The sequence below is a fragment of the Aedes aegypti genome, chromosome 1, assembly GCF_002204515.2.
Source record: "Aedes aegypti strain LVP_AGWG chromosome 1, AaegL5.0 Primary Assembly, whole genome shotgun sequence".
NCBI lineage: Eukaryota > Metazoa > Arthropoda > Insecta > Diptera > Culicidae > Aedes > Aedes aegypti.
Window position 1 is genome coordinate 18,901,015 of NC_035107.1, and position 576,716 is coordinate 19,477,730.

Sequence of the window (576,716 nt, forward strand, 5' to 3'; positions counted from 1 at the left end):
ACCTATTATTATATTTAATTTTGTAATCAAAATGGATTATTTGCCTAAAATTGAAATCTTTGAATATACCCTTATAAAAGTTATGTCATAAGTTTACATTATTTGAAAATTATAAATTTCTTCAATGAAGTGACTAACCCTACTTTGGTCAAATCCAAATCTACAATACTAGTACGTATAGTATCAATTGATTAGAAATGTAAAATAATATTTGGTAAAGCAGGTTACGATTTACTCGTGTTAACCTTTTATGAAATTGAATAAAAAAAATAGCAACTAATTTTGATCTTCTCCATATAATCGGATATTACTTTTTTTTTCTTTTTTTTCTATATTTATCACAATTGGTTTAGATGTATAATATGTTTTTGGTATTGAGTTATCAACAGGGTTTACTTGCAATGATCTCAATTACTCTTCATCGTTACTATCGTTGTTCATTGTTACAGAAAACTTATACACTTTTCGAAATTCTTGAAATGAACGATAAACTTACACAACGATACTAATTTTCTAACCGATCATTAAATCAATGTTCCAAATATTTACATCATTCTACAATCTTTTTTTTATATTAACTTACTCAAAATAATATTTTGCATCCATTTTTATGATCAATAGTCCTTCAAATGCAGTTAGCTGTTCACAATTAGTTACTATGTACGTTAAAACTTCTTACAGCTCGAATCAAGGAATTAAGGAATTCATATAATTCCAAGAGTAACCTCTCCCTTGAATATCGAATTTACATATCCACTGATTCGTAACATCTCTTGATCGATTCCTAAATCAACACTCAATTTTTTTTCAAATAAAAATATCATTAACGATTCTCAAACCGATTTGTTTCCGAAGGTTTTCAATGCATCGCATAAAAAATAGACGACTCATTCACGGATAATTCAAAAGAATCGACTCTAGAGTCATCATCTGTCGGTTTTCAAATCGATATACAGCCATTGATCCTCAAATCAATAAATATCCTCCAATTCTGAAAACCGTATCTCCTCGTCGATTCCTCATATCGATATCCCTCATGGATCCATAAATCGACATCTCTCCGTCATTCTCGACCTGTCATTTCTTCATGAACCCATTTTTTTGGATATCTCTTCATCAATTCTTAAATCAATGTTAAAATGTTAAAAATCTCGAATCGATATCTTCATCTGTTCTAAAATCTGTATCTTCATCGATCCTCAAAACGATATAGCCGACTCTTAAGTTGTTATCCGCAACGGATCTCCAATCCGTAAATCCATCGATTCGAAAATCGTTATCATTTGATTTTCAAATCATTCATCATCGATTCTCAAATCGATACTAACATCATTGATTCTCAAATCTATATTTGCCAACCATGTATTGTCAAGTCAAATCCATCGATTCTCAAATCGATATCTCCAAACTATCGATTCTCAAATCAATATCGCCATGTAATCGATCCTCAAATAGATATCTCCAAACCATCGATTCTCAAATCGACATCGCCATGTAGTCGATTCTCAAATCGTTATTTTCCAACCATGTATTATCAAGTCGATGTCTCCATCAATTGTTATATCGAAATCTCCATCCATCGATTCTCAAATCGAAATCCCCATTCATCGATTCTCAAATCGGAATCTTCATCCATCGATTCTCTATTCGATATATCCAACTGATCGATTCTCAAATCGATATTATCAACTCATCGATTCTCGAATCGAAATCTCCATCCATCGATTCTCAAATCGAAATCTTTGTCCATCGATTCTCAAATTGGAATCTCCATCCATCGATTCTCAAATCGGAACCTCCATTCATCGATTCTCAAATCGATATAACCAACCGATCGATTCTCAAATCGATATTATCAACTCATCGATTCTCAAATCGAAATATCCATCCATCGATTCTCAAATCGAAATCTTTGTCCATCGATTCGCAAATCGGAATCTCCATCCATCGATTCTCAAATCGGAACCTCCATTCATCGATTCTCAAATCGATATAACCAACCGATCGATTCTCAAATCGATATTATCAACTCATCGATTCTCGAATCGAAATCTCCATCCAACGATTCTCAAATCGAAATCTTCGTCCATCGATTCTCAAATCGGAATCTCCATCCATCGATTCTCAAATCGGAACCTCCATCCATCCATTGTCAAATCGATATAACCAACCAATCGATTCTCAAATCGATTCCATCCGGATAACCTCTACAGAACACTATTTTTTTACATTATGTAGGATGAATTGTGAAGGATTAGTAAAACACTTGATAAATGAACAAACACGAATGAAATGTCATCAGCGTTCCATTTGTGCAGAGTACATATTTGGTTCAACCGAACAAAGAGTAGACGAGAATACTGGATGTGAAGTCTGATTGTTTCTTATCAATCCACAGATACTTTTCCTATATCACTGTGCCTTGAATTCTTTTCGTTTCGTCCTCCTGTCAAAATTTCATTCATAATATAAGCGATTAGCTAATCAAAAACGTCTCTTAAAATGGACTATACTTTCATATTCCCCTTTTTTGAACGGCCTATAAAGGCCAATGCTAGACGGTGACAAATTCACCTCAATTTGTTTTAATTCTCAGGTAAATCGAATATTATTTCACCCAAAATCTCTCGGTATTCCTTCTCTTCTCTAGGAGTATTTATAAATAGTATGGCCCGATAAGCCAAATTAGGATAATTGCGTTTTCTCATGCATGCGCCGAAAGAACTTGCGTAGAATCATGAATCTCCACTAAAACAACTCATATTTGTGTATAACCACGATTCCGTGAACAAGTAGGAAATGAGAAACCATTGAGATCCTTTTTTCTACAATTTAATCTTATGTCCCCTCTCCTTCTATTATTGTCAGAGAGCGAAGAGCAGAACAATCCTTTAATTCAAAACTTATGCGAAATGTGTTACCTTGAGTTTGAAAGTTGAGATAAAAGAACTCAGCCAGCAGGTATTTTTCGCATGGTTGCAAATGGAACTTCATCTCCATCAACTCAAAATTAGGTTAACGCACGAATCCCCGAATTGAGTGGAATGAACTCATTTATGAACACTTTCGTTACTCCGTGTAGAGTATCCCAAACACAGACCAATCACTTACAAAACACAAAACAAAACACCACAGACCATTACAACTGCATCCACTTTCACCTCGTCGCCAGATGTAGTGTCGGACTTCCAACGGGAACTTCCACCTGTCCAGGTTTACGGGAACTACCAGGAATCCGGATTCCAAACTCTCTTCCGTTCTCGCCGTTCGCGCATCTTCCTCCCCCTCCACCTGTCAATCCTCTACCAACATGACTATCCTACTAGGTAAGGCTGCTGCGCGCATTGATTAGTGTTTGTGCGCATCTCATCACCCTACACATGTATTGTCTTGATAAGCAATTCGTGTATTGTTGTACAATACAAAAACAATTCAACAAACTGTATCATGGTTGCATTCGTCGTTACAGCTAATGTCAAGTGACTTTTAAAAAACTACTTATTTTTACTTTTTGAATATTTTCCACCCAACATTTCTTGCTTTTTGAACTTGTTTTGTTTATTTCTTTCAGCAAAGCTACATAGAAAAAAGCAACAGTTGTTTTACGCGAAAATAGGAATTTGACCAAAATTGTAAGGTATAAAACCAATTAAAAACAATACAATGTTCTGTTACAATATATTATATTGTTTTTGAATTGTATAACCAAACATGAATAATTGCTTTAAAAACACGTTCATGGTTCTCATTACTGCAAAGCTTGTTTCAGTGTACTACTGGTCACTCTATTTCTGGATTGAGCTTAAGCATCATTCTACTCTACCTTGTCCGGTCAGTAGACTTTGCGCCCATTCAAATCACGTCGTGCGTCAGAAGTTGTTGCTTTTGTTTTGATCATAGTTTTCGCGCTGCTGTGTTCTGTTTCCCCCTTTGGCCTTTTATTATCACCCAACCACCCACTGAACTTACTGTTTGACGGACTGATAAAGTGATCAACACTGTTCTGCTGCTGCAAAAATCCGTTCCCATCCGCCGTTTTTTGTCGTCGTTCCGTGCGCTCCTTCCCTGCTAAATTATCATACAACTTACAGATAAACCAGTGACGAGAGTTTCGGCCTTATCAGCTGCGCGGTTCCCTTTTCCGATTTAACAGTGGTCAGAGTGCATTCGCTCCGCTTCCGAGATTTGGAAAAATCAATTTTTGTTTGCCTAGGTACTGTTTTTCTCCGCGAGTGTCTTGTTCGGTGTGCCAAAAGTTCCCGTTGTTTGCGGTTTCGCCGATTCAGCGGAGCGGTCATCATTTCGTGAAGGTAACTAAGAACTGGGATAAAAGTAAGAAAAAAGAGGGCTTTTCAATTCTGGCTAGTTTGGTTTTATTGGTTCTCTAACTCTAATAAAGTCATATTTTCTCACACGGGGGCAAACAGAAAAAAAGAAAGGATTTGTTTTTATTCATTTTTCGATCGCTTAATAGATTAAAGGCGCTAGGCAGCGGCAACAAGGTCACTTCCGGTCCTTGGGACGGTTCTCGGTTGGAAAATCTTGGAATGAAAATCGCTATGCACTTCTCTACACAGAGTGCACAATGGTCCAAATCGACGATTTATCAGGGGAAAAGTGTTTATTATGCTCTCGTTGATTTCAGACGGATGATGTCTTCAGTTCGTAATTGAGTTTTGCAGCTTCTTAGAATAAATTTGAATTAAGTGGTTCAGGTATTAATTTTGAATTAAACTTTTTCTGTTTGGGGAAATTTGTGATTGCGTTCTTCAGCTGAATTATTTTTTTATCAGGAATAAGTTTAACGGAGGCACTTTTGATCTAACTCTTCATTTGAGCTTAGCAATTAATTCTAAAAGTTTTACTTTTGGGTGAACCCAGTTTCTTCTTCTCTCTGGCATTACATCCCAACTGGGACAGAGCCGGCTACTCACCATAGTCATCTTATGATCACTTCACCAAATAGTAACTGAAAGCCATACATCATGTATGTTAGGCGTGATCGTAGCACACCATGCTAAATTTGAATTGTAAACATTAGCAATCAAATTTTCAATCACAGCAAGTTGCGCGTTGCCCGAGCATAACTCGGTCTCTTTTGCCGTGAACCGTAGAATAGTGAAGACGTGAATAAATTGGCTTTTGGTAATTTGTGTAAAACCTGAAGGAGTCTGATGAAGCAACTCGATTGAAGACACCAATCATGGGCCATTGCTCGATTGGAGTGGTTGGTTACCGTATAGCAAACCGACCAACAAATGTAAAAAACTCATCAAGCTTCAAGATTTTTTCAGCAGTTTCAACGAAAATTCTGGAGCGAGATGGAACATTTAGGCATCGTCAAGCTGAACGGATCGATTTATTCGACATGGAAGACGAAGGTGGAGTTCCTGCTGATCCGCAAAGTTCTTTGGAGATTCGTGACAGGAAAAAGGCCAGAACTTGGCGCTGGTCCTGGGGCGTTGAATGAAGCAACGATTGAAGCTTGGGAAAATGGCGACCATCGTGCGCTTGCGACTATCGGACTTTTATTGGAGGAAAACCAGTTGAACCCCATCAAAGGGTCCAAAACGGCAGAGGAAGCAACGCTTACCTCGAAGGTGTCTTTGCTCAAGAAGATCTGTGATAAACGGTACTCCGACGGCGAGGACATAGAGCGACATGTGTTCGCAATGGAGGAGCTTTTCGAGCGGCAAGCCAGTTGCTGGACCAAAATCTGCAGGTCGTTATGGTACTCGGGAGTGCATCGGAATCGTCCAACATGTTAACGACACCAGAGCAGATGACGAGCTCACTCTCGAAGTTAGTTGATGAAGTCTCGAAGCGGTTTTCTGGAGCACGTGTCGAATCAGTTCTCAAAGCAGATACGAAGAAGCAGAAGATAAAGTGCCACTTTTGCCAGAAGCCTGACCACAATCAGAAGGATTGTCGCGCGATGGCGGAACAAGCAGTAGAAAACCGTAACAAGTGTCGTACTCAAGGTGAGAAACGGAATGCTCCTAGGGTGAAAGCGGCTCGTCAAGAAACCCGGAGTGAAGCGAAGCCGGAATTTTTGTTTGTAGCGATGGGCGGCGCAATGCAGACAGATGCGTGGGTGATCGACTCAGGTGCAACTTCTCACATGTGTTTAAGTCTGGATCGATTTGTGAGCATCAACGAAAGCGTGCAGCAGGAAGTCATCTTGGAAAACGGCCAGAAAACATTGGCCAAGGGAATCGGATTGTTCCCGTTGTGATTTATCGGTGTAGATTGTGAACCCCTGCAGTGTTGATCAGACTCATTTCCCCGAAAATCGAATTGTGAAGCCATGAACTGTTATAACTGTGCGTTGTATTTCTGAGATGGAGGGGGAGGTGGTTGGGCTTGAGTGTTGCACATGGGATCCGACAGTTTCGATCTCGGTGGGCCGCAATTCAAGTTTCGGTGAAATGATTCGCACTCACTCACTCACTCATTTCATTTCACCGAAACTTGAATTGTGGCTCTCTGGGATCTAAATTGATCGATTTTGTGTGCAGTACTCAAGCTTAACCATCTGCTTTTCTATCTTAGGAGGATAGATCATGGTTGTAGTAGTTCGTGGCTTCGTAGTTCGGAAAATGTTATTTTCGGGGAAATGAGTCTGAACAACACTGAACCCCTGTTCGATCTCTTTGAGCAATTTACAACGACCGTGTTTTATGTTGTAAATGTAGCTTTAGCTGTAAGTTTATTTATCATTAGTTTTAAGGTAATTCAATTGTTGCATGGTACTTACAAAAATCGGTATAAGAGGGTATTTTGACACAATTCAATCGTACTAACGAATTCTCACACGTGTAATCTGTAGATTTACTATAAGTTAGGTTAAGTTTTAACAAATTAGATATAACAACTTACAATTTGTGTGTGCAGTGTTGATCAGACTCATTTCCCCGAAAATCGAATTGTGAAGCCATGAACTGTTATAACTGTGCGTTGTATTTCTGAGATGGAGGGGGAGGTGGTTGGGCTTGAGTGTTGCACATGGGATCCGACAGTTTCGATCTCGGTGGGCCGCAATTCAAGTTTCGGTGAAATGATTCGCACTCACTCACTCACTCATTTCATTTCACCGAAACTTGAATTGTGGCTCTCTGGGATCTAAATTGATCGATTTTGTGTGCAGTACTCAAGCTTAACCATCTGCTTTTCTATCTTAGGAGGATAGATCATGGTTGTAGTAGTTCGTGGCTTCGTAGTTCGGAAAATGTTATTTTCGGGGAAATGAGTCTGAACAACACTGTGTGTGTGCATGAACTTTTATAATAGGGAACAAATTTACTGTTTAGAAACAGCTTGAGAATAACTGTAAGTTCAAATTTAGTTGTAGTTTAGAATAATCAAATAATCAAAGTTTTAGAAATCACCTTTTACAAATTACTTGCTATCTGGTTTGCTCTCTAGCTATCAATGATAAGAATGACATAGCAGATCATTGCATTGTCTCTTTGTCATGCCATCGGTTTGACAGACCGTTGAACGGTTGACTCCTGTCGTCATTGACATGTGACCAGAAGTGCTGCCAGTATCAACATCCTCTCCCCCGTAACACTGGCCACCAGGTCCAGTTTTACTATCTTCGTCAACCTCTAGTACTGCCAACCTAGCCACAGGTCTACGCACAAGCCCTCTCGCAGTTTGAACAATAGCTTGCCGAATTCTCCCATCCGCCCCTTGTATCACTTGAACTACGCGGCCTCTAGTCCACTCGTTTCTGTTTCCTTCGCCAATTACCAGCACCAACTGTCCGTCAGCTATGGCTCGTGCTTCACCACACCACTTAGGCCGTTTCGTCAACGTGGGCAGATATTCCCTTATCCACCTTCTCCAAAATACGTCCAGCTGTTGTTGAACTTGGTGCCACGATGAACGGAGGGCATCCGGCGAACTGGTTGCTTCTACTGCAGGCTGACGGACGCCACTTGAATTGCCCAGCAAAAAGTGATTCGGAGTAAGTGCCTCACTTTCCTCCGACGTCAGTGGCAGATACGTTAATGGACGGCAGTTCACAATTGCTTCAGCTTCCACCATAAATGTTTCCAACGCCTCGTCGTCCAACTTGCGGTTATTGTTGTACGCAGTCTCTACAGCAGCTTTGATGGAGCGCACCATCCGCTCCCATGCTCCGCCCATGTGCGGAGTGCCAGGTGGGTTAAACACCCATTTGGTTGCCGTTCCTGTAAAGGTAACGGCCAACTGCTCCTCTTGCTCCTTCAGCAATCAAGCGGCTCCCACAAAATTAGTGCCGTTATCCGAATAGATTTCGGCTGGTGCTCCTCTGCGGCAGATGAACCGGCGAATGCATTTGACACACGAATCAGTAGTCAGGCTATGAGCAACTTCTACGTGCACCGCTCGTATTGTTAAGCACGTAAAAACGGCTATCCAGCGTTTTGCGCTACTCCTCCCTATCTTTACCATTAGCGGACCAAAGAAATCTAAGCCGGTATAGGTGAACGGTCTTACAAAGGACGCCATTCGTGCTAATGGTAAAGGTGCCATGCGGGGAATTTTCGGTAAGCTCTTATAGATACGACACCATTGACACGCCTTGGCTGCGCTATTGACCGCCATCCTGAGCCGTGGGATGTAGTATGACTGCCGCACCTCGTTCACCACAGTTTCAGTGTTTCCGTGCAGGAATCTACGATGGTAGTTGTCCAGCAACAACATCGTAAATTTGTGTTTCCTTGGGAGGATCACAGGGAACTTCGTTTCCTTGTCAACGTTTGGAGCCGCTCCAATTCTACCATCGACGCGAATAATGGCTTGCTCATCTAGCATTGGACATAATTGATGAAGAGCACTGCTTTTATCTAAGGGTATTTGTTCCGTTATCGACTTCGATTGATTGTGCTTCAGGACCGTCATCTCATCTGGGAAGCACTGCCACTGTGTCTCTCGAATAAGTAGGTTTTTGGCACTTTGGAGTTCTTCCGATGATAGTGGACCAACGAATCTTTCACATCGTGCGATCTTCCGCTTTAGGTTTTCCACGAAACGATAAACGTAAGCGGTAGCCCGGATTGCTTTAGTCAATCGGGAAAAGCGCTCAAGTTCTACGAGACGTTCTGGAATACGTGCTGCCTTGTGAGCGTAACAGGGACGTAGCTCTTCTTCTGTTGATGGCTTGTTCACTTTCTGTTCCGGCCATGCCGGTTCCGACGATCCAAGAAACGCAGGTCCTTTGAACCAAATGGAGTTCGCAGTTAGGTCAGGCCCGTCGCCCCATTTTGTAGCGATGTCAGCAGGGTTATGCTTGGTGGGAACCCAACGCCAATTTTCCACATCGGTGATCGTCAGCAATTCTCCCACTCTACATGCGACGAATTGCTTATACCGTCGATGATCAGCCCGCAGCCAGCAGAGGACGGTTGCTGAATCGCTCCAAAACACTTTTCTTGTAATGCGTACGGTATGATTTTCTTCAATAAATTGCGACAGACGAGCGCCTAGTACTGCGGCCAGCAGTTCCAGGCGGGGGATTGATAACGTTTTCAGAGGGGCAACCTTAGTTTTCGCTGCGACGAGCGCGCATTCGGTGATTCCATCAGCGTTCGACGTACGAAAATACCCAATTGCACAATACGCAGATTCACTGGCATCTACAAATATGTGGAGTTGGAGATCTTGGTATCGCTGTTTGGTGGCACATGAGAAGTAACACCGAGGAATTTTGAGGCTGCGAACCTCTTCGAATAGCCTTATCCAATTCTTCCACCTTTGATACAGTTCTTCGTTCACCTTTTCATCCCACTGTATCCCTTCTCTCCAGACTTCTTGTAAAAGAATCTTCCCGTGCACTACAAACAGGCTCAATAGGCCCAGCGGGTCGAACAGCGACATTAAACATTTCAGCATCTGCCTTTTGGTAGGATGTTCGTCAGCCCTGATCAGATCACTGATTTCCTGCTTCATCGCAGTTGAGAAACTGAAGGCGTCTTCTTGCGTCAACCACAAGAGTCCGAGTACCCGCTCGTAATCGTTTTGTTTATCCGCTGCGAATCTCTTATCTTCTCCGGGTTTTCCTTCTCCTAAAGCGTCCAGGACATCTCTGCTATTCGATAGCCAGTTTCTTAGCTCAAATCCGCCTTCTTTGTGAATGAAACGCATTTCCTGTGACACCTTGATCGCCTCTTCTGCGGACTCGTAGCTCTCTAGGGAGTCGTCCACGTAATGGTTGTCCACGATGCCTTCAACTGCTCGAGGGTATAGCCCTTGGAACTCCTTGGCGTTTCTGTTCTTGATATATTGAGCAGACGCCGGGGAGCATGTAGAGCCGAACGTAGCAACATCCATAAGGTACACATCAGGTGTTTTGGAAGGATCGTTACGCCAAAGAAACCGCTGGGAATGGCGATCTTTTTTGCGAATTAGAATTTGGTGGAACATCTCCTTTGTATCAGAGGAGACGCCCACTTTGAACTGCCGGAATCGTACCAGCACTCCAGGAAGGGAAGTCAGCTGATCTGGACCTTTCAGCAGTACATCGTTGAGGGAGATTCCGTTCACGGCCGCCCTAGCATCCCAGATCATGCGAACCTTGCCTGGCTTCCGGGGATTCGTTATTACTCCCAACGGTAGGTACCAATTGCGTCGCAAGTCGGCGTTGGCCAACTCGTCCTCTGTGGCACAATGCGCGTAACCTTTTATCTGGTAGTCCTCCAGTTGTTGCTGCAGAGTATGTTTGAGTTCAGGATTACGACTCATTCGTTTTTCGAGACACTGGAGCCGTCGAAAAGCCATTCCATAGCTATCAGGTAGCTCAACATGATCAAATTTCCAGAGCAGACCTGTTTCAAAGCGGCTACCGATTCGAACCGTTGTATCCGCTAATATCCGTAGAGCACGCTTATCGAACTCCGACAAGAGAGCACTTGCGGGTTGCACGCCAGCATCCTCGCTCGCAAAGAAGTCCTTGACTAGATTGTGGAGATTTTGATCAGAAGAACAGCCGCAGGCATGGTAGTTTACTGATAGCGTTTGACCATCATTTGATGCACCACCATAAATACACCAGCCTAATCTGGTTTTAGCAGCGATAGGCTCGCGCCGAAGTCCTTCTCGTACTCTCAACGGAACCATCAAATCCAAGTTGTTGATTCCAATTAATAGCTTCGAAATCGCCTTAGTGTAGCTCTTCACTGGAAGTCCTTTAAGGTGCGCAAACTGCGCAGAAAGATGCTCGTACGAAAGCGATTGAATGGGCAGCGACAACTCCTTAACTGTCTGTACTTCATCTAACTTGTACTGTCTACCTTCAGTCGATGAGATGACCAGCGACATTTGCTTCGATCCTTTTTCTGTGCGTGTCACATTAGCCGTCCACAACAAACACAGAGGCATCGTTACACCTTCGGCACCTAGTTCTTTAACCAGGCTATCCTCAATGAGTGTTAAAGATGATCCGTCGTCGAGAAACGCGAAAGTGTCCACTGTTCCTCTGGGACCATGCATGGTCACTGGTACTATTCGGAATAGCAGCGACTGTTTAGGCTGGCGATGCGTAAGGTTTTCTGCGTTATTCGCTGGTGACTGCGCCTGCGAAACCGTGGTACTCCGCGTCGAATGAAGCATTGGATGGTGGCGGTATTCGCAGCCGTTTGTTCCACAATTGCTGGTTTTCCTGCAGCTTCTTCGGCCGTGCGAGTTCAAACAATTTCGGCAAAGCTTGTTCAACTGGACACACTTCCAACGACCATCCACAGAAAGAGATTGAAAATTTCGGCAATCCTGGATACGATGACCAACGTTTTTGCAAGCGGGACACTCCTTCACTTCCTCTCGAACAGTAGCTGGCTTGGCTTCCGCACTATCGTTAGTATCACTGAGATGCGAATTCACATTTCCGCTTGACTTCGGGTGCACACTATTCCTTCCGCTGCTGCTAGCATACACTGTCACTTTACTCACTGCTTTAACTACACTGGACATGAAGAGGCCAAACGTTTTGAGATTCACCTCGGAGAATCCCTGAAGATATGATCCCCATTCCATTTGAAGATGCGGTGGGAGTTTGGTGACAAGTTCCGCGAGAAGGGAAGGGTTTGAGAGATGTGCGGTTTGTCCAGCGACCTCAAGGTGATCGCAGAGACTTTGAATAGACATACCAAAGTCGATTATACTTTGAAATTTGTCCAATTTTGGTGGTGGTGCTGAGCGCACCTTGTCTAAGAGAGCTGCAATCAGCAGCTCTGGGCGACCATACAGCAAATGGAGAGTTTCCATGATGTGTGGCACTGACTCCGGTAATAGTAATCGGCTTTGAACGGCCTCGTATGCTGCGCCTTTCAAACTTCGTTGAAGGCGGCAAAGGTTTTCGGCACTGGAGTACCCACAAGCAAGTGTAGTGTTCATAAAACTGCTTATGAATACCGGCCAGTCGGCTGGGTTGTCGGAAAAGGGGGGTAAGTCGCGCGGCATGACTTGCCTGGCAGCTAACTGCGAGGGAGAAGGGGCAAAGGTGGCTAAATTTGCATTGAGCAATGGTGATTGCGAGGGCAATAAAGCGATACTACCAAATTGCCTTATTAAGTGTTGAAGGTTGTCGTCATTACTGGCTGATGACATATTTACTGGCAGAGGACAATTATCTGGCTTACCTGGTGGCTGAGGGAGTGATACTTCTCTTAGAGGAACTGCATTAGGCACCACGGGCGCGGACGGAGGCAGGTGCGACATCGCAGACGTAGATGAAAACGAGCTCACCGGCGGGGCAGCCAACACAGGCCCATGAGCGGGCGCTGGAATGGATGCAGGTTCTGCCTGATATCCCGGTGGAAATACAGGATATGATGGTGGACGGTATGGTGCAGAAACAGGCGGCGGCATTGCTGTAGCTTGAAGCATCGGAGGTACTACGGACGTGCTGAAGTGAGATGACGCTAATCTTCCATGTTGATGTTGTTGAACGGATGGACCTGGAATCCTTGGCACTGTTTGTGCTACCGACGACTGCAGTTCTGATGAATATTCTGCAATGGGTGCCAACTGGGGAATGGCGATTGCAGGTGGCATCAATCTAGCCGCAGGTACCGATTGTCGTGACGTATTACTAAAACTTCCGAATTTAAAAATTCGGCCGGCTCCAACCGACTTGGCAGAAAACTTCCGTAAACGAAAATCACGCCTAATCGTGTTAACGTTAGCCAACAGAATGATTTATCAAACACGACGCCGGCTCTTCGACCCTACTTGCTCGTATTCTTGAGTTGGAGCTGGTCTCTAGAAGCTCAATCGGTCGTCTCCGTCTTTCTGAAGCGGAGTGCTTACCGATTACACGCTCTCCCTTTTCAACGCACCTTCGATGTGCGCGTGTCGTACGTTCGGAATCACGTTGGTTCGTTTCTAACCACCCGAAGTTCTCGCGCCTTTTTTCCACTCTACTCGTCATGCCGAAGCTTGCATCTCCGCTCGACACAATTCGATTCCCAAGCCACATACAAATGCTCTCTCTTTCGCGATAATGCTATAAATGAATCATATTCATTTTATGCAGTTCATTCCTCTGGCTTCTTTTTGTTTTTGTTTTTGTTGCATCGTTTCCTGTTCCCGTATTTTATAGCAGGTGCCAAACACACTGAACCTTTTCTAAGCAGGTTTTTCTAATCACGCTTTTCATGATAATTATTTTATTTCATTATGCAACCTTTATCTACTACACCGATGAGGAAAACGAATATGTTGCTGGTTCCGGAGCGGATTGTACCGACTTGTACGTATGCACCGGCATGGCCGACGGCGCGATCACCAAATTGGCCACCTCTTCCGCTCTCGGGTACATGGAAGATGCTGTTACGATAGCTTGTTGCTCAAAGAAAGGGACTTTCGCTGGAGTAGATTGGGCCAAGGGCACATTCCCTGTATTTTTGCTGAAGACGGCATGTCTTGTTGCATCTTTGTCAGGGTTCGGATCCGTTTTGGAATCGTCCATCGTTGGATTGACTGCTGAAGTCGAACGATGGTTCGGCATCGAAGGATGTTTGAGGGGACTTTGCTGATTCTCCTTATCTGGCAACTCGACTTGGGTCGGAATACAACTTCCAGTAGCAGCATTCTGCTTCGTCTGGTTCGAAGGGGCTGGCGGCAGTAAACAACCTGCATCCGTTACCACTGGCACGTTGTCGTCTTTCTGCTCCGCACATTCGTTCACCCACATCGCTACCTTCGCGAGGCTGGTTTGCTTGCTTACTCGGCTTCGTTTGCTCCGAACACTTTCGTGGTCTCGTTCCGATTCGAGTTGACTTTCGAGCAACTTATATTTCTCCTCGATGAACTTCTCCTTCATTGCGTGAAGCTCTGCGAGCTTCTCCAGCTGTAGATTTACCCTCTCGGATTTCACCGAACTGTTGGAGGTTCGGGAATGTCGAGAAACGGACACGCTACTGCATAGATCGTTCGCATGACATTTTGGGCATGACCACGATCGGTCCTTGATCGAGTCTGTCACGCCGGCACACGAGAAGTGCCACCACATCTGACAAACGTCGCACTGCACCATTGCATCCTCACCGTTTCGACGGTCGCACTGTACGCAATCTGTACGATTTTCGTCGAGCGTGTGTGCGGGATGCCGTGTTAGATCTCCGTGCATGTCCGGAAGAGATTTATGTGAAATAGATTCCATATCGACGCGTTGATCGCAACTGCTGACGATTTTCCTAAAGATTGTTCCCGTTGTGATTTATCGGTGTAGATTGTGAACCCCTGTTCGATCTCTTTGAGCAATTTACAACGACCGTGTTTTATGTTGTAAATGTAGCTTTAGCTGTAAGTTTATTTATCATTAGTTTTAAGGTAATTCAATTGTTGCATGGTACTTACAAAAATCGGTATAAGAGGGTATTTTGACACAATTCAACCGTACTAACGAATTCTCACACGTGTAATCTGTAGATTTACTATAAGTTAGGTTAAGTTTTAACAAATTAGATATAACAACTTACAATTTGTGTGTGCATGAACTTTTATAATAGGGAACAAATTTACTGTTTAGAAACAGCTTGAGAATAACTGTAAGTTCAAATTTAGTTGTAGTTTAGAATAATCAAATAATCAAAGTTTTAGAAATCACCTTTTACAAATTACTTGCTATCTGGTTTGCTCTCTAGCTATCAATGATAAGAATGACATAGCAGATCATTGCATTGTCTCTTTGTCATGCCATCGGTTTGACAGACCGTTGAACGGTTGACTCCTGTCGTCATTGACATGTGACCAGAAGTGCTGCCAGTAACAACACGGATCGTGCAATCTCACATTAGTTTCCCCGCATGTTAGGACACCAGGATCATGACGCTGTCCGAGAGCTTGAAACGACGCAGTTAGCATCAGGTATCACGATTGAAGATTGCGGTTGTCGAATCTGTATGCGTATGTTGTCCCGAGCTTGCGCGCCTCCCATTCTCAAAGTGATCAAAACGTAAGCCAAAACAAGTATTGGATCTTATCCACACGAACGTTTTCGGCCTCATGCGAACACCAACGCCGAGAGGATGTCGATATTTTTTTACCTTGAACGACGATTTCTCCCGCTACTGCGTCGTTTATTTCCTGAAAAACAAATCTGAAGTGAGCGATCATATCAAGGAGTATGCAAGGTATGTTAAAACGCTGTTTGGTAATTAGCCAAAAGTCATCCGTTCGGACCAAGGTGCGAAATTCAAAAAGGACACGATGGACAAATGCTGTAGAGAAGAAGAAATCAGACAAAAAATTACCGTTGCATATACCCCGTAGAATAGTGTTTCGGAGAGAAAAAATCGCTCACTGGTAGAGATGGCGCGCTGCATGATATTGGATTCCCGTTTGCCATTGAAGCACTAGGCAAAGGCTGTTAACACTGCCAACTATTTGTAGAATCGATTGCCAACCAAACCGTTGAAGAAGACCCCAATCGAAACGTGGAGTGGATCAAAGCCGGATCTGAGTCATCTGAAGCTTCTCGGATCGCCGGTGTAACAGAAGAGATCAAAGCTTGAAGCTAAGTTAAGAAAGCTGATGTTCGTTGGATATTCGCTGCAGCATAAAGCAAACCGCTTCATAAACCCTGAAAACGACAAACTGGTTTTGAGCCGCGATGCTGCGTTCCTGCAACCGAACATCATGAGGGATGATTAATTATCCTTTCAAATCCCCCAAACTTGCAACGATACGCGGTATAACTTTGTGTAGGAGCTGAATAATACCGGTGTCATGAATGTCGGAGAAATGATCGCTGGCATACTGACGAAGCCATTAGCAAAAGTCAAGCTGCAGCTGTTCCGGAAGAAGATTGGCCTTCAGCAATTCGAGCTTGAGGAGGAGTGAAGGAGTCTGATGAAGCAACTCGATTGAAGACACCAATCATAGTAGTCTTGAATAGAACTTAGAGAGTATAATTCAGTTTATGTCAACCACTCAATAGCTTCGGTTGAATTTCTTCCACCCTCCAAGAAAACCACGTTTTTTACTGTTTCGGCTGATCCCGAAACACAAAATTTTTTGGCGACAATGTAAAAAGCAAAGAAGACTGCCCTACCCTCGAACGATTTACCATGCCGACGGTGATCAACCAGGAGAAAGTTCTAGAGTCACTTTCCACCATCCTCAGCGAATTTGTGTTCGACTCCGAACACATCCGAACTTGCTTCCTAGCCTTCGTGCGCTAAGGCAAGATAAACATAAACTAATTTCGAAACCGATTTCTGCATCAGAAACATCTGCTACGGTCGATCTACAACGGTGGTAGGTCATTTGGCATAAAGTCGTTTGGCATAAAGCCGTTTGGCATAATGAGTCTGAAACCAAGAATTTCTCAATTTTCGTTTTTACGTTTCTATTCAATCTTTCTGATGACACAAGGCTTGTTTTGGAGTCAATTGATACAAAATGGCACTCTATTCAACAGTCATTCGCTCTTGAATAAATTTAAGCACATTAGGAAAGTTTTTGCCAATAGTATTTTATTATTTATCCAGAAATTACCCTTCTTTTATATATTAATTCTTCTTTTGAGTTTCGCTATTGGAACAAATTTTTGCACTGAACATTTTTATATATTTAGCACAAATTTACCGTTTTATTAATTGTTCTATTTTTTTTCTTATATATGATGTAACCATTATTATAGGTATGAAAACTGTTGATTTTAAATTTCAATAAATTTCTCCTTCTTTTATGCATAGGCTGTTCTTTGGAGCTATATTTTTTAAGTATTTTTGTATAGAACTGACAGAAGGGCGGCAATCGATAACATTGATCTGCTCAAATTATCAGCGAAAAGAGAAATCGATTACTGCAGTTACTTTGATGGGTTGTGCTACTTTTCCCCGAATGTCGTTTCCCCAAATGCCATTTCCCGAATATCCCGTTTCCTCGACTAGCCCACTCCCCCGGAAAATTTTTAGCACCCATAATTGTCGTTACTATATACATTTCAGGGGGGTGAACGAACTGACCATCTAATATGCACCCTTCTTTATTTAATTGGCGGTTCTTTCGAGTTTTACCGTCTTCAGCATTTTTGCCAACATGTGTATAGACGAGAATGACAGAATACTTCCTTCTTTTGACTGTTTATTGTTCTTTCTCGTCACCACTTTTCGGGGGAACCAGTCATTGCCGCAATAATTTTTGGCGTCAATTCTTATATTGGTTTAATTGTAAATTTTGCCTTCTTTTAAAAATAGGCTGTTCTTTATGTTTATACTGTTATAAATTTTATTATTTAGTAAAGCTAATTGTGAACCATTTTTATTATAGATTCTTGCCAGATGTGTTGTTAGAATTATAATTATTTCGGAACCTGTCAATATTCAATATATACTTTTTTTGGGGCAAACGCGCGAACTCCTTACGAGATATGTTGGAAAATATATTATTTCAATCACAAATTTTCCCTTTTCTCGATAATAGACGGTATTTTTGATGTACACTTCCAAAATTTATATTGAACCGTTGAAAAGTTTTGCCACAAATATTTTCTTTTAAAGATGTGTTGCCTGCCTTTTAAAGAGTCTGAAACATTTTAAACGAAAAATAATCTGCTCTCATATAAAGGCTATTTTTGCATAAGGTCGCATTAATAGATCTTTTGATACGAGCTTTTGATATTTTGCAAAAAAAAATCATTCTTTTATCAAGTAATTTTCAGCGAGTGTTACGTTCAAACTGGAACAGAGCTTGATATGCAGCGAAACATTCTATGAGCGTTCCCTTGATGAATAACTGCGAACTTTCCTTACCAATTTACTGTTTTCAAATATGTATATCGCAACAAGCTCAAGGGTACTCTATGTTCTGAGATGTAGAGACCCGTCACGAATGTCACAACATTTTTTGAAATTCTTAGCTCGGGTAATCTCTGAACGAACACCACGCTTGTTTAGAACCTACCAAAATTTTTTGCTGTGGGCTCGGTGGTGTTGATCTCGGTAAAAGCTTAAAAAATGCCGATATTTATTTCAAGTCAATCATTATGCCAAACGGCATTATGCCAAACGACTTTATGCCAAACGGGGTACAATCATCTACAACAGCTCATGAATTGTACTCTAGACAGTATCATGTCGTTGGAAGATTCAACTGCAGTAAAACTGGTTTGCAAGTGGGGCTTCAATGAAAGTTCAGGACATAGCATACATGTACAAACAAGCATTTTCGGAAGCAAGGAAATCGGATGGAAGTTTGTTGACCGTCGCAATGGTTCCGTTGAAATTGATCAAAACAAAACAAAATCAAACCCTCATCCAAAAAGTTCTAAATGGGAAAGTTTTAGATTTAGTCAAAACCGAACCGAACTTTGCTGAAGGCAGCTCGTCGATGACTTTACAATATTGTAGGTTACAGGCCAATTTTGAGTGTTTTAGGGATACATACTCTCTATAACTCGATATTCAAGGGACCATCGACTAATAGAATTATCGAGTTATAGAACATACCGATAACAAAAATTTTAAAATCAAAGGCTCAAATTTCTTTATTTCCTATACCTTTATGATCACTTCTAAAAGCAGACAATATCATTTTTTTGATAGCATTTTGAAAAAATATCTTTGGACACTTTTTTCAAAATATTCGAAAAATCCCTTATATTTACTAAAAGTTTATTTTTTTATTTTTATGTTTTTAAACTTTTATTACAACTTGCAAGTCCTTTATTCACTGCCAAACCAGAAATGGTCCATGTCTCCCTGTATAAAAATGGATTTTTAGATGGATATCGAGTTATGGAGGCAAATTTTCTTCGCACGTGGCATCAACTAGTGGAGACATCGACTTATGGGGAGCATGATGTATGGGAATTTGAAGGGACCGCAAAATCCATCGAGTTATAGAATACAGTCATCCCTCCATGAGTCGATATGGAAATATCGAGTCATGGAACAGCATTGCTACGGAAAGCTGTTTGAGGGGACCATCATAGTAACCATGAAATTAGGTTTTTAGTATGGTTCCATGAGTCGATATCGAGTAATGGAACATCGACTCATGGAGGTTTAACTGTATATCGAGTTATAGAACATCGAGTTGTGAAGAGTCGACTGTATTTTTGATGTGAACTTTCTCAATCCGAAGCTCTTACAATTTTGTAGCAAAAGTTTTCTAATCCATGCCTTTTTGAATGCCGCTTCATAGTTTTTCACCCTAATTTGGATATAACTTCTAAATGACAACAATTACAAACTTGCAATTTTCAGCAAAAATGTGTAGGATCGACAGGGACAGTATGGGTCATCTAAGGAAAATGTCTTGAAAAGCATAGAGATACATTACAAATTAGTCGTCCCATAAGGTTGATTAGTTGTTTCAACGCTTGCCAAACATAATGTAAAGATAAGCAATATGTATGAGAGAGCTCTGTACAAAAACTGGATTTAAGTCTCATTTGAATTCATGGTGCTCAGAACCGTAATATTTAAATAGCTTTGACCAGTTATAAAATACTGGTATCGCTCCGAGTCGATATAATGTTCATTGTGTAGTGTTTTGTATAGGGAAAGTGTACCAGTTATGGCCATAGTGGTTCCCTATTTGGCCATACGTAAAATTCCGATCACTTTCACATTTTAAATATTTTTTAATATTTAAACATCAAGATATATCTTAAATCTTATTACTACAACACCGAAAATCTTTCAAAATGTGAAAACATACAAGTAATCCCGTATAGCGAAATAGGGAACCACTATGACCATAACTGGTACACCTACCCTAAGCCTGTTTTCATTTTTTTATTGAATCTATACAATTTCGTGCCACCGATAATGAAGAAACGATCTGCTGTGAAAAACAATTTCTAATCAGTTTGCTTAAAAACCCTACCACAAATTCCCTTTTACAAAAAAGTTTGACTCAGTATTCAAGGCTAAGTATTAAGGCTATTCAACGTTTTTCTATGAAGATGTTGAACTCAGTTACTAACAACTTCTCTGAAGACATCATTAAGTATAAAATCAACGAGAACATAAAAGAACACTTCTTCCCTTGATAAATTATCGCTTCGGATCATTAATGGCGAAATGGGATGATCCCACCAGGCGGATCAAACCGGTGCCCTCCCGCCGGACGCCGACTTGTCCCTGTTGCCGCCGATCCGGTGGTGCTTCTTCTTGTGCTTCCTCGGCTGGGTGCTGCTAACGATCTTGACGTTCTTTTCAGATTCCGTCTCGGAGCAGAGTGTGGTCAGCTGTATATCGATTGTGGTCGTCGTCGGCAGTTTGGTCGGTGAAGTGGAAGAATTGTTGCTGGCCGGTGTCCGGACGGCTCTGAGGTGCTGTCCCGTTTTGCGTTGCCGGGTGTGCAGAGGCTGGGCGGCCGTTACGACGATTCCGCCGGTTTTGAACTTGTGACCAGTGGTGGTGGTGTGGATTGGTGTTTTTAGCGATTGACTCGATACGAGCAGCTGGGTTTGCGGCGATCCGGACACCGGACCGAGAAGATTGCTGGTGCTTGTGGCCTTCCGCGGGGAACCGGACGACGAGAGGAGACTTGCGGCAGCGGCTACGGCCATTCGGCGGGATTGACCGGAACGAGCGCTACGCGACAGGTGAGTGATGATTTCCGCCTTTTCGGCGATCTTGTTCAGGGTCGATCTACGGGGAACAAGAAAAGGTATAACTTAAGTAGTTACTTATAATATCTTAAAAATATTATTTTAATGCAAGGTCTTCCAGACCACTTGTATCGAAATAGTGACCATGTCTTCTAAAAGAGACCTGCTACCATCTCTGATCTGAAGAATTTCAATTTGACATATTACCTAGTTTTCCTCCGAACCTTAGCGATTCCGCTACCCTCGGAACTGTCGCTCAGCTTCTTGTCGGCGGGAGTCTTCTGCCTCCCCGCATTGTACTGCTCGCTCAGGTTCAGCTTCACCCGGGAGCCAGCGGCCGATCGGTTTTCCTTATCCTTAGCGGCCATCCGGGACAGGCTCTTGTGGTGCTTTTCCTTCAGGCTGCGCTTCTCGTCCTTCCAGGCGGCGAGCTTTTGCGAGCATGCTCTGCGAATAGGACACCAAGGATAACAGTGGAAGTAGTTTAAGAGGACTATCGATACTTACGTCAGTAGGGCTTCATTGTCGTAGTGGGTAGATGATTTAACGAGCACCGGTGGGACACCCCAGGACAAGGGTCGGGAATTGATGTTGTTTGTCGATTCGTTCACGTACCCATCCGAATGGGTTCCGGTCCAGATGGATCGCTTGAACGACAGGTGGGCAAATATGTGGTCCGGGCTCATCGGCTTCATCAGTTCGGCGCGGTTTCTGAGGATGAAAATGAAAGCATTGGCAGTAAATCAATAAATTAACATTTCCAATTCGAAAGCATTCTCAATCAAGAGAACGTTTTCAAAAATTCCTGGGAGACTGATTTGGAAGAAGTGAGAACTATTGTCGAAATATTCAAAAATATGAGAGCCTCTGACGATGATGGAAGTTTTTACATCCTCATCAGGAAGCTTCCAGAGCGTAGCTTATCATTCTTGGTTGTTTGACTTTGGCATATTTTCCTGACAAATGGAAAAATGAATAGGTTGTACCATTTTTAAAACCGGACAAAAATCCTGCAGAAGCTTCCACCTATCGTCCAATCAGCTTGCTTTTCTCCATCAGTAAACTTTTTGAAAAGGTTATTTTGAACAGAATGATAGTCCACATAAACTAAAATTCAATTTTTGCCAATGAACAGTTCGGATGGACATTCGACCACTCACCAACTTTTACGTGTAACAAATTTGATTCGTTCCAGAGGCGTGTCCACGTTCGAAACCATGGGTAGGACAAACGTTGGCAAATATTTTGTACACTGTGAAGCTGGAAATTCAAAGTTTCTATACCTATCTGAGCGTAATTTCGAGTTGCAGGTCGGTTTCAAGCAGTGATGCCACATACACAGATTTATCTGTAATTACACAGATTTTTTCCTATTCTTGCCTGCAGATATCTGTAATCACAGATCACAGATTTTTTTGATAAAAAATATTTTTAAGATTTTAAGATATTTCACGAGTTGAGGACACAGTTTTGGAAGATATAAAGCAGAAATGCCATTACTCTGTTTAGTTTTTCTCAAAAACTTAAGTTTTTTTTTAAACTTTTAGAAACAATTATACATTTTTAACTTACTTTTAATAGAATTAGTTCAAATTAATAATGGCTGATATGCCAAATACAGCTATTATACGTTTGCATAGGTTCTTTTTGACCTTAAAAAAAATAAAATTTTGACTTTTGCACAACACAGATTTTTACAAAGATTTTTGGAGGTTGACCTAAGATAAAAAAGATTTTTTCGACCGAAAACACAGATGAGATTCGGAAAAAATGTGGCAACACTGGTTTCAAGTTGAGTTGAGGAAATTTTATTGTTTTCAGCACAAAAAAAAAATTCTAGAAGACTGGCTTATCATCATTTTTCAATAAAGTACTATTTCCTCCAAGATTTTATTCAGCGATTTATCCATCGAATTCCCTGGGACATCCTACAAGATTCCTTAGCTTTGCTTAGCTTAGCTTAGACTGACTACACATATCAATGGTTGCTATTCCGTGATTGACCGAAGTCAGTGAAAATGCACAAAGAATTAACTAGAAGTTCGGCTGGGATTGGCCATAATCTTCTTCAGTGTGCATAATTCAGTGCCTCTATTTACAATATCTATGTAGAGAAAAATTATGCCGACACTTGAGGTGACGAACATTTCAAAGTATGTTGAATAAAGTGAATCTTTCGCAAGTCTACACTTGTAGTGTCGAACCATTCAACGTTTTTTAATTACCAAAAAAAAGGTAAAAAGAAAAAGGAGTTTCGAAAAAAAAATAGACATAAATAATTTATGAATCAGAGTTTATGCCGACACTCACAGTGACAGACCTTTCAAAGTTTGTTGAAAAATCATATTTACGTCTCACCGTTGTAACGATGAAAGGTGCAGTCATACATATTTTATAGATTAGAAATAGTAGCATGAAACGAGCTCACCAATTGATCCGTCATCCTTGAGCAGCAACAATCCACTTTCAGCTTCACTCGTTTGCTCAGCTATATAAAAGCACTCAGAGAAAATAGGCGCGCGACCCGAGAGGGAAAACAACTGACGACTTCTCGGGCTTTCTTGACGCACTGCCCAGGAGCAAGCGTCAACGTCGAAAGATCAAAAAGAACTAATCGAACGCGGCACTTTTTCACTTTACTCGACCGATGCGCGACATGTTTGATCTTGCCCTCATCGCCGGCCCCCGCAGGAGCAAGCGTCAAGGTCGAAGGATCAAACACAACATCCTACAAGATTCCCAGTGAAAACACTTTAAAATTCAAGCAATAACTTCTCCAGAAATTTATATGAATTTCCTTTGAAATTGTCTTTCAGGATTCATACAAGATTTGAGCTAGGGATTTCCTTAAAGACAACTTCAGCAATTGCTTCAGAGATTATTTCTATAATTTCCAGAAAAAAAAACTCATCCAGTAATTCTTTGAGATTTTCTCAAGTAAGTATTGAAAGTTTGTTTTTCATGATTTTGTCTCCAGGGAAATGTAAAGAAATTTTTTTCTGAAAAATTAAACCGGGAGATATTTTTAAAGAAAATCCTAGAGTAACCTCTTATAAATCTTGTGTAAATTGCTAGGTCACCATTAATGAACAAGTATCTCTGAAATAACTCGTGGGCTCTTGAAGAAGTTTTAGAAGATTTCCTAGACAATTTGCTTAGATAATAAAAAATATCAATCGAATCTAGAGATAGTATCCCGCAGGATTTGCAAACGATTTTGTTCGGAAAACTTTGGACTGAATCTCTAGTGAAATTTGTTTAGGAATGATCGGAGGAATTACTGGAAAAACTTGCTGTAGTATGAACTGGTGTGAAAACTTAAATAAACTTTTGAAGATTGCATGGGAGATTTTTGAGAAACCTTTTAAGACATGTTTGGTAAAACTGTAGGAGTAATACTTAGAGGAGATGCTGGAAAAATCCTAAAAAACATAAATAGATTTGTTTGAAGAACCCTTCAAGGAATTATGAATTTGTGAGAGGAAATGTGGATAAATTATTGAATTACATGAACAAGCCGAGGAATTCTTTCAAGGTTTCTTGAAAAAACCCCATTAGCTTTTTTTCATACACTTTGGAATAGATCTTTGTGGATTTCCTTGAAAGCAATTTTGTGGAAATCTGTCGAAGAGCTCCTAGAGTAACAACAACCGAATTCGTGATGATAATAAATCTTGGAGCTGTTTAGTGAAATACCTAAAAAAAAAGTAAATGAAAAATCGAAGTACTATACCAGAACTCCCAAGTCTGAAAGACTTCCTGTAAGATCTGGTGCTCCTCAAGGCAGCATGTTGGGACCAATATTATGCAATATTTTCACATCTGACTTACCTGAGTTACCTCAGGGATGTCAAAAATCCTTGTTTGCGGATGACACAGGCCTCTCCGCTAAAGGACGAAATCTGCGTGTCATCTGTAGCCGATTGCAAAAAAAGTTTGAATATTTTTTCTTCATACTTGCAAAAATGGAAGATTTCTCATAATGCTTCCAAAACTCAACTAATAATATTCTCACATAAACCGAAAGCTCTTTATTTGAAACCTTCATGTTGTCACGATAAGAGAAGTTTTAAAAAAGTAGTCGGATGAAGTTGAGTATCTAGAGATCATACTAGATAAAATTTTAACTTCAAAAAATCACATTTAGCATTTAGCCAAATATTCACATTCAGGGCATTTAGCCAAATATGTAAAATGTCTTATCCACTTATCAACAGAAAATCAAAACTTTGTCTTAAGAGCAAGCTTTTGATCTTCAAACAAATTTTCAGACCAGCCATGTTGTATGCTGTACCAATATGGACTAGCTGTTGTAATACCAGGAAGAAAGCTCTGCAGAGGATTCTAAATAAAATGTCTTCTGAGATAAGTTAGGTGCGAACCTTTGACCCGCATTACCCCATGTGAATTTTCCCATACGAGTCCTCGCAAAATAACAAAGTAACTTGAAGCAGCCAAAAATCTCAAGTTGCCGATAGTTCCTTGTCCAAATGGTATTCCCAATGTGACACTAGACAATAAGATCTTGGCGTTCCCTGACAGATTCTGGGCAGTGCTGTAAAAATGGCTGGAAGAAAGCTACTTTCCAGACAAATGGATGGTTCAGTAGTGGAAGTCTGTCTGCTAGATACTCTCGGGAAGCTCTGAATACAATTGTATTTAACAGGCTGACGTACTATAAGAAGAGTGACGATCGTTTCTGTGCGTTAGCGAAGAATGCGTTTTACAGGTTTTACAGCGCCTCTGGAACTTCTGGAGGAATCCCTGAAATAATTTTCGGTAGAAGTTCCTGAATGAATTCCTGGAGGTATTCTAGGAGGAACTCTTGGTGGAAATTCTGAAAGAATTCCTGAAGGAACTCTAAGAAGAATTTCTGGAGGAACTTCTGGAAGAATTCTTTGAGGGACTCCTGGAGATACTTCTGGAGGGATTCCTAAAGGAACTCTTGTAAGAATTGCTGAAGCAACTTCTGAAGGAATTCCTGTAGGATCTTCTGAAGGAATTCTTTAAGGAACTCCTGGAGGTATTAATTCCTGAAGGAACTCCTGGAGGAATTTTTGAAGAAAACCCTGGAGGAAATCTTGAAAGATCTTTTGAATTTCTGAATGAACTCTAAGAGGAATTCCTGAATATACTCCTGAAAAATTCCCGAGGAACTCCCGAAAGAACTCCTGGAGCATTTCCTGAAGGGTTTCTTAGAGGAACTCCTGGAGGAATTGTTGAAGGAAATCCTGGAGGGTTTCCTGAAAGATCTCCTGAAATAATTCCTGAAGGAACTCCTAGAGATACTCTTAGTGGAAGTCATGAAAGAACTCCTGGAGGGTGTTCTGAAGAAACCCATGAAAGAATTCCTGAAAGAACACTTAGAAAAATTCCTGAAGGAATTCCTAAATGAATTCCTGGAACAACTCCTTGAGAAATTTCTGAAGGATCTGGAATTCCTAGAGGCATTACTGGACGAGTTTCTGAAAAACTCCTGAAAAATTCCTGAAGAACTCCCAAAAGAACTCCTGGAGCAATTCCTGAAGGGTTTCTTAGAGGAACTCATGGAGGAATTTCTGAAGGAACTCCTGGAGGAATACGTGGAGGAATTCCTGACGTAAATCGAAGATTTCCTGAAGTAATTCCTGAGGGAACTCCTGGAAGAAGTCTTTAGAGAAATCATGGAGGCATGCCTGAAGGAACTGCTGGAGAAATTGTTGAAGGAAATCCTGGAGGGTTTCCTGAAAGATCTCCTGAAGGAATTCCTGAAGGAAATCCTGGAGATACTCTTGGTGGAAGTCATGAAGGAACTCCTGGGGGGTGTTCTGAAGAATCACATGAAAGAATTCCTGAAGGAACACTTAGAAAAAATCCCAAAGGAATTCCTGGAACGACTCCTGGAGAAATTCCTGAAGGATCTGCTGGAGGAATTCCCAAAGGAACTCCTGGAAGTATATTTGGAGGAATTCCTGGAGCAATTTCAGGAGAAACTCCTACAGAAATTCTTGGAGGAACTCCAAGAGGCATTACTGAAGAAATTTCTGGATGAACTCCTGGAGATACTCCGGGAGAGATTCCCAAAGGAACTCTTGGAGGAATTCCTGTAGAAACTTCTGACGGAATTCCTGTAGAAATTTCTGAAGGAATTCCTACAGAAACTCCTTAAGGTATTACTGAAGGAATTCATGGAGAAATTCTTGAAGGAAACCCCGGAGGATTTCCTGAAAGATCTGCTAGAGAAATTTTTAGATGAGCTCTTGGAGGAGTTGTTGAAGATAAGATAAGATGGAGTAATTCCTGAAGGATTTCCTCGAGAAACTCCTGGAGAAACCTGAAGGAACTCCTTAAGGAAATTTTGGAGTAACTCCGGTGGGAACTCATAGAGGAATTCCTGAAGGAACTCCTGGAAGAATTCCTGAAAAAAATCCTGGAGGAATTTCTGAAGGAACTTTTTGAGGCTTTCCTGAAGAAACTCCTGGATGAATTCTTGGAGGGACTCTTGCAGAAATCTCTGTAGGAATTTACAGATGAATTCCTTTACAAATCCCTGGTTAAATTCCTTCTAGAATCGCTGGAGGGATTCCTTGGCGAATCCCTGGATAAACTTCTGGATGAATTTCACGAGAAACCTCAGGAGGAATCACTAAAGAAATTCTAGATGGGCTACCTAAACGATCTTCTAAAGAAATTCCTGTAGGAATTTAATCGAGACGATCGAACAAAGACCAAAGGATTTCCAGAGTCGATGAACCCGCAGCTAATCTTCAAACTGCCCGTATCAACTAAATTCTCAAGGAATTTACAAAAGTCAGTCGCTGTTTATCCATGGAATCTTCCATCAAGCTAAACTTCCAGTACGGGTGATACATATTCAAAAATGAAATAGAAAAACTAAGCATTTGTCAAGAGAAATTCATCCCGGGTATTAGCATGATATTGAACCACCATTAAAAAATTATGTTTTTAAGAGTCTTATTAAAGAAAATCTAGAGATAGTCTTAATGGTGATTTATTTGATGAGTGATTGGAAGAGTCCGAAAGAACTTGAAACTATTGAGAACCAAAGCCACTTGTCCAAAGCCCTGATAAAGGTGAATGGTTGTGATGGCTTTGACCGTGGTCATCATGTAAAGAATAAACGGACGCTGTATCGTGTCAGCACCGCGGAGGCAGCCCCTCTACCACAATGTAGGTAGCGCAATCCTGGTTACGTAGCCTATCGAAGACTTTTTACCAACCAAGATAGGCAAAAGTTGAGCAAATGGATTGATTTTACGGCAACAGACCCGGCAACGAATAAAGGACAACGATTGGAAAGTTGGATCTTGGAACGTGAGAATACGCTGGCCGAGAACCGGAGAGCGTGAATTCCAAGCGATGGACCCCATCGCCAACACTTCATTCAACACATCTTCTACAGCGGTGGCGACAAAGCAGAACGTGGAGTTCGCTTCATAGTGATTGGGAAGCAGATGAAGCGAATTATGAATCTATGACAGAAGGTTGAAAGACTAAAGGTCAAAAGGACAAAAGGTCGAAGAACAAAAAAGAAGGGACAAAAGGTCGAAAATCTTTTTTCAAAGAAGGAAAAATTTCCCACCATGCAAATCATTTTCGACCTTTTGTCCATAATCCGATCAGCGTATATGTGCCAATAAACGATAAGATCGATGACATAAAGGATGAGTTCTATGAGAGCCTGGATAAGGCCTACGGAGAGTGCCCAAAACAAGATGTCAAGATAGTCATCGGTGACGCAAATGCGCAGATCGGGAAAGAAGATTTCTTCCGATCCGTCGTTGGAAGAAAGTGGCGATGCCTGCTCCCAAATAGACAACGTGCTGGTTGATGGGCGACATTTCTCAGATGTCATGGATGTCAGGACCTTCCAAGGCTCTAATATCGACTCGAATCATTATCTCATTGTAGCTAAAATTCAGACGCGGTTATCCAGCGTCACGAGTTCCAGAACTAACAGAGAGCTGCTCTTCAATATCCAACGGTTGTCGACTGATGGGTTAGCTGCACAGTATCGCCAACAGCTAGACGAGCAGGAAGCAGGGAAGAATCAACGTTTCTGGAGATGTCGAGCAACATTGATAATGACGACCAAGCTGTGGACTCACCGACCACAGGAGAGGTTAAAAAGACTATCAGCGAGCTGAAGAACTGTAAAGCTGCGGGAAAGGACGAGATCCCGGTCGAGCTTCTCAAGCACGGAAGTGAGAATCGATGGTCGATTCACCGAGTTCTTCTGAAGGTATGGGAGGACGAAGAAATGCCCACCGGCTGGTTGGATAGCCTCATACACCCAATCTACAAGAAGGGGCACAGACCGCTCGAGGAGTCCTTCGTCGGCAAATATCAAACTGGTTTTCGTGAGGGCCGTCCGACAACGGATCAGACGTATCCTACATAAATTCCGGGAGTATGACTTGCAGACTCAACATCTGTTTATTGATTTCAAGTCGGCGCACGGTCCAGTGCAAAAAAAAATGAGCTGTGGCAGATAATGTCTGAACATGGTATTCCGGCGAAACGAATTAGACTGGTTCGAAATCAAGTGTTCGAATTGCAGAAGAGGTGTCAACCCTCAGCCCTAAACGTTCGGGGCGACTGGAGAAGTATCACCCGAGACCGACGTAGATGGAGCTCTACAATACAATGGCGTGTCGCTACGCTGTTGCCAATAAGGTATCAAGGTAGCGTACAATCTTCCTACCCATTTGGTGAAAATCACCGAACCTTTCGGACAGGACACTCAAAGAATTCTTCAATGGAGTCAACTACGATATAAAATTCCTGCAGATTTGTAACAGTGAAGTGTACTAGGTTCCGTGTTAAACAACCTGTTCACTCGGATATTTCTGAGTTCCCCGAAGTCGGCTCCCTATCGTTGTTCGCTGACGACACTTCTGTCGTCTACAGTAATACACAGTTCGAACGAAACGTGTAAATTTCAGAGACACATAATGCACATAATAGGGTCCAAAAGCCCTGTCTCAATTTTAGTACCAAACGCTTCAGTTTAGGGCAGAAACACATGTTTACTCAATTTTTAAATGATTTTCATTGGTTTAAGTACAAAAAACATTTTTGTATGATTTTTGAGATTTTGTCACACCCTTTGGTTTAAACTCAAATGTTGGGTATATTTTGTTTTCCGTGTCCCTTCCGAAATGTTAGAACTATATGCCCTGTGGCATTTTTGTCGAAAAAGTGAATGTCAAACAAGATCACAAGTGTCAAGGTTCATATTTGGAACCATTTTTAAAATTGAAATTTAAAAATGTTATAGCCGTTATTTGAGCTGGAAAACTTGCTTAAGTAGTTGCAATAACATGCTCTTTCGTATTATTAAATAAAAACAAGAATTGATTAAACATTTTAGGACCCAATTGGAGCGTGGAGTATCATGGATATTTACATGACATATCATGTAAACTTCAATCACATGTCATGTAAACCAGCAGGATTCTGTGTGTGTGCTAATAAACTGCTATCATACAGCTGACAAGCCCTATATTAACCATATAATAGCCCTATAAGGCCAAAAAGGCAAATGAACGGGCAAATGGTTACGTGTTACGGCAAAGAAATCGAGAAACGACGCAAGTTATGCCGGTGTAGACATTTCAAAAAATAGAAAAACTCGTGTCAAGATTATTGTGCTCTTGGACCTCGTCAACTATGTTCATGTCAAGGATGTGACCACAGCCAGGGGAAAGTGATTACGCCTGGAAGCATCCGACCAATTCACAAATGAAAGTGCCTTATCCGCGTCTAAATTTTTTCCCGGTAATCCTAAAGGGCGAATACGAAATTATTGCGACACATTCAACAGGGCATAACTTTACTGCCATTATTGGGTAAAAATCAACCAAATTTTGCACACTTTCTCATTGATGTGTATTGTTTACATGCTGTCAAACTCGAAGTCGTGTTTTTCGATTCAACGAAAAAGGAGGTGAACCAACGCGAGACGAGAGACCAAATTCTTTCCAAACACCTAGAATTTCCTGACCTGTCGCACCGGCAGTTGGGAAAAATGTTGAACATTCGCCATTCAACCATCTCCAGAGTGTTGAAGCGGTTCACGAAACGGTTTACGTTGGAACACGGCAAAGGAGCTGGAAGAAAACCGGGACCGGAGAACAAAAAGACTGTGGGAAAGGTGAAGCGGATGATTAAAGCCGTGATTTGGCTAAAAAGATCGGCATGTCGCAGAGCTACGTCCAGAATGCAAAGAAGAGAGCTGGACTACATACATACAAGGTACAGAACCGCGATGAGTGGCAACAATCGACGGCTAAAACTCGGGCACAGAAGCTCTACGAGAAGATGCTGACAAAATATGGCTGCTGTGTGATGGAAGACAAAACGTATATAAAAGCCGATTTTAAGCAAATTCCGGAATTGAAGTTTTTTATCGGCAAGACCAAGTTCGATGTGGACGACAAATTTAAGAAGAAGAAAATGTCGAAGTTCGCCTCCAAATATCTCATTTGGCAGGCCATCTGCTCTTGCGGACTGAGGAGTGAGCCTTTCGTGACAAGCGGGAACTTCGGAAGAGCAAGAAGACTGTCAAAGACGAGAAGGACATATTAAGAAAATGAAAAAAAAACTTTGAAACTGGTACCGGATGACACTGTAAAAACTTTGATGGAGGACATCAAGCGAAAATGCCTCCAATTTTACACTCAAGGCTCCATCGATTAACTTTTCTTTTGATTTTTGAATTTAGTATACGTATAAAACTACCCTAAAATTTTGGTTTGATTCTAAACATTATAAGACAATTGGCATGACATTTTCGGTGTCGCAATAATTTCGTGTTCGCCCTTTACAGATTTTTTTTTTCCTAAAATGACTATTGGATTTGACGTTAGAATTATCCCTAGAATTGCTTCGGAATAGTTTGCTGGTAATATTGCCAAGAGAGACCACTGAAGTTGACCTTCGGGAATTCCTTTAAAAAATCGTCCAGTTATTCCTACATGAACGTCAAGATAAGCACGATTACTGATTCTGTGTACTCAATTACTCACCTCTCAGCGGTCGCCCGGTTGAACCCTTGCCACGAGCGCTCCTTGCTGATCGGCGGAAACTCCTTGATGATGCTCATCACCATCCGCTGCTTGTCGTCCTCCTCCTCCGAAAGGTACCGACTGGTCGCCGATCGCACAATCAACTCCGGTGGCATCAGGTACTGCGTCTCACAGCCCAACATGGTCAACTTCTTGATCCGGTCCGATTGGTGAAACTTGTGCCTCCGGCGGAAGTTCCGCTTGACCGTGTTCTCCGTGTCGGATGCCGCTAGCTGATGGTGGGGGTAGGTGCTGCTGCCGCCTCCAAACGGGGACGAATCTTCGTCCGAGGTGTAGTCGAAGAAGTCGCTGGCCGGTTCGGCCGTCGGAATGTCCAGAACGATTCGGTGCGCGTTGCGAGCTCTCCGCCTGTAGGGTTTACTTGGCGTACGGCTCTGAGATTTTTTACCCTGTTAAGCGAAGAATAGGTTAGGTTAGAGACGGAAGGTCGAACTGTGGCTTACCTTCTTGTTTCCTTTGAACTTCTGCGGCAGCACCGGAGACGACGGAGGTACCCTGAGTGATGAACAGCACGGACCTTCCAGTTCCGCCATGCTGTCCTTTCCGGCTGCGGCGAAATGGAAGCTGTCAGTTTTTATGGAAAGCTAAATTTTATAGCGCGAACCTAACCTTCGTCCTCGGAACTACTGGTGCTGGTGTCGCCTTCGTCGCTGGAGTAATCCGACAGCGGGATGTTGAGCGGTTCCTCCGCACTGGAACCCTCCTTCGACAGCCTCGTGAGGATCTTCATGCGCAGCTTTTCCTTCGAGGGGAAAGAGAGATAGCCTCGTTCGGTATCGTCTTGCAAAGCGCTAAAATGTTTGCCTGTTCCTTCTCAAAGTGTGCATTTCGGTGCCATAAAAACTACAAAGCGTGCAACAGTTTCTACTCGCAACTAATTTATTGAACTACGCAATCATAATTTAAATTTACAATAAACTCAAAACCAATCATTCAAATCCGTCTCTCGTCGTCCGAGGGCGGTGTCTGAGGGCGCGTCTTCCGGACGACTCGGCGCACAACTCGGACCACCCGGCGAACGATCTTTTTGCGTGGTCCCCGCTCCAGCCGTAGAGCTTCCCGTTCCTCTTTGCTGCGCGGAACGGGAATGGAGCGGAAGTGGTCCATCCGTCGCTGGATGGCCTCGTCCGACGGTGGCCTCGAGTCCGGATTGGCCAGGTTCAGTATGAAGTGCAGACACTGGCGCGCTTTTTCACGGTAGGCGCGCTTCGCGGTCATTGAAGGGATTACGAAAACATACGATTATGAGCGGGCAGGTACTGCGAGGTGCTCTTACCCTAAATCTAACCCTAAATCTCTCTGCTCTAGGCCTACTTTGTTCGACTGTGACTATAGTGGTATCTGAGGGGGTGAGTGACGTGGTGTGTTTGGTTTCTAGAGTTGACGAGGAGATGTCGCTAGTGTAGCAGTTGGTCGTCAGAAGAGTCGTTCGCCTCGATTGCTAGCCCAGAAGTACTTCTGCCACTTGAAGTGGAAGGGAATCGGGTCGGGAAGTGCCCTCGGCGTTCGGAGCGTCAGAGCCGCTGCTTCCAACCGACGTTGGCGCTCGGCATCGAGTCGGATTCTTCGCTCTATGATCTCTTGCTTCTTCTTTTCCCGCAGTACGGTGAGCTCTTCTTCCCTCTTGGCGGCGATCTCTTCTTTCGTTTTTGGCAGAGGGATCTGGCTGAACTCGGTCAGCCGCCAACGCCACTCTTCCATGCAGGGTCGTTCAGCGTATGGGTCGTGAAGGTTCATGAAGTACCACAGGTATTTGCGCACGGTACGGCGGTAGTTGCGCTGGTGTCGGTCGAAAGAATCAGTGTCGTGAATCGTTGCGTGAAAGAAAGGACTTTGATCAAGGTGTGTGTCTTGGATAGGGTGTGACTATTTTTATAGCAAAAAAAAAACAGTTTTGGATTAGACGAGCATTGAAGGACAACACATGGACAGATAAAATGAAACGTGTCCGTCGGTCTTTAGTAGTAGCGTTTGGACTTGGAGTCGCTTGCCCAAACGTACTTCCGCCAGTTGAACAGGAACGGTATGGGTGGAGAAGGTGGCCTCATCGTGATTTGCCTGGCCCGTTTCCGTTCGGTTTCTTTGGTTTTGTGCTTCTGCGCGGCAGACCTCTCCGCTGCTCTCTCCTCCGCGATTGCGGCCTTCTCTTCCTTCGTCCGTGGCACCGGAAGTCGAAGGAACTCTTCCAGCCGTCGTTGGATGGCACTGTGGCTCGGAGGTTGCGACAGCGGATTGTGCATGTTCCGTATGAACCACAGAAATCTGAGTGCTATCACTCGATACCGACACTGAACGCAGGCAGACGCACAATGGGCAGGTCATGTTGTTGTGGTGGTCCGGCGTCGAGAAAGAGCAAACAAACTCGATTTATAAACAACGGTCACGGGTGGGATGCGTCCTTACCTAAGCACATGCACAATAGATTTCGGTGTAGCGACTTGCATGCAACTTTCCGTGCAATTAAGACAAGGTGATGGCCGTCACGGAACTTACACGAATACACAAAATGGCGTGCCGAGCGGTCGGATACAGCTGAGGTGATCGTGCTGAAAGTACTTGCTATAAAATTTGATAAATTCGCAAACGCAACCATACGATCCTGTCATTCGTACTCTGAGCAGACATCTTCGAGCAGATGTTTTCGCGGCTTCCAGCATGATCCTTCACAGATTCGAGCAGTAGCTTTTATGAAGCATTCGTAGCTTTGAGATAAAGCCTCCACTGCTCGAGTAGAAGCTTTATCCACGAGCAGGAGCTTTCTCCAATTTTCGAGTAGAAGCTTTATCCAAGTTTCGAGTAGAAGCTTTCTCCTTGCTTCAAGCAGAAGCTTTCTCCAAGTTTCGAGTAGAAGCTTTCTCCTAGCTTCGAGCAGGAGCTTGCTCCATGCTTCGAGCAAAAGTTTTCTCCAAGCTTGAAGTGGAAGCTTTCTCCAAGCTTCGAGTAGAAGCTTTCTCCTATCTTCGAGAAGAAGCTTTTTTCAAGTTTCAAGCAGAAGCTTTCTCCAAGCTTCGAGCAGAAGCTTTCTCCAAGCTTCGAGCAGAAGCTTTCTCCTAGCTTCGAGCAGAAGCTTTCTCCTAGCTTCGAGCAGGAGCTTTCTCCAAGCTTTGAGCAGAAGATTTCTCCTAGCTTCGAGGAGAAGTTTTCTCCAAGCTTGAAGTGGAAGCTTTCTCCAAGCTTCGAGTAAAAGCTTTCTCCAAGCTTCGAGCAGAAGCTTTCTTAAAGCTTCGAGTAGCTGTCTCCAAGCTTCGAGTAAAAACTTTCTCCAAGCTTCGAGTAAAAGCTTTCTCCAAGCTTCGAGCAGAAGCTTTCTTAAAGCTTCGAGTAGCTGTCTCCAAGCTTCGAGCAGAAACTTTCTCCAAGCTTCGAGCAGAAACTCTCTCCAAGCTTCGAGTAGAAGCTTTCTCCAAGCTTCGAACAGAAGCTTTCTCCAAGTTTCGAGTAGAAGCTTTCTCCAAGCTTCGAGCAGAAGCTTTCTCCAAGCTTCGAGTAAAAACTTTCTCCAAGCTTCAAGCAGAAGCTTTCTCCAAGCTTCGAGTAAAAACTTTCTCCAAGCTTCAAGCAGAAGCTTTCTCCAAGCTTCGAGTAAAAACTTTCTCCAAGCTTCGAGTAAAAGCTTTCTCCAAGCTTCGAGTAAAAACTTTCTCCAAGCTTCGAGCAGAAGCTTTCTTCAAGTTTCGAGTAGAAGCTTTCTTCAAGCTTCAAACAGAAGTTTTCTCCTATCTTCGAGCAGAAGCTTTCTCCAAGCTTCGAGTAGAATCTTTCTCCAAGCTTCGAACAGAAGCTTTCCCCAAGCTTCGAGCAGAAGCTTTCTCCTAGCTTCGAACAGAAGCTTTCTCCAACCTTCGAGCATAAGCTTTCTTCAAGCTTCAAGCAGAAGCTTTCTCCAAGCTTGAAATAGAAGCTTTCTCCATGCTTCGAGCAGAAGCTTTCTCCTATTTTCGAGTAGAAGCTTTTTTCAAGCTGCAAGTAGAAGCTTTCTCCAAGCTTCGAGCAGAAGCTTTCTCCAAGCTTCGAGCAGAAGCTTTCTTCAAGCTTCGAGTAGAAGCTTTCTCCAAGCTTCGAGTAGAAGCTTTCTCCAAGCTTCGAGCAGAAGCTTTCTCCCAGCTTCGAACAGAGGCTTTCTCCAAGCTTCAAGCATAAGCTTTCTTCAAGCTTCGAGCAGAAGCTTTCTCCAAGCTTGAAATAGAAGCTTTCTCCATGCTTCGAGCAGAAGCTTTCTCCTATCTTCGAGTAGAAGCTTTTTTCAAGCTTCAAGTAGAAGCTTTCTCCAAGCTTCGAGCAGAAGCTTTCTCCGAGCTTCGAACAGAAGCTTTCTTTATGCTTCGAGCAGAAGCTTTCTCTAAGCTTCGAGTAGAAGCTTTCTCCAAGCTTCGAGCAGAAGCTTTCTTCAAGCTTCGAATAGAAGCTTTCTTCAAGCTTTGAGTAGAAGCTTTCTCCTAGCTTTGAGCAGAAGCTTTCTCCTAGCTTCGAGCAGGAGCTTTCTTTAAGTTTCGAGTAGAAGCTTTCTCCAAGCTTCGAGCAGAAGCTTTCTCCAAGCTTCGAGCAGAAGCTTTCTCCAAGCTTCGAGCAGAAGCTTTCTTCAAGCTTCAAGCAGAAGTTTTCTCCTATCTTCGAGCAGAAGCTTTCTCCAAGCTTCGAGTAGAATCTTTCTCCAAGCTTCGAACAGAAGCTTTCCCCAAGCTTCGAGCAGAAGCTTTCTCCTAGCTTCGAACAGAAGCTTTCTCCAACCTTCGAGCATAAGCTTTCTTCAAGCTTCGAGCAGAAGCTTTCTCCCAGCTTGGAACAGAAGCTTTCTTTATGCTTCGAGCAGAAGCTTTCTCCAAGCTTCGAGTAGAAGCTTTTTTCAAGCTTCAAGTAGAAGCTTTCTCCTAGCTTCGAACAGGAGCTTTCTCCAAGCTTCGAGCAGAACCTTTCTCTAAGCTTCGAGTAGAAGCTTTCTCCAAGCTTCGAGCAGAAGCTTTCTTCAAGCTTCGAATAGAAGCTTTCTTCAAGCTTTGAGTAGAAGCTTTCTCCTAGCTTTGAGCAGAAGCTTTCTCCTAGCTTCGAGCAGGAGCTTTCTTTAAGTTTCGAGTAGAAGCTTTCTCCAAGCTTCGAGCAGAAGCTTTCTCCAAGCTTCGAGCAGAAGCTTTCTTCAAGTTTCGAGTAGAAGCTTTCTTCAAGCTTCAAGCAGAAGTTTTCTCCTATCTTCGAGCAGAAGCTTTCTCCAAGCTTCGAGTAGAATCTTTCTCCAAGCTTCGAACAGAAGCTTTCCCCAAGCTTCGAGCAGAAGTTTTCTCCAAGCTTCGAGCATAAGCTTTCTTCAAGCTTCAAGCAGAAGCTTTCTCCAAGCTTGAAATAGAAGCTTTCTCCATGCTTCGAGCAGAAGCTTTCTCCTATCTTCGAGTAGAAGCTTTTTTCAAGCTTCAAGTAGAAGCTTTCTCCAAGCTTCGAGCAGAAGCTTTCTCCGAGCTTCGAACAGAAGCTTTCTTTATGCTTCGAGCAGAAGCTTTCTCTAAGCTTCGAGTAGAAGCTTTCTCCTATTTTCGAGTAGAAGCTTTTTTCAAGCTGCAAGTAGAAGCTTTCTCCAAGCTTCGAGCAGAAGCTTTCTCCAAGCTTCGAGCAGAAGCTTTCTTCAAGCTTCGAGTAGAAGCTTTCTCCAAGCTTCGAGTAGAAGCTTTCTCCAAGCTTCGAGCAGAAGCTTTCTCCCAGCTTCGAACAGAGGCTTTCTCCAAGCTTCAAGCATAAGCTTTCTTCAAGCTTCAAGCAGAAGCTTTCTCCAAGCTTGAAATAGAAGCTTTCTCCATGCTTCGAGCAGAAGCTTTCTCCTATCTTCGAGTAGAAGCTTTTTTCAAGCTTCAAGTAGAAGCTTTCTCCAAGCTTCGAGCAGAAGCTTTCTCCGAGCTTCGAACAGAAGCTTTCTTTATGCTTCGAGCAGAAGCTTTCTCTAAGCTTCGAGTAGAAGCTTTCTCCAAGCTTCGAGCAGAAGCTTTCTTCAAGCTTCGAGTAGAAGCTTTCTTCAAGCTTTGAGTAGAAGCTTTCTCCTAGCTTTGAGCAGAAGCTTTCTCCTAGCTTCGAGCAGGAGCTTTCTTTAAGTTTCGAGTAGAAGCTTTCTCCAAGCTTCAAGCAGAAGTTTTCTCCTATCTTCGAGCAGAAGCTTTCTCCAAGCTTCGAGTAGAATCTTTCTCCAAGCTTCGAACAGAAGCTTTCCCCAAGCTTCGAGCAGAAGCTTTCTCCTAGCTTCGAACAGAAGCTTTCTCCAACCTTCGAGCATAAGCTTTCTTCAAGCTTCGAGCAGAAGCTTTCTCCCAGCTTGGAACAGAAGCTTTCTCCAAGCTTCGAGTAGAAGCTTTCTCCAAGCTTCGAGTAGAAGCTTTCTCCAAGCTTCAAGCAGTAGTTTTCTACATGCTTCGAGCAGAAGCTTTCTCCAAGCTTCAAGCAGTAGTTTTCTACATGCTTCGAGCAGAAGCTTTCTCCAAGCTTCGAGTAGAAGCTTTCTCCTAGATTCGAACAGAAGCTTTCCCCAAGCTTCGAGCAGAAGCTTTCTCCTAGCTTCGAACAGAAGCTTTCTCCAACCTTCGAGCATAAGCTTTCTTCAAGCTTCGAGCAGAAGCTTTCTCCCAGCTTGGAACAGAAACTTTCTTTATGCTTCGAGCAGAAGCTTTCTCCAAGCTTCGAGTAGAAGCTTTCTCCAAGCTTCGAGTAGAAGCTTTTTTCAAGCTTCAAGTAGAAGCTTTCTCCAAGCTTCGAGCAGAAGCTTTCTCCTAGCTTCGAGCAGAAGCTTTCTCCTAGCTTCGAGCAGAAGCTTTCTTCAAGTTTCGAGTAGAAGCTTTCTCCAAGCTTCAAGCAGAAGTTTTCTACATGCTTCGAGCAGAAGCTTTCTCCAAGCTTCGAGTAGAAGCTTTCTCCAAGCTTCAAGCAGAAGTTTTCTACATGCTTCGAGCAGAAGCTTTCTCCAAGCTTCAAGCAGTAGTTTTCTACATGCTTCGAGCAGAAGCTTTCTCCAAGCTTCAAGCAGTAGTTTTCTACATGCTTCGAGCAGAAGCTTTCTCCAAGCTTCGAGTAGAAGCTTTCTACAAGCTTCGAGCAGAAGCTTTCTCCAAGCTTCGAGTAGAAGCTTTCTCCTAGATTCGAACAGAAGCTTTCTCCAACCTTCGAGCATAAGCTTTCTTCAAGCTTCGAGCAGAAGCTTTCTCCCAGCTTGGAACAGAAGCTTTCTTTATGCTCCGAGCAGAAGCTTTCTCCAAGCTTCGAGTAGAAGCTTTTTTCAAGCTTCAAGTAGAAGCTTTCTCCTAGCTTCGAACAGGAGCTTTCTCCAAGCTTCGAGCAGAAGCTTTCTCCAAGTTTCGAGTAGAATCTTTCTCCAAGCTTCGAGCAGAAGCTTTCTTCTAGATTCGAACAGAAGCTTTCTCCAACCTTCGAGCATAAGCTTTCTTCAAGCTTCGAGCAGAAGCTTTCTCCCAGCTTGGAACAGAAGCTTTCTTTATGCTCCGAGCAGAAGCTTTCTCCAAGCTTCGAGTAGAAGCTTTTTTCAAGCTTCAAGTAGAAGCTTTCTCCTAGCTTCGAACAGGAGCTTTCTCCAAGCTCCGAGCAGAAGCTTTCTCCAAGCTTCGAGTAGAAGCTTTTTTCAAGCTTCAAGTAGAAGCTTTCTCCTAGCTTCGAACAGAAGCTTTCTCCAACCTTCGAACAGAAGCTTTCTTTATGCTTCGAGCAGAAGCTTTCTCCAAGCTTCGAGTGGAAGCTTTCTCCTAGATTCGAACAGAAGCTTTCTCCAACCTTCGAGCATAAGCTTTCTTCAAGCTTCGAGCTGAAGCTTTCTCCAAGCTTCGAGTGGAAGCTTTCTCCTATTTTCGAGTAGAAGCATTTTTCAAGCTTCAAGTAGAAGCTTTCTCCAAGCTTCGAGCAGAAGCTTTCTTCAAGTTTCGAGTAGAAGCTTTCTTCAAGCTTCAAGCAGAAGTTTTCTCCTATCTTCGAGCAGAAGCTTTCTCCAAGCTTCGAGTAGAATCTTTCTCCTAGCTTCGAACAGAAGCTTTCTCCAACCTTCGAGCATAAGCTTTCTTCAAGCTTCGAGCAGAAGCTTTCTCCCAGCTTGGAACAGAAGCTTTCTTTATGCTCCGAGCAGAAGCTTTCTCCAAGCTTCGAGTAGAAGCTTTTTTCAAGCTTCAAGTAGAAGCTTTCTCCTAGCTTCGAACAGGAGCTTTCTCCAAGCTTCGAGCAGAAGCTTTCTCCAAGTTTCGAGTAGAATCTTTCTCCAAGCTTCGAGCAGAAGCTTTCTTCTAGATTCGAACAGAAGCTTTCTCCAACCTTCGAGCATAAGCTTTCTTCAAGCTTCGAGCAGAAGCTTTCTCCCAGCTTCGAGCAGAAGCTTTCTTCAAGTTTCGAGTAGAAGCTTTCTTCAAGCTTCAAGCAGAAGTTTTCTCCTATCTTCGAGCAGAAGCTTTCTCCAAGCTTCGAGTAGAATCTTTCTCCTAGCTTCGAACAGAAGCTTTCTCCAACCTTCGAGCATAAGCTTTCTTCAAGCTTCGAGCAGAAGCTTTCTCCCAGCTTGGAACAGAAGCTTTCTTTATGCTCCGAGCAGAAGCTTTCTCCAAGCTTCGAGTAGAAGCTTTTTTCAAGCTTCAAGTAGAAGCTTTCTCCTAGCTTCGAACAGGAGCTTTCTCCAAGCTTCGAGCAGAAGCTTTCTCCAAGTTTCGAGTAGAATCTTTCTCCAAGCTTCGAGCAGAAGCTTTCTTCTAGATTCGAACAGAAGCTTTCTCCAACCTTCGAGCATAAGCTTTCTCCAAGCTTCGAGTAGAAGCTTTTTTCAAGCTTCAAGTAGAAGCTTTCTCCTAGCTTCGAACAGGAGCTTTCTCCAAGCTCCGAGCAGAAGCTTTCTCCAAGCTTCGAGTAGAAGCTTTTTTCAAGCTTCAAGTAGAAGCTTTCTCCTAGCTTCGAACAGAAGCTTTCTCCAACCTTCGAACAGAAGCTTTCTTTATGCTTCGAGCAGAAGCTTTCTCCAAGCTTCGAGTGGAAGCTTTCTCCTAGATTCGAACAGAAGCTTTCTCCAACCTTCGAGCATAAGCTTTCTTCAAGCTTCGAGCTGAAGCTTTCTCCAAGCTTCGAGTGGAAGCTTTCTCCTATTTTCGAGTAGAAGCATTTTTCAAGCTTCAAGTAGAAGCTTTCTCCAAGCTTCGAGCAGAAGCTTTCTTCAAGTTTCGAGTAGAAGCTTTCTTCAAGCTTCAAGCAGAAGTTTTCTCCTATCTTCGAGCAGAAGCTTTCTCCAAGCTTCGAGTAGAATCTTTCTCCTAGCTTCGAACAGAAGCTTTCTCCAACCTTCGAGCATAAGCTTTCTTCAAGCTTCGAGCAGAAGCTTTCTCCCAGCTTCAAAGAGAAACTTTCTTCATGCTTCGAGCAGAAGCTTTCTCCAAGCTTCGAGCAGAAGCTTTCTTCAAGTTTCGAGTAGAAGCTTTCTTCAAGCTTCAAGCAGAAGTTTTCTCCTATCTTCGAGCAGAAGCTTTCTCCAAGCTTCGAGTAGAATCTTTCTCCTAGCTTCGAACAGAAGCTTTCTCCAACCTTCGAGCATAAGCTTTCTTCAAGCTTCGAGCAGAAGCTTTCTCCCAGCTTGGAACAGAAGCTTTCTTTATGCTCCGAGCAGAAGCTTTCTCCAAGCTTCGAGTAGAAGCTTTTTTCAAGCTTCAAGTAGAAGCTTTCTCCTAGCTTCGAACAGGAGCTTTCTCCAAGCTTCGAGCAGAAGCTTTCTCCAAGTTTCGAGTAGAATCTTTCTCCAAGCTTCGAGCAGAAGCTTTCTTCTAGATTCGAACAGAAGCTTTCTCCAACCTTCGAGCATAAGCTTTCTTCAAGCTTCGAGCAGAAGCTTTCTCCCAGCTTCGAGCAGAAGCTTTCTTTATGCTTCGAGCAGAAGCTTTCTCCAAGCTTCGAGTAGAAGCTTTCTCCAAGCTTCGAGTAGAAGCTTTTTTCAAGCTTCAAGTAGAAGCTTTCTCCAAGCTCCGAGCAGAAGCTTTCTCCAAGCTTCGAGTAGAAGCTTTTTTCAAGCTTCAAGTAGAAGCTTTCTCCTAGCTTCGAACAGGAGCTTTCTCCAAGCTTCGAGCAGAAGCTTTCTCCAAGTTTCGAGTAGAATCTTTCTCCAAGCTTCGAGCAGAAGCTTTCTTCTAGATTCGAACAGAAGCTTTCTCCAACCTTCGAGCATAAGCTTTCTCCAAGCTTCGAGTAGAAGCTTTTTTCAAGCTTCAAGTAGAAGCTTTCTCCTAGCTTCGAACAGGAGCTTTCTCCAAGCTCCGAGCAGAAGCTTTCTCCAAGCTTCGAGTAGAAGCTTTTTTCAAGCTTCAAGTAGAAGCTTTCTCCTAGCTTCGAACAGAAGCTTTCTCCAACCTTCGAACAGAAGCTTTCTTTATGCTTCGAGCAGAAGCTTTCTCCAAGCTTCGAGTGGAAGCTTTCTCCTAGATTCGAACAGAAGCTTTCTCCAACCTTCGAGCATAAGCTTTCTTCAAGCTTCGAGCTGAAGCTTTCTCCAAGCTTCGAGTGGAAGCTTTCTCCTATTTTCGAGTAGAAGCATTTTTCAAGCTTCAAGTAGAAGCTTTCTCCAAGCTTCGAGCAGAAGCTTTCTTCAAGTTTCGAGTAGAAGCTTTCTTCAAGCTTCAAGCAGAAGTTTTCTCCTATCTTCGAGCAGAAGCTTTCTCCAAGCTTCGAGTAGAATCTTTCTCCTAGCTTCGAACAGAAGCTTTCTCCAACCTTCGAGCATAAGCTTTCTTCAAGCTTCGAGCAGAAGCTTTCTCCCAGCTTCAAAGAGAAACTTTCTTCATGCTTCGAGCAGAAGCTTTCTCCAAGCTTCGAGCAGAAGCTTTCTTCAAGTTTCGAGTAGAAGCTTTCTTCAAGCTTCAAGCAGAAGTTTTCTCCTATCTTCGAGCAGAAGCTTTCTCCAAGCTTCGAGTAGAATCTTTCTCCTAGCTTCGAACAGAAGCTTTCTCCAACCTTCGAGCATAAGCTTTCTTCAAGCTTCGAGCAGAAGCTTTCTCCCAGCTTGGAACAGAAGCTTTCTTTATGCTCCGAGCAGAAGCTTTCTCCAAGCTTCGAGTAGAAGCTTTTTTCAAGCTTCAAGTAGAAGCTTTCTCCTAGCTTCGAACAGGAGCTTTCTCCAAGCTTCGAGCAGAAGCTTTCTCCAAGTTTCGAGTAGAATCTTTCTCCAAGCTTCGAGCAGAAGCTTTCTTCTAGATTCGAACAGAAGCTTTCTCCAACCTTCGAGCATAAGCTTTCTTCAAGCTTCGAGCAGAAGCTTTCTCCCAGCTTCGAGCAGAAGCTTTCTTTATGCTTCGAGCAGAAGCTTTCTCCAAGCTTCGAGTAGAAGCTTTCTCCAAGCTTCGAGTAGAAGCTTTTTTCAAGCTTCAAGTAGAAGCTTTCTCCAAGCTCCGAGCAGAAGCTTTCTCCAAGCTTCGAGTAGAAGCTTTTTTCAAGCTTCAAGTAGAAGCTTTCTCCTAGCTTCGAACAGGAGCTTTCTCCAAGCTTCGAGCAGAAGCTTTCTCCAAGTTTCGAGTAGAATCTTTCTCCAAGCTTCGAGCAGAAGCTTTCTTCTAGATTCGAACAGAAGCTTTCTCCAACCTTCGAGCATAAGCTTTCTCCAAGCTTCGAGTAGAAGCTTTTTTCAAGCTTCAAGTAGAAGCTTTCTCCTAGCTTCGAACAGGAGCTTTCTCCAAGCTCCGAGCAGAAGCTTTCTCCAAGCTTCGAGTAGAAGCTTTTTTCAAGCTTCAAGTAGAAGCTTTCTCCTAGCTTCGAACAGAAGCTTTCTCCAACCTTCGAACAGAAGCTTTCTTTATGCTTCGAGCAGAAGCTTTCTCCAAGCTTCGAGTGGAAGCTTTCTCCTAGATTCGAACAGAAGCTTTCTCCAACCTTCGAGCATAAGCTTTCTTCAAGCTTCGAGCTGAAGCTTTCTCCAAGCTTCGAGTGGAAGCTTTCTCCTATTTTCGAGTAGAAGCATTTTTCAAGCTTCAAGTAGAAGCTTTCTCCAAGCTTCGAGCAGAAGCTTTCTTCAAGTTTCGAGTAGAAGCTTTCTTCAAGCTTCAAGCAGAAGTTTTCTCCTATCTTCGAGCAGAAGCTTTCTCCAAGCTTCGAGTAGAATCTTTCTCCTAGCTTCGAACAGAAGCTTTCTCCAACCTTCGAGCATAAGCTTTCTTCAAGCTTCGAGCAGAAGCTTTCTCCCAGCTTCAAAGAGAAACTTTCTTCATGCTTCGAGCAGAAGCTTTCTCCAAGCTTCGAGCAGAAGCTTTCTTCAAGTTTCGAGTAGAAGCTTTCTTCAAGCTTCAAGCAGAAGTTTTCTCCTATCTTCGAGCAGAAGCTTTCTCCAAGCTTCGAGTAGAATCTTTCTCCTAGCTTCGAACAGAAGCTTTCTCCAACCTTCGAGCATAAGCTTTCTTCAAGCTTCGAGCAGAAGCTTTCTCCCAGCTTGGAACAGAAGCTTTCTTTATGCTCCGAGCAGAAGCTTTCTCCAAGCTTCGAGTAGAAGCTTTTTTCAAGCTTCAAGTAGAAGCTTTCTCCTAGCTTCGAACAGGAGCTTTCTCCAAGCTTCGAGCAGAAGCTTTCTCCAAGTTTCGAGTAGAATCTTTCTCCAAGCTTCGAGCAGAAGCTTTCTTCTAGATTCGAACAGAAGCTTTCTCCAACCTTCGAGCATAAGCTTTCTTCAAGCTTCGAGCAGAAGCTTTCTCCCAGCTTCGAGCAGAAGCTTTCTTTATGCTTCGAGCAGAAGCTTTCTCCAAGCTTCGAGTAGAAGCTTTCTCCAAGCTTCGAGTAGAAGCTTTTTTCAAGCTTCAAGTAGAAGCTTTCTCCAAGCTTCGAGCAGAAGCTTTCTCCTAGCTTCGAGCAGAAGCTTTCTCCTAGCTTCGAGCAGAAGCTTTCTTCAAGTTTCGAGTAGAAGCTTTCTCCAAGCTTCAAGCAGAAGTTTTCTACATGCTTCGAGCAGAAGCTTTCTACATGCTTCGAGCAGAAGCTTTCTCCAAGCTTCGAGTAGAAGCTTTCTCCAAGCTTCGAGTAGAAGCTTTCTCCAAGCTTCGAGTAGAAGCTTTCTCCTAGATTCGAACAGAAGCTTTCTCCAACCTTCGAGCATAAGCTTTCTTCAAGCTTCGAGCAGAAGCTTTCTCCCAGCTTCGAACAGAAGCTTTCTTTATGCTTCGAGCAGAAGCTTTCTCCAAGCTTCGAGTGGAAGCTTTCTCCTAGATTCTTACAGAAGCTTTCTCCAACCTTCGAGCATAAGCTTTCTTCAAGCTTCGAGCAGAAGCTTTCTCCAAGCTTCGAGTGGAAGCTTTCTCCTATTTTCGAGTAGAAGCATTTTTCAAGCTTCAAGTAGAAGCTTTCTCCAAGCTTCGAGCAGAAGCTTTCTCCCAGCTTCAAAGAGAAACTTTCTTCATGCTTCGAGCAGAAGCTTTCTCCAAGCTTCGAGTAGAAGCTTTCTCCAAGCTTCGAGCAGAAGCTTTTTCCAAGCTTCGAGTAGAAGCTTTCTTCAAGCTTCGAGTAGAAGCTTTCTCCAAGCTTCGAGCAGAAGCTTTTTCCAAGCTTCGAGCATAAGCTTTCTTCAAGCTTCGAGCAGAAGCTTTCTCCAAGCTTCGAGTAGAAGCTTTCTCCAAGCTTCGAGTAGAAGCTTTCTTCAAGCTTCGAGTAGAAGCTTTCTCCAAGCTTCGAGCAGAAGCTTTTTCCAAGCTTCGAGCATAAGCTTTCTTCAAGCTTCGAGCAGAAGCTTTCTCCCAGCTTCGAACAGAAGCTTTCTTTATGCTTCGAGCAGAAGCTTTCTCCAAGCTTCGAGTAGAAGCTTTCTCCTAGATTCGAACAGAAGCTTTCTCCAACCTTCGAGCATAAGCTTTCTTCAAGCTTCGAGCAGAAGCTTTCTCCAAGCTTCGAGTGGAAGCTTTCTCCTATTTTCGAGTAGAAGCATTTTTCAAGCTTCAAGTAGAAGCTTTCTCCAAGCTTCGAGCAGAAGCTTTCTCCCAGCTTCAAAGAGAAACTTTCTTCATGCTTCGAGCAGAAGCTTTCTCCAAGCTTCGAGCAGAAGCTTTCTCCAAGCTTCGAGCAGAAGCTTTCTCCAAGCTTCGAGCAGGAGCTTTCTCCAAGCTTCGATCAGAATTTTTCTTCAAGTTTCGAGTAGAAACTTTCTCCAAGCTTCAAGCAGAAGTTTTCTCTTAGCTTCGAGCAGGAGCTTTCTCCAAGGTTCGAGCAGAAGCTTTCTCCAAGCTTCGAGTAGAATCTTTCTCCAAGCTTCGAGTAGAAGCTTTCTCCAAACTGCAAGCAGATGCTTTCTCCAAGCTTCGAGCAGAAACTTTCTCCAAGCTTCGAGCAGAAGCTTTCTCCTAGCTTCGAGCAGAAGCTTCCTTCAAGTTTCGAGTAGAAGCTTTCTCCAAGCTTCAAGCAGAAGCTCTCTACAAGCATCGAGCAGAAGCTTTCTCCATGCTTCGAGTAGAAGCTTTCTCCAAGCTTCCAGCAGAAGCTTTCTCCAAGCTTCGAGCAGAAGCTTTCTCCAAGCTTTGAGCAGAAGCTTTCTCCAAGCTTCGAGTAGAATCTTTCTCAAAGCTTCAAGCAGAAGCTTTTTACAAGCTTCAAGCAGAAGCTTTCTCCAAGCTTCGAGTAGAAGCTTTCTCCAAGCTCAGAGCAGAAGCTATCTTCAAGGTTCAAGCAGAAGCTTTCTCCAAGCTCCGAGTAGAAACTTTCTCCAAGCTTCGAGCAGAAGCTTTCTCCAAGCTACGAGTAGAAAGTTCCTCCAAGTTTTGAGTAGAAGCTTTCTCCACGCTTCGAGCAGAAGCTTTCTCCAAGCTTCGAGCAGAAGCTTTCTCCAAGCTTTGAACAGAAGCTTTCTCCAAGCTTCGAGCAGAAGCTTTCTTCAAGCTTCGAGTAGCTGTCTCCAAGCTTCGAGCAGAAACTTTCTCCAAGCTTCGAGTAGAAATTTTCTCTAAGCTTCGAGCCTAAGCCTTCTCTAAGCTTCGAGCAGAAGCTTTCTCCAAACTTCGAGCATAAGCTTTCTCCAAGCTTCGAACAGAAACTTTCTCCAAGCTTCGAGCAGAAGCTTTCTCCAAGCTTCGAGTAGAAACTTTCTCCAAGCTTCGAGCAGAAGCTTTCTCCAAGCTTCGAGTAGAAAGTTCCTCCAAGTTTCGAGTAGAAGCTTTCTCCACGCTTCGAGCAGAAGCTTTCTCCAAGCTTCGAGTAGAAGCTTTCTCTAAGCTTCGAGTAGAAGCTTTCTCCTAGATTCGAACAGAAGCTTTCTCCAACCTTCGAGCAGAAGCTTTCTTCAAGCTTCGAGCAGAAGCTTTCTCCCAGCTTCGAACAGAAGCTTTCTTTATGCTTCGAGCAGAAGCTTTCTCCAAGCTTCGAGTGGAAGCTTTCTCCTAGATTCGAACAGAAGCTTTCTCCAACCTTCGAGCATAAGCTTTCTTCAAGCTTCGAGCAGAAGCTTTCTCCAAGCTTCGAGTGGAAGCTTTCTCCTATTTTCGAGTAGAAGCATTTTTCAAGCTTCAAGTAGAAGCTTTCTCCAAGCTTCGAGCAGAAGCTTTCTCCCAGCTTCAAAGAGAAACTTTCTTCATGCTTCGAGCAGAAGCTTTCTCCAAGCTTCGAGCAGAAGCTTTCTCCAAGCTTCGAGTAGAAGCTTTCTCCAAGCTTCGAGTAGAAGCTTTCTTCAAGCTTCGAGTAGAAGCTTTCTCCAAGCTTCGAGCAGAAGCTTTTTTCAAGCTTCGAGCATAAGCTTTCTTCAAGCTTCGAGCAGAAGCTTTCTCCCAGCTTCGAACAGAAGCTTTCTTTATGCTTCGAGCAGAAGCTTTCTCCAAGCTTCGAGTAGAAGCTTTCTCCTAGATTCGAACAGAAGCTTTCTCCAACCTTCGAGCATAAGCTTTCTTCAAGCTTCGAGCAGAAGCTTTCTCCAAGCTTCGAGCAGAAGCTTTCTCCAAGCTTCGAGTAGAAGCTTTCTCCAAGCTTCGAGTAGAAGCTTTCTTCAAGCTTCGAGTAGAAGCTTTCTCCAAGCTTCGAGCAGAAGCTTTTTCCAAGCTTCGAGCATAAGCTTTCTTCAAGCTTCGAGCAGAAGCTTTCTCCCAGCTTCGAACAGAAGCTTTCTTTATGCTTCGAGCAGAAGCTTTCTCCAAGCTTCGAGTAGAAGCTTTCTTCTAGATTCGAACAGAAGCTTTCTCCAACCTTCGAGCCTAAGCTTTCTTCAAGCTTCGAGCAGAAGCTTTCTCCAAGCTTCGAGTGGAAGCTTTCTCCTATTTTCGAGTAGAAGCATTTTTCAAGCTTCAAGTAGAAGCTTTCTCCAAGCTTCGAGCAGAAGCTTTCTCCCAGCTTCAAAGAGAAACTTTCTTCATGCTTCGAGCAGAAGCTTTCTCCAAGCTTCGAGCAGAAGCTTTCTCCAAGCTTCGAGCAGAAGCTTTCTCCAAGCTTCGAGCAGGAGCTTTCTCCAAGCTTCGATCAGAATTTTTCTTCAAGTTTCGAGTAGAAACTTTCTCCAAGCTTCAAGCAGAAGTTTTCTCTTAGCTTTGAGCAGGAGCTTTCTCCAAGGTTCGAGCAGAAGCTTTCTCCAAGCTTCGAGTAGAATCTTTCTCCAAGCTTCGAGTAGAAGCTTTCTCCAAACTGCAAGCAGATGCTTTCTCCAAGCTTCGAGCAGAAACTTTCTCCAAGCTTCGAGCAGAAGCTTTCTCCTAGCTTCGAGCAGAAGCTTCCTTCAAGTTTCGAGTAGAAGCTTTCTCCAAGCTTCAAGCAGAAGCTCTCTACAAGCATCGAGCAGAAGGTTTCTCCATGCTTCGAGTAGAAGCTTTCTCCAAGCTTCCAGCAGAAGCTTTCTCCAAGCTTCCAGCAGAAGCTTTCTCCAAGCTTTGAGCAGAAGCTTTCTCCAAGCTTCGAGTAGAATCTTTCTCAAAGCTTCAAGCAGAAGCTTTTTACAAGCTTCAAGCAGAAGCTTTCTCCAAGCTTCGAGTAGAAGCTTTCTCCAAGCTCAGAGCAGAAGCTATCTTCAAGGTTCAAGCAGAAGCTTTCTCCAAGCTCCGAGTAAAAACTTTCTCCAAGCTTCGAGCAGAAGCTTTCTCCAAGCTACGAGTAGAAAGTTCCTCCAAGTTTTGAGTAGAAGCTTTCTCCACGCTTCGAGCAGAAGCTTTCTCCAAGCTTCGAGCAGAAGCTTTCTCCAAGCTTTGAACAGAAGCTTTCTCCAAGCTTCGAGCAGAAGCTTTCTTCAAGCTTCGAGTAGCTGTCTCCAAGCTTCGAGCAGAAACTTTCTCCAAGCTTCGAGTAGAAATTTTCTCTAAGCTTCGAGCCTAAGCTTTCTCTAAGCTTCGAGCAGAAGCTTTCTCCAAACTTCGAGCATAAGCTTTCTCCAAGCTTCGAACAGAAACTTTCTCCAAGCTTCGAGCAGAAGCTTTCTCCAAGCTTCGAGTAGAAACTTTCTCCAAGCTTCGAGCAGAAGCTTTCTCCAAGCTTCGAGTAGAAAGTTCCTCCAAGTTTCGAGTAGAAGCTTTCTCCACGCTTCGAGCAGAAGCTTTCTCCAAGCTTCGAGTAGAAGCTTTCTCTAAGCTTCGAGTAGAAGCTTTCTCCTAGATTCGAACAGAAGCTTTCTCCAACCTTCGAGCAGAAGCTTTCTTCAAGCTTCGAGCAGAAGCTTTCTCCCAGCTTCGAACAGAAGCTTTCTTTATGCTTCGAGCAGAAGCTTTCTCCAAGCTTCGAGTGGAAGCTTTCTCCTAGATTCGAACAGAAGCTTTCTCCAACCTTCGAGCATAAGCTTTCTTCAAGCTTCGAGCAGAAGCTTTCTCCAAGCTTCGAGTGGAAGCTTTCTCCTATTTTCGAGTAGAAGCATTTTTCAAGCTTCAAGTAGAAGCTTTCTCCAAGCTTCGAGCAGAAGCTTTCTCCCAGCTTCAAAGAGAAACTTTCTTCATGCTTCGAGCAGAAGCTTTCTCCAAGCTTCGAGCAGAAGCTTTCTCCAAGCTTCGAGTAGAAGCTTTCTCCAAGCTTCGAGTAGAAGCTTTCTTCAAGCTTCGAGTAGAAGCTTTCTCCAAGCTTCGAGCAGAAGCTTTTTCCAAGCTTCGAGCATAAGCTTTCTTCAAGCTTCGAGCAGAAGCTTTCTCCCAGCTTCGAACAGAAGCTTTCTTTATGCTTCGAGCAGAAGCTTTCTCCAAGCTTCGAGTAGAAGCTTTCTCCTAGATTCGAACAGAAGCTTTCTCCAACCTTCGAGCATAAGCTTTCTTCAAGCTTCGAGCAGAAGCTTTCTCCAAGCTTCGAGTGGAAGCTTTCTCCTATTTTCGAGTAGAAGCATTTTTCAAGCTTCAAGTAGAAGCTTTCTCCAAGCTTCGAGCAGAAGCTTTCTCCCAGCTTCAAAGAGAAACTTTCTTCATGCTTCGAGCAGAAGCTTTCTCCAAGCTTCGAGCAGAAGCTTTCTCCAAGCTTCGAGCAGAAGCTTTCTCCAAGCTTCGAGTAGAAGCTTTCTTTAAGCTTCGAGTAGAAGCTTTCTCCAAGCTTCGAGCAGAAGCTTTTTCCAAGCTTCGAGCAGAAGCTTTCTCCTAGCTTCGAGCAGGAGCTTTCTTCAAGTTTCGAGTAGAAGCTTTCTCCAAGCTTCGAGCAGGAGCTTTCTCCAAGCTTCGAGCAGGAGCTTTCTCCAAGCTTCGATCTGAATTTTTCTTCAAGTTTCGAGTAGAAACTTTCTCCAAGCTTCAAGCAGAAGTTTTCTCCTAGCTTCGAGCAGGAGCTTTCTCCAAGGTTCGAGCAGAAGCTTTCTCCAAGCTTCGAGTAGAAGCTTTCTCCAAACTGCAAGCAGATGCTTTCTCCAAGCTTCGAGCAGAAACTTTCTCCAAGCTTCGAGCAGAAGCTTTCTCCTAGCTTCGAGCAGAAGCTTTCTTCAAGTTTCGAGTAGAAGCTTTCTCCAAGCTTCAAGCAGAAGCTCTCTACAAGCATCGAGCAGAAGCTTTCTCCATGCTTCGAGTAGAAGCTTTCTCCAAGCTTCCAGCAGAAGCTTTCTCCAAGCTTCCAGCAGAAGCTTTCTCCAAGCTTTGAGCAGAAGCTTTCTCCAAGCTTCGAGTAGAATCTTTCTCAAAGCTTCAAGCAGAAGCTTTTTACAAGCTTCAAGCAGAAGCTTTCTCCAAGCTTCGAGTAGAAGCTTTCTCCAAGCTCAGAGCAGAAGCTATCTTCAAGGTTCAAGCAGAAGCTCTCTACAAGCATCGAGCAGAAGCTTTCTCCAAGCTTCAAGCAGAAGCTCTCTACAAGCATCGAGCAGAAGCTTTCTCCATGCTTCGAGTAGAAGCTTTCTCCAAGCTTCCAGCAGAAGCTTTCTCCAAGCTTCCAGCAGAAGCTTTCTCCAAGCTTTGAGCAGAAGCTTTCTCCAAGCTTCGAGTAGAATCTTTCTCAAAGCTTCAAGCAGAAGCTTTTTACAAGCTTCAAGCAGAAGCTTTCTCCAAGCTTCGAGTAGAATCTTTCTCCAAGCTTCGAGTAGAAGCTTTCTCCAAACTGCAAGCAGATGCTTTCTCCAAGCTCCGAGTAGAAACTTTCTCCAAGCTTCGAGCAGAAGCTTTCTCCAAGCTACGAGTAGAAAGTTCCTCCAAGTTTTGAGTAGAAGCTTTCTCCACGCTTCGAGCAGAAGCTTTCTCCAAGCTTCGAGCAGAAGCTTTCTCCAAGCTTTGAACAGAAGCTTTCTCCAAGCTTCGAGCAGAAGCTTTCTTCAAGCTTCGAGTAGCTGTCTCCAAGCTTCGAGCAGAAACTTTCTCCAAGCTTCGAGTAGAAATTTTCTCTAAGCTTCGAGCCTAAGCTTTCTCTAAGTTTCGAGCAGAAGCTTTCTCCAAACTTCGAGCATAAGCTTTCTCCAAGCTTCGAACAGAAACTTTCTCCAAGCTTCGAGCAGAAGCTTTCTCCAAGCTTCGAGTAGAAACTTTCTCCAAGCTTCGAGCAGAAGCTTTCTCCAAGCTTCGAGTAGAAAGTTCCTCCAAGTTTCGAGTAGAAGCTTTCTCCACGCTTCGAGCAGAAGCTTTCTCCAAGCTTCGAGTAGAAGCTTTCTCTAAGCTTCGAGTAGAAGCTTTCTCTAAGCTTCGAGTAGAAGCTTTCTCCAGGCTTCGAGTGGAAGCTCTCTCCAAGCTTCGAATAGAAGCTTTCTCCAAGCCTCGAGCAGAAGCTTTCTCCAAGCTTCGAACAGAAGTTTTATCCAAGCTTCGAGCAGAAGCTTTCTCCAAGCTCCGATTAGCAACTTTCTCCAAGCTTCGAGCAGAAGTTTTCTTAAAGCTTCGAGCAGAAACTTTTTCCAAGCTTCGAGCAGAAGCTTTCTTAAAGCTTCAAGTAGCTGTCTCCAAGCTTCGAGCAGAAGCTTTCTCTAAACTTCGAGCAGAAGCTTTCTCCAAGCTTCAAAAGCTTGAGAAGTTTTATTCAGAAGCTTGTGAAGCTTCATCCAGAAGCTTGTGATGCTCCATTCAAAAGCTTGTGGAGTTTCATTGAAAAGCTTGTAAAGCTTCATCCAGAAGCTTTAGAAACTTCATTCAGAAGCTTTAGAAGCTTCATTCAGAAGCTTTAGAAGCTTCAGTCAGAAGTTTTAGAAGCTTCATTCAGAAGCTTTAGAAGCTTAATTCTGAGCTTTATTCTGAAGCTTCGGAAGCTTTTGTAGAAGTTTTTTGTACTTTATTCTGAAGCTTTTTCAGTTTTACTAAGAATCCTGTCTAGATTGTCTGGCATCACTGTTTTCTTCACACACACAAACAATATTCACTCATATGACATACATATCTAAAGACGATGACATTTTTTCAACTAAAGATAAACGAACAACTCAAACGCAACGCCTAGTAAAATGAGATGGACATTGTATTGGAACTAAAAGCGATTACTTTTCAATTTCAACGATTTACTTTCTCATTTTTGCTACACCAATTTTGTGTTCACAGATACGTTTTTTTAGTTCGATTCAGAATCGAAAACGTCATACTACTACAATCTCCCGCAAGCGCCAACATCGACAGATAGGAAATAAAAATACAATGCTATTATTTACAACTAAAGATGAGTTTGGACGTCTGTGTTTTCGGTTTTGAATTTGCTCGAACAATACTCTAAGACAAAAGAAAAAAAAAAGTTGCGCCTACTGGGTTCACTTTAAGTTTGCTTTCTCATCTGTTTTTTTTTTCTCTTTTCTTTTTGGATCGAACTTGCCATTGAACTATGCGAACAAGAGCGAGAAAAAACTGAACTCGATCGATTGGTGTATCGATTTGCTTAAGCTAACTGGACGACGATAGTTGAGTAAATGCTTTAACAAGAATTTTGGTACAGTGTAGCTTCGAAAAGAGCGTAGAATTTTCGCACTCAAAGAAAATAATTTAGTTTAAAATAAATCACAATAAAAATTTGAACAGGTCTAATTAAAACAATAGTTCAGCTCTCGTTCAACCACCACCAGGCCGTCTGTTGGGCCTTGCGGCGAGCTTTGCGCAATTTTTTCTCCCTCTTTCGCAATTTGCGTAACCGTTTGACGAAGAAATTTACTTTGATCGGATTATCGTCGTAGTAGTCCATCAGCGTCTCGCAGTAGGCCCGTCCGATGTGTTCGTAGTCCTGGAAACCGACAAGGGTGTCAAAATCCTAGGGATCGAAGAGTGCCATGTTTTTTTTTGTTTTCACTTACCGCCGTGGAAAAGTGCGTCCCTGCCCGGCCACCCATCGTGCTTCCACCGAAGGAAGCCTCCAGGGTGTAGCTGTTGGTCACTCCGAGCACCCAGACGACGATCCGTCCGGTGCCCTCCTTGTTTTTCTGCACCTTAAATTTGCAGTTTTCGAAGGAAAACTGACAATCGAAGACTCTAGTTATTACCGAGATCTATAGAAACCGGAAGGAAGACCTACCTTATCGGCCACGTTCTTGTGCAACATCAGCGGGAAGACCTGCTCCAGCAGCCGCCGATCCGGATGCCGCTTCAGGTTCTCGCACCCGTAAATGAACACATTGTGCTTGCGTGAGTGGGCGTGCATGTCGCAGTACATCGCGACGCCGCAGTCCTCCATCAGTCTAAGAAAAAAAAACATTAAGTTGGTTTTATCGAGTTTTTAGGAATATTTTTGGAAATTTGCTCCGTAATGACTGATTACGCTTGAGCCTTTAGAATAAAACAAATCAGAAGGTGGATTTCGAATATGAATTGTATTTGTTTATTGGATTGGATTTGGATTGGATTGGACTTGGATTGGATTGGATTTGGATTGGAATTGGATTGGATTCGGATTGGATTTGGATTGGATTTGGATTGGATTTGGATTGGATTTGGATTGGATTTGGATTGGATTTGGATTGGATTTGGATTTGGATTGGATTTGGATTGGATTTGGATTGGATTTGGATTGGATTTGGATTGGATTTGGATTGGATTTGGATTGGATTTGGATTGGATTTGGATTGGATTTGGATTGGATTTGGATTAGATTTATATTGGATTTGGATTGGATTTGGATTGGATTTGGATTGGATTTGGATTGGATTTGGATTCGATTTGGATTGGATTTGGATTGGATTTGGATTGGATTTGGATTGGATTTGGATTGGATTTGGATTGGATTTGGATTGGATTTGGATTGGATTTGGATTGGATTTGGATTGGATTTGGATTAGATTTATTGGATTTGGATTGGATTTGGATTGGATTTGGATTGGATTTGGATTGGATTTGGATTGGATTTGGATTGGATTTGGATTGGATTTGGATTGGATTTGGATTGGATTTGGATTGGATTTGGATTGGATTTGGATTGGATTTGGATTGGATTTGGATTTGGATTGGATTTGGATTGGATTTGGATTGGATTTGGATTGGATTTGGATTGGATTTGGATTGGATTTGGATTGGATTTGGATTGGATTTGGATTGGAATTGGATTTGATTTGGATTGGATTTGGATTTGGATTTGATTTTTGAACGAAGCTCTGAAAGCTTCTGAACGAATCTCGGAAAGCTTTTGAACGAAGGTCTGAAAAATTCTGAACGAAGCTCCGAAAGCTTCTTAACCAGGCTCTGAAAGCTTCTGAACAAAGCTGTGAATGCTTCTGAACAAAACTCCAAAAGCTTCTGAACGAAGTTTGAAAGCTTCTGAACGAAGCTTGGAAAGCTTCTGAACGAAGCTCGGAAAGCTTTTAAACGAAGTTCGGAAAGCTTCTGAACGGAGCTCGAAAAGCTTCTGAACGAAGCTGTGAAAACTTCTAAACGGAGCTCGGAAAACTTCTGAACGGAGCTCTGAAAGCTTCTGAACGAAGCTCTGATAGCTTCTGAATGAAGCTCTGAAAGCTTCTAAACGAAGCTCTGAAAGCTACTGAACGAAGCTCTGAAAGCTTCTGAGCGAAGCTCTGAAAGCTTCTGAACGAAGCTCTGAAAGCTTCTAAACAAAGCTCTGAAAGCTTCTACTCAATGCTCTGGAAGCTCTGGAGAGCTTTTGCTCGAAACTTTGGAAGCTTTTGCTCGAAGCTCTGGAAGCTTCTGCTCGAATCTTTGGAAGCTTCTGGTCAAAGCTCTGGAAACTTCTGGTCGAAGCTATGGAAGCTTCTGCTTGAATCTCTGGAAGCTTCTGTTCGAAGCTCAGAAAGACTTCTGCTCGAAGCATTGAAAGCTTCTGCTCGAAGCTCGGAAAGCTTCTGCTTGAAGCTCGGAATGCTTCTGCTCGGAGTTCAGGAAGCTTCTGCTCGAAGCCCTGAAAGTTTCTGTTCGAAGCTTGGAAAGTTTCCTGCTGGAAGATCGGAAAGCTTTGCTTCTGCTCGAAGCTCCGGAAGTTTCTGCTCGAAGCCTGGAAAGTTTCAGCTTGAAGCTCGGAAAGCTTCTGCTCGAAGCTCGGAAAGTTTCAGCTCGAAGCTCTGGATGCTTCTGCTCGAAGCTCCGGAAGCTTCTGCTCTTGAAGCTTCTGTTTGGAGCTCGAAAAGATTCTGCTCAAAGCTTGGAAAGCTTCTGCTCGAAGCTCAGAAAGCTTCTGCTAAAAGCTTGGACAGCTTCTGCTCGAAGCTCGGAAAGTTTCAGCTCGAAGCTCTGGATGCTTCTGCTTGATGCTCTGTAAACTTCTGCTCGAAGCTCGTTAAGCTTTTGCCTGAAGCTCAGAAAGTTTCTGCTCGAAGCTCTGGAAGTTTCTGCTCGAAGCTCTGGAAGCTTCTGCTCAAAGCTTGGAAAACTTCTGCTCGAATTTCGGAAAGCTTCTGCTCGAAGCTCGCAATGCTTCTGCTCGGAGTTCAGGAAGCTTCTGCTCGAAGACCTGAAAGTTTTTGTTCGAAGCTCGGAAAGTTTTCTGCTGGAAGATCGGAAAGCTTTGCTTCTGCTCGAAGCTTTGGAAGCTTCTGCTCGAAGCTTTGGAAGTTTCTGCTTGAAGCTCCGGAAGTTTCTGCTCGAAGCCTGGAAAGTTTCAGCTTGAAGGTCGGAAAGCTTCTGCTCGAAGCTCGGAAAGTTTCAGCTCCAAGCTCTGGATGCTTCTGCTTGAAGCTCTGTAAACTTCTGCTCGAAGCTCGGAAAGCTTCTGTTCGAAGCTCGGAAAGCTTCTGTTCGGAGCTCTGGAAGCTTCAGCTCGAAGCTCTGGAAGCTTCTGCTCGAAGCTCTGGAAGCTTCTGCTCGAAGCTCTGGAAGCTTCTGCTCGAAGCTCTGGAAGCTTCTGCTCGAAGCTCGGGAAGCTTCTGCTCGATCCTCTGGAAGCTTCTGCTTGAAGCTCGGAAAGCCTCTGCTCGAACCTCAGGAAGCTTCTGTTCGAAGCTCAGGAAGCTTCTGCTCGAAGCTCAGGAAGCTTCTGCTCGAAGCTTTGGAAGCCTCTGCTCGAAGCTCAGGAAGCTTCTGCTCGAAGCTCAGGAAGCTTCTGCTCAAAACTTTGGAAGCTTCTGCTCGAAGCTCAGGAAGCTTCTGCTCGAAGCTCAGGAAGCTTCTGCTCGAAGCTCTGGAAGTTTCTGCTCGAAGCTCTGGAAGCTTCTGCTCAAAGCTTGGAAAACTTCTGCTCGAATCTCGGAAAGCTTCTGCTCGAAGCTCGCAATGCTTCTGCTCGAAGCTCGCAATGCTTCTGCTCGGAGTTCAGGAAGCTTCTGCTCGAAACCCTGAAAGTTTTTGTTCGCAGCTCGGAAAGTTTTCTGCTGAAAGATCGGAAAGCTTTGCTGCTGCTCGAAGCTTTGGAAGCTTCTGCTCGAAGCTTTGGAAGTTTCTGCTCGAAGCTCCGGAAGTTTCTGCTCGAAGCCTGGAAAGTTTCAGCTTGAAGGTCAGAAAGCTTCTGCTCGAAGCTCGGAAAGTTTCAGCTCCAAGCTCTGGATGCTTCTGCTTAAAGCTCTGTAAACTTCTGCTCGAAGCTCGGAAAGCTTCTGTTCGAAGCTCGGAAAGCTTCTGTTCGGAGCTCTGGAAGCTTCTGCTCGAAGCTCTGGAAGCTTCTGCTCGAAGCTCTGGAAGCTTCTGCTCGAAGCTCTGGAAGCTTCTGCTCGATGCTCTGGAAGCTTCTGCTCGAAGCTCAGGAAGCTTCTGCTCGAAGCTCAGAAAGGTTCTGCTCGATGCTCAGGAAGCTTCTGCTCGAATCCCTGGAAGTTTCTGTTCGAAGCTCGGAAAGTTTTCTGCTGGAAGATCGGAAAGCTTTGCTTTTGCTCGAAGCTTTGGAAGCTTCTGCTAGAAGCTCCGGAAGTTTCTGCTCGAAGCCTGGAAAGTTTCAGCTTGAAGCTCGGAAGGTTTTAGCTCGAAGCTCCGGAAGCTACTGCTCTTGAAGCTTCTGGTCGAAGCTCGGAAAGATGCTGCTCAAAGCTTGGAAAGCTTCTGCTCAAAGCTCGGAAAGCTTCTGTTCAAAGCTTGGAAAGCTTCTGCTTGAAGCTCTGTAAACTTCTGCTCGAAGCTCGGAAAGCTTCTTTTCGAAGCTGGGAAAGCTTCTTTTCGAAGCTGGGAAAGCTTCTGCTCGAAGCTCTGGAAGTTTCTGCACGAAGCTCTAGAAGCTTCTGCTCGAAGCTTTGGAAGTTTCTGCTCGAAGCTCAGGAAGCTTCTGCTCGAAGCTTTGGAAGTTTCTGCTCGAAGCTCAGGAAGCTTCTGCTCGAAACTTAGGAAGCTTCTGCTCGAAGCTCAGGAAGCTTCTGCTCGAAGATCAGGAAGCTTCTGCTCGAAGCCCTGGAAGTTTCTGTTCGAAGCTCGGAAAGTTTTCTGCTGGAAGATCAGAAAGCTTTGCTTCTGCTCGAAGCTCTGGAAGTTGCTGCACGAAGCTCTGGAAGCTTCTGCTCGAAGCTCTGGAAGCTTCTGCTCGAAGCTCTGGAAGCTTCTGCTCGATGCTCTGGAAGCTTCTGCTTGAAGCTCGGAAAGCCTCTGCTCGAAGCTCGGAAAGCCTCTGCTCGAAGCTCAGGAAGCTTCTGCTCGAAGCTTTGGAAGTTTCTGCTCGAAGCTCAGGAAGGTTCTGCTCGAAGCTCAGGAAGCTTCTGCTCGAAGCTCAGGAAGCTTCTGCTCGAAGCTCAGGAAGCTTCTGCTCGAAGCTCAGCAAGCTTCTGCTTGATGCTCAGGAAGCTCCTGCTCGAAGCTCTGGAAGCTTCTGCTGTTGATGAAACCCAAAAGCTTCCGTTAGAAGTTTGGAAAGCTTTGCTGTAGCTCTGGAATCTCCTGCCGTCAAAGCTCGCTGTGAGCTTCTGCAGTCCAGCTTGTCAAAGCTCGAAAATTTTATTGTCAAAGCTTCAAAGATTCTGTGTCGAAACTAAAGCATCTGCTATATACGATCGATCGCTTTTGCTGTCGGACTCGAGAAATTCTACAATCGATGTACGAAAGCTTCTGCTATCTAAATTCGAAAGCTTCTGCTCTAAACGCTTGAAAGCTTCTGCTGTCAAAGTTTGACGGTTTCTGCTATCCAAGTTTGAAAGCTACAACTGTAAAATTTTGAAAGCTTCTGCCGTTGAAGCTTAAAAGCTTTTGCAAACAATATTCGAAAGCTTCTGTTATCGAAGTTCAAATGCTTCGTTTGAAACTCGAAAGCTCCTAATCGAAATCAGAAAACATTTTTTTTGTCGATGCTTGGAAGCTTCTTCTGTTGAAACGAAAAAGCTTCTGCTGTGAAGGCTCAAAAAGCTTCCGTTGTTGATGCTTTGGAAGTTTGTGCTGTCATTCCCCGAAAGCTTCTGCAGCCCAAGCTTGATGCTAGAAGTTTATAAGCTTCTTCTTCATTAGCTTCAAAGTTCTATACAAAGTTCCAAGAATTTCTAACGTTTGAAATAATTAGATTCAAGATTGACTTGGATAGGATATGGATTTTAATAAAAATTACCCAAGTAACCAAATAGCACTATAATTTGCCCTCCGTGCTAATATAAGGCTTTTACAGAGCTGACATGCCCTACAGCAGCCGTATAACAGCCCTATAAGCCCAAAAAGGCGAATTAGCGGGCTAGTGGTTACTTGGGTAGTTTCTGGACTGTTACGAAGTAATCCAGCACTCACTCACCTTCTAATCATTGCCTTGGTGTTCCAAATGGACGGATACGTTTCCCGGATCACGGTCCGGTACTGTCGATTGAGATCCCGTCCGGTCAGCGAGCTGCGGGTGTTGCCCACGATGACGCCGTCCGGATTGAGCATAGGCACTAGCTTAAAGATAAACTTGTGGCGAAGCTTTTTCGCCTGGAAATGAAAGCCGGATTTGAGTCACAATTCGAAAATGTTGCTTCCAGTCTTCCAACTTACCACGTATGAATCACCGGTGATAAAGTCCATGAGGCCCTTCATCATCCACGACGAAGGACTCTCGCCTGGATGAACACGTGCGGAGATGATTACCGCTTTCTTCTTCTGAAAATAGAATGGTCGCAAGAAAAAACGCGGATGAGACAAAAACCGCAAAGCACATGATTGGCGATACATAACTCTGCAAATCGATCAGATTACAACATCTTTCAGGTAGAGAACGAAAATAGAATCAAACGTCTGCCACGCGACCAGAAATAGAATCATCAACAGACGAAGAGATTATTCATGCGATCGAACCCAACTGCGGCTCAGGTGATTGATTGCCAACAAAGTCTCGCCGTTGCCCCGTTAGGGTGGTGCGGAAAGCTTCCCGAATTGTTTCAAAATGAAACAATGCCACCCCCAGGTCCTGATCGTATCATCATAGTAAGCCGAAAAGGAATGACAAAAGTTGGCACGCGATCCGGACCGTGAATTGTTTCTCTTCGACAGAAACTGACAGAGAGGGGTTAAACGTTAAACGTATTGTGCATTGCGGGTGGTCCCAAAATAAACCCATCATCGAAGTATTGTAATCGCAAAACGTCACAAGACAGCAGCGATGCGGCATTGTTTGCTTTGCGCTTCTTCTCGTCGTGTTTGTGACATTCGTAAACGTTTCTCGTTAGCCATCATAAGATGCAACCGAGTAAGCAACTAACTATGATTGACACGCTCATGTCCCGCTCGAACACGGATGGACAAATTTCTTGATCTCGATCGGACACACTTGTCCGTCAGAAATAGAAATCGACAGCTGTTGTCAATGTCACCGAGAAACGTTTTTTACGTTTGTTGTTTTTGGCGCAAATAAACCTATTTGCGCGATTTGGAGACGCCGTTCTAGTCGACTGGAACCTGATGATGGTGGTCCATATATCACTCGTCACGACATCGTCATGGGCTTCTTGGATCGTGGAACAGCTGGGAGGGTGAGACCGTTTCCGCGGTTATAATTATTGACTCGATGAAATGAGTTGGTGTTTCGTGAACAGCGGAATTCTTTGTTTCTGGAGTGAGGTTTTCTGGCACCTGTTGGGCCATTGAGAAAATGTGACCGCGGCGGAAGCAATTCGAAGGATATGTTGGCCAATTAACGCATTTTTGCCAAACTTTATGTGACGTTGGTAATATCGCGACATTGAGATCACGTGATGTTTTTTATATCGTGGAGAGAAATATGAGCTGTTGCAGCAATAAACCATTTCTTTTTGGTCACGAGCGTGGAAGTCTATATATGAATTTTGTATCTGTGCTTCTAGAGAAAATTCTTGAGAATTTAAAAGACACATTTATCCGAAATTTCAATATATTTTTTATATAAATTATGAGCTTATTTTGGTCAAAGTTAATTAGGAATATTATGAAATGTGTCTGGATAAAATGGAAGCATTTTGTCAGATGGACGTGAGGTTAGCGAAAGGCTCAAGCAGCACTACGACGAATATTTGAATGGCGCAGAAGGCAGAGAAACTGAGGTTCTAGCTTGAGTGATGAATACGTCGGAGTGATGGACAATAGCAATGAAATAACTCCCACTTTCAGGGAAATTGAGAATGTATTTTTCGCAAAAAATTGTGGAATTTTCGAACGCAATTTGGACTTAACAGATCATTTCTTTCTTCTAAAATGTTGCCATGCTTGTACAAGTTTTGCTATTAAAATATCGTTCTATTTTTGGTAATGATTAGGTATATCTATCGAAATTCTTCATTAGGTTTGGATACAAACTAGTATTCGTGTTAGATTCGTGTTATAATTTAGAAAAAAAAACCCAGGATTTAATTTATAGACCACATCAGAGAAAAAAATGGTAAAATTTAATGGAGTTCGTGAATAAAATTGGAATCCTAACGCAACTTCTGAAGTATTTCTGGAGGAATTCATAGAAAACTTTGTTCCTTTGAAAGTTTCAAGACAAAATTAGTTTACCATTTCTTCAACAATTTCCGCATATCTGTTCGACGGAAATCGAAGAAGAAATTCTAATGCAATTTGTGACGTAAATTTAACAGTGTATTTGGAAGAATTTCCGACGAAATTGTTTGAATGATTTTCACAAAAGTCTGAGGAAACATTTCTGGCAGGCTTTCTAAGGATTTTTTTGCTATCATCATGCTGATACGATTTTGAGAATAATCCATAGACTTGGGGATTAATTTTTGGTATGTTTGTCGAGAGATTATAGCTAAATTGTTGGTGAAATTTATGGAAGAATCAATTTCAAATTCTTATAGGGGCTTTCCCATTAACAAAATCTTGATGCATGGAGAACTTCTTGGTGGACTTGAATTTTTGGAAAGACTCTTGAGAAATTCATTTTTTCTAAATCCTTGAATGTTTCTAACCTGCTTCTGATCTTCTCTGGTTCTCTCGATATCATCGTATATTCGTATGGTAAGCTGGATAGATTCTTGAAAACTATGCGAGAATTATACGAATGTCTGTGATGATCGCTAATGATCCTAACCGAATCCTTAATTGATTATTGGTAAAATCCTTGGCAGATATATGGCAAAATTATTGGTGTGTTGATCTTCTTTTCTTTTTTGTACATAATCTTCTAAATTTTTCTTCAGATTCTCGAAAGATTGCGATGTTGTGTTATTACATTTATGCTCCTTAGTGGTTGAGACTTCGCGAATTTGTGGATGTTTTACGTGATTTCTTTTACCAGATTTATGTTATAGATTTAGGACAGATCCGGTGGAGATAAAGCTGACCACGGAATCGGCTTCATAATGATCGGGAAGCAGATGAAGCGCGTTATAAGGTTGAAGTCGATCAACGAACGGATCTGCGTATTGAGGATTCGAGGCAAGTTCTTCAACTACAGCCTGATCAACGACTATGCACCGACAAACGACAAACCCGATGACGTTCTACGAATGTCTCGACAAGACCTAAGGAGAATGCTCAAAACACGACGTGAAAATTGTCATCGGCGACGCTAATGCGCAGGTCGGAAGAGAGGACTTCTTCCGCTTTATCATTGATAGGGAGAGCCTTCACTCCGTTACCAACGACAACGGCCCACGCTTAGTGAAATTTGCTGCCACCAGGGGGATGGACATCAGTAGCACCTACTTTGCACGAAAGGATATCCGTAAGCACACCTGGCGACACCCAAATGGCGAACTTTGCTGCCAAATCGACAATGTTCTGGTAAACGGCCGACATTTTCCCGATGTCATCGATGGCTCAAACCACTATCTCGTTGTAATCAAAATTCAAACGCGGTTATCAACCGTTTCGAGTTCTAAAAATCGGCAATCGTTGCGTTTCAATATCCAACGCTTGTCAGCAGATGGTGTAGCAGCGGGCTACCATCATAAGCTCGACGAGCGGATTAGCGAAATCAACGAAAGCATCAACCTCAGGATCTGTGGGAATCAGTCCACGGAGCGGGGAGCACATTAGCGCAAGAAGTGAAAGGTACTGCTCAACGAAGACCAAGTAACGGTTGGTTCGACGAGGAGTGCCAGAGAATGACGGACGAGAAGAACGTAGCTATAAGCTGGATGCTGGTGTCTGGTACCCGTCAGAGCAGAGAGCGGTACAAGGAAGCAAGTGCAGTCGAAAAACGGATCCATCGCAGAATTTAAAAAGAGCATAAAGAGGCGGTAATTGCCTCAGGCGCAAGAAGCTATGGAACAGAACGACATGCGACGGTTCTACGAATCTGTCAATGGTGTACGGAGAAAAACTGTCTCTTCCGTCTCCTTCCGGTTGTCCTATATGGCCATGAATCATGAGAATTGAAAGAAGTCAACCGGAGAGCTTTCGGGTAAAGTGCTGCGAACAATACTCGGCTGTAAAAGCAAATTGTGAAAGTTTCATTAAGATTTGAACATTTTCCAACCCTGTTTTTTGAATATTCGTATGGAAAACGAGTTTGGAAACTTCAAAGCCCTTTTATTCAATGCTTACTTTTTACTGATGGGACTGACTTGCGATTCACGGGAGTAATGTATCTGGCGTATTTACACATTGGTCCTTGTAGATTTGTTCAAAAATCCACTAAGGTTTTTATCAGTCGAGTCAAGCTAAGGAGGTCACAGAATATCCTAGTAAGATTCTTCTAAGAATCTTGACCCAAATCAGGTATCTGATTGGGTGGTGGCCAATCGACAACCGAATGTGCAAGTTCAGGATCAAAGGCCGTTTCTCCAATATCAGCATAATCAATGTGCACACTGCCGTTCTACGCATATTTGTCCCGCCTTCTATGAGGTTTACATAGAACATGGGAGAAGTAGGCGTGGAAGAACAGCACAGCCCTCATCTAGCAAGTGACAATGGCGACAAGGACGCTTCCTACGCACAGCTGTCGTGTTCATAGCAAACAAGACGTCATTATCGGAGAACTCAACGCTCGGGTTGGCCAGGAGGAGGAACTCAGACCGATTATAGAGAAGCTCAGCGCTCACCAGCTTACGAACGAAAACGGCTTTCGACTTATTGATTTCGCCGCTTCCAAGAACATGGCCATACGTCGTACCTACTTTCAGCACAGGCGCCCGTATCGGTACACCTGGGTTCACACCAATAGACTGAATCTTAAATCGACCACGTTTTGATTGATGGAAGACACTTATCGGACATTATCGACGTCAGAACCTATCGCGGCGCAAACATTGCACATTGGTCCCAAGGCCATATCTAGGAAGACAAAAATGATTGCGCCTAAACCGTCAATTTTAGATATATGGTGTCTTGGGCAAAGTTTCTCCATATTTTTCAGAGATGTGAAATTAGGGTGGCCCACATGGTTTACGAGATCAGCACATAAACTTTTTTGCTGACGCATTTAGGACTACACAATGTTCTACAATGTTTTAGAACAACCGATTTGGAGCAACTTTGACGAAGAACCCAAATTTCTATCTCTTATGGTTCGCGAGTTATGATTTTTTTTAACAAAAAAGTTAGGGTGGTACTGAAAAATCAGTTTTTTCTTGATAACTTTTAATGCGATAATTTCTCGCAAAAACTTTGTTCCGAGCACTTTTAGAACTTTTGATTGCGCAACTTTTTGCCGAAGAAACTACTGTTCTATCTCTTATGGTTACAGAGTTATCACAAATTTTCTTCGAAAAAATGGTTGTTTTCAAATGCCGATATCTCCGAAAGGCGCAAACGGATTTTCAATCTTTTATCGGCATTAGAAAGATTATCTCTTTGTCTGTTTATGGTAAAACAACTGTGAGGACGTTTTTTGTTTGAAAAGGTAGAAAAAATTTTGAAAATAATATGTTTCTTAACCGAAAATTGTCCATAACTTGAAAAATATTCGAGATAGCTCTTTGATGCCTTCAGCAAAAATGTGCAAAATTGAAAGTTCTGAAAGTGCTTCATACAAAGTATTCATGAAAAATTATCGCTTTAAGATATATTCACCATAAACCGAATTTTATATCATAAAGAAAGCGAAAAAAGAGATATTTGCTGGAACAACCGGAATAACTGTATGTAAAGTCATTTGAAATTGAATATATATGTAATGAAATAAGATCGATCACAATAAGTGAAATCTAAGGAGTTAGGGAAATTTAGTTGCTGAAGCAGTTTTAACAGTGATCCATGGAACATTAATCCATAAACGAAGTCTTGTTATTTCACGCGATATATTGTTTGTCCAGCTAATCTATGCCGTGGTTGGTTATAAATTGCTACCGCTTCGGCTTACTAAGCAGAAGGTCATGCGTTCAATACCGGTCCCGTTTATTATATTATCATCCCTAAACGATAACAAAACGTATACTTTGAAGAATTCCTTCAAATTACCAAAACCTTACTTCCCGTGGTATCCTCCCATAGAAATATAGAAGTATCTGCAATTATTCTATCTGGGCATCCAACTTTTCCCATTCAATTCAATCAAATCCAATAAATCTGCCACAACGAATAAGTCAGGGCAGCATTCGCCTGTTGAAGAATGCATGAATCTTGAACAAGAGCCAGATATAAATCTCAAATATCTGTCTAAGGTAACGAACCAGAAGGTGGGCCTTGATCACTTGAAAACTGCTTCAGCAAATAATTTTCCTTTTTTCAACTCCTTAGATTCCGCTTACTATGATCGATATCAATACATGTGTATTCAATTTTGAATGACTTTACATACAGTTATTTCGATTGTTCCAGCAAATATCTCTTTTTTTCGCTTTCTTTACCATATAAAATTCGGTTTATGGTGAATATATCTTAAAGCGTTGATTTTTTATGAATGCTTTGTATGAAGCACTTTCAGAACTTTCAATTTTGCACATTTTTGCTAAAGGCACCAAAGAGCTATCTCGAATATTTTTCAAGTTATGGACAATTTTCGGTTAAAAACATATCATTTTCAAAATTTTGTCTATCTTTTCAAACAAAAAACGTCCTCACAGTTGTTTCACCATAAACAAAGAAAGAGATAATCTTTCTAATGCCGACAAAAGATTGAAAATCCCTTTGCGCCTTCTGGAGATATCGGCATTTGAAAATAACCATTTTTTCGAAGAAAATTTCTTATAACTCTGTAACCATAAGAGATAGAACAGTAGTTTCTTTTGCAAAAAGTTGCGCAATCAAAAGTTCTAAAAGTGCTCGGAACAAAGTTTTTGCGAGAAATTATCGCATGAAAAGTTATCAAGAAAAAACTGATTTTTCAGTACCACCCTAACTTTTTTGTTAAAAAAAATCATAACTCGCGAACCATAAGAGATAGAAATTTGGGTTCTTCGGCAAAGTTGCTCCAAATTGTTCTAAAATATTGTAGAACATTGTGTAGTCCTAAATGCGTCAGCAAAAAAGTTTATGTGCTGATCTCGTAAACCATGTGGGCCACCCTAATTTCACATCTCTGAAAAAAATGTCTGAATAATATGGAGAAACTTTGCGGAAGACACCATATATCTAAAATTGACGGTTTAGGCGCAATTGTTTTTGTCTTCCTAGATATGGCTTTGGGACCAATGTGCACTGGGCATAGTGTATCATTCCAAGTAACAATTTCAGTGTTTTTTGATCTTTGTTATTTAAGGAGGTGTTATTAGAAATGTATTTATTCCTAACAGATTCAATAAAGCATTGCAAGATGCTAAACGTTCTTTTCTGTAACCCACTTTGAAATGCTTTGTAGATAAGGACTGTTCATTTAAGAAAGTGGACACCTAAATATTAGCATATTGGTGTAAAAATTCCATAAAAACAAATAAAATTTTGTTTCAGTGTGATCTCAAGTGTTTATTTTGTCAGCAGACATAAAAAAATTATAAATTCTAAACGATGGGTCGAATTGACATGGCGACTCTCAATTTTTTTCTGCACAAATGGTGTACAGAAAAACTGCCGTTCCGAGATTTGGCTTAAATCGCAAAGTGTCCAAATTGAATTTTTTCAACGCTGTGGCCAAAACAGATATTCCTGACGACGTACGATACATCCCAACAGAAAAATTTGGGAAAAATGATTTGGTATTGCAAGCCATTTGCTCCTGCGATATGAAAGTACTACATATTTCACGACGGGCTCAATCAACGGCGAAAATTACAGAACTGAATGCATTAAAAAATGGCTTCTGCCCATCTACTGAAAGCATACCATGCCTCCATTGTTTTTGCCAGACCTAGCATCGGCTCACTATGCTTCAGCTACTTTGGAGATGCTCAAGAAAGAATAAGTCGAATTTATAGAAAAATGATCGAATCCATCAAATTGCTCAGAACTACGCCTCATTGAAACATATTGGGCAATAATCAAACGGCATCTTAAGAAGGATGGAAGAGAAGCAAGCTCCATCGATTTTTTCAAGAAAATGTGGTCAGCAGTTCGAAAAGTTCCGAAAAAAGTTGTACAGAATTTTATAAGAAAAATAAGAGCATTCCCAGCAATGCTCAATAAATATTCAAATTTATGTGAATTTGATCGAAATTACGTTGATTTCCATGTATTTTAGGTAAACTCATGAATTTGTTCGAAAATAAACAGTTTACTGTAAAAAACACGTGTCCACTTTCTTAAATGAACAGTCCTTATCTATAAGAGCTCCCGTTAAAACTTATTTACTGGCCACATTTGTTGATAATGAATTGTATTTTTGAAGGAGCTGTGTAGTGTCTATTAAAACCTATACTTAAAACCTCATCTAGCTTGACTTATAAAGGCATAGGTAAAACTTCCAAGACTGCACTAAGTCATCCTAAAGCCTTCTTAAATCTCAACTGTCTGATGCATGTTATTGGGATGCAGTCTGCGTGTGGTTATCAATATCATTATTTTGATAATTATAATCATGTAGTGAATTATGAGTTAATCAGAACGCAAACATAGAAATGACAAATATTCGTCTCGTAAAATTATCAGGCTACCGTATAAAGAATATTTTTCCCATGCTTGCCTGAACTTCCCGTTCTAGTGGGACAACTATGCTGCACACAACAGCTGAGCTACACGAAAAAAGCTTTCATTTTTCAGGCACTTATCACTTGCCGTTTTCTGCATTAGTGCACGACAGGCTTTATTATAGCAATTCATTCTAATGAAAACGATTAGATATATAACGGCATGAATTTAATAAATTGAATTACATCACAAAATTGAATTTTCCGATTTATTTACATTTTTGACAGCACTAGCTTTCCTGAGTGCATTAAGTTTAAGTCAAGGCTCCCGAAAAACCTATTTGTCTTAGTGCAGAACAAATGTTCTGATTTAGGATTATTTCAGTTTATGAATGACTATATTGTTCGAAATAATCACCAATTTATCCATTTTTATTGTCGCCGTTTCGGATTATCAATCCGCGTGGAAAATTTCAATTTATGATTGAGCTGATCATGAAATCATTCTGAAAATGGAATGAAGTAAAATATTAGACACCGTCAAACGGGGTGACTTGCAACACTTTTCAACTTCAATCAACCAAAACCATGATCTAAACGTCGTTTAAAAATCTAAATTCTTTGTAGAACTTTTAATGGCTGGGCCGCCTACAGAATGGGATGACCGAAAATTGAATCGAATTATTTTGTCATATCACAAGTACTCAAAACATTTGACATTTTTTAAATGTCATTGTGCGGGGTGACTTGCAACACTCAATGCTAATTTTGTTCTTGCCAACAAAATGTTGATGTTTTTTATTAGTCACACTTGTTAAGTATTGTTATTCATGTATTTAAAGCGTTTACACGTACTGGTTCACAAGAGCATTTTGAATACGTTTTTGTAAGAAAATAATTGAGCTATCTTGTATGGGAAAAAGAGGCGCTAATTCATCAAGGTCCAATATCTTAACTGAACAATATGTTTTACAAGTAGCTAGTAGTAGTTTTATAGTATGTTACAAGGCTAGATGTATTCATACGATACAAAACTAAGAAGTTTAGAAACAGTTTTAAGGTATAGTCTTAACAACCTACTGTAGTGCGGGCCTTTTCGGGCTTAACAAAGTTTATTAAGGTTATTAAGGCTAATAAGTTTTAAAATGAGTTTTAACGATATGGTTGTTATTACCACCAGTTACCTTGTAGTAAATGAAAAAACTAAAAATGTTACTTGGGATCGAACCTGGCACACGATATACGAATGCGAAAATGACAACTTTGTATTTCTCCACAAGGTTCATTATGAAAAAGTTGTAGGTCTGGCTAAAATCTACATTTTTGATAAGGCAGCACTCCGTTAACTTCAAAAATTTTTTGAGTTACAGGCGAATTTTGGATTTTTTCAGTGTATTTTTTGAATTCAATTTTCTCAATTTACAAAAATTACGTTCTCATAGTTTTTGCAGCAAGAGTTGCCTATTGTATGGCCTTTTTAATGCCACTAAAAGAAAAATTTTATCGAACCAACTCCATGAGTCATGGCCATCTAAAGATTTCATAGTTTTTCACTTAAATTTGCTTATAACTTCAAAATCACAAGAATTACAAACTTGCGATGGTCAGCAAAAATATGTATCTTTGCTTCCTCTGCAACTCTTCTGAAGACCACATTTACGTAAAACTGAAAATAAAAAAGTTAGATCAAAATAACAATTTACTCAGCTCAAATGAAGAGTTAGATCAAAAGTGTCTTCGACAAAGTTGTTCAAAATAACATTTTCCAAAAGTTTGAAGAAGTGCCCAGCCACAAATTTCATCAAACAAAATAGTTTGAGTCAAAATTTTAACTTAAATAAGGGCCACCCTATTCAATTTTTTTCTCAACAGATGCAAAACGCAATTACGAATAACTTCTCTAAAGACATCGAACTTCTAAAATCGACGAGAACAGAGAAAACACTTTTGTCCGGCTAAATTGTCGATTCGGTCCATTGTGCAGTGGGGATTCGCTCGTTGGGGGTCCGCTACATGGAATGACTCGATGGTTGGAAAGTATTCCTACTAAAAAGCACTCAAATGTCAACAGAAAATGTCAAACTGACTTTGACGTCTGAGTACCGCCATATTGCAGTCTCCATATTTAGAACAAATGCGTATGCATATGTGCGTTTCGTGACGATTTGCCCTCCAGATGCGTTAGTTATTTTATTTAGTTGGTGTTACATCAATTAATTTGATAAAACCTCGTTAACGATGTTACGCCAATTTACTCGGTCCATGGCTGTATCTCTCCAACCTCGATTTTGGCCCACGTTCTCCAGATCTTGTTGCACCTGATCAAGCCACCTCGCTCGCTGTGCTCCCCGCCTTCTTGTGCCAACCGGATTCGACGCGAACACCATCTTTGCAGGATTGTTGTCCGGTAGTCTTGCAACATGCCCTGCCCAGCGCACCCTTCCGGCTTTCGCAACCTTCTGGATACTGGGTTCGCCGTAGAGCCTAGCGAGCTCGTGGTTCATTCTCCGCCGCCACACACCGTTCTCCTGCACTCCGCCAAAGATCGTCCTAAGCACCCTTCGTTCGAACACTCCAAGTGCTTGTAGGCCCTCTTCCAGCATGGTCCATGCTTCATGTCCATAGAGGACCACCGGTCTTATAAGCGTTTTGTACATGGTACATTTGGTGCGGGGGTGAATCTTTCTCGACCGCAGCTTCTTCTGGAGCCCATAGTAGGCGCGACTTCCACTGATGATGCGTCTCCGTATTTCACGACTAACGTTGTTATCAGCCGTTAACAAGGATCCGAGGTAGACGAACTCATCAACCACCTCAAAAGTATCCCCGTCTATCGTAACACTGCTTCCCAGGCGGGCTCTGTCGCGCTCGGTTCCGCTCATCAGCATGTACTTTGTTTTTGACGCATTCACCACCAGGCCGACTTTTGTTGCTTCACGTTTCAGGCGGGTGTAGAGGTCTGCCACCGTTCCAAATGTTCTGCCGACAATATCCATATCATCCGCGAAGCAAACAAATTGGCTGGATCTTGTGAAAATCGTACCTCGGTTATTGAACCCGGCTCTCCGCATGACACCTTCTAGCGCGATGTTGAACAGCAGGCACGAAAGTCCATCACCCTGTCGAAGTCCCCGGCGGGATTCGAACGAACTGGAATTTTCGCCCGAAATCTTCACGCTATTCTGCACACCGTCCATCGTTGCTCTTATTAGTCTTGTGAGCTTCCCGGGAAAGCTGTACTCGTCCATGATTTTCCATAGCTCTTCGCGGTCGATGCTATCATAAGCCGCTTTGAAATCGATGAACAGGTGATGCGTTGGGACTTGGTATTCACGGCATTTCTGGAGGATTTGCCGTACAGTGAAGATTTGGTCCGTTGTCGAGCGGCCGTTGATGAAACCAGCTTGATAACTTCCCACAAACTCATTTGTTATTGGTGATAGACGACGGAAGATAATCTGGGATAGCACTTTGTATGCGGCATTCAGGATAGTGATCGCACGATAGTTTTCACATTCCAGTTTGTCGCCCTTCTTGTAGATGGAGCATGACCCCTTGCTTCCACTCCTCCGGCACATTTCGGCTCGCGGCACGAAGCCTTTTCGGGATGCGTTTAGCTTCTCGTAGAACTTTCGCGTTTCTTGAGAACGATGCAGCTGTTCCATTTCTTCACATTCCGCTTCTTCCAGGCGGCGCTTTTTGTCCCGGAATAGGCGGGTTTGCTGCTTCCGTTTTCTTTTATATCGCTCCACGTTTTGTCGCGTTCCTTGCTGCAGCATTGCAGCCCGCGCTGCATCCTTCTCCTCCAAAACCTGCCTGCATTCTTCGTCGAACCAATCGTTACATGTCCTCCTTTCCACGTACCCGACGATGCTCTCGGCTGCGCAAGAGGGGCTTCGTCAAGCTCGCCCTCTTCCGGCAACGCTACCTCGAGATGCTGCGCGTATGCGGCAGCGACGTTCGGTTGGGCCAGTCGCGCTAGGTTATACCGAGGCGGGCGTCGATACCATACATTGTTAATGACGGATAGTTTTTGGCGCAGTTTCACCATCACCAGGTAGTGGTCGGAGTCAATGTTAGCGCCACGATAGGTTCTGACGTCGGTAATATCGGAGAAGTGCCGTCCATCGATCAAAACGTGGTCGATTTGTGATTCCGTCTGCAGTGGTGATCTCCAGGTGTATCGATACGGGAGGCTGTGCTGGAAGTAGGTGCTGCGAATGGCCATGTTCTTGGAGGCGGCAAAATCTATCAGTCGTAGGCCGTTCTCGTTCGTCAGCCGGTGGGCGCTGAACCTTCCAATCGTCGGTCTAAACTCCTCCTCCTGGCCAACCTGAGCGTTCAAATCTCCTATGATGATCTTGACGTCGTGGCTTGGGCAGCGGTCGTACTCGCGTTCGAGCTGCGCGTAAAATGCGTCCTTGTCATCATCAGTGCTTCCGGAGTGAGGGCTATGCACGTTTATGATGCTGAAGTTGAAGAACCGGCCTTTGAGCCTCAACTTGCACATTCTTTCGTTGATCGGCCACCACCCGATCACACGCCTTTGCATATCACCCATCACTATAAAAGCTGTTCCCAGCTCACGTGTGTTGCCGCAGCTCTGGTAGATGGTATGATTACCTCTAAAAGTTCGCACCATCGAACCTGTCCAGCACACCTCCTGCAGCGCTACGATGTCGAAACCGCGGATCTTCAGTACATCGGAGAGTATGCGTGTGCTTCCGATGAAGTTGAGAGATTTGCAGTTCCACGTACCGAGTTTCCAATCGCTAGTCCATTTCCGTCGCTGTGGTCTTTGCCGATTGTTCCGGTCCGTATTCTCTCGTTGACGTTCCTGTGCTGATGTGTTTTTACGGTTAGCTTGCAGGGCCTGACACCAACCCCCTAGATTTCCGGAGGACCATTCCCCCTAAATGTTCGGAGGGCCATAGTGCGCAGTTTAGCTTAAAGTCCTTCTCTGGCACTCGGACGATGATCAGCCGCCCCTGACATGGGGAACAGACGCTGTTGTGAGCCGCTCCTAACATGGAGTGCAGACACTCAAGGTTTGCAGAAGCAAAAGCAAAAGCAAAAGCAAACCCCCCCTTCCCTGTCAGCATACGACCAAAGTTCCCACCGGGGGTTGGTTACCCGATCTTTCCTAAGGTTACTCGTACCCCGGCCAGTACCGCGAGGAGGTAGGGATAGGAGTTGCTGGGCAAGAGGCTAAGGACCGCACAGAGGGGTCTATTTTATTCCTTCAGGTACGCGAGGTACCAATGGTACGCCATGCCCAGCCATTTACCAACCAACCAGATGCGTTAGTGTGGAGCGTTTTCACCAGCTGTCAGTCGTTCTAACTAACGGATCGGATTCGCTAGATGGTGTTACATGTTTTACATAAAAATGTAATGACTTTGTTTTGAAAAATGGTTTGGCAACACTGATCAAATAAAAAGCAGTTTTGAATTCCTGACGCTGTGAACAAGTCGTCTATCAATCCGAGCTCCGAAGTAAAATAGCATGAAACATGGTGTCAGAAGTGGCTGAGTATACGGGAAAATGGTTGTAGCAAGTATTTGTGATTACCGTTTGTTGAAACAACCATAGCGATCGAAGGAAGATAATTGCTCCGTGATAGTTTTGTGAAATTCGGAATCAGTGCGAATTATCGGGAAAAAAAGATGGCGACTGAGCATACGGACGATGGAATGGAAGGAGCCGCCGGCGGGCACAACAGCAAAAGCAGAGGTCAAGACGACAGCTCTACATCGCCTATCGTTGCAGCCGCCATGTCAGCAGCCGCCGCAAAAATATTCAACAATAACATCCCGTTTCCCGAGCCGCTAGTTATGACAGGCAATGTGCGTCAAAATGTTGATGATTTCATTGAGGGTTTTGAAATCTATCTCGTCGCTTCGGGTTTAGAAAACCGCGAGGAGCGAGTGAAAATAGCAACGTTTAAAGCAGCTTTAGGAGTTGAATCTCGGAAAATTTTCAATAATTGGCCGTTACAAGCAGCGGAAAAAGATACCGTGGTGGCCTGCTTGGCTTCATTGCGGAACTACATGATGCCGAAGCGAAACGTTAAGCTAGCGCGTTACGAGTTTCTACAGTGTAAACAACAACCGGCAGATGGAGTGAATGAAGAAGAATCCGCGGTACAGTTTATAAACAGAGCCAGAGCGCTTGTGAAGGATTGCAACTGGGGCGATCTTGAAGAAGAAATGTTGCGAGACGTGATTGTAGCCGGCCTTCGTGATACCCGTATGAAGAAAGCGTTCATCGATAAAGTGGAACTTACAGCGGTGGATGTCATCAATCAATGTATGTCAGAAGAAGCCACGAAGATGGAATTGGAAAAGAACAAGTGGCTAGAAGAAGAACGACATTCTGTGAATAAAGTGTACTCAAAACGAAACAAAATAAAGCAGTGTGCCTACTGTGGTAAAGGATACCATCGCAATCTGCAAGAGTGTCCAGCAAGGGGAAGCACTTGCTTCTATTGTCATCAGCGCAACCACTTCGAAGCTATGTGCAGGAAGAAGCAAGAAGATAGGGAATTGCACAGGAAGAACAAAACACGTTCCAGTAAAATGGTGCATAAGATCAGCGACTCGGAATCTGAAGAAAGTTGTGCGGAAACAGAGCTTAAGGAGGAAATTGTGGATACTGTCGAGTACCTGTATAGTATCGATCAAGAACATGGCGGTTTGTTGAAGGCAGACTTGAGCTTCGGAACAGAGAACAAATCCAAAAAAGTGAAATGCATACTGGATACCGGTGCATCGTGCAACGTGATCGGCCTCCCTTCGTTGTTAGAGATTTTGGATGGAAAATCGGTAGAACTTGATAAACAGCAACCAGTCTTGAAGGGATTTGGTGGCTCATCAACTAGAGCGTTGGGCAGAGCTACATTGGATTTGCGACACAACGATAAGCAGTATAAATCCGTTTTCACTGTTGTTGATTTTCGACAGATACCGATATTGTCGATGTACTCGTGTCTAAAGTTAAATCTATTGAAACTGTGCTTGTCGGTGTCGGCTGAACATGAAGTTACTGCGAAGAATATCGTTGCCAGATATCCAGGCGTGTTCCAAGGAATTGGTAAATTAGCTGGAGATGTTCACTTGGAAGTTGATCATTCAGTAAAGCCGGTGGTACAACCAGCACGCAGGATCCCAGTTACCTTGCGCGAGGAACTGAAAATTCAGTTAGATGAAATGGAGAAGCTGCAAATAATTTCGAAAGTGAACGAACCAACGGAATGGGTGAGTAATCTTGTCCTTGTAAAACGAAATAACAAAATTAGAGTCTGCATCGATCCTGTTGTTTTAAATACTGCTCTTAAACGTCCTCATTATCCAATTCCAACTGTCAATGAACTTCTACCTGAACTATCAAAAGCTAAAATTTTCACTACGGTTGACGCAAAATCTGGATTTTGGCAGGTGCAGCTGGATGAGGAAAGTTCGCGGCTTACGACTTTCTGGACTCCCTACGGTCGGTATCGTTGGTTGAGGATGCCGTTTGGGATTTCACCCGCTCCAGAAATCTTTCAACGGAAGCTACATGAAACAACACACGGATTGAAAGGAGTTCGAGTCCTAGCAGATGACGGATAATTTTCGGATGTGGGAGCAGTTCAGAAGAGGCCATGATAGATCACAATAATAACCTCGATGCGTTTCTCAAGAGAATGAGTGAAAAAAACGTCAAACTCAACAAGGACAAGATACGTCTTTTCCAACCGCAAGTGAAATTTTTTGGACACATTCTCACCTCGGCGGGAGTAAAACCAGACCCTGAAAAAGTTCGTTCCATCATCGATATGCAACCACCGCAGGATGCTGCAGGGCTTCTCCGATTTTTGGGAATGATCACCTACCTCTCCAATTATCTGCCTAAATTGTCGACGATAGCTGAACCTCTAAGAAGACTAACTGGGAGCAAGAAGCATGGAGATGGGAAGAAGAACACGATGCCGCGTTCGTTAAATTGAAGACGATGGTTTTACGAGCTCCTGTGCTGAAATATTTCGATGTCGATAAGGAGGTCACTATTCAGTGTGACAGTAGCAGTGTAGGATTGGGAGCAGTACTCCTGCAAGAAGGTCAGCCTGTGTGTTACGCTTCGAAAACGTTGACACCAACGGAAAGAAGGTATGCACAAATTGAAAAGGAAACATTAGCCATACTGTATGCCTGCCGGAAATTCGAGATGTATATTATCGGGAAGGACGTTACGGTTCAGACTGATCATCAACCTTTGTTGCGGATCTTCAAGAAGCCATTGATTGAAGCACCGATGAGACTTCAACGAATACTATTAGGATTGCAAAGGTACAAGGTTAAGCTACTATTTAAGCCTGCAAAGGAAGTCGTTATCGCCGACATGTTATCAAGGGCAGCACTTACTGAAAGTGACCTTACTGACAGAAGTATTTATGACGTCTACACAATGGACATGGACTTCACGCTGGCGGACTATGAAGCGATCAACTCAGCGGAGTATATACCTATTTCCGACTTTCGTCTGGATCAACTTCGCCGAGCATCGTCTGAAGATCCGGATATCCAAACAATCATTCGATTCATTGTGGACGGGTGGCCTTTAACGATTGGAGAGTTGCCAGAGAGAATGAGGATTTACTGGAAGTACAAAAACGAATTCTACACCCAGAACGGATTGGTCTACAGGAATAATCGTATATTGGTACCGGTTAGTCTTCGATCAAACATTTTGGAACGTTTGCACACTTCTCACTCTGGTCTCGAAGCAACAATGAAACTCGCTCGTGACACTGTTTTTTGGCCAGGAATCAATGACCAAATACGCCAACGCATTCAGAGTTGTTATTCTTGTCTGAAATTTGCCCCAAATCAACAAAGAGAACCTATGCAAACACATCAAATTCCATGTTACCCGTACCAAAAGATCTCTCTCGATTTGTGAGAGCTCCAACTGAAAGGCAGCAAACACGTGTATTTGATAACGGTTGATCATTTTTCTGACTTCATCGAAGTCGATGAGCTCCAAAGAAATGCAACCGCTTCGAATGTGGTCAATAAGTGCCGCCAAAACTTTGCCCGGTACGGCACTCCGATGTATGTAACAACTGATGGTGGTCCGCAGTTCAACAGCGCTGAATTCAGGAAGTTGGCTACGGAGTGGGAATTCCTTCATACGATGTCTGCTCCTCACCACCAACAAGCCAACGGCAAAGCAGAAGCAGCGGTGAAAATAATTAAACAGTTGCTAAAGAAAACAGGAGAAACTAATTCGGATTTTTGGAAAGCATTACAACAGTGGCGTAACGTTCCGAATAACTGTGGAAGTTCTCCGGCACAAAGGATGTTCTGTCGTCGTATAAGATTCAACGTTCCTATGGCTGAAGCAAAATACACATCACATATTCAAGCGGGAGTAAAGGAGCGTATTAAGAAGAATCGTCAAACTGCAAAGTACTACTATGATCGCACAGCGAAGAGTCTTCCACCGTTGGAAATAGGACAGCCAGTATTTGTTAAGAAAAAACCTACTGACAATACGTGGTTACCTGGAGAAGTAAAGGCTACTGCAACTGATCGATCCACAATCGTTGACGTTCGTGGTCAGCAATTACGGCGTGATAACGTGATGATCAAACGTGTACCGCAAGCAGCTTATCATCATTCACTACTATCTGGAAACGAGGTCACAGCAAGGTCTGATAATAGCCGGAAACCTGTACCACAGCTGGATGCAAATCCCACGATTGATTCCAGTAATCAAGGAACACCATCTAGACCATCCTCAGCACCGGAAGTGACATCGGAGCGACCCAAAAGACGTATTCTTGTTCCCTAACGTTTTAAAGATTTTGAAATGTATTGATAAGCTCAATTCTTCAATTGATGAAAAGGGAGATGTTACATGTTTAACATAAAAATGTAATGACTTTGTTTTGAAAAATGGTTTGGCAACACTGATCAAATAAAAAGCAGTTTTGAATTCCTGACGCTGTGAACAAGTCGTCTATCAATCCGAGCTCCGAAGTAAAATAGCATGAAACAGATGGAAGGCAGTCGTGTTCCAAACAGCGAATCCCCGCTGTATTCAAAATAGATGCATCGTAGTGTTATTCATAGCCAGTTGAAACAACTATAACCGACACTGTACTGCTATCCAGGCTGATCTGTTGAAGTCAACATTGATGGTACAGCGAAATCGTATTGAGCGGCTCGACTTATTAAATAGAACCAGGGATGGGAAATGTACTGTAGCAAACATTTACCACCTCGACATTCACATTTTTCTACACGACCATCAAAATCCAAAGCAAACCATGACCGTTCAAAACAAAAAATGTCACGGCTCTTTAAAACTGTAATCTTTTTCTTCGCAACGTTTTTTCAAAACCCGAATGCGAAATGACTCGAGCACAGTGGTGACACGATTTTTCAGGTTTTCGGGGTTTTGCATTTTTGCTCGATAAAGGCAGCATGAAATCGAACTTGTTTATGTGTATCGCAACGGAATGATTGTGCTCTTGCTGTTAGCGCTAATAGATTTCAATTAGTTGAAAAAACAAGCGAAATATTAGCGATTGAACATTTATTTCAATCATTCACCTCGAGATGGCTGCCCGAAAACGGTCATAGTGGATAGACAAAAACAGTCAAGCAGTGTGTGAACCGTTGGCAGCGCAACACCTGATGATATTGATGCTGCTGCTGCTTTGTGTTTTGGTTGACTGACAGAATCAATGAACTGTGGCAAATTGTGATCACAGTTCCCAAGCCTGAATAGAACCCTTTGCACTGAGTACTGTGATAGAGCTTACCTTCTGATTGTCATCCTCGTGCGTCGAGGGCGCAGTCACCGTCAGGTAGTACACGTTGTTCCCCGCCAGCGAGCGGCACAGCAACCGCAGCTTACAGAACTTCGACTTGACCGGGTTCCGCTGGATGCTCATCAGATAGTCTTGCAGGTCCGAGTACGTGTACGGGTAGCTGTGCGCAAAGTACACCGTATCGTCGTCGTACCGGAACTCGATGTTGAACGACAGCGTAAACGAGGCATTCCCCACGAACTCATCGTCGTCGTCGTCCACCGGCCGGTGGTGGTAGTTGCTGTGGTTGTACCTGTAGAAGGGTCACGGTTACGATCGTCGTCTTCATGAGTAGGAGTTGAACAAATCTTACCCATTTTCGCTGTCGTTTCGGAAGTAGGCGATATTCTCGCCGCATCGCTGCCAACCGACGTGATTGAACTCGGCGTCCATCGTGGAGTACATCAGCGGTCGCATGCCCTCCTTGTACAGACTGTCCGGCTTCGTGAGGTTGATGATCGAGAACCTGAGATAGGGATCAAGGATATCGAGTTAATAAAGATATATTCAGGTCTCTATATAAGACAATTATAAACGGGGTCGTATCAAGGCTGAAATGGTCAGTTGTTCCGAATTTGGGGGATTTAGGCAGGACATTATAAACTCCATTATAGGAATAAAGGTGTCCTCCCAAATCGCAAAGAAAGGAGCCTGCCGCGTTTTGCGTTAAACTCTTAAAGCTCGCGAACTTCTTGTCAAACATCTCGACGAGAAGAAGCACATTTTTTTAACTTATAATGACAAAGCTGAACGTTTGTTCAAGATCGTCTTGAGAGGTCTCTCAAATTAATATAAGAAACCTAAAGAGATCAAAGATGGAATAAATGATTCATTTAGATTTCCCCAGTCCAAGTAATCATTATGAAAAAGAGAACCCAAACTGGCGTTTGTGGAATTAAAACTTATATGATATGTAAATTGAAAAAAATCTTCGCGTAAGTAACATTTTGTACATTGAACCTCACATAACACATGTCGTTTCACAGAACAAAGAACCTCAATTACCATTCGATGACCGAAAGTTCACTTTCCGTTATCAGCATCTGTGCGCACCATTGAAAGCATCTGTTCCAGCAGAGCACAATGAAATCGAATCCCCCGAAAAAAATCGAAAGGTGCATAATTTTTCAAAAACTCGAAAAATGTCCCCCCTATAATGAAATGACCGAAGCGGAGCTTCTTATCACATACTGAAGTCCTTGCCTGATGGATGGGTTTCGCTTTTTCGCGTTCTCATCATTCTCATCTCTCGCGCGCATACATAATGAATCTCGCGCCCGTATAATTATACCCCAATGGGAAGTTAAAACAAAGGATCGCTTACACACAAACGACAACGAATGCACAGCAGAAAAAAAAATCTGAATCCTCGCCGTCAGAAACGCGAAATAACCACTTATCATCTGCTGCACAAAAAAATATATAAAACCGGAAAATTGAACAAATTTTTCTGCTCCACCCAGGGCTTATCATTACTAATTATGATTATGCTGCTGCGCTGTTCTTGATACGGCTAGCAACGCCGGAAGGACCGGTTCAGTGGCAGCTCATCAAATGCAAACATCTGGTTCAAATGAGTGCCGTAAAGCGGCGGTAACTTTGACCGGTTTTTGGAAGAAAGTCTGATTATGTCTGTAATATTTTTTTTTTGTATTTTCACAAACAAGTCCTGGCATCTTAGTTATCGAATGTAGCAATAAGATTGCATATTTTTTAATTTTTTTAATGGAACCATAGTAGTCATATAATCGAAAGTCGACTTTCGGTGTTAGGGTAATTTTGATAATCGCAGGGCTGGTAGCGATCTGATAGCAACATAAAAAGTGTATATTTTAATGTAATGAACAGTAATAATTTGACAGAAACAACATACATTCAATTAGAAATCGGGTCACCTTATTGTAATTGATAAATAGCATCATGAAGACAATGGTTATGCCAATTGGTGATACCATTCTCTGCTGCTTTTTAAACCTTTGATTTCAGTCGGTAGAGAACTCAGGTATCTTACTGTCAAATTTATAAACTCGAAAAAAAAAAATCAATATCTGTCAAATTTCCTGTTTTTGGCGAACTTTCTGGCTAACATTTAATGAAGATGTTTGAGATATTGTAAAGCTGGAGAATGAATTGCTTAGTGCACTTTAAAACATGTATGAAAAAGTCTTAGGTGAAATTTTCCATGGTGACTGTAGACAGATCCCAGACAACCAGAAGTCGCATAACTTATGAACAAAATCTTTTATTCACACAAATTGCAAAACACACAAAAAAAAACAAAACACTCATTGAGTCGATTTTAAACTGACGAATTCCATCCAGAATGAGTCGAAAAAAAAATCGTGCTCGATAGTCTTCGATTTGGATTAAATTTTGCACATGTTTTTGGTATGGTAGAATAAGTGTTTTCCATAGAAAAATTGATCATTTTGACTCAAGTGTAACTTTTGAAAATGGCCTATAAATTTTTGCATGCAACTTATTTGAAAAATTGTTGATTTTAGAGAAAAATGATTTATGAAGAAGTTGTAGTGAACCATTTGGACTATAAGAAAAAAATATACACTGAAAAAATATTTTATTTATTTTCATAGAAAAATCAAAAATAAAACTTGGATTTTGAATTTCACAAAAACCCCATTTTTAATATTTTTTAAATTTTCACCAGAGAATCTTGATAGTAAACAGATGTATGGGACAAAGTTTCATGATGGAGAAATTTTTAATAAAAAAGTTTTTCTAAGAACAACTTTTGGTCGATTTTCAAAATTTTGACTTCTTGTCAAAATAAATTCGTTCTGATGATACAGTAAGCATCTTGAAATGATTCTAAGCCATGATGATTATATGAATCATTACTCTATAAGTACAGTGATACCTCCATGAGTCGATGTTCCATGACTCGATATCGACTCATGGAACCATACTAAAAACATAATTTCATGGTTACTATGATGGTCCCTAGAAGCAGCTTTCCAAAGAATTGCTGTTCCATGACTCGATATTTCCATGAGTCGATGGTCCCTTCAATATCGACTCATGGAGGTTTCACTGTAGTAGGGTGCGGCTTATTTTTCAAAAGTTCTCAAAACCAAAAATTCGTGTGCTCTACTGAATTCAAAACATATTAAAGGAGAAACCTCAAAATCTGAGCCAAAAATATTAACATTTAGGGGTGGCGCAAGCGTCTTGAAGGTGAATTTTCAAGTTATAAAAAATAACCTTCATTGAAGTAAACATAACTTTGTTAGTTTGCAAGCGATTTTAAAACTTTTAGCATCAATACCTTCAAAATTAAATTTACAAAAACTTTGTAGAACATCAAATTTGTCTAAAATCAAAACATGTTTTAGTTAAAAGTAATTTATTCCAAATTTTTCCTCATTTTACTAAAAAAATCAACTTTGTTTGACCATAACTTCATGATTACTCAACCGATTCCCAATCTTTTTACATGTTTTTGAAGCTATTTCAATTGTTTTCAAACCTTTCATACAACACATTTCACTAAAAAAATGTCTTGACCAAGTTATTCAGCAAAAACCTCGCAAAAACATGATTTTTTAACGAAAAATGCCAGTTTTTTCAAATTTTTGCCAGTTATATATTATCTCTCATTTGTTAAACCTCCTTTTCTCATATGTTAAACCTTTGAGAAGGACTTTGCAACAATTTTAAAACAAAAATATGATTGCATATGTTAAAATATATGCACTATTCAACTCGTAGTAAAGGCAAGATGCTTTATAAATTTAAATTTTCTAGAAAAAATGCAATTTCCGGCGAAAAAACTTAAATATTCAAAATAAATTTGATTTTTTCATTAAAAAATCATGTTTTTGGATACTTTTTGGTGAAAAACTTAGTCAAAACCATTTTTTAGAAAAATGTGTTGTATGAACAGTTTAAAAACAACTAAATTTGCTTCAAAAACATGTAAAAAGATTCGGAATCGATTAAGTATTCAAGAAGTTATGGTCAAACAAAATTAAAATTTTTAGTAAAATGAGAAAAAAAATGTATAAAAGTAGTTTTAACTAAGACTAGTTTTGATATTAGACAAATTTGATGTTCTACAAAGTTTTCATAAATTTAATTTTGAGGATAATGATGCTAAAAGTATTGAAATTGGTTGGAAAATAACAAAGTTATGTTTACTTCACTGAAGGTCATTTTTTACAACTTGTAAATTCACCTTCAAGACGCCTGCGCCACCTCTAAATGTTAATATTTTTGGCTCAGATTTTGAGGTTTCTCTTTTTATGTGATTTGAATTCAGTAGAGCACACGAATTTTTGGTCTCGAGAACTTTTGAAAAATAAGCCGCACCCTAATAAGTAGCCATTTTCGAATTATACCGACTTTAATACAAAAAATATTATTTAAATTTTAAAATTCGTGATTCTCCATCAAGTTAAATAAGTAAGTGGAAATAAATATGGTCTTTACTCTCGAAAACGTATTATTATTAATGGAGAAACGCGAATAACTAAAGAAAATGGCCTATTTTAATATTTATACAATATATTTTGCATTAAACTCGATATAATTCTAAAATGGCTACTTCTAGAGACATTTTTCGTACAATCATTACGGCTTAGAATCATTTAAAAATGCTTACTGTATCATCAAAACGTATTTATTTTGACAAAAAAAAAATCAAAATTTTGAAATACGACCAAAAGTTGTTCATAGAAAAACTTTTTTATTAAAAATTTCTCCATCATGAAACTTTGTCCCAAACATCTTTTAACTACAGTGGGATTCCGTTTTTGGCAACAAGGTCGAAATTTTCAGTTGCCAAAAACGGAACCGTGCCAAAATCGGAACCCATATTTCAAATTTTATTTTTCAACTACAGGTTTTGAAAACATCATTAGATTGTTAATACATCATCATTATGGAATCATTAGGCATTGAGTCTTCGGAAAGGTTTACTTCGAGGTATTTTTCCGTAGGGTTATACTATGTTATGAAGCCCCGTAATGTTAATTCTGGCAAACGTTCTACATACTTTTTACGCCTCACCGTCTTCAATGATTTTCTAGAAGCTTTATGTACACTTTTTGTGTAAGTGGGCCATGTAAAATCTATAATCGCATAAGTGACCTTTATTCAAGAACTGGACAATTTCTTAAAACTATGTAAGAATACGAAAAAAAATAAATTTATTACGTATTAACGAAACAATACCCAGCATTGCAAAACGGCATGAGTTTGTTTCTTATTTAATAAACATTTAAAATCATTCAAAAGGGCAAACATAAGCATGAGATGATACATAAATGCGACTTGTAATTTGTAAATTTTTCTTTAAATATACACATGAGCTTGATATATCTTTTACACCTATCTTATGGAATCGACGGAAATTTGTAGGATCCTGTTATGAAACCTGTTATGAAAGGAATCTTCAGGTTCTCATAAGAAATCTACAGAAAAACGCAAGGGCGCTGATGCATCTTGCCAGGAATCCTTAGGATCTCACCTAGAATTTTCAGGATCTTGTTAAGCATTTCGCTAGGAATTAACATCTTGGGATTCCGTTGCAATATTGCCAGATTTTGGACATAATCCCCCATAACCCACTATACATTCTCAGGATCCCTCAAGAAACCCTCGGTGAGCCAAAAAGGGAAGACGAGAATTATGATTGTAACTCTGTATGAGTCATACATTTTTTGTTGCTCTTATGTCGGTTCTTGTGCTTTGTTTAAACAAGCTGTTCCAAATCTGAAGAAAGGTGTATTTAGTGTAGTGTACTGGCTGACTCAAGTGGGCTGGTAGCTCAATATGAATGCCTAAGAAAAGAGATTGGTCTCTAGTTGAGATACTGGTGGAGAATATTGGCCTCATGAAACGTTGCGATTGCTTGACCAATGACCATCCTGAAGTAAATAAGCGCCTACGCGAGTCCTTATTAGTTGGTGAGATTTGGGGGAATATCGACGAAAATGGAGCTCTGGAATTTAACCCGTGTGGATTTGACATGCTATGCAAACGACTAAAGTACACGATAGTATTCACAAAAATTTACAAATTTTATTGGTATTGGAAAATGTTGCCAAAAACGGATCCATTTTGTTGCCAAAATCGGGGAGTGCTAAATATGGAGCATGCCAAAAATGGAGCATACCAAAAACGGAATCTCACTGTATCAAGATTCTATGGTGAAAATTTAAAAAATATTAAAAATGGGGTTTTTGTGTAATTTAAAATTCAAGTTTTATTTTTGATTTTTCTATGAAAATAAATAAATTATTTTTTCAGTGTATATTTTTTTCTCATAGTTCATTACAACTTCTTCATAGAACATTTTTCTCTAAAATCAACAGTTTCGGAGTTAGAATTTTTCAAATAAGTTGCATGCAAAAATTTATAGGCCATTTTCAAAAGTTACACTTGAGTCAAAATGATCAATTTTTCTATGGAAAACACTTATCCTACCATACCAAGAACATGTGCAAAATTTAATCCAAATCGAAGATGGTCGCGTTCTGTGACTGACCGATTTGACATGGAATCCGTCAACTGGTACAAAAACGTCGTAAGTAGCTGAATGAAACGGCTTATCATTTTATCATACAATTTTTGTGAGAAACAATAGAAACTACCTAGTATTTTAACGTGAGCTGATTGCATGCAATATTTATGCGATGTGCACGGCGAAAAAATGATAAAAAGGGGAATCATTTTAATGAAGTTTCAGAAGACAGGTTATGATTCTTCTTAATCAATTTCCTCAAAACCGTGTGAAAGTCACTTACGTCGATTTGAAAAAGTAATCTAGAATTAGGTCCCATAAGAGTACTGATTAGTGCGCAATACAATCTATACTCTCCAATTGCATGCTATTTTTCACCACATAAAATATGCGCATATATGTCACCTCCACTTTTGTATGTGTAAGGGCAACTTCACCGGTGGTCCATTTTTTGTTCCAAATTTATACCAAAAATGGACCTGTCAAAATTAAATAGACCAGTAAAAATAGACCAAAACGCACGCGCATGCACCGGTTGTTGTATTTTTTTTTTTTCGATCCATTTCGAATATGATCAACAAAAACAAACTAGGGGGGTCTGTAGCCTTGAGGTTACGCTTTCGCTTCATAAGCGGAAGGTCATGGGTTCGATTCCCAGCCCCTCCACAAAAAACCCGTCCAGCCACCAGAAGACGCCACACGGAGGACCGTGCTTTGGAGAGCACATCCATCCTCCGTCAGTATCAGATGGTGACTGAGACAAACTGACCCTCTTCGCAGACAGCTAGCCTCACTAACAACAGAGCTCTCTCCTACCTGCTCGGTGTGAGAGGAAGAGTAGGAGAGAGTGAAAGAAGATGTAAATATAGATAAGTTGAAAATAGATCGTATCGGTAAAGAAGCTACAGATCACCTGATTCCGGCACAGTATTGGCCACGAGCACGGAGTGCCTTAAAAAAAAAAAAAAAAAAAACAAACAATTGAATTGAACAGCAGAATTGATTAAACCTGAATTTTTTTGAAGGAACTATGATGGGGTACACGGATGAATCTCGATAGAATTCGCGTCGGAGCTTCGAAAGAATTTCCAGCAGAGCTCCGAAGATATTCTCGGTGGAGCTCCGAAGACTTTTCTGGAAGAACTGCTTAGAAATTTCCGGAGCTTTGGATGAACTTCTAAAGGGAATTACTAAAGGGACTTCATAAAAAACTGTGGAGGATTTCCGGAGAAAGTCCGAAGAAATATTCAGAGGAGTTCCTGGAGAAATCCCGGAAGAATTTTCTGGAGGAACAACGAAGAAGTTACTGGAGGAATTGCTGGAGGAATCATAAACAAAAGAGCTATCAAGGATATCCCGGAGGAACTATTTAGGAATTTCTGGTGGATATCTAAACAAAATTGTAGAGTAATTTCATAAAGGAAACCCGAAGGAGCTTCGGAGGAAGTTATTAAAGAACTTTGCAGCAATTTCTGGTGGATCTCCGAAGGAATTTTTGGAAGTAAGGAATTTCTGGATAATTTTAAGGAACTCTGAAGAAATTCTAGGAGAAACTCGTGAGAAATTCCCGGAGGATTTCTTTGAGAAACTCTGGAGGATTTTCCGGAACAAATTTAGAGGAATCATCCGAGTAAGAAGGAATTCCTAGTGGAACTCCGGAGGATTTCCTAGGAATTATAGGAGGATTCTGGGAGAAACTCCGACTAAACTCTTGGAAGAACTATGGCAAAAATCCGAAAGAATTCCTGGTGGAGCTCCAAAGTAATTTCCGGAGGAGCTTCCAATGGGGCTCGAAAAGAATTCCCGGAAGAAAAGAAATTAGCATAGGATTTCCAACAGCAATTCATCTAGAGATTTCGTTAAGGATTTTGTTATTAAAAAAATCCTCTGAGGAATTTCGGCGATTTTTCCAGAGAATTTTTTCGGAGATTTCCTCCAGGAATTTCTCTTGGGATTTAAACCAGGAATTTCTCCAGAGATTTGCTCCAGGGAGTCCTCTGGCCATTTCAAGGATATCCCCCAACATTTACTCCGCGGATTTTCTCCAGGATTTTCTTTCAGGCATTCATGCGGGGATTTACTGCAGGAATACCTCCGGGGATTTGGTGCAGCAATTTCTTCGGGTATTCCCTCCCGGAATTCCTTCAGGTATGTATTTCCTTTAAAAATTTATCCGAGGATTTCGTCCAGAAATTCCTCCAGGAATTTCCTCCGGAGATTTTTCCACGAGCTGCTCCGGGGATTTCCTTCAAGGATTTTCTCCAGAAATTCCTTCAGAGACATTTTCAGAGAATTTATCCGACGATTTCTATCTCTGCGGATTTGCACCAGGAATTTTACCAGAGATTTCCTCCAGGAATTCTTCAGGGGATTTCCGATAGTCCAGGATTTTCTCTGGGGATTTCGTCCAGAAGTTCGTAAAGAAATTCCTCTGAGGATTTTCTCCAGAAATTCTTTCAGGGATCTTTTCAGAGAATTTTTCCGGAGACATCCTTCAAGAATTTCTTTTGGGATTTAAACCAGGAATTTCTCCGGGGATTTTTTTGCAGGAATTTCTCCTAGAATTTCTGCAGGAATTTCTCTGGGGGTTTCAAGGATTCCTCCGGCGATATTCCTAGAAACTCCTCCGGGAATTTTCTCCAGAAATTTCTGGGAGGATTGTCAATAGCTATTACTTCGGAGATTTCGTTCAGAAATTCCTCGTGGAATTTTGTCCACAAATTCTTCCGGGGATTTCCTAAAGAAGCGCCTCCGAGGATTTTCTCCCGCAACTCCTCCTGGGATTTTCTCCAGGAATTCTTCTGGAGATTTCTTCAAGAAATACCTCCAGGGATTTCGTCCAGAAACTCCTCTGGCGATCTGCTCTAGGTATTCCTCCGGAGATTTTTTCCAAGAATTCTTCCGGGAATTCCCCTCAAGAACTCCTCCGGGATGTGCTCCATGAATTAATCAGTAGTTTCTCCAGGATTTCCTTTTAGAGATTAACTAGGATTTTGTCCAGAGTTCCTCAGTCCAGCAATTCTTCCGGCGTTCCTCCTGGAGCTTGGCTAAAATCTAAAAGAAAAGCTAAAAGAACTCCGGAGGAATTTCTAGAGCAACTCAGGAGGAGAAACTCTAAAGGAATTCCTATAGGAACTCTTGACAAAATCCTAGAGAATCTTCAAAGGAATTCCTGGAGGAACTACGAAGCAATTCCTGGAGGAACTCAGGAGGCGTTGCTGGAGAAACTCCAGATGTGTTTCTGGAGAAACTCCGGGGTAATTGCTTGACGAACTCCGGAGAAATTCCTTCTGATTGTGTACTGGCATCTTAGTTATCGATTGTATATCTTTTCAGTTTTTTAAACTGACCCATAGTTTTCATATAATCGAAATTCAATTTTCGGTTTTAGGGTAACTTTGATAATCGCAGGGCTGCTAGCGGCTAGACAGCGAAATAATAAAACTCCCTATTAATAAAAGTCCCTAATCAAAATGATCAAAATAGTAACTAAAAAGTGGCATCATTTTACAAGCATTATATTCATTAGAAATACCTTGAAGTGAAAATGTATATTCAAATGTAATGAACAGTAATAATTTGAAATATTTTTCAACAATTATCTGACCAGAAAAAGTTGCCATTGGCTTTAATCAAAAATGTCTTGAACAAGCTATAAAACAAAATATTTGAATGAAAAATGACTATAGGAAAAACGAAGACATTCAGATAACTTCATCTATTTTATATATAAATAAAAATGGAGTGGTGTTTGTATGTCATGGAATGGCTTGACAACTGATAAACGGATTGTTGAAATTTTTTTGATTATTTTGAACATAACTGTATACCACAGATATCCGTCCAGCGTTAATTCTATCGATACAAACGACGTGATTCACCATGTTTGTTCAATGATCTGAAACAATGTTGCTAACATTACAAATGAATAGTATTTCTAGAGGTAAAAACATTAAGGACACCAACTACCGAAAAGCTAAACATTACATATAATTTCGGTAGTTGTTAAACTTCCACTCGGCTGGTTAGCCGTAAACCACGATTCATAATTAAAAACATGTATTAAGGACATGCTTGATTTTACGCATTTTGTATATAAATAATTTAATTATTATTATAATATTTTTATATCTAAAATCAAAAAACGCATTAGTTGAATACACACAAGTTTTCCAGCATAAAATACCAAATGTTGTACAAATTTTGTATGTTTATGACATTAAATATGAGAATTTCATATCTAACAATCTGGCAAAACTGATTTGCTGTTTAAAAGATCAATATCAATAAAGAAGTGATGAGAATTCTTCTATCTCTACTATAAGCATAGAAAATATCGGTAAGATTGAAGCTGTTTTGTTGTAAGTCAAATTGTATTGAAGGTAAATAATTTTTCACATATGTTCTTTAAATCCATAATATTAATTTCGTACTTCATTATAAAAGGCAGTATATACATATGTGTATAAAATAATATTTCTGAACAGATATCGATTGAAACTATGTAATTTCAATATAAATCAATCATTTCAGAACTGGTAGCCGGCTTCTTTTTAAAGACTTGTTCACTATTTCAATTCAGCCTCACTATTTCTTTTCAATCCTCTGTTTTCAGCGGCAGGTCTCTTTTTTAACCAAAATTGTGTCTAAAGTTACTTTTTCCCTTATTCTACATACAGTGAATTATGGAACTAAATTCTATGAACTCCAGAGAAACCTTCAGAGACTCTTACGCTACTATTTTGTTTCTTCATGATTATTTTTTCTGAAATTGTTCAAGGGAAAGCTTCAGGTATTTTCTAATAATTTCTCCCCAGAGTCCTCCTGGAATACCTTCAGGGACTCTTTTCGAGATCCCTCAGTGGGCTTAAGAACAAATGTTCAAATGAACAAAAGGTTTAGACATTCTGTCCTTTCGACGTTTTGGAAGCTCAAAAAGGTTATTTCAGAATTTGTCTAGCAATTCGTTCAGAAGTTTCTCCACCTTGACACGTCGATTTCGATGTATCATGCATTTTCATATGGATTTCATTCATTCCATTCAATTTGTCCCTGGTTTTTTTCGAGAAATTGCTCCAATATTTCCTCCAAGGGTTATTAGAGGGAATCTGTTAAAAAATCCTCCAGGAAATTCTCATTGAATACAACCTGGAATTCCTTATGAAGCTTCTTCAAACATTTCTTAAAGCATTTTTTCATCCAAGGATTGCTCATGAAATTCTTCCAAACATTTATCGATTAATTTCTCAAGTAAAATCTCCATGAATTCATCAAAAGCCAATTTAAGGTTTCACACCATTAAATACTACTGCTGCAATTATGTATGTAATTTGCACGATTATTCTTACCCATTTTTCGGGGTTCTTTCCGATGTTTCTAGAGAATCCTGAAGATTTTATCCAGACATTCGAATATTTCATAATATTTTCAACAAATATCTTACAGTTCTTTAGAGATCTTCGCAAAAATTAATCAAAAGTTACTTAAGAATTTGAAGAACTGCCATCAGAGCTCACTTTAGAAAACAGCCGATTTTTTTTTCAAAAATTTCTACAAAAATCTTGACATTTCCCTGGAGACAACACTGAAAGATTGCTTGGAAAAATCTTTGAACACTTCTTTGTTAGGAGGAATCTCTGGAGTATTTCCTGAAGACATCCTTAGAGAAACTCTTGATTGAAATCTTCAAGATTTCCCGAGCAATAATTTGGGACATAATTCTAAGAAATTCCTGGAGGCATCTCTGGAGTAATCACTGGTTGAATTATTGGTGATTGCCTGCAAGAAGAATCTTGAATCCAGGGGTGGCAGATTAACTGACTGAATTCCTGGGCTGGAGGACCAAGGGCATTCTTGAAAATTCGTATAAAAATCATTGAAGGACTTGGCGGAATCTGAGATAATTTCTAGGATTTTCCTTAGATAACGATTGAAGAAATTCGTGGAAATATGCCTGGTGAAGTTCGTTAAGGAATTCGTAAATGAACTCTTGAAGAAATCTTCGAAGGAACTTGGGGCAAATAACTGTATTAGGTTCTGATGCTATTTCTGGGGAAAATTATAAAAAAATATGCATGGCAATACGTACAGTTATTCTTGTAACGTCACGAGGAATTCAAAACAGTCTAAGAAGTATTCTAATATGAATGACTGATGAATCAAAATTTCATTTCAGATTCCGGTTTTACCTCTTTTTCGTAACTGTTTGTTTTTTTCAGGCAAAAGGTCTCTAAAGTTCCTATTTTCAAGTCTCTCAGTCGCTACCAGCCCTGTAAATTGTAAATATGATTTTCGCTAAGAGATTTAAGACTGAATTCATGTTCTTCTGTCATAAAATAATACTCTTCACTCTTGCATCCGTTTTGCTTGACTGTTTGACATAAATTGTGTTACTTCCTTTAGTAAGTACTATCAAAGATACCCCGTTTTACGGTACGCCTAACAATGTTTGCCAGCGATGATGCCCAGGGGCGGAGAGTGAACAGAGAGAAAAAAAAAATCAAATTTTCGTGTAATAATCATTTTGGTAGTCAAAGCGCTGCTGATGTTAGGAGGTAAACGAAAGTCGTTTGTGGAAATGATGCGATGACGACAGCCAGTCCAGTGGTAGCACCTGGTAGTTACCGTTTTCGGTAATAGTCTTCGGAAGCTTATTCAAACCGTTAGCGATGGTAATTGATAGCTACCACCGCAGATCGATGGTTTTGCAGAATGGAAAAAAAAATCTGCAGGTGATGAACATGTGGAACTCTGAACGTGACATTCTATCGAAGCTTTTGATAATCGAAAATATCTTCGCCCAAATTCGTACTTTGTTCAAAAAGTTACATTCATCCAAGAAGGCTTGCCGAGTAAAAATCGTGTTCTGCCACGAGTTGCGTATCTTCCTTAACACACAAAGTTTATATTAAGGCGAAGTTGGCCGTCATTGAAATTTGTACGCACCGTTGATGATTGTTGCTAACTCTTCTCACGATTTCGAATCAAAGAAAATCAGTTAGTTTTACACTGACACAGTTGAAAAAGCATACTCTATGTATGTTGGCGCGTATAGTGATACTTTTTCAAGTCAATATAAACTATCAAGAATGAGTTTATCATTTTAAAATTGCACGCAGAAAAGTCATCATTGTTGGCAAAACGAATAACGGGCTACTTTGCCTTAACATTAAAGAACCATAGTATAAGTTGGCTTTCATGGCTACCTTGATTATCCCTTCAATATCGAGTTATAGCAAGTTCAAAGATAGAAATAGCAACTAACTTTATTGCAAATACAGTTTGCAATGCTTGTCTCACCCCCAATTCCCCCATCCCAAGAGAAATGGCAGCAACTGACCGATCGGCGAAAACGCATAATTTTGCAGTCTATAAATAGAGACCGCTTTCTTAAACTCGGCCGACTGCCGGCTTGCCGGCCGCTTGTCCAAAACGTTCTGTTTGTCGATGATCTTCTTCAACTTCTTCACACTACTATTGAACCACGAGAAAGTCAATATTTTGCACACCCACTCAAAGTATTATGCGCACGCTCGCCCTATTAAATTACGAGCATCTCGTGTGTTGGTATATCGTTGGTGCCTGTCTCCCATAGAATATGATGTGATGAACAGATTCAGTAAAAATATTTCGGGGGTTAATGAGAGCAAACAGCGGCGACCACTTGTTGAGTGAGTTGGACCGACGCGGCCGGAGGTGGGCGTGTGCCGCCTTTCGATTTCACTTAACAGCATCCTTCTAAGATTTCTATACATGATCACTGAGGAAATAAACACAAACGAATTGCGGAGATTTAACGAGAATTTTTATTTTTAATACTGTAGATAGGAGCTCCAACAATACTCATTCTTCAGTCAACGATCGCTTTACGAACAATCATACCATTATCATCGGGTAAATTTTAATCATGCTGATCAACAAGCTAATGTTTTCCTACCCATACTGCCGTGAATCGCAAGTCAGTCCCATCTGTAAGAAGTAGGCATTGAGAAAATCGACTTTGAAGTTCACAAATTCGTTTTCCATACGAATTTATTATAGGAAAACATACTTTTGCAAAGAAAAATCGTCAGAGGTCGTCCATTGACCTCTATCAAAATGCCGAACATTGATCTTCGATAGGTATTTCTACGTTCAAGAATATTGCCGAAGACCGCAAAGCAATCCGATGCTTGTGAAAAAAGATATAGAATTCTCGATTGAATTCCTGGAAAATGTCTGAAGTAATTCTTGCAAGAGCCAATCGAGGGATTCTTAGAAGAATTCTCTAGAGGAATTCATGAAAAAATCCCTGGAACATAAAATATGCTTTTTGGGTCCGCTGTTTATTTTTTACCGGCTTTTTTTATAATAAAGACTGCGTAGACGAAAAGCATATTTCATTTAAAGTTGATTGTCTACCAGCCCATCCTTGAGCAATTTCTAGAGGAAATCATTAAGAATTTTTTTAAAGCAATCCTTTGTGATATTTTTGATGAAAAAGCTAAAGAAATCCCTGCAGGAATCGCTGTAGAGGTTTTACTAGAGAAATCCATGATTCCATGAAGAGATTTAACAAAAAAATCAATGTAAAGCGTTTATTGGAGGAAGATTTGTAGAGATTTTCGTAAAATAATCCCTGAAGTAGTTCTTAGCATAATGTATGACTTAATTCCTGCAGGAATTCATAGGAGAATCACTGAAGGAATTTCAAGAAGAACTCTTAGAGGAATCCCTGTTGGTGGGTCAGAACGAGTCCCAGGCAGTCTGGAGAAATTATTAAAATAATTCATGTCACGACTTTCCTTGTGGTTCTTGAGGAATTTGTAAATTGAGAAACACCTGTAAGAATTCCTGGAAGAATACCTGGAGTGATTTCGGGAGAAATCCAAGAAGAAATTTTCGGAATAATTCCTGGAAGCATCTTGAGAGGACTACTTGGAGATATCTTTGTATGTTTCCGTGGAGGAATCATCAGAGAAAATTCTGAAGAAATCACTTGATAAATATCTTGAATAACCATTGAAACAAAATGTCCTAGTGTAACTCTTAGAGAAATTCCTGGGGGAAACCTTGAAGATATGAACATTAACATACTCTAACAATCTCTTCATAAAAAAGTGTTGCCTTGAAGATTCTCTGCAAGAATCCTTGATTTTCTAGAGGAATCTCTGAAAGAATACCAGAAAAAAATCGCTTAAAAATTATCTGGAGAAATTACGCAGCTTTCCTGAAAGAATTCCTGGAACAGATCTTGGAGGATTTCTGGGAGAAACTCCTGGAAGAATCCCAGTAAAAAATATACTTTAGTAATCACTAGAGACATTCTTGCAGAAACTCCTTGCGAAATCTCTAAAGGAATCCCTGTAAATGTCTTGGCTGTCTTAGTAGTGTTAATCGAACAACACGCCAAGCCGTTCCCATAGGGGACGTTAGCCAAAAAGAAGGACATTTCAAGTAATACTGTTCTATATGGTATGCCCTCTTCAACATCTAATCCAATTTCTCTCGCCGTTCCCTCACGGTACCTATCCATCTAGTATTCATTGCTTTCTTCTCCATGATCGCTCTTACTTCAAGTAAAATAGACCGATATGCCGGTAACCAAATTAAATGCCTGTAAATATTGTTTGCAGGAATCCTAGGACGAATTGCTTATCGAATCCCTGGAGAAACTCCAGGAGGAATTGCTAAGATATTCAGCCTATCAAGAGCCCTATCAAAACTGTATTTAATTTAGTTTAAGGCAATATACGATTAAGTAAACAGTCTGTACAGTTGAACTGAAGACGGTGTAAATAAATCTAAATCTAAAACTGGTCTAAAATGTATCATCGAAAACAATATTTCTTCCTGGAGCAATCTCTAGCAAAAGCCCTTGTGAAGAAATTGCTGTAAGAATTACGATAGAGATTATTCGTGAAAGAATTTTCGAAATAATTCCTGGAGAATTCTCTGGAAGAACCTCTGGAGATATGTTGAGAGGATTGTACCCCGTTTGGCATAAAGTCGTTTGGCATAAGGTCGTTTGGCATAAAGCCGTTTGGCATAAAGTCATTTGGCATAATGGCCGTTTGGCATAATGGTCATTTGGCATAATGGCCGTTTGGCATAATGATTGACTTAAAATAAATATTTCTTAAGCTTTTACCGAGCCCATAGCAAAAACAAGCGTGGTGTTCGTTCAGAGATTTTCCATTTTGTTGTGAAATTAGAGAGCATTACTAACTACAACTCGTGACGGGTCTCTACATCTCAGAAAAAAGAGTATCTTTGAGCTTGTTCGATATACATATTTGAAAACAGTAAATTGGCAAAGAAAGTTCGCAGTTATTCATCAAGGGAACGCTCATAGAATGTTTCGCTGTAGATCAAGCTCTGTCCCAGTTTGGACGTAACATTCGATGATAATTACTTGATAAAAGAATGGAATTTTTTTGCAAAATATCAAAAGCTCTAATCCAAAGATCAATCAATGCGACTGAATGCAAAAATTGCCTCTATACGAGAGCAGATTATTTTTCGTGTAAAATGTTTGAGGCTTTAACGCAAAAAAAAAATCTTTTCACAGCATAGATCAAATCAACAACACATCTTTTGAACAAAATATATGTGGCAAAACATTTGAACGGTTCAATATAAATTCCATGAATATGAATATGAAATACCAAGAACATCGTCTATTTTCGAGAGAAGGGAAATTTTGTGATTGAAATAAAACAACAAAATATAATAATGGTTAACATATAGCTTTACAAAATAATAAAATTAGAAACAGTATAAATTTAAAGAACAGCCTATTTTTAAAAGAAGGCAGAATTTATAATTAAACCAATAGAAGAATGGACGCCAAAAATTATTGCGGCATAATAAAACGAAAAGACATAAAAAGTGCGTTCAGAATCATCAAAGTGATTGTGCTACTTTTCCCCGAAAAGTGGTGACGAGAAAGAACGATAAACAGTCAAAAGAAGGAAGTATTTTGTCATTCTCGGTTATACACATGTTGGCAAAAAAGCTGAGGACGGTAAAACTCGAAAGAACCGCCAATTAAATAAAGAAGGGTGCATATTAGATGGTCAGTTCGTTAACCACCTCGATATGTATAAAGTTACGACAATTATGAGTGCTAAAAACTTTTCCAGGAAGTGGGCTAGTGGGGGAAACGGGATATTCGGGGAACTGGCATTCGGGAAAACGACATTTGGGGAAAAGTAGCACAACCCATCGAAGTAACTGCAGTAATCGATTTCTCATTTCGCTGATAATTTGAGCAGATCAATGTTATTGATTGCCGCCCTTTTGTCAGTTGGAAACAAAAAAAATACTTAAAAAATATATCTCCAAAGAACAGCCTATGCATAAAAGAAGGAAAATTTATTGAAATTTTAAATCAACAGTTTTCATACCTATAATTATGGTTAACATCATATTTATAAAAAAGAAGAACAATTAAAAGAAGGGTAAATTTGTGCTAAATATATATAAATCTTCAGTGCAAAAATTTGTTCCAATAGCGAAACTCAAAAGAAGAATTAATAATTGAAAGAAGGATAATTTCTGGATAAATAATAAAATACTTTCGGCAAATTTATTCAAGAGCGAATGATTGTTGAATAAAGTGTAATTTTGTATCCAGCAACATGCCTGATGTCATAAGAAAAATTCAATAGAAACGTAAAAACGAAAAATTGAGAAATTCTTGGTTTCAGACTCATTATCCCAAACGACTATTATGCCAAAGGACCATTATGCCAAACGACCATTATGCCAAATGACCATTATGCCAAACGGCTTTATGCCAAACGGCTTTATGCCAAACGGCTTTATGCCAAACGACTTTATGCCAAATGACCTACCACCGTTGAGAGTGATTCTTGAAGGAATATCTGAAGGTTTTCCTAAAAGGATGTCTGGTGCCCTATTTGAGCAGGTCTCAAAATTACGATTGATGTCAATAGTTATAATAGTTATAAGTTAGAATTCTGTCGAATGATTTCGATTCCTTATATTACATTTTTTTACTAATTTGGTAATGACGGACATAAAATTCAAGTATGATAACTTTATATTTAAGAGACCCATATAGCCTCAGCGGTAAACGCGCAGCTTTTCAGTAAGATAAAACTAATGGGCATGGGTTCGATTCCCACCGGTCGAGGATCCTTTCGGGTTGGAAATTTTTTCGACTTCCCAGGTATACAATATCATCATGCCTTGGCATATATACATAGGCAAAAATAGTCAGATGCCAAACCAGTCCGTAAATAAATGCTGAGAAGCAGGCTCTGTTCCACTAGGTGCGTAACGCTAGGTATATGTCATGGTGTCCATTTACATCTGGATGAAAAATCATGTATTTTGAGCCGTATTACATGTTGGTCGGAAAATGTCCACATCACACCCTAGCGGAACCGGTTCCGGAATACTCCGAAATGTTGGTCCTCTTGGTGCTCTTGTAAATCGGAATGAAAAACCATGAAATTTGAACCGTCGTTATATACATGTGTATGAACTGCTGAATATGATATACGCCAGTTTCCTTCTGAAACAGGTTCCAGGTTCCCTTATGCCCTTGTGCCCAGAATGGCCATACTGACAAACAATTTCCAGGGTTCCATTCTTGAGTTCCATATCTTTCATATAAAGCTAAAAGAACCAAAATCGGTTCAAAAATGGATTTTCGAGAGCGTTTTAAAGTCATGGGTCATTTTTTACCCTTAATGCATAATGTGTAACTTTTTCTTAATGCATTAGGAAGGTTAAGCATATACTTTTCGGAAATTTTGCTCAATTTTGTTATTATTTTTATTTCCTTACGTGTTAGTCAACGTCGCCTTGCCAATAGGTTTTTATTGAATAACTTTTTTCACAGTGGCGGGCCTTCATACAAAGGTCGGACAAAACCTCAAATACGTCAAAAATTGTTTGATATTGATATTGGATACTTGATATCATCCCGTTGAAAATAATTGGCAAATTGAGAATTCAATTTTTTAGTGGAATTTGTCCACATTATTTTTTTTTCATCCAATCGAATGAAAAGGCTATTATTACAAAAAATGGGTTGTAATGCATAAATTTGTTCATAAACCTGAACTAGAGATACATATTTAAGTTCCTTTTATTAAATTCAGTAAACTTTTAAACGGGTTATGGCACATTGTACTGATTTGAATGATGAAATATATAAATTATAATAAAAAATGAAAATGGAATTTTCACCTCTAGGGGCAAAGAGGGGCAAGAAAAACTGTTGCACCTCAGAAAGTATGGATTATTTTCTGCTTCATAATGAGTGACTCATTTTACCGAAATACTTCACATAAAACGGACGAAGCTTTAAAAACTTATCAAAATTTTGGAGGAAGATTGCGATGAACATTTTTTGCTACAACTAACAACTCAATGGATTAAAAATTATATAATTATATTCAAATGAAAGCCTATGCTTTCAAATGAAACCTATTGAGCTTAAATCGGTTTTGATTTCGTTAAGATACAGCTGTTTGAAGTTTGATAGGTAAACCATAGTTGATGAATTTTAAGCAGTCCAATATTGCTGACTTTCCCGCACTTACGATGCTGCCAAAAATCGAAAACAAAACAGATCACTCTCAAATTTTGAGAGATTATCACTGAATGCTATAGAAGTCTATAAAAAATATTAACAAGTGATTTTGAGAACATGAAATTTTGAGGTTTTGTCCGGCCATGCGCCACTGTGCAACGTATCAAAATTATTAAGGTATCCCGGGGCAAGTGAGAATCCGGGGTAAGTGGGGCGTTTCGTTATAGCTCAACTAGGAAAAGTTTTTTATTGGGGTATTCTTCCTGAAAGTTGAAGATACAATGACAAGGAATGTATTTTGTACTGAACATATTGTTATTTTTATTATCATGTGGTTCATGTAACAGTTGTCAGTTCAGCACCATTTTCAACTTGCATGACAAATTGTGACACGTTTCACGTCTTGCATTGACTCGCAAAAAATAAATGTGTTTTAAATCGAATTTCCATCAGTAAGCTATAATTTTTAGTATTATTACAAGCTGCTAACGATAAACCAGTATTTTGTTTTTATTTCATATGAAATTTTCGATGGTCTATCTGACCCTAAAATATATTTGTATCTGGGGTAAGTGGGACCTATCAAAACAAAAACCAGAATCAAAACTTTTCGTACACGTTCCATACATTTTGCTAGATAGTAGCACTAAAACATTCAAACAAATGATTTTTATCAAAAAAGATCAACCTCAAATTACGTAATTGCATAAGAGGGAGAAGAAAAGTGTTATTATTCTTTATTTTTTAATCATTTTTTTTTTGAAATACGACTTCAAAATTGAACAAACACACAGCTGAAATTTGAAATGTATCATGAGAACGATTACTTTTCTATGTTATTTGAACTTTATTTGTTATTTCAACCAAATTAAGTAGTGATGGAAAACAATTCCATCCCATAAGGTAGTTTTCTGCCATGCATATAAATATTAACAAAACATATTTATAATTTCGTCAATTATTTATTGTTTATGTGCTACACTGCCGTTATACGCATAATTGTCCCATGTTACTTTTTGTGCATTTTGGCTTTGTGTCACTAAACAGTTTATTTTTACGTATAGTTTTAGAAAACACTTACCAAAAATAAACTTTGTTCGGAAACTCAATGAAAAGCAAGTCAAGTCAATTTGTCCCATTGTTGAATTTCCACGCATAACTGTCCCACCACTGTATTTCTACGCATAACTGTCACACTATACAATTCGCTGCGCTGATCTCGAACAAACTATTCAGTTGTCAGTTATGAATAAGCTTGTGTTTGGGAAAATCGTTTTTAACATCTTCTTACGTTGGCTTTAAATCCCTTGTGGAACACAACCTGTTTTATGTGTATTATCGGGATGCATTCATCATTCAATTTCAGTTGAATTTTCTGAGTCAATCACAAAATTCTTCTAGTTTTGAAACCGCGGTCAACGAAATTCACCGTAATTTTGGATTCATCACGGGGAGTACTGAAATAATACCACTTGAAGAATCAGTAGCCACTTTAATTTCGAGTCTATGGCTTCATGATTTAGCAAACCAAGTCCAAATAAAAATAGTTCGAACGTTTTTCGATGACTTGGCCACATGCTGGGTTGTTTCGAATACCGGTTCACTGGTGTAAGTGGCCATTATACTGGCGAATCTGAAATCTGGCTTGCGGCGTAGCAATTTTCATGAATTTGCAAATCAAGTCTAAAGGTGGTTCAAATGTATTTGAATGACTTGACCACATGTCAGATTGTTCTGAATTCCCGGTTCCTTGGGGGAAATCGCTTCTAAGCGGTCGATTTTAAAACCTTGTTGGAAACATCAAACTTTATAAATTCCTAAATCAAGGCTAAAGAAGGGTACTTCAACGGTTCTTTTTTTTTTGTTGGGATTTGAACCACTGCGACCATTAATTGATCTATTGTGGTATACCCCTGTTTACTATCGTAACGTGCTCAGTACGGAGAGTTACCATTCAGGATAACTGCCGTTATCTGATGATGCGAGGTATCCCAATCCGGAATGACCTTTAAAATAAATTTAACTACTAGGTTAGAGTTCTCTAACCAAATTTCAGAAGGATTTAGAATGCCCTTGTTCAAATATGTTTTCCTACTTGCAAATAATGCTGGACAGTCACAAAGCAGATGTTGAGAGGTCTCTTTTGACGTTAACTACGTCTTACGGCAGTATACTGGGTGTCAATTGAAAATCTAAAATGTTGCGACCGTCACGAAATTATGTAAGATTTTTCATGGTAATAACTCAGCCATTTATCGGTAGATTTTCAATATTTTCCCACCAATCGGTCCGAAATTTATACAACATTTTACTCAAATGGAGAAAACTTTTGATTTTTGACGATAGACTGTCGAAAATTGGGAGAATGTCGACCCCTTCCTTACGCAACCAAACTCATTCATATTGTCTTCCACGATTCCTTTGGGTTAGCTAGTGCACTATAAAAGCAGACCAATTTCTGCTTCTTCGCGCATTCTTCTTTTGACGTTAACTACGTCTTACGGAAATATACTGAGTGTCAATTAAAAATCTAAAATGTTGGGACCGTCACGATATTATGTTATAGTTTGAACTAAAGGAAGGCTGCAACTATGAAAATCGACTAAAATTCAAATGCAAAAAATCACTTGGCGTAGTTAACGTCATGCGGTCGTGTCTTGTACCCAACCCCCTCTGATTTTTCACAGCCACAAAACCGACAGACATCAATTTGACTTAGACTTATCTTTTTCAAATGATATCTTGCCGGACAGTGTCCCGTAAGCAGCCCAATAAATATTCTTAGTGATTTTTTATTTAAATTCAAGATTTTTTCCGTTATTTGTTTGTTTGGAGTTATGAAGAGTTTCGATTGCATTAGATTTTTTATAGCTTTCCAATTCAACTGAATCATATTGTCTTTCCATTGCTTTAATTCCAATTGTGTTACACATTTAGATATTCCACAGAAAGGTTCTGGTCCTACATACTGAGAACTTGCGCCTTGTCTGGCAAGTAAATCGGCTTTCTCGTTTCCTTCAATCCCACAATGGCCTGGCAACGGTTCTTGGATGACTTGATAACATGCCAGGTTTTTTAAGATACCCTGTTCCCCAGAGGCCATTATATTGGTGGGCCTGAGATAGGTTGCGACATATCAAACTTGATGAAGTCAAGAAGAAGTCAAAGTCAAGTCAAAAGAAGAATAGTGCAAAAGGTTTTGGATGACCTGGCCACATACTGGGTTATTCCGAATAATTGGCTCTTCGGTGCTAGTGGCAAATATGTTAGTGGTTCTAAAACTTAATTTGCGATGTATCAAATATCATGATTTTGCAAACAAAGTCCAAAGAAATGTCAAATCGTGTGAAAATTTGTGTCGTGAATTTTGAGTTGAATATTTACTCCGCATAATAACCTTGAATTCGCAGACGAGTTTCTGTCAAGCATGCAGCTGGAAGAGTCGATATAGGAATTTATTGCATCTTATGAACTCTCTAACTTACTCAACCATTCTTTCTTTCACAAACTCATACATTTTCTCATTATCACACATACATAAAACTTTGCTTTCCATCCCAAACTATCAAATCTTTCTTCACTTCCCCACACGTGGCTCCGTTTGGCACATGTCACTTGAGCCTTCTTTAGGTGCCTTAACATAGTCTTGAGGTTATACGTCCTCTACATTCGGTACAATCTATACGTAACCATGGTCATCTACAGCCGTATGTTTAGCACCAGAGCTGGTTAATATCAATCATATCAGCTGATGGCTGATGGTCTAAAACTATCGCTATCACTTGCGAGCTATCAATATCACTTTGATTTGACAACCAACAGCAGTGATGCGACATCGCACTCTAGATCATAATCACTGTGGAATAAGTGATCACGTGGTAATTATCCATGCTATTACTGTTTTTCGGTGACCAACAAATAGTTTCAACCTATCTGCAACACTGTCAAAAATATCGTACTGATAAATTGCCATTTTAACTGGTTAATTTAAGACTAAACTTATCCCATCAGTGATATCCATAGTCTATCGCCATCAATGCACTTGTGATGGAGTAGACAGCATGACATTGATATGATGTAAATTGATCCGCGTTGATAGTGACAGCGAGCAACTCTGTTTAGCACATAATTGGTCACTACTATCAGTCACTGACAATCAGTGGGACTGTTATGCGTAGAAATTCATCAACATCCCGGTATTTCTAGGCATAACAGTCCCACTTTGAATTTCGTAGCTCCATTTACTTTATTCCCATAATACAAACTCTTGACTCTAATAAACACGCTATTCTTTATACTATTGAAAAGATTTTAATTTAATTTACCACACACCTGGTCAATACGAGGCCAAAATGTGTTAAAATCTTTAAACGCGTTTTTCTCGATTGCATATTTTGGAACATGGGACAATTATGCGTATAACGGCAGTGTAATTGGAATTTGTTTGTTTTTACTGGGGTGAACCCAAACTTTTGCACGGGAGTGTAATTAGAAATGCATGCATTTACATGAAATTGGATGACTAATTATTTTTTTCAAAACCACACAACGCGAATCCGTCGATCGACTAACAAGAGCTTGCAACAGAATGAACGTATCAAACACTCTTCAGTCCATTGGTGCAAAATGTCACTGTACTCACTTTTTTCGTTTAGTGATTGTGGAGATGCAGATATATTCTCGGTCGCTAGAAGCAACAATAATTACACATTAACATTCCTTCGCCATCCCAACTGTAAGGACTTGGCTTGCGCCCGAGAGTAAGCGAAGTACAGTTCTTACTAGATTCAATCAATCACGGAGTAAAAACCATTGACATGTACAGTCAGTCTATGTCTATATTTTTGAGGTGTCTACCAGACTGTTTCCTAATATCCTCTTCCTACACATATTTTTCAAGGAATCTTCTGTGATTGTTCATATATTTGTTTAGGGATACATCCAGAGACTACTCTAGGAGTCCTTCCAGAAATTCTTCATAAAGATTTCTGCACCAATTCTTCCATGAATTTGTTTTGCTATTGTCCTAGAGATTCTTAGAGATGTTCCGAGGAGTTCTTCTACAATTTGCTCCAGAATGTACTTTATCAGGGATGAATATAAAAACTGTCCCAGTAATTCTTCCAAGATTTCCTTCAGAGTGCCTTAATTCTTTTATCGTTTTCCTGGTTTAAGCTCTTGGATGTTTCCCATATACAGGGGATAGGCAAAATGATTGAGATAGGCAAAATTTTGCCCAAATTCAAATGCTTATAACTTTATGAAAAATGGATGAAATTGGATGCATCTGGAAGCAGTCTTCGGTGTCCAGTGGCCAATATGCATGGCCAAGAAAGTTCCTAAAACTGGACCAAATTTGCCGTCGACTGCTTCTAGATGCATCCAATTTCATCCATTTTTCATAAAGTTATAAGCATTTGAATTTGGGCAAAATTTTGCCTATCTCAATCATTTTGCCTATCCCCTGTATTCTTACAGGAATTCTTATGGCCTTACTGAGGAATTTCGTAGAGTGATTGTTCCAGGAATTGTCAAGAATTCCTGGAGAATTTCCTTGAACCCATCTCCAAGGCTTGTGGACTTTCTAGTACAATTGTTTGGAGGATATTTAAAGGAAGACCTGAAAGAACGTTTGAAGGAATTTCTATATCAATTTATGAAAGAATCCTTTGAAATACTACTAGTTAAATTCTTGAAGCTTTGAACATTTAGGAGGAATATACCTTGGGAAGTCCATAAAATATTTATTGTCATCTTGGAAGGAAACTTTAAATCAACTACACTGGGTCATCTATTCACAATTATTAATCATATCTGCGGCAAAGTTGTTCAGTAGCTGACCGAAGAATTTGTCAAGAAATTCGAGATTTTGACACTAGGTGACGCAATAGCGACCGTTAAATTTTTGTTCAGCATATATTTCAGAATCCTGACCACTTCGAAAGATTGCGCTAGTGAAATTTGTCAGCTTTCTTTAACTCGATTCTGAAGGGATGATAGATTGAGTTTGGTAGATATCGAGTTATTATCACAACTGAGAGATTGAAGGTAGTCATGATAACCAACTTTCAATATAGTTATATAACTCGACACCGAGATATGAAATATCGCGTTACGAACAATTAACTGTAACAAAAATAGTTAGAGAATATAAATAAGAGCTCAACTTACCGATAGACCATCTTGGCTTTGGTGTTCTTCACCCGGAAGTAGAACCACTGCGTGTGCCGATTGGTGTACATGTCCGGCCGCAGGTACAGCTCGTAGTACGTCGGGGTGATCTTGATGGCCCGGCCCAGGTTGCCGCTCTCGAACCGCGACTCGAACACCAGATCGTCCGGATCGAACGCATTCGGGTGGGCCGTCGGCTGGGCCTTGGAACCGCCGACCGTCGAGCGGCTAAACTGTGGAACGGAAGCAGTCGATGGTGAACCTTGGTATTCGGTAGACGCGGGTAGTGTGTCGTTGTGAAGTGGATTGTGTTGTAACCGTATGGCTGCTGTGGAGTTGAGGTGCATCAGTGTCGGTGCCGATTGGATTTCGTGCTTGCTCTGCTCGCCCTCCGAGTCGTTATCGGATTCCGGCTCGCTGGCGTAGAAGTTTGCGGTGTTGCCGGGGACATTGCCCGGAGACCGTGGTCCACTGTTCCGAACGGGACTTGCGGAGTTCGATGAACTCGCCCCACGATCAACGCCTTCTTCCTCTTCTTGGTCTTTGCCACACGAGCCCGAAGAAGGTTCAGGACGTGGTTGTTCCAAAGCCATCTTCCTCAGCTGTTCCCGAGTGAAGATCTCCTCTTCGGCATTGATCTGATCATAGGTCAGATTCAAGTCAAACTCGCTTGGACCGTATCGCAGGACTCCGCTGTCTTCAGCCCCGGACGATCCTTCCTCTTCCCCTTCGCTATAGCCAAAGTAGTGCCACTGGGAGTCGTCGTCTAGCTCCAGCACCGGACTGCTGTAGTAGCGATCCTGTCCGGATGGAAAATCGTTACTCGCACCGGATTGATCGTCAGCGTGGTCTAGAAATTGCGCCCGATTAGCTCGACATTCGAAAGCATTGGTCCGGGGGGTGGAACGGGTTAGCGGAAGCTTTCGGCGGGTTAGCTTTGCTGCCTTGGGAGGAGGCGGCGGTGTTGGCGAGAGACTCGGGGAGCTCGAAGAGCTGGAAGCACTGGTCTGCTTGATTTTGGGCGTTTAGGTGTTTTATTCGAGGCGATTATTTGTTAGTGTGAGGAAGCGATGGCAAAAGAAAGATCCGTTTTAGAGTTTTGCTCACAGGACAGACGTGGCACAGATATTGAACGGGACATTTGGACACATTTGTTCTTCATTTGAAAGTTTGATGGTTAGCAGAAGCATTAATGGCAGGTAGAGCAGATAGGTCACTCTCATAACGACAACATGGCACGTCAACTCTCACATCAGTTATCGTATTATCAGGCTATGGCATTATTGAAATGGTGTACAGTATGCACTTGTTATCCTGACGAAAAATTCTTCAGTCCTATTTTTGAATTGTTATATTGAAATCGTGTGTATAGCATAGCGAAATGTTTTTCAAATTCCGGTAAAATTAATAGTCAGGAACATAATCTACCTAAACGGTTATGTTTCAGACTATTAATAATTGAATTTTGAGAGAACTTTAAAAAAAATCAAACAAAATTCTTATAATGTAGAATGTAGATGTACCAATAGTGGAGGTACTAAGCAAGATTGAACTTCATTTAACCGCCTTTATTCAAGAAGCGCAATAAATGTACATGTTAATGTTGTAACGGGAAGTAACGACCATTGACTTAATGAGAAAAATGATTTCATCGCAGTAATCCACGGTATGTCAGTGAGAAATAATACGTCCACTATTGGTACACTGTTCCTTTAGCTGCGGTATATTTTTAATTTGTGTTCCTATAGTTGCGGTATCCGTTGTTTTTTTTTATGGGATCCTCCACTATAGGAACACTTTACCGCAACTATTGGTACAAGTATGAAAAGTTTTAGCAATTTTAGTGATATTTCATCAGTTCTAAACCAATTTGTACGATCTTTTCAACTGGTTTAGCTGAAAAGCTGCGCGTCTACCGCCACGATTACCATATTATGGGCATCTGGAGCATAACATTATTATATCCGAATACCATTTCCGTTATGGCCAAATTAGAAAAAAAAAGACAATATAAGTAATCGAAATCATTTGGCAAGTCATAATTCTTGTTTTTTGTTTATATGCACGAGTAAAAATACATTTTATCGCTTAGGAATTAAAACTTTTGACAGAAATTGAAATTTTGGTACAAGTTCCAGTAAATCCTCCAGGAAAACCTCCAAAGATTCCTTCAAGAATTCCTCTCGAAATATCTCCAGAAACTTGTTCAGAGATTTCTCCAAAAATTCTTTCGAATATTCCTCCAATGATTTTACCAGGAATTCCTCCAAGACAATCTCTACCGTAATCCTTACAGCGATTTCTCCAGAGATTCCACTAGCAGATTTGCCAGAGGGTTCCGGGTCATTTGACCGACTGTCGTTTGGCCGAAATTGAAAACAATAGTGAATTACAGTTAGCATGCATGTGTAATTAATTTCAAAGCTGATTTTCAAAGAACAGTACGTTTTTAAAGAAGGATTAATCATCTTTAGTGTTAGTTCAAGGAACATTCAATGCACAATGGTCGGGCTCCATATAAAGGGGCGACCAAAACTACCAAAAACGTTTTTGAGATTTTTATGATTGTTTTAATTTTAAAATATACTTCATGTGTCATATTATTATGATCCCTAATTGAAATTGAACTTAAATTTAAATTTCTATAGTTTTTATGACGGCAAACCGGCTGAAGTCAAAAAATTGAAAAATGTAACAATAAAATAAAACACAAAATTTATAAATTAGGAATGCAATATTTCCCCAAAGTTACCCACTATCTGAAAGCTTATGGTTCAACACTTTTATCCAGCATAATGATGGAAAAAAAATATTTGGTTAAAGTTTTAATACTATTCAATATTACAGTTTAGTAATTTTGATGATTTTGAACATGAAAAACAACTCTTGTCGCGTCATGTCGCCGCCATTTCGAATATTGCACATCAAAAAGCATCCTTAGATCTTACAAAAAACCTTTAAAATTTTTGCAGAAGTTTGCTGATTTGCAAGTTAGAGCTATTTTAAAAATTCATTATTTTACATTTATTTTGACGATATTTTTCATACAACGTTTATTTAAAATATATCTAACCACTATTCATAAACATTTTGATCAAACTCGATCAAATTTAAACAAAATTTGTGCTTTCAGCCCAGTTTGATAACAATTTTAATTTAAAAAAAATATTTTTTTCAAAGTGACGTAATATGTGAATAACCCCTTCTGAAACAACAAAAACGTCAAATAACATATTCAGATTACATATTTCATCGATTAAGGCGATAAAAATAGTTCTGGCCAAACTTCACTTTTTTCCGACCATTGTGCAATGCTGAAAAAAGAACATCCTAAATGTAAGCAATTATTCACTTCTGTGCTAGTAGTAATAGCTGCCATTATAGGTTTACGCATTGCTTTTGTAATAAGCTTTGCTACATAGCATTGATTTGCTTCAATCATTCTGATAGTACATAGTAAATTAATTATTTGTTAGCAATCACAAGTTTGGCTTCTTCTTTTTATAACGGAGAAACAGTGAGTTTCATTAACGTAAGTGTTCACCGAGTCGTTCGGTTTAATTTTTAATAAGACTCTCTATGAACATGTTATAAACCTTAATTCCTATAACTATGCAAAAATGTCAAATATTGATGAACAGCCTATGATCAAAAGAAGGAAAAATCTCTTATAAAACTTTAAGCTAGTGTAAAGCAATTAATTTTTATATCAGTACAACTATGATTTAATAAAATGTTTTAAAGGAGGTAAAATTCCCAATTAAAAACACAAGCTAAATTATTGCCAATAGTAATGTAACCAATACAAGTTGAAAGAATTGTCTATGTTTAAAAAAAGGAAAAAAAAAAATCTTATGAAATTATCAAAAACATTGCAAACCCTAGCACACCGTTGCACAGTGGGAAAAAAACGTAACAAACCGAAGAAGAATTCTGTATCTTCTGAACGCAACGAGTAATCCTTGAGAAAATACCTGTATCTTATGTAAAAATGTCTAAGGAATTGAATGAAAGTGGTTCTGATGGCCGCACGGATCGTTATAATGCCCGTTTTATCCAAATTCCCCATTTTTATTAGGTTTTTGATAAGATTTCTCACATTATATGCAGGGAAACTGTGTATGAGCTATTAAAATAACGATTTTTAGACGATAAGAATATGAAAATGTGAGTGCAGGAGCTATACCTGACCGCACGGATCGTTATCATGCTCATTTCACCCGAATTCCCCATTTTATCAGCTTTTTCCATGTGATTTATCAAATTATACACAGGAAAATCGTTTATTAGCTATTGACATTACTGTTCGCGTTGGTAGCCCAGAGACGTATCAACCAGAGTCTTGACGCGAGTTCAGAACTTCATCCTGAATGAACTGATAGTTTTGATTATTCTCTTGGAATACCCATTCGCCCAAATGGCGTTCGACCAAATAGCATTCGGTCAAATGGCCGGACACCTGCCAGAGATTCCTTCAGGAAGAATGTTTGTTTGCTACCAGATTCCCTAGACCGGTTCCGATAGGACTTCAGAAATACCCTTAGCGTTAAGGATTTCAGGTGTTCCTCCAGTAGGGTGGGGCTTATTTCCAAAAATCTTCCGTAGCCAGGATTTACAAAGTGGAAAATGATTATCAGTCCCAAAATAATATCCTGTGAAAAAATGAGAATTTTCGGTGAAGGTTTAGAGGTGGCGCAAAGGGCGTAAGTGCAATTTTCCCATTTAAGTGAACTCTGAAAAAATTGGGTATGCTTTTCAGCTTGTTTTGGTGATTTTAGGACCCTTAAGGGCAAAAAATCACCTCAAAATTGCGATATCTCTACTCCTTTAGATGATATTTGACAAAATATATTTATGCATGCGATTTTTGGCCCTTGTATAGGTTACGCTGACTGATTACTATGAATTCGAATAAGCATATGATTAGCTGGGGAGAATTCCTATGCTAGTAAAATGGAGCGAAGAGCAAAGAAGAATGAGAGAAAGAACAAAGAATACAGAAGAATGTACGGTGGGGTGGGTTAAACAGTTGGGAGGGTGAAACTAGTGATGTGTTGAGTGTAACTGAGGAATCTTGTAAAATCTCGATTTTACGCAATGGAGAAAAGTTCCAGTAGAAAACGATGATTATATTGACTTCTATTTAATATTACCTACTTCAGAAATATTTCGAGCAATGTTTTTCAAGTAGGGGAAGAGCACCAATTTTTGACCCATCTCTAGTTTTTGACCCATGCATACGATTTTAGATTACTCTTGATAGAAAAATTGCAGTAACGGCTAAAATGTCCTCAACTCCATGCGAAGTTTAATCATTATTCTCCTGGTAGGTAAAGATAAATGCATGTCCACTTCACTGCTTTAGTTCAATAATCGTTCGGTTTTTTTTCCTGGATTTTGATAGCAATTTATCGAAATGGACCGTTGCAAAATATACATCCTGAAAATTCAGCCACACAAAGGATTAATTAAATTCATAACAAATTTATATAAGCATTTATATATACATAGGACATCCTGTGAAAATTCCTTCATGTAGCTCTGTCGCAATTCCTAAAAAAATATGTTTCAGAACTGTGAAGCTTAATTTTTGTTATATTTCGAGAGGTTTTCAACCTGAAGTGCTTTATCTCTTGCACCCTATAGAAGCTCGTGCAGTAATATGAATTTCGACTACCGATTTTTTCCTTTGATTTTTGTTTATATACATCCATTTCATATACAGATGTAGAACGATGTATTGAACTTCAACTGCATTTTCGTTTGTCCGAAGTTATGTTGAAGGTGTTGTGGCAAAAGTGAAGTATTGGAAGCCCAAACGCAATTAATTGTTGAAGTGGCATCATAATCCAGAAATTCCTGTGGACATTCTAAGAGGAAGTGTTACTGCTAGAAAGCAGAAATCGTTTATGAATTTACCTAATAAGGATATATCGTGCGGGATCAAAATCCGAACACGTATGAAATGAATCTAAACTCTTCCACTTCATATAAAACTCCTTCTATTTGTATGCAGTGTACGGATTTTGAGCCTGTATGGGTTTAGGCTCCTCTGTAATTTCTTTCAGATTATAAAAGCAATTGCTGGAGTTATATTGAACGGGCATTCTAAAATACAAAATTAGTGTTAAACTTGCATATAATCACATCTCATACATCAAACCGAGATATTTTCACGGTTCCGTAGTTCATTCTAATATAATATCATCAGTTACACCTTCCCTTGTTTAACTCACCCCACCTTACATTCTTCTGTGTCCTTTGTTCTTTCTCTCATTCTTCTTTGCTCGTTGTTCCATTCTACTTACATAGGAATCCGCCCCAGCTATTCATATGCTAATTCGGGTTCATGGTAATCAGTCAGCGTAACCTATACAAGGGCCAAAAATCGCATGTATAAAATATATTTCGTCAAATATCATCTGAAGGAGTGGAGACATCGCAATTTTGAGGTGATTTTTTGCCCTTAAGGGTCCTAAAATCACCAAAACAAGCTGAAAAGCATACCCAATTTTTTCAGAGTTCACTTAAATGAGGAAATTGCACTTACGCCCTTTGCGCCACCTCTAAACCTTCACCGAAAATTCTCATTTTTTCACAGGATATTATTTTGGGACTGATAATCATTTTCCACTTTGTAAATCCTGACTACGGAAGATTTTTGGAAATAAGCCCCACCCTATTCCTCCAGTTATTCCTTTATGGATTATTCTAAATTTTTTTGGAGGGATATTTCTACAGGGATTTTAGCAACTTCTCCAGGAGTTTCTGCCGGAATGCCTCCAGTGATTCTTTCAGTTGAATCTTGAATGGGAATTCTCCAGAAACTTCTGCAAGGATTTCTCAGGCAACTTTTTCAAGCATTATTGCAGAGATTTTCAATTTCTTCAAGGATTACTTCAGATATGTGTCCAATGATTTCTCCAGAACTTCCTCACGTAGTCCTCTCGATTCCTCTAGGAATTATTCCTGAGATTTCCTCCAAGAATTCTTCCAGAAATTTCACTAGAAATTCATCTAGGGATTCTACCAGAAATAACTTCATGAATTCGACATTTTATAATAAAGATTCGTAGATAAAACCCATATTTCGACTCTCAACCAGCTCATCCTTTGAGCAATTTCTAAAGGAAACCATGTAAATTTTTTTTTCTGGAGCAACCCTTGGATAAATTCCTGAAGAAAAAGCTAAAGAAATCTTTGCAGGAATCCCTCCTCCTGTAGGAGTCTCTAAAGGATTATCTAAGTTAATTACTGAAGAACTCCTGGAAACCCTGAAGAATCCTTGGAGGTATCCCAGAAAGAATCACTGTAGTAGAGATTTTGTTAGTGGAATCGGTAGAAAAGTCCCTAAAAAACCTTTAGAGATTTTTCTAAAGAAATACCTGAAACAATCCTTGGAGGAATCCATGAAGATATTTCTGATGGAATACCTGGAGAAATCCCTGGAGGAATCCATGAAGATATTTTCCAAAAGGAATTTTTGTAGAGATTTTCTTAGGATAAATTCTGATGAAATTACTGCAGGATTCCATGGGAGAATCTCTGGAGGAATTGCAAGAGGAACTCTTGGAGTAATCCTCGGAGGATCATTGGACGCCACGACCGAATCCCTGGAGAAATTCCTGGGGAATCCCTAGAGAATTGTCTGGAGGAATCCTTGGAGTAAGTCATGTAACGATTTTCCTGGTAGTATCTCTGGGAGAATGTCTAGAGGAAATTCCATATCCTTTGAGGAATACACGTAAGAAATTCTGGAGAAACCACTATAGAAATATATTCAGCAATCTTTGAAGAAATTTTCCTGGTGTAACTCCTGGAGGAATTCCTGGAGAAAGCCTTGAAGATATTTCTGCAAGAGTCCTTGTAGAGATTTCCTGGAAGAATCCTTGGAGAAATATCTGAAAGATTTCCTGGTGGAATCTCTGAAGGAATACCACAAGAAATCGTTTTGCAAATCCCTGGAGAAATCTCCGAAGAAATTTCCGGAGCATTCCTGGTAGAATTTTTGAAACAAATCCTGGAGTAATCCTTGGAGAAAATTCTGGAAGAATCCCAGTACAGATTTAACTGGAGGAACCTAGGAAGGAATCACTGGAGACAATCCTGCAGGAACTATTTGCGAAATCTCTAGAGGAATCCCTGTAGGTATTTTCTGGCAGGAATTGTTGGAGGTATTGCTGTAGCTCCTTCGGAACCGGTCTAAAATGTATCAAATTTGAAGAATTTGAACAAAAGTTCTTCCTCGATGAATCTCTGGCAAAAGCCCTAGTGGAAACTTTTTTTTTTCCTGGAGGATTTCAGGAGGATATCCTGGAGATATTTCGAGAGGAATTTTTGAAGGTTTCTCTGGACGTTTTCCTGAAGGAAGTTCTGAAGCCCCTTTTAAAGAGGTCACAAAATTGCGATTACTGTCAAAAATTAAAATTCGTCTCGTCAGCAATAAATGTCGTATTTCGTCAGCGATAAATGTCGTATTACTTATACATAAACAAAACATAAAATATGACTTGAGAATGATGTCGATTTCCTGTATTATTTTTTTTAGTTTGGCCGTAACGGAAATGGTATTCATTGAAGCTAAAAGAACGAAAATCGGTTCAAAAATAGATTTTTAAGAGTGTTTCAAAGTCATGGAACATTTTTGACCCTTAATGCGTAATATGTAACTTTTTTCATAATAAGGAAAGTTAAACAAACATTCGAGAAGCTTTTTTCGAAATTCGAAAAAAACTCTACGACGTTCGATGTGTTTGCTTTTGCTAGAATTCATAGTTAAAAGAAATTTTTGCTTCGAAATATTGAAATTTAAATTTTGATGTTTTGTTTTATATAATTATAAATTGAATACATACAGTATTGGACAAAACATTTGCAACTTTTTCGATTTTCTATACAAAATTGTGGATCGATTTGAATGAAATTTTTACTTCACGTCAGATATAACTTGAATTTTAACATATTTACATTGTCTAAATCTACAACTTTGCTGAAGACATCATAATGATATTCCTTCAACTTTTTAGGTTACATAAATTATAAAAAAATCACATAAATTATAAAGAAAAATCTCTCAAAAATATATGTTAAAATTCAAGTTATATCTGACGCGCTGTGAAAATTTCATTCAAATTGGTTCACAAATAATTGAGATATGAGCCTCCAAAGTTGGCCATTTTGTATGGAAAATCGAAAAAGTTGCAAATGTTTTGTCCAATACTGTAAGAATGCGAAAAGTTTTCACACATATACAAATATTTTTGCTTAAGAAATTCTGAATATTATAAGATTTGAAACTCTATTTCATAAACCTTATAAATTATTATCGTCTTCATAAATGTTTGTTTTATTTTTCTTATTTTATAAAAAAGTGGTCATTTAGTAAGAGAAAATCGTGTTAACAATTGATTTCAAAAATTGAATTCCATTTTGAGTGTTTATTTTTTTTTTATTTTAATTTTGAAAACTTGATGAGTTTGAATAGATATTTTAAGATTTTTGTAAAAGAAATTCAAAGTTCTTCTTTGAATGGTTCATTTTTTTTCCAAAATTAGAAGAGCATTCAATGACATTTAAAAACATTATTTGATTTTGAAAATTGTTAACGAACCTACAATTATTATCAGCGAGTTTTCGTAACCAAAGTGAAAAAACTACAAAACATGTTATAAATTTACGTTCAATAAGCTTTATTTATGTAAGTCAAATGTTAGCTATCAAAACCATAGTAAAACCAAAAATGTCACTAGAATCAACTTCCAGTGATTATTAGTATATTCTTGGCATTACGTCCCAATTATAATAAAGCCTGCTTCTTAGCTAGTGTTCTAAAACCACTTTTGCAGGAAAGAAGCAATTTCTGCATCCGGCGAACCCAATGGATGTACAGCCATAAATAGTCGGATCTCTTTCGAATATACACCTGATTCTGTTTTTGCACGGATTTTTTTTACACGGCCGTGCAAAAAAAGTTTCCATACATTTTTTTCCGCCAAAACCTTATTTTTGCATGAAACGTCGAGTTCAAAATTTCAAAAATCGTAATAGTGTTTCGATTTTTGAAATTTTGAAATGAAAACTTTTTTTGCAAAAACAGAATCTGGTGTAATGTAGAACTGACCATCAAACCAATCAAACCTATCTGAATAACAAGTGCATACTGTACACCTCATTCTAATGAAAAGCTTTGCAGGGCTGCTCGTTAGCCAATCACCATTTCCTGTTTGAAATTCAGCACCACACTCCAAAAATCCAACAATCCAAAACACTTCTACTGTACTGTATTGAAAGAAACCACCACCGCCGCAATTCAACCCGAACTTACATAATGAACCGCACTGGTCGGATTGTAATTGTACACGATTACGCCGTTCTCCTCGCCGACTGGCCGCGGCTGGAGTTCCTTCCCCGTCGGTTGATAGTACGGCTCGGGCGTCTCCGGTGCATAGTTGATGTGGTAAACCCGCTCCTCCTGAACCTACCGGGTGGGAAAAGCAAGAAAAGAAGTGAGAGGAATATTAGTATCGATAAAAATTAAGTTATCTTTAGAATGATGGAGAGAAGTGGTCTCGCCGAAGGACCGAGATTCTAATGAAGCAACCCATTATGACACAGGGCTGGTAGCAAGTCTCTTTTTTCGTAGAATTTCAATCCAAATTCGTAGTATTTCAATCGCAATTCGTAGAATTTCAATCGAAATTCCTAGAAATTCAATCGAAATTTCTAGAATTATAATTGTAATTTGTAGAACTTCAATCGAATTTCGTAGAACTTCAACCGATATTCGTAGATTTTCAAGCGAAATTTATAGAATTTCAAGCGAAATTCGTAGAAATTCAAACAAATTTCGTAGAATTTCAAACAAAATTCGTAGAATTTCAAACGAATTTTGTAGAATTTCAAACGAATTTTGTAGAATTTCAAACGAAATTCGTAGAATTGTAAACGGAATTCGTAGAATTTTAAACGAAATTCGTAGAATTTTAGACGAAATTCGTAGAACTTCAAACGAAATTCGTAGAATTTCAGACGAAATTCAAGAGTTTCAGACAAAATTCGTAGAATTTCAGACGAAATTCGTAGAATTTCAGACGAAATTCGTAGAATTTCAGACGAAATTCGTAGAATTTCAGACGAAATTCGTAGAATTTCAGACGAAATTCGTAGAATTTCAGATGAAATTCGTAGAATTTCAGATGAAATTCGTAGAATGTCAGACGAAATTCGTAGAATGTCAGACGAAATTCGTAGAATTTCAGACGAAATTCGTAGAATTTCAGACGAAATTCGTAGAATTTCAGACGAAATTCGTAGAATTTCAGACGAAATTCGTAGAATTTCAGACGAAATTCGTAGAATTTCAGACGAAATTCGTAGAATTTCAGACGAAATTCGTAGAATTTCAGACGAAATTCGTAGAATTTCAGACGAAATTCGTAGAATTTCAGACGAAATTCGTAGAATTTCAGACGAAATTCGTAGAATTTCAGACGAAATTCGTAGAATTTCAGACGAAATTCGTAGAATTTCAGACGAAATTCGTAGAATTTCAGACGAAATTCGTAGAATTTCAGACGAAATTCGTAGAATTTCAGACGAAATTCGTAGAATTTCAGACGAAATTCGTAGAATTTCAGACGAAATTCTTAGAATTTCAAACGAAATTCTTAGAATTTCAAACGAAATTCTTAGAATTTCAAACGAAATTCTTAGAATTTCAAACGAAATTCGTAGAATTTCAAACGAAATTTATAGAATTTCAAACCAAATTCTTAGAATTTCAAACGAAATTCTTAGAATTTCAAACGAAATTCGTAGAATTTCAATCGATTTTTTTCACAGAATTTCAAATGAAATTCATAGAATTTCTATTTCTTAAGAAATGTCTGGTCTAATGGTTCTTGTTTGAATTTTATTTTTTATTTTTGTTGGCTCCTGTAAGCCCCTTTTTTCTGGTTCCTTCAAGTCTCGTTTTGTTCTCTAAATTCAGCCTTCTAAATTCCCATTTTTAAGACACTCAGAGTCGCTCCCCTCCGTGATCATGACTTAAGTTTGGTACCAGGAGGCCAGGGAACGGCTCCAAGAAGGAACTCATTTGCATAGAAGAAGTGTCGAGAGTTCGATCAACTTTCGCCGGCACCGGTTTTATAAATAGAGCCTCTCCTAGGTCCTCGCGCAGTTCCGAGGATGGAACCGATTGCAGCCGTCCGATAAGGAAAACTTGGAAAAACTATTCAGCCAATTTCCAGCGGTCTTGGCTTATAGTGTATAGCAACAAGCGCACTTTTCGTGAGGAGATTGATTGGGTATCCGATTATTTGACTTTTACTGGTTTGCTAGCATTGGTGATGATGATGATGATGATGATGATGGGAACGTCAGTCAACCTCAGCACTGCCAAAGGTGGGGTTTCTTCCACGTCAATACCGCTAGTGACGTCACGCACTTCAGTTGGTAGCAGGAAATCGAATAATTAACTCCCTTTTTTTGGTCGTTCTAATTGTAGAGACATTTGATTTACGACTGTCGATAAAATGAACCTGGAGCTGTGCTTTCGCTGCTTGAAGATTGCCATTGCATCTTGGCGTGTTCGATGGAGAGTGTTGTTCGTATTTACACAGGTTCAAAATGCTTTCATGTAGTAAATTTTAAGCTATATTAGATTCTAAGTTTAAAGGTGGATTAATTTTTTTACATAACAATTTATTTTTAATGCATTTTACAATTATCTTTTAAGGACGAAGATGTTTGAGTTCAAAGATGGCCTTCACAATGGTAATTTTTCTTACTAATCGAAATCACCGTTGATGACGACATCTGAGTACATCATCGAATTCATCATACACTTGTTTTGGGTCCTTTTTTATTGTCCAATTGCGGGCAATGAGAAAGCGGACTCGCCAACCTATGATCAATTGGTAACGAAAGATCTCAATTAATAACTGTGGAAATACTAATAAGATGACTAATATGAGAAGCAGGCTCTGTCTTAGTGGGATGTAACGCCAGAAATAAGAAACATGTATACAAAGGTCAAGAAAAAACATGTAGCGTTCGTCGCCATAAATCATACCAACATTAAAAATGCTAATTGCTCATTTCTCGTACATTACTGTCTCAATGAATGTCACCTTCACGAGCTAAGCCATCCTAAAAAAAATGATACACACAACCCACCATCCACAACGCAACCGCAACAATCTTCCAATCGTACCTAGTGGTAAAACATTTCTAATTACCAACAGCTGATGCTGTTTGGTACATCCACGAGATCACTATCTTCAGGATTTTTTTTGTTGTGACATTCTCCAATGCCACCGTCCGACGGGAAAAACTCAAAACAAACACACTTCGCCTGGCATTTAATTTCGCTTCCATCCAACCAAATCCAATTCGCTGAATTCAGCGTGCAGCAAACACAAAATAGCGTCATCAATTCACCTTCCCCTATTGGATTCGTGGCTTATCATATGGTATGTGTCGAAAATTTGAAAAATCGTTACGCTTAATCTTGGTTCCAAGAACGCTTCTGTCTCTTTCATGTCTTCTGTCTCTTATATCTCTTTTGTCTTTTCTATCTCTTCTGTTTCTTCTGTCTCTTCAGATTCTTCTGTCTCTTATTTCTCTTCTGTCTCTTCTGTCCCTTGTTTCTTTTCTGTCCCTTCAGCCTTTTCTGTTTCTTCTGTCTCTCCTGCCCTTTCGTATCTTCTGTCTTTTCTGTCTGTTCCGTCTCTTCTTTCTCTTCTGTTTCTACTGTATCTTCTGTCTCTTATATCTCTTCTCTTATATCTCTTCTGTCTTCTGAATTCTGTTCTCTGTAGAGTCCCATCAGTTCGAACTTTGAAGTGTCATACACTTTAATATTTTTACGAGCATTATTTTTACGACAATCCAATGAAGACGTTCCTCTAGTTGCAATAAATGAAACATATTTCTGTCGTTAGATTGCAGCACTGTTCCATTAGAGAAGTTCATTATTTATTTATTTTTAGTCAACAGGTAAAATGGTCACCCCAATGACAAAATTCTTAAAGCTAAGACAAAAAATGACGAATTCAAAATGTTACTAACATAAGACACGTCTAAAGTTACACTTATTTCTTTCACGCGATACATAAAAGTCAAATACAAAATAACACTGATTGAATAAACGCGACATGCTTCGGACTGGTTCGTGTAGGCCATAATCAAGAATCAAATTAATTTCAATATATTGGAACCACAACAAGATAGTAATTTGTGTGTTCAATAATGATAGATGGGATAACTGCTACTATCAAAAGCCATATAAAGTAGGGGAAGTGTACCAGTTTTGGCCACCCTAAGGAAAAATATTGTTTATACATAAATCAAACGACCTTTGGTTACTGTCAATACATTAAATGAAAGCTTGCAATCCATGCTCAGCAAGGAAAATATAAAAACTAATCAGAAACTTTGTTTTTGTATTAAAAATGAGGGTGGCGAATACTGGATCACTTCACTGCGTAGTTATGGAATGCGATTTTGGCTCTCCCAAAGACCCCCTTTGGACACTGTTACATTTTTTGCGATGTTTTAGAGGGAATTAAAATATATTAAGGTGAAAAATGTAAAGGAGTCACAGAAAAGTATATAATTAAATCCAATCCTACTTGAGCCCCTACTGTTATTCTGAATCAATCCGAAGCAGCTGTCAAATCAACATTTGTTATCACAAATTAAGTCGCATAAGGTTACAGATTAGTTCGCAATTAAATTTATACCTCCTCATTGTGTGCCATTTTTCACCATGTCAAATGTGCTCGCACGCTATGTCTGAGCCAGACGATTATTAAAATCGAATGTACATCGGATTTTTCTCGCTAGAGATCAGTATTTGGTCTATATTTTCATAATCAGAAGGTTTAAAAATATTCCATCGGTGATTTTTTTTCCATACATTTTGAAAAGAACGGAAATTCTTCAGGAAACGGGGTTTTCATGGGTTTTAGTGTGAAAAGTAGCTAAAAAGTGGAAAAAATAAAAAATAAATCGATGGAATATTTTAAAACCTTCCGATTATGACACTATAATCGAAATACTGAACACTAGCAACAAGAAACCCGATGTGCATTTATAATTTATAATCGTCTTGTTCTGACATAGCGTGGCCCGTTTTTCGCCTCCACTTTTGTACGTATAAGGCCTCTTTGCGACATTTTATAGTGAAACTTTGCACATAAAACCAACGCATAGAGCAAAAGGTGACTTCGTCATGCGTACATTTTGGTTGACTGGGATTTAAATGTTTTTCAGCAATCAAAGTTGCTAGTTTTGAATATTTAGTAATTCTTTTTTTTTTGGATGACACTTAATGCCTTTTTAAAATAGCTGAACATTTAAATAGAACACTGCAAGCAAACGAGCTGAAGGCGGCGTTTGACAGTTCAGAGGGATTGTTTACAAGTTTTTGGTGCAGAAATCTCAAAACTATTTTTCGCTTGAACTTCAATCAAATTGAAGTTGAAAGATTTTTTCACTAAAGTTTGATAACATGTATCATTTTGAACCGGTTTTTGCAACAGTTTTTACACATAATTTCGAAATTCTAACACCTTGCATACTATCCCGTTAAAAATAGATTAACAGGATTGTTTCCATATTTTCATGGGTTATACTATTCGGGATATTCCTCTTCTAATATTAGTTTTGAACAGTGCTGCCAGCTTCCAAAAAATGTTGTTTAACATATAAACTAAATGATAGAGACTTGAATAACAGATAATTTTAATTTATTGTACTTTATCGATTTTACTTCAGGGCACATTCTCAAATCTCATAACAAACAAAAAATAAATTCCAGATCCCAAATTCGAATGTTTGGGTTGAAATATAAGATTTTGATTACACTCAAAATTTGTTTTACCCAAGAATACTCGAAAAACTCTTTATTGAATCTGTTCTTTTATAAATAAAATAGACGACCCGGAAACATGTAGTTTTTTCTACACGGATTTGATTGTAGAAGCCCAGCACACATGTTTGGGCAGAAATATAAATTTTTGATTACACTCAAAACATTTTCAATTGAAAAACTACAGAAAATTTCAGTTTTTAACAGTGTTTGCCTATAAAGTAAAATTCAAAGCAATACCCGGAGGTTTTCTCAACTAGAAAATATGATTGTACTACTTTTCCGCGAATGTCGTTTCCCCGAATGTCGGTTCCCCGAACGCCAGTTCCCCGAACGATCCGTTTCCCCGAATTCCATTCCCCCGAATGACCCGTTTCCCCAAAAAGTGGAGCAATTCAAATAGTCGCAAAAAATAGTTTTGAGTGGCAGGATGGTGAATAGAAAGAACGATAAGCAATAAAAAGAAGGAGGTATTTGGTCAGTCTCGGCTATACACATGTTGCCAAAAATGCTGAGGACGGTGAAACTCGTAAGAACCGGCAATTAAATAAAGAAGGGTGCATATCAGATGACCAGTACGTTCACCATCCTAAAATGTATAAATATTTGACAATCTTTTCGGGGAAGTGGGTTATTCGGGGAAACGGGATATTCGGGGAAACGACATTCGGGGAAAAGCAGCACAACCAAAAAACATGACTGCTGGAATGCATTGAATATGTTTGTGCAGAAATATATATTTTTAATTGTACTCTGCTAAAACCCCATTTTTTAATTATTTGCCGATAAATAAAAATTTAATGCGATGATATCTTGTTTTGTCGCCATAAATTTTATTCTAGAAGTCTGGTGAACATGTTTGTCAGGAAATTGAAATTTTTGAGTGCATCAAAGACTTATTTTACCTCAAAAACCACGAAAATCCCTTTTTGAAACTTTTTGTCTGCGAATCAAAAATTGAAAACAATTATTTCGACTTCCACGTTTTACGACAAATGATCCGGAGAAAGTTTAAATCCGTTTTCTTTTCATTTCTTGACGAATAATGATAATGTATGTATTTGTATTTTCATCGTGGATTGTATTTTTGTTTGTAACTGGTAATAATTGTAAAACTAGAATAAGTTATACATCTTTGGGACCTGTTTTGTCTATTGATATCATTTAATTCATCCCTCTACCGGCGGCCTCATTTTTTACCACATAAAAAAAATATTGTAACTGCAATAACTTTTGTTTTTCGATATTTTTGCACCATTTTTTCACAAGCCTTCAAAAAACTCCTCTATTATTAGAAACTGTGTCAATATTGATCATTGGTCACGGGGTTTTGAAGATATTTGGATGTTCTTTGGGGGACCAACATTCCTTATGTACAAATTCTTTAGCCGTCATTTTGTTTTTAGTCAATTTTTCAAGAAACTACAATGTGGGATATACAATGTTAGGTTATAAGAAACTTTTCTAAAAATAAATCATGAAAATCGGTTGAGTTGCCGTCAAGGAATCGTAAAATTACACAGTGATGTTTTTTTTTGAAGATTTCAAGATCTTTATACGGCCAGATTGGTGCCAGAAACAAACATGTTCATAACTCCAAAACTGTTGCACCAATTTGCTTCATTTAAAAAAAAATGTGTGGTTTTATTTCTGTTTTGACACGTTGACTAGACTTCAATTAATGTTTTGTCGAAAAAATACATGATATTATCTATTATTTTTGATTTACAGGCAAGCAGTTTAAAACAAATAAGATTTTATGTAGTTTTAATATAAAATGAATTTCTAAGTGTTTGCAAAATTTATATTTCTGCTCAATGTCTAGAAGGTATAAACGGAGAAATCAGACTACCCAAAAAAAAGTTCTTTATACCCAAATTTGGGTAAACTACATGTAGTTTTTACCCACGGTTGGGTTGTGTTGCCTCTCTAGCAACGGCACTGTTGTCAAAACAAAGAGAGAGATGCACTCCCCGTCGAAGTTTGAGGGAAGAAGTCAAATTTGGGTTGGCTTATTCCATCGAACTTCGAGTTTACATAATTTTAAGTTGCTTTAACACACTACGCAGACTTCGAAGGCTAACTCTGCGTAGATTTTTTTGCACTGAGTTGTTTTTTTTTTGCTCTCGTCAAATGAAAACTACCTAATGATAGGTAGGTATATGCCAGTTAATCAAAATTTAGGGTTATCGCACGGAAAAGCCGAATTGAGTCAAAAGAAGTCAAAGTTGGATTGATTTGTGGCTTCGTGTAGACTTCTAGAACGAAATTCATATATATAAAAAATTGTCATCGCTTCAAGTTTGGACCCACTAGCAAATAATTTAAAATAATGAGGGTTTTCTCATTTTAAAGCAAAAAATATTTTGAGTGTAATCTTAAATTTTCATTTTACCTCAAACATGTTCACAGAACTTTTATAAGCAAATTAATGCCAAAAAAATGTGCTTTCGCTTTGATTCTATATTTAGAGGCTAACAAGTTTAAAACTATAGTTTCTTGAAGTTTTTTAAGCAAAAAACTAAAAAGAATGTAACTGTTGTTCTTCTACAATCAAATTTATTTTTTCCTCTCAAATATGTTCACTGAATTTCTACAATTTCTACATGCCAAAAATATATGCCGTTGCTTTATATTTATTATACTATTATATGTATATTTATTTAAAGCCAGAGAGATTCAAAACCTACGTTTGGTAAAAAAAAAATGTAATAAAAAATTTCTATGTCTGCTCAAATATGTTCACTAGACTTTTATAAGCAAATTTATACCAAAAAAGCTAGATATAAACGCTATGAGTATTGATTTACAAGCAAACAGGTTGGAAGCCTTAAGTGTTTCGTAGGTTTTTGAGAAAAAAAAAACAATTTTGAGTGATTGATCGACCCAAAAATGTTTATTGGTCTACTGCAGTCAAATTGATGTCAATGAAACTACATGCCATCGCTTTGAATTGTGTTTATATTAGTTTAAAATAAAGAGTATTCATTATTATTTTTCTAGTGAAATATATTTGGAGTGTAACCAAGAACTCTATTTCTGCTAAAACATTTGCACTGCTCTACAATAACTTTCTTGTCGAAAAAACTATATGTAATCACACAAAATTTTGTTTTATTGCTGAATGTATTTTTTAAAACTATAGGAAGTGTCTAATCTAAACAACTTTGGGCAGACGCATTCGATTAGAGCCAATTAAAATGGACGTTGATCTTGAATGATGCTCGATTCCATTGCTGAAAAAAAAATCGAAAACGCTTCGAAAACAACAGAGATATGCATTGTAAAAGTTGAACTTCGAATTTTTCAGGGGGTTGGATGTATTGAAACACATTTGATCATGCTGTAGCGCCACGTGGTGAGTGAAATCCGAAATTAAAATCCACTGAGTTTGAAGATATCAGGTATATGAACAAACATAATATCATTATATGTTGTGTTATTTTCAAGCTATTTGCGCTAATCATTGTCCCAAATTGAGGACACTGGGCGTTCGGTACATCTGTCCTCAAAATAGGACGCTGGACGTTTTAATGGACCAGTGTTGCCATCTCCAAAAATAATTGTATATCGCTTTATCTATCGCAATGAATAAAATAAAAATCATACTACATGTTTGCTGAACCTGACAGAAAATTCAATTTATTGGACTTTTCGACTTAACTTTAGCAGTGTTGCCAAATAATTTTGAATCCTACATAAGAAAAAAAGGGTTAAACAGGAAGCTTATTCCTACATTGCTAAACATTGTATTTCGTTTTCTCACTATAAATTTGAGATTTCGAACTTATAACAATTCTTTTTCAGCAATGTTGCCAGTTACATGAAGATTTGGCATGCAACACCTACACAGTTCGAACGAAACGTGTAAATTTCTGAGACATATAATGCACATAATTGGAGCGTGAAATATCATGGATATTTACATGATATGTCATGTAAACTTCAATTATATGTCATGTAATCTAGCTTGATCCTAAGTGATTACATGACATATAACATATTTTTACATGGTTTCAGAATTAAATTTACATGACGCCGTGTTTACATGGCATAAATGAAGTTTACATGACGTGTAATCTTCATTATTTTTAACTGTGTACTACAGCTTTGTAGAATATTCGTATCGTTATCATTCAATTTAATTGATACTTGAATCATATTATTTGGTCATTTGGTAAAAATAGAACAGTGTTGGCATCTAAAGTCAGAATTGGAAAACATGAATGGCCATTCTGAAGAGTTCTCAAACCATGCTTCAAATTTACCGAATATCTTGGATAAGAGGTGGGAGTGTATGTTTTTATGAAAACTATACAGTAGACTTTGACTAATATGAAAGAACTTCATACTGAAATTGTGGAATTGAACTATATAACCTACTATTTTAGATATTTTTCTCAAATGTCAAACTTTTTGTGAATACGCTTCATTTTGATGAAGTCAAATCATGTTGAAAATTAACCTGTAACAGTAATATTTATATTATTCTTAAACAAACTTAGAAAGCGTATATCGATACCTTCAAGCAATCCATTAAATGTTTTCTACATTCAACGCGTCGAAAATTTTCGAAAATTCCAATACCTTTCTTAGTCCTCCGTCATAAAGGCCAAATTTCGCACACGAGCCGGCGCCCGCGCTTCTCGCAAAATCGAGCCGTCGTCGTCGGCATCATTGCACACGGCCGGACCGGATTTAGCTTTTCAAAACAAACACAACTTTCCGCTTTCCGAGACTACCCATCCGCGTGGCCGCGTGCCGTCCTGATACCTCGGCCGAAATTCGGAGCTGTGATGTTCGATTTAACGACCACCCTCTAGGAAAATCGGCAGCAGTCGGCGGCAGCGGTCAGCTGGGAACCGTAAACAAAACCGATGCAAAAAGCAACAGCCCGTGTTCATTTCGCACTGAAAATTAAAATACGTGCGGTAAATCGGCTATAATTTCGGTAATAATTTGGTTAGTGTGCCGAATTCGGCAATTTCGATGGAAACGCGTGGTCTATTTTGTTCCAAGTAACCATTAAGCACGATAATAGCTTTATATGAGCATATAATTCTTAGTGCCATTATAATACCTGTATGCATTTCTAATGCTGATTTGTTGCTGATTATTGGTGCTTATGATAAATATGAATTGAAATCAATTTGCGGTTCGGCTCCTACCTGGCACTCGATCGGCCATCTGGGGGCCTGCTGGGGGCAGTCATAGTCCCGTTCCTTCGGCAGTGCGAAAAGTTCCCGCGGTTCCTTGAGGCGAGCGATCGGCCGGAGCGTCTTCGAGTCGGTGTTGACCTCCAGCTGGTTGGTCTTGAGGCTGTTCGAGAGGAAACTGCCGAGGTAGCCGGCTGGAACAATGAGGGAGAAAAGGATACAATACATTAGATACATACATTAACAAATGTTTTAGTTGAATAACGGAAGAAGTTGGTTTTGATCTTTCGATTGAAAAATGACTGCTGAATTGATTGGTGGATGTCTCGTTTATCAGAGCCATCGTTCTAGTGGAAGAATCCTTGCAGTGAACCCTGGTAGTGCTTTTCAAGTTCTTCCAGAATATTTTAACAAATTTCTTAACCAAGAGCTTCTGAAGATTTTTCCAGTGATTTCTAGATCTACAGCTTCTTTCATGAAAACATTAAGTGCTTCCTCTAGTAAACTCTGTTAAAATTTCTCTAGGAATTCGTTCAACAATTCTCGCAGAATGTGGTGCAGAAATTTCTCCAGCAATTTCTCAAGGGATACTCTAAAGAGTTCCTCCAGAATTCGCTCCAACAAAAACCTTCAGTCCCACGGAAGCATGCAGCAGATTCAACGGATCGTTTTTTTTTTCACCCGCACGATTCGTTTTTTTTCATCCGCGCAACGCGAACCGGACACAATTGATCAGGATTTCGTCACTCGTCCACAAAGGAGCAGGCAACAGACTCAACGGACCAATCACTACTCTTCTACACCCATAACAAAGCCCAATGCAAAAACTGTTTAATGTAGATGCATATACAGAAAATGTAAAATTTCAATACACATACTGGAACAAAATTGTACAATATTTGAAGATCTGTATTGAAATCTTGCAGCCACTGGTTGTATATTCAACATAACATAGAAAATAGTGTGCTAAAGCAAGCGCATCTGACGTTCAATACAGTGATCGTTTTTTTTACTTTAAACTAGGTTTAGAAACAGCAGCAGAATAAATATCGTCAAAAAAAGTCAAAATTCAATTTAGCGTGAGAGCTATTTAAGGATGGAGAGATAAACTACCTACAGGTTTAAAAGCCCGCAAATTAAATAAAAAATAAGTCTTTACAGTTCCACCAGACTTTTTATAGGAACTTAGACAGAAATTCAAGAATTGTTCCAGAAAAGCTATTTTAAACTAGTGGTCCTGGCAAACTTTATCGTGCCATCAAGCAGGCTGTTGTAAAATGTCATGTACAAGATTACATAATCCCTTCTCCCATTTTCCCGAATATTTCGTAAACTGTCCCAAACTTCTTCCTCGCACGATTACGTCGCACCCCTTGTCGAGTGCAACAGAGGAATACTTTCTTTTTTCAAAGACACTCGAAATTCATTCCTGACGAAAAGTTTTCCGGACTGAAGCGGGAATCGAACCCACATTCCTTGATTCAATGCAGTTAAATGCTTGGCAACACTAATCACATGGCCACAAATCCCACAGACCTATACTTACGTCAATCCGTTCATCCGTTCTCATCTCATTTCGTGTCATTCAAGCACCACTCCATTTTTATTTATATAGAAGATAGATACTGTGCATATGCAGAATTCCTAGCCGTTTTTTAAGTGATTTTCTATCCACATTAAGTATATACCCAAGTAGTTATCGAACTGAATCAGTTCGCAGTGTATATACAAAGAATGTACACGGACATGCCATACACAGCTAAAAATAGTTGTAAATTTAAGTTTATTTTCATGCACAAATTTGGAGCATCACATAACACCTATATTTCAACGACCAATCCATTATTTTTCTATCGAATTCACTTTAAATTTACACGATCATGTAATATTCAAGCATTTTTAGTTGAAAATTGAATGTATATTCATTGGAGTTTACATGACACTGCAATAATGCACGAATTTGATTTATTTTTACAGTAGACTTCAGTTTACACTACAGTATGGCCCATAAAAAAATGCAAAAATTGTTTGAACGTGAATATAGCATCCACAAGCGTTTTTTCATTGTTTTTGATAGTGAATGTAATTTCTGATTATTGTTGTATATTCTGACACAACTTCGCTATCCAGGACAATTTTTGTCGTATTTTTCTAACTGTCCTAAATAATGTAATAAAGCAAATAAGTTCAAAGGTTATGTCCACCCAAAGCTAGAAACAGCGTCTGATTGTCGTATACTCTGGTAATAAACTTTCCACCTTCAAAAATGACACTTTATTGTTGAAAATTTTAGTTTGTTTGGTATCAGAGGATGGAGGAGTTCTTAGATAACGTGTTTTTCATGGTCACAATAAAATATTTTGCCAGGGTCATAGTTTTGAGGGCATTTGCGTCTTATAGGTTTGATATGCCTTTATTTTTTGTTAAGGTTGAATAAAAACAAAATACGGAGGCCTATAACAGATTTTTGAGGATGGAATTTGTTCTTTCGGTTAGAGACAACTTATATCAATACTAGCTCAAAGGTTTTGAGCAAAACGGAGCCGCTTATCACACTTATACGAAGGTTTAATCAAAGCTCTCCAAAATGAGCCGTATTTTCGAAAATATGTTTAAGTCTCAAATTACCCAGGTATAAACCAATTCTATCATTCGATATGGGCGTATTCTGAAGACAAGGCCTGTGAAGAATCCCACGCCATCGTTGATGTTTAGAAGCTTTCATCAATCAGATATTGAACTCAACGTCCGCATGATAAAATTTGAAGGTATGCTTCCAATTCCTTTCTGGTAAGGTGAAAGTAACAGATAAAAATCATATCCAAAGTGAAAAACTGCGTCTAAATAGATTAAACAATACGAGTTATGAATAATATTTAGTTTCATTCACATTTTCTATGTAAAAACTATCATAAAACATGATATGACGATTTTCGCATTTTTTATGGGCCATACTGTACATTGAAATTTGAATATTTTTTTTCTGTGTACTTCATATCTATCAGGAGAATAGAGATAAAATTCTCTCGGAACTTTTGAGGACATTTTTGTTACTATATCAGCAAACTTGTATGTTGAAACTAGACTAAATTTACAACATTAAATTTCTCCTGTGCAAAGTATAACGCATGTACTTTATTCTCTTTTGTTATATTAGTAGAAGGTTGAAAGTCTTTTCATTACACTTCACATGTATCTTCCGGAATCTATTTGATTTTTCTACAAAAATTTCATTTTTGTCGGTACGATGTCTAAAACATTGAAAATGGGGGTGAGATTGGGTCAAGGAAGAACGATGCTTAATGAAATCACAAGTCTATTTTTTTTTGTTTTACGGTGCCATGTGTACTCTTTCTTCATTAAAATGTGTTTATTCTATCTAAATACAGCATCTCTGAATCATCAAACAAGTCTAGTTGAGGATCCCGTGCATTGAATAACAATGCAACACATTTTGACAACTTCTCAAACCAGCAACTGTTCTTCGTGCTCGACAACATCGTAATATTTTATCAAAGGTTTTTTTTTTTTATTTAATTATTTATTAGTGTTTTCATATTATAGAAACAACTCACGGAAGTATGAATGAGTTGGATCGCTGAAATACCGGGATTATGACGTCAACATCTGCCAAAAATGTATTGATCGTGGAATGTCGCACCGAAATTTAACTACTTGCAAAGGTTTAAAATAATTACTGTTTCTATAAACTTTTGAGCAAACTGAATAGGCTTTATGGCAATGGAAATGTAACTGTAAAGACAATTTGAGGGGAAAAACAAGAAAATTTGTGTAAACTTGACGATAAATGCTGGGTTTACATATTTTTTCTCATAGCTTTTCAATGTTTTGCTATAATCGTTCCTTAAAGTAGGTTTATTATACTTGTGAAACATCTTTGATGTCTTTTCGTCTTTTTGCATCAATATTTTTCAGCTGTGAATGGTTTTGCAGCCATATTCTCAATAACAAGTTATTTCAATTACAGTGACCCAATGTCTCCCCCTCTATGGGGTGAGATTGGGTCATTTTTCATTCACGTATTGCGCCGCAGTGAATAAATATTTGTCTATAATTTTTTGGACAGTTGTTTAAGTAGCATCAAAGAACATACACACCAAGTTTGAAGTTTATTGGAGTTAAATTGAGAAAGTTATTCAATAAATAAATCGTACATATCCCATTTTGACCCATTCTCACCCCCAACGACGGTAGCTCAAATGAACAACACATCTTTAAAAGAAAATATTTGTGGCAAAACGTTTCAACGGTTCAATATAAATTCTAATTTTGGAAATGTACATCAAAAACACCGTCTATTATAGAGAAAAGGGAAAAGGAGATTGGGCAAAAATGTATGGAGTTTGGTCCCGGAATGTACACGGATGACTCATATATCATTTGAAAGATCTAAATGAGACAAGAAAAAGTTGATATGGGGCCAAAAATATTCGTCGTGGGAGAAAAAAGTTACGGGTGCTGGAATGATGTACAATGGGGTATGTTTTGGACAGTTTTTCATTAAATGATATTTTCTTGCGCCAATGTTATCGAGTTCGTGCGTACGTTAATGCTTTTGTATGTTTTTATTTTAATTGACAATATATCAAAACTGTAGTGATTTGTCTCAGACTACAGGAGGTTTTGAGTTGCTGTAATGTAAATACTTAAAACATACGAAGAGAAAAAATGAAGATATAGCAATGTGCGTTTGAGAAACACGTCACTTTAGGTAACAGAACACAAGTATCAAATCGTGTTATCCTTTTTCAGTGTTCTAGCAATATGTTTGTATAAACTGGCAGTTTACTCAGGAAGTAATTTCCAGACTATATCCGATTTAACATTCCAGTGGTTGCGTTGTTGCATTCTGTACTACACTTGTAGAAATACCTCGCTTGTCGTGCACAGCTGTACCGTGCTTATTTAGCAGAAGAAATCCGCGTGACAGTTACCACACTTCTATCTTCGATATCAATACATCATACTATCGTGCTATTACTACTCAGAGAAGGAGATCATTTGAACTGGAAGTAACTATAGTGTTTGCTGCCAAAAAACTGCTAATAATCCGAACAGAACCATTTCAGTTTGCTATCAATAGACATTGGCGACGCCTGAGCACATGTGCCTCCACAAATGCTTCGCTAAGAACGCTAAATACTCATGAGGATATCAATAATGTGAATGTTCAGAAGTAATAATAATCATTCCAGAGTTGCATGTCACACTTGAACTGGGAACAGCTTTCATCGTGATGAACGACATGCAAAAACATGAGATCAAATGGTGGTCGATCAACAAAAGAATGTACAGGTTGAGGATCAACGGTCGATCAACGGCACTGATGATGGCAAAAACGCAGCTGGAACGCAAGTAGGACCGCCACCCAAGCTTCCGCGTCAAGATCATTATAGGGTTTAGAACGCCAAGATGAGGAATTGAGATGGACGATTGGGAAGATCAGTGCTCTCCGACTGGCGAACATGAATGTCCTACGCTTGATTGTTTTGCCACCTCCAAGAATTTGTTAATTCGTAGAACCTTCTTCCAAGATAACATCTCTTAGCATTATAACTGGCGTTCACCACAGCAAACGGAATCTCGAACCGATCAGGTATTGGGTGATGGCTTGCACATCTCCGACATAATCAACGGCAGAACCTATCGTCTGCTAACATTTACTCTGCCCACTATCCGATAATTTTTAAATTGCGCTTAAAACTTCCTGTCGTTAACGACGAACAGTGCCGATGCCCGCTGCAGTAGACGGATGTCGCCACAGCATCGCTCCGCATCTCGAGCAAGTGTAACCGGAATAGGTTTTGCTTGTTAAAACCCTTCTTGGCTGTTGTACTACAGTAAAAGTAGCCACCAACTCACAGGTGAATCATTGTGCATCGAACGTAGTCTATGGTACGATTGTTTTGGCGAAGGGTGTAGAACTATTCTAGAGGATAAGAACGTGAAACACCTTACACAGAAGGGGAAGCAGCAGACCTGTGTTGATGGCACATGCACGGAGGTTCAAGGCAATGGGGAGCATTTCAACGTCAGAATGTTGGATAATAGCAGCCAACCAGATCCCACTTTGAGAGTATTTAAGGATGCCGTTCAATAACTCAAGAACAACACAGCAGTAGTTAAGGATGGTATATGAGTGGAACTCCTCAAGATGAGCCTGGAAAAGTTGGTCGCTTGTCTGAATCGGCTGACAGTAAGAATCTGGGAGATATAACAGCTGCAAGAAGAGTATAGCCAAGGGATTAAATACCCTATCTAAGGAAAACATAAGAGTCTATCTGTCTGTCCTTTTCCTCTATCTTTAATACTTGCATAGAGGTTATCAAGAGCTTGCACACAAGTTACTGGAGAGTAATAGACGGAGAGAGAGATAGGAGATGATATATGATATAGTATACTCATTAGAAAAAAAAATGTCATTAGGCTCCTCGGCTTTCGTATACCAACTCGTGAAACGATAATGATTGACATTCTAACTTAAGACTGGTAGGATAATGTAGTATAATGTGATACTGAACATCCAGGTATGCAAAATACAGCACGAGATGGTTTATACTAGCGAGCTAGATCGTCATTGATTTAAACACATGAAATCCTAAAACTACGCATTTGTTATTGATAAGTTCAAATGAGCATTTCAACCCACATTTCACGTTTTTTTATGCTGATGATGTTGTTCATTGAGGTAGAGCTGATGGTTTTATTAATATTTTTGCAATATCCGTTCTGAATAAATATGTTCTTTAGCAAAAACAATTATAGACAGTTCTCTTATAAGACACCACACACCTTTCTTTCACCACTGTTTCCCAATTGTTTTTTATCGAATAAGTCTGACTTTTTATTTGAATGTAAGTCGTAATATTACCTTATTGTGAACAAAACATATCATATAAGTCTGTTAAAAAAGCGTTAGGAATTGTGATTAGTATAATGTGGGCAGCAGGGTCTGGTACAATACTTTACTGAATATACATATTTATTTTATAACGATTTTTAATGTTATTACAGTCTAACATCACCATGTAATGTTTTCATCTCTGAATCAAAGTACTAATTCACTTCTTTAAAACATAGAGCTGCTAATCATCGTATAGGTGCAGAAAAAAATCTATGTTTTAATTTTTAATCGATAAAAAATATAGCAAAATAATAATATATTACATAGAAAATCCATCTCAAACTATGCGGAATAACTTTTTTCTCCCACGACGGATATTTTTGACCCCATACCAACTTTTTCTTGTCTCACTTAGATCTTTCAAATGACATATGAGTCATCTGTGTACATTCCGGGCCCAGATTTGCCCAATCTCCTTTGTTATTGAAATAATATTTTTTCCAGCATATCTAGGAAGGAGATCACGCCTTTGCCCCAAAAAAGTATATGTTAAATATTGGCAGGTTCTAAAATAATTATCATTCTAACAACACATCTGGCAAGAGTTGATAAAACAGCAAAATCTAAAAATGGTTCACAATTAGCTTTACTAAATAATAAAAATTAAAACAGTATAAATATAAAGAACAGCCTATATTTAAAAGAAGGCAAAATTTACAATTAATTCAATAGAAGAATTGACGCCAAAAATTATTGCGGCAATGACTGGTTCCCCCGAAAAGTGGTGACGAGAAAGAACGATAAACAGTCAAAAGAAGGAAGTATTCTGTCATTCTCGGCTATACACATGTTGGCAAAAATGCTGAGGACGGTAAAACTCGAAACAACCGCCAATTAAATAAAGAAGGGTGCATATTAGATGGTCAGTTCGTTCACCACCCTGAAATGTATTGAGTTACGACAATTATGGGTGCTAAAAATTTTTCGGGGTAGTGGGCTAGTCGAGGAAACGGGATATTCGGGGAACTGGCATTCGGGGAAACGACATTCGGGGAACAGTAGCACAACCCATCAAAGTAACTGCAGTAATCGATTTCTCTTTTCGCTGATAATTGCCGCCCTTTTGTCAGTTGTAAACAAAAATACTTAAAAAATATAGCTCCAAAGAACAGCCTATGCATAAAAGAAGGCTAAATTTACAATTAATTATTAAATTAAATTATTGAAATTTAAAATCAACAGTTTTCATACCTATAATTATGGTTACATCATATTTAGGAAAAAAATAGAACAATTAAAAGAAGGGTAAGTGAGTGCTAAATATATAAAAATCTTCAGTGCAAAAATTTGTTCCAATAGCGAAACTCGAAAGAAGAATTAATATTTGAAAGAAGGGTAATTTCTGGATAAATAATAAAATACGTTTGGCAATAACTTTCCTAATATGCTTAAATTTATTCAAGAGCGAATGATTGTTGAATAGAGTGCCGTTTTGTATCAACTGACAACAAAACAAGCCTTGTGTCATCAGAAAGATTCAATAGAAGCGTAAAAACGAAAATTGAGAAATTCTTGGTTTCAGACTCATTATGCCAAACGACCATTATGCCAAACAACCATCATGCCAAACGACTTTATGCCAAATGACCATTATGCCAAACGACTTTATGCCAAATGACCTACCACCGTAAAATACTGAATTATTCAAATAACTCTGATTTGAAAATCAGAAAATTTCTGCAAAAAAAACTTTCTTGTAAGTTGTAAAGTTACTTTTCAATGTGTACTATTCAAAATGGCGGCGACATGACTCAACAAGAGTTGTTTTTCAGGTTAAAACCCATCAAAATTACTTAATTGTAATATTGAATAGTACCAATTCTTCAACCAAATATTTTTTTTCCATCCTCATGCTCGATAAAAGTGTTGAACCACAAGCTTTCAGGTAGTGCATAACACTAGGGATTTTTAGTATTTTTTCGCTAAATTAAATGAAACAGGGAAATAGGCGAGGGAAACGTACCAGCCGTTTGAATTTAAATTAATCTGTGGATCTTCCAAGATCAGATAGTCAAAAACCAGAACAATTTCAACGAATTTGTCCAAATCAATCGCGTTGCTATTACCATAAAACCCTTCATCCAACACTTCACTGTTGTTTTTTTTCCTATGCGTGCAAACTATCAGGAATCCCTTTTTACTCTCAACAACGTTTTCTTATAAAAATAACGAAATTATCACTTTACTTTCTTGGAGGTGCGACTGTTATGTTAATGTTTGAGGTTATGGCTTTCTGTCTTAATTAAAACTCAAAAACGAATTTTCGCTAACATCTGACGTTTCACGCATGTATTGTGCCTTGGAAATCCGAATCGGGGAGTTCGAAGAAGAGGTCGCTGAAACGATGAAACCGGAGAAAGTGAAGCCAGGAAAAATGCTCGAGAAGGGAAAGCGCAAGCGAAAATCCGTTTTTAGGTTTTATTTAAAACTGAAAGCCATAACCTCAAACATATGCGCTTTACTACGCATTTTTATCTTTATTTCCCGGCCAAAATGCAAATCCTAGTCCTTGCTTCTTCAACCTAGAGAGCTAAACAGAAAATAAAAGATTAGAAAACAAATAGTTGAATTCGGCTCCATTGCTTTTCTTTTGTCAAAATCATTCTCGGCAAATGGATAGATAGATAGATATCTTCATTTAAGAGATTTGCAGCCCGAGGCTGGCTCATCTCTTCTCGGCAACTGGAAAAACCGACACTTATCACTTTTAACAAGGTTCAAAATGTAACAGGGACTAATAAAAGTTCCTTTGATTACTATAACATCCCCATAACGCACCACGAAAAAGTAATAGGCTAGAAACCATCCTTCACAGCTTCTTTATTATCCTTAACCTCCTCGGGGGCTGGTTGGTTTCTATCGTTCACAGTGCTGACGTAGTCACTTCCTCCATTGTGTAAACCCACATTACCTACACTCTCTGCACCATTCAAATGCTTATCTAAGCACTGATTCCACCTTTCGACCGTCTCTCGTTTGCTTGTCAAGATGCTCCTTATCAATGCTCCTTTTGCCTGCATATCTCTGCTGAGCCTTTTTGGGGTGCGTTGAACTTCTGATAGAACTTCCTCCGTTTAATATAGGGGAACTGGTGGTATAATGAACACCCTAAGCAATTTTCATGTTTTCTTACTTATGAAGCTGTCAGATTCTTTTTCAATTGCCCATAATTGAAGATGGATGTTTATGCAATGTAACAAGTTGAAATATTGTGATGGAAATAGAATTTTATCAACATTATTATAATATTGAAAATTTCTTTCCACAGAGTCAATGTTCCAAACATGTGGGTAAAATGAACATATACATGATACATGAACAGCATGATTCTCGGCATCTAGTACAAGATCAATGCATATCTCACAGACATTCCGGAATCTATGGAACGTTTAGCCGTGACCATTTGGATGGCTCTTTGTATTTTGTTTTGTATTTTCTCCGGAAAACTCTTGGCATCAGAAATGGAATTCGGTAGTATTCGTCCTGCCATGGTGTTCATATTTCCCCCAACTTGAGTGGTTCATTTTACCCCCCAAAAATTAACATATTCAAAACATTTGTTCTAAGAATTTAGAAGATAAAAATACTTTCCATTACCGTCCACTTTAAAGATATGGTGTGCTACGCAGTTCAATAGACTTTTGATGATTTTAGTCATAAAAACCTTAAATTCCACGAGTGAAAATTTACATCATATAAGAAAACAGAGATGCTTACTTTGTTTTTGTTTACTTTTCCAGCTTTTGACAGTTCTCGATCGCTCTAGAGTTGTCGAAATAGTTTCTAAGTCTGAGCATAATGGATGGTGCTATGTTTTGCATAGATTTATATCATAATTACCGTAAAACAAAAACCTATTCATTTTACCCACAGTTCCCCTACCGGACTATGTTCTCGCTTTCTTAGATGAAATGTGTTCAATTTAATGAAATAACTCAGATGATAACTGCAGATAGAAAGCACTAACTAATAATTTGATTGTTTTTCTTTTTTTTTTTTTTTTGGCTCGATAAAAGTCTTATGGTTACCTATAACTCTGAGATAAAAAGGACTATTCGAAGGCCTGTTTCGGTAGATACCTATCCAACACACTACAAATAAAGTTGGCCTGCGTTGGTTGCGTTGCGAGCAACGAATCAGATGACAGCTTGAGACTAACAAACACCCTAAGCAGTGCCGTATTTGGGCTTCAGGGGCCCGGGGTCAGATCTCTTGAAGGGGGCCCTTGGTAAAATATGAGCGGGATACGCTAAGCATAGGAAAATTTAGTACCTATTATGAAAATAAATATCTAAAAAACTCAAAAATAAATGATGTTACTCGAATTTGACTATGTCTACATCACTTCGTGAATATTGCGTAGAATAAATCATCTATATAACAAACTTGAAAACTCTTACATAATAGATTATGAGATTGAATTTTGACTGAATCGTTCTCAATCAAATCCTAAATTAAAAATGTTTCAGTTAAAATCAAGACTACTTGATTCATCGAAACTTGAATAGCAATAGCATACATTATATTATTTTTTTTTTCAATTTTGCTGCAGATATTTCCATTTCATGGACGTTAAAGTCGTTATTGAAGCAATAAGCAAATAAATTATTTCATTTTATTATGTAGATATTTTCCGATTTCTTTCCCTTCTCGTTAGAAAAAAATATCCTATCGCGACTGGATAAAACAATATGCTTTTAAACACTCAATTAGATTTTTCTAATGATACAGGATCAAACGATTGTCTTGCTTTGCTTCAATCAGATATTCAACTATTTTTAGGATGATAGTGTTGTCTAATAACACAGAACACCTAGATATAAGAAATTAATGTAATGTTTGGAATATATGAAGCCTTCTTCAAGACTGATGTCTTGATCCTTTGCTTTATAATTTAAATGTTCCAGATATTGACAACAGCTTGAAACAACTATAGAAGCTTTGACAACTTATAGATGATGCAATAGTCTCTGTTATTTACCCTTCAGCGAAAATCTGGCAGACCATAGTTATATTGCCTTGGTAATCTATCCAACTGGGCTAGTTATTCAGGGATCTGGATCAAAAGAATGATAAATTCTAAACTCTTAGAAAAAAAATGCAATATATGAACAAATCCATGAAAATATCAATACAAAATCATAAAAATTTGGTATGAATTGAAAAGGACTCTATGACACTACCCCGAACGCCACTACTCCGAATGCCACTACCCCGAACGCCATTACCCCGAAAGCCATCACCCCGAATGGGTCATTACCCCGAACGCCACTACCCCGAATGGGTCACAACACCGAATGCCATTATCCCGAATGCATAACGTTTTGAGCCTTAATCTAGTTTGAGAGTGGGGAGATAATTGTACGATTTCTTGTGAGCATTTAACGAGTTTGGGTCAACAATGTATTTTTGAAATATTAGAAGATGAAAAAGCAGCTATCAGTACACTATGGCAAATATTTGGATGGATTGATACAGACCTATACAAATGTTTGATATCGCAAAGGTTCTGTCAATGTTGATTTATACTTAGTCAAATATTTGCACATTTGGCAAAATGTGTACTGATAGCTTAAGTTTTGTTTGGATTTGTCCTCTAATATTGGACAGCCACATTGTAATGCTCTGAAGAACAGCCTATTTCGAAAAGAAGGGAGAATTTATTATGGAAAGAACAGCTATAATCAGTGCCGTAGCGTGCGGTTGGCCAGGTTGGCACCCGCCAAGGGCGCCAGCCTTCGGGGGGTGCCAAAAAGTGGTCGTAGTGGTAAATTTTTGGATACGTATACATATTTTGAAAAGGTGCCTTTTGAGTCACAGTTAAGAAAAAAAAATCGACGACATTAACATGATAAATTGAAACAATTTCTTAATCGGTTTTGACATAATATGTAGGAAACATCGCAAAATATGTGTAGGTTCCATTATTTAAAATTTTTCGAGGGAATTTTTTGGACTTATGAATGAAAATACATTGAAGATTTGTTTGAAAATTATTCTCTATAGCAATGATTTGTAAATCACACACGCGGTGCTCGTAGTAAAAATAATTTAAAAATAATTAGATCATGTGAAATCTCTATAAAACGAAAGGTTACACACTTAAATTATTTTACGGATTCGTGTAAAATCTCAACAGCTGAACAGTTCGGTAAAATAAATTAACGAAGTACGGTAAATTTTTACAGTATTCGGTGAAAAATCACCGGAATCCGTAAAATTTCAAAGGAATTTCGGTGTTTTATTTCACCGAACTGTTCAGCGGTTGAGATTACAATGAAATTCACCGCTTTCCGGTAAAATGAGCTTAGTGTGAATGCTCTAATGACTCGAAGTTAACACAGCATGATTTCACAGAATTATTGACTGGATCCACTCACACTTCGGTACATAATTCTCACAGTAAATTTTGAACAAATTTTTGGAATAATCCATAACATAAAACATGCTAGGCGGGTTTCGAACAGAGCTTAAGGTGAAACATCTCGGAATCCAAAGATGGCCGGCACAATGGCCGACTTGTGCCCCTACTCACGTTTTCGAAGGCACTAAGCTGGAGAAATAGTAGGCAATCGTTTCTGATCTTCTTATTTTAAGCTTTCTGCTAGTGCACAAAGTCAAAATAAAAAGTACACTGCTGTTGGATGTTTTCTTCGCAAGACTTATGCCTTTGAAGTTTCAGTGCAATCTTAGAAGTTGATTCCAAACTGTTTCACCTTAAGCAGGATGCTTAGGTGTTACTAGACGGTGTTCCCGAGGAACCTCAGAGCACTTCAGAACATTAAAATAAAAACATGAGTCAAAATCAGTGAGATTGGTTACTATCTAGAGCAACAGCAATACCAACTTTTCTGTTTCTTTAAACAAATGTTCTAGACTTACTGACCTAATTTTCTAAAATGTTATAAATATTAGGATTGCTTGTTTGAAAAAAAAATCCATTAATATCCGTTCAAAACTTTTTTTAACATTTTAAGAAAGGTTCGATTGATTTGTGAGAGAATAATCTTTTCAACTTCATGCTGCCATTTTTTATGAAGCTTCTATATGATATCTTGACGAAATTTCCATAGAAATTTTTCTTTCGACGTTTTTGGGTATACCCTGAATAAGAAAAATCTTTGAGCAACAATGGCAAACATTCTTAAAATTAGTATATGACTCAAAGCGAGCATCTATCTTCATACTGGTTGACTCGGAAAACGGTGTATTGCCCTGTAGTAGGCTATGGGAAACCTTCTTTCAAAATGCCAGATCAGGTATTTGTTCCAAATTTCTCTTGAATTATTTTATTTCACTCGAACACGTTGCAGTGCATCACGGATTTAACTGTAAAAGAATCATAAATATCGGTTGGCCCTTTTACATGCCAAATCATGACATACAAACACCATTTCATTTTTTTTATATAGAAAATAGATGTAAAAATGGAAGTCAAACGTTTGACCGGCTTTGATTTGTGATCTTAGTTCTAACACAAGAAAGCTTTATGAGACAAGAAACATGATAAATTTAACAGGAATAGTTGCAATGGGTATTTTCGGTTTCTGTTCTTCTTATTTTTTTGGCAAAAATTACATCACAGTATACAGTACAAAGTTTTCCGGGTGGCAACTAGTATTTATTAAATTTTTGATTATCGTTTATTGAATAGCCTCAGAACTATCAGTCAGATAACGTCTAAATTATTTGAAATATTTTGTATTTCTCCTTACCAAAAACTTAATGTATTCTAATTGTTAATTTATAATCACCCAAGACTTTAAAAAACAATCGTATGTTTACTTGAAGCATTTCAGAAAAAGTAAAAAAAAAAAAATATATGGAAAGGGGCGCTAAAATGACGGTTCGCCAAGGGCGCAATGGAGCTACGCTACGGCTCTGGCTATAATATGCACAACATTAGGATGCAGTGAAGTTTCTTATTGGACGTCGGTACCCACTTCCTTAACACATTGTTGTATGTGTCGGGCTACTAGCATTAAGATCTTCTTGAAAATTTTGTTTCGTAAACGATGGAAATTGAAGATCACCCTGAGATAGTCACTGCAAGTGTTGTTCTATGGAAGCCGCTTAAAGACCAACCTGATAGACAACCGTTTCGTTAAAGCAAGGAAACGTTAATACACTTGTACATGTTAGAGAAACGGCGGCCTCTGATTGCTACAGTAATGGCAGAAAAGTGATGAGCAAATCCATAAGAGACTTGTCTGTTTTAATACAAGAAGATAAAAGAAAGGGAAAACTTCTGATTAGAATTATAGCAGGATTCACTTTAGTGAATGCCTTCAGGATATATTCGTTTAAAAAAAGATGTTCTATATGGAAATATTAATGACTAGCTTATCCAACGAAAACTTGAAAGAACAGCCTATTTAAGAAAGAAGGGTAAATTTATGGTGAAATGTTTGCAGCTATGACGTACATGTATCAACGTGATGCTATGGCACATCCTATATTCAAAAGAAAGGAAAATATTTGTTTAAAAACAAAATTGAAATATGAACACCACCAAGAAGTCCAAATACCGGTGATTATGCAACTGTTCAGCAAGCCCATATTGAGGGTAATGGGAACGAATTCCTCCGGTGTCGGATCTTATGCATTGAACATTTCTTTGACATCCCTGGGCATAGAGGCACATGTACAAAAATGGTAAATTGACAAGGAAAGCTCTCAGTCTTATTTTTTTAAAAGCCCATTCACAAATTTCGTAACGCTGAAGGGGGCAAAAAATGTTGTGGGTGGTTGTCCTGAAAATGTTACAGTCCATACACAATATGTAGAATTTTCATACAAATAATGGTTCGAGGGGGTGGGTAGGTGTCAAAATCTGCGAAAGTGCCCGCTGAGGTGATATACAGACACTTTCTCAGAAAGAATGAGAAGAAGATAGTTGCCAACAACTGCTGACATATAAAAGAAAGGAAAATATATGATGAACATTTTACCGATCAATTTTACGCGCCGTGAACTACCAGTTTTTACTAGAGACGCATTTTTGCCCGTAAAACAAGATACTGCACGGTATTTCATACTATTCGGGGTAATGGCTAATTCGAGGTAGTGGCGTTCGGGGTAATGACCCATTCGGGGTAGTGGCTTTCAGGGTAGTGACCCATTCAGGGTAGTGGCATTCGGGGTAGTGGCGTTCGGGGTAATGGCGTTCGGGGTAATGGGATGGAGCCATTGAAAAGAGTACAGAAGAATATGGAAATATTGAATTTACGGTAGAATTTCAGATGTGTTTCAATATGTTGATTGTAAAATCAAGAATATGTATGAATTATCCCCAAGTAACTATGGAGCATTATATCATTGCATATATAATGCAGCTGCATTGCCGTAAGCCTACCATTAAAGTAGTTTAAAAGTGGAAAAGGGCCCTTTTACAGTTGCACTAATGCAAAAACGACGATAAAGCAATGAAGCAATTTATAAAGTAACATTAGTGCAGCAGTGCAATTTATAAAGTGATATTAGTGCATTGATACATTTGTAATGTAGAGTTAATGCTTTATTGCTTGACAACTCTTGAAATATGTCCAATAAAAGCAATGTTACATCAATTTTGTTGATATGCAGTAGAATACGTGCAATATTATAATGCTTGTGGTTACTTAGGTCGAGTATCTCTTCGTCTTTTCAAGATCATTTAACGACAAAGAGGACTGCAATTTTGACAGTATCTTTCTAGAAAGCTGTGACAGTTTGCTGTTTTTTAACCTGAGAAGAGTTTTCATGGTTTTTGTATAACCTTAACGACTTTTCATCAGAAAATAGAACAAATTACATCGAAACTGAAAAATTCAAATAAAAATTGTAATGAACTTTCAACTTTAAAATAATGCATTGAATTGTGATTAAATTTTTTCCACTTTTCGGGGGCCCCCTTTATCGGGGGGCCCGGGGCATTTGCCCCCTTGGCACCCCCCCAAATCCGGCCCTGACCCTAAGTGTAAATGTTGGTGATTTTCTAGTTGATCTAGAAAATAGGATCCGTCACATCATAATGCAAGTCAATGCGGGGAATCAGGCGGAGAGGTTGATTCTGCATTTACTCACCCATTGTAGACTGTGAGATATATTACATCAATGAGAGATGATGCGTATTGCATAGGTGTCGGGGGTAAGATGGTTAATGACATTGATTCGCTTTGGTTAACGTGTATCAAGCGTAAGGTAAATGATAAAAGATTGCATGCAAAAAAACTTTGATTAAATTTTCATAATTTTATTCAGATAATTCCTCTTGGAAATCATCAAATAACGATCCAATTTCTGCTTTTCCTATCTTTCCAGATTGACCACGCAACCACTTTTGTATTTGTGTGAGCATCAAAGGTACGTACAAATGTAGGGGTGATCGGGGCATTATGGGCCGCCTAAGGAAAACGTCATGGAATCCGTAGAAAACAGCAGAAATTATGGATTAAATGAAAGTGACTTGTACTATAAAATGTTATCTTCCATGTTACGTCGATAATTAATGTTAACATCAACTTGCAAATCATTTCAGGAACTTTTTCAAAAGCCATGTTTTTCTACGTGGTCACCAACCATATGGGGCATTATGAGCCACCCAACGGGGCAATATGAGCCATCTCATTCAATCGAATGATTTTTTATTTAAAACAGTATAGAGAAGAGTTAGTGGTGAAGAGTACATTATTGGAAAGGAAATTGTATTAGCTTTGCTTGAAATTATTGATTCTGGCGGCTTATTTTTTAAAGATACATAATACATAGTAAATCGACCATGTTATACTAGTACTAAATTGCGATACTTGGTTCAACGTATTTTCTAGCAAAGTGTTCCACTTGTAATGGTACATAAAGATCACTATGCAGTTAAAAAAAATAATCTGGTACATTTAGGCAATGCATTTTTATGTTCAAAACATCGTTTGTTTTGCTTAAATCTAGGTGGCTCATTTTGCCCCGCCCCTTCATCTTGAAAATAATATATTGTTTTTCAATAATTTTGATTACGAACAAATCTAATTTCGCTCACGAACTGTTCATTATGATCAGAAGTTTCAATGGGTTGGTAAAATTTACCAGAATTATAAATATAATTGTCTTATAGGCTTAATTAAAAACAGTTAAAATTATAAGCTTTTCATGACGAAGGACTAATTTGTACATTTTTGTAAATATCTTAAGTGTTCAAACGAATATTCTTACGGTTTTCATTGTGGTGGCTATTTGAGGCAACCTTTAGCAGATCATAATGACACTGGGTCTACCCCGTTTGGCATAATGCCGTATGGCATAATGCCGTTTGGCATACAGTCGTTTGGCATAATAGCTGTTTGGCATAATGTCATTTGGCATAACGGTCGTTTGGCATAATCGCCATTTGGCATAATAGCCGTTTGGCATAATTGTGAAAAACATTGAATTTGATCAAATTCCTTCCATGAAGCAAAGGGGTGTGGATAAACAGTTCAAGATCGTATGTTCCGTTGTCAATTATTGATTGGACATACTTCTAATCTTCATTTTTCAAGGAAACCAAAATCCAATGAAGCTCTTTTGAAATTGCATCACACATGGCTTCCGGGGTCATTATGTCCGGGATATTATAGAGCATTTTTAACAAAAATGTATCCGATGCCTAAGTTATTCCATGTAATTTGAAAAAAAAAGGAACATAGTATTTTATGACGCATCTTATGGCCCCGCATATTACTGTACCATTACAGTATCTTCCTTTTTCAAATTATGCCAAATGACCATTATGCCAAACGACTATTATGCCAAACAACTGTTATGCCAAACGACTATTATGCCAAACGATTTTATGCCAAACGACTGTATGCCAAACGGCATTATGCCAAATGGCATTATGCCAAACGGGGTAGACTCAATGACACTAGACATTAAACACTGTTTTTGAGGTCAAAACCGGGGTGACTCATATTGCCCCGTATGTTCATATTGCCCCCATTGCCCCTAATCTCCGATTCAACGTTTCACATCAAAACCACAATATGGAACCACGACAAGTATAAAGGCACTCCCCTTGAGCATTGTATGACTAAGTACAATCATCCTATTATTCACTCAGCAAAAACGGCGACCAAAGGTCGGCTGGGAAGCTTGCAAAAAACCACCTCCCATGAAAATCACCGAAAAATGCGACATTGGAAAGTCTAGAAATTCCTTCTCGTATTCGTCGTCCCCATTGTCATCGTCGTCGCAAGATAAGATATGGAACAAACCCTGCCAAATTGGTCTATTACTGCAATTGTCTTCGGCATAATGGGGCGAAACTGGCCACCGCCTAGCAGAAGGAAGAAAAACGAAATCGAGATATAAATCTTAGCACGGGTCGTCCAACCGATTCCAACCGAGACTAATGATGTACAACTTTCGAGCACACCATCCACCACGGCTCCTCCCCCACGCGCTCATCCTCACCACAAATCCGTTGTCCCTGGCGTCGCAAATTCATTCGACACGGCAACCTAGCTGGGGAGCCGAAGAAAAAGCGAGCGAATTAATTATTAAAGATGGCACGCTGATGGCTGCTGCGAGATTCATTGGAGCTAAATCTGAGCCCTGGAATTAATCTGTCAGGATGATCCTCCGCTCCGTGTCGTGTTAGTGAAAAAGCGTCACGCACCCCCTGCTACCCCCAAAATACGCTTGTCACCCCTCTTATCACGTGATGACGCCTTGGTTTCGCATGGCTCCTCCTCGGTTGGGGTTGGCTTTGTATCAACCGACCGCTGCTATTACCACTTTGTCATCGCACGCGAGAAGATTAAAACAAGCCACACTTTTCTCGGGTTTCCTTCCTCACGGGCCGATTAGAGAGAAGCGAAGCGTTGCACTGAGGGAAAATTAGTATTTTAAATTCATTACATTCATCCCAGTTTGATAGAATTAAAATAAGCTCTTACTAACATTTTGTTAAAAAGATTTTACTTTTCAATTGCCGTTGCAGTTCAGAAATTAAACAGGATTGGAAAGCTTCTCCTCAGAAGCTTCTCCTCAAAAACTTTTCTCCTCAGAAACTTGGAAGCTTGGAAGCTTCTCCTCAGAAGATTGGAAGTTTTTCCTCAGAAGCTTGGAAGATTTTCCTTAAAAACTTGGAAGCTTCTCCTCAGAAGTTTTGAAGATTCTTCTCAGGAGCTTCTTCCCAGAAGCTTGGAAACTTCTCCTCAGAAGCTTGGAATTTTTAAAGATTCTACCTACAAAATTACGGGTGAAATTGCCATTATATTTGAACAGTTTTCTCAGTGTATTCGTGAGGGGTGGATGACTGACTGCACGCGCGTTGAAAATGACTGATCGGCTCGTGTATGTGACATTGCCCTACTGAATTGCTTTTTCGGCTAACGCTAAACGTAAACACGACTTGCGACCCGTCCTCGTCACTGCCGCAATATACTTCTTCTCGATTTAACAACAGTATAGCTGGTGCGTGTGATTTTCCTCAGAAAATTACGCGAAGTAAGCGAGCGACGAGGAAGCGACAGAAGAAAATCGTTACACAGGGATTTTCTTTGTCATATAAATACGCGCGCCGCCAGGTGGCGCTGTCGAAGGGGGTGTGGTGGCGTATGAGGAAAATGAAAAGCGCGACCAGTTGGACTTGAGCGAGGTTGCACACGGATGAGACGCGATTCACTCGTGTGTGATATTTATTTGCCATTCCCGATCATAGAGGAATAACACAATTAAAACAATCAGAGATATTATATCAAAACAAGGTTTATGGCATGCAGTCAACTCACCATAACCCGATATTGAAGGGACCATCGAGTTAGGGAATTAAAGAGTTATAGTACACGAAACCAGTGCAACTACGATCCAAGGGACCATCGAGGTAGCCATGAAAACCAACTTCTACTATCACGGTGCTCCAATTACCGTTATTATCAAATAAAATGTACCATTCAAACGGCAGTCAGCAGTTGATTCCTGACGTTGTTCTGCACCTCTGGGCCGGTTTTTTAAAAAATCCTTAGTCAGAATTTTGAGTTACGCCCTTTTGAAGTTTATAAGATAGAAATCACACGAAATATGCCACTTAAACTTGTTTAAACAAAGAGATTATAATAAAATTTTGTAGTTTTAATTTTTTATATGGTTTTAGATATTCAAAAATACATTTTTCTAAAAATTTTCTCGACCGACATTTGAAAAGGGCCAATGCTATGTTTAGTTATTACTAATAAGCCAATACACAAAAATGATATCTACTAAATTAATGCCTGTTAGTGATTTTAGGAAATTGTCCAAAGCATTCAAATTTGTATGAAAAATTATTGGACAAGATATGCAGATACTCCCTTTTGAAATGTATGGAAAGAATATGGTGGATTCTGCTCCATATGGATTCTGCAAGATATGGTGGATTCTGCTCCATCTGTAATCAACGGTTAGCTAGGTGCATACATAATCATTACACTTTTGCGGTTGTTCTTATTTCATTCTATTTAGCAAGTTGCATAGAAGGAATTATTCAAATTGTTTTCAAATGTAACGCAGAATTTTCCAATTTGAGACCCCTTTTCCTCCCCCACGTTACAGCTTTTGTATAGAAAATGTATGAACCGTAACACTACCGAACCTCTTCGTTACGTAATATTTAAACGATTCCAAATTTACACGTACACATGTTGTCTATACTGACAGTGAAAAAGGACTAAAGTATAATTTAAATATACACATTTCAATATAGCTGAACAATGACTGTATCAAAGTTGATTAAAACACTCGAACATCACTTATCTTTATCTATATTACAGGGTGTCCGCAAATTATCCGTACAAACTTTGAAGACATCGCTCTATATAATCAAGCATAATAAATTCAATATTCTTGCATGGTTTTAAACATTAGCTTATTATATTCTTAAGAAGTGAGTTTGACACATTTCTGATTTCAAATAATTGCACAACCAACCCAAATGTATTGAGGTGTCTTAAAGGGAGCTGTTTTCCGAGCTTTATGAAGGAAGAGAAATGTCCATACAACTCACTGGATTTGAACCGTACAATTTTCTATTTCCAGTCTAACTTGAATCCACTAACCTGTAGATTACTTCAAATAATAATAGGACATTTGGATTGATCTCTTTTAGGTTTTAAGGATAACACATCTCCAGTATGACTAGCGGCCCTCAGGAAAAACGTCTCCGAAAAATTTAAATTTGCCTATTTCAGTAACAAGTAATTATTTCGAAATTTTTTAAAGTTGTATTTTGTGTTAACATATAGATATACTATAAAAGGTACATGGACATTGATTTTTCATTGTTTACAATGCGAGATCATATATCCAATATTTTGCTGTTCGGATAATTTGCGGACACCCTGTATATATTAATACATACATACTTCTATTCTAATCTGTTCTTCATACTTCTATTCTAATCTGTTCGATTCTATTTAATTAAACTCTACTTAAATTTATTCTATTCTGATCAACCCTACTTGTTCTTATACATATTTTTACAAATAGACACTGTAAAAATTAACAACTGCGCGCAAAAGATTTGAACGGTACTGTTTCGATATTTGTACGGCTTTTTAGCGCTCCCAGCTCTGTAAAAAATTGCTATGCACAGATTCTGACTCCTAATGAGTGCTTCTCATATGATCCATAAAAATGAAGATTTGAATTATTATTTCACAGTCAGTCCAAATAAGGGTTTCAACTTATATATGATAGTTTTTATGTATTTTAGGGAACTTAAGCATTTTGTATTAAATGCTTTTCATTTGAGCTAGATCCTCGTTTTAAAGGTAACACAGCGTAACAAAAATGACACTTTCGCGTGTCTCAAGGATCAAATTATGTGTCTCTAGTAGATTTTGGGTCGCTGAATCTGATGCCGTTCTTAGAAATGTTCCAGCACGTCACAATTTTTAGCTACAGGTCGCCAAAGTTGTATAAAACACTGGTTTTATTGATGTTTACATGAAATTTAAAGTATGATCTATCAAACTTTTTTGTGATCTAATCTACCAAACATGCTAAATAGGACTTGAACTTTCAATTTAGATACAAATCAGTTGAAATTTTACGATAAAATTAAGGTTAAATCTATTTTTTTCAACATGTTTGCAGTCTTCATATAAAATTCTTTGTTTCTCTCATATGGCATAATACAATACTTTTCTGAACCACCAAAAAATAACATTTTACCATCGAAAATATTATGAACTTCGTTGATAATTATTGTTCTATGCATAAAGTTTGAATTCGGTGACAAATTGAGCAAACGAATTGCCATACAAGTTGGAAAACTTGCATGCAAGTTGGCTGAAACAGTCAAATTTAGCATTTTCAACCGTCAATATCTCAAAAACTAGACGTGCCATGATTTTTCTGAAAACGGCAATGGACTCAGCAAAGCTTAATTTAGTAAATAGCGGTATTTTGGTTCTTGAGACAAAACCGTGTTCCGCAGTGTAATATGAACAAGTTTGTCGAGAGCTGGGAAGAGCAGAGTCTAACAAAATCTCCGAAATATCATATCACCATGTTTAATGTAAAAGACTTCTGCAATGCAACTGGTCGAGGACTAGGCTGACATAATGAGCTGGCGTCGGAGTCTGTGCATAGCGCTGTTTCACAGACCTTTCAGCGCTATAAAGTCGAACAAACAGCGAAAGTGTATCGTTCAATTCTTTCGCTCGCAGTAGTTGATTACAACATTGGCATTTGTAAAAATATGTATAAGAACAAGTAGGGTGGATCAGAATAGAATAAATTTAAGTAGAGTAGAATTGAATTGAATAGAACAGATTAGAATAGAACAGAATTAAATAGAATTGAATAGAATATAGAATTATGTAGATACAGATATGTAATGTTCGAATGGTGCGATCAACTTTGATGTTCAGCTATATTGATGTGTATATATTTTAATTATACTTTGGCCCTTTTATAATGTAAATCTAGACAATATGTGTACGTGTAAATTTTGTGCAACTTGCTAAATTTAATGAAATAAGAACAACTGAGAGGTGTAATGATTATGTATGCACTTAACCGTTGATTATAGATGAAACGGAATTCACCATGAAATATTCTTTCCATACACTTCAAAAGGGCGTATCCTGTCCAAGAATTATTCATTCATATTTGAATGCTTTGGACAATTTCCTGAAACCCCTATCAAGCGTTAGATTGTTAGATATAATTGTTCGTGTATTGGTTGATAAGTAATAACTTAACATAGCATTGGCCCTTTTCAAATGTCGGTCTAGATTTTTTTATGAAAATGTTTTTCAATATCTAAAACCAGATAAAAAATCAAAACTACATTTTTTTGTATAATCTCTTTGTTTTAACAAGTAAAAATGGCATATTTTAAGTGATTTCTATCATATAAACTTCAAAAGGGCGTAACTCAAAATTCTTACTAAGGATTTTTTTCAAAATCGGCCCAGAGGTGCCGAACAACGTTAGGAATCAACTGCTGACTGCCGTTTGAATGGTATATTTTATTTGATAATAACGGTAATTGGAGCACCGTGACTATGGTTCTCTAACTCAATATCAAGATACCGAATCAAGTAAGGGAGAGTTGACTGTAATAATCTAGATCGAATTGATTAGTTATAACGAAGGTTGTTACCAATTAGATATGTCATTTCAATATAAAGTTATACCGCATGCATGCAATAGTAAAATGTTCCCTGAACAATATTTTTCAAAATATCTAAATATAATCAACGTTGATACGATGAACAACTTTCAAAAGAAATAAGTTATTTTTCTGTTACGCATTTTTGATCGGGTCGTCGTCATCTCAGCTGTTGTGGGACTTTTCGGGGCGGTTTTTTTCGCGAAAGGAAAACATGAATTTGTTTTTCGCTCGATTTTCCCCCGGTGCTACTGCCGGATTACTCTGCCAATGCTGTTCGGTTCTGTTGTAGATGCCTGTAGGTGTCGGCCGGTTGCAGGCACCGAATATCAACAACAATAAATGCCGCAACGATGAGAAACGAGTATTATGCCTCACATGACCGCAGTTGGTGCGATTAATCAATCATCGATTGATTGATTACTACATTTTCATTCATCTGGCGTGTGATGAAAACTTTTTTCTGGATGCCTTCAGCGATGCTGTTGCGGCTTTGAGAGTCTTTGAAGGATTTATGATAAGCACGTCCTTTCGAAATGAGCAAACTTGGCGTACGAGAAAAATCGCTAGATATTATAACTTCCTCTACAATTCATTCGTTTTATATTAGTTCAAAGCTTTGCCATCGAATGGATGGCTTATGGTTCCTTCTTCATTGCTATACTCTGATTTTCGAACACTGTCCATAGGATTGATCCTATCATATTGAAGACATCTTCGTTTAGCTTTGGCAATATTTTTCCAGTTGTCCCAAAGTATCAGAGTTTTATATAATTTGAATCATGTTTTTGTTTGCAAATTGCGGAACCTAAGCTGATTACGTAGTCCGATAATCTCCGTTCAGTGATCTCAGTCTGTTGAATATAATACACGACAGTATTCTGTACACCGAACCCAACTCCTAGTTTGTTGTTGGCTTATTTAGCCTGTGACGCTCCTTGCGAATTGGACGTATCAAGTCACCGAAGTTGACAGCAACCTTGCAGTTTCCAGCTCACTTATAGCCCTATGTACCGACCCATCCGCAGGATTTCATCGTCTATGTCCTCTCGGTTTCTTGCTACATTTCTATCATAGCTCATCAATTTGACTCAACTACTTGAAGTGCTCCTGCAACTGTCAACCACCGCCGTTTCATCGCCCAAGATTCCCCTTACTGTATTGACCTTCACATAAAACCTTAGCATATCGCTCCGGTCCATGCTGTCTTGTACTTCCGCTATCAGACTGCCTTGTGTTGTTCTCGGTTCAGCCGGGAACCGGCCACTAGCATACGGCTCCTGTCAGCATACGTCTCTGCATGTCTGTCACTCTTTACCACCCTTCATCGAACCAGTCGTTTCATCTTGCTGACTTGCGAAGAGCTGGGCAAGCTCATTTAGCTTGCGTCGGTTTACCGCGGCGTGCGGTGAAGCGTTGCAATGTCGCTAAGAATGCCTGCGTCCGCAGATCTGCTTACTTTCCTTTTACTGTTACTGGCTCTACGTCCTTCAAGACATGACCTGCGCCACAATGATACGCCAATTAACTCGGTCCATGGCTGCTAACCTCCAGTTTCTCGATCGTCCCACACTTCTAAGATCCTGCTCCACTTGGTCAAACCATCTCGCTCGTTGCGCTCCCCTTCGTCTTGTACCGTCCGGATTTAAGGTTAACACCATTTTTGAGGGATTGTTGTCTGGCATTCTCACAACGTGTCCCGCCCATCGTATCCTTCCAGCTTTGGCGACCTTCTGGATACTGGGTTCACCGTAGAGTTGCGCAAGCTCGTGGTTCATCCTTCTCCTCCATACGCCGTTCTCACATACTCCGCCGAAGATCGTCCTAAGCACACGTCGTTCAAAAACTCCTAGCGCTTGCAAGTCCTCTTCGAGCATTGTCCACGTCTCATGCCCGTAGAGGACTACCTGTCTTATCAGCGTCTTGTACATGGTACACTTAGTACGGAAGTGAAGGTTACCAGACCGCAAGGTCTTGTGGAGTCCGTAGTAAGCACGACTTCCGGCAATGATACGTCTTCGAATTTCACTGCTGCAGTTGCTATCCGACGTTATCAATGATCCGAGGTAGACAAATTCGTCCACCATCTCGAACTCATCCCCGTCGATCATCACGCATCTGCCAATGCGAGCTCTATCGCGCTCGGTTCCTCCAGCCAGCAGATATTTCGTCTTCGACGTATTTACCTTCAATCCAATCCGATCTGCTTCACATTTCAGCCTGGTATATTGTTAAGAAACCACCTGGAACGTTCTTCCGACAATGTCCACGTCGTCAGCGAAGCAGATGAACTGGCTGGATTTATTGAAGATCGTGCCCCGCATGTTGAAGCCCGCCCGTTTCATAACACCTTCTAGCGCAATATTGAACAGGAGGCAGGAAAGACCATCGCCTTGTCGAAATCCTTTGCGTGTTTCAAACGGGTCCAATAATGCACCCTATATCTTCACACAGCACTGTACACTATCCATCGTTGCTTTGATCAGTCTAGTCAGTCTCCCGGGAAAACCATTCTCGTCCATAATCTTCCATAGCTCTTCGCGGTCGATGATATCATAGGCCGCTTCGAAATCGATGAATAGGTGGTGCGTAGGGAGTTGATATTCGCGACACTTTTGGAGGATCTGCCGCAGCATAAAGATTTGGTCTGTCGTCGATCGCCTGTCCACAAAACCGGCTTGATAACTTCCCACAAATCTGCTTGCCAGTGGCGATAGACGGCGGAAGATGATCTGGGAAAGCACTTTATAGGCTGCGTTAAAAATGGTGATCGCTCAATAGTTCTCACATTCTAACTTGTCACCCTTTTTGTATATTGGGTATATTATTCCCTCCTTCCACTCCTCCGGTAGCTGTTCTGTATTTCAGATCCTGGCTATCAATCGGTGCAGACAAGTGGCCAACCTGTCCGGGCCCATTTTAATAAGTTCCGCTCCAATACCATCCTTACCAGCTGCTTTGTTGTTCTTGAGCTGTTTGATAGCATGCTTAACTTCACCGATTGTGGAAGTTGGAACGTCTCCTTCATCCGCCGTACTGATGAAGCCATTCCTCCTGCTATCTTGATCTTCCTCCGCTGCGCCGTTTAGATGTTCATCGTAGTGCTGCTTCCATCTTTCAATCACCTCACGTTTGTCCGTCAAGATACCTCCATCCTTATCCCGGCACATTTCGGCTCGCGGCACAAAGCCTTTGCGGGATGCATTGAGTTTCTTGTAGAACTTACGCGTGTATTGAGAACGATACAGCTGCTCCATCTCTTCGCAATCCAACTCTTCCAGGCGGCGCTTTTTATCCCGGAATAGATGGGTTTGCTGTCTTCGCTTCTGTTTGTATCGTTCCACGTTTTGACGGGTGCCTTACTGAAGCATCATCGCCCGCGCTGCATTCTTCTCGTCCAAAACCGTCCGACACTCCTCGTCGAACCAACCGTTCCGTCGATTTCCTTCCACGAACCCAACGGCACCTTCCGCTGCGTTGTTAATGGCTGCTTTGAGACTACTCCAGCAGTCCTCAAGAGGGGCTTCGGTGAGCTCTCCCTCTTCCGGCAACGCAGCTTCAAGGCTTTGTGCGTAATCAGTTGCGACTTCGGGTAGCTTGAGTCGTTCCAGGTTGTACCGTGGCGGGCGTTGGTACCGAATGTTGTTCACAACGGAGAGTCGTTGGCGCACTTTATCCGTCACTAGGTAGTGGTCCGAATCGATGTTTGCGCCGCGATAGGTTCTGATGTCGATAATGTCCGAGAAACGTCTTCCGTCAATCAAAACGTGGTCGATTTGTGATTCAGTCTGTTGGGGTGATCTCCAGGTGTACCGATACGGGAGGCTGTGCTACAAGTAGGTACTACGTATGGCCATGTTTTTGGAGGCGGCGAAATCAATCAGTCTAAGACAGTTTTCGTTCGTAAGCTGGTGAGCGCTGAACTTCCCTATAATCGGTCTAAATTCCTCCTCCTGGCCAACCTGAGCGTTGAGATCTCCGATAACGATTTTGACATCATGGCTTGGGCAGACGTCGTATTCATGTTCCAGCTGCGCGTAGAAAGCATCCTTATCGTCATCGTCACTTGCTAGGTGAGAGCTGTGCACGTTGATTATGCTGATATTGAAGAAACGGCCTTTGATCCTCAACTTGCACATTCTGTTGTCGATTGGCCACCACCCAATCACGCGCCTCTGCATTTCGCCCATCACGATAAAAGCTGTACCCAGCTCATGTCTGTTGCCGCAGCTCTGGTAAATGGTATAACCATCCCTATACGTATGTACCGTCGACCCTTTCCAGCATACCTCCTGCAGCGCTACGATGTCGAACTTGCGGACCCTCAATAATTCGGAAAGAATGCGGGTACTTCCCAAGAAATTGAGAGACTTACAGTTCCATGATCCGAGTTTCCAATCGTTAGTCCGTTTTCGATGCCTGTGTTTATGCCGATTGTTCCGGTACGAATTTACATTGTATGCTTCCTGTACTGATGGTTTTTACGGCTGGCTTGTAAGGCCTGCACCAACCCCCTGTCTCGCCGGACGATCATCGTGCACAGCACTGTTTAGAGTCCCACGCTGGCACTAGGACGATGATCAGCCGCTCCTAACATGGAGAACAGACGCTGTTTTGAGCCGCCCCTGACATGGAGAACAGACGCTCTGATAAGCTACACCCTCAGAAGAGAGAAGCCCCTCTTCCATGTCAGCATACGACCAGGGTTGGTTACCCGATCTTCCCTACGGTTACTCGTACCCCAGGCGGCACCACGGGGAGGTAGGGATAGGAGTTACTGGACAAGAGGCTAAGGACCACAAATGGGGTCTATTTTATACCTGCAGGTACGCGAAGTACCAATGGTACGCATTGTCCAGTCATTTACCACCCCCGCAGATCTGCTGCTAGCTCCAAATGCACAGTTTTGGTAACTAGGCACACGTATACTGCCACGAAGCACTTGATCGGACGAACTCGACGCTGCGGATAGACCACGTAAAACGGTCCGCAGTAGTGTAACCCATGGTTCCTAATTTGGGCTTGTGACTCCATCACAAGAAATGTTTTTGTTTACCTGAATGCGGCCCTGTATATTATGCTCACGGGAAAGGGCTCATCTCTCACTCTCCCACTTCCAATATCTCCCTGCGGTATCACACACTCTCGCCTCAAGAGATTTGTTCACAGCGGTTTGAACATCGGCGTGCACTCAGCCCCGAGTTCCTTAGCACTATCCATAGGCAAGGCAAGGAGTGGCGTAACTCATAAGGCACGAATATGAAAAATATCCGACAAACTCGGGTTTGTTCGGATTCTTAAGAAAACTGAAAAAAAAGGTAGATGCTCGGCATGCTAGCACTACAAAATTTAGTCCATTCCGAACACGCTAGAGAGCAGCAAGTGCGCGACGTGTTAATAGCTCAAGGTTCGCAAAAGTGCGATAGTGAACATATAGTGATTTTTTTAACATCTCTGTTTTGTACTTTTTATTAGGTCTAGTGTCCAAAAGTAATCAAAAATCATTATTAGTATTGTTAGTAGTGTACTAAAACTATGTACAAGTGGTTAGAAATGTTAAATGTGAATACTTCATGCAAAATATCTAAAATCTATTGTCTGCTTAAAACTAGGGTTGTGTAACACATAATCGCCTATACTCAAAGTGTTACTATCACAATCGTACGATCACAGAGAAAAAGGTAAATTATCCATGCACAATTTCTTAAAATCTATGAAAACTTTTGTATATTAGTTATGTACATGCAAAATTACGGTTTTTCATGGGAGTTCATATATATTACGTGGCAATATCCTAATATGGTGTGTAGGTCCATACCAGGGCCTTTTTCTTTTGTATTTTGGACAAGCCATTGTCTGCGCCGCCATCTCGCTAGGACAAAGGACGGAACAGGACAATATTGAACAAAAGGATCGAGCTTGAAAAGCGGGAAAGCCAAAACCACGCTAGGAAGGCGCCATTTTGGATCTTCCAATTGCCGGAATTGTTCAACGGTTCTAAACCATATCCGGCCAAGCTGTCATCCTAAAGCCAAGATCTAGCAGTTTTCCGGCTATACTGCGCACGATCCGTGGCTGATGCTTTACCACCAACCCCGGAGGGCAATATTCGCCGATGCTACCCTAGCTGTTCAGCTAGGCACCCAGTACAGCAACCCATTGTCTGGGTATGCAAAGAAAGACCACGCAACAACACCAAGCCAAACCTAGACCTAACCGCAAGTAGCAAATGTGACGTCACAATATAGATATAAGCTCAAAAAGATATTTGTAAAATTAGCCTAATATAACTTTGTGCATGTGAATTTGATCGTTTAAGTCATTTCAGTGTGTTTAAAATCTCACTATTGTTCCCTTTTCTCTCTGTTCCATTCCTGGTCCACAAAGGGATCTTCATGCCTCCCTACCTTCTTGTTCTGATTGGAATATTATTTGTAGGGTGGCCTTTGAGCTTGCATACAATCATAAGTAGTTGTTAGTGAGTTTACCCAACCTTAGTTACGTCAGTGGATGTGCTCTTAGTTTCAGTTCCCGGTGGAGATGGATTCTTCGAGTGACGTTTGAGTGAGAGTGTACCGATTCCCCTTCTTCCGACCCTGTAGATCCCCTTCCACTGAGCATAGCCGAGGGGGTTATAGTAGTCGACTCCTACTTTCTGGAACGGGAAGCATGGCCTGTCTCTTTCGGAAGGGTAGATCAGCCATCAGTTGCTCCTGGATCTTGGGTTTCAAACGAAAGCACTGGACACATTCGTGGACAACCTGTCTTGCGAGATTTCTGATGCTCGTTGGCCAAAACTGCCCTCGAACTGCCGATATCATCTGTTGCTGACCGGCGTGGAGATATTTGCGATGGTAGTGGACTACGACGATTTTCTTCTTCTTCTTCTTGGCATTAACGTCCTCACTGGGACATAGCCTGCTTCTCAGCTTAGTGTTCTCAGCTAGAGCTTTCTTTGCCAAAGTTGCCATATTCGCATTCGTATGTCGTGTGGCAAGTACGATGATACTCTATGCCCAGGGAAGTCAAGAAAATTTCCATTACGAAAAGATCCTGGACCAACCGGGTATCGAACCCAGACACCTTCAGAATGGCTTTACTTAGTAGCCGCGGACTCTAACCACTCGGCTTAAGAAGGTCCCTGGTGAAGGGATGCCGGTGGTCGATAATGTAAAGATGTTTCCTACTATCTGCCACTGCCGCGTTTTTCAACCGGCCGCCAACGCACAATGCACCCCCGACAAGTTGGGGATTTAGCGCTGATACCTACCTTGATACCTTGATGGCTACAGCGTAGCATCACGCCATTGCCGGGCGTATTGTAGAGCTCCATCTTCGTCGGCCTTGGGCGAAACTTCTCCAGTTGCCCCGAACGTTTAGGGTCGCCAGGTCCTCTTCCACTGCGTACAGCCAGCGTATTCGTGGTCTTCCCCGAAGCCGCCGACCTCTACCTGGTTCCCTGCTGAATATTATTTTCGCAATTCTTTCTTCCGACATTCGCACTAAGTGACCAGCCCACTGAAGTCTGCCGTATTTTACACGATTGATAATATTCGCATCTTTGTACACTTGATACAACTCGTGATTCATGCGTCTGCGCCACACACCATTTTCGAGTTTCCCACCAAGTATTGTCCGCAGCACTTTACGCTCGAAAACACCGAGAGCTTTCCGGTCTGACTCTTTCAACGTCCACGCTTCGTGCCCGTAGAGAGCCACCGGAAGAATCAATGTTTTATACAGGGCGAATTTTGTTTCGGTTTGCAAGCTGCGGGACCTAAGCTGGTTACGTAGTCCGTAAAAGGCCCTATTCGCAGCCGCAACACGTCTTTTCACTTCGCGGGAAACGTCGTTGTCACATGTCACAAGTGTTCCAAGGTAAACAAATTCTTCAACAACTTCAAACACATCCCCATCAAACACTACCTCAGCACCTACACCACCATGCCTGACTCTATCTCTACCTGCAACCATGTACTTCGTTTTGGTAGAATTGATGGTCAGGCCTATCCTCGCTGTCTCCCTCTTCAGAGGCACGAAGGCCTCTTCCATTGACCTGCGATCGATTCCAATCAGGTCTATATCGTCCGCAAAGCCAAGGAGCATGTGCGACCTTGTGATAATAGTGCCATTTCTTTGCACGCCAGATCTCCTAATAGCACCCTCAAGTGCAATGTTGAACAGTAAATTCGAAAGTGCGTCTCCCTGCTTCAATCCGTCTAACGTCACGAACGAGGTTGACACCTCGTCTGCGATCCGAACATCCAGCGTAGCACGTATCAGCCTAATTAGTTTCGCCGGAAAACCATTTTCAGACATTATCTGCCAAAGCTCATTTCTTTTCACTAAGTCGTACGCCGCCTTGAAATCAATAAACAGATGGTGAGTCTGCAAGTTATACTCCCGGAATTTGTCTAGGATCATTCGCAAGCTAAACATCTGGTCCGTTGTCGAACGGCCCTCACGAAAACCAGCTTGGTATTCGCCGACGAAGGACTCCTCGAGCGGTCTCAGTCTGTTAAACAGGATGCGCGACAGAATTTTGTACGCCGAATTCAGCAGGGTAATTCCTCTGTAATTGGCACACTCCAGTCTGTGCCCTTTCTTGTAGATAGGGCGGATGAGGCCATCCAACCAGCCGGTGGGCAATTCTTCGTCCTCCCATACCTTCAGAAGTACTCGGTGGATCGACTGGTAAAGCTGCTCGCTTCCGTGCTTGAGAAGCTCAACCGGGATCTCGTCCTTCCCAGCAGCCTTACAGTTCTTCAGCTCGCTGATAGCCTTTTTAACCTCTCCTATGGTCGGTGGGTCCACAGCTTGATCGTCATCATCTATGTTCATCCTGTTCCTCGCTACATTTCCATTCTCGCCGTTCAACAATTGCTGAAAGTGCTCCTTCCACCTGATTTAGCGCTGATATTCTTGACGAATCCTGTACCCTACCGTGTTTGGCAAGGTCTAAGAATTCTTGCGGGTAACTTTCCCGCTGAGATAGCTTTACCAGCTCCCTAATCGCTTCTTGATATTCCTGGGAAGTGATGCTGCCTACTTTGTCACAGGATCGATTCGCCGCTTACGAATTCCATTTGAATCGTCGAATGTAAACGGTCACTCGAACTAGATCTACTAGCGACGAGCGAAGTCCGAATATCTCACTTGGGGAAACAGCCGGGAGGGCCGCGACAATGGACTTTTCCTCCAGGTCTGCCTTAGTGAATACGCTCTCGTTGATTTGCGCCGAACTGGGCCAGATCATGCCATCGACGTAAAAATCCTTCTTGAGGACCTTAGCAGCAGCAGGATGCGACTCTTCACCTTCCTCTGTCAGACGCTGCAGACACTTCGTGGCTAAGTAGGCGGCAGACGCTGTACCGTAGGTGACTGTGGTGAGTGCGAAAGTACGGATTGATTCCGAGGGGCTGTCTCTCCAAACGATTCTTTGCAGCTGCTGGTCTGCTGCATTCATGAGTACTATACGGTACATTTTTGCGACGTCTCCTACGAGGGCAAATCGGTGGGTACGGAATCGTAGTGTGATGTCCACTATTATGTGCGACGGGGCTTACCATTAGGGCATCATTAAACAAAACCTCGGTGGACGTTTTGCAGGATGCGTCGAATACGACACGCAGCTTCGTCTTCGTGCTGCCCGGCTTCAGAACAGCGTGATGAGGCAAGTAATACGACGGAACGCTCGTGTCTTCCTCGGAAACCCCTCTCATATGGCCCATAGCCAGATATCCGTGCATGAACTCTTCGTACTGCTTCTTCAGTTCCGGATTCATGGCGAATCGTCGCTCTACCCCCAAGAAACGCTTGATTGCTGTCGATCAAGAATCGCTTAGCTGCTTGATCAACCTCTCTTTCTTCGACAGTGTGACCACGTACCTCCCTTCGTCGTTTCTGTATGTCGTCCTGCCGACGAACACCTCACATGCTGACTCCTCGACGAATAGCGTGCTGATTGACTGGCAAGTCTCTACTTCCCAGAACCGCGATAGCTGGTCTTGAATTTCTGCCGTTGAGCTGACGTGAGCAAGAGAGTACGATGCCGCTGGACCCTCGGAAATACGACCGGAAACAATCTATCCGAATACGGTGTCTTGAAGAGTTGGGCCGTCGTCGGTGGTTTTCCGTCTTTCCTTCTTTAGCAGCTCCATGTAATGTATATGCAGCCCTAATAATACTACAAATATGCAAGCTTTCAATCCATATTATGTATGAAAAATATCGAAACTGAGTAGAAGCCATTTTTCGTTTTGAAAATCTCGTTGGTTAATATAGGCCACCAGAATCAATTTCGGCCAGAGATTTAGCTTGGATTCCTAAATTGCTCAATCACATTGATTTCCTATGAGAGTGGCCAAATTAAGAGCATCCTGACCAGATTTGGGTTCAGCATACAATACAAACGCTCACCATACTATCAGAAAGGATCCAAATGCATTCTTTTTGACTCCTACAACATCGCAGTACCATCTTCAAAATGGATAGTTCAAAAGCGATAGGATACGATGGAGTACCAATTACCGTTATAAAACACTATAGCACGACGTCTTCAATAATTTAGCTTTTACTGGAGTGTACCCCTATTGCTTTAAGAAGGCGAATGTCTATCCAGTATTCAAAAATGAAAACCGGAAACCACTTAATAATTATCGGCCAATATCCGTGTTGTCGGCACTAAATAAGGTATTTGAACAACTTCTCACCCAACGTATTCTCGAGATTTTGGATTCAAACTCATTCTTCTATAATAAGTACGACAGTTTTCGTAACGGATCCTCAACCCAGGTACTATTGATTGTGAAAAGAGCATTACTGGTTGTCTGTTTTTGGATGTGGCAAAGGCTTTTGATACGATCGACCATAATTTTCTTCTGAAAATACTTGAAGTTGAATGTTAACGATCTGTGTAACTTACGATTAAACGGTGTTCATAGACTTTTTGCTGATCATACAGTTCTCTATTATACTGGGCCAGTGGCGCGGGAAGTGGTAGGACAGGTAGGACATGTACTACGGACAAAAACACATGGTTAGGACAGTCAAAGGATTGTTCTACCCACGTTTAAAACAAAAAAAAAGCGAAACAATATTATACAATAAATTAAACTATTTATCATTTGCTCATTATACAGACAAAAAACTTCTTTAATAACACTAGTTTACAACATTTCTGAACTTAGTAAGCTGAGCTCCATTTTCAATGTAAAATCGTACGCTGAATCCAAAAAAAATGTCATAAAAATTCACAGTAGAACCGTTTTTGAGATACGCTCAATATTTGATTTTTTTGGTTTTTCAAAAAAGTACATTTGCTAAAATTGATGTATCTCCGGATTTAGAGCACCAAATCTAAACTTTTTTTCAGCAAAATAAAGCTAATTAAATGTGCTTTCTACCGTCTGAACATCACTTTGTTGTGCAAATTACGGTTCTCTAGATATTTATGGCATAATCAAATTTTTTCGATATTTTTGAGTAAAATTTAACCAAATTTTCAACTTTTAGCTAAGTTTTAAGCACGATGCTGATGTTTTAAAATTCGTTTATCATGTTGAACTCAAGGTATGTAAAAACCAAAAGAAAAAAGTACCTAATGACTGAAATCGGTTGAAAATTGAAGATGTTATGGCATTTTTTGTAGAACACTTGAATTTTGAAGTTTTGACCTTTTAAAACAACAAGACGAAATCCATATAAATTTCACTAAATCCTTTCACTTTGAATGACTCTTAGTACAGACTCATGCTTTGTTAACCGTTTTATCAATTATTAATTTTGGATCACGACTAATTAATGAAAAGGGCGTATGTAAAAGCAGAATTTATGTGTTTGCGTATATATTAAAAAAGGCCAGTTTTACTAACATGGAGTCTTGATATATTTCAAGCTAATAATGATGATAATGAACTTTTTATGATTCAATATTAAATCCAGCAAACAAACTACAATGAATACGTGTATAAAATAAGGCCATGGGCTCATTTGAGAACGTGAAAGATGTATCCGCCTTGGCTACATACTGTATGCAACTTAAAAGAAAAATTTCCGAAGCCATCCGTGTTCAATTATAGGCCTCTGCACTGTTTTGATTTTTTATGGGATTTTGAAGTTTACTGGCCTTGTTGTTTACAAATTTTATGTAAGTGCGAAAGAGAGAGGAAGTTTTTTGTGCAGTGACCCATGGCATACGAAAGTTCAGGCTACTGCGATGTCAAGCTTTCTTCAGTGTTGCTGGCTCAACGGCTGAATGATCATGGCGATTAATGTGATACAAGAAATATAAATTCCTGACTGATTCCTGAAATGTTTGGTCCTTTAACTGTTTTGATGTGGTTATAACTATTTTTGATGTGGTTTCAAGTTTAATGATAAGTTTATGCTGCTTGTCTGTTTGGCATTTGAACGTTATAACTTTGTTATGACAAAATGATTTTGGCAGCACTTTCGTCGCAGGGAAAACATTGTTGACAGGTAGTACTGTTTGTTGAACATAGTGAAACAATGTGTGCGGCAAAGCGTGAATTTAAGTGTAAAAATGATCCGCAAAAATTTTGTTTCGTCTGCGGAAACTACATTTTTACGACACCGGTAAATTTTACTAGTTCATTGCAAACTGCATATCGGCTTTATTTCAAAACTGATCCCAAAAACCTCGACAAAACTACATTCAAATGACTAACAAGTGCTATTTACTAACTAACTAACTAACAAATCTTGTACCAGCCGCCATTTGTCCTTTGTTGTACCGACAATATGGCGCCAACCATTTTGTCATGCAGCGGATTGTTATTTCTGCTTAACCAAAGTCATGCAACACGGACGTCACAAAGCAGTTGAATATCCACAAGTTCAATCAATGACAAAACCGATTCCACATGAAGATTCATCTCCTTATCCTGTTTGTCCAAAGCGAAAACGAGAGCCTTCAGTGGATGACAGTGACGAACCACCCTTTGATGAAAGCGACGTGGAATACGAAAGAAAGCCGATGCTGTTTACACAAGCGGAACTCAATGACTTGATAAGGGACTTGGACTTATCAAAAGAAAAATCAGAATTGTTGGCATCGCGCTTGATGGAACGAAACTTTCTTTCTGCTGATACAAAAGTTACTTCCTACAGAAAGCGTCATGAAAAATTTGGAAAATATTTTTCCAAAAAAGACAGTGCTTGCTTTTGCCATGACATAAGAGGCTTGTTTGAAGAATTCGGTGAACCATATGATCCTTTTGAATGGCGTTTGTTTATCGACAGTAGTAAATTAAGTTTAAAAGCTGTTCTGCTGCATCAAGGGAACAATAAGCCTTCGATTCCGCTAGTTCATGCCGTGAACATGAAGGAATCATACGAATCGATGGCTTTTATACTTGACCTGATATGCTACAACCAACATAATTGGAAAATATGCTCAGATCTCAAAGTTTTTGCAATGTTGACTGGCTTGCAACAGGGATATACTAAGTTCATATGTTTTCTTTGCAAATGGGATAGCGTAAACAACATTACGTTCGGGAAAATTGGCCCGAACGAAAGTCTTTTACAATTGGTCAAGAGAATGTAAGGTGCCATCCTCTCGTAGCGAAGGAACAGATAATACTCCCACCACTGCACATAAAGCTTGGGTTGTTCAAGAATTTTGTAAAGGCGCTTAACAAGGAAGGACCAGCTTTCGGATACCTAAAATCCATTTTTCCAAACTTGTCGGATGCCAAGATTAAGGAAGGTGTGTTCGTTGGTCCTCAAATTAAAAAAATGTTAAACGATGAAGCCGAAGCATGGAAATCGTTCCAGCCGAAGCATGGAAATCGTTCCAGCGTGTAGTTGCGGAGTATTTGGGGAACACCAGGAGCCCAGACTATGAAGAAATTGTAGCCGATTTACTCAAAAACTACAAGAGAATGGGTAAATTTTAAAGTTTTGTTTTATTTACTTTCAGCTGTAAAATTTTACATTTTATTTTAACAGGTGTGAATATGTCTCTGAAGATACATTTCCTACACTCGCATTTGAACTTTTTCCCTGAAAACCTCGGCGACGAAAGCGATGAGCACGGGGAACGTTTTCATCAGCAAATGAAAATAATGGAACGTCGTTATCAAGGATTTTGGGATGAAGCGATGATGGGCGATTATTGTTGGTTTCTCTTTCGAGAAACAAATTGCAAGCATAACAGACGGAGTGATTCAAACAACCATTTTTAAACATATATTTTTACATGTGAATTTATAGCTTAATTTAAGGAAGCTTTGAAATATATGAAATGAACTGATTGTTGTAGAGATAATAGGTAGAGATAAAACTTATGTTCTGAGTGAAGTAGAAGCTCTGTTAATACACACGCCCTTTTTACAGATTAGTCGTGATCTAAAATTATGGATTGATAACACAACATTAAATCTTAACTAAGACTTATTAACTGTTGAAAGTTTAAGCAAATCTAAATGAAAATGCATTAAATTTTCTTCATGTTGTTGAGATCGCTTGAAAATCGTAAAAACTTCAAAATTCAAGTGTTCTACAAAAAATGCCATAACATCTTCAATTTTCAACCGATTTCAGTCATTAGGTACTTTTTTCTTTTGGTTTTTTACATACCTTGAGTTCAACATGATAAACGAATTCTAAAACATCAGCATCGTGCTTAAAACTTAGCTAAAAGTTGAAAATTTGGTTAAATTTTACTCAAAAATATCGAAAAAATTTGATTATGCCATAAATATCTAGAAAACCGTAATTTGCACAACAAAGTGATGTTCAGACGGTAGAAAGCACATTTAATTAGCTTTATTTTGCTGAAAAAAAGTTTAGATTTGGTGCTCTAAATCCGGAGATACATCAATTTTAGCAAATATACTTTTTTGAAAAACCAAAAAAATCAAATATTGAGTGTATCTCAAAAACGGTTCTACTGTGAATTTTTTTGACATTTTTTTTGGATTCAGCGTACGATTTTATATTGAAAATGAAGCTCAGCTATTAGAGTTCATGACTTTCATTTTTATTTGTAAACTAGTGTAATTAGAGAAATCAATGGAGCAATCTTCTATTGCATTTCTTAATGTATCGATGAGATTCTTGAATATATCTGCGAATGTTCTAGGATAAATTGCCATGAGCGTTCCTGGTACTACTTCTTGAGAAGTTTCTGGAACTTCCATAGTAATATCTTGAAGAATCATTGGTTGAAGTAACGGTTTAAAATATAAATATCATAATAATATTTTGAGCAGATTATGGCGATTTTAAAATAGTTTGGTTGAAGTTGTTTCAGTGAAATATTTGAAAGAGTTTCTGCGCGATAAAACATTTTTCAAGAATCTTCAGTTTCTGTTGCAAACTTGTGTTATTAGGGTCACTTTAGTGCAAAGAAAAAAACACTACACAATTCAACATAATTTTGGCTGTTCCTCAATTTGGTATCTAGGAAATTAAAACAAACTCACTGGTTGTAAAGACAGTTTGTAGGTATAAATGTAATAGATATCCATATATTTCAATATGAATAGTAACACAAGTTGTTCCATTAAATGATCCTAAAGACAGGGCTGATAGTAGGTTGCTTTTTAGAGACTTGGCCCCAATTTTAATTCATGTCTCTAAAAAGTCTCTATTTTATCCAAAATGATAGGTCCAACAGGCTCTTCAAGATTACCTGAGGAAAAGCTACAGGAATTATTTAAATTTTTTTCAGGGTCTCCTACAAGGATGTGTCCAGAACTTTTTCTAGAGATTTGTTTGCCAAATTCTCTCAGATTTTTCAAAGGATGCTTAGAAGAATTTCTCCAGAATATACTTGAGGATATCCTTCAGAACTCAGATATTACCTTGATTTTCTTTTCCAATACTAACCTACAATTTCCACCATCCTTCAACTGAATTCTCCAGTTGTTACTCTAGAAGATCTTCCCAAGATTTCTACAGAATTTCTCGTGAGAAATTCCTCAAAGGTTTATTTAAGAGATTTTGAAAAAAAAAAAATGTTATGGGGTCATTCTAGAAACCCTACAAGAATTCATCTGCCTGTTCATGTAGATTCCTTCGAGAATTTATCCACAATTTCTCCCAGAGATCGAAAATTCCTCAAGGGGTTTCCTAGTTGGCTCTTCGAAAAAATCTTTTTTTTTTTCTTTGAATTTCTCCAGCACTTCATCTTCTGCAGTGTTTCCAAACATTTTCAAAATTCTTGGACAAATTCTCTGAGACAATTTGTCAAATTCCTTTAGAAATTACCGGAGTGATGTCTGAACATTTTATCTAAATAAATTTCAGAATAAATTAGAGATATAGTATCAAGCAATCAAGTAATTCCAATTTACATCCCTTTGTGTTTGAGCCCCTCAAATATAGTAACTTTGAATTTTCAGTCCAGGATTCCAATTTTCAAATTTTGCACAACTTCACTTTGTACAACATATTTGTCAACGTTTGTCCCACCCACAGTTACAAACGTGGACGCGCCTCTGTACCGGGCAGACTCCTCAGAAAATTGTTAATAAGATGAAAGAGGATCTACTTATTGCAAGTGAATACATAGAAAACAATCTGCTATCAGTAAATGTAGCGAAAACTAAGATTATGATACTAAGAAGACCACGCACTATCCTTCCGGCACATACATGGATCATGTTGAAGAACGAGATGATTGAGTAAGTCGAATGTTTAAATATCATTATCGATTCTAACCTGCAATGGAAAACTCAGAGTGGGTATCACTTCTAGTCAGTGAATCAAATTGTCATCAAAACAGACGAAAAACAAGCAACAAAGCTGGCTCGTTCACAACCGTTTGTCCCAACTTTTGCGGATAATGATACAATCAGAAGCAATATTGTCATGACAATCACAGGGCGCAACATTGTTGCAACTTTTTCAACTCGCGATTAATCACCTATTTTAAACACAAAACCAAATTTGTTTATGTATACTATTAGATAATGTGTCAATGTTTACTGACACGGAGAAAGTTCTCGAAAATTGCAATGCGAAGCCCAGAAAATCACTGCGCAGGTGATGATCGATCATTGTCATATTCTGTTCAAGTGGTGATCAACTGATGTTGCGGAATGAAATTGTTGCAACAAGAACAGGAGATGACAATGTCTTTGTTGCTGCGTGTTGGGTGACAATTGATTCACTGCTTCTAGTACTACATACTGCGAAAGGTACCCAAGTTTTAAAGATCGCGGTTCATTTTTCACGGCACTCTAGATTTTGCTCCATTACCCTACCTCAAATGTGCCTTACAATTTTGGGCAACTTTGCTAAAAGTAGATGAAAAAACCGAATTTAGTACTATACCATTTAATTTCTACTAATCGGTGTTCCACTAAACAGCTCGAAGATTTATTATCAACTTTGCTGTAGCTTTCCATTCGTAAGTATTGAACCTGTGCAGTACTGGGTGCCGAACGTCGAAGTTTAAACATTCTTTAACTTCGTCAAAGTCTCCAAACCGAAACAGGTGATACATTCTATCAAATAGATCAATTTTACAATGGGTTGTCAACATGTTTTGATAAGGGTTCTTGCATTACCCCGTCATTCCTATTTCAAAACACCCTAGGTGCCCCAACAAATTTGAACCTAAATCCGAATTTAAAATTTTCAATGGAAGAATAAAAAATATAACATTATAACACATTTTTAAGTATACCAAAGTTATTAAAAATGTATAAATACTTTAAAAAATCAATGTTTCACTCAAAAATATTTATTTCAAACTCAGGAGACCAAGTGGTAAACTCCCCAAGGACGAAAAGCCTCGTCAATAAAGATAAATAGACTGGAGACCGTCGATGTTTGTCCATAACCTGCAGATTGTTTTGAAATTTTAACATAGATACTATCCATAATTCGATATTAAAGGCACCATCGAGTTGGGTATATCACCGAATTACAGAACACATTATGGCCAATCCCAGCCGAACTTCTGGTTGATTCTTTGTGCATCTTCACTGACTTCGGTCAATCACGGAATAGCAACCATTGATATGTGTAGTCAGTCTTAGCTAAGCTAAGCTAAGCATTTTAGTGACGAACTAATCAATGTTCTTTCAAAGAAATGTATAAACGTAACATCAACCCCTTGTTACAAAAAGATCTGTGGTTACATATATAACTCATTTGAAATAGAAGCATGAAACAAGCTCACTAATTGATAATCCATCGTTGATAGGGCAGTTTCCAATCACTTTCAATTCCATCACCAGCACTGCAAATGCAGATACTGAAAACGAAAAATCACTCCGGCGATAAAAACAAAGAATCCGCTTGTTTGGGCTTCCGAAGCGCATTTTTATGGACCGCACTTCATGAGTGGATAAATTCTTGTAAGAATAGCTGGAGCAATTCTCTAATTATCTTTTGGACGGACATTCATACCAGGATAGAAAAAAAAACAGGCCAACGGTACGATTTGCCATTGTAGCAAAATAACAGGAGGATAAATTTTGAAATTGGTCTGTTTGCAATAAGTGTCAAGAAGGTGAAGGTAATAAATAACATTACAATAATAAACAGAATCCGCAGAAGCTTGAAAATCTTATCTTCAAAAGCTTGGAAGCTTGTCCTCAGAAGCTTGGAAGCTTTTCCTCAGAAGTTCGGAAACTTCTTCTCAGAAGCTAGGAAGCTTCTTCTCAGGAGCTAGGAAGCTTCTCCTCAGAAGCTTGGAAGCTTTTCCTCAGAAACTGAGGAAGCTTTCCTCAGAAGCTTGGAAGCTTCTCCTCGGAAGCTTGGAAGCTTTTTTTCAGAAGCATAGAAGCTTCCCCTCAGAAGTTTGGAAGCTTCTGCTTAGAAACATTCTTTATGAGCTTGGAAGCTTGGAATTCTTCAGAAGCTTGGAAGCTTCTTCTCAGAAGCTAGAAAGCCTCTTCTCAGGAGCTAGTAAGCTTCTTCTCAGGAGCTAGGAAGCTCCTCCTCAGAAGCTAGGAAGATTCTCCTCAGAAGCTAGGAAGCTTCTCCTCAGAAGCTAGGAAGCTTCTCCTCAGAAGCTTGGAAGCTTCTCATAGAACCTCGAAAGTTGCTCCTCAGAATTCCGGAAGCTCTACCTCAAAATCTTGGTAGCTTTTCTTCCATTCAGAAGCTTGGAAGCTTCTATTCAGAAGCTTTAAAGCTTCTACCCAGAAGCGTGGAAGCTTCTCCTCAGAAGCATGGAAGCTCCTCCTCAGAAGCTTGGAAACTTTTCCACAGAAGTTTGGAAGCTTCTTTTCAGATGCTTGGAAGTTTCTAATCAGTAGCTTGGAAGCTTCTCCTCAGAAGTTTGGAAGCTTCTGCTTAGAAACATTCTTTTTAAGCTTCAAAGCTTTTGGGCAGAAGCTAGGAAGCTCCTCCTCAGAAGCTTGCAAGTTTCTCCTCAGAAGTTTGGAAGCTTCTCATCAGAAGCTCGGAAGCTTCTCCTCAGAAGCTTGGAAGTTTATCCTCAGAAGTTTGGAAGCTTCTCCTCAGAAGCTTGGAAACTTCTTTTCAGAAGCTTGGAAGCTTCTTTTCAGAAGCTTGGAAGCTTCTTCTCAGAAGCGTGGAAGCTTCTTCTCAGAAGCTAGGAAGCTTCTTCTCAGAAGCTTGGAAGCTTTTCCTCAGAAGACTGGAAACTTCATCTCAGAAGCTAGAAAGCTTCTTTTCAGGAGCTAGGAACCTTCTCCTCAGAAGCTTGGAAGCTTTGCCTCAGAAGCGTAGTTTGGAAGCTTCTGCTTAGAAACATTCTTTATAAGCTTGGAAGCTTAGAATTCTTCAGAAGCTTGGAAGCTTCTTCTCAGAAGCTAGAAAGCCTCTTCTCAGGAGCTAGTAAGCTTCTTCTCAGGAGCTAGGAAGCTCCTCCTCAGAAGCTAGGAAGATTCTCCTCAGAAGCTAGGAAGCTTCTCCTCAGAAGCTAGGAAGCTTCTCCTCAGAAGCTTGGAAGCTTCTCATAGAACCTCGAAAGTTGCTCCTCAGAATTCCGGAAGCTCTACCTCAAAATCTTGGTAGCTTCTCTTCCATTCAGAAGCTTGGAAGCTTCTATTCAGAAGCTTTAAAGCTTCTACCCAGAAGCGTGGAAGCTTCTCCTCAGAAGCATGGAAGCTCCTCCTCAGAAGCTTGGAAACTTTTCCACAGAAGTTTGGAAGCTTCTTTTCAGATGCTTGGAAGTTTCTAATCAGTAGCTTGGAAGCTTCTCCTCAGAAGTTTGGAAGCTTCTGCTTAGAAACATTCTTTTTAAGCTTCAAAGCTTTTGGGCAGAAGCTAGGAAGCTCCTCCTCAGAAGCTTGCAAGTTTCTCCTCAGAAGTTTGGAAGCTTCTCATCAGAAGCTCGGAAGCTTCTCCTCAGAAGCTTGGAAGTTTATCCTCAGAAGTTTAGAAGCTTCTCCTCAGAAGCTTGGAAACTTCTTTTCAGAAGCTTGGAAGCTTCTTTTCAGAAGCTTGGAAGCTTCTTCTCAGAAGCGTGGAAGCTTCTTCTCAGAAGCTAGGAAGCTTCTTCTCAGAAGCTTGGAAGCTTTTCCTCAGAAGACTGGAAACTTCATCTCAGAAGCTAGAAAGCTTCTTTTCAGGAGCTAGGAACCTTCTCCTCAGAAGCTTGGAAGCTTTGCCTCAGAAGCGTAGTTTGGAAGCTTCTGCTTAGAAACATTCTTTATAAGCTTGGAAGCTTAGAATTCTTCAGAAGCTTGGAAGCTTCTTCTCAGAAGCTAGAAAGCCTCTTCTCAGGAGCTAGTAAGCTTCTTCTCAGGAGCTAGGAAGCTCCTCCTCAGAAGCTAGGAAGATTCTCCTCAGAAGCTAGGAAGCTTCTCCTCAGAAGCTAGGAAGCTTCTCCTCAGAAGCTTGGAAGCTTCTCATAGAACCTCGAAAGTTGCTCCTCAGAATTCCGGAAGCTCTACCTCAAAATCTTGGTAGCTTCTCTTCCATTCAGAAGCTTGGAAGCTTCTATTCAGAAGCTTTAAAGCTTCTACCCAGAAGCGTGGAAGCTTCTCCTCAGAAGCATGGAAGCTCCTCCTCAGAAGCTTGGAAACTTTTCCACAGAAGTTTGGAAGCTTCTTTTCAGATGCTTGGAAGTTTCTAATCAGTAGCTTGGAAGCTTCTCCTCAGAAGTTTGGAAGCTTCTGTTTAGAAACATTCTTTTTAAGCTTCAAAGCTTTTGGGCAGAAGCTAGGAAGCTCCTCCTCAGAAGCTTGCAAGTTTCTCCTCAGAAGTTTGGAAGCTTCTCATCAGAAGCTCGGAAGCTTCTCCTCAGAAGCTTGGAAGTTTATCCTCAGAAGTTTGGAAGCTTCTCCTCAGAAGCTTGGAAACTTCTTTTCAGAAGCTTGGAAGCTTCTTTTCAGAAGCTTGGAAGCTTCTTCTCAGAAGCGTGGAAGCTTCTTCTCAGAAGCTAGGAAGCTTCTTCTCAGAAGCTTGGAAGCTTTTCCTCAGAAGACTGGAAACTTCATCTCAGAAGCTAGAAAGCTTCTTTTCAGGAGCTAGGAACCTTCTCCTCAGAAGCTTGGAAGCTTTGCCTCAGAAGCGTAGTTTGGAAGCTTCTGCTTAGAAACATTCTTTATAAGCTTGGAAGCTTAGAATTCTTCAGAAGCTTGGAAGCTTCTTCTCAGAAGCTAGAAAGCCTCTTCTCAGGAGCTAGTAAGCTTCTTCTCAGGAGCTAGGAAGCTCCTCCTCAGAAGCTAGGAAGATTCTCCTCAGAAGCTAGGAAGCTTCTCCTCAGAAGCTAGGAAGCTTCTCCTCAGAAGCTTGGAAGCTTCTCATAGAACCTCGAAAGTTGCTCCTCAGAATTCCGGAAGCTCTACCTCAAAATCTTGGTAGCTTCTCTTCCATTCAGAAGCTTGGAAGCTTCTATTCAGAAGCTTTAAAGCTTCTACCCAGAAGCGTGGAAGCTTCTCCTCAGAAGCATGGAAGCTCCTCCTCAGAAGCTTGGAAACTTTTCCACAGAAGTTTGGAAGCTTCTTTTCAGATGCTTGGAAGTTTCTAATCAGTAGCTTGGAAGCTTCTCCTCAGAAGTTTGGAAGCTTCTGCTTAGAAACATTCTTTTTAAGCTTCAAAGCTTTTGGGCAGAAGCTAGGAAGCTCCTCCTCAGAAGCTTGCAAGTTTCTCCTCAGAAGTTTGGAAGCTTCTCATCAGAAGCTCGGAAGCTTCTCCTCAGAAGCTTGGAAGTTTATCCTCAGAAGTTTGGAAGCTTCTCCTCAGAAGCTTGGAAACTTCTTTTCAGAAGCTTGGAAGCTTCTTTTCAGAAGCTTGGAAGCTTCTTCTCAGAAGCGTGGAAGCTTCTTCTCAGAAGCTAGGAAGCTTCTTCTCAGAAGCTTGGAAGCTTTTCCTCAGAAGACTGGAAACTTCATCTCAGAAGCTAGAAAGCTTCTTTTCAGGAGCTAGGAACCTTCTCCTCAGAAGCTTGGAAGCTTTGCCTCAGAAGCGTAGTTTGGAAGCTTCTGCTTAGAAACATTCTTTATAAGCTTGGAAGCTTAGAATTCTTCAGAAGCTTGGAAGCTTCTTCTCAGAAGCTAGAAAGCCTCTTCTCAGGAGCTAGTAAGCTTCTTCTCAGGAGCTAGGAAGCTCCTCCTCAGAAGCTAGGAAGATTCTCCTCAGAAGCTAGGAAGCTTCTCCTCAGAAGCTAGGAAGCTTCTCCTCAGAAGCTTGGAAGCTTCTCATAGAACCTCGAAAGTTGCTCCTCAGAATTCCGGAAGCTCTACCTCAAAATCTTGGTAGCTTCTCTTCCATTCAGAAGCTTGGAAGCTTCTATTCAGAAGCTTTAAAGCTTCTACCCAGAAGCGTGGAAGCTTCTCCTCAGAAGCATGGAAGCTCCTCCTCAGAAGCTTGGAAACTTTTCCACAGAAGTTTGGAAGCTTCTTTTCAGATGCTTGGAAGTTTCTAATCAGTAGCTTGGAAGCTTCTCCTCAGAAGTTTGGAAGCTTCTGCTTAGAAACATTCTTTTTAAGCTTCAAAGCTTTTGGGCAGAAGCTAGGAAGCTCCTCCTCAGAAGCTTGCAAGTTTCTCCTCAGAAGTTTGGAAGCTTCTCATCAGAAGCTCGGAAGCTTCTCCTCAGAAGCTTGGAAGTTTATCCTCAGAAGTTTGGAAGCTTCTCCTCAGAAGCTTGGAAACTTCTTTTCAGAAGCTTGGAAGCTTCTTCTCAGAAGCGTGGAAGCTTCTTCTCAGAAGCTAGGAAGCTTCTTCTCAGAAGCTTGGAAGCTTTTCCTCAGAAGACTGGAAACTTCATCTCAGAAGCTAGAAAGCTTCTTTTCAGGAGCTAGGAACCTTCTCCTCAGAAGCTTGGAAGCTTTGCCTCAGAAGCTTGGAAGCTTCTCATAGAACCTCGAAAGTTGCTCCTCAGAATTCCGGAAGCTCTACCTCAAAATCTTGGTAGCTTCTCTTCCATTCAGAAGCTTGGAAGCTTCTATTCAGAAGCTTTAAAGCTTCTACCCAGAAGCGTGGAAGCTTCTCCTCAGAAGCATGGAAGCTCCTCCTCAGAAGCTTGGAAACTTTTCCACAGAAGTTTGGAAGCTTCTTTTCAGATGCTTGGAAGTTTCTAATCAGTAGCTTGGAAGCTTCTCCTCAGAAGTTTGGAAGCTTCTGCTTAGAAACATTCTTTTTAAGCTTCAAAGCTTTTGGGCAGAAGCTAGGAAGCTCCTCCTCAGAAGCTTGCAAGTTTCTCCTCAGAAGTTTGGAAGCTTCTCATCAGAAGCTCGGAAGCTTCTCCTCAGAAGCTTGGAAGTTTATCCTCAGAAGTTTGGAAGCTTCTCCTCAGAAGCTTGGAAACTTCTTTTCAGAAGCTTGGAAGCTTCTTTTCAGAAGCTTGGAAGCTTCTTCTCAGAAGCGTGGAAGCTTCTTCTCAGAAGCTAGGAAGCTTCTTCTCAGAAGCTTGGAAGCTTTTCCTCAGAAGACTGGAAACTTCATCTCAGAAGCTAGAAAGCTTCTTTTCAGGAGCTAGGAACCTTCTCCTCAGAAGCTTGGAAGCTTTGCCTCAGAAGCGTAGTTTGGAAGCTTCTGCTTAGAAACATTCTTTATAAGCTTGGAAGCTTAGAATTCTTCAGAAGCTTGGAAGCTTCTTCTCAGAAGCTAGAAAGCCTCTTCTCAGGAGCTAGTAAGCTTCTTCTCAGGAGCTAGGAAGCTCCTCCTCAGAAGCTAGGAAGATTCTCCTCAGAAGCTAGGAAGCTTCTCCTCAGAAGCTAGGAAGCTTCTCCTCAGAAGCTTGGAAGCTTCTCATAGAACCTCGAAAGTTGCTCCTCAGAATTCCGGAAGCTCTACCTCAAAATCTTGGTAGCTTCTCTTCCATTCAGAAGCTTGGAAGCTTCTATTCAGAAGCTTTAAAGCTTCTACCCAGAAGCGTGGAAGCTTCTCCTCAGAAGCATGGAAGCTCCTCCTCAGAAGCTTGGAAACTTTTCCACAGAAGTTTGGAAGCTTCTTTTCAGATGCTTGGAAGTTTCTAATCAGTAGCTTGGAAGCTTCTCCTCAGAAGTTTGGAAGCTTCTGCTTAGAAACATTCTTTTTAAGCTTCAAAGCTTTTGGGCAGAAGCTAGGAAGCTCCTCCTCAGAAGCTTGCAAGTTTCTCCTCAGAAGTTTGGAAGCTTCTCATCAGAAGCTCGGAAGCTTCTCCTCAGAAGCTTGGAAGTTTATCCTCAGAAGTTTGGAAGCTTCTCCTCAGAAGCTTGGAAACTTCTTTTCAGAAGCTTGGAAGCTTCTTTTCAGAAGCTTGGAAGCTTCTTCTCAGAAGCGTGGAAGCTTCTTCTCAGAAGCTAGGAAGCTTCTTCTCAGAAGCTTGGAAGCTTTTCCTCAGAAGACTGGAAACTTCATCTCAGAAGCTAGAAAGCTTCTTTTCAGGAGCTAGGAACCTTCTCCTCAGAAGCTTGGAAGCTTTGCCTCAGAAGCGTAGTTTGGAAGCTTCTGCTTAGAAACATTCTTTATAAGCTTGGAAGCTTAGAATTCTTCAGAAGCTTGGAAGCTTCTTCTCAGAAGCTAGAAAGCCTCTTCTCAGGAGCTAGTAAGCTTCTTCTCAGGAGCTAGGAAGCTCCTCCTCAGAAGCTAGGAAGCTTCTCCTCAGAAGCTTGGAAGCTTCTCATAGAACCTCGAAAGTTGCTCCTCAGAATTCCGGAAGCTCTACCTCAAAATCTTGGTAGCTTCTCTTCCATTCAGAAGCTTGGAAGCTTCTATTCAGAAGCTTTAAAGCTTCTACCCAGAAGCGTGGAAGCTTCTCCTCAGAAGCATGGAAGCTCCTCCTCAGAAGCTTGGAAACTTTTCCACAGAAGTTTGGAAGCTTCTTTTCAGATGCTTGGAAGTTTCTAATCAGTAGCTTGGAAGCTTCTCCTCAGAAGTTTGGAAGCTTCTCCTCAGAAGTTTGGAAACTTCTGCTTAGAAACATTCTTTTTAAGCTTCAAAGCTTTTGGGCAGAAGCTAGGAAGCTCCTCCTCAGAAGCTTGCAAGTTTGTCCTCAGAAGCTTGGAAGCTTCTTCTCAGGAGCTAGGAAGCTTCTTCTCAGGAGCTAGGAAGCTTCTCCTCAGAAGCTTGGAAGCTTCTATTCAGAAGCTTAGTAGCTTCTTCTCAGAAGCATGGAAACTTCTCCTCAGAAGCTTGGAAGTTTCTTGAAATAGAAAGTTCAACTCGTCGGCAAAGTAGTCAGAAAAGCAAGGACGTCCAGAAGACGGACAGTTTGATTCAACATTTTGCCGCTAGGTTGTGCTAATAAGCATGTAAAATTGAACATTATGAACAAGTTCAATCTTATGATCCGCATAGAATATAAAAATCGAGTTTTTGGCAAAGTCAAGGTCATCCGGAAGGTAAACAATTTGGATCTAAATTTTTCCGCTAGTTTGTGCTGATGAGCATGCAAAAATGAGCATCTGTCTCATGATCCAGAAAACGTAGAAAGTCTTCGAGTCTTCGACATAGTTGTTCAGGAGGAGGAACATCCAAAATGACAACAGTTTAGCTTGTTTTTTTTTTTCCGCTAGGTTGCACCATTCTGAACTAGTTGTTCCTTGTGATCCACATGAGATAGAAAGATCAATTATTTGATCGATTATCGTTGGTATCTTCAACATCGAGTTATGGAGAGTTGACTGTATTCCGTATTTTATAGCAATCATGCTTTTTTGACGTACCTCAAAATGACTATATTTCAACTGGAATTGGATGACCCTGCTCCTCAGGATACGGAGTTAATAGCAATTCTAACGCTATTAGTCTATTCCAGAAGAATTTTCCATTAAAACCCATTCAAGCTGCACAGCTGCTCTTTAATCGCGCTCTCAAATAACTCTCTTTTAGCTTGCACGCTTCATCAGCACAACTTAAATCCATCACTTAGCACATTATGCACTTTCTTTAATTATCCAGTTTTTAACTTATATCCATCCATCATTTCATCATTTGCACATTCAAAAACTGTCATCAGCTCAAATGGCCTGAGAGAATATGGCAATTGATTTATGAACAATTAGCACTCGGACAGCGCCACTCGCCCACAAATGGCACAATTTCCCAAGGCAATCCCATTTCCACATGCGATTCACCCGCGACCAACATTTCATCCTTCATTAGCAGATTTATTCGCCTCCCATGGCATTAAACCGAATCCCTCACACCCAAGTAGGCGGCGAAACCTGGACACCGTAAACTTGAACTTAAAAACATGATCTTGAATAGTTTCTTCTGTTCTCGAAAACGGAATACAATCGCTTGTTTTGTTCCTTTTCTTCTTGTTTCTGGCGTTACGCCCCGAATTAGGACTAAGCCTGCTTTCCAGCTTAGTGTTCTTATGAACATTTCCACAGTTATCAACTGAGAGTTGTCTTTGTCAATTGACCATTTTTGCATTCGTGACAGGTACGATAGATACTCTGAACCCTGTGAAGTCGAGTACCGTTGTTTACCCCATCCCACGTTTCGATTCGCCCAATTTCGTCCCCATAAATATAAACGTCCGAGAGAATGACCGCGGTCGTCAGTGTTACATGCAGAAGAAATTTTAATTACCTGATATTCCTCGAGAGTGCTCAACGGTTGACTCAAGATTGAAATTATGCAATTATTCCGCCAAGATGCGATTCACACCTTCAGCCAAAATCAGCTGTTTTTCCCACCAACTTATCGCTGGTAGTTTCTCTCGTTTTATCCCTTAGTGGTGATATTCACTTTAAGCTGAACAAAACACTACGAGATCACCAACGGAGACACCGACCGGAATGAGAGAACGAATACAAAAAAAAAATCGGCACTACCAAAGGATGCACTCTCACAAAACGGGCCGAATCGGCTTTCAAGTTTAAAACACGCTTAGTTTACTTTGTTTTGATTTTCCCACCGACGCGACGCACGGAAACTGAGGAGGCGGCGACGAAAATTGAAACGGTTTGAGGTAGCGAAAGAAAAACGCGATTCGGAAGCGTTTTCCGTTAGAAAATTATTCCCTGCTGATCGTTGAACACAATTTCGGGATTAAATCACTTTTCCTGCTGGTGGTGGAAATTTCGCGCGAACACTTTTCCTATCCCTGAGATTCAATTAGGTAGATCGAAAAACTTCCAGACCAGAAAAAAGAAACGGACGACAAATCAAACGACCGAGCGTCTCCACGGTACTGCTGAACACTCCGGCTAGACTACTTTGATCGACCGTCGACCGTCTGACTGGTTGGTTGTTCAACTAGAAACTGACTGGCGGGCTGCTGCGTTTCTGACGGTCCTTTCTAGCTTACTGCGATGATGACGATGGTCAACCACCGCTAGGAGGACTACTGGGATTGTTTGTGTGGGAGATGCAGTTTTCCCGAACCCGAACTGTGTTTGGCGTCATTCCCGACTCTGAGGACGCGAGAAGAATGGAGCTGCATGGTGAGTTGCTACGAAGCAACGAACGAACGAACGAGCGAATGTTCTCTCGAACCACATCGGACGCGCTCTCGCGTGAAACTTTGAATCATTCGTTCAGGTGAAAATGAGAGATGCTTTTCCTCGAGATCCAAAAGTGGGTGTAGGTGGATTGGGTGCGAACAAGTTCTCTTTTACCGAGTAGATACGGTGGAAAACGTTGAATGTTGTTCAGTGCACGCTGAGATTCGGGAGTGTTGATAACAAGGAAGCGATTCGTGTGAGAGTATCCGAGCTTCGTGAAATTACACCCACTCGTTTGAGATTTCTGCGCTCGACTACAGTCAGTTGCCGGTCGGGTATCGGTTGGTTGTGAAAGTGAGATTGATAAGTGTGAGACGTGATAGCTATGATGAGTCTATGCTCGGATTTGGTGAGAACGAACCCATGCAATACTCTAACATTATCTACTCCGTTGCTTTATCGAAGTTCACTACACTTTTTTAAATTTATCGAGGGATTATTGGAGTATGTTTAAGAAAACTGTTAATTGAACATCAACACTTCCCTTTCGCAAAAGAAAACACTATATGCTAGAAATCACAAGTAAGGCGAGGTTTAAAGGTATTTGCTCGCCTTACTAGGTATGTTTAGTATTTTTTTTTTCTTTTACAAAAGTGAAGTGTTAAAGTTCAATTAGTGGGTTTCTCATCTGAGTTATTAGCTTTTGTGTATCCAACGTCTGATTTTAAACAATAGATTACTCAACATCGTGAAAAATACAGATTTTTTACACCACGACTCGTCGATTTATCTAATGAGGCTTACCGAGTTGAATAATTACGACCAGCGCTGTAAAAACCGAGTTGTGCAGCGAGCACCGCAAAACTTTTTTTTTTACAGTTTCGTAAAACACTACTTGAGGATATAAGAAATCATATCGAATTACGTACAACACATTTTTTTTTTGCAATTTATCATCGTAATAGGTTGTCACGCCAATCTGGCATGCAACGGCCTACTTTTCTGCACTGAACTGAAATCAATTGCGTAGTGACTGTTACACAACCCCTGTTTTGAGTTGCGTAATGAATCATTACAAAATAATTGTTATTTTTCAATGGTGGATGTATTTCAATATAACTTCTGACACCCTCATGTGATCTTCTACGAAATTGTAAAATAGTAGTTAAGCCAACAACTTACAGGATGATGATTTTTACAGCAACAGCCGTATATTATAACCCGGCTTGCCGAGTTGAATAATTACGAAAAGTGTTGTTAAAATTGTGTTCTACTACGAGTTGCGTACAACATTTTTTTGCAATTTCTCATCGTAATAGGCTATTTTTCATCACGCCAATCTGTCATGAAACGGCCTACTTTCCTGCACTGAAGTATGCAGTGCGGGAATAGTCATTACGCTACTAAAACCAGTGCTGTAATGATTCATTACGCAACGCTTTCTCATGACGCAACTGTTTTGAGTTGCGTAATGAATCATAACACAACAATTTTTCAGAAATTGTAAAATAATAGTGAATGCTCTCCGATATTAATTTCGGATACCCTCAAGTGGTTTTCTACGAAATTGCAAAAAATTTTGTACGTAACTCGTTGCAGAACTCGATTTTTACAGCACTCGTCGTAATTATCCTACCCGGCAAGCCTCGTAGGATAAATTTACGACTCGTGCTGTTTTTTTTTGTTTTTTACAAGGGGGAAATCTGCAAACAGATCCCCTGAGAAGATAACTCAGGGAATGCGGGGATGACGCACCAACGACGACCCGCTAAAACCAGCCTATGCACTGTGCATGAGCAATTCATTTAGAATTGCTCAAGTGGTGAACAGTGCATCGACATGACCCTTGGACTCAGACCCTCATCTCCCCGGAACCTCCTAGCCGACTTAAACAATGTTACAAGGGACCAGCCTCGGCAGGGCTAATCCTCTGCAGCCAACTCTTGGTCGGCGCGCCATAGACGCTGCAATTCTAACATAATGTGAGTGACAGCCGTAGTTACTGCATTCCAGCACTCGGCATCCGCACACATTCTCTCTATAATATTGTCGGGGGACGTGTCCCCTCCGCATGTAGTGAGCATGCGACCTCTCACAACAATGAAACGGGGGCAATCGAACACGACATGCTCCGCTGTTTCCTCTACACCAGCACAATTGGGGCACGCAGGAGATTCTGAGTGCCCGAACCTATGCAGGTACTGTCTATAGCAACCATGTCCTGACAGAAACTGCGTCAGGTGGAAGTTCACTTCCCCATGGCTTCTACCATACCAATCTGACACATTTGGTATTAGCCGATGGGTCCATCTACCCTTAGTGGAGTTATCCCATTCCTGCTGCCAGCTTCTGAGCGTTTCCTCTTTACACGTGTCGCGGACTCCTCTGGTACCCCTTTGGTTGAAGCATTGAACATCTTCCTTGATGATGAGCCCGATGGGCGTCATCCCGGCTATGATGCACACGGCCTCTTTAGATACCGTCCGGTATGCACTTGCTACTCTAAAGCACATTATCCTGTACGTGCTTTCCAACCGCTTTAGGTTTCTGTTCGTTCTAAGCGCTTTTGACCAGATTGGTCCTCCATACCTTAGTATGGATAGCGCCACGCTTGCCAGCAGCTTGCGTTTGCTGGCAATTACAGCAGAGCTGTTAGACATCATCCTCGAAAGCGCCGCTATAGCCGTAGATGCCCTTTTACAGGCATATTCAACGTGGCTAGCGAAGCTCAGCTTGTCATCGATCATTACCCCAAGATGCCTAAGGGATCGCTTGGACTCTATGGTGCAATCACCTACCGAGATAAGCGCCCGTTGCTCGGACTTGCGGTTGTTGACCACCACCACCTCAGTCTTGTGACGGGCCAGTCCTAGTTTCCTAGACTTCATCCATTCCTCAACCAGGGAAATAGAGTGCGCTGCTGTCAACTCTACTTCCTCCATCGATTCACCATAGACCACTAGGGTGATATCGTCGGCGAAGCCAACAATCTTAACACCCGTCGGAAGGGGCAGCCTCAGTACGTCATCGTACATCGCATTCCATAACAGCGGGCCCAGGATTGAACCTTGAGGTACTCCCGCAGTAATTCGAACGCTTTTCTGCCCCTCCTCTGTGTCATACAGTAGAATCCTACCATCAAAATAGCTTTCTAGAAGCTTACACAACTGCACCGGTACCTTGAGGCGGTGAAGCGCGTGTGCTATTGCTTCCCAGCTTGCGCTGTTGAACGCATTCTTCACATCCAGAGTGACAACCGCGCAGTAACGGATGCCGCTCCTTTTATGCTCGATTGCCACCTCAGCTGTTTGAACGACCGACTGGATGGCGTCCAGAGTAGATTTACCTTTTCTGAATCCAAACTGGTTGTTGGACAGGCCGTCCGCACTCTCCGTATACGGTACTAGTCTGTTGAGAATCAACCTCTCCAATAACTTGCCCGTCGTATCTAGTAGACAGATAGGTCTATACGCCGACGGGTCACCTGGTGGTTTCCCCGCCTTTGGTAGTAGCACCAATTTCTGTCGCTTCCATACATCCGGGAAGATTCCTTGATCAATGCAGCGTTGCATCGTGGTTCTGAACATGTCCGGATCCGTGTTCACTGCCGCTTTTAAGGCAACATTCGGGATACCATCGGGTCCCGGTGCCTTGTTTGACGCGAATGATTTCACGACTTCTGCCAGCTCTTCGTTCGTCACTCTCGCCACTTCTTCTCCTTCATCTGCCGCATACGGCGCTGGGGGCCATGGGCTTACGGGATGGTGCGGGAAGAGTACATCGATTATCGATCGCAGCAACTCGGGCGATTTCTCTTGGGGCGCTATGGCTCCTTTGGTCTTAGCCATTACCACTCTGTAGGCGTCACCCCATGGACTAGAATTGGCACTCTCGCATAGACTTTCAAAGCATGCCCGTTTTCTACTCTTGATTTCCTTTTTGAGAGCCAACTTTGCCTCTCTGAATGCTGCACCGCGTTCCTCTCTTTGTGCTTCTGTGCGTGCGCGTTGCATTCTTCGTCTAGCCCGAAGGCAGATTGCTCGAAGATTTGCAATTGATTCGCACCACCAATACACCGGCGGCCTGTTCTCTCTAGGAGGGGCTTTTCTCGGCATGGAAGCATCACACGCTCGTGATATCATAGCAACTAGCTCTTCACCGTTTAGGTCCAGAGTGTTTCGTTCGCGCCTCAGGGCTTCAGTGAATACTTCGCCGTCGAAGCGCGCTGTTTTCCATCCTCGGGCTTGGGTCGAGTTACATCGCGCTGCCTTCTGCCCGCCTGGTATTATACTATAGCGAATCGATTGATGATCGCTATGAGTATAACCGTCATCAACGCGCCAGTTCATGGTACCTAAAAGGTTAGGACTACAAAACGTCACGTCGATGATCGATTCTGCACAATTTCTGCGGAAGGTACTCACTGTACCCACATTTGCCAGCTCTACATTTAATGCGGCCAGGGATTCCAACAATAGCTGGCCTCTTTGATTGGTGCAGCGGCTACCCCACTCCACTGCCCATGCATTAAAGTCGCCAGCTATCACTACTGGCATCCTGTCAACCATGTGGGAAAATTCCTCAATCGACCACCTTGGGGGCGCGTAACAACTGCAATAGAACACGCCGTTGATTTTTGCTATCGCAAAACCGTCATTTGAGCTAGAGACTACTTCTTGGATTGGGTATCGTCCTGTCGTCCCTATAGCTGCTAGCTGTTGAGACCTATCCGCCACCCAGTTCCCGTTGTTGGCTGGTATGCGGTATGGGTCCGATAATAACACCACGTCAGTCTTGGTTTCCGAGACTGACTGCCAAAGCAGCTGCTGGGCTGCATCACAGTGGTTTAAATTTAACTGTGTTACTTCCGTTTTGGCTGCTTTGATACTCCGCTTGTGCCCGGACATTTGGGTCCGCCCGTTAAGTGTCCGTTGTCTGCTCTGTCGACACATATTAGGCACTTAGCGATTTGCTTACAATCGCTTGCCCTATGGCCTTCAGCGCCGCATTTTCTGCACATCTTACTTCTGTCGGGACCATTGCAATTCCACGACTTATGGCCCTTCCCGAAACACTTGAAGCAAACTTCAGGAGGCTGTTGTATGCTCAGCCGGCAAACCGACCAGCCTACCTTGAGTATGCCCAAGTTCTTCGCTTTGTTGGCCTCTGCGACCGGCAGCCTGATCGCCGCCACCTGGGTGCCCTGCGGGCCCTTTCTAAGGTGGATGGCCTTACTGGCTACGTCGATGTCACACTGCTCTTTGAGGGCAGCCGAGACCTCCGCTGCATCGGTGACCTCATCCAGATTTTTACACTGGAGAGTCGCTTCAGCAGTAAGGGATCTTACATCAACCTCGTCACCAAGAACTTCTTGTGCCAGTTGCTTATAGACTGCACCCTTTTCCTTGGCGTCCTTCTTTAAGACTAGGATCATTTCACCAATCCTAGTTCGTCTTATGCTTCGCACGTCTGCGCCCAATGGCGATAGCTTCTCTGTGCTTCGCATCGCCTTCAGAACCTCGGCGTATTTTGCTTCCTCCGTTTTGATAACGAGGGCTTCGCCTAAATTCCTACGTTTCGCTGTTTTCGGTTTAGCGCTCTCCTTGGGCTCCGTTTTCGGTTTCCTCTGTTTTTTCTTATTTCCAACTCGTATCCACGGGTTGCTGTTGCCTTGCGCCCGTGGTTCCTGTGGATGCACTGCCTGGTTCCGGTTAACCCGTGGCTCCTTTTTCTTGGCTTTCTTGGCCTTAGGATTGGTGTTGGCCTCTCCTTTGTTGCCATGTCCTCTTGATCGCGGGGCTTGGCTCGTGCCAGCTTTTCCGCTTTGGAGGACGGCCGCGTAGGTCACTTTTCCCTTAGCAACCATACGTCTTTTCGCCACGTATTCATCCCCGGAAGCTTCCCTCTTCCGCATCGCGTATCGAATAATATCATCAGATATATTCGCGTTGCCTGTGAAGGAAAACACTCCGGTCTGACACGACCTAGTGTCTTTTTGGCCTTCTACCTTGCCAAGTTGTTCCTTGGCTTTCTCGTAGTCCTGCTTTGCAGCTAGGACTGATTGTCGCAATTTCAGTAGACTTGTTTTCAAGTCTTTGCTGATATTTGTTTTGCTTTTAACATATTCGATGATGACATCAAGTTGCTCAGCAGCTACCTGCATTTTAGGGAGGTACTCCCTATTGCGATCCATGGCCTCGATTAGTCCCGGGCCATCGGTCATCACACATGTTGCACTGGAGCGGCCAGTGCCTGCCGTCGTCACAGTATCTAGGCATTTGCCCACACTGTTTTCAATAAAGTTGGTCGCCTCCTTCCTTGGCGGGAACCTTAGCCGGTTACTGATAGGTCCAGAAGCCTCTCCTTCACATTCCGCTAGTTGTTTGTTTTGGTTGATCATCTCTTATGGGTCCCCCTAAGAGCCGCTATCCATCTCCGCTGGAATAGTCGCCTTTATAATCCCATGGTTATCTATGCAAGCAGGGAGGCCATGCTAGGGTTGACATAGTCCTTTATGGGGTACTATGTTCAGAGCCGGATCGGCGCAGGTCAGGTAATGGCATCTGAGCCTACTCCCGCCCAGTTGGAACAACCAGGCGACGGATTTGGAACGTACTCTAAGGCCTGCCACGGTTTTACGGGACGGGGGCAGCCTGCGCCATTAACCCACTCGCCGTTTCGGGCCAGTGTCACCCGACCCTACTAAGGGAGTAGAATGTCGCCGCTGTCAGCCTCAAAGCATATTATCCAGTACATATACCGTTACTTGTCCTTTGTCGTGCGCTGCCAGTATACATAATTGGGGCCGTACTGGCGTTGGTCCCAATGTGCTCGAAGCACTCCTACTCGTAATTCCATGCCTTGTCCGTTTGTATCGCGACCAGTATGCCATAATCAGGATCTCACTGGTATCAATCCTGATGTGCCGGTTGGCACTCCTGTTAGTTTGGGCTAGGGTACTTTAAGCGGCACCGGTCGCTGTGACAGAGTTGCATTCGGATTTTTGTGGTTTTTATGAAGGTTCATCAGAGCCCACTGCGAACTTCACCACATCCTGGGCAACTCCCCAACTCGCAGAGGTCCTGGGGGGGGGGGTCCGTTAAGCCCCTGGACTGTCGTCCCTGCTGCCCCAACAAAAAAAACGCATAATGCGAAGCCATAAGGGTGAAAAATTTAAACTAATTTACAACATCCTTATAATCCCACCCTTATTTAGCCTCAGGTTTGAGACTGAAGAAGGGAAGCCGATTGTCTCGGAGAAACACAAGGTCACCTGCACCATTGCTCCGGGTAGCACAGGAAGGGCACAATACTGTAGAGGGCGCCCTGGTACTCCACAGGCTCCGTTTGCGGTTAGGTTTTTTTTAGACCCCCCTAACCATTCATTCTTAGGCACGGTAAGCTTAAAGCGGCATGAATTAGGGGTCACCTGTGAGATGGACTTATACCACCGGAACAGGCAGTCCGTAGTGTTAATTCTTAGCCAATTGAAACAACCGCTACCGACACTACACGGCTATCTAGGCTGTTCGGGAAAAGGAAGTTAACATTGATGATTAACTCCTGACGTGCCCAAACAGCCCTAACGACTCGTGCTGTAAAAATCATCATTCTGCAACTTGTTCCGTAAACTACTATTGCCATCTCTCATCGTAATAAGCTGTTTTTTATCACGCCAATCTGTCATAATATGGTCTATTTTTCTGCACTGAATTATGTAGTGTCGTAATTGTTATTGCGTAATTGGAATCAGTTAATTATCCAAGACCATCTTAAGCTGCCATAATTGATACATTCAATCCAACATCAATAATTTGGAAGCACAACAAAATAGTAAAGGCGAATGTTTAATGATGATGAAGCGATAACAATTACTAATCGAAGTTATAAGAAGTACAAAAAACCTATTTAATATTTGGAAACACTGTTCACGAAAGTATAAGACGTTAAATTCGAATTGTTTTGCCATTAGCTAAGTATGCTGTTCCGCTTAAGAGAAGTAACGAAATATCTAATTTTATTTAGATATCCTCGAGATCCTGCTCAGAATCCTCAAAAACTTTGTGTGAAATTTTCAGCCCGCTCCCCAGCGTATCTACCCAGTAGGAATTCACAAAGAATTGGAAGAAGCTCCTGCAAAGAATCTTGAAAATCCTATATTTTGCTGAGATCTTGCAGAAAATTCTTATGAAATTTCAGCTAGAATACTCATGAATCTGTTTGAAATCAAAAGAATCGCGTTAGAAATCCTCAATTTTCGCTGATATTCCAGAAATTTATAGTTTGACGCTAAAAATCCACAAGATTGCGCTAAGAATCTCAGAACCTTTTTAAACAAATTAATATTAAGATAAGAATCTCTAAAACTCAACGGATAATTCTCATGTTAAAACTAGAAACCTTCATGATTTCACAAGGCATCATTAGTTTCGACTAAGAATCTTTAACAATCGTCTGGGAACTCTCAGGCTCCTGCAAGGAATCATCATAATCTCATTTAAAAAACTCTGTATTTCTTTAAGATACTTTGGAATCCCACTATAAATCTAGGCTTACTAACAAAAATTCAGGATTTCGTCAGTAATACTGCACTTTTTTATACTTCTCGATATTTTTGAAGTAGTTATGGGTATAAAAATTTATTATATTTATGCGGCCAGCAAAGCTGGTCAAAAATTTTGATTTGTCCCGCAGTTCATCCCAAGTTGAACACCACTGGACCAAGAACAAAATTCTGCAATTCAAAACCTCTAGCTCTAGCGCTTTGGAGTGCATTTTTCAGGTTGGGGTTTTCCGATGACTCATTTTGTTTTTATATTTACGATAAAGGTTAGTTGGAAATTTTGCCGCGTATGTGGCGCTGCGACGTTATCACTTTTTCGCGTCCTAGTGCTTTCACGGCTGCAGCAAAGTTTAAAAAAAAAAACTATGATAAAAAAAATTGTAAATTTTATTAAAATTTTACATATTTTTACCATAATTTTGTTATTTTTTTTGTAGTATTTTAGTCAAAACTGTAACATATGTTGGAAATTGGATTAAATTTGTATAATATCCTGTAAAATATACCAAATAAGGCACATTTCTGCCAATTTATCAAACGATAAATGGCCGAAAATTCTAGCTGAAGCATTTTGAGTATCTGAGTGTAGCTTTACTTGCTTGCGAGCTAAACTTTTCAAACATCCATAGCGAAGCATTTCAAGCTTCTAGAGTGATGCTTTCTAAGCTTCTGAATCAAAGCTATTCGATCTTCTGAAGCGAAGCTTTTCAAGCTTCCAAAGCGCAGGTGTTCAAGCTTTCTGAGCCTAGCTGCTTATGCTTTGTTATCGAAGCTTTTGAAAAGCGAAACTTTCCGAGCTTCTTGCTCGAAGCTATTGAAGAGGTAAAGTTTTCAAGGTTCCCGAGTGAAGTTTTTACTTCTCATGCTTCTAGAACAAAGCCTCCCAAGCTTTTAGAGCGAAGCTTTTCAAGCTTTCGAAGCGAAGCTTTGCAAACTTTCAGAACAAAGCATTTCAAGCTTCCAGAGCGAAGCTTTCCATGCTGTCAGAGCAAAATTTTTCAAGCTTTCAAAGCTAAACTTTTCTAACTTCCAGAGCGTAGCGATTCAACCTTCTAGAGCGCTTTTCAAGCTTTCAGAACGAAGCTTTTTAAGCTTCCAGAGCGAAGCTTTCCATGTTTCCAGAGCGAAGATTTTCAAGCTTCCAGAGCGAAGCATTTCAAACTTACAGAATGAAACATATCAAGCTTCCACAGCAAAGGTTTTCAAGCTTCCAGAGCTAATATTACCACGCTTCCAGAGCAAAGCTTTTCTAAACTTATCAAGCTTCCAGAGAGAAGCTTGTCAAACTTTCAAAGTGAAGCTTTTTAAGCTTCCAGAGCGAAGCTTTTCGAGCTTTCAGAGCGAAGCTTTTAGTGCTTCTAGAACGAAGCTTTTAGAGCTTCCAGAGCGAAGCTTTTCAAACTTACGGAATGAAGCATATCAAGCTCTATACCACAGCAAAGGTTTTCAAGCTTTCAGAGCTGAACTTACCAAGCTTCTAGAGCGAAGCTTTTCAAACTTCCAAAGCGAAGCTTTTCAAGCTTACTGAGTGAAGCTTTTCAAGCTAACTGAGCGAAGCTTTTTAATCTTCTAGAGCGAAGCTGTCGAAGATTCCAGAGCACAGCTTTTCAAGCTTCCAGAGCGAAGCATTTCAAGCTTTCAAAGCTAAACTTTTCTAACTTCCAGAGCGAAGCTATTCAAGCTTCTAGAGCGCTTTTCAAGCTTTCAGAACGAAGCTTTTTAAGCTTCCAGAGTGAAGCTTTTCAATTTTCCAGAGCGAAGATTTTCAAGCTTCCAGAGCGAAGCATTTCAAACTTACAGAATGAAACATATCAAGCTTCCACAGCAAAGGTTTTCAAGCTTCCAGAGCTAATATTACCACGCTTCCAGAGCAAAGCTTTTCTAAACTTATCAAGCTTCCAGAGAGAAGCTTGTCAAACTTTCAGAGTGAAGCTTTTTAAGCTTCCAGAGCTTTTCGAGCTTCCAGAGCGAAGCTTACAGAGCTTCTAGAGTGAAGCTTTTCAAGCTTTCCGAGCAAGGCTTTTCAAGCTTCCAGAGCGAGGCTTTTCAAGCTTCCAGAGCGAAGCTTTCAAAGCTTCCAGAGCGAAGCGTTTTAAGCTTCCAGAGCGGAGCTTTTTAAGCTTCCAGAGCGAAGCTTTTCAAACTAACGCAATAAAGCATATCAAGCTTTATACCACAGCAAAGGTTTTCAAGCTTCCAGAGCTGAACTTACCAAGCTTCTAGAGCGAAGCTTTTCAAGCTTACTGAGCGAAGCTTTTCAATCTTCTAGAGCGAAGCTTTCCAAGATTCCAGAGCACATCTTTTCAAGCATCCAGAGTGAAGGTTTTCGAAGTTTCAGAGCGAAGCTTTCCAAGCATTCATAACGAAGCTCTTCAAGCTTCCAGAGCGAAGCTTTTCGAGCTTCCAGAGCGAAGCTTTTCAAGCTTCCAGAGCGAAGCTTTTCAAGCTACCAGAGCGAAGCTTTTCAAACTTACGGAATGAAGCATATCAAGCTACCACAGCAAAGGTTTTCAAGCTTCCAGAGCTGAACTTACCAAGCTACTAGAGCGAAGCTTTTCAAACTTCCAGAGCGAAGCTTTTCAAGCTCACTAAGCGAAGCTTTCCATGCTTACTGAGTGAAGCTTCTCAAGCTCACTGAGCGAAGCTTTTCAATCTTCTAGGGCGGAAAGCTGCGAAAGATTCCAGAGATTCCAGAGCACAGCTTTTCAAGCACCCAGAGCGAAGGTTTTCGAAGTTTCAGAGAGAAGCTTTCCAAGCATTCAGAGTGAAGCTCTTCAAGCTTCCAGAGCGAAGCTTTTCGAGCTTCCAAAGCGAAGCTTTTCGAGCTTCCAGAGCGAAGCTTTTCGAGCTTCCAGAGCGAAGCTTTTCAAGCTTTCAGAGCGAAGCTTTTCAAACTTACGGAATGAAGCATATCAAGCTTCCACAGCAAAGGTTTTCAAGCTTCCAGAGCTGAACTTACCAAGCTTCTAGAGCGGAGCTTTTCAAACTTCCAGGGCGAAGCTTTTCAAGCTCACTAAGCGAAGCTTTTCATGCTTACTGAGTGAAGCTTTTCAAGCTCACTGAGCGAAGCTTTTCAATCTTCTAGAGCGGAAAGCTTCGAAAGATTCCAGAGATTCCAGAGCACAGCTTTTCAAGCATCCAGAGCGAAGGTTTTCGAAGTTTCAGAGAGAAGCTTTCCAAGCATTCAGAGCGAAGCTCTTCAAGCTTCCAGAGCGAAACTTTTCGAGCTTCCAGAGCGAAGCCTATAAAGCTTCCAGAGTGAAGCTTTTTAAGCTTCCAGAACGAAGCTTTTCAAACTTACGGAATGAAGCATATCAAGCTTCCACAGCAAAGGTTTTCAAGCTTCCAGAGCTGAACTTACCAAGCTTATAGAGCGAAGCTAAGCGAAGCTTTTCAATCTTCTAGGGCGGAAAGCTGCGAAAGATTCCAGAGATTCCAGAGCACAGCTTTTCAAGCATCCAGAGCGAAGGTTTTCGAAGTTTCAGAGAGAAGCTTTCCAAGCATTCAGAGTGAAGCTCTTCAAGCTTCCAGAGCGAAGCTTTTCGAGCTTCCAAAGCGAAGCTTTTCGAGCTTCCAGAGCGAAGCTTTTCGAGCTTCCAGAGCGAAGCTTTTCAAGCTTTCAGAGCGAAGCTTTTCAAACTTACGGAATGAAGCATATCAAGCTTCCACAGCAAAGGTTTTCAAGCTTCCAGAGCTGAACTTACCAAGCTTCTAGAGCGGAGCTTTTCAAACTTCCAGGGCGAAGCTTTTCAAGCTCACTAAGCGAAGCTTTTCATGCTTACTGAGTGAAGCTTTTCAAGCTCACTGAGCGAAGCTTTTCAATCTTCTAGGGCGGAAAGCTGCGAAAGATTCCAGAGATTCCAGAGCACAGCTTTTCAAGCATCCAGAGCGAAGGTTTTCGAAGTTTCAGAGCGAAGCTTTCCAAGCATTCAGAGCGAAGCTCTTCAAGCTTCCAGAGCGAAGCTTTTTGAGCTTCCAGAGCGAAGCTTTTCGAGCTTCCAGAGCGAAGCTTTTCAAGCTTCCAGAGCGAAGCTTTTCAAACTTACGGAATGAAGCATATCAAGCTTCCACAGCAAAGGTTTTCAAGCTTCCAGAGCTGAACTTACCAAGCTTCTAGAGCGAAGCTTTTCAAACTTACTGAGTAAAGCTTTTCAATCTTCCAGAGCGACGCTTTCAACCTGCCATAGCAAAGCATTTTTTTTGTCAAAAATCTCAACGGGACAACCTCTAGACGTCATTTCTTAGAGTTCCATCTGTACAAAAGATTGTTTGTTACGTCCTTAGCTACCGATTGGAGGATGAGCCCTCAATTTCTCTGATAAAATGAAATTTTGGGACACCCCAATATACAGTCAACTCTCCCTAACTTGATATTCCGTATCTCGATATTGGTTTTCATGGTTACCTCGATGGTCCTTCCGATCACATTTGGGATCGTTCAAATATTACGTGACGCATGGGGAGGGAGGTGGTCTATCATAGTGTTACGGTCTATAAAATATTTTTTAAATTTTCCTTACAAAATCTGTTACGTGGGGGAGAGAGAGGGTCCAAAAATTGGCAAATTTTGCGTTACGTAATATTTAAAAAAAAAAATGTTGTGTTCTATTACTCGATACCTCCCTAATTCGATGCTTCATATATTATGCAGCGTCCATATTCGACCCTCTCCCCCATCGCTTGTTGTATGAAAAAAATATTTATTTTTAGTATGAGTTATAACGCTTGTGTCTACTCCTTTCGTCCCCCAGAGCGTTACGTAATTTGTGGACGGCGCCTAATTGAGTTGACTGCAGAAGTTTATAATCTTCACCTTATGGTGAAGATGCATCGAAGCCAAACCTCAAATTTTCAAGAGCACAAATCTAGAGAACCAGACTGCGGTGTAAGCTGAAAACATAATCGATTGGTCACACGCTGGTGCTGACCAATCGATAAGTTTTCAGCTTGAACGGCTGTCTGGTTCTCTAGATTTGTGCTCTTGAAAATTTGAGGTTTGGCTTCGATGCATCTTCACCTTATGAAATAGAAATGGAGTACTGTGCAAAGGCCCAAGATGACGTGTTGGTATTAGCACGAAATCGGAAAGCTTTTTTCTGCTCGAGTTTCTGGTCAGTGCTCTGCAAAGTAGATTGCGGAGGGGGCTTGGTGGTCTGATAGCTATCGCAGAAGATTATGGGTTCAATCCCAGGACCCTTCAGTAGATAGTTAACTTTGTAAATCTATCTTAGTTTTTCAATCTGGATCTACCGATATCTTTCACTGACGGGGTTGGTGGTCTGATGGCTACCACTTCTGCTTCATAAGCAGAAGGTCATTGGTTCAATCCCAGTCCCATCCCTTTCCTCGTACTTTGTAGTTGTATATCTCTCACTTGCTTCCATCTTCCATTCTAAATCTATCACTCAAACTATTCGTTCATAGCAAACGCTAGAACCAGAGACGGACAAGAAATCGTTTCCTTAACGCTTCCATTCTTCCACGCGCATGCCTTTCCTTACGCCTGATTCATAGGCAGTCTGCTAATCACAAAAGCAAACCTCTCTGTCATGCCTTTCCCCCAATCCAAACACTCCCGCATGTACTGGCGTAGATGCAGTGGTATATACGGTCTACGTGGGAGCCAGTATAATGCATCATCGATTCCTCCTCACATTGGTCTGCATTCTGACGTGGCAGGCACCATTGTCGTCTAAATATAGAAGATCACCAGCACTTATACAATGAGGATGCCTGTTATTCCCAAGCAATCATTCGGTTGGTTCCTTGTGTAAGTGCAGCTGATCTGGCGATACTGGAGTAGCATCCACGGGCGACCAATCAAGCTCAAGCTCAAGCTCAACTGTAATAATGGTTAAGATTTTCAAAATAGTACAAACCTCATTTTCTATGCGAAATTTATAAGACGGTCTACTACATAAAACTAAAAAGAAACTTGAAAATAATCATACGTATTTTTCTGATTGATTGAAACTTTAGATTTTTTAACCTCACGGTAATAGGGCATGTCACGGTAACCTTCAAAACGTCAAAACTTTATAACAGCAAGAATTATTGAGACCACACCATAAAAACGATCATCTAATTATCATTATATTGAAATCCTTTAAAGCTAGAGGTTCTGCAACGAAATCAATTACAAGCTTAAACGAAGTTACTCAAAATTGAGTAAAATGCGAACAATACCAAGCCCTTGGGGATCGTTCGAATATTACGTTACGCAACAGGGGGAGGTAGGGGGTCTTTCATAGTGTTACGGTTCATACAAAAATGTAAAATTTTCCGTACAAAAGCTGTTACGTGGGGGAGGGAAGCTTCGTAATCCTAAGCTTCTCTGCGTGTAGTGAAATTTAATAAAATGAAGCAGAAATCAGGATGTGTTGAAATCACACATATGTTATGCATCAGTTTAAATAAGTAAACTACTCCTGACTAGTACCGTAAAATGGGGTGAAGTTGATCACTTTCGAGCGATTCTGTTCTGTAACTGCTGGTAGAATGCATGATTATTATCCAAATAATTTTAAAACATGTACTGGTTGGATATCTATCGAATTATATAAACGAAATTTCGACAAAATGTTCACTTAATAACAAAAACATTTATTTTAAATCAAAAAATGAAGTTTTTGATTCCTGGGTGAAGTTGATCAATTGTTGCGATAAGTTTCCTAAAATAAAGTGATATGCTATTTATTAAATATAGGGTCACTGAATCTGAATAAAGTCTCAAAAGTCTTATAACTTAATGATATATAGGACAATTTTAAATTTGAATGTTGGAAATTACAGAACACACCACATTAAATGCCTAAATGTATGCATTTTTTTTTTAAATTAGCAACTCGCGCTTAAAAAAAATACTTTTTGTACTCAGAAAATGATGGTTTATCTACAATGCAAATTCAAAGCTGGATTTACAGAACATATCTGCAATGTAAGAAACAGTTTATTTAAATGGAGTCTTTATATAGCCTTGCCAATAGTCGATTGTTTGGAGAAGAACCCTTCAACAGTTCATCAAACATTTCATAACAAATCTGTTTTTCCATGGTATAATTATCTTGAATGTTAAACCGAACTTAGGAACATCAAGAGCAGCCATCAGGTAATACGACGTCACAGAAATTGTGCTAATTGAAAATGAATCAAAGCTCTCTTGACAGTTTATAAATGTAGGTACGTGAATGATCAACTTCTCCCCACTGATCAACTACACCCCGAATTACGGTATGTCTTTCAGAACACCGCTCCATGGACATAAATAGACAACGATATATGCTTGATTGAGGCAGTGTGTAATGTACTGTAGAGGCGTAATGCCAAAAAAACGATAACGTGACAACATATGGAGCGCAATGCCCAAAATAAATTATAGTTTGTGTTAAGAATACATATTAAAACAAGGTTTTGCGTCCATCAAATAGTTCCTAGAATAAAAATTTCATTTTACCATATGATAAAAAACGCCCTAAGAATAGCCTTACATATTACTTATTATTTATTTGGGCCATTTGCAAGCTGTTTGAATATTTGCATTAATTCAAATGAGTTAAATTACTCACGAGTGAGTAAGCGTTAGTCTAAAACTCACTCACGAGTATGAGCTATACAGCTGAAACTCACGCCTGAGTATACTCACGCGAGAGTTCAATCTGTACAACTCATACTCGCGAGTGAGTTTTCGGTTTTCAGTGAGTACTTACGAGTTTCCCAACACTGCTGACTGGTGGTGACTCTAAATCACAATAAATACATATAGTACTGTTCAAAGTGGATTGTGGCTGCTCAGTCAAGGATGAAGGATCAATTGGTGAGTTCGTTCCATGCTTCTATTTCAAATCTGTAATATATGTATGGCTGCACATTTAATCGTTGCAACGGTGGGACATAAATATGATTCGGGTTTTCATTTATTTGGTTTATGGACAAAAGGTCGAAAAGACAAAAGGTCGAAAGACAAAAGGTCGAATATAATTTGCTTGGTGTGAAATTTTTCTTTCTTTGAAAAAATAGTTCCGACTTTTTTCCCTTTAATTTTTGTTCTTCGACCTTTCGTCTTTCAGAAGGGTCAACATATAATCCATAACCTTGACAGTACCTCGAGAAATAAATGACACACCAGCTTCTTATATACGCCGCTTAAAGTGCCACTATAACAAATGCGAACACAATCTAAACTACAATTTATCCTCATTAAGTTCATAAGCGTGTGACGAATACGAAAGGTACGCTGTATGACGTTCGACTTTTTAAGAAAAGATCCAACATTCTATACCAATGTTGCTCAGGCTGGAGTATACTGCGTTCCATATCATGATTTTAACCAAGCGAAGGATGCGGGTCGCATGAAATAATCGAAATGTTCCTTATGAGACCCTGATGATCCTTAGCTGGGTGTAGGAGTTTTCTAACTGAATTCTGGACAATCCTTACGGAATCCTATGTTTTTATATCCTATACGGTGGATTTCTTGTTGTATTTTCAATAAATGTCCGGCAAAATTTCTGGATTCTTAACACGTTTCCAGCGGAATTTGGAGATTATTAGTGATAGTCTGAGAAGTCCTTGTGAACTTTGCAGAATTTCCATCGGAGACTAGAAATTTTTTAGCAATATCGCAGCGAAATCTAAGCAATTTTAAGCAATATCCGCAAAATTCCTAGCAAGCTCTTGGATAGATGGCAATTCCTATCTGTTAGAAGTCAGATAGGAATTGACATCTACCCAAGAGCGTGCTAGGAATTTTGCGGATATCGCTCAGAATTGCTTAGATTTCGCTGCGATATTGCTTCAAATTCTCTAGTCATCGTAGCAAGATCCTTAGGATTCTAAACAAGATGCTATAGAGTCCTAGCGAGCCGCTCCAGAGTTCTAGCGGGTTCCTGTGGATCCTTAACGGACACCTGAAGATTCTTATCGGGCTCTCGAGGTTTCATAGCGGGATCCTGTGAATTTATGTTAAATTCATTTGGTTGATTTAAATTTCTAAAAAACAAGTCAAAATTATTTCAAATTGAAGTGATGAGTAGCTCATTTGAATATTCTACGAAATAATGGGACACGGTTAAGGGGTACTCATGCAGCTTGCGAACCGCCTATTAAGCATCACCGTTTTAACCCGTTTTGTAATTAATTCAAGAGGAATTTTTCATACATATTTCTATAGAAAATCTTATTTAGGGCTTTGTCAATATTCATTCGTTTCGTTTCGTTTCGAAAAATATCGTAATCTTTGTGTACAGTAATTGATTTCAGCTGTTTCTGTGTTCCCTTATAAATGTAGTCAATCATGTGAAATGAGACGCCTTACTATACAATGTAATCTTGAAGAGCCATTATAAAATTACAGACGCTTGGGGTTAAAAGATTCTTTAAACCGATTTGAACTAGACATATCATTCGGTTTTTTTATTTAGGTATTACTTGTTTTTGTGAATACGTTTCTAATGGAATATATTTTATTACTGTATTCTTACACTATTTTCATCAAATGTCCAGGATTCTACCCCATTACTCCGAATTCCACTTCCCCGAATGGTATCACCCCCAATTCTATCACCCCGAATGCTATTTCCCCGAATTTACAATTATTTCGAAATGATGACATTGAATTTCGGAGTAATGGCATTCGGGATTATGGGTCGTTCGGGGTTTTGCAATTCTGGGTAATAGCATTGGGGGTAATGGGGTAGAATTAGATTTATAACATAGTGCTATCCTACGGAATTCTGCTTCGAAATGGACCTTTCGGAAGTCTGGCCATCATTTGGGTTCATGATGATGACGTAACAACGTTCAAATGAAATTCTTTAAATAAAAAATTGATTCCGATTTTCCACGGTTCCGTTTTTGGCAACTAGATATTTCGACTTTGTTGCCAAAAACGGAATCCCACTGTAATTTTGATTACTTCGCAATCGTAAGATGAATTAGTAACGATCATCAATGGACCGATGCACAATTTCACTATTTGACTTTTTAGCAGTGCCGTGTTATTTACGTGACCATGGAAACCAGTGAATTCGGTGAATTTGTATCAATGGGCTTTAAAGGATATTTTCGCTGAGTGTGCGCTCTAAAATTTTATTACGGATTCCTGTGCAATATTTTCGTGAACTGTAAAAAATCCGTAGCAACTAACAGAGCAAACTCTAATCGGCCCTTGGTATTTGCACAATTCAGCTATCATTGAGTCCGTATGCTTTGTTAAAGATGAATCGCCATTATACTAACATATGCAAAAACATTCCGGCGAAACAGGATGTTTAGACTTGCAAATAATGTGCAAAGTAGTCTTCCTTCAGCACCAGGCTCCAAGCTCGAAGATATCATTGCTCCCATCTACAATGTTGTTCGCCAAAGATGATACGGACAAACAGCCAAAACTTCGCAGCGATCCTAATCTTCATTCAGAGAGCAGAGCTGCGCATTTTCCCTTGACCCTTGGCTTCTCACACAGTTTTTCACCTCCAGTTGTGGGCGACTATTTCTACGACGGGGTTGGTGGTCTGATGGCTACCGATTCTGCTTCATATGCAGAAGGTCATGGGTTCAATCCCAGGCCCGTCCCTTTCCTCGTACTTTGTAGTTGTATATCTCTCATTTGCTTCTATCTTCCATTCTAAATATATCACACTCAAACTATTCGTTCATAGCAAACGCTAGAACCAGAGACGGACAAGAAACCGTTTCCCTAACGCTTCCCACTTCCACGCGCACGCCTGATACATAGGCAGTAGGCTGTCCCTTATTTTTCGAAAATGCGAAATGTTATAAGTTCGTCATTGTAAAGTGCTCGTTTTGGTAAGAAAAAAATCAGGTAAAAATTTGAAGTTCGTACGTGGACGCTAAGTAGTCCCCCAATGACCCTAAAGGTATTAGGTGTAGATGACCCCCGTGCGCCAAATCGAGCTCGCTACTCTAGTGTACGCAACATGAGTACCAAAAGCCACTAGTAACAAATTGATAATCAGCATAGAATTTCAAGTAAAATAATATTTCATACTGTGGATATCTTCATAACCCTGCACGCTGATTTAAAATTTATAACTACAAAGGGATCGTTCAAATATTACGTAACGCAACAGGGGGAGGGAGGGGGTCTTCCGTAGTGTTAAGGTATATACAAAAATGTTCATACAAAATCTGTTACGTGTGGGAGGGACGGGGTCTAAAATTGACAAATTTTGGGTTACGTAATATTTGAATTATTCCAAATGAAACAAACTTCCATGCTAATTATCGACGTGCGCTGGACAATCTGTTACTGCTGGCTTTTCGTACTCATACTGCGTGCACTAGAGCAGCGAGCTCGATTCTGTGCACGGAGTCATCTACACCTAATACCTTTAGGGTCGTTGGGGAACCACTTAGCGTCCACGTACGGACTTCAAATTTTTACCTGATTTTTTTCTTACCAAAACGAGCACTTTACAATGACGAACATATAACATTTCGCATTTTCGAAAAATAAGGGACGGCCTAATAGGCAGTCTGCTAACCACAAAAGCAAACCTCTCTGCCATGCCTTTCCCCCATCCATACACTCCCGCATGAACTGGCGTGGATGCAGTGGAATATACGGTCTACGTGGGAGCCAGTTCAATGCATCATCAATTCCTCCCCCTTCCCCTCATTGGTCTGCATTCTGACGTGGCAGGTGCCATTGTTGCCTAAAAATAGAAGATCACCAGCACTTATACACTGAGGATGCCTGTTAGTCCCAAGCAGTCATTCGGTTGGTTCCTTGTGTAAGTGCAGCTGATCTGGCGATACTGGAGTGCATCCACGGGCGGCCAATCAAGCTCAAGCTCAAGCAAGCTCCAGTTGTGGGCGACGATTGCCAACATCACAGAGAGAATTGCAAAGTAGCTCCAAGTTTGTCGAATGCCTGCCCGGATGGAAAATATTGTGCAGAAACAACATGACGTATTGTAACAGTACTATTTGAAACATTGAAAGTACAATACAGTATATTGTATAAATAACTATACAGTCACCTTATAATATATTGTTTTGAACAATTCACTGTATGGTATATGAGATTTTTACAATACAACAAAACAGTAGTAAAACTATTATTTGAATGGTTTTCAAATGGTACCATACGGTTCAACAAATAGTTCATGTATTGTTTTGAATGTCAATTTATGTATTGTTGTTTAATACACAAACCATGCAACAAAATGCATTTTAAATGGTGATGAAGAGAATAAATTTTGTATTTCGTGTTGATTGACTGATTTTTTAATGGTTTATTCTAATGATTTAGTCGTTTTTTATCCGGGTGCCCATCCAGCTACCAGCCATCGTCACCGTGCCAAGGAATCCCCGGCGAAATTCCGCGCGTTCCTCCCATAAACAAACGGAATGGTAAATTTGATAGTCCTTTCAGCTGTTTTGCACCTTTTTTGATGCCAGTTAGCTGTGTGCGTGCGTGCGAGGGCGCCTACTTAGTTATGAATTCCAGCTCGCTTCACACTCCAACCAACGAACCTCTGCACTCGTCCTCGTCATCGTAGTAGGTTCACGATGGTTGGTTGGTTTTTGGTCAATGGCTGCTTCGGTTGGCCCTCGTCGCTGGTGGCAACTAGAGGAATATTTGCTTCGCGCAAAAAGTTTTCAACGTAAAACACATCAAACAAACAACTGAGTGCAGGGTGGTGTTCACCGCTAAGGGATGTGGGAGAGGATAGTCTGCACATCCAACGCCCCACAGTGGAACGAAATTTGAAATTGAGGGTCAAAACCGCATATCTTCCTAACTATGTAAGTTCTAGTATTTAAAATAACTTTCGCAACGTTAATGGAACAAAAGCATTATGTCCCTGATAAGTAACAGAACTCCATATTTTACTTTACGTTCTTTTCACAAAATTGTCTCGAAAATTTGTTTTTTTGACAACAAAACATCTCACTTGTATCACAAAACTTATAGATATTTATAACATAATATGGAAGTAGTAGTTAACGTAACGTGAAAAACGGCCCATTAGGATGAGAAATATTTTGACCACCATATATCAAGGAACAAGCCCATAGTGCACCCCGCACACCGTCCAAAGACAGCGCGACTGAGAGTTAACAACTTCACACAGCAAAGGTATTCCTCACTCCAGAGAGGAGGGTGTCCGTACGTCGTCATTTGGGCAAAGTGCGCTTGCTTTTCTTTTTCCTTTTATTTTTGTTTTGGGTGCGGTGGGTGGAAAAATTAAAATTCTGATTTCCAGCCACGAGCAGGTGAAAAAAAAAATTGCCGGAAAAAAGGAGAGGGGAGGGGGTCAGACTGGCAAAAAGAAGTTGTTATTGAAATTGTTTGACTGTTTTCGGGGCGTTAAATGAGTGTGCGTTTTTTTCGCTTTTTTTTCGTTTGGATGTTTTACTTCTTGGGTTGCTAGGTTTGTCTGGTATTTATGTTTGTTGAACTTTTTCAACGTGAATATAAGCTGCGAGTGAAAAGTTTTCAACGTGTCGTCGCTTCCTGCTTTCGTCGACTTTGGTTGCTGCGATGAGTTTGTTCTTTGTTGTTTTTATTTTTCGTTCATTTATTATGTGGCGTTGGTGTGAGGTTAAATAATAATGTAAATTGTAAGGAAAACTTGGAGAACTTTTTCCATAATAGCTTTTTGTCTGATTTCTTGCCAAACTCAAGCTATGTAAATATCGCATTACAGAAAACCTTCATGTATGGATCAACTCGGTTGACATAGAGTACTTAACTTATTTTAATAGCATATATTATTTAATTCTTGTTGGATTATATCAGTTAAATCAGATCTGATCATAAATCAGTTGCTTTGACATGCGTAATAGGGCTATGAACTGTTTTGATTTTGTATGAGCTTTTGACGTTTACTGGCATTGATTCACAAATGATTTTTGTACAGTGGACGTCAACGCGAATGGATACGCTACCTTTTCTTAATTTGGAGACACATTGCAGCCATTCGCAATATTTGCAAGTCTCAAAAAAGTATCTATTTTCAATGGAAGGTCTCTAAAGTATTTTTTTTTTCCTTATTCTGCTGGCATTGAATCCTGATGCAAAATTGTACAGGCTCCAAAGAAAACTGCAGAGACTATAACAGGTTCAACAGGCTCTTCAAGAATTTCTTCTCAAATTCTCCGAGGGAAAGTTTCATCATAGTGATTTTATTTGGAACACTTTGAGGATCTTTTACAGGGATCTTTTTAGAAAATCTTCTAGAGATTTGTCTACCAATTCTCCCAGAAATTCGTTCAGCGATTTTTAATAGGATGTTTAGAAGATTTTCTCCAAAATTAGCTTCAGAGAAATCATTGAGAACTCAAAAGCTACTACTTCCGATAATTTTCTCAGATATTGCATTTATTTATTAATTTTTCTATTTTCAAAACTATCCCAGAATTTCCTCCAGATATTTTTTCACTAATTTTTCAACCGTATTCCCCAGTTGTTACTCTGGAAGATCTTCCAACAAAATTTATTCCGAAGAAATCCATAAATCTTTATTCTAATTAAAAACCTGCAAGAGTTCCTCCAGCTGTTTATGTGCATTTATCCACGTTTCATCCCAAAAGGGGGTTTCTTCGAACATTTTTGTTTCTAGGATTTTCATCCAAGTATTGTTCCTGCAGTTTTACCAAACTATTCAAGTTATTACTACAGCATTTTTTCCATTAATTACTCCGATCATTCCTGCACAAATTCGTATAGAGATCTGTCCATTAATTTCTTCGAGAAACTCCTGTTGAATGCTATCCCGAGATTTGATTGATTATTTTTCGATTACCGTACACGCCCGCTAATTTGAACGGTAGCCCATGCAAACCATCGGGATTCATTTTTAATTTGAACTTCAAGTCACCTTACGCAAAACAAAAAAATGTGTTTCTGGTCACCTCATTGGCTGGTTTGTTTTGATTCTGCGTCCCGTTCCATAACGTTCCATTTCACTTCATTGCGTTCCATGAGCTAAATGACGTTTGAACCAAATTAAAAAGTGTTCAGATTAAAACCGATCAAAGCAACGGGGGTATCCGGTATTTTAGCAAATTATCTGGGAAATCTCCTAAAACTTCCTCAAGAGTCTAGGATTTATTTCAGAGATCCTTGTTCATGAAAGGTAAGCTTAAAACTTGCACAAGTTTTATCAGAGGTTACTTTAGGATTTTCTCTAGGATTCCCTCACGGATTTGTATTTCAGAAAAATTTCTTTGGCACATCCCTGGAGATATTCCTGGAAGAATTCCTGAAAAAAAAAATGCAAGAATTACTGTAGAAATCATAGAAATTTATATAAGTCGTGTATGACAATTTTTACGAGAATCCCTAGAAAAAATTCTGAAGAAATTATTGACTGAATTTTAGAAGACGTATCAACCGGCAATCTTGAGGATGTCTCATAAAGAATTTCTGAAGAAACTCAAATGATTTCTGAAATATTGTTTAGAAGAGTTTCATTTTTGTGGTTCTACTTGATAAAATCCTGATTGAATTTTCAATGTATCCTTAAAATAATTTCGAGAGAAATTCCCTAGGAAAATTCGTGGCAATGTTTGGGAAATTATCACTAAATGAACTAATTTAGAAATTTTTGGAGTAATATATAACATTTGGGCAAATACTTAAATTTTCTAATGAATTTCCTAGAGAAAATAATAAAAAAAACACGCAGTAATACTTGTCGTAATGTCACGAGCAGTGAATCAATGGGTTACATGCATGCCCCTATACGCTTCTCGCCACATAATAACGCACATGCGCTAGTGTCTATGCGCGAAAAATTGCTAAAAAGTAACGCGAAAAATATTTGTATGGCGAAAAGCATCTAACGAATTATTTCTCAAAATGGATTACCTGCTTTGCATTAATCTAAAAAAATATTTAGTCATTAGGCGCCGTCCACAAATTACGTAACGCTCAAGGGGGGAGTTTTCAAAAAAAAAAAATCCCAAATTTGATAACTAATTCCTTAGATGCATTGCGTCATACAAATATTGTTCCCGTTAACACGGTGCTCCCCTGACCGTTATTATCAGAAAAAAATCTCCATCAAATCTGTGCTCAACAGTCGTTTTCTATAGCTAAGCTGCATGTCTGGGCAAAATTTCAAAAAAATCGTAAGGTCCGTTTTGGAGTTACGGCCTTTTGATTGTAGAAGATCACAAATTCAAAGTAAAAATGAGATATTTAGATGTTTTCTTTTTGTCGTGATTATCCGAAAAAAATTACTATCCAAATTTGCATAAAAGTTTGTTTATATAGTTATTTGTAACCTCTGGGCGGAGTTTTGTGTGAAAAGATTAACAAAACTTGAAGTTACGCCCTTTTGAAGGTGTAACCATTAAAAAACTTATTTTCAATAGATTAGATAGGCATTCCAGTACCGATAAGCATGTTCAAATGTTTTCAACGACACATTTCACTTACATACTGCAAAAGCCTTTCTCAATTAACATATTTTTCATGGGCTCAAGTGCTATAAGGCATTGCGGAGCCAATTTCATCATGAAAACAAATGAGTTTTGTAGCACAATAGTCTGGATAGTTTGGTGAACCCATGTACTTACGATTCAAATTATTTGACGTGCAACTATTGTTGTGTATTGAAGCAAACATATACGTCATAGAATACTTTCGGACTTGCTAGCAGTGAATGAAATGAAATTAACGACATAGAAAACAGCGATACAAAGTGGAAGCCAAAAACGTAAAGTGTAGAACATTGGTTATTACATTTGCAAAATCGTTGCATTTATAGAGCTTTATTTCAAATGTTTGTCCTCGTCAGCTTGGAAAAGTTTATGTAGCTACCAAATCTTCATTGTTTCACTTATTGTTCCAATTCACTGGTTATAGCAGCTGGTGAGTCTGCTGGTGAGGTACAGTTTGCGATCGAAAAAAAATATGAAAGTTTACATAGAAATCTTCAGTTTGTGGAGGATTCGAACCATGTTAAGGTAGGTAGACCAGCTGGTAACAGGGACATAGAACAATTTATGATTTTTTGGTAACCAAAATTGGAAGTTATGCAGAATCCATAAACATCTCTATTTTGACCATATTTTATACATCTTTTTAAAACTTAACTCCGAATTTCATTTCCCCGAACACCATAAACCTGAAGACCATCACCTCGAGCTCCAATTTCTAGAACGACATTGCTTCGATTTCCATTATAAGGGGTACCTTTATTCTAGGTAATTGTATATTAGGAACAATAGTATTCATCGTAATGGTGTCAGGGTGATGACACTTTGGTTAATGACATTCAGGGAAATGAAACTCGGTGTTATGGGGTAGAATCTTCTCAAGAGAGTTTCAATTTGAGTTCTGATTTTTAAGTAAGAAATGTAAAGTGTTATGATTTAAAATTCAATTAAAGCAAATAATAACGGATATTACTTTTCTTAAGCGTATCTCAAGTATTGAGCCTTCCTTTTGAAGCCAACTCGTGACTCTGAGTCAAGTAGTGAGGTTTGAGAATGAGTTGATTGATTTATACAATTATTTCCCTAATGTGTTTATACAGTACTATTACGTGTTTGTGTGATTACAAAGAACGGGAAACCCACAAGTAAAATTGTAGATTTGTGAAAAATCTTAACGAATTTAAAAAAAAAACAAAAGTATTGACAATGATTTAAGGTGCCAAAGTTTAACCAATAGTGCATTACTCAGCAATTGCAGTTGAAGTTCTGAGACAGTACAGAAATAGCACCGGAATAGCTGAGGGTACAGCTTGGTCTATAAAAATATTTCATGAATGATAATACTAACACAAAATTGGCTCCGTAATGCCTTATAGTGCGCTTGAGCCTTAGAAAAATCAGTTTATTGCGAAATACTTTGTGGGCGTGTAAGTACAATGTGCTATTGAAAATACTTGAACATGTTTAATGGTATTATCATGCCTAATTAATCTATACAAAATTAGTGTTTTTAATGGTTACACCTAAAAAAAAGGCGTAACTTCAAATTTCGTCTATTTTCTCATTCAAAACTCAGCCCAGATGTTACAAATGACTAAACAAACCAACTTTGAACCCGATTTTGATAATATATATCTTCTGATAATCACGGCCAATGAAAACACGTTTAAATATTTCAGATTTCCTTTGAATTTGTGGACTAATACAATCAAAAGGGCGTAACTCCAAAACGGGTCCTATGATTTTTTTGAAATTTTGCCCAGACATGCAGCTTAGCTATAGAAAATGACCGGTGAACACAGATTTGATGGAGATTTTTTTTCTGATAATAACGGTCAGGGGAGCACCGTGGTTACCTGTTAGCGATTTTTCGTGCACAGACATTACACAGTTAACCTTAGTAAAGGCCTTGGGTCTTGTTCGACCCATTTCAAAATTCAAATCAATGTAGCTTTTGATTGCAATAACCTAGCAATTGGAATCTTTCTGACATTTTTTTTTTGTGGAAAATTTTGTTTTCGCGGAAACAAAAGTTTTGGATGACCCCTAGGGGAGCTCCGTAAAAAAAGTTACAAATTGTGACTTAGGGTCGTTTTCGACCCGAAAATTCAAACAGCCCGCAAAAATCAGTGTATTGACCGAATTTAGTTCTGATGGGCTTAAATGAAGGGCACACGTGTCTAGTTTCAGAAACCCTCCCGGAGATCCGGATTTGGTCACTGTGGCCACCGGGAACCTGCTACACGTATTTTTGGATATTTTGATTAGGGTGACCATTTCCAAAATAGGGTGACCAGAAAAATCGCGATTTTGCAAAATTTTTATTCAAAAAAAAAATAAATCTTTTGAACCGTTTGATCGATTTTCAATCTTTTTGGACGAAATGAAGGCTAAAGATTTTGACTTTTCATGAAAAATATAAAATTTCACAAAAATTGTGTTTTTTACATGAAAAAACTCAATAGTTTCCGTTTTTTCGTGTTTTGAAGGCCTCGGGACCAAAGGGGCTATCGCTGTTCTCATTTCTTCTTGAAAGTTCAGAAAATTTTACGTATACTGTCAAATTTTCAGCGATGTATGTTCTTTAGTTTTTGAGATATATTTTTTTGAAAATAAAAAATCAGTCATTTTTTATCGGCACACACTGTAGGTCTCAGCGCATTAGATTTGTAATGTTTAAAAAAAATTATAACTTTTGAACAGCTTAACCGATTTCCAATCTTTTTGTATGGAATGAAAGCTTAAAATTTCAACTATTCAGACAAAATTGAAAAATCTGATAAAAATATGTTTAAACGTGAAAAAATATAAAAATTTCTAGTTTTTTAAGAAACTTTCATATATTTCGATAAAAAAAATTTTTTCAAAGTTTTCTATTTTTTCTATTTTTTCTGAAAAGTTGAGACCTTAAGCTTTCATTCCATAAAAAAAGATTGGAAATCGGTTGAGCTGTTCAAAAGTTATGATTTTTTTAAACATTACAAATCTAATGCAGTGTGTGCCGATGAAAAATGACTGATTTTTTATTTTCAAAAAAATATATCTCAAAAACTTAAAAACATACATCGCTGAAAATTTGACAGTTTACGAAAAATTTTCTGAACTTTTAAGAAAAAATGAGAGCAGCAATAGCCCCTTTGGTGCCGAGGCCTTCCAAACCCGAAAAAACGGAAACTATTGAGTTTTTTCATGAAAAAAAAAACACTATTTTTGTGAAATTTTATATTTTTCCCGAATAGTCAAAATCTTTAGCCTTCATTTCGTCAAAAAAGATTGAAAATCGGTCAAACGGTTCAAAAGTTATAATATTTTTAAAAATAAAAATTTTGCAAAATCGCGATTTTTCTGGTCACTCTATTTCGGAAATGGTCACCCTAATCAAAAAATCCAAAAATACGTGTATCCTTATTTCGGATAAGGAACAAAATAGCAAATTTGCACGGAATTCGGAGACCCACTAGATCGGTTTTTCATGGAATGGCTGTATATGTCATGCAATCACAAAGGATTCTGCTTGATTACAGGACATATGATTGAAGTTTACATGCCATGTCATGAAATATCCATGATATTCCACGCTCCAATTATGTGCACTATATGTCTCAAAAAATTACATGTTTTGTTCGAACTGTGTGGATGACTCCAAGAACAATTAGTTTGATTGTGAGAAGCGGTAACCGAAAAAAAAGACAAATTGCGCCTTTTTGTTATTATCTGGCACGGATCTATGCCGAAACAGAAGTTTTCCGAACACTTAATCAGAGACACAAATCAATCGACAAAACAATCAGCCGTAATTATTTACTGTCAATGAATGTACTTGTAATTTTACATGTTGATTGAAATTTGTGGTTGCATCAATTGAAATCCCAGTGTTTAAAAATTTAATTTCGCTTAAAGATTGAGAAATATATTTAACTGCAAATAAATGTGATGTAATATAAGTGATCCATATGTAAAATTATATGTTTATTTTTATGCTCGATATATGTGCATTAAATTTAATTCAATTTTAAATCATTTTTCAAATTCAATCAATGTCGATTTACAAGCTTATTGGTTTCCATGCCGTTTAAAGTTAAACATTTTTTTCTGTGATAGCGCTTGTGCGTTACTATGTGGTGAGTAGCGAATCAGGCCCCCATTGCTATGCTGCTTTTTATGTAGTGTGTAGATATGTAGTATTTGTGACGGAGTTGGTGGTGTAATGGCTACCGCTTCTTCTTCATATGCAGAAGGTCATGGACGGACAAGAAACCGTTTGCCTACGCTTCCACTCTATTTTATCATTATAGCATGCCTTTGCTTACGCCTGATACATAGGCAATCTGCTAACCCAAGAGCAAACCTCTGCCATACCTTTCCACCAACCCAGGCACGCCCGCATGAAATGGCGTAGACGCAGTGGTATATACGGTCTACTGTGGTAGCCAGTTTAATGAATCATCAATTCCTCCCCCTTCCCCTCATTGGTCTGCATTCTGACGTGACAGACACCATTATGGCCTAAAAATAGAAGATCACCAGCACCTATACACTAAGGATGCCTGTTAGTCCCAAGCAGCCATTCGGTTGGTCCCTTGTGTAAGTGCAGCTGATCTGGCGATACTGGAGTAGCATGCCCAGGGAAGTCAAGGAAATTTTCACTACGAAAAGATCCTGGACCGACCGGGAATCGAACCCAGACACCTTTATTTATTTATTTATTTATTTAGGAGAAGGGAAAAGCCCGTTTGAGTAGAGCTATCATTTTAGCTCTCTCTCAAATGGGCGCAAAACCTTCTCATCTTTTCTCATCAACAGAATAATACAATCCAAATACCTTCAGCATGGCTTTTCTTTGTAGCCACGGACTCTAACCACTCGGCTAAGGAAGAAGTAGCATCCATGGGCGGCCAATCATGCTCAAGCTCAAGCAACTGCTAAGGGATGGATTGAACACTCAAATTTTGTGAGAATATTGCAAAAATCATTACGAGAACCCTACTTAGAATTGAGCATGAGCATTGGTGGCTGTCCAATTTGTAGTTGCTACTCCGTGATTGATCATAAATCGAAATTGCACAAGGAACCAATAGACGGAGCTCGGAAGGAGCTTACCATTTTCAGTGTATAATTTCAATAATCCTAAATATTACAAAGTCACTAACAGCGCCGGCCACGTCCTTACGACATCCATTGTTACTGAAGACCGAGTATAGCTCTGCATCTTCATGGTTGTCACGGGAAGGAATTTTTGTTAGTGGGATGGATTCAGAAGCTATACAATCTGAATTGACCTTGGTGAGTGATGCGATTCATGTAACCTTAATTTAAAAAGTCATCTTTTTGCATTATTTTCTTCTAAACACAAAATTTGCCGACGCCACTGGTGACGAACCATTCAAAGAGTTTTCAAATTAAATGTAGGATCTTTTTGTCGAACTAGTCTTCTATCAGTCTTTAAAAAGAACGTCGATACTTTTTGTGTCGAATCATTTAAATTTTTACTTCTGTTTTTTTTTGTAATTGAAAAATAAAAAAAAACAGAGGTAAACATATGTTTTCTTCAATGTATGTTATGTAAAATATGAATCATAGTACGACACGACTTGGAGTATCGAACCAATCATTGCACTATGGGCCAGGGACGCAATCTTGCGGGATAAAATTAATAACTCGGTAACAAAGCGTTTCCGGCATTTGGTGTCTTCGGCGAAGTTTTTGTAACAATGAGGACCATCTACTGACATAAACGAATAGTTCGTAAATCGTCCGCATAGGTGGCGTCACAATCTAACTTTTTACTGTGACGTTCTAGAGACTTGGCATGTTCGGCAAAGTTGTTCATTTTGATAAAATAAACAACTCTCTCGCCAACTGTTTTCAAGTTATTGGCAAAATAACACCAAATTAGTGATAAGTGCTTCGTTACTGAGTTATTAATTTTGTCCCGCCAGATTGCGTCCCTGGCCCATAGTGCATTGTCTTCAAAATAAATATACAAACGCAACATTCATACCGTTTTCAGGATAAATATATGTAAACATATTTCACTAATTTGAAATTAAAGCATGAAACGAGCTCACCAATTAATAAAGCATCGTCGACAGGGTAGCTCCAATTAACTTTCAATTTCGTTACCAACACATATAACGCATACAGGATCAACGAATACGAACCGGCTTACTTTCTTCCGATTGATCCTGTTTAAAATTTGCTACAACAAAAAAGAGTTCGTATAAACCTTTTTTTTTTGCAAACTTCTGATATCAATGAGTTATTGGGAAGGTGAAATTCTTGATGGTAGGTCATTTACCGAATTGAAGGAAAAGAAAACAAAGAAGAACCCAATCAATTATGCGCTGTCAGCACCTATTTACGAACCCTCGATACACAACGTAAAACGGCAATTTCAAGAACAACTCTACTTGCCATGCGCTTTTAGCCAAACCGTTGCTGCTTGTAGTCATGGGTATTTGCCATTCAATTGGAACGTGCTGCTGTCAACAAATAAACGGAATGTTCATCGCCACCACATGGTATCGTTGCTTCATAGCCTTTCTCCAGACCACCTTTCTAACTCACAAATCAACCCCCTACTCTGCTCGGCTTCCTTCATTGACCTCATCAGATAACTCAACCCTCGTGGTACGTATAGCACACAACAGTAAGACAGTGCGATTCCTGACTCCCTCCACCTTTGACTTCGACACAACTTGCCAAATTTCTGTACTTTTACAGTTTCGCTCCGCCAACTTTCCAGTTTCAATAATAACAATCAATTTATTGATTAAATACAAATTCCAACGCCGTTGACTACAACACGACCTCCAACTCCCCCTGCCCCCTGCTAGCATTAGACACTGCTGGTGGTACGCAAAGAAGGTGCTGTTAATTAGGAAAGCAACCCCCCACCCCTCAAAAGGCAGCCGGATGTTCTTTCTTACCTTTGGCAGCAAGTGTGGCACAAACCGGAAACAGTTGCGTCTGAAGGCATCTCACACGATCTCCAGCCGTCATTCCCCAGCTCATGCTTTCTCTCCCCTTCCAAGATGAACCCACACGTGCTTCACTGCAGCACCTCAATGCTCCGCTCCACCTCCCACATTGCGCCGAAAGATTTCACCAACTTTTTAACGCCGAAATTAATCCACCACGGACACACCAGTGTAATCCACACTCCGGAACCGGAACCGGTCACGCACAATGTAACTCTTGGAAAGGAATTTTGTCCCACCACCGAACGGAAGACTGCACAGGGAAATTTTCACGCGCGCGAATCAATTTCACCGCCCGGTTCGAGCCATGTTCGATCAAGGATTACTCGCCAGCAGGCCCGGGGCTCTGTTTTGGAAGCAACCGACAGCCCTGACTCCCCCTCCCTACTTTTCCGAGTTGCCGAACCAACGGACAGAGATACAGATAGAGAGAGTGAGGGAGACAGTGAACGGTTGTGGTGCGGGTTGATTGGTTGTGACTTATGGCTACTCTTCTTAGGGGAATGATTCTGATATCACTTTTTGTTTATTCAACTAAAAACTTAAAAACTACCTTACGAAACGAGTTTGTGAGTTGTTTACCTTAAAATTTCTACAAGTTCAATTTCTGAATCTTTTTGTGACTGGTGTAGCATACATGTATTGTATGTACAGTCATGTCGCCCATTAGACTCATTGTTGAGGGCGAGGAATCCGCGTTATAGGAGACCAAGGATCATCCTTTTAGCTGAGAACTTGCCCGGTAGGTGCGCTTTTTCCGACTTGCACTATATGAACGTTGAGGGTTAAGAATGCAAACTTTGTAACAACTCTGGAACCTTATTTTTTTGGAAGAGTTGTTCAGTAGCTCAAGGGCTGACATGCGGTGTGTATTCCGATACGGAATTACGCCACCAGGCGTCGCTAGTGAGCATCGAATTTTAGTTTTGCGAATTGAAGGATTCGTCTTGGTTACCCAGAACTGCATTCAAAACTGCAATCTCGGTAAGATTTTTTTGGTCTTATTGCCTCAACCCGGGAGCATCATGACAGCTGCAGTACAAAGTCAGTGTACCGAAAAAAAAAAAAAATTGGTCCTTGGCAGGCTTGGGAACTGTGACCACTATTTACCACAGTTCATCGATTCTGCCAGTCAACCAAAACACAAAGCAACAGCAGCATCAATATCATCAGGCGTTACGCTGCCAACGCACAGTGGCGGGCCTTCATACAAAGGTCGGACAAAACCTGAAAAACGTCTAAAATCGCTTGATAATAATAATCTATTAACTATCTTGGATACCTGATATCACCCCGTTGAAAATAATTGTCAAATTGAGACTTTGATTTTCTTGTGAAATTTGTCCACATTATTTGTTTTATCCAATCGAATAAAAAGGCTATTGTTACAAAAATGGGTTGTAATAGTAGAAGCATTAACCTAAGAATGCTAATGTCGCTGCTGTTCGTGTTACCAACATCTAGTTTGCCACGAACTGACAGCGTGAGTACCGGTCATCAAAGTGTCAAATTAATTATAAAAACCAAAACAACGGCATGGTATTGAACAAACAATGAAAAACCATAATTTAAGGTAATAATTATCAAAATCAGTTTTGTGACAACAGCGCCACTAGCGTTCTACTTCTAATATTTCTATTGTTGCAATGCAGAAATTTGTTCATAAACCTGAACAGGAGATACATATTTAGGTTCCTTTTCGTAAATTCAGTAAAGATTTAAACGGGTTAAGGCACATTATACTGATTTAAATGATGAAATAGATTAACTATAATGAAAAATGAAAATGGAATTTTCACCTCTAGGGGCAAAGAGGGGCAAGAAAAACTGTTGCACCTCAGAAAGTATGGGTAATTTGCTGCTTCATAGTGAGAGACTCATTTTACCGAAACACTTCAGATAAAACGGACGAAGCTTTAGAAATTTATCAAAATTTTGGAGAAAGATTGCGATGAACATTTTTTACTACAACTAACAACTCAATGTGTTAAAAATTATATAATTATAGTCAAATCAAAGCTTAAGCCTTGTTACCGTCGAGTAACATCTTTTGCTACCTTGCTACATAAAATGAACGTGAAAACGTAGGGAAAATGCTTGTGAAGTTTGGCTTTAAAAAAAACGGCTAATTTGAATCAGCGGTGGGTGGCATTCGTTTGCGTTTTGGGAGTTGGGCAACCTCAGTAAAATGTGCCACCGAGCAGGTAGCGCGATCGGGAGGAAGGAGCAAACGCCGTCTGCCGTGGGTGGCTGAGCGCCCGGTGATGAGAGAAGACGATCGAACTGGAGCACGAAGGGCAGTTGATTTTTGGCAGAGACAGTGAGCGGTTGTACGGAACTTCAAAGAAAGTATTCTTTACGACAGCGTGGTAATCCGTCCATCTCGGGAAGTTAAAGCCCAACCACTAAAAGGGCTCGAGGAACTTCGTCAAGTGACCAAGGGCCGAGTGACCGTGAACTCTGTGTTACGACCAAGTGCTGCAGTGCGCTGCGCTGCGTTCAAGCGGGGCCAGACTAAGAATTCCTCGTTACTGTATCTCCGGTGCACACCGGCGCCCAGCGGCCTAGTCCAGTGGCCTAATCCAGCGGCCTTCACGGCGACGATTCCCTCTAAAACCTGTCATCGTGATAATAGTTGACAAGTTGGCCCAGCAACCAACACGTGTAACACCGCCCTCTCCGTGGGCCTGCCTGCACGACAAACACCCTCGTCCTTCTTGCCGGATTGCTTTTAGGACAGCCAAGTGAGGACCAAGTCAAGACCCGTCGAATCAACGTGACCCACCAACACCAGAAAATCGCCATCATTGCCCACGTGCACGTCTCGCCTGCTCCTCGTTGCCCACCCTCGCAGTCTGTTCCACACGATTCACCACCCACCTGTAAGGTACCGCCAATACATTTATACATTCGTAATTTTTCTGAGTTATAGGGTTTTCACGTTCCGAAAGCTCCCCACGCCAAACGCCCTGAGACCCGGAACCAAAGGAGGTCTTGCACACCCACCCAGCAGACGGCCGTTGCTTAGACCAGCTGTCTTGGGTTTGAGCCGGTTCCCTTCTGGAACCGAGAGGTTCCGGGGCCGATAAATTTAGAGTCTTATACTGGCGCCCAACGTGAATATCCTTGTAGAGGATCTCAGGAGGGGAAATATATCCTTGGATATATTTTCCTTGTGTGCGTTGGGGGAGTTTTCGAGTAATTTCTAATTCCTCTAAAATATATCCACTCTGGTCGCATTGTTCATTAGAAATCAGTGGCAAATTGTCGTGGATTTTCGCGGTGGTTGAGTTGAGCCACGTGGCAAAACCGATTAATCTCTTTTCTGTAACACGAGTGATCTAACTCCTAAATCGTTTCCAATCGTCCAAAATCATCATCGGTAATACAAAATAGTTTCGAGTGAGATAGGATTTTGAAGAGCTACTGTACTTCGTTATTTTGGGAATTACAAACCTTACGTTCCACGCTGATATCGACTCACCATTCAACATGCCTCGATTGTCCGTTTCGGGCCCAGATTTTGGGATGCTTTACCGCAGCATGCGTGTGGACCATCTGGATCCCGGAGAGCTCGATTACGAGCTGTTTTTGCGAAATGTAGTAATAGGGGACGATGAGTCTCGGGCAAAACGCCGACGTAGGTTGCGCCAGATCCTCAAGGACGAGAGTGATGGGCATGAGTTCATCGTTCATTACGATCTAGATCCAGAAATGGATCTCGATAGTTGCAAGACAATTTTTTCAGTACTCTCACGAATTCTTTCTTCGGAGCCACGAGCACAAGTAGAGTTTTGCCGATCACGCTTATTGCATCTGGGTCACCGTCTTGCGGTTATTAAGAACCATGCGGTGGGAGAATTGAAAACTAAAGCCGAAGAAGAGTTTGCAAAAGTACTGAATTTGTTTTCGGAGTATTTTTGGTCAGAACAAGAATTCTACGCAATTGGTGGAGAATCGGGGTCGGAAGTAGAGAGGCTGTTAGATGAAGCAATAGGGGGAGTTGAGGTGCCGACATCGATATCAAACTCAGCCACAGGTACCGTTCCTTAACTACCAGACTTGTCTCAGTACGTTCCAAAGGCAGACTTTAATCGCGCGATGACGGACATAGGTAGCCTTATTAAAGCGCTCGCTTCACAGGTAAGTGGACTGAAGGAGGAAATTCGTAGGCAACGTCCTCCTCCTCCAGTCCCCCCGAGGCCGTCCTCGGTGCACCTAAATTCTACAAATCCATTTCTAAATGATGACGTTCGTACCATTCAATCGGCTACTACTTCATGAGGCTTCAGATCAGCAGACTACCGATCAAACCGCGGGACTACGGTCCCAACTTCGACTATTAGTGGCAGTGTCCCATATCCACCACCCGTGTCCCACCACGGAAATCCAAATGAATCATTTCGGCATCGGATGGATGAACTTTCGTTCAGTCCATTTGGAGTCACTAATTACAACCAATCTCCAAATCTTCAGAGTAATATTCCTCTACGCCAATCATCTGCTTCAGCGGGGACCGCTCCACCACTATTTGCACCATTGCGTAAAATGACTCCCATTTCGCAATGGAAAGTGAGAAAATATTCCGGAAGTGATCATGGCCTGGGTCTCAACGAGTTCTTATCCCATGTGGAACAGCTGGCGATTTCAGAACATGCCACCGAAATCGACCTATTTGATTCAGCGGTACACCTGTTCGAAGGCCCAGCGTTAAACTGGTACACCTCGTGCAGAAATCAACGGATGCTGCAGTCGTGGCCTCAATTGGTACAGGAGCTGTAAAACGAGTTCAGACACCCTGATCTCGATTCAGTTTTACGCACCAAGATTTACCAGACACGTCAGCAAAAGGGAGAGTCTTTTCAGCAGTATTATCTGCAAATGAATAAGCTTTTCCAAGCAATGAGTCATTCTATGACGGATGCCGAAAAGGTTGAGGTGCTTAAAACCAATCTGCGTTATGATGGCCGCAAGGCACTGGTGGGGAAGAATATCGTCACACTTCGAGACCTACTGACCATAGGTAAGGACTTAGATGCGACGGATTTTTCCGCGTTTACCAAAGTTTTTGCCACTTCTAAAAGAGAGAATTGTGCAATTGACTTCAGTAGTAGGAATAACCCAGGTAGTAAGACTTTTGTCAATCAAAATCGTCAAAAGGCGAACTCCCAAAATCAGAAAAATCACAAACCGCAGCAAAACCCCGCGAAAACTGAGCCCAAACCACATCCCCCCACTAAGCAGAATCCATTGGAGAAAGCTAAGAAATCCGAGGGTTCATCTCCGGATTCAAAACCTGGGCCAAGTAAACCAAGTGCTCTCCTAAAACTGGTGTCTAACTATTCCCTACCGGAGGAAGGGCAATGTTTCAATTGCAGGGATTACCGCAATCTCTCGGAATGCCCAATTCCGAGAAGAGTGTTCTGCAATAGATGTGCCTTGATTGGGTTCACCACCAACAACTGCCCATACTGTTTAAAAAACGGGCTGGGGAAGCCCTAAAGCCGCAGGGACCCCCAGTTGCGCGATCGGTAGATACCTCAGAATCTTGGCTGCCAGATCTCTATCATTTCTATGAACAGAGACCGGACAACGAAGACGAAGAGGGCGCGCTACCTCAAATTCATAAAATAACGCTTAACAGTATGGCAGATGATCGACCGCATCCAAAACTCCGGATTTTCGACATTTATGTCAACGCTCTGCTTGATTGCGGTAGCAATCTATCATTTATCTACGCTACGATTTTCAAAAAACTGAAAAACGTTCGCTTAAAGGAACCAACACATCCGGTAGAGCTTCGAACAGCAGATGGTTCGCCTTTAGAAATCCTTGGCGAAGTCCTTATTCCTTATACTTTCAATGGCAAGACAAGAGTGTTGCCTACATTAGTAGCACCTCGTCTGACCAAAGATTGTATTTGTGGAATGGACTTCTGGAGAATTTTCCAGATTTATCCAGCCGTTTCAATGATCACGCAGAACAGATCAACCGAGATTTCCGATCAGGAGACCCCTCTGTTCAATTTGTCAGGGGCGCAGGAACAGCGCTTGGAAGAAGTGAAACAGTTATTCAAAACGGCTGCTCCTGAAAAGCTTGACGCTACTCCACTTTGCGAACACAATATTGTTCTGAAAGAAGAGTGCGAAGATAACAAACCAATACGCCTATATCCATATCCCATAGCTCCAAAAATACAAGCTGGCCTATTTTCTGAGATCGATCGGCTGCTTGCAACTGGGGTGATCGAAGAATCCAACTCCGATTGGTCGCTAAATATTGTACCGATACGAAAAGCCTCCGGGGCGATCCGCCTGTGTCTCGATGCCCGCAAACTCAATGAGAGGACCATACGTGACGCCTATCCCCTTCCGCACCCTGGACGCATACTTGGCCGACTACCTCGCGCAAACTACCTCTCAACAATTGACCTCACCGAGGCCTTTTTACAGATTCCGTTGGCCAAAGGGTCACGGAAATATTGTGCATTCAGTGTCCAAGGGAAGGGGATGTTTCAGTTTACCCGCCTTCCATTCGGTTTAATCAATAGCCCAGCCACTCTGGCTCGGTTGATGAACCGAGTGTTAGGTCATGGTACACTGGAACCGAATGTCTTCGTCTACTTAGACGATATAGTCATAGTGACGGAGACATTCGAGGAACATGTACGGCTTCTCATGGAAGTTGCGAGGCGATTGAGAGAGGCGAACCTCTCGATCAAACTTGAGAAATCTCATTTTTGCTTGAATGAAATACCCTTTCTAGGTTACATCCTTTCTTCTCAGGGGTTGAGAATCAACCCTGAGAAAGTTAAGCCGATAGTTGAATATGAGCGTCCAACGACGATAACTAAACTTCGCCGCTTCCTTGGTATGTCTAATTATTATCGGAGGTTCATACCCGAATACAGTAAGACAACCGCAGCCCTCACAGAGCTTCTGAAGTCATCTTCGAAGTCAGTTAGATGGACTCCGGAAGCGGAAGAAGCCTTTCAGGCAATTAAGGAGAAGCTTATAACGTCCCCCGTACTCTCGAGCCCTAATTTTGATGAGGAATTTGTTATACATACCGACGCGAGTGATCAGGCCATCGCCGGAGTATTGACACAAAAAATTGAAGGTCAGGAGCGGGTAATAGAATACTTCTCGAAAAAGTTAACAACTCAAGAGCGCGCCTATCACACAACCGAAAAGGAGGCACTGGCGGCCCACAGTGGGACGAAACTGAATATTGACGGTCAAAACCTTTTAGAGGCGTTTTAGCTCATAGGTGTCTTCGGGACATTGTTGTGAATTAGCATCCCGAGTAATAATAAAAAATAATTTTTAAATTAGATTAAACAGAACACCCGAGCAAAAAATATTTTCTTGAAAAAAAAATTTTTAGAGCGATCATTGCTTCAGCAAAGTTTTAGATCTTTTCATTTTCAACAACTTTGCTGAACATACTTGATATTTTTGACTTCGTTTTCACAATTAAATTTTTAAATTTAACTTATTTTACCATAAATATCAGTTTTTTGACCATTTCTATGCTCAATGTGCAATTTATGAACATGGCATGTTCTACAACATTTTATATGTTACAAAAATGCACAACTTTGCCGAATACATCAAAGCTGTAACAACATCACATCAGAAGATATAATGAAATTATGGTAAAATTTATATAATTTTTGACCATTTTTCTATGCAAGTTTCTCCTGAATCGGCACTTTCCGGCAGCCATACTTAGTATACTTTAATGCCTCATTATATCAGCTAAAGCCTCATGGCAAAAGAATGATCGGGTCTCACAGGGCTCATTGATTTCAACCATTTTTTGACGAGCTTGGAATTTCGGTCTTAAATAGTTTTTTGACCTTTTGTATGCACACAGTGCAATCAATAAATTTGGAATACTATGTATTCAACACCTTTGTCATACTAAAACTACTCAATATTAGCATCAAATCGTAGTAGCCGACGATAATTCGGCTTCGGGCATGAATACGTGAAAATTTTAAGAACAAATAATAATATATATTTTATGACAAAATGCAAATCATAATAATATACAGTGAAACATAATTTCACCTGTTAAACCCAATTCCTCTCATTTCTCAACCATTACGTTGTTGTGCCAGTTAACTTTTGCTCGAAATTGCTGATACATGAGAATTCTACCAAGTTAATTCTCAAAAATAGTATTTTTCAAATAATATGTTAAATATGTTTTTAATGCAACGCTTCTACAGCTTGTCAGCTTATACAGATGCATTCGACACAGTTATTGTCTTTTGTGATACACAAAATAACAGAACATCATAAGTTTATTGATTGCATTGTGAGCACACAAAGGGTCAAAAAATATTTGATGTCAAAATAAAATTCCATGCTTGTCAAAAAATGGTTGAAATCAATGAGCCCTGCAAGACCCGACCATTCTTTTGCCATGGGGCTTTAGCTGATATAATGAGGCATCAAAGTATACTAAGTATGGCTGCCGAAAAGTGCCGATTCAGGAGAAACTTGAATAGAAAAATGGTCGAAAATTATATAAATTTTACCATAATTTCATTATATCTTCTGATGTGATGTTGTTACAGATTTGATATATTCGGCAAAGTTGTGCATTTTTGTAACATATAAAATGTTGTAGAACATGCCATGTCCATAAATTGCACATTGAGCATAGCAATGGTCAAAAAACTGATATTTATGGTAAAATAGGTTAAATTTAAAAATTTAATCGTGAAAACGAAGTCAAAAATATCAAGTATGTTCAGCAAAGTTGTTGAAAATGAAATGATCTAAAACTTTGCTGAAGCAATGATCGCCCTAAAAAAATTTTTCAAGAAAATATTTTTTGCTCGGGTGTTCTGTTTAATCTAATTTAAAAATTATTTTTTATTATTACTCGGGATGCTAATTCAAAACAATGTCCCGAAGACACCTATGAGCTAAAACACCTCTAAGTGGTTTTGACCGTCAATTTTCAGTTTCGTCCCACTGTGCGGCCCTGTTATCGATGGAGCACTTTCGAGGCTACATTGATGGTAGTCATTTCGTACTGGTCACGGACTCATCCGCGCTTACTTTCATCATGCGTACGAAGTGGAAGACTTCGTCACGACTCAGTCGTTGGAGTCTTTCACTTCAAGTGTACGACATGACGATTGTGCATCGTCGGGGGAAAGACAATATCGTGCCGGATGCACTTTCACGAAGTGTGATGGCGATATCAGCTAAGACACCCTCTTCGTGGTATAGTGACCTAAAACTGTCAGTTTTAAATCGACCCGATGATTACCCAGACTTCCGGATAGATGGAGACCATCTTAAGAAATACGTGTTCAATAATGAGCTTTCGGATCACCGGTATGACTGGAAGATTATCCCAAGCCCAGAATCGCGTGCGGCGATACTTAAGGCGATCGTCTAATGGGTTTGAGCGATTTGAAATTTGTATGGGAGCGAGGGCGTTATGCTGACTTTAGACCATTGGGCTGCTTAAACCTGGCCGAATTGGGTCATATAAAACCTTTCACGCTACGAGGGATCATGTTTCCTTCAAATCGTGGAAAACACTTTTCCAGAATTTTCCCTCGTTTTTCCAGCTTACTTCGGCGAAACAAGCAAAGTCGGGAAAATTTTTCCACCAATTAGGTATTTACGTGATTTTCAGGAAATTTAAAGCGGTGACATATACTTTTTATTACTCAGAAAGGTTTAAATGATCTCAAACATTGTCACTGAGGTGTTTTCCGGAAAATCAGTTCTCGATTTTCCCGGAAAATTTGATACTTTAGTACCGTGGAAATGTGCCTAAATATCGAACGACTGGGCTGAATATAAATTTACAAAATATTTTCAATTACTAAATAAAGGGTAACTAACTGGATTCAGGTGATAAATTGAAAATATGAACGTTTTTCCCAAGGGTTTTCCCCAATTTTCCACAAACTGGTTCAAAAAATTGAACGCGTAACGCGTGCGTATACGGATCAGTGTATTGAAATGAATGATTTTTTCACCCTCTCATTCAAAGCATATAAACTAAAAATATACCCATATTTTTGTATATCCTGCACCCTCATATTCCCCTGCAGGTCATAGGCATAGTCGGGGGCTCTAATTTGAGCATTTTTACACCAAATTTTTGAAAAATTTGGCGTGACCCCACTTAGCAGCGACATATTTTTCCAGCCAGCTGCCGTGCGGATAGAGAAACGTCATTTGAGAAGTAACGCTGCCACACACGCCTGAAATAGGCAGGGCCGAATCATGTAGAATGCAGGATGCTATCGTCAGATCGTCACCAAACCAGATGGCGCACAACCAAATCGCGACGCGGCTCGACTCGTAGCAATATAGAATCATGTTTGAAACATTACGCATCTATCAGATAATCTATGAATACGCAGCGCGCTGTTATTAGTAGATTAGCTGCGGTACAAGGGACTGATAACATTATATTTTCATATGAAATGCCTGTCTTACGAGTCTTTTCGGATCTGATGATCGCTCATTTTATGGATGAAAATTCGATAAGAAGCAGTCGCGTATCGCGTGAAAGTAACAGCAATATAAGCAATGTTGAAGTTTTGCCAAATGGATTATCAATCATTGATTTAGATGCTTGATATAAACTTTGTTGAATGCAATAATGTTTTCTCTGCTTGTATGATGCTGAGTAAACATAAAAAATTACAGTTATTCCAAGAGGAATATGCAGATATGTGTCGATAAATATCATAGAACCACGTTTATTTATCGTTTTATTCATATATGGTCTGCGAAAACAGCTACAAATTATTCCCTATATCTTTCATCAGATTTTTTTTGACAAAAAAAATGTTATAATAATTCGTATTCCTAAATCTTGAATATTTATTATAAAGATTTAAGGAATTAATTATTTATAAGAAAGATATTTGAGAAGAATGATCTGAGAAACAAGTACAACATATTCCGAAATTCGTTCGCTAGATTTATTTTTTGACCAAGAAGAATTATTTAAAAAAAAATCGGGTCGAATAAGGAGGTCGTGGGCGATATACGATCTTAGGCATCTGAGCCTGTTTCAATATTAAAAAAATAAACAATATTTTAGAATTACATATTTGCAAAATTCATATTTTCAAACCCTCAATATTTTAAAGCAAAATTCTTCCCAGGGCTTATGAGATTTCATCAATTTGGGGTGTAGCACAGTATTATCTTCAGCGAAGTTTCAGCAATCAGTACGATTTTCATTGAGGGGATGAGGATCATCCTTTTAGTTGAGAATTAACTAGTCCAGCAGAGGCGCTTTTTCCTATTTGCTCTATATGAACCAGGTGGCGCTAGTGAGCACTGAATTTTTGTTTTGCGGATTGCTCAATGGCCTGACCACTTAGGAAGATGGCGTCTTCAACCAAGTTGTTCAGTAGCACAAGGGCTATCATTATTTCAGCTAAGATATTCGATATTTTCTCACCAGGTGCCACTAGTGGGAATTGAATTTTTGTTTTGCGGATAGCTCAGTGGCCTGATCACTTAGAAATATGGTTTGTTCGGCAAAGTTGTTCAGTAGTACAAGGGTTAACATTATTTGAGCTAAGAGATTCGATATTTTCTCACCAGGTGGCGCTAGTGAGCAATGAATTTTTGTTTTGCAGATGGCTTAATGGCCTGACCACTTAGAAAGATGGCGTCTTCGGCAAAGTTGTTCAGTAGTACAAGGGCTATCATTATTTCAGCTGAGATCAGTGAATAAATTGTCACCCAACACGCAGCAACAAAGACATTGTCACCTCCTATTCTTGTTGCAATCATTTTATTCCGCAACATGAGTTTGTCATCACCTGAACAGAATATGACAAAGATCGATCACCACGTGCGCGGCGATTTTCTGGGCTTCGCATTGCAATTTTCGAGAACTTTCTCCGTGTTGGTAAACATTGACACATTGTCAAACAGCATCCATAAAACAAATTTGGTTTTGTGTTAAAAATTACTGATTAATCGCGAGTTGAAAAGGTTGCAAGAATATTGCGCTCTGTGATTGTCATGGCAATTCTGCTTTAAATTGTGTCCTTATCCGCAACAGTTGTGACAAACGGTTGTGAGCGAGCTTGCTTTGTTTTTTGTTTTTCGTCTATTTTGATGATAATTTGATTCACTGGCTAAGATATTCGATATTTTCTCACCAGGTGGCCACTAATGGGCATTGAATTTTTGTTTTGCTGATAGCTCAGTGGCCTGATCACTTAGAAAGATGGTTTCTTCGGCAAAGTTGTTCAGTAGTACAAGGGTTAACATTATTTGAGCTAAGATATTCGATATTTTCTAACCAGGTGGCGCTAGTGAGCACTGAATTTTTGTTTTGCAGATGGCTCAATGGCCTGACCACTTAGAAAGATGGCGTCTTCGGCAAAGTTGTTCAGTAGTACAAGAACTATCATTGTTTGAGTCAAGAGATTCGATATTTTCTCACCAGGTGGCACTAGTGGGCATTGAATTTTTGTTTTGCGGATAACCCATTAGCCTGACCTCTTAGAAAGATAGCGTCTTCGACAAACTTGTTTAGTAGCACAAGGGCTATCATTATTTTAGCCAAGAGATTCAATATTTTCTCACCAGGTGGCACTAGGGCATTGAATTTTAGTTTTGCGGATAGCTCAATGGCCTGACCACTCAGAAAGATGGCGTCTTCAACAAAAATGTTCAGTAGCACAAGGGCTATCATTATTTGAGCCAAGAGATTCAATATTTTCTCACCAGGTGGCACTAGTGGGCATTGAATTTTTGTTTTGTGAATAGGTCAGTGGCCTGACCACTCAGAAAGATGGCGTCTTCAACAAAGTTGTTCAGTAGCACAAAGGCTATCATTATTTGAGACAAGAGATTCGATTTTTCTCACAAGGTGGCACTAGTGAGCATTTAATTTTTGTTTTGCGGATAGCCCAGTAGCCTGACCACTCAGAAAGATGGCGTCTTCAACAAAGTTGTTCAGAAGCACAAAGGCTATCATTATTTGAGCCAAGAGATTCGATTTTGCTCACAATGTGGCACAAGTGAGCATTTAATTTTTGTTTTGCGGATAGCCCAGTAGCCTGACCACTCAGAGAGATGGCGTCTTCAACAAAGTTGTTCAGTTGCACAAGGGCTTACATTATTTGAGTCAAGAGATTTAATATTTTCTCACCAGGTGGCGCTAGTGAGCACTGAATTTTTGTTTTGCGAATAGCTCAATGGCCTGACCACTTAGAAAGATGGCGTCTTCGGCAAAGTTGTTCAGTAGTACAAAAACTATCATTGTTTGAGTCAAGAGATTCGATATTTTCTCACCAGGTGGCACTAGTGGGCATTGAATTTTTGTTTTGCGGATAACCCATTAGCCTGACCTATTAGAAAGATAGCGTCTTCGACAAACTTGTTTAGTAGCACAAGGGCTATCATTATTTGAGCCAAGAGATTCAATATTTTCTCACCAGGTGGCACTACTGGGCATTGAATTTTTGTTTTGCGGATAGCTCAATGGCCTGACCACTCAGAATGATGGCGTATTCGGCAAAGTTGTTCAGTAGCACAAGGGCTAACATGATTTGAGCCAAAAGATTCAATATTTTTTCACCAGGTGGCGCTAGTGAGCACTGAATTTTTGTTTTGCGGATAGCTCAATGGCCTGACCACTTAGAAAGATGGCGTCTTCAACAAAGTTGTTCAGTTGCACAAGGGCTATCATTATTTGAGCCAAGAGATTCAATATTTTCTCACCAGGTTGCACTAGTGGGCATTGAATTTTTGTTTTGCGGATAGCTCAGTGGCCTGACCACTTAGAAAGATGGCGTCTTCAACAAAGTTGTTAAGTAGCACAAGGGCTTACATTATTTGAGTCAAGAGATTCAATATTTTCTCACCAGGTGGCGCTAGTGAGCACTGAATTTTTGTTTTGCGAATAGCTCAATGGCCTGACCACTTAGAAAGATGGCGTCTTCAACAAAGTTGTTCAGTAGCACAAGGGCTATCATTATTTGAGTCAAGAGATTCAATATTTTCTCACCAGGTGGCACTAGTGGGCATTGAATTTATGTTTTGCGGATAGGTCAGTGGCCTGACCACTAAGAAAGATGGCGTCTTCGGCAAAGTTGTTCAGTAGTACAAGGGCTATCATTGTTTGAGTCAAGAGATTTGATATTTTCTCGCCAGGTGAATTTTTGTTTTACGAATAGCTCAATGGCCTGACCACTTAGAAAGATGGCGTCTTCGGCAAAGTTGTTCAGTAGTACAAGGTCTAACATTATTTGAGTCAAGAGATTCGACATTTTCTCACTAGGTTGCGCTAGTGAGCACTGAATTTTTGTTTTGCGGATAACCCAGTTGCCTGACCACTCAGAAAGATGGCGTCTTCGGCAAAGTTGTTCAGTAGTACAAGGTCTAACATTATTTGAGTCAAGAGATTCGATATTTCCTCACCAGGTGGCGCTAGTGAACATTGAATTTATGTTCTGCGGATAGCCCAGTAGCCTGACCTTTTAGAAAGATTGCGTCTTCAACAAAGTTGTTCAATAGCACAAGGGCTATCATTATTTGAGTCAAAAGATTCGATTTTTCTGACCAGGTGGCGCTAGTGAGCACTGAATTTTTGTTTTGCGGATATCCCAGTTGCCTGACCACTTAGAAAGATGGCGTCTTCGTTAAAGTTGTTCAGTAGTACAAGGGCTAACATCATTTGAGCCAAGAGATTCAATATTTTCTCACCAGGTCTCACTAGTGGGCATTGAATTTTTGTTTTGCGGATAGCTCAATGGCCTGACCACTAAGAATGATGGCGTCTTCGGCAAAGTTGTGCAGTAGTACAAGGGCTATCATTATTTGAGCCAAGAGATTCAATATTTTTCTCACCAGGTGGCATTAGTGGGCATTGAATTTTTGTTTTGCGGATAGCTCAGTGGCCTGACCACTTTATAAACATCCAATGATGGCTATACGATTTCCTAATGCATCGTAAATAAATTCAAACGAACATTGTATGCATCAGTTATCAATTTTCATCTTACTGTTTGTTTTCATCAGGCATTACAAAATCAGATAGACGCTTTATGATTGTCTAATATGAAAAAAAAATATCGATGATAATCAAGTCAATGAAGTGAATATTCATTCATTCATTCAATGAAGTGCAAATCGTCTGAACAACAATCATCTCATTTCGTGACGCCTGTATTGCACTTATCCGGAATGTGAGGTAATTTCTCGTTCATTTGAAAACATAATAGTGATGTAAACTTTATGTTCTCTTTTTAGATTGTAGCAGAACACTTTGCAAAGAAGTGATCTGTTCGTCGTAGTAAATGCTAAACGCCCAGAGGACATATACTTCATGGACGAAGCGACAGTTGATAATGTACATAAATGTACCCTGATAAAATATTGCGATTCTTTACTTAAATCCACAGACTGTTCAACAAGTTGCGCGCCGGTGGCCCATGCGCCGAGTTGTGCGCCAGCCAAAAAGTAAATAAAGAAATGTCAAAATATCTCGCCGAGGAAGTGAATCACTTTCAGGGCTCGAGTCCTAAACTGGAGAGCGATCATAATTGTTTTATCGATTCGAAACAAATGGAATAAAATTGTTCATACCTTCTTGTGTTCAAGTTGCAAAGGATTGAAATCGTTTTGACCGACCCACAACTCGGCGCATAATCGATCGGCGTGCAACTTATTTGGTTGTCTGCGGTTTTGAGAAAAGATTCGCAAAGTGCCCAACTAGTACCAGACCATGGCGCGTAAAATTCGAAGTAAAGAGGAAGTGATCGAAATGCTAAAATTTCTCGAGAAGCTCTAAGGCGATTAAAACAGATTCGAGCAGTATTATAACTGTGTATCTATTGTATTAGAATTATTCCATAAAAATAAATATTGTGAGTAATATTTTATTATATTACTATGATATGAATATTGTAAGAGAATCCAATACGTTCAATATGCGCATAAAATAAAAAAAAGTATCTGAATTGGTATATGAATGCGATTTAAATTGATTCTCATTTCCATAGATGATTCAGATCAGTTATCTGATACAAATATTGAGTGCTCTTTATGATATTAATATGAATGTTGAGTGTAAAGCAATATGGAAAAAAGCTATATATTTTTGATAATGATTAAAATCTGACGACTTCTTAGAGTGTAGTCATGTCGTCACTTGAATGCGAACAACACGTACAGTTGTTGTGAAAGCTATGTAGGTATGATAGGCAAACAGTTTCAATACCAAATAAATTGCTCTCGCTCTGCGCGCGTGTGTAGTATACATGAGATGGATGAATATGGGTTATGAAAAGGGTCTGCGTGATCTGTGGAGATTTAAATTCGAAACATGTAACCTTTTAAGTTATTGGGTCACAAAGTGGCTCGGTAGCTTGGTGGTAGAGCGGTTGTCTAAAAAACCCAGGACTCTCTGATCAAATCCCAGCAGAGAACGTGGATTTTTTTCATAATTTCACCCATACTTTATTTTTCTTTGCAACGCGTGATGAGTTAATTAATTTAATAACCATTCGGATGAGACTACCGAACATCTCAATATATGAACCAATATATAAATGACATGCTCACTAGCGCCGCCTGGTGGCAAAATCTTGAAAATTTTGACTAAAATAATGTTAGCCCTTGTACTACTGAACAACTTTGCCGAATACGCCATATTTCTAAGTGGGCAGGCTACTGTCACAGACAAACAGACGTAACACTTAGAACAAATCTCGATCAAAATCATAGTCACGAGGACATGTGCGCCCAATGCTAAAATTATTGTATTTGGCCGACGGGCCAACAGATGGCGGTAGTGTGCAAACGTCAAACGCGAACAAAAACGATGCGAGCGCTGCGGGTGGCGGATTGGCCACCTACCATATTTTTGAATCGACCGTTAAAAAGGTGGTCGATGGACAATGATGAGAGTGTGACGTCTGTTTGTCTGTGCTACTGTGTTATCCGCAAAACAAAAAATCAATGTTCGCTACCCAGCCAACATTTTGGTTGGTATAATTTTTGTAATAAATCATTCTATGAGAATCAATCCACTCGTATAACATGCATGAAGAAGCTATATACATACCAAAGTGGAGGCCAAATACCAACTTCGCACGATTTTTTTTAATATTTTCTGCGACCAGAAATAAGATGCTACAAAATTTGGATAAAAATAAAAAAAAAGTTTTCTTCTTGTCTCAAATACAGGACGTAGGGGAGAATGATGTACAATTTGTGCTAATTATTATTCATTTTAATTTGGAATATTGTGCGATTCTGATTTTTGACGTAAGAACATGTGATTTTGAGCGAACATTCTTATACAATACGTGGTTCATTGGGTAGCGCCATCTGGTGAGAAAAATCGAATCTCTTGACTCAAAACTTGATAGCCCTTGTACTACTAAACAACTTTGCCGAAGAAGCCTGACTACTGAGAAATCCGCAAAAAAAAGTTTCAGGCTCACTAGCAACACGTGGTGACAAAACCTAAAATCTTTTGGCAAAATTTTGAAACTTTAGTTCAAATAATGATAGCCTTTGTGCTACTGAACAACTTTGTTGAAGGCGCCATCTATCTAAAAGGTCAGACTACAGGGCTAACCGCAGAACAAAAATTCAATGCTCACTATAGCCACCTGGTGAGAAAATATCGAATTTTGCCCTTGTACTACTGAAAAACTTTGCCGAAGAAACCATCTTTCTAAGTGGTCAGGCCACTGAGCTATCCGAAAACAAAAATTCAGTGTTCACTAGCGCCACCTGGTGAGAAAATAACGAATCTCTTGACTCAAATAATGATAGCCCTTGTACTACTGAACAACTTTGTTGAAGACGCCATCTTCCTATGTGGTCAGGCCACAGAGCTATTCGCAAAACAAAAACACAATGCCCACTTATGCCACCTGGTGAGAGAATATTGAATCTCTTGGCTCAAATAATGTTAGTCCTTGTAATACTGAACAACTTCGCCGAAAAAACCATCTTTCTAAGTAGTCAGGCTACTGGGCTTTCCGCAAAACAAAAATTCAATGTTCACTAGCGCCACCTGGTGAAAAAATTTTGAATCTTTAGACTTAGCCCTTGTTTCTTGTCACGAAATGAGATGATTGTTGTTCAGACGATTTGCACTTCATTGAATGAATGAATGAATTGTCTTTATTATCGAGACTTTCAGCCCTTGGCTGGTTCGTCTCTTCACTTCATTGACTTGATTATCATCGATATTTTTTTTTTTCATATTAGACAATCATAAAGCGTCTATCTGATTTTGTAATGCCTGATGAAAACACACAGTAAATTGAAAATTGATAACTGATGCATACAATGTTCGTTTGAATTTTATTTACGATTCATTAGGAAATCGTATAGCCATCATTGGATGTTTATAAAGTGGTCAGGCCACTGAGCTATCCGCAAAACAAAAATTCAATGCCCACTAATGCCACCTGGTGAGAAAATATTGAATCTCTTGGCTCAAATGATGTTAGCCCTTGTACTACTGAACAACTTTGCCGAAGACGCAATCATTCTTAGTGGTCAGGCCATTGAGCTATCCGCAAAACAAAAATTCAATGCCCACCAGTGACACCTGGTGAGAAAATTTTGAATCTCTTGGCTCAAATGATGTTAGCCCTTGTACTACTGAACAACCTTAACGAAGACGCCATCTTTCTAAGTGGTCAGGCAATTGAGCCATCTGCAAAACCAAAAATTCAGTGCTCACTAGCGCCACCTGGTCAGAAAAATCGAATCTTTTGACTCAAATAATGATAGCCCTTGTGCTACTGAACAACTTCGTTGAAGACGCAATCTTTCTAAGAGGTCAGGCTACTGGGCTATCCGCAGAACAAAAATTGAATGTTCACTAGCGCCACCTGATGAGAAAATATCGAATCTCTTGACTCAAATAATGTTAGACCTTGTACTACTGAACAACTTTGCCGAAGACGCCATCTTTCCAAGTGGTCAGGCCATTGAGCCATCTGCAAAACAAAAATTCAGTGATCACAAGCGCCTCCTGGTGAGAAAATATCGAATCTCTTGACTCAAATAATGTTAGCCCTTGTACTACTGAACAACTTTGCCGAAGACGCCATCTTTCTATGTGGTCAGGCAACTGGGTTATCCGCAAAACAAAAATTCAGTGCTCACTAGCGCCACCTAGTGAGAAAATATCAAATCTCTTGCCTCAAATAATGATAGCCCTTGTGCTACTGAACAACTTTGTTGAAGACGCCATCTTTCTAAGTGGTCAGGCCATTGAGCTATTCGTAAAACAAAAATTCACCTGGTGAGAAAATATCAAATCTCTTGGCTCAAATAATGATAGCCCTTGTGCTACTAAACAAGTTTGTCGAAGACGCTATCTTTCTAAGAGGTCAGGCTAATGGGTTATCCGCAAAACAAAAATTCAATGCCCACTAGTGCCACCTGGTGAGAAAATATCGAATCTCTTGACTCAAACAATGATAGCTCTTGTTCTAGTGAACAACTTTGCCGAAGACGCCATCTTTCTAAGTGGTCAGGCCATTGACCTATCCGCAAAACAAAAATTCAATGCGCACTAGTGCCACCTGGTGAGAAAATATTGAATCTCTTGGCTCAAATAATGATAGCCCTTGTGCTACTGAACAACTTTGTTGAAGACGCCATCTTTCTATGTGGTCAGTCTACTGGGCTATTCGTAAAACAAAGTGAGAACTAGTGAACTAGTGAGTAAACTAGTAAACTAGTGAGAAAATCTTAAAGCTGTTGGTTCGAATAATGTTAGCCCTTGTGCTACTGAACAACTTTGTCGAAGACACTATCTTCCTAAGTGGTCAGACCACTGATCTATCCACAAAACAAAAATCAATTGTTCACTAACGCCACCAAGTGAGAAAATATCGAATCTCTTGGCTCAAATCATGTTAACCCTTGTGCTACTGAACAACTTTGCCGAATACACCATCTATCTAATTGGTTAGGCTATTGAACTTTCCGCAAAACAAAAGTTTCATGCTCACTAGCGCCACCTGGTGAGAAAATAACGAACATCTTAGCTTAAATAATGATAGCCCTTGTGCTACTGAACAACTTGGTTGAAGACGCCATCTTCCTAAGTGGTCAGGCCATTGAGCTATCCTCAAAACAAAAATTCAGTGCTCACTAGCGCCACCTGGTTCATATAGAGCAAATAGGAAAAAGCGCCTCTGCTGGACTAGTTAATTCTCAACTAAAAGGATGATCCTCATCCCCTCAATGAAAATCGTACTGATTGCTGAAACTTCGCTGAAGATAATACTGCGCTTCACCCCAAATTCATGAAATCTCATTAGCCCTGGGAAGAATTTTGCTTTGAAATATTGAGGGTTTGAAAATAAGAATTTTGCAAATATGTAATTCTAAAATATTGTTTATTTTTTTAATATTGAAACAGGCTCAGATGCCTAAGATCGAATATCGCCCACGACCTCCTTATTCGACCCGATTTTTTTTTTAATAATTCTTCTTGGTCAAAAAATAAATCTAGCGAACGAATTTCGGAATATGTTGTACTTGTTTCTCAGATCATTCTTCTCAAATATCTTTCTTATAAATAATTAATTCCTTAAATCTTTATAATAAATATTCAAGATTTAGGAATACGAATTATTATAACATTTTTTTTGTCAAAAAAAATCTGATGAAAGATATAGGGAATAATTTGTAGCTGTTTTCGCAGACCATATATGAATAAAACGATAAATAAACGTGGTTCTATGATATTTATCGACACATAGCTGCATATTCCTCTTGGAATAACTGTAATTTTTTATGTTTACTCAGCATCATACAAGCAGAGAAAACATTATTGCATTCAACAAAGTTTATATCAAGCATCTAAATCAATGATTGATAATCCATTTGGCAAAACTTCAACATTGCTTATATTGCTGTTACTTTCACGCGATACGCGACTGCTTCTTATCGAATTTTCATCCATAAAATGAGCGATCATCAGATCCGAAAAGACTCGTAAGACAGGCATTTCATATGAAAATATAATGTTATCAGTCCCTTGTACCGCAGCTAATCTACTAATAACAGCGCGCTGCGTATTCATAGATTATCTGATAGATGCGTAATGTTTCAAACATGATTCTATATTGCTACGAGTCGAGCCGCGTCGCGATTTGGTTGTGCGCCATCTGGTTTGGTGACGATCTGACGATAGCATCCTGCATTCTACATGATTCGGCCCTGCCTATTTCAGGCGTGTGTGGCAGCGTTACTTCTCAAATGACGTTTCTCTATCCGCACGGCAGCTGGCTGGAAAAATATGTCGCTGCTAAGTGGGGTCACGCCAAATTTTTCAAAAATTTGGTGTAAAAATGCTCAAATTAGAGCCCCCGACTATGCCTATGACCTGCAGGGGAATATGAGGGTGCAGGATATACAAAAATATGGGTATATTTTTAGTTTATATGCTTTGAATGAGAGGGTGAAAAAATCATTCATTTCAATACACTGATCCGTATACGCACGCGTTACGCGTTCAATTTTTTGAACCAGTTTGTGGAAAATTGGGGAAAACCCTTGGGAAAAACGTTCATATTTTCAATTTATCACCTGAATCCAGTTAGTTACCCTTTATTTAGTAATTGAAAATATTTTGTAAATTTATATTCAGCCCAGTCGTTCGATATTTAGGCACATTTCCACGGTACTAAAGTATCAAATTTTCCGGGAAAATCGAGTACTGATTTTCCGGAAAACACCTCAGTGACAATGTTTGAGATCATTTAAACCTTTCTGAGTAATAAAAAGTATATGTCACCGCTTTAAATTTCCTGAAAATCACGTAAATACCTAATTGGTGGAAAAATTTTCCCGACTTTGCTTGTTTCGCCGAAGTAAGCTGGAAAAACGAGGGAAAATTCTGGAAAAGTGTTTTCCACGATTTGAAGGAAACATGATCCCTCGTAGCGTGAAAGGTTTTATATGACCCAATTCGGCCAGGTTTAAGCAGCCCAATGGTCTAAAGTCAGCATAACGCCCTCGCTCCCATACAAATTTCAAATCGCTCAAACCCATTAGACGATCGCCTTAAAGCATGTCACGACGATTCCATGCACGTCGGGGTAGAAAAAAATCTTGCTAAAGTACGGCAGCATTATTATTGGCCAAAAATGGTTAGCCAAATACGAACGTATATTCAAAAATGTGCTGTTTGTAAGATGATCAAACCACCTAATGCGTCGACGACACCTCCAATGGGTGATATGCGTATTCCGTCGCGTCCGTGGGAAATAATTGCTATTGATTACATCGGTCCGTTACCACGTTCCAAATCAGGCAACCAGTACGTCCTAGTTGCGTTGGACCTCTTCTCAAAGTGGGTCCAATTACACCCTTTCCCTGAAATTCGCGCGAAAACGCTTTGTACTGAATTGACCCGCCATTGGTTTCATCGTAACTCGGTGCCCGCGATAATTCTGTCCGACAACGCAACTACTAAGGGGCCCAGATAGCCGTAGCGGTAAACGCGCAGCTATTCAGCATGACCATGCTGAGGGTCGTGGGTTCGAATCCCGCTGGTCGAGGATCTTTTCGTAAAGGAAATTTTCTCGATTCCCAGGGCATAGAGTATCTTCGTACCTGCCACACGATATACACATGCAGAAATGGTCATTCGGCAAAGAAAGCTCTCAGTTAATAACTGTGGAAGTGCTCATTAGAACACTAAGCTGAGAAGCAGGCTCTGTCCCAGTTGGGACGTAATGCCAAAAAGAAGAAGAACGCAACTACTTTCACTTCGAAAGACTTTAAATCGTTGCTGGATCGCTTCAAGATAAAGCACTGGCTTTCATCCCGCCATCACTCTCAGGCCAACCCTGTAGAGCGGGTAAACCGGGCGATTAATACGTCTATCAGGTCTTACGCGAGAGATAACCAACGCGAATGGGATACGCGACTGTCTGAAGTCGAGGTGGTAATAAACTCGACAATCCACTCCTCCACAGGGTTCACCCCATTTCGAGTTGCGAAGGGGGAAGAAGTGGTTCTTAATGGAACCGAACACAAATACTACGAGAACGAAGAAGAGTCGTCAGTAGAGGCGCGTCTCGCAAGAATCCGCTTAGAATCTCCGAAAATGTTCACATTAGTGCGCAAAAATCTCGAAAAAGCTTACTCAGAGGCTTCGAATACGTATAATTTACGAGTTCGTAAACCCGCCAAATCATTTTCGGTAGGTGACACCGTTTATAAGAAAAATACAAAAATTTCCAACGCACAAGCATATTACAACGCCAAATTAGGAGCCCAGTTCCTACCTTGCAAAGTTGTAGCCAAATATGGCTCATCATCTTATGAGCTTGCCGATCAAGAAGGGAAAAACATCGGAGTTTGGCCTGCATGCTTGTTGAAACCGGCTTAGCCACTTTTCAATTGAATTTCGGTGAAGCGAGTCGAGCGTCCCTAGTCTCTGGATCACCGATCTGAAAAGACGCAGGATGATTCGAATTTAACCTTCAATTCACCTTCTGACATGTGGACAAAGATTCTAAGCTCACCTTTGGCATATAAATTGGCGTGTGAGTTCGTTCTACTTTCCGCGGGGTAGTTACGGAACCTGCTAATTGCATAGGCATCACTGAGTTTGAGTCACGTCAATCCTTTTCAATTACAGAGACGTCTGTAATGGCACTTAATTACGAAGTCGCGCGCGCCTCTCGATGCTCATCACTCGAGACTTACCGGTATACTGAGGACTTGATTTCTAAACCAGATACGACCCAAAAGGTCAATAACTTCAATCACATTTCGTGAAACTGCACGAAAACCCGATGCAAATAAATTTTGTCAGTGTTAGTAAATGTATTTCGTATACAAATATAGTCCAAACAATCCACAGACGATAGACGGATGAACACGAAAGTGTCTCTGGCTACCTTACGGATTAGTGTTGGCAACCGCAAACCGAAGTTTCAGGCAGGTCACCAGATGCAGCGGTGAAATCTGCAAAATTAGTTTAGTCGGCACCTTCACGCGTACAACATGTGCTTCTCGGCGTGGCGTAGTACATATTCTCTGGTCCGGCAGCGTAGTGCGTGTTGCGTGGAACGTAAAGGGTCGCGTATTGTTCTATTTGTTTGGGCTCCGCCGGACGAGCTCCAATCTATTAGGTGTTATTGTTATGATTGGCTGATGGTTGGAGGCTTTGAATCCTATAGTAATTCGATACTCGTGATACGGAAAGTCGAATAATGTATGTTTTGTTCGTTTAGATCGTAAGTGTTGCCAACACTGGAAGCAATTGATTATGTTGCTCGGATATCGTTGGCGCCATAGCAACCGGATAACAAATCTAAGTAAGCTGCGGCTGAAAAAAAAAGGATACTGAAAAAAAAATTCAAGCGATCAAGACGTGCGAGAAGAAAAACTTATCAAACTAGTTAAAATTAGAAAACTTAATGTTAAATTAGTTCTAATCCTAAATGTAAAATAAAATTAGTTAAAATTACTTTGAAGCATTTCATTCGAGTTTGGCTGGTAAAATCCTACAAATAGTATTTGTAGCAGCTGTAGCAGGTGAGTGCTGACGGTGGCCTTCAATCTGTGGCCATTCCGTTCCGCCGACTGGATTTTACATTGGCCCTTCTTCTCCGGCAGGTGAGTGCTGACGGTGGCCTTCAATCTGTGGCCATTCCGTTCCGCCGACTGGATTTTACATTGGCCCTTCTTCTCCGGCAGGTGAGTGCTGACGGTGGCCTTCAATCTGTGGCCATTCCGTTCCGCCGACTGGATTTTACATTGGTCCTTCGAATACCAAACGCCAGTTTATATGGCACAACAGTTGCGCCGCTCTAGAAGAGAAACTAGAGGCGTAGTACCAAAGCGACTAGAAAATTACTTTGTTCAACTTCCACATCAACCAACCATGTATCGTACTCCTGTAAATGAACAGCAGCAGAACAAATCAATCCAGCGAACTGCAGACCATGTCTCAGCCCCGATCGGAAATGACGCGGAGAACGATCCTGTTTCTGGTTCTCGCATCTCGAAGGGTGCTGCTCACTCTGAAAGGCGTTCAAAGAAAAGTCTATCTTCTCGTATCAGCGAAGCTGACAGCCAACTGAAAGCTCTTTTGTTGGAAGAGCAGATCGAGGAGGATGAACTGAAGGCGTCTATCGAACGAGACAAAATTCTGGCTGAGAAACGATTAGCTGCGCTCCAGATAGAACAAGACCTGGCGTTGAAGACGGAAGAAAGAAAAGCAGAGTTCCTCAAGCGAAAGCGTGAGCGTGAACTTAAGAAGGAAGAACTTAAGACTGGTTCAAGTTACGGCTCGAGTGTCTGCAGCAGCAGAGGTAGCAGCTCGAGTGCGTACACCAGTGTATCTCGACGTGTCACCAAATGGCTCACCGAGTCAAAAACCGTGGAAGCAAGCAACACGAACAATCTGGAGTCAAATCGCATAATTCGCCCATCGTCCCGCGAGCCTGCAGCGAATGATGTACCTGTTCCCGAACCTGGCGTGAATGCAATCCTGTACGAAGCATTCAAGGCACTGCAAGGAAGAAACGTCAAGGACTTGCCGTCGTTTTCTGGTGACATCATGGAGTGGATGATTTTCGAAACTGAATTCAAAACGTCCACTGAGGAATTCCGTCTAACAGATCGGGACAATATCAGGCGACTGAATAAAGCGTTACAAGGTAAGGCACGCAAAACTGTGGAATCGCTGTTGTCTTCCCCTGACAACGTCGCTCAGATCATGAGGATGCTGAAATCGAACTTTGGACGCACTGAATGGGTTGTGGTCAATCGATTGGAAGCACTGCGAAATTTAGAGAGCGTCAAGGAAGGTAACATCGAATCATTTAGGACTTTCTACAATGCTGTAGTAGGTAGCATGGTCGCGATGCAGAACGCCAAGGCGGATAATTATCTGCTCAACCCCGAACTCATTTCAACCCTTGCTGAAAAACTGCCTGGTTTCAGTAAGCAAATGTGGATTCGCCATAAGGCAGCATTGATGAAGGAAGATACCGTGGTGGATTTCAACACTTTCGCTCGTTGGTTGGAGGATGAGATGGACAATCAGTTGGCCAGTTTGAATCCATCGTTCGGTCCCAGGAAAGTGAACTACCTAGCGAAGCCAAAACCGGTTGTATTCAATGTGAACAGCCGGGATGAGGAAACACCGAAGAAGTGTCCACTGTGTTCGGTAGGTTCCCACTTCAGTTTGGACAAATGCGAGCAATTTCGGGGACTTTCTGTAGCTCAACGTAGAACCACCGCCCGATCGTGCAAAGTGTGCTACATTTGCTTGAAATCGGATCACGCCAGAAGAAACTGTAAATCTTCAAAGAAGTGTTCAGTTTGTGGTAAAAATCATCACGAATTGGTACACAGCGATGAGTCACCTAGAAGCTTCCCGCCTAGTATGCCGAATGTGTGCAACGTGAATGGTAAAAACGCGAACACATTACTTCGTGTTGGAAAGGTGAGGATCAAAGGTCCAAATTGCATCGAAGAAGTCTTCGCGCTATTTGATGAAGGTTCATCTTTGTCGATGATGGACGCTACCGTTGCTGCGAAGATTGGACTTCAAGGGCCAACGTCGTCTGTGAATTATCGTTGGACGAACGGTATATCACATAAGGAAGAAGATTCGATGATGCTCTCATTCGATATCTCTGGTCCTGCAGTTCAAGCAAAATGGTACAGAGCAAATTACATTCGTTCTGTGCAAAATCTCGACCTACCACCAATGAATTTCGACATCGAGAAGGTGAGGCAGCTCTACCCAATGCTTGATGAAGACAAGCTAGCTGCTGTGCAAGGTGCTCGTCCCTGTATGCTGATAGGCTCGAACAACGCAGGTTTGATTGTACCACTGAAAACAATTCAATACTCACTGCATGGTCTACAACTAACTCGCTGCCACCTGGGTTGGACGGTTCATGGCTTGATCGAACCAAGCGATACTGCATCATTCGACAATCACGCTTTATTATGTGCTGAAGATGACGACGTCGAGCTGACGGATCTGGTGAAACAGATTTACAAGGTAGAAGATTTTGGAATCACCGGACAGTCTCCAAAAATGTCTGACGAGGATCAACGTGCCATCGATATTATGAACCGTACCATCACACGAAGGGGAGAGCGCTTCGAAGTAGGACAAATCTACAAGTACAACAATTTTTCGTTCCCGGACAGCAAGCCTCAAGCGTTAAGGCGACTACAGATTATCGAGAAGAAGATGGATTCTGACCTCGATTTCGCCGAGAAGTATTGCAGCAAAATTCAAGATTACATCAATAAAGGATATGCACGGAAACTGGAGCCTGATGAACTCACTGAAACACCGAACACATGGTACTTGCCCCACTTCAGCGTGGAGAGCGCTGGTAAATTTCGCTTGGTCATGGATGCGAAGGCCAAATCGCATGGTTTTTCTCTCAATGATTTGTTGTTGAAAGGTCCTGACCTCGTACCTGCCTTGATTGCGATCCTGATGCGTGCTAGGAAGAAGAAGATTGGCTTTGTGGCGGACATCAAAGAGATGTTCCACCAAATCCTCATCCGTAGAATGGACCAGGACTCTCAACGATTCTTTTTTCGTGGCATGGATCGCTCTGAACCTCCTAGTGTGTACATCATGATGGTGATGATCTTCGGTGCTGTGTCATCTCCCTCTATGGCACAATTCATCAAGAATTTCAACGCGAAGGAAATGGAAGAGGAGTATCCTGGTGTGGAACGCGCCGTGATAGATCAACATTACGTTGATGACTATTTTGATTGTGCGAACACCGATGAAGAGGCCATCGAACTGGTACAGCGTGTGGTCGAGACCCACGATCATGGCGGATTTCAATTAGTCAAGTTTTCATCGAACTCTGAAGCTTTTTTGGATTCTCTCGATCCTGCATTGGTTGCTGATCGAGTCGGAAGCAGAACCCGTGTGCTTGGTATCGACTGGGACCTTCAGACCGACGAACTGGTGTTTTCCTTGGAGTTTCCGAAATTGATTGAAAAGTTCCGAACCGGTGAAAGTGTGCCTACAAAACGACAACTTTTGAAGTTCATGATGGGCATATTTGATCCACTAGGTTTCCTGAGTCCCATCACCATACACCTGAAGATCATTTTTCAAGAACTGTGGCGATTGCAATCCGGCTGGGATGACGAGATTCCAGATGGTTTGGTTCCGAGATGGGTAGAGTGGTTAAATGAAACTGCTAGGCTGAAAGAAGTTCGATTGCCGAGATACTATTTTCCGGAGATTCCGTCGTTCGCTGATGCTGAGTTCCATGCCTTTTGTGACGCGAGTGACAAGGCTTTCGCTTGTGTAATTTATATGGTTCATCGGCATAAGGGTACGTCACATGTTGCCTTGGTTTATGCTAAGTCAAGGGTCGCTCCACTGAAGTCTTCAACTGTGCCACGTCTGGAACTTCAAGGTTGTGTGCTTGCTAGTCAGATGATGAAGACGCTTCAAGACGAGATGAAAATAGAGGTGACGAAATTGTTCTTCTGGACTGACTCCAAAATTTGCCTGAGTTGGTTGAAGACGAGTCAGAAGCTTACGGCGTATGTCGGATCTCGCATTATGAAGATCAAGGAGAACGGTCACATCGTTGATTTGTGGCATTGGGTACCATCGCAGTTGAACGTTGCCGATCTTGGAACAAAGTCGAGCAAATTTAGTAATATGCAAGAGTGGATGAAAGGTCCGGATTTTCTGCTCCATGTCAGCACCCGTTGGCCCATCGACGGACCGCTTGAATTGACGCCTGCCGAGTTGGTAAATTTTCAATCCGAACTGACTGTCGATGCCACCGCTGATTCGTTGTGCTGCACTGTATCTGAGGAGTACCCTATTGATTTACCCGATATCGAGCGATTCTCCGATTTCAATCGACTTATTAGGTCGACAGCGTATTACCTGAGGATGAAAAAGATATTAGCATTACCAAAAAATGAAAAGCCAAAACGTTTATTCATCACTGTGCACGACATGACTGACGCAAGAAATGCATGGTATAGGAAAGTACAGTCGGAGGTGTTTGGAGATGAATTGCGTAGCTTAAAGCAGACCGGGTATGTTAAGAACAGTAGTCGCTTGAAAACCTATTCGCCGTTTATCCACAACGGAATAGTCCGTATGCGAGGACGTGTGCAAGACAACAGTAAGCCGTTTGATGTTAACAACCCCGTCATTCTCCCCGATAATCATCCATTTTCGATGCTACTGATCCGCATGTACCATATCGTTAACGCTCACCAAGGACTTGAAACGATCGTCAATAACATCAAGGAGCGTCATCGCATTCTGAAGATCCGTTCACAGGTGAAGAAGTACACTGCATCCTGCATAAAGTGTCGAGAGCTTCGGGCTCTTCCGACTGTTCCGCAAATGGGTAATCTTCCTCCGGAAAGAACAACACCGTTTGCATTCCCGTTCACCAATACCGGAATAGATTATTTTGGACCGTTGGTTGTTAAGGTTGGACGTCGCTTAGAAAAAAGATGGGTGGTTCTTTTTACGTGTCTGACTTCTAGAGCTATACATCTTGAAGTAGTACCTTCGCTGGACACAAATAGCTGCATTATGGCCATCCGTTGCTTTATGTCAATCCGTGGGTTACCGCAATGCATTATGACAGACAATGGGACAAATTTTACTGGCGCAGATCAAGAACTAAAAAGGCTAGTAAAAACATTAGATCAACCGCAGATCGAGGATTCGATGAGTGTTAGAGGTGTACAGTGGAAATTCATCCCACCCGGTGCTCCGCACTTTGGAGGGTGTTGGGAGCGGTTAGTGCGCTCTGTAAAAAATGCTTTACGTGCGATGCTTCAAGAAAGACACCCGACAGATTTGGTGCTGCGTACTGCATTATGTGAAGTAATGAATACTGTCAACAATAGGCCGTTGACGCACGTTTCGAGTGATCCATTAGACGCTGAACCGTTGACTCCAAATATGCTACTTTTGGGGAGGAACAATTCAATACAATTTGACCATGACTTCGACGAGAGGAACCTAGATTGCCGAGCAGCCTACAAAAATGCTCAAATTTACGCTGATCGTTTCTGGCGTAAATGGTTATCATCTTACCGTCCAGAGCTGATAAGAAGCCGCAAGTGGCCTGATAACAGAAACTACCACGAATATCATGTTGGTGATTTTGTAATGATAGTAGATGAGAATTTACATCGAGGATGCTGGCCGAAAGGAGTTGTCGAGAAGATTTACAAAGGTCCAGATGGAAAAGTTAGAACGGTGTCAGTGAAGACTTCAAAATCATCGTTTACAAGACCTGTTAGCAAAATAGTATTACTACAAGCCAACATTTCGTTTCCGGGCTCGGAGAATGTTGCCAACACTGGAAGCAATTGATTATGTTGCTCGGATATCGTTGGCGCCATAGCAACCGGATAACAAATCTAAGTAAGCTGCGGCTGAAAAAAAAAGGATACTGAAAAAAAAATTCAAGCGATCAAGACGTGCGAGAAGAAAAACTTATCAAACTAGTTAAAATTAGAAAACTTAATGTTAAATTAGTTCTAATCCTAAATGTAAAATAAAATTAGTTAAAATTACTTTGAAGCATTTCATTCGAGTTTGGCTGGTAAAATCCTACAAATAGTATTTGTAGCAGCTGTAGCAGGTGAGTGCTGACGGTGGCCTTCAATCTGTGGCCATTCCGTTCCGCCGACTGGATTTTACATTGGCCCTTCTTCTCCGGCAGGTGAGTGCTGACGGTGGCCTTCAATCTGTGGCCATTCCGTTCCGCCGACTGGATTTTACAGTAAGTACCTACTTTACTATTGTTTTTGCCCATTGATTTCTAGTGGATAGTGTTTTGGTTTTGTCTTTGTTATTTGAACGAATATTCTATGCAATATCCAAAAAAAAAAGGATACTTTTGTTATTTACCAGATCATAATATGTTTATGTAATCTCTTTTCCTCGCTTGACCAGAGGGGGGATATGTTACCGTCGAGTAACATCTTTTGCTACCTTGCTACATAAAATGAACGTGAAAACGTAGGGAAAATGCTTGTGAAGTTTGGCTTTAAAAAAAACGGCTAATTTGAATCAGCGGTGGGTGGCATTCGTTTGCGTTTTGGGAGTTGGGCAACCTCAGTAAAATGTGCCACCGAGCAGGTAGCGCGATCGGGAGGAAGGAGCAAACGCCGTCTGCCGTGGGTGGCTGAGCGCCCGGTGATGAGAGAAGACGATCGAACTGGAGCACGAAGGGCAGTTGATTTTTGGCAGAGACAGTGAGCGGTTGTACGGAACTTCAAAGAAAGTATTCTTTACGACAGCGTGGTAATCCGTCCATCTCGGGAAGTTAAAGCCCAACCACTAAAAGGGCTCGAGGAACTTCGTCAAGTGACCAAGGGCCGAGTGACCGTGAACTCTGTGTTACGACCAAGTGCTGCAGTGCGCTGCGCTGCGTTCAAGCGGGGCCAGACTAAGAATTCCTCGTTACTGTATCTCCGGTGCACACCGGCGCCCAGCGGCCTAGTCCAGTGGCCTAATCCAGCGGCCTTCACGGCGACGATTCCCTCTAAAACCTGTCATCGTGATAATAGTTGACAAGTTGGCCCAGCAACCAACACGTGTAACACCGCCCTCTCCGTGGGCCTGCCTGCACGACAAACACCCTCGTCCTTCTTGCCGGATTGCTTTTAGGACAGCCAAGTGAGGACCAAGTCAAGACCCGTCGAATCAACGTGACCCACCAACACCAGAAAATCGCCATCATTGCCCACGTGCACGTCTCGCCTGCTCCTCGTTGCCCACCCTCGCAGTCTGTTCCACACGATTCACCACCCACCTGTAAGGTACCGCCAATACGTTTATACATTCGTAATTTTTCTGAGTTATAGGGTTTTCACGTTCCGAAAGCTCCCCACGCCAAACGCCCTGAGACCCGGAACCAAAGGAGGTCTTGCACACCCACCCAGCAGACGGCCGTTGCTTAGACCAGCTGTCTTGGGTTTGAGCCGGTTCCCTTCTGGAACCGAGAGGTTCCGGGGCCGATAAATTTAGAGTCTTATAGCCTACGCTTTTAAATAAAATAAAGCCTATTGAGCTTAAATCGGTTTTGATTTCGTTGAGAAACAGCTGTTTGAAGTTTGATAGGTAAACCATAGTTGATGAATTTTAAGCTGTCCAATAATGCTGACTTTCCCGCACTTACTATGCTGTCAAAAATCGAAATCAAAACAGATCACTCTCAAATTTTGAGAGACCATCACTGAATGATATAGAAGTCTATAAAAAATATGAACAAGCGATTTTGAGAACATGAATTTTTGAGGTTTTGTCCGGCCATGCGCCACTGTGCAACGGTTCACACACTGCTTGGGGACGGTCCATTAATTACGTAAGACAATTTTTGGGATTTTTTAAACCCCCCCTCCCCCCATGATAAGATTTTTTGTATGAAAATCCAAAATAAATTGTATGGCGCGTAAGAAATCTCAAACCCCCCCTCCCCCCATAACCCCTTACATAATTAATGGACAGCCCCTTGACTGTTTTTGTCTCTCCACTATGATCGTTTTCGGGCAGCCATCTCGAGGTGAATGATTGAAAAAAAATGTTAAATATTTCAATCGCTAATATTTCGCTTGGGTTTTCAACTACAACAATTGAAATCTATCAGCGCTAATAACAAGAGCACAATCATTCCGTTTGCGATACATATAAACAAGTTCAATTTCATGCTGCCTTTATCGAGCAAAAATGCAAAACCCCGAAAACCGGAAAAATCGTGTCACCACTGTGCTCGAATCATTTCGCATTCGGGTTTGAAAAAACGTTGGGAAGAAGAAGATTACAGTTTTGAAGAGCCGTGACATTTTTTTGTTTTGAACGGTCATGGTTTGCTTTGGGTTTTGATGGTCGTGTAGAAAAATGTGAATGTCGAGGTGGTAAATGTTTGCTACAGTACATTTCCCATCCCTGGTCCTTGGTACTGTCAAACTCAATGAAATCATGGAGTGTGCTCAAAATATGGCGTAAACTAGAATTAAGCTTGACGGACATAGAAACATTTTACAATTTTTGTTTGGCATTTGTAATATCATTACGAACGAGTGATCACCAAATTGTGATTCTCTGAAATGATTTGTACGGTCATCGGGAAGATTTTGTATGGCCCACGAGCGAGTTTTGAAAAATGGTGTGATGTGGTCCGCATGCTGTAAGTTGCTTATAGTAACCGATTGTTTGAGAAATTATTTTTTGACCACTTGGCAATTCGAAGCAAGATAAATTTGTTAGGGATCGTCCAAATATTACGAAACACAACATGGAAGGAAAGGGGTCTTTTGTAGTGATACGGTCCATACAATAAATTTAAATTTTCCATACTTCAGGGAGGGAGGGGGTTTAAATTGGCAAATTTCTTCGTTGCGTAATATTTGAATCATCATCCCTTAGTTATTTACGATGATCATTAATTTATGGGAAATTGACTGTAGTTATAAGATTGAAATCAATCTGAGATCATATTCAGCTTTTAACTCGCAGTACATTTTCTTTTGCGGATTTGAACACTTTTTTTCTCATACTCTCTACCAGTTGTCTAAGCTTCAATCAGATAAGCTTATTGGATGAACTATCCAGCTTTTTACGAGCGCTAATATCACCAAAAATTAGCCCACTTTCACAAAAAAGGAATCTACAATTTACTCTCTCTTACTCGATATTGAAGGGACCATCGAGTTAGGGTGGTATCGAGTTATAGAAGGGGATTTTTTTTATTACCGTACGGGTTTGGGCCGAAGGGTCTCAGATTTTCATGAAACTTTTTCCACAGGCAGGGCTCATGGATATATGAATAAAAAAAAATTGAGAAAAATTCAGGGTCGCCTATTTTTCCGGGAAACTCAGGAGGAAATTTTTTGTTTTCCCTTGACACTACTTACTTTGAAAAATCATAACTCAAGAGCGAAGCATCGTAGAAACAAAGTTTTTATATGAAAATTTAAGCAAATTTTCTCAAAAATTAAAAAAAAATATGAACTGGAAAAAGTTTTCCACAAAATTTTCCACCGTTGGGAAAATTCGTAAAGAAAAGCCGGAAAAACTATGCCCGAACTCGTGGAAAATTTTCAAAAAAATATTTTCGAGAATGTAATTTTATAAGCTTTAATCACTGAAATTTTTGGAGTGCACTTTTTTTTTCGTTTTCGAGTTATGGCCAATTTTGTGAAAAATGTCCAGATGTGCCATATAAGACTTTTCTTTGAAAAATCATAACTCAAGAACGAAACATTGTAGAAACAAAGTTTTTATATGAAAATTTAAGCAAATTTTCTCAGAAATCCAATTTTACAGAGGTCTTGTGAGCAATATTTTCTGGTCTTTCCAGTGATAAATATTCAAAGAACACAGCCAAAAGTTTTCTCAGATGTTTTGCCAGGAATAGTTTTAGTAATTGCTCGGAATTCCGATACATTTTAAGAGAATGTTTGGATTGATTCCTTAGAAGAATTTTCAGATATTGCTGCTCAGAATCAATAGCAAACCCAGTTCAACAGTCTGTGCCAGTTGGGCTAAGAAATCTAAGTGAATTCTGCAAAATATTTTGCTCATAATCGATCAGCATACCGTGGTCAAGATTATGAGCAAAGTCTGTTGACGATTCTGAGCCTATTTTGCTCAAGAATCTGAGTAAATTCTATTTAAAATGCTGAGAAGATCCGATTGCTCTTCATTATCACAGAGCAAATTCTATTAGATGCACTCAGGATTCATAATACTCCTCAACACCACCAGAGTTTGGTGACATGCGCTAAAAAAGCATGCTATCTTTACCTCTTTGTGAGGGAGCGAAACTCATAATGCAGCACGAATCCTGTTCGGAATTTTCAGGATAACTTTGCTCAGCATTCTGAGCAATTGCTGCTCAAAGCTCTGAACAAATCATGCTTTAAATTCTGAACAAATCCTTCCAAGCAACTACGGATTAAGATTCTGAGCATATCAAGATTCAGCTCACTAAGAGTTCTGAGAAAACCCTACATTGGATTCTAAGAACATCCTGCAAAGTATTTCGAACAGAGTTTACTCAGGCAACTGAGCAAATTCTGACACGGATTCTACACTATTCCTGCACTGGTTTTTTAGCAAATCCTGCTCAAGGTTGCTAGCAAATCCTGCTCAAGGTTCTGAGCAAATCCTGCTCAGGGTTCTGAGCATAACCTCTTCAGATTTGTGAGCAAATCCTGCTCAGATTTATGAGCAAATTCTGCTCAGTTTTCTGAGCAAATTCTTCTCAAGGTTCTGAGCAAAACCTGTTCAGAGTTGTGAGCAAATCTTGCTCAGGGTTCTGAGCAAAACATTTTCAGATTTTGAGCAGACCCTGCTCAGGGTTCTGAGCAAATCCTGGTCAAGGTTCTCAGTAAATCCTGCTCAGGGTTATGATCAATTCCTGCCCAGAGTTCTGAGCAAAACCTGCTCAGAGTTCTGAGCAAAACCTGCTCAGAGTTCTGAGCAAATCCTGCTTATAATTCTGAAAACAAATCTTGCTCTGGATTCTGCGCAAATCTTGCTCAGAACTCTGTGTAAATCCTGCTCAGAGTTCTTGGTACATCCTGCTCAGGGTTCTGAGCAAATCATGCTCTGGGTTCTTAGCAAAACCTGCTCAGCGTTCTGAGCGTATCCTGCTCAGAATTCTGAGCAAATCCTACTCAGGATTTTGAGCGAATCCTGCCCGGGGTTCTAAGCAAATCCTGCCCAGGGTTCTGAACAAAAACTGCTCAGAGTTCTGAGCAAATCCTGTGCAGGGTTCTGAGCAAATCCTACTCAGAGTTTCACAGCAATTCTTGTTCAGGGTTCTGAGCAAATTCTGCTTAGAATTTTGAATAAAACCTGCTCATGGTTCTGAGCAAATCCTGCTCAGAGTTCTGAACAAAACCTGCTCATGATTCTGTGTAAACCCTGCTCAGGGTTCTGAGCATTTCCTGCTTAGAATTTTGAAATCAAATCTTGCTCTGGATTCTGCGCAAATCTTGCTCAGAACTCTGTGTAAATCCTGCTCAGGGTTCTTGGTACATTCTGCTCAGGGTTCTGAGCAAACCCTGCTCAGAGTTCTGAGCAATTCCTGCTCAGGATTCTGAGCAAATCATGTTCATAAAATCAACAAATTTTCTGATGACGTTCATCGCATTCAAATTATCGCTCTATCAAAAGCTTTTTCCATGTCAAAATAATCAAAAGTGCCTTCTTCGTTTTATGTCGCAGCTGTACTATGCGATCTCTCATAGAACAAGTTACTTCAAATATGTTTCTTATGGGATTGGCGCATTTTTGATTTGAACAGATCAAGTCAGGCATGAGTTTTTTAAACCTTTCTTTCAATATTCTTGCGATTATTCTTCTTCTCCTGAGCATTAACGTCCTCACTGGATACGTGTGGCAGGTATTATTATACTCTATGCCCAAGGAAGTCAAGGAAATGTCCATTCCGGAAAGATCCTGGACCGACCGGGAATCGAACCCAGACACCTCCAGCATGGCTTTGCTTTGTAGCCGCGGACTCTAACCACTCGGCTAAGGAAGGCCCCTCTTGCGATTATCTTATAATCAAAATTCAAAAGAATTCCTTCTATCCTATTGTAAGAATTTTTTTCTAACCAAAACAATTATTCTAGCACATATTTTTTTAACAATGTTTCCGTCAATTGCACAATTTATAACATTTATATTTTCACAGTACTCCAACTATCCATAAAAACTTTTACGGCAGCCGGTAATAAATTTTCTGGTCTGAAATCTCTCCCATCTTCAAAGGGATTCGATTTGAAGAACCGATTCAAAATGGTCAACGATATGCTCTTGAATAGTATCTGAACTATGCTCTAGCCTTCCCTCAAAATCTAACGTTTTATTTTTTTTTCTCTAATCTTCTCATCCAACTGAAAAAAATAGATCGCAGTAGGCAGCGCGCGCGAACGACTATGTTGAAAATTGATCTGTCACGTTTTTATCGTCTCCGCAAATTATTAGATTCGGCTTCTGCAGTTTGTGAAAAAAGTGTCTATAGCGGACATAAGTCGGTTTATGCTGCACGCGTTCTGCTGGGCAGTGCTTCGTTAAAGCCCAAGCAGAAGGTGAAGATGCATCGAGGCCGGACCTCAAATTTTCAGGAGCGCGGATCATGAGAGCCGGGCAGTGGATCGGGTTGAGCTGAGGGCTTGATCGAATGGTCACTCGCTGGTGGTGACCAATCGATCAGGTTATCAGCTTGAACCGCTGTCCGGTTCCCTAGATTTGTGCTCTTAAGGGTTTGAGGTTTGGCTTCATTCATCTTTATCTTAACATTCAAACGCCCATATCTTTCCCTTTACCTAATTTTTATCATTTAAAAACATAATCTTTGAATGGTTCGACGCTAAAAGTGTCGACTTGCCGTATGTTGACGTTGTCTTGAGAGTATATAGATGATTTTTATGGCTTGAATTTCACCAGAACAAATTTTTCGTAAAAGACATAAAATTTTTCGAACTTTCAAGAAAAAATGAGAACAGCAATAGCTCCTTTGGTCCCAAGGCCTTCAAAACACGAAAAAACGGAAACTTTTGATTTTTTATGTAAAAAACATTTTTTGTGAAATTTTATATTTTTCTTGAAAAGTCAAAATCTGTTGCTTTTATTTCGTCTAACAAAAATGGTCGCCCTAATCAAAAAATCCAAAAACACGTGTATCCTTTTTTCGAATAAGGAACAAAATAGCAAAATTTTACGGAATTCGGTGACACACTAGATCGGATTTTCAGGGAATGGCTGAATTGGACCTTCAAATTATTGTATGAATCGCCATGCTTTGCTGAACCTCTTTCCCCCTTCTCCCCTAATAGCGTGACATACTTAATCGACGACACTGTACTTAATTTTTAATATTCGATTTTGATTCAAAAATGAATTTCGTTTTTCCATACTTGATATTCATACTCAATTTTGAATATTAGATATTCAATTCTCAATTTCCGATTTGATTTTCAATATTCTTGTTTTCGATTTTCACACTCGATTTTCGGTACCTAATAATTGATTTCAGGTACTTAATAATTGATTTTGAATACTCGATTTTCAGTTTTTCATTTTTGTTTTTCGAAATTTTATTTTCAATGCCCGATTTTGTAATTTCAATATTCGACTTCAGATTTCTTGTTTTCCTATTTTTATACTTGATTTCTGATGTGTTTTTTGATATTCAATTCTCGTTTTTTCGATTTTTGATACTCAATTTTCGACTTCCTATTTAGGGTTTGATTTTCAATACTTGATTCGAGATATTCGATATTTTTGATTTCCTATTGTAAACGCTCGCCTTTTTATTTTTTATATTCGATTCTCGATTTTTGATTACTGGGTTTTGATCTTCAATCTTACTTCCAATTTACCAAATAGTACTTTGAATCGTCCTTCATGCTAGAATAAGGCTATTGTATCGCTGACATGCGCTATATCAGCCATATAATAGCCCTATAAGCCCAAAAATGGATTAGTGGGCTAGTGGTTAGTTGCTCTGACTTCCAATACTCGATTTTCGACACAAATCATCGTTAATTGAAATCGAATGAAATCTTGCAATATTAGTTTTAATTGTAATTGTAGAAATTGTTGATCAATAATGTCAAAATTTAGCAAATGTTCGAAAATTGTACCAATTTTTTTTATGATTTTATGATACTCTATGTTTTTTTGATTTCATGATTCCCTGTTTTCCTGATTTTAAAATTCCATGACTCCATGATTCTATGATTTCATGATTTCACGATTTCATGATTTTATGATTTCATAATTGCATGATATTTAAAACTTAAAATTCTAAATTTGAATTTGATTCAAAATTTCAAATTTGAAACACAGTACCAGAAAAATTTGATCACACTGAAGCTGAATTAATTTAGAATTTTGATCGTCATTATTCCTACTGCTAGTTGCTAGCGGTGTGGTGTCTACTCACTGGAATGGATTTTGCAATTTGTTTCATTTCACTCCGCGCTGCCATTAAACTTCGACGGGCAGAGAGCCATCGGAAGGAAGGCGCAACTAACCATACACTCACTCCGGTCGATCGTATAGGGGAACATGGTCCAAGACGCACTGATGGGGTAAAATGGCTCACCTCATTAAATCATTCCTACAGCGTTTCCATTTGTATTTTTTGCCAAACGATGTTAACATATGTTTACCCAAGAGTTGCCGCTACAACCCTTGAACATAAGCTCATAGATTTTTCCTTAAATTCCCGGTGAAATTCAACATTTTTCACTTTTTTGCATAAATATTAAGGTTTTTCGATGATTTTATTAACGAATAAGCGTTTCCATACCACAGAGCAAACTCATGGAGTAACATGATTGCTTACTCCTAGTTCTCCATACTAAATGGCATTTTACCCCACCCATTCGGTCGTTTTGAACCACCCCCATTTTTCAACCAACTTTTCTACACGATTTTGGACTATTAAAAACCTCAAATTTGGAAAATGTTTTCAATGTGGAAGCTAGCAAATATTGTAAAGTAATTGTTATGACTTAGAATGGTGTTAAAATGTAGATCTAATTAAGAAAAAACGACACAAATCCTTAAAGTGGCATTTTGGACCATTTTGCCCTAGTGTTATTTTCGCTGTTCTGTGCATTCGGTTGGAGTTAAACAGAAGAAAAACACGTGTAGCAATGCGGCGGGATGTAGGGTTCGAGTGGGCGAAGGGCTGATGGGGTTTCCTTATAGTTAAAGATTGACAGACACACAGACAACCGGGAAAACCCTTTCCTATCTACTGCGCCCTGTCGTTTCTCTCTCTCTCTCTCTCTCTCTCTCTCTCTCTCGATGGCTCAAAGTTTTGAACTTTTCAATGTTGTTATTTCAAACTTCATTGAGTTGAGAGAGTTTTTGCCGACCGGCGAATGTTATTTTCTTGTGGCAATACTTTTTGTACGTATAATTTACTTTTCGAAGTTTAAACACTTTCAAGTTCATTAGAGGTTAAGAATTTTCTGCAGCAGACTCTGGAGAAACCCTCTTTCGTCTTCTGATTTCCGATTTTTGATTTTTGAATTTCGATTTTCGATTTTCGATTTTTGATTTTTGATTTTTGATTTTTGATTTTTGATTTTTGATTTTTGATTTTTGGTTTTTGATTTTTGATTTTTGATTTTTGATTTTTGATTTTTGATTTTTGATTTTTGATTTTTGATTTTTGATTTTTGATTTTGATTTTTGATTTTTGATTTTTGATTTTTGATTTTGATTTTTGATTTTTGATTTTTGATTTTTGATTTTTGATTTTTGATTTTTGATTTTTGATTTTTGATTTTTGATTTTTGATTTTTGATTTTTGATTTTTGATTTTTGATTTTTGATTTTTGATTTTTGATTTTTGATTTTTGATTTTTGATTTTTGATTTTTGATTTTTGATTTTTGATTTTTGATTTTTGATTTTTGATTTTTGATTTTTGATTTTTGATTTTTGATTTTTGGTTTTTGATTTTTGATTTTTGATTTTTGATTTTTGATTTTTGATTTTTGATTTTTGATTTTTGATTTTTGATTTTTGATTTTTGATTTTGAATTATATTATGGATTTCGGATTTCCGATTTTCGATATCCGTTTTCCGGTTTCTGATTTCTAACTTCGATTTCTGATTCTGATTTCCGATTTCTGATTCCTGATTTCTGATTTCTGATTTCTGATTTCTGATTTCTGATTTCTGATCTGATTTCTGATTTCTGATTTCTGATTTCTGATTTCTGATTTCTGATTTCTGATTTCTGATTTCTGATTTCTGATTTCTGATTTCTGATTTCTGATTTCTGATTTCTGATTTCTGATTTCTGACTTCTGATTTCCGACTTCTGACTTTTGACTTCTGATTTCTGATTTTGAACTTCTTCTGATTTCTGACTTTTGATGTCTGATTTCTGATTTCGAACTTCTTCTGATTTCTTACTTCTGATTTCTGATTTCTGATTTCAGATTTCAGATTTCAGATTTCAGATTTCAGATTTCAGATTTCTGATTTCTGATTTCTGATTTCTGATTTCTGATTTGTGATTTCTGATTTCTGATTTCTGATTTCTGATTTCTGATTTCTGATTTCTGATTTCTGATTTCTGATTTCTGATTTCTGATTTCTGATTTCTGATTTCTGATTTCTGATTTCTGATTTCTGATTTCTGATTTCTGATTTCTGATTTCTGATTTCTGACTTCTGATTTCCGACTTCTGACTTTTGACTTCTGATTTCTGATTTTGAACTTCTTCTGATTTCTGACTTTTGATGTCTGATTTCTGATTTCGAACTTCTTCTGATTTCTTACTTCTGATTTCTGATTTCTGATTTCAGATTTCAGATTTCAGATTTCAGATTTCAGATTTCAGATTTCTGATTTCTGATTTCTGATTTCTGATTTCTGATTTGTGATTTCTGATTTCTGATTTCTGATTTCTGATTTCTGATTTCTGATTTCTGATTTCTGATTTCTGATTTCTGATTTCTGATTTCTGATTTCTGATTTCTGATTTCTGATTTCTGATTTCTGATTTCTGATTTCTGATTTCTGATTTCTGATTTCTGATTTCTGATTTCTGATTTCTGATTTTTTATTTCTCAATTTTGATTCTGATTGCTAACTTCTTACTTCTGTCTTCTTTTTTCTGGACTGTTGACTTGTTCTTCCAGTGCCCTCAAAAGAATCTAAGCACGATTTAGTAACTAACCTGCAACAATAGATCCTTCCCTACAGCCACATAAACCAGCAAGACAACACAACAGCCCGGATTTCGCTCCGGGTCAAATAAATTAGACTAATGGTCTCGAGTCGACATTGCCGAAAAAGCTAGAAAAACTTCATTCAACATAATAGGAACCAGAAATGTTCAGTTTGCATGAAAGGAAAAACAACAACAGCAATGGCTCGTTAACCCGCAGGTACCTCTTTTCATAGGAACGTCCCGTCGCAAAAGGTTGGCCAATTCGAAAAAAAACCAACCCCTTCGATTTCTCGCATCCCCACACACGAAGGTTTAGGTTCTGGTAGAGTAAATTTTTCGGTTTACCGTTTCATTCCCATGGAAGAACAAATTCTACACGCTATTGACCCGATGTTTCTTACCGATTTTCATGCACCCACATCCCTTCGGATCCCTTTTCCAAACAAAGAGAACACGTAAAACATAACTAACGTTCGGATTTTTCGTCGCATCCAGGTGAGGCGGGTGAGGCCGACACGAGAAAGTACAAAATTCAGTCATTTGATTTAACAACCCAACATTACAAATTGCGGGAGGGGGGCATCCGTTGTCTATTGGATTTTTCCTCCGGGCTCCACCGGCGTCTGAATTTATTTTTGAACCAAACGAAAGCTACTTGCGGGTGATTTGCTCCGGTTCGGATCGATTGAGCTTACAGATACACGGGATTCGCCATGGTTGATAGGGTGATTTTTCTTGTAAGGGACCCGGGGCGAGACGCAGTGGTTTATTTTGTTCGTTTCTTGTAATTATTTTTTCCAAATACCTATTCTTTTCTTTGTGGCATTTGTTTTTCTTTTCATTCGTTACGTTTTTCTCTCTTTTTGTTTACCTTCCCTTTCATTCAGTTTCGTTTTGTCTTCTTTTATCTGTAATAACATATTTTAAGTTATTTATCTTGTTTTTGCATTTGTTTTTTAAGCAATCTCTCCTCTTCCTCTATTAATTTCCGCTCTGCTTTCAATTTTTCTCATTTTGCTCGTTATCTCTTCATTTTACTTCCTTTACTTTGAAATTTCTATTTTACTTAGTTACTTCTGTAGCGTTTTCTCTCACTGTTTGTATGATTTTGCTTGCGGTTTCTAATTTTTTTTCGGTTTATCACTAGAATATAGAGGAAGAAGTTAAGCAGGTTACGGAATAAGCAAGGGAAGTAGAGAAGACAGATGATATAAAGGAGAAATAAAGAAGAAATATAAGAGAGAAAAAGTATTCACAAATCAAAGATGGAAAAGAGTTGAAAAAAGAGAGATAGAGAACAAAGTTAAAGGCAAGCGATAGGGAAGAGAGTAAGAGAAAATAGGGCATTAAAAAAGAAAGAGAGGGTACAGAAAGAAAAATATACTATTTATTAACAGAGTTTTTCCTTCCTTTGACGACTTGTCTTGTGACACACGCAATGTTACTACTCAGTTCGGAGTCCATTACATTTCTATAGATTTCTTCTCCTTTGTCTTCACTTTATCTCACAATTTCTCCTACTACATTGTATTAGCTCCCGTAATATGTCTTGCGATTTCTTCCGTTCTTATGTGATTTATTTTGTCGCTTCCTTGATTTCTCTTTTGTTTCTCACTGTTTCGCCTGCTTCACTGGATTTTTTCTAACAATTTCTTCAACTTTATCCTCATCTTATGTCATTTTTGTTTTGTTTTCCTAGTAATTGTTATTCTAATGTTTATTTAGCGTTTTGTCTCGCTGTTTGAATGAATTTTCTCGCGATTTCGTTTTTTTTCGGATTTATTGAGTTTACTTTCCAATTCTGATTGCAAAAAATTTCACAAAAGAAAATCGCGATAAGATTGAAAACATGACAAAACATATGAAATGGAAGAAATGTCGAGAATACAGAATGCAAGAGTTACTAAAAGATGGCTGCAGGATAAGCAACAGTTGCAAAAGTGATAGAGAAGAGAGAAAATAGAGATTTAGACAAGGAAAGAAAGTTGAGCAGGTTACGGGGAAAAAAGAAATAGAAAAGAGATATAAATAGAGAATCAAGAAGAAATAGAGGAAAAAGAAAAGAGAATGATCATTCAGAGAAGAGAGATGGAAAAAAGTTGAAAAAAGAAGACATAGAACAAAGATGGAGTAGAGATATAGGAAAGAGAGATAGGGAAGATGGAGGATAGATTTAGAGAAGAAAGAGGGGGAACAAGAATATGGGCGTTCCATTTCTTATGTCGCTTCCTTGTTATCTCTTTTGTCTCTCAGTGTTTTGTCTACTTCACGTGATTTATTTTTTCTCTATTTCTATTTAACACTTCGTGGTTTAGTTTTTCTGCTCTTTTCCCTAACAATTTTAATTAATCTTATGCTATTTTTTTAACTTTCCAGCTATATTTCGTTTCTCTTGTAAATGTTCTCCCATTTTTATGTAGTGTTTTCTCTCGCTGTTTGTATGAATTTTCTCGCGATTTCTGTTTATTTCGCATTCATTGTGTTTACTTTCCGATTCTGATTCCGAAAAACAAAATTATTAAATTGTGTATTAGCACCAGATTTGCTACTAATGTTCTGCATCCACAATCCACAATAAAAGGAAATCGGGATAAGATTGAAAATATGAAGAACCAAAACAAATGGACGAAATTTTAAGGAAACAAAATGCAAAAGTGATAGAGGAAAGAGAAATAGAGATTTAGAAGACAGAGGAGGAAGTTGAGATGGTTACGGATAGAAAGAGAGGTTGAAAAATGGGCTGGAGATTAAACAAAATGGGGAAGTAAGAAAAGAGAGAGAGAGAGAGATTGAAAAGAGTTGAGAAAAAAAGACAGAAAACATAAATTGAGTAGAGTTATAGGATAGAGTTGGAGAAGAAAGAGGGTGAACAAGAAGATGGGTTTTCCATTTGTTGACAGAGATTTTTCTTGTTTCTTTGGCACACGCAGATCGAGATTTATTACATTGCTTTAGTTTTTTTTCTCATTTATCTTCAATTATGTTCACAATTTCTCTCGCTAAATTGTATTAGATCTCGTAATTTGTCGTACGATTTCTTCCGTTCTTTTGTTACAATCGATCCTCCAGTTTTCATTTTTCTCTTCTCTTTCATGATATCATTGCTTTCCTCCTTCAACGGTTGGTATATTATTTTTTTACTCTATTGATTTCGGTTTTCATTTACTCAGTTCTGTTCATTCACATTTTTTTATATGTTTTCGCGCTCCATTCGTTTTTTTATATATATTTGGTTTTATTTCATTGAGGTTTTCATCATTACCCTCGTGTTTTAAGTTTCGTTCACCATTAAATTATTAATGTTTCTCATTTCTCTCGTTTTGTTTATATTATATGTTTCTTCGGTTATTTTCTTGGTTTTTGTTCAGGTTCTTCTCACTAGACGCGACGAAGAACAATACTTTTTGCCTCTTGAAATTTGTCACTTCCGATTTAGCTTCACTTGCTATTCTTCTTATGTCTTTCCTTTTCAAGAGTTCATTACGTTTCTTTCCCGAGTTTACTCTTTAAACTTTTGTTATGTCCTTATGTTTGTTTTAATTATTTCTCTTACTGTTTTTGCTATGGTTCTAATATAGTGTTTCTCTCTTTTTTCCTCTGCTTTTCTTTGAAGCCATTTTCCGTTCCTTTTCCTTCTTCTCGTGTTTTCTGGTTTTTTATTACTTTCTTGCTTTATTCAGTTTCTCTTGTTGTTGTTCTCTCACTTTTCTTTAGCGTTTTGTTTTCGCTATTTGTATGGATTTTCTCGCGATTTCTATCCATTTTGGATTCAATGAGTTACTTTTCGGTTCTGATTCCGACAAAAAAAAAACAAATTGAGTATTCGCACCAGATTTGCTCGTGGTGTTCTGAATCCACAGTCAACAACAACAAAATCGCGAAAAAAAAGATGACAGGACAAAACAAAAGAAATGGAAGTAATTTCGAGAAAACAAAATGCAAGAATAACTAAAAAAAATTGGCTACAGGGCAAGGAAAGAGAGGAGAAATAAGAGAAATATTGAAGAGATTGAAAGATGAAGGAGAAAATTGAGCAGGATACGTAAGAAACAAAAGAAGTAGGTTAGAGATTTAGAGATGAAATAAAAGCGAAATATACAAGAAAGATAAGAGAAAAAGCATGAAGAGATGAGAGACGTTAAAGAGTTTATAAGGAATAGGGAGATTAAGGAGAGAGATATAGGGAAGAGAGGTTAAGAAGATAGAGAATAGTTATTATATTATTGATTACTAATTTTGTTTCTTTTTCTCAGGGTCCCATTACCATTTTCTTGGGTTTCTTATGTGTTTCTTCTGTTATTTCCCTGTTTTTTTTTTCTGTTGTTTCACTAGACGCGACATAGAACTAGACTTTTTGCCTCTAGATTTTTTGCTTGCTTTACCTCTTCTTTCCTGTTGTTCGTTATTTTTTATAATCTCTTTTTCTGTTTTTGGCATATTTCTAATGCAATATATTTTGAAGTTTCTACTTTTACTTGTAAGCATTTCCAGTTCCTTTGTAATTGGTCCCTCGTTCTCGTGCTTTCTTATTAATTTTATGACTTTCCATTTCTTACTTACTTTCCGACTCTGATTCCGGTATAAAATCACCAATTTTAGGAATCCACACCAGATTTGCTTCTGATGTTCAGCATCCATAATAAAAGATTTACATTAAAACTTAAATTGATATTGACATTGAGGATGAGCTCTACATTGATATCGAGATTGAGAATGAGATTGACATTGCGATTGAGATTGCAATGGAGATTGAGATTGACATTGACATTGAGATTTAAATAGCGATTGAGATTGAGATTTTGGTTGAGATTTTGGTTGAGATTGTGATTGAGATTGAGACTGACATTGAGGTTTAAATTGACATTGAGATATAAATAGCGATTGAGATTTAGGTTGAGATTGAGATTGTGATTGAGCTTGAGATTCAGATGATTGAGATTAAGATCGAGATCGAGATTGAGATTTCGATTGAGATTGTGATTGAGATTCAGGTGATTGAGATTTAGATTAAGATTGAGATTGAGATCGAGATCGAGATTGAGATTGAGATTGAGATTGAGAATGAGATTGCGATTGAGATCGAGGTTGAGATTGAGATTGAGATTGAGATTGAGATTGAGATTGAGATTGAGATTGAGTTCGAGATTGAGATTGACATTGAGGTTTAAATTGGCATTGAGATTTAAATAGCGATTGAGATTGAAATTAAGGTGATTGAGTAATTCTCTAGTAAATTATAAAGATCAAGATTGAGATTGAGACTGAGATTGAGATCAAGATCGAGATCGAGATTGAGATTGAGATTAAAGAGATTGAGATTGACAACGAGGTTGAGATTGAGATTGTGATTGAGATTGAGATTGAGATTTAAATAGCGATTGAGATTGAGATTAAGGTTGAGATTAGATTGAAATTGAGATTGACACTGACATTGAGATTGAAATTAATATGGAGATTGAGATTGCGATTACGATTGAGATTTTTATTAAGATTAAAATTGAGATTGATGTTGACATAAAGTATGAGATTGAAATTGAAATTGAGAACGATGAACGATGCATGTGTTGACCTTCTTCCATCAAATTTCAAATGATTTTCCTACTCAACTTTATGCAAGTCGAAACCACGGTGCATTCAATGATTCTTTTCCTAATTCTGCCAAAATTAAAACATCAAACACTGTCGGCTCTTGGTACCGAACGTTCACGGTTTCGTTCCTTGACCTTTGTTCGGTACATCACTCACTTTACGCATGAGCTTCCGAGAAGCCATTTCCCTGGAATGCGGGTTCGGGTAGGTTTGGTGGAAGGTACCATCAAAATAAAAATTCTTTGATGATAGGGCATAAATGTGTCTGCTTTGTTAAACAACGAAAACGGAAAAGGAGAGGGGCCGGAGAGCGGTTGGTCTGGAGGGCACACTGGCAAATAAATAAACGCTTTGATTCATCAAGCTTACTCCGATGCCCACCCCTGTCCTAGAGTTGAAAGAGGGTACCTTTCCACGTCAGGTGCGACGACAACTGGTTGGAGCAAGCTCAGTTACTTTTTTGTTTTTTTCAAAGTTGATGTTCCACCCTTTCAACTCGACCACAATTGCAAACCAGAGTCAGAAGAAAACCGGCAAAAATCTGTGCCAGGATATTTACCGAGTAAAAACCGGACGGAGCGTTGCATTGCATATTGTTTGCAATGCACCAACAAATTTGCTGTCTCATGTCCTTTTTTTCGCAAGAGCTCAAAGCTGCAGTAGACTGGGTGTCTTGTCTTGTTTCTACCTTCAACATGTAGGGTTGCAACATGTCCATTGGAAGCTTACGCTCCCATATTTTTAAAAGCGACGAATAAACCTGCAACAGTTTTCAAGCAATTTTTCCAGAAGCTTGAGAAACTTCTTCCTGAAGCTTCTTTCTGAAGCTTGGAAAGCTTCTTCTTGAAGCTCGAAAAGCTTCTTCCCGAAGCTTGGAAAGTTCTTCCCGAAGCTTGGAAAGTTCTTCCCGAAGCTTGGAAAGCTTCTTCCCGAAGCTTGGAAAGTTCTTCCCGAAGCTTGGAAAGCTTCTTCCCGAAGCTTGGAAAGCTTCTTCCCGAAGCTTGGAAAGCTTCTTCCCGAAGCTTGGAAAGCTTCTTCCCGAAGCTTGGAAAGCTTCTTCCCGAAGCTTGGAAAGCTTCTTCCCGAAGCTTGGAAAGCTTCTTCCCGAAGCTTGGAAAGCTTCTTCCCGAAGCTTGGAAAGCTTCTTCCCGAAGCTTGGAAAGCTTCTTCCCGAAGCTTGGAAAGCTTCTTCCCGAAGCTTGGAAAGCTTCTTCCCGAAGCTTGGAAAGTTCTTCCCGAAGCTTGGAAAGTTCTTCCCGAAGCTTGGAAAGTTCTTCCCGAAGCTTGGAAAGCTTCTTCCCGAAGCTTGGAAAGCTTCTTCCCGAAGCTTGGAAAGCTTCTTCCCGAAGCTTGGAAAGCTTCTTCCCGAAGCTTGGAAAGCTTCTTCCCGAAGCTTGGAAAGCTTCTTCCCGAAGCTTGGAAAGCTTCTTCCCGAAGCTTGGAAAGCTTCTTCCCGAAGCTTGGAAAGCTTCTTCCCGAAGCTTGGAAAGCTTCTTCCCGAAGCTTGGAAAGCTTCTTCCCGAAGCTTGGAAAGCTTCTTCCCGAAGCTTGGAAAGCTTCTTCCCGAAGCTTGGAAAGCTTCTTCCCGAAGCTTGGAAAGCTTCTTCCCGAAGCTTGGAAAGCTTCTTCCCGAAGCTTGGAAAGCTTCTTCCCGAAGCTTGGAAAGCTTCTTCCCGAAGCTTGGAAAGCTTCTTCCCGAAGCTTGGAAAGCTTCTTCCCGAAGCTTGGAAAGCTTCTTCCCGAAGCTTGGAAAGCTTCTTCCCGAAGCTTGGAAAGCTTCTTCCCGAAGCTTGGAAAGCTTCTTCCCGAAGCTTGGAAAGCTTCTTCCCGAAGCTTGGAAAGCTTCTTCCCGAAGCTTGGAAAGCTTCTTCCCGAAGCTTGGAAAGCTTCTTCCCGAAGCTTGGAAAGCTTCTTCCCGAAGCTTGGAAAGCTTCTTCCCGAAGCTTGGAAAGCTTCTTCCCGAAGCTTGGAAAGCTTCTTCCCGAAGCTTGGAAAGCTTCTTCCCGAAGCTTGGAAAGCTTCTTCCCGAAGCTTGGAAAGCTTCTTCCCGAAGCTTGGAAAGCTTCTTCCCGAAGCTTGGAAAGCTTCTTCCCGAAGCTTGGAAAGCTTCTTCCCGAAGCTTGGAAAGCTTCTTCCCGAAGCTTGGAAAGCTTCTTCCCGAAGCTTGGAAAGCTTCTTCCCGAAGCTTGGAAAGCTTCTTCCCGAAGCTTGGAAAGCTTCTTCCCGAAGCTTGGAAAGCTTCTTCCCGAAGCTTGGAAAGCTTCTTCCCGAAGCTTGGAAAGCTTCTTCCCGAAGCTTGGAAAGCTTCTTCCCGAAGCTTGGAAAGCTTCTTCCCTGAAGCTTGGAAAGCTTCTTCCCGAAGCTTGGAAAGCTTCTTCCCGAAGCTTGGAAAGCTTCTTCCCGAAGCTTGGAAAGCTTCTTCCCGAAGCTTGGAAAGCTTCTTCCCGAAGCTTGGAAAGTTCTTCCCGAAGCTTGGAAAGTTCTTCCCGAAGCTTGGAAAGCTTCTTCCCGAAGCTTGGAAAGCTTCTTCCCGAAGCTTGGAAAGCTTCTTCCCGAAGCTTGGAAAGCTTCTTCCCGAAACTTGGAAAGCTTCTTCCCGAAACTTGGAAAGCTTCTTCTCGAAGCTTGGAAAGCTTCTTCCCGAAGCTTGGAAAGCTTCTTCCCGAAGCTTGGAAAGCTTCTTCCCGAAGCTTGGAAAGCTTCTTCCCGAAGCTTGGAAAGCTTCTTCCCGAAGCTTGGAAAGCTTCTTCCCGAAGCTTGGAAAGCTTCTTCCTGAAGCTTGAAAAGCTTCTTCCTGAAGCTTGCAAAGCTTCTTCCTGAAGCTTGCAAAGCTTCTCAAGCTTCATAAAAAAGTTTCGAAAGCTTTAGAAAGAAGCTTCCCAAGTTTTAGAAGGAAGCTTCCCAAGTTTTAGAAAGAAGCTTCCTGAACCTTGGGAAGCTTCTTCCTGATCTTTGGGAAGCTTCTTCTTAGAAGCTTGGGAAGTGTCTTCCCAGAAGCTTGGGAAGTGTCTTCCCAGAAGCTGGGAAAGCTTCTTTCCAGTGGCATGGAATGCTTCTTCCTGAAGCTTGGGAAACTTCATCCAAGAAGCATTGATGCTTCTCCTCAGAATATTGGACAACTTCTTCCCGAAGCCGGGAAAGCTTCTTCCTGAAGCTGGGAAAGATTCTTCCTGAAGCTGGGAAAGCTTCTTTCTGAAGCTTGGAAAGTTTCTTCCTGAAGCTTGGAAAGCTTCTTTCTGAAGCTGGGAAAGCTTCTTCCTGAAGCTTGGAAAGTTTCTTCCTGAAGCTTGGAAAGTTTCTTCCTGAAGCTTGGAAAGCTTTTTCCCGAAGCTTGGAAAGCTTCTTCCCGAAGCTCGGAAAGCTTCTTCCCGAAGCTTGGAAAGCTTCTTCCCGAAGCTTGGAAAGCTTCTTCCCGAAGCTTGGAAAGCTTCTTCCCGAAGCTTGGAAAGCTTCTTCCCGAAGCTTGGAAAGCTTCTTCCCGAAGCTTGGAAAGCTTCTTCCCGAAGCTTGGAAAGCTTCTTCCCGAAGCTTGGAAAGCTTCTTCCCGAAGCTTGGAAAGCTTCTTCCCGAAGCTTGGAAAGCTTCTTCCCGAAGCTTGGAAAGCTTCTTCCCGAAGCTTGGAAAGCTTCTTCCCGAAGCTTGGAAAGCTTCTTCCCGAAGCTTGGAAAGCTTCTTCCCGAAGCTTGGAAAGCTTCTTCCCGAAGCTTGGAAAGCTTCTTCCCGAAGCTTGGAAAGCTTCTTCCCGAAGCTTGGAAAGCTTCTTCCCGAAGCTTGGAAAGCTTCTTCCCGAAGCTTGGAAAGCTTCTTCCCGAAGCTTGGAAAGCTTCTTCCCGAAGCTTGGAAAGCTTCTTCCCGAAGCTTGGAAAGCTTCTTCCCGAAGCTTGGAAAGCTTCTTCCCGAAGCTTGGAAAGCTTCTTCCCGAAGCTTGGAAAGCTTCTTCCCTGATTCCCGAAGCTTGGAAAGCTTCTTCCCGAAGCTTGGAAAGCTTCTTCCCGAAGCTTGGAAAGCTTCTTCCCGAAGCTTGGAAAGCTTCTTCCCGAAGCTTGGAAAGCTTCTTCCCGAAGCTTGGAAAGCTTCTTCCCGAAGCTTGGAAAGCTTCTTCCCGAAGCTTGGAAAGCTTCTTCCCGAAGCTTGGAAAGCTTCTTCCCGAAGCTTGGAAAGCTTCTTCCCGAAGCTTGGAAAGCTTCTTCCCGAAGCTTGGAAAGCTTCTTCCCGAAGCTTGGAAAGCTTCTTCCCGAAGCTTGGAAAGCTTCTTCCCGAAGCTTGGAAAGCTTCTTCCCGAAGCTTGGAAAGCTTCTTCCCGAAGCTTGGAAAGCTTCTCCCCGAAGCTTGGAAAGCTTCTTCCCGAAGCTTGGAAAGCTTCTTCCCAAAAGCTTGGACAGCTTCTACCCAAAAGCTTGGAAAGCTTCTTCCTGAAGCTTGGAAAGCCTATCCTAAAAGCTTGGAAAGCTTCTTCCTGGACCTTATGAATTTTCTTCCTGAATCCTGAGATCGAGATTGACATTGAGATTGATCTAGATCGAGAATGAGATTGAGATCGAGATCGAGATTGAGATTGATGTTGAGATTGAGATTGAGATTGAGATTGAGATTGAGATTGAGATTGAGATCGAGATTTAGATTGAGATTGACGTTGAGATTGAGATTGACATTGAGATTGAGATTGAGATTTTGATCGAGATCGAGATCGAGATCGAAATTGAAATTGAGGTTGAGATTGAGATTAAGATTTATATTGAGATTGAGATTGAGATTGAGATCGAGATTGAGATTCAGATTGCGATTCAGATTGAGATTGAGATTGATTCTTGGAAAGGTTTGATTCGCATATTTGGCAAAATGTTTGTTCACTTGAAGAAAAAATCGGATTTCTAGATTGGTTTTTATTGAGACCGTTGAAGTTTCCATTTGAAACATTGAACAGTTGATCGAAAAACGATCACCTTAAGCCCTTTCGCAAACGAAATATTTCGCCTGACTGCAGCGTTCAGTGCTCCATGACCATGTGCTAGGATCATCATTTTTGCGATGCAGATATATGCAGTTGCCATTTCTGCTATATGCGTCCATACTCCAATTGAACCACACAATCCGAGTACCCGTCGAATACCAGTGGAAGTTTTCGTTGTCTCCCAAATCGTTACCACCGGTCCAAAATGTGGTACCGTTACCCTTATCCGTCCGTTCGATACTGTCCTCGATTTGCAGCTGCTTGTCGATGCTGGGCACTGTTGCCAACTTTAAGCCCAAATAGTGACAGTATTCCATGGCTTTGTACCAGTTACTCTGCAAGTTGAATACGAATGTTTTACTGTTTAAACATGTGGAAAACCTTATTTTACTCACTTTGAAATGGGGGATGATATACGTTTGCTCATCATCACACTCTGCTCGCATTCCTTGAGCTGGACTGTCGCACACGACCAGGACGACTAGCCCGGCCAAAAGCCAGATGATCTGGGATTTCATCCTACTGCTTACTCGGTTGCTGGAAGCGTACTGATTGCAACTTTGTTCAAATCTCTCGACCAAAGGTTTCACTCGAAGACATCAAAAAAATAAACTTGCTGCGATCGGACGGCGCTGAGGGCGATCAATATGTTTTGAAAATGGTGATTCATTCGATGATAAGCTTAACTAGTGACACGATTAACCTCGTTTGTAATCAGTGGACTGTGCAAAAATAAACGGTGAGACGCGTTTACCCATTAGTTAAGTACATTGGAACCTCAATCTCGGTGCCTATTAAAAAATTATTGAAATATAAAATTTGAAATTTGAAAATTCAAATTTCAAATTTCAAATTTCAAATTTCAAATTTCAAATTTCAAATTTCAAATTTCAAATTTCAAATTTCAAATTTCAAATTTCAAATTTCAAATTTCAAATTTCAAATTTCAAATTTCAAATTTCAAATTTCAAATTTCGAATTTCAAATTTGAAATTTGAAATTTGAAATTTGAAATTTCAAATTTCAAATTTCAAATTTCAAATTTCAAATTTCAATTCAAATTTCAAATTTCAAATTTCAAATTTCAAATTTCAAATTTCAAATTTCAAATTTCAAATTTCAAATTTCAAATTTCAAATTTCAAATTTCAAATTTCAAATTTCAAATTTCAAATTTCAAATTTCAAATTTCAAATTTCAAATTTCAAATTTCAAATTTCAAATTTCAAATTTCAAATTTCAAATTTCAAATTTCAAATTTCAAATTTCAAATTTCAAATTTCAAATTTCAAATTTCAAATTTCAAATTTCAAATTTCAAATTTCAAATTTCAAATTTCAAATTTCAAATTTCAAATTTCAAATTTCAAATTTCAAATTTCAAATTTCAAATTTCAAATTTCAAATTTCAAATTTCAAATTTCAAATTTCAAATTTCAAATTTCAAATTTCAAATTTCAAATTTCAAATTTCAAATTTCGAATTTGGAATTTCTAATTTCTAATTTCTAATTTCTAATTTGTAATTTCAAATTTCAAGTTTCAAAGCTCTGGAAAAACTTATTTATTGACATTGATACTCTTTGTTGTAATCAAGGGAGAAACAATTTTATCCTGCTCTAAATGGCTCATTGCAACAATTTCACAAAATTTACGATCCTCATTCACAAACTTTACAACCTTTTTCTCGCTCAAACAAAATCGTCTCGACTCAAGCACCAAAACCAGCAATCCAAGCCGAAACCGAGAGGTCAAGGCCCGCAGCACCCCCCGTGGGAGAAATATCAACCTTCGAGTCCCATAAAAATCGCAACTCAGACATCGACGGAATCGGTTGGAATTAATTACTTCTCGTCGAATTGTGCAAAGGACGATTCTCCCCCTACGGTTATCGTTTGTTGCCAATTGACTCGGCAAAACGAAAGGCAACAACACAATGACAACGACCGTCGAGTCGGTTTCCCACAGAAACGTTCCACTGACCTGGATTTAGAACCAAACCCCACTCCTCCCCCCAATACCCCACTCATTTCCTTCGTACTTTTTTTCTGTTTTATCTATTCTCTACAATCAACAACACTGAACGGCGAAAAGCCGATGATTTCCGAACCGAATAATGATGTTTCACCATTTTTTTGGGCTTCTGCTCCTTTAATCCCTCGAGCTAGAGAGAAAAAAAACACAGAGCAGACAAAAAGCAGGAAAAGCTTTTATTACGGGTCCGCGTCCTTCCGAGTTCAGGTCCCTGCGTTTTTTTCCTGTATAGGCAGTCCTTTCTTGCCTACATTGAAACTCAGTTTATGGCAGTTTGTCGAAATGAATTTTGCTCAGCTCTTGGCGAATCCTCTTCCGACTTGGCTGCTGGGAGATACAAAGATTTCCAGTTAAAGGGGGGCGGACAAATCGGCGCTGACAGCTGTTGGAGCGAGTGTGCTTTGGCAGGGTGAGATGTTGAGAACATGAAGCAAATTGATAGCGTGGGAGCACTAATGGAAGATTTATGCCTCGAAGGGTCGACGCTCGTTCTTCACTCGATATGTGCAATTGGCGCGCAAATCGATGGAAGACGGATGAGGTGTTGAGGTTGGAGACTGGAAGGGAACTAATTTTTGGCTAGTGAGACATTGAAAAAGAACGTCCACAAGAATGGAAAAATTGAAAGAAACTGAACGGTGGTGAGCCTGTTCTAAATCATCTAACATCGTTTTCAGGATGAAAAGGCACTGGTTCTGCTAGCTAGCAAATTGTACAAGATTATTCATCCAACTTTCCAGATTCTGGGGAGCTGGGGAGAAGCTTTTCCGCTTCTGGGAGAAGCTTTGCAGCTTCTGAAAAGCTTTTCAGTTTTTGGGAGAAATTTTTCAGCTTCAGGGAGAAGGTTTCTAACTTCTGAGAGAGGCTTTCGGCAGAAGCTTTCCTTTCCAGAAGCCTCCGAGGAAAAGTTTTCCAGCTTCTGGGAAGAAGCTTTGCAGCGTTTTCTTCTTCTTTTTCTCCTTCTTCTTGACATTGACGTTACCAATGGAACAGAGCCGGCTACTCAGTGTAGTGTTCTAAGAGCACTTCCACAGTTCTAACCTGTGCGCTTTTTGTCCTAAATTTGCCATTTTCGTCAAGAAAATTTCCATTACGAAAAGATGCTGGACCGACCGGGTATCGAACCCAGACACCTTCAGCATGGCTTTACTTTATAGCCGCGGGCTCTAACCACTCGGCTAAGGAAGGTCCCATCATCTTAGAGAAGCTTTTGAGAAAAGCTTTTCAGCTTCTGATACAAGCTTTCCAGTTTTTGTGAGATTTTTAGCTTCAGAGAGAAGCTTTCTAGCTTTCTAGGAGTTTTCCATCTTCTAGGAAGAAGCTTTTCAGCTAAAGAGGACAAGCTTTCTTGCTACTGAGAAGAAGCTTTCTAGCTTCTGAGGAGGAGCTTTCCAGCGTCTAAGAGAAGCTTTCCAGCCTTTGGGAAAATCTTTGCAGCTTCTGAGAGAAGCTTTCCAGTGTTTGGGAGATTTTCAGCTTCAGGGAGAAGCTTTCTAACTGCTGGTGAGAAGCTTCCTAGTTTCTGGGGAGAGCTTTCCAGCTTCTGGATTGGCGATGGGTCATAGCAGGCCATGCGTGCGGACGTGTGTTTAAAATCTTCTGTCACGATTTTTATCGCTCTATGGAATTTTCGATTTGGACGGTCAAATCAAGAAATGGATGACCTAAGACAAGACGTGTCAGGTAGAAGTACAAAAACGAAATCAATTGCCTGTCACAAAAGACCACTTCTCATGAGTCTTTTTGACACCGTTGAGTTGAATTGCAACAGGGCACTTTGTTGCTAGCCAGGACGTGTTGCTAGTTTATTGAATTGTGTTTTCACCAAAAGCTTGAACATTTTTCATGAAATCTTTTTGTTTCAAATCTAATAATATTCGATGTTAAGTTTACAATGCTAAAATAAATACAAAATACTGAACTAAAAAAATATGTAAAATGTGTCAATTTTCTCAAAAAATGACGTCGGTTAAAAAAAACTTATTCTTAAAAAGCTAGCATCCACTTTTGCATTAAATGAAAGAAACGTGCAAGTAACTATCAAATTATGAGCCAAAAATCAATCAAATCATTTGCCTAAAAAGGATTCTGGTAGCACTGTCAAAATTCAAAAAGTGTAAAATATGTGCGATTTACTAGTCTGCCGTGAATCGCAAGTCAGTCCCATCTGCATTTTTGTCAAAATTGAGTTGAATTCAGTTTTCAACATAACTACTCGTGTTCTTTCACCTGCACTGTCTGAAAAAACAGCAAGTAAAGTTGTCCCATAATGAAATGTAATCGCATATCAGTCCCACTACTGATTTCCGCACCGTGTAACATAAAAATGAACCGTGTTTCTATGTCGTTCATCTTTATATTTTTCTCGGAAAGATATCGTAGTGAAAAGCAAATTGTGTGAGTTTCATAAAGATTTAAACATGTTCCAATCCACTGGAATTTTTCGAATAAGTATTCGTGTTGAAAACGATTTTGGAAACTTCACAGCCCATTTTTCCAGTGCCTACTTTTTACAGATGGGACCGACTTGCGATTCACGGCAGTAGCGGTGTCATTAATGTGAAAATATACCTATGTGCAGCACATTCTTTTAAGTTTTTATTGATTGTTATGGTGCTTATCTTGGCTAGTCAGAATCTTATGATTTGTTTCACCGCAAATTCGGTTTGTGTGGTTTATTGAGTGATACCCCGGATGATTACTGCAGAGAAAAGGAATTACTTCGCTGAAATGTTTTAATCCGGATATTTCTGAAGCAATGAAATATTAAGAGGAAGAGATAAATTTTTGCCCAATCTGTGATTTAGACAGTTTGCTGGGTGAAACACAAGCAAGCGGGTTTTTGTTTTTCGTTCGTCGCCGGATTGGAAGATTTTTTTTCAGTTTTCGCGTTTTGTCGGCAGTGCACATAGTGAAACCCAAGCGAGCGGATTCGTGTTTTTTTACAGTGTCACCGGAGTGACTTTAGCTGAGGTTGCTCGTTTCATGCTTGTGTTACTACAAATTTGTATCGTTGTAATGTTGCATTTATTTTATCGTTAAACTAACTGAGGCCACATGAATCGCATCACTTACCAAGGTGAATCCTGATCATGTAGCTTTTTAACCCCTTTCACTAACAAAACTCGTATAGTAGCAATGGACGTCATACTTCCGCGTTCCTTTCCTTCCTTGATGGCCGTAATAACATGGCCGGCGCCGTGATTGACATTACTATGTTTGAAGTTCTCAAACTTGTACATTGAAAATGATATGCTACTCCCAAACTGTATCTGTTTATTCCCTGTACAATTTTTATTATTCCGGTTAATCACGGAGTACCAACTACGAATTGTACGGTCCTCAATGCTTATGCTTAAATTGTTTATTCCAGAGTTTTGAAAGGAATTCGTTCGATTTTCCAGAAAACCCTGCAGGAACTCCGGGATAAATAAACTACGCCGATTTTTACTCCGTAAATTCAACTAGTGATTCCTTATTAATCTCTTCCAGAAAAATTTTAAGGAACTCCACGAACATTTCTCACGTAACTTTGAAAAATAATGTACCCAACAGTGAGATGCTCTCTTTTTAACTTTCTCTTTAAAGAAAAACTGAGCAACGTTAACCTCTTCCATTGCGTTTTTTTGCATGAAACCGCTGTCAGTTTACTTTAAGGTGATTATAAAACGAAGCCAAACTTTGAATTTTCAAGTGCACAACACTGTAGAATCTGACAACAGATCGCGTTGAAAATCAATCAAATTGCTTGCTTGCTGGTGATGATGAATGGGATAAATTTTCAACGCGGAGCGCTGTTGGGTTCTCAAGTCTCGTGCTCGTGAAAATTTAAGTTGTGGCTTCGTTCTATAATCACCTTAAAAAGGTTTCAGTTATTTGTCATGAATGGAGAATGCTGATTTCGAAACCATGCCGGAGATATTCCGGGTTGTACTGGGGTCACGAGGGTGCCAAATTTGGGAAACGGGATTATTTTTTAATTTATTGCAGTTGCAACACTGAAGTTTTTATGTAAAATATAAGATAATGGTCTATTGTCATCATTCCAACATAATTCAAATAAGTGAACCGTTCCGGAATATCGTAGCCGGTTCCGCCAGGGCCAGTTTGGGGACATTTCCGTTTTATGTCCAAAACATACCGTGCGACGTCTCAATCTTCTTCAATGCGAAAGAACATGTGGATAAAGTAAGAATAAACTAAATATTCATAGATTTGGTCACTGGCCTACAGGACACCCTTTCCTGCCTTTTAAGAGGAATCATTACTTTATGATAGATATACAGAACATAACTTTATGATAGATGATGAATCAATACAGTCGCCTCTCCACATCTCGATATCGAAGGGACCATCGAGATAGGGAGAGATCGAGACAAAAAACAATCTAATGAATACTAGATTGAAAATCACTCCGTTACCAGGAAAATAATAAACAAACAAACTTCATTTCGAATTTCCAAACTGTTCTGAATCGCTTAAATCTGGTCTAGTAATCTTTGATAATGTTCATATCGACATATAGAGAGAAAATTGGGAACAACAAATCAACAGGAACACATCGAAATATGGAGATATCGAGATAAGGAGGAGCGGTTCCACAGAAAATGACGACTTTTTTCCCAAATTTCATTTTTATATTTTTTGATTTGGATGAAATTTTGCACATGCTTTCTTTATGCCCAAAAATGCCTTTTTGCATCATCGGCTCGCCATTTTGACTCTAGCCTTACTTTTGAAAAGGGCCTAAGAAAAAAAAATCCCTAATAATTTTCAAAAAATTATAACTTAGAAACGATTTGTCCGATCAGTTTGGTGCCTTCCGCAAAGTTTTAGGTTATTGTTGGGACTATCTGAAAAATAATATACACTGTAAAAAAAAATGTTGTAAATTTTTATATAACGAAAATAAAGCTTAAAAATCAATTTTCTCAAAAATCGTATTTTTGATTTTTTTTATTTTTTTATATGTTAAAGTAGACAAAAAATGAAGTCTTTTGCACAGTGGGTCAAGATGGAGAAATCATGGACAAAAAAGTTATGATTTTTAAAAAAAGGGTTGATTTTTCAATATGGTCTAAATAAACTTTTTGAATGCTTTTCGACCCGATTTTACGAAAGTACGCAAAATTTTCAACAAAAAAGGTATATGAGAAAATTTTGCTAATTGCTACCGAAACATTTGAAAAGTTTATTATGACCATTTTCAACAAATTCACCTTTTTTTTAAAATAAAACATAACTTTTTTGTCCATGATTTCTCCATCTTGACCCACTGTGCAAAAGACTTCATTTTTTGTCTACTTTAACATATAAAAAAAGTCAAAAATACGATTTTTGAGAAAATTGATTTTTAAGCTTTATTTTCGATATATAAAAATTTACAACATTTTTTACAGTGTATATTTTTTTCCAGATAGTCCCAACAATAACCTAAAACTTTGCGGAAGACTCCAAACTGATCGGACAAACCGTTTCTAAGTTATATTATAATGACCGAAAATTGAAAATTATATCATAATTTTGTATTAAAATCGCTGTATCTTTAAAACGGTAAAAGTTAGCCTGATTTTTCCGGAAACCTTCTTTGTTGTAAATTTTGCGTACTTTCATAAAATCGAGTTGAAAAATATTTAAAAAGTTTATTATGACCATTTTCAAAAATTCACCTATTTTCAAAAAATCATAACTTTTTTGTCCATGATTTCTCCATCTTGATCCACTGTGAAAAAGACTTCATTTTTTTGTCTACTTTAACATATAAAAAAATAAAAAAAAAATCAAAAATACGATTTTTGAGAAAATTGATTTTTAAGCTTTATTTTCGATATATAAAAAATTACAACATTTTTTTTTACAGTGTATATTTTTTCCAGATAGTCCTAACAATAACCTAAAACTTTGCGGTTGGTGCCTGATCGGACAAACCGTTTCTAAGTTATAATTTTTTGAAAATTATAAAGGATTTTTTTCTTAGGCCCTTCTCAAAAGTAAGGCTAGAGTCAAAATGGCGAGCCGATGATGCAAAAAGGCATTTTTGGGCATAAAGAAAGCATGTGCAAAATTTCATCCAAATCAAAAAATACAAAAGTAAACCGACATTCGAATTCAAATGGAGCCGCTCGGAGGATATCGAGATATGGAGCGAGAAGTCGTATGCAGAATTAAGGGACCGAAGCAATCATCGACATAGGGAGAGATATCGAGATGTAGAATGTCGACTGTATTTGAATAGTTGAAAAGGATGGAATCCCATTCAAGTCTGACACAAACACGTAAACTTTTAATCACGCAGAGAGAATTGTTGAAACTATTTTAATTTCTTTGAAACAAAAGAAGGGTGAAATCCCGTATGCAGTGGATGCAATAATTGTAATATTAAAATAGCATTTCTACATTTGGTACATTTGTGTTCTTATTTCTGAAGCCTGTTTAAATTGTAAATAAAAGCAAAAAAAAATATGCGTAACTTTTTCTACATCCATTTTTTACGATCTTGTAGAACGACAGGCACAACACTATCGATCGACCCAACACCATTCATTCTTCCTTTTTCTACTATTCACTTAAAATAGATTAGAGCAAGGCGGATTCACTTCTCTACTCTCTGGCTACAGAGTACAATGCACACGCATTGGATTGAACCAATGGGATAAAAATGCTTCTCAGTTCTCACGTCAACACCTATTTCATTCGATCGCCCAAACTGAAAATGTTTGCAAAGCAGGAATGAAATCCTGTGGAAGCAAAGTTTGAGTCTTGCAAAAAATCTACGTGCGTTACCTTTTCATTTATAGCTCCTCATGTAGCACGGCGTACCACCAATCACCACTCATCAATCGTAGGGTCATAGGTTCGAATCCCAGTGGAATGACAAAAAGACGACGAGTATCAACAAACATGTTGGAATAGAAACAGCAGCGATATGAGACTAAACAAAAGTATTAAGAGAAAAGAGAGAGAGAGAGAGTGGTACGAAAGATGGAAGGAGGGGAACGAGAGAAAGATATATTTTTTTTTGTTTTTCTCCAAGTGAGCGTTACGTTTTTGACGTTATCATTTTTGACAGCCGGATATGAAATTTCTGAAGGCTTAGCATTTAAGCAGCCGTATATCGGGCCAAAACCTACATTTTGGTAGCATTTAAGGCGCATACATGGCTTGCTAGCATTAAATGACCTGCAGTAAAGGCGCATATATTACGGTTCGTTTGAAAAATTTCCGTTCTGCGGTAGCCGCCAAGTTCTACCGCAGCTGTCAAAGTTCTACCGCAGACTTGAAAATCATTTTATCATTGAACGAAACCAACTAATCAAAGTATGCTTGGAGAGTCCAAAGCTTTGAAAAACAGCTGAAAACAACAGTCATCAGCGTGGTTTCCAAGGTATCATCGCAACCGATCGAAGATGCTTTGAGAAAATCATTAGTGTGACAGCTGCGGTAGCTTTCTGTTCAACCGTAGAACGGAAAGTTATCTCTACAATTGCAATACTGCTAAATAAATGCTTTTTTAAGCGCTTAGTGGTAACCTGGGTATATAATCAAAAGAGAGCGAGAGGGGAGACAATCTTTCATTGTTACTAAGTCATTTTAAAAAGTTGTGCGAGATTAAATCTCAGAATTAAATTAATTCAACAGTCTCAAATAACAAAAGTAAAAAAAAAACTTAGTTAATCGAGTGCGAAACTAACTGTTTCGCAGACGAAATTGTGAAATGCGGTTTGAAGAGCCCGAGCAAACCATTCAAGGATGAAGGATGAATTGGTGAGCTCGTTTCATGCTTTTATTTCAAATCTGTAAAACTCGTAAAACTTCACATTTAATCGTTCAGTGGCGAGACGTAAATATGATTTTTCAACAAACTATGAATGGTTCGTCACTATTAGTGTCGGCATAAACTCTTAGTTATAAACTATTTATCTTTTACTTTTTTTTAATACTTCTTCCCTTTTACCTTTGTTTTTGTAATTTAAGACATACTTTGAATGATTCGACACTATGAGTGAAGATTTGCAAAGGTTTTTCGTTATAAAACAAACTTTGAATGGTTTGCCAGTGTTGGCATAAATGTGTTGTGTGATGGTTCAGCCAATCGAGTTTTTTTTTTCATGTTACTACATATGATAACACATGCTTTCGTACTGACAGCTGTAGGAACGGTGAATTTTGCTATAATATGTTCAACAAACTTTGAATTATTCGTCATTTCAAGTGTCGACATTATTTTCTTCTACTTTGATTTTTTTCCTATCAATTGAAAATATTATATTTAAAGGCATGTTTATATCCTCAAAATTTGTTTTTAACATGGTCTAATCGCTTATCAAAGTGAATTCTCCCTATTAACAAACATCCATACCAGTAACCTTTGTGGAGATGCAGAGGTAAAGACGGTCTCCAAATAGCAAAGGTCACACACTAACATTCCTTCCCCCAATCCCACCTGACTACAAGGACGTGGCCGGTGCCGTTGTTGACCTTGTATAAATACTGACTGCAAACTGAATTATGCACACTAAAGAAGATTTTGACCAATTCCAGCCTAATTTCTAGTTGATTCTTTCTGCATATTCACTGACTTCGGGCAATCAAGGAATAGCAACCATTGATATGTGTAGTCAGTCTAAGCTAAGCTTATCTTCTAGGAAGAAGTTTTTCATCTACTGAGGAGAAGCTTTCTACCTTATGAGAGAAGCTTTCAAGTTTTTGAGACAAGCTTTCCAACTTATGGGGAAAAGTTTTCTCCTGAGGCGTAGCTTTCCAGCTTCTGAGGGGAAGCTTTACAATTTCTGACGAGAAGCTTTCCAGCTACTAAGGAGAAGCTTCCCAGCTTTTGGAAGAAGCTTTGCAGCGCCTAAGAAGAGCTTTTTAGTTTTTGGGAAAAGTTTTGCCACTTCTGAGAGAAGCTTTCCAGTTCTTGGGAGATTTTCAGTTTCAGGGAGAAGCTTTCTAACTTCTGGGAAGAAGCTTTATAGCTTCCTGGGAGAAGCTTGACCGTTTCTGGAGAGAAACTTTCAAGCTTCTGAAAAGAAGCTTTCCAGTTACTGAGGAGAAGCTTTCTTCTTTATGAGATAAGCTTTCCAACTTCTAGGGAAAGCTTTCCAGCTTCTGGGGAGTTACGAAGAAGCTTTTCAGATTCTGTGGAGAAGATTTGCAGCTCATGAGGCGTAGTATTCCTGCTTCTGAGGAGAATCTTGCCAGTGTCTAAGAGAAGGATTCCAGCTACTGAGGAGAAGCTTTCCAGCTTCAGGAAGAAGCTTCCCAAGTTTCAGGAAGAAGCTTCCTTACCTTCAGGAAAAAACTTCCCAAGCTTTATGAAGAAGGTTCCCAAGCTTCAGGAAGAAGCTTCTCAAGCTTTCCAAGCTTCAGGAAAAAGCCATTCAAGCTTCAGGAAGAATCTTCCCAACCTTCAGGAAAAAGCTTTCCAGCTTCGGGGAAAAGCTCTCCAAGCTTTCCATGCTTAAGCAATAAGCTTTCCAAGCTTCAGGAAGAAGCTTTCCAAGCTTCAGGAAGAAGCTTTCCAAGCTTCAGGAAGAAGCTTTCCAAGCTTCAGGAAAAAGCTTTCCAAGCTTCATGAAAAAGCTTTCCAAGCTTCAGGAAGAAGCTTTCCAAGCTTCAGGAAGAAGCTTTCCAAGCTTTAGGGAAGAAGCTTTCCAAGCTTCAGGGAAGAAGCTTTCCAAGCTTCAGGGAAGAAGCTTTCCAAGCTTCAGGGAAGAAGCTTTCCAAGCTTCAGGGAAGAAGCTTTCCAAGCTTCAGGGAAGAAGCTTTCCAAGCTTCAGGGAAGAAGCTTTCCAAGCTTCAGGGAAGAAGCTTTCCAAGCTTCAGGGAAGAAGCTTTCCAAGCTTCAGGGAAGAAGCTTTCCAAGCTTCAGGGAAGAAGCTTTCCAAGCTTCAGGGAAGAAGCTTTCCAAGCTTCAGGGAAGAAGCTTTCCAAGCTTCAGGGAAGAAGCTTTCCAAGCTTCAGGGAAGAAGCTTTCCAAGCTTCAGGGAAGAAGCTTTCCCAGCTTCAGGGAAGAAGCTTTCCAAGCTTCAGGGAAGAAGCTTTCCAAGCTTCAGGGAAGAAGCTTTCCAAGCTTCAGGGAAGAAGCTTTCCAAGCTTCAGGAAGAAGCTTTTCAAGTTTATGATATAATTTTTCTTAGTTTTTGGGAACCTAGTTTGAATGTATTTCTATCTGCAACTAAGAACCATTATTTGAACCCGCGTCGACCTTTGAAGGCACTTGGCGACTCATGATGTCGAACAACATATTCGACCAAACCTCGCATCGCATCTTTGGCCAAAACCAGCGAAATGGATTGCAGCTGCTCGTGCAATAATGCAAGGACGATGACAGCATTCTCCGCATCACAGCGACCATAAAGTGGAGCAACATTATTACTGCTGTTTTTAGCAATGCACCTACCATCCGACCCATTATCAATCCCACCGAAAACGAGGATGTCATTTCTCGAAAGTATAATACATATCTCATCCCAGCCCACCCACACGCGGTCGGTCGCAATTTTCGGTTGCATGTGACCCAAGACCCCCCCCCCCCCCCTCTATCCTCCTTCCCCCATCAGCACGCGAATTGTTTGATTTGTTCGTTTTATGATTTATCGTCGTCGACCGTTTCACGTTACATGTCTGGCTGGATGACACACAAAAGTAAATTTTCGGGTCGATTCAAATCGAACAATTGCACACTGACGTCAATTTCTTCCGGGGGAGTAAGGCTAGGAGGGAGTATGCACCCAGACCGACTCGGGACGACATCCGAGGATCTAGTTCATCGAAATTGGCTATTGGCTGGGTGCTGTAATTCTGCCCGTTTTTTGGATTATTGGTACTTACCCTCGTTGAAATTCACCGGGGCATCCATCATCTTGAGCTCGTCCTCTGTGTTGGCTGCTAAACCCTCTTCATTCTGCCGGGTCCCGGAGTGGAATTTGTGCAACGTTAGATTCAACTGCATTCACATGTCCGACGAGAGCTGCTCGCCTTTCGACACAGAAATTCTATCCGAGGCTTCAGGCTTCAGGAAGGGGAGGACCTTCCTTCACCAACCCGGACGACGGAACGTGCTCAATTGACCTCGAGTTTCAATATTTGAATTTTAAATTAAATTTTCCGGAGTTTCCAGAGTGCACACTTTTCCTGAGGACGATGACGAGGAGAACACTTTCAACTACACGAGTGCAAGAAACATATTCTAATTCAGTCGTGCTTCTTTGTTAGCTAATCATCATCGCGACGGTGCTGGTTTAGGATTTTTGCCACCTTTGGTCTTTTTCTGGCACTGATTGGTCACCCTCACTGGCACTGCGACGAAATGGATTGGGGATTGGATGAACAAGATTGTACAACCGACGTCGTTGATTTTAGTGGAGGTTATGTTCTTTTTGTCCGGCCAAGTTGCACATTTATTTATTTAGAATTTTTATTCGGATTGGATTGTTAACCGGAACAGGAAATTGCGCAGGGTATGATTTTCCTTGAACAATGAAACTGGTAAATTGGCCACTCCGATGAGTGATGTAGGAATGAAATATTTCATTCAATAGAAATAAATAAATGGAGAATAGAAATGAAATATGCTAGTTTTCTCTTGAGTTTACCAGATTTTGATCAAGATTATTTCCACATTAAAGAACTTCCATGGCGTCCCTAGAAATTACAAGTCTTAGATGATCCGATCGCCGGATGCAAACAATTCGAGCAACATTTGGATCGACCAAGAATCGACCAAGAATTCTCCGTGTCTGAAAGTTTTGTTGTAAAAATACGTACACGTATGGCAGTTAAACATGCTCTGCAATTTAAAATCCTTCTTAATAAATGAAAAGCAAGGAGATAACATGAAAATAGTCAAAGTTCATTTCGAATAATTTTCCGCATCACATACAGCCAAACCTCTTTTTACGCCCCTAACTGGAGGAGCGTAAGTTCGAATTTTTAGCGTAAAAAGAATTAGCAGCGAGCATTTTGTTTGTTCTCAAGGGGTTTTGTGAAGAAGTGGAGTTTATCCGTGGTTTTTGTTGACGGAAACCATAGTCTGACGCCATTTTGGAATCCAGGATGGTGGCTTCCGGTTTGCAAAAAGTACTTGAAACTTAAGCAATATAGGAATTTTTATAACGGGATCGATGAGATGAAGACGTATCATAAATATCCATATTGCGTTCAATGTGATTCCCACAAGCCGAAAATCGACATCTTGAATTTAAAAATAGCATCAAACATCGATTTTCACAAAGCGAAAGTCACCATCTTGGAAACCAAGACGGCGTCAAACATCGATTTCCGGCATCTCATCATCGGTCCCGTTCCAGAAATACCCATATTACATAGGTAATAGTAGGTCATCAGGCAGGAGCGTATGTTGGCATTTGGAGCTTTAAGAGCCAGTTCGCGAGAACCGCAACCCCCTTTCCAAGGGAAGTTGTATTGATGTTCTCCGATCAGGCTCAAATTTTCAGGGATTGCTCTTCTATATAAAAGAAGATGTTTTGCAAAATTTTAGATTTTTTGAATAGGGGGAAGTGGGACAAAATGACCCCCAATGATTTCATGTAACTAAACATGCAAAATCACAAAAACTGATATAACTATAGTAAAAGTGCATATAAACTTCAAGATGCATGGTACAGGTATGTTCCGTTTTTATCAACACGATCGGCGATTTTCAGTTGACAAAAACGGAACCGTGATAAAAACGGAATAATTTTCTTAGACAAAATATTTTACAAATATGAAATGGAAATTGCATGTTTGTCAGGATCATACACATTTTCATCATATAAATGCACAGTATTGATCTTTAGGAGCTGTGAAAAGCATTTAGATTGTTCATTCTTATGTGTTCGTAATGAAAGTTGATTGCAGACTCCTATCAATCAATATGATTTTTAGTTTTAGTTTTCTTGGTTAGAATTTTAATGACTATAATATAGAATATTAAAACGATAATCACATAAATGTCCTTTGCATCACAAGGTACGCCATATTTGTAAAAATAACTACAAGGAAGTGGGTCAAGCTGATCATTGTTTTTTTTTTAAGATTAAACAAGAAACAACTTTTTTTTCTGATGTTCATACTCATCCTTCTGCTTCTTCTCCCCCTTCATTACATGGCATTACATCCCAACTGAGAAAGAGCCTTCTTTTCAGCTTAGTGTTCTTATAAACACTTCCGCAGTTATCAACTGAGAGCTTCTTTGTCAAGGTACATTTCTTGCATTTTTGGCCACATCCGATGGATAATTAAATGTGAAGTTATGTTGCGAAAGTTTTGTAAATTGAAATGAATACTAACGGGTTTCTGCGCTTTGAATTGCCAAATTTAACAGTTAAATAATTGTGGTGATCTTTCTTATAAAGTTATTACTACCAACTTCGACAAGGATGCACTAATCGCCAACCTAGAACAGCATCACCATCGCCTTTAAGCTTTACGTCAAATCACAAATAGACTGGCAATAAACTAACCTTAAGTTCTAGTTTTTTGTTGAGTAAAAATAATATTGAACACTAGTGGTCCCATCAAACTTTGTTTTGCCATCAAGTAGGCTGCTGAAAGTGGCATGCAATCTCCCATACAAAACGATAGATTAGTTTTCAGGTGTTTCCCAGTTATTCCAGATAATTTTCCAAATCGTTTCCTTCAAACACGTCAGAACACTTGACCAATGCAATAGTGAAATGATCATGTAAGTCTATCAGGCCGTTCTTAAGGCATTTCGTGACGTACGAACACCATTCCATTTTTATTTATATAGCATTTCATCCAAAACACAAACTCAGGAACAAACATCACCAAATAAGAACTTTTTGGAAAGAAACTCTTTTGTAAAGTTTTCTGAATAAGCGTATAGCTGTTAGTATAAGCCTCCTAATTAATCTTTTAGTCTCCATGTAGGGAAGGGGCTCATGTCTGCTCAAAGATCACGATTCCAGCAATTTTGGGATGGCTACAAAATTTCTACAGATTGCTTAGTTATGCTGGACCTCTTCCCTCACCCGTTGGAAAAGGATCTATGCTATTACTGTTTGCTATAATTTGTGCAATGCTATCGAATTTGAGAGGTAGATGATAATGTCTAAAATATGACAAGGTCGACAGTCTTAACAAAAATAAACTCGATAATGTCTCTTGCCGTTGCCCAAACATTCTTAAGTTCATTCCCAAGTGCATCCCTTATCAAAAAGAACTGAACAGTCGACTCTCCTCCACATCTCGATGTTCTACATCTCGATATCTATCCCTATGTCGATGATTGCTTCGGTCCCTTTATTCTGCATGCGATCCCTCTCCATATCTCGATATCTCCATATTTCTATGTGTTCCTGATGGTTTTATGTTCCCAATTTTCCCTCCATATGTCGATATGAATATTATCAAAGGTTACTAGACCAAATTTAAGCGATTCAGAACAATTTGGATACTCGAAAAAATTATTATTTTCCTAGTAACGGAGTGATTTTCAATCTAGCGTTCAATAAATTAATGTTCTATGTCCCGTTATCTAAGAAAAAGGAGAGGACTTTGCCACGCTCTTAAGTAAGCATTGAACTAATAATAGGCTGACCATAAGCCAACCAGATAAAAACGGGACAAATAAAAAACAAAAACGAGACAATTTTAAAAGACATAGATTATGCGATTGTGCTACTTTTCTCCGAATGGCCCGTTTCTCCGAAGCCATTTCCTTAAATGACCCGTTCCGTTGTAAAGCAATGCAGCTCAAAAAAGTGCAATAATAGTATTTACCCGAGCAGGCGAAAAAAGCTAAGTAATAGCAAAGTTTGATATGGACATACAAAAGTGATATTAACTTGAAAGATATAAGAGATAAAAGATCCGAAAATAATATTTAAAATTTACTCCTGGAATACCTACTATTAGCATATCATATTTAGCTTTTATAAGATCTCACCAATATCAGCGAGCTATTCCTTAGATCTTCCAACATCAAATTTGGCTATGGCTCAGAAGTTCCAGGAAAAAAATTGTAATTTTTTCTTCAGATCTTTTATCTCTTACGTCAATCAAATCAATATCTCGATTTAATGGTCAGAACTTTGCTTCTGCTCGGGTAGTGCGATAGTGTTGAGTTAGAAAGATCGATAAGCTACCAAAGAAGGAGATATTTGATCATTCTCGACTAAATCCATATTGCCAAAAATACATATTGTTCACCACCTTGAAATGCGAAAGGTTAGGACAATTATGAGTTAGAACTTTTCGGAGAACTGAGCTATTCGGGGAAACGGGGTTTTCGGGGAACTAGCATTCTAAGAACTGGCGTTGGGAGAACGACATTCGGGAAACCGCCATTCTAGGGAAAGTAGCAGAACCAGATTATGCAATCCCAAGCTACATGTCTGTATGATTCAATAAAAATCACTTAAGAACCTTGAAGCGCATTCTTTGATTTCCGAAAAGCAGAGTTTTTTAAGAATTCCATAAAAAATCGTTACGCTTTTAAATTTTTCCAATTCAAACGTATTTTTTGCTAATATTTCATTACTTTATTGAAATATCCACTTTTTAAACAGTTAATCCAATCAATTGCTTATCAGAAGTAAACGCATAGTTGTTTTTTTTTTTTTCATTTTAGGTATTATAGAATAATTATCTCATGAAGATCCGTATTTTGCAAATCCACCAAAATTTCTATATTTCTATAAACTGTTTATTATGTTGTTATTTTTATTGTTTTATTGGTGTTGAAAAACAATTCGAGCATTTTCCATAAAACGACGGGACAGCCCGTCGAGGGGATGAAAACGGTACTGTCCCGTTAAATACGGTACGTATGGTCAGCCTAACTAATAACAAATTCCAGTTATTGCTAGGACGTGGCCAGAGCAGCTCTCAATTGCTGAAGGATGGGCCAATCTTGTCCAACAGACCATGCTAAGTTTGAAAACTCCAATTGAATAGTTACATACGAAGGAGTCAAACCTTATTGAATCGTATATGACTTGACACCTACCATGTATCGTAGATGCTCAATATCAACAAAATGTCGAAAAATCAACTCTGAGGCTATTAAAATGCATTTTAATTGCTTCAAAATAAGTATTTAGTTTGAATTCTAAACATTTTGAAAATTAAAAAAAAATATTTTTTTTGTGTGTTGATAAAAACGGAATAATTTGTTGACGAAATCGGAACGTGACAAAATCGGAGCGTGACAAAATCGGAACGTGATAAAAACGGAACATACCTGTATATGGATTTTGAAAGTACTTTAAATCGAGAAAAATGAGTTTTTCATAAAAAATTTAGTGATTTTCAAATCGATTTTTCTCGATTTTTTGCGATTAACGCAACCCCCTAGCATAGAGAGGTTGTATTGATGTTCTCCGATCGAGCTGAAATTTATAGGAGTTGCTTTTATATATAAAAGAAGTTATTTCGCAAAATTTGAGATTTTTATATTAGGGGGAAGTGGTACAAAATAATCACTTATTATTTAATATAAAAAAATATACAAAATCAAGTAAACTGCTATAGCTATATTAAAAATGCACGGATTTGTATGAAATGTGGCATGTTTACTTTACGTTATATAAACCGTTACCGCTGCCATATCTGAAAGAAATGTCACTTCCTTGCAAAAGTGATGATGTGGATGACAATAAGGCATAGCACCAATGCTTTCGTTAGCAGCCTCGGCGGTTCAGCAGTAAGCGTTGTTTCTTCTCACGCTGTTTGGTTGGGAATCAACTACCGCATTTTTTTTTTCAAATTTGGGTAATGTTTTGATGGATTCAATTGGGAGGGCCACAACCTTGATGGTAATTGAGTTTAGCTTAGTTTAGACTGACTGCACATATTGCTGTTATGAAACATTGTACTGTTTATATCTTGAATAGAATAATAGGCTTTTACTGGCCTTGATGTTTGCAAATTTCACGAAAAAGTGAAAGAGAGAGAAAGATTTTTGAAAATTGAATTTTTTTTCACGAAAGTTTTGTATTTTTACAAAAAAAAATCAGTAAAATCCGTTTGTACGTTACAGAAATTCTTATGATTTTGTGTATTTTCCGACACAAAAATATAGGGGGTAATTTTGATTCACTTTTCCTTATGAATAGTGTAGTTCTACCAACTACCGAAAAGCTAAACATTACATATAATTTGCAATTGGATTAGATGGACAAATTGATGTGAAGATTTGCGAAAAAGTTACACGTCTTCTCAGTGAGAATCGAACTCACGACTCCCCGATCTCTAGTTGGGGCGCGTTAACCACTACGCCATGAGAGGACTCATGAACGCAGAAGTTAACCTGAATTCGATTTCAGCTCAATAATCACGTGGTTCTTTTTCGCAAAGTGCACCTCTTTCGGAAGAATTAGATGCCCATCCAAACACAACGCTTTTCTATATATATCCAATGCCTAGCCCGAGAGCGCATTGTTTTTTAGGTATAGGAATAGCACACTACACTAGCCAGCAACTGCGCTGGCTGAGGTATCTATTGTGTGGGCTTCCAATGGGTCGCGACGTTCTCAAACGACCGGTTACGGAACATGAGTCCGTTGCTCGATAAATACTTGTTTTTAATTCTGAATCGTGGTTTACGGCTAACCAGCCGAGTGGAAGTTTAACAACTACCGAAAAGCTAAACATTACATATAATTTGCAATTGGATTAGATGGACAAATTGATGTGAAGATTTGCGAAAAAGTTACACGTCTTCTCAGTGAGAATCGAACTCACGACTCCCCGATCTCTAGTTGGGGCGCGTTAACCACTACGCCATGAGAGGACTCATGAACGCAGAAGTTAACCTGAATTCGATTTCAGCTCAATAATCACGTGGTCCTCTTTCGCAAAGTGCACCTCTTTCGGAAGAATTAGATGCCCATCCAAACCCAACGCTTTCTATATATATCCAATGCCTAGCCCGAGAGCGCACTTTGAGCGCACGAAAGAGGTGCACTTTGCGAAAGAGGACCACGTGATTATTGAGCTGAAATCGAATTCAGGTTAACTTCTGCGTTCATGAGTCCTCTCATGGCGTAGTGGTTAACGCGCCCCAACTAGAGATCGGGGAGTCGTGAGTTCGATTCTCACTGAGAAGACGTGTAACTTTTTCGCAAATCTTCACATCAATTTGTCCATCTAATCCAATTGCAAATTATATGTAATGTTTAGCTTTTCGGTAGTTGTTAAACTTCCACTCGGCTGGTTAGCCGTAAACCACGATTCAGAATTAAAAACAAGTAGTGTAGTTCTGCCAAATGGGTTCCTTTTTGAAACATATCGAAAAACTATAGATTATTATGAGATAGTTGACTTATTGAGATTATTATGATATGTTGCTTATTGTAACTTGGAAACCTGTTTAGGTTCAAACACTACAAAGAAAAATGTAACAAATCATAGCTAAAAATCCGGACACTTTTATATCAAAATCCGAACAACTTTGTTTCAACATGAAATTGTAAAATTAAACCATGCAAAGCTTTTCAAATTCAACTAAATATATTACGTCTTTAATAACTACTAGAATGCATGTGTTCTGTATTCGTTTAAAAATACAAAAGTAAGCAATGTTTGTGATTTAGTTGATTGGACAGACATGTTTATGGTTTAAACTGCAATCATCACTGATTGGTTCAATGGGTCCGCATTGAACGATGCACAGTATTGTTCTTATTACATATTACTTATGTGTTGATAATGTTCAAAGTATTATTTAAGTTTTATTTGAAAATTGGGTACTTACGGCATCTAAACAAACGATTCCAATACAATGACCGGATTTAAAAAACATTTGGCTCCAATTCCGGACAGTCTCTTTTTACTATTTTAAACAGTATTTACATCATATTTTTGCAATGTGGTGTCACTTAATTTTTAAACTATTACTTTGTATATTATAATGTTACAATCATCACATAAAAAGTATATTTTTCATTCAATATAGTTGTATAAACTTTGTGGGTGTATTTGTTGGCCTTATCACTAATACAAGTTCACCACGGAAAATACACCACGTCTGGAGTAACTTTTTCATTTTTATTGATTGTGTGTCGATGGCAACTGAATTATAAATGCGTGTAAAATGAGCAATCATGTTTATAACAAGTGAAGAATTAAAATAAACATATTAACCTTCAATTTAGCATTTTATTGGTAAATATTATCAGAGTGTCCGGATATTGGTACCGGCTGGATTTTAATGCACTACGGTACACCGCAAATGAAAGCCCTTGAGTTGCCCTACAAAACTTCATATTTAGTCGGTTGATAAACAGTAAGTCGGTTTGAAAAAAAAAACTAATATTATTAAAAATTATTTTTTTTTTTGGTTTGGAACATATTTTTCAATCCAAATATCATTTTTACTTTAAAGTTCATGTAACGTTAAGTAAACATCCCAAATATCATTCAAATACGTGCATTTTTACTATAGCAGTTAAATTCTTTTTGTATTTTTTTTTCATATTAAATCATTAGTGGTTATTTTATATCACTTCCCCCTAATATAAAAAACTGAAATTTTGCGAAATAACTTCATTTATATATAAAAGCAACTCCTGTAAATTTCAGCTCGATCGGAGAACATCAATACAACCTCTCTATGCATGTCGTTCTACTCCATTACTATTGAGATATGTATAATGAAGTAGTCGTTTTTTATTTGTATAAAAACGACTACTTCATTATTTCTCAATAGTAATGGAGTAGAACGACATGCACTAAACAAAGGACACGGGTATACCACAAAAGATCAAAGAAAACTGGTCGCAGTGGTTCATCCCGAACAGAAACGGAATGCAAGGGGGTTGCGTTAATCGCAAAATAGCTCAAGTTCAAACCCTATCCCGAAAAAAAAATTTCAAAAATTTTTGAAACGGCATATCTGGATTACACCTCAAATGAAAGCCCATGAGTTGCCCTACAAAATGTCATATTTAGATTTTTGACCTAGTTCGGTTGGCACGAGAAAAATCGATTTGAAAATCACTAAATTTTTTATGAAAAACTCATTTTTCTCGATTTAAAGTACTTTTAAAATCCATATACCATGCCAATCTTGAAGTTTATATAACGTAGAGTAATCATGCCAAATTTCAGCATAATCCATAAGCATAAGAGTGCACTTACTATAGTTATATTAGTTTTTGTGATTTTGCATGTTTAGTGACATGAAATCATTGGGGGTCATTTTGTCCCACTTCCCCCTTTTCTAAAAATCTAAAATTTTGCAAAACATCTTCCTCTATATAGAAGAGCAATCCCTGAAAATTTCATCCTGATCGGAGAACATCGATACAAGAAGGGGTTGCGGCTCTCGCGAACTGGCTCTTAAAAGAGGGAGCGTAAAAAGAGGCTTGGCTGTACAATATTACACAATACATCGACCAAAATTTTTTTTTTCGAATTTCCTATAAAATGGTCAACTGTGGATGTTTGAAAACAGAAAAAAAACTTGAATTTCAACACATATTTATGAGTATTTCATGATTTATAACTCAAACAGTTTACTTATTATATTTTGTCAGTGTTATTATTTATAAACATTAAGAATCAGCTTTAGCAAACTTGTGTTTATTGGCGAATTTGAAAAAGTTGCATTTTTTTCGTTTAATACTGTATGCTTTTTATTTATTGCAAAAAAAAATCTTCCAGTTCCGTAATCCGGGGGCAAATTAATCACTGGGGCGAGTTTGATCAGGTCGGTATCAAGAAACATTTCCTCCCAAGGATGCTGAAGGCTTCGTTTGCACCACAGACATTCCATGTTTTCTAGTTTCTACCGATGATTTTGAACTATTTCATTTTTATTAGGGTCAGTTTTGCATAGAAATATTCACACTTTTTTAAGGTGCATGAAATACAGTTGGAATTGTCGGTGCTATACAATCCATTGGTGCTATGCCTACATGTAAACTTTGATTGTTTAAAATATTGTGTAAGCTTAAATACACTACTGAACTCATTTTTGATAAGTAGATGAAAAAACCGAATTTAGTACTATACCATTTAATTCCACTAGACTTTGTATCCTTTGACAGATACGCGTATTTCGACCTCAACTGTAAGGCCGTCTTCAGTGTCGTGTACTAGACTCGATTCGAAGTCTAGTGGAATTAAATGGTATAGTACTAAATTCGATTTTTTCATCTACTTATAGGTATTCTACTAAACAGCTCGAAGATTTATTATCATTTTTGATATCATACAGCCTAGCAACTATAGTATTTTGCTCATAAAACCGTTATTTCTCAGATAATGTGCTAATTTCAAGGGAAATTGCCTACATTTAGGCCCATTAGGCAGATTTCCAAAGTTAATTTCTGCAATAAAATGATCAAATACTCGAGTTAGAAGAATTTTGACACCATTTTCAGATTCAGGGCATCCATATTTAGTAGAAAGGGATTTTTTTATTCCTAAACTTGCTTAGTTATATTGTGATCAATTTCGCCCCGATGTGTCATTTTAATTTTTTTTTTATTGAAACTATTTTTATGATATGTTAAATATGATTTTATGAAAAATCAAGTACATAAACTGGTTAAGATCAATGGAGTACTGATTTCGTCGAAATTTATTTGACAATATTTGCATTCCGGAGGATAACACTACAAAAAGTTGTAAAATAGTGATCAATTTGCCCCCGGATTACGGTACCGGTATTTTACCGGTACTACCGGTACTAAGAGCCGTACTGTATACCGTAGAACCGGTACTGGTCAAAATGGGTCGGTACTAGGAACCCTAATTTGCACTCACTACATACTCGATTTATTACGTTGTAATGCTGTTAGCACAAAACCATAACATTAATGTAGGTCTTCCAGAAGCGCGTAGAAGTTTGGAAAAACTTGTACCGTAATCCGTGGTATCATTGATCAGCGGGGTAACATTGATCGGAATGATTCATCTCGTAATAAGTTGGTATCATTATTTATTGATGAAACATTTCCAAAGCATGAATGTTGCTTCTCTTTCTTATATTTATGAACTATTAAGATTTTTGCAAAATTTCCGTTAACTTTATGCGTTAATTTGTCAAGTTTGCGAAACAATGATTTCAATGGTTAAGGATGACACTACCGAAGATTCATGTCTCAAATAAGTTCTGCAAGCGATATGAGCAAGGAAAATGCGGTTATCACTAAAAATGGCATTGCCAAAAACGATTCCGCTGTCAAAATTTTTATAAGTATGCTCAATTAGGCAACATTAACGAATTACTGTTTAGAATGTAGAATTCCCTTAGGAAATTGCCTGCTTTTAAGCGTATTCCGCTGTTCGAGGTGTTTTTAATTTTAAAATAACTCAAAAAGTAAATGAGATGTAAGCATTTGGACATCATATTCGGCTTCAGGGGCCATGATTTAAGTAAGTAACGACATTTTCAATATTACCGAACGTTGTTTACATGGATGATCAATGTTACCCCATATCAGCTAAATGAAAAAGTCACATAAAACATTTTTTTAAACATGCTTAAATCTTTCAAAAACCAAAATACAGTATATAGTCACGAGCTATGGGTGACAGTACTTGTTTTAGAAAAATAAAAATCAGAACATTTGCATTTTTGAATTAAATATTTAAGAAATATTTTAAAAACTGATCAATGTTACCCCGGATTACGGACCAGAAACTTGGAAAAGCATTTCACAAAAGCTTGCAAAAACTCAACTCAGAAGCTTTGAAAAGGTATTCCCAGACGCTTGTAGAAGCTTTTCCCAGAAGCCTGGAGATCCTTCTTCAAAAAAGCTTGAAAAAGCTCATACAAAAAGCTTTGAAAAGTTTCTCCCCGAAAATTGGGAATGGTTTCCATGAAGCTTGGAAAAGCTTCTCCCTGAACTTTTTTTTGGAAAAGCTTCTCCAAGAAAATCGAAAAAAAATTCCAGAAACTTGAAGAAGCTTCTCTCAGAAGTTTGGAAAAGCTTCTCCCAAAAGTTGAGAAAGCTTCTTTTCAGAAGCTGGAAAAGCTGGAGGAGCTTTTTTTTCCAAAAGCAGGAAAAGCTTTTTCCCAGCAGCTGAAAAAGTTTCTTTCCAGAAGCTGGAAAAGCTTATTCCCAGAAGCTAGAGAAGCATCTTCCCAGAAGCTCAGAGAAGCATGGAAAAACTTCTCCCAAAAGCTTGGAAAAGTTTTCCTCAGAAGCTTGGAAAAGCTTTTCTTAAAAGGCTCGATTTTTTTTAAAGCTTGGAAAGGCTTATCTTAGCTTCGCTCAGAAGCTTGCAAAAGCTTTTTTTAGATGCTTGGAAAATCTTCTCCTAGAAACTTCGAAAAGCTTCTTTTAAAAGCTTCTTTTAAAGCTTCAGAAGCTTGGAAAAGCTTTATCTAGAATCATGGAAAATCTTCTCTTAGAAGCTTAAAAAAGCTTCTCCTGTAAGCTTGTAAATGCTTCCACCAATATCTTGGGAAAGCTTCTCATAAAAGTTCGGAAAAGCGTTTTTTTAGAAATTAGGAGGAACTGCTCTCAAATGCTTGGAAAAGCTACTCTTTGAAGTTTGAAAAAGTTTCTCTTAGAAGATATGAATAGCTTCTCATAGAAGTTAAGAAAAGTTTCTCTTAGAAGCTTGGAAAAGTATATCTTCGAAGCTTGGAAAATCTACTCTTAGAGGCTTGGAAAAGCTTTTCTCAGTAGGTTGTAAGCTTCTCTCAGATGCAAGGAAAAGCTTCTCTCAGAAGCTTGCAAAATCTTCACTCAGAAACTTGGAAAAGCTTCTATCAGAAGCGTGAAAAACAAACCTGGAGGAGCTTCAAACAGAAGCTTGGAATAGCTTCATTCAGAAGCTTGGATTAGCTTCTCCCAGAAGCTCTAGGAAGTTTCTCCCAGAAGCTTGGAAAAACTTTCCTTAGAAGCTTGTGAAAGCTTTTCTTGATAGCTTGGAAAAGCTTTTCTTGAGAGCTTGGAAAAGATTTTTTTGAAAGCTCGGAAAAGCTTCTCTTTGAAGCTTGGAAAACTTCTTTCAGAAGCTTGGAAATCTTCTCTTGAAAGCTTGAGAAAACTTCTCTCAGCACCTTAAGAATACTTCTTATAGAAGCTTGGAAAAGCTTCTCTTCAGATCTTGGGAAAGCTTCTCTAAGAAACTTGTGAAAGCTTCTCTTAGAAGCTGGTACCAGAAGCTTAGAAAAGCTTCTCTCGAATATTAGGAAAAGCTTCAATCAGAAGCTTGGTAAAGCTTCAATCATATGCTTGGTAAAGCTTCTCCAAGAAGCTTAGGAAAGCCTTTCCAGATTCATGGAAAAGCATTTCTTAAAAGCTCGAAAAAAGTCTCCTAGAAGCTTGGAAGAGCTTCTACCTGAAGCTTAGAAATGCTTCTCTTAGATGTTTGGAAAAGCTTCTCTTAGAAGCATGGAGAAGCATGGAACAGCTTGTCTTAACAGATTAAAAGAAATTCTCTTTGGAGCTTGAAAAAATTTCTCTTAGAAGCTTGGAAGAGCTTTTCTTAGAAGCTTGGAAAAATTTCTCCCATAGGCTTGGAAAAGCTTCTCTCATAAGCTTGAAATAGCTTTTCCCAGTGGCTTGGAAAACTTCTCCCAGATGCTTGGGAAACCTTCTGTCTAAAACGCTTGAAAGACCCTATGGAGCTTGGAAAAGTTTATCCCAGAAGTTTGAGAAAGCTTCTTCCTGAAGCTTAGGAAAGTTTCTCCCTGATTTTTTTTCTTTGATAAGTTTCACTTCTTCGCGGCCTTCTTTAGCCGAGTGGTTAGAGTTCGCGGCTACAAAGCAAAGCCATGCTGAAGGTGTCTGGGTTCGATTCCCGGTCGGTCCAGGATCTTTTCGTAATGGAAATTTCCTTGACTTCCCTGGGCATAAAGTATCATCGTACCTGCCACACGTTATACGAATTCGACAATGGCAACTTTGGCAAAGAAAGCTCTCAGTTAATAACTGTGGAAGTGCTCATAAGAACACTAAGCTGAGAATCAGGCTCTGTCCCAGTGAGGACGTATGATGATACTCTATGCCCAGGGAAGTCAAGGAAATTTCCATTACGAAAAGATCCTGGACCGACCGGGAATCGAACCCAGACACCTTCAGCATGGCTTTGCTTTGTAGCCGCGGACTCTAACCACTTGGCTAAGGAAGGTCCCGGTTTTTCACTAGTACATTCACCGATTTCTCCAGGTATTACTTCTAGGAGATTTCCCACAGATCCTATAGGAGTTCTTACAAAAATGTGTATTCCAAAATCTTTGAAAAAAAAAATCGTTTCGATATTTTTTCTTCAAACGTTAGGCATTTCCATGAGGATTATTTTGAAAATTCATCGAAGATTACTCTCAGGAATTGCTCCAAAAATCGACATTTCTCCAGCATTCCATTGAAATATGTTTGCTGCAATTCGAATATTTCTCAACAAATTTTCAAATTTTATTTCCAAATCTTCATGGATTCTTAACAATTTAATTTAAGGTGCCACACCAGTCAAGCCAATTATTCCAGTTATCCCTCCGATCATTGATATATAAATTTCTTCAGGGATTCTGTCAGAATTTTTTTAATCAATTTTTGAAAAAAAATTATTTACAGATTCGTTTTTTTTTCAGTCATCTTAGTAATTTATCAAGAGAATCCTAGAAAGAATTTCATCAAAAATCCAGGAGTTCTGAGATCATCATTGAAATTCATCCAGACATACTTAGAACTTACACGAGTATCATCAGCGGTTACTCTAGAATTTTCCTTTGCAATTCCTCGCGGTTTTTCTTCAATATTTTGTCCCAAACAATCTGAAAAATTTCCTTAGAATTTCCCAGGAAACATCCCTTGATGAATGATTGGACAATTTTTTTGAAGACTTCTTTAAAAAATAAAGAAGTGGAGGAATTCCTGAAGGAATTTCGAATTTTTAAAGATGCTTTAAAGGGGAATGTTAGAGAAAATCCGAGGAAAATCAATGGAAGAATCAATGGATAAAATTCCTTAAGAACTTGGTATATTCTTGAAACCAGATTTAATTCATAAAGGTATCTAAAAAGAGAATCATGGAAAAATTATTTAGAAATCTCGTGAAATATCACTAATAAAACTTCTGAAGAGATCTTTGGAGTATTGTGTGAATGAGATCTACAACAAAACGAGCAGGTCTTCTTGTCATAATGTCACGAGGAATTAGAAAAAAAAATTAAAGTTATTTTTTTTTTTCCTAGGCGGCCAATCACTACCAGCCCTGATTACCCCAAGATTTCATCTATGTAAAAATACAAAACGGCCTCCAGAGAAATTTTGTGGGTGCGATGCTGATATCCACTAATCTGAATCCCTTTTTAAGAAAAAGGATGTTTTATTTTCTAAATTTCTAAAGACTTTTTACTTCATATCTGATTTTGATTATTAAAGGCACTTTCAGATCATTTGATAATCATTTTTGGTTTTCAGGGAAATTAAAATAAAATCGCCATTTTTTTTTTCTTAATTTATTTACCCATTTAGAACAAACAGGCAGTTTTTTTTATTACATTTTTGTGTTTCGAAGCCAAAATCTTTGAAAATAAATTTGGAGGATGTCCTGTACCCGGAATTATTTTTTTTTAAATCAGGTTCAAATATCAAGGTATCTCATTTCTGTGAATGAGTAGACACCCTGAAAAGCTTCTCCCTGATCTTTTTTTAAAGCTTCACTGAGATGCTTGAAAAAACTTGCAAAAGCTTCTCGTAAAAGCTTGGAAAAGCTTCTCATAGAAGCTGGGGAAATTTCGCTTAGAAGCTTGGAAAACTTCTCCTATAAGCTTGGAATAGCTTCTCCCAGAAACATTTTCTTATAGAAGCTTAGAAAAGATTCTCTCAGAAGCTTGGAAAAACATCTCCCAGAAGCTAGGAAAAGTTTCTTTCAGAAGCTTGAGGAGGCTTCTCCCAGAAAATTGCAGAAGCTTCTTCCAGAAGCTTGGAGAAGCTTCAACCAGAAGCTTGAAGAAGCTTCACCCACAAGCTTGAAGAAGTTTCCAAAAAGCTTGAAGAACGTTCTACCATAAGCTTGTAAAAGCTTCTCCCACGAACTTGCCAAGAAGCTTGAAAAGCTTCGAAAAGCTACTCTTAGAAGCTTAGATGAACTTAGAAGCTTGAAAAAGTTTCTCGTAGAAGTTTGAAAAAGCTTCTCGTAGAAGTTTGAAAAAGCTTATCTCAGAAGCTTGAAAAAGCATCTCCTAGAAGCTTAGATGAACTTCTTATAGAAGCTTGGAAAAGCTTCTCTCAGAAGCTAGGAAAAACATCTCCAAGAAGCAAGGAAAATTTTCTCTCAGATGCTTGGAAAAGCTTCTCTCAGAAGCTTGGGGGGCTTCTTCCAGAATATTGGAGAAGATTCTCCTAGAAGCTTGAAGAAGCTTCAACCAGAAGCTTGAAGAAGCTTCACTCAGAAGCTTGAAGAAGCTTTTCCGAGAAGCTTGAAGAACGTTCTACCATAAGCTTGCAAAAGCTTCTCCCAGGAGCTTGCCAAGGAGCTTGAAAAGCTGCTCTTAGGAGCATAGATGAACTTCTCTTGAAAGCTTGGAAAACTTCTCTTAGAAGCTTGGAAAAGCTTTCTTCAGAAGCTTGGAAAAGTTTTCTTCAGAAGCTTGGAAAAGATTTCTTCAGAAGCTTGGAAAAGCTTCTCTCAGAAGCTCGAAAAAGCTTCTCTTTGAAGCGAGGAAAAGCGTCTCCCTGAACCTTAGAAAAGCTTCTCTCAAAAGCTTGGAAAATCTTTTCTTAGATGCTTCGAAAAGCTTATCTAAGAAGTTTGGAAAAGCTTCTCCTAGAAACTTGAAATAGCTTCTTATAGAAGCTTGGAAAAGCTTCTCTCAGAAGCTTGCCCAGAAGCTTGGAGAGAATTCTCCCAGAAACTTGAAGAAGCTTCTCCCAGAAACATGGATAAGCATCACCCAGAAGCTTTAAGAAGCTTTTCCGAGCAGCGTGAAGAACTTTCTACCATAAGCGTACGAATGCTTCCCCAAGAGCTTGGAAAACTTCTCCCAAATGTTTGTGAAACCTACTGCCAATAAGCTTGAAAAGCATGGAAAAGCTTCTCTAAGAAGCTTGTTAAAGTTGAAATTTAGCGTGACATCATTTGTGTACCATCCCCAAGAGAAAGCTTGGAAAAGCTTCTCTCAGAAGCTTAAAAAATTAGAAGCTTGAAAAAGCTTATCGCTGAAGCCTGAAAAAACTTGTCTTAAGGGCTTGAAAAAGCTTTTCTTAGAAGCTTTAAAACGCTTCTCTAAGAAGCTTGAGAAACTTCTGTCAGGAGATTTTTAAAGCTTCTCTTAAAAGCTCGAAAAGCTTTTCTTAAAAACTTGTAAAAGCTATTAAAAGCATGGTTAGGTTTCTCTTAGTAGCTTGAAGCTTCTTTCAGAACCTTGAAAAAGCTTCTATTAATCTTGAATAATTTTCTTAGAAGACAGAAAAAGCTTCTATTAGAAGCTTGAAAAACCTTCTTATAGAAGCTTAGAAAAACTTCTCTCGTCTGAAAGTCATCAGAGGATTTTTTTTACAACCTATTTATCTTAATCAAAAAATCTTGAAATAATCACAATAGAATTAGAAAAGAAAATTTTGATAAGTTCTCTAGGAAAATGTTGTGGATATTTTAAAGGAATATCTGGTGAGAAAATTTTCTTCTGATGCAATTGCAAAAGGTTATCCTAACTGAACAATGAACAGAATCGTTAGATTATTAAAACAATTATTTCTAATGCTGTGCATTGAATTGGAAGATTATATCAACGAATGTAATGCTTACAAATCTGTTGTACTTCAACACTTCAACTATTAGACATATAATTTACAGACACTGAGGATCTTGAAACAGGATACAATCTTGTATCGTAAAATAAGCTTACATTTATTAAAAATGTTAATTCAAAAGTTTCTTAACTCCTTTTTCGCCTGATGTCTTCAATTATGCAACAAATGGGTTATACACCAGTAAATTATGAGTATCATGCATTACTCATGATAAGTTTAGAAATTTATAGACTAGTTTTGATCGAAGGTCGGGATTCTAGAGTAACATGTGAAAAAAGCAAGATAACTGAAGCTTTTTCCGCTTTTTCCACCTTAGGTTTACATTGGCTTATTCTCAAAAACATCCAGGTAATAGCTGATTGTCCACTTCCTGTTAGTTGAATAAGTTTACGGAAAATAATATAAAAATAGAGGGATGAGAGAAGCTTCAGTTTACTGCTTAGCTTCTTTTAACATGTTAGTCTATGATTAAGCATTCTGTGTTTTATGACCTAAACTTTAAAACACTTTGAATGCCATGTGAAAGTTATACATATTTGTCGATTACTTTTTCAAATCAATGTAAGTAACTTAAAAACAGTTTAAAGTAAAATAATTAGGAATAATTAAAAGCTTACTCCTAAATCTAAATTAAATAAATCTTATAAAAGAAATAAATATTAAGTCCTTTTTTCTTCTCATGTGTCATCAAACATACACCGTTTTGTTCAATTACTTACGCCGTTTAGGTATCAGTGTAAGATCGTCTCAAGTGGTGTTTTGTTTTGAATCGCACTGCGACTGGATTACTTTGGGAGTCGACGAGTACCTTTTGAAATATGCACACGGCGTTCGGCATTGACTGCAGGTGACTTCTAAATTAGACATAGGGCGTAAGATACAATTTAGTTCCCTATGAATTGTGCATCATAACTGTCGCCCCTATCTCGTTGGTTGCGAAATAATTTTAGCACCAAAAACTATTAATGAATCCCCTTGCCGCGACTTCATTTCCCATCCATTCCGCCCCTGTCAGCCTTCAAACCGCCGCCGATGACACACTTTTGTTTGTTCAACTTTTGCTGCTCGCAAACCGGGTCACGGCTAGCTAAGCCTTAGCCCGTGATCCGCGGCGCAACGCCGCCTTTTCACTGTCAATTTCAACATTCTCCAACACGCCTCGATTCCCCAGCCAACTGTGTGTGTCGATTGATTGATAACCTATCGCCCAATCTGGAGTTAATTAAAATTGAAACCAAGATCCCAAGATCCAAGTGGCCCTCCAGTGCGTTCGAAAACGGAACAACTTCCGTCAGGGCTGGTAGCGGCCAATAAGCTAGATGATAGTGACTTGAATGACTACAACAATTCCGCCGGACAATTCAGCCGAAAATTGTTTTTCATAGTTTCGACAAAATTTTCTCCCGATTCCCGAAAAAAACACATTTTCCTTCGATAATGTATACGGAATATTGACGTGCTTTTATCATGAAAATTACCCAGGTTACCATGCTGATCAAGCTGAAATTTGCACCGCATATTTAAGCACAAATTGGAACTTGAGCACCATGGTAACTTGAGTTGCTACTAATCCCTAATTTATATATTCCTATATGATTTGCAAATCACACTATGTTTGTATTTCGTAGATCATAGATCTGTTACACATAACTTGTACTGAAAAATGTGACTGTAGTCACTTTTTGTTACAAACTATAAATTTTCAGTGACCAGGTTTAAAATAGTGGCCAAGTCTCTAAAAAGTGACTCGATACCTGCCCTGCTATCGACGGCAGCACATCAAGCACGAACTCTCACACAAACACTCACACCCGCGCAAATTTCCTGTTCCGCAATCCATCAGCTTCTCGAGGGAATCGTCTTACGGTGTGTATCCATCCAAGTAGGTTCCCTGTTCCTTATTGCTTTATCTCACTGCGAAGATCACGCACCTGCACCTGTTCACACAGAAACGAAGAGTACCACCGCTCGCACGACCCCGTTCCTATTCCGCCTACTAAGATTCCATCGACGTCTTAGACTAGACGCAAGAAAAGACCGTAAGACCGACCCGCGAGGTAAACAACGACGCAAAACCACCATCGAAGAAGGCGGGCTGCAGGAAACGAGCCACGCGCCACGGTTCCAGCCCAGGTCCCAAACGTTCTTATCTTTCAAGTATCTCTCGGCAGACTGAAGCCCGAACTGGAACTCCGTCCGCCAGCGACCTACTCTACTGTACTGCTGCCGCCAGCTAGAAGGCAGAAGCTATCTGTACTGTATGGCGTTTTTTTTGTTCCCTAGCGTGGGGCTTCCGCTTCCGCCAACTCTTGGCCCCTCGTCGTCGCTCTTCGTCGTGTGTCGGAATGTCTATTCGCTCACGACGCTCCTTATTGCCTACTTTGGTTTGGCTGAGTTGCAGCGCTCGCGATGAGCCTTTCCCTTCGGTAGCTAGGATACTTATTAGATTCCACTCAGCCAGGAGTTCTCACAACTGGAATTTTGATATTGCTAAACGGGACCCTACCGCAATAGGATTGGGAACCCCTGTTACATAATACACTCCACGGTGGTAGGACACTTTGATTTCGTACTAAAATATTAATAAACATTTAAATATAAATAAACATTGAAATAATTTATCAACAGAAAGGCAATCAAGTCTGTAATGAACCTTATTTTTTGCATCATTAACGTTCTCTTGATTGGGAATGTTTTCGAAGTCCTGAGTAACTTTATTTTCAATTGGACTAGTAAGTCCTAAATTAAAATTGTGCGCACTTACAATCTGCATAGCAAGTTTTTGAGCTTTTTCGCACTTAATTAGTAATAATTTGTTTTCCTCTTTCAATACCGGTATTGGCTTCTGAGGTTTTTTCAAAATTTAGATAATTTCCAAAATGGCTAAGAGCCAGGGTTCAATTGAGAAATTTTATTTTCAAAAGTTTTGTTCCTTAATTGTGAGAAACGTTTCTTGATGTCTTGCTGCAAATCCTGCCATATAATTTCCATAGCAGGATCGCGAGTGCGTTGAAATAGCCTTCTCCTCACGTTTTTAAGCCGGATCAAGAATTTAAGATCATCGTCTATAATCACGGATTCAAATTTTACTTCACATTTAGGTATATCAATGCCCCTGGCTTCATCAATTAGATTTGTTAAAGTTTGGAGAGCATGGTCAATATCAAGTTTTGTTTGTAAAAAATGTTAACATCAAAATTAGAGTCAATATATGTTTCATATATATTCCAGTCGGCTCGCAGGGTGTCTACTACCTGGAAAAACCTGGAAAACCTGGAATTATCAGGGAATTTTATTAAACCTGGAAAAAACCTGGAATTCTCAGGGAATTTGAATTACAATCAGGGAAAATGTTTTGAGGCAGTAATTCATGGTAGAATATGTTCACTTCAAAGGATTTTTGCGTCAAAATCCAGAGATTACCATTACTTTCCAGAATACTCTCTTCAATAAAAAAAATTCGGCTACGCCGCTATCATAACGTTACTTAAGTTATTCAGTGAGGATCTTTTCAGATATGGAACTTTATCGCCTTATCTAAGCATCAAATATCTTCAGGTATATTTGATCAGTATTGGATTCACATATCTAAGGCTGGGGGCAGGGTTTTTTTTCAGAGACTTGGTCTCTATTTTTATTGAAATCTCTAATAAGTCTCTATTTATGATGAAAGGTCCCTATTTTAACCAATATGGTCTCTAAAGGATCTTTTTCCCTATCTTGCTTGTAGTGAATTCTGATGCAATATTCTATAAGGCCTCGAGAAACTTTCAGAGCCTGTTACGAGACTATTCAACTAATTCTTTCAGAAATTCTTCACATATTTCTCCAAGAATTTTCTTTGTGTTTTCTCCAGATATTTCATCTGGAATACTTTCAGGGACTTATGCAGCATTCTCTCCAGGAATTCTCCAAGAGATTCCTCTACCAATCCTACCAGCAATTTTTCAAAGGATGCTTAAGGGAATGTCACCAGAATTTGATTCAGGACATCCTCGAGCAATTCAACGTTACTACCTCCAGTCATTTCCTTAGAGATTACTTCATTTTTTTTCCAAAGACTATTCTAGGACTTCCTTGAGATATATTTTCAATAATTCTTCAACCGAATTTTCCAGCTGTAACTCTATCAGATCTTCCAAAGATTCCCACAGAATATCTTCCAAGAAGCCCGTAAAGGTTGATTCATAAGCTTTCAGGTTTTTTTTTAAAGAATTTCTATGCCATTATGTCCACATTCACTCCAAAGAATTGTTACAAAAAATTAATTAGTAATTAGTAATTAATCAGTAAATCTATTAGGAACATTTCATATTCGACCTGTGTTTCGTGGTTCAGTTACTCTATTATTTATTTTTGGAATTTCCTCTGCATTTCAAGGATTACAGTTGTCCCAAACATTCCTCAATGAATCAAATAAAAAAATACCATAGAATTCTCAAAAGTTCATCTAAGATTCCACATTAGTTACTACTACAACTATTTTTCCAAGAAATCCTTCGATCATTCCTACCAATTTCTTAGCGATTTCGTTTTTCACAGAGATTCAATATTGATCTGTCTTTTTTTTCAATAATTTTAGCAATTACTCTTAAGTTTTGTCAAGAGTTTCTCTAAAAATCCTTATTTATCAAGAATGACTTAAGAACTAACACAAGTTTTTTTAGAGGTTACTCTAATATTTGATTTGGAAATTCGTCACGAAAAACTTATGGAAGAATGCTGGGCGAAATCTGTAAAAACTTCATTGAGAAATCTCTTAATTTTACAGGAGGAGTTACTGATACTAGAATTTCCTGGATTACTTGTTACTGTAGTTTCCAAAGTTATCTTAGAAGCTATCTCTGGAGTAATTTCTCAAGATATCCTTAGAGAAATTCGTAGTCAAAATCTTAAAGAAATTCTGAAGGACAATCCTGAGAAATCCCTGAAGGCATTTCAGGTTGAATATTGCAACACGTTTAAAACGGGAGCCTTGGACGATGTTCTAGGAAACCGATGGGAAAATCATCGAAAAAAAAAACCTTGAGGACTAGAGATTTTCTTGAAAAATATCTGAAATTATATATGAAGTAATTCCTGATGGAATCTTCGAGGTAATTCCTGTGATTTTTTTTTAATTCAGGTTGTTATTTGAGATATCCAAAATAAAATTCTTAGCGAAATACCTTAGGAAAATTCTTGAAGTGATTTTATGGAAAATAATTACTAAATGAACTCCTGGAGAAAAAATGAAATCTCTCAAATTAAAATATCTATCCATTTATCTAATTAGAAGAAATCTTCAGAGTTATATCTGGATCTTTGGGCAAATACCTCAGATTATTTCTGAGGAAAGTCCTTGAGAAAATCATTGAAAAAGCAGTAATACAAACGCTATTATTTGTCGTAATATCTCGAGGCAATGTTGCTGAACAACGATCGGAAACGCGAGGCACGATGAATTTTCGTAGGCATCAAAACAGAATCTGCGAATAAACACTAACAACCGTTCGGGCGCTTCATTCGTTCGTGTTTCATTTTCGGATCACTGTTTCTCCCGACGCTATCATCGGGTGATTTTCCATCGCTCGGTAATGTGAACGGTACGATCCACGCTGCCTGTTCTTCGCGAAGAGCAGGAAAATATTCATTTCGATCATCTTCAAACGGGCTCGCAACAATCACGCTAAACTTGCTCCGCTCAAAAATGAGTGCCGAGCGCACAAAATTGGCCTCTTTTCGTGCAGCACAGATTCTGCGCAAAGGGGCTGTACACAGTTTTGTGAAAACGGCGGTTAACAAAACTGAATGAGTGAAATGAGCACAGAGGAGGAACGCTTGGAATGCGGAATTCAGTTCCAATTTTAAAGTTTTTCAGAGATTTTTTCATTTGAATAGCCGAAGTGGAAGCAAATGGGGAAAAAACTTTCGCATTTGCGACCATCTTCCGGCTTTTCGCAAGAAAACATCTCAGATAACTCCCCATCTTACCAACGGTCAACTTTTTGCTGCCGCGCGGGAGATCATTGACAGTTCCGTTTCCATCGATCCCCGCACAGCCGAAGGAAAACACGTCGGCAATTCACAGAATGAGTGCGACCTACACAGAATTTTCACTCAGTCAGCCAGTTCTGCATTGGTTGCCTCATTTTGTGTAGTTTTAATACATGCGCTGCGTGGAGCTGGCTTAGCGTGGAGTGTTTGCTTGACTTTACTAGAAGAAGCAACCTTGCAATGAATCACCATAATGAACAGCGCGTGGATAAATGAATCCTACGAGTGGAAAGGCTTCGCGAACCTTCTTATCGGTGTGTTCATTTTGCTTCTTCGGCGTTGCATCCGTTCGATTTTTGCGATGCTCTTCGTGACTCAAAAATGAAAAATGAATTTTGGCGAATGTTGGATCGCGAAGATGCGTCGATCATTGTTCACGAAGAAGATCCATCGCAACACTGTCTCGAGGAAGTTCAAACAAAAACATATTCTCAGATAAATGTCAGGTTTGATTCCATAAAAAATCAAACTCTTTTCTCCTGGTTCCTGTTAGGTTTCGATTTGTTTTTTGATTACTGTAAGGTCTTTGTTTTTTCAAGAAAGAGGTTTCTGAATTTTCTATTTTCAAAACACTCAGTCCCTACAACACTATTTCCAAAATTATTGGAAAATATTCAATTTCGGAAAAACCGATTCCGGATAAGTTGTCTGGAATTTAAACAACTTCGAATTATTTTTTTACAATCATGATTAATTCAGAGCTCTTGAAATTAACTAATTTACCTAAATTGAAATGAAATTAATCATTTACCTAAATTACCACATTTGTAAATGTTATACAGGTCGGATTCGATTAAACGGAAACTTTATTATCCGTTTTCTAAACACGATGATAGACAGAACTTTTACAAACAAAATTCACATGAATATTCGAATTAAGCTTTAATATTGTGAGCACGTTTTTTTATGATGTCTAGAAGAGTGAATACACTTTAAAACACTTTTTAAAATTGTCATTAGTTTGTTTTGGTCATATAAAATTAGAGTATTTCTTGAACCTGGAACTAATTTATAAAACCTGGAAATATCAGGGAATTTCATTTCGGTAAACGAGTAGACATCCTGGCTCGAAAATAATTGATTTTGGAGCTAATAGGATTGAGAATCGCTTCATGGGATATTTGAAATGTAACATGGACAAGATTTTAAAGGCAAATATACAGGAATGAAAGTATATTTACCAAGCTGCAACAGAAACGCCCAAAGTTTCAAAAACTCTGGTTTCAAATTACGAAAATACTTGATATTTTGAATATGAATGATCTCAATCTGAAGCAACTCCATCACATGATCCATCCAGTCGATCATTATGATAAACAAAAAAGCTTGGATCTTTTTTGAGTTTCAGTTCATCTTCTTCTTCACTTCCACAGTTTTGTTCCAATGCGCAAATACCTTACTCTAGGTTTATATCTTTGCTGGCGGATTCTTGTGGTGAGGCTGCCATGGCAACGGGTGAGCACGGCACCGCTCAAACGTCAGATTAGTGAACTGGTTCATAATGAGTAGATATGTGTGAGAAGCTGTTGTCTACAGCGAGAGAAACAGCAAGACCTCTCGCTTTGGCAATTATTGCCCATTACACGGCGACATCATCAAAGACGGTTCGGTTTTGCGTCGTCCGATAGGTTTTGCTCACGGTTTCGCGCGTGTTCTCGTCGCTGGAGATTTTTTTTCCCTGTTTTGGAGCGTCTTGCTGGGTAGTGCTTCGTGAAGCCCAAGCAGGACAGTTCGATTTTGCGTCGTCAGATAGGTTTTGCTCACGGTTTCTTGCGTAAGCATTTCGCGAAATACTATTTATACTATAAATAAACTATCGTTTTCTCTTTTGATTGCCGGCATTCAAAAGATTAAATTGAAAACACTTCAACAACAAATGTTTATGGTCTATCGCCAGCTTTCTAGGCGAATCCTGACAATATACCTTCCCCAACCTCCAACTCCGTAGCACTTATGAGGGTGTCACTGAGTCGGTGGCCTCTCATTAAGTAAGTGCTACATCAACATTTCCTTTCCCTATCCCAAGTTACGGTAAAGATGGGCGTGGCCGGGAATAGTGATATTCATGCTTTTAGTATTCTTGTTTATGATTTGAACAAGGTATACTCCCCTGCCTTGTTCCTGAAAGTAGTCAGGATGAGATTATTAAAAAGAAACATGAATGTTGCTAGTATCCAATCTACGAAGTATACCGTAACTACGCTAACGCTAACGCTAACGCTAACGCTATCTTCTTCTTCACTTCCACAGTTATTAACTGAGAGCTTTCTTTGCCAAAATTGCCATTTTCGCATTCGTGTATCGTGTGGCAAGTACGATAATATTCTATGCCCAGGGAAATCAAGGAAATTTCCATTACGAAAAGATCCTGGACCGACCGGGAATCGAACCCAGACACCTTCAGCATGGCTGTGTCAAATGCTTTCCAAATATTAATAGTAAATCAGTCAACACAAAACTATTCAATGCAGTTCTAAAAATACGAATAGGGGCGATTTCACACTGCACATTTTTAAGAATAAAATGGCTTCCGTGGAAAGGTAAGCGGGACTCGATGGTAACAGCGCATTTTCAAACGAAAATCGGAGTTATTCCTGCATTAAATCACTTCAGCTACTATTGGCATCGATTAGCTACTGTTCACTGCTCCTCAAAACACTAGAAAAATTGTCAACAACACAAATTTTTATTTCCACGAAGCTTGCTTCGATCGAACTATAAAAAATTATAGTGTACGCAAGACATATCAGAAGGGGGTGAATCAAAATTTATGGCATGCTAGCGTAAAAAGCTGGATAAGTTACAGAACAAAAATCTAGAATGAAGTCTATTTTACAATCAAGTAAAACCGCATTTATTTTTTCAATTCATTCGCGGCCATATGAGAAGTCGCCATGCCCTCCTAGGGATCCACGGACCATCGTTTAAAAATCGCTTCCAGTCGCCCTGAACGTTAAGTGCCCTTAAGTCCTCTTCAACTGCAAAAAGCCAACGTGTGCGCGGCCTACCACGAAGCCGACGGCCTCGTCCGAGTTCTCTACTGAATATTGTTTTTGCTTGTCGTTCTTCCGGCATTCGTACCACGTGACCAGCCCAACGCAGTCTGCCGTGTTTTATGAGTTTGATAATATCCACTTCTTTATATACTTGGTACAACTCATGATTCATGCGACGCCGCCAGATGCCATTTTCTTGTTTACCGCCGAGCATTGTTCGCAGCACTTTACGCTCAAAAACTCCAAACGCTTTCCGGTCGACCTCTTTTAACGACCAGGATTCATGGCCATATGGGGCTCTGCACTGTTTTGATTTTGCATAGGATTTTGACGTTTACTGGCCTTGTTGTTTTCAAAATTCATGGTAGAGTGAAAGAGAGAGGATGATTTTTGTGCAGTGACCCATAGAGCAACCGGAAGGATAAGAGCACAGACAAACAGACGTAACACTTAGAACAAATCTCGATCAAAATCATAGTCACGAGGACATGTGCGCCCAATGCTAAAATTATTGTATTTGGCCGACGAGCCAACAGATGGCGGTAGTGTGCAAATGTCAAACGCGAACAAAAACGATGCGAGCGCTGCGGATGGTGGATTGGCCACCTACCATATTTTTGAATCGATCGTTAAAAAGGTGGTCGATGGACAATGATGAGAGTGTGACGTCTGTTTATCTGTGATAAGAGTCTTATATAGCGCGAATTTTGTTTTCGTCTGCAGGCTACGGGACTTAAGCTGGTTACGGAGCCCGTAAAAAGCTCTATTCGCAGCTGCAAGACGCCTTTTCACCTCGCGGGTAACATCATTATCGCAAGTCACTAAAGTACCAAGATACACAAATTCTTCCACTACTTCAAATTTTTCACCACCTAGCACCACTTCACTACCAACGTCACGATTGGAACCACTCTGTCTACCAGCGATCATGTACTTAGTTTTGCTGGTGTTGACGGTAAGTCCAATCCTCGCTGTCTCCCTTTGAAAAGCCACGAATGCTTCTTCTACGGCTCGACGATCAATTCCGATTATATCGATATCGTCCGCAAAACCCAGGAGCATATGCGACCGGGTGACGATGGTACCGCTGCTTTGCACGCCCGCTCTCCTTATAGCTCCTTCGAGAGCAATGTTGAACAAAAGATTCGAAAGCGCATCTCCTTGCTTCAATCCATCTAAGGTTACGAAGGAGGTTGAAGTCTCATCCGCAACCCGCACTCTGATTTCGATCCATCCGACGTTGCACGAATCAGTCTAATCAGTTTCGCCGGAAAACCATGTTCTACCATTATCTGCCATAACTCATTTCTTTTTACTGAATCGTACGCCGCCTTGAAATCAATGAACAGATGATGAGTCTGCAAGTTGTATTCCCGGAACTTATCAAGGATTTGTCGCAAGGTAAACATTTGATCCGTCGTTGATCGGCCCTCACGAAAACCAGCTTGGTATTCGCCGACGAAGGACTCCTCCAGCGGTCTCAATCTGTTGAACAGAACGCGCGACATTATTTTGTACGCCGAATTGAGCAGCGTTATTCCTCGGTATATGGCGCACTCCAATCTGTGACCCTTCTTATACAGAGGGCAGATGAGGCCCTCCAGCCAGCTAGCAGGCAATTCTTCTTCCTCCCATATCCTTAACAGAGTACGGTGCAGTATTTCGTACAGCTGCTCACTACCGTGCTTGAAAAGTTCGGCCGAGAGCTCGTCTTTTCCAGCAGCCTTACAGTTCTTCACCTCCTTAATCGCTCTTCTAACCTCATCTAGCGTCGTTAATCGTTGTAAGAACAATAAGTGTTGTGTCCTGTCTCACGTCGCGTCTTATAAGTAGCGTCGGGGCTCCACAGCTTGTCCATCGATGCTGATGATTAATCTGTTCTCAGACGCGCTCGTGTTCACTCCATTCAACAATTGCTCGAAGGGTTCTTTCCACCTGGCAGCCACCAAGTTACCTTCGCGGCCATTGCACATGACGGGAGGCGGCGCAGTTTTTCTCCGTACGCCATTGACAGTTTCGTAAAATCTCCGCATATCGTTTTGTTCGATGCTGTTTTGCGCCTCAGAATGATGTCTTCTTCATACTGCCTTTTTTTTCTGCGGTGAATTCGTTTCTCGGCTGCTCTAGCTTCCTTGTACCGCTCTCTATTCTGCCGGGTGCCAGACACTAACATCCGACTTCTGGCAACATTCTTCTCATCCGTCACATTCTGGCACTCCTGATCAAACCAACCGTTTCTGGGTCGTCCCTGAGCAGTACCTATCACCTCTCGCGCTGCTGTGCTCATCGCACCGTGGATAGACTCTCACAGATTGTTGAGGTTCACCTGTTGATAAGCGCTGGATATTGAAACGCAATGGTTGCTGTGTTCTTGTGTTCGCCACGGTAGACAACCGTGCACGAATTTTACTAACAACGAGATAGTGATCAGAGTCGATGTTTGGGCCTCTAAAGAATCTAAAGTTCGAAACTTAAATTCAACAATCGACGTCTTGGTAATAGGAGAAACGTGGATCAAACAAGGCAGATCTAATTTTTATAACATTCCTGGTTATAACAGTACTTATTCTTGTCGCAACAACTCATCCGGTGGCCTAGCTATATTTGTTCGAGATGGTTTAAACTTCCATGTTAAGAATAACTCTACGGAAAACGGGTATCATCATATAGCAGTTGAATTACTGTCTAGTGTACGTATTATCGTACATGGCATCTATCGTCCTCCTGGCTATGATGTTCATCACTTTGTTAGTAATTTGGAAAATATTCTATCTTCGGTGGATTCCAAATGTCTTTGCTTCATACTGGGGGATATGAACGTAGCAGTCAATGATGTGGAGTCTCTAGGGACACAGAGATACCTACAATTATTATCATCTTATAATATGATCGTTACAAACACGCACATGACACGTCCTGCCAGCAACAACCTGCTCGATCATGTTATTACTCAAGCCAACAACTCCGAATGTGTTAAAAACTTCACAATTGACTGTAATCTGAGCGACCACTGCTACATTCTGACTCAGTTTAGTACCAAAATACACAAGACTAGCAAAACGCTGAACAAAAGAATGGTGAATCATCGATTAGTCAACTCCAACTTTCAAATGTTTCTCCAATCATTCGATTTCAACTCATTGAATCCCAATGATCGTATATCGCTTATTACTGATCATTATGCGCATCTGGTAAATCGTTTCTCGTCTACAGTATCAGTTAATGTCAAAGTTAAAACCACTACCTGTCCTTGGTACAACTTTGACATTTGGAAACTAAGCAAAATCTCGAACAATTTGTTTCAAAGATGGAAAAAAGATAGGCTGAATCAACAACTACGAAGCCTTTTAGATCACGCAAACAAAATGTTAGCTAAAGCCAAACATCGAGCCTAATCAGTTTATTACCAACGAATCTTTTCCTCTAGCAACCCTAAGCAACTATGGAGTAAAATAAACGAACTTATCGGAAATACTTCAAGCAAAGATAAAGAACCCGTTTTAGAAACCCAGGGCGTCGAAACTACCAACCCAAATGACATTGGACGCATCTTCAACAACTTCTTTTCTTCCATCGGGGAAAGTCTCGCTAGCAGCCTGGTTTCAGATGGAAACATCAATAAGTTCAACATGATGACAATATCTAACAGAACAATGTTCCTTCGACCAACATCGCAAGTGGAAGTTTCTACCATAATTTCTGAGCTAGATGTGTCAAAAGCTACTGGAATAGACGGTTTCTCGGTTATGGCATTGAAACAAAATGGCGTAGCGTTGTCCACTATAATATGCAATTGCTTCAACGACAGTATTTCTATGGGCATCTATCCAGATTGTCTCAAAAAGGCGCTTGTATTTCCAGTGTTCAAAGGAGGAAATGTAAAAAATCCTACAAACTATCGACCAATTTCTGTTCTACCGTCCATCAACAAAGTTTTCGAGAAGCTGTTATCGATGCGTCTGAATAGCTTCATGGATGCCACAGGATTGCTCTATCAGCGCCAGTTTGGTTTTCGTCAAGGATCGTCAACGGAAGTAGCAGTATTGGAATTGGCTGATGATATTGCTAGTTCAATAGACCGTAAACTGTCTGCCGGAGTCGTCTTTTTAGATCTTTCAAAGGCTTTCGATACGATAAATCATCACATTCTTCTCCAGAAGCTAGATGCGTATGGTATTCGAGGAGCCGCAAATGATTATCTTCTTAGCTATTTGACTAACCGCCAACAACAAGTTGTAGTATCTGGAATAAGAAGCACTACCTGTACCATTAGTTGCGGTGTCCCACAAGGCAGCAATCTTCGGCCATTGTTGTTCTTGATATACGTCAATGATTTAGCAAAGCTGGGATTAAAAGGAAAACTAAGACTGTTTGCGGACGACACAGCGATATCTTACGAAGCAACCAATGTATACGAGTTGAGCGAGGATATGTCAACTGATCTGCATATAGTTACCAGTTATCTGGAAAACAACCTATTAGCGCTAAACTTACAAAAAACCAAAATGATGCTATTTGGAGCTAAGGATACTCAGGGGCATCCAGTTTTGACTATTAATGGAGTCGTTATTGAAAAAGTAGACCAATTCAAATATCTGGGTGTGCTAATTGATAGCCAGTTGAAGTGGGACGCCCATATACGTGAAGTAGTTGCAAAGTGTTCATCATTATGTGGGATTCTTCGAAGGTTATCATCGTTTGTACCACAACAGGTTCTCTTGAAGATGTACTACGCCTTCATCCACAGCCGATACCAGTACGGTATATCTGCTTGGGGTTCAACGTACAATACGTACTTGAAGGAAATACAGCTACAGCAGAATCGATGTATTAAAGCCATTTACAGATTGTCATATCTGCAGCCTACAAACACTCTGTACACTGAAATGGAGCACAATATTCTTCCGATAGCAGGACTTTACACAATGAGGGCAGGAATAATAATGTTCAAGATAGTTCATACACGGAAAAAAAATCCGTTGCAGGTTTCATGAACAAAAAGTAATGATTTCATAAAATTTTATGTTTCATGATATCATGACTGAAAGTCATGAAATCGTGACTATATTGTAAGAATTCGTATGTTCAGAGCGTTACACAAATCTAACTGTCACTTTCTTTACCTTAGTCTACGTGTCTCATGGCGATCGGTGATCTTTTCTAGTGAAATTATAAAAAAAAGTTTTGTTTTGAAAAAGTTTAAATTATTCGGAACCTTGTCATCATATCGATGAAATTCTTGGTGAAATTCTCGTGAGTTCCCTCATTGTTTCACGGCACAATCAATGTACTTACTTAATCCTGACTTTGCAGAACCGGGTAATGTTTGACTTTGAGCGTAGATTTTGCTTGACAAGCTCCTCGGCGATTTTAACTGTTCGGAAGTGATGCATACCCCACGTCCTAAAACAGAGCAGGTCAAAAAAGGCCATCGGCAGCCGGGTGATCCAGTTCCACTTTCCACATCCGCAGAGTTGAAGGAGTGTTCCATGACTCATGCAGTCAATCAGCCCAGGGACCATTTACCAATTCAATTGATGCTCGAAACAAAATTTTGCGTACAAACCTCCCGCATAATTAAGAATCATATCAGTACTGTTTCCCAAACTATCCGTAACCATTTATGACAATATTAAAACAATTACCTTTAACACCCAAAATTACAATAAGACTACATTTCCATGAACGGTTTTTACAGTCTGGCAAATGGTAATTTGGAAAAGTACAATGTGGGGAATAGGCGGTTAAGTTATGTAACCATAAAAAAATCGTAATTTCCTCGAACAAAATTTTCAATGGATAGTATCCCGAATTGTTGAAATACAATCCATTTTTTCAAACCCCTACTGTTTGGCAAACGTTGAAGTAACGGTTGGAGAATATGCGAAAAAAAACCTCCCTGGGTCCCTTTCGTTTTATTTCTCTTATTTTTTTTTTTTTTTTTTTTTTGATATTTTGTTCAAGACACTTTCATTCATGCTATTCAGAAGGGCATTAATACATTTATTTAATGTTTGAGTTCTGAATTAAATAACGTAATATAAAACATACATTTTAAACTACTCTCATACTAATGTTCCGGTGGCCTGTTAAATTCAGTTCAGTTTCACAGCGGTTCGGCAGAATTGCATTGATGTCAGGGATGGTCTTTGGACATTTTTTGAAATTTGATTTGTTCTCCAGGATGTGATATGGTTGAGACGAATCTGAAGCGGCTGTCGGGGATCACTGGATTGTTGTCCGGTTTCCTAGAAAATGGATCAGGGAGAGGATAATCATAACACAGGCCAAATTGTCATTGAGTTTTTAATCTTACCTGTGGATAGAAGGAAGCTGCAGCTGCACATGCTGTTCTTCCGATGGCCACTTTGACTTGAGTCGTAGTAAATCGACCCTTGCTCCGACAGTAACGGCAGCGAATTTTGGCCGCATCGAATTCTAATGGATGACGACATTGGTGGTGCATTATGGGTAGGTACAAACGGCACTAATTCAATTTTATATTCGCGTTGATTTAGTTGAAGTTTTCCAGAAAATTTTCGGAACCGTTTTTGTTTTTTTTTTCCTATCGACTTGACAGGCACGAAAAGAAACACACTCTCAAAAAATTGCAAGCAGCTGTATGTCACTTAGCGATAAAAACTATTCACATGCTTACGCACATTTTTACTTGTAAATAGGAGCAAAACATGTTTAAGCCAAGATGTATTGATCTACGTTTAGGTAGGTTGACTTGCGAGATAAATTAAAATTATTTTGTTTACAAAGCGACAAAGCGACGTGGTCTTCGTGACAATTGTTTTAAGCGTGTACCACAAATGTTGCTTAATTCGTAGCATACAAATACCAACACATGTAACAGTTCGCCAAACGGTTAGAAAAAAATAACATATAGTGAAACCATTCCGCAGACAGTTAAATCCCATTTCTATCGAGCTTTAATTTTATATTGTTCAACGCCATTTGGACTCTAACAGAAACTGTCACAGTTTGGTATGGACTACTCAAATAGCTTTAAATAGTTTCTAGCCGTAGGTTTCATATTGTTCGACATAAAATCAACTGTTTGTGAAACGTTCACCGTACCAGTTAAATCAAACTTATTGTTTGGAATTCATGACAAATTGTATTTTTCTATGCGGGCTAACCATCGAATGTTTGCGTTCTTGCTAAAGATGTCACACTCGTTAGGTTGACATTTGTGGAATGTTTTCACGGTTTATTACGAAACTATCGGCACAAAAGTAGTAACAATTCTAATCTTTATTTTATTTGTTTACCATTGGCAAATATAAACTGGGTTCTAAATTGACATATGATGTTTTGTTTTCATGAACTGAGTTCATGATTTAGGGATCCTGCGTCATGATTTCATGACTCAACTTGCCACTTTTCAGCACCAAAATTGGAATCATAAATGACAGGCATCTGAATACATGAAAAGTGCTTATGTTTTCATGACCTGTGTTCATGATATCAGATCCTGCTTCATGATTTCATGACCGAAATTGTCACTTTTCGTATCAAAAATAGGAATCATAAATGACAGATGACTAAATCCATGAATAGTGTTTATGTTTCCATGAATTTTATTCATGGTTCCAGCATACATGCTTCATGATTTGATAATTTTAATTGCCATTTTTCTTCGCTAAAAATTGAAAACGTAACGTACAGCCGGCGTTACGGTAAAATGCTTCATGATTTCATGACTTTTGGTCATGGTGTATTTTCATAACATGAAAACACACTTTCCTCCCGAAATCATAACTCTTTTTTCTGTTTTAGAGTGGCGTATTTTTACCCGTGTAACATAAACTTGCACCACAACTGGATTTTCAATACCGCTGCTCACCAATATAGGACCAGACAGGCTCATCTATTACAAAGAAGTGGATTCAGAACTGAGATAGGAAGGAGGAGATTTGAGAATATGGGGCCAAGAATATATAATCAATTACCAGAAAGTATACAAAATTCTCATTCAATTAATATGTTTAGGAAATGTTTAAGAATTCACATTAAAAATAATATAAATAACTTTATGATACGCTAATAGTTAGAATTCCACAGCTAGTTCGCTAGATAATCATAAACGACCCTTTAAAAGAACTATGGTTCATTAGGGATTGTGTATAATAGACTAAGTTTGAATCTATGTGATATAAAATGAATTGAATTGAATTGAATTGAAAAGGTCCTCACATCGATGACATCCGAGAAATGCCGACCGTCCACCAAAACGTGGTCTATTTGGTTGCAGAGCTCGCCATTTGGGTGCATCCAGGTGTGCTTTCGGATGTCTTTGCGTGCAAAGTAGGTGCTGCTGATGGCCATCCCTCTAGCAGCAAAAGTGATTAGTATTTTTTTTTTTTTTTTTTTTTTTTTTTTTTTTTTTTTTTTTTTTTTTTTTTTTTTTTTTTTTTTTTTTTGGCTACGATTTATTTAGTACAATCAGTATTACAACTTATTTTATTAAGATTCCATTACATTGCTAGATGTGAAATGTTTCAAATTATAACTAATTGCGTTTACAACAATCCAAAGACCTAACTTCTCATTGTTTCTACTTTTTGTTTTATCTAGCAATTCTGTGGGGTCTGCAACAGGGATGCGTAATTTCTTTTTAATTACTTCCTGAACGAAATTCCATACATTTATTGAAGTTTTAAATGTTTTCAGACGGTGTTCTGCATCATCAACTTTACCACAAACTTTACAAGTGTTATCCTCTGTTCCACGAATATTATTTTTAAATAGCTTGCTGCGAGTTGGAACAATTCCATTTACATAATAATAAAGCACTGTTTTAAGGTTAGAATCAATGAACTTCATATTCAGATTAGTCCAAATGTTTTGCCATACTATGTTAGTATTCTTAAGCTCTATGACTGGATGAATTTGCATGGAATCAATTAAATATAAGTAAATTTGTTTTGTACAGTTTAAAAAGGGGAACCTCACAAGATTTTCTGCATCTTTTATGTATGTGTTATAGGTTCTTCCTAGTTTAAGTTTATTTCTAGTTTTAAATAGAAAATCTTGTGAGGGAACTGAACCATTTTTAGCTGAACTGTACAATACATTACGAATGAAAAGAGCTTTGATTTTGTTTCCAACATCAATCAAGCCTAATCCTCCTTTTTCATGTGCTAGATATAGTTGAGATCTATTGATTTTGAACAAATGGCCCATCCATAAAAAATTCCCTGTTATTTTTGTTACTTCTGCTATAAACTTGTTGGGTGCTGGAATGACCTGTCCGACATACCACAACTTAGATAAAATGAAATTATTCAGAATCCAGACTTTCTGAATCAAATTCAAATTCCTAAATTTCGCTACAAACAGGGACCTTTTGATACTATTCAACTGGTTATCATAAACACTTGAAACCGTTTCTTCCCAAGTATTCTTGAAAAGAATGCCCAAAATTTTTAATTCACTAACCTGTTTGATTCTATCGCTCGCGATTTCTAATCCATTCAAACACATATAAGAAGACTTTTCGTAGTTTAAACTTATTCTTGCGTCTTTCGAAAATATTTTGACGACCTCGAATATTTTCAAAAATTCTTGTTGATTTTTAATTATAATACAAATGTCATCTGCATAGACTACTATTTTGATAAAACTGTTATCAATAAAAATACCTGGAATAGCCTCAGCCAGCATTGCAACTAAGGGTTCCAAATATAAAACGAAAAGCGCCATACTTAGTGGGCATCCTTGCCGCACTGATCGATTTATTTTTATACATTCGCTAAGTTTACCTGATACTAGAAGTTTAGAAAAGGCTCCTTCATACAAATTTTTTATCGCGTCAATAAACACAGCTGGAAAACCAAATTTGGCAAGTAATGCCCATAGAAAGGTTCTGTCGACTTGATCGAAAGCCCTTTGAAGATCGAGACTAAGGAAAGCAATTTTAAAAGATTTTTTCTTGTTGGACGAAGCTAATAAATTTCTCAGAATTTTCAAATTATCAACACATGACTTTTCTTTATGACATGCTGTCTGATATGGTCCAATTATGGAAGGTAGGACTGATTGAATGCGGTTGGCTAAAATTTTCGAGTACAACTTGTAATCTGTATTCAAAAGAGATATGGGTCTAAATTCTTGAACAGTTGGATTGCTAGTTTTGGGTATGAAAGTAATGACACCTTCCTTAAAGCTTGTGGGAGGTTTGATACCACGTAGAAGATAATCATTGAATAGCTTCAAAAGATCATAATTGATTAAATCGTAATTTTTCAAATAAAATTCATACGATAGACCGTCGAGTCCGGGTGACTTTTTTCTTGATGCGTTAGTTAAGACTTCTAACAACTCTTGGTTTTCTATCGCTTTAGTTAAACATTCTTTTTGCTCATTATTCAATTGATTTGATATCTTGTCTAGTGATTGAAAGTTGGAAACATCTGATGGAATATTATCCTGGAACATAGAGGTGTAGTATTTGATGAATTCAGCTTTGATTCTACTACTATCTGTTGTTATTTCACCGTTGATTTTTAACTTTGACGTTGTAAGTTTTTTTTCGTTATGTTGTGCTATTTGAAAAATTCCCATTTTCTCTTCCTCAATCAACGAATTCGGCTGAAAAATATAGGAAAATTCCAACAGTTTTTGCTTCTCTATTTCTACTAATCTTTTTTTGATAAAGTTAATTTCAAAAAATACATCTTCCCGTCCATTGAGCCTAGTTGAAAATTCTTGTAACGCTCGATAAAGCATTCTCTTTTCATTCATAATGGCAATGTTACGGTTAATCGTGAAGCTCTTGAAAAACTGTTTGGTGGTACATTTGAAATCCACATTCCACCACGCGTTAAAATCGGTTTGATATTTAGCTCTTCGCTTGCAATGGTTCAATTCAGATCTGTAATCGATGATCAACTGTTCGTTTTTTAGTATAGCCGAATTAAGTTTCCAATAAGCAGGTTTTGTCTGTCCTGATTTGGGAAGTTCATTGATTTCGATTTTCATTATTACGGAGTGATGATCTGAAAACGCAAGGGGTACTGTTTCAACACTTAACGTGCCATTTAAAATTTCCTTGGAACAATAGAATCTATCTAATCGAGATGCACTTTTTCCCCTGAAAAAAGTAAAACTAGTCTTTTTTAAGAATGATTTAGCCACGTCTTTAAGTTTCAACTGGTCAACTAAATGTTGCAAACCCTGACAGAAGTTGTTAGATCCTCTACTATCTTCCTCGTACAGAACACAGTTAAAATCTCCTCCAATCACTAAACCATCGAATTTCGAATTTAAATGCAATGCTAAACTCTCAGTAAAAAACTCATTCCTTTCTTTCTTGTACTGTGATCCTGATTGTGCGTATATGTTGATGAACTTGATTCCTTTTAGCATAAACGATATAATCCTTCCAGTTGGGTCTACTAGCAAGTCTGTAAACGCAAAGTTCTTACGTATAGCTACTGCTGTTGATCGATTTATATGGTTGTAACTCAAAACGACTTCATGATTCGGTAAAAACGATGACGATGTTATGTTCATCTCTTGAAAAAATACAATGTCAAGGTCATTGAAATTTACAAAATCACGGATCAATGATTGCTTAGCTGAACAAACAACCCCGTTCAAATTAACGGTGGCAATTTTCATCGAATATTTACTCATTCAAGTTTTGACTCAATTTCGAACTTAACTTTCGCTTTTTCGGATCTAGATCAGAGATCTCGCTTCCATCCGCATCGTCCAGCAAACCAGTGAACGCGTTACTCACCGATACATCTGCCGACTTACTTGTTGTTGCTTGAATCTGCTGACCACTGTGAGTGGCCAAATTGGATGAACCAATGTTCACTGCCACTCCATGCTTAGCTGCTTTCGATACATTCACCCAGCCGCTTTCACCATTGGATGCATCGGTCGTGTGACCATCCTCACTACCTACGCCTGGAACCGCTTTGTCTGTTGAGTCACCATTAAGAAAACCCTCCTGCATTTCCTGGTCTCTGCCACACGGGTCGATATTGTGGCCGTCTGGTTTGTCGTCCTTACTCCCCTTCATCAGAGTGTTGAGATTCGTAAAATTGAGCTTCAACGACTCTTCCTTCTCACGAACACGCTCCCTGGGGCACAGATTCTTACTGGTTTCAGAACCCATACGGCGAGGACAATCCGGCTTCAGATGATCCGTTGCCCTACAGATAAAACACTTCTCATGCATTCCGGAGTAATACACGCGGCTCCTGTAGTTACAGATGTACACCTGAGGCGGTATCTCCTTCGTAACATCCATGTAGATACCCCGTGTACCGGAGAAACAATTGAATCCCGATGCTAATGAACGTTTCTCATGCACAATTTTTTTCACTACTCCAAACTTCTTGAAAAATTCCACGACTTCTCGATCCGGTACCTCCGGAGGCAGATAAAACAGCCTCACATATTTTATCTCCTCATTCCCGTCTGTGACCATAACCTTGGTGAACTGTCCACTTGTATACCCGAAAGATTTTTCACCCACGTGCTGCTCGAGGCACATTTTCATCAATGTTTCATTTGCAAACTTGATCACAATGCACTTCTCGTACGGATCGTGATAAAGATGGGACACTTGTTCTGGCTTGATGCCCAAACTCCTGGCGACAAAAGTCACCATTTCTCCATCTGACGGAGATCTGGCTTGATCTCCAAAGCGAATCTTGACGGTATTCTTCCGAGCGTACTCCATTTTGGCAGAAATAATTCCCTTTCAAACAAAGCACTATTGTTTCCGAAGAAACGAAACCACAAAAAAACAGCACTGACTCTTAGCCTCTGGAACACGTCTGTTCGCTTCGAGTTGCAGGCCCGTTTAGGCCGTTGTCATTGGTGGCGGAGCGAAGGCTCTCCGTACCAATTATAGGGCGGAAAAAATCCTCTCTTCCGACCTGAGCGTGGGCATCTCCGATAACAACTTTTACGTCATGTTTTGGGCACTCTCCGTAGGTCTTGTCGAGACAATCATAAAACGCATCCTTCGTGTCGTCGGGTTTATCGTTTGTCGGCGCATAGATGTTGATCAGACTGTAGTTGAAGAATTTTCCCCGTATCCTCAATACGCAGATTCGTTCAATAATCGGTTTCCACCACATAACACGCTTCATCTGCTTCCCGATCACTATGAATCCGACGCCATGCTCTGCCTTATCGCTGCCACTATGGTAGATGTTGTATTTGAAAGCTGTGTTGGCGACGGGATCCACCGCCCTGAATTCACGTTCTCCAGTTCTAGGCCATCTTACTTCCTGAATAGCAGCCACGCTCACTCCAAGCTTCTGCAATTCACGAGCCAAAAGGCTCACTCGTCCGGGTTCATTTAACGTCCTGACATTCCAGGTACCGAGTTTCCAATCATAGTCCTTATTTCGTTGCCAGGTCGATTGCCGAAAATATCGTTCGTTATTTCTCCTTTCTCCATTTTTCGTGGTAGGTAAGAAATTCGATATGCTACCTTACCGGGGTTACATCACGATGCACTATGGTCCAGGAATCAGTTTTACGCGGAAAGATGCATTTTGAGCTTTAGAATGAAACATTAGACAAAAACGGTCTTCTACAAAGTTGTTTGTATTAGTTGAGCCCTTTGTTTGGTTTTATTGAAAATTAGGGTAAACCACACTTTTATGGAAATTGTGTAACTAACTTTCTTATTTGTAGAAATTATATTATACATGCTTCAGCAAAGTTGTAGACCATTCAATTTCAAGCAACTTTGCCAAAAAAAGTTTTTTTGTATCTCTTAAATTGACCGATTTAGAGCTTTTTTCCTACGGTAACCTAGGGTGGTCCGAACAAAACTGGTTTTCTGGCTCTAGAGTTTTCAATTCAAATTTCTCATCAAAGTAGTCTATGAAACACTTTTAGAGCTTTGAAAAATGCGTAATTTGGTGAGTGAAGAAACTCGCTATCTCCTTCCGTTTAGGAGTTATTGTTGTTTTTCTCTCAAAAACATGCCTACTTTGATTGTGAATTTCTCTGATTGGGGCAAACAAAAAAATATCTTTTAACGGCATACAAAAGACAAAATAAAATTGTATATTATATCAAAAAATTACAGATGTGTTATTTTTGTAACTCTAATAAAACGTCTTGAAAGTCAAATATTTTTTATCACAAAAACTTTAATAACTTTTGAACTAAAATAGATATCAACAATCTTTTTGCATGAAAATTTGCGTTTTGTTAAGTTCTTAAAGTCGTTCATAGACGACTTTGACGAGAAAATAATATTAAAAAAATTAGAGTTAAAAAACTTATTTTTGTTGGACCACCCTGCGATGATTAGGAAAAAATGCTCTAGATTGGTCAAATTTTGAGCTACATAAAAACTTTTTTTGGCAAAGTTGGTCAAAATTTCAAGTTCTACCGCTCTGCCCTAGAGCGTATACTAGTATTTTTGCAAATAAAAAAGTTGATTATATGATATGTGTGATATTGTGGACCACCCTAGTTTCAAATGACACAGTATGAAAGCTTACATTTTTAGAAACAATTTTGTAGAAGATCGTGTTTGTCTAAAATTTAATTTTCATGCTCAAAATGCAAAATAATAAAGAAATACATACTATAAAAATCTTCAAAATAGTTTTAGAGCCCTATCTTTCTTATTTCAGATTTCTCGTCAAAGCAGTCTATGAACGACTTTAAGAACTTAACAAAACGCAAATTTTCATGCAAAAATATTGATGATATCTATTTTGGTTCAAAAGTTATTCTAGTTTTTCTGCTTAAAATCCTTTGTTTTTCAAGGCATTTTATTAGAGTTACAAAAATAACACATCTGTAATTTTTTGATATAATATACAATTTTATTTTGTCTTTTGTATGCCGTCAAAAGATATTTTTTATTTTATTTTGTTTTACGGCTATAGCGGTCATGCGACTCAAAGCTAAAGGGAGTCTATAGAAGCAAATGATGGAAACGAATAGGTGCATAGGCGTCGCAAGGGAGCGACAAGATTGAAAATTTTTAATTAGGTGGTGAAAATTGAGCAAGCCATTTTAAAGTCAGTAAGCATCGAAGCGTCCTGTATTTTGCCTAGCTTCTCTACTGGAAAAGGGTTGGCTCAAAGCTTTGAGCTTTGCTACCAACACAGGCTGTGTTGGTAGCAAAGCTCAAAGCTTTGAGCCAACCCCTTTTCCAGTAGAGAAGCTAGGCAAAATACAGGACGCTTCGATGCTTACTGACTTTAAAATGGCTTGCTCAATTTTCACCACCTAATTAAAAATTTTCAATCTTGTCGCTCCCTTGCGACGCCTATGCACCTATTCGTTTCCATCATTTGCTTCTATAGACTCCCTTTAGCTTTGAGTCGCATGACCGCTATAGCCGTAAAACAAAATAAAATAAAACAATCACGGTCGATACCTTCTCCTATGTATGAGATATTTTTTATATTTGCCCCAACCAGAGATATTCACAATCAAAGTAGGCATGTTTTTGAGAGAAAAACAACAATAACTCCTAAACGGAAGGAGATAGCGAGTTTCTTCACTTACCAAATTACGCATTTTTTAAAGCTCTAAAAGTGTTTCATAGACTACTTTGATGAGAAATTTGAATTGAAAACTCTAGAGCCAGAAAACCAGTTTTGTTCGGACCACCCTATGTCACTGCTGGAAAAAAGCTCTAAATCGGTCAATTTAAGAGATACAAAAACACTTTTTTGGCAAAGTTGCTTGAAATTGAATGGTCTATAACTTTGCTGAAGCATGTATAATATAATTTCTACAAATAAGAAAGTTAGTTACACAATTGCTATGAAAATGTGGTCCACCCTAATTTTCAATAACACCAAACAAAGGGCTTAACTAATACAAACAACTTTGTAGAAGACCGTTTTTGTCTGATGTTTCATTCTAAAGCTCAAAATGCATCTTTCCGCGTAAAACTGATTCCTGGACCACTGTGCGATGGTGGGGCTGCCACCTTAGGTGTAGCTGACGTGATACAGCATTTCATATTCAGCCGCTGGATGCCAGAACAGACGCTGTTTGAGCCGCACCTCCTTGGTGGACAGACGCTCGAGACGCACCTCCTCACTCTAGCTGATGTCAGAAGGACAACAGTGCCCAGGCTGCACTACCAACTAAGTACGCAACCCTTAGCTGGCGGTCTTTGTCATCATTTGACCCGTGGAAGCGTGAGGTAGGGACTTGTGAGGACCAGAGCTATGTTGACGCTCCTTCCTAGTTGTCGGCTCACCATTTCACAGCCCAATTCAGAGAAATACTTAACGTAAAAATGAGAGGTCTTAAATTTGAAGTTATTGCAGTTAAAAAATCGCCATTCTTGAAAAATTGCATTTCTGACGGATTCTTGAAGGAATTATTTCGAGATCTTTTTTTATTGCAGATATTCTGGAATTAATATTGAATGGAAACTCTGGTGGAATAATGTCGTATCCGGAAAGCTAAACTTTTCGTCGCAACACGTCCGTTGCTCTCAACAATAACCGATAAACTAATATCAGCTTTCTGTGAACGATTGCTGCTTGGTCGGATTTCCGATTCTTTCTTTTGTCTCTTCGCTCTCGCTCTTCCTCTCTAATTTGTCAGTTGGATTCTTTCACATCAACTGTCTACATAAATTCAAATAACTCTCCAAGGGACGTTTCGTTCAATCACAGAACGTAGCCTAAAGAGTAAACATTGAATAGGGCCTAATATGCGAATGATGTTTATTGCGTGGTAATATTCATCAGTGCTGTCTTCTTAATTATCATTATTACTGACTTCTATCTAGATTCTAGAACAATTATCATTATAGATGTGATAGATATGATAAATAGATATGTATACTTCACCACAAATAAGTTCTGGACATTTCATAAAGTTGATTTCGGGACTCTTGATACTGATCAGATCTTATTACTTTTTTTTCAAAAAAGTGCGAAAAATTGGATTGAATCGCATTCTAGACTCCATTTTGCCAATATTATAATACAGTGGGATTCCGTTTTTGGCAACAAAGTTGAAATTTTCAGTTGCCAAAAACGGAACCGTGCCAAAATCGGAACCCTAATTGCAAATTTTATTTTTCAAATATTGGTTTTGAAAGCATCATTACAATGTTAATACATAATTTTTATGGAATCATAAGGCGTTGAGACTTCGAAAAGGTTCACTTCGAAGCATTTTCCCGGAGGGTTATACTATGCTATGAATCTATAGCTCCGTAATACTAAATCTGGCAAACGATTTTCTGGTCGCGTTTTTACGCCTCAACGTCTTCAATTTTTTTTAGAAGCTTTATGCATAAGTTTTGTATAAGAGGGCTTTGTAAAACCAATAATCGCATAAGTGACTTTTATTGAAGAACTGGACATTTTCTTAAAACTATGAGAGAAAACGAAAAAAAGTTTTCTTTTAAAGACGTATTTGCGAATCAAAAGCGCAGGGTATTGCAAAACGGCATGACCTTTTTTTCTAATTAAATGAACATTTAAAATCAGTTTAACTTTTGGAATTTAGCGTAAAATTTGAAAAATTCGGTGAGTTTGGAATTGCGCCTTCAATTTATGTTTCTAATAAAGTGAAGCATTTTATAATAAATGGTTGACAGTATCAAAAGGGCAAACATAAACATGAGAAGATGCATAAATGTCTTGTAATTGTGTAGAATTTAAGGTGAAGATGAATCGAAGCCAAAGTTCAAATTTTCAAGAGCACGGATCTGGTGAAGCAAACATCCGTTTGAGCTGAAAACCTAATCGAATGCTTACCACCAGCTAGTGATCAATCGATTAAGTTTTCAGCTTAAACGGATGTTTGGTTCTTCAGATCCGTGCTCTTGATAATTTGAAGTTTGGCTTCGATTCATCTTCACCTTAATTTTTACTTGTAATAATCTTTAATTCAGCTAGATATATGTTTTACACCTGCCTTATAAAATCAACTGAAATTTACAGGATCCTGTTATGAAACCTCAAGAACCTTATAGGAATCTTCAGATTCTCATAAGAAATCTACAGAAAAAACGCTTGAGCTCTGAAGCATCTTTCTAAGCATCCGTAGGATCTTGCAGAGCGTTCTCAGGATCTTGCTAAGGATTTTGCTATGAGTTAACATCTTGAAATTCCGCTGCGATGTTGCCGAAAATTCTCAAGTCTCCGATGAAAAAATTTAAAAGTTTATCAATATTAGGCTACCACTAGCACACCTCAAATTTGTTACTACTAGGTTGGGCAACACGTGGGTTTCCAGGACAAAGACCTCGGCAAGCTTGGCTAAGCAACGGCCTGCCTTTTGAGGTTGGGTGCGTCAAGGACCTCTTTTACGGCTAGCTCGACCTGGAGCACTTCTACGGTCTCAAGATCGGCTGGAGTGGACCTACTTGGCTAATCAGACCTCGGATATAGGGGGGGGGGGGGGTGTAACTGAATAAACTAATGAGGTACAATTTCAACTTTTATTCCCTAAACTTTACAGAGCTGTGTGGGTGAGTGTGATGTGTTATACCTGCTATTCTTGTATACCGGCCGGTCTCTGCTGGAAAACTTGGAGCATATCGAACAGTTCTGGAGTCAAAAGACAACGTGTTGGCTCTTCGTTGTACTAGGGTACTCTAGGTCGCTGGACCTGTTCTGAGGGGGGATGGGTTGGAACCTATGCACGTCTGGATCGCTTCCGTGGTTCGTCACTGGCTTCCACGCTGAAAAGGTGTCCGTACGACCAAGAATACGTAACGGAACTCCAGGCTGCACTTCGCGGGTCCTGATTCGTATATCTTCCTTTTTTCAAGAACTTCTCCACTGTCCTTAAACTTCTTCATATAGGCTTCACTTAAAACTTTTTTTCCTTTAATAAACTTTAATCTTGTTTAACGACTGCTTTGGCTGAGGTCCTCTTCAAAAGTCGACCGAGTAATTTCCTTAGCGCCTACGGCTCCCTCTATCGTTCAATATGTCTTACTACCTCCCTGTTTTTTCTCTCTTCCTCCACTGAACTCTAACTGTCCTATTTCTTTCTGCAGTTTTTCGTGTAGTGTACTGTGGTAATAAAGTGTACTAAATCTTGGGGTATGTGTAAGGCATTCTGTTTAATTTAAATTTGAAAACGGACGACATGCAAATAATAATAATAGGAAAAACAAAAACTTACAAACTAACAGTCTTATTGTTACAAACGGTAACACTACCACATACTCCCTCTAGAAAATAAACTTTATCTAAGATAAAGTTTATTTTCATTTAAACTTTCCCTTACAAAATAAGCCCAGGTTTGGAACAACACCTTTCATGTTTGACTCGACCATGTGAAAAGTAGCATTATGTACGCGAAATTCAACAAAATAGCAAACTAGTTCCTGAAACTCGAACAAGTACCATTTTACGCGCTTTACCCTATTACTTTCAGGGGTGTGTTATTCGTATACTGCAAGAAAATCAACCTATACCTTTCTCGGTCTCGCTTACTGATAGAGCATCTCTCAAGCAACACAATAGCCATTTGATTCTCAAATAGCTTCGTGTGGTTCGCAGTGCTAAGTGTTGTTGCGGAATTTCTGGGAAATTTTGTAAATTTAGTGGTCTATTGCGTTGAAAATTTGCCAATTTTGTATTCTAATTGAGTGCGGAGCTTAACCGGTTAAAATCGCTACTAAGCGCATTGATTGTCTCCATTTAGCTCCATTTCTCTCCATTTTTTATTAAATATGCAACAAAGATTGGACCTAAGGACGTTTCTATTTATCTCGGACAAAAAAAAAACGACTATACTACATTGGGTGGAATTCACCAACTGACCTGACAATGACTTGACATGGACGGACAAGACAACTCATTCCGAAGCTACGACTCCTGGCTTTAGATCAGCAGCGGAGAAGATTCCGACGATCTTCCCCTGATCATCAGCTAGCTCGTAAGAGTTAGTTCCTCTACGTGCGACTACTGTACAAGGGATGTAAGTTGGACCTTGTTTAGCATTATAGGATTCTGCTGCAGACGACTGAGTGAAATTTCGACGATAGACTTGCTGACCTACTTGGTACACCGGTGAGGGTTTACTGTACCGTAAATTGTAATTGCGACGACTGTGCTCATGTGCCTTTTCGAGGTTTCTCCGAACGAGATCAGCGAGCTTGCTGTCAGCAGCTTGCTTCTGCTCAATTCGTTCCTCGGGAGACAAATCTCTCGCGTCTACTTCTCGGATGTGCTGGTCACCAGAAGAGACAATCTCATGTCCAAACACAATCCTGTATGGTGTGAAACCAGTCGATGAGTGTCGAGTTGTGTTGATCACATGCTCTACCTCGGGAATGCGAGTGTCCCACAACCTCTGGTCCGATTTCACGTAGGTTCTGATGCACGCATTGATGCTACGATTTAGCCTCTCCACAGGATTGGCTTGACTGTGGTGTCGAGCATTCGTCCAGTGTTTCACATGGAATCGCTCAAGAAAGCTTTTGAAATCGTGGCTGACAAAGCTTGACGCATTGTCCGATATCAAGATCTCTGGAACTGAAAATCTTCGGAACCACTGTTCTTCAAGGATTTTTATGGTTAGACTAGTCGATATCTTTCGAACTGGTACTAACACTGTCCACTTTGAGTACAAGTCCAGAAGGACTAAAAGGTGCGCATTGCCAGATTTGCTTCTGGGCAATGATTGTATATAGTCAATGGACAATATTTGGAATGGCTTGGTTACTAGTCTGGGTTTCCCCATTTCAGGGTGTTGAGAAACATTAGCCGGTTTTGTTTCCTTACAAACTCGACAATGCTGGACGTGCCTCTGGACAGAAGCAGACATCTTCGGCCAAAAATACAATTTTCTCACTCGGTCTAATGTTTTCTCAAAGCCGATATGTAACGAATCGTCGTGCTTTTCTTTTAGCACCTGAGAACGTAAATCATGAGGCACACATAATTTCCATTGATGTGTGTAATCTAAAACATCGGTTTTAGTCGCTGAAAGTTTGAAGAGTTTTCCATCTTCGATTTTGTAGTCGAGATTGTCCTCGGGGGACTCTCTCACCTTGTTCATCAAATCGGAGTACCAGGTATCTCCTGAGTCTTCAACATCCATGCTCTCAACGGCTCTTGATAGTGCATCGGGAATGATGTTCTCTTTCCCCCGTCGATGCTCCTCGAGATGTCGTAGCTCTGTAGCTCGATACTCCATCGGCTTAAAAGTGAAAAAGTGCGCCACCTCCCACGCATGATGTATGTGAGCGCCGATGCGTCAGTAATGACAACGAAGTGAGTTCCTTCTATATAAGGTCGGAACTTTTCGATTGCGGACAGAACAGCAAGTCCTTCTTTCTCCGAAGCTGCATACGCTTGCTGAGCAGGAGTGAGCTTCTGAGAAAAGTATGCGACAACTTTTTCTCCTTCGTCATACTGCTGCGTCAGTATTGCCGCTATCGCAGTATCACTCGCGTCGCTCTGAATTTGAAACGGTCGAGAGAAGTCGGGATTGCATAGAACTGGAGCAGCAATTAGGCATTCTTTGATGTCAATGAATGCTTTTTCAGCTTGCTCGTTCCAAACGATTGTCTTTGGCTTTTTACGAAGCAAATTAGTGAGAGGCGCGGTTATCTCACTGAAATTGCTTATGAAGCGGCGGTAGTAATTCGCCATCCCCAAATAGCGTCGAAGGGCGCGAATTGAGGTGGGCCGCTCGTAATTCACGATCGCTTCGATGCGATCAGGATTCGGTTTTAAGCCATCTGGGGTTAATAAGTAGCCAAGATAAGGAAGTTCATTCAGACAAAATTTGGATTTTTCCAAATTAACGGACAAGTTAGCGTTTTTAAGTCGACGTGCCACTTCTCGTAAGCTAGCTTTCGCAAGCTTTCGTCGAAGATATTAAAAATACCTCTAGAAATTCACACTATCCCGTCTAAAATTTACAGGACGCCCTAGATTTTATTAGGAATCACCAGATTTTGGACATAATCCTCCATAACCAGTTATACACTCTAAAGATCCATCAAGAAGCTCTCAGTGTCCACTTGGAATCTGCAGATATCCTCATGAATTCGTTAAAATTTCTGAAAAGTCCCACAAGAACGAAGAATCTCTTAAGGATTCTCCAGGGTACAGTTAGGAAACTCATAGACTCAGCTCGTAAGGAACATTTTGATGATGTTGAGACCCGTATCCTTGATTAACAATCTTGTACAGAATTCTGCATAGTCTCTTAACAAATCTAACGCCTTATAGAGTCTATAAAAAAGAGAGAACGTAGCTTTAAATAGTTGACGCAGAAAGATCAATATACACACCAATACCACAGACAAAAAGTAAAAACACTCTCAGTCGTATTTATCGCACACTTCAATGGTATTATTGAAAATAAATTGTAGTTTGGACTGTATTCGCATTTGTCATGTTATTTAATGAAATTTAAAAAAACGTTATGATACACGACATTTTGCTATACATATTTGTATCCTTTATTGCGGTGTGTTTTTACATACGCAATGTATGTAAATCCATAATAATAAAGACAGCGAGACAAAATTCATGATTATAACTCTGTGTGAGTCATAGATTTTTCGTTGCTGGTGCTTTGTTCGAACAAGCTGTTCCAAATCTGAAAAACAGTGTTTTTTTTTTATTGTATCACCTACTGGCAGACTCAAGTGGGCTGGTCACTTAATATGAATGCCTATGAAAAGAGGTTGGTCTTAAGTTGAGATACTGGTGGAGATTATTGGTGTCATGAAACGTTGCCTATGTATGACCAATAATGACCATTCTGAAGTAAATAAGCGCGTACGCGAGTCCTTAGTAGTTGGTGAGATTTGGGGAAACATCGACGAAAATGGAGATCTGGAATGTAATCGGTGTGGAGTTGACATGCTTTTCAAGTGACTTAAGCAACAGACGCGATAATATTTACAAAAATTTACAAGTTTTAATGGTATTGAAAAATGTTGCCAAAAACGGGGGGTGCCAAAATCGGAGCATGCCAAAAACGGAATCCCACTGTAGAAGGGTATGATTTCTACGCTATTTGTAGTGTTGCGTTTCATACACAAGTTTAGAATAACACACAAAAAGCGGAAATCTGCGAAAACCAATAAGTAGCCTTTACGGTCGTTCGTTCCCTTCCCCCACCCGCTTTGAAAATCATAGTTACACACCTGATTACTGTTCCATCTCAATACGGTTGGGAACCCCTGTCATATAATATAACAATTCAATTTCCCCCGCATACCGAGGATTAGTAGACTGCGCGCTCTTCCGAGTGATGGCAGCATATCTCAAATCAAAGTTGGCTGTGTATGGGAGATATCGAAGATCGCATAGTGAGGATGTCATGTCGTCTCCTCTAATTTCACTCATAAACTTCAGACTTCACTTTGCGGTTATATGTGTGCTGTTGTGTGCCATATCATCATCGTCGTCATCCATCGTTATCCCCGTCATGTCTCGTACAGTCGTATACGGCGACCTGTTTCGTCTACTAATGGTTACGATCCAACAACGATTTGCTCCCGCTGCCAACTTGTACGGTACAGTAAAGCTTCTGTAAATCAATTTGTGCATCGAATCATCATCTCTCGCCCTACATGCACGTTTGCCATGGAGAAAAAGGGGAGCGCTCAAATGCCTCATAACAAACGTGACCCAAAACTCGAGGTATAGCTACAACAGGCGAACCTTCAAAAATCGACATTGATTGGATCATCCAGTCTTCAGAATTTCGGGTTATTAGCCCATACCTTTCATGAAAACGTAGTAAGCAAGATTTCGATATTCTCAAATCTCAATGCACCGATTCATGGAGTTTTGGTTGTTCTGAAAGCGGAAAGAGTTGTTCTTTATGATGGCAAAATACCTAACCTACTAGGATAGGTACGAGCAGTACACGAAGGGAAAAACGAACCGCTGCGGAAGGACGAAATTATGTTGCTGACGACGACGACAACGAAAACGGTTAGCGCTAGGTTGGTACGATGAGGAAGATTTGTGAGTCCTTATTGTGTGACGACGACGACGACGACTGAACTTTTCCTCGCTCGGGGGATTTCCAGCTGGTATTGTGCTATTAATTTGACTGCTGAGGAATTTCCCATTAGGGCGCGCTCTCGTTGATAAATGGGACAGTGTGGCATGACATTGGTGCCGATTGTGCACGTAGCGGTTCTCAAGCTTCATGAGCTGAAATGATGGAAAGCTTTACTAAATCATTGATGAAGCTTTTCGGTTTCTGTAAAAGAATCTTTGCCGATTCACAGAGAGGAAACTGTTCAACTTCTTAGAGGAAGCGCTCCAGTTTCTCGAAGGAAGCTTTCCAACATCTCGGAGAAAACTTTTCAGCTTTTCGTAGGAGGCTTTTCAGCTTCTATTAGATAAACCCTCTCAGCCTCTTTGAACGGGAGCTTATCAGTTTCTCTAGGAGGAATCTTTTCAAGCGGAAACTATTGAGGTTCTTCGAGAGTAAACCTTTTCAGCTTTCCTGAGAAGAAAGACTTTCTGCTTCTTTGAAATTATTTCAGCTTAGATGTCAAAGCTTTCCACGTTTTGGAAAGAAGTTTTCCAGCTTTCGAGAAATAAACTTTCAAGCTTCAGGAAAAGAAACATTCCAGCTTCTAGAAAAGAAACATTACAGCTTCTGAGAATGAGGCTGGTAAGTTTACGAGAAAAAGCTTTCCAGCTTCTGAGAAAAAGCACTTTAACTTCTGAAAAAAATGTTTTTCAGCGTCGGGAAATGAAGTTATCCAGCTTCTCTGAGAGAAGCTTTCTGGATTCTGAGAAACAAGCTTTTCAGCTTCCGGGAAAAAAAAAGCTTTCGAACGTCACTATAACAAGCTTTCGAACGTCACTATAACAAGCTTTCAAGCTTCCGGGACAAAACATTTTCAGCTTCTGTGTATGAAGCCTTCCAGCTTTTTTGAAAGATGCTATCCAGCATCTGCGAAAACAGCTTTTAAGTTTCTAGGAGAAAAGTTTTCCCGCTTTTGAGGAAAAAAACTTTTCATTTTCAGAGAAAAAGCTTCCAGCTTCTGAGAAGAAACTTTTCTTCCGGGATAATAAAATGAACCCGAAACACGAAGCTTAAACCAAAAACTTGAAAAGCTTCAACCAGAAGCTTGGAAAGCTTCAACCAGAAGCTTGGAAAGCTTCAACCAGAAGCTTGAAAAGCTTCAGCCAGAATTTTTAAAAGCTTTAACCAGAAGCTTGGGAAGATTTAATAAGAAACTTGGGAAGCTTCAACAGGAAGCATGAGAAACTTCAATCTGAAGCTTGGAAAGCTTTACCCAATAGCTTGGGAAATTCCAAGTTGAAGCTTGAAAACAGAAGCTTGGGAAGATTCAACCAGAAGCTTGGAAAGATTCAACCAGAAGCTTGGGAAACTTCATCTAGAAGCTTGAAAAGCTCCAACCAGGAGCTTCAAAAGCTCCATCAAGAAGATTGACAAACTTCAACCAGAAGCTAATAATAAAATTTCAAGTTTCTGGAGAAGGAGCTTTCCAGCTTCTGGAAAAGAAGCTGGCAATAAAAGACCCGAAACCTACGATACCGACGGCTGCATCCATTGTTCTGGTCCAGCAGACAAGAACAGAACCAGCTTCATGTCACGTCGCTGTCGTCAGAATAATTGGAGAATAACCATGGAGCCCGGTGGTCTCTCAAATGTGTCACGATCACTAGATCGAACAATGCACGAGTTAATTATTTGTCGTTTTAGCGGTACCGTGTTATTTATGGGACCATGGAAACCAGTGAATTCGTCACCGCTCAAACGTCAAATTAGTGAACTCGTGCATCGGTCCATGAATGAAAGATGGGTCTCCGTTTGGAGTTTTGTTTTTGTTTTTAACAGTGGAGGTGTGTGCTGCAAGTGACTGACACGACGCCGCCGCCAGCAGTCGAAAAGATTGTACTTGCTTGGATTGCCAGAATTGGGCTGGTGCACGGTGTACTATATTAAGAAGGTGGTATATTCCGAAAACTGACAGCTCCTTGACGACGTCATTCCTATCCACCTCGAACAAAGTTGCGAAAAAAAAATGATCTAGTAATCCGGATGGTATGGAGCTCTGCACAAAAATCATTCGGTCTCTTTCACTCCTCTGTGAAATTAGTAAACAACAAGGCCAATAAACGTCAAAATCCCATGCAAAATCAAAACAGTGCAGAGCCCCATATGGTACGATAGGAGTGACGTCACATGTTTACAATCAAACTTGATGTTTACATCAGTAAAGAGCCTGCCTTGTTCATTTTTTATGTCGTGGGCCAGTGGTGTGTGTGTGTGTGGGCGTAGAAGTAGAAGCAATAACCTTAGAATGCTAATGTAGCTACTGTTCGTGTTCCCAACATCTAGTTTGCCACGCGCTGACAGCTTGAGTACCGGGACTAAAAGTGTCAAATAAAATTTTAAAAACATAACAAACAGACCTCTACAACATGGTACTAAACAAACCATGAAAAGGTACATTTAAAGGTAATTATAAATTAATTGAGTTTTGTGACAACAGCGCCACTAGCATTCTACTACTGATATTTCTATTGTGGGCAAAGCTGTCTTTCAACGCCAAATCAAAACAATCGCAGCTGGCGATCGCGTCGCGGCTGTCACCCAGGAAACCGATCGAAGCTCATTATTGCATTTGTTGTTCTGTTTCAGCAAGAGATTTTTTTCATTAATTTTGTGTTCATTCTGTTTGAGCTGTTAGCAATGATCCGATGGATAGTTTTTTGAACTAGATTCTCATATAACTCTTGAGATATTCTCATATAATCTGGGAATGATTCTCCAAGAATCATGTAGCGATTTTTTTGCCAGAATATTAAAATGATTTTTACCAAAAATGTGGAGAAAATCTCAGAGTCTAGGAGAGATTGTCTCCAGAATTTGTGGGAAATTCTCTTTAGAGTTTCCAGGCCCGTCGCAGAGTCTTGAATAAGTTCTACCGGAATCAAGAAACTATCCTCCCAAGAATCTAACGGTTAACTGGACCCCTATAAAGACTTGTATGGAGGTTTCTTCAAAAACCTTTGTGGTGACTTCGGCAAAATAATCTTGTAAATGTGGACCCACGTGGAAGTTTGTTTTAAGGTTCTCCCCAAAAACGGTGAGACTTGTTTTCCAGAATCCCAAGCTATTCAAAACTGACAGAGATCCACCATATAATCTAGGACAGATTACGTAATTTTTGTTCCTGAATTTTAGAGAAATTGTAATGGAATTTGAGTAAGTTTGGGAACATTTTTAAAATACTTATCCGTGATCTTGGAGAGATTCTCTTGGACACTCCTGGAGTCTAGAATCCTTTGGAGAGATTTCCCAGAATCTCTCCACAAGATTCTGGGAAAATCTCTCCAATTTATTCTTGGATTCTTCAAAATTCTTTATGAACATTGGAGAGATTTTCCCAGAAGTTTGGAGAGGGTTTCCAAACATTCCAAACATCTTTAAAAAATCTCTTGTAGAGATTCTCCCGGAATTCCCTGGAGAGATTCTCCCGGTATCTCTTGTGAGATTCTCCCAGAATCTTGAACGCTATTGTTGCGTGCTCCCCAAAAGCGGTGAGACTTTTCCCCTAAAATTCCAAGCTCTTTACAACTGAGAGAGATTAACCTTAGAATCTGTGACAGATTGCAGAAATATTTTCCTAAATGTTAGAGAGATTTTCATAGAACCTGAGAGTATTTTGGGAAAGTTCTGATAATATTTTTCCGCAATATTGGAGAAATTTTTTTTTTTCCAGAATCTCTAGGAGATTTTCTCCCAGAATCTCTCGGAGAGATTTTCCCAGAATCTTTTGTAGAGATTTTCCCAGAATCTCTTGGAGAGATTCGTCCAGAATATATCGAAGAGATTTGCACAGAAGCTCTTGAAGAGGATCTCCCAGAATCCAAGAGTTATCAGGGAAAAGAAATTCTCCCAGAATATGTCGGAGAGATTCGTTCAGAAGCTTCTGGAGTGATTCTCCCAGAATCTCAAAATGGAGACTCACTTATCTCTAAATTTTGGGAAGATTCGCTCGGAATTTTGGATAGATTCTCACGGAATTTTTAAGAGATTTTATTGGAATCTCGAAGAGATTCTATCAGAAGTTTAGAGAGATGCTCTCGAAGTTCTGAAGAGATTTCTCTATAATCTTATATACATTCTCCCTGTATAATGAAAAAAATATTTAAGAATATTAGAGAGATTCTTCTAGAAGTTTGTAAAGAGTTTCCCAACATCTTAAAAAGATCTCTTGGAGAGATTCTCCAGGAATTTCTTGAAGAGATTCTTCTAGAATCTTCAAGAGATTCTCCTAGAATTTTGAAGAGATTTTCTCCATACGCTATTGTTGCGTGCAATATCTGGTAGACGTTCTCCCTAAAAGCGATGATACTTCTTCCCCAAAATTCCAAGCTCTTTACAACTGAGAGAGGTTCTCCCTAGAATCTGGGACAGATTGCGGAAATTTTTTCCTGAATTTAACAGACTTTTTCATGGAATCTGAGGATATTTTGGAAAAATTCTGATAATATTTTTCCCTGATCTTGGAGAAATTCCCTTTTTCGGGTTCTTCTAGCGATTCTTCCAGAATCTTTAGCAGATTTTCTCCCAGAATCACTAGAAGATGTTATCCCAGAATCTTTCGGAGAGATTTTCCCAGAATATTTTGTAAAGACTTTTCCACAATCTCTTGGTGCGATTTTCACAGAATCTTTTGGAGAGATTCAGAATATATCGGAACTTTATTTGTTTTTGCCGTTAGGCATCACGTCAGCTTAGAACCGTTAGATCACTGGCCTAACACACAGTATCTGAATTCATTACAAATACAATCTAATTCTATTTTTGGATCTGATTGCTACGTTTCCTCTGCGCAGCCGCCTCACACAGGTAGAGATGAAGAGCTCGTGGGAGTTTTTTGCAGCTGTTGTTAATCAGTCCATCAGGAGAACGGGGTAGGGATGTCCATTTTCATTACCATTTGTCGGTTGCCAATTATCCGGATCAGTTAAACCAGATGCTCAAGAAGAGGGGCCAGTGTCGAATTTGAATTGAGCGAATTGACGAAAAGTTGTTATGGGGGGACTGGGAATCAAACCCATGACCATCCGCTTATGTAGCAAACGTGCAGCCAACTACGCCACGTAGACCCCTACTGCCTTGGAATCTTGAAGAGATTCTCTCAGAATCTTTGCGAGATTCTCTCGGTATCTTGAAAAGATTTTCTCACTATATTACATAAATTCTCCCAGTATTTTGGTGAAATTCTTTCTGAACCCTGGACAGATTTTCACAGTATATTGGAGAAATTATGTTTGAATTATGTAAAGATTCTTCAAGAACTTCGGAGAGGTTATCCTAAAATTCTAAACATATTTTTCGAAGAATCTTGGACAGACATTCTCCCAAAATCTTGTGAATGCATTTTCATATAATATTGTACAGATTCTTCCAGAACTCCCTAGAGAGATTTCTCCTGAATCTTTTGAAAGCATTCTCCCGCAATCTCTCGGAGTGATTCTCTGGGAATCTCTTCAAGAGAATTTCTTAGAGAGATACCTCCAAAATCTCCAGGAATTTTGAAAATATTTTTCAGATATCTTGGAAAATTTTCGTCTATATTGGAAGTATTCTCCCAGAATTTTGGGGAGATCATCTTCCCACGCTATTGTAGCGAGCTATATCTGGGATAACTTCTCTCCAAAAGCGATCAGATTGAGGCTGGTTAGTTTACGTGGTTTTTTTCAGCGTCTGGGAATGAAGTTTTTCTGCCTCTCTGAAAGAAGCTTTCTAACTTCTGAGAAACAAGCTTTTCAGCTTCTGGGAGAGAAGCATTCCAACTTCTACCCGACACATGGATTACAAAAAAATTGTAGCACGAAGTTTGTTACAAATAACAAATTTTGTTCAGTTTTCGTTAGAATCATTTTGGGTTGATGGAATAATTTATAACACAATTAAAACAAAATCAGTTATAATAACAAAGGCTGTTTCAAATTTGTTTCAATTTAAAGCATGATTGTAATACAATTAGTTATAAAAAATGTAAAGAAATTGCTTATAACAAATTTTGTTTTAATTCAGTTACGGAAAATAACAAAATGAGTTACATTTTTGTTTGATTTGGAACATAGTGAGTTTCATTTTTGTTTAAATTATAACATATTGTGTTTCAACTTTGTTTAGTGTGTTGGAATCTTTGTTATATTTTTTGTTATTGTTGTGATCAGCCAAAATTATAACATATTTTGTTATAAAAAAACACGCTAACTGAGTAACAAAATCTGTTACAACTCTGTTGTAATCAACTGATCGGATATGTCACAAGCTTTCAAGCTTCTGGGACAAAAGCTTTTCAGCTTTTGTGAACAACGTCTTCCAGCTTTTATGAATGATACCGTATGTAAATCATTTCTCCTCGTACTTGTTTCGTACGCGACATGGTCTAGACAGAACATTTTTATCGCAGAAAAGTTTGCCCATTCTTAACCAGTTCAGTTTGACTCGACATAAATCACCTGCTCATAAATCCTCCATGTGTGAACCCGAAGAACATTCATAGTGCGAGGGCAAAACTTTTTCCCGAAAGGTTCGTTGACTCTTTGACCGACATCGAACGCCTAGAGTTCTTCGATTGTTTGCTGCTTGCGGAGCTCTTGCGAAACAACCAATAACCGCGAGGAAGAGTATGCCATGAAATATGAGTTTTCCATCCGTTCGAAGCGAACCGTTTAGTAACTGTAACGTGCTATCGCGACGATCTAACCTAACCGCAGGCAATAAATTTCACACAAGTGCGACTTTGGCAGTTAGTAGTAGGCGCGAGTTGCCGGTCAGGGTTTGGAATTTCGCAATGTTGCCATGGAAGCGCGAAACGTAGTGGGCCATGGAACAAACGTCAAATGCTCAAACCCTGACGCGACAATAGCAAGAACAAATGGGACTTGTTTTTCACGCCCGTAACCGTATTTTCCACTGGAACAAAAGGAAAGCTCTTCTGCATGAAGTTTCAACCATATGGAACTCCTAGCACGTTCGTATCACCGATGTTTTATTATGACTGCTTCAGATGGCGAAACTTTATAAAACACCCGAAAGACATTGCACATAAACATGCAGGAATTTACCTTCGTGCATACGCTCACGGTTCCATTTTTCATTGCGGAATTTGCGAAAGATTTGATGGTAAAAAGCGTACTCGTTGCATACATTTAGGGTGAGTCGCTCGAGGGAAAGCTTTATTGTTTTTCGGGTGCAAACATATTTCGCGCTCCTATTGTGTTATTCCGAGGGACTCTGATAATGTCATTCGGACATGTATTCTCCATTGAAACGGTAGCTGTCCACTGTGTAGTAGGTTGTTAGCGCAGAAAAGTTATGGCTTTCAAAACTATTTCACCTCCAACAAGTTTGCTGTTTTTATATTTTTCTCCATTTTAACAAACAAAGGCCAGAGGACAGGTCTGCAAACGAGTGGAACATTGCATTTCGTTTAGGAGCCCAAGTGGAACAAGTTGTTAATTTATTGCTGCAATATGCAGTGTCAAAGATATTGGGGTAGGAGGAATGTTGAACTTGGAAGTTTGTCTGAATTATTTATAGATAAAAAAGGAATTTGTGAGCTTACGTGAAAAAATCTTTCAGTTTCGCTATTTTCAACTCAATTTTAGAACATTTTAAACGTCCTTGCAGTTTAAAACAATTCATTAAATACACATCTGTTAATCACCGAATCCGAGCAGGCCACGACGCCATCAGGGAACGATCAATTCGGGCCGAGTGACAAAATAATCACTTCCTGCCATTCACGAAGCAGTCCAGGAAAAAGCACCCCCGTTGGTCGCTGTTCAAATTTGGCGAGCAGCGCGTCGAGTCGAGATAATTTCCTTTTTCGCCGAAAACTCATCTCCTTTCGCGGCCTGCCTTTCCATAATGAATGCTCCGCTCTTCGTCGTCGTCCCGAGGAAAAATGCGAAAAACACCGGCCTTCTGCGATGCGATGATGCCGCTGTGGGATTATGTTTTTCCTCTTGTTCGATGTGATAGCGCTTGTTCGCTTCGCGTGCTGCTTTTGCTCACAATCGAGTGGAGGAAAATATTACCCTTCTGGGAACCGGCTCGGGACGGACGCCGTATCTGCCATCGTATAGTCCCGACCCGAGTCCGCCGTCGTCGTTTCGGGAACATTAATATCAGAGAAGAAACAGCACGCCTTTTCGGATCTGCTGGCGAAGGAAAAGTGGCATTCTTCTACGAAATGATAGTGACAAGAACATCGGTTCTGAAAATAATAGGTACTTTAAAATAATTATTCTGGCTTACGTACAACTGCTAACTTTTCAAATGATAACTTTCTTGTTGAGAACAGAGTGTCAGGCGAATCCACTTAACCCACCGCACATTGGAGAATTCCGAACCCAAAGGTGGAAAAAATTGATAACTTTCACAATAGAAAGATAAAAAATAAGTTTTATAGCTCATTTGAAAGGAAATTTTCTCAGGAATCGATTGGAGATGGTTTCATGAATGTGGGGCAACTCTGGGATAAGCTATGGTGCCCGTTTTGCCCCAATTCCTTGAAAACTTTAGATTTTCATGTTGTTTTGAGTAAAACTGTTTTATTGTGGAGATTATTTCCCATGAAATCCATCATTTCTAGTCCATTCAACAATGTTTCACAGAGAACGTTATAAAAAGATGGAGATTTAGGGGATTATGAGGCCAAATGTGCAATAAAATATTTTTGAAGAGGAATTTTTGTTTTAAATTTTTTCAACGTGTTTTTATACTGAAATAAATTTTAAAATAGTCTAATAATCATGAATATAGGTTGCAGAAATGAGTTGTATTAAAATTTTTAGAATATGTATGATCATTATTTATGCTCTATGCAAAATATTGTGAATAATTTACCTACTTATATCACAAATTCCAAACATTTCCAAACGATGTGCGATAGTTTGGGTAAACGATATTGATCTAAATGATCGATTGCCGTTAGCCTTATTGATAGGAGATAGTGGGAGCATATAGTTTTTTGGCTATTTTTGCCCCAATTCCCCTAAACACGATTTCTTTCGTATAACAGTTTTACTCAAAACAACATAAAAATCTAAAATTTTCAAGGAATTGGGGCAAAACGGGCACCATAGCTTATCCCAGAGTGGCCCCACATTCATGAAATCATCACCAATCGATTTCCTTTCGAATAAGCTATAAAACTTATTTTTTATCTTTCTATTGTGAAAGTTATCAATTTTTTCCACCTTTGGGTTCGAATTTCCCCAATGTGCACCGTCGGTCGCCCTAGTGTACTGAGTACACGCACCATGCGAAAAGTCGATAAACACGTTGAAAATCCCTTCAAATTGATCCGGGTGTTGGTCCTATTCCAAGATCTACTCTCCTTCTTGCTTGTACAGAAGAAATTTTTCGAAAAAATCAACAAAAAGTATTCGAAAACATCGTGTTTTTAACCTAAGTTTTTACGCGTGTACTCAGTACACCAGTGCGACCGCTCGTGTAACTTTTTTTTGCTATTACCTGGTTATTAGTTATTAGTGTGCTATTCCCTATTTTATATGTTAACTCAACTTCTACAATAAATTTGATGTTGGAAAAACAATATATCATTGGTTTGAATATTTCTTTACGAATATAAATATTTTTTAACAGGGTTTTACGTAGTTTCTTGGGTAAAATAAATTCTGAGTGTAATCAAAAAATTGTATTACACCTCAAACATATTGACTTAACTTCTATAAACAATTTGTTGTTGAAAAAATAACATATTACAGTTTTGAGTTTTTATTCACAAGCATATAAGTTCATGAATTACGGTTTTACGTAGTTTCTTGTGTAAACAAATTTTGTGTGTACTAATAAACCACTATTACAACTTTAACAGGATCTCATACCTTCTCTTAGTAAGTTCATTTCGAAAAAGATATGTGCCATCGCTCTGAATTAAGATTTACAGGCAAACAAGCTCATGAAATCAGTGTTTCGTAGTTTCTCAGGTCAAATAATTTGAAGTGTTATTAGATAATATCTATTTCTTCTCGAACATGTTCACTTATATTCTATAAACAAATTCAATCCGAAGATTACTACTTATCATCACTTTGGATTTTGATTTACACAAAAACAGATTAATGAAATAGGGTTTTTAGCAGTTTCTTAGGTAAAATAAAATTTGAGTGTGATCAGAAGTTTCTATTTTTGTTCATACATCTTAATTTGACTTCTACAATTAATTTTATGTCCAGAAAACTACATGGGATTGCTTTGAATTTTCAGCTACAGGTGAAAAAAGTTTTTCTTTAGTTTAAAGGTAAAATAAATTTTGAGTGTTTTCAAAAAATGTATATCTCCATTCATTTTTTTTTTAACTTTACTTCTACAATCAATTTTATGAATAAAAAAACCTACATGTCATCGCTTTAAATTTTGATTTACAGGCAAACGGGACCAAGAAATAGAGTATACCCCTTAAATACCGTATATCTTACTACGACTATGTGCAATATTATTTTTCCCTGAAAGCTTTAATTTGAAGCATTTAAATGGTAAAAGAAAATCAAAAATCGATTTACTTAGTGTAAAGTGATGATTTTTTGAAAATATTGAACCATTTTTAATGGAAGCACCTTTATTTTTTTTTCCTAGCTACGACCATGTTTAGTTATTTTTCTATAAGTTTCATAAGTTTCTGAAGGGATGTACAGCGACGAGTAATCGGTTTTGTGATCGCAGCCAAGTTATCTTTTTCTTCGCTTGATTGCTACCTATAAATATCCGCTGCTGGTGATTTTCCAAAGTTGAATTAGTGATAAATCTGTGTCTGGTGGCCGTTATTCAAAATATTCATTAAACTGTGAAATTTCGGCATAAGTAGTTTTCATCATAAAGATTTGCTTGTGATTAATTTTTATAATTACCCTTCGGAATCGACACCATGTCCCTAAACGTCAAGACCAACAAACCACTCACTCGCTCGGGTTCAACGTCGTCTGCATCAGGCAGACAATTAATCGTTCCATAAAAAAATATAAAATTTCCATAAAAAATGCAAAATTTGTGAGTAAAGAAACAAGGGTAAAATCAACAGAAGAGTTAAAAATTTACATAAAAAAATAAAGAATTGCATAGAAAATACAAAATTTTCCATAAATAAAAAAATTTTGAGCAATAAATAGATTCAAAAGTGCAGTAGAATCGACAATAATCTCACTAAAAAATATCGAATTTTACATTTAAAAACCTCAAAATGTCCCTATTTTCTTCACAAAAAGCAAGAAATAACTATAAATTTTCCACAAAAAAAGCCAAAATTTGCAATAAATAAATAATAATTTGCCCACAATAAATCAAAAATTTCCATTAAAAAAATCAAAAAGAGCAATAGCAGTAAATGCAAAGTTGCAATAAACAAACCCAACTGAGCAATTCAAAATGACAATCAATACATGTAAATGTTGTAGAAAATTCCAATATTTAAGTAAAACTTTCCATAAAAATAACGTAATTTTCCAATAATGAGTAATAATGTGTGTAATGGATTTCATAAATTTTCAGTCAAACTGAAGCATTGTTTTCACAATTGGGGCTAATAAGTCGTCGTATGTAGATGTAGTAGTTGCATTTTAGAGTTCGATAATTAATTACGTAAGAATTTAGGGGAGGGGAGAACGGAGAGATTGGCCGGGTTTGAAAAAATATTTCTTGCCATATAGAAAAAAAATAATGTTTCATACAAAAAATCATACATGGAGGGGAGGCGAGGTTTCGAAAAATCACAAAAAAATGTTTGTAATACACCCCATCGTTAGGCGCTACAATTTTAATTATTTCGGCAAAGTTGAAATGAAACATGGAACATGGGATATCTAATCTTCCAATAGATATGTGAGGGGCTCGAAGAGATGTGCGACACGCTGGAAGATGCGTTGGTTAACGATTCCCGATTCAGGAACGTACCTTCGCCAACTCTGGTTCCTGAATCGGGAATCGTTAACCAACGCATCTTCCAGCGTGTCGCACATCTCTTAGAGCCCCTCACATATCTATTGGAAGATTAGTTATCCCATGTTCCATGTTTCATTTCAACTTTGCCGAATAATTGAAATTGTAGCGCCTAACGATGGGGTGTATTAAAAAACATGTTTTTGTGATTTTTCGAAACCTCGCCTCCCCTCCATGTATGATCTTTTGTATGAAACATTATTTTTTTTCTATATGGCAAGAAATATTTTTTCGAACCCGGCCAATCTCCCCGCTCTCCCCTCCCCTAAATTCTTACGTAATTAATTATCGAACTCTAAAATGCAATTACTACATCTACATACGACGACTTATTAGCTCCAATTGTGAAAACAATGCTTCAGTTTGACTGAAAATTTATGAAATCCATTACACACATTATTACTCATTATTTGAAAATTACGTTATTTTTATGGAAAGTTTTACTTAAATATTGGAATTTTCTACAACATTTTCATGTATTGATTGTCATTTTGAATTGCTCAGTTGGGTTTGTTTATTGCAACTTTGCATTTACTGCTATTGCTCTTTTTGATTTTTTTAATGGAAATTTTTGATTTATTGTGGGCAAATTATTATTTATTTATTGCAAATTTTGGCTTTTTTTGTGGAAAATTTATAATTATTTCTTGCTTTTTGTGAAGAAAATAGGGACATTTTGAGGTTTTTAAATGTAAAATTCGATATTTTTTAGTGAGATTATTGTCGATTCTACTGCACTTTCGAATCTATTTATTACTCAAATTTTTTTTATTTATGGAAAATTTTGTATTTTCTATGCAATTCTTTATTTTTTTATGTAAATTTTTAACTTTTCTGTTGATTTTACCCTTGTTTCTTTACTGGCAAATTTTGCATTTTTTATGGAAATTTTATATTTTTTTATGGGACGTTAATATTTTAGCCGTCTGCATCATCCACCAACAATGAGTTACCAGCACAACGTGCCGTACCTGAATTTGCAACCATCGCGAGTCTGGACGATTTATGGACGAGAATGCAAGGAATGTTTGAGAGGACCTATGAAAAAATTGAGAGCAGTAAAACCGAACTTGCTGAACGCATTACTGATGTTGAGGGCCAACTAGGGAAAGTGAGAGAGGAGTGTTCTAGTAGGGTCGACAAGCTTGAAGAGACCTTAAGTGGAGTACGGCTAGATTTGGACCATACCACGGAGGCATTACATCGTATGGAGAAAAATGACGAGTTGATCATTTCTGGGATTCCGTTTCAAAATAAGGAAAATCTGGCTAGTATCTTTCTAACAATTTCTCAAAGCATTGGCTATTCTGAGGATAGCTCTCCTTTTGTAGAACTTAAACGACAACCTATTGCCCGTGGTGCGACTCCCCCAATTCTTTGTCAGTTTGCCCATCGTCTCACTAGAAACGAGTTCTATCGAAAGTATCTTGGTAAACGTAACCTCAGTCTGCGTAACATTGGTTTCGAGAACGATAATAGAATTTTCATCAACGAGAACCTTACTAGCAAGGCTAGGTCAATTCGTACTGAGGCAATCAAGCAGAAGAAGCTAGGGCGTATACAGAGTGTCACTACGCGAAATGGGGTAGTTTACGTTAAATTTAGTGGCTCTGGGGAACTTGATGCTATACACAATATCCAACAACTGAATTAATAAGAAAATTGTTATACTATATCAGTGGTGGGCGTTTTTTCTTTTTATCATTTAATAGCAATCACCGTAGCTAATTTGATTTGGCTGTAAATTAATGTGCAAACGATATTCGAACTATGATTAGCTTTAATTTTATGTTCTCTTTTACTGTTATCACTACAAATACACCGTCGCACACTTCAAATGTGGTGGTCATTGAATTCGATTATGGATAATCTTCATACTGACGTTCACAATGCCTTGAAGAATCTCTCAATACCTCGAGCCGTAATTAACTCTGCTCTTGTCGATGGTAAGCTTAATATTTGTCACATTAACGTACAGAGTTTATGTGCTCGTAACTTTAGCAAGTTTGAGGAACTGAAAAGGACTATCGAAAATGGTAAGCTTGACGTTGTTTGCTTTACCGAAACATGGTTGAATGATACTATTAGCGATCGAATGATTTGTTTGAATGGGTTTAAGCTTATTAGAAATGATCGTAACAGACACGGAGGTGGTATATGTCTTTTCATTCGAAGTAATCTCTCTTGTTGTGTAGTGTGCAAGTCTTCTGTCAGTGATTCTCAAAGCACTTTACAAAGAACAGAATTCTCGATATTGGAAGTTGTGGTTGGTGATCATTGTCTTCTTTTGGCTATCTACTATAATCCACCAGATGTTGATTGTGCTGATATTCTGGAAAAACACATAACAGACTATTCACTTCACTATTCATTTACTTTTTTAATTGGTGATTTCAATACAGATCCCCGAAAGCATACGGGTAGAGCAGTGCGCTTGAACGATGTTTTTGCCAATATGTCGTATGGTGTGGTCAATCATGAGCCTACTTTCTTCTTCAATTCCGGTAGTTCATTATTGGATTTGCTCATCACGGACTCTGCCACTTCAGTGGTGAGGTTTAATCAGATTTCAATGCCAGGTATTTCAAAACATGACCTTATATTCGCATCGCTGGATTTCGATCGCGATTCTCAACAGGCTGGTTTTTGGTGTAGAGATTATTATAATTATGACGCCAACGCACTCCACTCTGAGTTTAGAAATTTCGACTGGAATAGTTTTCTGCAAATTGAACAACAATGAAGTTCAAGAAGTTCAAGAAAAATCCCTGGTATAGCAGAGACATTGAGAAGGCTATGATAGACAGAGATCTAGCATATCGTATTTAGAAAAGAACCAGAAGTAGTCAGCATAGAGCAGATTACAATCATCTGAGAAACCGTGTTAACGATCTCATATCCAAAGCCAAATGCGATTACGATAGGAGAAGATTGAATTTGACTCTACCGTCGAAACAATTGTGGAATAAAGTAAAAAAGTCTGGGAGTATCTCATAAAAAGTCGTCATCGCAAAATTGTGCTCATTCATCTGATGTTATTAACGATTGTTTTTGTTCCAATTTTTCTATTGATAACAGTGAAGGTTCATACGTTCGAGGTGTTTCGCCAGGCTTCGAGTTTAGGGCGGTTCAGAATGCTGAAATTGTTAATGCAATCTTTGGAATCAAATCAAATTCCACCGGACTAGACAACATTCCAATCAGGTTTATCAGAATCATTGCCCCTTATGCTATTCCTATTTTCGAGCATGTTTTCAATAGAATAATTTTCTCGGAAAAATTTCCTGCTGTATGGAAACGCACGAAAGTTATTCCTCTGCAGAAGAAGCAGGGTGTAAATTCTATTTCAAATCTAAGACCAATAAGTTTGCTTAGTACCATTTCAAAAGTTTTTGAAAGGCTGATAAAGATTCAAATATCAGATTTTATCGACAGAATGAACTTCTTAAGTCCTTTTCAGTCAGGTTTCAGAAAATGTCATAGTACTGAAACTGCACTGATGAGAGTTCACGACGATAAGAGCGGTATTACTGTGTTGCTACTGATTGATTTCGCAAAAGCATTCGATAGTGTTGTACATAGGAAACTCGTTAACAAATTAAGTACTACATTCAGATTTGGTGTATCAGCAAATAATCTAATTAGAAACTATCTGTCAGAAAGATCTCAAGCTGTATTTTCTAATGGTATATTATCTCCTTTCAAACCTATAATATCTGGTGTTCCCCAAGGATCAGTTCTTGGACCGCTTCTGTTCTCTTTATTTATAAATGACTTGCCTTCTGTTCTCGATTTTTGCTCTGTCCACCTATTTGCAGATGATGTTCAAGTTTATCTATGTTCCAACGGAACTATTGATATTCGTAATATGGCCGAGAAGATCAACCACGACTTGTATAAGATCGTACAGTGGTCACGAAAAAAATCACTGCCAATCAATCCATCTAAAACGAAAGCCATGCTCTTGCACAAATTGAAATCTCCTCCTAATCCTCCTTCTTTGAATATCGATGGGGTTGAAGTTGAGTTTGTGAGCAAGGCTAGTAACTTAGGAGTTGTATTTAAAAATTCGCTTGAGTGGGATGGACATATAAATTCGCAGTGCTCTAAAATATACAGTTCCCTCAAACGCTTGAACCTTACTACTAGACACCTAGATATTCCAACAAAAAAACATATGTTTAAGACATTTTTGCTCCCTCACTTTATATATGGCGACTTCATTTATTCCAATGCGTCAATTAGCTCTCTCAATAGACTACGAGTCGCCTTTAATGCGTGCGTAAGGTATGTTTATAATTTATCGAGATTTTCACATGTTTCACATCTTCATACGCCAATGATTGGTTGTCCATTTGTAATTTTTTATAAATTGAGGTCGTGTGTGACGCTTTTCAAAATAATTAAAACTAAAGCTCCAAACTTTATATTTTCTAAGCTATCACCTCTTAGAGGCATACGTACAAGAAGTTTTTATGTACCACGGCATAGTTCCTTCTATTACGGCCAGTCATTCTTTGTAAGAGGCATCGTGAATTATAACAATCTTCCGAATAATATTAAATCTTGTGAATCGACCACTCGTTTTCGAAGTGAGATAATATCATATTTTCAGTAGATGTGTAGCGATTTTTGTAAAGAGAACATTAGTAGTTAAGTTACGTAAGAATTATTGTAAAACCTATTACTTTTTCACATTGTAACAATTTAAAAGGCAATGCCTTACGTTACGAAGAGTCAATAAATAAATAAATATTGGAGATCTACACTAGAAGTGTCGAAATCAAAAATTGAGTGCATAGCGGCACCGAAATATTTTTTTTTTAAGTTTGATAAACATTCCAAGTGGGAGCCCCTCATTCTCTATTTGCCTTGCTACGACTCTGTTTGATATTTTTCCCTGCAATGCTGGTCTTGAATGTTTCCAATGGTGAAATAAAATTATGAATTTTTTGTCCGATGGCTGAGTTACGAGCTGTGAACCATTGTAACGCTCTTTTTTTAGGAAGACATATTTTCACACCCCCTTTAAGACTCTTTGTAACTTGCTACGACTATGTAGAATTTTTTTTTTTATTAATAGGGCGATATTCAAAACTGAAAAGGCAATAGATGGCTCTTTTCCAGTGGTAGTAAAAACGAAATCCTGAAGCAAAGAAAGCACCACGGAAGATGAACTAAATACAAAAAGTTATATATTCACTTTACACTTGATTTCTAATCACTACTTTTTTGATCCAGTTTCCTAATTGCAAGTTATTTACGTTTTACCCAGAGTCAAGCTTTATGACTGTGAAAGAAGATTTGAAATTGAATGACTAGTTTTAGAGTAATGACTGTTCAAAAATCTGTGTAACGCTAATTTTTAGCACCGTTTCGTGACAGTTAATTGGTTAAAATAATGTGAATTATAGCCTTAAAACTGCTGCTAGACTTATGACGTTTTCGTTTTTAGGAACTGGGTCGGTGATCAACACATAAATAAACCAACGTCAAGCAAGATGTGGTTCGGTCGAACCTGAACCGGGTTAGGGTTGAAACTGTGATTCAGAACGGGTTGCGCCAGTTCCAACCTAGGTTCAAAAACGAATTCGACATTAGTACACGCGGCTTTTCAATTTTACTTCCATTTGACAGTCACTCTCCACCCTTTGTAATCATCGGTCCTTCACCGATAGAAACGAATATAACATGGACCTGTCTCATGAAAAGGCCTATCTAATATCTAATGAGCGGCAGAAAGCTGTTAAAAACGAAGATGGATGTGTGTTAGTGCAAAGTGATATGAGAAGCTCGGTCTCTCATGGCAACTCACGGGATGGCACGCACACTACAACATTGTTCGAATCACCTCGATTGTGATAGTCAATGCCATTGTTGTTTACAAATCAATAGGGTCCTAAAATTTCTAATAAAATCTTGTTTTTATTTAACACAACGAAAGAGCATGTTCTTGCAACCACTTAAGCAATTTTTCGTGTTCAATTAACGATTATATCACATTCATTTAAAATTCAATTTTTATAATAGGTAATTTGAATAATTTGAACCTTGACACTTTAGATCATGTTTGACATTCACTGAGTCGGCAAAAACGCCACAGGGGCTCATCTTTTTAACACTGGGGTTGTTCCTATTTGACATTTCGGAAGGGACACGGAAAACAAAATACACCCAAAATTTGAGTTTAAACCAAGTGGTGTGACAAAATCTCAAAAATTAGAAAACAATGTTTTTTTACCGTAAACCAACGAAAAGCATTCAAAAATTGAGTAAACATGTGTTTCTGGCCTAAACTCAATCGTTTGGTACTAAAATTAGAACAGGGCTTTAGGACCCTATTCAAAGTGCTCTTTGTGCTAGTATAGTGGTTATCAATGAGAATATATACCGAGGTGTGGAAAAGACATTTAGTGTGCGTGACATCCGTGTACGGGGCACAATGTTTCACAACTACAAGCAAGTGAGCTTCCATAAGAAGCCGTGTAAATTAGTGACGTAGTTATTTTTGTTTACGTTTTTTCTCTTTACTAATACATAGCCATTGCTTCTTCTTCCACACCTTGGTATAGGCCTTTTCACATGACGTCTCAAATCAGCTGATCCGGAAGCTCTTTGACAGTTCTTCTATGAAAATGACAGGCTCGTGTTAGCACCGGTCCTCCACCGATATAAACAAATGCATAGACGGACCTGTCACATGAAAAGGCCTATATATTCTCATTGAGTGGTTATCACGCCCAATTGTATGGGTGCCCTAGTGTAGATGTAGTTGTGAACCTTAGAGGAAAACAATATGGAGTCTGTCTCGAAAAACACCCAAAATCCGGGTATAAATTTTTCAAATTGGGCAATATTTCCATATGCATTTTGATGAGTCTGGAAAGCGTGTGCAAGTTTCTTTGAGGAAAACAAAAACAAACTGTGTTTGACGAGCGTATGCTAGTCTACGTGTGTTCAAATGTCACTAAGCTCTATTACCGAGAGGGATTCGCGATAAGGGCCTATCTGACAATTTAATAACAATGAGAAAATAATCAATGAAATTCTCATGTGCAATTTTTAATCCCAATTGGAGAAAATATACTCAAACCACAGACAAACAGACGTAACACTTAGAACAAATCTCGATCAAAATCATAGTCACGAGGACATGTACGCCCAATGCTAAAATCGGTGTGTTTGGCCGACGGGCCAATAGATGGCGGTAGTGTATAAACGTCAAATACGAACAAAAACGATGCGAGCGCTACGGGTGGCGGATTGGCCACTGACGATATTTTTGAATCGACCGTTAAAAAGGTGGTCGATGGACAATGATGAGAGTGTGACGTCTGTTTGTCTGTGCTCAAACTTTAACCTTTTCACTTCAATACACATTTTTATAAACCTAGATTTAAAATCCTCATCAATACTACACACATCTCCTACAATTTCCCTAGCTATTTCGTACTAAAAAAATATTATAAGGTTTCGCCTTAAACGCACTCAAGAATGCCAGTAGAGTAAAGTGGGGCAAAAGTTCGAGTGGGGTAAGAGTTTCTTTTTAAGATTTCCAGCTCAATTCAAAACAAATCTTATAAATGTCATGGTGGTTCGAATGCTATTCAAGTAAGATACTTTTAATCCAAATATCATAAAAAATCGATTGAGATTTGGAAAAGTTATGGCTATTTGTTGTTTTTCGACGTGAATATTGTAATTTTTGGTCAAACTTACGTTGCATGGAACCAATTGAAGATAAAATCTTTTTCAATGTTTTATGTAAGGGCGTTTCTAGGCCTATCATAAGGTTGCTTTGAGGTGTATAAGTTTTTCCATAGATGCTTGAAAACAATTTTTGGCCCATAGTGGGGCAAAAGTTCGAATCAGCGGGGCAAAAGTTCGACCCATGTATAAAATCATGGAAAAATTTGCAAATTGCCTAAAATCCACATATTAACTTCAAATTCAGTTAAATTTGTCTGATCGTGTGAAAATTGTCACCAAAATTTTTCATTTCCACATAGTTTTGTGAAAAACTGCTATTTTTGAGTATATTACAATAAACCCGGTTTTGGGCAATTTTTTGATGAAAATTTAGTGTGTATTTTTCGTCAAACTTAAGTTTACGGCTGGTGTAAAGTATGCCTATCATAAAAAGATCGATATTTTGTGTTTTTGACAGCGAACTTTTGCCCCACACTAGATTCGAACTCTTGCCCCACCGGTGGGGCAAAAGTTCGAATAAGACAATTAATTTTGAAACTGTTATAACTTAAAATGGGTAAATATTTTGACACAAGTTTGTTCAGCAAAATTATAGTCAATACGTTGAAGATTCAATGTATGGTATTTGTTTTGTTTCAACTGCTATTGTTTTCCTGGAAACTTTGATTATACCACTAAGGTCGAACTTTTGCCCCACCTTACTCTATCGCCCAATTTTATGAGCCTGTAATCGATATTATTTTCAGTGTCGCCTATTACTTTTGCGCCGTGTTTACATTCTGGTTTCAATTAAGCCCGCCATGTACGCCTTGTTTTTTTTTTGCAGTGTCGCCGTTTACTCTCGCCGTGTTTTGCAGGGATGCCAGGTTGGAAGACATGTCTTCCATTGGAAGACATTTGAGTAGTGTGGAAGACATTTGGAAGACGGAAGATTTTTGGAAGACTTTTCAGAATTTGTGAAGACATTTGGAAGACAATTTTAAATTAATAGCATTTTTAACATTTCTAGATTTAAAAAAAAAAAACATGTGAGTTGGAAATTACAAGAATTTCCTCCAATAAGATTATTGAATTCCGTTGAAAATTCTCCAAGGATTCCTTCAGATATTGATATGAGAATTCTGACAAAGATTCTTCCAGAGTTTGTTCTAGGAACTCTCTTTATCAAGACATTCTAGTAATGTAATAGAAGCATCAAAGTTATTCAAGGCAGTGATGCATTTGAACGCGTTCAGTTCGCGTTCCATTTCATTTTTTTGAACGCAGGGATCAAGTAGGCTTGAACATTGAGCAGTTCAATAATATGAACCCGTGCGAGCCAAAAAAATAACCCAATTGACTTTGACTGATACACGACAAAAATCTATGTCAAAGTTATGTTTAGAAATTTAAAACAGCAAAAGCAGTATGATTTTTCTGTTCATGAAAATTTAAGACGATCAATTCATTCATTTTTCACGTAAGAGCTCCAATCTAAATTGTGAACTGAACGGGCCGTTCTTAAGCAGCGGCTGGCTCTTGCTCGGAAGTTCATTATCTACTGCGTTCTCGTGCAAATTTGGCCCGAGCTCCGTTCATTTTTGGCTCGCGTTCAGTTCGAAATGCATCACTGTTATGATTTTTTCTTGAGATTGCTACAATTGTTGCTTCTGAAATTATCCCAAGGCAACTTTGGGATATCTGTCTAGATTTTTTTTCACTGGTTTCTCCTGAAACTCCTCCAGAATTCATTCAACAATGGGTAACCTTAGGGCAACTTCACCGGTGGTCCAAATTGTTGAACCATGTTATAAATTGGAGCTTGCACCGATGTTGCCAATATTGTTCCAATTTTATTTTATGCCAGTTTTATGGTCTATATTTTCGGAATAGGCTAACTGCCTGATTCATTTATGGTCGGATTTGGACCAAGATTTGAACTGTTCATAAACTGGTTCGATACATGTTTGTTTATCAGTTCGGATTTTTCTCGCTGATACTGCGCTCTAGTTCCTACTCATTTAAATTATGTTAAAACAAGAACAATATTCCATCGAAGCAGTTTTAAACATTATTCATTACTCTTCCAGCGATTCCTCCGGCAATTAATTCGGCCATTCCTTCGGAGAATCCTTCAGAAACTCATACATGACACCTCTAGGAATCATCAGGGTATTTCTCTGGGAAATTCTTTAGGAATTCGTCCAATGAGTTCACCACGAATTTCGACGGAAATATATTCAAATATTCCACTACGAAGTCTGCCTACAGATATCTCCCGGAGCTCTTCCAGGAATTCTATTGAAGTTCCTACGGTTTTTTCAACAGAATTTCCAACAGGAACTCCTCTGGGGATTTCTTTCAGGCATTCATCCGGGAATTTGCTGCAGGAATTCCTCCGGGGATTTGCTGCATGAATTTCTCTGGAGATTTGCTCCAGGAATCTCTTCGGGTATGCATTTCCTTCGGAAAATTTTCTCCATGGATATCTTCCAGAAATTCTTCCGGGGTTTTCCTCTTTTTTCCTCCTCGATGATTTTTCCAAGAACTGCTCCGAGGATTTCCTCAGTGGATTCCGTCCAGAAATTCCTCTGGGGATTTCGCCTAGAAATTCATTACGATGTTATTTAGAGGATTTTCTCCAGAAATTCCTTCGGAGACTTTTTCAGAGAATTTATCATAAGATCTCTTCCAGGAATATCTCTGGGGACTTGCACCAGGAATTTCCTATGGGTATTTCATCCAGTAATTTATTGTTAAACTCCTCCGGGATTTTCTCCAGAAATTGTTTCGGCGATTTTTTCAGAGAATTTTTAAAAGATTTCCTCCAGGAAGTTCGTTTAAATTTCTCCGGGAATATCCCCCAATATTTATTCCAGGGATTTTCTCCAGGAATTCCTTAGTGGATTCTCAATAGCAATTCCAATTCCAATACTTCAGAAATTCCTCTAGAAAATTTTCCAGAGATTTCCATCTGATTTTTTTCTTGGGATTTGCTGTAGGGATTCCTTTGGGGATCTCCGGAGATTTTTCTCTAGGGAACCGGGAATTCATTCAGATTTCCTCCATAGTTCATCCTGGATTTTTTCATATTTCCAAGAATTCTTCAGACTTCCTCAAGTACAGTCAAACCTCCCTGAGTAGATATCTGAAAGGACCACCGACTCATGGAAATACCGAGTCATGAAACAGGAATGCTTTGGAAAGTTGTATGAGGGGTCTATCATAGTAACCATGAAATGATGGGGTTTTGTATGGTTTCATGTGTCAAAATCGAATAATGGAACATCAACTCATGGGGATTTCACTATGATTCCTCGGAAATGCTCCACAGCTCCTCTAGGAGTTCTTCTGAAGTTGCTTCGAAAAGATCACAACATTCCCTCCGGGAGTTTGTCCAGAGTTCCTCAGGAAATTTCTAAAAAGAATCTCGGGGAATTTCTCTAGACTTCCTCCAGAGTTCCTCCAAGTTTTTTTTAAGTCCTTCAAGAAATTATTTCGGATGTTCTCTGGAAATTCTTCTCGAATACGTCCAGTAATTCCTTGGAACATCCTTCGGATGGATTTCTTCCAGAAATTCCTCAGGGATTCCTCCATCGATTCCTCGAATGTTCCTCCGTGATTCCTGGAAGGTTCCTCCGGTGTTCCTTCCCAACAGTCGAATTTCCCCTTAGTTTCATCAGGAATTTCTCCGGAGTTCGTCAAGCAATTTCCCCGGAGTTGCTCTAGAAACATCTCTTGAGTTCACACAGGAATTGCTTCGTAGTTGCACCAGGATTTCCTTTGGTGATTCTCTAGGATTTTGTCCAGAGTTTCTGAAGGAACTCCTTTAGAGTTCCTTCGGGAATTCCTTCGGAGCTTCACCGGTAATTCCTCCGGAGTGCTTTCAGCAATTCTTTTGGATTTTATCCAGCAAATCCTCCGAAGTTCTTCCAAAGCTGCAGAAGGAACTCCGGAGGAATTGATGAAGGGACTCCGGAAGAATTGCTGGAGGACTCGAAAAGGAATTCATGGGGGAAATCCGAAAAAACCTGGACGAAACCTGGAAATCTCCGGAGGAATTGCTATTTGAGATCCCCTGAGGAATTTTTGGAGAAAATCTCCGGAAGAGTTCTTGGGGAAAATCTCCGGAGGATTTTCTAAAACAAAATACAAGATTATATCCTCGGATAAATTTTTGAATGAATTCCCCGGAGGAATTCCCAGAAGAAATCTCAGGAGAAATTCACTGTAAAATCATCGAATGAATTTCTCAGTGAATTTCTGGACGAAATCCTGGAGGAAATCTCCGAAGGAATTCCTGGAGAATATCTCTCGTAAAATTTCTGGTGCAAATCCCCAAAGAAATTCAAAGAGGATCCCTGGGATCTCCGGACAAATTCTCTGAAAAAACCCCGGAAGAATTTTTTAATTCAATCCCCACAGATAATTATTATTGAATTCTTTCGAGGTACTTCTAAAGTGAATCCCCGGAAGAATTTCTGGATGAAATCTACAGAGGAATTCTTGCACAAAATCCTCGAAAGATATGCTGTTTTAATCTCCTTGAAAATTCCTGAAGAAAATACCGGAGGAATTCTTGAGGGAAATTACCGGAAGAATTCTTAGAAAAAATCTCCGGAGAAAGTTCTGGAGAAAATCTCCGGAGGAATACCTTGAGCAAATTGCCAGAGAAGTTTCTGAAGGTAATTCTAAGAAGAATTCCTTGGCGAAAGCCCTGAAAGAATTTCTGGACAAAATCCCCAGAAAAATTCCTGGAGAAAATCCCAGGAGGAGTTTCGGGAGGAAATACTCGGAAGAGCTTTTTGAGGAAATCTCAGAGAAAATCTTGAAGTAAATTCCCAGAAAAATTTCTGCACATAATCCCTAGAGTAAAAGCTATTGCAAATCCCCTGAAAAATTCCTGGAGAAAATTTCACCGAAGGAATCCTTGAAATCTCCGAAGGAAATTCCGGAGAAAATAATCGAAGAAATTCCTGGTTTAAATTCTTAGAGAAATTCCTGGAGGAAATCTCCTAAAAAATTCCCTGGAAAATCCCCGAAAGAATTTCTGGGGAAAATCCTCAGAGGAATTCCTTAATGAATTTCTGGACGAAATCCCCAGAGAAAATCTTGAACCTAATCCCCGCAGAAATGTATCCGGAATTCCTACGGATTCCTCAAAAATTCATCTAGTAATTTCCTCGTAGTTTCTCCAGAAATTCTTCCGGGGTTCCTCCAGGAATTCCTCTGGAGTTTCTCTGAATATTCCTTCAGTCTTCCACCCGGACTTACTCCAGAGTTCCTCCGGAAATCCCCTATAGTTTCTTAGGAAATTCCTCCACAATTGATCTGGGAATTTCTTCAGAGTTTTTCCAGCAATTCTTCCAAAGTTCATCGGGAGCTCCACAGGAAATTTATTGGCAGTTCTACCGAAAAAAGCGAGGTTTTTTCAACAGTGTTGTACAAAATACAACAGAGCAACGATTAAAGTGTAAAAAAAACTAAAAGAATTTTCAGAGGTATTTCATATATTATGTGTGGACAAATCCCTGAATGCTTTTCATCAGGAACCTTCAGAGAGATCTTTATCGAATACAAACCATGGTGGAATCCATGGCAGGAAATTCAAGGAAGAATTCCTGAAGTTAATAGTGCAGATAGTTTTTGAAGAATGCTAAAAGGAATACTGGGGTAACTTGTTTGAAAACTTTTTACGAAATTTTTAAGATCGCGAGAAGAATTCATAGAGTCGTACATGGACTAATTATTGCAAAACCGATTGAGAAATTTGCTAAAGAGTGTGTTTATAAATCTGTATAAACATTTCTGGAGGAATTCCTGGAGACATTCTTTGTGAAATTCCGGAATAAATTGTTGCAAAAATCCACGATTAAACATTTGAAGAAATTCTTGGACGAAGAACAAAAAGTTTCTCGATGATTGGCTTGCAATATCATAGAAAATTTAGTATTCTGCTAGAAATTTTATTGATCTAATTGTTCATTAAATTTATTCTTTTTGCAATGTTTAGAGGAATACATTCACATTATCTTGGAAGAATCCTTCTATATTCTTTTATATACATTTCATGAAACATTACTGGAGAATTCCGTGAAAATATAAATGTAGGGGTTCATGTAGCAATCTGTGAAGGTATTTAGACGAGTTTCTGGTTGAAACTCCTGATGAATTCTCAAGAAATATTATTCATTACCAAGGGGACTTCCGATTAAATTGAAATCTGGTTGAAAATAAAACCATGCACAGGTCAGCTATTGCCTGACAAGAAGAATTTGCTGTGAAGGATTTCTTTGAAGAAATTCCTCAACAATAATGTCAAACATGATAAAGGAGAGCCTAATTTTCTGACTAACCAGGCTTAATTAAAAACGTTTCAAAGGTCACAACTGAAAAAGCAGTGTTATGTTGTTTATTTTTTAAGAATTGGAAATTTTGAAGCAGAAAACAGATTTTTTTCAGATTTGACATTTTCTCCATTTTTACTTGGGCCTTAACCCGAAAATTCATAAACTTTTTTAAGTTACCATGATAATTGAAATGTTTTAAGTGGAAGACATTGGAAGACATTTTTCCATGCAATTGGAAGACATTGGAAAAAATCACCTGGCATCCCTGGTTTTGATTTCGATTTCAGATGCGCCCATCACTTTGATAAACAAAAACACAGGCGTAATCAATAAAGTGTGTGGTTTGGCATGAGGTGAAGTTTCGTCTTCTACAAATTTGCGTTTTTTGAATAGTTAAATTATCGATAGGGGAAAAGTTCAAGTGCAGTGAATAGACAATCGAGCTGCAATTTCAACGCTATATTTTCTTAAATTGTGTACATTTTGTCAGTTTCGCCTGATTCGCGAATCTTTCTAGTTATGATTATACTAGCACAAAAAGCACTTTGAATTTATTTGTAAACAACCAGGGAGTGAAATTATCGGCCACGGCGATAATCATAAGCCTATCGCTGATTTTCCGGAGGAAAGAGACGTGTGATAATATCAAACCCGACCGGCACTGCGAGAGTGTGCTCTCACGAGATGTGCAGCAACGAATTTAGATTATCACCAGCAACGAGAAGTTTGCGTCCTACTTTTCTACTAAATATAAAAATAAGATTGTTCAATTTGAATCTAGAATTTGAAGTAGAATGAACCCTATATCTTAATTTTATTTTGTGTTTATCTATTAATTTACTGGTAGCGAAATGTTTCAACATTTGTCAAAACGTGTATTGATGAGCCCAAATGATCAGTATCATAAGATGTTCAGAAAATTAAATGCTCACTGGCGCCGGGTTACATAATTCCAAATATAATCGCCAATAACATGTGAGCACTTTCCTGCTCATAACTGCATATTTGTAACATTCGACAAAAGTAGGCATTGAGAAAATGGAATACCAAATGTGCATTTTATGGCAGTATGGGAGGAAATTAAAATCTCTAAAAAATACCAGGAACTTAAAAGTGCTTATTTGAGGCTGATATTTTGTACAACTCATATCGCGTACTAGGTGAATAGTCAGAAAATAATTATGATAGAAAGTTCATTGCTATTACATTACGAGGCTCATTTATAATCTCAATGTGACTGTTATGCGGTTATAATTACCAATGTGACAAAACAACTTGGTATTTTTTTTTTCGAATTTTCTAGAACAAACTCACAGATTTCAGTAAGTTGATCGAAAATATTTATCATTTGATGACTCTCCACTGTATTAACTCCGATTTGTCAAAAATGTCGAATGTGACTGTTGTGCAGTTATGGGCAGTTTCCTTACCTAATAAATTTTATGAAGACGTCAAGTTTTAAAACAATCGGGAACTTGAGATTCTGTATTTGAAAAAATTAAACCAGGAGCTCATTCTCTAGCCTGGTGGAAGTATGAAATCTAGCAGCTCATTGCATTTTGAATTGAATGTGGAAGAATTTTGAGTAGGTATACAGAACAACTTCATCAAAGACACCATCTTTGTAATCAAATTTTATTTTCCTAACCAGGATCCTGAAATACCTGCATTCGAAAATTTCGTTTTGTGGAAGAAATCCGAATCAAACGGCACATCACATGTTTAGTCTTTGATCTACTAAACACCTTTGCCAAAAACACCATCTTGCTAAAATATTGTTATCCTGAGATATTCGCGATCAAACTACAGCATACTTACTAGCGCCATCTGTTGGTAGAATTTCAAGTTGGGTGGCTCATTCGTCATCAAACGTCAACATCCCACCGCAAAATGGCTAGTGTTTGGAGGGGATTTTAACCTCCAAATCGCCAAATAACCTCCAAATCAACACCTCCAAGTTAGTTCTAATACCCTCCGTTGCATGAAATATGGTGGCTATCGATCGTCGCACGTTTATTGTTAAACAGTCAATTACATGCTACACCTTGACCTATTCAACACTTTTGTCGAAGACGTCAACTTCATAGGTAACCAGGATCCTGAGATATCTGTGTTTGAAAAATATCATGCTCACTAGCGCCATCTATTGAAAGAATTCCGAACCAAGAAGATCATCACATGGTAGCCCTTAAATTACTTAACAACTTAGCCGAAAACACCATCTTTCTAAAAAATCGGGATCATGAGATATTCGTGTTTAAAATATTGCATGCTCACTAGCGCCATCTTGAGGCAGTTTTTCTTGTTAGGTAGCTTATCATATGTTAGTCCTTGACCTACTCAACAACTTTGTCGGAGACATCATCTTTCTAGGTAATCAGGATCCTGAGATATCGGTGTTCGATAAATTAAATGCTCACTAGCACCAACTGGTGGCAGAATTCCGAAACAAGTGGCCTATCACATGTTAGCCCTTGACCTACTGAACAACTTTGCCGAAGATACCATCTTGCTAAAAATCTAGATCCTGAGATATTTGTGTTTGAGATGTTGCATTGCGAAATGTCCACTACATCGGTTTCCCCGGTTCACAATCCGATGGCCACAGGTAGATGAGGATGTTTCCAAAGTGTTTTTTGTCCACTGACCAATTGGTACCGTTGGATTGAAGAAATTTGCCGAAGACATCCATATTCTATCTTGCCTAGCTTTGGATGTACAATCAAAATTGCTCCGCGTGTACTCAGTACACGATGCGACCGCTCGTGTAACTTTTTTTTGAGCGACTGACGGAAGGTTAAAACAATTGTTTAAAATCACATGCGAGAAACATTTCAAATTTCTGGACTTGAAGCTTAACTAACTTGAAGGAAGAGCTTTTCAAGATTCGGAAATAAACATTTGAAGCCTCCAGAGCGTAGTTATTCAAGTATCGAAAATGATAATGTGATAGATTTTCGAGCTTGAAAGCTTTTCAAGCATCCGGTTGAAGCTTTCTAAGCATCTGGTTGAAGCTTTCCAAGCTTCGTGTTGAAGCTTTCCGAACTTCTGGTTGAAGCTTTTCAAGCTTCTGGTTGAAGCTTTCAAAACTTCTGGTTGAAACTTCCTGAGCGTCTGGTTGAAGCCTTCGAAGCATTTGGTTGAAGCTTTCTAAGCATCTGGTTGAAGCTTTCCAAGCGTCTGGTTGAAGCTTTCCATGCGTCTGCTTGAAGCTTTCCATGCTTCTGGTTGAAGCTTTCCAATCTTCTGGTTGAAGCTTTCAATGCTTCTGGTTGAAGCTTTCATAGCTTCTGGTTGAAGCTTTCCATGCTTCTGGTTGAAGCTTTCCAAACTTCTGGTTGAAGCTTTCCAAGCTTCTGGTTGAAGCTTTCCAAGCTCCTGGTTGAAGCTTTCCAAGCTTCTGGTTGAAGCTTTCCAAGCATCTGGTTGAAGCTTTCCAAGCTTCTGGTTGAAGCTTCAGTTTGAAGCTTTCAAAGCTTCTGGTTGAAGCTTTCCAAGCTTCTGGTTGAAGCTTTCTAAGCGTCTGGTTGAAGCTTTCCAAGCTTCTGGTTGAAGCTTTTCAAGCTTCTGGTTGAAGCTTTCAAAACTTCTGGTTGAAACTTCCTGAGCGTCTGGTTGAAGCCATCGAAGCATTTGGTTGAAGCTTTCTAAGCGTCTGGTTGAAGTTTTCCAAGCTCCTTGTTGAAGCTTTCCAAGCGTCTGGTTGAAGTTTTCCAAGCGTCTGGTTGAAGCTTTCCAATCTCCTAGTCGAAGCTTTCAAAGCTTCTAGTTAAAGATTCCCATGCTTCTGGTTGAAGCTACCCAAACATCTGGTCGAAGCGTTCTAAGTATCCGTTTGAAACTTCCCAAGCATCCGGTTGAAGCTTTTGATGTTTTTGGTTGAAGCTTTTCAAGCTTCTAGTTGAAACTTTTCAAAATTCTGATTGAAGCTTTTCATGTTTGCTGGTTGAAGCTTTTCAAGCTTTTAGTTGAAGCTTTTCAGTCTTCTGGTTGAAGATTTCCAAGCTTCTGGTTGCAGCCTTTCATGATTTTAAGTGAAGCTTTCCATGCTTTAAAATTGAGCTTTCTTTGCTTCTCTATGAAGCTCTCCTTGCTTCTGGGTGTAGCTTTCTTTGCTTCAATCGGAAGCCTCTCAAGATTCCGGAACAAAGCTTTTCAAGCTTCTGGCGCGAATGTCATCCCAGTTTGTTCTTCCTAACGAAACCCAACGAAGATTTGAGATATCAATTTACCATTTAGCAGTGTTGCCAACTACCAGGAAATAATCATACAGCTTACTGTATTGCTATTATCGACCATTGTAACTTAGCGAGGCACTAGTATTCGCTGTCATATAATGAGAAATATTCATCTCTACTTTATTGTACTTCAGCAATGCTACTAGCATTCAATACAATTAATTGTCATTCTGAAAGTGCATCCAAATTTCCAGTTTCAATGGCAACGCCTGCTCCGTCACCGCCAACAGTGCTCCCATCCCAGGCAAACAACACAAAACAAGTCAAAACCACTTTTCGTTGGAAAAGTTCGCCCGCTGCTAATTTACGTTGGCAAAGGAACACGCGGTGGCGATGCGACCACGAGTGGAGCAGTTCTGTTCAGAATAAATATCCCTAGGTGGATGTAAGTTCCAAGCGAACAAGAACCCCCCGCGGACTTTGGATGTTGAGCACACGGAGAACATAGCCAAGAGAAAACGGCGGAAGTTTTTCCCGCCAACATCCGAGTAGGCCAACCAAATAACCGCTTTCCACAAGGGCGGATATGTCGTACTCGTATGTTGTTGTGAGTTTATATTGTGGCTTGAGAAATGGGTGTCGATTCTGAAACTTCTGCCATTGAAATACACTTGGACATTCCTTCAGTACTATAAAAGATTTGTAGAATTTATTTTTCCTTGAAATATACCATTTCAGATTCCCAACTTCAATATCATCACATTTTGGCACATTTGTTTGCAATATGAAACCAAAGCAACCCCACTTCCACTGAAAAACAATCAAAGTAAGCCATCTTTGTTTGAACTTTGCTGCCATAGCCTTCCCGGATCTCATCATTCCATTCCAGAAGCGGAAAAATTGAAATAAAAGTCGCAAACTTTCCGTTTCCCTGCCTTATAATAGCTCAGCGTTAGGAGGAATTGAAACTTTCCCGGGAATCGAAAGGCGAACGCCCGTTTTCCCAAAGCGAACGAACCAATTTGAAATTGAAATCCACTCGAAGGAACTTTTTGTAGTCAGCGAAGTTGTTGCTGTGCTTATGATGTTGCTTCTTGTTGCATTCAAAAGAGGGGGAAAACTTTCTACGCATCACCGCCATATGGTTTGCTGGCGAAAGCTTTTGGGGGCTCCCCCTTAGCCCCGTGGTGTAAGGCGAGCTGTCGAGTTATAGCCAGTCGATCATAGGAGGTCAAAAAAAAGGAAATCGTCAGAGAACACTAAGTTGCAACTTCTTTTGAGAAGCAGGCACTGTTCCAGTTGGTATGTAATGCCAGTAAGGAGTATCAGATTTCTTTAATACATTTAAGGCATGATGAGGGAAAGTTGTCAAAATTCCTGAGCGTTTCCCGGTAGAGAAGAAAAGGTGATTGAAAAGGGAAAAGTTCCTCCGTGTTGAAAGTTTGTCTACTCCTGCGGGTAAAGAAGATAAGACTGACGAAGGAAGGGGAAATGAGCTCGTTTGACATTTATAGCGCTTTTGAATAATTGAAGCTATGAAATTAAATTTCATGAAGTCAAATAACTTGAATCAAACTATCCGATATGTTCTAACTTTGCCTTTGCTAATAGTCGTTTGTGGAATCTTTAGGTTAAGCTTTCCACCTAAAACGGAATTTGTCAATGGATTTCCAGTATTGATTAGTTAAACGACTTCATTGATGCTGAAATTGAATCGTTTAAATTTGAATTTGCAGAATCAAAACCTACTCAACATTTTTTCTAGAACTAAGTTCTCTTTGACCTATTCAGTAAGTTCCAACTTCTCCTCAGAAACTCGGAAGCTTTTTCTCAGAAGCTCGGAAGCTTCTCCTCAGAAGCTCGGAAGCTTCTCCTCAGAAGCTCGGAAGCTTCTCCTCAGAAGCTCGGAAGCTTCCCCTCAGAAGCAAGAAAGATTCTCCTCAGAAACTCAGACGCTTCTCCTTAGAAGCTCTGAAGCTTCTCCTCAAAAGCTCGGAAGATTCTCCTCAGAAACTCAGACGCTTCTCCTTAGAAGCTCTGAAGCTTCTCCTTAGAAGCTCTGAAGCTTCACCTCAGAAGCTCGGAAGCTTCTCCTCAGAAGCTCGGAAGCTTCTCCTCAGAAGCTCGGAAGGTTCTCCTCAGAAGCTCGGCAGCTTCTCCTCAGAAGCTCTGAAGCTTCTCCTCAGAAGCTCTGAAGCTTCTCCTCAGAAGCTCTGAAGCTTCTCCTCAGAAGCTCTGAAGCTTCTCCTCAGAAGCTCTGAAGCTTCTCCTCAGAAGCTCTGAAGCTTCTCCTCAGAAGCTCTGAAGCTTCTCCTCAGAAGCTCTGAAGCTTCTCCTCAGAAGCTCTGAAGCTTCTCCTCAGAAGCTCTGAAGCTTCTCCTCAGAAGCTCTGAAGCTTCTCCTCAGAAGCTCTGAAGCTTCTCCTCAGAAGCTCTGAAGCTTCTCCTCAGAAGCTCTGAAGCTTCTCCTCAGAAGCTCACAAGCTCCTCCTCAGAAGCTCTGAAGCTTCTCCTCAGAAGCTCTGAAGCTTCTCCTCAGAAGCTCTGAAGCTTCTCCTCAGAAGCTCACAAGTTCCTCCTCAGAAGCTCTGAAGCTTCTCCTTAGAAGCTCAGAAGCTTCTCCTCAGATGCTCGGAAGCTTCTCCTCAGAAGCTCGGAACATTCTCTCCAGAAACTCAGACGCTTCTTCTCAGAAGCTCTTAAGCTTCTTCAGAAGCTCGGAAGCTTCTCCTTAGAAGCTCAGAAACTCCTCCTCAGAAGCTCTGAAGCTTCTCCTTAGAAGCTCGGAAGATTCTCCTCAGAAACTCAGACGCTTCTCCTTAGAAGCTCTCAAGCTTCTCCTCAGAAGCTCTGAAGCTTCTCCTCAGAAGCTAAGAAGCTTCTCCTTAGAAGCTCTGAAGCTTTTCCTCAGAAGCTCGGAAGTTTCTCCTCAGTAGCTCGGAAGCTTCTCCTCAGAAACTCTGAAGCTTCTCCTTAGAAGCTCGGAAGCTTCTCCTCAGAAGCTCTGAAGCTTCTCCTTAGAAGCTCGGAAGCTTCTCCTCAGAAGCTCTGAAGCTTCTCCTCAGAAGCTCGGAAGCTACTCCTCAGAATTTCTCTTCAAAAGCTCGGAAGATTCTCCTCAGAAGCTCGGAAGCTTCTCCTCAGAAGCTCGGAAGCTTCCCCTCAGAAGCAAGAAAGATTCTCCTCAGAAACTCAGACGCTTCTCCTTAGAAGCTCTGAAGCTTCTCCTCAAAAGCTCGGAAGATTTTCCTCAGAAACTCAGACGCATCTCCTCAGAAGCTCGGAAGCTTCTCCTCAGAAGCTCGGAAGATTCTCCTCAGAAACTCAGACGCTTCTCCTTAGAAGCTCTGAAGCTTCTCCTTAGAAGCTCTGAAGCTTCACCTCAGAAGCTCGGAAGCTTCTCCTCAGAAGCTCGGAAGCTTCTCCTCAGAAGCTCGGAAGGTTCTCCTCAGAAGCTCGGCAGCTTCTCCTCAGAAGCTCTGAAGCTTCTCCTCAGAAGCTCTGAAGCTTCTCCTCAGAAGCTCTGAAGCTTCTCCTCAGAAGCTCTGAAGCTTCTCCTCAGAAGCTCTGAAGCTTCTCCTCAGAAGCTCTGAAGCTTCTCCTCAGAAGCTCTGAAGCTTCTCCTCAGAAGCTCTGAAGCTTCTCCTCAGAAGCTCACAAGCTCCTCCTCAGAAGCTCTGAAGCTTCTCCTCAGAAGCTCTGAAGCTTCTCCTCAGAAGCTCTGAAGCTTCTCCTCAGAAGCTCACAAGTTCCTCCTCAGAAGCTCTGAAGCTTCTCCTTAGAAGCTCAGAAGCTTCTCCTCAGATGCTCGGAAGCTTCTCCTCAGAAGCTCGGAACATTCTCTCCAGAAACTCAGACGCTTCTTCTCAGAAGCTCTTAAGCTTCTTCAGAAGCTCGGAAGCTTCTCCTTAGAAGCTCAGAAACTCCTCCTCAGAAGCTCTGAAGCTTCTCCTTAGAAGCTCGGAAGATTCTCCTCAGAAACTCAGACGCTTCTCCTTAGAAGCTCTCAAGCTTCTCCTCAGAAGCTCTGAAGCTTCTCCTCAGAAGCTAAGAAGCTTCTCCTTAGAAGCTCTGAAGCTTTTCCTCAGAAGCTCGGAAGTTTCTCCTCAGTAGCTCGGAAGCTTCTCCTCAGAAACTCTGAAGCTTCTCCTTAGAAGCTCGGAAGCTTCTCCTCAGAAGCTCTGAAGCTTCTCCTTAGAAGCTCGGAAGCTTCTCCTCAGAAGCTCTGAAGCTTCTCCTCAGAAGCTCGGAAGCTACTCCTCAGAATTTCTCTTCAAAAGCTCGGAAGATTCTCCTCAGAAGCTCAGAAGCTTCTCCTCAGAAACTCTGAAGCTTCTTCTCAGAAGCTATGAAGCTTCTACTCAGAAGCTCGGCAGCTTCTCCTCAGAAAATCAGACGCTTCTCCTCAGAAGATTCTCCTCAGAAGCTCAGAAGCTTCTCCTCAGAAACTCTGAAGCTTCTTCTCAGAAGCTATGAAGCTTCTACTCAGAAGCTCGGCAGCTTCTCCTCAGAAAATCAGACGCTTCTCCTCAGAAGATTCTCCTCAGAAGCTCAGAAGCTTCTCCTCAGAAGTTCGGAAGCTTCTCCTCAGAAGCTCGAAAGCTTCTCCTTAGAAAAGCTTGAAAAGCTTCGCTCTGGAAGCTTGAAAAGCTTCGCTCTGTAATCTAGAAAAGCTTCGTTCTGGAAGCTTGGAAAGCTTCGCTCTGGAAGCTTGAAAAGCTTCGCTCAGGAAGTATGAAGAGCTTTGCTCTGGTAACTTTAAAATTTTTGCTCTGGAAACTTTATAAGCTTCGCTGTGGGAGCTTGAAAAGCTCCTCTTTTGAAGCTTGGAAAGCTTTTCTGTTGAAGTTTGAAAAGCCTATCTGTGGAAGCTTGAAAAACTTCTCTATGGAAGCTTGCATGCTTGAAAAGCTTCGCTCTGAAATCTCGAAAAGCTTCGCTCAGGAAGTATGAGAAGCTTTGCTCTGGTAACTCTAAAAGCTTCGCTCTTTAATCTTGAATAGCTTTGCTCTGTAAACTTAAAAAGCTTCGCTCTGGAAGCTTGAAAAGCTTCACTCTGGAATCTTGGACTCTGGAAGCTTAGAAAGCTTCACTCTGAAGCTTGAAAAACTTCGTTGTGGAAGCTCTCAAAGCTTCGTTCTGGAAGCTTAGCATTTCAAGCTCTCATAAGTAATTTTATAAGCTTTGCTTTCGAAGCTTGTCGCTCTGGAAGCTTCAAAAGCTTTCCTCTGAAAGCTTCGCTTAAAATTAGCTATTTGCTTATCACTCTAATTGTAACAAAAGCAAATTAATTACAAACATTTTGACTCAATTTTATAAAAAAAAATATTGCGTTACTACATTTCATTCGCTATCAACCTTCCTCACTTCCAGTCACATTCGTCGTGTTAATGGTACTGCCTACTACTACTTTCCTACTCCTTCACCGCACAAAACCTAAGCAACCCGCGCTATCCACCTACAGCCATCTAGTCTCCAAGGAAATCGCACATCGAAGGGACAACCGAACAACATAACATGCCTACTGTGCCAAGCTCATGTCTAGGTCTGCAACTTCACCACCCATCGATTTCCTTTCCGTGGCCAACACCAACGAGGAAAAAGCTTGGTCGATACTTTTCAACAACCTCGCCTTCTTCGTCCCAGTCATACATATCGGAATTAGGGAACCATTTTCACGTGTTTTTCCAACCCCCATTGGGGCATTTCTAGTCAGTTACTTTGGAGTGTCGTTTGAGTTTCGGTCGGCGGGTGATTTACTGCTGCTATTTTTTGTCGGTGTGGGGGTGGTGATTCAGAAACAGCAAGAAACCAGGAAGGATTAGAGGACAAAAACCGCAAGCAGAGAAAGCTTTCAGTCGGGAAACGACAACCGCTCAAAATGCTCGTCAGTATTTTATGATTTGTTTTTACACACTGACCTGTGGTTTTCCTTTCGAGCTGGGAAATGGAGTAGCTTAGTGGTCGTAGTAGTCTTTTTGTGTTATAAGAGAAGTGCCTTTATACCGACCTCAAGTAGCGTAAATTAAGAATGATGATTTCCTAAAAATTCTGATTGCTGTTTTCTCGCTTACTTCGATATTTCAGCCAACCAAACGACGCAGAATGGGCCGCAAAGTGACACTCGCCGTGGCAACCCTCAACCAGTGGGCGTTGGATTTCGAGGGGAACATGTCCCGGATCATGGAATCGATTATGGAGGCGCGCGAAATGGGGGCCACGTACAGGACCGGGCCGGAGCTGGAAGTGACGTAAGTGTTGGCTGTGTGTGGGTTAGGGCAGTTATGTAACAGTTGAAGGGGTACTACTTTGTATCACATTGGTCAAAAAACCTAGTCCAAGTGTTGATCGTCATGAAAGATTTCAAAGTAGCTATTATTTAGAAACATGGTTTCGAGCTTGCTTTGATGGTCCTCTCAGACAGCTTCCTGGAGTTCTGTTGTTTTGTTATTTGTATAGGTATTCGTTAGGGTGGTTCAAAATATTGTTTTGCTACACACCGCTCATTCGATTCTAGATCAATTTCATTTGGCGCGAACTATACTGCCCATAAAAGCATAACTGTCCCATATCGATTTTCGAACCAACACCTTTTTTCGTCGCAACATTCATGTTTCAATATATACTTTACTATGCATATAAAAAAAACACTTTGTTTGAAAATGTTGTGGAAAAATATGAATATAGTGTAGTCCCATATTGAAAAATAAAGGCATAACAGTGTCTATATGAACTTTCAACCTCAACAACAACTGCAAAACTTGTTTTTCGTTCAAGTTTATATTTTTTGCTGATCAATATAAGCAAAATGAGTAATCTGAGCGTTGATGCTGAATGAATTTGGCTTGCAGAAATTTTCTGGAAAATTATAAAGATTTGTATGAGATGGCAAACTTCAGACTTTGAGCGTTGTTTTCTCAATGCCTACTTTTTCCATATGGGACAGTTATGCCTTTATGGGCAGTATAGCACACACAAATCATGGCTACTATGTTTTACTGCATATATCCAGTGTTGCCTGCAGAGAAGCTCAATTATTATAGCCAGAGATTTTTAATTCAGATAAAAATCAATAACTAATTACTGAAGCGTCCACATGGGTGAATTCGATGACCGATTGATTGAATTTCTTGCTTCTCCGATAGTAATTCTTAGACGCACTTATACGTCCTTCAACCTCTGCAGTCTCAGTTTTGATTCAATGAGCGAGAAGACACTCAGAATTTGATCTATAATCGAATAAGCGGTGTAGAGCCACACGATTTTTTGAGCCACCATATTATGTATTCATATCATACCTGGGCCACTCCAAATTGTGTTGATTAAGCAAAATTTTACCAAACTGTGTAACAAATGATTAACCCCTCTAACCGGCAGCTTCATTTTTTTACCGCAATAAAAATATTCAAACCATGATACCTTTTTTGTTTATCGATATTTGTGAAACCATTTTTTTCACAAGTTCTCAAAAAACTATTCTAGTTTAAGAATCTATGTCGATATCTGTCATTGGTGATCTGGTTTTAAAGATATTCCGATGTTCCTTGGGGGACCAACATTCTCCATATAAAACGTCTTTGGCGGCCATTTTGTTTTACGTCAATTTACCAAAAAATAAATAAAAAATAAAATGTGGGCTACACAAAGCTAGGCGACAAGGAACTACTCTGAAAAAAATCATACAAATCGGTTGTGTTGCTGCCAGCACTGTCCTGCAGTGTGACCGTGACTGAACCGCTACAGGAGATGAAAGGTAGTCAGAGACGTCAGTGGTCTGCGAATGTCTATCATTATCATTCCGTCCATTCTGTAGACAAAGTAGGCTTTATTGAATAGTGCGTGAGTCTTGAGTTATTGATATTGTTATATTTTATTGAATTTCTCTAAATACTTTCAGTTTGAACTAAATGTCATATCTATATTTGAACTTAAATTAACTAATCCTAAGTGTATCACAGTTAGAGATTATCACAGTTAGTTGGCTATCACAGTAAGTTGTACTTAATCTAAAGGGAACAATTTCTAACCTAAAGCTAAATACAGATTGTACCGTGAACACGAGGGAAACGAACATTGAAAACACGTATATTAGGCTCCAAGACCGATAATTGTGAGTATGACAATTTGTAACAAAACCTAAACCTAATAAGAAATAAAATTTCAGCTTAAAGCTGTCGTCACACCCTAATTCCTGGAGTTCTGTGAGCTGCTATTAGAAATCGGCAAGAGCCCCTTTGTTCTCTGAACAAATCTTTAAGAATTATCGCTATGTCAGCAACACCGGCCAATGAACAAACCACTAGCTGCGAGTGTTGTGATCGTCCGGAGACGATCGATGATTGCGTTCAATGCGATCAATGTAATGGATGGTGGCATACTAAGACAAGACGTGACAGGTCAAAGTACAAAAATGAAACCAATTGCCTGTCAAAAAAGACCAATTACCATTGGTCGTTTTGGCAAAGGCCTACTTTCACATCGTTGAGTTGGATTGCAACAGGGCACTTTGTTGCTAGTCCGGCCGTGTTGCTAGTTCATAGATTAGAGTTTTTATCAAAAGTTTGAAAATTTTTCATGAATACTTTTCGTTTCAAATCTATTTATATTTGATGTTAAGCTCAAAACATGTGCTCCTAGAATGCTAAATTAAATTTGAAATTCCTTATTGAGACAAATTCAATGGATATAATGTCCATTCTCGCTAAGAATACTGTCGGTTTTGAATATAAACCTGATTTTTTTTAGATATAGCATCCTCTATTGCACTATATCAATGAAGCGTAAAGGAAACAATCAAATTTTGATCCTTGATACTTGAATTTGTTCACAAGATTTGCATTAATAGGATAAAGGTAACACTGGCTTCTGTATCGTCAAGGTTATCGACTGAAAAACAACGGGGCAGTCTTAGTTGAGTTGTCACGTCCTGTCCTAGGTGGCATATGACGTGTGCAGAAGTGACAGCATCGGTAGCAGATCGATCGTGGACCTGCAGTCACTGGGCCGTATGAATAAAATGTAGTAAAGTTGAGTTTACTACATTCTCGGTAGTAAACGCTATATGTGGAACACGAGTGGAACATGTTTGTGTCATTTTCCTTTCTACATCTTTCGAACATACTACAAACAACGCATTGCTATGAATAAAGGTAGCATTTACTACAAAGCTACTGGTAGTTAGCTTCAGAGGTTGCTACACATGCTTTGAGATTGCGGAATTGAATGGAATAATTTAATTTTGAGTACAAATCATGGGAAAACGATATGAGTTTTGATATTTCGGAAGGTATTTTGAGTTTTGCTTAGGAATTCTGAGGTTACGAAAACATTCGCCCCGCCAATGCTGAGATTCCGGTAAGATTACCGGCAGTGGCAAATTTGTAATATCCGTGTGAATTCTGCCATTACGATAATTATGTTATTTTCTAGGAATTTTAGGATGTCGGTAGGAATTCAGATTATGTAATTCTGAATTTTACGTGTAAATTCTGACATCTCAGATTTCCTTTTGAATTCCGGAATTCCTGTACGAACTTTGAGATTCCGATAGGGATGTCGGATTTTTTATGATAATTCTTGAGGTTTAAATACCATTCTAGGAATATTGCGGGAATATTGGGAATTTGGTAAAAACTCTAGAATTGGGCTGGGAATGGGATTCCGAATATTAATCTCTTGGAATTCTGTGGGTATCTTTGAGACGGTATTTCTGTAAGAACATAAACCTTTTGAATGTCGGTACATATTTTATAGATTTCAATGGGATTTTTTGGGAAATCGATAAGAATTTTAATAATTTCAAAGAGAATCCTGGAGTTTTAGGAGAGATCCTCATTGAATTCTAACGACTACCAATTGGGTCCTAAAATGTTCAATGAAATCTTGTTTTTGTTCAATAACACGAAAGAGCATGTTATTCAGTCTATGCTATGCTATGCTATGCTATGCTAATAACACGAAAGAGCATGTTACTGCAATTACTTTAGCAATTTTTCCCGCTCAAATAACGGCTATATTATGTTTAAACTTTAATTTAAAAATTGGGTCCATAAATGAACCTTGACACTTTTGATCATGTTTGACGTTCGGTTAGTCGACAAAAACACCACAGGGGTTTTAGTTTTAACACTGCAACCCATGGGTTTGTTCCTATCTGACATTTCGAAAGGGACACGGAAAACAAAATACACCCATAATTTGAGTTTAACCCAAGGGATGTGACAAAATCCAAAAATAACATAAAACAATGTTTTTTGAACTCAAACTAAAGGAAAACATTAGAAAATTGAGTAAACATGTGTTATTGGCCTAAACATAAGCGTTTGGCACTAAAATTGGGACAGGGCTTTAGGACCCTATTGAATCACTACAATTCCCATAAAAATCTCTACATTCTAAGGTCTAGAAATTCCAAGGATACTATCAGAAACCCCACCAAAATAACGAGAATATCACATAAACACTTAGAACTTCCGGAATTCAACATGCTGTTAAGAAAATACACGGGGAGCATCAAAATTCTACCGCAATTTTAGCAGAATCTCAGTACTGGTGCTAGAAAATATGTGATTCCTAATTTGATAGCTGTAGTCTCAAGATCTCTTCATAGATGTTAAGCTAATATTTAAAAAAAAATCATCAATCACTGGCGTTCCCGGATAAAAAATACAATACAAAAACAATATAACATATTGAAACAGTACCATTCATTATATTGGAAATACAATACAGTATATTGTAAAATGACAATACAATTACAGTACAATATATTGTTTTGAACAGTTCACTGTACGGTATATGAGATTTTTGCAATATAATGTATGGGTTGTTAAGTATCGTAACAATACAAATATAGATATTTTCTCATACAAACATTTTGAAAATACAATACGATATATTGTCTTGATAAGCAATTCGTGTATTGTTGTACAATACAAAAACAATTCAACAAACTGTATCATGGTTGCATTCGTCGTTACAGCTAATGTCAAGTGACCTCTAAAAAACTACTTATTTTTACTTTTTGAATATTTTCCACCCAACATTTCTTGCTTTTTGAACTTGTTTTGTTTATTTCTTTCAGCAAAGCTACATAGAAAAATGCAACAGTTGTTTTACGCGAAAATAGGAATTTGACCAAAATTGTAAGGTATAAAACCAATTAAAAACAATACAATGTTCTGTTACAATATATTATATTGTTTTTGAATTGTATATCCAAACATGAATAATATTGCTTCGACATTCAATTACAATACGCTGTATTGTATCCAATACGTTATATTGTACATTAATGGTTTATTCCATTCACTGAATGATACGTTTTTATCCGGGTTGGCGAAGACCGAAAACCATTCAGGAAATTCTTTGATGTACATCATCATAAAATCATAGACATAAAGAGAATACCAAACTAATCGCAAAATTACACTACAAATCTTGTCAAATTACAGCACCTTCATGATTTTGTGCAAATTGTCGCGTAATCGATTAGATTCCATGCATTTCCGTCATATGCATGATTGTATTAATTTTAGCCGTCACTCTGAATAGATTGTTCTTTACGTGCAGAAACACTCTGAATGGAAATTTCTTAACGTGCAGCTTCAGTCACTGCTCATGTTCGAAAGTAGTAAGTACTACATGTTCGAAAAGTTTTTTATTCATACCAAAGTGTAGTAAACTTTGTGGATTTTGTTTTTGAGTAGATGCTACATGTAGTAAAGTTCAACGTTTTTTATTCATATCACCCACTGTTTACCGTTGAGTGTTTCTTCGCGAACGACAACATCTAGCGTTAAAGCGGCACGTTTGGTTTTGAAAAAGCAGCAGCTAGAAGAACAACAAGCGATGGAGCAACGTCATCTGGCCGAAAAATACAAGCTTCTCCAGGAGGAGCTGAACGAGATGGATGAGACCGGTAGCAACAGAAGCAGGATCAGTCGGCGAACGAGTTTGGACAAGGTGAAACAGTGGCAGCAGAAATGTGCTGAGCAGTCTGAAGGCGCGCAGGGTCTACCGCCGGTGAACTAATCGGTGAACCTTGCAGCAGTTCCTCAGGCATCACTAAACGACTCGAGAGACGGCAGTTCGATGCAACAGGCTCCATCAAAATACAACGTTTCAGCGGTACCTCCAGCGGATCCGAACCAAACACAGCAGTCAGATGTTCACACATGCAAGCTAGTTTCGGTAGGCTTGACTCAGGGATACAGTGAGGACAAGCCTCCGTTGAGTTCGACGGTGAAGGCATGTAGTCTTCCGAAGTTCAACCACGCAAAGAGAGATCAGCAGCAGTACACCGGCGCAATCTCTAAGGCTATTCCGAACCAACAACATTTAGCCAACGCTGTAGGTAAATCCCATTCCCAAGAACACCCCGTAGCACAACAAGGTAAGCCACTTCGTGATCCTTTTATCATTCCACCCCAATCATCAAAATATGATAACTCCCTCCAACAAATTGTAAAACAATTCGGAAGTGTGGCACCATCAGCTACGGCTTCCTCTTTCCATACAAACATGCTTCCATTTGGAACGAATACTCTTTCACTACCAGAAACGAGTGTTGGCATTGCGCCACCGGTAAATCCGAATCAGAGTTCCATATCAGCCTTCCCAGCAGTGGGACTATCGAATGTTGGCCCTTCGCCACATGCAAATCCAACCTTGTATCCTGGACCAGTCCCTTTAGTTCCGGGACTACAGAATGTTGGCAACCAAATCAGTGCTGAAAATTTAGCGCGACTTCAACGCTGTTTGAATGGCCCCGCGTATGAATCAGTCAAAAGCCGGTTGTTACTTCCCGATTCAGTGCCCCAAGTGATTGATACTCTTCGTTTGCTGTACGGTAGACCTGAATTGTTAATCAACGCCTTACTACAGAAAGTGCGCAGTGTTTCAGCATCGAAAGCAGAGAAGTTGGAGACCATCATCGACTTCGGCATGGCAGTACGTAGCTTGTGCGATCATCTGGAGGCTGGTGGTCAGCGTGAACATCTTTCCAACCCAACGTTGTTGATGGAGCTAGTGGAGAAACTGCTTGCACATATCAAAATGCAGTGGGCGGATTATATGCAGCCGCACCCGGTGATCAATCTCAAGATGTTCGGTGATTTCATGCTTGGAGTTATCACGGCGGTCAGCAGAGTAACCATGTACGTGAGTGGAAGTAGTGGCAGCCAGCAGAAATTGAGGCAGAAAGCCCACACCAGTGGAACAGATCCCGTCCGTGAGCCAGTACGAGAAAAGGAGCGAGTGTGTTTGCTGCAAGAAGTCAGGTCACCGAGTAGCCGAATGTTCCATCTTCAAGTCATATCCTGTCGACAACCGTTGGAAGTTTGCGCAGAACAATGGACTGTGTCGGAGTTGCTAAAACGCGCATGGTAGAAGAAGTTGCAGGAATGCAACGCAGTACGTCTTCGGGTCCGGACCAGCTAACTTCGCTTCCTGCAGTTCTATCACGTTTTCGTCAGTTCAAGGTGGGCGTATCTGCAGACATTAGAGAAATGTTCCACCAGCTACGGATCCGTGAGTCCGATCGTCATTCTCAGCGTTTCCTATTCCGTAGCGATCCGATGAAACCGATAGAAACCTATCTAATGGATGTGGCAACCTTTGGATCCACGTGTTCACCTGCATCGGTTCAATATGTGAAAAACAAAAACGCCGAAGAATTTTCCGAGCTTTTTCCGCGAGCTGTCGAAGGAATTCTGGAAAACCACTACGTGGATGATTACCTCGATAGTTTTGGGAATGAAGAGGAGGCTGAACGGGTGTCAAGCGAAATCCGATCAATACACCAAAGCGGAGGGTTTCAACTCAGGAACTGGCTGTCGAATAGTGCCGTAGTCCTGCGTGGGCTCAATGAGGTGGACCCTAGGGCCAGTAAAAACCTATGTTGGAATACAAACGATAGTAGTGATCGGGTTCTGGGCATGCTATGGCAGACTGCTGATGACGAGCTCAGATTTTCAATGAAGCTGAAAGAAGAGGTTCAACGAGTTATAGACAGCGGAAAACGGCCCACAAAGCGACAAATGTTGAGATGCTTAATGGGGATTTATGATCCCCTGGGTCTTCTAGGCGTTTTCATAGTCCACGGTAAAATACTTCTTCAGGATGTGTGGCGAACGGGTTTACAGTGGGACGAGACGGTGCCAGACGAAATTTTCGAGCGTTGGATAAGGTGGACCAGCCTGTTTCCCAAGATCGGAGACCTGCGGATCCCTCGATGCTATTTCAAAGCAGCAACTGATAAAATGTACGAGCGACTACAATTGCAGGTCTTCGTTGATGCAAGTGAGGCCGCATTTTCCGCTGTGGCGTACTTCAGGGTAACCAATAAGGAAAGTTACTCGGAATACACTTTAGTTGCCGCAAAAACAAAAGTTGCACCACTTAAGCCACTTTCAATTCCTCGTTTAGAATTGCAAGCCGCAGTTCTAGGCAGCCGTTTGATGTCCTTCGTTCAGGAGAGTCACAGTATCGAAGTGAAGCAGCGATACTTGTGGAGCGATTCAGCAACAGTATTAACCTGGTTGCGAGCGGATCATCGCCGCTACAAACAGTATGTAGCTTGCCGGATAGGAGAGCTACTGTCCACGACAGAAGTAGCAGAATGACGATGGGTGCCAAGCAAGCTCAACCCAGCAGACGCAGCGATGAAGTGGGTTAAAAATGCTTGTCCTGATGTAACAGATGTATGGTTCAAAGGACCGAATTTCCTTAAAGAATCCGAGGAGAACTGGCCAAAGCAAGTACGACTTGCAAATCATCCAGAAGAGGAATTACGACCATGTTTTGTTATCCAAGAATCAGTTATTCCGGAGTGTGTGGTGGATTTTACGCGCTTCTCAAAGTGGCGACGACTGCTAGGTACAGTAGCGTATGTGCATCGTTTCATCGATAACTGTAAGCGTAGACAGAAAAAGGAAAATTTGCAGCGTCTACATATAACTGCTTTTGCAAACCTGGAGCGTCTGTACTCCACGTTAGGAGCGGCTCACAACAGCGTCTGTTCCCCATGTCAGGGGTGGCTGATCATCGTCCGAGTGCCAGAGAAGGACTCTAAGCTAAACTGCGCACTATGGCCCTCCGAACATTTAGGGGGAATGGTCCTCCGGAAATCTAGGGGGTTGGTGTCAGGCCCTGCAAGCCAACCGTAAAAACACATCAGCACAGGAACGTCAACGAGAGAATACGGACCGGAACAATCGGCAAAGACCACAGCGACGAAAATGGACTAGCGATTGGAAACTCGGTACGTGGAACTGCAAATCTCTCAACTTCATTGGAAGTACTCGCATACTCTCCGATGTACTGAAGACCCGCGGTTTCGACATCGTAGCGCTGCAGGAGGTGTGCTGGACAGGAGCATTGGTGCGAACGTTTAGAGGTAATCATACCATCTACCAGAGCTGCGGCAACACACGCGAGCTGGGAACAGCTTTCATAGTGATGGGTGATATGCAAAGGCACGTGATCGGGTGGTGGCCGATCAATGAACGAATGTGCAAGTTAAGAATCAAAGGGCGATTCTTTAACTTCAGCATAATCAACGTGCATAGCCCACACTCCGGAAGCACTGATGATGACAAGGACGCATTTTACGCGCAACTCGAACGCGAGTACGACCGCTGCCCAAGCCACGACGTCAAGATCATCATAGGAGATTTGAACGCTCAGGTTGGCCAGGAGGAGGAGTTCAGACCGACGATTGGAAAGTTCAGCGCCCACCGGCTGACGAACGAGAACGGCCTACGACTGATAGATTTTGCCGCCTCCAAGAACATGGCCATTCGTAGCACCTATTTCCAGCACAGCCTCCCGTATCGGTACACCTGGAGATCACCTCAGCAGACAGAATCGCAAATCGACCACGTTTTCATCGATGGACGGCACTTCTCCGACATAACCGACGTCAGAACCTATCGTGGCGCCAACATTGACTCCGACCACTACCTGGTAATGGTGAAACTGCGCCCAAAACTATCCGTCATCAACAATGTACGGTACCGACGCTGCCGAAAGCGTTGTCGGATATGTGGAACGGAGCTCAAGAAACGATTGGTTCGACGAGGAGCGCCAGGAGGTTTTAGAGGAGAAGAATGCAGCGCGGGCTGCAATGCTGCAGCATGGTACGCGGCAAAACGTGGAACGATACAGACTGAAGCGGAAACAGCAAACCCGCCTATTCCGGGACAAAAAGCGCCGCCTGGAAGAGATGGAGTTGCTGTACCGTTCTCAAGAAACGCGGAAGTTCTATCAGAAGCTCAACACATCCCGCAAAGGCTTCGTGCCGCGAGCGGAGATGTGCCGGGATAAGGATGGGAGCATCTTGACGGACGGACGCGAGGTGATCGAAAGGTGGAAGCAGCACTACGATGAACACCTGAATGGCGCAGAGAACACAGGCACAGAAGGTCAGGACAGCGAAGGCGATGGCTACGTCAGCACAGCGGACAGCGGAAATCAACCAGCTCCCACGATGGGGGAAGTTAAGGATGCCATTCAACAGCTCAAGAACAACAAAGCCGCTGGCAAGGATGGTATCGGAGCCGAACTCATCAAGATGGGCCCGGACAGGTTGGCCGCTTGTCTGCATCGGCTGATAGTCAGAATCTGGGAAACGGAACAGCTACCGGAGGAGTGGAAGCAAGGCGTTATATGCCCTATCTACAAAAAGGGCGACAAACTGGAGTGTGAAAATTATCGTGCAATCACCATCCTAAACGCCGCCTATAAAGTGCTATCCCAGATTCTCTTCCGTCGTCTATCACCTATAGCAAACGAGTTCGTGGGAAGTTATCAAGCAGGTTTCATCGACGGCCGCTCGACAACGGACCAGATCTTTTCCGTGCGGCAAATCCTCCAGAAATGCCGTGAGTACCATGTCCCTACGCACCATTTGTTCATCGATTTCAAGGCAGCATACGATAGTATCGACCGCATAGAGCTATGGAAAATCATGGCCGAGAACAGCTTTCCCGGGAAGCTCACAAGATTGATCAGAGCAACGATGGACGGTGTGCAAAACTGCGTGAAGATCTCGGGCGAACACTCCAGTTCGTTCGAGTCTCGGCGGGGACTACGACAAGGCGATGGAATTTCGTGCCTGATGGACTTCCGTGGAACTGCCTAGGAAGCAGTGTTACGATAGACGGAGATACCTTCGAGGTGGTGGACGAGTTCGTCTACCTCGGATCCTTATTGACGGCTGACAACAATGTTAGTCGGGAAATACGAAGGCGCATCATCAGCGGAAGTCGTGCCTACTATGGGCTCCAGAAGAAACTGCGGTCAAGAAAGATTCACCCCCGCACCAAATGTACGATGTATAAAACGCTCATAAGACCGGTAGTCCTCTACGGGCATGAGGCGTGGACTATGCTCGAGGAGGACTTGCAAGCTCTTGGGGTTTTCGAACGCCGAGTGGAACGATCATCGGCGGCGTACAGGAGAACGGCGTGTGGCGGCGAAGGATGAACCACGAGCTCGCTCAACTCTACGGCGAACCCAGTATAGTGAAGGTAGCTAAAGCTGGAAGGATACGCTGGGCAGGGCATGTTGCAAGAATGCCGGACAACAACCCTGTAAAGATGGTGTTCGCTACGAATCCGGTCGGAACAAGAAGGCGTGGGGCGCAGCGAGCTAGGTGGATTGACCAGGTGCACCAGGACCTAGAGAGTGTGGGTCACAGTCGAGGATGGAGAGAAGCGGCCATGAACCGAGTGAATTGGCGAATTATTGTTGGCGAGGCTTTATCAAGATAATTGATGTAAAGCCAAATAAGTAAGTAAGCAATATTTTTTTATGAATATCTTAATAAATATTTTTCTTCTTCCCAGTTATTTTGCTATATGTTTCTCTACAGATTCCTGTACCGCTATGCTAATTTTGAGAGCAAAAGATTGCCTGAGGGTTTTCAACCAATTTCCTCTGAAGATTGGAAGGCAAGGGACATTTCAAAAACAATTTTCTTTTCAATTTTTGAACTTCCGAGGATTTAAGCAAAATTCCTAGAAAAAAACATTAAGTATTACTTTTGACGCAATTTGTGATATATTATGGAAATTTTTCTTAAGGACTCTTAATGAACTTCGCGGAAAAAATGTTATTTTTTTTGGAAAACTATTTAAAGAAATTCACAGAAGAATTTCTAATAGAACTTTCGGCGAAATATCTTAGTATTAGATTTGACAGAATCATAGATTTTTAAAAGAAGGGAAACCTGATCTTTTGAAAGATTAAGTAACATTTTTAAGGTAAATCCGGAACCATTGTCCGGAACAATTTGCTAATAAAAACTAGACATAGAAAAAATCTATGTCCTCAAGGAGGAATTCACTTTGAAAGTATGAACAAGTCCAACAATATTATTTGACTAATTTCCAAGAGATTTGCAAAAGTTCTAAAACCAGCCTTCAATATTTTTTGAGGAATTTTATTATATCAAAATTCTATAAAGAATACCTTAAAGTTTTTTGGAAAACTTTGCTACAAATCTGTTAGAAATGCGAAAATACTTTAATAATTGAATCGAAATCAAAGAGAGGATTTATTACTGGAATAAACACTATGATTGATTTGGTTGCATTTTTTCACACCAAGTTTAAGTTTTGACATTCATCTAAAGAAAACCAGACCTTGCCGAAATAACTTGAAAGTTAAGCCTTATTTTTTGAAAATAATTCTCGCTATGTATTGTCTGAGAAATTCCTTTAGTAATTTTGTCAATTTTTTTTTTGGGACATTATACGAGTTGAAATTAATGCATGGATTTCTTTAGTGAATTCTCATAAGAAAAATCATCATCAAGGACATCTCGAGCAGGGTATCCTCCAAAACATGAGAAATCAGAATGCAGTGAATATTCTGCTTTAGGCTGAAACAACATTATTTGGATCATTCGCAAAAAAAAAAGAAATTTTGGGAGTCAAGCTTCCAGGATATTGGCCCTTTTTCGTACCTCGGTATTTTTTTTTTTTTTGCAACGGAGATGTCGAAAAATTGCGCATACTACAAGTAGCTAGTCTTAACAAAAACGAATCGATCGACAGCCGGACGATTAAGCTTTCGGTTGTCGCACGATTCGCCGAAGTCAGAACCACCACGCTGATGCTGTGAAAGACAAGCGAGTCACTATAATTGTACAACGTAAAATAACGTGAAGAGATTTTTGTCATGGACACTAATTCAGAAAAAATAAGTAATGTTAATTGTTTTTATTTTATATTTTTAATGTCATCAAAAATTTTGGGACGGGCTGGATGATTCTGGAGGGGGCCCCCCTAATTCTACGCCAATACAAATATACGTCATTATTAAATACCTGGTAAGATTAATCAGAAAGTTGCTTATTGACCGTATTCTGAAGACTTGATGCGAAACAATTTGGTAACGAAAAATATTTAGAGTTTGTCACAACAGTGGATATGTTCTTGTTACTTTTTAAAGTAGAAAAATGATCAACAATTAATGGCAAGTATGCACTTCAACAGAAAAGTAATCGCCTACCTCGATGCGTGGGAAATTTCTTGCAAGAAATGCTCAAGAAAAACATTTTTCTACGATCGCAGTACGCAGTTGAAAAGAAATGTCAATTCAAATGGAGCTCACTGTAGAAAATTTCTTGACCATTTCTTGTGCAGAAATCGATGTAGGCAAGTCCTAGTGCAGACATCTGGAGAAGTGCTTCGACGTCCTGTAACAAAGGTTGCCATCCTGGATATCGAGGCAGCGGTCCGCCCTGAAGATGAGGGTAACGCAGCACCATCGGAAGTTCTGAACCTGCATTACGTGTTAGGGGCGAACTTACGCCACTGTCTTCTCGTGGTGAACAACCTTGCGCCTTTTCACCTATACAGCCGCATTAGATAGCTGTCATCTATTGACAGCTTTCCGATGTCGTAATTTCCGCAAATTATTCTCAAAACCATTCCTTGTATACTAGACAAGTAGGCAGAGCCAGAAAATATTGAATTATCAAAAATATTGAATTATAAGACCGTCATCCTGTGGAATTAAACCGAATTTGAAACTCGGAGTGCAAATGTAAGTTCTAAAATTTTAAACTGAATTGTAACTAATTCCCCCCCCCCCTCTACCAGTATTTAATCTATTCCTAAGCAAGATCATACATATACAAAATTTACAGTCCGATTGAATTCTGTGGCATGATTTTCCCAGAATCATCTGATATATTTATTCCGCATTTCTTATGCATCTTCGGCGGCATGCCGGACAACATCACTCAATGCGAAAGTAGTTTTTGCACCGTTGAAGAGAGTACGTACCAATCGTAGGACTGGCGATACTAACAGTACGTTTCTGACGTTTTTAAAAGCTAAGGTGGAAAGATATATTTTTTTGAGATGCTCATAGTTGAGATACAAGGCATACAAAATAGCTAAATTAAGATGAAAAACTCAAATAACATGAAAATCATTAGAAATACAACTTTGGTATATTCAGCAAAGTTGTAGCAAATGATAAGTATAAAAACTTTGTAGAACATAGTAGGCCAATAAAACTAAAATATAAAACACAAAGAACGATTTTTTATTAAAAAAAACTTAATTATCTCGGCTCTTAAGCAAAACCGAGAAAAAGTTTGTTCGGCAAAGTTGTTTCTATGATCATTTGCTACAACTTTGCTGAACATACCAACTTACGATTCGTTAAAATAAAAAAGTTGGCGTATACGTCACTCTTGCGATCACCGTAAAAAAATTTTTGATCCGTACATTTTGTAGTACTGAAAATTCTGAACATATTTTCAGAAGAAACTATGGCTCTAAAATCAATAAATCTTGACGAAAATCTCATGTCCGCCTAAATTAGCTTCCTGGACCAGTGTGCAGTGCGAAGACGAAATAAAAAAAATACATCGTCAACCAGTATAATAACTCTAGCAGGTCGTCGTCTCGTCATCGACGAAAGAATGCACGACGAACGTCAATCCAAAATCATCAACGAACAACTGTCTTCATTCCGTTCGCTCCCCTTTATCAAACAAAGGAGGCGTTTATTGTATATTCGCTTGCTATGCACAAAACGGCGAATACCATCCCAGAATTGCTTGTATTGGCGATTTAACCCATTCTCCTCAAGCTTCAACAATAGCTCTGTTGGTAAGCGCGTGATGAGGACGATTCAGAGATCGTTTGTTTGATTCCGGACACGTGTTGTTTTTGTTTTATTTTTTCAAAAAAGGCTCATAATCTATCGACCCCACGGTTTATATTTTTAGTCGGCTCAGAGCTCCCGAACGAAGATTCGACAATAACGAAAGAGGCTCATTTGTTCGTCATGACGCCGAGCCTTTGTGGCGAACCACTGCAGCAAATTGTCATCCAACGCTGGTAGAGTGACGACGACAATTCTTTTTTTAGTTTCGTCGACGACTTTTTCCATTTGACGGTGACGATTGTCTACCCTGTTCCCAATCCTTAATACAACAGCTTTGAGCTCGCCTAACCACAAACCCAGTGTGCTACAGAGAACTCCTTAAACAACTCCGAAAACGTTCCAACAGTATGCTTCAACTTCACGTGCTTGACGACGCCAGCCAGGATGCGTATGGTGCAGCGGCATATTTCCGGGTGCTCACAAGTGATGGAGCGGTATGTTTTTTGGTGATGGCGATATAGAAGGTTGCTCCGTTAAAAAAAATATGTCCATTCCGAGGCTAGAGCTGCAAGCGGCGGTGATCGGATCGAGGTTGTTGCAGACGGTCGTCGAGGCACACTCGCTTGACATCAAACAACGGTTCATCTGGTTGGATTCAAGAACCGGCATCTCCTGTATCCATTCGGAGCAGCGACGGTACAAGCCTTTCGTGGCGTTTCGGATCGGCCAGATTGTGAGCCTCACGTGGCGTAAGATACCGACGGGAAGCAACGACGCGGACGATCTGACCAAATGGAAGTAGTCTGGACTCGAATGGACAGTTTTCAGGTTCATTTTTTTTGTGCCAGTCGGAAGAACGATGGACAGATCAAGAAGCGGTAGAAGCGAAGCTACAGGCGTATCATCTGGTTCATGATATTTCGCTAGTAGAATCAGTGGTCGATGTGTCTCGCATTTTCCGTTGGAGGTGTGTTGGTCAGAGCGGTAGCATGCGTCTACCGGTTCATATCCAACTGCGACCGGAAGAGAAATGGTCTGGTGATCGAAACGATTCCGGCAACACCTAAAGATAAAGAGAACCGTATCAGCGGTGACAGTTCCTCTAAAACGAGAAGAGCATCAGCGAGCGGAAGCCTGTGGCGGTCGGCACTGGCCGATTCTTACGAGGAGGAAGTGAAAACGATGGTGAAGAACCGTGGAGTACCACGCAGCGAGTGGCAACTGATCGAGAAGTGCAGCAGTCTGTAGCGACAGCCCGTTTTTGGACGACGATGGTGTGCTGAGGATGGAAGGCAGAGCGGGTTCGTTCCTCCCGTTCGAACTTCGGTTTCCAGTTATTCTGCCGATAAAGCATATCATTGTCCGGAAGTTGCTGGAATATTACCATCAGCAAGCGGCGTACTTCGGAGACAGTGGTCAACGAGTTTTCAGATTCCAAATCTCCGAGCGGAATTAAAGGCAGTGGTGAAGGCATGCTTGTGGTGTAGGACAAGGCAATGTGCTCCAAAGGTTCCACGGTTGGCACATCTCCCCCGATGCTTTGTGTGTCGCAGAGGCAAAGCGGTCCAATTCTATTCCGATAACGGGACAAACTTCCAGGGAGCGGTGGAACTTCAATCCACCAAGCGGGCCCTACATGGGAGGCATCTGGGAGCGGCTAGTCCGATCCGTGAATGCAGCACTTGACCGTGTTGAACGATGGCAGAAGGTTGTTGGATGAGGTGACTACAGTGGCAGAAGCGTAGGACCTTGTGAATTCACAGCCGTTGACGTACGCGGGCTTAGGGTCCGAAGCCAGTGAAGCGTTAACATCGAATCACTTCGTGAGAGGCGTAGACTTGGCTGTAGACCAGGTTCCGAAGGCAAAGGACGCGGAGGCTTTGCGAGACCGTTGGATAGCGGAATACGTGTCGGCGATCAACAACCGTACGAGATGGCATGCAGAGACCAAGCCAATCAGGCAAGGGGATCTGGTGTACATAGCGGAAGAAGGAGCGAGGAAGTGTCGGATACGTGGTGTTGTTAAAAAGGTGTATCACGACGGTGATGCCCGAGTGAGACAAGCGTTGATGAAGACGGCGAAAGGAGAGTTCCGGCGTCTGGTGGCGAAGCTGGCGGTGCTAGAGATTCAGGAATGTAATTCTGGTGTTGGAGAATCCCCACAGAATAACGGGGAGGGGTATGTACGCACACTCAACGTCGAGAAACCATTCGCATCACCCGGTAGACGGTGACGGTTTGAAAGCGGTGAATGTTTAGGCTGTGAACCGTTTCACCAATTCGTTTAACTATTAGTTAAAATTTGACAGCTTGATAGTTAGTTCCCCTCCGTTTGAAAATATCCTGCTCTGGAGCATGGTTAAACTTGACAGTTCGAAAGTTATTTTCTGCTCCCGTGGTTTTTCAGAATGACTAACCATCTGTCAACTTTATTCTGAAATAACTACTCGACTGTCAAAGCTCAAATAGGTCGACCGCGAAGTTCAATTTAACCATTTGAGGGGAAAATAACTATCGAAATGTCAAATTTTAACTAATGGACCGATGCACGAGTTCACTATTTGACGTTCGGGCGGTACCGTGTTATATACGTGGCCATGGCAACGAGTGAATTCGGCACCGTTCAAACGTCAAATTAGTGAACTCATGCATTGGTCCATAGTTAAACGAATGGGTGAAACGGTTCACAGCCTTAGGCGAAATAATGCTAGCAGATGGACCGATGCACGAGTTCACTAATTTGACGTTTGAGCTGTGCCGAATTCACTGGTTTCCATGGTCACATAAATAACCGCTAAACCGTCAAATAGTGAACCCGTGCATCGGTCCATTGTCGGGTGTTGAATTCATCCCGGCCCTATTTGTAAATAAATATTGTGCTCTGCAAGATAAATCCACGTAATGCGATTATCTGAAAATGTCGATATACCGTCGCAGTGGTAATGAAAATCACTAAATGTTTCAGATTTAGCAAATTTGAAACATTTGTGTCCTTGAAGGACGAAAAAATCCAAGCCTACTTGAATTTTGACGTTGCGTTTGAATTGCGCGCATATCTTCTGCGCGTTACCGCCGCCGCAGGATGTGGATTTAATATAAGCGCCGCAATAAAGGAAAAGTAATATTGCTGTAGCCTTTACGAATTTGTAGAAGTATATTTGAGCGCGCAGATAAATTAGTGGATTTTTAAAGTGAATTGTGCGAATTGAAATCGGAAAGGTTGAGAAAGGAGGAATGGACCAATGCACGGGTTCACTGTTTGACGTTTTAGCGGTGCCGTGTTATTTATGTGACCATGGAAACCAGTGAATTTAATTTAAATTTAAAAAGTAAGTTGAAAATGATTATAAATTAATTATTATGAAAATTAATTGCATACATTTAGTTTCAAGCTACTGCAAAAACAACACTGCTTTGAAAATTTTGTTTAGAGAACTGGTCCTTGTATTTAGGGGGATCAGTCTTTGTAGAAATTCATGATCGACCCACAACCTTATGAATGAACATACTCAATTAATAGCCTCTTTATATCGAACTTATATGAATTTTACAATTCTCCCTCTCTTTTGCCGCACCAGTGGCTACAGCTGCGAGGACCACTTCCACGAGTCCGACACGTACCTGCACTCGTGGCAGATCCTGCTGGAGATCATGACGTCACCGCAATGCAATGACATGCTGATCGACGTCGGCATGCCGGTGCAGCACCGCAATGTGGCCTACAACTGCCGGGTGGTGTTCCACAACAAGCGCATCCTGCTGATCCGGCCGAAGCTGGTGATGTGCGACGATGGGAACTACCGGGAGACGCGCTGGTTCTCCTCGTGGACCAAGGTGAGAACTTCAGGTAGGCGTATGGCTAAAATCAATGGCTAAGATTTTGTTGGATTTCAGGAACGTCAAACGGAGGAGTACTACCTGCCGCGGATAATATCGGCGGCCACTGGACAGCACACGGTTCCGATCGGGGACGCCGTCATTGCCACCCGAGACACCTGCTTGGGGTACGAGATATGCGAGGAGTTGTGGAATCCACGGAGTACGCACATTGATATGTCCTTGTCGGGGGTGGAAATCATGGTGAACAGCTCCGGGAGCTACATGCAGCTACGGAAGGCATACATCACGACGGATTTGATCCGGAATGCGAGTTATAAGGCAGGTGGGGCTTATCTCTTCAGTAATTTGCGGGGTTGTGATGGTCAACGGGTGTATTTCAATGGGTGTTCGGCGATTGCCTTGAACGGGCATGTCGTGGCCAGAGGAAAGCAATTTGGGTTGGAGGATGTTGAGGTGACCACGGCGACCGTGGATTTGGAGGATATCAGGTCGTATCGGGTGGCGATGAGGTCGCGCTGTACGATCGCGGCGTCGACTCCGACATATCCGCGGGTGAACGTAGACTTTGCGTTGTCCCATGCGTTGGATTTGAACATTCCGCCGAGTGCTCCGTTGGAGTGGGTTTACCACAGTGCCGAGGAGGAGATCGCTCTGGGGCCGGCCTGTTGGCTGTGGGACTATCTACGCCGGTCGGGACAGGGAGGGTTCTTCCTGCCGCTGAGCGGTGGAGTCGACTCCAGCAGTACGGCGATCATTGTGCACTCGATGTGCTGTCTGGTGGTCAAGTATGTGATGCTCGGTGACTACCAGGTCCTTCGCGATATCCGGAAGATTCTGGCTGATCCGGAGTTCACGCCGGATAATCCAGCTGCCTTATGTAATCGCTTGCTGGTGACGTGCTACATGGGGAGTGAGAACTCCAGCAAAGAGACGCGTCAGAGGGCTACCAGTTTGGCCAATCAGATCGGAAGCTACCACTTGGAGATTAACATTGACGGTGCTGTGAGCGCCTTGTTGGCGATCTTCAACACGGTGACCGGTATGAAGCCTCTGTTCAAGACCCAGGGAGGCTGTCCACGTCAGAACTTGGCCTTGCAGAATATCCAGGCCAGGACCAGGATGGTCCTATCGTATCTGTTTGCCCAGTTGATGCTTTGGGTACGGAATCGCCCTGGAGGTCTGTTAGTTCTGGGTTCCGCCAACGTTGATGAAGCCCTGCGAGGCTACATGACCAAATACGACTGTTCTTCCGCCGACATCAATCCCATTGGAGGCATCTCCAAGACCGACTTGAAGCGGTTCCTACTGTATGCCAAGGACAAGTTCAACCTCCCGATCATATCGGATATTGTGACCGCGCCGCCGACCGCCGAGCTGGAACCACTCCAAAATGGCGCCCTAGCCCAAACGGACGAAGAGGACATGGGCATGACGTACAACGAGCTGAGCGAGTTCGGACGTCTCCGGAAGCAGAGCTACTGCGGTCCGTATAGCATGTTCTGCAAGCTGGTCTCCATGTGGAAGGACAACTGCAATCCGCTGGAGGTTTCCTATAAAGTCATGCACTTCTTCCGCTGCTACGCCATCAATCGCCACAAGATGACAGTACTGACGCCTTCGTACCACGCGGAGTCGTACAGTCCGGATGACAACCGCTTCGACCATCGGCCCTTCCTGTACCCCGCCAACTGGAGCTGGCAGTTCAAGTGCATCGACGAAGAGTTGGAACGGATCGCGTGCTCGACCACGGCACCGCCTTCTTCAGGGGATGACTTCACCTCGGCCAAAGGTTACCATTCGCCTAGCAGCGGCCGCAGAGCCACCAGCGGAGCGGACAAAACCTCCTCACCGCTATTCTTCTCCGAAACGGGAACCACCGGAGGAGGGATGAGCAGCGGCGGAAGTGCCCACCAACTGAACAACCACATCCACGGCCACGAATCGCTCAAATTGACCAAGTCGCACAGCAGCGGAGGCTACTCCAAGATGCACTCCAGCGTCATGGGCAAGATCAAGGACAGAACCGGAGTGCCTGTTTAAAGCTCGACGGAATTGACGAATCGGAAATCGAAACCACGCATAGCAACTAGGGCCAGTAGTAGATAGCCGAAAGTACCAGTAGACCAGTACCCACGACACGCTTCAATACCCGAGATAACGATTTCTACTCTCATATAAACCGAGTTTTTCGAACGTTACTTTCCCGTTAGTTGTGCTTATCTAAAAATTTTACGCAGCATAGTTACAAACCTGTACGACCTTAAGCTAAAGGGCAACTAACTATTAACAATAACTGAAAACTTTCAATCACCGTTAAACTTAGGAGTTCGGACGACACAAACGAAGAGATTTCAGATTCTAATGGCAAACAACGCCGAACAGTTTTAGGAAACAGTAGAAAACACACGAATTCAATTAAAATGATGATAGAATTACACTTTAACACACACAAACAAACAAACAAACAAGCAGAGCAGACCTCAATAATTGTAATTGTTAGCACCACAAATACACACAATTTAGAATTACTTATTAACATATATCATAGGTCGCCGCCACGGGTTGGGAGCCAATTTTGCTAGTGATTTCTTAGGGAACAACAAGCGACTTTTGACTTTCGTGCTGGAATTGTCGAGACGAAGAGTTTTGAAAGATTAGGGCATTACATTAGAGAGGTAGAAAGGAGCCCCGAGTGGGATTTCACGATCCATACTGTGGGTGTGATGGTGGGGAAAATAGAGATTCTAATAATAAAATATTGACACTTTACAACTGCGGATGGGAAAAAAAATCGGTAGAATTGAAAGAATTTCATTAAGTATATTCATTACTCACGAGTACAAGTATAGAGAGCCCCAATTCGATTAATTAATCGCCACTAGCATATAATCAATCGCCTGCCGTTCAACGCTCTCTAATTTCAACACTCCCGTGAAAAAATAATTGGTGAACCTCGAAAACACACACAAAAGTGTTCTGTCTATATCTCTTGGATTACACGTCAAATTGGAATTCTCTATGGCTCTTTCGGCAGCCAATGAGTTATTCTTACTTCGTAGGTGTTTTGACAAAAACATTTTCTGCCTATTAAATTTTTCCATGAAGTTCATAACAAAATTCGTCATTGAAAAAAAAAAAAAACAGTTAGCTAAAAAGTCCATTTTTTTATAAATCATGGGTATTTCTTCGCGTGATATGTCTCTTCTTCTTCTTCTTTCTGGCGTTACGTCCCCACTGGGACAGAGCCTGCTTCTCAGCTTAGTGTTCTTATGAGCACTTCCACAGTTATTAACTGAGAGCTTACTATGCCAATGACCATTTTTGCATGCGTATATCGTGTGGCAGGTACGAAGATACTCTATGCCCTGGGAAGTCGAGAAAATTTCCAACCCGAAAAGATCCTCGACCGGTGGGATTCGAACCCACGACCGTCAGCTTGGTCTTGCTGAATAGCTGCGCGTTTACCGCTACGGCTATCTGGGCCCCGATATGTCTCTTATTACCCTTGGAATGCTATGTGTTCCATTGGATTCCTTAGTGACATTGTATAGAAAAAGGATGTGCAATATAGAGTTAATAAAAGGCTTGTGACTTGATTGACGTTTAACAATGGAATGAAATTTTAATTTCTGACAGTCGCTGTTAGCAAAACGACATGAGCGGATTCGTGTTTGAACAATGACTCCTTTATTTCCGTTTATGTTGTTGTACATGTAATAGGTTTGGGAGCTATTTTATCAATCCAACATGTTATAAAATTGAGGAGTGTTCGAATTCAAGATAGTATAACATCCGCTCTTTTATAGAAATAACACTTAAATAGCCCACAACTTACGAAAGCTCAAAATGTTCGAAAAAACGCTTCGGTAAATGCCATAGGTTGTTCCGTTGCACAGTGAGAAAATCGGGCTCCAAAACGCGACTAAATGCAATATCTCAGCTGGGTAATGGTTTCAGGAAATGATTTTGACCATTCTAGATCGCAAAAAGGCTGCTGAATCGATTGGTGGCGATCCCATTGACCGGAGACTTCGCCCTGGCCACATAGAGCCCTGGAACCAACCTGAGTTCCTTACGGCAAGTAGAATTATTGGAACTGATATAAACTGTCATGATTTCGTTTTGCTGTGGAACAGCACACGACAATATTCTTGCATGGCGGATTTAATGATATGAATTATTGACCATTATGGCCATTTCATGGTTCCAGAACTAACCCGGAACATCCGTAAAATTGGAAATATTGAAAAAAAAACATGTTTTATGGTTCCTTTGTCTCTTGTTGATAAGAAAGAAGTACTCTTACAATTCGTATTTAGTAATCTGAATGTTTGACCATTACGGCCATTTTATGGTTCCGGAACTAACCCGGAACATCCGTAAAATTGGAAATATTGAAGAGAAAACAAATGTTCTGATAGTTCCTTTATGTCTTGTTGATAAGAGAGAAGTATTCTTACATGGCGGATTTAGTAATCTGAATGTTTGACCATTATGGCCATTTTACGGTTCCGGAACAAACCCGGAACATCCGTAAAATTGTAAATAATAAAAAAATATGTTTCGACAGTTCCTTTATTTCTTGTTGGTTAGAAAGAAGTATTACATTTTGTATTTAGTAATATGTATGTTTGACCATTATGACCATTTTATGGTTCCGGAACAAACCCGGAACATCCGTAAAATTGTAAAAAATTTAAAAAAATATGTTCTGATAAGAAGTACTCTTACAATTCGTATTTAGTAATGAAATCGTAAAAGGTGTTCTGTACATCGTCCAACTAGTATTCGACGATGTTGTGGATAGTCGAGGACTTTGGTATAAGATCTAATTAGTTTTCTCTTAAACGTCAAAGTTAAACAAAGTTAAAGATTTTATTTCGCAAAACAAGCATCTTCAATTCTATAGTAAATCATATGTTGTTCTTCTTCCCCGTCCTGTAAAAGGTAGTTATTTAAAATTTTCAATGGTATTCCTTCAATCTCTTATATGATGCCCCTCTTGGGACATATTTATGATAAAAAAAATCTGATTTACCAATTCGTAAACTGGTTGTTCCAAAAATTCCGATTGGTACTCAAAGAATAACATATTATGTAAATGCTACATAGAAAAAAATATATGAAATGTGAGAATGGAAACAAAATATTTATCTTTTATCTCTTATTGTTATTTTTAAAAATTCTAGTCACATTTCTTATGCCTATAACATTAATCAAGTATGAACAATCAAACAATAAACGTTAATAAACAAAAGTACAAAAAAACTATAAAAATCAAATACTAACGAAGAAAAATCAACAATTTTTAACAAACATTGAAAAAAAAAACAAAAATGACGCTCGTCATTCGTTATCAGACATTAAACTCTCTTCGCTAGACAATTCTTCAGAGCTTTCTATGTCAGAGCTTTCCTCATCCGTTTGTGCTGATTCCTTGTTTTCTATCTCCATTTGATGACCTTCATAATATTGCGCCAAATCAATATCATGGTCTTCATTAGCGTTGCAATTTCGTCGTTTTTCAAAACGTAGTATACGATATTTTGATGTCAGGCCACGCCATTATATCGTACATGTTATCTTCCGGAGTTGTTTTTCGGGCTAGGATAGGCCTCGAAAATTTATGCCGTTTGTGCATGCGTTCACCTGCCTGCTCATCAACAAAATTCATAGTGTAAGGCTAGAATAAAAAACCAGATAATATTTTATACACTTTAAGCTAACAGTACTATTACCAATTTGGTGATGTACTCCGATAAGTGTTTGTACTTATGCAAGCAAGGTGGCAACTTTTTTATAAAAGGGAATTCTGTCAGTATGTTTTTTTCTAACTCCTCGTATAAAATTTTAATTTTCTCGGGTTCGAACCTTTGCGATGAGAGTGCCAAATTGCTTATTATTCTTAAATTTTCCACCAATTTTCTATTTATTACCAAAATATCAGAAAACGCTGTAGGATCGGAGAGTAGAAGGTGAGCAAGATTTCCGTTATTCGACCTTCCACATCCACCTGGCTTTGGTCGGTTAACATGCGCTTTGAAACGATCTTCAAGTTTGTTTGAAATTCTTCTATGCTCTGACTGCATTTCCGGATGTTTCAATGCTGGATTATTGGGAATCCTCTTTTTGGCAGCGTTACGAATCAACCATTCCGTGGAGTTCAACCTGGAGTGAAAATATGATGGACCTATAACTACATCTGGTCCTGAAATACACACTGGGCAGGCGTGGGTATTTTTATTGCCGACGATAGCATTAGCAGCTTTAACAGCAGGTCTCAACAATTCGAGGGAGACATTTATTTTTTTGTGTATAAAATTTAGAACATCTTCTTGACATCGCCGACGAATATAAATTTTTGAAATATCACCGTTCTGGATCATGATGACATGCGGTCACTTCTTGAATATGCGAGAACTTCTGATTATCAGTCGAGTATTCACGCAAAGCTATGGAAATCGCTTGCTTATATCAAAACTATACCAGAAACTGGTAAAAGCACACCACAAATTTTTCACATGTTAAGCTAGGTATGCTGTTCCGCTCAAGAAAAGTAAAAATTTTTGCGGAAGAAATGGTCAATAATTTTTCTACAGTGAGCTCCACTTGAATGAACATTTTGACAAGATGGACAAGTTTGCTGTATGCAGTTATTGTGTAACAGTTTTGAATTTTCGTCTTTTGGAAAATGGCTATTACTTTTAAACTCGTGATTGTAAAACTTATTCAAAATTGCATGTTGGAATAACGATATGTTTGATGTTCTGTGAAAATTTTATTCAAACAGGTCCATAAATAACTGAGATCTAGCTTACCAAAGTTGATCATTTTTTTTCAATATTGCTAATTTTACGGATGTTCCGGGTTAATTACGGAATTATAAGATGATCAAAGTGATCAAACATTTAGGTTTTTTTTTTTCAATATGGAAAATTTTACAGATGTTTCAGGTTCCAATATGTAACAATACTTAATTTCAAACAAAGAACATATGAACATAGAACATAGGTTTTTTTCAATATGGAAAATTTTACAGATGTTCCAGGTCAGTTCCGAAACCATAAAATGACCATAATGGTCAAACATTCAGATTACTAAATACGAAATGTAAGAATACTTCTTTCTAACAAACAAGAGACAAAGGAACTATCAGAACATTTTTTTTTCGATATTGTCAATTTTACTAATGTTCCGGGTTTGTTCCGGAACCATAAAATAACCGTAATGGTCAAACATTCAGATTACTAAATACGAAATGTAAGAATACTTCTTTCTAATCAACAAGAGACAAAAAAACTATCAAAACATATTTTTTTATTATTTACAATTTTACGGATGTTCCGGGTTTGTTCCGGAACCGTAAAATGGCCATAATGGTCAAACATTCAGATTACTAAATCCGCCATGTAAGAATACTTCTCTCTTATCAACAAGACATAAAGGAACTATCAGAACATTTGTTTTCTCTTCAATATTTCCAATTTTACGGATGTTCCGGGTTAGTTCCGGAACCATAAAATGGCCGTAATGGTCAAACATTCAGATTACTAAATACGAATTGTAAGAGTACTTCTTTCTTATCAACAAGAGACAAAGGAACCATAAAACATTTTTTTTTTTTTTCAATATTTCCAATTTTACGGATGTTCCGGGTTAGTTCCGGAACCATGAAATGACCATAATGGTCAATAAATCATAGCATTAAATCCACCATGCATGAATATTGTCGTATGCTGTTCCGCAGCAGAACGAAATCATGACAGTTTATATCAGTTCCAATAATTCTACTTGCCGTAAGGAACTCAGGTTGGTTCCAGGGCTCTAGGTGGCCAGGGCGAAGTCTCCGGTCAATGGGACCGCCACCAATCGATTCAGCAGCCTTTTTCCTATCTAGAATGGTCAAAATCATTTCCTGAAACCATTACCCAGCTGAGATATTGCATTTAGTCGCGTTTTGGAACCCGATTTTCTCGCTGTGCGTTGTTCGGCTACAGGTGTTGAATGTTCAAACGCCCTTGGAAGCTCCAACGGACCCGAGGACGGCGCTTAAGTTTTGACAAAAACTGGTCGCCCAAATTCCATTGGCACATCAAACAGAGTTCTTCTGTTGAGAAGACATTGAACTGGGGAGCAACCAACTTTGTTGAGAGTGTTTCGCCATTGCACTATGGGACAGGGACGCAATTTGGCGGGACAAAATTAATAACTCGGTAACGTAGCGTTTCCGATATTTGGTGTCTTCGGCAAAGTTTTTTGTTACAACGAGGACTATCTACTGACATAAACGGATAGTTCGTAAATCGTCCGCAAAGGTGGCGCCACAATCTAACTTTTTACTTTGACGTTCTAGAGACTTGGCATGTTCGGCAAAGTTGTTCATTTCGATAAAATAAACAACTCTCTCAAAGACGTTAAAATTCCACAGCCTACCGTTTTCGAGTTATTGGCGAAATTAGAAAAAAAAATAGTGAAAAAACGATTTTTTTCACCGAATTTGACATTTTTTCTAAGAACCATGTCATATAATACTTTTTGCTGATAAATATATAACAAACGCATGCTCTGGTGGAAAAAATTTATAATACGACACATAAAAATTAAGAAATTATGAAAAAACCTGATAAATAGAGCAATTTCTGAACCTTAATATCTCCTAAAGCGCAAAAAATCGCAAGCTCAAATTTTCAGGCAACATAGAGCAATACTTGATGCAACGGATGTCAAAATTCCAGAGAGGTATATTTTGGTGTTTTTGAGATCTATCATATTTTTACAATGATTATATTTCTCCAATCCAGCTTTTTACGCTAGCTTGCCATAAATTTAGAATCACCCCCTTTTGACGTTGCTAGCCAACACTATAATTTTTATGGTTTAATCGAAGCAAGCTTTGTGATGAAGAAAATTTTTGTTGTTGACAATTCAATGTCAGAATTTTTAAATTGTGGTTTTACAAAATCAAAATAGGAAATTTAAGATATATTTTATAATCTTTTCTCTATACATTTTAGCTCTACAAGGAACAGGAATCAATAGTAACCTGAGGTCCAAATTGAAGACACTATATGCTCAAACATTTACCAAACCATCAACCTACTGATTAGTATTTTAAAAATGCCTCTGGCTAGAAGGCAAACCGTTAATCTCTGTTCAACATTACGGCGATTGTGAAAAGATTTTAAAGGGTTTAGACTAAGGACAATAAGATCGGGCCAAATTTGTAGGTAGCAAGTTATATTTTTATTACCGTCGATTTTTTATGTCAGTTATCGGCATTGTCCCTTGCTCAATCATTTTTCAGATTTTTAGAATTTGCGATTGTCGATTCAATCATAGATTTAATCTATTGGTATGGTTATCCGTAACATGCAAATAAATTCACAGCTCATCTGGGGTTCGAAGGGCGAACTTGAGCAAAAACTCAATTTAATTTATCAGCTTGCCCCAAAATTTAACATAGATCCGTAACACTATTCTGCAAGCTTGCAAAACTATGCTTTTGTTCATAGCCCCTGTGTTAAGGACACAACATTATGACTAACATCATCAGCATCATCTTTGTTGGAGGGATTTATAAAAACCAACAATAAAGTCAGCATATAAGCATATATATTAATCAAATTTAAACTATCACATTTTCATGAAGCTATCAACACCAGCCTGAGATATTTCATCATCTGGATACCTAAAAAATAAGAAATAGACATTAAATTCTTGAAATAGTGTTAGACTACGAATAGTTGCAAAATTCTAATACGTAATAATTCATAACAAATGTAGTGAAAATTTTTGACAATTCAATCAACAAAGTCAGATCACCGCCTGCTAAGACGTAGCCATAAAAACATAGGCAATAAATGTCAAAATCTAATCACCCCTTGTTGTTTTATAGCCAGCGTAAAAAGCTGGATACAGTTAATTTCCATGAGGAATCTGAATTCTGAATCTGATCGACATCAAGAAATAACGAGTCGTGGAACAAAAACTTCCAGAAAACTGTTTAAAAAAGCCATCATAGTAGCCATGAAATTCAGTTTAAGAGCAGTTCCTTGGGTTGATATCGAGTAATGTAAATGAAAGTGTAGATTAAAACTGGGTACATAATTGTTTTTCTTCAATAATTCAAATAATATAGTATGCCATGAAAGACTTGATCATGTGTCAGTTAATTGTTGTCATCATGGTTCGAGGTGAGCAATTTATTTTGTGAATGTGTTACTTTTAACACGATTTTTTAAAACATATTCATGTCGATATCTCTAAAATTTCAGAGCGCACGATCTCTTGTCCGGAGCTTGTAGATTTGTTTTTAAGCGGAAAGAGCGTTGATTCTTGGATGTTTCGAAACAGAGAATACAGATCAAAGGTATCAATTTGGAGATTCCTTCGAATTTGAGAACTGTTAGGTTGTTTAACCTTAAATATGTGTTTAATCACCGGATTTGCTTAAATTTTGAGCTTCCGGAAAACTGCGACCACGAATTCGAGATGAAATCCAAAGCCAGCTTGTACTGTGAGCAGATATAATAATTCCATGAAAGAATAAAATATATTTTTCCGATAATTTAAAAATACACTTAAATATTTAATCGCGTAATGGAAAAGAAACCGTAAAAAAATTAAAAAATCTCAAAAACACCAAAATATACCTCTCTGGAATTTTGACATCCGTTTCATCAAGTATTGCTCTATGTTGCCTGAAAATTTGAGCTTGCGATTTTCTGCGCTTTTGGAGATATTAAGGTTCAAAAATTGCTCTATTTTTCAAGTTTTTTCATAATTTCTTAGGTTTTATGCGTCGTATTATTAATTTTTTTTCCACCAGAGCTTGCGTTCGTTGTATATTTATCAGCAAAAAATATTATATGACATGGTTCTTAGGAAAAATGCCAAATTCGGTGAAAAAACAAGTTTTTTCACTAATTTTCTCTAATTTCGCCAATAACTCGAAAACAGTAGGCTGTGGAATTTTGACGTTTTCGAGAGAGTTGTTTATTTTATCAAAATGAACAACTTTGCCGAACATGCCAAGTCTCTAGAACGTCCAAGTAAAAAGCTAGATTGTGGCGCCACCTATGCGGACGATTTACGAACTATCCGTTTATGTCAGTAGATGGTCCTCGTTGTTACAAAAAACTTTGCCGAAGACTCCAAATACCGGAAACGCCTCGTTACCGAGTTATTAATTTTGTCCCGCAAGATTGCGTTCGCCTATAGTGGCATTGTAACAGCAATTTCCAAAAATCTTGTTTCGATTCATGAGCCTTCTTCATGAGCATATTTTCAGTTCATCAACATCGAAGTAGTCGGGAAATGGTCCACGGTGATAAGGTAAATTCGTTATTGACTTTCGAAATCACATTCGCACAAATCCATGGAAACCTTTTGGTATGCGTAAGAGGGAATTAGGTGACTTTGCATAGACTGCGGACTTTGACTGGCTGAGTACTTGGCACAAACGTCACAGCTCTGAACGCGCTGCCTGATTTGATCCCGCAGGTCTAGCCAAAATACCGTATCCTTTGCCATTTGAATAGTTGCTTCGATACCAGAGTGGGACTGATGGAGACGTTCCAGTCTATCTCTATGTAGACCATGTGGTACACTTGTGAATGGAAATAAAACACTTGCGTAGTGGTCAAAGCCTGAACAAGGAATGAAATTTTATTTCATCTATTTATCCAGGAATGGGCCTCTGCACAAAAATCTTTCTTTCTCTTTTACACTTCCACAGTATTTGTAAACAACAAAGCCAGTAAAAGTCAAAATCTCATACAAAATCAAAACAGTGCAGAGCCCCATAAAACGGTTACTAAGGTCGCTCCCTAGATACGGTATTACTTGGATCGCAGGTTACTAATCCAACACTCTGCCTATAACCGCATATTTGTCACATTCGACATTTTTGACTTTTTCGAGTTAATACCGGGGAACGTCATCAACGTACTCTCGGCTTACTTGATAAAATCTGTGAGATTGTTCTAAAAAGCACGGAAAAAATACCAAGTTATTTTGTCACATTGCTAAATATAATCGCATAACAGTCACATTGAGATTATACATGGGCAGAATTATTTTCTGACTATTCACCCGATATGCGAGATGACCTGTACAAAATTTCAGCTTAATATAAGCATTGTTGAGTTCTCGGGAATTTTTTGAAATTATGTGGCCTTCCCATACTGACGAAAAATTCACACTTGGTACCGTTTTGATTCATATTACGGACAGCTTCAAATTCCGGACACTCCTCTTTGTATGGGAAACATTTCACACGAAATGTTTCAATTTTTGCTGTTCAAAAGTTCCTACTTTCGAGGCTCATTTTAATAAGCTTTTTCCATACATATCTACGCAAATTTATAATGCCCAACCGCCTTAGACGTCTCTTTAGTGGTTTGAAGAATTTATTTGATGATTTGACTTTTCTTTCAATGATTTCCATGAGTGAACTCGTGCATCGGTCCATTGAACTTCACATCGAATTTCCTTCTCTTCTGCTTTGCTTCAATGCTGTAGATTCGGCTTTTGTTTAGACCATGCTTCCTCCGGTGTAAGCATGGCAACTGATCTGAGTGGACTGCGATTCACTAGATACGCCGCTGTGGAAATGGCTTTTGCCAAAAACTTCTTTGGTAGTTGAGCGTCGTTCAGCATAGGGTCAAATGGTCCAAAAGGCCACTTTAAGGATTTTTGTCGTTTTCTCCTAATAAGATCCACATTTTAACGCCATTTGAAGTCTTAACAGTAACTTTACAATATTTGCTAGCTACCATCATTAAAACATTTCCCAAATTTGAGTTTTTTAACGGGTTTAAATCGTGTAGAAAAGTTGGTTGAAAAATGGGGGTGGTTCAAAATGACCGAATGGATGGGGTAGAACGCCATTTAGTATGGAGAACTTGTAGTTGTCAACCATGTTTCTCCATGAGTTTGCTCTGTGGTACCAAAGACACATTAAAGACCTCCATGTCCCTTGCAGTTGCCCAAAATTTTATGGCTCATAAGGTAATCTAGAATGCCGTGCAAAGTGTACTGCGATCTATCAAACTTGGGTACCTTTTACACTACCGAGGGACCAAATGCAGTACTAGAAGTGGTACCAAATCTGAGCCCTAGTGAGACGGACCTGGTGGTACGGAAACGCTTATTCCTTAATGAAATCATCGGAAAACCTTAATATTTAGGCAAAAAAGGGAAAAATGTTAAATGTCACCGGAAAATTAAGAAAAAATCCATGAGTTTATGTCCAAGGATTGTGGCGGCTACTCTTGGGTAAACATATTTTAACATCGTTTGGCAAAGAATAAAACAAATTGATACGTTCTAGGAATGATTTAATGAGGTGAGCCATTTTACCCCATCAGTGCGTCTTGGACCATGTTCACCTACATCTTACCTTTTCCACTAGCGTGCGGTTCATCCGCTCGGCTACTCCATTTTGTTGAGGTGTATAAGACCACTGGTTTGGTGCACGATACCATCTCGCTGTATGCTCTTCCGCATTCTTGAATTGACATATTCCGTGCCATTATCAATACCAATGCATCTATTTATCCAGGAATGCAACGGCTATTGGTATATGCCGTAGATCGGATTATTAATTAAGAACAACTGTTCTGTTCAAAGGTTGGGAACGATCTAATTCATACATTTATTTAACGTCAAATTACAATTATTTCATGGCTTGCTGGTTCATCAAGCGCCTACTCTTCAATACTCCTCCTCGATTGGTGAACTCCTACTGCGTCACGGAATCTTGCCAGCTTCTGTGGTGCCTGCGGCTTGGTCAGCATATCCGCTACCATTTGATCGGTGGGGCAGTAGCGGACGTCGATGAGATTGTCTTCGTGCAGCTTGCGAACAAAGTGGTATTTTGTGTCCACTGACCTTCGTTGACTCCAACTGTTTGATACAGGACTGGTTATCTTCGTGTACCAGCACCGGGGTTGGGACATCAACGGAGAAATCTTGGAGCATCCGGACGATCCACGTGAGCTCCTGACAGCAATCGGCGAGCGCCACGAATTCGGCTTCGGTACTGCTGAGCGCCACGCACGTCTGCTTGCGCGAACCCTGTATATTGATCCGCCGCCGAACAGGAACACGTATCCGGAGTTTGATTTGCGACTGGCTGCATCGCTTGCCCAGTCTGCGTCCACATAGACCTCCAAACCGGAATCCTCGGCCTTCAGTGTGAGCTTGTCGACTTCAGATAGCGTAGGACACGCTTGGCCTCCGTCCAATCGGCTTGAGATGGTGCACTTACTGAACGTCCCAGAATGGTTACGGGTGCAGCGATGTCCGGTCGAGTGTTTACCGCCACGTACAACAGACTTCCTACCAAACTTGCGTATTGGTCGTTGTTCGGTAACATCTTCTTCTCCTCCTTCTGTTTTAGGTGGCCAGGATGCAGGGGATACTTCGATGGCTTTGCTTCATCCATTCCGAACCTCTTCAGCACCTTTTGGATGTTGGCCTTCTGGTTGAGTATGAAAGCCTTACCATCACGTTGCACTTGGATTTCGAGAAAATGCCGGATGTTGCCCAACGAAGAAACGGTGAAGTGCTTGTTCAGGTCCCGCATCAAGTCCTCGTACTCCTCCTGGCTGTGGCACGCGATAACGATGTCGTCCACGTAGATCACGAGGTACGTGTTGCCTTGACTACCGCTCCGAACGTAGAGACACGGGTCGTGGGCGGACTGCCGGAAACCCATCTGCTTCAACACACCGTCGATTTTCTTGTTCCAGATGCACCCGGCTTGCCTGAGTCCGTACAGGCCTTTCTTGATCAAGCAAACTGCATCCCTGTCTTGCGCTTCATATCCGGTCGGTTGCTTCATGTAAACTGCCTCCTCTAGTTCTCCATGAAGATAGGCAGTTTTGACGTCGGCGTGTTTCACCAGCATGTCCCGCCGGCCGGCAACTGTCAGCAACGTCCTGAAGGTGACTTGGCGGACTACGGGCGCGAATACTTCATCGAAGTCCGTCCCGTACTTCTGAGAAAATTCTTGGGCTACTAATCGGGCTTTGTAGCGCACGATGTTTCCGTCCTCGTCCAGTTTTCGCTTGAAAATCCATTTCGACCCGACGACTTTGCGATTGGCGGGCAAAGTGGTCAGCGTCCAGGTGCGGTTCTCGGCGTGTGACCATTGGCGTAGCTAGGATTTTTTTCTGGAGGGGGCCTAGGGGGGGCCTAGCATATACTTATTTTACAGATGTAATCTGCCGTGAATCGTAAGTCAGTCCCATCTGCATTTTTGGCAAAATTGAGTTGAGTTCAGTTTTCAATATATCTTCCAATGCACTTTCAGCTGCCCTGATAAAATAATATGATTTGTTCGGAAAAAGTAGGAAAAAAACAGCAAGTCAAATTGTCCCATAATGAAAAGTAACCGCATATCAGTCCCACTACAGATTTCCGCACCCTGTAACACAAAAATGAACCGTGTTGTGATCATTTTTATATTTTTCTCAAAAAGACATAGTAGTGAAAAGCAAATTGTGTAAGTTTCATTAAGATTTGAACATAATCCATTCCTCTGGATTTTTTTGAATATTCGCATGGAAAACGAGTTTGAAAACTTCACACCCCATTTTCTCAATGCCTACTTTTTACAGATGGGACTGACTTGCAATTCACGGCAGTAAGTTCGGTCGTAATAATCACGATTTTCACAAATTTCGTAGTTTTAATAGATTTGTATTGATTTTATTTATTTGTTATTTCGTCCAATTATGCAGCACATCAATGATATTTGTAAATTTAAATTTACAAATTCATCCTTTTTGAAATCCTGTCAAAAATCTTTCAATAATTCTAGCAAAAAATCACAAGGAATGTCCGAATCACACGATTAAACCATGTGCTTTGAAGAAATTCCTCTTGGAATACCCATGGGAATTTTCGTACTTTTCAAGAACTCCTCTACCGGTTTTCAGAATATCATTCCTAGACTTTCTGATCTCACTAGGAAACTTCTCGAAGAATCTCTATCGAAATGTTTAAAAAATCTCTTGAAGAATTCCGTCAGATATTGCATTAGAAATTCTTGTAATCATTTCTCCTGGAAGTACTTGTTACACATAAATTCCAATTGTTAGTTTAAAGTATCTTTCAGTTATTGGTTTATAATTCGGATATTCAGGAATTACTGAGGTTTTCTCCAAATAATAAAACAATAAAACCTAGGTCTCATTAAAAATGTCTTCAAGACCACCAAGCAAGGATTCATTCCACGAATATTTCAGAAAGTTCATCAACAGTTTGATTTCAAAGTTATTGCTAAAGTTTCTCTACAGGATTGTTTGAAAAAATCACAGCAAAAATACCCAGACTTCCCGAAAAAAAATCTTCCAGGTGTTACTCTAAGGATTCCTCGTAGTATTCCATACAAATTTCATGAGCAATCAAAAATTCAATTGGAAAATGTTATTCATGGTTTCTCGGAACAGGTCTCCGTAGGTTTGCATTTTTTCACAGATAATTATTTTAAAGATTTTTCTAAAATCAAGAAGCAACATCCCGCATTCCTTCAAAATTCTCTTGATTTTTTCATTTTTTTTTTCAAATGTCGGACAAAGAAATGTTTGAAGAATTCTAATATACTTATTAATTTCCTTACGGAATACATTTAACTGTTCTTCCCAAAACTTTTCCACGAAAATACTCAAAGATTTCCAGAGTAATTTGTTCAGGGATTTCTTAGAGAATTATATTATTATTTCCCTAAAATTCTACCCAAAAAATCAACAGATATTCAGCTAAGTATTTTACAGAGATTTTTTTCTTCAAACCGCACTAAAGATTCTTTTGGGAATTTTTTGATGATTTTTTTTCCGATTTACTAATATTTTGAAATTTTTCTGAAACATTCTAAAAAAAATCTCCAGAAGTTCCATCATAATACATTTTAAATTCTAGAAATAACTCCATTTTGTTTTTCGAATGGTGATCTCAAAATTTTTCCATAAGTAAAAATATATAAAAATATCCAAAGTGAATAATATCACTTTCTATTTATTTTTGTTTCAAAAAGTACTCCATGAATTTTTCAATAGGGATTGCTCAACAGACTCCTCCACGAATCACTCCATATCAGATTTCTATAGAAACACATACAAAAAAGTTTTGCAAGAACTTTGTTGGTATTTTTTTAAATAATTGCAGCTTTTATATAATTCAGAAAAAAATACTATCGTAGTCGTAAAATTCATGAATTGAACCGTAGAATTTCTGAAACTTGTTGATAATGTACCACACAGAAAAGCCTGAGAGGTCCTTGTAGGATTTACTACAAAAAAACTTGTTCTTTTTTCCTCGTCTATTTTTTAATAGAGAAAATTGGTGTTAAAACGGATGGAAGTTTTACTGAAAGTATTTATAACTCTGATTATATTTTGTATGAACTCAAAAGTTTCATGATACTATATTGATGTAGATATAATCCGTTTTTCCTACCTTAAGAAATTCCAAACAAACTTTTTTGAAGGGTCTATTATCGATTATTTTGTAATACAGTAGAAGTTTAACGTGAAAATATTGCCGGTATTTGTTGAAAATATTACCAATATATATTGTCCATTATTTTGAAAATTTGTTGAGGAATTTCTGATGGACTTTCAGAAATCAGGAGCTATACGTTTAAATAATCTGTAATTTTTCAAAATTCTATAATTTACCTTTTTTAGGATTCCATCAGCATCTACTTTAAAAAGTACCCTCGAGATTTATCCTTCCTTGACTTCTGGATTTCTAGAATTCTATCAGAAAGCGTCTAGAAATTCCGCCCTCGTATCGCACAAATATTCAAAACAAGAATATCGATTCTGATAATAATTGGTAAAATTATTTCTAAAGAAGTGTGTAAAGGAAGATCAATACAAATTTCTTTATGAATATCTTAATAAATCCTTTAACCTTTCCCAGTTATTTTGCTATATGTTTCTCTACAACTTCGTTTACCACTGTGTTAATTTGGAAATTTTGGAAGCAAAACTTTTCCTGAGGTTTTTTAACAAATTTCCTTTAGAGATTCGAAGGAGAGACATTTCCAAAACCAATTCTTTCCAATTCATGAATAAACCGGGGTTTTGATGCAAAATTTCTAGAAAAAAAAAACATAGAAGACATTTTGACGCAATTTGTGATGTATTTTGGAAACGTTTCTTAAGCATTTTTAATGAACTTCGCGGAAGAATTTGTAATAACATTTTTAGGAAAAATATTGAAAAAAAAATCAACTTGCTAATAAAAAAGAGACAAAGAACGAATGGATGTCCACCAGGAGGAAATCGCTTTGAAAGTATGAACAAGTCCCGCAATATTATTTGATTAACTTCCAAGAGATTTGCGAAAAATTCTCAAGCCATCCTTCTCAAATTCTATAAAAATATCAATTTTTTTTTTGAAAATTTCGCCTCAACTCTGTTGGAAATTATCAAATAATTTATGATATAATAAGTTTTCTTGAAAAAATATAGTTTTAGCAATAAATTTATTCATGCGAAAATGTTTAAAATATCGAACAAAAATCAAAAAGAAAATTTATTGTTGGAATAAATCGACCATAGTCGATTTGGTTACATTTTTTCAGCCATTCATGCCATGCCGATGTACCTTGAAAGTCAAGCATTATTTTTCGACAAAAATTCACGCTATGTGTTGTCTAAAAAATTCCTTTAGTAATTTTGTCTATTTTTTTCATTTTCTTTCGGACATAATACGACTTGAAGTTAATCTTTGGATTTCTTTAGTAATTTCTCATATGGAAAATCATTATCACCGGACGTCTCAATCAGGATATCCTTGAAAAACATGAGATATCAGAATGCAGTGAATATGTTGCTTTATGCTGAAACAGCATTATTTAGCATTAACAGCATTATTCAGAGAAAAAAAGAATTTTGGGAATCAAATTTCCGAAATATTTGATTATATGTACCGCGGTATTTTTTGCAACGGAGATGTTGAAAAATTGCGCTTATTGTATACAACAAGAAACTAGTTCTAACAGTAACCAATCCATCGACAGCCGGACGGTTAAGCTTTCGGTTGTCGCGCGATTCACCTAGGTCAAAACATCCACGCTGATGCTGTGTAAGACAAGCGAGGTTTTCTCACTATAGTTGTACAACATGAAATAACGTAATTACTGAAGAGTTTTCTGTGAATAAAAAGAGTCATCTACAATGATTCAGAAGATTTTGGAAGGGACGAATGACCTTTGCGTTTAAGTCTCTCCCAAACAACAAGAACAACAGAAGATTTTACTTCATGTTATTTTTCTTATTATCATCGAAAATTCTGGGGGGGGCCTGGATGACTCTGGAGGGGGCCAGGCCCCCCTGGCCCCCCCTGTTCCTACGCCAATGCGTGTGACTTGATCTCGTCATCCATTGCTGCAATCCACTGTTCCGCTTCAGGACCCTCGATTGCTTCCTTGTAGGTCCTCGGCTCCGGGATCGCTTTTCGCACCATACTAGTCGTTTCCCGGTACCGCAGGGGCCCCGGGCTTGACCTCCGAGGCATTACAACTTCATCTTCACTGAATTCATCTTCTTCTATTTCACAGGTCGAATCATACAGGCTGGAATCGGAATCCGCCGGCGTAGCCTCCTCCTCAAAAGTACCTTCGTCATCGCTGTCATCTTCAACTTCTTCATTTGCATCGAGTGTGTCTTGCGGTATTACCGACTCGTACTCCACGGTTGTCGGAGATGGTTGACCTCGCTGGCTGACTGCTTCTTCTTCTTCGACGAATCTTGCATCACGGCTGATTACGACTTCGTTCGTAGCTTGATCGATGAACCGGAAGGCTTTGTGGTGATCCGAGTAACCGACAAACGTTAGCTTGATTGCTTTCGGTTCCAGCTTCGTCCGCTTGACTTTGGGAATGTGGACGAACGCTGCACATCCGAACCTCTTGAGATTTCCGTAGTCTGGTTTCTTGCCGAACCAGAGTTCGTGTGGAGTCTTCTCTACCGACCGAAACGGCAGCATGTTCTGCAAATGCATCGCCGTGTTGACCGCTTCTGCCCAGAAACGGTAGCCCATCTTCGCGCCATCTCCACGATCGTCCGGTTCTTGCGCTCCGCAACTCCATTCTGCTGCGGTGTGTAACTTGTCGTGTATTGCGGGACGATTCCGTTCGCCCTATAGAACTTGCCCAGCTGCTTCGCCTTATACTCGCCTCCCTGGTCGGAGCGAATAATCACGGGATTCCTTCCGAAACGATTCCTGACCATGTTGACATATTCCTCAATTTTGTCCACGGCCTCTGACTTGCGCTTTAGAAAATATACCATGTATACCGACTGTAGTCGTCGATCATCGTGAGGAAGTATCTTGATCCACCTGGCGACGTCGTGTTCATTGAACCGCAGATGTCCGTGAGAACGATGGTTGTTCGCAGCTGCCACTTGCATACTTTGCTCCTTGACGACCTTCAGGTAGAACAAACCGCCAACCTTGCGCGCTACAGCGGCTACCACTCCTCTGCACTTGATGACGCATCCTTGGGCCTGCGAAAAATGCACGTCTGCACCCTTCGCCAGTAATCTGCTCACCGAAATCAAGTTGGACTCCAGTTCGGGGACGTAGTAAACATCCGACAGGGTAACCTCGTGTTCTTCACCTTGGTTGTCACAGCATAGCAGCTTTCCGGAACCAATTCCCTTCACGTGCGTCTGGTTGCCGTCCGTCAGGGTGATGGATGTCCCCGGACAGCTCCGCATCTCTTCAAAAAACGTTCTGTCTGCGCACATGTGGGATGTCGCGCCCGAATCCATCCGAATCCGAAGAAGAAGTTTGGAGTCACATAGCCCTCTACCCATCACATAACTAAGTACTTCAGGGTAATAAGAGTCATTGATGAAACTTCCTCTAAGTAAAAGGGATACTCGTGGATACTAATGACACTATCGACATTTACAACTACTAATGGTGTATTGTTAACCCTACTAGGTTTCATCTGCCACCAGCTGCCACCCGAATAAATACACGGACCCCAAAAATGACTGATTTTTGCACTTAAACGGTTATAACTGCTTTTCCTTGGTCTTTAGAAACCTAGTGTCTTCTAGAGAATGATTCATTTTGACTGTTTACACAATTTTGTAGAACATTGTTGCTACCGGAAACTTCACATTTTCAAAATATACGAGAAAAACTAGTTTAAGGGGGTCGTTCATAAAATACTCCCGTATTTTGGAAATGCGGCTGAATACACACTAGGTGTCTTTGGCAAAGTTGTTTGTATTTGAATTATCTACAACTTTGCCGAAGACATCATATTTAAAGATCGTCATTTAAAAAAAAAAAATTTCGCAGCGCCGCCCGTGGCAAAGTTGCGAACTAACATTTACCGTCAATATATGCGCTATATTTTTAGTAAATTTTCGTCCGAAGACACCATTCCGAAAAAATCACGTTTAAAGGTGCTACAGAATTAAGTTCACGATTTCGGCCGATCGAAATACTGTGCCACGCCTTGGATGGTTTTCGTCAATCGCAGCCTGCCATGAACGCATACGATGACAGCTTGCCAATTTTAGCACTTTTACCTCTTGCAGCTGGCTTCGGTTTTCTTCCGTCGCTCGGTTGATTGCTGACTTCACGCTCGGACATTCACGCTTCAGGTGGCCCGGATTGCTGTACCGGTGGCAAATCACGCTTCGCTTCTCCCCGCCCGCTCGCAGCATCGCTTCTTCGTGGTGGGACTTCTCCGTTCGCTTCTGAGCTTCGTCGAGCAGCTTCCGCTTCACCAGTTCCATCGTCAGTTCTTCATCGGACCTGCTCTCCAGCGCCGTCGTGAGCGTGTCGAAACTCTCGGGCATGCTCTTCAGCACAATCGCGACTTGAAGGCTTGATTCCAGCTCCTGCCCAGCGTTGGCCAGGCTAGCGAAAAGCTCGTCCATCCGGAAGAGGTGGCCTTCCATATCTCCGTCGTCTTGATACTCCGCCTTGCACAGCTTCTTCAGCACTGAGACCCTGGTGCACATCATGGTCTTCTGGTGATGGCCCTCCAGAGCTTTCCACGTTTCGCTGGCCGTCTTGCAGTTTCGGATGAGAGGATGTTGGCTGTCGTCGACAAGTAGGGCAATCGTGGCTCGAGCTCTTGCATCTCCGTCCTTCCAGGCATCCGTCAGGGGGTTTGGGGCGGCCTCCGTGACATGCTTCCAAAGGTTCTCCCGGATGAGCAGCTTCTCGACCTTAAGGGGTCTATTTTGTAATTCGAGCGAATTCACGTGACTCGTCTTTGGTCATTGTCGATCAAAGCAAGCTTGCATATTTCAGATGTCACCCGTCGACTCCCATAGTAATCCAGTCATATAGAGTGACAACTGTCCAGGGCCCTAAATCTCCAACTCTCGTAGCTCCCGCTCCGTAGCTTCTCAACCGCAAACTTGCTTCCGTCCATTTCTTTTTTTGAAAAAAGCTTCAATTCTTCAGTGGGAAAAAACGGCTGCCCATAACCTATTGGGATATGCCGTAGATCGGATTATTAACCTTTCGGTCGTCGCGCGAATTTTTGTAACGCGAGTAGTCGCGCGTTGTACTTTGTACAACACCCTTGGTTTTGCGAATATCTCAGGAGTCTGACCACTTAGATAGATGACGTCTTCGGCAAAATTGATCAGTAGCTAGTGAGCATTAAGCTTTTGTTTCCCAGATCTCATGATCCTGACCACTTAGAAAGATGGCGTCTTCGACAAAGTTGTTCGGTAACTCAAGGACTATCATTGTTTGAGCTATCTGATTCAAAATGTTGCCACATGGCGGCGCTAGTGAGCATAAAACTTTTGTTTCGCAAATATTTCAGGAGCCTGATCACTTAGATAGATGGTGTCTTCGGCAGAGTTGTTCAGTAGCTCAAATTCTTTCTTTGTTTAAACCTAAAAGTTAGAGATTTATTAAAATAATGATAGTTCCTGAGCTTCTGGACAACTTTGCCAAAGGTGCCTGTCTAAAAAGTCAAGATCCTGCAGTATCCGCAAAACAAAAATTGCATGCTCACTAGCGCCGCCTGATGGCAAAACATCGTATTTCTTGGCTCAAATAATGATAGCCCTTGAGCTACCAAACTACTTTGCCGAAGACACCATCTTTCTAAGAGATATCTGCAAACAAAAGTTTCGTGCTCACTAGCGCCGCCTAGTGGAAAAATTTTGAATCAACTAGCTCGAAAAATGATAGTCCTTAACTTACTAAACAACTTTGCCGAAGACGACATCCTTCTAAATGGTCAGGTTCCTGAAAAATCTGCAAAACAAAAGTAAAACTTCCATGCCCACTAGTGCCACCTAGCGGATAAATTTCGAATTAAATGAGGTACCATCAGATAGCGCTTCACCTCCAAAACAACTTTACTAAAGACCCCAAGTTTCTATATTATCTGGATTTCGAGGTATGACGATTTCAAACTGTGGTTTCCTCGAACCGAGCATTATTATTATTTATTTAGTTAACATCTACACAGATAACACTGAATCAACAATTTCACGCCACAATACTCGGTTCGTGGCCGCATCTCTCCATCCTCGGTTCTGCCCCACGCTCGCCAAATCGATACGCACTTGATCCGCCCACCTAGCTCGCTGCGCTCCACGCCTTCTTGTACCAACCGGATCCAAAGCGAATACCATCTTTGCAGGGTTGCTGTCCGGCATTCTTGCAACATGCCCTGCCCATCGTATCCTTCCTGCTTTGGCCACATTCTGGATACTGAGTTCGCCGTAGAGTTCGGCGAGCTCGTGGTTCATCCTTCGCCGCCACACACCGTTCTCCTGCACACCGCCGAAGATCGTCCTAAGCACCCGACGTTCGAAGACTCCAAGTGCTTGCAGGTCCTCCTCGAGCATCGTCCACGTTTCATGCCCGTAGAGGACTACCGGCCTTATGAGCGTTTTGTACATGGTACATTTGGTGCGGGCGTGAATCTTTTTTGACCGCAGCTTCACGTTCCGAGCATAGTACGTTCATTATTATGCGACTTCCATGTACATTTGTTGATTTTACCGTATTATAAAGGGTCATACTGTAAATAAAAACTGTCGAGTATTGTTCTTAAGAAGATTCTTGAGGAATACATTTTGGTTTGGTGTCGTTAGATATCTTTGTTGCAAAATGATAGCATATAAATCACAACTGTTGTACAAAGTACAACAGCGCGACAGCCCGAAGGTTAATTAAGAACAACTGTTCTGTTCAAAGGTTGGGAACGATCTAATTCATACATTTATTTAACGTCAAGTTACAATTATTTCATGGCTTGCTGGTTCATCAAGCGCCTACTCTTCAACAACGGCTACTAAGGTTGCTCCTAGATACGGCATTACATGGATCGCAGGTTACTACTCCAATAGGTAGGAGAAGGGGTGGAAAAATGAACATCTTAAGGAAATCATCTTGTTTCTGGTAGAAAAATGAGGAATTTGTATAGTTCTATCCCACAACATCAAAAACAGGGATGTTATCTATAGCAGCGACACGAATTCAGATTAAAATTGCTGAATTTTTGTCGCTAGCAAAAAACGATGTAAATATTCATTTTACCTGCACTTTGTGTGTAAATTGAACAGCTATTGGTGGTATAATGAACATCATGTAAAAAACGTGAGCAAAACAAATATTTCTGAAAATTTCTAAAGGTATTAGATTTGACCTCATATCATAACGATATTCACCTCACTGAAAAACCCCACGTCTTCCGAGCTAATAGTTACGTCAGTTCTAATTTTCAAACGTGGTTTTCTAAAATCTTAGTTTTCGTAGATATTTTCATTTCAATTGACCTACATGTCAACTCAAACACTCTGATTTATGCTATGAATCGTCCGTGCGTGATATAAATTTATCGAAATTTGTTTTATTTAGATAAAAGGCAAGTTGTTCATTTTACCACCACTTCCCTTATCTCTTCAACAACTGCTGGTGTCCACGCTTCTTTATTAGGAATAGTGTAATCTTTCACCACAACTTTGTCTTCAACTTGAAAGGTGAGTTTCCTCGCACCATGATGATGCTCCATCTGCATTTTTTCCTTTTGAAACAGATTCTCTTTCACAGCTTTTTCTTCCTGTGTTTCTGGTTTCTTACATGGATTCATAATGTCCAGGGAACTTCGAATATCACTTCCCAGCATCATGTGCGCCGGCAATAATCCCGTAGAGCAATGTATAACTTTCCTATATCCCAACAGGATTTGTTTCGATCATATAAGCATTTCATGAGAGACGATTTAAAAGTTTTTACCATATTTTCAGCTTCTCCATTAGTTGCAGGGCACGGTAGACACAACAAGGTAGGCTATTCCCACGTGTAAACAACGATTTTCCATCAAAACATGTGTCGTCATCAGTGTTGCATTTGAACGCGTTCAGTTTGCGTTCCAGTTCAAACTTTTGAACGAGGGATCAAGTAGGCTTGAACATTGAGCAGCTCAAAAATTTGAACCCATGCGAGCTGAAAATTGAACACGAAATGAAAACTGTCGTCATGGCAGACACACGACTTATTTCAATGTGGAAGTTTTGAAAAGATGTTAGGAAACATTTAAGGTGCCATATATTTGTAACGATTAGAATTCAATATGTTATGATGTAGTATTTTTCGTGTTTTTAACTCAATGTGCATTTTGATATGAGCAGGAGCAGGTGCAAAATCTTGCACGAGAGTTCAATGTTACTAGGTTCTCGTGCAAAATTAGAACGCGTTCAGTTCACTTTTGGCTCCCGTTCAGTTTTAAATGCATCACTGGTCGTCATTCCTATCGTCAAGCATGAGGCGTTGAGGATAGTAAAGGAGAGCAGGCCTTGCTTTCTTTTGCACTTATTCGAGTTTGCGATAGGAATGACGTCGCTGCCAAATGTCATTTGTCGGAGTATAATACCTTGCTTCTTTTTACCGTGGTTGCAGGGTGTCCTGGACTTGTCAACTTATGTTGAATTCCGTTAGCTGCCAGAAACTTTTGCACATCTCCCGAAACAAACTGAGAACCATTGTTGCTAACCAACTCATCGAAAATACCGTAATTTCGGGTGAAATTGATCATTTTTCACGGTTTTTCTAGTCCGTTTTCTATAATGTTAACAATGCCAAACAACTAAATGCAGGAAAACAAGTACGAAGGTGAGCCTCATCGACTCATGTAGTGAAATGTTCTAACAAATGTCATTTTAGTGTTAACAAATATCTCTACAATAAAAAATCAGGGGATCTCATTTCGGGGTGAAATTGATCACTTGTTAATGCCATTATTGTTAGTTTTCAAAACAATTCTACATGATAAATTTGAGCTCTCTGAATCCGAATATGCTTGTCAAATTCTTAATTATGCAATATTTATATAAATAACGAACAGTTAAATTTCAACAATTATGCGGAAAACGCCTAAACGTATGCAATTTCCTAAGGAATTCAATGATATCTAACAGAAATTCAATTAATTCCATATGAGCTAATTGGTACGAGTTTTGGTAATGAAATCTGGTTTAGGGATATATCTCAAGCATCCTCATAAACTTTCAGGTTTTTTTTTTCTTTTTTTTTATTAAGGCACTCTGTGCTCGTGGCCACTACTGTGCCGGAATCAGTTGATCTGTAGCTTCTTTATCGATACAGATCTATTTTTAACTTATCTTTATTTACATCAACTTTCACTCTCTCCTACTCTTTCACTCTCACACCGAGCTGGTAGGAGAGAGCTCTGCTGTTAGTGAGGCTAGCTGCCTGCGAAGAGGGTCAGTTTGTCTCAGTCACCATCTGATACTGACGGAGGATGAATGTGCTCCCCAAAGCACGCTCCTCCGTGCGGTGTCTTCTGGTGGCTGGACGGGTTTTTTTGTGGAGGGGCTGGGAATTGGATCCATGACCTTCCGCTTATGAAGCGAAAGCGTAACCTCAAGGCTACGGACCCCCCTCTAAAAACTTTCAGGTTTATACCATGTTCAAATCCTTGCTTAGAAATAGAAGTTCATAGGTGTTTGTCCATACTGTACCCAGCATGATTTTGAAGTTTTACATTATTTTCATAATAATAAACATTCTTTAACGCAAAAAAACTTCACAACACACAATAATTATTCGATATTAGTTACGACCTGAGAGAGAGGAGACAGCTGGCTCAGATTGCGAGCTCCCAAAAGTCATGGGAACCTGTCATCAACTGTCACTGGAAAACCGCACATTCGAAGGGCAGAACGTGAAAAACCGTCAAAATTTAACCAAACTAAAACTGGATGTAATAGAAAATTTAGGTTGTTTTCCTGTGCTATGGCATATAAAATAGTTGAATATTTAAATATTGTCGATTGGACTCCAATTGCTATTGAAAATTTCAAATTTTATGATCTTTTTGATATCAAATGGGATGTGAAAATGGTTTTGACCCAGTTTGTGCTCTCCGAACCATTGTGCACAACCCAAACATGAGAAGAAGAAATCAAAGAAGCCAAGAAAACAAGCCAGTTGTCAGTGAGCTGTCTCCTCTCTCTCAGGTTACGACAAACAACGTTCATTTATTGCAGCTTACATTGATATTTGTGCTCCATTACGAATAAATAAAATCGTGTGATACGATGATCAATTTCACCCTTCTGATCAATTACACCCGATTTTACGGTACCAAACCTTGATATGCGCACTCTGTCAGCTTTTCGAGGACGAACTGGGCTGTACAAGATTTTGCAGCATAAACCTCTACCCATTTTGAAACAGCGTCAATGACAATCAAGTAATATAAACCTTTAACAGGACCTGCAAAATCAACATGAACCCTACTCCTGACTTTGTCAGGCGGTCAGGATCGTGCCACGCTTTTAGTTTTCACTATTCCAAGATGCGATTGGTGAATCTTCATCAAGACTTGATTCCTCAACTTGACTGGCACTACGACCCTGCATCCGCGCATAACAACATCCTTTACCAGCTATCTCCAGGTCTCAAGGAACGCGTAAGTTCTACGAGAAACTCAACGCATCCCGCAATGGCTTCGTACCGCGAGCCGTGATGTGCAGGTACAATGATGGGAGCATGTAATCGAAGTTACCATTTGTGGCGATCGTTCAGCAACTGTGATCAAAGTTACCTTTGAAGATCTGAGCTGCCAATCGTCATCGACCTGATTTGTTATTCCGCTTATTCCTAATCAAGCCCTCATCAAGAGCAGACGTATTTTATTACAACTCTACAATAAACTGTTATTTGTTCATCAACCTCTATTTACTACTTCCTTCCCACTTTTGAGATCCGAACAAGACCAAATCTCTTCAGGTTATGGGTCCCTCGGCGGAAGAGAATTACGGAATTCCTCAACTGAAAGGGGAGAACTTTGCGAACTGGCAGTTTAGAGTGAAGTTGCATATGGAAGCCGCAGAAGTTTCAGAAGCGCTAGAAGAAGATGTTCCAGGTGCAGATCCCGAACGGAAGAGGTTTCTTCAAATGTATCGGAAGGCCAAATCCTTACTGGTCAGCTTCATCTCGGATGAGTGTCTCGAGATAGTTCGGGAAAAGTAAACGGCCAAGGCCATGTGGAAGGCGCTTGAAGATACGTTTGCCAAGAAGTCGGTGGCAAACCAAACGGTACTACGGAAGCAACTGGCAAGACTCCGGATGAGGGCAGGATCGTCAATGCGCAGTCATTTTCAAGCTTTCGATGACCTTGTATGGCAGCTCAAGACAGCAGGTGCTATGTTAGAAGAGAACGATTTAGTATCGCAGCTGTTCCTGACATTGCCGGACAGCTACGATCCTGTTGTTACGGCGTTAGAAAACATGAATGAAACTGAACTTACGCTGGAAGTTGTGAAGCAAAGATTATTGGCTGAGGAAATGAAGCGCACGGATCATTATGAAGACCCTATTCAAGAAAAGGGAGCAGCGTTTGTGGGAGGACGGAATAAGAAAGTAAAGAAGTTTACGGGAAAATGTCACCACTGTGGTAGAGTCGGGCATATGCAGAAGGACTGCCGGCTGAAGAAACATCAAGGTGAAACGAACTCGGCATGTGAAGCGAAGGCAGTCTCCTTCATGGTGAACCGAACCACATCGTTGAAGAAATCCAATGAAATTGTGTTTTGCGTTGACTCGGGATGTAGTGACCACCTGGTCAACAACAAGGATTATCTTCAGTCCCTGCGGAAGTTGGAAAAACCGTTCGTTGTGGATGTAGCTAAGGATGGTGTGACGTTGATCGGAGAGTACGAAGGTGAGATACGAGGTTTCACCAAAACTGGGATCCGGTTTGAGATGAAGAATGTGGTTTATCTGCCAGACCTCCGTGAGAATTTGTTGTCTGTGAAGAAGCTATCCGAAGCTGGCATCGAGCTGTCGTTTACCGGTAAAACTGGAAGAAATTCAGCTATAATGAAGCATGACGGTGAAGTAATTGCAGAAGCGTTTTTGAATAGAAATCTGTACGAGCTTGAATTGGTTGTTGACGAAGTTACACCGAAGGCCAACCTGTGTGGAGCTGAGGTGAGTGAGGTGAGGTGAGGTGAGGAGAGCCAAAATTCCATGGATAATCTTTTGAATCACGGAATGGTTACCGGAATCCAAGAAAAGCTGAAGAAAATCGAATACTGTGAAACATGTGTCAAGGGAAAGCAGTGTAGAGATCCGTTTAATGTTTGCCGCACGGGTAAAAATCGGATCCCAAAATCATAAAAAAAGACTCATGATTTCTGGAGCCTAGGGTATTTTCAGTTTATGAAAATACACCATGATTCGAAAGCATGATATCATGATTCGGTGCACCCGTAACGCAGTCAGTGCGTTATACTTTTGGCAGAATCATAAAGCTAAATCATGATGTTGGGATTTGGAATCATAATTTCCGGTGCGCATCTTTATGATTCTGGTCGGGTTTGCAAGCGCAATAAAGCTAAATCATACATTTAGGCTTTAGAATCATGATTCCAGGTGCGCATGGTTTATGATTCCGGTCGTTTTTTACAGGATCATGCAGCTAAATCATGCCATTGGGATCCCAAATCATGATTTCTGGTGCGCATCGTTTATGATTATCATTATATTTTCGGACCATAAAGTGAAATCATGATACTGAGATTTGGAATCATGATTTTGGGTGCGCATCATTTATGATTCTGGTTGAATTTGTTGGCACCATAAAACCAAATCACGTTTTTGAAATTTGGAATCATGATTTTTGGTGCGCATTGCTAATGACTCTGAGGAGGATGTAACGACAAAATTGCGTTGATACTTTCTTTTATTGTAAAGAACTACTGTAGTGTGAAAGACAGAATAATATTTTAACTATTATTGTGCGTAAAGTTGACTTTTCATGTTTGGTGATTTGTAGATAATATTGTATTATTTTCTTGTTTATTGAAATGATGAAGGTTTGTTCTTTGGTAAATGCTACTACACATAGAGTACCTACATACACTCCCGGTCAAAAGTTTGGGGTCACCCCCTGAAAGACATATATAAGTTTTATGCGAATATATTCATCCGATTTCAAATCCTTTAGGCTCATCTGAAAGATAAAGAATTAAACTTTGTACATAGTTTGCAGATAATAATTTTTACACATGGTCGGTGTTAAGTCAGAGTGAACTAGGCGATATTTTGGACAGGTGTAGACAAGCCAACAATTTTGACAACTCTGAACTTTTCGATGCTATTTTGTTAGAGATGTTTTATTACATAAAAGAACTATGGTATTTCAGAAAATAAAGCGTTTGATGTGATATCCCAAGTGCCTGAAGGACATTTTTCTAAAATCATTGAAAAATACATGGTCCGGTCTGACTGGACATCGACCATATAGTGTATGGAAAAATGACCCAAAATTTTGATATTTTCAATTGCGCCTACCAAATTTTGAGATGGAGGTTGTAATAGAAGCCTAGTTCTATACCCTCTCAGCCACTTTTAAGCGATCATGGCGGAAAAATCTAGGAAAAAAGGTATTCCAAAAAATATCAACTGATGTCATTGATAAAATTTTTGGGTCACCCCTTAGTATGTTGCAATCCTTAAGTTTTGAGTCTCTTTCATAAAAAATGTAACAATTTTTCGTTCATATCTCTATCATTTTTTTTTTTCAAAATTATATATCTACACTGCTGGTGAAGGATAATGAATAGTACTCATTATAAGTCTTACGAAAATGAACTCAAACTTTTATAGACTGCTTCATACTAAGGGGTGACCCAACACTTTTGGTCGATGACCAAAATGACTTTTGTGTCAATTTTTCATATATTAAATGTAAAAAAATATTGCCTGCGAACTTTGTACAAAATTAGTTTCATTCCTTATCTTTCAAATGAGCTTAAAAGATTTGAAATCGGATGTAAATTCGCAGAGATATGACCATAAAACTTTTACATGTTTTTCAAGGGGTGACCCCAAACTTTTGACTAGAAGTGTATGGTATTAAATTTAAGAAGTTACCTGTCATTTTAGTACCTTTAGAAGTTGCTTGTAGTATTCCTAACTGGTAATATCAGCTATTAGTAACTACATATGGATTAGCTAGAGCAGGGGTTCCCAAACTTTTTGTAATCACGGCGCCCTTTGACATTTTTTATCAGAAGCGCGGCGCACTATTATCATTTTATACAAAAATATGAATATTTTCGACAAAGTTTCTGCCAGACTTTTCATGCTAGAACAAAATCTACTTTTGCAAAAAGTACGTTCTTTAATAATTCAATAAAATTATTGATATGAAAAACAATTGCACATTTTTTTTACAAAAATAGGAATCTGCAAAAAATATTAAATTATATTTTGAACTATCACAGTTTCTTGTGTTTCTGGATCCTGTAGTGAACTTTAAATTCTTGCTAAATTTGCGCCGCTTGTATTGTAAAAGCATAAAAATAGAAAAAACGACAAATTTTGATCGAAGCAGGATTTAAAAAAAATCGTCAAAGGATTCCTTTCAATTCGAGGCTATAAAAATGTCTTTACATTTGCGAAAGATTTTAACATGGTTAACATTTTTGCATCAGAATAAGAAATAAGAAAAGTTAAATTGTTTCTCCCAGTGTTGTGAAACCCCCTTCTCGATATAACTAAGCGACTTTAATTTTGATAAGGAGAATAAAAATTATGGCATTTTCCAGATTAGTTTACTTTTTGACATATGATCGCAGAAATGAGCCAGCCTAGGGCTGCAATTCTCTTAAACAATTAATAACATAAGTTCTTCCGTTTCTATGAAAATGTGTAGTATAACACAGGTAAACAGAGGAAGAGCAAGCAAGCAAGATGAAAAAATCATAGTGGAGCTTTTAACAACACAATGTAACTCCATCCAGCCTGAAGATCTGTTTGTTACTGAGATCCCTACCAGCAAGGTTGTGACTATAGCGTAATAACAATTTGATATCATTTATAGAGGATGTTGTTTCAGAACTTCATCAATATATAAACTCTGAGAAAGTTCTAACTAATCCTACAGAAAACTCTATTACAGTAGACGTTTGGTCGGTGCAAACGGTTTAACTGCAATGCTTTTTAACTGCAAGTCCGGTAACTGCAACCACCGGTTATCGCACCACCAAACGTCAAAATGGTGCGCCATGTTAGCCCCTGTTAGCCCAAATGAACAGTCGAATGAATTTCACGTTCATTTTACGTCAGTTGATGGGTTGTTGACGTTTGTCAGTCGTTGCAGTTATCGAATTTCGTTCGCTAAGTGAAACGTAAACATGTTGCAGTTACTGAACGTCTACTGTATATACCTTTACAATGTTTGTCAACATAAATTTGGAACATGGAATTTGAAAAACTTTGAACATAGATATTAATTTTTTTGAACTGGTGAGCGATATCTCATAGCTATCTTAATGTTTTCACTCCCAAAAAGTTGCATTCAACTTCTGTGGCGAGCAGCTTAATTGTCTTCTTTGTTCGATTTTCGTATTCAACTTTCGTCTGATGCTTTCGATCAATGTAATACAATTATAACATAAGTTGAGAAGGTTTGCCAGGCCTTACTTTTAATCGGCCCACGGCGCCCCTGAAAAAGATTTAAGGCGTCCCAGGGCGCCGCGGCGCACAGTTTGGGAAGCATTGAGCTAGAGGTTTTGTCTGTCATTTTTTGCAGACTAAACTACTGTGTGACGGTCTGATTAAGGACATGGTTTGTGAAATCTAAAAATGGCTATCACAATGGCCGCCTCTCATTCTGCTCTAATTCCCATGATCATAAATCTGATCATCCAGCAGGTCTATGAAGCTGAAAATATAACTCGTTGCTCTTTGGTTGGGGGTCCGTAGCCTTGAGGTTACGCTTTCGCTTCATAAGCGGAAGGTCATGGATTCAATTCCCAGCCCCTCCAAAAAATAACCCGTCCAGCCACCAGAAGACGCCGCACGGAGGACCGTGCATAGGGGAGCACATCCATCCTCCGTCAGTATTGTGGTAACCGAAATTTGTCGGCCGAATCTCCTCACACAAAACTCCACATATGTGAATGGTGCGCATTCACCGCAAAATCTGTTGGCAAACTGAAGCTCTACCTTTCATCAATCACCTTCAATGCGCACTATGCATCTCTCTTCGTCTCGCACGCATACTTAATTCATTCATTCTCTTTCATCCTTCCACTCAGCTCACTTCACGATCATGCTTGACGCTTTCACTAATACAACCGTATGCTGTGCGTGTTCGCATCGATTCGATCGTCAACATGAGCTTTCACTGATCTGTCAAATCAAAATAGGCTTGGGCGGTCGTGCCCGTGTTTGATACACTGAAAAGTATTGGCATTCATATTATTTTTTATCAACCTGCTCGAAGTTTTTCATAATACAGATTCTGTACACCACAATCGCTCCCTCCTCTACTCTCAATATCAAAGAACTATTCTTACCTCAATATTTGCATTAAAAAGAAATAATATTCAGCTAACCAGTAGCAAATTGCAAGTATGTTCATTCTTCCAATAAAACTTTTCCCATTACATATTTAAATGCAATCCTAATCATATCAATCTAAATTCGAATCCAATCAAAAATCATTCCAATCCTAACCCAATTCAAATCCAAATTCTATCCGAACCAAATCTTTCCTAAATTCATAACAAGTCTAATCCAAATCCAAATAAAAATCACAAACCTATCCAGATTCCAATACAAATCCAATCTATATATAATACAAATCCTATCTTAATCCAAACCAAATGCAATCTGAATCCAATACAAATCCAAAGTAAATTCAAATCCAATTCAAATCCCAATCCGGATTCAAATCCCAATCCGAATTCAATCCAATACCATCCTAAATCCAAGACCAATCTAGTTTAAACTCAATCCGATTCCAAACAAATCCAAATCCAATCTATATACAAGCCGAATCCAATTCAAGTCCAATTCAAATCCAATCCAAATCCAATTTATATCCAATCCTAATCAAATGCAAAAAAAATCCAAATCCAAAACAAATCTAATTCTCATACAATCCGAATCAAAACTTAATCCAATCTGTATCATATACAAACCCAATCCGAATCTAATAAAAATCCAAAGAAAATCCAGATTCATTATAGAGCAAACGCTCCCTTAGTGGAGGCAGCTCCAATAGTGGAGGTAGTGTGTTTTGGCATGTTTCACGCTAATAAATGATTATGTGATATTTTTCTATTGTGTATGATGCGGAAATGATACAAGTAATCGAATAATCACAGACAAACAGATAAGCATGCTCCAGTGGCATAGCCGAGAAATATTCCGGACGAAAAATTTCAATGGCTGAAGCGGGAATCGAACCCACACCCCATGGCACGATGCGCTTAAATGCCTGACGACACTAACTGCTCGGCCACGGGGCCCACAATGTATCCAATCTTAATCCAATTCCAGATTCAATGCGAATTCATCTAAAATTCAATCAAAATCCAATCTCAATCTAAGTCCAATACAAATTGAAAAGCCAATCCGAATCCAATCCATATTAAATTCGAATTCATCCTAAATCGAATCCAAATCCAATCCGAATTCAATGGATTGGTTATGCAATCCTAACACGATCAAAATCCAATTTATATTCAATCAAAATTCAATCCGATTACAATACAAATCTCAAAGCCAATCCGAATTCAATCCAAAACAAATAGAATTCAAATCCAATCTAGTTTTATCTAGCAAATATAAGCATTTCAAACTTCTTCAGAATTTCATAACATTACTTGTTGTACAAAATCACTTAAAATTTTTTTTTTTGCTCTGAAAAATAATTACGATTGGTGTCCTGTCGCTCCAATAATACTACAAGCAGAGACCTGTCACTCCGAAAAGTTCATCATCCATCATCAGAGACCTGCCGCTCTGTAAAAAATGCCATTGGAGTCTGTCGCTCCATTAAAATCACAAGCAGAGACCTGTCGCTCTGAAAGTCATAATCAGAGACCTGTCGCTCTGTACAACCATCACTGGAGACCTTTCGCTCCGCTAAAATCAAAATCAGAGACCTGTCGCTCTGAAAAATTATTACAGTCAGAGTCCTGTCGCTCTGAAATTATCACCGGAGACCTGTCGCTCCGTGAAACAAATCATCAGAGACCTGTCGCTCTGGCAAATATGTCAAATTGGAGACCTGTCGCTCCAAAAACTAACGTTCAACTCTCAACTTAAAAACAAACTCGCTCAACTCAAATTAATACCTACCAAGATGCGCCATTGTGGTAACCGAAATTTGTCGGCCGAATCTCCTCACACAAAACTCCACATATGTGAATGGTGCGCAAGTATCAGATGGTGACTGAGACAAATTGACCCACTTCGCAGGCAGCTAGCCTCAAACGACTCAGGAACACGGCAAAACGAACCACCGCAAGAGCAATGGACTATGGCTTATGGAAATCGATTGGACTAACAGCAGAGCACTCTCCTACCTGCTCGGTGTGAGAGCAAAAGAGCAGAAGAGAGTGAAAGCAGATGTAAATATAGATTAGTTAAAAATAGAACTGTATCGGTAAGGAAGATACAGATAAAACTGATTCCGGCACAGTAGTGGCCACGAGCAAGGAGTGCCTTAAAAAAAAAAAAACTCGTTGCTCGCTCACTCGCAGTAAACATTGTGGTACATTTTCAGATTGAGGCAGATTTTCAGATTTGTGCTCGAGAAAACGCGAGGCAAAATGCATAGTTTTGAAAGTAAACGCACTGCACCTTCACCTTAAGCTATTTGTGAGTACAACATTTATTTAAAACATATTTTGGGGTTTTGAGTTTAATCCATTTATTCTATTGTTTTCACTTGAAAAAAGATTATTTCAAGAAAAAGAAAACGATCTTCCAGTTTAATTATCTATACCTTTTAGCAAATCACGTGTGCTCTTCGGGAGCTCAATAATGGACGCCGGGATTTTGAACAGGTATGACTGAACAAAGAGCCACAGCGGTTTGCAGTCCGGAGTATATCGCAAATTTAGCACATAAGTGATATGCATACAAATGCATACAGCATGCACAATATTATCTGCGATATACTCCGCGCCGCCAAAAATAACCATCGTTGTTTTTGTTGAGTTGCTCGTGCCCACTGCGACAATTTGAGGTTGTAGCGATGATTCCCCAAATTTTTCGCGGAGATGGTTCAGTCGCCGCTCGATCCTCCCTTCTATATCACCTGCGTTCTGTATAAAAAAAGAAAAAGTAAATACGAAATTAAATAATAAAGCATAAAACTATACTCAAAGACAACTTTGTTATGAAGTGCAGCTATACATTATGTGGTACAATTGATATAATTGTGTTCTCATGAACACTAAGTTGAAGAGGCAGGCGAAGTTCCAGTGGGGACGTTTGAGACAGAAAGAAGAAGAAGAAGAAGAATGTGTAACATCCAGAATATGCAGATGGTCGATAATCATGATTTTCTGTGCTGATATTAACTACATTTATCAGGGCTTCTGTCACTATGAATACAAGGTATAGTTTTATTTGAAGCAAGTAAAATTTTATTCTTCTTCTTCTTACTGGCTCGACGTTCCTTACTGGAACTTGGCCTGCCTCTTCAACTTGTGTAGAGAGTACTTTTACAGTAGTAGAGCACTTTAACAGTTATCAATTGATCGGCTTTATTTGCCTGCCTTTGCATGATTTGTACATTGTGTGGCAAGCACAATAATACTCTATGCCCAGGGAGTCGAGAAAATTTCCCGACCGGACCGGGAATCGAACCCGCCGTCTTCGGATTGGCGATCTAAAGCCTTAACCACTAGGCTAACTGGAGACCCAAGTCAAATTATATTACACTTAATCATTATCTTTATACAACAAACGGACTAATTCTCTTTGAGTGGTCCTCAGCTTGTCCAAAGGTAAATATAGAAACATTTAGAATCAATCAAGTGATTCATTTAGAAGAATACCTGCAAAGAAAAAGAAAAATAATATTTTTTTCACTTTTACACATTATTTTCCCTCTTTCCAGAGGGAGGAGGGGCTCCAAACTACCTTTAAAACCTTCCCCTTTATTATCAACTCATTTTCTCACAAACTCACTTTCTTCCCAACTCATTTTTCATCAACTGACTTGAACTCATATTCTCATTAACTCATATTTTTCTAACTCGCATTCCCCATAACTCATATTCCCACTAACTTTCTCACGAACTCACTTTCTTGTTAACTTGCTTTCTTAAGAACTCACTTTCTCATCAACTCAATTTTTCACCAACATATTGTTTTACAAACTCACTTTCTCATCAACATATTTCCCACCAACCAATTTACTTTCTTACTAACGTACTTTCTCCCTGAACTTTTCACAAACTCATTTTCTCACTAGCTCACCCAATCACCCATATTCTCACTAAATCCCTCACTTAATCATTTTCTCACCAACTTTCTAATTCGTTTAATAACTCACCTCTGTTCTGTGAACTGATTGGCTTAGACAGAGAACTGCATTCAACTTTTTAACGATGTTTTTTCTACTTCGGCTCCATTATGCTTCCGAACTTCTGTGCCTTTCGATAAAATACTATGTTTGAGTTATTATAAACGATGTTTTTTATTTTTTTTTCAAATATCTTGAATGGGATGCAATGTACAGTTCACCTGTCAGCCGTATCAAGCATTCAAATTCTTCTTATTAGATTGTTTTTGTGTAATGTATTGCCTGTATCTGCAAAACAGTTTCATATGAAAAAAGTTGGCATTGAGAAAATCGTTATCAAAGTTTCAAACTACATAATTCATGCAAATGTTTGAAAAATCACTTATAATTAGCCAATATACAACATGGACCCGATTTTGTCAGCTCCATTTTGCGACAATCTTTATGCTGTCATCATTTTACAAATGAAAATTTTCCAAATCTGTTTGGTTCATCATCAAACTGCTTTCGAAAACTAAAAAATAGAGCGATAAAAAGTTGAAAAATATGTTTAAATTTTAAAGGAGAGCAAAACATGTTCTCCAAACAGGAGCTGACAAAATTGGGTCAATAATGTATGTACGATAATAAAGTTACAGTTACAATGAAGTTAGAATATTATAATAAATTATAGAAAAATAGAATGACCTCGAAAGCAGATCCTTATGATGATTCCTGGTCAGTTCAATTCCATCATGGGGCTGATATGCAGTTACTTTGGGTCTCCAGGTAGCGTAGTGGTTAAGGCTTTGGATCGCCATTTCGGAGACGACGGGTTCGATTCCCGATCCGGCCGAGGAAGAATTTTTCTCGACACCCTGGGCATAGATTATCATTATGCTTGCCACACAATGTACAATAATTATTCGTGCAATGGCAGGCAAAGAAATCTCTTCAATTAATTACTATGAAGTGCTAAAGGAACACTGAGTTGAAGAGGCAGGCCAAATTTTAGTAGGAACGTCGAGACAGAAAGAAAGAGTCAAAAACTAACATGGGACAATTATGTGTGGAGCGGCAGATTGAATGTCTGATAAAAATATTTAAATTTGTATTATTTGTTGCTAGACAACAGAGATTGTGTTGAAAACTACAGTAGTGCTTACGTCGACTATATGATTATGGACAGGATAGTAGGAGTGGGAATGGGGCACCCAAAACAGCAATGGAAATGGAAGCTAATTACGAATTAGAAGGCGGTGGAAAGTGGTCAGCATTTGATTTCCATTGCAGATGCAAAAATAGATTCATTTTGTAACACTTACCGGTAGTTGTGGGGAAAGTCGGAACGGGAACACCTACTGGGCGGAACCAGCCAAGGCTGAAAACGAAACGTCCGGAACGGCAACCAAATCGGGAACTTATTACGGAAGAGAAGACGGTGAAAAATGGTCAATATTTGATTTCGATTAGAGGAGCAAAAATACATTAATTTTGTATCACTTACCGGTAGTTGGTAGGGCGGAGCTGGTCACTCAATGCGGAGCCGGAACGGATGCACCTATTGGACGGCAACAGCCGCGGCGGGAATGGCGACAGTGGCACTGGGACAATAAAACGGCTAAAAAGAGAAGACGGTGGAAAATGGTCAAAATGGATTTCGATTACAGGCGCAAAAATGGATTAATTTTGTATCACTTACCGGTAGTTAGTAGAGCGGAGCCGGAAGAATTTTCCCTCAATGCGGAGCCGGAACGGGTACACAGGAGCCGGAACGGGCAACAGCCACGGCAGGAAAGGAACAGAATGAAACGGCTAAACAGAGAAGACGGTGGAAAATTGTCAGCATTTGTATTGAATTGCATGCGTTTTTTTCACTTACCGGTAGTTTTGCAGTGCCGGAATAGCTCGATATCAACGGAGCAGGAACGGAATAGTAGAGCAGGAACGACAGTAGAGCAACAGCGGCGCAGGAAACCGGCAATAAAAGTGAACTTTTTTTTAAAAAAAAGGGCAACTTTTCCGTGAATGCGCTGCCAACTATGCTTTGCACAAGCTTTGCTAAACACGTTTTGACAGGTGCACCGTGTGCGTAACGCTTTTCATGGTCATGATTTGGAGCTCATGAAAATGGTTGCTCTGAATCATGATAGTGGTAGCTCAGCTTCAAAAATCATGAGTCTGAATCATGATTTCGTCCCAAGAGCAATTTATAATTTTCATGATTCGTAAATCATGATAATGGGATCAGATTTTTTCCCGTGCGTGAAAGAACAAGTCGTGCTTTGGATCGGATACACTCGGATGACTGTGGACCCATAGATCCTCCAGCGTGGAATGGATCCCGCTATTTTGTTTCATTCATAGACGACTTAGAATCAAGTTGATGATGCTGCGAACGATGTGGAAACCGGCCATGAAAGTGACACAGATAATGATGATGATGATGCTGATCAAGTTTCCGAAAATTTCCCCGATGAACTGAGTACAGACGAGGACGAATCTCAAGTTGAAGGCCGACACAACCTGAGGCGCTCCCTTCGCATTCAAGACGTGAAGACTGCATAGAGTCAACCACGAGGCGCAGCGAACGGGAGCGCAGACTCCCAGGTAAGTTCCTGGATTTTTTCACCGGTTTTAGAGCAACCTCTGCTGTTAAAATTCCCGTGATGATAGGGCGCTCTGGTATGCTTCTGTGAACGACGAGCTAAAATCCTTGAAGGACAATCAAGTTTGGAAGATTGTTCAATGCCCGGATGGTGTGAGACCGTTACAATCGAAACGGGTTTTCTGCACTAAATAAGACGAAAACGGCATTGTCATCAGACACAAGGTAAGACTTGTAATCAAAGGTTACCTGCAGAAACCTGGATTGGACTATCAAGAGACGTATCCTCCAGTGGCAAAACTCACGACGATACGGACAGTATTGGCAGTTGGCGTTCAAAAAGGGTATCACTTCCACCAGATGGATGTGAAAACAGCTTTTCTGCATGGCGAATTACGCGAGCAGATTTACATGGCGTTTCCAGACGGAGTGAGGGCGAACCATGGTGAAGTGTGCCAACTGAAGAAGTCCCTTTATGGCCTTAAGCAGTCGCCAAGATGTTGGAACGAGAAATTCAACAATGTCATTTTGAAGCTCGGATTCAAGAGGTCTAGACATGATTATTGTCTTTATGTGCGACTTGGAAAAACAGCCGGTAAAACCTTATTCTGGGTACTTTACGTGGATGACCTACTTATAGCTGGAGCCCATTTGAGCGAAATTCAGGCCCTGAAACTGCAGCTGTCCCGTGTGTTCAATATGACCGACTGTGGAGTAGTGAAGCACTTTCTTGGGGGTCAAGATCCAATACGATCAGCAAAACGGAAGAATGGAATTATCGCAGAAAGCTAATATAGCGAAGATGCTTGAAAAATTCGGTATGGCTGAATGCAATTCATCACGTACTCCTATGGAGAAAGGTCTACAACTAAATAAAACCCAAGGTGAGCGAACCCAAGAGCCATATCGAGAGCTTCTAGGAAGTCTGATGTACACGATGATGTCGACAAGGCCGGATATCTGCTTCTCTGTTGGGTACCTTGTCAGATTTCAACAACAACCAAATCAACAGCACTGGATGGCACTCAAACGTGTCGTACGTTATTTAAAAGGAACTCAACATATAGTGATGGAATTCAAACGGTACGACCACGCGAAGCTGCTTATTGGTTTTGCTGATGCGGACTGGGCTGGTGACTGAGAAGATCGCAAGTCAGTGAGCGGATACATTTTTCAAGTCTATGGAAACACCATATCGTGGTCTAGCAAGAAACAAACAAGTGTTGCAATGTCATCGAGCGCAGCCGAATACGTTGCCTTGAGTTGTGCTGCTGCCGAAGCTATATGGTTGACAGGTATTCTGGGGGATTTAGGAGTGAAGCAAATCGAACCGGTTACGATGTTCGAAGATAATCACGGATGCATCAGTATGGCGAAACATTTGGAGTCCAAACGAGCTAAACATACCGTTTTGATTCGAACCCTTGACAGCTTCAAATTCCGGACACTCTACTTTGTATGGGAAAGATTTCACTCGAAATGTTTCAAAATGCGCCGTCAAAAAGTTCCCAATTTTAAAGATGATTTTTATAAACATTTTACATAGCAACCCATGAAAAATTTACAATGTTCAACTAGTTTTGACATCTCTCTAACGGCTTAGTGCGTTTAATTGATGATTTGACTATTCTGATTGTGTATTTCAAGAGCTGTCCGGAATTCGAATCAAAGTGTCCGGAATAAAAATCATGAAGAGGCCGAACATTCTTATTGATAAAAAGCGAATAAGAGATTCCACATCCAAATCTTCATCCACCATTCGAAATTTAAGTGTTTGCAAGGCCTGATTACGCTAAAGTTTTGAACAGAACGATTCAATTTATATGTTTAGTGATTAGTTGTACTTTACTAAAGCCTTAAGTGTCCGTAATATGAATCAAAACGGTATAGACATCCGATATCATTTTGTCCGTGATCATGTTGCCGAAGGGAAGCTTGACGTACGACCAATAGGAACAAAGGATCAATTGGCTGACATATGTACGAAGGCACTAGATGGTGATCGTTTTGCTACTCTCCGGAAGAATCTAGGGTTACACGATCGAGAGAGGGTGTAATCGAAGTTACCATTTGTGGCGATCGTTCAGCAACTGTGATCAAAGTTAGCTTTGAAGATCTGAGCTGCCAATCGTCATCGACCTGATTTGTTATTCCGGTTATTCCTAATCAAGCCCTCATCAAGAGCAGACGTATTTTATTACAACTCTACAATAAACTGTTATTTGTTCATCAAGCTCTATTTACTACTTCCTTCCCACTTTTGAGATCCGAACAAGACCAAATCTCTTCAGAGCATCTTGACAGACTAACGTGAGAAGGTTATTGAAAGGTGGAAGCAGCTCTTCGATGAACACCTGAATGGTGCTGAGAGCTCTACTGATGAAGATCAAGACAACGGAGGAGAAGTGCCTATCAGTACTGCGGATGATGAAAACTAACCAATTCCCACTTTTAGGGTGATTAAGAGCCCTATTTTATAAGTCGAGTCGACCAAAAACGACTCGACTGGATCACTGTCAACCGAAAATTTTGCTCGACTCGGCTCTGTCACTCGAGTTTATCGACAGTTGTCACTCTATGTGACTGGATTATTATGGGAGTCGACGGGTTACATCTGAAATATGCATGCTTGCTTTGACCGACAATAACTACAGGCGAGTCACATGAATACACTCGATTTAGGGCCCTATTTTATAAGTCGAGTCGATCGAAGTGAATCAACTGGAGTCACTGTCGACCAAAAAATTTGCTCGACATGGCTCTGTCACTTGAGTTTTTCGATAGCTGTCACTCTATGTGACTGGATTTATTGGGAGTCAACGGGTGACATCTGAAATATGCATGCTTACTTTGATCGACAGTGGCTAAAGACGAGTCACAAGAATCTGCTCGATTTACAAAATAGACCCCTTACATAATAGACTCCTAAGAATGCCATACTTTAGCTCAAGAACGTGTTAGAATTTCTCTTTTTGGGCCAGCCTAATGTGGCCTTCTTGGGGACTCAGGGTCGTTCAAAATTACTCCGGTGAGGAAATTGGGTGGAGGCGGAAAAACTTCCCTTAAAAATTTGGACTTAGTCCTACGCCAAATGTGGCCAAGGTGGACCCAACGATTAGAAGAGAGAGAAGCAGGGCTCAGCGTTTAAACAAATTGAAAAGAGCGTTCTATACATTTTAATAAACGTTATAATTTCATTTTTCGTATCGAAATATTAGGAAAAGGGGGTTATTTTGGGTAGGACACACCTGTTACAGGATCATCGTCGGGGCGTTGCTTCAACCGGCGCTCGATGCTGCTTGGACGGACTCCCAATTCGTTCCTTTTGGAGGACGGTTCCGACGACCATTTTGTGGAAAGTTTGAAGGCCCGGACTGGGTGGAGTTCTTCAGGCGTAGGTGGCTTAGACCGACCGCAAATCTCTCCAAATGACCAGCACACTCGGAAACCGCCCGGACGGGTGACTGGGTCTTCCACGAACTTCACAACACTTGAACACCGGTTGGCCGGCAGAATCCAGCTCCTGGAACACTTTCACCGAAGGATGCTTCACTACGCGGTCCTTCCCAGAACAATGGCTGATTCCGTGCGCAAGTTCGGTTCACTACTTTAAAAAAATACCGGATAAAAATTATCGTACTTGTGGTGTTGACGGTGGTTCACCTATTAGAGGATTTCTCTCCGGTGACAAGCAGTTTTATGTCATCGCTGATCTCGAACGGCTACCAATGTCGGTGACATTTGTCGTTGGTAGCAGCGGTGTGTAGTCGGCGTTATGGAAATCGGGATGGGGATGTTCAGGTGGGATAATTTCGATATAAATTCTTTTATTTCAATTTCAGTGTGTATTCTTTATTTCAATATTTCAGTTAATCGTAATGATGGAAGCAATAATAAAAATAAGTATGATGAGGAAAATAATAATAAGAATGAAGAATAATAATAAAAAAAAAACTATTTAAGGTAATATTTACAAAATAACCAATGTAACCATTTTGAGGGGTTACATTCATCCCCCACTCCAGGATAAAAAAAACGTTGTTTTTTTTTTTAAGAGAAGTTGGGAATGGGAATTTAGGTACAAGGACTTTTGTGGCCCTCCTCTCATTGAGTGTAATTTGCTTTCGCGAAATGATTTTTCCATGAAGAGGAGCTCTTTTTCACGAAATCACTTTACAATCAATGATAGAGACTGTCCACTGAAAAGGAAATCGGTCAGGAAGTATGGGGTAAGTGTGGCCCTCCTCTTGTTAAGCGATAGATTGATTTTGTGAAATGATTTTTCCATGGAGAGGAGCTCTATTTCACAAAATCACGTAACACTTAATAATAGAGTCTGTCCACTAGGAGAGGGTCGATTTAGGAGTTCTTGTCTTGGCAGCTCTCTTTTAGCTGACTGTTGATTTGATTTAATTGGATGATTTTTCCGTGTAGAGAGGAGCTCTTTCCCACCAAATCACGTAACTTTCAGCCATAGAGTCTGGCTGCCAGAAGATTCCCACCTCATATTAGGATAATTAGGTAGCGGTAAACCTTTTTCTCTTGTAGGTGACACCCAATCTGGAAAAGTGATTGTTTCCTCAATGGGAGCTCTTCTTTTCAAGATTAGTTGTCATCTCCAAGATTGAAGGAATTACCGGGAGAGGCTAACTTTCACGATCCATGATCGAAATGAAGAAATGGACGAATCAGTTCTCATTTTCGTAATAGATTCCCTGAAAGTTAGTTCTCCTACAGTGGCTCTCTACCCCTGCAGTTTAAGTTATAATTTGAAGCAATGATTGATCACTAGTGGAGGCTCTTTTCCTTCAAATTACATGAAACTGCAGCGCGAGCCTGACCACTATACTCCCTAATTATCATAAGCGGAAATAGGAGCTAAATGTTTGAGTTGTATCGAAATAGTATATGAAATAGGAAAATTCAGCCTTATGGAAAAATGGTTCGTCATAATAAATCGGATCTTGTCCATCCTCTTTCCATCAACATTAGAAATTAAACTTTATTTTTAAAACTAGCTACTACTACCCTTAAAACTAGCTTACAATTAGAAGAGAAAATAAACATTTTAGAACCTCTTCATTTTGTTTTCAAAAATCGCCGAAAAATTGATTCGGTAAAAAAAATATTCTCCACTCATACATCCATTTATTCCCCCCAACATTCATACAAAATCATTCATTCACTCGTTACATTCATAAAGTTGCCTGGTTAAAAACAAGATCCACCAGGAACAACATTATATCACGTACACACGCAATTTATTATTTACACTACTACATATTATTTGTAATTTTAGGGATCCCTATTCTAATTATTTTTGGGAGTCTAGTTTCGTCGCAATAGACCCCTCGAGCGTTACGATTCCGGAGGTAGGAATTTAACTACCTTGGGCAGCTTTTATTTTGCTGGTAAACAACCCCCTGAATTTGACTCTGGTAAAATCTCCCAGAAAATGTAAACAGTGAGTGAGAAAAAGGAGCTGATGAAAATGATGAGAATGAGGAGGAGAAATCAAAACAACAACAGTTTATCTGACGACGACGAGGGCAAGGCAGGCATGAATGAAACAGATTGAGAATGGAAGAATGTAAATAAACGGGTAAACATTGAATGTTCTTCGGTAGTAATTGTCTTTTCAGGTGATTTGATGCAGAAGCGGTGAAGAGAGGGAGCAGTGCAAATGTTCTCCAAGATTTTGTGTTGTCCTTATCACCCGGGTTTCAGGTGAACAGCTGGCCAAATGCCCAAATTTTTCCCGTTGAGATCCTCCAACTCGTATGAAGAAGAACCTATCTTTGCTTTAATTTTGCACGGTAAGTATTGTCGCCCCAACTTTGCATTGTAGTTGTCGACAGCCGACGATTGTTTCATGTTCTTTCGGTAGACTAGTTGCCCTACCGAGAAAAATTTTGCGAACGTTCGGTTCCGCAAATTGTAACGGTCCCGAGACACGTTATGGGCTTTTTCGAGGTTTCGCCGGACAATTTCGTGAATCTTGGTGAACATTTGCTTCTGTCTTTCTTCCCTCTCTTCCACAGACAGCTCTTTGCCATGACGGGCGAGGCGATGATCGGATCCCTGCTCCGCTAGCTCCGCGCCGTGAGTAATGAAATAGGGTGTGAACCCAGTGGAGGAATGGACACTTGTATTAAGCATCAGCTCAATTTCAGGGATTTTGGTGTCCCATGCGCGCTGGTCCTCTTGGACGTATGTGCGGATTGCCGCATTTATTGTCCTATTGACACGCTCCACTGGGTTTGATTGGGAATGATAGCGGGAGTTCAACCAGTGTGTGATTTTGAAGTGGTCCAACAGTTCTTTGAACTCTTTGGAAACGAATGTGCTACCATTGTCTGTGATTATCGTTTCAGGGACAGAGTTCCTGTAGAACCACTGATTTTTCAAAATCACACACATGGTTGAACTATCCAGCTTCTTCATCGGATGGATCATTACCCATTTGGAAAAATAATCGCATATTACCAGAATATGCTGGTTTCCCCTCCGACTACGTGGCAGAGGACCCACAAAGTCCAGGGAAATTATCTGCCACGGTCGAGATGCACAGCACATTTTGCCCATTTCTGGGGTCGTCTGCACATACGACGGCTTGACCTCTTTGCAGGTGGAGCAAGCCTGTATGTAGACTTTAATGTCATTGGCCATTTTGGCCAATAGTAGCGTTGACGAACGCGAGCTAGCGTTTTTTCGTAGCCAGGATGAAATTGGTCATCGTGAACCGATTTCAAGACTTCGGGAATCTCGTCGGTGGAAAGGACTTGCTTCCATTCGAACTGCGAGTCAAATGGTATATTTTTGGCCACTATGAATTTAAAAAGCCTACCATCTTCGACTTTGAAGTCGACGTAGTCGTCGGGGTTGTTCTTTACCTTCTCCATCAGGGAGGTATACCACGGTGAAGTCGATGAACCTTGAACCACAGCAATGCTCCGTGACAGAGCATCCGGGACGACATTTTCTTTGCCTTTCCGATGTACTACTGTCATGTCGTATTGCTGAAAGTCCAAGCTCCATCGACTGCATCGTGATCCTACTTTCCACTTTGTTTTGAGGATGTGGGTCAATGCCGACGAATCCGTCACTAAAGTGAAGTGGTATCCTTCAATATACCCCCGGAAAGCTTCGATTGAGAGCAGCGCGGCTAGGGCCTCCTTCTCCGCGGCGTGGTAATTCTTCTGAGGAGTGGTGAGCTTTCGGGAAAAATAAGAAATAACCCTCTCACCATCCTCTTGTTGCTGCGTGAGAACTCCAGCAACCGCCACGTCGCTTGCGTCCGTCTGAATGACGAACTCTTTGGTGAAGTCAGGGAACCCTAGAATAGGAGTGCTGATCAGCTGCTCCTTTATCAAGCAGAAAGCTCTTTCCGCGGCCTCGTTCCAACCAATTATTTTGGTTTTGGATTTGAGGAGATCCGACAGGGGTTCGCAAGTCTTGCTAAAGTTCGGGATGAACCGCCGGTAATAGTTCGCCATTCCTAGGAATCTTCTTAGCTTGGTAATCGTAGTGGGCCTCTCGTACTCGACTATTGGTCGAATTTTATCGGGATTTCCACGAAGGCCCTCTGGACTAAGAAGATATCCTAGGAAGTGAATTTCCGGCACCCCGAACTGAGACTTGTCAATGTTGATCATCAGGTTGGCTCTGTTCAGTCTACGCGCAATTTCCCGAAGCAACTGTACGTGATGCTCAAACGTCTCCGTCACCACGACGATATCGTCGAGATAGACGAAGACATAGGGTTCCAGTACACCATGGCCAAGTACCCGATCCATTAATCTCGCTAGAGTAGCGGGACTGTTCACTAGACCAAATGGCATCCTTGTGTACTGGAACAACCCCTTGCCCTGCACGCTGAAGGCCGTGTATTTCCATGATGATTTTTCCAACGGAACTTGTAGGAAGGCTTCCGACAAATCTATTGTCGAAAGATATTTTACCTTCGGAAGTTGGCCAAGTATACGGCAGGGGTGCGGCAAGGGGTAAGCATCACGAACAGTACGTTCGTTAATCTTACGCGCATCTAAACAGAGCCTAACCTTATGAGGTTTTATAACTGGCACGCAGTTCAACGACCAGTCCGAGTTACTGGGCTCGATTATCCCAGCATCGAGCAATCTCTGAAGCTCCACCGACACTAAGCCTTGCGTTTTAGGGGACATTACATATGGGAATTGTCGCACTGGAGGCTTCTTCCGCCATTCCTCGGCGATTTCTATTTTGTGCTCCGCCACTGGAGTAGTGGACAATTTGCCGGGGCGAGCTGCGATGAACAGAGTTTTAACATGATCGATCGTTTGCTGCTCAGAAGCCGTTAGCACAGAAGATGAGGATGGCAATTCAAGATTTGAATCGTCTCCTATGTTTTCAACCATAGCGCAACCGGTAATGGTAGGTTGGATGTGGAAGGCTTTCCAAAAGTCCATTCCACAGATACAGTTGATTGCCAGGTTGGGAACCACTAGAGTGGGGACGATCTTGACCATGCCATTCCACAAAAATGGCAAATAAACCTGCCCGAGAACACTGAGTCTCTCTCCGCTCGCAGTGCGCAGATTGATTGGGTTTTGAAGCGGAAATATGCGCTTTGGTTTAATGGAATTGTAAACGGATTCATTGATCAGGGTGAGGTTGCTTCCACTGTCAAGAAGAGCCCGAAAGTTGACACCGTACACTTTCACTGACGTGTAGGGACGATTATCGTTAGGAAATGGATATGAAATCGTAAATGAAGCGGGAGACACCGGATAGAGATTTCTCGTAGCCGGTTCAAAACACGGTGGGGGAAATACGCCTAGAAGTTCGGATTCAGCGGGCGGCGGTTTTGGCTCGCTGCCATTGCGTTTTTTATGCAATAGGGGCAGTTGTTGGTTGGATACCCTCGAAATCCACAGTTCGCGCAAAGGACCCCCTTTGGAAGTTCACAACGATCCATTCGATGCCCGAACTTACCGCAATTAAAGCAGTGTCTGCCGGATAGGGGCTGATGGGAATCGATCATTTCTTCCAAAGTGATTGGTGGACGCGTTGGGACACGAGAGGGGTTGATTCCGGTTTGGGAACTGTTCTGATGCTGACGAGATTGAGGAGGATTGGTATTGGTGTTGCTTCTAGGTGGAAACTGCTGTGCTGTCGACGAAGGTTTATTTTGCTTATCTTTCGAAAAACCCTTCTTCGACTTTGTGTCGGAATCTACTGTCTCAACAGCGTTCACCGACCTTTCTGGTCCAAAAACCTTGTTGTAAACCGAGAAATTCACAGCATCGATTTTCTGACCGGCGGACACGAGGGTCGGGAGGTCGGATATCGGGAGAAAGTTGAGCTGTCTCTTATAGTCAAGCCTCAAATTTTGCAGCAGAATTTGCACTTTTTCATATTCTGGCAATGGAACACTCATAGTTCCAAAAAGTTCCTCCATGGCATGGTAGTATTGGAGGAAAGTTTCGTTTCGAGACTGGTGGCGCTGATAAACTTTCATTTTTATCAGTGTATCTAAATCCGGATGCATGAATGTCCTCCTGAGCTCGAATACTAGATGCTGCCAGTTCATGATACGATTCGAGGCGCGCATGGTCATATACCATTGCATGGCCGGCCCTTTAAAAAGGTGAATCGCGGATTCGAATAATTCGTGCTCTGAAACCTGTTCAGCCACCGACATAGCATGAACCATTCCCAAGAACTGATTCAACTTCAAACCCTGGTCTTCACCATCATACTTCGTTATCGTCCACTTAGACACAGGTAAGGTGTGGCGCACCTGATTACCTTGACGAACGGAATTGAAGGGAGTGAATGATGGATTAGAACTAGGATTAGAAAATGGAATCGCAGTTCCGGCCCATGGATGGAACGCCTGTTGAAAGCCTGGAGCTAGGTTTCCTTGCCAAGGATTAGAATTCGGCGCATTGTAAACTGCGGAAGCACCATGCCATTGACCTAGAGGCGGTACACTTCCTGAAGATGGAACTCCCCATCCAGGGTTGCAAGTGTGTGCACTGCTAGACGTTTGAAACGAGGGATTTTTCAAAAAGTGATTTTGAAACGATGAAGAAGTTTGAGGCTGTGACGTTGAGTTGCTCTGCGGTAGTGAAAAAGTCACGCTAGTGACCGGCCTTGAAGGGATACCCATGCTAGCCGAGCTGATCGTTTGAGATTGCAGTGAACTTGAGGGGAGAGAAATGGGAACAAATGAAGAGAGCTCATTATAAAGCTGTGAGTTCGCCAACGGCTGTTGGCTTCCACTTGGAAGCACGGATTCTCTATTCTGGGACTCTCCGATGGGCTTGTCCCGTTTTGACAATTCCACTGCAAGTTCGTTGATACGAGACAGCAAAGCTTCTAACACCGAAGTAGTGCTTTCTGGGCGCTCCGTGTTCGCTGCTTGGTTCCCATTTGCCACATTTTGGTGCATTGGGGCCACAGCATCATCTTCAGGGCGAAACAGATCTAATAAGTCTTGATCCTCCAGTATCTCTCGAAGACCCGCTCCCGATGCCTCAGGTTCTGAATAAAAATAGTGATCTAATAGTCTCACCACGTCAATAAGCATCGCCTTCAAAAAACTTTCTGCTTCCCCTTCTGCACGCTTCAACAAAAGTACAATCCGATGACCGAAATGTAACAATTTTGCTTGACCTCTTGTTTTTAGGTTACGATCATTCTGCTGGAGGCCCGCATAAATTTCCTCGTAATTTTGTCGGCAAAACCGAAGTGTTTCCTCCCAATCAACCTCAAGTTCTACCTCAATAATCGCTTTTTGCGATTTTTCAACCTTTAAATGCTCACGTAGGCTCCTCCGTCTTCGCGAATAGGTTGGATCTTCCCTAATTACAATTGAGCGGATGTTGAGCTCAAAATCAAGCTCATCGGTCGACAAATGGTCCACCCTTAAATGGTGATACCATTCACGAATTCGTTCTACTGCGCGTGTGTACTCATCGCTACGTGCTTCAGCCATTTTCAAACAAAAAAGTTATTAAAATAGAAAAAAAACAAGAAAAATATTCAAAAAAAAATATCAACTGAAGAAATAAACTGTAATATAAATATAAAAAATAACAAAAACAAGTAAATTTAAAAAAATAATGAAAGATAAAGATAATTATCTAACGTATTAACTAAATTATATAAGAGAGCTTTTATTCCTTAAAAATATGCTAAAATAGGAAAAAAAGCATAATAAAAATTTTAAAGTTCACCCAAATAACACCTAATTAAACTAAAAAGCCAATATTCACTTTAAATTATGCGGAAAAGTAGCTAAAATTAGGTATTCATAAATCAAGATAGCTATTAAATTTACAAAAAAAAAATAAATGCAACAAGGAATGGAAAGAGAACAAGAACTAGCTTATTCTAACATCCACTAAATTAAACACTATAATATAAAAAGAAATAAATCACGAAAATAAATAATTGTGAAAAAAAAAATTATTGAAGCACTGTGTAATGAAAAATGAAACTAAGTCACTAAATATTTGTTTTAATCTGCTAATTCACTAATTTGATTCAGGCATTTAATCTAGAACAAAAGGTTAAAATTCTAAAGCGGATTCAAAAGAACGAACTATAATAGCAATACCAGAAATTCTCATCATCCGAACACTTCCAATAGATTTTCACTTTCACTGAAAACAATACTATTTCGATACAATTCAATCTCTATTCTTTTAAGAACAATTGGGAATAAAGGATTCCAATTCCTCCCAGAGCTTTCTTGAAAAGGGTTCCACTTTAAGAATAAAATGGAAACCTTTTCTTTTACTTTTTAGTTGGGCGCCAATCTAGGATTCGAGAAGGCGTAGATCGCGAAGAGCGAAGTGGAATGGTCATGATGGATAGCATGAATCGCAATAGCAAAATGACCAATCCAAGGATTTCTTTTCTTAGTTCATACCAGTTGATAAAAATGCACAACAGATCTTATTGTTCACAACTAACTTTGAGTTTTTATTTTTATCAATTGTTGTAGTCGTCGTTCGGTTCGCCTTCAACTAATACAAACAAAACACGACGATCGATAATCATCATCGTCATCGTCGTCATAGTTTTCCTACACTGTAATTTTTTCTACAAAACACATTCTTCCAATGAATAAAATGTAATAGGTTTTTCTCGGCGTGCTTTTTCTTTTAAACTGTTCGAATTCTGCTTCGAGGGTGTGTCTGTCTAATAATAAATCGTATAATAAAGTAACTGAATAATAAATGCAACGATTGGGTTGTTGATATTGATCTGCTTTCATTTCAACTATTGTTTCTTCGATTTTTAACACACGCTTTTCCACAAGTGTATCCTACCACAAAAAAAAAACGAGTAAATGTCGTGTATTTGAGTGTGTTTGGGGGGAGTATAATTTAGGGGTTCCCCGCGGAAGAGGAGGAATAATTTAATATTTTCCATTGGATTTTCATATTTAACTAACAAATATAGAAATAGTGGGAATCGATTAAAGCCATAAAGTAGAGATTGTCTTTTTTTTGCTATCGCTTGCTCCCGTTTCGATCGCTTAGAATTAGTTCAACTATACAGAATTTTGATTTCGAGAGGGGGGAGCACACATATCTAATTTTATAAGGAAGGTGAGAGCAAAACTCCAGTTGGAAGATCAAATTTCAGCTAAATTAAATTAATTTAGAGAAGTCATAATTTTATGCGGCGGAAATAGAAACACGCGAAATCGTATTTTAATGATTACTCACTTAAATGACTAAACAGTTTCACTTTCGCAGGTTCTTAAACAAAGGTAGGAAGGAAATGTGGGAGACTGAGAACGGGAATGCAGCCAAGTCGTCTTATCAACTTACAAACTAGATAAAAAGGTACTCATATTGTTTCATTTCATTTCTTACGCTTAGCAGTAGTTACAGCAGTTGTATCTCTGTGTGTGTTTCTCTTCTGAGAGAGAGTGTGTAAAAAAAATCGCGATCGATCGATTCTCTTCCTTTGTTACACACATCCCCTATCCTACTAGTCCTTATTTCCAACACCGAAAAAAGTGATTGCACAAAAAACCCCGATATACTTTGATTTGTTCGGTTGGAACCGTTCTGAGACCGCGCGCGCTATGCTAAATTACGATTTTCTTTTCTCTATATGCACAATTATCGATACTCGGATGATGAGTGGAGCGAGCGAGCGAGCGATCGTGAGGGGAAGAACGCCACAAGCGAAGAACGGTAATTGTTGAGTGGTTTCGGCTTTGCGGACGGCACGCGCCGAAGAGGCCCGGGAAGAAAGTGGTTTTATTCGTGCTCTTTTCCTGACGTACAGTGAGAAGCATCGATCGGACGGGTGGTTATTCTTAGCGTGATTCGCACCGATGCTGAGTGGAATTGGATGAGAGTGTGCAATGTTTTGGCTGTCAAATTTGAAATCGAAGGCGGCCGTCGTATAATTATGTCATAGTAGGCTGTGACATTTTGCATGGAATGCAACTTTGCTCATGCTGGATTTTGATGATCAGGCCTTTTCCAAGCTATTAGGAGCTGAGAGAGACTCGCGAAGAGGAAAAATATCAACGTCATATGCAGCCCAGATTCCCCTCTCACGAAACGTCAAATGCAGCCCACCGTTTTTATGGCTGAAAAAGTGAAAAGTATTGTGTTCAAAGTAAACTGTTATTAAAAACCTCAGTCGGAGGAGCAGTTTTTTTCCAAAGTTGCTGATAAATCTAAGCAGAAGATTAATTATTTCTAATGTCTGCTACGTTTGCTGGCATGAAATTTCACTCAAATGGCTATTTATGATTCGATGTGATGCAAACTTAATCATTTTTTGCTGAGAGGTTCATGTGAGGATTTGAACAGCATGCGCATAATTGGTATGCACAAAGTGGAATAAGAAAAAAACTCAGCAATCACAGAAAAAGAAGACCGTCTTCGCGAGTCTCGTCTCAGATTAGGAGAAGCTTTTCCAAGCATCTAAGGGAAGCTTTTCCAAGCTTTTAGGAGAAGCTCTTCCCGGATTCTAAAAAAAGCTTTTCTAAGCTTCTAGGAGAAGCTTTTCCAAGCTTCTAGGAGAAGCTTTTCCAAGCTTCTAGGAGAAGCTTTTCCGAGCTTCTAGCAGAAGCTTTTCCAAGCTTCCAGGAGAAGCTTTTCCAAGCTTCCAGGAGAAGCTCTTCCAAACTTTTAGGAGAAGCTTTTTTAAGCATCTAGGAGAAGCTTTTTGAAGCTTCTTGGTGAAGCTTTTCCAAGTATCCAGGAGAAGCTTTTCCAAACTTTTAGGAGAAGCTTTTCCAAGCTTGTGGGAGAAGCTTTTCCAAGCTTCAGGGAGAAGCTTTTCCAAGCTTCTCGGAGAAGGGATTTCAAGCATCTAGGAGAAGCTTTTTGAAGCCTCTTGGTGAAGCTTTTCTAAGCTTCTAGGAGAAGCTTTTCCAAGCTTCTAGGAGAAGCTTTTCCAAGCTTCTAGGAGAAGCTTTTCCAAGCTTTCAGGAGAAGTTTTTCCAAACTCTTAGGAGAAGCTTTTCCAAGCATCTAGGAGAAGTTTTTCCAAGCTTATAGGAGAAGCTCTTCCCGGATTCTAGGAGAAGCTATTCCAAGCTTCTGAGAGAAGATTTTCCAAGCTTCTGGGGGAAACTTTTCCAAGCTTCTGGGAGAAACTTTTCCAAGCTTCAGGGAGAAGCTTTTTCAAGCTTCTCGGAGAAGGGTTTTCAAGCATCTAGGAGAAGCTTTTTGAAGCTTCTTGGTGAAGCTTTTCCAAGTTTCCAGGAGAAGCTTTTCCAAACTTTTAGGAGAAGCTTTTCCAAGCATCTAGGAGAAGCTTTTCTAAGCTTCTGGGAGAAGCTTTTATAAGCTTCTGGGAGAGGCTTTTCCCGGTTTCTAGGAGAGGCTTTTCCCGGTTTCTAGGAGAAGCTTTTCCAAGCTTCTGGGAGAAGCTTTTCCAAGCTTCAGGGAGAAGCTTTTCCAAGCTTCAGGGAGAAGCTTTTCCAAGCTTCTCGGAGAAGGGATTTCAAGCATCTAGGAGAAGCTTTTTGAAGCCTCTTGGTGAAGCTTTTCCAAGCTTCTAGGAGAATCTTTTCCAAGCTTTTAGGAGAAGCTCTTCCCGGATTCTAGGAGAAGCTTTTCCAAGCTTCTGGGAGAAACTTTTCCAAGCTTCTGGGAGAAACTTTTCCAAGCTTCTGGGAGAAGCTTTTCCAAGCTTCAGGGAGAAGCTTTTTCAAGCTTCTCGGAGAAGCTTTTTGAAGCCTCTTGGTGAAGCTTTTCCAAGCTTCTAGGAGAAGCTTTTCCAAGTTTCTAGGAGAAGCTTTTCCAAGTTTCTAGGAGAAGCTTTTCCAAGCTTCCAGGAGAAGCTCTTCCAAACTTTTAGGAGAAGCTTTTTTAAGCATCCAGGAGAAGCTTTTTGAAGCCTCTTGGTGAAGCTTTTCCAAGCTTCTAGGAGAAGCTTTTCCAAGCTTCTAGGAGAAACTTTTCCAAGCTTCTAGGAGAAACTTTTCCAAGCTTCCAGGAGAAGCTTTTCCAAGCTTCCAGGAGAAGCTTTTCCAAGCTTTCAGGAGAAGCTTTTCCAAACTTTTAGGAGAAGCTTTTCGAAGCATCTAGGAGAAGTTTTTCCAAGCTTTTAGGAGAAGCTCTTCCCGGATTCTAGGAGAAGCTTTTCCAAGCTTCTAGGAGAAGCTTTTCCAAGCTTCCAGGAGAAGCTTTTCCAAGCTTTCAGGAGAAGCTTTTCCAAACTTTTAGGAGAAGCTTTTCGAAGCATCTAGGAGAAGTTTTTCCAAGCTTTTAGGAGAAGCTCTTCCCGGATTCTAGGAGAAGCTTTTCCAAGCTTCTGGGAGAAGCTTTTCCAAGCTTCTGGGAGAAACTTTTCCAAGCTTCTGGGAGAAACTTTTCCAAGCTTCTGGGAGAAACTTTTCCAAGCTTCTGGGAGAAGCTTTTCCAAGCTTCTGGGAGAAACTTTTCCAAGCTTCTGGGAGAAACTTTTCCAAGCTTCTGGGAGAAACTTTTCCAAGCTTCTGGGAGAAGCTTTTCCAAGCTTCAGGGAGAAGCTTTTTCAAGCTTCTCGGAGAAGCTTTTTGAAGCCTCTTGGTGAAGCTTTTCCAAGCTTCTAGGAGAAGCTTTTCCAAGCTTCTAGGAGAAACTTTTCCAAGCTTCCAGGAGAAGCTTTTCCAAGCTTTCAGGAGAAGCTTTTCCAAACTTTTAGGAGAAGCTTTTCGAAGCATCTAGGAGAAGTTTTTCCAAGCTTTTAGGAGAAGCTCTTCCCGGATTCTAGGAGAAGCTTTTCCAAGCTTCTAGGAGAAGCTTTTCCAAGCTTCCAGGAGAAGCTTTTCCAAGCTTTCAGGAGAAGCTTTTCCAAACTTTTAGGAGAAGCTTTTCGAAGCATCTAGGAGAAGTTTTTCCAAGCTTTTAGGAGAAGCTCTTCCCGGATTCTAGGAGAAGCTTTTCCAAGCTTCTGGGAGAAGCTTTTCCAAGCTTCTGGGAGAAACTTTTCCAAGCTTCTGGGAGAAACTTTTCCAAGCTTCTGGGAGAAACTTTTCCAAGCTTCTGGGAGAAGCTTTTCCAAGCTTCAGGGAGAAGCTTTTTCAAGCTTCTCGGAGAAGCTTTTTGAAGCCTCTTGGTGAAGCTTTTCCAAGCTTCTAGGAGAAGCTTTTCCAAGCTTCTAGGAGAAACTTTTCCAAGCTTCCAGGAGAAGCTTTTCCAAGCTTTCAGGAGAAGCTTTTCCAAACTTTTAGGAGAAGCTTTTCGAAGCATCTAGGAGAAGTTTTTCCAAGCTTCTGGGAGAAACTTTTCCCAGCTTCTGGGAGAAACTTTTCCAAGCTTCTGGGAGAAGCTTTTTCAAGCTTCTCGGAGAAGGGTTTTCACGCATCTAGGGGAAGCTTTTTGAAGCCTCTTGATGAAGCTTTTTCAACCTTCTAGGAGAAGCTTTTCCCAGCAACTTTTCCAAGCTTTTGGGAGAAGCTTTTCCAAGCTACTAGGAGAAGCTTTTCTAACATTGTGAGAGGAGCTTTTCAAAAATGTGGAAGAAGCTTCTTACAATTAGTTTCTTGGATAAGCTTATTGAAGCTTTTCAAAGCTTCATCTTTCTATTCGGGTTGGGTGCTAACTTTCTGTATTTCCACACAAAATCTCAACCAATTCGATTCAACGTCAAACCACTGGTCTTTGATGTCCATAAACGCTTTTACTCGAAGCATTCACACTCATGTTCTCTATGCTCGAAACAACGTTCTTCAACGGTCAGCTATTTGCAGTGATATGCCTTTAATCCTCGGTTGATTGACCGTCCACACATGCCTATTCTGGTTCGACTGTGTTCCTCTTATTCTAACATCTATTCAGACTTTTGAATTGTTGTTTCCTTCTTTTGTGTGTTGGTGTGAGCTTATGTCGTTTTTTTTTTACTTTTTGTGAGCGTTTGAGCTTGCTTTCCTTTTTTTTTCTTCGTCCTTTTTGATATTTTCACATCTCATTACAAAAAAAATTGTCTACGAAAAATTTCGTGCATTTTACTACACTTATCTGTATTTCCACACTTTTTCTCTCTTCCTCTCCGAAAATCCGCAACTCATCGAAAAACAATCAACGCGAGAAGCGGTCCCAGCCGGCATTCTCTCTCCCTTGAAAAAAATCTCTTTTCCTAACCTCTCTCTCTCTCTCTCTCTTAGCATTCCACGCGTGCCTTCAAATACTAACTTGTTTCGAAAAGAGAATCATTTAAAATAATACAGTTGTCCTACGATCTAAAAAAGCCTTCATCATTTCATGGGCGTCCTATCCCTGCGTACGCCCCTGTCTGTCTCCTGTCCAGTCCAAATTACACACACACATTCCTTCCCTAAGAGATAGGATTTGCTTGATACGCGCTCTCCTAACCTAACCTAACCTACGATTCTTCATCTACTTCATCTGTTCAACGATCCGGGACGCGTCGCGTCGCGTCCCCGTCACCGTCTCGGTATTAGTAAGGGGTAGTATAAAATAATATTGCAGCAAATAAATAATTGTTAGTAAGTGTAAATTGTCTTATCCTTTTTTGTGTTGATTTGTCGCCGTCGCCAATGCCTCCTTCGTGCCGAGCGCCGCCCGGCCGCCCTTCGTGTGTCTTTTTGATTCTCTCTCTACTGGTTGTGCGCGTATAAAGGTGTGCGCGTTCCACTGCACAAATACAAAAAAACGATCAAATTCAGTTCTGAACAGGCATCGGGAACGAGCCCAGGAGATTGTTGGCGAACTGTGAGTTGGTGAACTTGAAGTGGCGCTTGTCGTAGAACTTGAGCAGGGCCGGCGAGTAGGGGTGCTTCTCCTTCAGGTGCAGGTAGTGGACCTCCGGTTCGTTGGTCGTGTGGCCGCACTCCTCGCAGACGTACATCTGGAAATGGAAAGTGGAAATGGAATTAGAATGCAGGTCAATTAGGGAAACAGCGGAGGCATTGGTGTTGCATTTGCTTGACTACTGTGAATCTTTGAATCCACTACATCTGGACGAGGAGATGCTTATTGCATAGTTATCGGGGTCAAGTGGTTTATGACACAACATCGCTTTGGTTAACAGGTCAAGTTTCTAGGAGAAGGAGCTTTTAGGAGAAGCTCTTCAAGCCTCTACGAGAAGTTGTACCAAGCTTCTAGGGGCAGCTTCTTGAAGCTTCTAGGAGCAGCTTTTTCAAGCTTCTAGGAGAAGCTCTTTCAAGCTTCTAGGAGAAGCTCTTCAAGCTTCTAGGAGAACCTTATCTAACCCTCCAGCCCAAGACACTCACCTTCGTGCGCCGCTCCTTGTACGCGTACTGGTGCTGCACGCCGTGCACCTTCAAACAGTGCGACTCCAGCGAGCACCGCTGCGTGAACGACTTCTCGCACAGATTGCACTTGTAGGGCCGGACGCCGGTGTGCGTCCGGGTGTGCCGCTTCAGGTCGAACGTATCATTGAACCCCTTGCCGCAGAACGTGCACAGGTACCGCTTGACGTCCGAGTGGCACTTCATGTGCCGGTTGAGCAACCGCTGCAACGTGAACGACTTCTGGCATATCCGGCAGACGAACTTGCTCTGCTGGTCGGCGCCGGTTTCATCGATGGAGACTTTCAGGACTTCCGTTTGCTGGAGCAGCTTCGAGTGGTGTTTGTCCTCGTCCCGGAGCCGGCCGGGGATGTTTTCGACCGCGAGGGGGTTCTTGATGCCGTGGCCACCGTTCACGAACTCCAGCTGGACTTCCGCCGGGAGGCCGAGCTGTTTTTTGGAGAGGGAAGATTCAAGAGGATTAGTTTCTTGTTACGGATGAAGAAATGGTACGGACAGTACGGAAGGAGAGTATAGCGACAGATGGGGTTCGAGTCGAAAGTGAATCATTTGTACAGAAAAAGGTAGCCTCGTCACGATGCTTCATTTACCGTTATTATCAAAAACAAAACTTTTACCGCCAGTTTGTTTACAGTTTTTTTACAGCTCTGGTTAAAAAAACGGTAGACGAAATTTTTAATTACGCCCTTTTGAAGGAGTTTTCGAATTGTAGTACAATAACGTTATATTTCTATACAGAAAATCATATCTGATCACCGAAAATCTATACATTGTATAAACTTTGCAATTAGATTAAATATGGGTTTATTCTACGAGTGGCGTGAGGTGAGAATTGTCGGTCTCGTATAGCGAGGTGACAATTCTCGACTCGAGTATTGTTATTCAATCGAGAATTGTCTCCTCACTATACGAGACCGACAATACTCACCTCACGTCACTCGTAGAATAAACCCAACAGACAAAATTAAGTGAAATTTGCGAAAAAGTGTCACGTCTTCTCGGTGAGAATCAAACTCACGATTCCCAATTCGCGTTACTGCTACGCCACTAGAGAGCCTATGAACGCAGGACTCAACATGAATTCGATTTCCACTTAATTACGTCAACAATATTTAATCTTAATCATGCTGTGATAATCTTCAAATACGTTCAAGTGTTGCATGTTGCATTAACAGGCGTATGTTCAATTCAAATAGTGTTTGTGCGCCTGTAGTCAGTCATTTTTTCTCAGTCTTGTTTTTTTTAAGTTGAGGCTTACTTTGAATAATGATAAAATCGGAGTACAGATATACAGTGAAGCATTCAGGAGTTTATACTGAAGAGGTCATCGACTCATGGATAGATCGAGCTGTAGAATAGAAATCCTTTTGAAAGCTGTTTCTAGGAACCATCATAGGAAGCATGGAATTTTGTTCCTAATATGCTTCCATCAGTCGATATCGAGTCATGGTCATGGATCATTATGCGTTGCTTCATATAACCTAAAATTACGTAAACAAAACCGAAACTCCTGGCAGTTACTTACAAAGTCTAATACTACATGTTTGCCATAAAAAACTAACACTCATAGTTTATCTATTAATCATTCAATCTCAATATAAGGCAGAGTTTCTCATAACGCGTTACAAGCAAGCTTGGGTGATACTATCCATAATTTTTAAGCTTAGAAAAAAATTGTGCAGCTCTTTTTTCAGGCTTTTACGTTTTAAACAAATGCATAAATTTGGGTTTATATTTTTTATACGCACCTAAGACCAGCAATGCATTCATTTTTGTTACAGAATTCATAAATTTTTGGTTTTGATTTTTTTTATGTTTCTGTTTTTTAAACATCTCTATCTTTTCTTCTCTTTTAATAACAAATTTTTCAAAATTCGTGCTATGAAAAAACACACAAAATTCTTAAGGGTTACCCGTCTAAGAGCGGGGTTGGGTGGTATTATCTTGCTAGTACTTTAGTAAATTTCCCCGCTCAAATAACGACAATATCAAGCGTGTAACATGATCAATTTCTCTTCATCGATCCTCTCTTTTGTGAATAAAAATGACAAGATGCAAGTTTTTCACTTCAGGACGCTAGTCAGCGAAGCAATCTTGCATCCTGAAGTGGGAACATGCCAACAAACATGTAATTTGTCACCTTTATTCACAGAACAGAGCACCAATGAAGCGAAATCGATCATGTTACATTCGCCCTTATTCTAGCACACGCTTGATATTCAAACTTGGATTTAAAATATGGGTCCAAATTTGAACCTTGACACTTTTGATCATGTTTGACGTTCACTTAGTCGACAAAAACGCCACAAAGGTTGTACTTTTTAACACTGGGGTTGTTCGTATCTGACATTTCGGAAGGGGCACGGAAATCAAAGTACACCCGTAACACAGCGTAACAAAAATTACATTTTTGCGTGTCTCAAGGATAAAATTATGTGTCTCTTGTAGATTATGGGCTGCTCAATCTGATGCTGTTGTGCAGAAATGTTCCAGAACGTCACAATTTTGAATTACAGGTCGCCAAAGTTGTATAATACACTGGTTTCATTGATGTTTACATGAAATGTAATTGAATTATCATACTTTTTTAGTGATCTTATCCACCAGGAATGCTGAATAGGATTTCAGCTTTCATTTCAGATATAATTTGGTTCACGGTTTAATTATGAATAAATCGATTGTTTCAACATGCTTGCAGTCTCCATACATAATTCTTTCTCCCTCTTTTATGGAAAAATATAACACCTTCTAAACCATCGAAAAATAACCTTTAAGCATCTTTGAGCTTCGTGGATAAGCATTGTTTAACATATGAAGTTTGATTTCTGTGGTATACTAAGCAAATAAATTGCCATACAAGCTGCCAAACTTACATGCAAGTAGGATGAAATAGTCAAATTCTGCATTTTCAACAGTCAATACTCAATATCTCAAAAACTAAGACGCGCTATGATATTTCTGAGAACGGAAATGGGTTCAGAAACCCTAAAATTAGGTAAATAGCGGTATTTTGGTGCTTGAGGCAAAAACGTGTTCCGCAGTGTAATTAGAGTTTAATCCAGAGTAGCTCGCTGTCACTATTAACGCTTTAAATTTGCTGATTTGTACACTGCGACTGCGATACAATTCGGTTCAATCTATGTCACATCAAAATCATGCTGTCTACTCGATCACCAGTGCATTGATGGCGATAGACTATGGATATCACTGTTGCGTTGAGAAACTATGTGTTGGTCACTGAAAAACATTAATAGCATGGATAATTACCATGTGATCACTTATTCTGCAGTGATTATGATCTAGAGTGCGATGTCGCATCACTGCTGTTGGTTGTCAAATCAAAGTGACATTGATAGTTTTAGAGCATCAGCCGTCAGCTGATTTGATTGATATTAACCTTCTAATACCCAAATTTTTGTTTTCGATCTAAATATTATTTTTCGTTATCTAAAATCATTCTAAACACGGTTTGGGCAATGATTTATTTTTCTTCGTAAATTTATGAATTTTGGTTTTTGATTTTTATTATTTTTATTTTTGAACATCCCTATCCTTTTAAATTTTTTCTTGAAGCCTCTTCTGGTTACTGATTTTTGACAATAATAAAAATTTGAGTTTTTACTAAACTTTAAAAAATATGATTTTTTTAATTTTTTTTTCTGGGACATTTTTTTATTTTCCGTGTAACTAACGGAAAAACAGATTTGAAATCATTTCAATACCATCAGGCTCTTCTTCTGTGATAAGTTGATCGTAGAAAAATATAAAAGGTACGATTTTTTATAATACACGTTAAATGAATCCCAGGCATTTGTAGGTTATATAAGAATACAATTTTTCAAACAATTTTTAATAATACAAATAAGTTTCAAAAATCATAAAAAAAAACTTTTCTTATATGCGTGTTATGAGTCAAGGTTTAAGCCAAAAATAAAATCGTTTTAATTTCCGAGCTATGAAAAAATACACAAAATTCCAAAGTGTACCCCGTCTAAAGGCGGGGTTGGGTATTAGAGGGTTAAGAAACTCTGGTTGAAACCATAGCCGGAAAAAATGTTTTAAGGACTAAAACCAACGAAAAACATTTAAAAATTGAAACATGTGTTTCTGGTCTAAACTCATGCGTATTGGTACTGAAATAGTGAAAGGGCTTTACTGCCCATAAACGCATGTCAGTCCCATGTTTGCTGGATTTCCAATTCACATGGGACAAGTATGCGTTTATAGGCAGTTCCATCTGTATTTTCGTCAAAATTAAGTGGAGTTCAGTTTTCAACATATCTTCCAATGCTCTTTCAGCTGCCCTATTGAGATAGGGAAGGTGTACCGGTATTCGCCATGTACCAGTTATTCACCACCCCGGATTATATACCGTTTTACGACATATATGGTTGCCAATTGTTTAGTGTTCACTAAATTGCTTTAAGATGATACGGAAACATTCTTGGAAACCGCAAAATTTCTCAGAAAATAATAGAAAAAATCATTTTTCTTAAAATTTTTGCTCCTTTGCACCTATTTTTCGCCATGGTGTTCCTGATTCGCCACCCTCCATAAGAAATCAACGTAGGTGGCGAATTCAGGAACAGAAATTAAAATCGTGGCATCGTGGCGAATACTGGTGCAAGTGGTCCAGTATTCGCCACCCCCATCTTTAATGAAAGTTTCATTAAGATTTGAGCATGTTCCAATTCTTTGGAATTTTTTGAATCTTTGTATGGAAAACGAGTTTGGAAACTTCAAACCGCATTTTCTTACTGCCTACTTTTTACAGATGGGACTGACTTGCGATTCACGGCAGCTTACCATCGCTCACTTGAATAGCGCGATTGCAGTATGCGTTTTCAAGTATTTTTTTTCTATTTGAGAAAGGTATATTAGCCAAATTCAATGGCAGGAGAATAAACATAACGTGAAAGTTACAAACAATTACTAGGGGAGAACGCTTTCAAATCTGTTTCTTTAGTCGAACCACCTGATTCAAAATATCATAATTTGAGTTATTAGAGCAAGCATGCAGGGGAAGACCTTTTGAAATGTGAAATCAGGGACAAACACCTAGAAGATTTTAATTACGTTTACTTGAATTTCAACGATTTTTCACGATCTGTCAAAGGGCGGATGTGCGGATTTCCAGTGACAGTTGGTGAAAGGTTTCCATGAGTTTTGGGAGCTCGTAATCTGAGCAAATTGTCTCCTCTCTCTCATCTGTTAAATTTAAATTAAATTCCATATATAGATGAGCAAAAACTTTGTTGTTGATATTTGTTATGAAATATTTGATGTAAATATCACCCAAAATGCTTAGGAATGACAAAACCCTTATGTTTAAGTTGAGTGCTTGGTGAACGTTCAAGAAAACCGCCATTTTCATGCCAAACTGAAGGTGGTCCGTCTTACCCTAAAAGCAATCGTTGCAAGAAGTGATGTACAAATTCTGAGCCGGTATGGATTTTGGTGCTTCACTGTACTCTATATTTTTGGAGATTTTTACTTTTTCTGCCCATACACCACTTATAATGAATTCAAAACGGCAGCCAAACTTGATTTCACTATAAACCAGTAGCGATTCTCTAACCTCGAGTGTACCTGTTCTACGAATATGAATTCATGAATTTTCACGACAAATGCGCATCGACTATGTAGAGAATGGCTTAAATTGTTGACTTTGGTTATTTATCTTATGCATTATCCTGTAATTTAGCCAAAATATCAATTTCTAGTGTAATAGAACCGGTAAAAAGTGAGGTTACGAGTCGCCCCTGCTATAAACCAAAAAACTACATCTGTTTGCGTAAAACTCTATGATTACTGTAACAACAATTGAAGTCTTGCCAACAACCAACAGAAAGCCAATAAACAAGAGCAAACATTTGACAAATAATTATGGTCTCAGACGTTCGATACTAATCAAATTGGCTTGTAAGCATTTATGATGCTCTGAATATAATGTGCGTTGATGTACCATTGATCATTCAAACTTTTAAGATTTTTCTGTTTTAAAATTATATTTGAGCCTTAAGTAAGCAATTGACCCTCTAATGCCTAGATTCTTCTATTCATTCTAAATATCATTACGTAGTCGACCCGAGCACGTTTTAGGCAATTGTTGTTTTTTTTATTATTTATAAGTGGTTTCTACACCACCGCTTAGGCCTTAAACCTGGTTTAATCGTATGGGTAAACATATCGTATGGGCTTAAGCGAAGGTGAAGAAATTGGCCCCTAAAGAATTTTGGTTTTTAATTTTTCCGAAGTTCTATTTTTAATTCCGTGTTACTGACGGAAAAAAAGCTTTAAAATTCTTTTAATACCACCAGGCTTTCGTTTTTCAATAGGTTGAAAATATAAACAACTTTGTATTAGCGTAATCCAGGGTAATATTGATCAGTTTTTTTTAATATTTCATAAAAAAGTTATTTCAGAACATAAATGTTGCAAGTTTCATATTTCTAAAAACAAAAACTGCCACGCACACTGTGTTTTGTTTGCTGAAAGTAAAAAAAATGTCTTTTGATTTAGCTGACATTCTTGCATAACTTATGATCTCGCCTTAAAAGTGCATTTTAAGATATGCGAGCATTGACCACTCATCTAAACAATGTTCGATAATATTGAAAATTTCGTTACTCACTAGAATCATGATTCCTGAAGCCGAATATGAAGTTCAAAACCTTACAAGTCGTTTACTTTTTGAGTTATTTTAAAATTGAAACCACTTTGAACCGAGGAATACACCTAAAGTAGGCTTTACTTATTTATAAGCATTTTTACAGCGTGATCGTTTTCAGCCATGCCATTTTTAGAAAAAAACATTGCGACGATAATATAATTTTCAGAACTCATGTGAAACATGAATCTTCGGTAGTGTCATCTATATTCATGGAAATCATTGTTTCGAAAAGTTAAAAAAAAATGCGCTCTACACTCAATTTTCGCAAAAACCTCAGACTTCACCTTGAAAATACGTTAAATAAGAACCAGGCATTTATAAGTTATCAAATAATTCAACTTTTCAAACATACCAAAGTGTTTCTAAAGTCATAAAAAAACTTTCCTGTTTTTTGGTTCATAAGACTGTCTTGTGTAGTTTGAGCTTCAGATTATAAATTTCAATAAATGAATTATACTAATCCGCGTTGAAAAATAGGTTAACCAATTTGCGAAAATCAATATCTCATCCATTTTGTCACGCCGCAATTCGGTTAAAGCACTTTACTGCAAGTATTATTGAGAATCAAGCTGTGTTACGACAAAGTGGATGAAAATTTGAATTTTTCGAGTTGGCTAATCTATTTTTTACCGCAAAGCAGTACATCATAGCAGCGAAAATATTGAGAAAAGTTGTGGAGAACGCTTCAATTGGTACAGGTTTACGCTAGCGACGGTCAATTAATGGACGGGGGTGGTGGTGGGGGGTTTAGGATTCTTACCCGTCATACAAATTCCTTTCAATTTTCTTACAGTAATCCTACTGTTCGATTCAATTTTTACAATTAGATCAAAAGAAAGTGTTAGTTACAGCGGATTTGATGATAACTATGAAATATTTACCCTTGATTTTAAATTAATTAGCCAGCGGCAATTCAGCAAACACGTCAATTTCGGAAGCCATATTGAATTCCTGATAGTGAAATGCCTGCACTGAGAAAATTTGTCTCACGTGGTTTTCCAAAATGATGAGCTACGGGGTTCATAAGCTTCTTATGACATTGACAATTGATAGTTATGAAAAAAAAATACACTAGTCGTTGTATCTATCAATCTAGTGGTATGAAATACACAAGTGTCTTATGAAACAACAAAAAAAAAAACAATAAAAAGCGTTCATTAGAAAGATCTTACTAAAATCTTGCGAGATTTTTGTCTCAGTGTACGGTTCTCTAACACGATATCGATACATTAAATATCGAGTACTGGAGAGTTGGCTGTAGTACTTGCTGTAGTACTAAAACCAACGAATTTGGTGATTACGTCTTAAGTAGAAGGGCGTAACTGAAAATTTCGCCTAACGATAGTTTTCAAATCGGTTCAGAGGTGTAGAATTATTTTATGTACCAACTGATAAAGTTTTGATGCTTATTTTGTGATAATACAGCCGACTCTACAAATCCCAATATAGAAGAGATCATCAACATAGGGAATGATCTTCAATATAGGGAGAGATGGAGACAAAGAACATATTTTTATGAATACTGTTCAATCTACAAAGAAGCAGATGTCATTTTGCGTCCATAAATTGATTTCGGCAAGCCTCGTAGGATACTTACGACGAGTGCTATAAAAATCGAGTTCTGCAACGAGTTACGTACAATATTTTTTGCAATTTCGTAGAAGACCACTTGAAGGTATGATAAATTATATCGGAATGCATTCACCATTATTTTACAATTTCTGAAAAATTGTTGTGTTATGAATCATTACGCAACTCAAAACAGTTGCGTAATGAGAAAGCGTTGCGTAATGAATCATTACACAGCACTGGTTTCAGTTACGTAATGACTATTCCCGCACTGCATAGTTCAGTGCAGAAAAGTAGGCCGTTTCATGACAGATTGGCGTGATGAAAAACAGCCTATTACGATGAGAAATTGCAAAAGCATCGCAATCAACTACAATAGGTTTAAACACATTTTTTCCCGTTCGTATTCCTAGAAGCGTTGGTTCATAACTGTGGGACCTTGAAAACCGTACCGCAGTTGTGAATCAAAGATAAGACGATTCCGAAGGAAACGCCAAAACGCATGCTTCCACTAACACACCATTCGTTAACCTCGCAAATTAATTGCTGTTATAGAGTTCTAATCAATAATATGAGTCGATTTGATCGATAAGAAAGATCCTCTTCTTTGAGTTTTGAGGTGTATTCTCGAAAACAACTATCTTCTTCACTGCACGGCAGGTAGTTTTGTTTTGTAGAACGTTACCATGATTATTAATCATATTTTGATCTGAAAAATGATTCTTAGAGCCATAACTGTGGGGAGTCTGTACATCGAAATATGAAGATTATCGAGATATGGAGAGAGAAATTGTAGGCAAAATGAAGAGGCCGAAGAAATCATCGACATGTGGAGAGTCGACTTCGACGGTAAATGAAGCACCGTGCTCGTGTAATACGTACAGAGATAGGCGGTTCTTGGAGAATTTGGATAGGCGAGTGTCAGGCGCTGCTTACCCTTTGCTGTAAAACGTTCAATTTGACGTCGGCCACAATCGGCGACAGGGGAATGGCGGACAGAGGCGGTGAGGCCAGGGTAGAGCACGGTGAAGCCGGTGCAGACGACGAGAGGGGTGGCGGCGGCGGCGACGATGACGCTGACGCGGCGGAGGAGGAAATGTGGTGGTGGTGATAGAAAGAGGCGGTGGTTCGACTTACGTTTTGGATGGTTGAGGCGACGACGCCCGGGGGCGGTGCGGTGACCGGTGATGGGGCACCAAGAGCCACTACGTGGGGGCCATGGCCCGGGAGGCCGGCGGCGGCTAGGGATGCGGCGGCGGCGGCGGCTGCTGCTGCTGCGGTGGCAGATGATGAGGAGGAAGATGGTGGAGAGGAGGATGAGGAGGGGGATTGGAGGGAGTGGCTGTTGGGGGAGGGAAGGGACAGGTTACTGTGGGAGTCGAGGTCGAAGTTGCTGAGGGAGTGGAACTGGTGGGAGGATTGGTAGCTGGGGGGATTCTCTTGGTGTGGGTGCGGTGGTTGCATATATTTGGGGGTGTTGTTGAAGGTGGCGTTGTAGCTTCGGGAGAGGAGCAGGTGTTCCGGGTATTGGTCGAGGCCGTCGTGGTGGTCGACCTGTTGGAGGGAGGTGGACACGGAATCGGGGGTGAGCGATGGGGTGGAGGTTAGTTCCAGATCGTTGCAGCTACTGGACTGCTCGTCCGAGGGGAGACGATTCAGGAAGTGGCTCAGGTCGACGGCGTCGGTGAAACTGTCCAGCAGGGCGCTGTCTCCCGGCGAGGAGAAGGTGAGTGTCGCGGTGAGGTGCAGCGGGTCGACACCGACGCCGTTCATTTCGGCCATCATGGAATCGTTGACGTCGTAGTTGCCGTATAGGTTGGAGAAGGAGTCCATCTTTGAGTCGTAGTCGAGGTCTGCTTCATCCTTGAGCGCTATGCCGTAGGCGTTCTGAAGCATGGAGTATTGTTTGGACGGGTTCGTACTGCTGTTCCCGTTAGCATCCGTGTAGGCTCCTATGTTGGTTAGATCCTGAGTGGTGTCGCAGTCCATGTTGTTCCAGTTGGTGTTGAGGAAGCCTCCGTTGGCGTTGTAGCCGTTGAGCCCAGCGTTGCCGCCTTTGAGGCTTTCGTAGAAGGGTGGCAGAGATCCGGTTGGAGGGCTGTTCGGGCCATAGTTGGACCGTCCGTCGCGTCCTCCTCCCATGCCACCTCCGGCTCCTCCACCTCCACCGATTGCACCGCCACTGCCTCCGCTAGCTCCTCCAAGGCTTCCGGATCCGGAAGAGAAGTTGATACTTCCGCCACCGCTGTGTCCGCTGTGACCGCCTCCGGCTTGTCCTCCGCCGCTTGAGGAGCGACCGTGTCCGGCCGCAGCCTGCATGATTCCATTCAGCTTACCGTATCGGTAGCGCATTGAGAGGAGATGTCTCCTCAGGATGGCCTCCCGTCGGGCCTCGCGCATCTTCTTCTCCCGCTCTTCGTCCTCCTTCTTGTTCTCCTTGCCATCTTCGCAGCGTTTTGGTATGTGGTAATCGATGGGCTGTTCCTGCTCGGGTTCCAGCTCTGTGGGGCGCACCTTCAGATCCACTGCCTTGGGGCTGCTGTCCGGGCTGGACACTGTGGGTCTCCGTGGGGACAGAGGGGCTTGTGGGGCTCGCTGGATGACGGAGCAGCGCACGACGGGTCCTGGCGCTGGGGGTGGCGTCGGGACGCGGTCTTTTGGGGGTGGTGATCGTGGTTCCACCGAGACCACCGGACGTTCCTCCGTGATGACATTGCGTTCCTCGCGGGCCGCCGGCTGTGACTGATTGCTGTGGGGATCCTTCTTCTCCACCGGGGGTTGTTGCTGCTGAGGAGTGAGGGGCCGGCTTGGGGGGTAGACTTTGCGCTCGGCCTGTGTCAGCACGTGTCCTGGGCGGCTTCCGCCGTAGGGGATGTCGCCGCCGGTGATGGACGAGAAGAAGCGACGCCCCGGCGTCGGGGCCGGGATGGGTGCGGGTTCCGAAGGTTCTTTGGCGAAGCTGCGCTGGAGAAACAGGGGCACCGCCGGCGGTGAGCCGGGACTGCTTCTCTGGTTGACTGACAGGTTCTGGGCCGCTTGGACGACCGAACTGAAGATGGACGATGAGGGCGAGGAGGACGTCTCGCGGCATGGCGGACTCAGGCGGTTCTCCTCGCTGAAGATGTCGCGATCTGAAATGGGGGAAGAAGAAAGTTTAAGGTTAGATAAGTGTCGGGATTTGGAACGGCCGCTAATTGGAAGTCATGAGCGTGAGAAAGTTCTGGCGCTGGGTAACCGGTCCGAGGGCAACGCTTCGATGATGAGCCATTGTTCGGCCGAAATCATATGTGAGAAAGAAGAGCGTTTGCGTGATGGCCGGGCTGCTAGAAGTCAGGTCAGTTTTTCTCAGAATTGTTCGCTGCCTGAGAGCGTGGAAGCAAGTCAGGGGCATTAAACATTCGGACGAGATACCGATCAAAGTTGGCGCGCGGTGTGATCTGGATTCGCGCCTACTGCGTTTTGAGTCAATTAGAGCTAATCCTGAGCGAACATTTTTGTCTCGGTGGTTTTCGAGATTCGATCGAGCCTCCAAGGTTCGCCTTCTTGGATTGATTGTTGGCCAAATAGGGGCGAGAGACCATAACATTGAAATACCACGCACGAGAAGCGTCGCGAAGCGATAGGCTGAGCTGAATTTAGTGAGAGGTAAGGAGGGGATTCAAAGAGGCGGGAGTGCAAAGCAGCTCACCTTGCCATTGCGGTTGCGAAGTGTTGAGCGGCCGCATTTCGTATCGCAGCCCGTTGCGTCAGTTACTCAACCCGCTCGGCGACTAGCGAATGTACATGTGTGAGTACGCGAGTCATTGCGAACCGCTAAACGTTAATTTGCAAAGTGTGCTTTGCAGCCCCAGTTGGTGTATATTTTTCTCCCGTTCCGAAACTGACCGCAGCTTCAGTTGTAATACGGCAAGCGGTAAGCGCGAGTTCCGTTCCGTTCCGGTTCGGGGCGGTTCGGATGGATGCAAGCAAGAATGTTACTCGCCGATGGAGGAAACAAGTTCGCGGCAATGAGCGCCATGTGTCACATGAGGCGCGCAATCGAATCGAAGGAGGCGTTTACAACCGCGTTTTTGATTTGTAGGGCAACGGCTGAACTGGTTTAGAATGTGCACGGGGGATATTTTCATGGCCTACTAGGATCGCTAATGGGGTTTGAATTGATCGCAACTGTTAGACTTTACTCGAAATCTTGATTTTGACATTACGAATGAGGGATGAAAGTTTCAACCTGTAGAATCAATGACATTTCAAAAAACATAATGACAGCCGGTCCCGTGGTAACATTTTCCGAGGGGTGATTCATTGGATTCTGGCTCAAACGAATCAGAATATTAAAAAAAATGCTTGGCTTGCTTTCGAACTCATTCGGCATTAGAATCTGTTTTTTGATTACAAAATTTCTTGTTCCCGTAAAACGTTCTTATTTCATAGGAAATTGCCTACCTCTTGGCGTACAACGTAGTATTTCTAAGTTCATTTTTGCAATCAAATTGTCTTCAGAACCGTCTCAGGATTCCCTTCAGAATCCTCTCAGGATTCTCTTCAGAATCGTCTCAGGATTCTTTTCACAATCGTCTCAGGATTCTCTTCAGAATCCTCTCAGGATTTTCTTCAGAATCTTCTCAGGGTTCTTTCCGGAATCTTCTCAGGATTCTCTTCAGAATCGTCTCAGAACTCTCTACATAATCGTCTCAGGATTCTCTTCAGAATCGTCTCAGAATTCTCTTCAGAATCGTCTCAGGATTCTCTTCAGAATCATCTCAGGATTCTCTTCAGAATCATCTCAGGATTCTTTTCAGAATCGTCTCAGGATTTGCTTCAGAATCCTCTCAAGATTCATTTCAGAATCGTCTCAGGATTCGCTTCAGAATCGTCTCAGGATTTGCTTCAGAATCGTCTCAGGATTCTCTTCAGAATTGTCTCAGGATTCTCTTCAGAATCGTCTCAGGATTCTCTTCAGAATCGTCTCAGGATTTGCTTCAGAATCCTCTCAAGATTCATTTCAGAATCGTCTCAGGATTCGCTTCAGAACCGTCTCAGGATTCCCTTCAGAATCCTTTCAGGATTCTCTTCAGAATCGTCTCAGGATTCTCTTCAGAATCGTCTCAGAATTCTCTTCAGAATCGTCTCAGAATTCTCTTCAGAATCGTCTCAGGATTCTCTTCAGAATCGTCTCAGGATTTTCTTCAGAATCGTCTCAGGATTCTCTTCAGAATCGTCTCAGAATTCTTTTCAGAATCGTCTCAGGATTCTCTTCAGAATCGTCTCAGGATTTTCTTCAGAATCGTCTCAGGATTCTCTTCAGAATTGTCTCAGGATTCTCTTCAGAATCGTCTCAGGATTCTCTTCAGAATCGTCTCAGGATTTGCTTCAGAATCCTCTCAAGATTCATTTCAGAATCGTCTCAGGATTCGCTTCAGAATCGTCTCAGGATTTGCTTCAGAATCGTCTCAGGATTCTCTTCAGAATTGTCTCAGGATTCTCTTCAGAATCGTCTCAGGATTCTCTTCAGAATCGTCTCAGGATTTGCTTCAGAATCCTCTCAAGATTCATTTCAGAATCGTCTCAGGATTCGCTTCAGAATCGTCTCAGGATTTGCTTCAGAATCGTCTCAGGATTCTCTTCAGAATTGTCTCAGGATTCTCTTCAGAATCGTCTCAGGATTCTCTTCAGAATCGTCTCAGGATTTGCTTCAGAATCCTCTCAAGATTCATTTCAGAATCGTCTCAGGATTCGCTTCAGAACCGTCTCAGGATTCCCTTCAGAATCCTTTCAGGATTCTCTTCAGAATCGTCTCAGGATTCTCTTCAGAATCGTCTCAGAATTCTCTTCAGAATCGTCTCAGAATTCTCTTCAGAATCGTCTCAGGATTCTCTTCAGAATCGTCTCAGAATTCTCTTCAGAATCGTCTCAGGATTCTCTTCAGAATCGTCTCAGGATTTTCTTCAGAATCGTCTCAGGATTCTCTTCAGAATCCTCTCAGGATTCTCTTCAGAATCGTCTCAGGATTCTCTTCAGAATCGTCTCAGAATTCTCTTCAGAATCGTCTCAGGATTCTCTTCAGAATCGTCTCAGGATTCTCTTCAGAATCGTCTCAGAATTCTCTTCAGAATCGTCTCAGGATTCTCTTCAGAATCGTCTCAGGATTTTCTTCAGAATCGTCTCAGGATTCTCTTCAGAATCCTCTCAGGATTCTCTTCAGAATCGTCTCAGGATTCTCTTCAGAATCGTCTCAGAATTCTCTTCAGAATCGTCTCAGGATTCTCTTCAGAATCGTCTCAGGATTTTCTTCAGAATCGTCTCAGGATTCTCTTCAGAATCCTCTCAGGATTCTCTTCAGAATCGTCTCAGGATTCTCTTCAGAATCGTCTCAGAATTCTCTTCAGAATCGTCTCAGGATTCTCTTCAGAATACTCTCAGGATTCTCTTCAGAATCCTCTCAAGATTCATTTCAAAATCGTCTCAGGATTTGCTTCAGAATCCTCTCAAGATTCATTTCAGAATCGTCTCAGGATTCGCTTCAGAATCCTCTCAGGATTCTCTTCAGAATCGTCTCAGGATTTTCTTCAGAATCGTCTCAGGATTCTCTTCAGAATACTATCAGGATTCTCTTCAGAATCGTCTCAGGATTTGCTTCAGAATCGTCTCAGGATTCTCTTCAGAATCGTCTCAGGATTCTCTTCAGAATCGTCTCAGGATTTGCTTCAGAATCCTCTCAAGATTCATTTCAGAATCGTCTCAGGATTCGCTTCAGAATCGTCTCAGGATTTGCTTCAGAATCGTCTCAGGATTCTCTTCAGAATTGTCTCAGGATTCTCTTCAGAATCGTCTCAGGATTTGCTTCAGAATCCTCTCAAGATTCATTTCAGAATCGTCTCAGGATTCGCTTCAGAATCGTCTCAGGATTTGCTTCAGAATCGTCTCAGGATTCTCTTCAGAATCGTCTCAGGATTCTCTTCAGAATCGTCTCAGGATTTGCTTCAGAATCCTCTCAAGATTCATTTCAGAATCGTCTCAGGATTCGCTTCAGAATCGTCTCAGGATTTGCTTCAGAATCGTCTCAGGATTCTCTTCAGAATTGTCTCAGGATTCTCTTCAGAATCGTCTCAGGATTTGCTTCAGAATCCTCTCAAGATTCATTTCAGAATCGTCTCAGGATTCGCTTCAGAATCGTCTCAGGATTTGCTTCAGAATCGTCTCAGGATTCTCTTCAGAATTGTCTCAGGATTCTCTTCAGAATCGTCTCAGGATTCTCTTCAGAATCGTCTCAGGATTTGCTTCAGAATCCTCTCAAGATTCATTTCAGAATCGTCTCAGGATTCGCTTCAGAACCGTCTCAGGATTCCCTTCAGAATCCTTTCAGGATTCTCTTCAGAATCGTCTCAGGATTCTCTTCAGAATCGTCTCAGAATTCTCTTCAGAATCGTCTCAGAATTCTCTTCAGAATCGTCTCAGGATTCTCTTCAGAATCGTCTCAGGATTTTCTTCAGAATCGTCTCAGGATTCTCTTCAGAATCGTCTCAGAATTCTTTTCAGAATCGTCTCAGGATTCTCTTCAGAATCGTCTCAGGATTTTCTTCAGAATCGTCTCAGGATTCTCTTCAGAATTGTCTCAGGATTCTCTTCAGAATCGTCTCAGGATTCTCTTCAGAATCGTCTCAGGATTTGCTTCAGAATCCTCTCAAGATTCATTTCAGAATCGTCTCAGGATTCGCTTCAGAATCGTCTCAGGATTTGCTTCAGAATCGTCTCAGGATTCTCTTCAGAATTGTCTCAGGATTCTCTTCAGAATCGTCTCAGGATTCTCTTCAGAATCGTCTCAGGATTTGCTTCAGAATCCTCTCAAGATTCATTTCAGAATCGTCTCAGGATTCGCTTCAGAATCGTCTCAGGATTTGCTTCAGAATCGTCTCAGGATTCTCTTCAGAATTGTCTCAGGATTCTCTTCAGAATCGTCTCAGGATTCTCTTCAGAATCGTCTCAGGATTTGCTTCAGAATCCTCTCAAGATTCATTTCAGAATCGTCTCAGGATTCGCTTCAGAACCGTCTCAGGATTCCCTTCAGAATCCTTTCAGGATTCTCTTCAGAATCGTCTCAGGATTCTCTTCAGAATCGTCTCAGAATTCTCTTCAGAATCGTCTCAGAATTCTCTTCAGAATCGTCTCAGGATTCTCTTCAGAATCGTCTCAGAATTCTCTTCAGAATCGTCTCAGGATTCTCTTCAGAATCGTCTCAGGATTTTCTTCAGAATCGTCTCAGGATTCTCTTCAGAATCCTCTCAGGATTCTCTTCAGAATCGTCTCAGGATTCTCTTCAGAATCGTCTCAGAATTCTCTTCAGAATCGTCTCAGGATTCTCTTCAGAATCGTCTCAGGATTCTCTTCAGAATCGTCTCAGAATTCTCTTCAGAATCGTCTCAGGATTCTCTTCAGAATCGTCTCAGGATTTTCTTCAGAATCGTCTCAGGATTCTCTTCAGAATCCTCTCAGGATTCTCTTCAGAATCGTCTCAGGATTCTCTTCAGAATCGTCTCAGAATTCTCTTCAGAATCGTCTCAGGATTCTCTTCAGAATCGTCTCAGGATTTTCTTCAGAATCGTCTCAGGATTCTCTTCAGAATCCTCTCAGGATTCTCTTCAGAATCGTCTCAGGATTCTCTTCAGAATCGTCTCAGAATTCTCTTCAGAATCGTCTCAGGATTCTCTTCAGAATACTCTCAGGATTCTCTTCAGAATCCTCTCAAGATTCATTTCAAAATCGTCTCAGGATTTGCTTCAGAATCCTCTCAAGATTCATTTCAGAATCGTCTCAGGATTCGCTTCAGAATCCTCTCAGGATTCTCTTCAGAATCGTCTCAGGATTTTCTTCAGAATCGTCTCAGGATTCTCTTCAGAATACTATCAGGATTCTCTTCAGAATCGTCTCAGGATTTTCTTCAGAATCGTCTCAGGATTCTCTTCAGAATCGTCTCAGGATTCTCTTCAGAATCGTCTCAGGATTCTCTTCAGAATCGTCTCAGGATTCTCTTCAGAATACTCTCAGGATTCTCTTCAGAATCCTCTCAAGATTCATTTCAAAATCGTCTAAGGATTTGCTTCAGAATCCTCTCAAGATTCATTTCAGAATCGTCTCAGGATTCACTTCAGAATCGTCTCAGGATTTGCTTCAGAATCGTCTCAGGATTCTCTTCAGAATTGTCTCAGGATTCTCTTCAGAATCGTCTCAGGATTCTCTTCAGAATCGTCTCAGGATTTGCTTCAGAATCCTCTCAAGATTCATTTCAGAATCGTCTCAGGATTCGCTTCAGAATCGTCTCAGGATTTGCTTCAGAATCGTCTCAGGATTCTCTTCAGAATTGTCTCAGGATTCTCTTCAGAATCGTCTCAGGATTCTCTTCAGAATCGTCTCAGGATTTGCTTCAGAATCCTCTCAAGATTCATTTCAGAATCGTCTCAGGATTCGCTTCAGAACCGTCTCAGGATTCCCTTCAGAATCCTTTCAGGATTCTCTTCAGAATCGTCTCAGGATTCTCTTCAGAATCATCTCAGAATTCTCTTCAGAATCGTCTCAGAATTCTCTTCAGAATCGTCTCAGGATTCTCTTCAGAATCGTCTCAGAATTCTCTTCAGAATCGTCTCAGGATTCTCTTCAGAATCGTCTCAGGATTTTCTTCAGAATCGTCTCAGGATTCTCTTCAGAATCCTCTCAGGATTCTCTTCAGAATCGTCTCAGGATTCTCTTCAGAATCGTCTCAGAATTCTCTTCAGAATCGTCTCAGGATTCTCTTCAGAATCGTCTCAGGATTCTCTTCAGAATACTCTTAGGATTCTCTTCAGAATCGTCTCAGGATTCTCTTCAGAATCGTCTCAGGATTCTCTTCAGAATCGTCTCAGGATTCTCTTCAGAATACTCTTAGGATTCTCTTCAGAATCGTCTCAGGATTCTCTTCAGAATCGTCTCAGTATTCTCTTCAGAATACTCTCAGGATTCTCTTCAGAATCCTCTCAAAATTCATTTCAAAATCGTCTCAGGATTTGCTTCAGAATCCTCTCAAGATTCATTTCAGAATCGTCTCAGGATTCGCTTCAGAATCCTCTCAGGATTCTCTTCAGAATCGTCTCAGGATTCTCTTCAGAATCGTCTCAGGATTCTCTTCAGAATACTATCAGGATTCTCTTCAGAATCGTCTCAGGATTTTCTTCAGAATCGTCTCAGGATTCTCTTCAGAATCGTCTCAGGATTCTCTTCAGAATCGTCTCAGGATTCTCTTCAGAATCGTCTCAGGATTCTCTTCAGAATACTCTTAGGATTCTCTTCAGAATCGTCTCAGGATTCTCTTCAGAATCGTCTCAGGATTCTCTTCAGAATCGTCTCAGGATTCTCTTCAGAATACTCTCAAGATTCATTTCAAAATCGTCTCAGGATTTGCTTCAGAATCCTCTCAAGATTCATTTCAGAATCGTCTCAGGATTCGCTTCAGAATCCTCTCAGGATTCTCTTCAGAATCCTCTCAAGATTCATTTCAAAATCGTCTAAGGATTTGCTTCAGAATCCTCTCAAGATTCATTTCAGAATCGTCTCAGGATTCGCTTCAGAATCGTCTCAGGATTCTCTTCAGAATCGTCTCAGGATTTTCTTCAGAATCGTCTCAGGATTCTCTTCAGAATCCTCTCAGGATTCTCTTCAGAATCGTCTCAGGATTCTCTTCAGAATCGTCTCAGAATTCTCTTCAGAATCGTCTCAGGATTCTCTTCAGAATCGTCTCAGGATTCTCTTCAGAATACTCTTAGGATTCTCTTCAGAATCGTCTCAGGATTCTCTTCAGAATCGTCTCAGGATTCTCTTCAGAATCGTCTCAGGATTCTCTTCAGAATACTCTTAGGATTCTCTTCAGAATCGTCTCAGGATTCTCTTCAGAATCGTCTCAGGATTCTCTTCAGAATACTCTCAGGATTCTCTTCAGAATCCTCTCAAAATTCATTTCAAAATCGTCTCAGGATTTGCTTCAGAATCCTCTCAAGATTCATTTCAGAATCGTCTCAGGATTCGCTTCAGAATCCTCTCAGGATTCTCTTCAGAATCGTCTCAGGATTCTCTTCAGAATCGTCTCAGGATTCTCTTCAGAATACTATCAGGATTCTCTTCAGAATCGTCTCAGGATTTTCTTCAGAATCGTCTCAGGATTCTCTTCAGAATCGTCTCAGGATTCTCTTCAGAATCGTCTCAGGATTCTCTTCAGAATCGTCTCAGGATTCTCTTCAGAATACTCTTAGGATTCTCTTCAGAATCGTCTCAGGATTCTCTTCAGAATCGTCTCAGGATTCTCTTCAGAATCGTCTCAGGATTCTCTTCAGAATACTCTTAGGATTCTCTTCAGAATCGTCTCAGGATTCTCTTCAGAATCGTCTCAGGATTCTCTTCAGAATACTCTCAGGATTCTCTTCAGAATCCTCTCAAGATTCATTTCAAAATCGTCTCAGGATTTGCTTCAGAATCCTCTCAAGATTCATTTCAGAATCGTCTCAGGATTCGCTTCAGAATCGTCTCAGGATTCTCTTCAGAATCGTCTCAGGATTCTCTTCAGAATACTATCAGGATTCTCTTCAGAATCGTCTCAGGATTTTCTTCAGAATCGTCTCAGGATTCTCTTCAGAATCGTCTCAGGATTCTCTTCAGAATCGTCTCAGGATTCTCTTCAGAATCGTCTCAGGATTCTCTTCAGAATACTCTCAGGATTCTCTTCAGAATCCTCTCAAGATTCATTTCAAAATCGTCTAAGGATTTGCTTCAGAATCCTCTCAAGATTCATTTCAGAATCGTCTCAGGATTCGCTTCAGAATCGTCTCAGGATTCGCTTCAGAACCGTCTCAGGATTCCCTTCAGAATCCTCTCAGGATTCTCTTCAGAATCGTCTCAGGATTCTCTTCAGAATCGTCTCAGGATTCTCTTCAGAATCGTCTCAGGATTCTCTTCAGAATACTCTTAGGATTCTCTTCAGAATCGTCTCAGGATTTTCTTCAGAATCGTCTCAGAGAAAATTCCAAATTTTTTGATACTTTCTTAGAAGTCAGTTTTTGTGAGCATAAAGCTCTTTGTAAAAATTATGAAGAATTTCCTAGAATATCGGCTCGGGGATTTTTGTCAGAGATCCCGTGGAAGATTTCCCCCCGACTCTTGGTAGAATTACAGGAAGAATTCCTGTTGGTACTCCTTGAAAATGTTTTGAGAAAATTTCAATTTTTTTGATTCTTTTCTAAAAGAGCTAAAGCTCCTTGAAAAAACTTATGATGAATTTCCTAGAAGGTTGATCGAGTTCCCCGAAGGAATCTTGGTAGGCTTTCAGGAAGGGGACCTGTTGGAACTCGTTAAGAAAGTTTTAGGAAAATTCAAAATTTTTTGATAATTTCTTAGAAGGTAGTTGTGTGAGCATAAAGATCCTTGGAAAAAACTGATAAAGAATTTGCAAGAAAAATGCTCAAATTCCCCGAAGAACTCTAAGTAGACTATTGGGAAGAATACCTGTTTGAACTCCTTAGGAAAGTTTTGGGGCAATTAAATTTTTTGTTTGATAATTTCTTAGAAGTCTGTTTTTATGAGCATAAAGCTCCTTGAAAAAATAAATAAATAAAGAATTTCCTGTAAGATTGCTCGACGATTTTTGCTAGAAATCCCCTGGAAGATTTCCCGAAGGAATCTAGGTAGAATTTAAGGAAACATACCTTTTGGAACTTGAGAAAGTTTTGGGGAAATTCATTTTTTTTTTGACAATTTCTTAGAAGTCTGTTTTTTTGCGAGCATTAAGCTCGTTGGAAAAACTTCCTAGAAGATTGCTCGAAGGATTCTTGCTAGAGATCCCCTGGAAGATTTTCCGAACGACTCTAGGTAGAATTTCAGGAAGAATACCTGTTGGAAATCCACGAGAAACTTTTAGGAAAATTTAAATTTTTTCATACTTTCTTAGAAGTCTGTTTTTTGTGAGCATAAAGCTCCTTAGAAAAACTTATGAAGAATTTCCTAGAAGATTGCTCGAAAGATTCTTGTTAGAGATCCTCTGGAAGATTTCCCGAAGCACTCTTAGTAGAATTTCAGGAAGAACTCCTGAACAGTTGGAACTCCTTGAGAAAGGTTTGGGGGAATTCATTTTTTTTTAATATTTTTTTAGAAGTTAATTTTTGCGAGCTAAAGGGCCTTGAAAAACAATTATGACGAATTTCCTATAATATTGCTCGAATTCGCAGAAGGACTCTTGGTAGAATTTCAAAAAACTTATGATGAATTGAAGATTGTTCGAATTCCCGGATGAATTATTGATAGAATTTTAGGAAGAATTCCTGTTGGAACTCCTTGACAAAGTTTTGGGCAATTCAATTTTATTTATAACTAGTGGTCCCGGCAAACTTCGTCTTGCCATCAAGTAGGCTGTTGAAAAACGCCATGAAACGTCCCATATAAAATGACAGTTTCGTTCAAGCTCATTTTTTCAACTTTCCCGGTGAATATCCTGGGATTTTTATACACACAAACACGTCGGAACCCCTGACGAACAAAACTGAGAAAGAATCATTCAAATCCGTTGACCCGTTCGTAAGCCATTTCGTGACATACAAACACCATTCCATTTTTATTTATATAGATTTCCTAAAGGTCTGTTTTTGTGAGCTATAGCTCCCAGAAAAAAACTGATAAAGAATTTCCTAGAAAATTTCTTGAAAAATTCTTGCTAGAGATCTCTTGGAAGATTTCCCGAAGGACTCTAGGCACAATCTCTGAAAGAATATCCGTTGAAACTCCTCGACAATTTTTTTTTGCAAATTCAAAAAATCTTGTTAATTTCTCAGAAGTCAAATTTTGAGAGCTAAACGCTCATCAAAATGGCTCTGGATGGCCACGAAAGTAATGGACTGTCATCCATCCGTCCGTGCGTCAGCTTATATCGAATTTTGGAACGGAAGTCAATTTACTTCGGTGAAACCCTTTCTTCGTTTCGGTCAAAACCCCTCCTCCCATCATCGTCGACTAATTGTTCCGCCCAAAAAAAAAAAAAAAGGCGAAGAACGATACATCTTCTGTTGTTGTTGCTGCCGAGCAGCAAAGCAATAATTAAGTGGAAGCATATGGTCGAAATAACAATTGGCCGATGTTACGGCAGCAGGAACGGCCGAAAAAAAAGAAGACGAGGAACAACGAAACACTTGTAGCGAACTCGCGCTTCGCTTCCTGCGGGAGCCGGAAGAGGAGGAGGAGGAAGGGGGAGAAGACAAAGTAGGCTTCCTTTCCGTTCTTCTTACCTTGGATTCCCGAGTGAAAAATTACAGTTGATTTGGAAGTCGAACCTATTCAAACACCATAAATTGTATGGTGTACAATATTTTTTGTTGAATGTTTCAGCAAGGTTGAAAAAAAATTGTTCTTGAAGTGTTTGAAAGCACAATAGAAAAACAAATAAATTTTTCAAATTTATAATGGGAAGATACATAACGACCCTCTTTTTATTATAAAAATACCGTTCAAGATTGTAAATTAATTGTAAAAATAACGTTCCTTTGGAAAATATGCTAACGTTACAATAAAACCTATTGTATTCCGAACAACATTTTTTGCTCTGGGTTTGGAATTCTTTCCGGTTGGCCCCCTTTCAGATCCAGATGACGACTGCTGCTGCTGCTGCTGTTGTACAGCGCGTTATTAACGGGCCCTAAGGTCGTCCGCGCAACCCGTTTTGCATGTGTCAAAAGGTTTCCCCGAAATTCGACAACCGTCATCGCTAGTCGTCAGTCAAGAGGCGCATACAGCAGGTAGCAATGGCCGCCGCCGCCGCCGCTACCAGCTTGTTTCGGGCCGTGTAATTATCCAATTTTGTGCCGCGATGTGGAACTGTTACGAAATCGGGCGCCGTTGCAGCCACCATTTAAACGGTTCATCATCTGTTTCGTGAAAAAGGAGGTCAAACTGTTTAGAATTTCCTCGGAGGTTCGCCTCGCCTCACCTACTCTCTAATCACCTTGGTGTGCATCTGTCAAAGCCGAATCACCCCTCGGCGCTACCGAGCTTCTGAATTTCGATCTTCGATCGAAGGCGGCTTTGATTTCGACTCGTTTGACCGAATGAGCGTAGCTCAAGGGAAGAAATTTTCCAGTTTTGATTGTTCCTCCGCCCGGATTCCTTTGCTGCGATGCATTCCCGCATATTCAAGAACTATATTCGTACTGTATCCCGTAATGTGCACAACAATTTGCAACAATATATCAATAATTTCGTTAAACATCAAAAATAACAATAAACCGACACTACCGAAAACGATTTTTACAATTTGGTGAACAGTAATCGGGGAAATCACAATATGGGGAATAGGCGGTTAAGTTATGTAACCATTTAAAAACGTCGATTTCTCCGAACAAAATTTTTCGTTAACAGTTTGCCAAATGATGGATATATTGTCCACTCTTCAACACAAATCACTGTATTGGAAATAGCTATGGAATAGTTGACCTATATGATTGGAATGAAAACGGGTAATGTATGAGTAATTATTGAAATATGGTTTGTTACGGTATTTGAACCGTATGCGGTACTGTACTTAAATGTTTATATTATAAGAATGATTTTCGAACAAATTGAATAAGAAATAATTTCAACAACAAGTTTAACCTTTTTTTCTGTATATAATGAAATATATTATTTATAAACACAAAACTTGAGCTTAAATCAGAATTTTCATTATCCGTCCTGCTCGTTCCCGTTGAGCATTCAGAAGCTCGAAAATTACAAAAAATCGTCGGTCGTCTACTGGCCCTCCCGGAATGATTAAGCAAGGATCGGGATTATGGCTATAATCCTGCCGAGGATTATATCTGGTGTTCTGGTGATGCTGCTGCCGGGTACAAGTCCGTCGGTGTAACAGGAACTGCAACATAAAAGGATAGCCAGTTTTGCCATTCAAACTAACAATATAAATTCTAAATTTTACTTACGATGTTGCTACGGACGTGGTTTGAAATCGTTTTTGATGCGTATTTTTCTTGTGGCCCAGACGGTAGCCGGGTCTTCAATTCTCCTTTTGTTGAACTGAAAAAGAAAAACGTAATCAAAAACGCTGTATTCATGACTTACGTTCCCCAACTTACCTGTTTCCTCAAGCCGTAGGCCGCACAATGTCCCATCGCTGTTTTTCTGCATCCTTGAAGGAAAAAACGGAACAAACTTTTCGCGACCGAGGTTTTGGTTGTTGTTTTTTTTTTCACGGTCTCGAAAGAGGCACAGAAAAATGCACGCTAAAAAATAATATACTCAGTGATCAAAAACTTACGCACAATCATCGAAAAACAATAATTATTTTTGTTTTCTCGTATTATGTTAATAAATTATTATTAACACAGTTATGCAAATGTCGACGTGTATAAAGTGCATCTTTTCGAAAAATGAAAGTATTGTTGTTATTTCACTTATTGCCAACTATATTTTTAAAAGCGTGTATCGGCGACCGTTCGCCAAACTGTTGCAATGAAGTCTTAAGCCTGATTCGCTGCTGACAAGTAATTTCTCGGCCTATCTTGATGCATGGGAAATTTCTGCAAGGAATCGATCAAGAACGCGCTTTTTTCTGATCGCAGTACGCAGTTGAAAAGAACTGTCAGTTCAAATGGGAGTCGCTGTAGAAAATTTCTGCAAGGAATCGGCGAGATATTTCTTTAGCGATTCCTGTTCAGCAGCAAATCAGGCTTTATATAGTAAAATGCACATACATGAGTTGTTACTCATATAAAAGAACAAAACATGCCTATATTGTTCAACAATATCTACACATTATAGTGTTACGTCACTGTTTAGGATAGTTTACTTTAACAATTTTTAACAGTTCCTATCTTAAGGCTTCACATTGTTCAATGAAATAGCAACTGCTTGTGATACACTTACCATAACAGTTAAAAGAAACTTACTGTTTGGAATGAACAGCAAATTGTATTTTTCTATGCGGGTTGCTTTGATGACGGGAACCGGTTTTCCGTGTGCTATTTCTGTTTACAACCCGTTCGACGTCAGTTATGCACCGTCGCAGGTTTTCGTGCTTCATTACAGGGCGGCCGTTCTTGTCACATGGAGATTCGTTCTTTTCGATGGCCTCCTGGACAACGAAACATAGTAGGCTATCGAAAGACTTCTCTGGATAGGCGACGAATTTAACGTCAATTCATATTCTGTTGAATGTCAAATGAATGTCAATTCAAAATTCTCTTCAGAATCCACTCAGGATTCTCTTCAAAATCATCTCCAGAATCCTCTTAGGATTCTCTTTAGAATTAAATCAGGATTCTCTTAAGAAATCTCTCATGATTTTCTTCAGAATCTTGTTCAGGATTCTCTTTAGAATACTGTTCGGGATTCTTTCCAGAACCCATTCAGGATTCTCCTCAAAATTCTCTTAGGATTCAATTCAGAATCCTCTTAGTATTCTTTTAAGAATCCTCTTAGGATTCTCTTGAGAATCCTGTTCAGGATTCTCTCCAGAATCCTTTCAGGATTCTCTTCAGAGTAGGCCATTGAAAGACTTTCATAGTTAGGCGACGAACTCAATTTCAATCGATTTTCTGTGAAAATCATTTGATGTTCAATAAACAAAATCGACTATTTTCTTCCGAAAAGGCGGCTCGACCCAAATAACCATCGATGACGGTCGAAGAAGGCGTGGTCGTCGCCAGCCCACACCCATCCGCGCCTGACCAACGTCAAACCATAGACAAACAGATGTAACTCTTAAAGCAAATCTACAGAGAGCTTATGGATCATCTGTTCTTTAGTGAATATTGTCGGCCATGTTTGCAATGTGAAGTTTGGTTTACACTCAAACTTTGAATGCATGTACGTTTGCATCATTCAGCAACGTTTACACTAGCAAGTGTCAAAGCGATCGATCGCTAGCGCCTATGGCAATTCATTCGAAAAGTTCAAATTCATCATTCAAAGCGTGTATCATGCCCAACTGACTCGTGTAGCGTCTGTTCATCTGTAGTAAAACGCTTCTGCTGCCGTTGCTGCATGGGCAACGCAGTTCCTTCCTTCCTCCACAAACCTCTTTCGAAGGCATTGCATAAGTCGCGCCGCGTGCGAATCTCAGTAGGCCGAGAAAACCAAATCAAGCGACGCGCCGAGCCGAACTTGAACAGTTTTCATTGTCAATATCGCCATGGCGACGACGACGCAGCCGCCGCCTACTTCTAGTTTGCCTTCGACGCGGATCGCGCGTCGCCTTCCTTGGCGCTGGAACCTTGGCGTATGCAGCGCAGATTGCTGTTTTTTGCTGCATAGGCGAGCATACACAAACCTTCTAGGACGACAACACAGTGTCCGGAACATGTTTAACTCGCGCGATTCCACGCGCGAGGAAAGGAGAGTTCCGTTTTTTTGCGTTGCTCTTCCTCGATTGCTGCTGCGGAGGCAAACGGGTTAAGCGTTGCGTCGGATGTAAACGACAAGTTGTAATCGCTACTGCAGCGCGGCTGTGATTGTCGCAATCGCGATTACCTCCAATGGCAAGTAGCGGACTGAATAGCGGAAGTTACGTCGTCGTTAGGCAAAGGACACTACGCATGCATGCAATTGCAAGGCTTGTTACGATAATCGAAGTAAGCTGTTTCCTGACAACCAGTAGTTGTCTAAGCTGCGAGGACATGGCCAAGGTAGTTGTCGTTGAACTGCTGGAAGTTCATTCCAGCGTTCGGGAAACCAGTTTTGCAATTCAAGTAGGTTCTTTTTTTTTTTTTTGATATTTTAGCATAACTAACAATCATTTTTAACAAGAAACAAGATTTAATTTTATAACCCTATTGCTTACATCGCGATGTTGCGACCAGGTAATAGGGTCCTAAAGCCCAGTCCCAAATTTAGTACCAAACGGTCAAGATCAGGCCAGAAACACATGTTTACTCAATTTTAAAATGCCAGAAAGAGCTCAGAAGCTAGGAAAAGCTTTTCTCAGAAGCTAGAAAGAACTTCTCTCAGAAGCTCAAAAAGGTTGTATCAGAAGCTAGGAAGACTTTCTATCAAAAGATAGAAAGAGCTTCGCTCAGAAGTTAGGAAATGCTTCTCTCTGAAGCTAGAAAGAGCTTCTCTCAGAAGCTGGAAAAAGCTGCTCTCAGAAGCTAGAAAGAATTTCTCTCAGACGCTAGAAAGAGCTTCTCTCAGAAGCTAGAAAGAGCTTCTCACAGAAGCTAGAAAGACCTTCTCTCAGAAGCTGGAAAGAGCTTCTCTCAGAAGCTTGAAAAAACTTCTCTTAAAAGCCAGAAAGAGTTTCTCTCAGAAGCTTGAAAGAGTTTCTCTCAGAAGCTTGAAAGAGCTTCCCTCAGAAGCTAGGAAACGCTTCTCTCAGAAGCTAGGAAACGCTTCTCTCAGAAGCTAGAAAGACCTTCTCTCAGAAGCTAGAAAGAGTTTTTCTCAAAAACTAGAAAGAGCTTTCCTCAGAAGCTAGAAAAAACTTCTCTCAAAAGCTAGAAAGAGCTTCTCTCAGAAGCTTGAAAGCGCTTCACACAGAAGTTTGAAAGAGCTTCTCTCAGAAGCTTGAAAGAGCTTCTCTCAGAAGCCAGGAAAAGCTTTAAGAAGCTAAAACGAGTTTCTCCCAGAAGCTAGAAAAAGCTTCCCTCAGACGCTAGAAAGAACTTCCTTCAGAAGCTAGGAAACGCTACTTCCGGAAGCTAGAAAGAGCTTCTCTCAGAAGCTAGAAAAAGCTTCTCTCAGAAGCTAGAAAGAACTTCTCTAAGCAGCTGGAAAAAACTTCTCTCAAAAGCTAGAAAGAGCTTCTCTCAGAAGCTTGAAAGAGCTTCTCTCAGTAGCTTCAAAGAGCTTCTCTCAGAAGCTAGAAAGAATCTCTCAGAAGCTAGAATGAGCTTCTCTCAGAAGCCAGAAAGAGCTTCTTTAAGAAGCTAAAACGAGTTTCTCCCAGAAGCTAGAAAGAATCTCTCAGAAGCTAGAATGAGCTTCTCTCAGAAGCTAGAAAGAGCTTCCCTCAGACGCTAGAAAGAGCTTCTCTCAGAAGCTAGGGAAAGTTTCTCTCAGAAGCGAGGAGAGCTTCTCTCAGTAGTAAGAATGAGCTTCTCTCAGACGCTAGAAAGAGCTTCTCTCAGAAGCTAGGAAACGCTTCTCTCAGAAGCTAGAAAAAGCTTCTCTCAGAAGCTAGAAAGACCTTCTCTCAGATGCTAGAAAGAGATTTTCTCGGAAGCTAGAAAGAACTTATCTCAATAGCTAGAAAAAACTTCTCTCAAAAGCTAGAAAGAGCTCAGCAGCTTGAAAACGCTTCTCTCAGAAGCTTGAAAGAGCTTCTTTCAGTAGCTAGAGAGAGTTTCTCTCAGAAGCTAGAAAGAGTTTCTCTTAGAAGCTGGAAAAGGCTTCTCTCAGAAGCTTGAAAGATCTTCCCTCAGACGCTAGAAAGAGCTTCTCTCAGAAGCTAGAAAGAACTTCTCTCAGGAACTAGAAAAAACTTCTCTCAAAAGCTAGAAAGAGCTTCTCTCAGAAGCTTGAAAGCGCTTCACACAGAAGCTTGAAAGAGCTTCTCTCAGTAGCTAGAGAGAGTTTCTCTCAGAAGCTAGAAAGAGTCTCTCAGAAGCTAGAATGAGCTTCTTTCAGAAGCCAGGAAAAGCTTCTTTAAGAAGCTAAAACGGGTTTCTCCCAGAAGCTAAAAAGATCTTCCCTCAGACGCTACAAAGAGATTCTCTCAGAAGCTAGAAAAAGCTTCTCTCAGAAGCTAGAAAGAGCTTCTCTCAGAAGCTTGAAAGCGCTTCACACAGAAGCTAGAAAGAGCTTCTCTCAGAAGCTAGAAAAAGCTTCTCTCAGAAGCTAGAAAGAGTATTTGAGGAGCTAGAAAGACCTTCTCTCAGAAGCTAGAGAGAGCTTCTCTCAGAAGCTAGGGAAAGCTTCTCTCAGAAGCGAGGAGAGCTTCTCTCAGTAGTAAGAAAGAGCTTCTCTCAGACGCTAGAAAGAGCTTCTCTCAGAAGCTTGAAAGAGCTTCTCTCAGTAGCTAGAGAGAGTTTCTCTCAGATGCTAGGGAACGCTTCTCTCAGAAGCTAGAAAAAGCTTCTCTCGGAAGCTAGAAAGAACTTATATCAAGAGCTAGAAAAAACTTCTCTCAAAAGCTAGAAAGAGCTCAGCAGCTTGAAAGAGCTTCACACAGAAGCTTGAAAAAGCTTCTCTCAGAAGCTAGAAAGAGTTTATCTTAGAAGCTTGAAAACGCTTTTCTCAGAAGCTTGAAGGAGCTTCTTTCAGTAGCTAGAGAGAGTTTCTCTCAGAAGCTAGAAAGAGCTTCTCTCAGAAGCTAGGAAACACTTCTCTCAAAAGCTAGAAAAAGCTTCTCTCAGAAGCTAGAAAGACCTTCTCTCAGAAGCTGGAAAGAGCTTCTCTCAGAAGCTAGAAAGAACTTCTCTCAGACGCTAGAAAGTGCTTCTCTCAGAAGCAAGAAAGAGCTTCTCTCAGAAGCTAGGGGAAGTTTCTCTCAGAAGCTATCAAGAGCTTATCTCAGAAGCTTTCAAAGCTTCGCTTAGAATCTTGGAAAAGCTTCTCTTAGAAGCTTAGAGAAGCATATCATCTTTTCTAACTTCTACCAGAAGTTTCAAAAGCCTCTGCCAGATGCTTAAAGAAGTTTCTTCTAGAAGCTTGAAAAAGTTTCTTACTGAAGCTTGTGGAAGCTTCTCTAGGAAGCTCGAAAGCTTTTTTTGGAAGCTTGGAAAGATTTTTTTGGAAGCTTGGAAAGATTTTTCTGAAGGTTTCCGAACCTTCTCCAAAAGTTTCAGAAAGCATCTCCAAGAATCTCAAGAAGCTTCTTTCGAAAACCCCGGAGCTTCTCGCAGATGCTTATCCAAGGATTTCTCAACTGTCTCCATCTAAAAACACCATTTCACCGTCCAAATATTCGTCGTCAAACCTTTAATTCAACCCCCTACAACCCCTTCCGGCACCACTCGCGACTTCCCGCAGCACTCCCAACGCCACTGGCCACCGTGGTCATCAGCGTCGTGCTCGGGAACAACTGCAGCATCTCCGTATTGGTACTGGCATCACTCTTCCGCCGCGTCGCGCCCATCCAGCAGCAACACCGGCGCCCGATCATCTCCACCAGCCGCTGGAACCCCTGTCGGAACTTCTCGTTCATGTAGCAGTAGATGATCGGATTGTAGCAGCTGTGCGACATCGCCAGCCAGTGGAACAGGAACCACAGGTAGGGCAGCGGACGCCAGTCGGGGTCCAGCGGAACCAGCATGAAGATGTTGAACGGCAGCCAGCAGATCGTGAAGACCGCCACCACGGTGATCATCATCTTGATCATCTTACGCTTGGACTGGAGGATGCGTTGATCGCGCTGTTTGACGGATTCGCCCGGAGGGGTCTTGGCCCAGACCTTGCAGGCGATCTGGACGTAGGTGGTGATGAGGACGATCAACGGGGCGAGGAATTGGAGGGTCATCAGGGTTAGGGAGTAGCCGTGATCGGAGTGGTCGTCGGGCCACACCTCGGTGCAGATCGAGAGATCGCAGTGATCGTAGAATTCGGTCGGTTGGATCAGGGTGGAGAAGACGGGGATGGGCGCAGCGGTTGCGAGGGCACCAGTCCAAACGAGAAAGATGAGGATCCGAGCGAGTCGTTTGGTGACCCGGGGTTTGAGGGGCCACATGATTGCCAGGTAGCGATCGGCACTGATCGCGATCATGGTGTAGGCACTGACCAGCACCGAGATGGCCTGGGAGTAGTTGACGATGCGGCAGATGATCGCGCCGAAGGGCCAGTACTGCAGGACGAAGATCGACACGAACGAGAACGGGATGCAGAAGATGGTCATCAGCATGTCGCCGAGGGCGAGGTTCGCGATGAAGAGGTTGGTGACGGTGTTCATGCGGGGTAGCAAGTGGACCACGAGGAATACGGCCACGTTTCCGACGATCGAGGTCAGGAAGATCGCGCTGTACGCCAGGTAGATCAGGATCTGGAAGCGGAGCGAGGCGATTCCTTGCGGGATGTAGGACGAACTGTCGCAGTCGAAGGTTGTTGCGTTGACCTCGGATGGTTGAGTCCCGTTTTCCGGGAAGAACTCGGCAGTGAAGTTCATCGCGGAAGAGAAGGTTTTGTCGCGATCGGCGGTTCACTTGGTACTGGACAGTTGATCAAGGCCCCCTCCTCTGGAGGGTTTGTTTTGCTCTCGGTGCATCACTCAACTAGCATATCGGTGTCAAGTGATCTGCATCTCGTTAGCATGTAGGCACCAAGTCTCCGGGAACAGATGGACCGGTCATTGTTTGTGTCCGTTGCTTTTGAGATGGTGATTAGGTGGAGGACGATCGCGCGTGCCCTGGTGAAGACGACAGTGCGTTCAACTTCAAATTCGCAAGATCTCCAGACGAAGAAATGGTGAGGCAAGTGATCCGATTGGTCAATACGGTCAAAAATGCATTGCAAATCCGATCTCGATCGTTCGAAAGGCTTCCCGACTAAAATGAAGATCACAATTTGATTTATTGATTTCAATGCAACAATCTTCATTGAGTGATCATGATGGAAAAAAATTGGCAACCAATGCATATTGAACAGAAGTTCTGGCAACACTTATTGAACTGTCAAATCAGGTCAGCGTTGCCAGCAATTCCACGCTCACGCGTGAATCGTCAAACAAAAGGTCAAATTCCGACGACTAAAGTCCAGAAACTGATTAAGTAATACAAAGTAATGTAACGTGCCTTGTTGTTCTGTCATCGAACTAAACAAAGTCACCGACCTTCCTCCGCGTATCACCCCTCGTCGTTTTCGACCGGTAATCTAATCCGGGAAGGGAACACTTCCATTCTTCTCATTGACAACGCTCGGAGCGATTCATTTACGCTTCGATTGATTCCATTCGACACGCAACGCACGGCCTACTAAAGTCAGACCTAGCCAGCAAAGGGAACGCTAGATATTCTACCGAGGCCTACTGTGTGATATGGCGAAGAATGCAGCACTCAGTGTCCCATTGTTTTCAAATCCCATTCTCATTCAACGCCATTTGAATCACTAAGTAGCACCTGTAGTCGCAACAGTTAGGGGGGCTTCGGAACAATTCGCACTCACTCGATCGCGCCGAAAAAGGGTGTGCGTTACGTTGCGTATTCTAGTTTCCAGCGGCAGTTCGATGAACGTCAAAATCCGCCTCGTTCGCGCGCTCGAGTCGACTTAATGAATCGACTCTTTTTTCCCCCATCGCCTAATTTGCATGCATTGATAATTCAAACGGATTCGGTTCGGCTTCTGTTCTGCCACCAGCGCGATCCCGGAGTGTCATAATAGGTTCATTCATTCTGGTGAGCTCTTCTGCAGACAGAATATTTCTAGTTGTCATTCGCGACTTGTAGAGATGTCAATTTAATCGTTTTTTTTCTTCTTGTAAATCGATTTTTGAAGCAATTGTAATCGATTATCTATTTTGTCGATTTGTCGAGATGTCTCATTTCGTCATTTAATCGATTTTTATCCGTAAATGCCAACTGATTCAAAAATAATCGATTTTCATTATCATTTTTCCGAAAATCGATCAAAATTTTAAGAAATCGATTAGTCATTAGGATAATATTTAACAATTAAAAATTTAAAAAAAAAAACGATCAAATCGATCAATTCTCTTGAAATGACCATCCCTATGGCCGTTTGAGCGCTGTATCGTCCCCAAGCGATCGGGAAGAGAGCGCAATTAGCATTCTTTTTGTCCGAGTCAAAATTTCGTCATATCCTCACCGATGGTTGGCTGGTCCGATCACAGCTGAGTTTGAAACTGAAGCTCTGCACAATGCGAGTGACTTTTTTCGGTTTCGATGGTTGGGCACCGAACCAATTCTGTCGACAGAGCTGATTAGAATATGAATGTGACACAACGACGATGGCGTGAATGGATGGCGTACCTACTCTTCCGGACTCATTCCGAGCGGAATTGCTGGTTGTCCGTTTGGCGGTGGTGTCGAAATCGACTTCCTTTTCGAGGAAGCTGCTGTTTGAGAACGGTTCAGTTAATGGTATAGAAATCGGTGTGATTTGGATACTAGCTGAAACAGAATCATTTTGATTCTGTTATCTGTTAGGCTGCATTTTTAGTCTACTCAATTATCTGATCTCATCACCATTTGATATGCAATATGGTTTCGATCTACTTCGTCGCAAGCGCTAATTCCCGTCGTATAAATCTTTAAATGTTCCGCTACGAAGGATATTGGAACTTGGATATTTTCCAAGTGTTATTTTGTGAACCCTGTTATGGTTCGTCCACTTGTACTTCAAAATATGCAATACAACTACTGTATTTTCGCATGGACGAAAACGTACCGAGCGAAATCTGATTAGGGATCGACTTTACGATACAAGTTCCTTACCACCTCCTGTGTGACTTATTTTTCCGGGCATTTATTCACACTATGGAAAACCTTCGTAACTAATTAACCAAAGAATTCATTCTATTCACACGCCGTAGAACGAAATTTGAAGAAATTTCCTCAACGACCGCGAATTATTGAGCATGTAAACAAAGTTTTTCATCGTCCAGACTAATAAAAAAAACTTGTGCGCATCAATCAATGTGTGCGTGTTGTTCGGAGTAGAGAACGGTTCCTTTGATTGTGGTTTGAAAGTTTTTTTTTGTTTCGCTGCACTGTGAGCGGTTGTCATGATTTGTTCGACCAAAAGGAATTGTCCTTAAAGGGAACCGGTTCCTATTCTTGGCACTTTTGATTAATTTCGGCAGTAGGGTTTTTCGGAAGCTACTGAGTTGTTCATGGCCACAATATGCGTCGTATTGAAGTCATATTTATTGCAAAATTTCAAGAAATTCAGCCGAGAAAAAGCTCCCATGCCAATGAATTATGGAAGTGTCCAAGTAGCTCTGCGCCGTATGTTTGGGCAATATTTTGATGGCACCAATGAATTATTGAGAATGTACACGCGAATTATTGAGAATGTAAACAAAGTTTTTCATCGTCCGGACTAATAAAAAAAACTTGTGCGCATCAATCAATGTGTGCGTGTTGTTCGAAGTAGAAAACGGTTGCTTTGATTGGGGTTTGAAAGTTTTTTTTTGTTTCGCTGCACTGTGAGCGGTTGTCATGATTTGTTCGACCAAAAGGAATTGTCCTTAAAGGGAACCGGTTCCTATTCTTGGCACTTTTGATTAATTTCGGCAGTCGGGTTTTTCGGAAGCTACTGAGCTGTTCATGGTCACAATATGCGTCGTATTGAAGGCCTTTTTCTTGCAAAATTTCAAGAAATTCAGCCGAGAAAAAAATCCCATGCCAATGAATTATGGAAGTGTCCAAGTAGCTCTGCGCCGTATGTTTGGGCAATATTTTGATGGCACCAATGAATTTTAAGGGTAAGCCAAATATGGAATGAAGGGAGATGCCCGTAGAACTAAATATTAAGGTAAAACATTTCTATTATGACGTTGAAGTTTCGAATTTTGACCACTCACTGTATCACAGTGAATCTTTAGATGTGAGACGAATCAAAACTGATTGTGACCGAAATAGAAATGGAAATGACGGATACAGACAACGAAAAGTAATAAGGTCTGACACTGCTATGACTTTCTAGCTTCTGAGAGAAGCTCTTTTTGGCTTCTGAGAGAAGCTCTTTCTAGCTTCTGAGAGAAGCTCTTTTTGGCTTCTTAGAGAAGTTCTTTCTAGCTTCTGAGAAAAGCTCTTTTTGGCTTCTGAGAGAAGCTCTTTCTAGCTTCTGAGAGAAGTTCTTTCTGGCTTCTGAGAGAAGCTCTTTCTAGCTTCTGAGAGAAGCTCTTTTTAACTTCTGAGAGAAGCCATTTCTGGCTTCTGAGAGAAGCTCATTCTAGCTTCTGAGAGAAGCTCTCTCTCTAGCTGCTGAGAGAAGCTCACTCTAGCTTCTGAGAGAAGCTCTTTTTAACTTCTGAGAAAAGCTTTTCTTAGCTCCGAGAGAAGCTCTTTTTAGTATCTGAGAGAAGCTCTTTCTGGCTTCTGAGAGAAGCTCTTGCTAGCTGCTGAGAGGGGCTCTTCCTAGCTTCTCAGCGAAGCTCTATCTAGCTTCTGATGCAATCTCTTTCAAGCTTCTGAGAGAAGCTCTTTCTAGCTTCTGAGAGAAGCTCTTTTTGGATTCTGAGAGAGGCTCTTTCTAGCTTCTGAGAGAAGCTTTTTTTGGCTTCTGAGAGAAGCTCTTTCTAGCTTCTGAGAGAAGTTCTTTTTGGCTTCTGATAGAAGCTCTTTTTGGCTTCTGAGAGAAGTTCTTTCTAGCTTCTGAGAGAAATTTTTTCTAGCTTCTAAGAGAAGCTCACTCTAGCTTCTGAAAGAAGTTCTCTCAAGCTTCTGAAAGAAGCTATTTATAGCTTCTGAGGGAAGCGCTCTAGCTCCTGAGAGAAGCTTTTCCTAGCTTCTGAGAGAAGCTCTTCCTTGCTTCCGAGAGAAGCTCTTTCTAGCTGCTGAGAGGGGCTCTTCCTAGCTTCTCAGAGAAGCTCTATCTAGCTTCTGATGGAACCTCTTTCTAGCTTCGGAGAAAAGCTCTTTCTAGCTTCTGAGAGAAGCTCTCTCTAGCTTCTGAGAAGAGCTATTTTTAGCTTCTGAGAGAAGCTATTTATAGCTTCTGGGAAAAGCAATTTCTAGCTTCTGAGAGAAGCTATTTCTAGCTTCTGAGAGAAGCTCTTCCTAGCTTCTGAGAGAAGCTCTTCCTTGCTTCTGAGAGAAGCTCTTCCTTGCTTCTGAGAGAAGCTCTTCCTTGCTTCCGAGAGAAGCTCTTTCTAGCTGCTGAGAGGGGCTCTTCCTAGCTTCTGAGAGAAGCTCTCTCTAGCTTCTGAAAGAAGCTCTTTCTACTGAGAGAAGCTCTTCCTTGCTTCTGAGAGAAGCTCTTCCTTGCTTCTGAGAGAAGCTCTTTCTAGCTTCTGAGAGAAGCTCTTTCTAGCTTCTGAGAAATGCTATTTTTAGCTTCTGAGAGAAGCTATTTATAGCTTCTGGGAGAAGCAATTTCTGGCTTCTGAGAGAAGATATTTCTAGCTTCTGAGAGAAGCTCTTCCTAACTTCTGAGAGAAGCTCTTTCTAGCTTCTGAGAGAAGCTCTTTCTAGCTGCTGAGAGGGGCTCTTCCTAGCTTCTCAGAAAAGCTCTATCTAGCTTCTGATGGAACCTCTTTCTAGCTTCGGAGAGAAGCTCTTTCTAGCTTCTGAGAGAAGCTCTCTCTAGCTTCTGAGAAGAGCTATTTTTAGCTTCTGAGAGAAGCTATTTATAGCTTCTGGGAGAAGCAATTTCTAGCTTCTGAGAGAAGCTATTTCTAGCTTCTGAGAGAAGCTCTTCCTAGCTTCTGAGAGAAGCTCTTTCTAGCTTCTGAGGGAAGCTCTTCCTTGCTTCTGAGAGAAGCTCTTTTTGGCTTCTGAGAGAGGCTCTTTCTAGCTTCTGAGAGAAGCTCTTTCTAGCTGCTGAGAGGGGCTCTTCCTAGCTTCTCAGAGAAGCTCTATCTAGCTTCTGATGGAACCTCTTTCTAGCTTCGGAGAGAAGCTCTTTCTAGCTTCTGAGAGAAGCTCTCTCTAGCTTCTGAGAGAAGTTCTTTCTAGCTTCTGAGAGAAATTTTTTCTAGCTTCTAAGAGAAGCTCACTCTAGCTTCTGAAAGAAGTTCTCTCTAGCTTCTGAAAGAAGCTATTTATAGCTTCTGAGGGAAGCGCTCTAGCTCCTGAGAGAAGCTTTTCCTAGCTTCTGACAGAAGCTTTTCTTAGCTTCTGAGAAAAGCTCTTTCTGGCTTCTGAGAGAAGCTATTTCTAGCTTCTGAGAGAAGCTCTTCCTTGTTTCCGAGAGAAGCTCTTTCTAGCTGCTGAGAGGGGCTCTTCCTAACTTCTCAGAGAAGCTCTCTCTAGCTTCTGAAAGAAGCTCTTTCTAGCTTCTGAGAGAAGCTCTTCCTTGCTTCTGAGAGAAGCTCTTCCTTGCTTCTGAGAGAAGCTCTTTTTAGCTTCTGAGAGAAGCTCTTTCTAGCTTCTGAGAAATGCTATTTTTAGCTTCTGAGAGAAGCTATTTATAGCTTCTGGGAGAAGCAATTTCTAGCTTCTGAGAGAAGCTCTTTCTAGCTGCTGAGAGGGGCTCTTCCTAGCTTCTCAGAGAAGCTCTATCTAGCTTCTGATGGAACCTCTTTCTAGCTTCGGAGAGAAGCTCTTTCTAGCTTCTGAGAGAAGCTCTCTCTAGCTTCTGAGAAAAGCTATTTTTAGCTTCTGAGAGAAGCTATTTATAGCTTCTGGGAGAAGCAATTTCTAGCTTCTGAGAGAAGCTATTTCTAGCTACTGAGAGAAGCTCTTCCTAGCTTCTGAGAGAAGCTCTTTCTAGCTTCTGAGAGAAGCTCTTTCTAGCTGCTGAGAGGGGCTCTTCCTAGCTTCTCAGAAAAGCTCTATCTAGCTTCTGATGGAACCTCTTTCTAGCTTCGGAGAGAAGCTCTTTCTAGCTTCTGAGAGAAGCTCTCTCTAGCTTCTGAGAAGAGCTATTTTTAGCTTCTGAGAGAAGCTATTTATAGCTTCTGGGAGAAGCAATTTCTAGCTTCTGAGAGAAGCTATTTCTAGCTTCTGAGAGAAGCTCTTCCTAGCTTCTGAGAGAAGCTCTTTCTAGCTTCTGAGGGAAGCTCTTCCTTGCTTCTGAGAGAAGCTCTTTTTGGCTTCTGAGAGAGGCTCTTTCTAGCTTCTGAGAGAAGCTCTTTCTAGCTGCTGAGAGGGGCTCTTCCTAGCTTCTCAGAGAAGCTCTATCTAGCTTCTGATGGAACCTCTTTCTAGCTTCGGAGAGAAGCTCTTTCTAGCTTCTGAGAGAAGCTCTCTCTAGCTTCTGAGAGAAGTTCTTTCTAGCTTCTGAGAGAAATTTTTTCTAGCTTCTAAGAGAAGCTCACTCTAGCTTCTGAAAGAAGTTCTCTCTAGCTTCTGAAAGAAGCTATTTATAGCTTCTGAGGGAAGCGCTCTAGCTCCTGAGAGAAGCTTTTCCTAGCTTCTGACAGAAGCTTTTCTTAGCTTCTGAGAAAAGCTCTTTCTGGCTTCTGAGAGAAGCTATTTCTAGCTTCTGAGAGAAGCTCTTCCTTGTTTCCGAGAGAAGCTCTTTCTAGCTGCTGAGAGGGGCTCTTCCTAACTTCTCAGAGAAGCTCTCTCTAGCTTCTGAAAGAAGCTCTTTCTAGCTTCTGAGAGAAGCTCTTCCTTGCTTCTGAGAGAAGCTCTTCCTTGCTTCTGAGAGAAGCTCTTTTTAGCTTCTGAGAGAAGCTCTTTCTAGCTTCTGAGAAATGCTATTTTTAGCTTCTGAGAGAAGCTATTTATAGCTTCTGGGAGAAGCAATTTCTAGCTTCTGAGAGAAGCTCTTTCTAGCTGCTGAGAGGGGCTCTTCCTAGCTTCTCAGAGAAGCTCTATCTAGCTTCTGATGGAACCTCTTTCTAGCTTCGGAGAGAAGCTCTTTCTAGCTTCTGAGAGAAGCTCTCTCTAGCTTCTGAGAAAAGCTATTTTTAGCTTCTGAGAGAAGCTATTTATAGCTTCTGGGAGAAGCAATTTCTAGCTTCTGAGAGAAGCTATTTCTAGCTACTGAGAGAAGCTCTTCCTAGCTTCTGAGAGAAGCTCTTTCTAGCTGCTGAGAGGGGCTCTTCCTAGCTTCTCAGAGAAGCTCTTTCTAGCTTCTGAGAGGAGCGCTTTCTAGCTTCTAAGAGAACTTCCCTAGCTTCAGAGAGAAGCTTTTCGAAGCTTCTGAGAGAAGCTCTCTCTAGCTTCTAAGAGAAGCTCTCTCTAGCTTCTGAGAGGAGCTCTTCCTAGCTTCTGAGAGAAGCTCTTTCTAGTTTCTGAGGGAACCTCTTTCTAGCTTCTGAGAGAAGCTCTTTCTAGCTTCTGAGGGAAGCTCTTTCTGGCTTATGAGAGAAGTTCTTTATAGTTTCTGAGAGAAGCTTTCCTTGCTGAGAGAAGCTTTTCCTAGCTTCTTAGAGAAGCTATTTCCAGGTTTTGAGATGAGATTTTCAAGGCTTCAGAGACGCTTTCTAAGAGTTCAAAGACAAGCTCTTCCAAGCTTCTGAGAGAAGCCTGTTCAAGCTTCTGAGGTGAGCTTTTCCAAACTTCTGAGAAAAGTATTCCCAAGCTTCTGGAAGAAACTTTTTCAAGCTTCTCAGAAATTCTCCATGTAGAAGCTTTGTTATGCTTCCGAGAGAAGTTTTGTCAAGCTTCCTGGAGAAGCTTTTGCAAGCTTCTGAGAGAAGCTTTTGCAAGCTTCTGAGAGAAACTTTTCCAATCTTCTGAGAAAAGCTTTTTCTTTCAAACAGAGTAAAATGCTTTTGAAATTTTCCATCTGAGTTACTGGCAAACCAATATGAGTAACAGAAACCAAATTTTGAACACTAAACATTTGTTTGAGCTTAAATACACAGATTTTATAATGAATCGATTATGCTTAAGTTTCAATCAGAAACGTCCATGCAATTTCCGACACGGAACGATCATACTGAGAACTATGGCAAGAAAGTAATTCTAAGTAATTGGAATTCCGACAGATAATTCAAAAAAAAAATGGTTTCGTTTTTGAATTCGAACAAAGTTCTAAGGAAATATTTGAACTCAAATCCTATCTCTCAAGCAGCTTAGTGGAAGTGTCTTGGTTCATAGCTTGCTTGCATTCTTGATGATCCTTGATCATGCTCTTGTACGTCTGTCGGAGTCAAAGAAAATTAGTAAAAATATCGCTTATTATTGCCCTAATGTTCTCTTTCTAAAAATCTGCGAGATACAGGTTCAGAATTGACTCATTTTTCAGTACCATATTACATAAATCTATACCTCGATTACAATAAATCTTGTCTCAGGAAGCTTGATCGTTCGATGGCACCAATTTCAGTACACGATTACGAGAGAAAATTATTGAAGAAACTTCCAAAGTTTTCCATGGGTATCTGTCGGAGTAGTGTTTCTACTGCCATGGAAGACCAGTCACAAATTGAAGTCAAGAAAAAAGTTGTCTTAAACTTAGGTTAGATATTTTCACAAGATTAAATTAATACAAGATGTACAATATTAAATTAATAATCATTTTCTCTTCTAATTATCAATTCAAATGTTGCCAAACCTCTATAAATAGACTAATACCAACATGAGTAAAGTAATTGAATCAAAGTAATCGTAAAGAAAATAAAAACGTTAATCTGGTGCAATATTTTTGTCGGACTTGCGCAATTTTATTTTCTTTATTTTTTTATTTAGTTCTTCAAGACACCTTGAACTAACATTTAAACATGCCTTATCAGCATTTGTGAGCCTGCCGGAGTAACCTACCAAATTTCATAGATTTTTGTTCCGCACCAGAAAAACACCAACTGTGAAAGCTCTCAAAGAACATTAAGTTGAGAAGCGGACTCTGTCTCGATTCGGGCATAACATCAAGAGCCTACAAAGCCGTCAGAGCTCATTAGATTTTAGGGTTTCCCTAACCCTAGTCGGAGTCCACTCAGATTTGAATATCTCACAGAGATCCGGCTATGCTCATTGCTTTTTGAGCGAAAGGCAAGTCTTGTTCTGTCGGATTCTGTTATAGTTGGGTTCGATCTCATATTTGGTAAAAAAAGAAGCAATCTTCTCACACGCTTCTGGGATAAGATTTTCAAAACTTTATCAGAAAAAAACTTTGACTAGCTTCTTAGAAAACCTCCTTTAGAACTTTTGAGAGCATCTTTTTAACCAAGTTTAATATCGAATTTATTGCAGTTGTGTAACCCTGTAGCATAGCAATTTTAATGGGGTCGTGGCGGACTTTGGTTTTAGGTTGGCCGATTGCGCTGCAGAATCGTTACCCGTTCTGTGGCGTAGTTGGTTAACGCGCCCAGTCTAGCGTATTGAGAGTCGTGGGATCGAAGCCCACCAGAACGATTCTATTATTTTTCACAATCTTACATCTCAATTTGTCCAAATTGACTTTTGTGTCTACGACCTTCAGATATTTTCAATATTAATGGGTTTTGGGACAAAAAGTGATACACAAAAAGTTGAGAGAACGAAAGGTCGTAAATGATTTGCTTGGTGTGGAAATTTGTCCTTCTTTGCAAAAAGATTTTCGACTTTCTGTCTCTTCTTCTTTACTATTCGACCTTTTCTCCTTTTGGCTTCCTGTATTTTTGACGTTTCGTCTTTCGGCCTCTTGTCATAGATTCATTTAAACTCAAATGTGAGCTAGCGGAGTAACAACTGCTGCAAAGAACACCCAAATTGAAGGACCAATTTTACTTCCATTATGAGGCTTCCAATATATAGGTATGAAGAAACGCTTCATATTATGTTTTGAATACTGAGAGAATATCTTTCTGGATGTGATTTCTTCTAATTTATTTCGCCTCCAAATTACTGATCTAGCTCTTATTCAGTTCAGCAGGTTACTGCCCTGGATTGTCTGAAGCATTGCAAAAAATGGTGGAACTAATAAAACATGTCTCTGTCGAAAAGTTTCCTTGAAAACGAATGTCAGAGTTTCTACAGAACACGACACTTATATAAGGTTTGGACTCAAAATTTGAAATGATAACTGTTCAGTCACGATCCTATTGGCTTTGACGAAAATCTAAATCCAAATATCGTGTCTCTAGTGGTGGCTCATTTAAATGTCGGAGTTTGAGTAGAATCGTAGTCTAACTGGAATTCAAACGACATTTCTCAAAAAAATCAAAGTTTATCTACTCGGTCACGATTTTGAACCAAATTAGCTCTGTCGGAGTAACAAAAATCTTTACTGAAGCAAAAATCTTGTCATCGTCCACCGCCGGAAGCAATAAAATCAAATGACCATTTGGTTGCGATCCATCCACCGATCTCTACGCAGCAACCTTCGGTGAGCACTTAATCTCCTAAAAAGGGGATGGGGGACATCCCCCCTCGAGAAAGTTCAACAACCTTGAGATAGAGCCACTCCGCACTCATTACCGCCATCGGCGCCTCAGGTGGCCATTTTCATTCTTAATGTGCGTCCGGTCCGGCCCGATCGTCCTCCGTCTCATGCGATCTGATCTTGATCTTGACGACCGAAGACGACGATGATGATGATGGTGATCTAGTTTCTCCCCTTTCACCGAATTAAAGCCCCCCCCCCCCCCTCGTTTATGTTTCTGATGTGACCCCCAACCGTTCTCAAGAAAAACCCCCATTCTAATTTAATTTCTCATTTCCTTTCTCCGCCAGTCGCCGACGCCATCTTGCGCTCCTGCAGCAGAACATAGCAAGCGAGTTGCGGCGGGTCGACTTCAAGTCCAAGATCACCGCTTCGCGTAGCCTCGCACACTCTAGGCAAAACACTCCCAAGCCATCAGATACTCATGGCCAACCGCGACACGACCAAGACCACGACCACGACCAAGACGAGACTCTGCAGCACAGAACCAGTGTCATGATCAAAGTCACGGTGAAATGGTTGTCTCGCGTCTTGGCTAGGCAACCACACCAAGAAGCCAAGGAAAAAAACCTACCATGCCGAAGCCGAGACCTCGCTCGGGTAGTGCGGCTTCTGCGTGGCTGCACTATGGGCCAGATATCGAAATTTTGCGACAAAAGTCAACACATTTTTCATAAAACGATGAATTTCTAATCACGATAAATTACAGAAAATCGCTGCACTTTGTGGAGTTGAACCTTGTTTCAACGGAAAACTGCATTTTCAGCCTACTTCAAGAAAATATGGTTTGTGATGTATTACTACTACTATTAGTATTTTTCATGGTTTCTCATCGGAAATTTATTCAGACATTTGCACTAAGTTTGCTTTAGGAACTACTCCAAGTATTTTTTCAAGAAATTACTCAGTCTTTTGTCGGATTTTTTTTCCAGTGATTGTTCGAAGAAGATTCCTAAGATTTCCTCATGGATTTTTTTTTGTCAGGACTTTCTGAAGAACTCAATTAGTAATTACTCGATGAAAATATCCTAAAATTACTCTTTTTCGAAATTTCTTATAGAAACTAATCGGGAAATTGTAAAGAAAGGAATCCCTCAAAAGCTATTCTGCCTACATAAGTACTCCTCTGTTGGAATAATTTATGAACTCCTACTGAAGAGGATCAGTTAGGGAGTCTTGAAGTGTTTCTTAGGTAAATTTTCGGGAAATAAAAGGAAACAATACCGAACCCTGATCCTTGATAAACTATTGGAATATTTTTTTTTTTGTTTATATGCTGTAGCATTCTCTGGTGGAAACCTAAATTGACGATCGATGAAGAATTAATTCAGAAAATATTCGAGAAATATCTGGAAGAGACTGAATGATTCATCCCGTATGATTAACTTGAGAAGCCTCTAAAGAAAATCCATATGGGAATTTCAAACAAACCCTGGACGGAATTTTGAGAAGTCCTGAAATTTCTGTAGGCATCCCTTTCCAGATCTGCTGGAAGAATCCTTAACTTAAGAATTAATTTCTTAACTAATTGCAAGAAAAATTCTTCGATGAGTTCCCAATGTATTTTCTGGAATAATATTTGTAAGAATTTCTGGGGCAATTCAAGAAGAATTTGTACAAGACTTTTTGAAGCAATCTCTGTGGAAATCGATAGAACATCGTTCCTGCACGTCAGCACCTCGCTTTGTCTGTACTATTGAAAGCGAGCTGATGAGACGTTGAGGGATCGTGAGAACCAAAATTGGCGACCATTTCACCACTTTCGGAAAATCTTCGAAAGTGTTACAGGTTTAATTCTTTTATAAATGACAGGAGGTGTCAGTGTTGAAATGAAAGCTGTCCTCGAGCAAATTCTGGAAGAACTCTTTCAATTATCCAATAAGGAATTGTCCTGAGCAGTTACTGGACTAATCCCTGGAAGAATTGCTATATGAATCTCTAGAATTATTTCCTAATGTATTCCCGATGGAAACCATTTGAAAATTACTAAATCAAAAATGTTGTTCAATATTGCCGGGGAACGATTTTCGCGAGATCCAGCAAATTTGTTTGCTTCACAGATGATATGGAAATTGTCGGCCGAACATTCGAAAAGGTGGCAGAGTTGTTCATTCACCTAAAAACAATTTTGGTAGAGTTCCCAATGGATTTTTTGGAATAACATTTGCTAGAATCTCTAGACCAATCCTAGAAGAATTTGGACGGGAATTTTTGAAGAAATATCTGTGGAAATCGCTAGAACATCGTCCCGATCCGAAAGCACTAACTACGCTTCATCTGTACTATTGAAAGTGAACTGTAGAGATGTAGGGGGATCGTCAAAAATAAAAAATGGCTATCAGTCTGTGGAGGAACTCTAGAGTAATCTTCGAAGTATTTTCTGGAAAATACTAAACATATTTCTTCAAACCCCCTGCACTAAACATTTGTAGAGTTTTCTGGAACAATTGCTGTAGGAATCTTAGGGAGGAAGTGCTGGAAAAATCTTTTGAAAAATCATTGGAAGTGTTATGATGGAAGAAGTTTAAGAGAAAATCCAGGGACTCATTCCTCTACAAATGACAAGAGGTATCAGTGTTATAATGAAGGATATTCTCGATCAATTTCTGAAAGATTTATTTCAAGCATTCAATGAGAAATCGTCTTCAGAAGTTACTGGATTGGACTTCCGGAATTCTCGGAGGAATCTCTAGAAATATTTCTGAATATATTCCTGAAGGAAACACTGGAAAAAATCTTGAGGCTCTTCCTCGAACAATCTGTGAAAGAATCTTTGAAAACCTGTGAAATTGGCCTGAAGGAATCTCTTTTTGTCTTTAGAATTTACTCCAAGATCCTCTGCAAGGAAGAATCTACACAGAAAAACAATATTCCACAGGGTTTTTTTTTTCAAGAATTTACCCAAGAACTCTACAGAAAAAATGGTTCAGATGTAGTTTCTTTAGTAAAGTTTCGTTGAGGAATTGCACTAAGAATACCTTTCATAAATTTCTGCAAGAATCCAGTGGCGATTGCCTAACCTCAAATCTACCTGTTCTACGTTTAGAAATTCATGAATATTCACAAGAAATATGCATCTATTAAGTAGAGAATAGTTAAAACAATTGATTTCAATCATTTAATTGTTGCATTTGATTGTAAATCTGCCAAAATATCGATTTTTAGTATCGTAGAACAGGTAAAAAGTGAGGTTACGAGTCGCCCCTGCAAGAATCTCTACAGGAGTACTTGTATCAAAATCTGGCGGAATCATTCGAAAATCCCTATCAGGCAGAATTGAAGATGTGATGAAGAGTAACTGGCCAAGGCGGTGGCTTTAGTCAATGGGACCAATAAATTCAGCGGCTTTTTGGCACTCGACAGATCCGAACCGATAAGTTGTTTTGTTATCCAGCCGATTCAGACTCACTGTGATAGAAAGGTGTAAAATCGGTCGTTTTGCGTTAAATTTTCGAAAAATGCCTTTAGGTTACTTCTCCTCCCAAATATTAGAATTACAGTGCTCGTTGCACAGAATTTGACGAGAGTTTAAGACGAAGCTGAAAATTCCCGACTCTAGACATTTTCTTATTTGCCTAAAATAGCACTTCTACCGTCTGCAATACGCTTATTCAGATTTTTCCTAATCGAAAACTAAATACGATTACATATGAATACCAAATTGTGATATTCAAAAACCAAAAACCTAAACCAAAAAAGGATATATTTTCAGGTTTGAATTAGTTACTTTCATTATCAGTTGCTAACATCAAAATAGATACGTATAAAACTAACAAAAAACTTATTTCCCGATGTTCGTTGGTATTAGAAATCGATTTATGCTTATTATAAGATGTGCCATAGGATTTCAAATGGCGTCGCAACAATGAACAGGTGCTCAGCAGCAAAATTTTATTTAAAAAAGTGCTTCGCGAACTAAAAAGTCTGAAAACCTCTGTATTTGGCTGAACGTTCATACTATATTTTCAAATTTACTCTAAAAATGCATCTCATATTTTTGAAAATTGGCTATGCATTTCGCAAAATAAAATATTAGCGGTTTTCTATGAAAAGCTTTCCTGATTCTGACAATTATCAAAAATGCATTCAACTTAACTACTTTAAATAAAGATTTGGTATGTGTATTTGAGTGGCTGGAACTTTTAGGTTGATTTTTGTTTATTATAAATTGAGAGGTTTGAATTTGAACGCGAAATTTTGATTGCTGGCCCATAGTAAGCTGTGTGGTGCAGCGTTCACCACTCATAAGCCCGGCTTAGTGATTTCCGCGGGATGGGGAAACGCCAAAGGGGAGACGCAAAAAAAAAACAAGCATAATGAAGGTGAAGAACGCCGAGTCAGCTTTTTTTTTCTTCGCGCCTGACTCCATTACCACCACCACTAAGAGGCAGCACTGCTGCTGCTGCTGCTAACTGTACTTCTGGATGTGCTCGCGCCGCAACACGAAGCGGAGCGACGCGAAAAGCACAGTAAGCCCGCAGAGCGAACGGGTTGAAGCCGTGCCGACGCCGAGCCTCGCTTCGCTTGTCACTGTGTTGGTATGGTAACCAGCTCCACCAAGTAAAGTCAGCGATTGCTTGATTGTCTTTCTTCGCTCGCTAGTCGCTTCTACTAGGTGGCGAGAGGGATCAACTAACATCAGCGCGATTACATCACTATGACGACGACGACGATTGTTCATGTGTGCGAACAATCGCAGTAAAATGGTTAAATTTACAGCAAAAGTCGTAAATCGTCGGAGGGGACGTTGTTCATTACCGGTGATTGGTTTTGTAAAAGGTTTATCGGTGCCTTTTTCGGGGGCTTGCTGCTGGTCGTAGCAGGCGATGATGGTTCCCGTTAGGCGCGAGATGGTTTTAATTAAATCTGGTTGCTCTTTTTGTAAGCGATTCCGACGGTTTTAGTGGCGATTAAATTAGCGCAAGTTTATGATTTTTTTTTTCTGCGGGATGACGAGACTGACTGCTGACGAGCAGAAGATTGATGCGAAAAATATGGCTGATTTTGTTTGAGAAAAAATGGGGCTACCTGCGCATCAGCTGGGAAATTGGATTAGAATTAGCGCGGACGTCGGTTACTCACGTTCATAACCTAGCGGTTTGGGTCGATTTGGAGTAAAACTCTTACCTAAAAAGAGAGGAAAACGAAATGAGAATGTTATTCACAGAAAATTTATTAGGGTTTAGTATAATTTTAATAAATACAATCCAATAGTTTTCGCTGAAAATACACGTTTTGAAACAGAAATTTCGAAGAGAAGCTGATAAACTTATGAGAGAAGCTTCTTGAGCCTCTCGGATAAGCTTATTGAGCTTATGAAAGAAGCGTCTTGGGCTTCTGAGAGAAGCTTCTTAAGCTTCTGATAGAATCATCTTGAGCCATCTGGGTGAAGCTTTTCTTTGCTTATGAGAGAAGCTTTTGAGCTTCTGAGATGATCTTCTCAAGCTTCTGAGAGAAGCTTCTTAAGCTTCTGAGAGAACCTTCAAAGAGGAACTTCTGAGAGAAACTTTTGAGCTTCTGTGATTAGCTTATTGAGCTTCTGAGATGACCCTTTTGAGCATCTGAGATAATCTCCTTGAGCTTCTTAGAGAAGCTTTTTGAATTTCTGAGAGCTAAGCTTCTCTAACTTCTGGAAGGGGCTTCTCAAGTTTCTAAAAGAAGCTTCTTAAGTTTTTGAAAAAAGCTTCTCAAGCTTCTGAGAGAAGCTTCCTGAGCTTCTAAAGAATACATCTGAGCAATTGCACCGAACATGACGAATTTTTTTTTTAATTTAATTTTTGTATTTTTTGAATCGCCTGAAAATTTGCATACAGATTCTTTATGACCAAAATTGCCATTTTGCACCTTCAGACCGCCATTTTGAACCTCGCCTTATTTTTGAGAAGGGCGTATCGGAAAATGCATAGTAAATCTTTAAAAAACTGTAACTCGAAAACGGTTTGTCCGATCGATTTGAGATCTTCTACAAAGTTGTAGGTATTGCTTAGGACTATATGGAGAAAAATATGCACGGTTAAAAAAAGTTACGGATTATTTTTTATTTCAAAAACAAAATTTTAAAATCGATTTTCTCCAGAACCGCAGTATTGATTTTTTTATTTTTGGATATGTTTTAGGGGACAACTTATGTGATTTATTGCACAAGGTTTCAAAATGGAAGGATTATGGACAAAAAAGTTATGATTTTTTTAAAAATTACAGATTTTGAAAAAAAATCAGAATAGAGGAAAACAATAATTTTTTATGTGATTATTTGAAAGTAAAGAAAAATTGCAATCGAAAAGTACTTAATTAAATTTTTTCTAGGTTGCATCAATTTCGAAATATACTCATATTTATATAAAATTTTCAAATAAAAAAAGTAAAATAGGCCCTTTTCAAACATATTTCGTGTTTCTTCATTCCAGAAATATTTTATTTTGATTGAGTGAATCGTAGCTGAATTGTTTATTGTTTGATCAAAACCTATATACTCAAGTATTCAAAAAAGTATGCACGGTAAAAAAAATATAAACGAAATTTTCAAATGAAAATTTGAAGTTCATTGTTCTTAAAAACCGCAAAATTGATGTTTTTAATTTTTGGATATGTTTTGCAGCATATTGTTTGTAATTTCTTGCACAATGCCTCAAAACGGAAAATTTTTGGATAAAAAATAAATTATTTAAAAAAAATAAATAAAACGAATTTATGTAAAACGATATTTTTGGTGCGTTTTTTTTGAGTACAGAAAAGTAACTAAATATTTTTAAATATGAAAAATTTCTATCGAAAAATACTCAAGTAAAATTTAGCTGAGATGCATCACTTCCGAGATATACACGGTAAATCTAAACGTGGCATTAAAAATGTGATCCTATCACAACGGTGTACCTCTGGTCCCCAGGGCTAAGCCCGGCTAATGGGTAAAGCCCTCTCATCGCGGCAAGATCGTACAATTATGGAGAAAGAGTTTGTTTTTTTGTTTTTTTTTTGGTTTTTTTGTTTTTGTTTGTTTTTGTTTTGTTTTTTTATATATATATATATATATATATATATATATATATATATATATATATATATATATATATATATATATATATATATATATATATACTGCAATTTTATTTCTTAATTATATCAACTACTTTCTTGTTATCGTCACAGCTCGAAAATTGTCTAACTTCAATTTGTGTTCCAGAGATAGGGATAAACGAGTGATATTTCTGAGTGCGTTGAACTGTTTTTGCACTTGAAAATAGTTGGTTAAGTTCTTGTGCAATGATATCATATTCCTCAGTAGTTGAATAACAAAAGAAGATTTGTGTAAGCTGCTCTTCTTTCCGATTTTGAGCCCAGTTCCTTAGCATTTTATATCGGATGTCCTATGGCATCGCATGGCCCTTTTCCATGTGATGTTGCAAAAAAAAATGCCATTCGACTTCTATATCACATTTGATTTTAAATTGCCAAAGAGTTGAGAAGTTCTTCCTATTTCCTATACTGTGATGCAGCTCCGTCAGACATAAAATATATCTTGTTGACAGTTAATTTGTGATCTAATCGCAAAAAATCTATCATTATAGATATGAATAAGTTGACAGATATAGAATCGTGGCGCAAATCTTCTGAAATTACAACAAAACTTAAATGATTGACTTTGCCATCTTGACGATAATATATTACAAACGGATGCAAAGTAGCTTGCTGAGCATTTCAATGATGGCTTTGAACTTCATCTTGAAGAATAAATGTATAGTTTTCCGAAAAATCACAAATTACCACAAATTCACCTTCTATCAAATTGTTTTTTGTGTTATTTAAAAATGTAGCTTGCTCTTTTTTGATGAAATCATGAGGTATTAGTTTCTCCAATTTACGAGTAAAATATGATACAAATTCATCAGGCTGCTTTAAAAAAGTTTGTATATTTTATAAAATTATAACTTTTTTGTCCATGATTCTTCCATTATGAAACATTGTGCAATAAATCACATAAGTTGTCCCCTAAAACATGTCCAAAAATAATAAAAAACACAGATGCATTTTCATAGAAAATCGATTTTTTTTTTATAAAAACAATCTGTCATTATTTTTTACCGTGCATATTTTTTTCCAAATAGTCCTAAACAATACCTACAACAACCGCAAAATATATCCAAAAATTAAAAACATCAATTTTGCGGTTTTTAAGAACTATTAGCTTCAAATTTTCATTTGAAAATATCGTTTATATTTTTTACCGTGCACTCTTTTTTCAATACTTAAGCATAAATGTTTTGATCAAACGATAAACGATTTAGCTACGATTCGCTCAATCAAAAAAATTTTTTTTTTCTGAAATGGAGAAACACGAAATATGCTTGAATAGGGCCTATTTATCTTTTTTTATTTGAAAATTTTATATAAATATGAGTATATCTCGAAATTGATGCAACCTAGAAAAAAAATATTTAAGTACTTTTCGATTGCAATTTTTCTGTACTTTCAAATAATCACATAAAAAATTATTGTTTTCCTCTATTTCTATTTTTTTTCAAAATCTGTAATTTTTAAAAAATATCATAACTTTTTTGTCAAAACTACGTTTCTGGAAAAAATCGATTTTAAAATTTTGTTTCTAAAATAAAAAATAATCTGTAACTTTTTCATACCGTGCATATTTTTCTCCATATAGTCCTAAGCAATACCTACAACTTTGTAGAAGATCTCAAATCGATCGGACAAACCGTTTTCGAGTTACAGTTTTTTAAAGATTTGTCATGCATTTTCCGATACGCCCTTCTCAAAAATAAGGCGAGGTTCAAAATGGCGGTCTGAAAGTGCATAATGGCATTTTTGGTCATAAAGAATCTGTATGCAAATTTTCAGGCGATTAAAAATATACAAAAATAATCGGGTTTGCGAAACGGCACGCCGTTCATCTGGTAGAAGCTTTTAATACTTTTGCGACAAGCTTCCCAAGTCTTCTACAAGGAGCATCCTTGAGAATTAAGCTTCCTAAGTTTTCTGAGGAAAGCTTTCGGGAAAAGCACTCTTGAGCCCTCTGGGAGAAGCTTCTTGAGTCTTCAGAGAGAAGCTTTCTGAGCTTTAGGGTGAAGCTCCGGGTAGAGCTTTTCTCAAATTCTGAGAGAAGCTTTTCCAAGCTTCTGAGAGTAGCTTTAACAAGCTTCTGAGAGAAGCTTTAACAAGCTTCTGAGAGAAGTTTTTTAAATTCCTGAGATTTTGAGAGATGCCTTGAAACCTTTTTGAAGAAGGCGTTCCAAGTTTCTGGAAGAAGCTTTTCGATGCTTCCGTGTAAAGCTTTTATAAGGTTCTGGAGGAAGCTTTCTTAAATCGAATAGGAAAAACTCTTCCAAGCTTCTAAAGGATGCTTTTTCAAGCCTTAGAGAAAAGATGAACAAAGCTTGTGAGAAAAACTTTTCTATGCTTCTGAAGCAATTTTTTCCAAGCTTCTCAAACCTGATACTTTTCTATGCCTTCCGAGGGAAGCTTTTCAAGCTTCCGTGGAAACATTTTTTATAATTTTGATAGAACTTTTCTAAGCTTTTGTGCGAAAAATTCGTTCACGCTATTTAGATAATCTAAATCCTATCTTCTGGAAGATGCACTACTTTTAAAAACTTCTAAAACTATGTAGCTTTTGGGTTATGCAATTCTGAGATTTTGGTAGAACATTTATATGCCTCTAAGGGAAGGTTTTTCAAGTTATACTTTTCTAAGTTTTTAAGTAACGCTTTTATGAGAGAAGCTTATTGGAGTTTCTGGAAAAGGCTCCTTCAGAGAAGTTTTTAAGTTTCTTTAAGTTTCTGAGAAATGGTTCTCTCTGTAGTATTCTTCCGTACTAATTGATTTCTATTATCTGATGCAATAACTAGAAATTGCAAAGATTGTTTCCCATCAAAGTTCATTTCTTCACTCAGCTTCACTCGAATTGGTTGCAATTAACTCTTCCTCCTTTACTATTTTTGGCGTAGAGATTCTAACTCGCTGATAGCTGATAGGATTGCAAATTGGGCCTAACTACGGCGAATTAAACCGAATTACGCTTCCACGTCAGTAAATTTTGCCCATTCAAAGCCCCATTTAAGCGCGTAAACCCAATCTGCCAACGAATAATGGCTGGCAATTCCCAAGCTAAAACCATCATCCACTTCCGTGCTCCGGGCGGCCGCAGAATCGTAGAAGAACAATCATGACTCTTCAGTTTTTTTTGCCGCGCAAAAATTCCCATTCCCTCTCTGCCAAACAACTCCCGGATCCGAGCCTATCTAGAATATCTCTCTGTGGGAAGTTGCCAAGCAGCAGCCAACTGTCGCCGATTCCCACCATCCCGCCGAAGTGGCCTTCGCAGTGTCTCTAGGATAGCCCTGAGTCCTCTTCTGCTGTGACGGAGCCACACAAAAGAGCTGAACGCGCGAATGGACGACGAACGGCTCCAATCAGGGGTGGGCACGGCTACAGAAGACGACGACGGGCCTCTTCATCAACCTCCAAGTTGTTCGAAATTGTTCTCCTTCTATGCTTTGTGCTCACATAATGACGAAGAACGTCCGCTTCAGGGCTTACTCCGCGCCCCCCTGTTCCCCATCTTCGAATTGTGTTCATGCATCATGGAAGGCGACGGACGATCCAAGTAGGCAACGCGGAGAGTCTACCACCCTACAACAACAACCGGTGCTCGACAGGGACCGCTCTCCACACCGGCTTACTGCGATGGAGCTGTTTTATAATATTGAGAGCCAGAGGTTCCCAAACACCCTTTCTGTGGTGGTTGTGGAGATGGCGGCGCCTAAAATGAGCTATTCATACCAATTCCGATCGATCATGGAGTAGCAAAGATTGACGTTTACAGATGCTGACATGTAGACTGTATGCTAAACTATGTTTTCCAATGTTTCGAGTTGATCGTAAATTAATATACGGCGCACAGTTTGGGAACTACTGATGAAACCGATTCATCGGTCGTTCGTTAGCTCGCTCGCTGCTCGTCGTGTAGGTACATTTCCTGCTATCTTTCTTTTGTGTGCTTCGTACCATCCATCGTCTTCGCGTAACGTAAGGTAGGTACTCTTGAGAAGGCGAAGAGGAGGATCCAAGCAAGCGAGCAAGCGAGCGAGCGAGCAAAATCAGGTTTTATCAAGGTCAAACTTTTAGAAGATATTGACCTTGCTGCTGCGCCGAGGAGTTGGCTTGCTTTGATCCGAATAGCGCAGACTTAAGACCGAATCGAACGGTTTCGTTCCTTCGCTGGGGATTGGTTTCGCGTATTCCAAGAAGTCAAACTGTGCTTTTTTTTTGTTGCTGCTACGACGAAGAAGGCGACGATCGCTGAAAATAAATTACCGCTGATTTGCTGCGCCATGGCTACTTTGTTGGATTTGCGTCCTGTTCCTGAAGCTGAACAGCTTGTAATCGAATCCCTGAACGCGAACCAAATTGGATTTCGTCGATCTCCGGACGACACCTGACGACGATCGCGTCCTCCAGAAACAAGCGAAGATCCTTTTCGTTATCCTTTTTTTTCGGGCATCGAAATGATTTACGACTATCACAAAAAAATCCACCCTTTTCCGCTCCTTGGTTGGGAGGAGAGAACCGCCGTCCCGAAATTCGATAGTCATCTTCCTTTTGCGCTGGAATAGGACTCAGGTGGAAGGTCGTCCCTGCATGCGAGGGGAAAGTGGGATATCCTTTCCACCCGATGCGATCTAGGATTCTCCCACGCTGCCCTAGCAGCATCATCTGGCGATGAAGAATGGAAGAGATGTTGTTCAGGGGAAGGATATTCGCAACCATGGGATGAAATTTGGTTTGTTTGTTGGTCCTTTTTTTTTCTCTATGTTTGATTTAGTAGGTTGGGACGGAACATGACTACGAGAGCAGGTAGAAATATCAACGCGAAGGGATTTTGTTTTGTTTTCGTGTTTCTTCTATCGATTGAATTGCTGGGGATGTTGGTACGATTGTTATTCTGTAGGAAATCGAATGAAACTCTGAAAGTCAATAGTGTTTTATGTACAAACGATTATTTGCTCCGTAATGCTAATGTCACTTGAGCCGATACATCCCCATGACTAATAATCACTCCATACAATTATGAAACGATTTCGTACTGGTCTACAAGCTTGAAAGCCTCTTCACAAATCCGGAAAGAACATCTCTGAACAGAACGTCATCTCTCAGAACCTGAGACAGCTTCTCTCAGAAGCTGAGACAGCTTCTCTCAGAAGCTGATATAGCTTTTCTCAAAAGCTGAGAGAGTTTCTCACAGAAGCTGAGAGAGCTTCTCTCAGAAGCTGAGAGAACTTTTCTCAGAAGCTGATACAGCTTCTCTCAAAAGTTGACAGAGCTTCCCTCAGAAGCTGAGACAACTTCTCCTAGAAGCTGAGACAGCTTTTCCCAGAAGCTTATACAGCTTCTCCCTGAAGCTGCGATAACTTCCTCAGAAGTTGAGACAACTTCTCTCAGAAGTTGAGACAACTTCTTTCAGAAATTGCGACCATTTGTCTCGGAAGCGTAGACAGCTTATCTCGGAAGCTGAGACAGCTTCTCTCGTAGGTGAAGACAGCTTCTCTCAGGAGCTGAGACAACTTCTCTCAGCAACTGAGAGAGCTTCTCTCAGAAGCTGAGACAGTTTCTCTCGGAAGCTGCGATGTCTTCTTTCGGAAGCTGAGACACCTTCTGTCAGAAGCTGGAAAAACTTTTCTCTCAAAAGCTGAGACAGCTTCGCTCGGAAGCTGAGACAGTTTCTCTCGAAAACTGAGACAACTTCTCTCGAAAGATGGGACAGCTTCTCCCAGAAGTTGAGACAGCTTTTCCCAGAAAATGAGACAGCTTCTCTCAGAAGCCGAGACAGCTTCTTTCGTAGGTTAATACAGCTTCTCTTAGACAGAAATTGAGACAGCTTTTCCCAGAAGTGAGTGAAGAACTAGCCTGATGAGTTAAAATTCACACAAATAAAGTCAAAAAAAAAAAAAAAACAAATTCCCAGCTGAGACAGCTCCTCTCGAAAAATGAGGCAGCTTCTCTCGAAAACTGGGACAGCTTCTCCCAGAAGTTGAGACAGCTTCTCTCGAAAACTGGGACAGCTTCTCCCAGAAGCTGAGACAGCTTTTCCCAGAAGTTGAGATAGCTTCTCTCGTTTTGTATTAACAGCTTCTCTTGAAAGAAGCTGAGCCAGTTTCTCTCAGAAGCTGAGACAGTTTCTCTCAGAAGTTGAGACAGCTTCTCTCAGAAGCTAGGACAGCTTGACTCAGAAACTGAGGCAGCTTCTTCCAGAAGCTGAGACAGCTTCTCTCTTCTTGAAAAGCTTTTCCAGCTTCTGAGAGATGCTTTTTGATTATTGAGAGAAGTTCTTGATCCTCTGAGAGAAGCTTCTTGAGCTTCTGAGAGAAACTTCTTAAGCTTCTTAGAGAAAGTTCTTGAGCTTCTGAGGGAAACTTCCCGAGTTTCTAAGAGAAGCTGTTTGAGCTTCTGAGAGAAGCTTCTTGAGCTTCTGAGAGAAGCTTCTTGAGCTTCTGAGAGAAGCTTCTTCAGCTTCTGAGAGAAGCTTCTTGAGCTTCTGAGAGAAACTTCTTGAGCTTCTGAGAGAAACTTCTTGAGCTTCTGAGAGAAAATTCTTGAGCTTCTGAGAGAAGCTGTTTGAGCTTCTGAGAGAAACTTCTTGAGCTTCTGAGAGAAACTTCTTGAGCTCTTGAGCTTCTGGAAGAAGTTTCTTGAGCTTCTGAGAGAAGCTTCTTGAGCTTCTGGAAGAAGCATTTTGAGCTTCTGAGAGAAACTTCTTAAGCTTCTGAGAGAAAGTTCTTGAGCTTCTGAGGGAAACTTCCTGAGTTTCTAAGAGAAGCTGTTTGAGCTTCTGAGAGAAACTTCTTGAGCTTCTGAGAGAAACTACTTGAGCTTCTGAGGGAAACTTTTTTAGCTTTTGAGAGAAGCTGTTTGAGCTTCTGAGAGAAACTTCTTGAGCTTCTGAGAGAAGCTTCTTGAGCTTCTGAGAGAAGCTTCTTGAGCTTCTGAGCGAAGCTTCTAGAGCTTTTGAGAGAAGCTTCTTGAGCTTCTGAGAGAAACTTCTTGAGCCTCTGAGATAATCTTCTTGAGCTTCTGGAAGAAGTTTCTAGAACTTCTTGAAGAAGTTTTTTGAGCTTCTGAGAGAAGCTTCTTGAGCTTCTTAGAGAAGCTTCTTGAGCTTCTGAGAGAAACTTCTTAAGCTTCTGAGAGAAAGTTCTTGAGCTTCTGAGGGAAACTTCCTGAGTTTCTAAGAGAAGCTGTTTGAGCTTCTGAGAGAAACTTCTTGAGCTTCTGAGAGAAACTACTTGAGCTTCTGAGGGAAACTTTTTTAGCTTTTGAGAGAAGCTGTTTGAGCTTCTGAGAGAAACTTCTTGAGCTTCTGAGAGAAGCTTCTTGAGCTTCTGAGAGAAGCTTCTTGAGCTTCTGAGCGAAGCTTCTAGAGCTTTTGAGAGAAGCTTCTTGAGCTTCTGAGAGAAGCTTTTTGAGCTTCTGAGAGAAGCTTCTTGAGCTTCTGAGAGTAGCTTCTTGAGCTTCTGAGAGAAGCTTCTTGAGCTTCTGAGAGAAGCTTCTTGAGCTTCTGAGCGAAGCTTCTTGAGCTTCTGAGAGAAGCTTTTTGAGCTTCTGAGAGAAGCTATTTGAGTTTCTGAGAGAAGCTTCTTGAGCTTTTGAGAGAAGCTTCTTGAGCTTCTGAGAGAAGGTTTTTGAGTTTCTGAGAGAAACTTCTCGAACTTCTGAGAAAAGCTGGTTGAGCTTCTGAGAGAAACTTTTGGAGCTTCTGAGAGAAGCTTCTTGAGCTTTTGATACAAGCTTCTTGAACTTTTAAGAGGAGCTTCTTTAGCTTCTGAAGCTTATGAACGATGCATCTGATAGAAGCTTTTAAGGCCTCTGAGACAAGCTTCTCAAGTCTTCTGGAAAAAGCATCCTGGAGAAGATTCCTAAGTCTTCTGAGAGATGCTTTTAAAGCCTTCTGAAAAAACGTAATCTTACGGTTTTATCTGCTAAACAGCCAGCTCAATTCAGCAGAAACCCGTTGCTCAGCATGCATAAGATTGATCGATTGTCATTTCTACGATGAATGTCGAATAAAACAAAAATTCGAGCAGTTTTCGAGCAGTTACAAAAAATTGTATTCTTCATATTCAGAGTCAAACTGAGTGAATGGGCAGCGTTGCAAAAGTAAATCTGCTCATTAAGGCCCATATTAGCTACTCGAATGACTTATTTCAAGTGTCAGGCCGAATTTTCCTAATCTCCTGTAACTTATTCACAGTTCTGGAGCAATTCTGTTTTCAAATTCTGGATCAGATTTGTACTTTCAAATCGTAGAAAAACCCTGACCTTAATTTTTGAACTATGCTGTTCCGATTTTCTCGGGCGATTGTTCTTTCAAAGAGACCATACTAAAGAATTGTGGTGAAACTCTGCTTCAAACTCTGATCTGAATTTATCGAGAAGCTTATCCATATTATGGAGCAGCCCTGCTCCATGCTCTCTAAGACAATTCCTGTTTGGATCAACTTTGCCCTTGGGGTGGGGAAATTCTCCACCTCACACATTAGTTCAGCTTCTGAGGTAATCTAGATCAGCACTCTGAGCTCATCTAGCTCAGCGTTCTGAACTAATCTGGCTCAGCATACTGAGCTAATCTAGTTCAGTGTTCTGAGCTTATTTAGCTGAGAGTTTTGGGACTAGCCTTAGTGTCTGATCTAAGATAGTTGAAGAGCTGATTTTTTTTTTGGAAATTTCGAGCTAATCTAGCTCAGCATTCTAAGCTATTGTAGCTGAGCATTTTGAGCCAATCTAGCTCAGCATTTTGAACTGATCTAGCTCAGTATCTAGAGCTAATCTAGCTCAGCATTCTGAGCTAATTTAGGTCAGCATTCTGTGTTAATCTAGTTGAGTATTCTGAGCTTACCTAGATAAGCTCAGAATACTGAGCAAGATAAGCCTCAGAATGCTCAGCTTTTCCCAGAAGCTGAGACAACATTTCCCAGAAGCTGAGACAGCTTCTCTCGAAAACTGAGACAGCTTCTCTCGAAAACTGGCACAGCTTTTCCCAGAAGCTGAGTCAGCTTCTCAAGGAAGCTGAGACAGCTTCTCTCGGAAGCTGAGACAGCTTCTCTCGGAAGCTGAGACAGATTCTCTCGGAAGCTTAGACAGCTTCTCTCGGAAGCTTAGACAGCTTCTCGCAGAAGCTGAGACAGCTTCTCGCAGAAGCTGAGATAGCTTCTCGCAGAAGCTGAAACAGCTTCTCTCGGAAGCTTAGACAGCTTCTCGCAGAAGCTGAGACAGCTTCTCGCAGAAGCTGAGACAGCTTCTCGCAGAAGCTGAGACAGCTTCTCGCAGAAGCCGAAACAGCTTCTCTCAGAAGCTGAGGCAACATCTCTCAAAAGCTGAGACAGCTTCTTCTTCTCTCAGAAGCTGAGACAGCTTTTCCCAGAAGCTCAAGAAGCTTCTCTCAGAAGCTAAAAAACCATATCTTAGAAGCTTGAGAAGCTTCTCTCAGAACTGTTCCGACGTCTATTCAAATTCAGTGGTGTCTGCAGAAATTCGTTTATCAATTCCTCTGGGATCGTCTTCGGAAGTTTCTCCTGAATTGCCTTCGAGGTTTTCTTCTGAAATTCCTCCGAAAATTATCCTAGAAGCATTTTCGGTAGTACAGCTAGGAGTTCCTCCGGAAGTTCCGCTAGGAGTTCCTTCAAGAGCTCCACCGGAAGTTTATCCTGAAATTGCTTCGGTATTTCTTTCGGAATATCTCTAAAGTTCCCTTTGAAGTTCATTCGGAAGAACAGTTAGAATTTATTCTAGGAGATTTTCTTAGATTTTTTCCGGAAGCTTATCTAGGATTTTTCCCGCCGGAAATTCCGTCGGAGTTCCTGAAGAAATTCTTCTAGCAATTCGTTTGCTTCATTGGTAGTTCAACTGGGCGTTCCTTCCGAATTTTCCTAACAGTTTGTCCGGCAGTCCCTGTAGGAGTTCCTCCGGAAGTTATTGCAGGAATTTCATCTGAACGTTCCTATAGTAGTTAAGCCGGAAATTCCTCTAGGAGTTCCTCTAGAAGCTCCTCAACATGTTCCTGTAGGAGTTCTTCCGAAAGTTGCTCGGATTTCCTCCGGAAATTTCACTAACAGTTTCTCTCGAAGTTCCTGTAGGAGTTCCTCCGGAAGTTCCTGTTTGAATTCCTCCGAAAAATCCTGTAGAGGTTCCTTGGCAAGTTCTTGTACAACTTCCAAAGATTTCCATCGGAAGTTTCAATAATAGTTTTCCTGGAAGTTCTTGTAGGTGTTCAGACGAAAGTTCCTGTAAGGGTTTCTCTGAAAGTTCCTTTAAGGAATTCCTCTGGACGCTCCTGTGGCAGTTCACCCGAAAATTCTTCTAGTAATATCTAAAAAAAAACTTCTAGCCTCTAGTTCTTCCGAAAGTTCCTTGGATTTTTTCCGGAAGTTTCACTTGGAGTTGCTCTGGAAGTTCTCTCTGAAAGAATCTTCCGAAAGTATTCCTTGGATTTCATGTGGAGAAAAAAATAATCCCTAAACCCAGGAAGATTCTCTGGAAGTTTCCCAAAGAGGTGTTTCCTTATGTTGCTCTGGGCGTTCCTGTAGCAGTTCACCCGAAAACTGCTCTAGAAGTTCTTCCGAAAGCTCTTCAGATTTCTTCTAAAAGTTATTCCGAAAGTTTTTCAACTATTTCTCCTGGAAGTTAGTCTCAATGTTCGTCTGGAAATTCCTCTGGGAGCTTTGTCGTAAGTTCCTCTAGAATTTCTTCCTCTAGAGTTACTGTAGGAGTTCTTCCGGAAGTTCCTTCAAAGCTTTTTCGGAAGTTCTTCTAGGAGTTTTAACATATCTCAATGACTTTTGAACATTTGATTTGCAATAGATGCAAATGCTGATCTTCAGATTGTTCGACTTAAGATTCCTAGGTTGTTCCCATCCCACAGGTCCCCGTCGAAACAGTTCGCAGATTAGCACACAATCGCGAATTCTTTCTCCAGAGTCTGCATGGCCAGCCACGGTTGCCTCAGTCTTGTCTCTGTCCGAACAAAGCGAAGAACAAAAAAACCTGTTCTGCATTTTTCTCCCCCTGTGTTCTTCTGATACTCGAGAGTGGAGAGAAACACCTACAAGGGCAAATCTGTCCACCCTCTCTTTCTGTGTCTTTTTGTCTACATGGAATAGCCGAAGATTTTCCACCGTCCGCTTCGTCACTATCTTCTGTGGCATTCTCACCGAAGCCCTCGAGTTCCTACTTCTTTTCCCATCTCTCCTTCGTTCCATTCTTACCGGAGGGCCGAAGGCGAAGGGGGTAAAAGGGCCTTTCTCCCGGGTCTCACCTCGGAGTTTTCTGCCTCCGACTCGATTGTTGTTCATTTATGGGCTATTAATTCATCATCATTGCCCAGGTCCCGAAGAACGGAGCCCGGACCATAAAACGATTCAACCAGGAAAGGAGTAAAAAAGGGCCGAGTGTTCATTCTGCCGGGTTTTTTTTAAAGGTCTCTTCTCCCCTCTCGATCTTCGTTGAGTTTATGACGGCGATCGTCATAAACGTTTACTGAATGATCAACTCTTCACTAGACGAAAACTACTGAATTTTTAGTCAGATCGGTTACATCATTCCGAAGATTCTACGGGAAAATGTCTTTCACATTCGAATTTCTCTCTCGGACCCAGAAGCGATCGCCGATCGCCTTCCGAACCGAGTGGGCGTCCTTGCTCTAAATCACCAATTCAAGAACGAACCTGATTTCCTCGATTATTTTCTAATTTCCTCTCGCTCGATCGCAAATTAGAGGTCGCACCTCGCCGAAACTTTCGAAAAAAAAAATAATTTCTCTGCATCTCATTAATTGCGAGGAAAAAACATCAATGGCGGAAACATCCTTCGCTCGGTGAAAATCTCGCTGACCGTCATCTCACAAATCTAGAACCCGTGCCTTTCGATCGATCGATCTATCGGGTGAGAGCAGCAAACGAAGCGGTAAAGACTCGATCACCTCCACTCACACAAACGCGCGAGCGAACGATCGCGACGAATAAAGGCATTCAACGGAACACGATCGGGCGCGCGCGATCACAGCAGCCATTGTCGTACCCTTGATCTTTGTTTCGAGACTCTCGGTTCGGATTCTGGGCGATCGGTCGGTGCTGCATGAGATCATGTGCCGCGACGGAATCAGATCTCCTCAACCTTGGTCTTGGCATACATTTTGCCTTATGCGCCAAACGCGCCGCCGAGAGTAGCTCATAATAGCGGTCTTGCAGCCGCCGATGCGATGATCGTTTTTCGAATCGATCGACTCGGCTCCGGTCGTCGTGGCGCTGATTAATGGGGGCCCAAACCGGACGACAGTTAGCAGCACCGGAACGGAGTCGAACGGCACATGTGCGTTCGGCTTTAGCGGCGGCACTTTGTGAAGGGTGAATGTCAATCACGAGAGGAAGGGAGCTCACGATCGTGCGGAAGGACTCGGTGATCACGTGTGACTCGTTTTGCTGCTCGGTGAGCCTCATTTAATATGGAATTTAAGGTGGAGCTCGCTAAAACACGATTGTAGGATCGGAACTGACCTAGAAACCCGAAGGGATCGGACACTGATTGAGATCGCGATCAGGCAGGCGATCAATCTCGATCAAGGTCAGAGGTTGAGCCCGGGTGCGGTGGTCTACGCATTGCGTGCTGTGAGTCATGATGGAACGAGTTGCAAGATGATTGATTACTGGAAACGTTCTCATTGAAATTTCAGAATTAAGGAGCCAAGAGCTCCAAAGAGCCGGATGGCTCTCAATCTTGAAGCAGAAAAGTAGCTAGGAACAGAATTAATTACTGTGCTTCAAACCTCGGAATATCAAACAGAATGAATTTTGAGCTCAGAGGCTCCTGATTGAAAAAGAGATTAATCCTGTCTCTCGAGCAGGTCTGCTTCAAAACCTGTAGAGCAAAATTATGTCAGAAAGTGGATCAGAATGGCCCCAAAACGCAGAGAGTTTGAAATATGACAGCTTCAAAACAGAACAGAAATGCTTCCAGCAGATTTTCTAAAGGGCTCCGATATCAAATCAAGAAAGAGAAGCTAAATTGATCCAGAACTTGAACTGCAAGATGCAAAAGAACTTGAAAGAAATCGATTCAAAATATAGAGCTGTACTATCTCGGAGTTTCGATTACTCCAGAACATGAGGCTGTTTTGCCTCGAAACTTGGAGAGATTCGATCGCTTCAGAATCCAGTTGAGGATTCTCTTCAGATTCATGTTGAGGGATCTTCTCAAAATCATGCTGAGGATTCTCTTCATAAGCTTGGTGATGAAAATAGTAAGATACTGTTGAAACGAGCGCCCTCACGAACCTTATTTGCTAATATGGCAGGTCAAATCAGTGAGAACCCGTTTTAACGTCGTAAGATTGATCATTTGTCATTGGTACGACGTTTGACGAAGAAAACAAAAAATCGAGCAGTTTTCGAGCAGCTCTAAAACATTGCATTTTACATCTTCAGAGTGAAACTGAGTGAATGAGCAACGTTTCAACGGTCAGTCTGCTCATTAGCTCCTATATCAACTACTCGAATGGCTTATTTTAAGTGTCATGTAGGATTTTTCTGACCTCAGAGGTGATGGTGACTATTGGCGCAAGAGATCTTAGGTTGAAATCAGAGATATAATCGAAATAAACTGAAGTAAACGATTTAAGTGAAGAGTGAAGTGAGATTTGAGGTCGAATGACTCCAAAACTTGAAGCAAGATTGCTCCAGAATCGCGAATCTTTTTTGAGCTAAGAACAGGAACTGCCGCAGAACTAGGAGCAAAATTGTATCAGTAATTGGATCAGATTGGCTTCAAAACTTGGAGCCAATAAATATCCTGACATCTGGAAATCTATGGCCTCAAAGCTTGGAGCAGAATTAATTTGGAACTTAAAGAAGCAATTCAATGTGAGGAAGCTTCAATCCTCTTCAATAAAACTTTTCTCAGAAGCTAAGAAGTTTATCTCAGAAGCTTTTGAAGCTTTTTGTTTCTGAACCTTATGAAGCTAGTGCTGAAGCTTAGAAACATTTTCTTAGAAATTTAGGAACTTCTGAAGATCGTTCTTCAAGATTTTTATTAAAATGCATTAAAAAATATCTTCAAAATTATTCCATTATTCTGCCGTTTTGCTTTTACAATCTTCTAAGCAATACCTATCATTTCAAAATCTCTTCACTTTTCCAAATCCTTCATATAAGGCTTATCTACAAAATCATCTCAGGAGACGATCTTCTACGATTATGGGAGAGTAAGATTTTGATTTATCAATGATTAAATGTTCAGCAGTTAATGAGATAAGTTCGAGACGAGCGCCCTTACGAACCTTATTTGCTAATGTGGCCGGTCAAATCAGTGAAAACCCCATTTCAACATGTGTAAGATTGATCGTTTGCCATTTCAACGACGTTTGGCGAAGAAAACAAAAAAATCGAGCAGTTTTCGAGCAGTTCCAAAACATCGTATTTTTCATCTTCTGAGTCAAACTTCTGCTTTTGGTCATCTGGAAGACTATTTTCTGGTTTCTGGAAGACCATCTTCTCATTATCTGGAAGGTCAACTTCTAGTCATCGGGAAGACCATCTTTTGTTCATCTGGAAGACCATCTTTTGGTCTTCTGGAAGACCATCTTTTGGTCTTCTGGAAGACCATCTTTTGGTCTTCTGGAAGAACATCTTTAGGTCTTCTGGAAGACCATCTTTTGGTCTTCTGGAAGACCATCTTTTGGTCTTCTGGAAGACCATCTTTTGGTCTTCTGGAAGACCATCTTTTGGTCTTCTGGAAGACCATCTTTTGGTCTTCTGGAAGACCTTCTTTTGGTCTTCTGGAAGACCATCTTTTGGTCTTCTGGTAGACCTTTTTTTGGTCTACTGAGGATCAGCTTCTGGAAACCATCTTCTCGTTTTCTGGAAGACCATCTTCTGGTCTTCTGGAAGATCAGCTTTTGGTCTATTGGAAGACCATATTCTGATTACCTGGAAGACTTTTTTCTGGTTTTCTGGAAGATCATCTTTTGGTCTTCTGGAAGACTATCTTTTAATCTTCTGGAAGACCATCTTCTTCACTTTTGGAAGACTTTCTTCTGGTCTTCTGGAAGATCAACTCCAGGTCTTCTAGAAGACCTTCTTCTTTTTTGATTTTCTGGAAGACCATCTTTTGGACATATGGATGAGCATCTTCTCATCATCTGGAAACCATCTTCTGGTCAACTGGAAGACCGTCTTCCAGTCTTGTGGAAGACCATCTTCTAGCCTCCTGGAAGATCAGCTACTGGACTTTTGAAAAATCATCTTCTAGTAATCTGGAAGACAATTTTCTGTTCTTCTGGAAGACCATCTTAAGGTCTTCTGGAGAACAATCTTTTGGTCTTCTGGAAGATCATATTATGGTCATCTGAAAGACCATCTTCTGGGAATCTGGAAGACCATCTTCTGGTTTTCTGGAAGATCAACTTGTAGTCATCTGAAAGACCTTCTTCTGGTGGTCTAGAAGACTATCTTTTGGGCTCCTGGAAGACCATCTTTTGGTCTTCTGGTAGACCATCTTTTGGTCTTCTGGTAGACCATCTTTTGGTCTACTGAGGATCAGCTTTTGGTCTTCTGGAAACCATCTTCTCGTTTTCTGGAAGACCATCTTCTGCTCTTCTGGAAGATCAGCTTTTGGTCTCCTGGAAGACCATATTCTGATTACCTGGAAGACTATTTTCTGGTTTTCTGGAAGACCATGTTTTGGTCTTCTGGAAGACTATCTTATGATCTTCTGGAAGACCATCTCTTTGTCTTTTGGAAGACTTTCTTCTGGTCTTCTGTTAGATCAACTTCAGGTCTTCTAGAAGACCTTCTTCTTTTTTGATTTTCTGGAAGACCATCTTTTGGACATATGGACGAGCATCTTCTCATCATCTGGAAGGCCATCTTCAGGCCTTCTGGAAAACCTCTTCTGGTCATTTGGAAGACCATCTTCTAGTCTTTTGGAAGATCATCTTCTGGCCTGCTGAAAGACCATCTATTGGTAATCTGGAAGGCCAACTTCTGGTCATCTGGAAGACCATTTTCAAGTCATCTGGAAAACACATTTTCTGGTCAACTGGAAGACCGTCTTCCAGTCTTGTGGAAGACCATCTTCTAGCCTCCTGGAAGATCAGCTTCTGGCCTTCTGAAAATCATCTTCTAGTAATCTGGAAGACAATTTTCTGTTCTTCTGGAAGACCATCTTCAGGTCTTCTGGAGAACAATCTTTGGTCTTCTGGAAGATCATATTATGGTCATCTGAAAGACCATCTTCTGGGAATCTGGAAGACGTCTTCTGATATTTTGGAAGACCATCTTCTGGTTTTCTGGAAGATCAACTTGTAGTCATCTGGAAGACCTTCTTCTGGTGGTCTAGAAGGCCATCCCAAGAGCAGGGCTGCTCTTGAGTGTTTGAAACATGATTACTTCAGAGCACAGAGCAGAATGGCTCCAGAGCAAGAAAGTGAAAGACTTTGGAGGGGAATAAGCTCAGATCTTGGAGCAGGATTACCCCAAAGAATGGAGCTGCATTGCTCCGAAACTACAGAAGAAGTTTACCACAAAGCATGGAGCTGCATTGCTCCAAACCTGAAAACAAGATCACTCTATAATATTCCTAAAGGTATAAATCACCCCCCCCCCCTCCCCTTCAAGTATTGAAATTAACATAGGAAATTCTTTTAAATTTCATTCAAAAATTCGTTCGAAATTTTCTTTGGAATTTCCTTTGGGGATTTCTCTTAGAATTACTTTCAGAACTGCTTTGATATTTACTTCGAAATTTCCTTTGAAATTCTCTTCAGAATTCCTTTAGAAATCCCATTGAAATTTTCTTTGAAATTTCCTTAAGAGTTTCCTTCAAATATTTTTCGGAATTTCCTTTGGAATTATTTTTTAGAATTCACCTTGAAATTTCCTTTCAAATTTCCTCCTGGAAATTCAACCGGAATTTCCTCTACAATTTTCTTCGAAATTTACTTTTGAATTGCTTCGAAACATCGTACTGAAATTCGTTTGGAATTCTCTTTGGAATTTCCTCCGGATTGTTCTTCGGAATTTCCTTCGAGGATTTCTTTTCAAATCATCTTCGAAAATCTCTTTGAAGTTTCCTTTACAATTCCCTTCGGAATTCTCTTCGAAATTCCTTTCAGAATTTTCTTTGGAATTGCTTCCCAACTTCCTTTGAAATTTCCTTCGAAATTTGCCCTTCTGAATTTTCTCGGAATTCCGTTTTGGAATTTCTTCGGAATTTGCATTTAAATTTTCTAAGGAATTCCTCTAAAATTTCCATTGAAATTTTGTTTGGATTTTTTTCGGATTTCCCTTTAAATTTCTTTTGGCATATCCTTTTAGGATTACATTTGGATTTTCCTTCGGAATTTCATGGAATTACCTTAAAAAATTCCTTCGGAATTTCCTTTGATATTTTCATCGGAATTTCTTTTGTAATTGTTTTTGAATTTCCTTTGGTATTTACTTCGAAATTTCCTTTGGAATTTTCATCGAAGTTTCTTCTTGAAATTTGATTTCAAATTTACTTTCAAATTCCTCTGGATATTCTATTAGAATTTATTTCGGAACTTCGTTTGGAATTTTCTTCGTAATTTCCTTTGAAATTTCTTTCGCAAGTTCCTCCAGAGAGTCCATTAAGGAAGGTCTTTTCGGGAGTTCCTTCAAATTCAGGAATTTGACTGGAATTCCTTTAGAATTGGATGTTCCAGGAAAATGCTCATGATTTTCTCCAGCTATTTCTTCGTGGGTTCTTCCGTAAATTGCTTCTAGGGATTCCTGTCAAATTTCTTTCAGAAATCCCTCCGCCATTCTTCAAAGAATTTCTACAGGAATTATGCCGGAAATTTCTCCCAAAAATACCTCAGTAATTCCTGCAAAAACTCACCAAGATTTGCTCCGTAAATATTCCTCCAGGGTTTCCACAGGGAATTCCTCCAAAAACGTTTTTTTTTTTAGAATTTCGCAGTGAATTTTTTCAACTGTTATTTTTGGAATTTCTACAGAAGGAAACTCCCGGATGAAACCGTAGAGCATTTTCTGGAAAAATTTTCAAGAAAATTTCCGAAGGAAGTTCCTTTGCGAAACTCGAAATGAAATTCCTAAGGGAATTCCGAAAAAATCTATTGGGAATATCACAGGGAAATTCAAAGAAAATTTCAATGGAAATACCGAAGGAAAATCCACAGGAAATTCCGAAGAGAATTACAAAAGAAATTCCACAGAATGTTCTAAAGAAAAAAGAAATTTCAAAGCAAGGGAATTGTAATGTAAATTCTGAAAGAATTTCCAAAGTAATTTCGACGAAAAGTCCAAAGAAAATTCCTATGGAAATGACGAAAGAAAATACAAAAGAAATTCCGAAGAATATTCAAAAAGAAACTCCAAGGACAATTTCAAAGAAAATGCCGAAGAAGTGATGGAAGATCCCAAGGAAATGCAGACGGAAATGCCAAAGCAAAATCCAGAGGAAATTCCGAAGGATGGTTCAAAGAAAATTCCGACAGAAATGCCGAAGGAAAATCCAACCAAAATTCCAAAGGCAATTCCGAAGAAAATTTAGATGGAAATTCCTACAGAATTTCGATGGAACTTTCTACAGAATTTCGAAGGAAATGCCGAAAGAAATTCCAAAAGGAAATTCCAAAGAAATTTCGAAGGAAATTCCAAAAAAATTACAAAAGAAATTTCAAAAAAATTTCAAAGGCAAGAGAAGTTCGAAAAAAAATTCTGAAAGAAATTTAGAAGGAAATTTTGAAAAATAAATCCGAATGCAAAGAAAATGTCGAAAAAATCCAAAGGAAATTCCAGAAGGAAATTTTAAAGACATGTCCGAAGAAAATTCACAAAAAAAAACTCACAGGGATTCCAAATTCCAAAGACAACAGAAATTCCGAAAGAAAATCTGAAAGAAATTCGAAACGAAATTACGATGGAAATGCCAAAGTAAATTCCGAAGGAAATCCCTAAAGAAATTTTGAAGGCACGCCAAAGAAAGTTTCAGTAATTAAGTCCACAGGGAATTCTGAATTCTGAAGAAAATTCCAGTGGAAGAATAAATTCTGAAGGAAATTCCAAAGGAAAATCAGTTAAAAAAAATCAGAAGGAAATTCCTTATTCAACAAGAACTCCAAATGAAATTACGATGGAAATGCCGAAGGAAAATACGTAATGAAATTCGAATGGCATGTCCGTAGGAAATTCCGAAAAAAAAAATCCATAGGGAATTCCAAGTTCTGAAGGAAACTACAAAGAAAATTTTGAAGAAAATTCTGAAGGAACTTCCAAAGTAAATTTCAAAGAAAATTCTGAAGTAAATTCCAATGAAAGTTCTGAAGGAAATTTCAAAGAAAATTCTTAAGGAAATTCCGAATAGTTCCGATTCCAATAGTTCCAAAGGATATTCCGCATGGAATTCCAAATGAAATTCTGAAATGAATTCCACAGGGAATTCCAAACGAATGTCTAAAGGGAACTCCGGAAGAAATTACAAAGGAAGTCACAATTCCGAAAGAACTATCCGAAGGAACTTCCTGCAGCAACTACCTGGAGGAGTTTCCTTTAAGGGCCATCGGAGGAATCTCATGGATACACTACCAGAACGAACTGCTGGAGAAACTAAACGGAAGAACTTCCGAAGGAACTTTCTGGTGGAACCTTGTATCATGATACAACTCCGTAGTCTGAACAAGTCATAAGTTGGAGCCCTTCAGATGCGCTTGGGCAACTGCTCGAAAAAATCGAGTTCTTGCTTTTGCCTCAGAAATGTGATTTTCCACAACTCAACATCCCAAAGAAAATGTTACTCAATGTTAAGAAAATACATTCAAGCTATTTCAAATGTGAACTTTTTAAATGAGTTGAAAATTCCTTCATAAACGTTCAAATTCGATACGAAAACTGCTCGAATAAAATCGAGTAGCTACTTTGTCTTAAAAAAATAAATTTTCTCAACTTAACAGCCCAGAGCAAGTGCTATTCAACATTTTTTTGAGATTCGAGCTGTTATAAATGTCAACTTTTTCATATAAGCTGTAAAATCCTTCAGGAACGTCCCATCAACAGCCATCTGAAGCAGAACGGCAAAATTGTTCAATCACCGTTTGACAGAGCTGTTTCGGAAGAACTTTTCGAGGTCCTCTAGAAAATCAATATCCTCTGGAAGGCTATTTAGAACTCCTGTAAAAAAAAAATCTGAGTTCCTCTCCCTTCTGAAATTCATATGGATTTGACCATTCTAACCTCTTCAGGATAACTACATAGATGTCTTTGGGAAGACTACATAAATGTCTTTAGATTCTCAAGAAAATCACCTGAGCTTTTCCAAAAGATCATCAAAAGATCATCAAAAGCACTTTCAAAAGATCATCCAGAGCTCCTCTAGAAGATCATGCCGAGCTTCCCAGAAATCTGTCTTTAGAGAAGCTTAATGAGATCTTCTATAGCTGATCTTTTAAAGGAAGTCAGGTGATCTTCACAAGGAGCTACGGATCGTTTCTATAATAATGGTTTGTTTGTTCTAAAAGACCATTCAGAGCTCATCTGAAAACATATTCGGAGCTCCTCTACAAGACGTCCAGAGCTGTTTCGAAAGACTTTTTTGAGCTCCTCTAGAAAATCACGATCCTCTGAAAGGCCATGTATTCCTGCAGACAAACATTCTGAGCTCATATCCCTTCTGAAATTCATATGAAGTTGCCTACTCTAATCTACACTAGATAACGATAACGGAAAAATCATGCAGAACTCTCTTGACCATCTGAGATTCTCTAGAAGATAAGCTGAGCTCTTCCAGACGATCATCAAAGCACTTTTAGAAGATCATCCAGAGAATAATTTGGAGCTTTGCTAAAAAAGCATCTCCAAATCTACTGGGAGACCATCCAGAGCTGTTCTAAAAGAACACTTAGGGCTGCCCAGAGAACCATGTTGAGCTCCACTAGATCATACAGAGCTCCTCAATTCAGGACTGCTCATGAAGACCGTCCAGAACATTTCTAGAAAACCAACTCACTCGTTAGCTCATCCAGAGCGATTCTGAAAGCTAATCTGAGTTCTTCTAGAAGATCATCCTGAGCATCTATCTCAAGCAGCTTTTGAGGGTTTCTCATGGTTTTATAACTGAATTGAATATAAAAAAATGGGTCTATAAAGCCCTAATGAACCTAAAATACTGAAGGAAAATTCCGAATGAAGGTTTGAAGGGTTAAATTTTAAGTTGCTGGCGACTCAGTTCGTGCGAAGTTTGGTGATATATGTCTGTTTGTGCATTCTAAATGAATGTATGTTACATTGAGTAACATAATATCCGTGTTAAGCTTTTGTAACAAAGAAGGTATGTGCAATTATTTGTGTTTTTGCCACCCAGAACTCCACTGTGCCATCGGAGAGAACTCCGCTGAAAAAAACATCCTCAAATCATCTGGGAGACCATCCAGAGCTCCTCAATTTCCATCGCCAACTGCTCGAATATCCCTCAAATGACTCAAATTAGGATTCTCTTCAGAATCTCGTTCAGGATTTTCTTCAGAATCCTGTTCAGGGCTTCTTTTAAGAATTCAAAAATTATAATTCTGCTCAGGACCCGTTCCAGGATTCTAAACAGAATCACTTTCAGGGGTTTAAGCAGAATCATGTTCAGGATTCTCTTTGGAATCTCGTTGAGTATTCTCATCCTTGTGTGAGGTTCTCTACAAAAACTTCTACTCTAAATGAGAATTTCAATAAATGAGACTTATCGCATAAAATTCGATTTTGTTTTAACAACGTTGACCCCTTCAGAAACGTTCGAATCAGAGACAACTGCTCGAAACAAATGAATGCTGTTTTTGCATTAGAAATTAAATCTTTCAAAATTCAATACTTTCAAGAAGATTTACCTCAACATTTTCTTGAGATTCGAGCTGTTTCAAATGTAAATCCTGTTATATCAGCTGTAAAATCCTTCAGAAACGTCCCATCAATTGCCATCTGACGCAAAACAGCCCAAACGTTTAGTCACCGTTTGACAATAACCGCTTCGATTCACGTCACAAACCGCCTGAGCCACCTTCAAGCGGTCCTTCCCCAACCTCCACCGCCAACTGCTCGAATATCCCTCAAATGACGATTCATTAAGCGATTTGCGAAAAAACCGCACTCTTTCAGTGGACAATCGTCGTCGTCGTCGTCTGCATACATACGCACCTCGCCGCCGCCACCAACAAGAGCAAGAGAGCATGGGTAAATAAAAACAGCTTTTGGGTCAGGGTTGACGACATGTCGAATGCGCGAACAAACGAACGAAACGAGTACCAAACATGTATGGTAAAGCAAAGCGCTGCTGAATGACAGTCATGCTTCTGGGGTTTCTGACGACAACAACGGTGCACTTGACACTCAACAAAGAACGCGCCGCACACATTTCCATCGAGCAGCGGCGAGCGTGATAATGAAATTACGACGACGACGACGACGAGGACTGGTTCCCCTCGGGTACGATTCGATCGAGTTATTTTTTTCCATAGGCGAAGGTGTCTCTCTCTCCGTAGATTCATATCCTTCGGAAGTGCCATGCAAAATACCGGTTCGAGTGGCGATCGCGCGAAGCCTCGGAATCTAGGTCAAGTTTGAACTCGCGTCGTAGCGAACTCCTACACGCGGAGGCTGCGGCGAAGGCGATCGCGGAGATCGCGGGGTGACAGATCAATGTCGACCCCTAAAGAAACGTCCACGGCCATGTGGCTGCTCAAAATTGGCACCTCCACGATCGCACGATCGACGCTCGCAAATCGATTGATCAGCGTTTCTGTTCGAAACGCACCTTTGTGTCGGTTGACTCGCACCTGCTCGGCGGAATTGGTTTTAGCATGCAAAATGCGTCCTGCGACCGCGACTCAGTGTCGAATTTCGTGATCGCAGGCAGAAAAAAAAAACGCTAAACCAAAGCATTGCCAAGGTGAGTGCTTTACCCAGTCTGAACTGAATGTTGCCACAAAGCGAGCGTTCTCCGAGCTTCAATGATGATGGTTATGACTGCTCTTCTAGGGCCGGACGATTCCAAACACAAAACACAAACACTTGCCGCCATGTCGCGTTCGAGAGGCAACAGACGTGCGATAAAAATGGTAACGGTAAACGACGGCGACAAATTAGCACATTATATCGCGCTCGGCGCGATCGCTGCCCATAAATGCGTTCCGGGCTTCCGGTCGGTGTTCAATTACCGAAAACCCGACGCACGTTGCAGCGAAATTTGAACCTCTGTGTACCATTCGAGCAGTTTATATCCGGCTGGGATCGGATTTCTCGATCGGAACCACCCCAGCTCGTCACGCGTTAGCGTTAGCGTTAGCGTTAGCGTTAGCGTTAGCGTTAGCGTAGTTACGGTATACTTCGTAGATTGGATACTAGCAACATTCATGTTTCTTTTTAATAATCTCATCCTGACTACTTTCAAGAACAAGGCAGGGGAGTATACCTTGTTCAAATCATAAACAAGAATACTAAAAGCATGAATATCGCTATTCCCGGCCACGCCCATCTTTACCGTAACTTGGGATAGGGGAAGGAAATGTTGATGTAGCACTTACTTAATGAGAGGCCACCGACTCAGCGACACCCTCATAAGTGCTACGGAGTTGGAGGTTGGGGAAGGTATATTGTCAGGATTCGCCTAGAAAGCTGGCGATAGACCATAAATATTTGTTGTTTAAGCGTTTTCAAATTAATCTTTTGAATGCCGGCAATCAAAAGAGAAAACAATAGCTTATTTATAGTATAAATAGTATTTCGCGAAATGCTTGTCGATTGTGCAGTAATATTTTTGCTCAACAACCAGTAAAAAGCAAAACCGATCCCTCCAGGGTCATCGGATTGTGTAACGATACGCGTAAAAAAAAAAAAAAAAAAAAAATCACGCCTATTGAAAAACTGTACTGTGCTCATTGAAAAACTGTACTGGGTGGTACTGTATTTTTAGATAATCGAAAAACGAAAGGAAGCGCGTTCGAACTAAACACCCTAGGACACAGTCGGTTTTTCTGCTCAAAATTATACGAAAAGCAGGATCGATCCCTCCAGGGTCATCGAACAGTTAAAAAGCATCCACAACCGATTGTTAGTTGCGTTACACCCGCCCGGACAGAATGCGCAATCTGAACATAATTATCAAACTCCGAAAATAACATTTTCCGTTCAAGAAACGATCAGAAGTTCCACGACGCGAACAAAAACGATCCGGAAGGCTCACAAAAGAAAAAGTATCATACTGGAACAAACTCACCGGATTGATTCTCTAAATTTATGTGCTGCATGTCACTTCCGGATGGTTCGGTGAACTTCGGGCGGCCAAAAACCAACAGTACTGAGGACACAAATCAAACAAATCACTTTTTCATTTTTCACTTTTCACTATTCCATTTCTGAATGTAAAAACGGTCCTGCTTGGGCTTCACGAAGCACTACCCAGCAAGACGCTCCAAAACAGAAGAAAAAAAAAAAATCTCCGGCGACGAAAACATGCGCGAAACTGTGAGCTAAATCTATCGGACGACGCAAAACCGAACTGTCCTGCTTGGGCTTCACGAAGCACTACCCAGCAAGACGCTCCAAAACAGGAAAAAACAAAATCTCCGGCGACGAAAACATGCGCGAAACTGTGAGCTAAATCTATCGGACGACGCAAAACCGAACTGTCCTGCTTGGGCTTCACGAAGCACTACCCAGCAAGACGCTCCAAAACAGGAAAAAACAAAATCTCCGGCGACGAAAACATGCGCGAAACTGTGAGCTAAATCTATCGGACGACGCAAAACCGAACTGTCCTGCTTGGGCTTCACGAAGCACTACCCAGCAAGACGCTCCAAAACAGGAAAAAACAAAAAAAAAAAAAAAAAACAAAAAATATCCGGCGACGAAAACATGCGCGAAACTGTGAGCTAAATCTATCGAACGACGCAAAACCGAACTGTCCTGCTTGGGCTTCACGAAGCACTACCCAGAATGCGCAATCTGAACATAATTATCAAACTCCGAAAATAACATTTTCCGTTCAAGAAACGATCAGAAGTTCCACGACGCGAACAAAAACGATCCGGAAGGCTCACAAAAGAGGAACCACCCCAGCTCGTCACGCGGCATCCGAAACACCATTTTCCCCAACTGCTCGAAAACTGCTCGAATGTCGGTTTTCGACGCCAAACGTGCGAAATCGATTCCGCAAGCGCGCGGCGACCACCGCGCACCCGAAATCAATTCGGATCGCAGCAGAAATGATGACGCAGCGTCATAATTTTACTTTTTCTTCGAACTTTTATTGGTCGCCATTCGCAGGCGACCGAATCGAACGCAACAAACGACAGAAAAAACAGCCTATCAATGCAAATCGAATTCCCGTCCGTGTGTTTCGGATTACCATCGCGAAATGTGACGGGAAACCGACGGCGACTGGCGTTCCCGCCCAGGCAGCACATTTTCTGCAATTCTGATCTCTTTTTTTTTTCCTTCAAGCGATGGACAGGAGAATTTTCCAGTCGCGCCACCGGAGCTGGAGCCGGTGCAAGTTGCATCATACGCAAATCATTCGATTATGCATCCGACCGGACCAGACGCTTGTGTAGGAAGGAAATTCTGATTGTTGGAGGACGCCAGCCCACGTGTATTCAAATTCAAGCTCGAACCCCTCGAAATTCTCGAAAGCGAAGTGATTTCGTAACCTTAGAACAGAAAAGCTGGCGGACAAACAAAGAACGTCGTCGGGACGGGAACGATTCCTAACTGTTCTTTTTGGTTAGCACCTCGGTGCGACAAATCTCGAGCGACGGGAGCGGGAGAAGAAGAAGAGCTCGAGCGAAACGTTTACCGGATTCGAGGCACGAAGGCACGCACTGGACAAACAAAACATATGAATAATTGAAACGCGGCTGACTGGCTACGGTCGTTGTTTGCGTTGTTGCGTCGCGCGTCTCGTCATTCATCATGGGAGGTGAGCAGCTTCCAATCTGGGATGCGCGATCTTCGAGAACGAAACGCAAGCAAGCACAAGCAGCCAGTGGCCTAGGTGCATTGGGAATTGGACGAGATCTACGTCGTTGGTGCGACTTTGAATGAGGAGACCGCTTACTAGGGCGGTCTCGAAAGGGATTTCGATTGGAATAATGGTGGGGAAAATGCTCGAAATTTCGAGCACTTTCAGTTATATTGCATTCGATTTTATTAGAAACTTTTCGATACAGAATCTTAGCAAGTAGAATCAGAAGAGAAATCCTGAAGAGGTTTTGAAGAGAATTCTGAGAAGAATCCTGAACAGGATTCTAAGGAGAATCCTGAACATGATTCTGAGGAGAATCCTGAGCAGGATTCTGAGGAGAATCCTGAGCAGGATTCTGAGGAGAATCCTGAGCAGGATTCTGAGGAGAATCCTGAGCAGGATTCTGAGGAGAATCCTGAGCAGGATTCTGAAGAGAATCCTGAGCAGGATTCTAAGGAGAATCCTGAGCAGGATTCTGAAGAGAATCATGAACATGATTCTAAGGAAAATCCTGAACAGGATTATAAGGAGAATCCTGAACAGGATTCTGAAGAGAATCCTGAGCAGGATTCTGAAGAGAATCCTGAGCAGGATTCTGAAGAGAATCCTGAGCAGGATTCTGAAGAGAATCCTGAGCAGGATTCTGAGGAGAATCCTGAGCAGGATTCTGAGGAGAATCCTGAGCAGGATTCTGAGGAGAATCCTGAGCAGGATTCTGAGGAGAATCCTGAGCAGGATTCTGAGGAGAATCCTGAGCAGGATTCTGAGGAGAATCCTGAGCAGGATTCTGAGGAGAATCCTGAGCAGGATTCTGAGGAGAATCCTGAGCAGGATTCTGAAGAGAATCCTGAGCAGGATTCTGAAGAGAATCCTGAGCAGGATTCTGAAGAGAATCCTGAGCAGAATTCTGAAGAGAATCCTGAGCAGGATTCTGAAGAGAATCCTGAGCAGGATTCTGAAGAGAATCCTGAGCAGGATTCTAAGGAGAATCCTGAACATGATTCTAAGGAGAATCCTGAACAGGATTCAGAAGAGAATCCTGAACAGGATTCTGAAGAGAATCCTGAGCAGGATTCTGAAGAGAATCCTGAGCAGGATTCTGAAGAGAATCTTGAGCAGGATTCTGAAGAGAATCCTGAGCAGAATTCTGCAGAAAATCCTGAACAGGATTTTGAAGAGAATCTTGAACAGGATTTTGAAGAGAATCTTGAACAGGACTCTAAGGAGAATCATGAACATGATTCTAAGAAAAATCCTGAACAGGATTCTAAGGAGAATCCTGAACAGGTTTCTGAAGAGAATCCTGAACAGGATTCTTAAAAGAATCCTGAGCAGAATTCTGAAGAAAATGCTGAGCAGGATTCTGAAGATAATACTGAGCAGGATTCTGCAGAAAATTTTGAACAGGATTTTGAAGAGAATCCTGAACAGGTCTCTAAGAAGAATTCTAAACATGATTCTAAGAAGAATCCTGAAAAGGATTCTAAGAAGAATCCTGTAAAGGATTCTAAGAAGAATCCTGTAAAGGATTCTAAGGAGAACTGGAATATAAGGAGCAGTGGCGATTCCCTAACCTCAAATCTACCTGTTCCACGAATAGAAATTCTTGAATTTCAGCAACAAATTTGCATCTATTGAGAAGAGATCTGCTAGAAAGAACGATTCAGCAAAAAATCAGCATCAATCATGATCAAAAACAAAAATTGCGGAAATCAACAACAGAACTGCAAAAATCAGCTCAGTAATAATTCTAACAACAGTGACAGGGTTGAAAAGAGTTGTAACACGTCAAAGGAATAGAAAAGTTCAGAACAGAACACTGGAAAAATAATGTATAAACATCAATTAAGGAATTTTACAATTTAAAAACAGTGAAAGTCAACCAGAAACAAGAAAAAAAGTTATACTTAAAGTTCAGCAAAACTTTCCAAACTGTGAAAAGTGCTGAATAAGTTTCAGAAATAAAAGGGAATGAAGTAACATTCCTAAACCAGAATAAAATTGCAATCGTTTAACAAATGTCACCTCAATGGAAGACTATTCGAGGAAGTTTAAAACAAATTTAGAGCTATAAACAAAGCGAGAACGTTTATTGGAATTGAGCAAAATTGAATAGCAGAAGTTGTAAAACTGAGGACATGCCTTGAATCCTTGAAAGTCAGTAAAAAATCTTTAATAATTTGTTAAATTGCTAATCCCCCAGAAGTAATGATCGAAAATTATCCAGCAAATCCAGCAAAACCTTCAGCAAAGCAAAAAAAACTGAAGAAGAGTTTAACACAGCGGTTTTCATATCGTACTCCACGAAGCACTTGGTCCTCCGGAAAGCTTTGGCTGGTGTCGAAAATTTCCTATCCAAAACAATTCTGCCGTATTCAAACCACTAATTTTGAAACATTTGACAATAATTCAAATAAAGTTCCATTTAGATGCCTTACTTTTACAGCTTAAGCCAGAAATTAAAAAAAAAAATTGCTGTATTAAACAAAACAAATCTTATTAGATTAGATTTAAAAGATTGAAAAATCAAAATTGAGCAGAAGTTGAATGGAAGCCAAACCTCAAATGGTCTGGTGAACCGAACATGCATTTGAGCTGGAAACTTGATCGGTTAGTCATTAACACCAAGTGACCAAACAATCAAGTTTCTGGCTTAAGTTCTCCAGATTTGTGTCCTTGAATTAAATATTCAAGGACACAAATCTGGAGAACTTAAGCAAAAACTTGATTGGTTTGGTTTCGAATCATCTTTACGCTAAAGATAGATAGGTCAGTGGCGATTCCCTAACCTCAAATCTACCTGTTCCATGAATAGATATTCTTGACTTTACGCAACCAATTTGCATCTATCAAGTGAAGATACGCTAGAAATGAAGATTCCAATCATTTACAATTTGCTTTATGATCTCAATTTTTCGAAAAAAGCATTCTTAGATTCGTAGAACAGGTAAAAAGTGAGGTTACGAGTCGCCTCTGAGATAGGTCAACAGTAAAACGAAAATAAATTCAAAAACGATAATAATGTACTGTTCAAAGGAGTTCAACAAAATCTAGAGCTATAAATGAAGCAAAAATGTTGAGCATATTGCAAAAAAAAGAGCTTTTGAAAACTGTAAAAGATCTAAAAATCGCCTGTTCTTCATTATCTTAAGTTATGATTCGAACTCAGCAAAAGAAACTGTACGAGCTAAAGAAGAGAACCAATTGAAAAAGGTAAACATCGAAACCCATGTCAGCAAAACATAAGCAATAAGTTGAAAAGTTGCAGAACTCAGCGAAAGTTTCAGCAAAACAAACGAAAACTGCAGAGCTGAATTCAACAAAGGCATTATTTCAAAAGGAAGGCGATCTTCTTAACAGAATTCAGTAAAAACTTCAGAAAAAAAGCATTCAACAATTGGAGCTTGGAACAGAAATGAAAATTTGCTGAACAGAAGTAAATCAATTGATAGAGAATTGAGCAACAAAAGATCGGAAACAAAAGAAAACTACATAACTTAAGTCGGAAAATCATTATTTCCAAAAGAAGATCTTTCAAATAGAAAAAGCAAAAACTTTGAAAAAGTTGAAAACAAATAGATTAACAAGATACAGCAAAAGTACTCGACAATCAAAATAAGACAAACAAGTGGTTTCAACGAAACAAATTTCACCAAGCTAAACGATCAAACTATAAAAAAGTGCAAAGGGATTCAACAACAAAAATTTAATTCTGAACGATAAGGAGAGAATACAGCAAACGTTTGTACAAAGCAGAAGCGACTCGTAACCTCCCTTTTTGCCTGTTGAAAAATGTCATTTTCGGCTTATTTGGATCATACAGCAAATAGTAAATGATTGGAATCTTATGTTCTAACAAATCTCTTCTTGATAGATGCAAGTATGTTCTTGAAAGTCGAGATTTTCTTTTCGCTGAACAGGCAGCTTTGAGGTTAGGGAATCGCCACTGGTATAACAACAATGCTTAGACAATATTTAACCCAGTGGCGACTCGTAACCTCACTTTCTACCTGTTCTACGACTCTAAAAATGACAATTTCGGCAAATCAAAAAGATAATTATTGAAATCGTCCTTTCTAACAAATCTCATGCCACTTTGTTGCTGAAATTCAAGAATTTCTATTCGTGGAACAGGTAGATTTGAGGTTAGGGTATCGCCACTGATTTAACCCCTAAAATATAATACAACACAGAATTAGACCAACAATTAACATTAAAGTCTACAATCGATTGACGAAATAAATAAATAAACAAAGTAAGGATATTTGTCCGCATCTAATTAGTAGATTCATTTGAAAGGACGATTCCAATAATTTACTGTTCGCTCCAAAAGCTAAATTTTCCGAATTAATCGGTTTTAGATTCGAAGAACAGGTAGAAAGTGATCGAAAAACTGAAGAACGACGTCCAGCGAAATTTTCATCAAAACAAAGGATTGCGTTCAGCAAATCATCATCTTCAAAGATAAGGGAGATCTCCTAAATAGAACTCTGCAAAAACTTGAAGAAATAGCAAAAACGGTTTGATTTCCAGAGAAAGACGGATTTGAAAACTATTATTATTAACTAGTATTAGAAAAAATATGAAACTCAGCTTCCAAGACTTCAAGAGAATCTTATCTATGAGTGAATCGAAATTGTGAAACGGCGATCAGGATTTAGCAGTACTCTGCTTAAATCCAGCAATATATCAGCACCATATGTAAAGAATAGCTCTGAACTTCATTCAGCAAAAAAAACTAAAAGTCTTACATATTTTTTCAATATTTTTCCCTGTTTTATCCTTTTTTTTATTTTTTTTATTATTACGGTTCTATTGGAGTAATTTTTAAAGAAATGTGTTCTGGAAAAATCTTTGGATGAATTCTTGAACATTCTGAGAAACTCTAAAAGACTATCAATTTCTTTTAGAGTTTCTCAAAATGTTCAAGAATTCATCCAGAGATCTTTCAGAAATCTATAACAAAGTTTATGTTGAGCAGTTCATGAACATTAACTGCAAGCAGTTATGACACTTGATGGAGTTTTATTATGAGGAATTCATGGTAAAATTCTAAGAACAGATCCTTTATAATTCTTGGGAGAATTTAAGAGAGAATTTCCCACGAATTCTTCAATACAATAAATGAGATAATTCATGAAGAAATTACTAGATAACCTTTTAGAAAAGCAGAACTCTTATTCAGAGATTTTCCTAGGAAATGTTTTTGAACAAACACCAGTTGGGATTATCGGTGGTATTCTAAAGAATTCTCTGGGTGATCTGGGGAACTTGATCAGTTTTCTCTGCATGTTTTTTTGTAATTAAAAATGTAGAAAAATCTCTAAACGTTTTTTTTTTTTAAGAATTACTAGGAGAACTCACTGAATAAAATCGTGGAAAACTTTGTAAAGAAATTCCTCATGTTATCAAAGGGTTTCTTTTCACATAGAATAAAAAGTTATAATGGTTCTTGGATAAATACTCGGAGACTTCTGCAGAAATCTATAATGAAATTGCTAGAGATATTCCGAGAAGATTGTTTTTCAGGTTTTTAAACGAATACCTGTACGACTTTTCAGAAACATTACTGGATTGTTCTTTAAAAGAACCGCTGGAAAAGTTCATGAAAAATTGCTGGAATAGTTTATGAATTTCTGGACAGAAACACCTGCAGAAACACCAGGAAATATTGAATGTATCGTTGGCTGAATGGTTTGAAAAAAATCATGGAAAATTCACTTCATGTTCTTGACAAATTATTTGCTGATTTCTTGATTCTTGATCTAAGCCACAGTAGAATTTATAGATGTGGTGAATTTTTTTTTTAAAGAATCCAAAATTCACTGGAAAGAGCTCTCGAACATATTCTGGTAAAACTCAAAACTCAATTTCACACCTAGACCTCGCTTTGGAAACAAATCTGGTGGAATCCGTAACACCATTTCTAAATAAAATCCCAGAAAGTTTTGATACATTAATTATTTGAGCAATATGTTTTAAGTTTAAAACATGATGATCAGGAGGGTTCAAATTGAGTACATGGAAAAATTATTGTTGGAATCTCTGGAGGCACCCTCGGAAAGGTTGTAGTTGGAATCCTTGGATAAATTTCAGGAGAAATATCAAATTCATTTAGAAGTCATTTGAAGAATATCGGTAGAAATTCGATCGCCATCGTTGGTCAAAAATCTATAAAGAATTATGAAGACTGGTTGGTCGGGCTGTTCTTCATTATCTTAAGTTATGATTCGAACTTAGCAATGAAAGTGTACAAGTTAAAGGAGAGACGACGAAACCAATTGAAAAAGGTAAACATTGAAACCCATGTCAGCAAAAAATAAGCAATAAGTTGAAAAGTTGCAGAATTCAGCGAAAGTTTCAGCAAAACAAACGAAAACTGGAAGACGATCTTCTGAACAGACTTCAGAAAAAAAAGCATTCAACAATTGGAGCTTGGAACAGAAATGAAAATTTGCTGAACAGAAGTAAAGCCATTGGTACAATTGAGAAACAAAAGATTGGAAACAAAAGTAAACTACATAACTTAAGTCGGAAAATCATTGTTTCCAAAAGAAAACACAAACATGTTGAATAAATTTCAGCATACTAAACGAAATTACATGAAAAAGTGCTAATTGGTGCAGCGCTAAGTAGAATACAGCGATTGTTTGTGTAAAGTAGAGGCGACTCGTAACTTGTAACTCGTAAAATCATCATTTCCAGAGAAAGACGTTCTGTGCAGAACTTAGTAAAAACTTTGGAGACATTGTAAAGGAATGAATAAAACTTAACTTTGATCAAAAAGTGAAGCAAAACAGTGAAACTGCGATTCAGCAGAATATCAGTAAACCGTGTGAAAAAACGCTCTGAATTCATTTCAGCAAAAACTATACAGGATTTTTTGGAACTGCTGAATAAAATTCAGCAAAAATGTTGATCGAAGAACTGAAGAACGGAATTCAGCAACAGAATTTTCATCAATACAAGCTTGAGCTTGAGCTCGATTGGCCGGCCGTGGTTGCTACTCCACTATCGCCAGATCAGCTGCACTTACACAAGGAACCAACCAGATGACTGTTTGGGATTAACAGGCACCCTCAGTGTATAAGTGCTGGTGATCTTCTATTTTTAGGCAACAATGGTGCCTGCCACGTCAGAATGCAGACCAATGCCACCAGACCACCAACCCCGTCAACAGCAAAATTTTCATCAATACAAAGGAAAAAAAACGGCAGTAAAGAGTTCTGCACAACATCATCTTCAAAGTTAATTGAGAGAGATCTTCTGTATAGAATTCAGGAAAAAAAAGTTCGAAGAAATTGCAGAAACGGTCTGACTACAGGTTTGAATTCCAAAAAACGTCATTCCTGAAGCAAAAAGTTCTATGAAACTTTGAAGATACTGGAAATAAATGAATAAAATTCAGCTTCAAAGACTTCAATCTGATCTATAAGTGAAGCAACACTGCAAATGAGATTTAGCAAAATTATGCTCAAATCCAACAAAATATGTAAAGAAAAGCTCTGAACTCAATTCAGCAAAAACTGAATAGGAATGTACGGAACTGCTGAAGGGAATCCAGCAAAAATGTTGATCGAAAAACTGAAGAATGGAAAGCAGCCGAGTTTTCATCAAAACAATGAAAATCTGCATTTGGATGGGGTTCAGCAAAACGTCATCTTCAAAGTTAAGCGATAGATCTTCTGAATAGAACTCAGCAAAAACTTCTAAGAATTTTGAAAAAAAAAGAAAAATAAAATACAGCAAATGTGATTGTCCGATATGAAAATGTACTTGATAAAATAGAATTATAGAAAAAAAAAATCAGCACAAGTCTTCACAAAAAGTAGTTCAGATATAGACGAAGCAGAATTGAGCAAAAATAAATGAGAACGTGCTGAATAAGAGTAAAACTATTGTAATAATTCAGCAATAGTCTTTACAAAAACGCAAGAAGACTGGTCAACTGAGTTCAGAACAAACCAAGAGTAATAAAGCGTTCAGAAGAACTTAAATGGGCAAAATACAATCTTAGATTCAACACCAACTGACATGATTCAGCAAAAGTTCATTTAAAAAAGTCTATTTTGCAGTGGCGATTCCCTAACCTCAAATCTACCTGTTTAACGAATAGAAATTCTTGACTTTATGCAACCAATTTGCATCTATCAAGTAATATTTGCTAGAAAGGAAGATTCCAGTCATTCATTTGCTTTATGATCTCAATTTGTCGAAAAAAGCGTTTATAGATGCGTAGAACAGGTAAAAAGTGAGGTTACGAGTCGCCTCTACTATTTTGGTTGAAAATTTCAAAAGGGCACATCGAAATTGGTAAACAATGGCTTTGTAAGATGCTGCTGAGCGCAATTCAACTCGATCACGCTCACCAATACCTTTATCAGGAAGAGCTAACACTAATCTTCTTGATAGTGTTGTTAGTATACGTTCGCGAGCTTAAAAGGGTTCAACGCCAACGTTTCCGCAAAAAAAAGGCCAAATACCTCTTAAGCCCTTTTCAAATGTTTGTCCAGAAATATGTTGAGCACATTTTAGCAAAAACTAAGACCAAGTGTGATACAAGTCGGATTGGAATTGAATGACAGGAACCGTAAAAGCTGAGAGAATGAAAAACGAAAAGTTCTGAACACATTTTAGCGAAACATTTGCAACAAGCTGAAAAGCTGCTGAATAGTAAAATATGCAAAATATGTTGATCGAAAACTGAAGAGCAAAACGAAGCAAAACAAACAGAAGCTGCACAACTCAATTTGGTGAAACATAATAATACCAAAGAAGTCAATTTGCTGGACAGGATTCAGCAAAAATTTTTAAGCAGAAGCATTGAACGATTTTGATGAAAATGAAAAATGCTGAACGAATTTCAGATCGAAAAGCAAGTTGAAATGAAATTTGCCGAATAAATTACTGAAATATTTCAGCAAAAGTTTGTTTTTTATCTTTTTTCAACGAGATTTTTAGCCCTGGGCTAGTTCATCTCGGGACCAACAGCTCTACTTCCCTTCCGAAGCAAGTCGTCACTATAACATTTTTGTCATAAGTGACTATCTCGGGGGTGGAATTCGATCCCAGGTACTCGGCGTGGACCAAGTTTAAATTTAGCAAACAAAAAATATGCAAAATCTAAATCAAAAATTAAGCTTTAAAAAAGCTGTGCTAGCTAAAGAAACTTTCAATGGAATTTAGCAAACGCTTTGATATAGAAGAATTTCTCGTTGTAACAATGACAAGAAAAGAATGAAACGCCGAATGAATTCTGCTGAATCAAAAAAGGAAACAATCTAAACCCATTTCAGCAAAACATTTGAAAAGTTGCTTAACGTAGTTTTAACAAAAATGTTGTTCGAAACTTGAAGAGCGGAATTCAGGGAAACTTTTAGCAGAACATAGGAAAACTGCAGAGCTGAGTTCAGTGAGACGATCTTCTGAACAGAACTTAGCAGAAAATTTTTAGATGCCAAAAATATCGTAGGAAATGACATTTACTGGATAGAGTGTAAAACCATTCAATCATTCAGCAAAAGTCTTTCCAAAACTATTGAAGACTAGTAGGAAGATCAAAAAAGTCTATTTAGAGCATTAGGTTAAGCAAAAATGCTAAGCAGATGAGACAAATGAAAAAACTGCAAAAAATATACAGGAATTTCTAGAACGAAATTCAGCCAAATTTTCATCAGAACAAAGGAAAAAACGGCAGCATTGAGTCCAGCAAAACACGATCTTCATAGTTAAGAGAGATCTACCGCAAAAACTTCAAAGAAATTGAAAAAAAAAACGAATAGTAAGATCCAACAAATGCATTCAGCAATTTGAGAAGGGTGGAAAGTGAACGAGTGAGTTTTATGAAAGAAGCAAGCAAATGATTATCAATTTGAATTGAAAATTTGCCTAATAAAAATAAAATTATAGGAATAAATCAGCACAAGTCTTCACAAAAAAGTTGGAATACTGTTCAAAGAAACACACAATATGGAGAATTTTGTTTGCTAATAATCCAAAATTTGTCGCTGAAAAAGACAAAAACGTTGAACTAATTCAGCAAACTAGGCATAGAATAGCTCTGAGTCGAGCGACCAAAATAGAGGTTGCCAAAGTTACCAAAATGCTTTAGCGAAAACAAAAACGAAGGAAAAGTGCTATAAATCTAATTAAGCCGAAAAATGACACCAACATATTACTTTCTAAGTAAAGTTTAGCAGTATTCAGCAAAATAATTTGCTGAAGTTTCCAGCAAAACTTTTTCACTTTTGCTTAGGAATTTAGCAAAATATTTGCTTTGCTTGCAACACGATTGAGCAAAAATTTGCTTACTCCAGCGATAAAATGTAAAATTTAGCAAAAAAGGGTCCAGTACGGTTCAGAGAAACTGCTGAATGTAATTCAACTCAAGTATTTAGCAAAAACTAAAAACATAGGGCTGTACAAGTTCAGCCAAATCAAAACATGAGAAATTCTAAACCCAATTCAGCAAAACAATTGCAATAAAAAAATCGCATTTGCGTCAGCTGAATTTCAATCGGCAGTTGTATAGCAAACTCCTTCAGCTTTTGTCAAGTTGAAATCTTCAGCAAACCAATTTGCTGAACCGTCAGAACGATTCTTTGTAAATTTGAGCAAAAATTTGCCGTTTGCCAAAAATGAGCAGACAAAACTAAAATGACGGCAAACAATTCTAAAAAAAACGGCCCGATCAAAACTTGAGCAAAAAATACATATTTAGAACGGAATTTTGCAAAAATCTTGCCCAAATTTTCCGAATGGAATTCAATTTGAAATAATGCAATAATATTTTGAATTATTTAATGCAATACACTGAAAATGTTGATCGAAAACTACACATTATTTTGCTGAACTGAAGTCTACAGCATAATAATTTACTGAATTTTCAGCACGATCTACTATACAACAAATTTAAGCAAAAATTTGCTGATGGTAAGCAAAATTTGCAACAACAAAAAAAAACAACAAACTAAAACTTCAGCAAAAAACTGCTGAAAAATTAAGCTAGAGAAGGATTAAATTTCTGCAACGAATTTCTGAAAAAATTTGGCAACAAATTGTTGAAAAATTCAGCAACAAATTGCTGAAAAAATCAGCAGAAAATTTATGAAAAATTCAGCAAAAAACTGCTGCAACAACATGTTGTTGGAAAATTCCACAAAAAATTGCTGAATACAGTAGAAGCTCGTAATAACGACAACTTTTATAGCGACAAAAGCTCTCTATAGTGACATTTTTCAGTCCTTTGAAAAATATTTTAATGTTATAACCATTCTCTATAACGACTGTTCTCTATTACGACAGTCCCTTGCGATATCGTTATAACAAGACTGTAGTTCAACAACAAAATGATGAAAAAAAACAGCAATCAATTGCTGAAAAAATCAACAACAAATTGCTGAAAAAATCAACAACAAATTGCTGAAAAATTCAGCAACAAATCGCTGGAAAATTAATCAACAAATTGCTGAAATTCAGCAAAAAATTGCTGAAAAAGTTAGAAAAAATTGCTGAAAAATTCAGCTTCAATTTGCTGAAAATATCAGCAATAAATTGCTGAAAAATTCAGCAACAAATTGCTGAAAAAATTAGAAAAAAATGCTGACAAATTCAGCAACAAATTGCTGAAAAACTCAGCAATAAATTGCTAAAAATCTAGCAACAATTTGCTGAAAAAATCAGCAACAATGTGCTGAAAATCCAGCAATGATTTGCTGAAAAATTCAGCTACAATTTGCTGAAAAAATCAGCAATAAATTGCTGAAAAATTCAGCAACAAATTGCTGAAAAAATTAGAAAAAATTGCTGACAAATTCAGCAACAAATTGCTGAAAACTCAGCAATAAATTTCTGAAAATCTAGCAACAATTTGCTGAAAAAATCAGCAACAATGTGCTGAAAAATCCAGCAATAATTTGCTGAAAAATTCAGCTACAATTTGCTGAAAAAATCAGCAATAAATTGCTGAAAAATTCAGCAACAAATCGCTGGAAAATTAATCAACAAATTGCTGAAATTCAGCAAAAAATTGCTGAAAAAGTTAGAAAAAATTGCTGAAAAATTCAGCTTCAATTTGCTGAAAATATCAGCAATAAATTGCTGAAAAATTCAGCAACAAATTGCTGAAAAAATTAGAAAAAAATGCTGACAAATTCAGCAACAAATTGCTGAAAAACTCAGCAATAAATTGCTAAAAATCTAGCAACAATTTGCTGAAAAAATCAGCAACAATGTGCTGAAAATCCAGCAATGATTTGCTGAAAAATTCAGCTACAATTTGCTGAAAAAATCAGCAATAAATTGCTGAAAAATTCAGCAACAAATTGCTGAAAAAATTAGAAAAAATTGCTGACAAATTCAGCAACAAATTGCTGAAAACTCAGCAATAAATTTCTGAAAATCTAGCAACAATTTGCTGAAAAAATCAGCAACAATGTGCTGAAAAATCCAGCAATAATTGGCTGAAAAATTCAGCTACAATTTGCTGAAAAAATCAGCAATAAATTGCTGAAAAATTCAGCAACAAATTGCTGAAAAATTCAGCAACAAATTGCTGAAAATTCAGCAGAAAAATGCAAAAATAAATATAGCAAAAAATACTGACAAATCAGCAGAAAAATGTTTGCGTGTAGAAGGCTGAATTCAGCAAAAATCTTGAACAAGGCTCAGTAAGATAGCTGAAAAAACTTTTCAGCAAAAACATCGACATTTCTGCAATTTTCAACTCACCTGCGCCCTCTTTGTGGTCCTTCTTGCGCGATACCAGCGACAGCGGTTCGCTCCCGAAGCCCCCCTCGCCAAAGTTGGCATTCTTCTGGGACTCGAGCAGGCGCAACTGCTCCTGGTGGATCCGGTGCTTAATCAAGCTGATCTTCGGCATTTTGCGTTGCTATTGGTGGTCACTTCAATCCTGTTGGGTTGTGTTTGGTAATCCGACAAAGCACTCGGGAATTATTGAGGTTCGCTCTCTGTTTGTATTCTTGGCACTCGGCACCTGTCAGTTGTTGTCACTTCTTGTCATAATCACACACGATCAAACAGCAAAACTTCTTCGCTCCGTTATTGGTTTTATTCTTCTTCCGATTCAATTGCAGCAATCCACAAAATTTATCCATCAAGCAATCGAAGCACACTTTGGTTCTGAGACTTTTTTCCGAACTTATCCAGATTCAGAGGCCTTCTTCGATTCAATTTCTTTGCTCTTCACACTTTATCCACTTAAATTTGTCGGTTTCACACTGTCGGGGGAGATCTAGTCAGCGCTGAGTTGCTGGTCACTTAACTGTAATCTTGAGCTTAATCCTACTATCTTAGAAAATATTGCACTTTGAGTAGTTATATTTCTTGGGAATCGGGGGGCTCGAAAGCCATAATCTTATTCACATGGTTTCCTTGGATGGGAACGCCTGTTCTTCATTATCTTTGTCTGAATTCCAGATCCAGCAGACACATTCCGTTGTTCTATCTATCACTCGCCTGTTTGCACTCGGAACTCCCGGAAGTAACTGTTCCTGCTGCTTCTGGTTCTGCGGGCCGGAACTACTCCGGTTGTTCTTCACCTCCTTCCGGTTTTTGCACGAAGAGGTTAAGCCCGCTTTCTTCTCTCACCACGGGAACTGTATTTCCAAAAGAAAAAGATCCAAGCATGCGGGGCTGGACAAACACCGGCACTATATCGACACTGTAAAAAAAGCGGACAGAGACGTTCGTTCTTGGCGGCGTTCTTTCACTTACTGTACACTGGCTGGCAAGCGGTTTGGATTCCTGCCCGTCGTCGTGTTCCGTTCCGCAGTTCCCGACTCGAACACCCGATTGAGTGAAAGAGAACCCCAGAATTACAGCTAGACGCGGACGAATGAAAGCTCGCACCTTCCAAGAGGGCGAGCGAGACAGACGATAGAACTTTCACGGGTGCAAGCGAGACACATGGAAACGAGTTTTTTGCGTACGATCGGCAATTCGGCCGATGGGAGTGAGCGAGATGGGGAACACGATGATCGGAGCGGAACGATTTATCTGGCTGTCTCTGTGCTTGTGTTGGAGAACCGAGCCGCCGCCGACGCCTACTTCGGTCGGAGGTGCAAGTGTTCTGTTATTATTGTTCTTTTCGTGCGGTGCTTTCTCGGTGTGTAGCGGCATTTGCTTGCGCTTGCGGTGGTATGCGAATCGGTTTACGGTTTGCTACGCGCTGTTGATCACCGCCGCCACACAGCTTGCTTTGCTCTACAGGTGAGAAAATGCAGATGTGTGAGCATTCAAATACATGTACGAACATAGGAGGCTTGTGGCGCTGTTGCTGGCGATGCGCGTTCGGGTTCGTCGCCTGCTTTGAGGAGCTTTTTCATTCAATCTTCTATCTTCGGGTTCTCGCGGCATGGTGCGTGGATAGTGGGAGTATCGTGTATTTTTGTGTTTCTCCTATTTTTGGATTCTTGTCCTTTTTGAAATGGTCTATTTTCAAATTTGCCTTGGGCGTTTCCATAATCGGGATGTTATGATAATCCAGAAAATTTTTGTTCTGGTAATTTACTAGATTTAACAGCAGCGTGTCGCATAGCAGGAATAAGTTTGGAATTTAAAAAGTGGCAACTAGAGAGGTGGATCCTATTCTTGTCACTTTTGATTTACTTGGGGTTTGTAACTATAAAAAAAATTATGAGCTCATATTTGACTACAACATGCTTCGTATTGAAGTGCTTCTTTTTGACAAGATTCAGACAATTCGGCCGAGAAAAAAACCCCATGCCAAAGTGAATCATGGAAATGTCCAAGTACCTCTGCACCGCAAACAGAACAAAGTGCTAAGAATGACACTACGAGAGAGTCTTGTTTCACGGACTTAAAAAAACACGGGATTCGGGATTTTTGTTTTTAAAACCCCGGTATTTTCCGGGATCCCAGGATAAACCCGAATAATTAAAAATCTAGTATGAAACGGTAGAAATTTAACTAAAATTTAAAACGTTGATGCTACATACGTAAAAGCTTTCAAACATATTTTCAATTGTGTCATTTTCTATGTTGAAATTCGATCTATACCTATTTCTACATTTACCTACAAAAACCTACAAACCGCATTCTAATGATATTTACTGTGATATTTCTGGAATTGGGTCCTAAAATTTTTAATGAAATTTTGTTTTTATTTAATAACACGAAAGAGCATGTTACTGCAACTAATTTATCAATTTTTCCCGCTCAAGTAACGGCTATGTCATGTTTAAACTTTAATTTAAAAATTGGGTCCATAAATGAACCTTGACACTTTTGATCATGTTTGACGTTCGCTTAATCGACAAAAACACCACAAAGGTTTTAGTTTTAACACTGGGGTTGTTCCCATCTGACATTTCGGAAGGGACACGGAAAACAAAATGTACCCAAAATTTGAGTTTAAGCCGAGGGTGTGACAAAATCTAAAGAAATGTTTTTTGGACTTAAACAAAAGAAAAACAATAAAAAGTTGAGTAAACATGTGTTTTTGGCCTAAACTTAAGCGATTGGCATTATAATTGGGGCAGGCCTTTAGGACCCTATTCCACGGATTTTTTTAAAATATCTCGAGGAGCCGTATTTTTTGGATTCGGGATTTTTGTCCCGTGAAATCCCGTACAAGACCCTCTAGACCAGGCCTGCACAACCTTTTTGTCTCATTTTTGACATAGATAGTTGGTGCATCCGCAGTAATAGTCCGATATATGAAATTTTTATCTCAAATGAAAGCTTTCCAAGCAACCAATGGTTCGAATTGTACTAAAGCAGTGAACTCCAAAGATTTCTTCTGGTATGAATCTTGTTTCAGTTAAACTTTTTAGATGATTAGGAGAACACTGTGGATATTAACGGAATTAGATTTTTGAAAGAGTAATCCGTGTACTTGTCAACAACTAAAAAGTTCAGAACAAGTTTGAATTGAACTTTTTTGTCACTTGAAGGTATATCATTCTTTACAAGCAACCTAGCCGAACTATGTGTAAACTGTGGAGTTCGATTAATTGCTTAAAAAGTAAGCTGACTAAGCTCCCTTTTTTCGATTTCTTCCCCTTGCATTAGACCTTGTGGTTGCTTAGTTATAAATCTATCTTAGCCTTGAGGTAAAGTTTGAAATTTATCTTGTATTTTATGCTACCGATGCAACTTAACAAAAAAAAAATCGTGCTGCGTGTTATACTATTGCGAACGTCTCAACCATTTATGTCAAAAAAGAGCCAAAGAGGTTGGTCAGGCTTGCTCGTCCCACTATGTCTCAGGAATATGTAGCGGATTTACTGCAGAAATTCGTTAAGGAATAGTTGGAAAAAACTTCGAAGAAAGTTTTGCTGGTTTGCGCTGAAGGAATTCCTGAAAAACATGTGAAGCTGGTTCGACGGTAAGGCCGGAAACCGGTCGATGACGGTAAGGCCATCCTCTGTTGAAACGCGGAGGGAATACTCCTTGAAAATTACTTTCCTCCTTGACGTTGATGGCCCTCGGCCAGAGGCACGGTGGACTACATTAAGATGATTATAGAACGAAGCCACACCTCAAATTTTCAAGAGCACAAGACTTGTGAACCAAACAGCGCTCCGCTTTGAAAATCTATCCCATTGGTCACCACCAGCAAGCAAGCAATTTGATTGGTTTTCAACAAGCGAACTGTTGTCAGATTCTCTCGCCTTGTGCACTTGAAAATTCAAAGTTTGGCTTCGTTTTATAATCACCTTAAGAAGGTTATATATTCCGAAAAATGACAGCTACTTGACGTCGTCATTTCTATCCACCTCGAACAAATTTGCGAAAAAAAATGATCTAGTTGTCCGGAAGGTATATGGTACGATAGGAGTGATGTCACATGTTTACAATGAAACTTGATATTTACATCAGTAAAGAGCCTGCCTTGTTAATTTTTATGCCGTGGGCCAGAAGAACAATGGTTCTTGGCTGTTAGGTCTCGTGACTACAAAGGTCACTTCGACCGTAGTTCTGCAATGGTGGTCTTAGTCTTTAAAACAAGAACAAAAATGAATTGCGATGAACGGTCTCTCCAAAGTAACTCGATTCATTGCTCGCACTATTTTATATCGAATTTAAAACTCCACTGAGCACTTCTGGTCTACACGCTCGCCTCATTAAAAGTGGACGATGGGCGCCCGACAAGCATCATTCGAACCCTTCAGCCCATGTGTGAAACCTTGTCATCATTTTGATGTCACATCTTCACGCCATGTTTTTACGACCGTTACAAGAAGTTATGTCGAACTGTCCAGTGGTTTTGAATGCTAATGCTATTCGAATATTTGAATACTTGATCATGTGGTGCAACTTGAAAAAAGATCTGAATTCTTGTAACAACGGTTACCTGAAGACATTAATAATAAAAACCTGGAGCAACTCAAGGAAGAAAAATCAGAAAACATAAAGAATTTCTTGGAGGAGTCTTTTAAAGAACTTTTTTTTCAATTCCTAGTGAAACCAGTGGAAGCTTTTGTTCCCTATGAAATCCTTGAAAAAAATGAAAGGATTTATTGAATGGGTCCTTGATAACCTCCTGCAATCATTTACTGGATACTTTCATAATAGGAAGGTTTTAAAATATTCTGTCGGGGACAGTTTTTCCATACATTTTGTATGGGCTGAAATGCGTCGAAAAACGTGGTTTTCATGGATTTTAGTATGAAAAATAGCTAAAAAGTAGAAAAAATCAAAATTTACCCGATGGAATATTTTAAAACCTTCCGATTATGAAAATATAACCTAAATACTAAACTCTAGCGAGAAAAAATCCGATGTACATTCGATTTTTATAATCTGCTGGTGCAGACATAGCATGTGGTGACGAACAACTGTGTCGCTTCGTTCTTCGTTCCACATTCATTCGTTTCGTTAACCGATTGAAAGCAACGAACAAGAAGAGTGAAATGAAAGAGTAAGAATTTCGTTTCATTTGATTTCATTGAAATCTATCAAAATGTTTGAAATTGGGCTTTTCCTATTTTTTGCAATAGTCATGTATGTAACTTGTTAGGTAATAGATCAAGATAAAGAAACTATGCGGACCACCACATTGCTCATTTGAATTATTCAGCTCCTAAAGTTAGAGACTACAGATTTACAGACCAGCTTGCTGCGGTGAGGATCTGATTTATGACGCGCGATGCACAAGTAGCACGAAAGAAATGAGGGACTACGCTTTCTGGGATGAGTCAGTCAGTTGGGGACTGAAAATGCTTTCAATGAATTGAAAATGTACAGCTCTGGTAACGACTGTTTACTTCGCTCTAAAATACTATAAGCTGGCGCCAGCGGCAAAAAGTACAGACAACAACTTTTCGAACATTGAGTTTCTTTCACTAGCCGCCGAACGGCGACACTGATGTTTGTATTCCACTCAACTTTCTCAAACTCTTAAATGGTAGTCGAGAACTGCCAAAACGTATGGTAAATAATAAAAAACGTAAATTACTTGCAATTAAGAAACTCGATGAAAAAAGTAATGATTAGAAATCAGCGTAATGTGACTGATAAGATTTCTAAAAGAATGTGTTAATTAGTTTAGTTTAGTTTATTCAAACAATTTCGGTATCAATCCCACTCTGCAACAATCATCATCCTCAATGATGATTGTGAGATAGATATAGCACTCACTCTCGCAGCATCCGTATTACCAGCATATGAAGATTATACACTGTAATCGGGAGAATTGAGAAGAGTCTACGATCATGTAAAATTGAATGTTTCGTCAGTCAGAAATAAAGTGTGCTCATGAGCAGTCGCGTTTGTATTAGCCGCCGTGTATCATTTGTCCGCGTTCCGTAGTGCATCAGTCCGAATATCTAAAATCCAGTGACCTTAGATCGAAGAAGCTACATATTTATGGTCCTTCGAACCGGATGCGGTCGAAGTGAAGAAGATTTGGTGCTTCGAAGTGTGGAAGTAACAGCGTGTTCGAGCCAACGTGTACTCCACCGAGCGGCATTGTTCCAGATTCTTTGTAAGCCTTTATCTCAGCGAACGTGCCATTGTTCAACGCTACAACGTAGTTGGTGCGACGGTGCGGTGGCAAGGCGACTATCCAGCTTCTTTGTTCCTGATTCCCGGCTCATCTGTGGTGCATCAAATTCGCTACTCCGAATGCATGCAGCGATCAATTGACGAGCTAGCTTCTATGATCCAGCCAACGGATAGATCAGCCAGATAAGTATTTCCCAAAGGTTTGTCTGTAGTGGCGATTGAAAGCATGATCAGTCGTCTTACTTCCCGACACTGATGCCAAGTTGCATGTGGCTTTGAAACGTAAAATAAACGATAAATTGCATGCTTTGCGTTTCTTTTGGAATAAGTGGTTGATTTGTCTGCTGGATTGAGTCTGCTTTGAGGTTGATTGGCCAATTTCGATCGATCGATACATTTCTGTCTGTTGTTTGGGTTCTGTCAATCGCGATCCGTTTTGCCACGCGTTCGGGTAACTGTGGAGTTGAGTCAAGTGCAGTGTAGCCGTGCAAGTGCACAGTGGTCTGAATGGCAGATCTTCGGAGATGGACGAAGAAGGAAAGGCTGTTACGAGATGTAGTTGAATCGATCAGTGAGTTTGTGCAAAATTATGATGTAAACCGTGACAAGGGTTCAGTGGACGCTAGGCTCAAAAAACTTGATGAAGTTTATAATGACTTTTGTGAAGTGAGAGTGAACATTGAGTGCATCCTCGAAGAAGATGAAGAATTAACCGAAACAGATGAGAAAGAAGAAGATACAGTTAAGCGGAAAGCACTGCAGCAGAAGATGGATGAGTCGAACCGCAAGGTCATGAAGGATTTTGCTAACAACTACTTCAACCTGAAGAATATGCTGCAAGCATTTCAGGCCTGCCCGGTGGCAGGCACCAGTGCATCGTCAGCTTCGTTAGTGCAGCAAGTCCCTTTGTCATCGATGCGAGTGAAATTACCAGAACTCAAGCTACCAATTTTTCGTGGCTCTCTGATGGAATGGGTAACATTCAGAGATACGTTCCAGAATCTGATTGTAGATAATCCCCATCTGTCGGACATTGATAGGTTCACCTATCTACGTTCGTCGTTAGCTGGAGAAGCGCTTGAACAGATAGCTTCGATAGATCTGACGGCAAACAACTATTCCATAGCGTGGAAATCGTTAGAATCACGCTATGAGAATAAGAAACTATTGGTAAAATCTCATCTCGATGCATTATTCGCGGTGCAACCCATGAAGAAGGAGACGTTTGATTCACTCAACCATGTGATAAATGAGTACGACAAGCACCTACAAATGCTGGATAAGCTTGAGGAACGGACAATCAATTGGAGCACCCTCTTAGTCCATATGCTATCGAGCAAGCTGTACGCAACAACGCTTCGTTTATGGGAAACGGAGCATCGCTCGAAGGAAGTTCCCAAGTTTGATAAACTGATGGAATTCCTGAAAAATCATCGTACAGTTCTACGATCGATCACCGGAGAGACGTCCGGTCCATCGGAACAGAAGAAGGCACCTCGGGTAAGCAACAGTTACGCCGGTGTGCAGTCCACCTGTTCGTTGTGTGGTGAAGGACAGCACCCGCTGTTCCAGTGCAAGCGGTTCAAGTTCATGAAGGTCGACGACAGGAGAAGCACTGTGAAATCAGCTCAGCTTTGCTTCAACTGTTTGTCACGAGGTCACGTTGCGAAGGCCTGTACACGGGGAACCTGTCGCGTCTGTGGTCAGCGACATCATTCTATGTTGCACTTGAAGACGAACGAGTCCTCGGATAATCAGTCAATTCCACAGTCGAACAAGCGTTTCCAACAAAACTCACCGAACCCACAATCAACACAGACACCCACAACCTCACCAGTCAATAAGCAATCACCCAATACTCTCCAGAGTTCCTCAAATCCCACAAATCTTCCATCCACAATCTCCACTCCAGCTATTTCCAATCCGCAAAGTTTTTCGCCACTTGCCACAGACATTCCTAACGTGGTACTCTCTGTTAATGTACCCAAGAATCCACGATCGGTTTTACTTGCCACTGCGGTCGTGGTTCTTGAAGACCAGTTTGGGAATACTACTCAAGCTAGAGCATTGCTAGATAGCGGCTCTCAGCTTTGCTTTATTTCGGAGCACGCGTCGCAACGTTTGAGATTCAAACGATCACGCGAGGCACTTTCAATCAGCGGTATTGGTCAAGCTGCAAAGAAGTGCAAGCAATCTGTTTTTGCACGAGTTCGTTCTCGTGTCTCGTCCTTCTCCGGAGAGGAAACCTTCTATGTGTTACCCAGTGTGACGCTGAATTTGCCCCCCAGGAGGGTAGATGCATCCAAGTTGCGACTTCCTGAAGATATTGTGCTGGCTGATCCATTCTTCACCGAACCGAGCAATATTGATATGATTATTGGAGCAGGACTTTTCTTCGACCTGTTACGCAACGAGAAGATCAATCTAGGAGAAAATGGACCTGTGGCGCAGAACACCACCCTCGGCTGGATTGTTTGTGGAAATTTGCCGGATAGTCCAGATATGCGGAGACCCCAAGTGGCTAATATGTGCACGGAGAATCTGGACGAACTTCTGACACGCTTCTGGGAATTAGAGACGTGCAAAACGGACAGCATACTATCGTTGGAAGAATACGCCTGCGAGAAATTCTTCGATCGTACGACAATACGAGACGCAACTGGAAAATTTGTGGTCACGCTTCCAAAAAGGGATTATCTCATCCAGCAGCTCGGGGACTCAAGATCGACGGCAACGAAGCGCTTCCTATCCCTCGAGCGTCGATTGACTGCGAATCCTGATCTGAAGCGAATGTATCGTGATTTCATACACGAGTACCTCCAAATGGGGCATATGGAAGAAACTTTTGGAGACGAAGAAGATGCTGCTGTCCCGGAATATTTCATTCCTCATCATTGCGTCATCAAACCCGATAGTACGACCACTAAATTACGGGTTGTGTTTGATGCATCGTGTCCAACATCGAGTGGCGTCTCGCTGAACAACGCACTGATGGTAGGACCTACAGTGCAGGACGACATAATATCTATCGTCCTTCGTTTTCGGTTCCACAAGATTGCCATAGTGGCAGATGTAGAAAAAATGTACAGAATGGTACAGCAACAGTTGGCGGACAGAAAACTGCACAAAATCTTGTGGCGGGATAATGAGAATGATCCTATTCGAGTGTTTCAGCTAAACACCGTCACTTATGGGACGGCTTCTGCGCCGTATTTGGCTACCAAGTGCCTCAAACGGCTTGCAGAGCTAGACGGGAACAAATTCCCAGAAGCAGCCAAGATTCTCTATAATGATTTCTATGTCGACGACATGATGTCCGGAGTTGATGATGTTGAAGAAGGGAAGAAGATATGTAGCGACATTCAGCAACTCCTGCAAGGAGGAGGGTTCAATCTGCGGAAATGGAGCAGCAACTGCTCAGCTGTGTTGGATAATATACCTGAAGAGCTCCAAGATGATCGAACCTCGTTTGAGCTGGACGACTCAAGTGCAACAATCAAAACGCTAGGTCTCGTGTGGGAGCCTAGGTTGGACGTTTTCCGATTCAAGATACCTGATTGGAATACCTCGGAGATCTGTAAACGTACGGTCATATCTGATTTAGCTCGAATATTTGATCCAATCGGGCTACTTGGAACAGTGATCGTTTCTGCTAAAATATTCGTCCAGAATCTCTGGAAACAGAAGATTCCTTGGGACGAACCGTTATCACCCGAACTTCAAGCTCTGTGGTTGGAATTTAGAACAAGCCTGACCAAGCTTAAAACATTACAGATTCCAAGGTGGATCGCATTTAGAAAGGAATGCCTTTCAGTAGAACTCCACGGCTTTTGCGATGCATCGACGAAAGCCTATGGAGCGTGCTTATATGTGCGATGCACACATTTCGATGGCACTGTCACGTCCAACTTGCTAATAGCGAAATCTAGAGTCGCTCCTCTGGCGGAACTAGGAAAGAAAAGGAAGAAACTCACGATCCCTCGCTTAGAACTCTCCTCGGCTGTATTATTGGCTCATCTCTACGAAAAGGTGTCTGCTAGCATCAAGGTTTCAGCGCAATCGTACTTCCATACCGATTCCATGATTGTTCGGTATTGGCTATCTTCTCAACCGTCACGATATCAAATGTTTGTCGCAAACCGAATATCGGAAGTACAACATCTTACGAGGGCTGGAACATGGAGACATGTAGCTGGTACGGAAAATCCTGCGGACGCTTTATCTCGTGGCATTCCGCCAGCTGAACTGGAGCATGACTCGCTATGGTGGCATGGGCCACCTTGGTTAAGGGAAGAAAAGAATCGCTGGCCCAACACACAAGAAGTTGTACTGGAAGACTTGGATGAAGCTAGTCTTGAAAAAGGGTCTACGGTGGCAGTCGTTGCTACCACATCAACGGCCAGCGAGATATTCGGCCTACGATCAACTCTGCACCGATTGGAGAAACTAGTAGCATGGTTGCTACGGTTCAAGCATAACACACTCCGTTCTCGTGGTACGAAGATAACGGGGCCGTTGACTCTGAAGGAACGAGAGGCAGCATTATTGCAACTGGTGAAGCTGTCACAACGGGAGTGTTTCGCCCAAGAGATTAATGACTTGGAACGTAAAGGAGAAGTGCGACCGACTTCTCGCATTAGTGCCCTATATCCACAATGGATTGACGGCGTACTCCGGGTTGGCGGCCGACTCGAAAACGCTCGGATTTCGATGGAGAGGAAACATCCTATACTACTAGACAAAAATCATCCCTTGACTGTCATGGTCATGCGACGCTACCACTTTGAGCATTTACACGCAGGCCCTCAACTGTTGGTGGCTAGTGTACGAGAGAAATTCTGGCCACTCAGTGCCCGTAGCCTCGCCAGGAAGATCGTACACAAGTGTATCACTTGTTTCCGGAACAAGCCAACTTTGCAAGACCAATTGATGGCCGATCTGCCAGCTGAACGTGTCACTCCAGCTCCACCCTTTTTGCGAGTTGGGGTCGACTATTGTGGTCCTTTTGCAGTTCGCTATCCAAATCGAACAAAAATCTCCGTCAAGCATTACGCTGCAATCTTTGTATGCCTTGTCACAAAGGCGATTCATATTGAAATGGTGGCTGATCTCACAACCCAAGGATTCGTGGCCGCATTGAAGAGATTTGTTGCGAGACGGGGAAAACCAACGTTGATCATGTGCGACAATGGGACGAATTTCGTTGGTGCACGGCGGGAGCTTGACGAGCTCGCTGTCTTATTCAAAAACCAGCAATCTCAGCAGTCCATTGCGCTAGGAGCAGCAGATATCGGAATCGAATTCAAATTCATTCCAGCCAAATCCCCAAACTTTGGCGATTTGTGGGAGGCGGCTGTAAAGTCAATGAAACAGCATTTACGGAAAACAATTGGCTTGAAAACAGTCACACCCGAAGAATTGAACACGGTATTTGCACAAATCGAAGCGTGTCTGAATTCTAGACCACTTACCCAGATGAGCAGTGATCCTAATGACCTTAATGTACTCACCCCTGGACATTTTCTTATTCAGCGACCGCTGACAGCGGTGGCCGAACCTTGGTTGCAACATGTCCCAGAAAACAGGTTATCTAGGTGGCAGCAAGCTCAGGAATTTGTCCAGCGAATTTGGTCCAGGTGGTCAACTCAATACCTGTCGGACCTCCATAACAGGACCAAATGGACGCAGTGGAGGAACAATTTGTTCGTCGGTTCGATGGTCCTAATAAAGGAGGACAATCTACCTCCACTTAAATGGCTGCTTGGACGAGTAACTCACATTCACCCGGGTGCAGACGGGAACGTCAGAGTCGTCACCGTGAGGACGAAGGGCGGAAGCGTTGTTCGGGCAATTTCGAAAATATGCATCTTGCCTATCAGCGACAATGAGAGTTCGCAGACGCCCGGGGAGAACTAGGCCTTCCTCATCGGAGGCGCAGGGGCGCCTGCGGGAGCCACCCGGCTCCCGCACTCCAGTTAAGTGTTGCGTTGTATATATATTTCAAAAAACTCAAGGAATGTTTTGTCCTCATAGCCACCTCCGTCCGGAGGCCGCCGGCCTTCCAGCGAAGTCACCCTCTATTACGCCCTGTTGATGGATACCGCACACCTGACTGCTCAAATCACCTCTTCAGTTGCTCAACCAATCGCACTCAACAGCGCATCCAATGCATCAATGGAATCAAACCCACTTCGCAGTGTCCGTCTGCCTTCAGTACAACTCGTTGGTCACCAAGAGCTGCGTACATCAAGAATTTATTAACTACCAAACCCCGGTCAACCAGGCGATCGCATCATCATCGGCGCAGGAGCGCCCGCGGAGGGGCGCAAGCCTCCGCGACAGGGAAGTCTTTGTAAGCTTGTTAAATATTTGTAACAAAGCGTCTCTCATATGTTTCAGTTGTCCATTCCAACCGCGGCGAGCCTGCAGCTCGAGCAAAATCTGCGATGTCGACCCGATGTACTCGGTACGAGAGGATATTTTCGACAACGGCGATCGAGACGAAGACCCGCGTGAAGCAGCTGATGAAATCATACAACAGACGGAAGGAAACCGCCGAGCGAAGTGTTCCGTATGTTCCGTATCACCAATAAGATCTACCCTTGTTTCCACGAATAGAATGTTAAACGTTAATCTAGTCTGTAAGACATGTGTTAGATAGTAGTTGTTAAATATTTAAAGTTAGCAAACATATTAGACGACAATGTTGAAATTCCGCGTATTTCAAGGCGGCCGATTATGTTAATTAGTTTAGTTTAGTTTATTCAAACAATTTCGGTATCAATCCCACTCTGCAACAATCATCATCCTCAATGATGATTGTGAGATAGATATAGCACTCACTCTCGCAGCATCCGTATTACCAGCATATGAAGATTATACACTGTAATCGGGAGAATTGAGAAGAGTCTACGATCATGTAAAATTGAATGTTTCGTCAGTCAGAAATAAAGTGTGCTCATGAGCAGTCGCGTTTGTATTAGCCGCCGTGTATCATTTGTCCGCGTTCCGTAGTGCATCAGTCCGAATATCTAAAATCCAGTGACCTTAGATCGAAGAAGCTACAGAATGAGTAAACAAAATTTTGATGAATCTCCATATAGGCCCTTCAAGAATCTCTGAACAAACACCTTGCAGAGCATTTGAAGAAAACTCTTGAGCAATGTGTAGTGGAATCATTAAAAATTTCTAGAAGCGTTTATAGATGACCATCTGGGAAAATACCTAATGGGGTTTATGGGGGGTAGGGCTTTTCTTGTAGAATACTTAGAAATATTCCTGGGGAATTCCTTGTCATCGCATCGATGTTACCGAATCGATTCACATTTGAATTGCCGAATAGATTCACCGATTTAATCGAATCCTTTTCATTGATGTTTTTAAATCATCCGAATCGGGTACACATTAAAATTTATGAATTTTGATTTCAGACCAAATGCATTTGCATGTGATACCAATATCTGTTAATCAAATCAGCTTAACAGATTTACTACTTAAAGCCCATTTTCAAATTTGTTTCTTTTTCTACCAACTCATTGAGAAATATTTTTCGATTTTAACAAAATGAATCGATTCAAAAAATCCAATGAAGAGAATCGTTTGCAGGTGCTTCAAACATCGATTCAAAATATCTATTAATCGGAATGACAACATCGATTTTTGGAACATCGATCCAAAATCGCCCAACGCTAGTGGAGAAATGGAGAAATGCCGAAGGAAATGAAATACCGTGTTTATCATATGTTATACGAATGCGAATAGAATTCTTTAAAAAAAAAAATAGCATTATGAAAGTTATCATAAAATACTCAAAATAAGTAGAGGTTTCGAGGAAAAACGCCATTACATGAACATAAAGAAGAATGATGCTTTTCATACAAATGAACAGCAATAAAAAAATGTTTTACAAATTCAGCTTAAAGCTCAGTTTACTGTGTTGGTATTGATTGGTGGATAAAGGATGAAAACAATGCTTTTTGTAATTCCGTTGCACATCAATCAACTGTTCATTGAGAAGTTGATCAATATAACGGCGTACTTTTCCTATTGAAGGAAACAGTGCTGAAAAGTGATATTTTCCAGCACTCTTTTCTGTGCTGAAAAGTAGCACTTTTCAGTACTGTTTTGGTAGGCGTCAATCGAACCCAGTCGCTTCATATCATTCTTGCTTATTCTGGGCGGCGTGTGAGTCGAGACGAGTCATTCTCACCTCGGGTGACGTGAGGCAACTAATGTTAATCAAATGAGAGCGAGTCAACAATTCTCGCGTAACTTTACAAAACGGCCTATCTAACAATTCACACATTTCGAGTAAATCGAGCTTGAAGGTTGAGAAAATATATTTTGAAACTGTATCAAAATGAAACAATTTTTCCCCACTGTGTTGCTAGTAGAGGGAAGCAGTGTAATAGATTTCAACGTATGAAATGAAATTTTGTCAATTTATTTGGAAATTACACTGAAATCTATAAAAACATCAGATAGGACGTTTTGATCGAAAATATGTACATAGGATAAATCACATAGGTCGTTCTGTTTCAACAATTGTTACATTGGACATTCATTTCGGTCATTTTGTTTCAGTTATAGTAACATCAGACATTTTGATTTGAGCACACAACAAGCATGTTTTATTTCATTTTGTATCCACGTGCGTTGAACTGCTTCAACCTTCAAGTTGAACTGCTCATTTTGTTGCGGTGTGATAATCGCAGGCACCAGCTGTGCTTTGTTTTGATTCATTTGAAGAAGGGACGAATGACCTTCGGGTTAAAGTCTCTCACGAACAACAACAATTTGATTCATTCAATGCCACGCCGTCACTTTTTCCCCTCCGTCTATGTATCCTATGTAACAACAGAAGGAGGGGAAACGTTGAGCTGTATTTGGGACTTTTTGCTTTCTAGCTGTTTCTCTCTCAATATTCCCCCCGTTTCAATGCTGGTTTCGCCCACACTTGTTCGTGTGTGAGTTACCCACTGCACGACGGGTGGTGACGACTGTGTTGCATTCGGCACCAGCCGTCGGCGCAAACAAGAAATTGCGGTGGGAAATGATGACGATGACGGCGCCGTCGATTGTGTTGTAGGAAACCAATGCCAAACAAATACATACACTGAGGAAACGGAACGTATGAGGTACATAAGAATTTCTTATGGAATAACGACATAAGAAGTATTTTGTTCTTCATTCGAGAATCTTATAACATTCCACAACAGACTTATGAAATAACACTCTTTACATAGACAGATATAATTCCATAAGAAACTCATTTTGGATATCAAACGCATTGATCATTGGTATTCATAAGACAATCTAATGGAGTACGATTTTCTTAACAATTTCATACGAAAATCTTATGAATTACGTGGAGAGATGCTAATAACAAAATATTCACGATTGAGATTCATAAGCGCGCGTATGACAATGATTAGTAACACTTGTGAAAAACAGTCGACTTCCTATCAAAAACCACGTAAGAATTCCATACGAAATTCTTTTGGAATAAAGACATAAGAAGCATCTAATGAGACTCATAAGAAAAACTTGTGAACTTCAATCGATCATTGCGTTCATAATACAAATAGGTATAATATCATAAGATACTCTTATGAAGGATCATAGATATCAATTATGGAATTCTTTAGGACCATTATGTATTTGGGGAATCGCTCTTTGAATTTAGGAAAATAAAGATATTCATAAGATCTCTAATGATAACGACAAGAATTTCTTGTGAATATCGGACGTTTTGTGTTTCATAAGAGTCTTATGAAAAAGAGAAAACCAGTCAAGAAATCAATTCACAAGCGTTCTCTTATGAAATTCGTACGCAATTTCTGGCTCAGTGTACAGCTTCTCCGCTCTTCGGTGAACACTGAGCCAGAAATTGCGTACGAATTTCATAAGAGAACGCTTGTGAATTGATTTCTTGACTGGTTTTCTCTCTTTCACAAGATTCTTATGAAACACAAAACGTCCGATATTCACAAGAAATTCTTGTCGTTATCATTAGAAATCTTATGAATATCTTTATTTTCCTAAATTCAAAGAGCGATTCTCTAAATACATAATGGTCGTAAAGAATTCCAAAATTGATATCTATGATCCTTCATAAGCGTATCTTATGATATTATACCTATTTGTATTATGAACGCAATGATCGATGGAAGTTCATAAGTTTTTCTTATGAGTCTCATTAGATGCGTCTTATGTCTTTATTCCAAAAGAATTTCGTATGAAATTCTTACGTGGTTTTTGATAGGAAGTCGACTGTTTTTCACAAGCGTTACTAATCATTGTCATACGCGCGTTTATGAATCTCAATCGTGTATATTTTGTTATTAGCATCTCTCCACGTAATCCATAAGATTTTCGTATGAAATTGTTAAGAAAATCGTACTCCATTAGATTGTCTTATGAATGTCAATGATCAATGCGTTTGATATCCAAAAAGAGTTTCTTATGGAATTATATCTGTCTATGTATTGAGTGTTATTTCATAAGTCTGTTGTGGAATGTTATAAGATTCTCGAATGAAGAACAAAATACTTCTTATGTCGTTATTCCATAAGAAATTCTTATGTACCTCATACGTTCCGTTTCCTCAGTGAATGATTGCTCTGCAAATATATGTGCGCAAGTCGCGCATGCACGTTGCTCGTGTTGCTGCCGTGAAGCATATGTATATGCTTCATCGACCATGGATCTGAATCGGATTGATAGAATAAGATCATGATGCTGAATATCATTTCTCTACATGCACTCAATACGCTGATAACATGAAAAGAGAACTGGCAGCTGAGCGAATGCTGATCCAATCCAGCGTAAGCCTAAAACATGATTTGGCAAAAAGACCAAAATACAGTTTTGTGTACCTCGTTCTCTTTTTGTTATTTGAGCGTAGGCAGAGCGACTCTGAAAATATCGACATTTTGTTTCGGTGTGCTAATCGGAGACACCAGCTGTGCTTTGTTTTGATTCATTCAATCCCACGACGTCACTTCTTCCCCTTCGTCTATGTGTCCTAAGTAACAACAGAAGGAGGGGAAACGTTGAGCTGTATGTAGGACATTTTGCTCTCTCACTGATTCTCCCTCAATTTTCCCCCGTTTTTATGACGGTTTCGCCCACATGATCATGTGTGAGTTTCCCACTGCATGACGTGGTGGTGGTGACGGCTGTGTTGCAATCAGCACCAGCCGTCGGTTGAAACAAGAAATTGCGGTGGGGAATGATGACGATGACGACGCCGTCCATCTTGTTGTAGGAACTCGAGAAAGGAGCCCACGCCTAACAAATACATACAGCTTCTCCTCTCTTCGGTGATTGATCGCTCTGCAAATATGTGTGAGTAGCTCGTGTTGCTGCCGCGAAGCATATTTATATGCTTGATCGACCATGCATCTGAATCAGATTGATACAATGACATCATGATGCTCAATCTTGTGCTCAATATCATTCCCCTATATGCACGCAATGCGCTAATAATATGAAAAGAGAAGTTGCAGCTGATCCAATCCAGCGCAAAAAGACCAAAATACAGTTTTGTGTAACTTATTCTCTTTTTGTCACTTGAGCGTTTTAAATTTTGCGAGGCAGTGCGACTCTAAAAATATCGACTGAAATGATTGAGAAGCAGTTATTGTTAGGGTTGGGAAAAATCTTGAAATTCACTCTACAGTAGCCAAGCAAAGCGAATCACAGTCAGCGAAGCCAATGAAACTCACGCCCATCGCTACTGTAGGCAAAAAGCCTTGAAAATAGCAAAACACTTGTTGCTAAGGGCAACCCAGAATTAGTGTAGAAAAATGTTCTATTTCCCACTGCATTTCCCGCATTTAGAGCCTTCAGTGACACTCATGATTTAGAAAATTCGGGCACCCAACATAGGCTACTTGATGAGATTCACGTTTTTGAACTACTGTACTGGAGAGCCACGTGATTTTCGCGAAAAATCAAGCCTACTACTATTACCGTTCACAGCACTGGTTATTATGGCCTTCTATACATCTAAGTAGTGTCTCAGACACGCTTCTACAAATCATTCTACCTTTTAAACTCCATTCCAAAGCTTTATTCAGGAATGTCCAATGTAACATTAGAATCGTGTTTATTCATAAATGTTATATAGGACATGTGGTTGGTTCTCTGATCAAAGGTCCAATGTAACAATTGATTAAAAGAGATGCAGTTTTGAACATTGGTCATTTTGTTAAGCTTTTAATAGATTAATTTGTTGTTAATATATCAGAACGAGTGTTCTAGTGTGCTGCTAAGTGGTGCAACGCAAATGATTTGCAATGATAATCTCGATTTGTTTACATTTGTTACTTAGGACGTTTTGAAAAGTTACGCGAGAATTGTCTCCTCGTTTGACTCGGCTCGCCTCTCTTGAAATATGATTGTGCTCCTAAATATGATCTAACTCGAACGGAATTTCTCGTAATTGCAAAAAATGTTGTATGCAACGCTTTATTCAACTCGTCGGATAAATGTACGACTCGTGCTGAAGAAATAATCATTTGGCAACTTGTTGCTTAAATAACTGTTTCAGTACATTATTCACGTTTGAAAAGTTGATCGATTGGACAAATCGATCAAGTTCTCAGTTTGAATGGTTTGTCTAAGTAGTTGTCCAGATTTGTGCACTTACAATTTGGGGTCTGGTTTTGATTCATGCTCCATGCTGCCATATAAAATATGACAAACTTTGTTTATTCGTATTCATAACAAATAAAAACTGATTTATGTAGTTAAGCGATAAGTTTTGTTTGAAACTTAACTGAAATTTATATATAGTGCTTTTTAACCGATTTGTTCAAAAAGCGTCTGCTAGAATTAGGGCGAATGTAACAAGATCGATTTTTCATCATCGATCCTCTCTTATGGTAGTAGAGGTAACAAGATGCATGTTTCTTAGGACTAATTAGTGAAGTGATCTTGCATCTTGAGGTGGAACATGCCAACAAACTTAGTGAACCGGCCGTTCATGAGCAGGTGCAGAATCTTGCACGATAGTTCAATGTCTACTAGGTTCTCGTGCAAAATCAGAACTCGTTCAGTTCACTTTTGGCTCGCGTTCAGTTTAAAATGCATCACTGCCATAAGGAAACATAATTAATATGGTTTGGTCAACCATAATCGTACAGTAATGGAATAATGTTCCGACCTTAGCGATTAAAGTTTTTCTACTAGCTACCATACCAAAAACGGGTTGTTAAGAATGTTTACCGTTCGAAAATGTGATATTTCTCATACGTTTTCAGTCAGTTTACATTACCGAAAACAAAATACGTATGGTTTATTTTTTTTTTTGACCGAGGCATACCACGTACGGTTCGAATATTGTTTCACTGGCATCGCGAATTGTACGCGATATGTTCACTTTATATTTGAATGGTAGAGATTTTTATTTACAATAAATCAATCAAAATTTGAATTAATTTTTTGTTTTATTTCTCATCACATTTTGTACAGCACAATTTATGTTCACAGCTAGGCTTTTTTTATTTATCACACCGACATGGGTAAGTTTTAACCCCAGATATGCTTTCGACGATTCCTCTAGCGAATCTGCATGCAGGTTTTGGAACGAAGGTTTTGAGCAGCGGATACATCTCTGTTGGTTGATTCACTGCTCCAAGTCATGCTGTAATAATAAAAAAGGATAATTTGTTTTAACAAACCAATCATCAAATTAGTTAACGCATAAACATACCTCGATTTACTGCTGCAGCCAAAGGGTTTTCCTTACAGCGTCCATTTCACTGTTTTGCGGCATTCTCGCATTTATCCTCCGTGTTCCTGTCGAGAAGAGAAAATAATAACTATTCACTACACAACTCAGGATGCAGTCTAGAAAATCTTCTAACGTTTATGAAAATATTGATGTGGATTGTAGCCGCTGCTGCTCGATGAAAAAACTTCAGAAAAAAAAACCAACTAGCATCGACACGAAAATACGAATGACAGTTGCTCTGGTATTCCACATGGAAACAGTAATCATTATGCACTGAAATGAATTTTATTGTAGAAACTACTGAATCCATGGTAAAATTAAGATCTGCACCAACGATTTTCAACCGACTACATTAATCTGTTAACTCTACCATAACATAGTCAACAAGAAAATGTATTCTGTTTATTTAACCAGAGTTGAAGTATTTATGACTAGAAACATTCTAGATTTGACAAGTTTGGCATTGTACTTTTCACCGTACTGTGTTGCACGGTGGGTGTCACGGATTGAAATACAATGCATTGTAGTCGAGGCTATTATGGACATAGTCACATTTACTACACTGCTCAGTGATTTTTACCAGATTATAGTTAACTTAACAGATTTATGTAGTCGATTGAAAATCGTTGGTGCAGTTCTTAATTCTACCATGGATTTGGTAGATTATACAACAAAATTTGTTTGCGTGTAGTTAGTGTATTTTTGGTTATGGTTTGCAAATATATGCACCATAAAAAATAGCTTGTGAATATTATTCAGAATGATTACGTTATTTTGTGAAAGGTTATTGTTTTACCATAGCTAATGACCGTATAAGTACCGTATTTATTACGGTAATTGTACCCTGAACGTCCGCATTACTGTTGGAACTGTTTTGATAATGGTAAATTTCTATGCGGGATTACAACAATACAAATACAAGAATTTCAAGATAGATTAGAACTTTTAAAGAAAAGCGGAAACCCATATTAGTTAAAGCAAGCAAGATCGGTGGATTTATTGTTGGACACATTTTTCTTTTAGGGATTTGGAGCCACCATATTGAAAGGATGGACTTCATACTCAGTGGCTTAGGTGGTAAAGCTCTCATTTAGCATACAAGAGTAGTGGGTTCAAATACTATATGAGTGTTTGGATTTTTATACAATTTGAAGAATAATTTACACACGAGCAAAGAGTTAGTAATACTTAATAACTGTTTTTATAATGACAAAAATGAAACCACCGATAAGCACTCGTGGAAAAGTTGGTAGGGGTAATCAGGATAAAACCGACACTGTGGGTAAGATCGACATCCTTTGATTTTTCATGTTTTGAGCAGATTTTCATGCAGTTTCCACCACGTTCTATCTTTACTTGTGCTATGTTGTGTTTCGAATGACATTGCAAGTGTCAATAAACTGCCAAAATAAACAACAAAATCATACTGGATAACATAGAAGCAACAACAGTTGCAATATTTCGCTGTTATTCTTTAACTATTCCGTATGTGAAATTTTTAAATGTCATTCTTTGTTCTGCGTCTACATCATCATTTTTACTATTGTTAGGTTGATACAATATGAAGGAGAATTTAATTTTTGGTTTTTCGAAACGCCGTTGAATAATAAATGTCCACTCGGGGTAAGATCGACACTTTCATTTGGGGTAAAATCGCCACCTTTCTTTGCTTCATAATCTAACTTCAGGAAATCTTTCTTGTCGGAAGACTTACTCTGAAGTTCATGTGAGTCTTTATTTTCGAACTTCAGTGAAGTTCACGGATGGCGAACTTGTTAACATGTAAAATATCACACTATATGACTTGCCACAAGCTATTATAAGGTATTAAAACATATTTCTATGTTATCACGTTTAAACTTATTTGATAAGACGTGAAGATTTTTTTTTCATTTAAAATTAAAGCATTAATAGAATTAGAAGTGTTTTCACATAAATTAATCTTATTCTTTATTTACAAACCATGAGGTTCGACAGCTTTTATTATCTAAAAATAATCACACTTTTCTGTTTTGTTAAAATAAACAGCATTTATTTTCACAACCAATCATTCGTCACAAAGATGAATTTTTGTAAACATTCCATGAACACAAATTAATCAAATCCCTTTGTCAACTTTATAATCCTAGCATAGGACATTTGAAATTTTTACTTATATTTAGTGGATATTTATCCTCCCCTCAATAATTTACGGAATATGCATATAATCCTTTAGAGGAAGGGGTCATAAAAGTCGAAAACAAACTTAAATTTACAACATATTTTTAGTTGTGTACCAATGAATTTAGTTGTTTTAGTTGTGTACCAATGAAAACATTCAGATGATTCTTTGTTCTGTCGGCTTCCCGTTGACGAGCTTTCCGAGATTGGACAAACTATTTCGCCAGAGATCTGAGATTTGTTACGTGCCATACTATTTATTTTTAATTTTCATACAAAAAAACTTAACATGGGGGCGGGGGAGTTGAAAAACACAGAAAATTGTCTCACGTAATTAATGGACAGGCCATTAACGTAATCAACAAGTTGTATTTAACATTGTAAGTCAGAATTTTGAAAACAAAAAATAGTTATTAAAGCATACATGCCATGATAAATTTGACCATGTTGACCTCTTCAACATCTAATCCAATTTTTCTCGCCTTTCCCTTACGGTTACTATACATCTAGTATTCATTGTTTTCTTCTCCATTCTCCCTCTTACTTCGTGCAAAATAGACCGATATGCCGGGAAACAAATTAAATATAATTATCACGGTGATTTTTCAATTTTAGAACGTTTAATTTCAGGATTTACCAAACTGAGTAAGGAAGATTCTCAACTTTCACAACCTAATTATGACTTTCACCGCTCTGCTGTATGGAGAGACAAAGTGACTTAACCACTAATCAAAACGAAACACTACTTGAGTTGATTTTACACTGGTACAAAAACGTAGTAAGTATCTTAATAAAACGGCTTGTTATTTTGTCATACATTTTTTGTGGGAAATGATAGAAAACACCTAGTATTTTAACGCGAGCTGATTGCATGCAAAATTTAACCGATGTACACGGTGAAAAAATTCGTCTTAAAGCCGTTTTAGAAAGTAGATTGTGATTCTTCTTAGTTAATTTTCTCAAAACCGTATGAAAGTTTCTTTACCTTTCGGTCGTCGCGCGTTGTACTCTGTACACCCTTGGTTTTGCGAATATCCCAGGAGTCTGACCACTTAGAAAGATAACGTATTCGTATTAAATTGTTCGGTAACTCAAGGACTATCATTGTTCGAGCTAGTTGATCCAAAATTTTGCCACCAGGCTGCGCTTGTGAGCATAAAACATTTATTTTGCAAATATCTCAGGATTCTGATTACTTAGATAGATGGCATCATCGGCAGAGTTGTTCAGTAGCTCAAATTCTTTCTTTGTTTAATCTATGAAGTTCGAGATTTGGTAAAATAATGTGCTTTTGAACAACTTTGCCAAAGGTATCTGTCTAAAAAGTCAAGATCCTGCAGTATCCGCAAAACAAAAATTTCATGCTTACTAGCGCCATTGCAAAATATCCTATTTCTTGGCTTGATAGCTTTTGAGATACTGAACTACTTTGTCGAAGACGCTATCTTTCTAAGTGATCTAGCTCCTGAGATATCTGCAAACAAAAATTTCATGCTCACTAAAGTCGCCTAGTGGCAAAATTTTTAATCAACTAACTCGAACAATGATAGTCCTTAACATAATAAACAACTTTGCAGAAGACGCCATCCTTCTAAATGGTCAGGAGTCTCAAATTTCTTTAAAAATAAAAGTAAAATTTCCATGCCCACTAGTGCCACCTAGTTGTCAAATTCCAAATTAAATAAGGTACCATCAGATAGCGCTTCACCTACAGAACAACTTTACTGAAGACCCCAAGTTTCTAAATTATCTGGATTTCGAGGTATACCGATTTCAAACTGTGGTTTACTCGAACCGTATATAGTGCCTTCATTATCATGCGACTTCCATGTACATTTGTTGATTTCACCGCACTATAAAGGGCCATACTGTAAATAAAAACTGTTGAGTATTGCTCTTAAGAAGATTCTTGAGGAATACATTTTGGTTTGGTGTCGATAGAGATATCTTTGTTGAAAAATGATAGCATACACGCAGCGAACTGAATTATCGAAATTCGTACATTTTGCCTAATGAAAAGCGGAGCGATTATAGCAATGCGAGCGCTTTATGTATCGTTCTAGCATTACTCCACATCAAGGCGTCGATAGGTGCGTGGTATACACACAGGTTGCCGCGCAAACATTTTTTGTTTTCAAATTTTGGTTTCGTAAGGCAAATTTATGAATTTCAACCCGATTTCTTGTGGCGAATTTTCAAAAGGGATTCTTATGTATTTCGATAGTCAATTTGCCTGAGTGTATAAATCACAACTGTTGTACAAAGTACAACTGCGCGACAGCCCGAATGTTAAGTCGATTTGCAAAAGTAATCAAGAAATGTTAAAGCCACCATGTGTAAACAAAATTAGATAACTTTTGAAAAATAAAATCGATTTCTTTTACATGCTTGCCGATACTCGATACCCTCAAATTCTGACCATTTAATATACAAATTCCCAGTATGCTCTCAAGTTCAAGAATGCACAGTCCAAAGCGGCTTACTACACCCGAGCGCACCGGCAATACATCCAAACAACTTCCAAGCCAACTGTGATCGTCGTTTCGACCAAGAACAACCGGTGTGCTTCGTGCCCCCATGTCTGTCTATCTTTCGTACTCATGTGTGCGAATACGATCGGATGGATGGGCAATTTGTCGTGCCGAGAATACAAAAGCAACCTCACACCGAATGAGTGTGCAACAGCACCGTAAGTACAGAGCCGGAGGTAAACCTGTTTCATGTGTATCGTTCACTAAACAACAGCGCAGCATAGAACGAACGGATCGCCACACTCACTAGTTGCGCTTGCTGCTGCGATCGTCGTTCATGCTTCTTGACTCGGACGACGACGACGTCGTCGAGATCTTTTCTTTCGCTCGTAGGGAAAAAGCACCGTCTCCTTCGATGGTGGTTGTTGGAACTGTAGCGTTTCCCATTGTCATGATCAATGATCGCGCTGTTCGCGATCGGTTGCTGGACGCTGTAGGTGGTGTTAGTGCGCAATCACCTTTATTCACACAGGTATGCTGGTCCATCGCGGCAGTGATGCCAGATTTTCACAGCATTGAAGCCGTAGATTGTAAAACAAAGTTATCTATCAAATCGTACATTTCAGGTTACTTATCAGAATTCCAGGTCTGAAAGACTTCCTGTAAGAGCTGGTGTTCCTCAAGGCAGCATTTTGGAACCAATATTATACAATATTTTCACATCTGACGTACCTGAGTTACCTCAGGGATGTCAAAAATCCTAGTTTGCGGATGACACAGGCCTCTCCGCCTGCGTGTCATCTGTAGTAGATTGCAAAAAAGGTTGGATTTGTTTTCTTCATACTTGCAAAACTGGAAGATTTCTCCTAATGCTTCCAAAACTCAACTAATAATATTCCCACATGAACCAAAAGCTATTTACTTGAAACCTTCAAGTAGACATGTTGTCACGATGAGAGGGGTTTCAATAAATTGGTTAGATGAAGTTAAGTATCTAGGGCTCATGCAGCATGCTAGATAGGAATTTAACTTTGAAAAATCGCTGGCATCGCTGGCCTGAGCTGCTCGGATGGTACGTGAAAGAAAGAACGAACAAAAAGCACCGATCGTCGGTCTTCTTTTCCTTTCGCTTCGAGAATGCTTCTTCTTGTTCTCCTGCTGGCGCACTGACTACTGGACCAAAGTGGACTGATCGTCGTCGTCGTCGGCGTTGAAGTGTATCTAGCCCTGGGCTAACACAGGCAGCAGCACTTTGGGCAGGTATGGTAATGACGATGACGACGATCGACAGCCGGCCAGCAGAGCGAGGGAGGAAAGCGAGGTGACTGATCGTCGCTCGTCCCATAAGACAAAGAATAGAGAACAATAAAAAAAGTTTTTTTTTCTTCGTTTACAACCGGCAAAACTATAATAATAATAACATCAACAAGAACAGAAAGAACGTTAATGCGATCATGATCATCACCGCATATAGGAGCTCGCCGAAGCACCTCTACGGTGGCGAGGGGGCGGTATGGTCATCATCGAAGCAGGCGACCGATTCGGATTCCGAACGGCATTAGTTGTAAGGTTTTTTTTTCGGTGTGAGGGATATTCATTATGATGATGAGTCGAGAGAGTGGAAACAGAATGCATTGAAGAGACAGGGATTTAATGCTTTTGAAGGATCGGGGCTGGAAACACATTAGCACAGTCATAAGAATTATCGTCAACACGCCGAGGATGGTATATTCGAATGGGATTTAAGGCCGCACGGGACGTCATCATAATCACCCTATCCATTTCAAGAAGCAAATCCCAAGAACCACACCATATATCGATGCAAAAATGTATCAGTATGATTCTATATATGCAGTGCACAACCCCATAAGTTTTCAGCTTCATCGGTTCACTAAAACTCGAGATTTGCTTCCTCAAAGTTTTGATGATTATTGTTAGAGTGAGACGAAAGATAGGAAAAATAACACGGTCTCCCGTGTCCCCTTAATGAACTGCAGTGGAATTGTAGCGGAGAGGCTTTAGGAGATGTTAAATCTGTTATGCTCTGAATTTCGAATGGATTGCTTCGTTTTATAAGAGTACATTCATGGCCTACTATATTTAGATTTTTTTATGAAGGATGCTGTAATGCATTTTGATCACTTAAGTTTGGTTTGATTTGAGTATGTATCAAATTTGGTAATTGATACTTCACTGGGCTACCTGGGATAGTACAGAAAGTATTCTTAAACTACTCGATTTAGAGCGTACATAGGAGTCCTGCTTAAACAATTCAGGAAACTCAACACTTATGTAGTTCTTCAAAAATTTGGCATGATTTGTTGATTTCTTTATAAATTAGCAGTACATGAAAAAAATATGACTGAACTGCTAGCAAAATTAATGGAAGCTGTCTGAAAAGATACACTTTCGTAAACTTAATCACGAATTTCTGACTCGAAGCTGCACTCTTTGACGAGTAATAGTAACGGAAAATAATTATTATAAGATTATTTATAAAAAATTCAGAAGAGCTTCTGAGAAAATCAGAAACTGGGAAAAGTTTTCTCAAGCTTATGAGAGATTTTTTTAAACTACTGAGAGAATCTTTCTGAGCTTCTAGATGACGCCTTTTCAAGCTACTTGCTGTCTATTCAAGAGAAAACTTCTTTTAAGTTTCGACAAATGATCGATACTAAATTGAACTTTAATGCTTCGGATATAAGTTTTTCAAGTTTCAGGTAGAAAGCTTCACACTTCGGAAGAAGTTTTTCAATATTACACAAGTAGCTTCTCTAGCTTGCAGGAGAAGCTTTTCAAGTCTGCGAGAAAGCTGTAAGAGGCTATTTCATTTCCTACAAATGATGTATTTCTAAGCTTTTGAGATACGCTTTTGGAAGGAGGGAGAAGCTTTCCAAGTTTCAGAGCAAGCATCTTAGAGAATCTTCTGGGAAAAGTTTCCCAGCATAAGCATATCTTAGAGAAGCTTCCGAAACTTCTTTCCAAGCTTGAGGGAGAAGCTTTCCAAGCTTCAAAGAGAAGATTTTAAAGCTTTAGGGAGAAGATATCCGAGATTCAGGGAGAAGCTTTCCCAGAGCTTTTCCATGAAGCTTGAAAGCTTCTCTCTCAAGCTTGGACAGAAGCTTGGGAAGCTTATCTATGATGCCTGAGAAACTTTTTTCAGAAAATTCAGCGATAAGCTTTCCAAGCTTCTCAGCGAAGTTTTCCAAGCTTCAGGGAGAAGCCTTTCAAGCTTCTGGAAGAATCTTCCCAAGCTTCTGGGAGAAGCCTTCTAATCTTCTGGGAAAAGGTTCCCTAGCTTCTGGGAGTAGCTTTTCCAGCTTCTGGGAAAAGCTTTTCGAGGCTTTGGTAGAAGCATTTCCAGCATCCAGGAGAAGCTTCTCCAGCTTCGTCAAGAATCTTATCCAGCTTCTGTGAGAAGCTTTCCAGCATCTAGAAGAGCTTTCTCAGCTTCTAAGATAAACTTTTCCAGCTTTTGGGAGTAGCTTTTCCAGCTTCTGTGATAAGATTTTCCAGCTTCTGGGAAAAGTTTTTCCAGTTTCTGGGAAAAGCTCTTCCAGCTTCAGGGAGCAACTTTTCCAGCTTCTCGGAGAAGCTTTTCCAGCTTCTGTGGGAAGCTTTTCCAGCTTTTAGGAAAAGCTTCTCCAACTTCTGGGAGAAGCTTTTTCAGCTTCTGGGAGAAACTTTTCCAGTTTCTAGGAGAAGCCTTTCCAGTGTGGCTATGAGTATCCCTCGGCGTGTGACGATCAATAGTTACCACAGGGGTGGCACTGGTATCGAGAAGCAGGGCAACCTATCGAAAAAGAGAGAATGTCAGAAAGGTATGATAACCATGATAAACAGTTTTTTGATAGATGAAGAAAAAAAAAGGCTTGCGGGAGTTTATAATTTAATTGGGAGCGAAAAATTTCTATCCTAGAGTAAAAAGTACTATTTACAATCGTGGTGAATTCATTGTAAACCTAGTGTGAGTAAAATATATTAAAATTAATAATTTGTAGCCTAATGAAAATTTGTTATTAGATATCTACCTACTTAACCTAAAGTTGGGGATTAAAATTGAGGACGGGGTTGGTGGTCTAATGGCTACCGCTTCTGCTTCATAAGCAGAAGACCATGGGTTCAATCCCAGGCCCGTCCCTTTCCTCGTACTTTGTAGTTGTATCTTTCACTTGCTTCTATCTACCACTCTTAAGATATCACAGTTGATCCTATCACAGTTCATAGCATTTGCTAGAACCCGAGACGGACAGAAAATAAACCGTTTCCCTACGCTTCCATTCATACATCATTATAGCATGCCTATCCTTACGCCTGATAAATAGCAGTCTGCTAACCAAACCAACAAGCCTCTCTGCCATAAAAATTACCTCACCCCTTCACCCTTCCCGCATGAACTGGCGTAGATGCAGTGGTATATACGGTCTACCGTGAGAGCCAGTTGAATGCATCATCAACTTCTTCCCTTTATCCTCATTGGTCTGCATTCTGACGTGGCAGGCACCATTGTTGTCTAAAAATAGAAGATCACCAGCATTTATACACTGAGGGTGTCTGTTCATCCCAAGCAGTCATCTGGTTGGTTCCTTGTGTAAGTGCAGCTGATCTGGCGATACTGGAGTAGCAACCACGGGCGGCCAATCAAGCTCAAGCTCAAGTTCAAGCTCAGTTGGGGATTAAAATTGATAAACTTATAGGAGAACACTGATAAAATTGCAAGTACTATTTGTAAAGCAAAATAATTGGAAAATCCTAATTAAATAACATTTGCAGCTACCCAGGTAACAATTTGATGCTGCTCAAACGCTTTTCCAACTAATTTAAATCAGCCTTTGTTTGAACAAAAGCTGTTCATAGTCTCCACACACTTTTGTTCTAATCTAATTCTGGCGATTTTATTCAGCCTTAGGCTTAATTGTAGCTTTATGGAAGGCTGAACAAAGGCTTAGCATGCGCTTATCCAAGCTCCCTTGAATGACTATAATTCTATTTTTGGAGCAGCTGTCAAACTTCGAAAGCTTAACCACAGACAAACAGACGTCACACTCTCACTGCAGTCCATCGACCAACTTTTGAACGTTCGATTCGAATATATGATAGGTGGTCAATCGACCACCCGCAGCACTCGCGTCGTTTTTGTTCGTGTTTGACGTTTGCACACTACCGCCACCTGTTGGTCCATCGTCCACCTACAGTGTTTTTAGCATTGGGCGTACATGTTTTCGCGATTATGATTTTGATCGCGATTTGTTCTAAGTGTTACGTCTGTTTCTCTGTGGCTTAACGATCGCTTATTCATCGTTTATTCAACGATAAACCAAAATATGTAAAAAATATTAACAGGGTCATGGTTTTGCAACTTATCAATGACACTACCATTTTAAACACATAGTGGATATATGTGGTGTAATTTATAGACAAAGAATATAAATAATTATGAACAGATAACAATTGAACTGGGATCCACCGATTTATAACCACTTACCTTGACTTGTGCTCCACATGAGACTGCATGAACATCACTCAAAGTAAGAGAATAACTTTTCGACTTGTCAGAATAAGGGTTAAGGTACCCCGGGGCAAGTGAGAATCCGGGGTAAGTGGGGCGTTTCGTCATAGCTCAACTAGGAAAAGTTTTTCATGGGGGTATTCTTCTAGAAGTTGAAGATACAATAACAAGGAATGTATTTAGTACTAAACATATTGTTATTTTTATAACCATGTGGTTCTAGTAGCAGTTGTCAGTTCAGCGCCATTTTCAACTTGCATGACATATTGTGACACGTTTCACGTCTTGCATTGACTCGCAAAAAATAAATGTGTTTTAAATCGAATTTCCATCAGTAAGCTATAATTTTTAGTATTATTACAAGCTGCTAACGATAAACCAGTATTTTGTTTTCATTTCATATGAAATTTTCGATGATCTATCTTACCCCAAAATATATTTGTACCTGGGGTAAGTGGGACCTATCAAAACAAAAACCAGAATCAAAACTTTTCGTACACGTTTCATACATTTTGCTAGAGAGTAGCACTAAAACATTCAAACACATGATTTTTATCAAAAAAGATCAACCTCAAATTACGTAATTGCATAAGAGGGAGAAGAAAAGTATTATTATTCTTTATTTTTTAATTAATTTTTTATTTTTGAAATACGACTTCAAAATTGAACAAACACACAGCTGAAATTTGAAATGCATCATGAGAACGATTGCTTTTCTATGTTATTTGAACTTTATTTGTTATTTCTACCAAATTAAGTAGTGGTGGAAAACAATTCCATCCCATAAGATGGTTTTCTGCCATGCATATAAATAATAACAAAACATATTTATAATTTCGTCAATTCTTGATTGTTTATGTGCTACATTTTAATTAACAACTTATAGATGATATATTTTGAACATGTTTAATTCCTCTTTACGCTTTTTTTGAGGAATTTTCAGTTAATATTAAATGTGAGGTGACATACTATTAAATAAAGGGTTTCTTCCTAAAACGTAACGTATTTTATGGTTGATCCCTTATGTACATCAAATATCTACTTAAAATTAAAAGTATATGACTTATCAATCATATTATTCTAATGGTTGACTAACTGATGTGGATTGACGCATGAAACTGGATGTGTCCCACTTGCCCCGCTTAGCGAGGTAACTGCGTCCATTGGCTCATTCTAAAACTTTCTTCCACGGTTTTCACAATTTCGAAATTATTCGATTAGTTTCATGCACACACCAGCAAATATGTTGCCAAAACGTGATTGTGTTGTTGGATTTGAAAAATATTGACATTTAAAAATTTTATTGAACAATTTGTTTGAACTATCGTTTTTTTCGTTCCCACTTGCCCCACTTACCTTATATTGAAGGTTGCTTTGAGGCTGGAGAAGTGATACTATGCAAAAAACTTCTAAATCAGCTGTCAAAGGTGTGTTGTGATTTTTGCTTTCAAACAGAATCTCCGATAACTTTCGATTATCGTTTTTTAATTGTTGTCAACGCAAGTTGATAATAATTACGGGTAATGTGGAAACAAGTTATGTGCCATTTCGTTCAGTAAACTAAAAGTGTGACGAGCTAGTTATTATTATTATATTATATTATATTATATTCATCTATTATCATACAAGCTCATCGATGCCGAAGTCAGAAGTTTTTTTTACTAATGATAGTCCTGCTGGCGTTTAAAATATTTAAGTGACTGTGTGCTGTTCGAAATGCAAATTATTCATAAACCAATTGATGGTATGGGTTCTATCACAATAATTGTCCGCTTCGCGATTTGCAGATTTGTTTTTGGAAGAATTTGATGAAACCGTTTTTCAACAAAAATGAATTTCGTGTACGACTCATACTTTCGTGTGTATATTATGGCTGAACAAAAGTGGAAAACTATAGATGAAAAATAGTTTATTCAACTTGATATTCAGCTTTGAGTGTATTGCTGAATAGAGCGCTGCATATGACGAGCCTAACCTCACTTATTTGACAGCTGCTGGTCCTGTTGTTCACGTTTCGGACTTAGTCGTTTTTTCCATAATTTTTTCATCTTCGCATTTCTATCACCAGCATGCTGATGGTGACGATTTTCCATGGTAGGAAGATAGAATAATACGATCCGTGGGTATCTGCAGTGGATTTGACCTCTCCTCGCAGCAAACTTTCACGAAATTAAGAATGATTCGAAAAAAGTACTAAGTCCAAACTGTAAACAACAGGACCAGTACCTGTCAAAATTGATGGGTGACGTCACAGTGCAGTGGAGTATAAGAACGCTTAAGAAGCTCTTCTTCATATTAGTGATCAGCTGTCAAACTGTTCAGCTTTGTACACCATTGCCAATGTTCAGCAAATACTCTTGCTGTTCAGCTTTCATTGTTACTTGGGTAAAGCTGTTCCCATCGATTGTGCTACTTTTCCCCGAATGTCGTTTCCCTGAATGTCGGTTCCCCGAATGACCCGTTTCCCCGAATGCCATTTCCCCGAATGACCCGCTTCCCCGAAAAGTGTAGCAGTTCAAATAGGTGCTATAATAGTTTTCAGTGGCAGGATGGTAAATTAGGAAGAACGATAAGCAATCAAAAGAAGGAGGCATTTAATCATTCTCGACTAAAAATATGTTGCCAAAAATGCCGAGGACGGTAAAACTCATAAGAACCGCCAATCAAATAAAGAAGGGTGCATATTAGATGACCAGTACGTTCACCCTCCTGAAATGTATAAAGTTATGACAAATATGAGTGCCAAAAACTTTTCGGGGAAGTGGGCTATTCGGGGAAACGGGATAATCAGGGAACTGGCATTCGGGGAACTGGCGTTCGGGGAAACGACATTCGGGGAACCGACATTCGGGGAAAAGTAGCACAACTGTTCCCAACATAAACTGCGAGTTTTCTGTGGGACGCTAAAAGAAATCGATGACTGGCATCATTACTCTTGTGCTCAAGTCGATGCCACGGTTCAAGATCGAGCCTGGAAATGTGCATCTTGCGAACTCCCAACCAACATAATCAGCGATCGAAGTCCCGCCGGAACTGGCGTGAAGGAGGTGAATAAATCTGGTGCGAAACCCAAAGCGCCGGTAGGACTATCGCAGACTCTAGCTGTTCCGTCGAAGAAGTCAGGAGCGAAGTCGTCGGCCGGCAGCCGAAAGTCGAAGAAAGTGACCGGGGAACAAAGCACTACGTCGAGTGCCCGGATGTGACTGGAGGCCTTATTGAAGGCTGTGAAAGAGCAGCACCGGATTGAAGAAGAAGAGTTGGCGGTGAAGAAAGAGCTTCAGGAGGCGGAACTGCGGGAAAAGGAGTTGGCAATCGAAATCAAACGAATCGCCGAAGCAAAAGCCGAGTTGAAGAAGAAAATATCCGAGGAACTGGAGTTTCGGATGAAGCAGATGGCGATCAGGAGGAGTCCGAGGAAGAAAAATCGAAGTTGATTCTGCAGGCTTCCTAGTACGGAAGCACCAGAGGAAATTTGGTCGGCAGTGCTGCACGATCGAATAGCAAGGTGGAGGACTGGCTGGAGAAGTCGACGTCGCAGACAGCGGGACCGTCAAAACAGTTCACGTCAGCAGTCGACCCTAGCTGTGGTCAAACGCAAGCAGACGATTTTCCCAGCAGCGAAAAGATCCAGAAGCAAAAACAGAAACCCAAGGAACGAGCGTTTGTGCAGACGCACACTGAATCTACCGAGCCACCAGCGGGTCGCGCAACTAACAGTAGTACTCCTGGCGCTCGCGCTCCGAAGAAACTGTGCGCCGTTTGCAAAGCGGAAGGATACCGGGACGCGGATTGCAGCCGGTTCCAGACAATGGACGTCAGCGGAAGATTGAATGTGGTGCAGCAGAGCGGATTGTGCCGATCTTGCATAAACTTCCACGGACAATGGCCGTTCAAGACGGCGGTAACTGAGCGAGATAACCACAACGGAACCTTTGAACTTGCTGTGGATCGGAAACATCAAGCGTAGTGAGCACAATTCAAGGCGTATCACTGCTGCGATTTCCGGAATAGGTTCATCGAAACAGGATCAACTGACCAACGCTCGTACAGTTGGATGGATTGCTGCTTCCATCCCAGACGGTGAACTTTGAAGAAGTGTGCATTTACGTAGTCTACCGATACGCAGTTACGAAAAGGTCTCGCCAAAACTCTTGAACAACAACTTGAAGCTCACCGTACCAATGTAAATCCGAGATGGAAGGTGGACGGAGCCGATTGCCGCCAAGGGTCACATTGGATGGAGTATCTTGGATGCGCGGAGCAACGACGGTAGTGTGTGGGCTCCATTTTGGAGGACGGGCCAATCAGGAGCAAGACCTCAATCAATTGGTTTGCGACTACATTACGCTGGACAACGCCGGTGTAACGTGTTCCAATACGCCTTTAGAGTCCGAGGAGGATAAACGGGCGAGAATGCTGCTGGACCATCAAAAGAATCAGTGGGGCCTTCGAAACGGGACTTTTGTGGAAGATGGACCATCTACGGTTCCCGAGCAGCTACGGCATGGCCTACAAACAGATGTGTGCCATGAAGAGACGACTGAAGAAGGATTCGACACTCTACGAACGTGTTAGGCAGCAGGTTCGATCCAGAGTCTATGAATGGAGAGTTGCGCGAAGAGACTTCTTCGAATGGTTGTTCTTCTTTGTCTTCGAAAATAGCCCCTATCTGTTTTGCTGGTCTGCTCGATAGGTAGACAACTAGTTCGGACCAGTGCTGGTACTTGCCGTTGGGGAACGTCCTGTACCCAAAGAAGGCGAACAAGCTGAGGATGATCTGGGACGCAGCGGCAACAGTTGAAGGGGTCTCCCTAAATACTGCTCTGCTGAAAGGGCCAGACTTTCTAACCTCATTACCGGCGGTCATTGGAAACTTTCGATTGTACCGTCAGTTCCAGCGATTCCTGTTCAGGGATCATCCACATGAGAAGCCAGTAATCTACGTCATGGACGTAGCCATCTTTGGCTCGGCCTGTTCACCGAGCAGTATGCAGTATATTAAAAACCTGAACGCCAGAGAATTCGAAGCAGAGTATCCACGAGCAGCAGTAGCCATTGTTCATCGCCACTACGTGGACGATTACCTGGACAGCTTCGGAACAGTTGAGGAAGCAGTGAAGATCGGACGCCAAGTGAAGAATATCCACGCCGAATGTGGGTTCGAGTTCCGCAATTTCTTGTCCAATGAGTTGGCGACTAATCAAATACGAAGTGCAGAAGCGTATCCACGTAGAGAAGAACGAGCAGATCGAATCCGTACTGGGCATGAAGTGGATCCCCAGCAGCGACACCTTCACATTCACCGTTTCCCTACGAGACAACCTTTAGCACGTCCTGCATACGTCGCATGTTAGGGAGAAGCTTTCCAAGCTTTAGGGAGAAACTTTCCAAGTTTTAGGGAGAAGCTTTCCAAACTTCTGTGAATAGCTTTTCCAGCTTCTGGGAGAAACTTTTCCAGCTTCTGGGAAAAGCTTTTCCAGCTTCTGGGAGAAACTTTTCCAGCTTCTGGGAGAAGCTTTCCAAGCTTCAGAGAGAAGCTTTGTAAGCTTCAGGGAGAAGATCTCCACACGGGTAAAAATGCGGCACTCTAAAACAGGAGAAAGAGTCATGATTTCGGGAGGAAAGTGTGTTTTCATGTTATGAAAATACACCATGACCAAAAGTCATGAAATCATGAAGCATTTTACCGTAACGCCGGCGGTACGTTACGTTTTCAATTTTTAGCGAAGAAAAATTGCAATTAAAATTCTCAAATCATGAAGCATGTATGCTGGAACCATGAATAAAATTCATGGACACATAAGCATTATTCATGGATTTAGTCATCTGTCATTTATGATTCCTATTTTTGATACGAAAAGTGGCAATTTCGGTCATGAAATCATGAAGCAGGATCCCTGAATCATGAACACAGTTCATGAAAACGAAACATTATACGTCAATTTAGATCCCAGTTCATATTTGCCATTGGTAAACAAATAAAACAAAGATTAAAATTGCTACTGCTTTTGTGCCGATAGTTTCGTAATCCGTGAAAACATTCCACAAATGTTAACCTAACGAGTGTGACATCTTTAGCAGGAACGCGAACATTCGGTGGTTAGGTTTGTACGCAAAATGTTGTTTCGAGCATCAATTGAATTGATAAATGGTCCCTGGGCTGGTGGATTGCATGAGTCATGGAACACTCCTTAACAACTCTGCGGATGTGGAAATTGGAACTGGATCATCCGGCTGCCGAAGGCCTTTTGTGACCTGCTCTGTTATAGGACGTGGGGTATGCATCACTTCCGAATAGTTAAAATCGCCGACGAGCTTGTCAAGCAAAATCTTCGCTCAAAGTGAAATATTGCCCAGTTCTGCAAAGTCAAGATTAAGTAAGTACATTGATTGTGTCGTGAAACAATTTTGGAACTCACGAGAATTTCACCAAGAATGTCATCGATATGATGACAAAGCTCCGAAGAATTTAAACTTTTTCAAACAAAACTTTTTTTTTATAATTTTACTAGAAAAGATCACCGATCGCCACGAGACACGTTGACTAAGGTGAAGAAAGTGACAGTTAGATTTGTGTAACGCCCTGAGCATACGAATTCTTGCATAATAGTCACGATTTCATGACTTTTAGTCATGATATCATGAAACATAAAATTTTATGAAATCATGACTTTTTGTTCATGAATCCGGCAACGGATTTTTTTCCGTGCAAGCTTTAGGGAGAAGCTTTCCAAGTTTTAGGGAAAAGCTTTCCAAGCTTTAGGGAGAAGCTTTCCAAGCTTTAGAAAAAAGCTTTCCTAGCTTTAGGGAGAAGCTTTCCAAGCTTCTGTGAATAGCTTTTCCAGATTCTGGGAGAAGCTTTTCCAGCTTCTGGGAGAAGCTTTTCCAGTTTTCCCAGAAAAGCTTTCTAAGCTTCTAGGAAAAGCTTTTCCAGCGTCTGGGAGAAGCTTTTCCAGCTTCTGGGAGAAGCTTTTCAGTTTCTGGGAGAAGCTTTTCCAGTTTCTGGGAGAAGCTTTTTCAGCTTCTGGGAGAAGCTTTTCCAGCTTCTGTGAGAAGCTTTCCCAACTTTTGGGAGAAGCTTTCCCAGCTTCTGGGAAAAGCTTTTCCAGCTTCTGGGAGAAACTTTTCCAGCTTCTGGGAGAAGCTTTCCAAGCTTCAGAGAGAAGCTTTCTAAGCTTTAGGGAGAAGCTTTCCAAGCTTCTGTGAATAGCTTTTTCAGATTCTGGGAGAAGCTTTTCCAGCTTCTGGGAGAAGCTTTTCCAGTTTTCCTAGAAAAGCTTTCTAAGCTTCTAGGAAAAGCTGACGACGAAGTGCTATTTTCTGCATTTAAAATTGGCTCAGGAATATTCGGAAGGATTCCCATTATTCCTGACCAAGGTTAAACGAGCGGAAGAATGCGAAGCCGACAGGAAGAACAGGCTACATCGGAATAAACTAGCCTCCATGCGATCCAAGACGACGGAAGTTAACTGCGTTCCTGCTCCGATTATAGAACCCATTGAAGATTTCGTAGTTAATCGTTCGACGCAGCAGTTCACAGTAGAGCAATTGACACCCTCAACAAGGGGTTAGGATATGCGGTGATTACGAAGCCTGACGTGGAGAAAATCATCGTAGACATGGAAACAGCAATCATCCAAAACGTACCAATAAAGGACCAGAACACAACGAGGAACATCGTAGCAAAGGCCATTACAACAGGACAACGAAGCAGGGCAGACAAGGACGAGACGAGGATCGTGAAAGAATTCAAGGATAAACCAGTGTTCTACATCAAGCGGATAAAGGCAACGCTGTCGTCATCATGGACAAGACAAATTACGACGAACAAATGGCGAAAAAGATCAACGAGGGCCCCTACCGACATTTGAGAGTGGATCCACTACCCGGACTCATCAGGCTCACTGACAAAACCCTGAAGGACTGCAAGGCGATTATTGCCGAGGCTCGTTTGAAAGAGTCAAACCCCATTCTTCCATGGATTAAAGGGCTACCGAAGATTCACAAACCAGGAAAGGAAATGCGAGAAATCATCTCGGCCGACGGATCCCCTACTCATAGACTGGCGAAATGGTTAGTCAAGGAATTCCAGAGTATGCCGAATCCATTCACCACTAGGTCAGTTAAAAACACCCAGGAGTTCTCCCATAAACTATTAGAGTCAGGACACATCGAGGATGACGAGATGATGGTTTCTTTCGACTTAGCGGCTCTTTTTCCCAGCGTTCCAGTAAAGGATTCCCTAAATCTTCTCGAGGACTGGTTATTACCCCAAAGGACGGATGCAGCATGGAAAGGAAAGGTCAGGACATACATGAGGTTGGCAAGATTGTGCATGGACGAAAACTACTTTCAATTTCGAGGAAATTTCTACAAACAGACGAAAGGAGCCCCCATGGGAAAATTTAAAGAAACAAGGAGTATTACCGGATAAATGGTGGAGATAGGTCGACGACATTTTCAGCGTTATCAAGCGGAACGATCTGGCTAAAATTTTGGATACAATCAACAGCGTACACAAGGATATCAAGTTCACATACGAGGAGGAGAAGGATGGAAAACTACCACCTTGTCACCAGGGAAGAAAGTTCAACTTACAACTTCGAAATCTACAGGAAGCCTACAAACACCCAGCGAGTTATCCCTTACACATCGAATCATTCGATCCAGCATAAGATGGCAGCGTTTCACCACATGATCCACAGGATGCAGACTCTACCCCTCAGCGAAGACGGAAAGACCAAGGAACTGGAATATATCTACGAGACGGCAAGGATCAACGGATACAAGGAAAGGACGATAAAAGCCATCATCGACAAAAAGGAAAGACAGCGAATTCGGAATGCTTTGACGACACTAACCCCTATCACCGAACCCATGAAGAGAGTCTCCATCCCAAACGACGTACACATCAGCAAACAGCTCCGCCCAAAGCTAAGGAATTTCGGAATCGATTTGGTATTTTCCAGCAGAGACAACCAACTTAGAACTTCGTTAGGCTCTACCAAGGATCCGGTAAACACACTAAACAAGGCTGGTGTTTACAAAATCAGCTGTTCCCACTGCAGCAAGGTCTACGTTGGTCAAACAAAGCGGTCTCTCGAGGTTAGATTCAAGGAACACTTAGCGGAAATAGGAAAAGCTCAGAAGACGATAGACAAGGGGATGACATACGATTTTAAATCTAAGGTGGCAGAACATATCTTTTCAGAAGGACATACAATTACGACGGCCGATATCAAAATTTTGAGAAATGTTTCTTCTCCTTGGAAACTGGATGTGGCGGAGAGTCTGGAAATTTGCAAACAGGTACCTACGACGCTACTCAACAGAGCAGTGAATAAATTGTCACCCAACACCCAACAACAAAGACATTATCATCTTCTATTCTTGTTGCAACAATTTTATTCCGCAACATGAGTTTATCACTTGAACAGAATATGACAAAGATCGATCACCACGTGCGCAGCGATTTTATTGGCTTCGCATTGCAATTTTCGAGAACTTTCTTTGTGTTGGTAAACATTGGCACATTATTGAACAGCATGCATAAAACAAATTTGGTTTTGTGTTGAAAATAACTGATTAATCTCGAGTCGAAAAGGTTGCAACAATGATGTGCCCTGTGATTGTCATGACAATTTTGCTTCTGATTGTATCCCTATCCGTAACAGTATGGATAAACGGGTTGTGAGCGACTTGCTTTGTTGCTTGTTTTTCGTCTCCTTTGATGACAATTTGATTCACTGCAACAGAGACAACGGCAACGGCAATACATGGTTATTCAACTTGGTACCTACTAACCGTTCCCGTGATGTACCTTTCAGCATTTAAAGTTTCAACAAAAGAGGGATGGAATGTACCTAAAAGCTCATAAATTTTTAGTTAAAAAAAATAATGGGTAGGGAAAAATGTTTATACCTAGTGTATGGTTTTCTTCAAGTCGAGTCTAGTACACGACACTGAAGACGGCCTTACAGTTGAGGTCGAAATACGCGTATGTGTCAAATGATACAAACTCTAGTGAAATTAAATGGCATAGTACTAAATTCGGTTTTTTCATCTACTTATGCATTCTACTAAACAGCTCGAAGATTTATTATCAAAGATTTTCCAGTTTTCTCAGAAAAGCTTTACCAGCATCATGGAGAAGTTTTTCCTGATTCTGAGAGAAGCTTTATAAGCTTCTAGAAAAAGCTTTTCCAGCTTCTGGGAGAAGCTTTTTCAGCTACTGGGAACAGCTTTTCCAGCTTCTGGGAGAAGCTTTTCCAGTTTCTGATGAAAGCTTGAAAAGCTTTTGGGAAAAGATTTTCCAACTTCTGGGAGAAGCTTTCCCAAACTCTGCGAGAAGCTTTTCCATCTTCTGGGTGAGCTTTTCTGGCTACTGGAAAAAGCTTTTCCAGCTTTAAGGAGAAGCTTTTCTAGTTTCTGGGAGAAGCTTTTGTAGCTTCTGGGAGAAACTTTTCCAGCTTCTGGGAGAAGCTTTTCCAGCATCTGGAAGAAGCTTTTTCAGCTTCTGGGAGAAGCTTTTTCAGCTACTGGGAACAGCTTTTCCAGCTTCTGCGAGAAGCTTTTCCAGTTTCTGATGAAAGCTTGAAAAGCTTTTGGGAAAAGATTTTCCAACTTCTGGGAGAAGCTTTCCCAAACTCTGCGAGAAGCTTTTCCATCTTCTGGGTGAGCTTTTCTGGCTACTGGAAAAAGCTTTTCCAGCTTTAAGGAGAAGTTTTTCTAGCTTCTGGGAGAAACTTTTCCAGCTTCTGGGAGAAGCTTTTCCAGATTTTGGGAGAAACTTTTCCAGCTTCTGGGCGTAGCTTCTGAAAGAAGCTTATCTAGTTTCTGGGAGCTGCTTTCCAGCTTCTGGTGTAAGCTTTTCTAGCTTATGTGAGAAGCTCTTCCAAGCTCTGCGAGAGCCTTTTCCGGGAGAGCTGTTCAGGCTACTGGGAAAAGCTTTTTCAGTTTCTGGGAGAAGATTATTCAGCTTTTGGGGGAAGGTTTTCCAGATTATGGGTGAAGCTTTTCTTGCTTCTAGGTGAAGTTTTTTTTAGGTTATGAGAGAAGCTTTTTCAAATTTTGGGAGAAGCTTCTGAGAGAAGCTTTTTCAGCTTCTGGGAGAAGATTTTACAGCTTTTGGAAAAAGCTTCCCAATCTTCTTGGAGAATCTTCCTAAGCTTCTGGGAGAAGTTTCTCAAGCTACTGGGAAAAGTATCACAAGTTTTTAGGAGAAGCTCTTCTAGCTTGCAGAAGAAGATTTCCAAGCTTCTGAAAAAAAATCTGGAATCTGTTTCTAAGAATCTGGCAACATTATTCAAATGATCAGCGAAGTAGACAAATTGACTGGATCTTGTAAAAATCGAACCCCGGCTTTGCGCATGACACCTTCTAGTGCATTGTTGAACAACAGGGACTTCAGAGCTGATGGACTTCGTTGAAATTGTTGGAAAATTTTAAACATATTGTGAAACATTTTGAGTTCTTGAGCTTATCTGTAGTCGCAAAAGTTGTGAGTTTCTTCTTTTATTAACCCATACTCAATCCTAAGAGTTCAGTTTGATCTTTCGACCTTGACGCCTGTTCCTGCGGGAGCGGGTGATGCGGGCAGGATCAAACATGTCGCGCGTCGGTCGAGTAGTGAAACGAGAAAGCACCGCGGATCGTTAGTAGTGTTTGATCTATTGATCGAGTCGCTTGCTCTTGCGTAGGCGAGTGATGAACACTTGTTCGGGGTACAATGCATTTATCTAATTATATCGCCAATCCGATTAGGCGTGATTATAGCATGTATCGCATCACCAACCATTGGTGACTCCCAGATCTTTACCTTATCCCACTAACCCAATATCCTTTCCATGACAACTGTGGAGATGCAGAGGTATACTCGGTCTCTAGTAACAACGGTTGTCTAACTAACATTCCTTGCCTTCCCCGATGACCGTAAGGACGTGGCCGGCGCCGTTATTGACATTTAAAATTTGAGCTCTCGATTTGTGCACATTGAAGAATGCTAAGCTAATCCCAAGCCCCATTCATTAATTTCCCTGTGCAACTTCAATTGTTCTGGTCAATCACGAAGTAGCAACTACGAATTGTACGGTCATCTATGCTCATGCTCCTGCTCATTAACCCATACTCAACCCAAAATCTAATTCAACAAAATGGTAATTTTTCGTTTTTTTTTCGGAATTGTTATTCTATTTCACTACACTGGAAGTAAAACACTTATTAATTCTGAGAAAGCGACGAAACAATCAATTTCGATATCACCTACAAATTATACCTTCCGTACAAAGTATTGCGGTGACTGTCTCAAATTAATTCAAATTAATAAGTTTTTCATCGCAATCCATTAGAAGCCCAGCTGAAGCGCCTCTGTGTGGTCACATTCTGCCGATAAGAAGAATCCTAATTTATGCACTGCCCTCTGGTCTGACTTGCCCTTTCAGTCCAATCCTTCGTACAAAAAGGTGCAACATTGAATATATTTCCAAAGGATCATACGAAAGCATGGCAGGTGCTCGAGCGCAGACCAATTTGGCGCAAGTTAGTTTCTAATTTGTTGTCCACCGGCTGACGTTAACAACTATATCGCGAAGCGGTCAGCTTTTTTTGCGCAATTAAAATTCCACCACCAATTAGTTGCGGTGGCGAAGAATTTGTAAGGGGGGAGGAGGGACACCCGATTAAAGCGTACAATAGGGCAGAATCGGACGTGAAATGAGCCGAACTTGAAGAACACCGCAGCAACAACGTGTCACTCTTTGGAGGTAAGTCGTCGTCGTCGTCGTCGTCGTTTTCCATCGGGATAAGACGACATGTAGCAAGTCGTGATCGTAAAAATAAAAATTACATACAAAACCGTGCGACTTTGCGGGGAAGGTGAGTGAGTGAGCGAGAGGGCGAGTGCTTTAATTTTATGGGCAACACGTATTAAATTATAACTCACCACGGAGCGGAGAAATAGCGATGCAGAGCGAAGTGCACCGTTTCATATTACGCACCATCGCACAGTGAGATCACTTTAAAAAAAAACGATCAAAACTAAACCTAAGAAGCCTTAGCGTTTCAGCACATTGGTTTCTTCAGAGAATATTGTCGGAATATTCTTCTGAATCTTTGCACTACCACAGACGTAACACCTAGAACAATTGCCAATTTGAAACATAGTCACGCGATTATTCAAGCCCAAATAAAAATACTAGCCAACTTGCCGGTAACTAGGGTAGGTATTCCAAAAATGGATGCAATAAGTCAACAGCATGAATAGAAATCAGTTTTAAATCGGAAGCATGACTTCCCATCAAAACTAACTGGCGTGCTACAACGCCATCTGAGCCTCGTTAGAGGATGTTTCTTGAAATGATCCCACTGTGCACCGTCTCCACCGCCAACCAACTCAGCGCATAGGTTCAGAGGCTTGCTTCGCTCGTCGTCGTCATCATCATAGTAGGCACGGTAACCTTAGCCTTGAAGAAACAGTTTTGTTTCTCCGTTTTCTTGGTCTTTGCATGGCATGGGGGGAGGTTTGAGACAGACATGGTCACCCTGATGGCAGAGCGGGGGAAACCTAAGCAAGCCACAGAGTCGAGCAGAGGTAAATTATATTATTAAACGGTTGCTTGGATCGCGATGATGCACTCTCTGCGGCTTTTGCGGAGAAGGATGGCGGCAGTCGCAGTGCGAAAAATTATGTATGAATGTCATTCGGAAGAACGGCTGTATATGAGTTTTGGTATTTCTCACACGAACTGGAAGGCGTGTTTCGATTCAGTGTGTGCGCTGTTTGATGAGGGCATTTATTTGCATGGTTGCGATTTGCATAAAATGTACGGTAAGCAAGCGCGCGGGTTTTGTGTCGTCAGTAGGCATGTAGGCAGTGCGTCATAAACTGCTGAGTGTGGTTCTCTTTCCTTCGCAGAACTGGCTATCAAGCAGAACAGCTGAATCTGAATGGTTTGTAATGAGACTCCTGGTATATGACTTTGTAACAATTTGCAAACGTTCCCGCACATCTCACTTACTGGAGTCTTCATTTTTTTTCATTAGAATATAAATGCACACTCTTTTAGAATGAGAATTTTAAAATATGTCAGAACTTATCAGGACTTAATTCAAATTAAGTCTTTGATTGAAGTCCTGATAAGTCCTGATATATTTGAAATTTATCATTCTCTGTAAGAGAGTGCTCATTTATATTTTATTGGAAATGATACCTTCACGTTTCTTGTAATTGCATAAAATTTTAATCTAGAATGCTATAAAAAGTGTATTGCATGCATCAAACTTTCGTACCGCGTGTAGTAGCAAGGGACCAAATGCAGAACTAGACGTGGTACCCATTCTGACCGACTTACTTACTTGATACTTGATGGGCTATAATCCGCTACGTTGAATCTACGCCGAATGGATTCTCCGTACGCCATAGGGGACTGCACGCCGCGGTTGCTAAGGTAAAAATTTCTAAGTGTTTGACGTTTCGTGGCCTTGTTGTTTACGGTTCGGCACATCCACGTGTTCAATGATGTTGATCGGTCTCTATCAGGACAAATGAACATGAAATTACTTTACCCGTAGTAGCGGAAAAACATTCGAACCACTGGTTGGAATTACCAAAATCTTGGAAACAACAGCAATTATAGAAAAGTGAGGTGCCATTTACATGTTCACTATCGACAGGGTCAAACACGGTGTAAACGGTAAACTATCCACTACGATATCTCAGTTGGTAAGTGTTTTAAGAAGACCGATTGTAATTGTATGAAATCCTGGCTGAGAACCGTCCACAAAATTTGCCCATCACCCGCTAGTTCCGTGTAAGTGAGTTATTATTATTGGGGACGGATTCAACCATCACGATGGGTAGTGTCTTCGGGAGAGTTGTACAAGACAGTGCTCGCTTCCTTTCAGAATATATCGTGGTAAAATAAATCCTTAACTCGTGCACTAGTTTACAATATCACTTCCGGTGTGTTATCATTGAGGGATGTTTCGTAATCTAAGCGAGATAGAAATTCTTTGAAAAGTTGTGCAGAGTCAGCAATGCTTTCTCGAGGGGCCCTGCAAAGTTTCAAATTCATCCACACCGTAACGTAAGTGAACAAAAACATTTCCAATATAATGTCGTTAATAAATATCTAGAAATCTAAACGAGATAGAAAATTTCTCACTTAGAGAAATTTGTTCAAAGAAAGAAGAGCTTAATCAAGGGAATATGCAAATTTCCAAATTCATCCAATACATGGCACTAGTGTTTGCTAGTTTTTCTGATATGAAGCAACTGAAAATATCTCAGTATATTATTTAATTAGAAAATTTCTATCTTAGAGAAAGTTGTTCAGAGTAATAAGACCTTTTTATTTCAAATTTATCAAATCATTTTTTTTTCTCTGTAGATGAGATTCTAGTTGAGTTCCAGAACAAAGTCGTAAAGGAATCCTTGGAAATATTTGCAAAGAAATTCTCTAAGACTTTCAATTTCTAAGGCTGTTCCATAAACAAAATCCTGAAAGATTGCATTGAAGAATTGCTATATACGTTTGAGAATTGCTATATACGCTGGAAGAATTCCTGAAGGTATTTCTTATAAATTTTCTTAGTGAATACCAGTGAGAAAATCTGTAAAAATCCTTGAAGAATCTTTGTAAAACAAATTGTGAAGAATTTCTGAAGGGATCAATTGAAAACTCCTTGAGGAAAACTTGGGGCGATTCCTGAAGAAATCCCCGAAGGGGTTTTGCATAAAATGTTTTAGGGAATTCTGTATGAATCTTTCGGAGATGGAATTCTAGTGGAAAATCTTGAAGGAGTTTTAGATGGAATTCGTCACCTGGGGAGAATTCCTCAAGTAACCCCTGTGTAAATTCTTGATTGAATCACTGGAGAAATTCGTGAATTATTCTCTTTGGAATATGCCTGACTGAATCCATAAGGGAATCCGTGAAGGAATCCTTAAGCCAATGGTGCTCATCTTGCGCCCCTGGAGCCAAATGTAGCCCTCGAAGCCCATCGATGCGGTCCGCGGAGTAAATAAAACATCCAAAGCAAAATATATTGAAAGTGAACAGAAGTATAAAGAAAACATGTTACGAGTAAGGTTATATAAGTCGATCACTTCTCACCACAATTTTCTGAGAAGTATTACTATTCCATTTGCATCTTGAAAAATTCATACTCAATCAACAATTTTAAAATAGAATTTCCACTTTAGAAAGAAAGTTTATATTAAATGTGTTATTTAACAATTATTGCCTTATGCATCAAATCATTACAACATCAAGCTGTGAATTTATGTTCATCATCATGGTCATATTAGCATATTAGCGTGCGGCTTATTTTTCGAAAGTTCTCAAAACACAAACAACGTGTGCTTTTCTGAATTCAAATCACATAAAAAAACCTCAAAATTTGAGCCAAAAATATTAAGGTTTAGAAGTGGAGCAAGTGGCTTGAAGGTGAATTTTCAAGTTATGATTTTTTTCCTAATTTTACTAGAAAATATTTTTGTTTGACCATAACATCATTAATACTCAACCGATTTAACATCTTTTTGTATGCCTTAGAAACTAATTAAGTTGTTGTCAAACTGTGTATACAACGCATTAATATAAATATTATTTTGACTTAGTTATTCAACAAAAACTAACAATAAAAAATAAATTAAAAAAATATTTTGTTTAGAATTGATCAAGTTTTTTACGGAGATCCAATTTCAACTATTCAACTGTACTTTATAATGCATTTTGTTATAACGACGAATTGAATAGTGAATATATATATATTTCAAAAGGACACTTATATTTATGCTATAAAATTAATAAAACATTGTTGGTCAGTTCATTTGAGATGTTTGATAAATGAGAAAACCAAGTTTCAGCTTTAATTTTAACGTTTAACTGACAATAATTTGATTTTTTTTAATAAAAATCCATGTTTTTGAGCATTTTTGTTAAATTACTAAGTTAAAAGAGATTTTTTGAATGTAAAAGCTTTTACATTTGAAAAACAATCAACGTATCTTTAAAAACATGTAATAATATTGGTATTCACGAAGACCATAGCGCTTCGAACAAAGTTATTTTTTTCAGTAAAAAAAAGAAAAAGATGGATAAAACTACTTGTAACTTAGTTTTGATTTAAGGTGAAATTTGATGTTCTAAAAACTTTTTGTAAATTTAATAATGAAGAGAATGATGGTAAAGATTTCAAAATTCTTTAGAAAATAAAAATATTATGAAGATTTAATTAAAGGTCATATTCTATAACTTGAAAATTCACCTTCAATCAATTGCGCCATCTCTAAATCTTAATTTATTTGGCTTAAATTTTGAGGTTTCTCTTTTAATGTGATTTCAATTCAGAAGAGCACACAAATGTTTGGTTTTGAGCACCTTCGAAAAAAAGCGGCACCGTAACGCATATGCATTTTGCAGAATCATTTAAATTCGTTATGCGAGCTTTGTTGACGAATCGCAATTTGGTTGCAGTATATGGAACTTGAGAACCACTTTCTATAAAATCCCTAGGAGTATTCCTGAAAAAAATACCTGTACAAATATTTGAAGGCATCTCAGCAAAATCCATGAAGGGATCCACAGGAGCATTCTTGAAAGAAACCCTGGAATTATTCTTGATATATCAAAAAATTAACCCCTGAAGTTATACCAAATACAAATTATACGTAAAAGCACCCCTATAAAACCCTGACATCCGATGGATCCTGAAATAATATCTAAGAAAATTTATTGAGGTATCCCTGGAGCAATTTCTAAAGGCAACTCTAGAGTAATTCCTGAAAAAATCAAGGTTAGGATTGCCTGGAAAAAAATACTTGAGCAATTCTGAAAGAGTCCCTGGAGCAACTCCCGAGGAATTTCCTTGGAAACCAAGCAACTCCAAGGAATTCCTTGAGAAACC

General features: G+C 39.9%; 5 protein-coding genes and 4 long non-coding RNA genes across 14 annotated transcripts; 1 reads left to right on the top strand and 8 right to left on the bottom strand.

Annotated features, from left to right (window-relative positions):
* Window positions 1-3,913: 3,913 nt before the first annotated feature.
* LOC5568128 (probable glutamine-dependent NAD(+) synthetase) lies at window positions 3,914-384,411 on the top strand. Of its 4 annotated transcripts, XM_021839068.1 has the most exons (6): window positions 3,914-4,310; window positions 20,662-21,049; window positions 143,409-143,450; window positions 362,758-362,921; window positions 381,381-381,636; window positions 381,697-384,411. In XM_021839068.1, exons 4-6 carry the CDS (start codon window positions 362,776-362,778, stop codon window positions 383,680-383,682), a joined length of 2,388 nt encoding a protein of 795 aa, XP_021694760.1. In that variant the 5' UTR covers window positions 3,914-4,310; window positions 20,662-21,049; window positions 143,409-143,450; window positions 362,758-362,775; the 3' UTR covers window positions 383,683-384,411. The 4 variants fall into 4 exon arrangements, with proteins under 4 accessions (XP_021694760.1, XP_021694758.1, XP_021694761.1 ...); XM_021839066.1 differs by lacking the exons at window positions 3,914-4,310; window positions 20,662-21,049; window positions 143,409-143,450 and adding an exon at window positions 178,726-178,908; XM_021839069.1 differs by lacking the exons at window positions 3,914-4,310; window positions 20,662-21,049; window positions 143,409-143,450 and adding an exon at window positions 362,289-362,685.
* LOC5565478 lies at window positions 20,546-178,403 on the bottom strand. The gene is made up of 17 exons (XM_021837247.1): window positions 177,643-178,403; window positions 126,194-126,375; window positions 115,476-115,628; window positions 105,152-106,001; window positions 79,261-79,413; window positions 78,900-79,200; window positions 59,721-59,825; window positions 59,482-59,657; window positions 53,929-54,091; window positions 53,711-53,869; window positions 53,572-53,640; window positions 32,755-32,887; window positions 32,589-32,692; window positions 32,086-32,534; window positions 21,563-21,766; window positions 21,263-21,502; window positions 20,546-21,095 (listed from the first exon to the last, which is right to left on the bottom strand). The coding sequence occupies exons 2-17, from the start codon at window positions 126,210-126,212 to the stop codon at window positions 20,546-20,548; spliced, it is 3,828 nt and encodes a 1,275-aa protein (XP_021692939.1). The 5' UTR covers window positions 126,213-126,375; window positions 177,643-178,403.
* LOC110674776 (struthiocalcin-2-like) lies at window positions 262,657-263,471 on the bottom strand. The gene is made up of 2 exons (XM_021839070.1): window positions 263,135-263,471; window positions 262,657-263,074 (listed from the first exon to the last, which is right to left on the bottom strand). The coding sequence occupies exons 1-2, from the start codon at window positions 263,255-263,257 to the stop codon at window positions 262,733-262,735; spliced, it is 465 nt and encodes a 154-aa protein (XP_021694762.1). The 5' UTR covers window positions 263,258-263,471; the 3' UTR covers window positions 262,657-262,732.
* On the bottom strand, window positions 308,470-309,507 carry LOC110674777. The gene is made up of 2 exons (XR_002499184.1): window positions 308,813-309,507; window positions 308,470-308,744 (listed from the first exon to the last, which is right to left on the bottom strand). It is a non-coding gene; the product is annotated as an uncharacterized LOC110674777 (long non-coding RNA).
* Window positions 384,412-417,896: 33,485 nt separating the features above from the next.
* Window positions 417,897-421,710, bottom strand: LOC110674778. Of its 2 annotated transcripts, XR_002499186.1 has the most exons (4): window positions 421,335-421,710; window positions 421,155-421,267; window positions 420,778-421,073; window positions 417,897-418,265 (listed from the first exon to the last, which is right to left on the bottom strand). It is a non-coding gene; the product is annotated as an uncharacterized LOC110674778 (long non-coding RNA). The 2 variants fall into 2 exon arrangements; XR_002499185.1 differs by lacking the exon at window positions 421,335-421,710 and having other exon boundaries at window positions 421,155-421,326.
* A 17,575-nt stretch (window positions 421,711-439,285) lies between these two features.
* On the bottom strand, window positions 439,286-529,793 carry LOC23687941 (protein ovo). 2 transcript variants are annotated; one of them, XM_021839073.1, is made up of 5 exons: window positions 528,668-529,793; window positions 450,188-452,181; window positions 440,770-441,237; window positions 440,248-440,384; window positions 439,286-440,170 (listed from the first exon to the last, which is right to left on the bottom strand). In XM_021839073.1, the coding sequence occupies exons 1-5, from the start codon at window positions 528,816-528,818 to the stop codon at window positions 440,134-440,136; spliced, it is 2,787 nt and encodes a 928-aa protein (XP_021694765.1). In that variant the 5' UTR covers window positions 528,819-529,793; the 3' UTR covers window positions 439,286-440,133. The 2 variants fall into 2 exon arrangements, with proteins under 2 accessions (XP_021694765.1, XP_021694763.1); XM_021839071.1 differs by having other exon boundaries at window positions 439,344-440,384; window positions 528,668-529,792.
* Window positions 464,706-465,362, bottom strand: LOC110674779. The gene is made up of 3 exons (XR_002499187.1): window positions 465,175-465,362; window positions 465,022-465,115; window positions 464,706-464,954 (listed from the first exon to the last, which is right to left on the bottom strand). It is a non-coding gene; the product is annotated as an uncharacterized LOC110674779 (long non-coding RNA).
* Window positions 470,944-472,172, bottom strand: LOC5570400 (RYamide receptor). The gene has a single exon (XM_021839074.1). It carries the CDS (start codon window positions 472,131-472,133, stop codon window positions 470,970-470,972), a length of 1,164 nt encoding a protein of 387 aa, XP_021694766.1. The 5' UTR covers window positions 472,134-472,172; the 3' UTR covers window positions 470,944-470,969.
* Window positions 529,794-548,392: 18,599 nt separating the features above from the next.
* Window positions 548,393-548,896, bottom strand: LOC110674364. The gene is made up of 3 exons (XR_002498796.1): window positions 548,803-548,896; window positions 548,649-548,734; window positions 548,393-548,579 (listed from the first exon to the last, which is right to left on the bottom strand). It is a non-coding gene; the product is annotated as an uncharacterized LOC110674364 (long non-coding RNA).
* Between the last annotated feature and the right edge of the window lie 27,820 nt (window positions 548,897-576,716).

What these genes read in the sequence shown, in the direction of transcription:
- LOC5565478 (XM_021837247.1), bottom strand. An exon ending in AAAGCCAAGATGGTCTATCG is followed by an intron (nt 79,414 to 105,151) that starts GTAAGTTGAGCT and finishes TCCCTATCTCAG; the next exon opens with GTTCTCGATCATCAACCTCA. An exon ending in CAGTAGTTCCGAGGACGAAG is followed by an intron (nt 32,693 to 32,754) that starts GTTAGGTTCGCG and finishes ATTTCGCCGCAG; the next exon opens with CCGGAAAGGACAGCATGGCG.
- LOC5568128 (XM_021839066.1), top strand. Translation starts at nt 178,885, where the DNA reads ATGATGAGTCTATGCTCGGATTTG. An exon ending in TGAGTCTATGCTCGGATTTG is followed by an intron (nt 178,909 to 362,757) that starts GTGAGAACGAAC and finishes TCGATATTTCAG; the next exon opens with CCAACCAAACGACGCAGAAT. An exon ending in GGGCCGGAGCTGGAAGTGAC is followed by an intron (nt 362,922 to 381,380) that starts GTAAGTGTTGGC and finishes TTGCCGCACCAG; the next exon opens with TGGCTACAGCTGCGAGGACC.
- LOC110674776 (XM_021839070.1), bottom strand. Translation starts at nt 263,257, where the DNA reads ATGAAATCCCAGATCATCTGGCTTTTGGCCGGGCTAGTCGTCCTGGTC. An exon ending in ATATCATCCCCCATTTCAAA is followed by an intron (nt 263,075 to 263,134) that starts GTGAGTAAAATA and finishes TTCAACTTGCAG; the next exon opens with AGTAACTGGTACAAAGCCAT.
- LOC5570400 (XM_021839074.1), bottom strand. Translation starts at nt 472,133, where the DNA reads ATGAACTTCACTGCCGAGTTCTTCCCGGAAAACGGGACTCAACCATCC.
- LOC23687941 (XM_021839071.1), bottom strand. Translation starts at nt 528,818, where the DNA reads ATGCCGAAGATCAGCTTGATTAAGCACCGGATCCACCAGGAGCAGTTG. An exon ending in TCGCCTCAACCATCCAAAAC is followed by an intron (nt 441,238 to 450,187) that starts GTAAGTCGAACC and finishes TCCAAAAAACAG; the next exon opens with CTCGGCCTCCCGGCGGAAGT. An exon ending in ACAAGGAGCGGCGCACGAAG is followed by an intron (nt 440,385 to 440,769) that starts GTGAGTGTCTTG and finishes TTCCATTTCCAG; the next exon opens with ATGTACGTCTGCGAGGAGTG.